The 576,716-nt window shown below is 26.5% G+C and overlaps 35 protein-coding genes, 4 long non-coding RNA genes, 47 other non-coding genes and 8 pseudogenes across 102 annotated transcripts; 63 read left to right on the top strand and 31 right to left on the bottom strand.

Annotated features, from left to right (window-relative positions):
* Nucleotides 1-2,380: 2,380 nt before the first annotated feature.
* LOC124432494 lies at nucleotides 2,381-6,491 on the bottom strand. The gene is made up of 5 exons (XR_006944274.1): nucleotides 6,259-6,491; nucleotides 5,851-6,059; nucleotides 4,954-5,766; nucleotides 3,769-4,035; nucleotides 2,381-2,684 (listed from the first exon to the last, which is right to left on the bottom strand). It is a non-coding gene; the product is annotated as an uncharacterized LOC124432494 (long non-coding RNA).
* Nucleotides 6,492-6,615: 124 nt separating this feature from the next.
* On the top strand, nucleotides 6,616-12,034 carry LOC124432474 (odorant receptor 13a-like). The gene is made up of 6 exons (XM_046981456.1): nucleotides 6,616-7,222; nucleotides 9,326-9,773; nucleotides 10,306-10,591; nucleotides 11,448-11,547; nucleotides 11,611-11,721; nucleotides 11,861-12,034. The coding sequence occupies exons 2-6, from the start codon at nucleotides 9,374-9,376 to the stop codon at nucleotides 12,032-12,034; spliced, it is 1,071 nt and encodes a 356-aa protein (XP_046837412.1). The 5' UTR covers nucleotides 6,616-7,222; nucleotides 9,326-9,373.
* LOC124432593 lies at nucleotides 7,296-7,415 on the bottom strand. Its single transcript, XR_006944331.1, has one exon. It is a non-coding gene; the product is annotated as a 5S ribosomal RNA (ribosomal RNA).
* Nucleotides 7,715-7,834, bottom strand: LOC124432567. Its single transcript, XR_006944307.1, has one exon. It is a non-coding gene; the product is annotated as a 5S ribosomal RNA (ribosomal RNA).
* Nucleotides 8,149-8,268, bottom strand: LOC124432569. Its single transcript, XR_006944309.1, has one exon. It is a non-coding gene; the product is annotated as a 5S ribosomal RNA (ribosomal RNA).
* A 6,776-nt stretch (nucleotides 12,035-18,810) lies between the features above and the next one.
* On the top strand, nucleotides 18,811-22,352 carry LOC124432473 (odorant receptor 13a-like). Its single transcript, XM_046981455.1, has 7 exons — nucleotides 18,811-18,934; nucleotides 19,088-19,201; nucleotides 19,965-20,250; nucleotides 21,098-21,197; nucleotides 21,267-21,377; nucleotides 21,500-21,655; nucleotides 22,210-22,352. Exons 1-7 carry the CDS (start codon nucleotides 18,811-18,813, stop codon nucleotides 22,270-22,272), a joined length of 954 nt encoding a protein of 317 aa, XP_046837411.1. The 3' UTR covers nucleotides 22,273-22,352.
* Nucleotides 22,353-31,633: 9,281 nt separating this feature from the next.
* On the top strand, nucleotides 31,634-36,441 carry LOC124432472. The gene is made up of 5 exons (XM_046981454.1): nucleotides 31,634-31,761; nucleotides 33,501-33,948; nucleotides 35,006-35,291; nucleotides 36,081-36,180; nucleotides 36,289-36,441. The coding sequence occupies exons 1-5, from the start codon at nucleotides 31,744-31,746 to the stop codon at nucleotides 36,439-36,441; spliced, it is 1,005 nt and encodes a 334-aa protein (XP_046837410.1). The 5' UTR covers nucleotides 31,634-31,743.
* A 5,703-nt stretch (nucleotides 36,442-42,144) lies between these two features.
* On the top strand, nucleotides 42,145-46,051 carry LOC124432471 (odorant receptor 63a-like). The gene is made up of 6 exons (XM_046981452.1): nucleotides 42,145-42,442; nucleotides 43,368-43,653; nucleotides 44,418-44,517; nucleotides 44,641-44,751; nucleotides 45,743-45,898; nucleotides 46,001-46,051. The coding sequence occupies exons 1-6, from the start codon at nucleotides 42,145-42,147 to the stop codon at nucleotides 46,049-46,051; spliced, it is 1,002 nt and encodes a 333-aa protein (XP_046837408.1).
* A 3,039-nt stretch (nucleotides 46,052-49,090) lies between these two features.
* Nucleotides 49,091-53,431, top strand: LOC124432470. Its single transcript, XM_046981451.1, has 6 exons — nucleotides 49,091-49,517; nucleotides 50,327-50,612; nucleotides 51,371-51,470; nucleotides 51,576-51,740; nucleotides 52,681-52,798; nucleotides 53,307-53,431. Exons 1-6 carry the CDS (start codon nucleotides 49,091-49,093, stop codon nucleotides 53,429-53,431), a joined length of 1,221 nt encoding a protein of 406 aa, XP_046837407.1.
* An 18,403-nt stretch (nucleotides 53,432-71,834) lies between these two features.
* LOC124432469 lies at nucleotides 71,835-76,607 on the top strand. The gene is made up of 6 exons (XM_046981450.1): nucleotides 71,835-72,066; nucleotides 72,829-73,114; nucleotides 73,919-74,018; nucleotides 74,117-74,275; nucleotides 76,070-76,131; nucleotides 76,448-76,607. Exons 1-6 carry the CDS (start codon nucleotides 71,835-71,837, stop codon nucleotides 76,605-76,607), a joined length of 999 nt encoding a protein of 332 aa, XP_046837406.1.
* A 1,963-nt stretch (nucleotides 76,608-78,570) lies between these two features.
* LOC124432468 (odorant receptor 22c-like) lies at nucleotides 78,571-83,250 on the top strand. Its single transcript, XM_046981449.1, has 7 exons — nucleotides 78,571-78,802; nucleotides 79,548-79,833; nucleotides 80,598-80,697; nucleotides 80,795-80,953; nucleotides 81,867-82,022; nucleotides 82,711-82,772; nucleotides 83,091-83,250. The coding sequence occupies exons 1-7, from the start codon at nucleotides 78,571-78,573 to the stop codon at nucleotides 83,248-83,250; spliced, it is 1,155 nt and encodes a 384-aa protein (XP_046837405.1).
* A 2,995-nt stretch (nucleotides 83,251-86,245) lies between these two features.
* On the top strand, nucleotides 86,246-90,797 carry LOC124432467 (odorant receptor 22c-like). Its single transcript, XM_046981448.1, has 7 exons — nucleotides 86,246-86,510; nucleotides 87,425-87,710; nucleotides 87,986-88,012; nucleotides 89,093-89,192; nucleotides 89,321-89,431; nucleotides 90,496-90,651; nucleotides 90,747-90,797. The coding sequence occupies exons 1-7, from the start codon at nucleotides 86,246-86,248 to the stop codon at nucleotides 90,795-90,797; spliced, it is 996 nt and encodes a 331-aa protein (XP_046837404.1).
* Nucleotides 90,798-106,680: 15,883 nt separating this feature from the next.
* On the top strand, nucleotides 106,681-106,800 carry LOC124432603. Its single transcript, XR_006944340.1, has one exon. It is a non-coding gene; the product is annotated as a 5S ribosomal RNA (ribosomal RNA).
* Nucleotides 106,801-107,115: 315 nt separating this feature from the next.
* Nucleotides 107,116-107,235, top strand: LOC124432602. The gene has a single exon (XR_006944339.1). It is a non-coding gene; the product is annotated as a 5S ribosomal RNA (ribosomal RNA).
* A 329-nt stretch (nucleotides 107,236-107,564) lies between these two features.
* On the top strand, nucleotides 107,565-107,686 carry LOC124432552 (annotated as a pseudogene).
* A 299-nt stretch (nucleotides 107,687-107,985) lies between these two features.
* On the top strand, nucleotides 107,986-108,107 carry LOC124432549. Its single transcript, XR_006944297.1, has one exon. It is a non-coding gene; the product is annotated as a 5S ribosomal RNA (ribosomal RNA).
* Nucleotides 108,108-149,116: 41,009 nt separating this feature from the next.
* Nucleotides 149,117-153,950, top strand: LOC124432466 (odorant receptor 67c-like). The gene is made up of 6 exons (XM_046981447.1): nucleotides 149,117-149,120; nucleotides 149,277-149,562; nucleotides 150,145-150,244; nucleotides 153,450-153,560; nucleotides 153,639-153,794; nucleotides 153,900-153,950. Exons 1-6 carry the CDS (start codon nucleotides 149,117-149,119, stop codon nucleotides 153,948-153,950), a joined length of 708 nt encoding a protein of 235 aa, XP_046837403.1.
* Nucleotides 153,951-187,684: 33,734 nt separating this feature from the next.
* On the top strand, nucleotides 187,685-192,508 carry LOC124432465. Its single transcript, XM_046981445.1, has 8 exons — nucleotides 187,685-188,072; nucleotides 189,235-189,369; nucleotides 189,599-189,884; nucleotides 190,443-190,542; nucleotides 191,269-191,379; nucleotides 192,004-192,114; nucleotides 192,193-192,348; nucleotides 192,458-192,508. The coding sequence occupies exons 1-8, from the start codon at nucleotides 187,685-187,687 to the stop codon at nucleotides 192,506-192,508; spliced, it is 1,338 nt and encodes a 445-aa protein (XP_046837401.1).
* Nucleotides 192,509-196,154: 3,646 nt separating this feature from the next.
* On the top strand, nucleotides 196,155-197,296 carry LOC124432464. Its single transcript, XM_046981444.1, has 2 exons — nucleotides 196,155-196,599; nucleotides 197,166-197,296. The coding sequence occupies exons 1-2, from the start codon at nucleotides 196,155-196,157 to the stop codon at nucleotides 197,294-197,296; spliced, it is 576 nt and encodes a 191-aa protein (XP_046837400.1).
* A 15,897-nt stretch (nucleotides 197,297-213,193) lies between these two features.
* LOC124432572 lies at nucleotides 213,194-213,313 on the top strand. Its single transcript, XR_006944312.1, has one exon. It is a non-coding gene; the product is annotated as a 5S ribosomal RNA (ribosomal RNA).
* A 307-nt stretch (nucleotides 213,314-213,620) lies between these two features.
* Nucleotides 213,621-213,740, top strand: LOC124432586. The gene has a single exon (XR_006944324.1). It is a non-coding gene; the product is annotated as a 5S ribosomal RNA (ribosomal RNA).
* Nucleotides 213,741-214,039: 299 nt separating this feature from the next.
* On the top strand, nucleotides 214,040-214,159 carry LOC124432583. The gene has a single exon (XR_006944321.1). It is a non-coding gene; the product is annotated as a 5S ribosomal RNA (ribosomal RNA).
* A 330-nt stretch (nucleotides 214,160-214,489) lies between these two features.
* On the top strand, nucleotides 214,490-214,611 carry LOC124432558 (annotated as a pseudogene).
* A 301-nt stretch (nucleotides 214,612-214,912) lies between these two features.
* Nucleotides 214,913-215,032, top strand: LOC124432566. The gene has a single exon (XR_006944306.1). It is a non-coding gene; the product is annotated as a 5S ribosomal RNA (ribosomal RNA).
* A 297-nt stretch (nucleotides 215,033-215,329) lies between these two features.
* On the top strand, nucleotides 215,330-215,449 carry LOC124432610. The gene has a single exon (XR_006944347.1). It is a non-coding gene; the product is annotated as a 5S ribosomal RNA (ribosomal RNA).
* A 298-nt stretch (nucleotides 215,450-215,747) lies between these two features.
* Nucleotides 215,748-215,867, top strand: LOC124432582. The gene has a single exon (XR_006944320.1). It is a non-coding gene; the product is annotated as a 5S ribosomal RNA (ribosomal RNA).
* A 299-nt stretch (nucleotides 215,868-216,166) lies between these two features.
* On the top strand, nucleotides 216,167-216,286 carry LOC124432581. Its single transcript, XR_006944319.1, has one exon. It is a non-coding gene; the product is annotated as a 5S ribosomal RNA (ribosomal RNA).
* A 330-nt stretch (nucleotides 216,287-216,616) lies between these two features.
* On the top strand, nucleotides 216,617-216,738 carry LOC124432557 (annotated as a pseudogene).
* Nucleotides 216,739-217,038: 300 nt separating this feature from the next.
* Nucleotides 217,039-217,158, top strand: LOC124432609. The gene has a single exon (XR_006944346.1). It is a non-coding gene; the product is annotated as a 5S ribosomal RNA (ribosomal RNA).
* A 298-nt stretch (nucleotides 217,159-217,456) lies between these two features.
* On the top strand, nucleotides 217,457-217,576 carry LOC124432578. Its single transcript, XR_006944318.1, has one exon. It is a non-coding gene; the product is annotated as a 5S ribosomal RNA (ribosomal RNA).
* Nucleotides 217,577-217,874: 298 nt separating this feature from the next.
* Nucleotides 217,875-217,994, top strand: LOC124432565. The gene has a single exon (XR_006944305.1). It is a non-coding gene; the product is annotated as a 5S ribosomal RNA (ribosomal RNA).
* A 297-nt stretch (nucleotides 217,995-218,291) lies between these two features.
* On the top strand, nucleotides 218,292-218,411 carry LOC124432608. The gene has a single exon (XR_006944345.1). It is a non-coding gene; the product is annotated as a 5S ribosomal RNA (ribosomal RNA).
* Nucleotides 218,412-218,709: 298 nt separating this feature from the next.
* LOC124432577 lies at nucleotides 218,710-218,829 on the top strand. The gene has a single exon (XR_006944317.1). It is a non-coding gene; the product is annotated as a 5S ribosomal RNA (ribosomal RNA).
* Nucleotides 218,830-219,127: 298 nt separating this feature from the next.
* LOC124432564 lies at nucleotides 219,128-219,247 on the top strand. The gene has a single exon (XR_006944304.1). It is a non-coding gene; the product is annotated as a 5S ribosomal RNA (ribosomal RNA).
* A 297-nt stretch (nucleotides 219,248-219,544) lies between these two features.
* Nucleotides 219,545-219,664, top strand: LOC124432606. Its single transcript, XR_006944343.1, has one exon. It is a non-coding gene; the product is annotated as a 5S ribosomal RNA (ribosomal RNA).
* Nucleotides 219,665-219,962: 298 nt separating this feature from the next.
* LOC124432576 lies at nucleotides 219,963-220,082 on the top strand. Its single transcript, XR_006944316.1, has one exon. It is a non-coding gene; the product is annotated as a 5S ribosomal RNA (ribosomal RNA).
* Nucleotides 220,083-220,380: 298 nt separating this feature from the next.
* LOC124432562 lies at nucleotides 220,381-220,500 on the top strand. The gene has a single exon (XR_006944303.1). It is a non-coding gene; the product is annotated as a 5S ribosomal RNA (ribosomal RNA).
* A 297-nt stretch (nucleotides 220,501-220,797) lies between these two features.
* On the top strand, nucleotides 220,798-220,917 carry LOC124432605. The gene has a single exon (XR_006944342.1). It is a non-coding gene; the product is annotated as a 5S ribosomal RNA (ribosomal RNA).
* Nucleotides 220,918-221,215: 298 nt separating this feature from the next.
* Nucleotides 221,216-221,335, top strand: LOC124432575. The gene has a single exon (XR_006944315.1). It is a non-coding gene; the product is annotated as a 5S ribosomal RNA (ribosomal RNA).
* A 298-nt stretch (nucleotides 221,336-221,633) lies between these two features.
* LOC124432561 lies at nucleotides 221,634-221,753 on the top strand. The gene has a single exon (XR_006944302.1). It is a non-coding gene; the product is annotated as a 5S ribosomal RNA (ribosomal RNA).
* Nucleotides 221,754-222,052: 299 nt separating this feature from the next.
* LOC124432550 lies at nucleotides 222,053-222,173 on the top strand. Its single transcript, XR_006944298.1, has one exon. It is a non-coding gene; the product is annotated as a 5S ribosomal RNA (ribosomal RNA).
* Nucleotides 222,174-223,304: 1,131 nt separating this feature from the next.
* On the bottom strand, nucleotides 223,305-228,267 carry LOC124432364 (odorant receptor 13a-like). Its single transcript, XM_046981275.1, has 6 exons — nucleotides 228,198-228,267; nucleotides 226,841-227,126; nucleotides 225,660-225,759; nucleotides 225,469-225,579; nucleotides 224,984-225,139; nucleotides 223,305-223,389 (listed from the first exon to the last, which is right to left on the bottom strand). The coding sequence occupies exons 1-6, from the start codon at nucleotides 228,265-228,267 to the stop codon at nucleotides 223,339-223,341; spliced, it is 774 nt and encodes a 257-aa protein (XP_046837231.1). The 3' UTR covers nucleotides 223,305-223,338.
* Nucleotides 228,268-235,444: 7,177 nt separating this feature from the next.
* LOC124432611 lies at nucleotides 235,445-235,564 on the top strand. The gene has a single exon (XR_006944348.1). It is a non-coding gene; the product is annotated as a 5S ribosomal RNA (ribosomal RNA).
* A 324-nt stretch (nucleotides 235,565-235,888) lies between these two features.
* LOC124432592 lies at nucleotides 235,889-236,008 on the top strand. Its single transcript, XR_006944330.1, has one exon. It is a non-coding gene; the product is annotated as a 5S ribosomal RNA (ribosomal RNA).
* Nucleotides 236,009-236,307: 299 nt separating this feature from the next.
* Nucleotides 236,308-236,427, top strand: LOC124432554. Its single transcript, XR_006944300.1, has one exon. It is a non-coding gene; the product is annotated as a 5S ribosomal RNA (ribosomal RNA).
* A 298-nt stretch (nucleotides 236,428-236,725) lies between these two features.
* Nucleotides 236,726-236,845, top strand: LOC124432607. The gene has a single exon (XR_006944344.1). It is a non-coding gene; the product is annotated as a 5S ribosomal RNA (ribosomal RNA).
* Nucleotides 236,846-237,171: 326 nt separating this feature from the next.
* On the top strand, nucleotides 237,172-237,291 carry LOC124432591. Its single transcript, XR_006944329.1, has one exon. It is a non-coding gene; the product is annotated as a 5S ribosomal RNA (ribosomal RNA).
* A 1,246-nt stretch (nucleotides 237,292-238,537) lies between these two features.
* Nucleotides 238,538-242,689, top strand: LOC124432425. The gene is made up of 2 exons (XR_006944249.1): nucleotides 238,538-238,771; nucleotides 238,976-242,689. It is a non-coding gene; the product is annotated as an uncharacterized LOC124432425 (long non-coding RNA).
* Nucleotides 242,690-245,250: 2,561 nt separating this feature from the next.
* Nucleotides 245,251-248,915, bottom strand: LOC124432424 (odorant receptor 13a-like). Its single transcript, XM_046981390.1, has 6 exons — nucleotides 248,671-248,915; nucleotides 247,123-247,408; nucleotides 246,920-247,019; nucleotides 245,934-246,044; nucleotides 245,603-245,758; nucleotides 245,251-245,430 (listed from the first exon to the last, which is right to left on the bottom strand). The coding sequence occupies exons 1-6, from the start codon at nucleotides 248,900-248,902 to the stop codon at nucleotides 245,380-245,382; spliced, it is 936 nt and encodes a 311-aa protein (XP_046837346.1). The 5' UTR covers nucleotides 248,903-248,915; the 3' UTR covers nucleotides 245,251-245,379.
* A 3,403-nt stretch (nucleotides 248,916-252,318) lies between these two features.
* LOC124432363 lies at nucleotides 252,319-253,474 on the bottom strand (annotated as a pseudogene).
* A 9,366-nt stretch (nucleotides 253,475-262,840) lies between these two features.
* Nucleotides 262,841-262,960, bottom strand: LOC124432548. The gene has a single exon (XR_006944296.1). It is a non-coding gene; the product is annotated as a 5S ribosomal RNA (ribosomal RNA).
* A 142-nt stretch (nucleotides 262,961-263,102) lies between these two features.
* LOC124432571 lies at nucleotides 263,103-263,222 on the bottom strand. Its single transcript, XR_006944311.1, has one exon. It is a non-coding gene; the product is annotated as a 5S ribosomal RNA (ribosomal RNA).
* A 142-nt stretch (nucleotides 263,223-263,364) lies between these two features.
* Nucleotides 263,365-263,484, bottom strand: LOC124432574. Its single transcript, XR_006944314.1, has one exon. It is a non-coding gene; the product is annotated as a 5S ribosomal RNA (ribosomal RNA).
* Nucleotides 263,485-263,792: 308 nt separating this feature from the next.
* LOC124432553 lies at nucleotides 263,793-263,912 on the bottom strand (annotated as a pseudogene).
* A 306-nt stretch (nucleotides 263,913-264,218) lies between these two features.
* LOC124432585 lies at nucleotides 264,219-264,338 on the bottom strand. The gene has a single exon (XR_006944323.1). It is a non-coding gene; the product is annotated as a 5S ribosomal RNA (ribosomal RNA).
* A 297-nt stretch (nucleotides 264,339-264,635) lies between these two features.
* Nucleotides 264,636-264,757, bottom strand: LOC124432551. Its single transcript, XR_006944299.1, has one exon. It is a non-coding gene; the product is annotated as a 5S ribosomal RNA (ribosomal RNA).
* Nucleotides 264,758-265,059: 302 nt separating this feature from the next.
* LOC124432590 lies at nucleotides 265,060-265,179 on the bottom strand. The gene has a single exon (XR_006944328.1). It is a non-coding gene; the product is annotated as a 5S ribosomal RNA (ribosomal RNA).
* Nucleotides 265,180-265,477: 298 nt separating this feature from the next.
* LOC124432613 lies at nucleotides 265,478-265,597 on the bottom strand. Its single transcript, XR_006944349.1, has one exon. It is a non-coding gene; the product is annotated as a 5S ribosomal RNA (ribosomal RNA).
* Nucleotides 265,598-267,500: 1,903 nt separating this feature from the next.
* LOC124432362 (odorant receptor 4-like) lies at nucleotides 267,501-272,770 on the top strand. The gene is made up of 6 exons (XM_046981274.1): nucleotides 267,501-267,504; nucleotides 268,017-268,302; nucleotides 269,138-269,237; nucleotides 269,301-269,411; nucleotides 269,580-269,735; nucleotides 272,684-272,770. The coding sequence occupies exons 1-6, from the start codon at nucleotides 267,501-267,503 to the stop codon at nucleotides 272,768-272,770; spliced, it is 744 nt and encodes a 247-aa protein (XP_046837230.1).
* A 1,404-nt stretch (nucleotides 272,771-274,174) lies between these two features.
* On the top strand, nucleotides 274,175-277,950 carry LOC124432361 (putative odorant receptor 69a). Its single transcript, XM_046981273.1, has 7 exons — nucleotides 274,175-274,252; nucleotides 274,296-274,743; nucleotides 275,726-276,011; nucleotides 276,852-276,981; nucleotides 277,023-277,133; nucleotides 277,242-277,397; nucleotides 277,900-277,950. Exons 1-7 carry the CDS (start codon nucleotides 274,175-274,177, stop codon nucleotides 277,948-277,950), a joined length of 1,260 nt encoding a protein of 419 aa, XP_046837229.1.
* Nucleotides 277,951-282,178: 4,228 nt separating this feature from the next.
* On the top strand, nucleotides 282,179-282,298 carry LOC124432595. Its single transcript, XR_006944333.1, has one exon. It is a non-coding gene; the product is annotated as a 5S ribosomal RNA (ribosomal RNA).
* Nucleotides 282,299-282,627: 329 nt separating this feature from the next.
* Nucleotides 282,628-282,749, top strand: LOC124432556 (annotated as a pseudogene).
* A 297-nt stretch (nucleotides 282,750-283,046) lies between these two features.
* Nucleotides 283,047-283,166, top strand: LOC124432573. The gene has a single exon (XR_006944313.1). It is a non-coding gene; the product is annotated as a 5S ribosomal RNA (ribosomal RNA).
* Nucleotides 283,167-283,472: 306 nt separating this feature from the next.
* Nucleotides 283,473-283,592, top strand: LOC124432555 (annotated as a pseudogene).
* Nucleotides 283,593-283,900: 308 nt separating this feature from the next.
* On the top strand, nucleotides 283,901-284,020 carry LOC124432599. The gene has a single exon (XR_006944336.1). It is a non-coding gene; the product is annotated as a 5S ribosomal RNA (ribosomal RNA).
* Nucleotides 284,021-284,317: 297 nt separating this feature from the next.
* Nucleotides 284,318-284,437, top strand: LOC124432604. Its single transcript, XR_006944341.1, has one exon. It is a non-coding gene; the product is annotated as a 5S ribosomal RNA (ribosomal RNA).
* A 3,721-nt stretch (nucleotides 284,438-288,158) lies between these two features.
* On the top strand, nucleotides 288,159-288,278 carry LOC124432559 (annotated as a pseudogene).
* Nucleotides 288,279-288,419: 141 nt separating this feature from the next.
* On the top strand, nucleotides 288,420-288,539 carry LOC124432589. The gene has a single exon (XR_006944327.1). It is a non-coding gene; the product is annotated as a 5S ribosomal RNA (ribosomal RNA).
* Nucleotides 288,540-288,846: 307 nt separating this feature from the next.
* On the top strand, nucleotides 288,847-288,966 carry LOC124432584. Its single transcript, XR_006944322.1, has one exon. It is a non-coding gene; the product is annotated as a 5S ribosomal RNA (ribosomal RNA).
* A 301-nt stretch (nucleotides 288,967-289,267) lies between these two features.
* LOC124432588 lies at nucleotides 289,268-289,387 on the top strand. Its single transcript, XR_006944326.1, has one exon. It is a non-coding gene; the product is annotated as a 5S ribosomal RNA (ribosomal RNA).
* Nucleotides 289,388-289,689: 302 nt separating this feature from the next.
* On the top strand, nucleotides 289,690-289,809 carry LOC124432587. Its single transcript, XR_006944325.1, has one exon. It is a non-coding gene; the product is annotated as a 5S ribosomal RNA (ribosomal RNA).
* Nucleotides 289,810-291,083: 1,274 nt separating this feature from the next.
* LOC124432382 (fatty acyl-CoA reductase wat-like) lies at nucleotides 291,084-326,743 on the top strand. Of its 2 annotated transcripts, XM_046981322.1 has the most exons (14): nucleotides 291,084-291,307; nucleotides 291,589-291,712; nucleotides 291,790-292,217; nucleotides 295,374-295,889; nucleotides 295,970-296,347; nucleotides 296,425-296,538; nucleotides 313,850-314,160; nucleotides 315,304-315,552; nucleotides 318,123-318,268; nucleotides 321,253-321,362; nucleotides 321,483-321,678; nucleotides 321,791-322,027; nucleotides 325,526-325,783; nucleotides 325,872-326,743. In XM_046981322.1, exons 7-14 carry the CDS (start codon nucleotides 313,870-313,872, stop codon nucleotides 325,975-325,977), a joined length of 1,593 nt encoding a protein of 530 aa, XP_046837278.1. In that variant the 5' UTR covers nucleotides 291,084-291,307; nucleotides 291,589-291,712; nucleotides 291,790-292,217; nucleotides 295,374-295,889; nucleotides 295,970-296,347; nucleotides 296,425-296,538; nucleotides 313,850-313,869; the 3' UTR covers nucleotides 325,978-326,743. The 2 variants fall into 2 exon arrangements, with proteins under 2 accessions (XP_046837278.1, XP_046837277.1); XM_046981321.1 differs by lacking the exons at nucleotides 291,084-291,307; nucleotides 291,589-291,712; nucleotides 291,790-292,217; ... (1 more) ...; nucleotides 295,970-296,347; nucleotides 296,425-296,538 and adding an exon at nucleotides 308,717-308,856.
* Nucleotides 298,840-302,136, bottom strand: LOC124432381 (piggyBac transposable element-derived protein 4-like). Its single transcript, XM_046981320.1, has 2 exons — nucleotides 302,025-302,136; nucleotides 298,840-301,968 (listed from the first exon to the last, which is right to left on the bottom strand). The coding sequence occupies exon 2, from the start codon at nucleotides 301,955-301,957 to the stop codon at nucleotides 300,296-300,298; it is 1,662 nt and encodes a 553-aa protein (XP_046837276.1). The 5' UTR covers nucleotides 301,958-301,968; nucleotides 302,025-302,136; the 3' UTR covers nucleotides 298,840-300,295.
* LOC124432384 lies at nucleotides 301,941-302,681 on the bottom strand. The gene is made up of 2 exons (XM_046981324.1): nucleotides 302,545-302,681; nucleotides 301,941-302,415 (listed from the first exon to the last, which is right to left on the bottom strand). The coding sequence occupies exons 1-2, from the start codon at nucleotides 302,679-302,681 to the stop codon at nucleotides 302,244-302,246; spliced, it is 309 nt and encodes a 102-aa protein (XP_046837280.1). The 3' UTR covers nucleotides 301,941-302,243.
* LOC124432383 (histone-lysine N-methyltransferase SETMAR-like) lies at nucleotides 311,517-313,373 on the bottom strand. Its single transcript, XM_046981323.1, has one exon. It carries the CDS (start codon nucleotides 312,195-312,197, stop codon nucleotides 311,736-311,738), a length of 462 nt encoding a protein of 153 aa, XP_046837279.1. The 5' UTR covers nucleotides 312,198-313,373; the 3' UTR covers nucleotides 311,517-311,735.
* Nucleotides 326,744-331,058: 4,315 nt separating the features above from the next.
* Nucleotides 331,059-333,532, bottom strand: LOC124432391. The gene is made up of 3 exons (XM_046981331.1): nucleotides 331,956-333,532; nucleotides 331,603-331,861; nucleotides 331,059-331,449 (listed from the first exon to the last, which is right to left on the bottom strand). The coding sequence occupies exons 1-3, from the start codon at nucleotides 332,029-332,031 to the stop codon at nucleotides 331,287-331,289; spliced, it is 498 nt and encodes a 165-aa protein (XP_046837287.1). The 5' UTR covers nucleotides 332,032-333,532; the 3' UTR covers nucleotides 331,059-331,286.
* A 4,060-nt stretch (nucleotides 333,533-337,592) lies between these two features.
* Nucleotides 337,593-338,147, bottom strand: LOC124432406. The gene is made up of 3 exons (XM_046981347.1): nucleotides 338,067-338,147; nucleotides 337,810-337,955; nucleotides 337,593-337,734 (listed from the first exon to the last, which is right to left on the bottom strand). Exons 1-3 carry the CDS (start codon nucleotides 338,094-338,096, stop codon nucleotides 337,593-337,595), a joined length of 318 nt encoding a protein of 105 aa, XP_046837303.1. The 5' UTR covers nucleotides 338,097-338,147.
* A 110-nt stretch (nucleotides 338,148-338,257) lies between these two features.
* LOC124432405 lies at nucleotides 338,258-340,560 on the bottom strand. The gene is made up of 3 exons (XM_046981346.1): nucleotides 338,956-340,560; nucleotides 338,603-338,861; nucleotides 338,258-338,420 (listed from the first exon to the last, which is right to left on the bottom strand). Exons 1-3 carry the CDS (start codon nucleotides 339,008-339,010, stop codon nucleotides 338,258-338,260), a joined length of 477 nt encoding a protein of 158 aa, XP_046837302.1. The 5' UTR covers nucleotides 339,011-340,560.
* A 2,251-nt stretch (nucleotides 340,561-342,811) lies between these two features.
* On the bottom strand, nucleotides 342,812-343,475 carry LOC124432402. The gene is made up of 3 exons (XM_046981342.1): nucleotides 343,395-343,475; nucleotides 343,138-343,283; nucleotides 342,812-343,062 (listed from the first exon to the last, which is right to left on the bottom strand). The coding sequence occupies exons 1-3, from the start codon at nucleotides 343,422-343,424 to the stop codon at nucleotides 342,921-342,923; spliced, it is 318 nt and encodes a 105-aa protein (XP_046837298.1). The 5' UTR covers nucleotides 343,425-343,475; the 3' UTR covers nucleotides 342,812-342,920.
* Nucleotides 343,476-343,585: 110 nt separating this feature from the next.
* LOC124432401 lies at nucleotides 343,586-345,999 on the bottom strand. Its single transcript, XM_046981341.1, has 3 exons — nucleotides 344,286-345,999; nucleotides 343,933-344,191; nucleotides 343,586-343,748 (listed from the first exon to the last, which is right to left on the bottom strand). The coding sequence occupies exons 1-3, from the start codon at nucleotides 344,338-344,340 to the stop codon at nucleotides 343,586-343,588; spliced, it is 477 nt and encodes a 158-aa protein (XP_046837297.1). The 5' UTR covers nucleotides 344,341-345,999.
* Nucleotides 346,000-351,920: 5,921 nt separating this feature from the next.
* Nucleotides 351,921-352,973, bottom strand: LOC124432359. The gene is made up of 3 exons (XM_046981272.1): nucleotides 352,707-352,973; nucleotides 352,276-352,393; nucleotides 351,921-352,198 (listed from the first exon to the last, which is right to left on the bottom strand). Exons 1-3 carry the CDS (start codon nucleotides 352,863-352,865, stop codon nucleotides 351,921-351,923), a joined length of 555 nt encoding a protein of 184 aa, XP_046837228.1. The 5' UTR covers nucleotides 352,866-352,973.
* Nucleotides 352,974-360,938: 7,965 nt separating this feature from the next.
* On the top strand, nucleotides 360,939-384,484 carry LOC124432412. 7 transcript variants are annotated; one of them, XM_046981371.1, is made up of 8 exons: nucleotides 366,708-370,547; nucleotides 381,674-381,950; nucleotides 382,942-383,408; nucleotides 383,502-383,618; nucleotides 383,729-383,819; nucleotides 383,903-384,048; nucleotides 384,125-384,257; nucleotides 384,329-384,484. In XM_046981371.1, exons 3-8 carry the CDS (start codon nucleotides 383,281-383,283, stop codon nucleotides 384,377-384,379), a joined length of 666 nt encoding a protein of 221 aa, XP_046837327.1. In that variant the 5' UTR covers nucleotides 366,708-370,547; nucleotides 381,674-381,950; nucleotides 382,942-383,280; the 3' UTR covers nucleotides 384,380-384,484. The 7 variants fall into 7 exon arrangements, 1 of the variants encoding a protein (XP_046837327.1); XR_006944245.1 differs by lacking the exons at nucleotides 381,674-381,950; nucleotides 382,942-383,408; nucleotides 383,502-383,618; ... (2 more) ...; nucleotides 384,125-384,257; nucleotides 384,329-384,484 and adding exons at nucleotides 372,791-372,844; nucleotides 376,001-376,720; nucleotides 378,293-378,457; XR_006944248.1 differs by lacking the exons at nucleotides 381,674-381,950; nucleotides 382,942-383,408; nucleotides 383,502-383,618; ... (2 more) ...; nucleotides 384,125-384,257; nucleotides 384,329-384,484 and adding exons at nucleotides 372,791-372,844; nucleotides 376,001-376,720; nucleotides 376,981-377,762.
* Nucleotides 384,485-390,816: 6,332 nt separating this feature from the next.
* On the bottom strand, nucleotides 390,817-391,007 carry LOC124432560. The gene has a single exon (XR_006944301.1). It is a non-coding gene; the product is annotated as a U2 spliceosomal RNA (small nuclear RNA).
* Nucleotides 391,008-394,287: 3,280 nt separating this feature from the next.
* Nucleotides 394,288-399,826, bottom strand: LOC124432447 (replication factor C subunit 1). Its single transcript, XM_046981430.1, has 16 exons — nucleotides 399,675-399,826; nucleotides 399,376-399,555; nucleotides 398,609-398,839; nucleotides 398,443-398,542; nucleotides 397,921-398,354; nucleotides 397,556-397,735; nucleotides 397,117-397,482; nucleotides 396,866-397,034; nucleotides 396,562-396,777; nucleotides 396,257-396,483; nucleotides 395,854-396,185; nucleotides 395,551-395,769; nucleotides 395,305-395,478; nucleotides 395,095-395,170; nucleotides 394,758-394,931; nucleotides 394,288-394,635 (listed from the first exon to the last, which is right to left on the bottom strand). Exons 1-16 carry the CDS (start codon nucleotides 399,681-399,683, stop codon nucleotides 394,528-394,530), a joined length of 3,195 nt encoding a protein of 1,064 aa, XP_046837386.1. The 5' UTR covers nucleotides 399,684-399,826; the 3' UTR covers nucleotides 394,288-394,527.
* Nucleotides 399,827-402,227: 2,401 nt separating this feature from the next.
* LOC124432448 lies at nucleotides 402,228-403,478 on the bottom strand. The gene is made up of 2 exons (XR_006944262.1): nucleotides 402,803-403,478; nucleotides 402,228-402,461 (listed from the first exon to the last, which is right to left on the bottom strand). It is a non-coding gene; the product is annotated as an uncharacterized LOC124432448 (long non-coding RNA).
* Nucleotides 403,479-405,748: 2,270 nt separating this feature from the next.
* Nucleotides 405,749-410,155, top strand: LOC124432403 (serine protease gd-like). 3 transcript variants are annotated; one of them, XM_046981345.1, is made up of 3 exons: nucleotides 405,749-406,461; nucleotides 407,028-408,303; nucleotides 409,122-410,155. In XM_046981345.1, exons 1-3 carry the CDS (start codon nucleotides 406,429-406,431, stop codon nucleotides 409,130-409,132), a joined length of 1,320 nt encoding a protein of 439 aa, XP_046837301.1. In that variant the 5' UTR covers nucleotides 405,749-406,428; the 3' UTR covers nucleotides 409,133-410,155. The 3 variants fall into 3 exon arrangements, with proteins under 3 accessions (XP_046837301.1, XP_046837299.1, XP_046837300.1); XM_046981343.1 differs by lacking the exon at nucleotides 409,122-410,155 and having other exon boundaries at nucleotides 407,028-408,472; XM_046981344.1 differs by lacking the exon at nucleotides 409,122-410,155 and having other exon boundaries at nucleotides 405,749-406,549; nucleotides 407,028-408,472.
* A 7,426-nt stretch (nucleotides 410,156-417,581) lies between these two features.
* Nucleotides 417,582-420,462, top strand: LOC124432445 (fatty acyl-CoA reductase 1-like). Its single transcript, XM_046981423.1, has 3 exons — nucleotides 417,582-417,803; nucleotides 419,583-419,831; nucleotides 420,325-420,462. Exons 1-3 carry the CDS (start codon nucleotides 417,678-417,680, stop codon nucleotides 420,445-420,447), a joined length of 498 nt encoding a protein of 165 aa, XP_046837379.1. The 5' UTR covers nucleotides 417,582-417,677; the 3' UTR covers nucleotides 420,448-420,462.
* A 622-nt stretch (nucleotides 420,463-421,084) lies between these two features.
* Nucleotides 421,085-492,781, bottom strand: LOC124432358 (fatty acyl-CoA reductase wat-like). The gene is made up of 9 exons (XM_046981271.1): nucleotides 492,654-492,781; nucleotides 425,776-426,179; nucleotides 423,815-424,063; nucleotides 423,698-423,713; nucleotides 422,934-422,999; nucleotides 422,536-422,677; nucleotides 421,718-421,842; nucleotides 421,452-421,647; nucleotides 421,085-421,357 (listed from the first exon to the last, which is right to left on the bottom strand). Exons 2-9 carry the CDS (start codon nucleotides 426,157-426,159, stop codon nucleotides 421,114-421,116), a joined length of 1,422 nt encoding a protein of 473 aa, XP_046837227.1. The 5' UTR covers nucleotides 426,160-426,179; nucleotides 492,654-492,781; the 3' UTR covers nucleotides 421,085-421,113.
* LOC124432444 (fatty acyl-CoA reductase wat-like) lies at nucleotides 477,380-484,781 on the top strand. Of its 3 annotated transcripts, none has more exons than XR_006944261.1 (10): nucleotides 477,380-477,506; nucleotides 478,810-479,144; nucleotides 480,927-481,175; nucleotides 481,699-481,844; nucleotides 482,553-482,662; nucleotides 482,733-482,928; nucleotides 483,023-483,262; nucleotides 484,025-484,282; nucleotides 484,356-484,558; nucleotides 484,657-484,781. XR_006944261.1 is itself a non-coding variant. In XM_046981422.1 (10 exons), exons 2-10 carry the CDS (start codon nucleotides 478,830-478,832, stop codon nucleotides 484,438-484,440), a joined length of 1,512 nt encoding a protein of 503 aa, XP_046837378.1. In that variant the 5' UTR covers nucleotides 477,380-477,506; nucleotides 478,810-478,829; the 3' UTR covers nucleotides 484,441-484,781. The 3 variants fall into 3 exon arrangements, 2 of the variants coding, with proteins under 2 accessions (XP_046837378.1, XP_046837377.1); XM_046981422.1 differs by having other exon boundaries at nucleotides 484,025-484,128; nucleotides 484,216-484,282; nucleotides 484,356-484,781; XM_046981421.1 differs by having other exon boundaries at nucleotides 484,356-484,781.
* A 3,089-nt stretch (nucleotides 492,782-495,870) lies between the features above and the next one.
* LOC124432442 (fatty acyl-CoA reductase wat-like) lies at nucleotides 495,871-512,971 on the bottom strand. 3 transcript variants are annotated; one of them, XR_006944260.1, is made up of 10 exons: nucleotides 512,847-512,970; nucleotides 501,508-501,842; nucleotides 499,477-499,725; nucleotides 498,808-498,953; nucleotides 497,990-498,099; nucleotides 497,724-497,919; nucleotides 497,390-497,629; nucleotides 496,370-496,627; nucleotides 496,094-496,296; nucleotides 495,871-495,995 (listed from the first exon to the last, which is right to left on the bottom strand). XR_006944260.1 is itself a non-coding variant. In XM_046981418.1 (10 exons), exons 1-10 carry the CDS (start codon nucleotides 512,863-512,865, stop codon nucleotides 496,212-496,214), a joined length of 1,551 nt encoding a protein of 516 aa, XP_046837374.1. In that variant the 5' UTR covers nucleotides 512,866-512,971; the 3' UTR covers nucleotides 495,871-496,211. The 3 variants fall into 3 exon arrangements, 2 of the variants coding, with proteins under 2 accessions (XP_046837374.1, XP_046837373.1); XM_046981418.1 differs by having other exon boundaries at nucleotides 495,871-496,296; nucleotides 496,370-496,436; nucleotides 496,524-496,627; nucleotides 512,847-512,971; XM_046981417.1 differs by having other exon boundaries at nucleotides 495,871-496,296.
* Nucleotides 511,343-511,939, top strand: LOC124432443 (fatty acyl-CoA reductase wat-like). The gene is made up of 2 exons (XM_046981420.1): nucleotides 511,343-511,646; nucleotides 511,733-511,939. Exons 1-2 carry the CDS (start codon nucleotides 511,399-511,401, stop codon nucleotides 511,818-511,820), a joined length of 336 nt encoding a protein of 111 aa, XP_046837376.1. The 5' UTR covers nucleotides 511,343-511,398; the 3' UTR covers nucleotides 511,821-511,939.
* A 17,910-nt stretch (nucleotides 512,972-530,881) lies between the features above and the next one.
* On the bottom strand, nucleotides 530,882-534,577 carry LOC124432441. 2 transcript variants are annotated; one of them, XR_006944259.1, is made up of 5 exons: nucleotides 534,347-534,577; nucleotides 534,014-534,217; nucleotides 532,859-533,765; nucleotides 532,656-532,737; nucleotides 530,882-532,335 (listed from the first exon to the last, which is right to left on the bottom strand). It is a non-coding gene; the product is annotated as an uncharacterized LOC124432441 (long non-coding RNA). The 2 variants fall into 2 exon arrangements; XR_006944258.1 differs by having other exon boundaries at nucleotides 530,882-532,078.
* A 5,048-nt stretch (nucleotides 534,578-539,625) lies between these two features.
* Nucleotides 539,626-553,091, top strand: LOC124432440 (fatty acyl-CoA reductase wat-like). Of its 3 annotated transcripts, none has more exons than XM_046981415.1 (11): nucleotides 539,626-539,983; nucleotides 540,057-540,416; nucleotides 540,513-541,103; nucleotides 548,616-548,923; nucleotides 549,724-549,972; nucleotides 550,072-550,217; nucleotides 550,309-550,418; nucleotides 550,554-550,749; nucleotides 551,881-552,120; nucleotides 552,214-552,471; nucleotides 552,558-553,091. In XM_046981415.1, the coding sequence occupies exons 4-11, from the start codon at nucleotides 548,636-548,638 to the stop codon at nucleotides 552,670-552,672; spliced, it is 1,602 nt and encodes a 533-aa protein (XP_046837371.1). In that variant the 5' UTR covers nucleotides 539,626-539,983; nucleotides 540,057-540,416; nucleotides 540,513-541,103; nucleotides 548,616-548,635; the 3' UTR covers nucleotides 552,673-553,091. The 3 variants fall into 3 exon arrangements, with proteins under 3 accessions (XP_046837371.1, XP_046837372.1, XP_046837370.1); XM_046981416.1 differs by adding an exon at nucleotides 546,865-547,049 and having other exon boundaries at nucleotides 539,626-540,416; XM_046981414.1 differs by having other exon boundaries at nucleotides 539,626-540,416.
* Nucleotides 553,092-568,241: 15,150 nt separating this feature from the next.
* LOC124432439 lies at nucleotides 568,242-570,374 on the bottom strand. Its single transcript, XM_046981413.1, has 2 exons — nucleotides 570,313-570,374; nucleotides 568,242-568,825 (listed from the first exon to the last, which is right to left on the bottom strand). Exons 1-2 carry the CDS (start codon nucleotides 570,349-570,351, stop codon nucleotides 568,340-568,342), a joined length of 525 nt encoding a protein of 174 aa, XP_046837369.1. The 5' UTR covers nucleotides 570,352-570,374; the 3' UTR covers nucleotides 568,242-568,339.
* Between the last annotated feature and the right edge of the window lie 6,342 nt (nucleotides 570,375-576,716).

The raw sequence follows: 576,716 nt of genomic DNA, 5'->3' as shown, positions 1-576,716 counted from the left end.
TGTGACAAAGACGCTTTTGATATATTTTTTAAGTTCACTCGTTCATCGACCTTTCACCTCTCTCTCTCTCTCTCTCTCTCTCTCTCTCTCTCTCTCTCTCTCTCTCTCTCTCTTTTCTGAATACAAATGATCTCTTGTTGTCACTTGCAAGTAAGCAAGCAGGAAAATCAAAGGTAATCATTTTCTTTTTAAACAAATTTATCTAACTAGCATACTATGCTGTGTTAACTTCAATATCTTCGATTAAAGTTCCAATGGCCAGTGACAAAGAGTGACCTTGTTCAATTTTCTTCGTTTCAAAAAATAATTAAAAATTTTTTCTTTTTTTTTTTTTTTTTTTTTTTAATTCTTTTTATTTTATCCTTTCTGTTCACGATTAAGTGATATCGACGACCTGAAAAATATTTAAAAAAAAAAAAAAAAAAAAAAAAAAAAAAAATATTTTTAATATTTAAAAATATTAAAAAGAAAATATAAAAAAAAAAATATTAAAAAAAAAGAAAATATTTTTCATATTTCAAAAAAATATAAAAAAAAAAAGAAAATATTTCAAATAGAAATACCTGTTAAATGTTCGTAAATCTTTCAAATGTCGTGTCAATGACGAAATTGAAATGAGATTCTTATACGAGATCACGAATTTTGATCAGAAAATTTCTCACATAAGTTAACGTTTCACTCGTTATCTTAACGTTGCCTTTTTTCTTTTTTAATTTTTTTTTTCTTCTTTTCTCTTTTTTTTTTTTTTTTTGATGTATTCGGTACTTCCATTCGAAAAGTTTGAAATTATTTAAATAAATGCGAGCATTATTAACTTAAAATTTTAAACTTAACTTACAATAGACCAAGGATATCGTTAAAAGCTTCGTGTCTTTTATTTCCTAGACGATATTTTTAAAATTTTAACAATTCTAACACACGAATTAGGAAATCGTTCGTTCCATAATATAATCAAATCATCATTTTTAACACTTTCTATCCAATATCGTCAAATCTTTTAATAAATGTTCAACTGGTACATCCATTATTATTATCATTTATCATATGATTATTCAAAATTAATATTACCATGATCATTCTTCGATTATACCTGTTAATTGCTTCAACTTTATTAAATCCATTAGAATTAATTAGAATTAATTATTCCTTTGTTCCCTCTCTCTCTCTTTTCTTTAAAATAGGCTTGTAATTTTGTAATCTTTTATATAATCGACTAATAATCTTTCAATGAATCGTATCAATCGATTTAATTGAAAATATTTTTCTGATCCGATTTCTTTCTTCATAAGAGTTATAATACTTCGGACGTTTCAAACTTCATTATTTTGAGAGTTTATTATTAATGAGTAATTCGTTTCACATTGCCATAGTTTTCTTTTGTTTCCGTTTTTTTTTTTTTCCCCCAGAAATCAAACGCAAAAACTACTCTTTTTTTCTTTTGTTTTTGTTCTAAACAAAATCATCATTTCGAGCTAAGTCAAGCATTAATAAACGCTACGATATATTTCAATTGTTTTGAACGAAATTTCAATAACAGATGAGTTTTTGTCCCGTACCATATTATCTTCACATCATTGTTCTACAAAGTATCACGTATATCAACAAACATCAACGTATGACATTCTAACTTGATCGTATTTAGAATTTATAATTAAATTCTAAACTAAGAATACTAATCGTTTGGATAATAATGTATATAATAATATATATCCTCTATAATAATATATCCTCTTGTTGTCACGATAGAATAAATAAGATTTTGAAAAAGTTTTGTAGTTTTACAAACGAAACTTTCTATGATCTCTCTATTCTCTTCAATATGTTTTGTATACAAAACTATTGTTCTTCTTATAGATATATTCAAGGACATTAACAATGAGAGACAAGGACACTTAAAGATATATATATATATATATATATATATATATATATATATATATATTTAAAAATAGAAATAATAATGGGACAAGGACATATACATATACGTATGTAATTAATTATCGCATACGTATGAGTATCTTATGATTTCATGTTAAATAATATGTCATCAAAAGGATTCACATTTCATGGTATTATATTATTTTCAATTTAAACAAAATATATAGGATATTTTTAAAACAAAACGTCCATTATTTATATAAAACAATAAAAATACAATTGATTGTATTTTTACAATCTATATGATAACACATTATATTTAAATCAAAGATCATTATTAATAATAAAATATCATTACGTAATATATATGGTCAATAAATAAATTAATATCAATATTTATAATAAATCACGACGCAATTTGAGCATGATAATTAATTATTTATATTGATCATTTATATCACTATATAATATATTTTATTATAGATACTAATCAAAATATTCATTCATTCACAACTTGTTTCTATATTTATTCTCTATCTCTTTCTTTTTCTCAGCATATCTTTGTATACTTTATTCTTTCACATTCATTTCTTTCTTTTCATTTCATTTTCATTCCACATTATCGTCAACTTCGAAGTTTCATTTCAAAAGATATCACGTATACACATACAAATATGTATTTAAAGGACAAACTTCGTATGAATAGTTTTGACATTTTTTTGAATAAATTTATTGCACCTTTAAAAATGTTAATAATTGTAATCGATATTAATTATTTTATGATTGAATTACACAATCACCGTGACCTGAAAAACAATGAAAACATTTTGTATAAGTGATGACCTATCGGTCATTGAGATATCAACATTTAATAAGCTACAATCGCCTTCTATCATGATTATGTGATATTGGAATTTTAATTCCTTTTTTCTCAGTATAGAAAAAAACTGAAAAAACGTCCATTGAAATAGCTATTAATTTTCTCAGCCAGGTATACGTAATTACTTAGATACGTATCATAAATACATAATTATTTCAAGGAAAACAACTTTCTGTTACTTTTTGTATGTTACTTGTGCATGTCCAACGTTAACAAGATCAAAATAATTTATTTATTAATTTTTTTCTTCTTATAACTTTGAAATACTAAATAATAAATATTAAATCTTTGTTGATTATAAAAATATATATGCAATCAAATTCTGATCAAAATAATGAGATCAGTATGCTAAAATATCCTACATTGTTATACATTAATTATGATTCTATACAACATATAAGTCAATTGTATTTCTTTCTTGATCTTTAATCTGAGATTTTAATAATATATATATATCAAAAATATGATATAAATTAAGTTACAATATTTTATCTCTTCTTTTAAAATTTAGTCTAACTATAAGTACAAGTTTATTTATATTTAAACCGTTTAACGATTACATATTATATACATATATAATTTATATATATATATATATATATATATATATATATATATATATAAATTAAATCGTTAAGCATTTTGTAATTTGTACTATTATGTATACAGTAACATAAATACATTATTTAGCTACTTTAGGATGTTTATTCTTGATCAAATAAATATAAATTAAAATGAAAATAAAGATAAAAGTAATATAAGTTGTCATTTAAAAAAGATAAAAATGTTTTGAAATAAATATCACATATATCAATTTTCAAGACTCAAAATCTAATGTCTGATTTAATATCACACTTCAAATATTATAAACTTTTTTCTATAAAACTAATGGTAGTATATTTGACTCATACTTTTTTGCCCATCAAAATGAAGTATATATTATAAGAAAATAGGAAATCTCTAAGTTAAATTAGGATGAAATAATAATACAGAAATAGTAAATAACTCACTGAATCTTTCATGAGTTCCTTGCGTTAAAACGTTCTAACCTCTTTTCAGCGTATCAAAAGATAAATGTGATGGATATTAGGACATTTTTTCACAAAATTTCTCAATCAAATAATTTTCCTAAAAGATTTTGTTCGTTTGATTATGAATATAGTTTTCACCATAATAAAACTCTTGAACGGATGCGAGATTGTTGATATTTTCAAAGGCTTCTTCTTGTTCGTTCTCTTTCAATGACACATCCATCGTTGCTATTTTCCAAAATCAATCTGTAAACGTAAACATAAATATAGAAACATTCTCCACTTCTCTATCGTATTCATTAATTTTGATATTTTCTTTATTTTTCTACTTCACGTTTCTTTTTTTTTTTTTTTTCTTTTTTTTCTTTTTTTTTTTATAACTATCCGTGCATAGATATTAGATTGATTATATAGTCATAGTAATAAAATAATATTTTTCTAAATAATATGTTTTGGATATGTATCTTTATCAGATACTGTTATTATAGAAAATTATATCAAAAAATGCAATTCTAATACTGAAATTTATTACAATTACAATTATGATTTGTCATTATTTGCTTACATTAATCACTCAGTCTAAACATACATATATATGTATATATATGTATACTCTATATATATATATATATATATATATATACATACTTTAGAGTATCCAAATGTATAAAAAATAATAGCAGTAGGAAATAGAAAATGATAAGGAGTATAATAAATGACCTATCTTAATAATTAAATTAAAAAGTAATAAAGTAAATAATTAAATTCATTCACTTCATGGTTTTTTTTCTTTTTTTTTTTTTTTTTTTTTTTTTTGTAAAGAACTGTTGAATCTAACTTAATGAAACTTTCACAGAATACTTATATATACTTCATGAATTTACTATTTCACTTTCATTGAATTACATGTAATAAGAATTAAAATAAAATCCTTCTTTTGTTATATTTTTTTATACTTCGTCATTTTCAATATTTTTGTATTTATTTCATATTTTATATCTCTATGATTTTAAAAACTTAATATCAAAAGAATGTTATAAATGAATTATAGAAAAAGTTAAGAGTGAATTTTAAATAGTTCTTGATGAAAAACAAACATTTGTCCAAACGAATAAAGTAAGTTTTAGTAATTATGATTAAAAAGTAATTTGAATGAAAGCTTACTTGTTCATAAAAATACCAATTAGTACCATCCATTGGTGTAATGTTAATACTTCTGTCTTATCCAAATGAATTTTCTTTCATCATTACAAAGATATTGTCTTTAGACAATATTTAGACTTGTACTTCTGCTTTATCAGTTTGCTTCTTATCCAGGTTTTTCAGTATAGCTTGTTTTATCTTCTAGCTCTTCCATTCTGCTTGCATTATCAACATTAAATATGACCATAGCAATCACATATATCAAGCTTCAATGTATGGGTCTATACAAATACATTTTTTGATACTTTTTTTCATGCAATGTCATTGAATGATTAATTTATATTATGTTTATTCTATGAGACATTTCTTCACTAGATCAGGATTTGTCAAATCTTTGCTTTTCAGTCAAGTAAAGAATTCTTATAGATAAAGCTCTGCTCTAGCCATTTCATAATTATATCAAAGAAAAATTTTGATACAGCTAGTAATCAATCTGATATTATATACAAGATTGTTGTACATACAACTTTTTTTTTTTTATAACATCTAAGTTATATGCATTGTATCTTCTAGTTTGACCATAATATTCTGAAAGTTAATCAATGATATTGTTTAGAGAGACAATTCTTGAAAGTCTTAATGTCAAAAAAAGTGAAATCTCAAACAGCTCCTTCCTTGATCTAAGTCATATTTCCATTCAATTCATTATCCTTGTAATTATTCCATGTAAAACATTGTTTATGACTTTTACAATTTCTACAAGAAATTATTGAACTTTAGAAACTAACTCATTTCTTTTAGTGATATCTTCAATTAATGTTTATTCTCCCTCCACTGAAAATTGCATATTATAAAATCATTAAATACCAAATTAAGAATACTAGAACCTGTAATTATATTAATATCTTTATCGCTTACATTATCTTATTTGAATACACTTCATCAGATTTTACAAGCCTTGTTTTTTAGAAACATGAAAGAGCAGACATTTTTATCGTTGATGTATTCAGTAATACTATTAATCCTAACCTCTTTTGCAACATTTGAAATAATAGAATAAGTTCTGTAGAACAGATTTCCGTACATTTTTTTTTTTTTTTTTTTTTACTTAAACATTCCTTTAGCTCCTATAATAGTGAAATGTAATAAGTAATAAGTACTCGAAACATAACCAAGTTGTAATGGGAAAAAATTGTATTCACATTATAAACTAAAAGAACGTCGCTGTCTCGATCGTCAATTAAATTATAAAAAAATAAATAGGTAAGACAAAACCGAAATAAAAATTGGAAGGATATAATTTTTATAATAAAAAATCAAGCTTACCTTATTCAATGGAATCATATAACCTTTTTCTATGCGCAATCGATGTAAATTCAATGATATAGAAATAAAGGTCCATTTGATCTATAATTTAATGAGAAAATCGTTTTCACAATATGAAAGCATAGGTGAAGTACTAACGTTAATCAAGAATATTTTCTAATAATTGTAGCGTAGCAGAGTGTTAATGCGTCATTAATGTAAACGATGCCAACAGAGAGCACTCCGATACGCGGCTGATCAATCATTGGGCGATAAAGCGACCAATGAGAACGCTTCATATGACGTGCTTCTAATCGAGAGACGAAAGAAGACCATCGAAATAATCGCTCATTTACGATCTGTCCGCGATAGCGATAGGACGTAATTAATAGAGATACGTACTTACGAAGAAAGACGTAGAGTATATATATATATATATATATATATGGATGTATTGCGCAATTTTATATTCAATCTAAGGAGATAAAGTAGATCATTAAAAATCATTTTATATAAATTGTATAAATTGAAATCAAACGTTTAAGGGGTATAAACGATAAAGAACAATTTAAAAAGAAAGAAAAATAAACCATACGTGAGAATTATTTCAACTAGTCGAACATGTCTTTCTTTTTTCGAAAAAATTAAAAAAAATTGAAGATCTTTAGTCTTAGCTGGGAATATTATACGACTACAAAATCGTGCGACAAAACGAAGAGGATGTTTTACGGTCGATATTATTTGCGAACGATTAATCTTTCATAAGTCATTAGTCTTGACCTAACGCAATGACGATACGTACACGGTGATGGACACTATCTATGCACATATAAACAATAAAATAAAACGATTTATATTAACGTATTACGTTATCAAAAATCAACAAAGGGAACTACTAAGAGCAAAGTATAGAATTTAGTTTCTTCGCTTCATGAGGAAATAAGATTGCGTTCAACAGGGAGCTTGGATTTGGTGCACCTCAGTGGTAAGGTAAATACGATAACGCACATTATTTCATCGCGGTTTTAATTTATAAAAAGAAAAAGAAAGTAAAAAAATGTCAACAACACACGGTGTTCCCAAGCGGTCACCCATCCAAGTACTAACCGTGCCCAACGTTGCTTAACTTCAGTGATCGGACGAGAACTGGTGCTTTACAACGCGGTATGATCGTTGACTTACCAATTTTATTTTTTTATTCGTTATTTTTGTTTATATAAAAATTGATTTATTATAAAGTATTTTTCATTTGTACTAAAACTATTAAGTGTATTAAGTAACATGGATTATATGATTTAAAAATTATATATAAGTTCTTTTAGTTTCTTCGCTTTGTGAGGAAGTAAGATTGCGATCGACGAAACAGGCAGCTTAGATTCGGTGCAGATGAGTAGAAGTGATGTACAATGACGCATATCATTTTCTTTTATTTTAGGTTGTTTATAAAAAAAAAAAAACAAAGAAAAAGTAAAAAAAATGTCAACAACACACGGTGTTCCCAAGCGGTCACCCATCCAAGTACTAACCGTGCCCAACGTTGCTTAACTTCAGTGATCGGACGAGAACTGGTGTTTTTCAACGCGGTATGGTCGTTGACTGATCAATTATCTCATTTTATACGTATTTTTGGTTTAAAAAATTGATTTATTCTAAAGTATATTTCATGTGTACAAAGTATATTAAGTCAGTTAAGTAAAGTGTAATGTACCATATAAAAAAAAGGAGTACATACAAAATTCTTTAGTTTCTTCGCTTTGTTGGGAAGTAAGATTCCGATCAATGAAACAGGCAGTTTAGATTCGGTGCAGATAAGTAGAAGTGACGTACAATGAAGCATATCATTTTATTGTAGTTTTGGTTGTTTATAAAAAAAAAAAAAAAAAAAAAAAAATAGAAAAGGAAGTAAAAAAATGTCAACAACACACGGTGTTCCCAGGCGGTCACCCATCCAAGTACTAACCGCGCCCAACGTTGCTTAACTTCAGTGATCGGACGAGAACTGGTGTTTTTCAACGTGGTATGATCGTTGACTTATGGATGTATTGATTTATATGATATTTCAGTATTAAAAAAATTGATTTATTATAAATTATTTTTTATTCATATCAAGTACATTAAGTGGGTTAAATAATATGAAGTATATTATTTAAAAAAAAATATATATATAATTCCATTGCTACTTGTTACTGTCAGATACTAATTTGTGTTTTGCTATTTTATCATCAAGTGATATTATCGACGGTAAATATTTCTACCTTACTTACGTGAGTTATTAATAGAACTTTTATTATACCATGGATCGATAGGTAATTGAATGTTACCGGCCGTTGTTGATAAGTTATCTACTCGGTAATATATATTAATAATAATTATTATGATTAATATTTAGTACTAACTATCTAATTGTCATAATATGGTCATTCGTAAACGTATACAATTTAAATAAATGTAATGTAATTTTTCGAATACATTTTTTCTTTTGAAATGAATTTTTTATACTGTTATGCATTTCATATTATTTTGTGTTCGTTAATATGATATATGAATGGTTACGTTTAGTGATATAGAAACTGATCTTCTTATTTGGTAATAATATGTATGTTACTTATTTAATTTTTTATGATTTTTTGGATTGAAAATTTGATATTGATGTCATATATATTTTCGTAAGTCTTCTATTTGTTTTGAATACTATTGTGAAAATTGTTGTCGATAATTTCATATTGTTTATTGAACACATGTATGCTTTCAAAACAGCGGCAATATGATCATATAAATTTCAATCTTTAAAATTACCTAAAACACTTAATTGTTTCGAATCAAATTTTACGAACATTTATATAAATTTTGAAGATGTTTTGTTTAAAATTTCAAAGTACTTGAACAATTATTTAATCATGGTAATCACATAATTTAATTTAATTTAATTTAATTTAATTTAATTTATTCTAATCGTAAAATTAGTTTTTTCGTTACTTTTTTTGTTTTGCATCATATCACAAAACCTAATCAATCGTCATTTATTCTTATTATTATTATCTATTCTTTTCCCTTTTTTTGTTTCTTTTTTGTTTTTGTTTTTTTTCAGGTGGCAGATTTCTCTAATACAGTAAAAGCGATAACAATCAGCAAACAAATGTTATGTCTGACAGGACTTTGGCCATTGAAAATACGTGACAGTTTATTTATATCGTTTGTAATTTATGGCTATACCCTCTTTTTATTGGGATTATTAGATCTGTATAATTACATTAATAATTTTCGTTACGTTTTGGATAACATAATGGAGAACATTTTGATATTAATTACGATGACACAAGTTTCAATGTTACGAATAAAGTGTCGTATGTTGTCACAATTTCTTATAGAAACCAAAGTGGATTATACAGCTGATAATTATAAAAACGACGATGAGAGATTGATTTTTTTTAAATATAACAATCTTTCTTATAGATACGTCATCGCTTTGTGTACTTTGTCGGTGTTCTTACTTCTTCTTTATTATTTTAAATCTATCATACCGAATATAATATTGGGTAATAATCTTGATAATTAGAGTTTCAATATTACTATGGTCTCGAAATTATAATTAGTTAATTAAATGCATTCATTTTTATTCAAACGATAAAAAATAAAAAAATAAAAGAGTAAAGAAATCCAAAAAAATCAAAGAAATGAGAAAAAATCAAAAAATAGTTTACACGTATAACTATATATATATATAATCTATCTATATATAACTATATATAATCATAATTATATATATATATGTATGGGCAGATATGTATTAGTAAATATATTGGCGGTAAATATGAATTGTCATTGGTTTTTAACCAATTAAATTAGATTAATTTTTATTCTTTTCTTGAGTTACTTATCATTAAGCAAATTACGAATTTATTTCGTGATTTTTATTTAAATATATATATATATATATATATATATATATATATATATATATATATATATATTCTTTTTTTTTCTGATCAAATGATAAAAATATGAGGCATAAAGAATAATTTTTATTGACGAATAATTTTATTGAATTCTAATTATCTTTCAACGCAGTTATGACAAATTCTACAGCGGAATATAAATTGCCATATAAAGTAAAGCCATTGTTGAAGCCGTACGATGCAAAAAGTTATGCGTTTGGTTGTATACACGAATTTTTACGTGTAATATTGATATTATCTGGTTACGTCGGAACTGATTGTTTGTTGGTTTGTATTGGTTTTCATTTAACCGGTCAATTGGCCTTACTCAAGTTCAGAATGAAGGATATTCCAATTGATACCGATGGTTCTCGACGGAGAATTCAAAAAATTATTCGACGACATCAACACTTGATAAGGTGACGTCACTTTTCTAATTAAATCATCTAATTCTTAAAGGAACGTCTATTGAATGAAATCTTTTTTTTTTTTTTTTTTTTTCTTTTTAAACGATTCAAATGCGTTGATCGATACGACTTATGAGACGCCGATTGTTTTAATATTCTTAGGATATGAATTTTTTTGATAATTTTTTGTTCTTTTTTCTTAAAAATTTGCTAAAATTTCGTTACGACAAAATAGTTTTGTTTCCTAATGGGAATTGTTTATAACAAATTTCTAATGTTGATTTTCTTTAATTAGATTGTAAACGTTTTAATTGCAAGAAAAATTTCAATGATTATGATTTTTGTCGTAGACTTATGCGAAAGAGTCCAAAAATTTTTTCAACGATGCCATATTTGCTCTAACATTCAAAATGAAACAAATATATTTTATGTCTTAATTAATATAAATTTAATATAATTTCATTGTGTGTATAAAAATATATCTTTTTTTTTCTTTTTTATATCAATTTAGTTTTTTATCACGAAAAATAAAATTCAAGACGGTCGTTTTAACTCGTTAAAGTCACTTTTTAGTCAGATTATTTTAGATTTAAAATCGAATGAAGTTTTGTTCGAATACGTTACTACGATTACAACGAATTATTAAGATTTGATTTTTCGGTAGAAAAATTTCGAAATGATTGTTTTAACCCTTGAAGAAATTTTTCCTTGGCAAAAATAAAAATAACATAAGTTTCATACATTTTTAATATCAATTAATATAACTTGAAGGAAGAAAAAATTTTTTGTTTCTTTTAGTATGAGAAAGATGTCATTATGAAAAAAAAAAAAAAAAAAAAATAATTTATCTTCTTCGTATCTGTTTCAGATTAGCGAATATATTAGAGGATAGTTGTAACATCTTCATTGGTCAAAAATTATTAGGGATAATGATTCAAATTTGTATATCCGGTTATCAAATGCTCACCGTACGTATACGTTATACTAATCGAAATACATTCATTTCTAATATAAAATTATTTATTATTTAGAGTTTAGCTTTCGTCGAAGCAGCAGGTATATTAACATTTATTTCATATGAATGTCTTTTGCTGAGTACATTGTTCACTTATTGTTACATCGGTGAATGTCTGATACAGGAAGTAATTAATAAAATTCTTATTTAATTGCAATTCAATCAGAAAATTGATTCAATCGTGTTCATTGATACGATTTTGTTTTTTTTCTCATTTTCTTTTTAATATTTTTTCTTTTTTTTTTTTTTTTCTTTCTTTAATCCAGAGTACGAGCATCTGTGAAGCGCTCTATTTTTGCGACTGGTACGAGCTATCGATAATCGATATGAAATCGATTTGCATTTGCATGATGCGCTCTAGGAATCCATTGCAATTGACAGGAGCAAAATTTAACGTTCTGTCTTTACGCACTTTTATCGGAGTGAGTCATTATTGTTGATATTTTTTCTTCTTCTTCTTTTCGTCTTCTGTTTTTTTTTCTTTTTCTTTTTCTTATTTTTTTTTTTCTTTTTTTAATCATTCGAACCACGTAAGATCTTTCTTCTTTTTATTTTTAAATTATTATTCTTTAACACTAGAAAGACCGAAACTTAGTATATATCTATATTGCCCAAAAGCAGTCAAAATGACAGTATTGTGAACGAATAATTAATGTGTTTTGAAATTTGTTTAAAATTTCTTTTTAATATTTTTTATATTATTTACAATAATATAACAAGTTATTAGTAAATATTTAACAATAAAAAAAATTTACTTCACTTGGAAAAAAAAAAGTAATTTATGCATTATTATTTGTACATTTTATGCAAATGAAAGTGGAAATCTTTTTACGTGTACATCTTTCGCAAACATACCTTTGACATTTTTCACATATATTATTTGTTTTGTTGTTGCGGCAAAGTCGTACTTGTCAAATTTTGCGTTTCTTAGAATGGGTTGCATTTGATGTTGTTGCAGTTGATCTTTGTGGGTCTTCATGTTCTGATGACGTTTTCTGTCTTGTATCTCTGTATTCGGTGGAAAGCTGTTCTGCTAATTGAAACAAGAACTCTTTTCGTTGTATTTGTATTCCTGTCGTTTCTTTGTAAAGGATCCAAGCATTTATAGCAACCAAATCTAAAATATTGAAAAATATTTGGATGGGTCATCTACGAGAACTACCTTTTAATGTATATTTTCTGGCCATTTGATTCACCATATCAATTACAAATTTTGTGCTGTTATAAAATTGAATAGATTCCGGTAACATTTTTTTTATTACTTTTATCAATTTTTACAAATTTATGTTTAGAACTTAGAACAGCTACTCTTTTATTTGATTTGCTTTTATATATTGTAAGAACACAATTCTCTGATTTATATACCATAGTGGAAAAACGAGGCATATTATCCTTCGTTTGTTTGGCTACTTTGGGTAGTTACCAAAAGTTATATCACATTCGTCAATTTTTGATCACACAGTACCATCGGCAGCTGTTTCGGTCTCCTGAAAGATATTTTCAGTTTCTTCATCAGAGTCTGAACTATTTAGCACTCTACATCTTTTCCTGGGCATATTGATGACACTTTAATTTTCATCATTGGTGATCGACTCTTCATCGTTATCTTCAGTGTCAGATGTTTCACTTTGAATATAATCCGTTTCATCTTCAGATGATAGTTCAGAATTTGTTGCATCTGATTCTATATCGGAGCACTCTTCACTTATGTTCGTTAGCTTTTCCAATAACTCACATCTATTCTCCATTTCTCTCATGAATTTAAGGTGCAAAAGAAATAAAATAAACAACTTGTTAGAACAAGTATCACTGTATAAAGATTCGAATAACAAGTACTACTTCAGGTTATTGACCAACTGCAACTTATCATGTATACACTCAAATCGACGATTTATCATGTACTTGTATGTTATCATGTAATTGTAATCGAAAAAAAATGAAAACTGTAATTTCAATACAGAATCGAACTGGTAATATAAGAAATTTATTCAATTCAATAATAAGAGTCATTTGATTATTTAAAATTTCCCAAGCAGTCATTTTGACTGCTTTTGGGCAATATGGGTATAACACACACACACACACACACACACACACACACACACACACACACACACACACACACACACACACACACACACACACACACACACATATATATATATATATATATATATATATACCGGAAATGAAGGAGGGGGGAGGTAACTACAATTATTAATAAACGCATTTATATGTTGTACAAAAAGTCACAAAATTCTAAGAAATTGTGTCATTATATACATAATTGTTTTTCTAATTGAAATTAAAAAGGCATCTCGTTAATTGTTCCTTTTTTTTTCTCTTTCCTTATATTTCACTTTCGTCATTATCTCGTGTCAATTTTTTTTCTTTTTTTTTTTTTCATATGGTATCATCAGCGGTCCATGAGTTTTTGTTTCTCTTTAGAAATTTATATTTTTATTTGTTCGTCCATGAATGTCTTCATTAATTAATTTTTCGTCCTTTATGAAATTCTATATGAAATATTTTTCTTAATATTTTCTTCTATGTATCATTTGTATTTTTTGTTTTATTTACTTTTGCAAAGAAATATTGCACTTCGTTGATTCGTTTTTTTTCTTTTATTGGTTTCAATGTCAATTTTGAATATTTTCGATGGTTTAAAATTTTGAATAATTTTGATGCTCAAAAGGATTAAAATCTATTATCTTTTTATCAATTTTACAGATACTGAATAAATCAATGGCATACTTATCATTTTTACGGACGGCTCTATAAGTGAAACTGTTTAATAATTAATCGTGAATAATAACTGTTGAAATATATCTGCTATTTCTGTACAAATGTTAAATAGATAGTTTGTAACGAATGCATACAATCACGTTATTTAGATTAATAAACATAAGGTTGTGTCGGTATTTATCAAAATAATCATTCTGTTTATAACTAAAAAAAAAAGAAAAAACAAATACGTAACACACTTTTCATCGTGACACAAATAACTTTATTGAAAATTGTATTTAAAGTTTTAATTCCATCATCTTCTGGAATTTTTCAGTCAAAACTTTATTATTCCAATTTTCAAAAATTTCTCATCCTTCTGTGAGAAGAATTGTTTAGATAATTTATGCAATTTTTCGAGTACTCGAAAGTTTTTCCATATAGAAAATATTATTAACATCGGAATAACGAAATTTTTTATCATTCCGATATTACAATTTTGTATTAATAATTCGATAAGTAATCGCAAAATTCTATTCTAATTCGGTTCTAATCATATTCCATTTGTGAAATTTACAGAACTATAATCGATACTATTAAAACGTCTTCGTTGTGCTTAATTAATAAAAAAAATTTCCTATAATAAAATTTGTAAAATATATACTTACATACTTTGTGCTTCGAATCGAAATGTAATTTACATCGATAGTGAAGTTTAGTCGACAGTAGAGTCGATAATCGACTGTATTCACAGAGATATACTTTGTACCAGGTTGACAATGTAATTCGTATGATAAGGTCATCCAAAATTCGACGAATCTGTCGAATTAATTGCTTTACGATTTGAATAATCGTTTCCCACGAAATATTTGCTTTATTTACGTTCAGAAATTTTTTTTGACGTGAATTAGCATCGGACGATTGCAACGGCCATTGCAATCGATTGACGAATCCAATTTCACTTTTCAGACGGTACAGATTCGGCTCCCGATTTTCCAGTTCATTGTTCTTCTGTAAAATGCAATCTTCATTTTTCTCGAAAAAAAGAACTACCAATGATTAACGGATGCCGACTATGGCATTTCTTTTCTTTCCTTATTTTTTTAATTTTTCAACATTTTTGTCGCCACTCGTAGGGCTCGTAAACAAGTACAAGATTATGCCAATTTTCGCTTAGGTGCGACGATCCGGTTAATCATCGATTTGTTTTTTATATCTTCGTAACGTTCTAATCATTTTCTAACGAATGCTCTTGACTCACCCGTATATCCTAGCGACGATTGCTTTTTCGTGCCTCGTTCGGTGTTTAGAATGAAACGTAGGTTCAAAATGCGATGCATACGCTGCACTCAATGATGATAATCGAAATTACGATTACAGTCAATGTTGTTTATTATCGGTAGTTCGAGAAAAAAGCTGAAATATTCTTCGAAATGTATTAAGAGGAATGATGGAGTTTACTAATTCACGTTTGAATCAGAAGCATAGCTGATATTGGCCGTGTATTTGTTAAGTCTAACACGCTATTATCAGGCATATTGTATGTCGTAACATCCTACATTATTTTCTTTATTCTTCCTTTATTTTTCTTTAATTTATAATACATATATAGTAATAATTTGCAAATTAATAATATTTTTGAGATGGCTGAGAATAATATATGTATCTGTGTACGTTGCATATAATTATACCTATGTACGTGCTTCTTTTAAGGTAAGAAATAATAAACTTGAACGTTCAGTTTATTGTCATCGATAATTATTAATCAATTATGCATTTCCATCGTAATCGATCTCTCGGGTAACGTAACATTTTAAAGTTGCATTCTTTGGCATAATAAAACAAAATTCACTTTGGTAAATAATAATTTCAGTAAGTCCTTTACGATTGTAAATAATCATTTTTGTCACATGAAAATGTCCTACGTACAAATTGAATTTATTAATAATTTTTGTTATTTTCAGAAGCAACCACAACGATCTTCAACAATTCCATTCTAATAGCGTTCGATGCAGTAGCATATTTTTTTGTACACCTCATAACGATCGATTAGAAGATAACTGACAAGAAGGAGACTTGTGGGAGGGTAGAATTCAACTACTTAAAAACTTGGATAACCTTCAATTTCTTTTTTTTGCTATTCCGTAATAATACAGAGCCACGCTGTTTCCCTTTTTGCTGGAAAAATATTCACGAGGGCGTTACGTAGAAACTTTCGACGGATATAGAGTCCCAAAAAAAAAAGTAGACAAGGTATATTGTACTTAGAGAAAGGGGTAGATAAAAATGATTAATGCAAAACACCGCCTGTCAAATGTTGATCGATTATTGTTGAGTCGACTTTGTCCGTTAACGACTCACCCCTTCTCATTTCTTTTTTTTTTTTTTTTGATCTGTACCTTCTATACTGTTCGAAATGGACGCAAAAACTGACTCGTATCCACTTTTTCTTTTCTTTTCTTTTTTTTTTTTCGTTAATCGCATGAACTATTCAACCAACCAATTTCAACCCCTTTTCGTACGTAGTTTACGTCGGGAGTAGTTCGTGCTTGGACGAACAGTCGGCCGGTGACCTTCGAGCGAACAAAATGGAAGGAACCAAAGAAGTACGGTGTTAACGCCGCTATATTTTCATTTTTTCTTTTTTATTTTTCATAATTAGTTGTCAATTTGTTTGATAAGTTCGATGTTTTGTGACAATAATCGTCCAGATTGGATTTGTTTGGACTCTCTTGAAAAAGTCATTGTGACGGTTTCAAAAAATCGCTATCTTTTCTTTTCTTTTTTCTTCGCATTTTTCTAACTAAAGAGATTTCGAAAAGATATCGTTAATTTTTTTTTTAAAGCGCAATCTGAACGTTCCTTTGGTTTTTTTTTCTTTTAAGAATTTTTCTTCTCTTAATCATCGTCGTGATTTTGAATAAGCGTAATTTTTTTTTTGAAATTTTTTTGACAAATTGATTGCCATAGTGTTATTTCATGGGACTGTTAATTAATTTCTTGGTAACTTCATGGTGTAAGAATTTCTTATTAATTCGAGAATTAATTAATCTATATTTCAAGTGACATCGAATAAAATTATTTTCTAATTATACAAATGAATAGAAAAACTGCATTAGTGATTTGTGAAACTATTAAGAAAGTTTATTAATAATTATCATTTCTATTACTAATTTATCAAAACGAATATGTCACGAATTAATATTTATTTTTAGTTTTTTTTTTTTTATGATATAAGTAATAATTAATATTTCGATTATTAGTGATTAATTTGGTCTTTAATGATTCGAAAGTTAACCAACAAATTCAAGAAAAATTAAATTTTATGACTGGTGTGATTTATTATTGCAATATTTGTGTTTCCTTGTTACTATTTTTGTAGATTTAGATCTTATGCCATTAATTTTATATTTTTAGCCAACTTTCGGATTTATAGGAGCAATCACATGTCATTGAAAATTTACAATGATAAGAGTATAATTCTATTTAATTATTAAATGTGAAATAATTAATTATTATATTAAAATTACTGTGGCAGTCAATATATTAATGTTTAATTATTAATAAATTTATCTTTAAATAATTATATACATACGAACATAGATATGTATATAATATATATATCTATATAGTATTTATATACTCGTATGTATATATATGTATATGAATAGCACTTAATGTGTTTCTTCTAAAATGTTTTATTTATATCTTCCAAAAAATATTTTTCTATGTAACTTTACTGTCGCGTAAAAAAACATTTAACTTAATGAGACTAACATTTTTAATTTAACTAACATTTTTAATTGTGTTTACCGTGACAATGGCTTTTTTTAATGGATATTAGGGGTGAAATTTTAACCCGTAAAGAATTTAATCAATAATTCAATGAAATGCAGTGATATTTAATAATTTTATATATATATATTCTCATAATTTATTTCTTATAATTTTAAATCCATAAAAAATTTAAACTTCGTATAGGCTTTTTTTTCCATTGTGTATTAATTACGATAATATTATTTAAAAAATATTTTTAATTTCTTAAAAGCGATAACATTGATTATATGGATTATACATTTCTTCTTATTTTTATTTTTAATTAATCATACTATACTCGCAACTTATTAATCGTTTATGTTTATTAAATTTTTAGATTTTAATTTTATAATTTTTTTAACGTTAATATTTCTATGACATATTTCTTTTTAACTTTTTTGTTTTTTAATTAATAAGATATAACGACTTACGAAAATTCATCGGTGATAGATTTATCTTTAATTATTCTTTATTATACATGATGGCCAATAGATGGATCAAAAGTTCTTGGATGATTTAAAAATCACAATTATTGAGTTGGCCAATAAGTAACATTGTAATATTTAATACAGGGTGGAGCAAAAAAATCTCTACTTGACTTTGAAAATTAATAAATCTACTTTAATTAGACTTTTTAGATTAATTCTTCCTTTCTTAATGTAAAACTACAAAGCCTATGAATTTCTGGACGGTCCGAAAGAAAACTATTAGCTTCGATAAATCTCGAAAAGGAATAATTGATTTTCGAAATCATGGAGATATTTTTGGGTCCATATTTGTATTAAAAATTGTGACATTGGGTAACAATCTATTGGCCAATCGAATAATATTCTTTCGAGACAAACTTTAGGCTCGTTATTTTACAAGCTAGGGACATTTTCGATCATCCAATTTCGTACTATACTATTTAATCGAAACATTATTGTTTTGCATTATATTTTTCAAGGTTACAGGTTTCACCAATACCATGAAAGCGATAACATTGTGCAAACGCTTGCTCGGTTTTTCAGGTGTTTGGCCATTGGAAATTCGGGACTCTTTGTTCCTACCATTACTATTTTACGGATGTATTTACATTTTTTTAGGAGTTCTCGATTTGATCGATTACATCAATGATTTTCATTACGTATTGACAAATATTATGGAGAATTTGATGATTTTAATGACACTGATGAAATTTGGGATATGCCGATTGAAGCATGGATCATTATCAAGATTTTTGACAGAAACGGAAAATGATTATAACGTTGATAATTATAAAACTAAAGAGGAGAGATTAATTTTTATGAAATATAACAAATTTGCCTATATATTTATCATCACTGCGTTCCCATCGTTAACCTTCGTAATTCTTTCGTATTATTGTAAAACTGTCATACCGGGTATAATTAATGGTATTACAAATATTTTTAACATTTTTATTATATTCATTTATAGAAGACATTGATAATATTACGTTTTAACGAAATAATAGACAAAATTGTAATAGATATATATATATATTTTTTTTTCTGACAAGAGTTATCTGCTTTCAAAGAGAGAAACAGAGCGATATTATCGTATTTATTGTATTTTATTTAACGAAAAGCTTCAAAAATTGTTTCAAGTACAATTCTCTTTTTTCTATTAAGAACTTATATTTTTTTTCTAACGGCACTGTAATTTATGTAATGAAAGAATTAACTTTTGTCTGAAACATTTTCTTAGTTATCTCGTGATTTATTGAAATATTTGATTAATATTTGTCGTTTAAACAATTTTTTTTTTCAAAAATGTCATTTAAAAATTGACGAATGACTTTATTAAATTACGTATTTTGTTTCGATGCAGTTATTACAAATTCTACGTCGGAATATAAATTACCTTATAAAATAAAGCCGTTATTAAAGCCGTACGATGCAAAAACTTATGCATTTGGTTGCATACATGAATTTTTACGTATATTAATGATCATTTCCGCTAATAGTGGTACTGATTGTTTATTGGCTTCTACCGGTTTTCATCTTACCGGTCAATTGGCCATACTGAACTGTAGAGCGAAGGAAATTTTAAAGGAAACCGATGTTTCTCAGCAAGGAATTCATAAGATAATTCTTCGACATCATCGTTTGATAAGGTGACGTCACTTTTTTAATTAAATCATCTAATTCTTAAAGGAACGTCTAATGAATGAAATCTTTCTTTTTTTTTTCTTTTTAATCGATTCAAATACGTTGATCGTTATGATTCGCTAGTAGTCGTGGGTTTTTTTTGGGTGTATATTTAAGATATGAACTTTTTAAAAATTTTTCCTCCTTTCCTTACAATTTTATTACGATTACGTTACGACAAAATTTTATAGTTTTTTTTCTCTAGCGGAATTGTTTATAATAATATAGGTATTTATTAATGATATTGTAAGCGGTTTAAATTGCAAGAAAAATTTCAATGATCATGGTTTTTGTCGTATACTTATGCGAAAGTTAAAAGTCCAAAAACTCTTTCATCGACGTCACATTTGTTCTAACATTCAAAATGAAACAAATATATTTTACGTCTTAATTAATATAAATTTAATATAATTTCATTGTGTGTATAAAAATATATCTTTTTTTTTTTTATATCAATTTAGTTTTTTATCACGAAAAATAAAATTCAAGACGGTCGTTTTAATTCGTTAAAGTCACTTTTTAGTCAGATTATTTTAGATTTAATATCGAATGAAGTTTTGTTCGAATACGTTTCTACGATTACAACGAATTATTAAGATTTGATTTTTCGGTAGAAAAATTTCGAAATGATTGTTTTAACCCTTGAAGAAATTTTTCCTTGGCAAAAATAATAATAAAATAAGTTTCATACATTTTTAATATCAATTAATATCACTTGAAGAAAGAAGAAATTTTTTGTTTCTTTTAGTATGAGAAAGATGTCATTATGAAAAAAAAAAAAAAAATAATTTATCTTCTTCGTATTTGTTTCAGATTAGCGGATATATTAGAGGATAGTTTTAGCGTCGTCATTTGTCAACAATTATTAGGTACAACTATACAAATTTGTATATCGAGTTATCAAATACTCTCCGTACGTAGACATCACTTTATACAAATGTTGCATTCTACATCGTCTAATAAATAATTTCTAATTTTGTAGAGTTTAGCTGTATTAGAAGGAATCGGTATAATAATTTTCGGTCTACACATTTTTGTTTTGTTGAGTACGTTGTTCACTTATTGTTACATCGGTGATTGTCTCATCGAAGAAGTAATTAATTGAATTTTTTATTGAATTGCAATTCAATCTGTATTTAGATACAATCAAATTTATTAATTCTATTTTATTTCGTTTTTTTTTTTTTTATTATTATTTTCTTTCTTTTAATCCAGAGCACGAACTTATGTCTGGCGCTTTATCATTGCGACTGGTACGAGTTATCGACGATCGATATGAAATCGATTTACATTTGCATGATTCGCTCTAGGAAACCATTGCAATTGACTTGCGCAAAATTTTGCGTCATTTCCTTGCGTACTTTTACCATCGTAAGTCAGTTAATATTTTTTTTTCTTTCTTTTTTTTTTTTTTTTAATATGTCATACATATTAGGTAAGATTTTGTTTTTCTTTATTTTTAAGTTATTTTATTTCAATTGTCATCTTGTTATTTGTTCTTATATTCTTTCCTTATATTTTAATTTCGTCATTCTCTTCTGCCAATGTTTTGTTTTGTTTTCTTTTTTTTTTTTTCTAATCCATGATTCGCTTTTCACAAGTTTCTATTTTTTTTTCTTTTTTTTGTTTTTTTTTTTTTTTTATAGTTCTTATTTTTATTCGTTTGTTATTGATCGCATTTTTATTCATTAACTTTTCAACATTTATCGAGATGAAATGTTCTTATTAATACTTTTTTTTTACATATCATTTATATTTTTTGTTCGTTTTATTTTTACAAAGAAGTGTCATATGTCTTTGAACGTTTCTTTTTCACCTTCTTTTTTTATTAGTTTTCTGAATTTTTATTTAGCATTTTTCTTTTTCTTCGATAATTTATACATTTCGGGGTATAAATGATATGTTAAATTTTGTGAATTTTCCAGGTAATGAAGACATCAATGGCGTATCTATCAGTATTACGAACGTTTATGGAGACAAAATTATGAAATAATTAGTCTTGAATAATAATAATTAGAATATTATTATTGAAATTTTGATAAAACTTTTGAATATATTGCATGTAATAAATGAGAATAAAAATATGTTATTTAGATGAGAATAGATAGGATAAATATTATGGATGATATATTTGTTATTTATATGAATATATTTGACTCAAACTAACTTTTAATCTAATCTCTTATTTTTTTTTTTTACTTTATTAGAAATTTTTATGCATTAGCATAAAATTTTTTTTTCATTTAAATATTTTTTTTTTTTTACATAATTATCGATGTCACAAAAATTATAATTTGTATAATATAATTATAATTCTAATTATATTTGAATATATACTCGTATTAAATATATATTATATTTAAATATAATTTCAATTTTACTTATATAAATTTAATTTAAAAATTATTATAAATTAAAATTTTTTAAATCAGGATTTATATATATATTAATTTTATATTTTAATATTAGTTTAAATATAGTTTAAAATATAAAAATATCTATATACATACCTATGTTATCCAATATATATTATATACACATTATTAATTTTAGATGGCTGAGAATAAATATTAACGTATGTATATGAGTATGTGTACTATTGACGTTGCATATGATTGTATCTGTGTATGTGCTTCTTTTAACGTAAGAAATAATAAACTTGAACGTTCAGTTTATTGTCATCGATAATTATTAATCAATTATGCATTTTCATCGTAATCGATTTCTCGGGTAACATAACATTTTAAAGTTACATTCTTTGGCATAATAAAACAAAATTCGCTTTGGTAAATAATAATTTCAGTAAGTCCTTTACGATTGTAAATAATCATTTTTGTCACATGAAAATGTCCTACGTACAAATTGAATTTATTAATAATTTTTGTTATTTTCAGAAGCAACCACAACGATCTTCAACAATTCCATTCTAATAGCGTTCGATGCAGTAGCATATTTTTTTGTACACCTCATAACGATCGATTAGAAGATAACTGACAAGAAGGAGACTTGTGGGAGGGTAGAATTCAACTACTTAAAAACTTGGATAACCTTCAATTTCCTTTTTTGCTATTCCGTAATAATACTGGGCCACGCTGTTTCCCTTTTTGCTGGAAAAATATTCACGAGGGCGTTACGTAGAAACTTTCGACGGATATAGAGTCCCAAAAAAAAAAGTAGACAAGGTATATTGTACTTAGAGAAAGGGGTAGATAAAAATGATTAATGCAAAACACCGTCTGTCAAATGTTGATCGATTATTGTTGAGTCGACTTCGTTCGTTAACTACTCACCCCTTCTCATTTCTTTTTTTTTTTGGTCCGTACCTTCTATACAGTTCGAAATGAACGCAAAAACTGACTCGTATCCACTTTTTCTTTTCTTTTCTTTTTTTTTTTTTCGTTAATCGCATAAACTATTCAACCAACCAATTTCAACCCCTTTTCGTACGTAGTTTACGTCGGGAGTAGTTCGTGCTTGGACGAACAGTCGGCCGGTGACCTTCGAGCGAACAAAATGAAAAGAACCAAAGAAGTATGGTGATAATGTCGATTTATTTTTATTATTATTATTATTTTTTTTTATTGTTAATTGCCAGTTCGTTTGACGAGCGCGACGTTTTGTGACAATAATCGTCGCGAGTGAATTTGTTTCGACTCTCTTGAAAAAAGCCATTGTGACGGTTTCAAAAAATCGCTATCTTTTCTTTTCCTTTTTCTTCGCATTTTTCTAACTAAAGAGATTTCGAAAAGATGTTGTTAATTTTTTTTTTAAAGCGCAATTTGAACGATCTTTTGTTTTTTTTTCTTTTAAGAATTTTTATTCTTTTAATCATCGTCGTGATTTTGAATAAGCGTAATTTTTTTTTTGAAATTTTTTTGACATATTGCTTGCCATAGTGTTATTTCACGTGACTGTTAATTAATTTCTTGGTAACTTCATGGTGTAACAATTTCTTATTAATTCAAGAATTAATTAATCTATGTTTCAAGTGACATCGAATAAAATTATTTTCTAATTATACAAATGAATAGAAAAACTGCATTAGTGATTTGTGAAACTATTAAGAAAGTTTATTAATAATTATCATTTCTATTACTAATTTATCAAAACGAATATGTCACGAAATAATATTCATTTTTAGTTTTTTTTTTTTTTATGATATAAGTAATAATTAATATTTTGATTATTAGTGATTACTTTGCTCTTTAATGATTCGAAAGTAAACCAACATATTCAAGAGAAATAAAATTTTATGACTGGTGTGATTTATTAATGCAATATTTGTGTTTTGTTATTATTATTTTTGCGTAATTTTGTTTAGTTCTTGTGTTATTAATTTTATGGTTTTAGTCAACTTATGGATTTATAAGTGCAACCACATGTCATTGAAAGTTTACAGATATAAAAGTGCAATTTTATTTAATTATTGGACGCATAATAATTAATTATTTTATTAAATTTATTTCAATTGTGATAATTCTATTGTGGCTTTTGTGATCAGATATGAAAATACCATGGCAGTCAATATATTAATCTTTTAATGTTAAAAAATTTATCTTTAAATTATTATATGTATATATATATATATATATATATATATATATATATATATATATATATATACTCGTATGAATATATATGTAAATATGTATCTCTTAATGTGTTGTGATTATATGTATAAAAGAATATTTTTACATATAAGTTTACTGACATTTAAAAAAAAAGATTTAACATAATGAAACTAACATTTTTAATTGTGTTTACCGTGACAATGGCTTTTTTTAATGGATATTAGGGGTGAAATTTTAACCCGTACAGAATTTAATCAATAATTCAATGAAATGCAGTGATATTTAATAATTTTATATATATATTCTCATAATTTATTTCTTATAATTTTAAATCCATAAAAAATTTAAACTTCGTATAGGCTTTTTTTTCCATTGTGTATTAATTACGATAATATTATTTAAAAAATATTTTTAATTTCTTAAAAGCGATAACATTGATTATATGGATTATACATTTCTTCTTATTTTTATTTTTAATTAATCATACTATACTCGCAACTTATTAATCGTTTATGTTTATTAAATTTTTAGATTTTAATTTTATAATTTTTTTAACGTTAATATTTCTATGACATATTTCTTTTTAACTTTTTTGTTTTTTAATTAATAAAATATAACGACTTACGAAAATTCATCGGTGATAGATTTATCTTTAATTATTCTTTATTATACATGATGGCCAATAGATGGATCAAAAGTTCTTGGATGATTTAAAAATCACAATTATTGAGTTGGCCAATAAGTAACATTGTAATATTTAATACAGGGTTGAGCAAAAAAATCTCTACTTGACTTTGAAAATTAATAAATCTACTTTAATTAGACTTTTTAGATTAATTCTTCTTTTCTTAAGGTAAAACTACAAAGCCTATGAATTTCTGGACGTTCCGAAAGAAAACTATTAGCTTCGATAAATCTCGAAAAGGAATAATTGATTTTCGAAATCATGGAGATATTTTTGGGTCCATATTTGTATTAAAAATTGTGACATTGGGTAACAATCTATTGGCCAATCGAATAATATTCTTTCGAGACAAATTTTAGGCTCGTTATTTTACAAGCTAGGGACATTTTCGATCATCCAATTTCGTACTATACTATTTAATCGAAACATTATTGTTTTGCATTATATTTTTCAAGGTTACAGGTTTCACCAATACCATGAAAGCGATAACATGGAGCAAACGATTGCTCAGTTTTTCTGGAGTTTGGCCATTGGAAATTCGGAACTCGTTGTTCCTACTGTTTCTATTTTATGGTTGCCTTTACAGTTTTCTAGGACTTCTCGATTTGATCGATTACATCAATGATTTTCATTATGTACTGACGAACATTGTCGAGAACATGCTGATGATAATGACACTGACGAAATTTGGAATGTGCCGAATGAAATATCGATCATTGTCAAGATTTTTGACAGAAATAGAAAACGATTACAACGTCGATAATTATAAAACCAAAGAGGAGAGATTGATTTTTATGAAATATAACAATTTTTCCTATATATTTATTATGACTATGTTACCATCGATGACCTTCATAATTCTTTTGTATTATTTTAAAACTGTCATACCGGGTATAATTAATGGTATTACAAACATTTTTAACATTTTTATTATATTCATTTATAGAAGATATTTATAATATTACGTTTTAACGAAATAATAGACAAAATTGTAATAGATATATATATTTTTTTTTTCTGACAAGAGTTATCTGCTTTCAAAGAGAGAGACAGAGAGACATTATCGTATTTATTGTATTTTATTTAACGAAAAGCTTCAAAAATTTTTTCAAATACAATTCTCTTTTTTCAATTAAGAACTTATATTTTTTTCTAACGGCACTGTAATTTATCTAATGAAAGATTTAACTTTTGTCTGTAACATTTTCTTAGTTATCTCGAGATTTATTGAAATATTTGATTAATATTTGTCGTTTAAACAATTTTTTTTTTCAATAATGTCATTTAAAAATTGACGAATGATTTTATTATATTACGTATTTTGTTTCGATGCAGTTATGACAAATTCTACGTCGGAATATAAATTACCTTATAAAATAAAGCCATTACTGAAGCCGTACGATGCAAAAACTTATGCATTTGGTTGCATACATGAATTTTTACGTATAACAATGGTCATTTCCGCTTATGTCGGAACTGATTGTTTATTGGCTTCTATTGGTTTTCATCTTACTGGTCAATTAGCGATATTGAGATGTAGAGTAAAAGAAATTTTAAAGGATATTGATGGTTCTCGATATGGAATTCATAAAATGATTCTTCGACATCATAGTTTGATAAGGTGACGTCATTTTTCTAATTAAATCATCTAATTCTTAAAGGAACGTCTATTGAATGAAATCTTTTTTTTCTTTCTTTTTAAACGATTCAAATGCGTTGATCGATACGACTTATGATACGACGATTGTTTTAATATTCTTAGGATATGAATTTTTTTGATAATTTTTTGTTCTTTTTTCTTAAAAATTTGCTAAAATTTCGTTACGACAAAATAGTTTTGTTCCCTAATGGGAATTGTTTATAACAAATTTGTAATGTTGATTTTCTTTAATTAGATTGTAAACGTTTTAATTGCAAGAAAAATTTCAATGATTATGATTTTTGTCGTAGACTTATGCGAAAGAGTCCAAAAATTTTTTCAACGATGCCATATTTGCTCTAACATTGAAAATGAAACAAATATATTTTACGTCTTAATTAATATAAATTTAATATAATTTCATTGTGTGTATAAAAATATATCTTTTTTTTTCTTTTTTATATCAATTTAGTTTTTTATCACGAAAAATAAAATTCAAGACGGTCGTTTTAACTCGTTAAAGTCACTTTTTAGTCAGATTATTTTAGATTTAATATCGAATGAAGTTTTGTTCGAATACGTTTCTACGATTACAACGAATTATTAAGATTTGATTTTTCGGTAGAAAAATTTCGAAATTGATTGTTTTAACCCTTGAAGAAATTTTTCCTTGGCAAAAGTAATAATAAAATAAGTTCCATACATTTTTAATATCAATTAATATCACTTGAAGAAAGAAGAAATTTTTTGTTTCTTTTAGTATGAGAAAGATGTCATTATGAAAAAAAAAAAAAAAATAATTTATCTTCTTCGTATTTGTTTCAGATTAGCGGATATATTAGAGGATAGTTTTAACATCGTCATTTGTCAACAATTATTAGGTACAACTATTCAAATTTGTATGTCGAGTTATCAAATACTCTCCGTACGTAGACATCACTTTATACATATGTTGCATTCTACATCGTTTAATAAATAATTTCTAATTTTGTAGAGTTTAGCTGTATTAGAAGGAATCGGTATATTAACGTTCGCTATATACGTTTTCGTTTTATCGAGCACATTGTTCACTTATTGTTACATCGGTGAATGTCTCATCGAGGAAGTAATTAATCGTATTATTAATTGAATTGCAATTCAATCTTTAATTTCATTCGATCGTTTATTGATGCGATTTTGTTTCTTCTTTTTTTTTCTCTCTTTTTTTTTTTTTTCTTTTCTTTTTTGTTTTCTTTCTTCAATCCAGAGCACGAACTTGTGCGAGGCGCTTTATCATTGCGACTGGTACGAGTTATCTACGATCGATATGAAATCGATTTATATATGCATGATTCGTGCTAGAAAACCACTACGATTGACTTGCGCGAAGTTTTGCATTGTTTCCTTACGCACTTTTACCGATGTGAGTCGTTATTTTTAATACTTCTGCTTTTTCTTTTCTTCTTCTTCTTTTTTTTCTTCTTTAATCTATCATTCGCATTACGCAAGATTTTTTTTCTCTTTATTTTTATCTTTTTTATCCTTTAATTTGGCTTTTCTCGTTAATTGCTTTTTTCTTATCTTTTTTTTATATTTTACTTTTGTCATTTTCTTGCGTGAATTTTTTTGTTTTTTTTTTTGTTTATAAAGTATAATTTGCGTTTCACAAGTTTCGATTTTCTTTCAAAATTTTAATTTTTATTTATTTGTCATTGTAATGGTTTTTATATTTAATAATATATCATCGTAGAACGAGATGAAATGTTTTTTATAATATTTTCTTTTATCTATCATTTGTATTTTTTGTTTGTTTGTTTGTTTTATTCGTTGATTGTATTTATTTATTTATTTCCCTGAATTTTAAGTTAGAATATTTTCGATTGTTTAAACGTTTAATGGTTGAAATGATTTGTCAATTTCTTGTAAAATTTTCTAGATAATGAAGACATCAATGGCGTACTTATCAGTATTACGAACATTTATGTAAACAGAATTGTAAATTAGTCTTGAATAATTATTATTGAAATATTATTATTGACATTTTGATAAGAAGATAAAACATATTACATGTAATAAATTATCATAGAATCATTTTATTTAAATAAATATTTATAAGATAAACGTTATAAATGATATATTTGTTATTTATATGAATATATTTGACTGAAGTTATTACTTTTAGACTAACTTTTCATTTTATTTACTTTATTATCTTCCTATTTTTTTTTTTTTTAATATTAATGGAATAAAAACCAATATATATATATATATATATATATATATATATATATATATGTAATTATATCGAGTTTTATAAAATTATTGATTTATAATAATTTTTAAATTAATAGGTATATATTTAAAATTAGAATCATATTTGAATATAGTAAAAATTATATACATTAAACAAATTCTAAATTATTATTTTTGTATTATCAATAATAATGTAAAAAAAAAACATATTTAGTTATTCTAAAGAAAAAGAAAACTTTTTTTATTTAATATTGAAATATCTGGACAAAATTTGATTTTATCGTACACACATTTTTAATATACAATGTGTCCAAATTATCACTAACAATCTGACGATTTAGAGGAATTTAATTTAATTTCATTGAAGAGAACACCGTGCCGTGTTTACCGCAATGATTATTATAATCTATTTTTAATACGATAATATTAAGCGGATTTTCTAAATGAAAATAATTATTTGTTGCGATCATTCGGAAACAAGTGTTTTTATTTGTAAAATTTTATCAGTTTTATAAAAATTAAATTATAATTGAATTGATAAAAATAATGTACAAAAAAATTAATGTTTTAATTTATCAGTAAATTGTTAATATCAAATGAAAGACGATATTAAAGCTAATTAATAATATTATTCCATCATGGAGAAAAATAAAGGATATATAGTTAGTCATATAATAAATTTGTAGACTTAACAAACACACGTCCAATATCAGCTATGCTTCTGATTCAAACGTGAATTAGTAAACTACATCATTCCTCTTAATACATGTCGAAGAATATTTCAGCTTTTTTCTCGAACTACCGATAATAAACAACATTGACTGTAATCGTAATTTCGATTATCATCATTGAGTGCAGCGTATGCATCGCATTTTGAACCTACGTTTCATTCTAAACACCGAACGAGGCACGAAAATGTCCGAAGCAATCGTCGCTAGGATATACGGGTGAGTCAAGAGTATTCGTTAGAAAATGATTAGAACGTTACGAAGATATAAAAAACAAATCGATGATTAACCGGATCGTCGCACCTAAGCGAAAATTGGCATAATCTTGTACTTGTTTACGAGCCCTACGAGTGGCGACAAAAATGTTGAAAAATTAAAAAAATAAGGAAAGAAAAGAAATGCCATAGTCGGCATCCGTTAATCATTGGTAGTTCTTTTTTTCGAGAAAAATGAAGATTGCATTTTACAGAAGAACAATGAACTGGAAAATCGGGAGCCGAATCTGTACCGTCTGAAAAGTGAAATCGGATTCGTCAATCGATTGCAATGGCCGTTGCAATCGTTCGATGCTAATTCACGTCAAAAAAAATTTCTGAACGTACATAAAGCAAATATTTCGTGGGAAACGATTATTCAAATCGTAAAGCAATTAATTCGACATATTCGTCGAATTTTGGATGACCTTATCATACGAATTACATTGTCAACCTGGTACAAAGTATATCTCTGTGATGACAGTCGATTAACGACGTTAATGTCGATTGAACTTCACTATCGATGTAAATTACATTTCGATTCGAAGCACAAAGTATGTAAGTATATATATTACATATTTTATTATAGCAAATTTTTTTATTAATTAGGCACAACGAACACGTTTTAATCGTACGGATTGTACAGCGTACAATTAATACTTTCGTAAAGATCACAATGAAACGAAGATTGTGATAATGTCTTTTGATTCGTACGATACTATACTTATGACGAACAATAATAAAAAGAAGAAACTTTGAATCTAACGAGGAAACAGGATATAACTTATTAGAAGGAGGTGGTAAACTCGGTAAAAGGTCTTTATCTTATCTCGGTAAAAAGTCTAATCTATTATTACACTCTAACAATCCAACGGAAAAGTTACTTTACATGAAACTTTCTTTCGCAACGACGAATATCAATAATCCCTGTACGAGCGAATAAATGGACGTAAAAAAAAAAAGAAAAGAAAAGAAAAGAAAAAACGGAAGAGAAAACGTCGTACGAATGAAAATTGTAACAATAAAGTTTTTTTTTCTTTTTTTTTTTTATAGAGGCAGTCGCTAAATGTTTTCCGTAGCACATCGGGTAAAGCTGAATAAATATTTTATCGTTAGATCGTCAACCCCTCGTATCAACGAGATACAGTTAATCGATTAATTCTCTAATACGTTTTTTCCTCGCCTAATGTTACGGACAAACTTTCTTCATTTTTCGTTCTCTCTCCTGGCTGACTATATTATTCAAGCGTGCATTTCTAACCCTTTTTTCTTTCCTTCAAAAAAAAGTTTACAACGGAGGTTGATCGATCGTTTTCCTGTCAGTCAGTTGTAAACCTTCAAAGGGATAACATGGAGAAAAAAATAGAAGTAAGCACGGATAATATTTTCCTTCGTTACACCGTTATATCTAGTTTAATATGTAATTTTGAAATTGCACGTACATATTGTTTATATTTTATTTATATTTTTCTTGTATACGTTTTTTTTTAGCTTATTTTTTTCTTTTCTATCATACGGTGGCATATTATTAATATATTGGTTTTGTTATTAATACGATGACATTGGAATGACATTAATCTCATAAGAATTTTTTGTTTCCTTTAATTTTGATTTTAATAAATCGTATTTAATTAAAATTGATCGTATTGATTTTGGAATTTTATTGTATTGGCTGTTTATTTTTTTTTTTTTTTTTTTTTTTAGATCTCCATATTAATAAAATTTCTTTTCTTTTTTCCCATCAATAAGTTTCTTGATGATAATCTTTTTTTCTATCTCATGAACTCTATTTTTTCAGATTAGAATTCTAGATTATTTGATTTCTTATTCATTGTTTTTATTGTCAAATAATTTTTTGTATATTATCATAACAACGGATATAATTATTATAAAATTTCTTACAGTAATACTTTTCTTTTTGATTTATTTTCTTCTTATTGCATTTGTGTAATAATATAATTGGTATTTTTTGTATTATAATATAATTTCGTAACTTTTCTGTCTCTTTTAGTTTTAATGATCCTTTTTTTTTTGATTATTATTTTCTACTTACTGGTAAAATGAAAATTTTGATATTAATTAAAAGTAACAATAATATTTGTTAGTCATACTGAAAGTTTTTATCACAAGGATTAATCAATCCTTCATTGAAAGAATTTTTTTTTCTTTTAAATTCTACACTACATAGAAAAAAAGTCTTTGTGAATTAATTTTTTTCATTTGTGGATAATTTTTTTTTTATTTTCAGAAATTAATCAATCCTTCGTTAAAAAAAAAATATATATATATATATTTTTTAATTCTACACTACAAAAAGAAAATATCTTTACATTTTTTCGTTGATAATATTTTTTATTGTAAGAAATTATTTGACAACAAATATGATAAATCGTATCGTTGATAACATTTGCATATGTGTACGCGTATACTTATATTAATTATGTATACAATATATAACTAATTATTATACCTAATTGTAACTTCAAAAATATAAATTGTTTCTTCTTCTTTATTTTTCTTTTTTTTTTTTTATTAATAAAATTATTAATAAAATCCACAAAATTAGTATTATAATGTATTAATGAAAATTAATATACACGTATATAGAATATTTTTTAAGACAAGAAAACCGATTATAATATTTCAAATTAATATTTAATATATTAATATATAATAAAAAATATTTATTACAATTATAATTAAAAGCTATCGATTTTATTAAATCAATGATATCACTGGTATCGTTCTACGTAATTTTTTTTTTTCACTACGAAAAATTTTCGATACTAGAGAAAATTTTTTTAAAAATATTCTTTAAGAAGAGAAAGAACATAATATCTTTGTTCAATTAATAATTCACGATTATATATTATAAATATTTAATAAATCTATTTTTTTTTTCTTTTATTTATTTATTATTACAAGCTATCAATTTTATCATATAAAAGAAATCATTATTATTATATAATTTTTTCTTTTGTTTAGATATTAATTACAAAATAATGTTCCTTATTCCATTTTTAATATTTTATTATATCTTTTTCAATCATTTACTAATTCTTATATATATATATATATATTTATTATTATTATTATTATTATTACAGACAATCGACGTAACCGAAGCAATGAAGTCATTACTATGGAACAGACTGTTACTGAAATATGTTGGAATTTGGCCTCTCGAAATTTCTAATGCTCTTTTTCTCTTTTTTTTTATTTATCTTTTCTTACATTGTTCATTGACATTCGCCGAATTGACACATCGTAAACATAGTCTCGGAGATATAATGTCGATATTCACGGAAAATATTTTACTTCTAATGACCCTAACGAAAATAACTACATGCTGGATTAACAGACAATCATTAGGAGACTTATTAATCGAATTAGAAGATAATTTCATCGTCGACAATTATAATACGTACGAGAAGAGATTTATATTTATGAAATATACCAAAATGGCGAAATATTATTTTTTAATAGCTGTTACCTCGATGTCTATTGCCGTTGGATTATATTGGATAAACGAGATGATACCGAACGTTAAAATTGGTAATCGAATTTGTCGAATTTTTCATTAGAAATAATTTTATTGATTATATTATGTTTTATTTATTATCTGTGTATGTATGTATTATGATTGATTATAAATTATGAATGTGTTTTTATTAGGTTGGAAACTATGAAACGGGCGTTGAGTGAAGATAAAAAACTAAACAAAAACGCCCGTTTCATAGTTTCCAACTGGATACTTATTGGTTGGAAACTATGAAATGGGCATTGAGTGAGGATAAAAAACTAAACAAAAACGCCCGTTTCATAGTTTCCAACCTAATATATCACCATCGTTGAAAGTAATAGAAAAGACAAAAAAGAAGAATGTATTAAGAATGATTTTATGATTTCATTATTTCACGCGACAAATATATTTTAATAATAATAAGAAGTAAAGTCAAACCAAATGACTTCCGGTTTGTAACAGGAAGTTCAATGATTTCTTTCTTCGATAGTTCAATATAGTCGTTTATGATTTTTATTTAATTTTTATTTAAACGTGACTTTTTTCTTTTATTTTCTTTATTATTATTATTATTATTATTATTATTCTTTTTTTTTTTATTTTATTTTTTTAATTAGTGTCCAACTTTCAGGAAATATTTTAAAAGTTTAATCAATTATCGGATGAAGTGTGTATATTTATTTAACAATTAACAAAATATATATTTATATATATATATATATATATATATATATATATATATAAATAAATAAATTCAATAAAGCATTTTTGAACATAAGTTTATATAAACTTTTTCCATCTACTTGACCTCAATAATACGTAATATAAGTTTGTTCCTATGCTTTTTGGACACTCTGTATATATAATATATATACATGTATGCGTATATGTATGTTTGTATATACGTTTTAAAAAATACATTTTTTTTATTAGTTTAATGACTACTACAGGCACTAATTTCTTTAATAATTATTTCTTTTTTTTTCTTTTTTTTTTTTTTTTTTTTTTTTTTGATTTAATTCAATTGTATCTGTCCTTGATTTTTCTTAGATCTTAATATTAATATATATATTAATTTTTTTTTTGCAGCAATAGGAAATTCATCATCGAGTTACAAACTACCTTACAAGACACGAACTATCATCGATGTAGGTGATATTAGGGTATATATTTGTCTCTGTCTTTATCAAACATTGGTAGTACCGATTATTACATTGGGTTACGTTGGATTCGATTGTTTGTTCACAAATCTTGCTTTTCATATTACTGCACAATTTGGAATTCTAAGTTGCTCGATCAAAGAAATTCTTGACGATTCTAATGGTTTTCAATGTAACATGAAGAAACTTGTACTTCGACATTACAAATTGATCAGGTAATAATCAGGATGACAATTTTTTTGATAATAGTTAAATATTTTTCGTTTTTATTTTTTTTTTCTTTTTTTGTTTTTTTTTTTCGAATGCAATGCAAGCAATACAATAATTATAATGGAAACGATATCATAAAGCTATGTTCGATAGAATGCAAGTTAGACATTTTTTTTTACCCGTAAAAACGAGAATATTTTTGCAAAATAAAATTACCTCGTATTTGTAGTTATTAGATTTAAATCGGGTAATATCGTCGCACTTATGGTTTCTTCGTTTGTTGTAAATTTTCAATGTCGTTTTTCAAAAAGTCAATTTTGGTTTTTGTTTTTTTCTTGGTTTCTTTTTTCCAAACAGAAACCAACTTTTTTTTTTTTTTTTTTTTTTTTTTTATAACGATGACATATTGCACGTAAAAAAGAATACTTTCGTCTGAAATATTTTTTTTCCCCAATCGAAATCAATATTCAGACGATTGAAATGTATTTGAAAAGAAAAAAAGATGCATCTGATCATCCAACAAAATAATATATTGATATAAATAATTTATTATTACAAATTAATTAGTAGAAATATGTTCGATTTTTTCTTCGTACGATTAATAACGTGTCAATTAATACTATACGAAGAAAATGATTAACCTAAACGAATAATTATAATCATGGTAACGAACGTATAAATAAATATTTTTTATATTTTATAATATTGTATTAAAACTATTACCGTGTTATCTTAATATCTTGTATATTTTTTTGGATCTCTTTTTTTTTTTTTTTTTTTTTTTTTTTAATCAGACAAGCGGAAACTTTGGAAGACAATTTTAATGTATTAATATTGCAACAATTGATGGGAAGTACGTTTCAACTTTGTATATCCGGTTACAATACGCTTTTGGTAAGTATTACAATGTTACATGTTAATGGACGAATGTAACGAATGTCTCTGATGTATAAATGTATTTTTCTTTTTCTTTTTTTTTTATTTTAACAAATTTTCTTTCAGGACACAGTAAAGAAGGAAGGATTAACGGTTGTCATATTTTATTCGTATGCATTTTGCGTCATGAGTACATTGTTTACTTATTGTTACATCGGCGAGTGTCTTATTCAGGAAGTAATTGAAATTAATTGGCGAGATACTGGATGTTTTATTTAATTTGATTGTCAGTAAAATTTGTTCATATTTTATTGAAAATATTTTCATTTCTAATAATTATTCTTCATTCGTAAAATTTGTTATTTATAATTAATTTTAAGGAAAAAGAAAAGAAAAAGAAACAAAAAAAGAAAAGGAAAGAATCACTTTTACATACGACAATGTTTATTAATATGTCTATGATATTTATTTTGAAGATGAATGAAATTTAATTGAAAAAGAATTATATATATATATATATATATATATATATATATATATATAAATATATTTAATATCGTTCATTATTTCACTTCGTCTTAATAATTATTAATTAATTTTTTTACAAATCAAGTGATATTATTAATTAAATATTTAAAAGTTGAAAATAAATTGATATATATATTTCATGAAATTCTAAAGATAATACAAAATTGAAGTGAGTATTAAATTGACGTAATAAGATTTACACACATAATATATATATATATATATATATTAGGGGGAACGGAAAGTAATGTCGTTTCTGTGCATGTCAATATTTGATTGTGATTAAAAATAAAAACTTTTTAAAAATTTATTCGTTTGAATTTAATTTAAGAAAGCGACATTACTTTTCGGTCCATCTAATGTATATATATATGTATATACATTTGTTATTGTTTATATACAGGATGTCTCATTTCGTTCATATCGCATTATTCTCTGAAAAAGTATTAAATTTTGTTAGTAATATTTGTTTTTAACATTAGAAAGATCGAAACTTAATATATACCTATATTGCTTAAAAGCCGTCAAAATGACAGCATTGTGAACGAATAACTAATGTGTTTTGAAATTTGTTTAAAATTGATTTTTAATATTTTTTATATTATTTACAGTTATATAACAAGGTATTAATAAATATTAACAATAAAGAAAAATTCTAAGAAATTGTGTCATTATATACATAATTGGTTTGTTTTCTTTTTTTTTTTGATTGAAATTAAAACGCAGTCAAAATGACTTCCTTGGGCAATCTAATGTTAAAAAATCTATCAGATCGGATTGGAAATTTGGAAAAATTGAGACACCGTATATATCATTGGAGATCAATTGCTTATAATTTTTTTTTTTTTTATTTTAACATCAATCCATTTCATATAAATTTATTTATTAAAAATCAAAAAGATTAATTATTTATTTTTTTCTTTTTTAGGAATTAATAAAATTTGAATCAAAATATTCGATAAAAAAAACCGTTTAAATTAATTTTTTATGAAAAGAATAATCTTCTTTTTCCCCCACTTTTTTTCATGACTTTTTAAAATGTATCCTTACGATATACAACTTTCAAAATTATTTATGTTTTTGGCAAAATCAAAGACTTAAAATTAGAACTAAATTTGATTTGTATTTATTAAAAAATATTTACGAGTTATTGAAGTATCGTATAATATTTGAAGAAAAATAAAAAGAGAAAAATAACAAATTGATTGCGATCAAATTTGATAGGACATTCTTTAATATATCAATCCATCGATATTTACTAATCATTGAAATGATTTTGAAAATTTAGAGTTCGAGTCTGAGCACCGCATTTTATCGTTACGAGTGGTATAACGTGTCACCGATCAACTTAAAAATGGTTAAAATTTGTATGTTGCGAATGAAGAAACAACAGCAATTAACTTCCGGTAAATTTTTCATCCTATCATTGGCCTCCTTTACCGACGTAAGTGGTCAAACGAAAAAAAAAAAAAAAAAAAGAAAAAACAAAAAGAAAAGTCTATAATTTATATTTATATTTACATTAAAATATGTCCACTCGTTAATTCGTTTTATAGATTCTCAAAACTACGATGGGATATTTGTCATTGCTACGAACACTTATATGAAGATTTCTTTTCATCCTTTTCTTTTTTATCCTTTTTTTGATCCACTTATTAACAAAAACACATTTATTTTTTCATAATAATTAAAGTATCGTTTCAAGTCAGTTGATTATTCTTTTTGTAATAAAAAGTAAATAAATATAAAAGTACGAAATTAAATCATTTCAATTATTTTCTATTTCGTAATTTTATCGAATTGTTTTTTCTTAATCGTAAAATTTCTTTTCTTTAATATCAATATATAGAAAATACGTAGAATCGGATAATTAATTTAATTTTCTAAATTACGATTACAAAATTATAATCAAAAATTCAATCGTATGTATTAAATATAATATACATATAACGTAAATATACATATATATTTATATATATATATATATAATATTAATATAATAATAATAATATATATATATATGTATATGTATAAGAACAATAGTAACAATTATTATACTCACGAGATAAACAGTACATGCTATTGAACATAATCAACAAATAGCATCCTTCTTATTGATTTTTCATTGATCAATTGGGGAATATAAGAACGTGATCCTTTCATTGTCGATAATTGATTATAATCTTGACGTATTACGGTGAGTATAATGTACGTAATTATCGTAGGACAAAGTTCACCATGAAGTTATGGCAATTGATAGATATATAGAAGTAGATAGGGTATAGACGTTGGAAATGTATGAATATTTTCAAACATTTTCACATCGATATTTTTCTTATCAATTAATTCGAACGAATGCCTTTCAATCGTACACATTTTACAACGTACAATTAACATTTGCCTAATAATCACAATGTAACAACGATAAGTAGATCGTTATAGTGTTTGTTATTTCATTCGATATTATCCTTATGACGAACATCATAGAAATAAAAACTTTGAATATAACCAGGGAACAGGATATAATTTATTAGAAAAAAGGGGTAAACTCGATGGAAGATCTTTATCGTTGTCACTCTAACAACCCAATGGAAAAGTTACTTTACGTGAAACTTTCTTTCGCTAGGACGACATTAACAACCCCTTGTAAGAGCGAATAAACCAACGTCGTAGAGGAAAGAAAAGAAAAGAACAGGAAAAAAAAAGAAGGAAGAGAAAGATTGCATTTTACAGGTGGACAATGAACCGGAAAATCGAGAGCCGAATCTGTACCGTCTGAAAAGTGAAATCTGATTCGTCAATCGATTGCAATGGCCGTTGCAATCGTTCGATGCTAATTCACGTCAAAAAAAATTTCTGAACGTACATAAAGCAAATATTTCGTGGGAAACGATTATTCAAATCGTAAAGCAATTAATTCGACATATTCGTCGAATTTTGGATGACCTTATCATATGAATTACATTGTCAACCTGGCACAAAGTATATCTCTGTGATGACAGTTGATTAACGACGTTACTGTCGATTGAACTTCACTATCGATGTAAATTACATTTCGATTCGAAGCACAAAGTATGTAAGTATATATATTACATATTTTATTATAGCAAATTTTTTTATTAATTAGGGACAACGAACACGTTTCAATCGTACGGATTGTACAGCGTACAATTAATACTTTCGTAAAGATCACAATGAAACGAAGATTGTGATAATGTCTTTTGATTCGTACGATACTATACTTATGACGAACAATAATAAAAAGAAGAAACTTTGAATCTAACGAGGAAACAGGATATAACTTATTAGAAGGAGGTGGTAAACTCGATAAAAGGTCTTTATCTTTGTCACTCTAACAGTCCAATGGAAAAGTTACTTTACATGAAACTTTCTTTCGCAACGACGAATATCAATAATCCCTGTACGAGCGAATAAACACGGACGTAAAAAAAAAAAGAAAAAAAAAGAAAAAAGAAAGGGAAAAAAACAAAACGGAAGAGAAAGCGTCGTGCGAATGAGAGCTGTAACAATAAACTTTTTCTCTTTTCTCTTTTTTTTCTTTTCTTTTTTTTCTTTTTTTTCTTTTTTTTCTTTTTTTTTTTATCGAGGTAGTCGCTAAACGTTTTCCGACGTACATCGGGTAAAAAATTGAATAAATATTTAAATCTTAAAATTGTCAACCCCTCGTATCAAAGAGACACAGTTAAACGTTTAATTCTCTAATGGATCTTTTTTTTCCCCCGTCACGGACAAACTTTCTTCAATTTTTTTTTCTCTCTCTTGACTGACTATATTATTCAAATGTGCATTTCTAACCCCTTTTTTTTCTTTTTTCTTTTTTCTTTCCTTCGAAAAGAAGTTTACAACGGAGGTTGATCGAACGTTTTACTGTCAGTCAATTGTGAACCTTCAAAGGGATAACATGGAGAAAAAAATAGAAGTAAGCACGGATAACATTATTTTATCCGTATACTTTTACATATGTGTTCTGTATAATTTTAAAAATGGACGTACATATTGTTTATATATTATTTAAGTATTCTTTTTTGTTTGTTTGTTTGCAGTCAATATTGTTTTGTTCTTTTTTTTTAGACAGACGGTATAATCTTATTATTCTATCGGTTTTATTGTTAATTTGGTGATATTGAAAAGAAATTAAGTCAAATACAATTTTGTGTGTGCGCGCGCGTGTGTGTGTGTGTGTGTGTGTGTTTAGCTGGATTTAATTAAATTATATTTTAATAATAAGTGATCTTATTGATTTAAAAAGTATACTGTATTAGATTTTCTTAAATCGCCATATGTATATAATTTTTTTTTTTTTTTTTTTTTTTTTTATAATTAATAAGTAATTCACGACAATTTCTTTTTTTCTCTTCCTAAGCGCTATTGAATTGTATTTTTAAATTAGTGATCTCGCTTATTTCGTTTGTTATTTATTTTTGTTGCAATAAAATTTCTTTTTTATTATTAAAATAAGAAAGAAGAAGGGACAGAATAATTATTAACGTTCTGCAATAACTTTTTCTTTTGATTTGTTTTTTTTTTTTATTGCTATTGTGTTACAATATCGTTGGTAATTTTTTTACGAAATAAATTTGTAATTTTTCTGGTACATTAAATTATAATGATCATATATTAAGTTCGTTTTTTTTTTTTTTTGATAATATTTCTTTTCTTTTTCAAAATTTTTTTATTTTAATTAATTACTTCATATAACTCGATGAAATAAAAATTGTAGCACAAAAGAAAATATTAAGATGTTAACAATTAAAATGTATTAGTGAATATTAATTGGACGTGATTACAATACTAAATAATTATACTGATTAAAAAAAAAAAAAAAAATTATTTTTGATTGTAACCCATAGAAAAAGAATCGTTAACCACTAATGTGCAAAATTATTTTTTCTTTTTCAAATTATATAAAAAAAAAAGGGATGAATCGTGAAATTGATAAGAATTGCATATGTGTATATGTATCTTATATTAATTATATATTTTATATTTATTCATTAAAGAGAAAGAGAAAGTAATATCATAAGTTAATATAAATTTACAATTGTATATTATAAATATTAATAAATTTATTTATTTTTTTTTTATTTAATTATTATTACCAGCTGCTGATTTTTTCGTATTAACGAAACCATTAAACTAACATTATATAATTTTTCTTTTAGACTATAATTACTAAATAATATTCTTTATTTAATTTCTAATAATTTATTATATCTTTTTCAAGTATTTATTAAATTTTATATATATATATATATATAAATATATTTATTATTATTATTACAGACAATTGACGTAACCGAAGCAATGAAGTCAATACTATGGAACAGACTATTACTTAAATGCGTTGGAATTTGGCCCCTCGAAGTTTCCAATGCTCTATTTATCTTTTTTTTTATTTATCTTTTATTACATTGTTCCTTTGCATTAGCCGAAATGACTCATCGTAAATACGATTTCAATTATTTCCTTGCAATATTTAGCGAAGTTTTATTAATTCTAATGACCCTATCGAAAATGACTACGTGCTGGATAAATAGACAAGCATTAGGACGTTTGCTCGTCGAAATACAAAATAATTTCAACGTCGATAAGTATAATACATTCGAGAAGAGATTTATTTTCATGAAATATAGCAAATTGGCGAAATATTATTTATTGATAGCAGTTACTTCAATGGCTTGCGGCACTGTTTTTTATTACTTGAACGAATTGAGATTAAGCGTGAAAATGGGTAAACGTTCTATCAAATTTATATAAGAGATAATTTTATTAATTGTTATTTTATTCATTTACGTACGTATAAAGAGTGATTAAAAAAATTATGAAATCTTGTTGAATATCTTCCTATTTTTTTTTTTCTTTTTTTTTTTTTTTTTTTGTAACAAACGAAAAGATAACAAAATTTTTATACATTCGTGTAATGCAATGTTTCATGTTTTCATGTGGTAAAAAAATATTTAATATTTTCATTAATCAGAATTTTAATTAATTACAATTTCATTAATTATTTTAATGAAATATTTAATATTAAAAAAATATTTTAATACGGAATAAAATATCCGACTTCTAATTCAAAACGGAAATTTAATGACTATTTAGTACTTTCTTCTTTTTTTTTCTTTGGAATGCCGTATTTTTTTTAACTTTTTCTTTTTTTATTAAATTATTTCGATGGTTTAATCAACTATTATTCGAATTAATCAAATTTCTTTCAAATGAAAACAATCTTGATATTCAATAAAAAAAAAGAAAAAAGAAATGAAAGAGAATATAAGAAACAATCCTATAATAAATATAATGATTAACTTATTAGGAATATTAAATTTGAAAAAAGAAAAACTTTAAAATTAATTTACAATAACAATAATAAAAAGCAAAAAAAAAAATAATTAATAATACATAAACAAATAAGTAATAAATAATTCTATAAATATTCGAATTGTCCAATATTTTCTTTTACTCCGAATCGACATATTCTAAATCACAAATATCGCTTCTAATCGCATTTAAATTTTTTTTTTCTGAATAAAATGTATGAAATTCACATCTATCATTATATAAATCGTACATATATTATATGAATTATTTTATTCGTATTTTATATAAATTATATATATATATTTTTTTATTATATATTATATTTTATTACGTTACAGTGATACCAAATTCATCATTGACTTACAAACCACCGTACAAAACAGAAACCATTGTCGATATATACGACATTAAGGTCTATGCTTGTTTCTGCATTTATCAATTGTTCTTATTACCGGCTATTATATTAGGTTACGTTGGATTTGATTGTTTATTCGCAAATCTTGCATTTCATGTTACCGCACAATTTGGAATTCTTTGTTCCATGATCAAAGAAATTCTCGACGACTCTGATGATTTTCAACGTAATATAAAGGAACTTGTACTTCGGCATTACAAATTGATAAGGTAAAAACAAATTGATATAAGGTAATTTTTTTTAAATGTAATAAAAGAAATTTTGTTTTTTTTTTTTAAATCCAATGCAATAAAAAAAAATTGAAATGTAGATCATGTTATAAAGCGACGATCGATGCAACGCAGGTTACATATTTTTTTTTTTTTTTTTTTTTTTTTTTTTTTCTTATTAATTCAAAGTCATTTATGAATGAAAAATTTTTCGAAAGTGAATTGTTCGATTCAAATGATAAAATGTCATTGCAATTGTCGTATCTTTATTTTTGATAAGTTTACATGGTTATTTTTCAAAAAGACTTCTGTGCTATTTTTTTTTTTCGAACAGAAAACAATATTTTTCTATTTTATAACGTTCACATATTCCACATGAACAAAAGGACAAGTAAATTCTCTTTGAAGTATTATTTTTCGAGATTGAAATAAATTCTCCGATGATTAAAATTTATTAAAAAAAAAAAAAAAAAAAAAGGAAAAAATTCGCATTTAATTATCCGACAAAATATATATATATATATTGATATAAATAATTAATGTTACGTATTATTTTCTAGAAATGTATCCGATTTTTTCTCGCTACGATTTTAGAATGTAAACAATTCAATCTGTACGAAGAAATGGAAATATCTAATGAAAAAATTAAGATATCTGTAACAAATATTTTTTATATTTGATTTATCATATTACATTAATAATCGTATTATGTAAATGTCATATTACGTATATATATATATATATGTAATTTGCATTTTTTTTAGACAAGCAAAAACTTTGGAAGATAATTTTAATACAATAATATTGCAACAATTAATGGGTACAACATTTCAACTTTGTGCATCTGGTTACCATACACTTCTGGTAACTATTACATATATTATGTTAATTAATTAAATGTAACGAATATCTTTGATGTTTATTTCTATTCTTTTCTTTTTCCTTTTTCTTTTTTTCTTTTTTTTTTTCCTGATATTTACAATTCAGGGCTCAGTAAGCAGTGAAATATTTACGGTGATTGTATTCAATTTTTATGCTACTAATACAATGAGTACATTGTTTGTTTATTGTTACATTGGCGAGTGTCTAATTCAGGAAGTAAGTGAAATTAATTGATCAAATAAAGGATGTTATATTTAATTTGTTCGCTTGTAAAATTGTTTCGTTTCTATTAATAATATTCTAATTTCTTAATGAATATTTATCCGTAAATTTATTATTACAATTAATTTATTTTTCTTTGATTTCATATAATAATGGAATAAAAGAATCATTGTTACGAATAAACACGTATTTATTAATAAATCTATAATTTTTATTTCGAAACTGAATCAAGTTTAATTAATAAATGAGTATTACAATAGCTATAATTAAGATCGTTCAATATTTAATTTCGTAATGATAATAAATATTAATTAGTTTGATACACTAAGTAATATTATTTATTATATATTTCTAATGCCAGATTTGTTATATTTTTAAATAAATTTATTAATCATTTCTAAAAGATTAAGTATCACGTAAATTAAATTAAGTGATTAAAATGATTTATTAATATATATTAAATTGATATTTTTATATACAGGATGACTAATTTTAACAAAATCACATTTCTCATCTAAAACGTAAAAAATTTTATTTGAAAAATTTGTTTATAGATTCAGTGAAATCAAATATGTATTGTTATATCCTTTAGAATTCGTACACCCAGTATGTAATTGATTCAGTTATTTCTAATTTTTTATTTTAACATCAATTTATTTGATGAAAATTTATTTATTATAAATGAAAAAAATGAAATAATTTTTATAAATAAAAATTTCTTTTCTTTCCTTTTCTTTTTAGAAATTTTCAAATCCTGCTTTACAATATACAACAAAAATAGTTTTTTTTACGTCAGATACTTGAATCGAACCAAACATGATTTGTATTTATTAAATCATAATTACGACTTATATGGCAATTATCTTGTAATATTTGAAAATATAAAAATAAATTTATAGCGATCTAATTCGATAAGACACACACATAAGTAATATATGCAATCTCTCGGTATTTATTAATCATTGAAATTTTTTTCAAAATTTAGAGTTCGAACCTGAGCAATGCATTTTATCGTTACGAGTGGTATAACGTGTCGGCTACGAACTTAAGAATGATAACAATTTGTATGTTGCGAATGACGATACCGGAGCAATTAACATCCGGTAAATTTTTCGTCTTATCATTGGCCTCCTTTACTGACGTAAGTGATTAGAAAAAAAAAAAAAAATAAAAACCAGTGCCTCTATTTCTATTTAACGCTAAAATATGTCACTCGTTATACTGTTTCTTTTTTTTTTTTTAGATTCTCAAAACTACAATGGGATATCTGTCTCTACTGCGTACTGTTCTTTGAAGATTTCATTTTATTCTACTATAGTCCACTTAATAAAAAGAATACATTTATTTTTTTCTAATAATTAAATGTCATTCGAATTCGCTTGATAAATTATTTAATTAAAAAAAAAAAAAAAGAAAAAAACAAAAAAAAAGAAAAAAAGAAAAAAAAGAAATTCTGTTCCATATTTTTTTATTTCATTAATTTGACATAATTTTTTCATTAATTTTAACATAAATTAATTAGCATCGTTTAACCATAATAAATTCTTTGAATTTCACGTCTGCCACGAAATCTAAGCAAAAAATCCTTTTGTATATATTACGTGTATATATTACGTATATATTACGTATGTATTTTTTATTACGTTATATAATATTAATGTAATAATATATAACAACAATAATAAAAATTATTCAACTCACCCGGTATAACAATAAATAATTTGTATATAACGATTGAACATACCGACGAATAGTATTGATTATCCTTATACTGATTTTTTTTTTTTTTTCTTTGCTTTAATTCGAATAAAAAGAACGTCGTCCTTATATTGTCGATAAATTGATTGGAAACTTGAAGTATTACGTAGAGTATGGATGCACTTAGTTATCGTAGGACAAACTTCACCATAAAGTTATGGGAATTGATTGATATATAGAAGTATAGATACGTATACGGAGGTAGGTAATGAATGGATATTTTCAAACTTGTTCACGTTGAAATTTTTCTTATGAATTAATTCGAACGAATGCATTTCCATCGTTACACATTTTACGAACGTACAATTAAAACTTGTAGAATGATAATAATGAACGAATAAAAAGAAGATCGTTACGAGCGTCTGTTATTTTTCATTTGATCCTATTATTACGACGAACAATCGTAAAATGAGAAAACTTTGAGTTTAACCAGGAAACAGGATATAACTTTTTAGAAAAAGGGGTAAACTCCGGTGGAAGGTCTTTATCGTCGTTACCTTAACATCCCAATGGAAAAAGTTACTTTAACTTGAAACTTTTTTTCGCTACGACGACGTTATCAATAATCCCCTCTACGAGCGAATAAACGGACATAGAAAAATAGGTATAAAAAAAGGGTAGGAAGAGAATATGTCTCGTGCGAGTTTAAGTTCTAGCAACGAGGTTTCTTTTCTTTTTTTTTTTCTTTTTTTTTTTTTTACTTTTATTCGAAGTAGTTCTGCTAAATTTTTTTTTTCCCAACGTACATCACGTAAAATTTGATAAATATTTGATCGTTAGACCGTCAATCCCCTTCATATCAATGAGATTAACCGATCAATTCTCTAATATTTTTTTCTAATACTTTTTTACCCCCGTCGAATGTCACGGACGAACTTTCTTTATTTTTCGTTCTCTCTCCTGGCTGACTATATTATTCAAACGTGCATTTCTAAGCCCCCCTTTTTTTTCCTTCAAAAAAAAGTTTACAACGGAGGTTGATCGACCGTTTTCCTGTCAGTCAGTTGTAAACCTTCAAAGGGATAACATGGAGAAAAAAATAGAAGTAAGCACGGATAATATTTTCCTTCGTTATACCGTTATATCTAGTGTAATATGTAATTTTGAAATTGCACGTACATATTGTTTATATTTTATTTATATTTTTCTTGTATACTTTTTTTTTTAGCTTATTTTTTTCTTTTCTATCATACGATGGCATATTATTAATATATTGGTTTTGTTATTAATACGATGACATTGGAATGACATTAATCTCATAAGAATTTTTTGTTTCCTTTAATTTTGATTTTAATAAATCGTATTTAATTAAAATTGATCGTATTGATTTTGGAATTTTATTGTAATGGCTGTTTATTTTTTTTTTTTTTTTTTTTTTTTTTAGATCGCCATATTAATAAAATTTCTTTTCTTTTTTCCCATCAATAAGTTTCTTGATGATAATCTTTTTTTCTATCTCATGAACTCTATTTTTTCAGATTAGAATTCTAGATTATTTGATTTCTTATTCATTGTTTTTATTGTCAAATAATTTTTTGTATATTATCATAATAACGGATATAATTATTATATTTGTTATTAACACGATCACGTTGGAATGACATTAATCTCATAAAAATTTTTTGTTTTCTTTAATTTTGACTTTAATAATTTTGTATTTAATTAAAATTGATCGTATTGATTTTGAAATTTTATTGTAATAGCTGTTTTTTTTTCTTTTCTAGATCGCCATATTTATAAAATTTTCTTTCTTTTTTTCGAATCAATAAATTCGTTCATGTTAATTTTTTTCTTCCGTGAACTCAATTTTTCAATTTAGATGTTTAATATAATTTTTTATTTGTTGTTTTTATTGTCAAGCAATATTTGTTTATTATCATAATAGAAGGTCATATAATTATTATAAAATTTCTTGGAGTAATATTTTTGTTTCTTTTAGCCAAATGGTAGAATATTATTAATATATACATTTTATTATTAATATGATAACAATGAAATGAAATTAATTTAACAACAATTTTTTTTCTGAATTTAATAATTTATATTTCTGTAAGTATAATAGTTTTTCCATTGATAGCCATATTTATGGAATTTTTTTTTCTGCAATAATTAAATTTCTGCACGATTATTTCTTTTTTTTCTTTTTTTTTTTTTCACAAAATGAAAATTTAATTTGTTTTCGAATTTATCTAGATTATTTCGTTACTCATTTATTTATTTTTTTTTTTAAATGCAAAAAAAATTTCTCGTTATTGCCACGAAGAAAATTGACACATAGCGATTGTAAAAGTTCATTAAAATGATTTTTCTTTTGATTTTTTTTTCCTCTCTACTTTTATTATTTATTTAAAAAATTCATTATTTTATTTCTTATAATTCTAATTATTTATTAATTTTTATCTACACACACACACACACACATACACACACATATATATATGTATATATTTACATATACATATACATATATATATTATTGTTGTTATTATTATTATTATTATTATTATTATTATTATTATTATTATTATTATTATTATTATTATTATTATTACAGGAAATAGATGTAACCGAAGCAATGAAGTCTTTAGCATGGAACAGATTATTGCTAAAATACATTGGAATTTGGCCACTCGAGATTTCTTATATCCATTTCCTTCTTTATTTTCTTTATCTTTTCTTACATAATTTATTGTCAATTATCGAATTGAGAAATGGTAAAAATGATTTCGAAGCTAATATGGAATTTTTTACGGAAAACGTATTGCACCTAATGGTGCTAACGAAAGTATTGATGTGCTGGTTAAACAGAGAATCATTAGGACGTTTGCTCGTCGAAGTACAAAATAATTTCAACGTCGACAATTACAATACGTTCGAGAAGAGATTCATATTCATGAAATATAGTAAATTGGCGAAATATTATTTTTTAGTAGCTCTAACAACAATGATTTGTACCACTGTAACATATTATATCCATGCATTGCTGCCTAATGTACAAATGGGTAAATCGTTCTAATCAAATTTATACAAGAGATAATTTTATTAATTATTATTTTATTCATTTATGTACGTATACAGTGTGATTACAAAATTATGAATCTTGTACATCTTCTTTCTTAGAAGCAAATGTGAAGGAAAAAAAATATATATATATATATATATATATATATATATATATATATATATATTAAGCAATGTTTTATATTTTCGTGTGAAAAATATATTTTAATAAATAATGTTTGGATTTAAGCCAGAAGTTTTATGGCTCTTTAGTATATTTTTTTCTTTTTTTTGGAATGTCGTATTTTTTTAACTTTTTTTTTTTTTAATAATTATTTCAATGATTTAATCAATTATCATCCTAATTAATTGATTTCTTTCGAGTAAAAACAATCTTAATATTCAATAAAAAAAATGAAAGAGAATATACGAAACAATTCAACAATAAGTATTTTTACTAATTTACCATAGCTTTTAATTTGAAAAAGGATAAATTTGAAAATTAATTTACAATAACAACAATAAAAAAAAATAATAATTCATAATAAATAAATAAATAAGTCATAAATAATTCGATAAATATTCGAATTGTCCAATATTTTCTTTTACTCCGAATCGACATATTCTAAATCACAATTATCGCTTCTAATCGCATCTAAATTTTTTTTTTCTGAATAAAATATATGAAATTCATATATATATTATTATATAAATCGTACATATATTATATGAATTATTTTATTCGTATTTTATATAAATTATATATATATATATATATTTTTATTATATATTATATTTTATTACGTTACAGTGATCAAAAATTCATCATTGAGTTACAAACCACCGTACAAAACAGAAACCATTGTCGATATATACGACATTAGGATCTATGTTTGTCTCTGCATTTATCAGGTGTTTTTAGTACCAACTATTATATTAGGTTACGTTGGATTTGATTGTTTGTTCGCAAATCTCGCATTTCATATTACCGCACAATTTGGAATTCTTAGTTGTATGCTCAGAGAAATTCTCGATGACTCTAAAACATTCCAATGTAATATAAGGGAACTTGTACTTCGGCATTACAAATTGATAAGGTAAAAACAAATTGATATAAGGTAATTTTTTTTAAATATAATAAAAAAAAATTTTATTTTTTTTTTTAAATCCAATGCAATAAAAAAAAATTGAAATGTAGATCATGTTATAAAGCGACGATCGATGCAACGCAGGTTACATATTTTTTTTTTTTTTTTTTTTTTTTTTATTAATTCAAAGTCATTTATGAATGAAAAATTTTTCGAAAGTGAATTGTTCGATTCAAATGATAAAATGTCATTGCAATTGTCGTATCTTTATTTTTGATAAGTTTACATGGTTATTTTTCAAAAAGACTCCTGTGCTATTTTTTTTTTTTCGAACAGAAAACAATATTTTTCTATTTTATAACGTACACATATGCCACATGAACAAAAGGACAAGTAAATTCTCTTTGAAGTATTATTTTTCGACATCGAAATAAATTTTCCGACGATTAAAATTTATTTAAAAATATAAAGAAAAAAAAAAAAGAAAAAAAAATTCGCATTTAATTATCCGACAAAATATATTATTGATATATATAATTAATGTTACGTATTATTTTTTAGAAATATATGTCCGATTTCTTCTCTGTACGATTTTAACGTGACCTTATTCATTCTGTACGAAGAGAAAGATATACCTAAACAAAAAATTATAATCTCAGTGACAAATGTATATATCAATATTTTTTATGTTTTATTTATCACATTACATCTATCATCGTGTTACATAAATGTATCATATATTTTACTCGACATAACAATTTCTTTAGACAAGCAAAATCTTTGGAAGATAATTACAATGTAATAATATTACAACAATTGATGGGATCAACGTTTCAACTTTGTGCATCCGGTTACAATACACTTTTGGTACCTATTATGCGTGACATGTTAATGCAGTAATGTAATAGAATATCTCTGATATATATTATTTTTTCTTTTTTTTTTTTTTTTAATGTTTACAATTTTCTTCAGGGCTCAGTAAACAGTCAAGCATTGACGGTGATGGTATTCAATTTTTATGCTATGAACACATTGAGTACATTGATTACTTATTGTTACATCGGTGAATGTCTTATTCAGGAAGTAATTAAAATTAATTTACGAGATAACAGAGTGTCATATTTAATTTGTTCGCCTGTAAAATTGTTCTGTTTCTATTAATAATATTTTAATTTCTTAATGAATATTTATCCGTAAATTTATTATTACAATTAATTTATTTTTCTTTGATTTCATATAATAATGGAATAAAAGAATCATTGTTACGAATAAACACGTATTTATTAATAAATCTATAATTTTTATTTCGAAACTGAATCAAGTTTAATTAATAAATGAGTATTACAATAGCTATAATTAAGATCGTTCAATATTTAATTTCGTAATGATAATAAATATTAATTAGTTTGATACACTAAGTAATATTATTTATTATATATTTCTAATGCCAGATTTGTTTTATTTTTAAATAAATTTATTAATCATTTCTAAAAGATTAAGTATCACGTAAATTAAATTAAGTGATTAAAATGATTTTATTAAATTGATATTTTTATATACAGGATGACTAATTTTAACAAAATCACATTTCTCATCTAAAACGTAAAAAATTTTATTTGAAAAATTTGTTTATAGATTCAGTGAAATCAAATATGTATTGTTATATCCTTTAGAATTCGTACACCCAGTATATAATTGATTCAGTTATTTCTAATTTTTTATTTTAGCATCAATTTATTTGACGAAAATTTATTTATTATAATTGAAAAAAATGAAATAATTTTTATAAACAATAATTTCTTTTTCTTTTCTTTTCTTTTTAAAATTTTTCGAATGTTGCATTACAATATACGACAAGAAAAATATTTTTTTTTGGATATATCAGATATTTGAGTCGAACTAAACATGATTTGTATTTATTAAATCATATTTACGACTTATGAGAGTATCCTATAATATTTGCAAAAAAAAAAAAAAAGAACAAATTTTATTGCGATCAAATTCGATAGGACATTCTGTAATATACTTCAATTCTTCGATATCTATTAACAATTGAAATAATTAAAAAAAAATTTAGAGTTTGAGCCTGAGCAACGCAATTTATCGTTACGAGTGGTATAACGTGTCACCTATGAACTTAAAAATGGTTAATATTTGTTTGATGCGAATGAAAAAACCAGAACAACTTACTTCCGGTAAATTTTTCGTCCTATCATTGGCCTCCTTTACCGACGTAAGTGATTAGAAAAAGAAAAATTAATATTAAATGATACAACAATTTTTTATTTAAATTAATATTACAATATGTTACTCGTTAACCTGTCTTATAGATTATCAAAACTACGATGGGATATCTGTCATTAGTACGAACATTTATGTGAAGAATTTCTTTTAATCCATTTATTATTAAGGTTACTTTTAATTTTCATAATAATTAAATATCCTTTTAAAATCGACTGATACTCTTTTTAATAATAATAATAATAATAATAATAATAAATATGTATATATATATATATATATATATATATATATATACACATATGATTAAAATCATATATGAAGTTTTCTTTTATTTACCTTGATCTGCTTTTTGATTATTGTTATTTTAATTCAATGGTTCTATTAAATGATATTATACCAAAATGAAATAGATTATTATCCAATATTTCTTTGAAATTGTCTAATTTCATGAATATTCAGTTAAATTTTTAGGTTATAGACAACTCAAAAATGGCGTAGTTCGTTCGCCATTATTTTTCATTCTCGTTTTCAACGATTTTTTGCACGTTGCAAATGAAGAAACCCTAACAATCAACTTCCGATAAATTTTTCGTCCTATTATTGGCTCAGTTTATCGACGTAAGTATTTAAAAGAAAAAAACAAGGAAAAAAAATTTATAATTTATATTTAAATTAATATTACAATTTAAAAATTATTATATTAAATTAATATTACTCGTTAATTTGTTTTATAGATTCTCAAAACCACGATGGGGATATCTGTCATTACTACTGAACATTCCTATAAAAATTACTTTTTATTCTTATTTAATCCACTTATTAACGAGAACACTATTATATTTAATAATAATTAAACGTCGTTCTAAATCAGTTGATATTCTTTTCAATATATAAAAAACAAAAAAAAAAAAGAAAAAAAAAGAGAAAGAAAAGAAAATATTTCCGTTCCTTATTTTTTTCATATCTCTTTTTTTTTTCTTTTCGTTAATTCGTCATTATTTTATCGCGACTTTTAATATAAATTAATGCGCATTGTTTAATCATAAACAATTCTTTGAATTCCCATGACGGTCATCAAATCTTAGTACATTATACTAAATATAATATATATATATATATTTTTTTTTATTTATATTATATAATCTTAATATAATTAATATATAACAATAATAATAATAAAAATTATACTACTCACTCAGTATTCAACAAATAAGATGTATATGCGATTGAACGTGTCAAATATTATTGATAATCATTGTATTGATTTTCTTGCTTCAATTCGAACGTAAGCACATTGTCCTCTTATTGTCGATAATTGATTACAAACTTGAACTTATTACGGTTAGTATAATGCACGTAATTATCGTAGGACAAAGTTCACCACGAAGTTATGGCAATTGATAGATATATATATATATATATGGAAGAAGATAGATATGAACGTCGGAAATGTATATATATTTTCAAACTTGTTCACATTGAAATTTTTCTTATCAATTAATTCGAACGGACGCGTTTCAATCGTAAGCATCGTACGACGTACACTTAACACATTCAAAATGATCACAATGAAACGACGAGAAGAAGATTGCTATAGTGTTACTCAGTTCAACCGATAGTATTCATATGACGAACACCATAAAAAAGGAGAACTTTGAATCTAACAAGGAAATAGGATGCAACATATAAAGAAACGGGGTATACATGGTGGAAGGTCTTTATCGTCGTCACCCTAACACCCCAATGGAAAAGTTACTTCACGTGAAACTTTCTTTCACAACGACGATATCAATAACCCTATTGTAGAAAAGAAAAAAAAAAAGAAAAGAAAAGGAAAAAAAAAAAGTAAGAAAAACTTTGTGCGACGGGGATTGTAGCAATGATGTCCCCTTCTTTTTTTTTTCTTTTTTTTTTCTTTTTTTTTTTTTTTTTTAACAAAGCAGTTAAATGTTTTCCAAGTACATTGGATATAGTTGAATAAATATTTTATCTCAAGATAGTCAACCCCTGTATCAACGTGATACACTCAATCGATCAATTTTCTAATACGCTTTTTTCCCGTCTAATGTCACGGGCAAACTTTTTTCCTTTTTTTTTTTCTTTTGCTCCTGCCTGATTATATTATTTAAATGTTCATTTCTAACCCTTTTTTTTTTTTTATTTCGAAACAGAGTTTACAACGGGGGTTGTTCGAACGTTTTAATGTCAGTCAGTTGTAAACCTTCAAAGGGATAACATGAAGACAAAAATAGAAGTAAGACGGATAATATGTTTTTTTTCTCATTACACTTATTCATATATGATTTATATTTTTTTGTATATATTTTTTTCTCTTTTTTTTTTTTTTTTTTTTTTTTTACGTTTTTTTTCCAATCATAAACATGTGGTATCATTTACTAATATATAGATTTTATTATTAACACGATGACATTTGAGTGAAATTAATCTGATAACAAATTTTTTTCTCTCTATTTTCTTTTTTTTAGAATTAATAATTTATATTCAATTAAAATTTGTTTTGATTGATTTTGTTATTGAATTGTAATGGATTTTCCATTGGTCGTCATATTTAACCGATTTCTTTTTCTACAATCAATAAATTTGTACTTTTTTTTTTACTTTGTCCTTTTTTTTATTTGATATTTTTTTTTTTATCTTACAAAACATAAATAAACTTTATGTCCAAATTAAAGATTGCTTGTATTTTTAAATTAATTTTTTAAATGATTCTTATATTATTTTTAAAAATTTCTTTTTACAATGATAAAGATAAGTGACACGTTATAATTGTAAAAGTTCTTACAATGATCTTTTTCTTTTGATTTTTTTTCTTTCCTATTGCGTTTATTACTTATTTCATGAGTTCCTTGTTCTATTTCTATTATTTTATTATATCTTTTTCAATTATTTACTAATTGTTATTTATATATACGTACATACATACATACATATATTATTATTATTATTATTATTATTATTATTATTATTATTATTATTATTATTATTATTATTATTATTATTATTATTATTACAGGCAATAGACGTAACTGAAGCAATGAAGTCGTTACTATGGAACAGACAATTATTGAAATATGTTGGAATTTGGCCACTCGAGATTTCTAATGCCCTATTTCTTTTTTTTTTCATATATCTTTTCTTACATTGTTCATTTACATTTGCCGAATTGACACATCGTAAGCACGATATCGAAGTTAATATGGCAATTTTCACCGAAAACGTATTGCTCTTAATGACGCTAACGAAAATAACAACATGCTGGATGAATAGACGATCATTAAGAAGTTTACTCGTCGAAGTAAAAAATAATTTCATCGTCGACAATTACAATACGTTCGAGAAAAGATTTATATTCATGAAATATACCAAATTGGCGAAATATTATCTTTTAGTGGCAGTACCGACTATGACTTTTGCAACATCATCTTATTACATTCGTGCTTTGTTGCCTAACGTGCAAATGGGTAAAATTGTTTTATCAAATTTATGCAAGAGATAATTTTATTTATTAATTAGAGATAATTTATTATAATTTAATTAATTCTATTGATTTATCGTGCGTTTATAGAATTATATTACAAAAAATATCAAACTTGAATGTCTTCAATCTTAAGAACAAATGAAAAGAAAAGAAATATTTCAAGTGAAAAAAATATATTTTATTAATGTGATAAATAATGTCTGATTTCTGATTAAAATCGAAAGTTTCATGACTCTTTAATATTTTCTTTTCTGAAATGTCTTTTTTTTTGGATTAATTATTTTAATTTTTTAATCAATTATCATTCAAATTAATCGACTTCTTTCAAATGCAAATGATCATAATGTTCAATGGAAAAAAAAAAAAAAAAAAAATATACAAGACATTCTTACAATAACCATTGATAATTAACATACTATGGCTTTTAATTTTGAAAATAGAATAACATTGAAATTAATTTACAATATAACGTCAATAATAATAATAATAATAATAATAATATCATAATTAATTAAATAAATATTTCAAGTGTACAATATTTTCTTTTATCTTCGCGATCGACATATTCTAATCACAATTATCGTTTCTAATTCATTTCAATTTCATTTTCTTAATTCAATGTTATTATTAGGATTGGAAACTATGAAACGGGAGTTGAATGAAAATAAATAACTAAACAAAAACGTCCGTTTCATTGTTTCCAACCTAATAATTATTATATCAGGGTTGGAAACTATGAAACGGGCGTTGAATGAATATAAATAATTAAACAATAACGCCCGTTTCATAGTTTCCAATCTAATATATAAATCATACATGTGTTATATGAATTATTGTATTTGTATTTTATATGAATTATATATATTTTTTTTTATTATATATTAAATTTTATTTTTTTTGCAGCGATAAGAAATTCATCATTGAGTTACAAACTACCGTACAAAACACGAACCATCGTCGATATACGCGACATTAGGATCTATATTTTTCTCTGTATTTATCAGATGTTGGTAGTACCGAGTATTGTATTAGGTTTCGTCGGATTTGATTGTTTGTTCGCCAATCTATCATTTCATATTACCGCACAATTTGGAATACTTAGTTGTATGCTCAGAGAAATTCTCGACGATTCTAATGCATTTCAATATAATATAAGAGAACTTGTATTACGGCATTACAAATTGATAAGGTAAATACAAATTGATAAGATAATTTCTTTTTTTTTTAAATATAACGATAATTTTTTTTCTCTTTCTATTTCAATGGAATACAATAATTGTTATCTGGATTATTTTACGATCGGACGATCGATATAGATCAAAAGTTTCTTTTGTCGTAAATTCAATGTCATTTATGATTAGAAGAATTTTTTTCGAAATATCCATGGTAATTATGATGTCTTTATTCGATGAAAGTTTTCAAAGTCGTTATTTAATAATTGAAACTTAGCTTTGTTTTTTCTTTTTTTTTTTTTTTTTTGTTTTTTATACAGAAACCTACTTTTTTTTTTCTTTTCTTTTATGACGATGACATATTCCACGTGAAAGAAAAACAAGTAACTTTCGCCTGAATATTTTTTTTCGTTATCAAAATGATTAAAATGTATTAAAAGAGAAAAAAAGAAGATCCATACGATTATCCAACAAATATATAAATATAAATAATTAATATAATATTATTAATGCTCTATATTATTATTTAAAAAAATATATATATATATATATATTTTCTCTGCACGATTTTAAAATGTAAATATTTCATTCTATACGAAAAAAAAGATAATATACCTAAACAAAAAATCTCAGTCACAAATGCATAATAATGAATATTTTTATTATTTTATTTATGATATTACATCTATAATATTGTTACGTAAGTGACTTATATATTTTATTTTGGATTCTTTTTTTTTTTTTCTTTTTTTTTAGGCAAGCAAAAACATTGGAAGATAATTTTAATATAATAATATTACAACAATTAATGGGATCAACGTTACAACTTTGTGCATCTGGTTATAATACAATTCTGGTATCTAATAAGCGTTGATCTGTTAATGCGCTAATGTAATAAATATCTCTGATGTTTATTTTTTTTTTCTATCTTTTTTCTTTTAAATGTTTACTACTTTCTTATAGAACTCTGTGAACATAGAAGGATTAACGTTATTCATATTCTGTTTTTATGCTACGAGCACATTGTGTACATTGTTTGTTTATTGTTACATCGGCGAGTGTCTTATTCAGGAAGTAATTGAAATTAATGGATCAGATATAGGGTGTCTTATTTAATTTCCTCGCCAGTAAAATTGTTCTGTTTCTATTAATAATATTTTAATTTCTTAATGAATATTTGTCCGTAAATTTGTTATTACAATTAATTTATTTTTCTTTGATTTCATATAATAATGGAATAAAAGAATCATTGTTACGAATAAACACGTATTTATTAATAAATCTATAATTTTTATTTCGAAACTGAATCAAGTTTAATTAATAAATGAGTATTACAATAACTATAATTAAGATCGTTCAATATTTAATTTCGTAATGATAATTAATATTAATTAGTTTGATACACTAAGTAATATTATTTATTATATATTTCTAATGCCAGATTTGTTATATTTTTAAATAAATTTATTAATCATTTCTAAAAGATTAAGTATCACGTAAATTAAATTAAGTGATTAAAATGATTTATTAATATATATTAATTGATATTTTTATATACAGGATGTCTGATTTTAATAAAATCACATTTCTAATCTAAAACGTAAAAAATTTTATTTGAAAAATTTGTTTATAGATTCAGTGAAATCGAATATGTATTGTTATATCCTTTAGAATTCGTACACCCAGTATGTAATTGATTCAGTTATTTCTAATTTTTTATTTTAGCATCAATTTATTTGACGAAAATTTATTTATTATAAATGAAAAAAATGAAATAATTTTTATAAACAATAATTTCTTTTTTTTTTCTTTTCTTTTTAAAATTTTTCGAATGTTGCATTACAATATACGACAAGAAAAATATTTTTTTTTGGATATATCAGATATTTGAGTCGAACTAAACATGATTTGTATTTATTAAATCATATTTACGACTTATGAGAGTATTCTGTAATATTTGCAAAAAAAAATAAGAACAAATTTATTGCGATCAAATTCGATAGGACACTCTGTAATATACTGAATCCTTCGATATCTATTAACAATTGAAATTATTAAAAAAAATTTAGAGTTTGAGCCTGAGCAACGCATTTTATCGTTATGAGTGGTATAATGTGTCACCAGTGAACTTAAAAATGGTTCAAATTTGCATGTTGCGAATGAAGACACCACAGCAACTAACGTCCGGTAAATTTTTCGTCCTATCATTGGCCTCTTTTACCGACGTAAGTATTTCAGAAAAATCCAAAATTTTTCTACCTATATTTAAGTTAACGTTAAAATATATTACTCGTTAAAATGTTTTATAGATTCTCAAAACTACGATGGGATATCTTTCACTACTGCGAACACTTCTATGAAGATTTTTTTGTATTCTTTTTAGGTTCACTTATTAAGGAGAACACTTTTATTTTTTCTATTAATTAAACATCGTTCTAAGTCAGTTGATGCACTTTTTATTAAAAAAAAAAAAAGAAAAAAAAAAAAAAAGACAAATATCCGTTCTATTTTTTTTTCCTAATTTCTTCTTTTGCGTTAATCCAACGTCATTTTTTTTCGCGAATATTAATGTAAATTAACGTGCATTATATAATAATAGAAAAATTTTTGAAATTTACGCCGATCATGATATCTCAACCGGAAATCTTGTCGTGTATATCGTACTAAATATAATATATATATATATATATATATATATATATATATATATATATATATAGATTATAAAAATATATGTACACATTTTTATTATATTATAAAATCTTAATATAATAAAATCTTAATCTAACAAAAAATAATATAAATTATTCTACTCACTCGATATTCAATAAATAAGGTGTATATACGACAGAATATACCGACGAATAGTATTGTTAGTCCTTCTATTGATTTTTCTATTTCAATTCGAATATAAGAACGTGATTCTTTCATTGTCGATAATTGATTATAATCTTGACGTATTATGGTGAGTATAATGCACGTAATTATCGTAGGACAAAGTTTACCATGAAGTTATGACAATTGAGAGATATATAGAAGAAGATAGGGTATAGACGTTGGAAATGTATGAATATTTTCAAACTTTTTCACATCGATATTTTTCTTATCAATTAATACGAACGAATAGCCTTTCAATCGTACGCATTTTACAACGTACAATTAACATTTGCCTAATAATCACAATGTATAGCAACGATAAGTAGATCTTTATAGTGTCTGTTATTTCATTCGATACTATCCTTATGAAGAACATCATAGAAATAAAAACTTTGAATATAACCAGGAAACAGGATGTAACTTATTAGAAAAAAGGGGTAAACTCGATGGAAGGTCTTTATCGTTGTCACCCTAACATCCCAATGGAAAAGTTACTTTACGTGAAACTTTCTTTCACTAGGACGATATCAACAACCCCTTGTACGAGTGAATAAACCATCGTCGTAGAGGAAAGAAAAGAAAAGAACAGGAAAAAAAAAGAAGGAAGAGAAAACGTTGTGCAGTAACGAAGTTTTTTTTCTTTTCTTTTTTTTTTTTTGATCGATATTATCGCTGAATATTTTTCTATCACATCGGGGTAAAGTTGAATAAATATTTTATCTTTAAATGGTCGATCCCTGTTTCAACGTGATGCAGTTGATCGATCTATTTTCTAATACGTTTTTTTACTCCCGTCTAATGTTACGGACAAATTTTCTTCATTTCTTTTTTTTTTTTTCCTTCTTCTTTCTCCCGGTTGATTATATTATTCAAACGTACGTTTCTAATCCCCTTTTATCTTTTTTCTTTTTTTTTTTTCTTTTTTTTTTTTTCTCAAAAAGAAGTTTACAACGGAGGTCGATCGATTATTTTTCTGTCAGTCACTTGTGAACCTTCAAAGGGATAACATGGAGAGAAAAATCGAAGTAAGATGGATGATATTTTTTTTCTCATTATTCCTTTTACTTCTGTGCTGTATTTAATTTTGTAATCGCACGTACATATTGTTTGTATATTATTTTGTATATTTTTTTTCTTTTTCCAATCAATTTTGTTTCTCTCTTTTTTTTTAGGCATATGTTATAACATTGTTATTCTACAGATTTTAATGATTAATATGATGACATTACAAAATAAATTAATTTGGGTGGAACTTTTTTTTTTTTTGGTTTCTTTCTGATTATAATACATTATAGTAAATAAAAATTGATCGTATTGATTTGAGTTACTCTTATGTACTGTGTTAGGCTTCTTTAAATGGGGCAGTATTATTTTCATAATCAATAAATTTGTTCGTGACATTTTTTTTTTTTTTCTTTTATATTTTCCAAATCGAAATTAAATATTTCATTATCAAATTAGAGATCTCAATTATTTGATTTTTTATTTATCTTTATTGCCATAAAATTTTCTTTCTTATTATTAATTTAAGAAAGAAGAGAAACACAATAATTATAAATGTTTTGCAACAAATTTTTCTTTCGACTTGTTTCTCTTATTGGTTTGTTTTTTTTTCTTTTTTTTTTTTCTTTTTTGTAATAACATTATCGATAATAAATTTCTTCATCGTTTTTAATCTTTAATTTTCATGGTAGATTACGTTATAATGATTATATATTAAGTGCTATTTTTAATAATTATTGTTTTTCTTTTTCTATAGTATTTATTTTAATTATTTATTTCATATAAATTAATGAAAGTTGAAGCGCAAAAGAATATGTCAAATGTAAACAATTGAAATTTATTAATAAACGTGACTGCAATATATTAATATATTAATCTATTGCATATATTAATTATATTAATTGGACGTGGCTATTAATACTAAATGATCGTGTTAAATATAAATAAAAAATTCTTTTTTGACTTTATTTCATAGAAAAAAATATTTTTAATATCTAATGTGGAAAATTCTCTTTTTTTTTTTTTTTTTTTTTTTTTTTTCTTAATAAAGTTATCAATAAAAACCGAAAATTCTAATGAACTAATAAATTAAATATTTTAATACATTAAAAGAAATTAATATACATCAGTATGTAATATTTTTTAGATACTGAAAGGATTAAAATATTTCAAATAAAAATTTAATTTATTAAAATATAATAAAAAAAAAAAAAAACATTTATTTTTATTATTAATAGCCATGCTTTTTATTAAATCAATGATAACATTCGTATTATTCCGCATAATTTTTGTTAAAAATTTTTAATTTTATTTTTTTTTATCTATTTATTATTATCAATTATCGATTTTATTATATAAATGATATCATTAAAATCACGTAATATAATTAATTTTTTTTACTAAATAATGTTCTTTATTCCACTTCTCATAATTTACTATATGTTTCAATTATTTACTAACTTTTATATATATATATATATTTATTATTATTATTATTATAATTATTACTATTATTATTATTATTATTATTATTATTATTATTATTATTATTATTATTATTACAGACAATCGACCGTATTCGATTTTATCGTATTAACGAAATCATTAAAATAACATTCTATAATTTTTTTTTAGACTATAATTACTAAATAATATTTTTTATTTCATTTCTAATAATTTATTATATCTTTTTCCAATATTTACTAATTTATATATATATAAATATATTTATTATTATTATTACAGACAATCGACGTAACCGAGGCAAAGAAGTCATTACTATGGAACAGATTATTATTGAAATACGTTGGAATTTGGCCACTCGAAATTTCTAATGTCCTTTTTTTCTTTTTCTTTATTTATCTTCTCTTACATTGTTCATTGGCATTTGCCGAATTGACATATCGTAAACACGATTTCGACGTTTACATGGCAATTTTTGACGAAAACTTATTGATCCTAATGACGCTAATGAAAATAACGTCGTGTTGGATAAACAGACAAGCATTAAAACGTCTGCTAGCTGAAATAGAAAATAATTTCATCGTAGACAACTATAATACGTTCGAGAAGAGATTCATTTTTATCAAATATACCAAAATGGCGAAATATTATCTTTTATTAGCAGTTACATCGATGACATTAACAACTGGATTTTATTATATTCGGGCTTTGTTACCAAATGTGAAAATGGGTAATCGTTCTATCAAATTTATACAAGAGATAATTTTATTAATTACTATTTTATCCATTTTTCTGCGTATACAGAGTTATCACAAAATTATCAACGTTGTTGAATATCTCTTTTGTTTGGAACAAACGAAAAGAATGAGAAAATTTATTTATATATATATATTAAGCAAAATTTCGTGTTTTCATGTGAAAAATATATTTTAATAATCTGATAAATTATGTCGAACTTCTGGTTCAAACTGGAAGTTTAATGATCCACTAGTATCTTTTTTGGAATATCGTATTTTTTTTTGACTACTTTTTGGAATAATTATTACGATTGTTTAATCAACTTTTCAATCAAATAAATTGATTTCTTTCAAATGTAAACAACCTTAATGTTCAATGAGAAAATGATCGAAGAAAAATATATGAAATCTTGTTACAATAAGTATGGTTACTAACTTACTATATCTTTAAGTTGAAAAAAGAAAATCTTTCAAATTAATTTACAGTAACAATAATAATAATAGTTTAATTTATTCGAAGAATATTCGAAGTCTCCAATATATTCTTTTATTCGGAAGCGACTTATTCTAATAGCAATTATGGTTCTTAATTCATCTAAATTTCATTTTTTAAATTCACTATCTGAAATTTATGTATATATATATATATATTATTATATAAATCATACATGTATTATAGAAATAGATCGTATTTCATTTTAATTTCTATATATATTTTTATTATATATTTTGTTTTTTTCGTTACAGCTCTAAGAAATTCGTCATTGAGTTACAAACTACCGTACAAATTACGAACCATTGTAGAAATTCACGATGTTAAGATCTATGTTTTTCTCTGCTTTTATCAGATGTTGATAATACCGAGTATTGTACTTGGTTTCGTTGGATTTGATTGTTTGTTCGTCAATCTCTCATTTCATATTACCGCACAATTTAGAATTCTTAGTTTTATGATTAAAGAAATTCTCGATGATCCTAATGCTTTTCAACATAATATGAGAGAACTTGTACTACGGCATTACAAATTGATAAGGTAAGAAAAAATTGATAAAATAATTTTTTTTAAATATAATAAAAAGAAATTTTTTTTTTCTTTTGTTTTATTTTTTTTTTTTAAATCCAATTCAATAACAAAAATTGGAATGTAGATCATGTTATAAAGCGACGATCGATACAACGCAGGTTACATATTTTTTTTTTTTTTTTTTTTTTTTTGTGATTAATTCAACGTCATTTATGAATGAAAAATTTTTCGAACGTGAATTGTTCGATTCTAATGATAAAATGTCGTTGCAATTATCGTATCTTTATATTTTCTAAGTTTTCAAGATTATTTTTTAAAAAGACATGTGCTATTTTTTCAAACAGAAAACATTTTTTTGTTTCTTTTTTTTTTTTTTTTATAACGTTCACATATTCCACGTGAACAAAAAGACAAGTAAATTTTGTTTGAGGTATTTTTTTTTCTTCGAGCTCGAAATCAATTCTCCGAGGATTAAAATGTATTAAAAAAAAAAAAAAAGGAAAAAAAGAAAAGCTTATATTTGATTATTCAACAAATTATATATTGATATAAGTAATAAATGATTTATATACAAATTTTTATATTAATATATATATATATATATTAATTTATATATATAATTTTTACAAATATATCTGATTTTTTCTATGTGCAGTTTCAAAATGTAAACAGTTTATTTTTATACGAAGTAAAAGAAATATACAAAAAAAAAAAAATTAAAATCTCTGTAACAAATATATAAAATATTTATATATACATATATATCTTTTTTTTATTTATATACAAATATTTTCATTTATTTATAGACAAATTATATATAAATTATTTATATGTTCCCATAATTATGAAAGTGATCTAAGTAAAAATTTCACATAAATGAGTTATCATTTATTTCACATCCACATTATCTTAAACTATATGTATTTAATGTAATTTTTACGATATCGTCAAAAATGAACCTTTAAATAGTGGATGTAATTTCAACGTTATACGGAATTCATTTAATGTTAATTATGAAAGTGGTCTAAATCATAGTAAGATGGTATAATAAATGATAACGAAAATTCCTTTCTACCAAATGACCGTGACTTCGGTTTGATAGAAATGAAAATAAAAAAAGCAACTTACTTATACAACTCTGAGCATTATCATGAATTGATAGAAAAGTGTAGAAGGAGAAAGCCATTTTCGATAAAACGAATGTTTATCAGGAACATTTTAAGAATCATAAAAATTAGAAAAAATGATAAAAATGGATTACTTTCTAAAAATAATTAATAAATGTTCATGAATTATTTCATTGAAGTTATTGTTTCAAATAAAACTCATAGTTCTTTATTGCTTAAAGTCATTTATAGAACATTCAATTATTTTTTAAAATGGTCTAAGTCAATTAGAGCTTTCAAAACAACATTTTCGTATGAAATTCATACAAAATTTCATATTCATAATAAATTTCAATTAATCAAGATTAAGAAAATTATAAATTAAAATGTCGTATAATATAAAAATATTTTTTAATTCGTTCAAATGCAATTCATTATATATCTCGAAACGAGAAATATATGACTTAGATCACTTTCATAATTATGGGCACATATACAAATTTTTATTTATTTATATACAAATATATATAAATATTTTTCTTATATTTAATTTATGGTATTAAATCAATAATCGAATTACGTAAGTTTCTAATATATATATTTGATAAATTTTTTTTTTTTCTAGACAAGCGAAAACATTGGAAGACAATTTTAATGTAATAATATTGCAACAATTAATGGGCACAACTTTTCAACTTTGTGAATCTGGTTATCATACACTTTTGGTATCTATTATACGTTATAATATATTAATGTATCAAATGTAAGGATTATATTTGATTTATATTTTTCTAATCTTCAGAATTTTGTTTCAGAATACAGTAAAGAAGGAAGTATTAACGTTGCTCATATTCTGTTTTTATGCTTTGAGCACACTAAGTACATTGTTCGTTTATTGTTACATCGGCGAGTGTCTTATTCAAGAAGTAATTGAAATTAATTGACTACATACAGGCTGTCTTATGTAACTTGATCGTCAGTGAAATATTTCAATTGTTATTGACAATATTTTAATATGTAATAAATACACATTCGTAATTTTATTATTATAATTAAATTATTTTTATTTGATTTGACAATGAAAAGCAAACGAACAAAATCAATTTTACGAAGAAAAATCTTTATTAATATATTATCTGTAATCTTTACTTATAAACTGAGTGAAGTTTCATTAATAATAAAAGAAAAAAAAAAAAAAAGAAAAAAAAATATTAATGATATTTAAAATCGTTCAATATTTCATTTTGTAATAATAATTATTATTAATTTGTTTGACAAATTAAGTAATATTATTTTTCGAATATTTCCAATGTTTGATTTGTTATATTTTAAAATAAATTTGTTAATCATTCCTGAATCATTAAGTATGAGATAAATTAAATTTGATGATTGAATTGATTTATTAATATATGAGTCGTTTATTTTGAAAGTGGCCTAACTCCATTTATCTTCAAATCGAGATATTTAAGGGTTTGCGTTTCAATGAATTAAAAAATATACGTATAGGATACTAATGAGTCATACTACTTAAGTGTATCTAAGGATGTTAAATTTATAGTTCCTATTAAAATAGTGGCAATTATTAAGTGAATAATATGCGTTTTCTTATCAAGAATGGAGTTAGGCCACTTTCAAAATTAACAATCAGATTCATTATAAAATTTGAAGGTGCCCAAGTTCATTTAACATAATTTAAGATGCTTCAAATTGAAAAAAACAATACTCAATTTATTTTACATATCTTTAAAACACTTCGAAAACATAATTTATGCGATTCAAAACATTTTTTAACTACATAACGTACAAAATTACAAAAATAAATTTATTACAAAACAATTTACTACTCATCTAGATTTTGTGTGTATGAAAGGGATTTGAAGAAATCATAATGTTCCGGTGGTATATATCGTAATAGATCAATTATGTCCTTGAATTTTGCTGTTGTAATTTGTTTGATATTTTTATACAGTGGTGTCAATACAATATTTTCGAATTTTCTTGGTCTACCCCGACGTGGTAATAAATTCAGGACTTAAAAATTTTCATTTTCATTCATTGATTTAAGTATAAATGGAGTTAGGCCACTTTCAAAATAAACGGTTAAATTATTGAACTAACTCTGAAAACTTATGTGCCAAGAATTATCGTATTTGCTCGGAATATAAGCAACCTGAAATGCTTTACTGATAAATAACATAAAGTTGTACATGTAATTATAGCAACTGGGAAAAATTGACAAATGGAGTTAGGCCACTTTCAAAATAAATGGCTCATATAATTAATTGATATGTTCATATATATATATATATATAGGGTGTCTGATTTAAATAAAAATTTTATTTGAAACATTTGTTAGTAGTGAATATATCGAAAATATATTGTTATATCCTTTTGAATCGAGACATCCTGTATGTTATTGATTCGATTATTTCTAATTTTTTCAATTAACGTCAATTTATTTGACAAAAATTTATTTATTATAATTGAAAGAAATAGATTAATTTTCTTTTTATGAACAATAATTTCTTTTCTTCTCATTTCTTTCTTGTATTTTTAAATATACGACAAGAAAAATATAATTCTTTTTTTTTCTTTTCTTTTTCGTGCACATCAAAGACATAAGGCGAATTAAAACTGACTTGTATTTATTACAAAATATTTGCAATTTGCTAAGAATAATCCTATAATATATGAAAGAAAAAAAAAGAAAAACAAATTGATTGCGATCAAATTCGATAGGACACTCTGTAATATTATCGATCCCTCGATATCAATTAGCCATTGAAATTTATTTTAAAAAATTTAGAGTTGGAACCTGAGCAACGCAATTTATCGTTACGAGTGGTACAACGTGTCACCTATGAATTTAAAAATGATTAACATTTGTTTGATGCGAATGAAAAGACCAGAACAATTAACTTCCGGTAAATTTTTCGTCTTATCATTGGCCTCCTTTACCGACGTAAGTATTTAAGAAAAAAAAAAAAAAGAAAAAAAAACAAAAAAAAGTTCTTCCACTTATACTTAAGTTAATGTTAAAATATGTTACTCGTTAAAATGTTTTATAGATTCTCAAAACTACGATGGGATATCTGTCACTACTACGAACTCTCCTTTGAAAAATTTCTTTTCATTCTATTTTATAATTCACCTATTATGGAGAACACATTTATTTTTCGTTAATATTTATTAATTAATTTACTAATTAAGCGTTGTTCTAATTCATTTGATAGATTGTTTAATAATAAAAAAAAAAAAAGAACAAAATTTCAGTTCCATATATTTTGAGTTTCGTTAATTTGATATAATTTTAACGCAAATTTTAATATAAATTAATGAACATTGTTTAATCATAATTAATTCCTTGAAATACACGTCGGTTATAAAAAAAAGCTTTTTATATATATTATATTAAATATAATATATATATATATATATATAGATTATATAAATTTTCGAATGAATATTAATTGTGTTAAATAATATTAATATAATAACATATAGTAATAATAATAAAAATTATACTACTCACTCAGTATTCAACAAATAAGATGTATATGCGATTGAACATGTCAAATATTATTGATAATCATTGTATTGATTTTTTTGCTTCAATTCGAACGTAAGCACACCGTTCTCTTATTGTCGATAATTGATTACAAACTTGAACTTATTACGGTTAGTATAATGCACGTAATTATCGTAAGACAAAGTTCAACACGAAGTTATGGCAATTGATAGATATATATATATATGGAAGAAGATAGATATGAACGTCGGAAATGTATATATATTTTCAAACTTGTTCACATTGAAATTTTTCTTATCAATTAATTCGAACGGACGCGTTTCAATCGTAAGCATCGTACGACGTACACTTAACACATTCAAAATGATCACAATGAAACGACGAGAAGAAGATTGCTGTAGTGTTACTCAGTTCAACCGATAGTATTCATATGACGAACACCATAAAAAAGGGAAACTTTGAATCTAACGAGGAAATAGGATGCAACATATAAAGAAGCGGGGTATACATGGTGGAAAGCCTTTATCGTTGTCACCCTAACACCCCAATGGAAAAGTTACTTCACGTGAAACTTTCTTTCGTAACGACGATATCAACAAACCCCCTTTTACGAGCGAATGAACCGGCGTAGAAAAAAGAAAAGAAAAAAGAAAAAAAAAAGAAAGGAAGATAAAATGTACGAATGAGAGTTGTAGCAATAGTTTTCTTTTTTTTTCTCTCTCTTTTTTTTTTTATCGAGGTAGTCGCTAAATATCTTCCGACATACATCGAATAAAATTGAATAAATATTTTATTTTTAGATCGTCAACCCCCATATCAACGAGATACAGTTAATCGATCAGTTTTCTAATACGTTTTTTTACCCCCGTCTAATGTTCATGGATAAACTTTCTTCAATTTTTTTTTTCTCCTTTCGGACGATGTATTATTCAAACGTGCATTTCAAACTCTTTCTTTTTTTTTTTCTTTTTTTTTTTAAATAGGAGTTTACAACGGGGGTTGATCGATCGTTTTCCTGTCAGTCAGTTGTGAACCTTCAAAGGGATAACATGGGCACGAAGATAGAAGTAAGACGGATAATAGTTACTCTCGTTACACTCTTACATCTGTGCTGTGTATAATTTTGATATTGCACGTACATATTGTTTACATACAATTTATGTATTTTTATTTGTAGACAAATTTGTTTTTTTTTCTTTTTTTTTTCTTCTTTCAGTCAGTGTAATATTTTTATATCATGATTTTTATTATTAATATGGTGACACTGGGAAGAAATTACTTATGGATAGAATTTTTGTTTGTGCGTTCTTCAAGCTTTATTATAAAATGTTTAATAAAAATTGATCGTATTGATTTGAGATAATGTATCAGCTTTTTTTTTTTAGATCGCCATATATATCGAATTTTTTTTCTAAGCAATATGTTTCTTCACGACAATCATTTTTTTTTGTTTTCTTCCAAAGCTTAATTGAACTTTATTTTCAAATTAGAGTACTCGATTATTTGGATTCTAAATTATTTTTCTTTTACTTGCAACTAAATTTTTTATTATTAACATATGAAGATAAGAGACAGAATAATTGTTAATGTTCTGCAGTAATTTTTACTTTTGATTTGTTTTTCTTATTGCTTTTGTGCTAGAATATTTTTTACAAAATAAATTTGTAATTTTTCTGGTACATTAAATTATAATGATCATATATTAAGTTCGTTTTTTTTCTTTTTTTGATAATATTTGCTTTCTTTCTCAAAATTTTTTTATTTTAACTAATTATTTCATCTAACTCAATGAAAAAAAATTTGTAGCACGAAAAAAATGCTAAGGTGTTAACAATTAAAATGTATTAGTGAATATTAATTGGACGTGATTACAATACTAAATAATCATACTGATTATAAAAGAAAAAAAAACTTTTTGATTGTAACCTATAGGAATCGTTAACCACTAATGTGCAAATTATTTTTTCCTTTTCAAATTATATAAAAAAGGGATGAATCGTAAATTCGATAAAACTTGTATATGTGTATATGTATCTTAGATTAATTATATATTGTATATTTATTCATTAAGGAGAAAAAGAAAGTAATATCATAATTTAATATAAATATACACTTATATATTATAAATATTAATAAATTTATTTTTTTTATTCAATTATTATTACCAGCTGCTGATTTTTTCATATTAACGAGATCGATAAAATAACATTATATAATTTTTTTTTAGGCAATAGTTATTAAATAATATTCTTTATTTAATTTTTAATAATTTATTATTTATCTTCAAGTATTTACTAATTTATATATATGTATATATACATATATATATATATATAAATATATTTATTATTATTCTTACAGACGATCGACGTAACCGAGGCAAAGAAGTCATTACTATGGAACAGATTATTACTGAAATACGTTGGAATTTGGCCCCTCGAAATTTCTAATGCCCTCTTTCTCTTTTTTTTTATTTATCTTCTTTTACATTGTTTATTGACATTTGCCGAATTCATACATTGTAAACATGACTTTGATGTTTACATGGTAATTTTTAGCGAAAACGTACTACTCCTAATGACGCTAATTAAAATAACAACGTGCTGGAAAAACAGACAAGCATTAGGACGTTTGCTTGCCGAAATACAAAATAATTTCATCGCCGACAAATACAATACGTTCGAGAAGAGATTCATTTTTATCAAATATACCAAAATGGCGAAATATTATGTTTTAGTTGCTGTTACCACGATGACATTTAGCACTGTTTTTTATTACATCAACGCATTGTTGCCAAATGTAAAAATGGGTAAACGTTCTATCATATTAATACAAGAAATAATTTTATTAATTACTATTTTATCCATTTTTCTGTGTATACAGAGCTATCACAAAATTATCAACGTTGTTGAATATCTCTTTTGTTTGGAACAAACGAAAAAAATGAGAAAATTTATTTATATATATATATTAAGCAAAATTTCGTGTTTTCATGTGAAAAATATATTTTAATAATCTGATAAATTATGTCGAACTTCTGGTTCAAACTGGAAGTTTAATGATCCACTAGTATCTTTTTTGGAATATCGTATTTTTTTTTGACTACTTTTTGGAATAATTATTACGATTGTTTAATCAACTTTTCAATCAAATAAATTGATTTCTTTCAAATGTAAACAACCTTAATGTTCAATGAGAAAATGATCGAAGAAAAATATATGAAATCTTGTTACAATAAGTATGGTTACTAACTTACTATATCTTTAAGTTGAAAAAAGAAAATCTTTCAAATTAATTTACAGTAACAATAATAATAATAGTTTAATTTATTCGAAGAATATTCGAAGTCTCCAATATATTCTTTTATTCGGAAGCGACTTATTCTAATAGCAATTATCGTTCTTAATTCCTCTAAATTTAATTTTTTAAATTCACTATTTGAAATTTATGTATATATATATTATTATTATTATTATTATTATACAATCATACATGTATTATAGAAATATATCGTATTTTATTTTAACTTCCATATATATTTTTATTATATATTATATTTTATTCGTTACAGTCATAAGCAATTCGTCATTGAGTTACAAACTACCGTACAAAACACGAACCATTGGCGATATACGCGACATTAGGATCTATATTTTTCTCTGTATTTATCAGATGTTGGTAGTACCAAGTATTGTACTAGGTTTCGTCGGATTTGATTGTTTGTTCGCCAATCTTGCATTTCATATTGCCGCACAATTTGGAATTCTCAGTTCTATGCTCAAAGAAATTCTCGACGACTCTAATGCTTTTCAACATAATATAAAGGAACTTTTACTTCGACATTACGTATTGATAAGGTAAATATTAATTGATGATGTAATTTTCTTTAATATAATGAAAATTTTCCTTATCATTTTCAATAGAATACAATAATTGTTATCTAGATTATTTTATAACAGAAAGATTGATAGAATGGAATTTACAAAATATCTTTTTCGTTAAACTCAAAAACATTTACGATTAAAAATTATTTTCGAGCGTTCGAATTATTCGATTTCGTTGATAAAATGTCATGTCAATCGTGGTAACTTTATTTGGAATAAATTTTCAAGGTCATTTTCCAACAAATCAACTTAGCTACTTTTTTTTTCTTTCAAACAGAAATTTGCAATCTTTTTTTTTATAACGATGATATGTTCCACATGAAATGAAAACAAGTAATTTCTTCCTGAAATTTTTTTTTCCAAATCAAAATGTATGAGATTTAAAATGTATTAAAGAAAGAAGAAAAAAAAAAGAAAAATTATGTATTTGATTATTCAACTAATAAAATACTGATATATGTAATTAATGTTACATATTATTTTTTAGAAATATATTTGAATTTTATTTTTGTATACTTTTAACGTGACCGTTCATTCTGTACGAAGAAAAAAAAATATCTAAAGAAAGATTGAGTCCTCTGTTACAAATATTTCTTATATTTGATATATCATATTACATTTATTATCATAATAAATAAATGTCTCATATGTATGTATATATTATATATATATATATATATATATATATATATATATATATATATATATACATATATATATATATATATATATATATATATATATGTATTTATTTATATGTTATTTGACATTTTTTAGACAAGCGAAAACTTTGGAAGATAATTTTAATGTAATAATATTGCAACAGTTAGTAAGCACAACGTTTCAACTTTGTTCATCTGCCTACAATACAATTTTAGTACGTATTACATATAAAGTGTTAATGCATTTCATGTAACGAATATCTTTGATTTATCTTTTTAATTTTTTTTTCTAATCTTTACAATTTTATTTTAGGATTCAGTAAGCAAAGAAACATTAACGTTAATCGTATTCTGCTTTTATGCTTTGAGCACATTGAGTACATTGTTTCTTTATTGTTACATCGGCGAGTGTCTTATTCGAGAAGTAATTGAATTAATTAACTATATCCAGGGTGTCTTATATTATTTGATTGTCAGTAAAATATTTCGATTGTTATTAAAAATATTTTATTGTGTGATAATTGTTCATTCGTAATTCTATTATTATAATTAAATTATTTTTGTTTGATATCACAAAAGAATCGAAAGAAACAAAACGTTTATTAATTATTTTATAATTTTTATTTCGAAACTGAATAAAGTTTAATTAATAAATCAGAATTACAATAGTTATATTTAAGATCGTTTAATATTTAATTTCGTAATGATAATTAATATTAATTTGTTGCTTAATTAAGTAATATTATTTATTATATATTTCTAATGTCAGGTTTGTTATATTTTTAAATAAGTTTATTAATCATTTCTAAAAGATTAAGTATCACGTAAATTAAATTAAGTGATTAAAATGATTTATTAATATATATTAATTGATATTTCTATATACAGATACGAGTGATTAAATAAAGTTAAATAAAGTTAAAATTTGACTGATTTTAATAAAATCACATTTATCTTCCAAAACGTAGAAAATTTTATTTGAAACATTTCTTTTATAGATCCAATGATATTGGATATGTATTGTTATATCCTTTAGTATTTGTATACCCAGTATGTAATTGATTCAGTTATTTATAGTTTTTTATTTTAACATCAATTTATTTTACAAAAATTTATTTACTATAAATGAAACAAATAGATTAATTTTTATAAACAATAATTTTCTTTTCTTTTTGAAATTTTTCAAATGTTGCTTTACAATATACGACAAGAAAAATATTTTTTTTCAAATATATCAGATACTTGAGTCGAACTAAACATGATTTGTATTTATTAAATCATATTTGCAAATTATGGGAGTACCTTATAATATTTGAAAAAAAAAAAGAACAAATTTATTGCGATCAAATTCGATAGGACACTCTGTAATATACTCAATCCTTCCATATATTTAACCATTGAAATAATAAAAAAAATTTAGAGTTTGACCCTGAGCAACGCAATTTATCGTTACGAGTGGTATAACGTATCACCAATGAACTTAAAAATGGTAATAATTTGTATGTTGCGAATGAAGAAACCACAGCAATTAACTTCCGGTAAATTTTTCGTCCTATCATTGGCCTCTTTTACCGACGTAAGTATTTAAGAAAAAAAAATTTTTCCTAGCTATACTTAAGTTAACGTTATCATATATTACCCGTTAAAATGTTTTATAGATTCTCAAAACTACGATGGGATATCTGTCACTACTGCGAACTCTTCTATGAAGATTCTTTTGTATTCTTTTTAGATCCATTTATTAAAGAGAACAATTTTAATTTTCACAAAAATGAAACATCGTTCTAAGCCAGTTAATACAATTTTTAATAAAAAAAAAGAAAACAAAAAAAAAACAAAGAAAAAGAAAGACAAATATCCGTTCCATATTGTTTTCATACTTTCTTTTTTGCGTTAATCCAACATCATTTTTTTTCTCGGATATTAATATGGATTAACGTGCATTATTTGATAATAGAAAAAATTTTGGAACTTTACGTCGGTCATGAAATCTCAACCGGAAATCATATCGTGTATATTATACTAAATATAATATATATATATATATATATATATATATATATATATATATATATATATATAGATTATAAAAATATATGTACATATTTTTATTATATTATAAAATCTTATTATAATAAAATATTAATCTAACAAAAAGGAATATAAATTATTCTACTCACTTGATATTCAATAAATAAGGTGTATATGCGATTGAATATAACGGCGAATAGTATTGTTAGTCCTTCTATTGATTTTTCTATTTCAGTTCGAATATAAGAACGTGATCCTTTCATTGTCGATAATTGATTATAATTTTGACGTATTATGGTGAGTATAATGTACGTAATTATCGTAGGACAAAGTTCACCATGAAGTTATGACAATTGAGAGATATATAGAAGAAGATAGGGTATAGACGTTGGAAATGTATGGATATTTTCAAACTTTTTCACATCGATATTTTTCTTATCAATTAATACGAACGAATAGCCTTTCAATCGTACACATTTTACAACGTACAATTAACATTTGCCTAATAATCACAATGTAGCAACGATAAATAGATCTTTATAGTGTCTGTTATTTCATTCGATACTATTCTTATGAAGAACATCATAGAAATAAAAACTTTGAATATAACCAGGAAACAGGATATAACTTATTTGAAAAAAGGGGTAAACTCGATGGATGGTCTTTATCGTTGTCACCCTAACACCCCAATGGAAAAGTTACTTCACGTGAAACTTTCTTTCGTAACGACGATATCAACAAACCCCCTTTTACGAGCGAATGAACCGGCGTAGAAAAAAGAAAAGAAAAAAGAAAAAAAAAAGAAAGGAAGATAAAATGTACGAATGAGAGTTGTAGCAATAGTTTTCTTTTTTTTTCTCTCTTTTCTTTTTTATCGAGGTAGTCGCTAAATATCTTCCGACATACGTCGGATAAAATTGAATAAATATTTTATTTTTAGATCGTCAACCCCCATATCTACGAGATACAGTTAATCGATCAATTTTCTAATACGTTTTTTACCCCCGTCTAATGTTCACGGATAAACTTTCTTCAATTTTTTTTTTCTCCTTTCGGACGATGTATTATTCAAACGTGTATTTCAAACTCTTTCTTTTTTTTTTCTTTTTTTTTTTAAATAGGAGTTTACAACGGGGGTTGATCGATCATTTTCCTGTCAGTCAGTTGTGAACCTTCAAAGGGATAACATGGGCACGAAGATAGAAGTAAGACGTATAATAGTTTCTTTCGTTACACTCTTACATCTGTGCTGTGTATAATTTTGATATTGCACGTACATATTGTTTACACACAATTTATGTATTTTTCTTTGTAGACAAATTTGTTTTTTTTTCTTTTTTTTTTCTTCTTTCAGTCAGTGTAATATTTTTATATCATGATTTTTATTATTAATATGGTGACACTGGGAAGAAATTACTTATGGATAGAATTTTTGTTTGTGCGTTCTTCAAGCTTTATTATAAAATGTTTAATAAAAATTGATCGTATTGATTTGAGATAATGTATCAGCTTTTTTTTTTTAGATCGCCATATATATCGAATTTTTTTTCTAAGCAATATGTTTCTTCACGACAATCATTCTTTTTTGTTTTTTTCCAAAGCTTAATTGAACTTTATTTTCAAATTAGAGTACTCGATTATTTGGATTCTAAATTATTTTTCTTTTAATTGCAACTAAATTTTTTATTATTAAAATATGAATATAAGAGACAGAATAATTGTTAATGTTCTGCAGTAACTTTTACTTTTGATTTGTTTTTCTTATTGCTTTTGTGTTACAATATCTTTGGTATTTTTTTTACGAAATAAATTTGTAATTTTTCTGGTACATTAAATTATAATGGTCATATATTAAGTTCCTTTCTTTTTTTTGATAATATTCGAATTCTTTTGCGAATTTTTGATCTTAATTAATTATTTCATATATCTCGATGAAATAAAAGTTGTAGCACAAAAGAAAATATTAAGATGTTAACAATTAAAATATATTAGTGAATATTAATTGGACGTGATTACAATACTAAATAATTATACTGATTAAAAAAAAAAAAAAAATAAAAAATTATTTTTGATTGTAACCCATAGAAAAAGAATCGTTAACCACTAATGTGCAAAATTATTTTTTCTTTTTCAAATTATATGAAAAAAAGGGATGAATCTTAAAGTCGATAATACTTGCATATGTGTATATGTTATATTAATTATATATTGTATATTTATTCATTAAGGAGAAAGAGAAAGTAATATCATAATTTAATATAAATATACAATTATATATTATAAATATTAATAAATTAATTTTTTTCATTCAATTATTATTACCAGCTGCTGATTTTTTCATATTGACGAGATCAATAAAATAACATTATACAATTTTTTTTTTTAGACTTTAGTTAAATAATGTTCTTTATTTCATGTATAATAATTTATTATATAGCTTTCAAGTATTTACTAATTTTTATATATATATATATATATATATATATATATATATATATTTATTTATTATTATCATTACAGATAATCGACTTAACCGAGGCAAAAAAGTCATTACTATGGAACAGATTATTACTGAAATATGTTGGAATTTGGCCCCTCGAAGTTTCTAATGCCCTTTTTCTCTTTTTTTTTATTTATCTTTTTTTACATTGTTCATTGACATTTGCCGAACTGACACGTTGTAAACATGACTTTGATGTTTACATGGTAATTTTTAGCGAATACATACTACACCTAATGACGCTAATTAAAATAACAACGTGCTGGAAAAACAGACAAGCATTAGGACGTTTGCTTGTCGAAATACAAAATAATTTCATCGTCGACAAATACAATACGTTCGAGAAGAGACGTATTTTTATCAAATATACCAAAATGGCGAAATATTATGTTTTAGTAGCTGTTACCACGATGACATTTAGCATTGCTTTTTATTACATCAACGCATTGGTGCTAAATGTAAAAATGGGTAAGCGTTCTATCAAATTAATACAAGAGATAATTTTATTAATTACTATTTTATCCATTTTTCTGCGTATACAGAGTTATCACAAAATTATCAACGTTGTTGAATATCTCTTTTGTTTGGAACAAACGAAAAGAATGAGAAAATTTATTTATATATATATTAAGCAAAATTTCGTGTTTTCATGTGAACAATATATTTTAATAATCTGATAAATTATGTCGAACTTCTGGTTCAAACTGGAAGTTTAATTGATCCACTAGTATCTTTTTTGGAATATCGTATTTTTTTTTGACTACTTTTTGGAATAATTATTACGATTGTTTAATCAACTTTTCAATCAAATAAATTGATTTCTTTCAAATGTAAACAACCTTAATGTTCAATGAGAAAATGATCGAAGAAAAATATATGAAATCTTGTTACAATAAGTATGGTTACTAACTTACTATATCTTTAAGTTGAAAAAAGAAAATCTTTCAAATTAATTTACAATAACAATAATAATAATAGCTTTATTAATTCGATAAATATTCCAAGTGTCCAATATATTTTTTTATTCAAAATCGACATATTCTAATCGCAATTATCGTTCTTAATTCATCTAAATTTACTTTTTTAAATTCAATATCTGAAATTTATCTATATATATATATATTATTATATAAATCATACATGTATTATAGAAATATGTCGTCTTTTATTTTCCATATATATTTTTAATATATATTATATTTTATTGTTACAGTCATAAGCAATTCGTCATTGAGTTACAAACTGCCGTACAAAACACGAGCCATTATCGATATACGCGACATTAGGGTCTATATTTTTCTCTGTATTTATCAGATGTTGGTAGTACCAAGTATTGTACTAGGTTTCGTCGGATTTGATTGTTTGTTTGCCAATCTTGCATTTCATATTACCGCACAATTTGGAATTCTCAGTTCTATGCTCAAAGAAATTCTCAGCGACTCTAATGCTTTTCAACATAATATAAAGGAACTTTTACTTCGACATTACGTATTGATAAGGTAAATATTAATTGATGATGTAATTTTCTTTAATATAATGAAAATTTTCCTTATCATTTTCAATAGAATACAATAATTGTTATCTAGATTATTTTATAACAGAAAGATTGATAGAATGGAATTTACAAAATATCTTTTTCGTTAAACCCAAAGCCATTTACGATTAAAAATTATTTTCGAGCGTTCGAATTATTCGATTTCGTTGATAAAATGTCATGTCAATTGTGGTAACTTTATTTGGAATAAATTTTCAAGTTCATTATTGAAGAAATCAACTTAGCTACTTTTTTTTCTTTTAAACAGATATCTGCAATCTTCTTCTTTTTTATGATAATATGTTCCACATGAAATAAAAACAAGTAATTTCTTCCTGAAATTTTTTTTTCCAAATCAAAATGTATGTGATTTAAAATGTATTAAAGAAAGAAGAAAAAAAAAGAAAAATTATGTATTCGATTATTCAACGAATAAAATACTGATATATGTAATTAATGTTACATATTATTTTTTAGAAATATATTTGAATTTTATTTTTGTATACTTTTAACGTGACCGTTCATTCTGTACGAAGAAAAAAAAATATCTAAAGAAAGATTGAGACCTCTGTTACAAATATTTCTTATATTTGATATATCATATTACATTTATTATCATAATAAATAAATGTCTCATATGTATGTGTATATATATATATATATATATATATATATATATATATATATATATATATGTATTTATGTATATGTTATTTGACATTTTTTTAGACAAGCGAAAACTTTGGAAGATAATTTTAATGTAATAATATTACAACAGTTAATGGGTACAACGTTTCAACTTTGTTCATCTGCCTACAATACAATTTTGGTACGTATTACATATAAAATGTTAATGCATTTCATGTAACGAATATCTTTGATTTATCTTTTTAATTTTTTTTCTAATCTTTACAATTTTATTTTAGGATTCAGTAAGCAAAGAAACATTAACGTTAATCATATTCTGCTTTTATGCTTTAAGCACATTGAGTACATTGTTTCTTTATTGTTACATCGGCGAGTGTCTTATTCAAGAAGTAATTGAATTAATTAACTATATCCAGGGTGTCTTATATTATTTGATTGTCAGTAAAATATTTCGATTGTTATTAAAAATATTTTTTTGTGTGATAAATGATCATTCGTAATTCTATTATTATAATTAAATTATTTTTGTTTGATATCACAAAAGAATCGAAAGAATCAAAACGTTTATTAATTATTTTATAATTTTTATTTCGAAACTGAATAAAGTTTAATTAATAAATCAGTATTACAATAGTTATATTTAAGATCGTTTAATATTTAATTTCGTAATGATAATTAATATTAATTTGTTGCTTAATTAAGTAATATTATTTATTATATATTTCTAATGTCAGGTTTGTTATATTTTTAAATAAATTTATTAATCATTTCTGAAAGATTAAGTATTACGTAAATTAAATTAAGTAATTAAAATGATTTATTAATTTATATTAATTGACATATCTATATACAGGATGCCTGATTACAACAAAATCACATTACTCTTTCAAAACGTAGAAAATTTTAATTGAAACATTTCTTTTATAGATCCAATGATATTGGATATGTATTGTTATATCCTTTAGAATTTGTATACCCACTATGTAATTGATTCAGTTATTTATAGTTTTTTATTTTAACATCAATTTATTTTACGAAAATTTATTTACTATAAATGAAACAAATAGATTAATTTTTATAAACAATAATTTTCTTTTCTTTTTGAAATTTTTCAAATGTTGCTTTACAATATACGACAAGAAAAATATTTTTTTTCGAATATATCAGATACTTGAGTTGAACTAAACATGATTTGTATTTATTAAATTATATTTGCAAATTATGAGAGTATCTTGTAATATTTGAAAAAAAAAGAACAAATTTATTGCGATCAAATTCGATAGGACACTCTATAATATACTCAATCCTTCGATATCTATTAACAATTGAAATTATCAAAAAAAAATTTAGAGTTTGAGCCTGAGCAACGCAATTTATCGTTACGAGTGGTATAACATGTCACCAATGAATTTAAAAATGCTAATAATTTGTATGTTGCGAATGAAAAGACCAGAACAATTAACTTCCGGTAAATTTTTCGTCCTATCATTGACTTCTTTTACCGACGTAAGTATTTAAAAAAAAAAAGCAACTATTTTTCTACCTATATTTAATTTAACGTTAAAATATATTACCCGTTAAAATGTTTTATAGATTCTCAAAACTACGATGGGATATCTGTCACTACTGCGAACACTTCTATGAAGATTCTTTTGTATTCTTTTTAGATCCATTTATTAAAGAGAACAATTTTAATTTTCACAAAAATGAAACATCGTTCTAAGCCAGTTAATACAATTTTTAATAAAAAAAAAGAAAACAAAAAAAAAACAAAGAAAAAGAAAGACAAATATCCGTTCCATATTGTTTTCATACTTTCTTTTTTGCGTTAATTCAACAACATTTTTTTCCGCGGCGAATATTAATATAAATTAATGTGCATTATTTAATAATGAAAAAAATTTTGGAACTTTACGTAGGTCATGAAATCTCAACCAGAAATCTTATCGTGTATATCATACTAAATATAATATATATATATATATATATATATATATATATATATATATAGATTATAAAAATATATGTACATATTTTTATTATATTATAAAATCTTATTATAATAAAATATTAATCTAACAAAAAGGAATATAAATTATTCTACTCACTTGATATTCAATAAATAAGGTGTATATGCGATTGAATATAACGACGAATAGTATTGTTAGTCCTTCTATTGATTTTTCTATTTCAGTTCGAATATAAGAACGTGATCCTTTCATTGTCGATAATTGATTATAATCTTGATGTATTATGGTGAGTATAATGTACGTAATTATCGTAGGACAAAGTTCACCATGAAGTTATGACAATTGAGAGATATATAGAAGAAGATAGGGTATAGACGTTGGAAATGTATGGATATTTTCAAACTTTTTCACATCGATATTTTTCTTATCAATTAATACGAAAGAATAGCCTTTCAATCGTACGCATTTTACAACGTACAATTAACATTTGCCTAATAATCACAATGTATAGCAACGATAAGTAGATCTTTATAGTGTCTGTTATTTCATTCGATACTATCCTTATGAAGAACATCATAGAAATAAAAACTTTGAATATAACCAGGAAACAGGATGTAACTTATTTGAAAAAAGGGGTAAACTCGATGGATGGTCTTTATCGTTGTCACCCTAACACCCCAATGGAAAAGTTACTTCACGTGAAACTTTCTTTCGTAACGACGATATCAACAATCCCCCTTTTACGAGCGAATGAACTGGCGTAGTAAAAGGAAAAGAAAAAAGAAAAAAGAAAAAAAGAATGGAACAGAGAATGTACGAATGAGAGTTGTAGCAATAGTTTTCTTTTATTTTTCTCTCATTTTTTTTTTTTTATCGAGGTAGTCACTAAATGTTTTCCAACGTACATCGGCTAAAGTTGAATAAATATTTTATCTTTAGATAGTCAAGCCCTGTATCAACGGAGATACAGTCAATCGATCAATTTTCTAATACGTTTTTACGTTTTTACCCCCGTCTAATGTTCACGGACAAACTTTCTTCAATTTTTTTTTCTCTCCTTTCTGATTATATTATTCAAACGTGGATTTGCAACTCTTTCTTTTCTTTTTTCTTTTTTTTTTTTTCAAATAGGAGTTTACAACGGAGGTTGATCGATCGTTTTCCTGTCAGTCGAACGTGAACCTTCAAACCAATAAGATGGAAACAAAAATAGAGGTAAGATGAATAGTAATTTTTCCTCATTACACTATAACCTTTTTTTTAGTATGTTAATTTGAAATTGCACGTACATATTGTCTATGTATTATTTGTGTCTCTTCTTTTTTTTTTGCATTTTATTTTCTTCTTTTTTTTTTTTTTTTATTAGCCAAATCGTAGTCATTATTATATAGACTTTTATTATTAATACAATGACATTGGGAAGAAATTAATTTTATAATATTTTTTTTTTCGTTCGCTTCTTTTCGACGATAATAAAATTATATTCAATTAGAATTGTTCTTGGTATTGATTTGAGTGTTGTACTGTATCGCCTTTTTTTTTTCTTTTTTTTTTTAGATTGCCATACATATAGAATTTTCTTTTTTTTTCTGATTAATAAATTCGTTCACGACAATTTCATTTTTCTTTTTTTTTTTTTTCACATGGCGAAGTTGAAGTTTATCTTCAAATTATTGATATCAATTGTTTGGTTTCTTATTTATTTGTATAATTGGTGCAAAATTTTTTATATTTTTTTATATTTTCTTTTATATTTCTTTTTTTTATATCTTTTTTATTTATAACTTTGAAGTGACAGTTAGGTATAATAATTAATTATATATTATATACAATTAATGTATAATACACAAATACAATTACAAGTGTTATTTTTTCATATTTTTTTTTTATATTTTTTTTTATATTATTAAAATAAGAAAGAAAAGAAACGTAATAATTACGAAAGCAATAATTTTTTTCTTCGATTTTTTTTCTCATTGCTTTTTCTTAATAACATACTTGATATTTTATACATTAAATTGTAATGATTATATATTTGTTTTTCTTTTTTTTTTTCGTTAATATTTATTTTCTTTTTTTTCATTTCTTTTTATTTTAATTATTCATTCTATATAATCTGACGAAATGAAAATTGAAGAACAATAGAAAATTTTAAGAATTAACAATTGTAATATATTATTTGGATATTAATTGGACGAGATTTAAATAATTATTAGTCATTGTAAATATTAAGAAAAAAATTCTTTTTTGGATTCTATTTCATAAAAAAAAAAAAAAAGAAAAAGGTTTTAAACACCTAGATGGAAAATTATTTCTTTTTCGTTTTCTTTTTTTTTTTTAAATTACTTGAAGATAAAAGTGATAAATCGTACAATTGATAACACTTGTAATTGTATTTGTGTATTATATATTAATTGTATATAATATATAATTAAATTATTATACCTAATTGTCACTTCAAAGTTATAAATATTTTTTTCTTCTTTGTTTTCATTTTATCAATAAATTTATTAATAAAATTCGAAAATTATTGTTACAATAAATTAATAAAAAAATTAATATACAATGTATAATAAATATTTTTGATATAGATATTTTTTAGACAAGAAAAGAATTAAAATATCTTAAATGAAAATTTAATATATTAATATATAATAAAAAATATTTATTATTATTATTATTAAAGTTATCGATTTTATTAAATCAATGATATCATTCGTATCATTCTAAATAATTTTGTTAGTTAGGAAGCATCTTTATAATATCTATATTTAAAAGAATTTTTAAAAATTTTCCTTTAAGAAGAAAAAGAAAAATATTATATTGTTCTTTTAAAAATTTATAAATATATAATATAAATTTTAATGAAGCAATTTTTTTTTTATTTATTTATTATAATCACCTATTATCGTATTAACGAAATCATTAAGATAACATTATATAATTTTTTTTTTTAGACTATAGTTACTAAATAATATTCTTTACTTCATTTTTAATAATTTATTATATCTTTTTCAAGTATTTATTAATTTATATATATATATTTATTTATTATTATTATTATTATCATTATTATTATTATTATTATTATTATTATTATTATTATTATTATTATTATTTATATTATAATTATTATTATTATTATTATTATTACAGACAATCGACTGTATTCGAATTTATCGTATTAACGAAATCGTTAAAATAACATTATAAAATTTTTTCTTTTAGACTATAGTTACTAAATAATATTCTTTATTTCATTTCTAATAATTTATTATATCTTTTTCAAGTATTTACTAATTTTTATATATATATTTTTTTATTAATATTATTATCATTATTATTATTATTATTATTATTATTATTATTATTATTATTATTACAGACAATCGACTTTATTCGATTTTATCGTATTAAGGAAGTCATTAAAATAACATTATATAATTTTTTTTTAGACTATAGTTACTAAATCATGTTCTTTATTTCATTTCTAATAATTTATTATATCTTTTTCAAGTATTTACTAATTTTTACATATATATAATTATATAAATATATTTATTATTATTATTACAGACAATCGACGTAACCGAGGCAAAGAAGTCATTACTATGGAACAGATTATTACTGAAATACGTTGGAATTTGGCCTCTCGAAATTTCTAATGCCCTTTTTCTCTTTTTCTTTATTTATCTTTTTTTACATTGTTCATTGACATTTGCCGAATTGACACATTCTAAACACAATTTCGAAATTAACATGGCAATTTTCACTGAAAACGTATTACTCCTAATGACGCTAACGAAAATAACAATGTGCTGGATGAACAGACGATCATTAAGACGTTTACTCGTCGAAGTACAAAATAATTTTATCGTTGACAATTACAATACTATCGAGAAGAGATTCATTTTCATGAAATATACCAAATTGGCGAAATATTATTTTTTAGTAGCAGTACCAACGATGACTATTGCCGGTGCATTTTATTACATCCAAGAATTGATGCCTAACGTACGAATGGGTAATAATCCTTTCTGTCAAATTTATGCAATAGACAATTTATTATTAAATTAATTACACTTTTATCCAATTATATGCGTGTACAAATTGATTACAAAAATTATGAAACGTTTTTGAATATCTTCTTAGTTTTGAGCAAACGAAAAGAGAAAAAAAGAATTTATATATTATATTCATGTAATGCAATGTTTCATGTTTTCACGTAGAAAATGAAAAATATTTTAATAATGTAAAATAAATTTTTTTTTAAAGATTTTCGATTGATAGAACCGGAAGTTTAATGACTCTTTAATATTTTCTTCTCTGGGATTCTTTCAACTTTTTTTTTTTTTCTTTTTTTTTTTGATTAATTATTTCGATGGTTTTAATCAATTATCATTCAAGTCTATCGATTTTCTTCAAATGAAAACAATCTTGATATTCAATAAAAAAATGAAAAAGAAAAAGAAAAAAAAAAAAATAAACACGAAACAATCCAACAATAAGTACACTAACTATAGTAATGAATACTAAGTATATTAATTATAATAATGAATTTTTAATTGGAAAAAAGAAGAACTTTAAAATTAATTTACGATAACAAAAATGAAAAGGAGAAAAAGGAAGAAAAAAATATAATAATAACAAATAAATAATAAATAATAAATAATAAATAATAAATAATAATATATAATTCGATAAATATTCAAAGTGTCAAATATTATCTTTTAAATCGAATCGAAATATTCTAATGACAATTATCGCATTTAATTCATCTTAATTTTATTTTCTATATTCAATATATGAAATTCATATATATTATTATATTAAATCATACGTTTATCATTTAAAAATTATTTTATACATATTTTATATAAATTATTATTATTATTGTTATTATTATTTTATTATTATATTATATTTTATTCGTTACAGCAATAACAAATTCATCACTGAGTTACAAACTACCGTACAAAACACGAACCATTATCGATATACGCGATATTAGGATCTATATTTGTCTCTGCATTTATCAGATGTTGGTGATACCGTGTATTACATTAGGCTTCGTTGGATTCGATTGTTTGTTTACCAATCTCGCATTTCATATTACTGCACAATTTGGAATTCTCAGTTGCACTATCAGAGAAATTCTCGACGATTCTAATGGCTTTCAATGTAATATAAGAAAACTTGTTTTTCAACATTACAAATTGATAAGGTAAAAATCAAGATGAACATTTTTTCGATAATAATTAAATATTTTTCGTTTCTGTTTTTTTTCTTGTTTTCTTTTTTTCTTTTTTCTTTTTTTTCTTTTTTTTCTTTTTTTTTGCAAACTCGATGCAATTCGAATAAATGAAATGTAGTCGATGTTATAAAGCGATGTTCGATAGGATATAATTTTCAAATTGTTGCTTCTATAAACACGTGGACAATTTTGCAATTGATAATTCTTCGAATGTGATTTATTAGATTTTTAATGGTGTAATATAGTGGCAATTATAATCTCTTTACAAAGGTGTAAGTTTTTTTCAAATACCTTTTCTCTTTTATAAGTAAAATTTGCTTTTCCTTCTTTTTTTTGTTTGTAATAGAAAAAAATGTTCTTTTTTTTTTTCTACAACGATGACATATCTCACGTGCAAAAATATCAGTAACTTTTGTCTGAAATATTTTTTTCGCAATCGAAATTAATATTTCGACAATTGAAATGTTTTTTCTTTTTTCTTTCTTTTTCAAAAACAAGAAAAAAACGCACTTGTTTATCCAACAAAATATATACATAAATATATAAATAATTAATGTTACATATTATTTTTAACAAATATATTAGATTACTTTTCTGTACGATTTTAACGTGACAATTAATTTTTATAAGAAAAAAAAAAAAAAAAAAAAAGATTTACCAGAACAAATAATTATAATCCCATTAACGAATGTTTAAATAATTATTTCTTTTTTATATTTTATTATATCACATTACAACTATTATTATATTAAAATCTTATATAATTTATTGGACATTTTTTTTTTCTTTTTTTTTTGCAAACTCGATGCAATTCAATAAATGAAATGTAGATTTTTAATGCTTTAATATCATGGCATTTATAATCTCTTTACAAAGGTGTAAGTTTTTTTCAAATACCTTTTCTCTTTTATAAGTAAAATTTGCTTTTCCTTCTTTTTTTTTTTTGTAATAGAAAAAAATGTTCTTTTTTTTTTTCTACAACGATGACATATCTCACGTGCAAAAATATCAGTAACTTTTGTCTGAAATATTTTTTTCGTAATCGAAATTAATATTTCGACAATTGAAATGTTTTTTCTTTTTTTGTTTTTTCTCTTTCAAAAACAAGAAAAAAACGCATTTGTTTATCCAACAAAATATATACATAAATATATAAATAATTAATGTTACATATTATTTTTAACAAATATATTAGATTACTTTTCTGTACGATTTTAATCTATAATTAAGTAGGAATTTTAATTTAATTAATAATTATTTTTTTTTATATTTTATTATATCGCATTACAACTATTATCGTATTGTCTTAAAATCTTATATATTTTATTGGACATTTTTCTTTTTTTTTTCAGACAGGCAGAAAGTTTGGAAAATAATTTTAATGTAATAATATTGCAACAATTGATGGGAACAACGTTACAACTTTGTATATCTGGTTACAATACACTTCTGGTAATGTATATACATCATACAACGTGTGTAATCGAATTAATGTAATCGAATATTTTTGATATTTCGTTTCCCTTTTTTTTTTGGGTTTTTTTTCTTTTTTTTTTCTAATGTTTACAATTTTCTTCCAGAGCACAGTAAGCAAAGAAGGAATAACATTGATCTTATTCTATTCGTATGCTTTTGGCGTCCTAAGTACATTGTTTACTTATTGTTACATCGGCGAGTGTCTTATTCAAGAAGTAATTGAAATTAATTCACGAGATACATCTTATTTAATCTTATTTAATTTGATTGTCAATAGAATTATTTAATTCTTATTAACAATATTTTAATTTCTAATAAATATATTCATTCACGTAAAATTTCTTATTGTTATTAATTGATATTTATTTGATTTTACAAAAGAAATGAAAAAAAAAAGAAAGAAAGAAAAAAAAGTACAGGAATCACTTTTATAAAGAATAATAATTCATTAATAAATGTGTGGATTTTTATTTTGATACTTTAATGAAATTTAATGAAAATATAATATTAGATATATTTAGAATCGTTCAATATTTTATTTAATATTAATAATTATTAATTATTTTTTTTTTTTTTGAATACATCAAGTGATATTATTAATTAAGTATTTTATGATATAAAATCAATTGATAAATCTTTCCTGAAATATTAAATAGAAAACAAATTGAAATGAGTTATTAAATTGACATATAAATATTTTTGTACATATTATTTTTCGTATACAGTGTGTCTCATTTTGATTATATCACTTTATCCTTTAAAACGCGTACAAACTTTTATTTGTAATATTTGTTTAAACGAATCATCAGATCGGAGAAATTTTCAAATCGAAAATATTCAATGATTCATTTACTGTAAATAAAAAAGAAAAAAAAAAAAAAGAAAAAAAATAACATATTATTTTTTAAGAAATAATAAAATTTCAATTAAAACATTCGATAAAGTATCTTTAGATTAATTTTATGAAAAAAAAAAAAAAAAAAAAAAAAAAAAAAAAAAAAAATAATTTTGTATTCCTTTTTATTTTGAAATTTTACAATGTATCCTTACGATATATGATGTTAAAAATATTTTCATTTAATCAACTCAATAAACTTGTCTTGAATATAATTTTTTTTTTATTAAAAAAATTTTTACGAACTAAATGAAAGTAATCTATAATAATTTGAAAAAAAGAAAAAGAAAACAAATTTATTGCGATCAAATTCTATAAGATACTATGTGATATATCAATCTCTTTAAATTTATAATAATCATTGAAATTATTTGAAAAATGTAGAGTTCAAACCTGAGCAATGCATTTTATCGTTACGAGTGGTATAACGTGTCACCAATGAACTTAAAAATGGTTAACATTTGTATGTTACGAATGAAAAAACCACAACAGCTTACTTCCGGTAAATTCTTCGTCCTATCATTGGCCTCCTTTACCGACGTAAGTATTCAAAAAAAAAAAAAAAAAAAAGAAAAATGCACAATTTACATTTAAATTAATATTACAATGTGTTAATCGTTAATTTATTTTAATAGATTCTCAAAACTACGATGGGATATCTGTCAGTACTACGAACACTTCTATGAAGACATCCTTCTTATCCTATCCACATATTATTAAGATCACTTTCATATCTCATTATAATTAAATATCTTTCTAAATCAATTGATTCTCTTATTAATATAAAAAAAAAATTATATATATATACACATATGATTCAAATAATTTATAAAGATTACTTTTATTTGCCTTGATCGGCTTATCAATTATTGCTAAATATAAAATTTCCATTCAAGGATCTATCAAAAGAAAAAAAAGAAGAAAAAACAAAAATGAATTTTTTTTCCTATATTTTCTGAAATTCTATAATTTCATGAATATACATTTAAACCTTCTGGTCATAAAATATGGCGGAATAACAATGGCGGAGTTCCATCATCATAATTCTTCCTTTTCGTTCTCAATAGTTTTTTATTTTAACGCATTTCCACAGCAATAATATCTACAAGCATATAAGTAAAATTAGTAATGGAAAAAAAAAATATTGATAATCGAAAATTAATAACAAATAGACGAAAAATGTAACGTGGAGCATAAAGGCTCATTTACAATAAATTAACGAGTAACGTCGATCCGTCGGTAAAGTAGAAATAAATTCTATGACAATTCATTCGATAATAATTTCATCATTACAGTTTCACAAATCTGCATCCAATATATTATTATTATTTATACGATCTTGATAAATGTTTTGAAGAAATTAATCAATGATGATTTAAGTAAGGATACTTTTTAATCAAGGAATTTATATATATATATATATATATATTTTTTGAAAAATATATTTTGAAAAATGTATTAAAAAAAAATATTTTTTTATTATATAAAAAATACATTTTTATTATATTTTCTGAAATTCTATAATTTCATGATTATACATTTAAACCTTCTGGTTATAAAATATGGCGGAATAACAATGGCGGAGTTCCATCATCATAATTCTCACAAATCTGCATCTTATATATTATTATTATTTATACGATCTTGATAAATGTTTTGGAGAAATTAATCAATGATGATTAAAGTAAGGATACTTTTTAATCAAGGAATATCATCCATCTTCAAAATAATATAATGTGTTGGATATGGAAATTGATTCGCTCGTTAGGTTAGTTTGCCACATAAGAAGACATGATCCCTGCACAACTATGGCCAAACGTGATCTGCAAAATATTACAAAAGAATCTTATTCATAAATTATTTCATAAACATGAACATCAATGCCAATTAAACTTTTCTTTCGATGATCGAAGATTCATTATAGATGGTTCTAGATATGATGATTTATTGTGAGTATATAAAAAGTAATTGTTAATTTTTTTGTAAATCTAACGGGAAACTTTAGATTCATTTTTTTTTTGTAATTGCAATTTGGAAAAAAATTGAAATCTTGATATCAAAAAATTCTTGTAAATCACTGAACTGATTGATTACAAATTTTTCGATCATTATTTGCATTAAGTTTAAAATTTCCTGTCAATTCGATTTTCTTTTCGGTGTTAAGTTTTTGTTTGTTTTTTTTGTTTTTTTTTTTTTTTAATCAGAAACGAAAGTGTTCTCTTTTTCGATGAGCAGTAAAAAAAAAAAAATATATATATATATAAACGTTCGCCATTTTATATAATTTCAAAAATTTGGTTCAAGAAGAATTCGATGTTGGTGTTATTTTTTAAAAATGAATTATTTTCATTTTAGTTTAATTGATCGTCGTGGAAATTATCGTAAATAAAAAATTACCAACTTTTGTATATACTTATTATCAATACTTGTCAATTTGTGATTATTTTTAATTTAAAAAATTAATTAATGTAATCTTTAAATTAAGTCCTTTCATACAAAGAAAAATTAATTTCAATATATTAAGCCGATTTGTAAACGAAAAGAAGATGAGTAAATATTTAAAAAAGTATTTCTTTTGTTTTGCGAAGAAATAATGTACGTTCTTAAAATGCAAAAAAAAAAAATTAAAAGAAAAAAGAAAATAGAAAAGAAAACGAAAAAGAAATTATTCGTTTATATATTTACCATAAAATGTAACCAGAATTAGGATGGTAATAGCTGATGCTTCATTATCGCAATTTTGATTTTATTTTTTAATATTCTCGCCAATATGAAATATTTTATATAAAAATTAGAATCGAAATATTACTATAGCGTTCATAAGAAATATTTGTTTGTTTTCTGGATTATTTAAAAAATTTCGAAAAAAAAAATATCTAATTTCTTTCTCTTTTTTTTCTTTTTTTTTTCTTTTTTTTTTGATCGATACATAATTAAATTATTAAATATATAATTTATATAATTATTAGATAATTAAATGATAAATGAAAAATAAATAAACACATAAGTGAGCATATAAATGATTGAAACAAGTGTCACGAAGGAACAATAGTTTTTTGACAATAGCATTTCGATATAATCATTTACTGATAATTAATTGAAAATTTTAATAAGAATATTCATATACATATATATATACAATATTTTATATGTGTGTGTGTGTGTGTGTGCGTGTAAATTATTTTTTATCAATATATACATATATATTATCGATATATAAATGAACAATTAAATAATAAATAAAAAATAATAATTGAATGACATTCAATTTTAATTTGCCAAGTTAAATTCTTAAAACATTTTATCAGATTAAAAAAAGAAGTTTAACCTTCATGAATGATTTATAAAAAAAAAAAAAAAAAAAAAAAAAAAAAAACAAAAAAAAAAAAATTAAAAAAGAAAAATTAAACAAGGTTTCCTTTAATTTGATCAATAGTCATATATTGAAAATAATGACAAATTGATAATTAAAAGAACTAAAAACAAAAGTATTCCTTTCGTCGTTCAGAAATCACATACGGGTTTACATAAATTCCTCACCCCCAACCCCAATCCCAACCATTCTAATAACGTGAAAATTTCTATAAAAAGATAACGTTAATAATAATTTATCCCATGTAGTATTCGAAAATTTTTATTATATGTTTCGTCAAGAAAGAAAAAACAAATTTTTGTTTTCTTTTTTAAATCATCAAAACTTTTCTAACCCAACAACTAACGATCAATGTCTTTTCTCGTTAACTGTATCACATAGAACTGAAGGTAAATGAAAGAACGAACGTAGAGTAAAGAAGGTAAGGGTGGGGATAAGTAGTAGCGATGTAGAAACTATAAGATAATAGATGTAATTTGATAAACTTCGAACTATGACCAATGACCGAATGATTGAGTATACCAGGGGTGAATGAATAAATCGGTTATCTCTTTTCTTCTAGAAACCATGATCATTTTCAATCTCTTTCCAAAAATAGAAGCAAAAAAAAAAGAAAAAAAAAAAAAAGAAAGAAAGCAAAAAGAAAAAAGAGAATAATCTCAATGACCAATAAATAGAGTTTCGACAAAGTTTTTCGACGAGGGTTATAAAAATGTGCTGGCACGTTTTACGAGGCTAACCGAAGGGTTGAGTTCAAGTTTTTTATACGTACTCGAAACGGAGAAAGAGAAAAAGAGAGAGAGAGAAAGAGAGAGAGAGAGAGAGAGAGAGAGAGAGAGAGAGAGAGAGAGAGAGTCGAAGGGTGCTTCAACATCACCCATACTATCCATTTTACATAATCGATGATCATAACGACGAAATGATTGAACTCATTGTTAGAAGGGATTGAAAGACAAGTTCTTTCTCAATATTATTTTCGTATATTTGAGATTAACTATTCAATCAATCCCTTTGCACGCGAATCTAAAGGATTTATCAAACAAAGTTTACCAGGGAGGACGCTCGTTCGTTTTACCGTCAGTCTGTCGCGAACCTTCGAAGGGATAAAATGGGAAAGGATAGGATAGAAGTAAGATAAAGAGCATGGTTTGGTTTTGTTTTTATTTTTTGGTTTTTTTTTCTCTTTCTCTTTTTCTTTTCTAATCGTAAAACGTGTCTCATGTCGAATATACGGCGATCGTATATACGACGCCAATAAGTGCCGTGGATATCCTATGTAATGATCGAAAATGATTTTCCGATCGATCTATGTGTTCAATGTTTATCTCAATTGGAAATTATTTTTGTGGAATTTTATTTGCGAATATTTCTTTATTCTATATGTATATTTTTGTTGTAATTGCAATTTCATTTATAAGCGTACAGATATTATTGACTTTTTCATTCTTTACAATCTTATACTTCGCAGAGAATTCTGTGACGTTTCGTTTGGTATTTTTTTCTTTTCTTTTTTTTTTTTTTTATTCTACAATTGTATCATCATGCTTTCTGTCTTTGACGTTTGATTTTTTCGATCGTAAGGAATTATTTGATTTTACGAATAAAAGTTTCGCAAGGAATTAAATTTTTATTTTAATATACTCACGTGAATATAATGAAAAATATGAACCGATGAGGTCTAATAATTATATATTTCATTCGATGAATAATCGAATTGTAAAATTTCTAATGAACAATATATCGGGTGTTCAAAATAATACATTAAAAAATTATTATTTCGAATACATGACATTTTTGAGAAAAATTATTCTAACAAGTGTCATTTGATTTAAGTAGGAATATTATGATATTTTTTGTTTTTTTATTTAATTGAAAGTTTTAACGCTATCTGAAGGTCGACTTTGTTTTTCGACAAAAAAAAAAATATTTCATTCATAATTTATTTATTCTTTTTTATTTTCATCTTATTAATAACGAATAATAAGTTTTTATTATAAAAAATGAAGGCTCGCATTTAAGAAAAGTCAAGTTAAGCTTAAATCGATTTCAAAAGCTTATAATATATGAAAATAATGAATAGTATAATATTATCCTATTCATTATCTGACAATTTTTAATCTGAACAATTTCTATCAAATATATTTTGTTGACGAAACAAAAAAATTTATAAGGCTTTATTTTGAACATCCGGTATAATATAATAAAGAATGAATATATAGAATGATAAAGTGGCATATATATTTATATATATATATATGTGTGTGTGTATGTTTATGTGTCAATATCAATATGTATAATTTTTATTTGTGATATGCAAATATTATTTTTCAATATTTAAATATTAAAACATTAAATTTTAATATTTAATTTCAAAATAATTATATATATATATACTATTATTATTATTATACAAGAAAAATAATATACATATAAATAATCTATAAAAATAATTTGTATAAGTAAATACTAATATCATTAAATTAATTATATATATAAAAATTGATAATTATATTTATAATAAAATATATATATATATATATATATATATATATTCATATACAATAAAAATGTATAATTATATATAATTTATTATAATTATAATATAATAACATATTATTATAAATATAATTATATAAAATTTATTATAATTATAATATAATTATATATTATTATTATAAATATAATTATATAAAATATACTATAATTATAATATAATTATATATTATTATTATAAATATAATTATATAAAATTTACTATAATTATAATATAATAATATATTATAATTAAAAATATAAATATATATATTATAATGTAATAAATATAATTATGTTTATAATTTATATAAATATATACATACACACAATATACATGTATAATTATATATATATATATAATTATAATATGTATCATTATATATATAATTATATTTATAATTATATATATACATATTTATATATTAATATAATAACAATAAAGATATTATTATGAACGTATATATATATTACCATAAATGAAATACAATGAACAAATAAATATATATATATATTTACAACAATAATCTATATATATGCATCTATATTATAATATTAATTATATATATACATTATATTTATAATTAATATATAATTATATTTATACTACATATATATATATATTAATATATTATTATATTAATTATACATAAATATATATAATTATAATAATTATAATGAAAGTTACATTTAGAATCGTAATGAAACAGTGAATCTTAAACTAATTTAACAAATTAAATAATTTGATTTTTTTCATTATAGGAAATAGGAATTGCCAATGTTATCAGAGCATACAATTGGAATACAAAGCTTTTAAAATGCGTAGGAGTTTGGCCATTGAAGATCTATGATCCAATATTTCTCTTCTTCTTCATATATCTTTCGATTCATTGTTCCTTAACATTAGCACATTTGATTTATTCTCCAAAAACTGTCGACAATGTCGTATCGAATATATCGGAAAATATTATTCTATCGATGACCCTTACGAAGATAGCAACTATTAGAATCAATAAAGAATCATTTGGTAAATTATTGATGGATGTCAAAGAGGACTCTTTGTCTGAAAAATATGAGAGTAAGGACGAGAAAGAGATATTCTACAAGTATACTAAATTACCACCACGTTTTATACTAACAGCTGTCATTTCAATGACTCTTGCCATATTATTGTATTACGTGAATGGACTTAAGGTTGGACTTCAAATTGGTAATTCAATTCTTGTTTTTTTTCTTTTTCTTCTTATTCTATGCCATTATTATAATATTACACCTTTTATTACTATTTGTTTATCTATTTAATTATTTCTTTATTTATTATTAAATTAATTGATGTGACAAATACAAATGCAGAAATATTTACAATAATTAAGCTAGCACATTTAAATCAATGATCTTTCTTAATATTCATAATAAATAAATTCAATTCAATTCGATATAAGGCTTTGATATGTAAACGTATATTTTATTATTGTATATATCATAAAGAAGTAAATAAACAAACAAACAAAAAGATTTCTATTATTCCAAAAAAAAAAAGAAAAAAAATAGGTGTGCTAACAAGCTTCGAAAGTAATCATGCATCATTGTATTTTGTTACATTTTCGATTAGGATTTAACGCAACAACCCTAACAACAATAAATATTGTTCTAAATAAATGTTAGTAAGTGCGAAAGTTGGTTCAAAAAATTTCATCAGCCATCATTTAGATTTGTTGGACACGATCGTCCACTTGGACGATCTGAAGAATTCAATAATATTGTTTTAAAATTATTATCGTAATTGTTTGAGTTGTATCCAAAATTAATAGTACGCAGAACAGCTGACACATTTGGGATAATCAACAATGCAAAAAAATCTTTTATAAAAGCAGAAAATCAACGAGAAAGAATTTGTACATTGTTATTGATCAGACAACAAAGCGATCCATTAGCATAATCGATTCGATCGATGAGAAATGAGTGCTATATAGGAACTTGTAACGATACTAATCAATGATCTTCAAAACCAACAAGCTATATCCACATTTAAATTAGGTCTGGTTGCATGTACTGCAACGGCATAATTTATTTTGTATTGCCATAATCAATTGTCGTTGATGTTGTATTATTCACAATTGAAAAGGTTACTTAAACAATTGTTGAAAAAAAATGGACCGACACTGGTGCGCCACTAAAAATCCGTGCCGACTAAAAAAAAAAAAAAAAAAAAAAAAAACGAGCTGAGAAAATAATAAATCTACTTAGGTAACAAGTTTTATCGAAATTCATCGATATTCATTCGGTATTACATTATTTGGATTATTATTTGTTTAGATTTATATGAGCATTCTATAAAAAAAAAAAAAAAAAAAAAATAAAATAAAATAAAATATCTCGAAATGTCAGTGGTTTTTATCTATACAGTGGATGTATATTTTTATGAACGAGTATTTGAATAATTATGAAATAGATGACAAATGCGCGATTGATTAGATAATATTAAAAAAAAAAAAAAAATATATAATAAAATTTGTATCTATCTGTCTGTGTCTAATTTTAAATTAATCAATTAATTATGAGTATCCTGTGATATTTCACGAACAATATGACGTATCATTATATCGGATATTAACTCGATATAAATATATTGGATTATATGTTTTAATTATTTCTTAAAAATATATTTTGTTCATTTGCTTCGTTTTTTTTTTTTTTTACAGCAAAGCAGAATAATTCCATGGGTAATCAATTGCCTTATAAAGTATTAGTAATCATCGATTTAAATGATAATAGGATTTATGCATTGGTATGTGCATATCAGACAATGATCATACCTTCTATCATATTTGGTTATGTAGGATTTGATTGCATGTTCGTCAATTTGTCCACTCAAATTGTCGCACAATTCGCCATATTGTCGCATAAGATAAATGATATATTAAATAATTCGGAAAATTATCACGAGGGTATAAAGAAACTTGTATTACGACATTATCGATTGATAAGGTAAACTATCACTTGATTATATAAAAATATTTAATATAAGGTAAACTATACATTTGATTATATAAAAAATATTTAATATATATTAATAAATATTAATAATTAATATATGAATATATATTATATAATAATATTACTTGATTACGTATTTATTAATTTTAACCTGCTACGTGTCATAAAATATATCGGCAAAAAAAAAAGAAAAAGAGACAAATATATAAACAAAGAAATATATATTTCAGTATGAATGACATCGTAATGATATTTTAATAATTAATATATACATATATATTATATAATAATATCATTTGATTAAATATTTATTAATTTTAACCTGCTACGTGTCATAAAATATATCGATAAAAAAGAAACAACTATATAAACAAAAAAATGTATATTTCTGTATGAATGATATCGTAATGATATTTTAATAATTAATATATATATATATATATTATATAATAATATCATTTGATTAAATATTTATTAATTTTAACCTGCTACGTGTCATAAAATATATCGGTAAAAAAGAAACAAATATATAAACAAAGAAATATATATATTTCATTATGAATGACGTAATGATCGTTTTGTTTTTTTCCAAATTTTTTCAAATCGTTTAAATGACAAAAAATTATACAGAAGTCTATCGTAATATTTCATTTCTAATTTTTACATGAAATATTTCAGATTGGCGGAAAGATTGGAAGATAATTTTAATATCGTGATTATGCAACAACTATTAGGTACCACCATACATCTTTGTATTTCCGGTTATCACTTATTAATGGTACACATAAGAGCGAATAATTTTCTTTCTTCCTTTATCATCATAAGGACGTACATTAATTTAGAGCAAAAAAAGAAAAAAGAAAAAACGAATATATTTTTGTAATATATTTTTCAAATTTTTTATCTTTACATATCCGCATAATTTATTAAAATAAATATTTTCTTTGAATGATAGGACTAACGTTATAGATTAAATTGATAATTTGTTTAATCAAGAATAATGAAAAATGATGGATAAACGTACGTTGGGATGGATATATTGCAAAAATTCATTACTTACGATAATTTCAATGATCATTAATTAAAATAAAAAGATTATAATTTGTGCATGTATTAGTTTGGAAACTATGAAACGGGCGTTGAATGAAAATAAATAAGTAAACAGAAACGCCCGTTTCATAGTTTCCAACCTATAATATTAGCATTAGGTTGGAAACTATGAAACGGGCGTTGAATGAAAATAAATAACTAAAAAAAATGCCCGTTTCATAGTTTCCAACCTAATATAATTCTTAAAATATAATAGTAAAACGAGTATCTGTTTGAAACGAATTTTGGAAATTAAATTTTTATACAAAATAATGAACGTTTATATTATTTTTCTATTTGTCGATAGCATCGCACTTTTGAAAAAAAAAAAAGAAAAAAAGGAGTACTTCGTAAAAAAAATCGAGTCGACAAGAAATCCTAAATTTAATGATGCAGATAATGAAGGACAATTTTGAAATCTCTCGATTGAGTAATTTTCACGAAATTTTGAATAGAGATGTTACAGTTTTTTAGGTTACGATTAATAAAAAAAAAAAAAAAAAAAAATATACATATGAAGTTTAGATAGATAAACAGATAACAATTATCTTTGTGTATACTCTCAATGAATCATCGATTCCAGGATCATTTTCGAGAATTTTGTAATCCAAAATTTTAACCGATCATTTCTACTAACTGTGTGTATTGAAAGGATAAAAAAAAAAATGGATTATGTTTTCTATTCAAAAAGTATCATGTACGTCCTTAATTTACATGATAACAACTAATCAATGCTTTTTCTTATTTTCAATTTTTAGAGTAAAGAAACGAAAGATAATATAGCATTGGTTTTGTTCATTTTATATGGGTTTTGCGTGATAAGCACACTTTTCATTTATTGTTACATTGGCGAATGTCTTATTCAGGAAGTATATAAAACAATTTACCTTAATAATATCTTAATTGAAATATCAATTATCTTATTAATGTCATTCGTTTTATTCAATTAGAGTACCAATTTTGGTAACGCCATTTACAATTATGATTGGTATAATTTATCGGCAATGGACTCGAAATTTATTCTCATTTGTATGATACGAACGAAAAAGCCTCAATTTTTAACATCTGGCAAATTTGTCGTCTTATCTTTGACCATTTTCACAGACGTAAGTATACTTTGAAAGATTTTGTTTTGTTTTTTCTTCCTTTTTTTCTTTCTTTTTTTTTTTCTTTTTTATTTTGAAACAACGATACAATTGTTATTTTCATTATTATCAATATTTCCTTTTTTTAATATTTACAGATCGTCAAAACTTCGATGGGATATTTATCGGTACTACGAACATTTTTGTAAATGGGATTAAAGTAAGATCGATTAAATAGTAACAATTTTTATTTTATTTTATTTATTTATTTATTTATTTGTTTGTTTATTTTTGTTTTCTTTTTTTTTTTTTTGCTTTATATCGACTTCCTTCGTACGAAGGTAAACATATTATTTATACATCGTTGACTTGTACCGACGTTATAAAATATATAAATACAATTTTAAAACGATCGAACAAATCTCATCAATTTTTTCCTTTATAAACAAAATTAGTATTCAAATGTTAAAAGAATTTTGACGGATATATCAATTGTTTGATTCTTTTAATAAATAAAAATAGGCCAATTATCTTTGATCTTATTTATTATCACACGTAAATGTGATTGGATAAAAATAATAATAATAACGAAGGTAACAAAATTTATTAAGATAATTAAAATTATAATTATTATTAATTTATAATTATATTATTGTTATTAATAATATGTAAATTCAAACGTAAGTGATTAATATTTTCATAATTGAAAACAAATATGAACTCAATTTGCTTTTCATTTTCTTTATCTTTTGTTATTATTGTTTTCTTGATAAATTACGTACATATACGATAACAAAATTTGGTATTGGCAAAAACGTTATAATTCTTTTTCTTTTTTTTTTTTCTTTTTTACTTACATAAAAATCAAAATGAGCTTTTCGGTAAATCCTAGATGTTACGTTAATATCGTCTGTATTGCTTTTTTTTCTTTTTTAATTATTATAAAATTATTAATTATATTTCAATAGTCAATATCGAGAAATAATTATTGCCATATTTATTTCTCGTAAATTATTTATATCGTTAACATAAATTATTTATCTTATTTGTAAGAATGATAAGTGGGTGCATTCATTATATAAAAAATTTATAAACATATAAAATAGATTTTCATTAATTGTATATCGAAACATTGAAACGATAACGTAATATTTGATATAATATTAAAATTAAGAAAAACGTAATAAATAAAAACGACCAACGAAATATAATATTTCAATAAGAAAATTGAAAGAAAAAATGGAAACAAATGTTAATCAAAAATAAAAAAAAAATTAACAAATATATTTGCATATCGATAAATGAGTAAATAAGAAGTCTGGTATATAAAAATATAATAAATAAAAACAATTGATAATATTCGAGAGAAAAAGTAAAAGAAATATTCAAAAAAAAGAAGTCAAAATTCATAGTCAATGCAAGTTATTAAATAGTAAAAAAAAGAAAAAGAAAAAAAAAATTATAAAAAATTAAATTAAAAAGAAATAGTAAATAAGTAGTCTGCTTAGAAAATATAATAGATAAAAACCATTGATAATATATGAGAGAAAAAGGAAAAGAAACATTCAAAAAAAAAGAAGTCAATGTAAGTTATTAAATAGTAAAAAAAAGAAAAAGAAAAAAAAAATTATAAAAAATTAAATTAAAAAAAAATAGTAAATAAGTAGTCTGCTTAGAAAATATATTAAGTAAAAACAATTGATAATATACGAGAGAAAAAGTAAAAGAAATATTCAAAAAAAAAGAAGTCAAAATTCATAGTCAATGCAAGTTATTAAACAGTAAAAAAAAGAAAAAAAAAATGTAAAAAAATAAATTTAAAAAAAAAAGAAAGAAAAAGATTATCTATATATCAACAGAAGAAGGTTAATTTTAAAATAAAGAAAACTAATGTTGTAAAATGCAAATGATAATTAAAAGTAAAAAAAAAGTTTTTCTCTTTGTCCTACAAACTGAATCAAAGCGATAGGAGTACATTATTTATGCGTATTCCAATTCCGACAATTTTTTATACAATTGGAATAACAATTATCAGATTAATTTAACTGTTTCATTAAATTAAAGTACAAATTTTGTTAATGTCATTTATAATTACGATTGATATAACTTAACGGCAATGGATTCCAAATTTTTTCTTATTTGTTTGATACCCACGAAAATGATAGCAATGTTTAAAGTCTGGCAAATTTGCCCGTCTTATCCTTGACCATCTTCACAGACTTAAGTATATTTTGGATTATTTTTTCTTTTCTTTTTTTTTTTCTTTTTGATTTTTGTAAATTACATTCCTTGCTACAACAATACAATTGTTATTTCATTATTATTATTATTATTATTATTATTCGTTTTATTTGCAGATCGTCAAATCATCGATGGACTATTTATCGATACTGAATATATTTTTGTGAAAATATGAAAATGAGATGGATTAAGTAGTAATAATTTCATTCTTCAATTTTTATTTCAATTCTCTTTTTTCAGATGGGCAAACTTTTCGTGTATACATCGTTGATTTGTACTAATGTCATATAATGCAATTGTTAAACGATCGACAAAAAAAATTTTTTTTTTTAATAAATTTGTTAGTAAGAATGATAATGCATTGCATCGATGTTATTGCAATGTACAAAATTTAAAAAAAACCAATTAATTTTAATTAATTCAACGTCAAGATATTTAAAATGGCAATATAATAATTAATATATAATTGAGAGAACTAATAAATAGAAATGTTCTACGAGTTATAGCGTTTTTCAATATAGAAATAAAATAAAGCGAAAGTACAAATGACAGTGGAAAAAAAGAAATTATTTAAAAAAAAAAAAGCACTTTATGTCGACAAAGTTAAGGGTTCAAGAAAAGTTCTAATAAATGAAAAACGTCGATCGAAAAAGAAAAAACCTCTCCCCCCTCCCCAAAAAAAAAGATTAATCGAAGAAAAGTTAAAACTTCTATAATTCAAATGATACGAAGGTAAAAAAAAAAAGAAAATAATGAAAGTAAAATCTCAGAAAAAAAGATTACTGAGATATCAATAAAAAAAGAAAAATAATAACTTAATAATGAAGGAAAAGGAATCTTGTGCGAAGGAAGTGATAATTAAAAAAAAGAAAGAAAGAAAAAAAAAAAGAAAAAAAAAGTTTCCCTCTTTCCACAGAAATTATTTACGTCTTAAAGCACTCTTCTCGTCACTCCCTTAACGTGAAACCCTCCATATAAAAGTACAATGGTAAAGACATGTAATTCCACGAAGTACTTACGAATACTTGTTTCCGTGAAAAAAAAAAAAAAAAAGAAAAAAAAATTGTTTTCCTCTTAACAATCACCATTAATTCAGCCACAATCAAATGTGTTTCGTTGGTCGTATAATACAGAACTGGGATGCAACGAGAAAACGGAAGGACGATCGAACAAAGCAAAGTGGTGGTTAGGGAAGGGGTGGAATATTATGTTCCAGGTAAACTGAGAAACTTCGAACTATATCCGAGTGAAGAAGGGTGAATATACCCTTAGAGTGAGATATTACTTTTTTTTTCTCTACAACTATGATCGCCCTCTTCCCTGGAAAAAAGTAAAAAAAAAAAAAAAAAAAAAAAAAGAAAAAAAAAGAAAAAAAGAAAGAAGAAATTCAGTGAGAAATAAATGGAATGAAGTTATAACAAATTTTACATGAGAATTGTGAAACAATAAGATATGAGAGTTAAACCGAACCGATGAGAGTACATTTTTTATGTACACTCCTATTCCCCCTCCTATCACTATCGTCAAACTAATGTAATCGATCATTGCAACAAAGTAACTGTTTAATTTCTCGTTAGAAAAGGGTTAGGGACGAGTTGTTTCTCAATATTTTTTTCCATCGACTTCAGATTAAATATTTAAGCAGCTCTTTAGATGCGTATAACAACTTTTCAAACGGAGTTTACCAGGGAGGACGCTCGACCATTTTGCCGTCAGTCTGTCGCGAACCTTCGAAGAGATAAAATGGAAAAGGAAAGCATTGAAGTAAGATAAAGAGCATGGTTTGGTTTTGTTTTTATTTTTTGTTTTTTTTTCTCTCCCTTTTTTTCTAACCGTAAAACGAGTCTCATGTCGAATATACGGCGATCGTATATACGACGCCAATAAGTGCCATGGATATCCTATGTAATGATCGAAAATGATTTTCCGATCGATCTATGTGTTCAATGTTTATCTCAATTGGAAATTATTTTTATGGAAATTTATTTGCGAACATTTCTTTATTCTATATGTATATTTTTGTTGTAATTGCAATTTCATTTATAAGCATACAGATATTATTGACTTTTTCATTCTTTACAATCTTATACTTCGCAGAGAATTCTGTGACGTTTCGCTTGGTATTTTTTTCTTTTCCTTTTTTTTTTTGTATTCTACAATTGTATCATCATGCTTTCTGTCTTTGACGTTTGATTTCTTTGATCGTAAGGAATTATTTGATTTTACGAAAAAAAGTTTCGCAAGGAATTAAATTTTTATTTTAATATACTCACGTGAATATAATGAAAAATATGAACCGATGATGTCTAATAATTATATATTTCATTCGATGAATAATCGAATTGTAAAATTTCTAACGAACAATATATCGGGTGTTCAAAATAATACATTAAAAAATTATTATTTCGAATACATGACATTTTTGAGAAAAATTATTCTAACAAGTGTCATCTGATTTAAATATGGGAAATATTATGATATTTACTGTTTTTTATTTAGTGGAAATTTTAACGCTACGTCAAGATAAACTTTGTTGTTCCATAAAAAAAATGTTTTCATAGAAAATTCACTAGTTTTATCTTTTTTTTTTTTAACGAATAATAAGTTTCCATTATAAAAAATGTAGGCTTCTTTAATCTCCATTATAAAAAAAAAAGTACAATAATACGTTGTCTTTATTGTCGTACAACTTTTATCTAAACTATTTTTCTCAAATACATTGTGTTAAGAAAATAAAAAACTTCGTAACGCTTTATATCGACACAAGTTAGAATTTTCATTAAAAATTATTAGTTATTAAAAATAAAAAATTTTTAAATGTGATGATAATGCTGTGTATATATTTTCTTTTCGTAATATTTAAATATATTTAGACATTATTTTTAAATATTTCAATATCAAAAAATTAATCTTAAATATTGAAATAATTCAAATATTTCAATATTTAATATCAGTTGGAACATTAATTATATATTACTAATTAAAAAACATGTATATTTAAATATATTTAATAATAGAATATATACATATATTTATGTTTATTGAGTAATTTAATTGTAATACAAAATTGAGATAAGATATGATCATGTTGAAATTATAATAAATTAAAATTGGCATATATAAAAATACGTATACCTATAATAATAATAATTTGTATATATATATATATATATTAGTAGAAATAAAAAATTCATTATGATAAATCAATCTTAATAGACAGAGAAATAATGAATAAAATAATAAAGTACACAAGTCAACGATCATACCGCGTTGTAAAGCACCAGTTCTCGTCCGATCACTGAAGTTAAGCAACGTCGGGCACGGTTAGTACTTGGATGGGTGACCGCTTGGGAACACCGTGTGTTGTTGACATTTTTTTTCTTTTTCATTTTTTTTTTTATAAACAACCAAAATTACAATAAAATGATATGCGTCATTGTACGTCACTTCTACTCATCTGCACCGAATCTAAGCTGCCTATTTTTTTAATCGCAATCTTACTTCTTCACAAAGCGAAAAATCTAAAAAAAATTATATATATATATATATATATATACATATTTTTTGTAATTCGGACATTCCATTTTATTTAATAAATTTAATATATTCAAGACGAATAAAAAATACTTCATAATAAATCAATCTTAATGGGTAAGAAAATAACGAATAAAAACATAAAGTTGATAAGTCAACGATCATACCGCGTTGTAAAGCACCAGTTCTCGTCCGATCACTGAAGTTAAGCAACGTCGGGCACGGTTAGTACTTGGATGGGTGACCGCTTGGGAACACCGTGTGTTGTTGACATTCTTTTTGTTCTTCATTATAATTTTTTTATAAATAGACGAAACCGCAATCAAATGATGAGTATCTTCGAACTTAACTCATCAATCCTCTTGAATCCAATCTAAGATACAGGTGTCTTTGAATGCTATTTTACTTCCACACAAGGCCAAGAATCTAAAAAACAATTATATATATAAAATATAATAAAGAACATGTATATAATTTTCTGTTTGATCATACACACCAGTTTACGTGACAGACTTAATACAATCAGTAAGAATAAAAAATTTTTGTTAATAAATCAATCTTAAGGAGCAGAGAAATACCGTATAATATAAAAGAATTGTCAAGTCAACGATCATACCGCGTTGTAAAGCACCAGTTCTCGTCCGATCACTGAAGTTAAGCAATGTTGGGCACGGTTAGTACTTGGATGGGGGTGACCGCTTGGGAACACCGTGTGTTGTTGACATTCTTTTTGTTCTTCATTATAATTTTTTTATAAACAACCTAAACTGCAATAAAATGATATGTGTCACTGTAGGTCACTCCTGCTCATCTGCACCGAATCTAAGCTACATGTTTCGTTAATTGCAATCTTACTTCCCAATAAAGCGAAGTAACTAAAGAATTTTGTATATACTCCTTTTTTTTAAATGGTACACTACATTTTACTTAACGCACTTAATATACTTTGTATAAATGAAATATACTTTAGAAGAAATCAATTTTTTTTACAAGTAAAAATACACATAAAATGAGAGAGTTCATGTCAACGACCATACCACGTTGGAAAACACCAGTTCTCGTTCGATCACTGAAGTTAAGCAACGTTGGGCACGGTTAGTACTTGGATGGGCGACCACTTGGGAACACCGTGTATGTTGTTGACATTCCCTTTTTTTGTTCTTCTTTATTTATTTTTATAAACAAAAACGTCAATGAAATAACGTGCGTTATCGTACATTACTTGCCACCCATTTGTTCCTAATTTAAGCAGCCCATTTGTTTAAACGCAATCGTACTTTCTCACATAGCGAAGAATCTAAAAAAACTTATGTATATATGTATTTTTTTTTATTCATTATAGACATATGAACATATATATACATTGTATACATGCGTATACATTGTAATATATATATATATATTTTTATATATATTAGGTTGGAAACTATGAAACGGGTGTTTTGTTTAGTTATTTACTTTCATTCGACGCCCGTTTCATAGTTTCCAACCTAATATAATTATAAACAAAAATATATAAATACGTATCAATATATTAACATATTAATATATCAATATATTACATACATATATATATATTTTTTTTTTACATTAACTGTAATAAAATATGTTTAGATGTGTAATATAATAATTAATTTAAAACTAATCTAGCGAATTAATTAATTTTTTTTATTATAGGAAATAGGAATTGTTAACCTTCGAAGATCATTCAATTGGACCTCAAAACTTTTAAAATGCATGGGAATTTGGCCATTGAAGAACTACGTTCCGATATTTCTCTTCTTCTTTACATATCTTTTCCTACATTGTTTTCTAACACTCGTACAATTGTATATGACTCCAATAAGTATGGAGAACGTGGTATCGAATATAGCAGAGAATATTGCTCTAATCATGACACTTACGAAAATAACAATCGCTAGAATAAACAGAAAAGCATTGCGCAAATTATTCGTGGAAATTGAAGAGTATTCACTTACTGAGAAATACGAAACTAAAGAGGAGAAATTAATCTTCGTGAATTATACTAAATTACCACCATATTTTATTGTAATAGTTGCCTCTTTAGCGACACTGGAAGAAATATTATATTATACCGGTCGTGTTATGGATGGAATTCAAATAGGTATTATAATATATATAAATTTTGATTTTTTTTTTTTTTCTTTATGACATTATATTTGAAATATTTCATATTAATTACTCTATTGATTTGTCATTATGTTTAGTCCAAAGATTTTTTTTCTTCTTTTTTATTTTTTTGGTTTTTTTTGTTTTTTTTTTTTTTTTTAATTCATTTATTTATTAATTTATTATTGAATTATCGTACGTATCGATATACACAGACACATATTCATAGACACACGTATGAATTTATAAAAGTCATTGATCATTTGAAATATTTCTAATGAGTAAATTAATTTCGCATTCCCAAAATTCAAAAAAAAAAAAAAAAGAAAAAAAAAGAAAAAAAAATACATATGTCATTGCGCTTAATTTTCTATCGTGGATTAATCCAATGATTAGAAATTAAAGCAATGACAAATTTTTGTGAGTATATATGAATAAGTTCTGAAGGTCAATAAGGGTTAAACGTCGATTGAGAAAATTTCATTAGAGATTATTTTTGTCGTTTGATATGAAAATGTTCAAAATGAATTTTTTAATTCAATAATGATGTTTTTTTAAAATGATTGCTTCAATTGAATTCAAGATTGACAGTGCAAGTAATACCTGACATTTTGTGGATTTCTTGAATGACAATGACAAAGATATATATTTATGAAATTGAAAAGATATTGTCATGATATTTGTATTCCGCATCAATTTTCGAATTTATATTGATTGGTCATTAATGATGTTAATGATCAGACAATGATCTCCAGAATCAACAAGTTATATCCATATTTATATTAAATTTGACCTTGAACAAGATACTATTGTGCCTTTGACGGTACTACAACGGGCATAATTCATTTTTGAATTATGCGTTGTCATAATTAATAGCTATTGATATTTATTCCCTAGATTTAGAACGATAACATAACGAGTTATTGATAAAGTGACTGGCACTGATAAATGTTAAACATAAATTATATCGTAACATGTTAATGGCAGATTTTGTGCATCAAAAGCAATCCAAAAAAGAAAAAAAAATGTATAAATCAACATTACTAAGAAATATTATCGAATTCATTCGTATTCAGTCGATATTACATCATCGGATTATCATTTGTTTAATTCTATAAAATATTTTATAAAAAATTAAATATCTCGAAATATTAATAGCTTTCAGGGTATATCTCGTATCGTATTATTCATTACAGCGTGGTAGATACATTATTTATGAAAGAGAATTTAAAAATATTACAATAGAAATGGCAATTAAACGATTGATTAGAAAATAATAAATAATAAATAAATAAATGAAAATTCCATTTCTTTTTTGTTTTTTGTTTTTTTTTTTTTAAGTCATAAATCAATTGTAAATTAATCGATTGAAAGTTGATATTAATATTCGTTTTAATAAGTTTTAATCAAATCCTTTTGTTCGTTTATCTTTTGATAATTCTTCTTCTTTTTCTTTTGTTTTTTTCTTCTTCAAAAAAATATTTTATTTCTATCTCTCTTTTTTTTTCTACTTTTCAGCAAAGCAAAACAATTCCATGGGTTATCAATTGCCTTACAAAACATTAGATATCATACATTTTACGGACAGCAGGATGTACGCATTGATCTGTGCTTATCAAATAATGGTCATACCTAGTTTCATATGTGGTTATGTAGGATTTGATTGCATGTTCATCAGTTTGTCCATTCAAGTGATTGCACAGTTTGCCACACTGTCCTATAAGGTCAAGACATTTTTAAATAAATCTAAAAATTATAATGAGGGTATGAAGGAACTTGTACTACGACATTATCGATTGATAAGGTAAAATATCATATAATTATAATTTATAAAAATTATTGAAATATATATATATATATATATATATATATATATATATGTATATGAGTCTCATATTTACCAAATCGATTAATTCCGTAAAACAAAAAGTGATGTAAAGTGATGAAATAATGGATTGTTCGGAAAGTAATTTCGTTTTGTTCCCGACAGAGGATTTAATTGTATTTTTTTGTACTTAACTTCACACTTAAGCCGCATAATCATTATATGTTTTGAGAACTGATATAGCAAGGCTTGTGTGTGAAAAAATCCAATTGATTCTACGCAGTAGTTTTTGATTAGTGCCCTTTTAAATATGAAGATCAATAAGCAGCATTTTCGTCATATTTTACTTTTTTACTATAAAAAAGGTAAAAATGCTATTCAAGCCAGAAAGAAATTAACCGATGTGTATGGAGAAGATGTGTTGACAATACGTCAGTGCCAAAACTGGTTTGCAAAATTTCGATCCGGCAATTTTGATGTCGAAGATGCATCACGTTCTGGAAGGCCGGTTAAAGCTGATAAAGACACGATAAAGGCATTAGTTGATGCAAACCGACGAATAACAAAACGTGAGATCGGTGAGAGATTAAATTTATCAAATTCAACTGTTTATGACCACTTGAAAGGCCTGAGTTTAACCCCGAAGCTCGATATATGGGTTTCTTATGTTCTCACGGAGAGAAATTTGTGTCGTCGCGTTGACGTCTGTGATTCGCTTCTCAAACGTCACGAAAATGATCCATTTTTGAAGAGCATCATTACTGGGGACGAAAAATGGGTTGTATATAACAATGTCAAACGCAAGAGATCATGGAACAAAAAAGATGAACCAGCTCAAAACATTTTCAAAGCCAATATCCATTAAAAAAGGTGATGCTGTCTGTTTGGTGGGATTTTAAAGGAATCGTTTCTTTTGAGATTTTACCGGATAACACAACAATTAATTCGAAAGTCTACTGTCATCAGCTGGAGAAATTGAATGATGCACTTCAACGGAAAAGGCCAGAATTAATCAACAGAAAAGGTGTAATATTCCATCAAAATAAAGCGAGATCTCATACAAGTTTGGTCTCTCGCCAAAAGCTTTCACAGCTTGAATGGGATACAATGCCACATCTACCATATTCTCCAGATCTGGCACCTTCGCATTATTATTTGTTCCGATCATTGCAAAATTTGTTAGACGGTAAAACCTTCACTTCAAATGAGGAGGTCAAAAATCACCTCGATCAGTTTTTTGCCAGCAAAGACCACAAATTTTATGAGCGTGGAATCATGTTACTATCAGAAAGATGACAAAAGGTATTGGACCAGAATGGCCAATATATAATTTTGTCTTTCATTTTCACAAAAAAAAAAAAAAAACGAAATTACTTTCCGAACAACCCATTAACATAAATTACTTTTTAAAATTCCCTTTAAAATATAAATACAAATAAACATTGTAGAATGTATAAATGTTGACGTTAGCTTTCATTTAACGACATATAAAAAATGAATACGTTAGGACAATTTTAAAATAATTATCATTAAGATTAATATTTTTGCGTGACTAAGTGAGTTAATTCGATTTGGAAAATGAAAAAAAAAAACAAAACAAAAAACAGTAAATACGTAAAATTCAATCGTCAGATTCTTTTTTTTTTTTTTATTTCAGAAGAAATCTATTATATCTATAATTAATTTAACATATCTGTTATATATTTTTTATTAAAGATTTTTTCAGAAAAATCTATAAAATCTATTACTGTTACATTATTTTACAATTTGTTTAGATCAATTAATCAGCAACATAAATGACGTCTTCCTTCGTCGCCTATATTTAAGATCCCATTGAGACAATTTGTATTTAATTTATTATAATAATCATGTTTAATGGAAGGAATGAATTTCAATAGATCCATCATACGTTTCCTTTTATATCTTATTACAATTCTATCTGTAGGATATAACAATGACGTGCTTTTGTATCATTCAGACTTAATGATCTTCATGCTACAAATTTTTTTTATATTAATCGCATGAAATTTTGAATCTTCGTTAAAGTTATATTTGCATTTTATAACATAGGGTTTATAATTAATGACTTATTGTTACGATAATCAAATTGGAATTAATTAATTTATTTTATGTTTTATTTTCAAATTAAACGAGATCTATGTCGTTACAGGATTGATAGATGTACGAGATAAAATTACTGATTTAAATTGTACAAGTGATAACAAGGCATTACATTATTTCTGATAAGACACTATCAGATATGTTATCTTTATCATTAAAGCCTTATTGCATGTTGCGTATGATGATTGCATTATTCACAATGATTTATACATTAGAGTATGGATTTAATCAGATTAAATTCTTAAATCAATTAGGTTTTATTCGATGATCAAACAAAATTTTGTCATTCAATAATTTTGTCATTAAATAAGAGAAATTGAGGAAATATATTATGAAGTTGAAAAGTGAATTATTCATCAATTGTTTTGACACTTAAATTATTAGAAAAAATTCAAAAAGTGGATTTAATTGATTTAACTTATGAATGAATTAGAAATAAACAATGATAAGTTATTTTATTTAACAGATTATTAAATATCATTTCTTTAGTAAATTTACAAGCACATAACATTCCGTTTTATAATACTTATATAATTATTATATAATATATGAGCCGTTTATTTTGAAAGTGGCCTAACTCCATTTATCTTCAAATCGAGATATTTAAGGGTTTGCGTTTCAATGAATTTAAAAATATACGTATAGGATACTAATGAGTCATACTACTTAAGTGTATCTAAGGGTGTTAAATTTATAGTTTCTATTAAAATAGTGGCAATTATTAAGTGAATAATATGCATTTTCTTATCAAGAATGGAGTTAGGCCACTTTCAAAATTAACAATCAGATTCATTATAAAATTTGAAGGTGCCCAAGTCCATTCAACATAATTTAAGATGCTTCAAATTGAAAAAAAAAAAAACAATACTCAATTTATTTTACATATCTTTAAAACACTTCGAAAACATAATTTATGCGATGCAAAACATTTTTTAACTACATAACGTAGAAAATTACAAACATAAATTTATTACAAAACAATTTACTACTCATCTAGATTTTGTGTGTATGAAAGGGATTTGAAGAAATCATAATGTTCCGGTGGTATATATCGTAATAGATCAATTATGTCCTTGAATTTTGCTGTTGTAATTTGTTTGATATTTTTATACAGTGGTATCAATACAATATTTTCGAACTTTCTTGGTCTACCCTGACGTGATAATAAATTCAGGACTTAAAAATTTTCATTTTCATTCATTGATTTAAGTATAAATGGAGTTAGGCCACTTTCAAAATAAACGGTTAAATTATTGAACTAACTCTGAAAACTTATGTGTCAAGAATTATCGTATTTGCTCGGAATATAAGCAACCTGAAATGCTTTACTGATAAATAACATAAAGTTGTACATGTAATTATAGCAATCGGAAAAAATTGACAAATGGAGTTAGGCCACTTTCAAAATAAACGGCTCATTATAATTAATAGAATATAATTATTAGAATGTGATTTTTTTCGAAAGACTATTGTTTCTTATTTGATTAATAATCTTTTGAATTTTACATAGCTCATAATTAATGAACCATTTAATTAATATTTTTTAATTTATTATACTAAATCTATTTATATTTAATTATATTAATTTATAATAATATTATTTATAATTAATTATATTAATTTATAATAATATTATTTGTAATTAATTACATTAAATCATATAATTATTTATTTATTCGTTATACTTTATTTGTTATTTCAATTTTTTATGTTTATTCATTATTTTCTTTTTCTTTATTTGTTTATGTTTTTATTAATTTCAATCATCTTCATGTTGCTGAATATAAAAAAAAAAAAGAAAAAGAAAACCAAAAAAAATATTTCCTTCTGAATAATATGATTGATTCCATTTCTATTTCTCTTTTCTTTTTCAATAATGGAAAAAAAAAAACAATAATAATGTACTCTATTACAATATTATTTCATTTCTCAGTTTCACATGAAATATTTCAGATTGGCGGAAAAATTGGAAGATAATTTTAATTTACCGATTATGCAACAAATGTTGGGTACCACTATTCATATGTGCATTTCCGGTTACTTCGTATTGATGGTAAAAAATATGATGAAAAATTAGCGAATAATATATTTTTCTTTTTTTCATTTTGTTTTAAGGATATACATAATCCCATAAAAAAAAAAAGAAAAAAAAATTAATTTTTCTTGCGCGTGATATCACTTATCTTGACGATTAAAATAATACTTTTTCTTTTCTAAAGTAATAAAAAAAATGGCGGAGAAACAGACATAGACGAAAATTCATTAATAACGCTATTTTCTAGAACGATTCAACGAAGTAAATAGAAATTAATTTATTCTTAAAATATAAGAGAAAATCGAGTATATCCCGAGTCGAATTTTTCAAATATTTTTTTTTTTTTTTTTTTTTTTTTTTAATAAAATTTACATTTATTTTTCATTACTTTTGAAAAAATATTACACTTTCATTTTTGTTCAAAAAAAAAAAAAAGAGAGAGAGCAAAAAATAATCAAATTGGCAATAAGTCTTTCATTTAATGTAGGTAACGAACAAAAAATTTCAAATCTTTCGATTTAGCAATTGTCAAGAAATGATTCATAATGATTTCGAAGTTTTCGAGGTGACTCTAATGAAAAAAAAATATATCTGAAGTTTCCTATTACATTTACAAACAGATTATAATTATTTTCATGTACTCGCAATGAATCGTCGATTTCAGGATCATGTAATGAACCTTCAATCGTCGAAAAAAAGTTTAATTGATATAAATGTTCACGTTTATGAATTAAGCTAGCCTCATTTGTGTTATATTTTGCGAGTCAAGTTCGGTCATAGTTGTACGATGATCATCTTTTTGTGTGACAAACTGATGAACGATCCAATCAATTTCCATACCAAACAATTGGATTACTTTGAAGATCCATGATATTCTTTGATTAAAAAGATAAAGTAGCGATGTTCAATGGGATTCCTGTCCTTGGATCTGTTGTTGATAATTTAATGATCCAAAGTACCGTACGCAAGGTAATTAACACTGTCATTCGTATTTTCCGTAATTCCGTAAAGTCGACGTAGCAACAAAATATCCTCACTTAGATCTTCATTGATTTCCTTTAATTTCTTCCAAATGTTTTTTGGAAAAGGTATATATTCATGATCAAAAGTGTCTTATCCAATCTTTAGCATTTGCTTGCTACCAAACTGCGTCATGATCCTGGATCGTGTAGACAGTAATGATGTACAGAATCTTCATTTGTCAAACTGTAATGACGAAATGTTTATCGAATGAGTTCTCGTTGCATCTATTTCTACTTTATCGACGGATCGACATTAATCGTTAATTTATTGTAAATGAGTCTTTATGCTCCACGTTACATTTTTTGTCTATAGCAATTGTTATCAGTTTTTTTTTGCGAATTCTAGCAAACTTTACATATACTCGTACGCATATTATTTCTATGGAATTATTATAAAATAAAAGACGATTGAAAAAGGGAATGAAATGTTCTGGAAATGATACTGTTGATCGATTTGAGATCATTGAACGATAGAATTAAATTGTTTCTATTATCACTATAATTCCGCCATTTTTATGTATATCTTTCGTAACTATCTGCATTCAAAAAATGTAAGAAACAAATTGATTTCTTTTTTTTTTATCCAAAAAATGTCATGTAAGTCCTTAATTTAATTGATAATATCTAATCGATACTTTATTTTTTTTTTGCTTTTAGGGTCAAGAAACGGAGGATATTTTAACATCGTTCATGTTTGTTTTGTACTTTTCTTGCGTGATAAATACACTTTTCGCTTACTGTTTCATCGGTGAATGTTTTATTCAGGAAGTAAATAAAATAATCAATAATTTCTTGAATCATTTAAATATCAATTATCTGATTAATGTCATTCGTTTTATTCCGGTTAGAGTAACAATTTTGCTAACGCCATTTACAATTACGAATGGTATAACTTACCGGCAAAGGATTCCAAATTTTTTCTTATTTGTTTGATCCGCACGAAAAAACCGCAATGTTTAACGTCTGGCAAATTTGCCGTCTTATCCTTGACCATCTTCACAGACGTAAGTATATTTTGAATTATTTATTTTCCATTTTTAAATTATATTCCTTCCTGTAACATTACAATTGTCATTTAATTATTATTATTCTCTTAACATTTGTAGATCATCAAAACTTCAATGGGATATTTATCGGTACTACGAACATTTTTATGAAAAGAACAAATATGAATTTTATTACTAACATATTCTCATTTCTATTCTTAAATAATTCTTCCTTCATAGGAAGATAAATGATTTGTCTATAGATCATTGATTTGTATTAACGTTATGGAATATAGAAATACAATTTTAAGAAGATCGAACATAACTATTAGTTTCTTTTGTCATCAACAAAATTAATACCAAATGCAGGATAGAATGTTCTAACGTTGATTAGTTATGTGTATGTGTGTGTGTGTATACTCGTTTGCATCTATGAGATAATAATAATAATAAAGATTTTGTTAGAAAAGTAAAGATAAAAACGTATGTAGCTATGTAATTCTAAACATTATTTTACATAAGAGCATTACTCTCGATTTATGTTCGTTCGAAGAAAAATTATTATTATTGTTCATACGAACGTCCAATTATAATTAATCAATCCTTTCAAGATTAAAAATACATTTGAACACAATTTGTTATTCTTTTTTTTCTTATTATTGCTTGTTAATAAATTAAATATATATGTGACAACAAAATTGGCGTTGACAAAAACGATCCTTTTTTTTTTGTTTACTTACATGAAAACCGAACGAACTATATGATCAACCACAGATATTATGTAAATATCGTTTATATTTATCTATAGTGCAGTTGTATGCATTTATTGCAAATGATCTGTTTAAAATTATTATAGAAATATTAATTGTATTTGAATAGTCAATATATACGAACGATTATTGGATAGTCTCGTTTTGGTTAATTAATTGTAAGAATGATAAGTACTTCATTCATTATCAACCAATTCATCGAGTTAATATATTTTAATTACTTTAACATCAAAATGTACAAACGTATATATTATATTTTACATAAACTTAAGATCGAATAAATTACTAAATATACAACAGCCAACGAAATACAATATTTCATTAGAAAAATGAAAGAATAAGTGAAAGCAAATGTTACTAATTATACAAAAAAATGTATAAACAAAACCATTTCCATGTCGATCAATGAAAAAACCAAAGATTGCGTAAAAAAAATATAATCAATCAAACAATTAATGATGCAAAAAAGAAAAAAGAAAGAAAAATTGAAAAAGAAACAACACTCATAAGAAACAAATGATACGTAAAAAAATATAATTAGTGTCAAGAAAATAATGTAAGTAAAATGTCCAAAAAAAAAATGGAGATTAGGGGAATTTCAATAAATAATAATAATTTAAAAATAAGGAAAAAGAAACGTTGTGTAAAACGATGGATAATTAAGAATAAAACAAAAGTATCAATCTTTGTCTAGAAGTCGAATACTTCCTTAAGTACAGTACTCATCATTACTCAAACGTAAAACACTCTATAATAACGAGTAACTGTAAAGACATTTAATTCAACCGAGTACTTACGAATATTTGCTTCCATGAGAAGAAAACTTTTTTTGCATTTAAGCCACCACCATAAAAATTCAGGCAAATGTTCTTCGTTCGTCGTATCACGCAGAACTGGAAGCAACAAGAAAACGGAAGGACGATCGAAGAAAGCAAAGTGGTGGGGGATGGAAACATATATATTATTGCAGGTATACTGAGGAACTTCGAACTATGTCCGAGCGAAGAGGGGTGAATATACCCTTAGGGTGAGATATTACTTTTTTTCTCTATAACTATGATGAACCCTCTCTTTCCTGAAAGAAAAAGTGAAAAAAGAAGAAAGAAAAAAAGAAAAAAGACAAAAAGGAAAGAAAAAATTCACTGAGAGGTAAATGGAATGAAGTTATAGCAAATTTTACATGAGAGTTGTGGTAACAATGAAATATCCTACGAGTTGAAACAATGAGAGTACATTTTTTATGCACACTCCTATTCCTCTACCATCTTTACTATCACTAACTAACGTAATCGATCATCGTAACAAAGTAACTGTTTAATTCCTCGTTAGAAAGGGTTAGGGACGAGTTGTTTCTCAATATTTTTTTCCATCGACTTCAGATTAAATATTTAAGCAACCCTTTAGATGCGTATAATAACTTTTCAAACGGAGTTTACCAGGGAGGACGCTCGACCATTTTGCCGTCAGTCTGTCGCGAACCTTCGAAGAGATAAAATGGAAAAGGAAAGCATTGAAGTAAGATAAAGAGCATGGTTTGGTTTTGTTTTTATTTTTTGTTTTTTTTTCTCTCCCTTTTTTTCTAACCGTAAAACGAGTCTCATGTCGAATATACGGCGATCGTATATACGACGCCAATAAGTGCCATGGATATCCTATGTAATGATCGAAAATGATTTTCCGATCGATCTATGTGTTCAATGTTTATCTCAATTGGAAATTATTTTTATGGAATTTTATTTGCGAATATTTCTTTATTCTATATGTATATTTTTGTTGTAATTGCAATTTCATTTATAAGCATACAGATATTATTGACTTTTTCATTCTTTACAATCTTATACTTCGCAGAGAATTCTGTGACGTTTCGCTTGGTATTTTTTTCTTTTCCTTTTTTTTTTTGTATTCTACAATTGTATCATCATGCTTTCTGTCTTTGACGTTTGATTTCTTTGATCGTAAGGAATTATTTGATTTTACGAATAAAAGTTTCGCAAGGAATTAAATTTTTATTTTAATATACTCACGTGAATATAATGAAAAATATGAACCGATGATGTCTAATAATTATATATTTCATTCGATGAATAATCGAATTGTAAAATTTCTAATGGACAATATGTCGGGTGTTCAAAATAATACATTAAAAAATTTTTATTTCGAATACATGACATTTTTGGAAAATATTGTTTTAACAATTAATGTTCATTTCATTTCAACAAGGAAAATATTAATTTATTTGTTATTCTTATTTTGTGAAAAAGTTTAATGATACCTCAAGAACAACTTTGCTACTCGATTAAAAAAAGTATTTCATAGGAAATTGAATAATTTTGTTATCCTTTTTCTTTGATAATAATAAGTTTCCAATTTTTTAAATATTAACTTGTATTTAGCAAAAATGAAGGTAAGATTGAAGTGGACTTCAAGATCATTTAATAAATAAAAAAAAAGATTTAATAATATATCGTATTTATTATCAGACAATTCTTATGTCAATTATTTTTCTCAAATATGTCGTGTTAATGAAATAAAAAATTACACATGTTTAATTTAAACATCCTTTATAATGTAAAAAAAAAAATGCATAAATATAAAAATGAATAAATATATGTATTTATATATATGTATGAAATAAAATGTATTTAGATATAAATTATAAAATAATTAATATAAAATTAATTTAACAAATTAACCAATTCGATTTTTTATTACAGGAAATAGGTATTGCTAACGTTCATAGATCATTCAGGTGGAGCGCAAAACTTTTAAAATGCATGGGCGTTTGGCCATTGAAGAACTACGTTCCATTATTTCTCTTCTTCTTCTCATATCTTTCAATTCATTGTTCTCTAACACTCGCTCAATTATTTTTGGGTCCAAAAACTGTGGAGAACGTGGTATCGAACATGGCAGAAAATATGCTTCTAACGATGACATTAACGAAAATAACAATTGCTAGAATTAATAGAGAAGCATTACGTAAATTATTCATGGAAATTGAAGAGTTTTCACTTACTGAGAAATATGAAACCAAAGAGGAGAAATTGACATTCCTAAATTATACTAAATTACCTCCATATTTTATTCTAATAATTGCCTCTTCAATGACGACGGTCGAAGTATTGTATTATTCGACTCGACTTGCCGATGCACTTCAAATTGGTAATTCATAATTTTTGTTTTTCGTTTAATGTATATACATAGATACATATACATATATATATATATATATATATATATATATATTATATATGATATTACATTTTAAATATTTTATATTAATTCCTTTATAGATGTGTCACCATGTGTAATCCGACGATTTTTTTTATTCATTTATTTATTTATTTATTATTGAATTATCAGATGTGCCCATAGACATAGACACATATTCATACATACACGCACGAGCACGTCATAATCGCCAATCATTTTTAATATTTTCCATATAAGTAAATTAATTTTGTATTCGTTACGTTCAAAAAAATACATACGTTCTGTTACATGTTGTTTAATTTTCTATCGGAATATAATGACTAGAAATTAAAGCAAGAAAAAATTGATAGATAACTTCCAAAGGTTAATAAATGCCAATGTTGGTTCAAACAATTTGTTCAGTCAACATTTAGACTTGATTCGATTATGTTCAAAGTAGACGACCTGCGGAACTCAATAATGATGTTCGAAAAATTATTATCGAATTGCTTGAGACGAATCAAATATTGATAGTGTGAGAAACAGTTGATATTTTCTGGGCTTCTGTTTCTGACAATTCAAAGACTTCTTCATGAAATTGGAAAGGAATCTTTTCAAGGTATTTGTATTCCGCATAAATTGTCGATTATGAAAGAAGATAAGGGAAAAAGAAATTGCATATCGTTATTGCCCAGTCAACGAGGTGATTAATTTTTTAACATAATCGTTATTGTCGGTGAGAAATGAGTTCTATACAGCAACATGAAACTATACCAATCAATGGCTTTCTTCGAATCAATAAGCTGTACCGACATCTTCCGTTGAAAGAAGTGCTATTGTGCTCTTGAAGATACCCCATCGGCATATTTCATTTTCAATTGTCTTAATTAATTGCCGTTGATAATTATTGTTAACAATTGGAACGGTTACATAACAAATTGTTGAAAAAATAGCTGGCACTGGTCAACAATATACACGTCATATCGCAACATGCTAATGGCAGTGTTTTTGGATCAAAAACTACCTAAGAAAATAATAAATCAACTTTACTAGGAAGTTCTACCGAAATCGACGTATTCATTCGATATTAACTCAATGAATTACTATTTGTTTAAATCTGTGGAATATCTCATAAGAAATAAAATCTATCGAAATGTCAGTAGTTTTCAGGTTCACCTCGAATCATATTTTTCATCATTGCGTGCACATTTTCATACTAGAGTATTTAAAAATTTGTAAAAGAGATGACAAATGCACATTTGATTAGAAAATAATTAAAAAAAAAAAAAAAAAAATTGAATCAAAGTGTATGTCTAACTTTGAATTAATCGATTATTTATGATTACCCTATAATATTACACGAATAATATGGTGTATCATTGTATCGGACATTAATTCCATATGAATATATTGAAATAATTGTTTTAATCAACTAATCTAATGTTCTTTGTTCTTCTATATTTTCGTAATTCTTTTTCATAAAAAATTATTTCCTTTCTTTTTCTCTGTTTTTACTTTTCAGCAAAATTAAATAATTCCACGAGTTATCAATTGCCATACAAAACATTAGAAATCGTCGAATTAAGGGACAGAAGGATTTACGCTTTATTGTGTGCTTATCAAGTGATATTCATACCTTGTGTCGTATTAGGTTACGTAGGATTTGATTGTATGTTCGTCAATTTGTCCATTCAAGTAATTGCACAGTTCGCAATATTGTCTTATAAGGTGAAAACTGTATTGAATAATTCTAAAAGTTATCATGATGGTATGAAGGAACTTGTATTACGACATTATCGATTGATAAGGTAAAGTATCATATCATTATATGTAAATAACTGTAAGTGTGTGTATACACATATATATATATATATATATATATATATATATATATATATATATTAGGTTGGAAATTATGAAACGGGCGTTTGAATGATAATAAATAACAAAACGAAAACGCTCGTTTCATAGTTTCCAACCTAATTCTCATGTATCAGGTTGGAAACTATGAAACGGGCGTTAAATGATAATAAATAACTAAACAAAAACGTCCGTTTCATAGTTTCCAACATAATATATAAACTATGATAAATTTTTTATTTAGAAATTTAGAAATTAATTTCTTTAGTATATTTACGAATAAACACATGCACTCGCACGTATATTATATATATTATATATACATATATACATATCTTTATCTGGACCTTTGTTCCCTTTCTTATCTCATAGCCATTTCATTCCCACTCGCAACCATAACTAATAATTCCTCCCTACTTAGCAATACCTCCACACTTCATTCGTAATTCCTGTCGTCTAGATCGTACTTTGTCGCCTAACTTTCTTACATTACGTTCCTCTTCAAGGACCGATTATACTTACGGTCAACTGTTTTTCTTATTTCGTTCTTTTACACACTTTTTTTCAAGGACAATTATACTATCTTCTGCTATCTTTCTTACATCGCTCTTTTATGCATTTTTCTTCAAGGACAAATCATGTTTCCGATCGACTGTGCTTTATATACACATACACTCACACACATACACACGCTCGCTCATACACATGCACATTTAGTTATCAATAGTGAAATTCTCAATCCTATACCCACACATATACACATACATAAATGTATGTATATTATTTTTGGTTTTGTAACAGAATATTAGAAACTGAATTTTTTATAAAGCACTTTATATGGTTAATATATTATTACTTTTACGCGTCTCTTGAACCAATCATTTAATTCTTTCGTTATTTATTTACGATTTTGTTATTTATTATATTTTATTTTCTAATTAATTAATTATACATTGTATTCTATTAGGTTGGAAACTATGAAACGGGCGTTGAATGAAGATAAATCACTAAACAAAAATGCCCGTTTCATAATTTCCAACCTAATATTTGTTAATTCAATTTTTGTTCATTATTTTTTATTTTTATTTGTTGATTATCTTGCTGTTAATTTCAATTAGCTACATAACGATATAATATTTAGAAAAAATAAATAAAGTCTTTTTAATAATACGGTATAGATTTAATCTTCTATCTTCGTTTTCTCTTTTTTTTTTTCAATTGAAAAATAAACAATGAATTGAAAAATGGTGAACACAGTACTAATATATCATTGTTAACTTTTACTTGAAATATTTCAGATTATCGGAAAGATTGGAGGATAATTTTAACTTCGTGATCCTGCAGCAACTTATGGGTACCACCATTCATCTCTGTATTTCTGGTTACTTCCTAATGACGGTAGATATAATAGAGAATCTTTTTTTTTTTAATCATTTTAAGGATGTACATAATTCAATGGCAAGAAAAAACAAACAGTATTTTACAATTTTTCTTACTACTTTTTTTTTTCTTTTTTACTAAATATGCGTGATTAATTAGAATAAATTTTCTTTTGTCTGATAGGATTTAATTCTAAGATTAACTTGTTAATTTGTATTATAAAATGTAGAGAAAAATGGCGGAGAAACAGACATGGATAATGATATAGAGCAAAAATTCGTCACTTACGATAAGTTTCATAATCAATTTTTGAAATGAAAGGAAATAATTCATATTTAATTAATTCTTAATATAGAAAAATTAAATAAGTTCTTAACGAGTCGAATGTTTAAACTTATGCGTTAATACAACATGGCTGACATTTACATTTATCTTTTAGTACTTATTGAAAAAAATCGTGCTTTCTTTTTTGTTCAAAAAAAAAAAAAAGAAAAAGAAAAAAAACGGAAGTATTTCGCAAGAAAATCAAGTCGATAACAAGTCTTACATATCATACAGATAATGATCGAAATTTTTGAAAATCTCTTAGTTGAATACTATCCACGAGACTTATCATATAGATTTTAAAGTTTTCGAGGCTACTGTCATGAAAAAAACATAATCATTTAATGTGTTGTCGTCGTATCCACGTCTACTTTACCAATGGAATCCTTATTACTTTATCGTGAATCAGTTTTTACATTTTATTTTACATTCTCCGTACACAGCCATAGTTATCAATTTTTTTATCTCGTATTAACATTAACTCTTGCGAAATTGCCATAAAATAAAAAAAAATGATTGGAAAACGAGAATGATAATATTCGGAAAATGATACTGTTGTTCAATTTGAGTGGATCGAACAAGACAATTCTATTGTTATTATTATCACTATAATTTCGCCATTTTTTTTTATGGATATCCTTCATAAATATTTACATTGAAAACATATAGAAAACAAATTAATTTCTTTTTTTTTCTTTGTCGAAAAAATGTCATGTACATCCTTAAGTTATATGGTAACATCTAAATGATACTCTTCTTTTTTTTTTTTTTCACTTTTAGGGTCAAGAAACGAAGGATAATTTGACATCGTTCTTATTCGTTGTGTACGTTTTTTCCGTGATAACTACACTTTTTATTTACTGTTTCATCGGCGAATGCTTTATTCAGGAAGTATATAAAAAGTCGATAATTTTTTTATACAATTGGAATATCTATTACCAGATTAATTTAAATTTTTGATTCAATTAGAGTACAAATTTTGGTAATGCCATTTATAATTACGATTGGTATAATTTACCGGTAACGGAATCGAAATTTTTTCTTATTTGTATGATAAGAACGAAAAAGCCGCAATTTTTAACGTCTGGCAAATTTGCCATTTTGTCCTTGACCGTCTTCACGGATGTAAGTACTTTGATGTAATAATACAATTATTAATTCATTATTATTATAATTTTTTGTTTTTTTTTTCTTTTTAATATTTGCAGATCGTCAAAACTTCGATGGGATATTTATCGGTATTACGAACATTTTTATGAAAAGGACTAAAGTGAAATGGATTACGTAGTAACCAAATTTATTTTTTTTTTTTGTTTTGTTTTTTTTTTTTTTAATTCATCTTCCTTCGTAGGAAGACAAATGGTTTGTTTATACATCGTTGACTTGTATTAGCGTTAAAATATATAAATACAATTTTAAGACGATTGATCAAAACTTTTACTTCTTTTCTTTATTAATAAAATTAATATCGAATGTAAGAAAACTTTGTCTGATACATCAGTTGATCCATTTTTTTTTTTTTTTAATTTATAGCCAATTATTTCGGATTTTATTAGTTTCCTTATGTATATGTAGTAATGTAATAATAATAATAATAATAATAATAATAATAATAATAATAATAATAATAATAAAGATTTTGTTAGAAAAATTGAGATAAATACGTATGTAGCTATGTAATTCTAAACATTATTTTACATAAGAGCATTACTCTCGATTTATGTTCGTTCGAAGAAAAATTATTATTATTGTTCATACGAACATCCGATTATAATTAATCAATCTTTTCAAAATTAAAAATACATTTGAGCACAATTTGTTATTCTTTTTTTTCTTATTATTGCTTGTTAATAAATTAAATATATATGTGACAACAAAATTGGCGTTGACAAAAACGATCCTTTTTTTTTTGTTTACTTACATGAAAACCGAACGAACTATATGATCAACCACAGATATTATGTAAATATCGTTTATATTTATCTATAGTGCAGTTGTATGCATTTATTGCAAATGATCTGTTTAAAATTATTATAGAAATATTAATTGTATTTGAATAGTCAATATATACGAACGATTATTGGATAGTCTCGTTTTGGTTAATTAATTGTAAGAATGATAAGTACTTCATTCATTATCAACCAATTCATCGAGTTAATATATTTTAATTACTTTAACATCAAAATGTACAAACGTATATATTATATTTTACATAAACTTAAGATCGAATAAATTACTAAATATACAACAGCCAACGAAATACAATATTTCATTAGAAAAATGAAAGAATAAGTGAAAGCAAATGTTACTAATTATACAAAAAAATGTATAAACAAAACCATTTCCATGTCGATCAATGAAAAAACCAAAGATTGCGTAAAAAAAATATAATCAATCAAACAATTAATGATGCAAAAAAGAAAAAAGAAAGAAAAATTGAAAAAGAAACAACACTCATAAGAAACAAATGATACGTAAAAAAATATAATTAGTGTCAAGAAAATAATGTAAGTAAAATGTCCAAAAAAAAAAATGGAGATTAGGGGAATTTCAATAAATAATAATAATTTAAAAATAAGGAAAAAGAAACGTTGTGTAAAACGATGAATAATTAAGAATAAAACAAAAGTATCAATCTTTGTCTAGAAGTCGAATACTTCCTTAAGTACAGTACTCACCATTACTCAAACGTAAAACACTCTATAATAACGAGTAACTGTAAAGACATTTAATTCAACCGATTACTTATGAATATTTACTTCCACAAAAAGAAAACTTTTTTGCTTTTAAGCCACCACCATAAAAATTCAGACACATTCAATGTCCTTCGTTAGTCTTATCACGTAGAACTGAAAGCAACAATAGAACCGAAGAACGATCAAAAGAATAGTGATAGATAATGGAAACATTTTTACATTGCCGATAAACAGATAAACTTTGAACTATGGCCGAGCGAAGAAAGGTGAATATACCCTTGGGGTGAGAGATATTACTTTCTTTCCTGTACATATATGATCACCCTCTTCCTAAAAAAGAAAAAATAGAAATACATAGAAGGAAAGAAAAAAAAAGGGGAAAGAAAAAAAGGAAAGAAAAAATTCACTGAGAGGTAAATGGAATGAAGTTATAGCAAATTTTACATGAGAGTTGTGGTAACAATGGGATATCCTACGAGTTGAAACGATGAGAGTACATTTTTTATGCACGCTCCTATTCCTCTACCATCTTTACTATCACTAACTAACGTAATCGATCATCGTAACAAAGTAACTGTTTAATTCCTCGTTAGAAAGGGTTAGGGACGAGTTGTTTCTCAATATTTTTTTCCGTCGACTTCAGATTAACTATTTAAGCAACCCTTTAGATGCGTATAATAACTTTTCAAACGGAGTTTACCAGGGAGGACGCTCGACCATTTTGCCGTCAGTCTGTCGCGAACCTTCGAAGAGATAAAATGGAAAAGGAAAGCATTGAAGTAAGATAAAGAGCACGGTTTGATTTTGTTTTTATTTTTTGTTTTTTTTTCTCTCTCTCTTTTTTTTCTAACCGTAAAACGTGTCTCATGTCGAATATACGGCGATCGTATATACGACGCCAATAAGTGCCGTGGATATCCTATGTAATGATCGGAAATGATTTTCCAATCGATCTATGTGTTCAACGTTTATTTCAATTGAAAATTGTACTTTATTTTTGAAATTTTATTTGCTAAAATATTCTCATTTCTTATATATACATGTATGTATATATATATATATATATATATATTTTTTTTTGTCGTTCTGAATAATCATTTATAAACGGGCAGATATTATTAGTTTGTTTATTGTTTACGTTATTATACTTCGTTAAGAATTCTATAATGTTTTTCTGAGGTTTTTTTTCGTTTTTTCTTTTTGTTTTTCTTTTTTATTTTTTTTTTTATTCTACGATAAATATCGTCGCTTTGTCTGTATCTTTGACGTTTGATTTTTGATCGTAAAGAATCGTTTGATATTACGAATGATTTTTTTAAACGAAATAAATTTTTATAGTAATTTACGCAAGTGAATATAGTGAAAAATATAAAGGGATAAGATTTAATATTTAAAACTAATTTTAAATTTTGTCAACGAATGAAATGAATTTGAATATCGTCGTAGGAAATTTTAAACGGAACAATTCTTTATCTCGGAAATTGCGTCATTTTTGAAAAATGTTTTTCTAACAAGTCTTATCTGATTTCAACGAAATATTAATTTATTTATTATTTTTATTTTGTGGAAAGATTTAACGGCACTTCAAGGTCAACTTTGGTATTCGATTAAAGAAAAAATTTCATACGAAATTGACTAGTTGTATTTTATCTTTTCTGTTAGATCATAATAAGTTCACAATTTTTTAAATTTTGACACGTATTTAGAAAAATTGAAGGTATGCTTGAATGGATTTCAAGATCGTTTAATAAGTATAAAAAAAAAAAATGCAATAATATCTCGTGTTTTATAGACAAATTCTTATGTGAACTATTTTTCTGAAATATGTCGTGTTAACGAAATAAAAAATTACTAATGTTTAATTTAGACACCCGTTATAATGTAAAAAAAATACGCATAAATATAATAATAAATGAATACTATAAATATCAATAACTATTTTTCGTAATGTTTAAATATTATTAAATATCTAAATATTAAACAAATGTTTTGAGAATTAAAAAAAATCTTATTGTTTAAATATTTTCTAGCAGTAAAAAATCGATTATATATTTCTAATTAAATCCATATATATGTAAATGTATTCAATAACAGAATATATGAATATATTTGTTATTTTCTTTTTCTTTTTCTTTTTTTTTAATAATTTAATTATGTTCAAAAAATTGAGATTATATACAGTCACATTGAATTTATCTTAAATTAATATTTAGATCAACATATAAATACTTAAATCTATAGTAATAATTTGTATATACACATATATAATAATATTAATTTTAAACAAATATATATAATACTGAACAAATATAAAAACAATATCAATATATTGATATATCAATGTATAGTATATATATATATATATATATATATATCAATTGAAATAAAATATATTTAGATTCATAATAAATTAATTAATCAAAACAAATTTAGGAAACAAAACAACTCGATGTTTTTATTACAGGAACAAATATAAAAACAATCAATATATTAATATATTAATAATTTATATATTAATATATTAAAATATTATATTAATATATTAAATAAATAAATAATATATATATATTAATATTATTAAATATATAAATAATAATTTTAAATTTATAAATAAATATTAAATTTATAAATAAAAATATTATTAAATATATTAAATAATAAATTAATAAATAATATATATATTAATATATTAATAATTAATATATTAATATATATATAATAATTAATATATTATATGTATAATATATATATATATATATGTATATTATATAATACATTATATATATATTTATATATTAATATATTAATATATTAATATATTAATGTAATATATATATATCAATTGAAATAAAATATATTTAGATTCATAAAAAATTAATTAATCTAAAACCAATTTAGCAAATAAAACAACTCGATATTTTTATTACAGAAACAAATATGAAAACAATATCAATATATTAATATATCAATGTATAATATATATATACATCAATTGAAATAAAATATATTTAGATTCATAATAAATTAATTAATCTAAAAGAAATTTAGCAAATAAAACAACTCGATATTTTTATTACAGGAAATAGGAATTGCAAACGTTCATAGATCATTCAGCTGGAGTGCAAGACTTTTAAAATGCATGGGAGTTTGGCCATTGAAAAATTACGTTCCACTGTTTCTCTTCTTCTTCACATATCTTTCCCTTCATTGTTTACTAACATTCGCACATTTGTTCTTGGCTCCAAAAACAATGGGAAACGTTGTACCGAACATAGCAGAGAATATGCTAATAACGATGACACTTACGAAAATAACAATTGCTCGAATGAACAGAGAAGCATTGCGTAAATTATTCATGGAAATTAAAGAGTATTCGCTCAATGAAAAATATGAAACTAAAGAGGAGAAATTGACATTCTTGCATTATACTAAATTACCCCCACGATTTATTGTAATATCGGCATGTTCAATGACACTGTCCGATACATTATATTATATAACTCGACTTGCCGATGGAATTCAAATGGGTAATTTATAATTTTTCTTTTTTTTTTCTTCTTCTTTTTTTTCTCTTTTATATATATATATATATAAGACATTATATCTCAAATATTTTATATTAATATCTTTATAGATTTTCCATCGTGTGTCATGCGACGATTTTGTTTGATTCATTTATTTATTAATTTATTATTCAATTATCAGATGTAAACGCACACACACAGAAACACATATTTCATATAAACACGCACAATCATGCAATTATTAACCAATCATTTTTAATATTTTTCACGAGTAAATTATTTTAAAAAGAAAAACACAATTCTCCCAATGTTCAAAAGAATGCATACGTCATTGCATGTTGTTTCATTTTCTCTCGGAATTTAACGCAATCATTAACAATTAAAGCAACAACAAAGTTGTGATTATCCATGGATAAATTCCAAAGGAAAATAAGTGCCAACGTTGGACAATAAATTCCATCGTTTATATAATATGATCAATCATCATTTAGACTTGATTCGATTATGTTCAAAGTAGACGACCTGCGGAACTCAATAATGATGTTCGAAAAATTATTATCGAATTGCTTGAGACAAATCAAATATTGATAGTGTGAGAAACAGCTGATATTTTCTGGGCTTCTGTACGACAATTCAAAGACTTCTTCATGAAATTGGAAAGGAATCTTTTCAAGGTATTTGTATTCCGCATAAATTGTCGATTATGAAAGAAGATAAGGGAAAAAGAAATTGCATATCGTTATTGCCCAGTCAACAAGGTGATTAATTTTTTAACATAATCGTTATTGTCGGTGAGAAATGAGTTCTATACAGCAACATGAAACTATACCAATCAATGGCTTTCTTCGAATCAATAAGCTGTACTGACATCTTCCGTTGAAAGAAGTGCTATTGTGCTCTTGAAGATATCCCATCGGCATATTTCATTTTCAATTGTCTTAATTAATTGCCGTTGATAATTATTGTTAACAATTGGAACGGTTACATAACAAATTATTGAAAAAATAGCTGGCACTGGTCAACAATATACACGTCATATCGCAACATGCTAATGGCAGAGTTTTTGGATCAAAAACTACCTAAGAAAATAATAAATCAACTTTACTAGGAAGTTCTACCGAAATCGACGTATTCATTCGATATTAACTCAATGAATTACTATTTGTTTAAATCTGTGAAATATTTCATAAGAAATAAAATGTATCGAAATATCAGTAGTTTTCAGGTTCACCTCGAATCATATTTTTCATCATTGCGTGCACATTTTCATAATAGAGTATTTAAAAATTTGCAAAAGAGATGGCAAACGCACATTTAATTAGAAAATAATTAAAAAAAAAAAAAATTGAATCAAAGTGTGTGTCAAACTTTGAATTAATCGATTATTTATGGTTACTCTATAATATTACACAAGTAATATGGTGTACCATTGTATCGGACATTAATTCCATATGAATATATTGGAATATTTGTTTTAATCATCTAATCTAATATTTTTTGTTCTTCTATATTTTCGTAATTCTTTTTCTTAAGAAAATTATTTTCTCTTCTTTTTCTCTCTTTCTACTTTTCAGCAAAGCAAAACAATTACACGAGTTATCAGTTGCCGTACAAAACATTACAAATCATCGATTTAAGTGACATCAGGATTTACGCTTTGATTTGTGCTTATCAAATATTATTCGTACCTTGTGTCGTATTAGGTTACGTAGGATTTGATTGCATGTTCGTCAATTTGTCCATTCAAGTAATTGCACAGTTCTCCATATTGTCCTATAAGGTGAAGACAGTATTGAATAATTCTAAAAATTATCATGAAGGTATGAAGAGACTTGTACTACGACATTATCGATTGATAAGGTATACATATATATATATATATGTAAACAATGAAATTGTTTTTGTTGAAGTTCATTAATTATTTTCTTTCATTTATTTATAAATATACAAATACACGTATATGTGTACATATACATTATTAAAAATTGAATTTTTCCTAAAGCTATTGCTTATTATATAATAAATAATCAATTGTTTTTATGCGTCTCTTGAATCAACAATTTAGTTCTTTCGTTATTTATTTACAATTTTATTATTTATTACTTTTTATTTCCTATTTAATTAATTATTCATTATATTCTATTTGTTAATTAATTATATTATATTCATTATTTCATATTTATTATTTGATTATTTTTCTGTTAATTTCAATTAGCTACAAGACGTAGAATTTATCAAAAATAAATAAAGTAAAATTTGTCTTCTGAATAACAGAATATAGATTTCGTCATATATATATATTTTTTTTTTAATTTGAAAAACAAACAATAATGGTGAACATAACAGTAATATTTCATTTTTAACTTTTACTTGAAATATTTCAGATTTTCGGAAGGATTGGAAGATAATTTTAACTTCGTGATTATGCAGCAACTTTTGGGTACCACCATTCATATCTGCATTTCCGGTTACTTCCTAATGACGGTAGATATAATAGAGAATCTTTTTTTTTTTTTAATCATTTTAAGGATGTACATAATTCAATGGCAAGAAAAAACAAACAGTATTTTACAATTTTTCTTACTACTTTTTTTTTTCTTTTTTACTAAATATGCGTGATTAATTAGAATAAATTTTCTTTTGTCTGATAGGATTTAATTCTAAGATTAACTTGTTAATTTGTATTATAAAATGTAGAGAAAAATGGCGGAGAAACAGACATGGATAATGATATAGAGCAAAAATTCGTCACTTACGATAAGTTTCATAATCAATTTTTGAAATGAAAGGAAATAATTCATATTTAATTAATTCTTAATATAGAAAAATTAAATAAGTTCTTAACGAGTCGAATGTTTAAACTTATGCGTTAATACAACACGGCTGACATTTACATTTATCTTTTAGTACTTATTGAGAAAAATCGTGCTTTCTTTTTTGTTCAAAAAAAAAAAAAAAAAAGAAAAAAAACGGTAGTATTTCGCAAAAAAATCAAGTCGATAACAAGTCTTACATATCATACAGATAATGATCGAAATTTTTGAAAATCTCTTAGTTGAATACTATCCACGAGACTTATCATATAGATTTTAAAGTTTTCGAGGCTACTGTCATGAAAAAAACATAATCATTTAATGTGTTGTCGTCGTATCCACGTCTACTTTACCAATGGAATCCTTATTACTTTATCGTGAATCAGTTTTTATATTTTATTTTACATTCTCCGTACACAGCCATAGTTATCAATTTTTTTATCTCGTATTAACATTAACTCTTGCGAAATTGCGATAATATAAAAAAAAAATGATTGGAAAACGAGCATGATAATATTCGGAAAATGATACTGTTGTTCAATTTGAGTGGATCGAACAAGACAATTCTATTGTTATTATTATCACTATAATTTCGCCATTTTTTTTTATGGATATCCTTCATAAATATTTACATTCAAAAAATATAGAATACAAATTGATTTCTTTTATTATCCAAAAAAATATCATGTACATCCTTAATTTATATGATAATACCTAATCGATTCCTTTCTTCTTCTTTCTCTTTTAGAGTCCAGAAACGAATGACAATGTAACATCGTTCCTATTCGTTGTATACATATTTTCAGTGACAAGTACACTTTTTATTTACTGTTTCATCGGCGAATGTTTCATTCAGGAAGTATATAAAATGTCAATAATTTCTTATAGAACTGGAATATCAATTAATCGAATTAATGTCATTTGTTTTATTCGATTAGAGCACCAATTTTGGTAACGCCATTTATAATTACGAATGGTACGATTTACCTGCAACGAACTCGAAATTTTTTCTTATTTGTATGATAAGAACGAAGAAGCCGCAATTTTTAACATCTGGAAAATTTGCCATCTTGTCCTTGACCGTCTTCACGGACGTAAGTACATTTCAAATAATTTTTTTCTATTATTAAATTATATCCTTAAGGGATGACAATAGAATTGTTATTACATTATTATTATTATTATTATTATTATTATTATTATTATTATTATTATTATTAATATTATTATTATTTTTCTCTTAATATTTGTAGATCGTCAAAACTTCGATGGGATATTTATCGGTAATGCGAACATTCTTGTGAAAAAGGGATTAAAGTGAAATGAATTATGTAGTAACGAATTCTTTTTTTTTTTTCCTAATTCATCTTCCTTCGAAGGAAAATAAATGGTTTGCCTATACGTCGTTCACTTATATTAGCGTTATTGAATATGTAAAGATAATATTAATACGATCGATCAAAACTTTCAGTTCCTTTCTTCATGAAAAAAATTTATTATCAAATGTAAGAGAACTGTGCCAGTTGACATTTTTCTTTAAAAATCTGACCGATTATTTCCGATTCAAACGTATATGTGATAAAGTAATAATAATGATAATAATAATAATAATAATAGTACAAAAAAATTGATTAGAAAAATTGAAATAAATACGTGTGTACCCATGTAATTTTATTAAATTACTTTTATTAATTTTTATTCTATTAAAAAATATTTCTACATAAGTGTATGGAGTCAACACGTGTCTATTCAAAGAAAAATTATTATTATTATTCATACGAATATTCAAGCATAATTAATCAATTTTTTTCAAAATTAAGAACACATTTGAGTTAGATATGTTATTTTTTTTTTACCATTATTATTGTTTTTCAATAAATTCCAAATGTATATGACAACAAAATTGATATTGACCGAAACTATCATTTTTTTTTTTTTTACATACATGAAAACCGAACGAAGTTTCTGATCAATCACAGATACTATATAAATATCGTCTATATTTATCTAGATACTGCAGTTGTATGCATTTATTGCCTATAATCTATTTCAAATTATTATACAAATATTAATTTCATAAGAATAGTCAATATTCAGGATCGATTATTAAACAGTTTCGATCACCTAACTGTTTGTAAGAATGATAAATACTGCATTCACTGTCAACACAATTTATAGAGTTTATATATATGTAGAATATTTTTCTTAATTCTATCTGGAAGATACAAATTAGCAAAATTCCGATCAGTTATTCTTAATTAATAAGGATTTTATTAATGAATGTATTACAATAATACAACTCTTTATTTCTAGGTCATTCTACTCATGATCATCATTTATTCTGCGCTTGGTACACTTAGGACCTTTTTTCGTTACTCATCGTTTGGCCTAATTAAGACTATCCTCTGTTCATTTTTTTCACGTCTACCCTGTAGCATTTTTCATCCTCATTCACATTAGTGCATATGCATTCGGTAATTCCTAACACTCTTTATCTCCTATTCGTTATTTTGTCCACTTAGTTGCTTCGTTATCTATTTCATTAACTACCATACTTTTGTTCGACCATCAATGAACTTACTTCATACACATATACATACACACACACATAAATAATAGTAGCACTTTTCATTCCATGTATATTTTGAATATTCGAACATGAAAGAGTACAATCATTTCAAATTATATTTTACAAAAGAAATTAAATTTGAATAAATTAATGAATAATGAGAATCAATGAAGTATACAAAATTGAAAGGAACGTTAAAAAAATTCGTTAAAAAAGAAATTCTTTACAAAAATGAAAGAAACAGTGGAAACAAATGTTACTTAGAAAAAAAAAAATCAATCAATTTCCATACCAAACAATTGGATTATTTTGAAGATCCATGATATTCTTTGATTAAAAAGATAAAGTAGCGATGTTTAATGGGATTCCTGTCCTTGGATCTGTTGTTGATAATTTAATGATCCAAAGTACCGTGCGCAAGGTAATTAAAACTGTCATTTGTATTTTCCGTAATTCCGTAAAGTCGACGTAGCAACAAAATATCCTCACTTAGATCTTCATTGATTTCCTTTAATTTCTTCCAAATGTTTTTTGGAAAAGGTATATATTCATGATCAAAAGTGTCTTATCCAATCTTTAGCATTTGCTTGCTACCAAACTGCGTCATGATCCTGGATCGTGTAGACAGTAATGATGTACAGAATCTTCATTTGTCAAACTGTAATGACGAAATGTTTATCGAATGAGTTCTCGTTGCATCTATTTCTACTTTATCGACGGATCGACATTAATCGTTAATTTATTGTAAATGAGTCTTTATGCTCCACGTTACATTTTTTGTCTATAGCAATTGTTATCAGTTTTTTTTTGCGAATACTAGCAAACTTTACATATACTCGTACGCATATTATTTCTATGGAATTATTATAAAATAAAAGACGATTGAAAAAGCGAATGAAATGTTCTGGAAATGATACTGTTGATCGATTTGAGATCATTGAACGATAGAATTAAATTGTTTCTATTATCACTATAACTCCGCCATTTTTTATGTATATCTTTCGTAACTATCTGCATTCAAAAAATGTAAGAAACAAATTGATATCTTTTTTTTTATCCAAAAAATGTCATGTACGTCCTTAATTTATTTGATAATATCTAATCGATACTTTATTTTTTTTTGCTTTTAGGGTCAAGAAACGGAGGATATTTTAACATCGTTCATGTTTGTTTTATACTTTTCTTGCGTGATAAATACACTTTTCGCTTACTGTTTCATCGGCGAATGTTTTATTCAGGAAGTAAATAAAACAATCAATAATTTCTTGAATCATTTAAATATCAATTATCTGATTAATGTCATTCGTTTTATTCCGGTTAGAGTAACAATTTTGCTAACGCCATTTACAATTACGAATGATATAACTTACCGGCAAAGGATTCCAAATTTCTTCTTATTTGTTTGATACGCACGAAAAGACCGCAATGTTTAACATTTAGCAAATTTGCCATCTTGTCCTTGATCGTCTTTACAGTCGTAAATATGTTTCAAATTATTTCTTCAATTTTTTAACTATATCACTTGCTATTACAGTGCAATGGTTATTTTATTGTACTATTATTATTAGTTTCTTTGTCTGAATATTTGCAGATTTTGAATTCTTCTATGGGATATTTTTCGATGTTGCGATCATTACAAAAGATTTGTCTAAGTATCATTGATTTATAGTAATTTATGGAATATAAATATAAATATAATTTTAAGACTATCATTCAAAACTTTCAGTTTCTTTTTTCATCAACATAATTTGCATCAAATGTAAGAGAACTTTACCAGGTACACCAGTTATCATATTTTGTAAAAAAATATGATTAATTATTTTCGATTCTATTGATTTCCAAACGTACATGTGATAAAGTAATAATAATAATAATAATAATAATAATAATAAAATAAAATATGTTAAAAAAATTATTATTGATGAAAACGTTTTTTTTTTTTTTACTTACATGAAAACAAACCTTCTAATCAATCACAGATATATAAATATCGTCTATATTTATCTAAATACTGCAGTTTTATGCATTTATTGTCAGTTATCTGTTCAAAATTATTATAAAGATATTATTTGCATTTAAATGTCGAATATTCAAGATTAATTATTGGACAATCTCATTTGCCAAACTTCGTTTACAAGAATAAGTACTCCATTAATTACCTGCAAAATTTATAAAAAAAAATTAATATTCTATTAATTATTTGAACATAAAAATGTGCAAACGTTCACAATATACATTTTAGATAATATTAAAATTGAGTAAATTATAGATAAGAATAATAAATAAGAATCATAAACGAGATATAATATTTATTTACAAAAATGAAAAAGAAAGTGGAAACAAATGTTACTCGAAAAAGTATATGAACAGGAACATTTACATGTCGACAAATAAGGAAATTAATGTTTGCGTAAAAATTATAATAAATAAGAATCATTAATGATATACAAAGAAGAAAAAAACCAAATTCATAGAATACGAGTGGTACGAAATAGAAAAAAAAAAAATATATATATATATATATATATATATTATAATTAAATATATAAAAATTGTAAAAAAATATATAATAAAAAATTATAAAACAAATATATAACAAAATATATATAAATATATTATGTATATATATATATATATATATATATATATATATATATATAATAAAAATATTATATAATATTACTTCAAAAATATTATTTAATAATATAATATTAAAATATTATATAGTAAAAATATTATATAATAAAAATAAAAAGAAGAAAATATATATATATAATTAGTGTGAGAAAATAATGGTAAGTAAAGTTTCAGAAAAAAATGATGATTAGTGAATTGCCAATAAGGATTAATAATTTAAAAAGTTAAGAAAAAGAAATCTTGTATAAAACAATTGATAATTATAATAAAAAATAAAAAAAAATGTTATATAATAAAAAATAATAAAACAAATATATATAAAAATTTATAAAAATATATTATATATATATGTATATATTATAATAAAAATAAAAAAGAGAAAATATATATATATAATTAGTGTGAGAAAATAATGGTAAGTAAAGTTTCAGAAAAAAATGATGATTAGCGAATTGCCAATAAGGATTAATAATTTAAAAAGTTAAGAAAAAGAAATCTTGTGTAAAAAAATTGCTAATTATAATAAAAAATTATAAAACGAATATATAAAAAAATATATAAAAATATATTATATATGTATATATTATAATAAAAATAAAAAAGAGAAAATATATATATATATAATAATTAATAATTATATATATATAATAATTATAAATATATATATATATATATATATATATAATAATTAATAAATAATAATATAAAAATATATTATATATGTATATATTATAATAAAAATAAAAAAGAGAAAATATATATATATAATTAGTGTGAGAAAATAATGGTAAGTAAAGTTTCAGAAAAAAATGATGATTAGCGAATTGCCAATAAGGATTAATAATTTAAAAAGTTAAGAAAAAGAAATCTTTTGTAAAAGAAGTGATAATTGGAAAGAAAAAAGTTTCCTTTTTTTGCCTAGAAATTGTGTACGTCCTTAAGTACTTATACTTGGTACTCCCCTAAAGTGAAACTCTCTATAATAAAGGACAACGGTAAGGACTATTTACGAATACTAATTCCCTTGAAGAAAAAAATTTTTTTTTGTATACCACCACCTTTAATTCAAGCACGAGCAAATGCCTTTCGTTCGTCTTATTACGCAGAACTAAAAAACTTCAAGAGAATGAAAGGGTGATTGAACAAAAAAGGGGTTAAACTTGGGAACATTTTTACATAGCCGATAAACTTAGAAACTTGGAAGTATAGCCGAATGAGAATAGGTGAATATAAGTTAGGGTAAGATATCACTTTTTTTTTCCTCTATAACTATGATCACCCTCTTTCCTAAAAAAAAAAAAAAAAAGAAAAAAAAAGAGTAAAAAAAGAAAAAGAACAATTTCAATGACAATTAAATGAATAGAAATTATTAAGAAATTTCACATGAGTATTATGAAACAAAGGGATAATCCTAACAGATGCATCGATCAAATAAATTCCACATTATTTATGCATACTGCAATTTCTTTTCAGCAACTATTATCGATCGTTGCAGATATCGTTAGCGTTATCGATGATAGTAATAAAGTAACCGTTCAGTTCGTTGTTAGAAGGAGTCAAGGACGAATTGTTTCTCAATATTTTTTTTCGACGACTTTAAATTAACTATTCAAGCAATCATTAAACGCATATACTATATTTTTCAAACGGAGTTTACCAGGGAGGACGTTCGATCGTTTTGCCGTCAATTTGTTGGGAACATTCGAAGGGATAATGTTTGATAGAATAGTTTAGAAGTAAGATAAAGATCACGGGTTTGATTTTTTTTCTTTTTTTCTTTTTCTTTTTTTTTCTATTTTCTCTCTTTTCTTTTTCTAACTAAATAAATACTTAGACATGGTTATTGATCAAGCAACGAAGTGATTCATTTCTTAGCATAATCGTTATCGTAGATGACAAATGAGATTCTATTTAGCAACTTGAAATGATACCAATCAATAACTTGCTTTAAAAATGACCAACTTATACCAGTAAATTTAAATTTGGTCTGACATTGAAAAAATTGCCATTGTGCGTTTGATGATAACGCATCTACACATTTTCCTTTTGAGTTGTCATAATCAATTGCCGTTGGTAATTATTGTCAACAATTGAAATGATTGCTTAAAGAATTTTTGAAAAAATAGCCGACACATGGCAATAACATATGCGTCATACCGAAACATGCTTTTAGCAGAGTTCATGCACCAAAAATAATCCGAAAAAATAATAAACCAACTAAGCTTGAAAGTTTTATCAAATTCATTTATCGTATTCATTCGATATTATACCATCGAATAATATTATTCGTTTATATTTATCGAGAAATTCATAAAAAATAAAATGTCTCTAAATGTCAATGGTTTTCTGATTAATCTTGATTTATAATTTTCATCACAGTGTGCATATTTTTATGAACATTGATTTGAAAAATTACATGAATACATGGCAAATACGCAATTGATTAGAAAATAATAAAAAGGAAAATTTGTATCAATGTGTATTTCTAATTTTAAATTAATCGATTACTTATACGTAGCCAGTAATATTAAATGAGTAATATGATGTATCATTGTATCGGACATTAATACGCTATGAATATTTGTTTTAATCATCTAATCTAATGTTTTTGTTCTTTTATATTATCGTAATATTTTTTATGAAAAAAAAAAAATATTTCGTTTCTTTTTCTCTTTTTTTTTTTTTTACTTTTCAGGAAAACAAAATAATTCTATGGGTTATGAATTGCCGTATAAAACAATCGATATCGTCGATTTAAGTGACGGCAGGATTTACGCTTTGATTTGTGCTTATCAAGTAATATTCATACCTTTTATCGTATTAAGTTACGTTGGATTCACAGTTCTCCATATTGTTCCATAAGATGAAGACAATATTAAATAATTCTGAAAATTATCATAATCTGTATGTAGGAACATGACGAATTTTTTAAAATATAAAATCAATTATTTCTAATATTATTAGTTCTCATACGTACATGTCATAAAACATCATAATAATTATAATAATAAATAAACATTTGTTTGTAAAATTCAAATAAACATAGTATATAGCTATATAATTCTGAAAAGTATTTTACATAAGAGCATGATGCCAATAGATGTCTGAAAAAAAAAAAAAGAAAGAAAAAGAAAATTATTATTATTATTCATAAGAATATCAAAGGATAATTAATCAATTTTTTCCAAGTTAAAAATATATTTAGGTCTAATTTGTTTTTTTTTCTTTTTTGTTATTATTGTTTCTTAATAAATTAAATATATAAACGACAACAAAATTGATAATGACAAAAATGATCTTTTTTTTTGAACTTACATGAAAATCAAATTAATTATTTGATCAATTACAGATGTTATGTAAATGTCGATTATGTTTATCTATACACTGCAATATATATATATATATATATATATATATATATATATATATATGTATTTATTGTTAACTAATTTTATATATATTTATATATTTTAATTATATATTAATTATATATATTAATTATTTTAATTATGTATTAATTATATATACTAATTTTATATATATTAATTATATATATATATATATATATATATATATATATATATATGTATTTATTGTTAACTATATGTTTAAAATTATTACATAAATATTAACTTCATTTAAATATTGAATATTCAGGATCGATTATTTAACAATCTCGATCATCTAACTGTTCGTAAGAATGATAAATCCTGCTTTCAATATCTGCAAAATTTATAAAAAAAAAAAAAAAAAAAAAATTGAATATATTTTAATTATTTGAATATAAAAATGTGCAAACGTTTATATATAATATTTTACATAAAATTAAAATTGACTAATGTAATAAATAAAAGGAAAAGAATTTTTTATTATAAAAATGAAAGAAAAAGTGAAAACAAATGTTACTCAAGAAAAAAAGTCTTCATGTCGATAAATGAGGAAATCAAAGATTGGTTAAAAAAAAAAAAAAAAAAAAGAAAACAAAAAAGAAAAAATATATATAATAAATGATGTAAAAGTAAAAAAAAAAAAAAAAGACAAAGGAAATTTGAGGAAAAAACAACGCTCGTATGAAACAAATGTTACGTAAAAAAAAAAAACAAAAAAAAAAAAAATCTAACTAGATTGACAAAATAATGAATATAAAATCTGAAAAAATATAGAGATTGTTGTATTACAAATAGTGAGTGACGATATAAAAAGTAAAGAAAAAGAAATCTTGTGAAAAAAAAAAGAAAGAACAAATGATAATTAAAGCAAAAAAAAAAAAAGTTACCTCTTTTACGTAGAAATTATATATGTCCTTGAGCAATACACCTATTACACCCCTAACGTAAAAATTTCGAAAATCAAGGAGAACGTTTAAAGACAATTAATGAATACATTTTTCCGTGTGGAGAAAAAAGAAATTGTTTTCTTCCAAATCATCACCATTTAATTCAAGGACAATCGATGTCTTTCGTTCGTCGTATCACGCAAAACTGAAAGCAAAAGGAGAACGAAAGAACGATCGAACGAAAAATACTAGAAAGTGAAAACATTTTTATATTGTAGACAAAAAAAAAGTTATGATAAACTTTGAACTATGTCCGAACGAAGAAGAATAATAATAATCTATCGTGAAATGTTACTTTTCTTTTTCCTCTACATCTATGATAATTCTCTTTTTAAAAAAAAAGAAAAAATAGAAGTGGAAAAGAAAAGAAAAGAAAAGAAAAGAAAAGAAAAGAAAAGAAAAGAAAAAAAAAAGGAAAAATTTCAATGACAGATAAATGGAATGGAGTTATAACAAGTTTTGTATGAGGGTTGTAAAATAGGGGGGAGAAAATGTGGTTGAACCGAAGCAATGAGAATACATTTTTTATGTATACTCTAATCCTACCCCCCTCCCACTCCCCACCTGCCCTTTGTTATACCATCAAACTATAGTAATCAATGATCGTAATAAAGTAACTGTTTAACTCGCTGTTAGAACGAGTTAAAGACGAGTTGTTTCTCAATATTTTTTCTTTTTTTTTTCGTCGACTTCGGATTAACTATTCAATCAACCCTTAGATGCATACACCATCCTTTTTTTAAACGGAGTTTACCAGGGAGGACGCTCGCCCTTTTTAACGTCAGTCTGTCGCGAACCTTCGAAGGGATAAAATGGAAAAGGATAGCATAGAAGTAAGATAAAGAGCACGGTTTGGTTTCTTCTTTATTTTTTATTTCTTTTTTTTTGTCTCTCTCTCTCTCTCTCTTTATTTTATTTTTTTTCTTTTTTGTTTTTTTTAACCGTATAACGAGCCTCGTACCAAATAATACAGTGATCGTATATACGATGCTGATATGTGCCGTGAATATTCTTTATAGTGTTCGAAAATAATTTTTCATCGATCAATGTGTTCAACGTTCATAACAATTGGAAATTATTTTTGTGAAATTTTATTTCTTAATTAATTTATTTATTTCTCGTATATATATATATATATATATATATATATATATTTTGTCATCATGCAATTTGATTTGTAACCATACAGATATTATTAATTTTGTTTATTCTTTACGTTCTTATATTTCGTTTGATTTCTTTTTTTTTGTTTGTTTGTTTGTAATCTACGATTATAGTATCGCGCTATCCGTCTTTGACGTTTGATTTTTGATTAAAAAAAATATATGTATATATATTTTCTTTGGAAATATATTTTTATGTGAATATACGAACGTGAATATAGTGAAAATTTATAAACCGATGTAATTTTATAATTGCATTCTATGAATTCGATGAACAATCGTCGTATAAAATTTTTTACGGATCATACGTCGTGTATTAAAAAACTATGCGTTGACATATTCATATCTAGGAATAGCGATGTTTTTGAAAGAAAAAAAGTTGTTCTAGCAAGTGATCATATGATTTCAAAAATAGAAATATTACTTCGTTTATTGTTAATTATTTCGTGAAAGATTTAACAGCATCTCACGGTAAACTTTGTTGTTCGATAAGAAAGAAAAAAAAAGAATATTTCATATGAAAATTTATTAATTTTCCCTTCATTTTTTATTTACAATAATAAATTTCTGATATAAAAAAACGTAGGCTCATATTTGAAAAAAAAAATTAAATTAAACTTGAATGAACTTCAAGATCGTTTAATAAACAAAAAATAAGAAGTGCAACAATATGGCCTGTTTATTATCCGAAAATTTTTATCAGACATATTTATATATATATATATATATATATATATATATATATATATTATATTCTCATTTTTCACCATTTTAAAATAAAATTTAGAGAATGGTAAAATATAAGATTATAAAATAATTATTAGAAAATAAAAATTAAAATTTTATAAGAATAATTAATTATTAATCAGTTTTAATTAATATTTAATTATCCAGTAACATAAACAGTTAATTATTGTAAATATATATATATATATATATATATATATATATATATATATATATATATATATATATATATATCTATATATATATACTCTTGATATATATAATTCTCATTTCGTAATTATATATTATTATAAAATATTAACATATTAAATTATTAATCTTGAATATTAAAGTAATTTCAATATTTTAATATTTAATAAGAATAGGAACATTAATTATATATTTTCAAATAAATAAATGTAGATTTAAATATATTTAATATTAGAATATATATATATATATATATATATGTAAAATTATAAATAACAATATATAAATATATATCAATATATTGAATATATATAATCCCCTTAGCACACAGTTTTTTTGAAAAAAACCGGCCAAAATAAATCAACTTTTTTTTATATAAAAGAAAAAAAAACACAATTTAGAACATTGTCTTGGGAAAAAAAATTTTTAAAAATACAAAAATAATCAAAATTTTTATTTTAATTTTGTATTTTGATCTACATTGCAGAAAAGAGCCGAATATTGCAATGTTACACGTACATCGACTTTTTTATCTTTCTTTTCGAATTACTATTTCGAAAAAAAAAACAGATTTTTTTGCTTTCACATTGTTATTATCAATTCTCGATTATATTCGAGTGTGTAAAATTATATCAGCCTAAAATATACAACGCCGCTCGAATTATCTCGAGTGTGCACAGTTTGTCCTGTTTAGTACAAATTAAGTGGTTAAATGTACTCTAATAAAATGTATGTTGTAATATGTTACATAATATAATGTAAAATGCATAATTTAAATAATTAATCTGAAACCAATCTAACATATTAATCGATTGAATGTTTCTTTTATAGGAACAAGGATTTGCCAACGTCCGAAGGTCATTCAATTGGAGTTCAAGATTCTTAAAATGCATGGGAATTTGGCCATTGAAAAATTACCTTCCATTATTTCTCTTCTTCTCCATATATCTTTTCCTTCATATTTCTCTAACAGTCGCAAACTTAATTTGGTCTCCAAAAACCATGGACATTGTCGTAATGAGCGTAGCAGAGAATATGGAACAAATGATGACACTTACGAAAATAACAATCGCTAGAATCAATCGAGATGAATTACGTAAATTATTCATAGAACTCGAGGAATATTCATTGACTGAGAAATACGAAACTAAAGAGCAGAAATTGACATTCGTGAATTATACTAAATTACCACCATATTTTATTGTAATAATTGCCTCTTCAATGTCAATGGCCGAATTAATTTATTACGTGACTCGAGTTGCCGAAGGAATTCAAATTGGTAATTCATAATTTTTGTTTCTTCTTTATATGTGACATTATATTTTATATATTTAATATTAATTTCCATTATGGATTTATCACTAAATATATCCCGACTATTATTTTTTCTATGCATTAACCTATTTAATTATTATTGGATTAATATTGAGTTGTTCGGAAAGTCATTTCGTTTTTTTTTGTAAAAATGAAAAACAATTTTCGTAATAATGAACAAATATTTTATTAAATTATATATTGGCCATTACCTTTTGCCATCTTTCTGGTAGTAGCATGATTCCACGCTCATCAAATTTTTGATCTTTGCTGGCAAAAAACTGATCGAGGTGGTTTTTGATCTCCTCATTTGAAGTGAAGGTTTTACCGTCTAAAAAATTTTGCAGTGACCGGAACAAATAATAATCCGAAGGTACCAGATCTGGAGAATATGGTGGGTGTGGCATTGTATCCCATTCAAGCTGTAAAAGTTTTTGGCGAGAGACCAAACTTGTATGAGGTCTCGCATTATCTTGGTGGAATATTACACCTTTTCTGTTGATTAATTCTGGCCTTTTCCGTTGAAGTGCATCATTCAATTTCTCCAGCTGATGACAGTAGACTTTCGAATTAATTGTTGTGTCATCCGGTAAAATCTCAAAAAAAAAAACGATTCCTTTAAAATCCCACCAAACAGACAGCATCACCTTTCTTTAATGGATATTGGCTTTGGAAATGTTTTGAGCCGGTTCATCTTTTTAGCTCCATGATCTCTTGCGTTTGACATTGTTATATACAACCCATTTTTCGTCCCCAGTAATGATGCTCTTCAAAAATGGATCATTTTCGTGACGTTTGAGAAACGAATCACAGACGTCAACGCGACGACACAAATTTCTCTCCGTGAGAACATAAGAAACCCATATATCGAGCTTCGGGGTTAAACTCAGGCCTTTCAAGTGGTCATAAACAGTTGAATTTGATAAATTTAATCTCTCACCGATCTCACGTTTTGTTATTCGTCGGTTTGCATCAACTAATGCCTTTATCGTGTCTTTATCAGTTTTAACTGGCCTTCCAGAACGTGATGCATCTTCGACATCAAAATTGCCGGATCGAAATTTTGCAAACCAGTTTTGGCACTGGTGTATTGTCAACACATCTTCTCCATACACATCGGTTAATTTCTTTCTGGCTTGAATAGCATTTTTACCTTTTTTATAGTAAAAAAGTAAAATATGACGAAAATGCTGCTTATTGATCTTCATATTTAAAAGGGCACTAACCAAAAACTACTGCGTAGAATCAATTGGATTTTTTCACACACAAGCCTTGCTATATCAGTTCTCAAAACATATAATGATTATGCGGCTTAAGTGTGAAGTTAAGTACAAAAAAATACAATTAAATCCTCTGTCGGGAAAAAAACGAAATTACTTTCCGAACAACCCAATAGATGTACACACACACACACACACACACACACACACACACACACACATATATATATAAACACACATTAATATACACATGCACGTAATAGTTGCCAATTATTTTTAATATTTTTCATAAGTAAATTAATTTCGAGCTCGTGAGATTTAAACGAATACATACGTCATTGTATGTCGTTTCATTTTCAATCAGGATTTCACGCAATAATTGCAAATTAAAGTAACAATAAATTTGTGATTATCTAATAGATAAATTCCAAAGAACAATAATTGCCAACGTTGATTCAAAAAAATTGATCAGTTATTATTTAGATTCGATTCGATTATATTCGAAATAGATGACCTACAGAATTCGACAATGACTTTTTAAATGATCGATTATTTGTATTCCGTGTCAATCGTCGAATATGAAAGAAGATAAGCGAGGAAAAATTTGCACATCGTTGTTGGCCAATCAACGAGGTGATCAATTTCTTAAGATAATCATTATTGTCGATAAAAATTGAATTTTATACGGTAACACTAAATTATATTAATCGATGATTTTCTTCGAACCAATCAACTTTACACGACAAATAAGTCAGATCTAACGTTGAATGACGTGCCATCGTGCGTTTGATGATAACGCATCAACACATTTTCCTTTTGAGTTGTCATAATCAATTGCCGTTGGTAATTATTGTCAACAATTGAAATGATTGCTTAAAGAATTTTTGAAAAAATAGCCGACACATGGCAATAACATATGCGTCATACCGAAACATGCTTTTAGCAAAGTTCATGCACCAAAAATAATCCGAAAAAATAATAAACCAACTAAGCTTGAAAGTTTTATCAAATTCATTTATCGTATTCATTCGATATTATACCATCGAATTATATTATTCGTTTATATTTATCGAGAAATTCATAAAAAATAAAATGTCTCTAAATGTCAATGATTTTCAGATTAATCTTGATTTATAATTTTCATCACTGTGTGCATATTTTTATGAACATTGATTTGAAAAATTACATGAATACATGGCAAATACGCAATTGATTAGAAAATAATAAAAAAGAAACTTTGTATCAATGTGCATTTTTAATTTTAAATTAATCGATTACTTATACGTAGCCAGTAATATTAAATGAGTAATATGATGTATCATTGTATCGGACATTAATACGCTATGAATATTTGTTTTAATCATCTAATCTAATGTTTTTGTTCTTTTATATTATCGTAATATTTTTTATGAAAAAAAAAATATTTCGTTCCTTTTTCTCTTTTTTTTTTTTACTTTTCAGGAAAACAAAATAATTCTATGGGTTATGAATTGCCGTATAAAACAATCGATATCGTCGATTTAAGTGACAGCAGGATTTACGCTTTATTGTGTACTTATCAAGTAATATTCATACCATGTGTCATATTAGGTTACGTAGGATTCGATTGCATGTTCGTCAATTTGTCTGTTCAAGTAATTGCACAGTTCGCCATATTGTCGTACAAGGTGAAGACATTATTAAATAATTCTAAAAATTATCATGAGGGTATGAAGAACATTGTACTACGACATTATCGATTGATAAGGTAAAGAAAATATCGTATAATTATATAAAAATAATTGATATATGTGTGTGTGTGTGTATATACATGTCTATATATATATACATATAAACCATGATAAATTATTTTATTTACAAGTTTATCAATTAATTTTTATAGTTTATTTTCAATCACACATACGCACATATACATACACATATACACACTTGTATACGCATTTAAATTTTTGCGTTTTGTAATCTATTATCAAAAATTGATTATTTTCAAAATTATCTATTATTTATTATTTCCTTAATAAATTATTCCTTTTACGGGTGTCTTGCTTCTTTCATCATTTTTATGTACAATTTTGTTATGTATTATTTTTTTATTTCTTCATTATTTTATATTTATTATTATTTATCATTTGATTACGTATTTATTAATTTCAATTATCTTCATGTCGTAGAATATATAAAAAATTAAAGGAAATGATATTACCATTCAAATAATACTATATTGACTTTTTTTTTTTATTTTGTTTCAATAATGTGAAATACAAACAATAATAATGAACTACATCGTAATATTTTATTTTTGATATCTACATGAAATATAATATTTCAGATTGTCGGAAAAATTGGAAGATATCTTTAATTTTCCAATTATGCAGCTACTGTTGGGATCCACCATTCATATCTGTGTTTCTGGTTACTACTTACTGATGGTAAAAACACATATTTTTTTTCTTTTTAAGGAAATACATAACTCCGTAGCAAAAAAAAAATATTTCTTTCTATTTTCTATACTTCTTATTTATTTTTAACTAATCTACATAATTTTTTTTAATCATCTTTACTTGATAGTACTTACTTTAAAGATTAAATTGATAATTTTCTTCTTCAAAACTGATAAAAAATGACGGAAAAACGACGTTGGCATAGGTACAAGCAAAATTCGTTACTTACAATAATTGCCATGATCATTTATTAATAAAAAAGGAACTAATTCATTCATAAATAATTTTAAATATATAAAAGTAAAATAAATTCTTATTCTGTCGAATTTTTGAAATTATACTTTCAAAATGGCGGATATTTACTTTCATCATTTATTGCTTCTTCGATAAAATAAAATGTTCTTTCGTCCAAAAAAAAAAAAATAGCAAAAAAACCAAGTCAACTTAATATAATTGTATATTAAGTCAATTTAATATTAATTAAATGTAATTCAGATAATGAAGGAAAATTTTGAAATCTCTCGGTTCATTAGATCATAAGAAAGTTATCATATAGATTTGAAATTTTTGTGGTTATTATTACCAAAAAAAAAAAAGAAAACATGATAATAAATGGTAAAACGTAATAATAATAATAATAGTAACAATAATTACAATAATAATTATAATTATAATAATAATAACAATAATGATAGTAATAATAATATTGATAATAATAGTAATAATAATAATATTAATATTAATAATGATTATCATAATAATAATAATAGTAATAACATAGTAATAATATTAATAATAATAGTAATAATTACAATGATAATAATAATAACAATAATATTAATAATAATAATAATAATAATAATAATAATAATAATAATAATAATAATAATAATAATAATAATAATAATAATAATAATGATAATGATAACAATAGTGATAATAATAATAATAATGATGATAATAATAATATTAATAATAATATAAGAGTAATAATAATAACAAAAGTTATAATAATAGTAATTATAATATTAATAATAATAGTAATAATAACAATGATGATAATAATAATATAATGATAATGATAATAATAATAACAATAATATTAACAATAATAATAATAATAATAATAATAACAATAATAATAATAATAATAATAGTAATGATAACAATAGTGATAATAATAATAATGATGATGATAATAATAATAGTAATAATAATAATAATAATAACAATAATAATAATAATAATAATAATAATAATAATATTAATATTAATAATAATTATCATAATAATAATAATAGTAGTAGCATAATAATAATATTAATAATAATAGTAATAATAACAATGATGATAATAATATAATGATAATGATAATAATAATAACAATAATAATAACAATAATATTAACAATAATAATAATAATAGTAATGATAACAATAGTGATAATAATAATAATAATAATACTAATAATAATAATAATAATAATAATAATAATAATAATAATAATAATAATAATAATAATAGTAATAGCATAGTAATAATATTAATAATAATAGTAATAATAACAATGATGATAATAATATAATGATAATGATAATAATAATAACAATAATAATAACAATAATATTAACAATAATAATAATAATAGTAATGATAACAATAGTGATAATAATAATAATAATAATACTAATAATAATAATAATAATAATAATAATAATAATAATAATAATAATAATAATAATAATAGTAATAGCATAGTAATAATATTAATAATAATAGTAATAATAACAATGATGATAATAATATAATGATAATGATAATAATAATAACAATAATAATAACAATAATATTAACAATAATAATAATAATAGTAATGATAACAATAGTGATAATAATAATAATAATGATGATAATAATAATACTAATAATAATAATAATAATAATAATAATAATAATAATAATAATAATAATAATAATAGTAATAGCATAGTAATAATATTAATAATAATAGTAATAATAACAATGATGATAATAATATAATGATAATGATAATAATAATAACAATAATAATAACAATAATATTAACAATAATAATAATAATAGTAATGATAACAATAGTGATAATAATAATAATAATGATGATAATAATAATATTAATAATAATAATAATAATAATAATAATAATAATAATAATAATAATAATAATAATAATAATAATAATAATATGCGTTATTGTTGTATTTATATCTACCTTACTGACGGATCCCTTATTACTTTATTGCATATGATTTTTTACATTCTGCTTTACATTCTCAGTAAACGGCAATTATTATTAATACTTCCTGTCATACTAGCAAACTATATGTGTGAACCTGCACATATTAGTTTTCCAGAATAGCGATAAAATGAAAAACAATTTAAATTGGAAATGAAAAATTATTTGGATGATATTGCTGTTCGATTTAAGAATATTACCTGAACGAGACAAATACATTATTTATTATTATCACTATAACTCTGCCATTTTTTTTTATGGATATCCTTCATTACTATCTGCATTCAAAAAAAAAAAAAGAAAAATGTAAGAAACAAATTGATTTCTTTTCTTATCCAAAAAAAATATATAAACAATGTTAAATTATTTTATTTAGAAGTTTAATAATTAATTTTTATAGTTTATTTTCAATCACACATACACACATACACGTACACATACACACACTTGTATACGCATTCAAGTTTTTGCGTTTTGTAATGTATTATAAAAAATTGATTTTTTACAAAACTATCTATTATTTTTATTATTTCTTTAATAAACCATTCATTTTATGGATGTCTTGCTTCAATCATTTAATTCTTTCATCATTTTTATGTACTATTTTGTTATGTATTATTTTTTTATTTCCTATCTAATTATTTTTTTTTTTTTTCGTTATATTTTCTTTGTTACTTCGATATTTCTTCATTATTTTATATTTATTATTATTTACCATTTGAATTACGTATTTTTTAATTTCAATTATCTTCATGTCGTAGAATATATCAAAAATTAAATAAAATAATATTTCCATTCAAATAACACTGTATTGACTTCTTTTTTTTTTTTTCTTTATTTTGTTTCAATAATGATCATGTATGTCCTTAATTTATATGACAATAAATAATCGATCATTTTCCTTTTTTTCACTTTTAGGGTCCAGAAATGACGGATATTTTAACGTCTCTCTTATTCGTTTTCTACATGTTTTCCGTGACAGGGACACTTTTTGTTTATTGTTTCATCGGCGAATGTTTCATTCAGGAAGTATATAAATTGTCAATAATTTCTATTATAATTGAAATAACAATTAATCGATTAATGTCATTTGTTTTATTCGATTAGAGTACAAAGTTTGGTAACGCCATTTATAATTACGAATGGTACAACTTGCCGGCAATGGACGCAAAATTTTTTCTCATTTGTATGATAAGAACAAAGAAGCCACAATATTTAACATCTGGAAAATTTGCCGTTTTATCCTTGACCGTTTTCACAGACGTAAGTATAATTTATATCTATTTTTAAATTATTTTCGTTGCATTAACAATACTATTGTCAATTTCATTATAATTATTATTATATATTTATTTGTAAAATTTGTAGATCATCAAAACTTCGATGGGATATTTGTCGGTATTACGAACATTTGCGTGAACAGGACAAAAGTGAAATGGATTACGTAGTAACAAATTCTTTTTGTTTTTCTTTTTTTTTTTTCTTCTTAATTCATCTTCCTACGTAGAAAGAATAATGGTTTTGTTTATATATCGTTGACTTGTATTAGCGTTATAGAATATATAATTACAATTCTAAGAAAATCGATCAAAATTTTCAGTTCCTTTCTTCATGAAAAAAATTTATTATCAAATGTAAGAGAACTGTGCCAGTTGACATTTTTCTTTAAAAATCTGACCGATTATTTCCGATTCAAACGTACATGTAATAAAGTAATAATAATGATAATAATAATAATAATAATAATAATAGTACAAAAAAAATTGATTAGAAAAATTGAAATAAATACGTGTGTACCCATGTAATTTTATTAAATTACTTTTATTAATTTTTATTCTATTAAAAAATATTTCTACGTAAGAGTATGGAGTCAACACGTGTCTATTCAAAGAAAAATTATTATTATTATTATTCATACGAATATTCAAGCATAATTAATCAATTTTTTTCAAAATTAAGAACACATTTGAGTTAGATTTGTTATTTTTTTTTTACCATTATTATTGTTTTTCAATAAATTCCAAATGCATATGACAACAAAATTGATATTGACCGAAACGATCATTTTTTTTTTACATACATGAAAAACGAACGAAGTTTCTGATCAATCACAGATATTATATAAATATCGTCTATATTTATCTAGATACTGCAGTTGTATGCATTTATTGCCTATAATCTATTTCAAATTATTATACAAATATTAATTTCATAAGAATAGTCAATATTCAGGATCGATTATTGAACAGTTTCGATCACCTAACTGTTTGTAAGAATGATAAATACTGCATTCACTGTCAACACAATTTATAGAGTTTATATATATGTAGAATATTTTTCTTAATTCTATCTGGAAGATACAAATTAGCAAAATTCCTATCAGTTATTCTTAATTAATAAGGATTTTATTAATGAATGTATTACAATAATACAACTCTTTATTTCTAGGTCATTCTACTCATGATCATCATTTATTCTGTGCTTGGTACACTTAGGATCTTTTTTCGTTACTCTTCGTTTGGCCTAATTAAGACTATCCTCTGTTCATTTTTTTCACGTCTACCCTGTAGCATTTTTCATCCTCATTCACATTAGTGCATATGCATTCGGTAATTCCTAACGCTCTTTATCCCCTATTCGTTATTTTGTCCACTTAATTGCATTGTTATCTATTTCATTAACGACACATTTCCATCTCATTCTTCCTCTCAATGCCTCCAGTCTTGTCTCTTCCTATCATAAAAAATAAAGGCATGTCACAATGAATAGATCATGCTTTCGTTCAATAAACTATTAAATTATGTCATAGACACAGAAACATCCAGAAATTATATTACATCCATTTCAACCTACATATAATTTGACTATTTCAATATCGGAATGTGCAAACAATCATATATATTACTTTAGATAAAATTAAAATTAAGTAAACTGATAAATAAAATCCATCAATGAAATTTAATGCTAGATTGCCGAAGGAAGTCATTTTGATTGCTTTTTAATTTCAATTAGAAAAACAATTATGTATATAATGACACAATTTCTTAGAATTTTGTGACTTTTTGTACAACATATAAATGCATTTATTAATAATTGTAGTTACCTCTCCCCTCCTTCATTTCCAGTATATATATATATATATATATATATATATATATATATATATGTGTGTGTGTGTGTTATACCCATATTGGCCAAAAGCAGTTAAAATGACTGCTTGGGAAATTTTAAATAATCAAATGACTCTTATTATTGAATTGAGTAAATTTCTTATATTACCAGTTCGACTCTGTATTGAAATAATAGTTTTCATTTTTTTTCGATTACCATTACATGATAACATACAAGTACATGATAAATCGTCGATTTGGGTGTATACATGATAAGTTGCAGTTGGTCAATAAGCTAAAGTAGTACTTGTTATTCGAATCTTTATACAGTGATACTTGTTCTAACAAGTTGTTCATTTTATTTCTTTTGCACTCTAAATTCATGAAAGAAATGGAGAATAGAAGTGAATTATTGGAAAAGCTAACGAACATAAGTGAAGAGTGCTCCGATATAGAATCAGATGCAACAAATTCTGAACTATCATCTGAAGATGAAACGGATTATATTCAAAGTGAAACATCTGACACTGAAGATAACGATGAAGAGTCGATCACCAATGATGAAAATGAAAGTGTCATCAATATGCCCAGGAAAAGATGTAGAGTGCTAAGTAGTTCAAACTCTGATGAAGAAACTGAAAACACCTTTCAGGAGATCGAAACAGCTGCCGATGGTACTGTGTGGTCAAAAATTGACGAAGGTGGTATTCCTGGAAGATTACCATTTATTTGAATTTTTAAGGGTGTAAAAGGACTAACAGATCAATTGCAACATCATCAAATGCAACCCATTCTAACAAACGCAAAATTTGTCAAGTACGACTTTGCCACAACAATAAAACAAATAATATATGTGAAAAATGTCAAAGGTATGTTTGCGTAAGATGTACACATAAAAAAATTTCCACTTTCATTTTCATAAAATGTACAAATAATAATGCATAAATTATTGTTTTTTTTTGCCAACTGAAGTAAATTTTTTTTTATTGTTAATATTTACTTATAACTTATTATATAACTGTAAATAATATAAAAAATATTAAAAATAAATTTTAAACAAATTTCAAAACACATTAGTTATTCGTTCACAATGCTGTCATTTTGACTGCTTTTGGGCAATATAGGTATATACTAATTTTCGGTCTTTCTAGTGTTAATAATTCTTTACACAAATGATAGAAAATGTGTAAACGAATGTTACTCGAAGAAAAAAAAAACATATGAGCCATTTATTTTGAAAGTGGCCTAACTCCATTTGTCAATTTTTTCCGGTTGCTATAATTACATGTACAATTTTATCTTATTTATCAGTAAAGCATTTCAGGTTGCTTATATTCCGAGCAAATACGATAATTCTTAACACATAAGTTTTCAGAGTTAGTTCAATAATTGAACCGTGTAGTTTGAAAGTGGCCTAACTACATTTATACTTAAATCAATGAATGAAAATGAAAATTTTTAAGTCCTGAATTTATTATCACGTCGGGGTAGACTAAGAAAGTTCGAAAATATTGTATTGATACCACTGTATAAAAATATCAGACAAATTACAACAGCAAAATTCAAGGACATAATTGACCTATTACGATATATACCACCGGAACATCATGATTTCTTCAAATCCCTTTCACACACACAAAATCTACATGAGTAGTAAATTGTTTTGTAATAAATTTATTTTTGTAATTTTGTACGTTATGTAGTTAAAAAATGTTTTGAATCGCATAAATTATGTTTTCGAAGTGTTTTAAAGATATGTAAAATAAATTAAATATTGTTTTTTTTTTTTCAATTTGAAGCATCTTAAATTATGTTGAATGGACTTGGGCACCTTCAAATTTTATAATGAATCTGATTGTTAATTTTGAAAGTGGCCTAACTCCATTCTTGATAAAAAAAAATGCATATTATTCACTTAATAATTGCCACTATTTTAATAGGAACTATAAATTTAACAGCCTTAGATACACTTAAGTAATATGATTCATTAGTATCCTATACGTATATTTTTAAATTCATTGAAACGCAAACCCTTAAATATCTCGATTTGAAGATAAATGGAGTTAGGCCACTTTCAAAACAAACGGCTCATATAAACAACGACATTTCCAGATTGATAAATGTGACAATTGAAGTATGCATAAAGAGTATAAATAAATAACTATTATTAATGATCAAAAAAAAAAAAAAAACAAAACCAAACAAAACAAAACAAATCGTCAAAGAAAACAAGTGATACGTAATAAAATTTTCATTTGATATGACAAAATAATATAAGTAAAATATCATGATGAAATAAAGATCAGTAGAGAATCAATAAAGAATAATAATTTAGAAATAAACAAAAAGAAATCTTGTATAAAACAAGTGATAATTAAAAAAAAAAAAAAAAAGAAAAAAAAAGAAAAAATACCTTTGATTGTACAAAAGTCAAGGTACGTCATTAGGTATAATACTCGTCATTATCCCTAACGTGAAAAGTATTGAAATATAGGACAACAAGTAAGGATTACTTACGAATACATATTCCTGTGAAAGAAAAAAATTTTGTTCCTTCAAACTACGTACGTTAATTCAGGCGCAATTAATGTCTCTCGTTCGTCGTATTATGCAAAACTAGAAAACAACAAGAGAACGGAAGGACGATCGAACGAAAAGTATTGTAATAGTATGAAAACATTTTTATATTGTGCCGATAAACTGAAACATTACGAACTATAGTCAAACGCAAAAAAAAAAAAAAAAAAAGAAGAGAGATTATACCTTAGGTTGAGATGTTACTTCTTTTTTTTCCCTCTCTCTCTATATATCTATGATCACCCTTCTCTTTTAGAAAAGAAAAAAAAAATAAAAGAAAAACGAGTAAAAAGAGAAAAATTTCAATGACAGATAAATGAAATGAAGTTATAACAAGTTTTACATGAGGTCTATGAACCCAAGGGTGGGTGGGGGGGAAGGGAAGGATGTACTACGTGACGAACCGAAGCGATAAGAGCACATTTTTTATGTATACTTCAATATCCTTTCCCTAGTGCTATCCTCAACCTATCATTATCGATAATAATGACAAAAGAACTGTTTAACTCTTAACTTAAGTTTTTAGAACTGACTCGTTGTCAGTGACGAGTTGTTTCTTCGAATATTTTTTTTTCGTCGACTTCAGATTAATTATTCAAGCATATATCCTTGTAGACGTATATACCATCTTTTTCAAACGAAGTTTACCAGGGAGGACGCTCGATCGTTTTGCCGTCAGTCTTTCGTGAACCTTCGAAGGGATAAAATGGGAAAGGATAGCATAGAAGTAAGAGTCAAGAGGACGATTTGATTTTTTTGTTTCTGCCTTTTTGTTTTTTTTTTTTTCTTTTTTTTTTAATCGTAGAACGATTATTTCGTGCCGAATATACTGTGATAGTATATACGACGTTTAGATAAGTGATATCTTAGCATAGTGTTCGGATATTAATTTTCTATCGATCATGATGTTACAAGTTCGTTTCAATTGGAAATTATTTTTGTGCAATTAATATTTATTACTTATATATATATATATATTTTTTTTTTTTATCTTCATTCAATATCATTTATAAGCGTGCAGATATTATTTATATTATTATTTTATTATTGGTTATTGTTTACGTTCTTATAATTCGTCGACAATTCTGTGATGTTTCTGTTTGGTTTTATTTTTTTTATTTTTTTATTTTTTTATTTTTTTTTTGTTTAAGTCTACTCTATTATTACAGCTTCACACGTTGTCTGTCTTTGACATTTTTAATTTTTTTTTTTTTTTTTATCGCAAAGGAATTATTTGATTTTACGAATAAAAGTTCTAAAGGGAATATAATTTTATGTGAAACCGACGTAATTTAATAATTATATTTAACACATTCGATGAACAATCGTTTTATGAAATATTTAATGGACAATATATTACAGTTTTCTAAATGAAATTTTCTAAATTAACGAATCTATTATCTCGGAAACGTGACATTTTTGAAAAAATTTCTCCTAACAAGTTATTATTCGATTTTAATAAATTGAAATATTATTTATTGTTCTTATTTTGTGAAAGATTCAAACAATATCTCACGGTAAACTTTGCTGTACGAAAATTGCTGTATAAAAAAAATATTTCGGAAAATTAAAAATATTTCAAAAATTGACTAGTTTTCTATTCTTTTCTTTTTAGCAATAAAATAAATTTCCAATATAAAACATGTAGCATCGTATTTATGAAAAAAAAAAAAATGAATTTAAGCTTGCATAAACTTCAAGATCGTTTAATAAATAGAAAACAAAAAATGCAACAATATGGCCTGTTTATTATCCGAGAATTTTTATCAGACTTATTTTTCTCAAATACGTCGTGTTAATGAAATAAAAAATTAGTAACATTTTATTTAGATATCCGTTATAACGTAATAAAAAATGCATGAATATGACGATAAAACAATATATATATATATACTCAAATATATAATACATAATATATATGTATGTATATATATATATATATATATTTATAAATAATACTAATATATATAATTTCTTAATATTTATATATTATTATTATTATTAATATATAAATATTTATATGTTAAAATATTAACCTTGAATATTAAAGTAATTGTAATATTTTAATATTTAAAAAAAATAAGAACATTAATTATATATTTCTAAATAGATATATGTAGATTTAAATATATTTAATACTAGAATATAATAATATATATATATATATATATATATATATATGTATGTATATAAAAATATATTTTTTTTTTGAGTGATTCAATTATAATAAAAAATTTTGGGCAAAATACGATTATGTTGAAATTTTCATAAATTAAAATCGATGTATATGAAAATACTAATATCAATAATAGTAATCTATATATATATATACACGTATATTATTATATTAATCATAAATATATCAATATATAGGTTATACATATATATACATTGTAATATTTACATATATATAAAATTATATATAACAGTATATAAATATATATCAACAAATTATATATATATATATATATATATATATATATATATATATATATAATATATACAATATTAACTGTAATAAAATGTATATAGACGAATAAAAAAATAATTAATCTGAAATCAATCTGGAACATTAACTAATTGAATATTTTTATTATAGGAACAAGGAATTGCCAACGTTCGAAGATCATTTATTTGGAACTCAAGGTTCTTAAAATGCATGGGAATTTGGCCATTCAAGAACTACTTTCCGATATTTCTCTTCTTTTTTACATATCTTTTCATTCATTGTTCTCTAACACTCGCACAATTGTTTTGGGCTCCAAAAACAATGGAGTACGTCGTACCTAACATAGCAGAAAACATTGAACTAACGATGACCCTTACGAAAATAACAATTACTAGAATAAACAGAGAAGCATTGCGTAAATTATTCACGGAAATCAAGGAATATTCACTGACTGAGAAATACGAAACTAAAGAGGAAAAATTGACATTCGTGAATTATACTAAATTACCTCCATATTTTATTGTAATAATTGCCTCTACAATGACAGTGGTCGAAATATTGTATTATACGACTCGACTTACCGAAGGACTTCAAATTGGTAATTTATAATTATTGTTTCTTTTTATAAGTGACATTATATTTTATATATTTTATATTAATCCCTATATGGATTTGTCATCAATTGTAGCCCGACGATTATTTTTTTATGTATTTGCATATTCACTTATTATTGAATTAATAGATGTACTCATACACTCAAATATATGCTCATATTACACAAAATAAGAGGATGAAATAATCATCAATTATTTATATATATTTTTAATAAGTAAATTAATTTCATCTTCTCAGCGTTCAAAACTATAAATACGTCATAGCATGTTCTTTCATTTTCTATTGGATTTTAATGCAACGACTAGAATTTAAAACAATAATAAAATTAATGATTATTTACGGATAAGTGCCAAGGTTGGTTCAGTCAATTTGATCAGTTCATCATTTACATTTGATCTAATAATGTTCGAAATAGACAACCTGCGAAATTCGATAATGACGTAATGAAATCATTGTCGAATTAAATCTGATCTATAATTGACAGTACGAGAAACATCTGATACATTTGTGATCACTTATGGTTGAACAGTGCAAAGACAACTTTATAAAATCGAAAAGATATATCGTCGAGATATTTGTATTCTGCATCATACTATTGTCGTATATGAACTAATATCAACGAGGAAGAATTTGCACATCGTTACTGACCAACCTACGAAATGATCCTATTTTAAACATAATCATTACCGTAAATGAGAAATGAGTCAATACAGCAACATGAAACATACCAATCAATGAATTTCTACGAATCAATCAACTGTATCCACATCTAATCCAGGTCTGATACTTGAAAACGATGCTATCGTGCATTTGATGATACCACATCGACATAATTCATTTTGATTTGCCACAAACAATTGCTGTTGATGATTATTGTCCACAATTGAAATGGTTACATAAATAATTGTTGAAACAATGGCTTGCACTGGTTAATAATATACGCGTTATATCGCAACATGCTAATGGCAAAATCAATCGACCTATCCAAAAGAACGATAAACCAACATTGCTAGAAAGTTTTACTGAATTCATCGTATTCATTCGATATTACAATATCGGATTATTATTTTTTTTTTTTTTTTTTTTTTTTTTTTAGATTTATGAAGTATTACATAAAATATAAAATGTCTCGTAATGTCGATGATTTTCAAGTTCACATCGAATCATATTTTTCATCACTGCGTGCACAATTTTTTACGAAAGATTCCGTGAAAATTTACAGAAGTGATTGCAAAATCACGATTAATTTGAAAGGAAATAAAAAAAAAAAAAAAAAAAAAGAAAAATTGTATTCAACTGTATGTCTAATTTTTAAAAATAATTAATTAAGAGTACTATTACTTAAGATTATCCTATAATATTATACGATTAATATGATATATCATTGTATAAGATATTAATTCGATATGAATATATTGGTATATTTGTTTTAATCAGCTAATCTAATATATTTGCTCTTTTATATTTTCGTATTTAATTTTCTTAAACAATTATTTCGTTTCCTTTTTTCTTTTTCTACTTTACAGCAGAACAAAACAATTCCATGGGTTATCAGTTGCCGTACAGTACATTACAAGTCATCCATTTAAGGGACAGTAGGATTTACGCTTTGATTTGTGTTTATCAAATGATATACATACCTTGTATCGTATTAGGTTACGTTGGATTCGATTGCATGTTCGTCAATTTGTCCGTTCAAGTAATTGCACAGTTCTCCATATTGTCTTATAAGGTGAAGACATTATTAAATGATTCTAAAAATTATCATGAGGGTATGAAGAGACTTGTACTACGACATTATCGATTGATAAGGTAAAAAAGTATATCGTATAATTATATAAAAAATTAATTGATATATTTGTGTGTGTGTGTATATATATATATATATATATATAAACCATCATAAATTATTTTATTTACAAGTTTATCAATTAATTTCTTTAGTTTATTTACAATCACACACACGTATACATATACATATATATATATATAAATTATTGCCTTTCGTAATAAATTATTAAAAATTGATTTTTTTGATCTATCTATTTATTAGATTGGAAACTATGAAACGGGCGTTGAATGAAGATAAATAACTAAACAAAAACGCCCGTTTCATAGTTTCCAATCTAATACTTATATATTATGTTGGAAACTATGAAATGGGCGTTGAATGAAAATAAATAACTAAACAAAAACGTCCGTTTCATAGTTTCCAACCTAATATTTGTTATTTGATTAATAAACTATTCCATTTACAGGTATCTCACTTTAACAATTAAATTCTTTCATCATTTATTTATTATTTTATTCTTTATTATTTTATTATTTTTTCTATTGAATTATTTATTCGTTATATTTTATTCGTTACTACAATATTTATTTATTCTTTTCAATTTCAATATTATTTATTATTTGATTGTTTATTTATTTATTTCAATTGACCTTATGTCACTGAATATATCAAAAATAGAAGAAATCATATTTTATTCATAAATAATATTGTATCGTTTTGTTTCTATATCTTTTCAATAATTAAAATACAAACAATAATAATGAACTCTATCGTAATATTTTATTTTTTATATCTACATGAAATATAATATTTCAGATGGTCGGAAATATTGGAAGATAATTTTAATTTCCCGATTATGCAGCAACTGTTGGGTACCACCATTCATATCTGCATTTCCGGTTACTACGTACTGATGGTACAAATGCAAGCGAATAATATATATATATATATATATATATATATATATTTTCCTTTTTTAAGGAAGTACATAAATCTCTAGCAAAAAAAAAAGAAAAACCCGAATATTTTTTTTTTTGCTATTTCCTATATCTCTTATTTATTTTTGATTAATCTATATTATTTGTTTTTAAAATCAATTTATCTTTGCTTAATAAGATTAAATTAATAATTTTACTTTAATTAATAATTTTACTCTACTTTAAAGATTAAATTAATAATTTTGTTTCCTTTTAAACTCATAAAGAATGACGGAGAAGTGAAATTGTCATAGATATAGAGACAACAATTCGCGTTGCTTACGATAATTGTCATGATTAATTATTGAAAAAAAAAAACAAAAAAAAAAAAAAAACAAGGAAATAATTTATTCATAAATAATTCTTAAAAATTTTGAAATAAAATAATTTCTTATTAATTCGAATTTGCGAAATTATTTACCTTTAGATAAAATGGGACAGATTTTTGTTTATCTTTTGTCGCCTCTTAGAAAAAGAATCCGCGCTTTTTTATTTTTGTTGAAGAAAAACAAAAAAAAAAGAAAAAACGGGAGCAATTCGCAGAAAAAAAATCCTGTCGTTAATAAGTCTTATATATAATTCAGATAATGATCGAAATTTTGGAAATCTCTTATTTCAATAATTCGCACGAAACTTTTCATATAAATTTCTTTCGTGGGTTACTCTTACGAAAACAATTATAATCATTCAAACAACTGTCATTATCGTCGCATTTACATTTACTTTATCGACAAATCCTTTTTTACTTCATTGTAAATGAGTTTTTATATTCCACTTTAAATTCTCCGTACGAGGTCATAGTTATCAATTTTTTATTTTTTTTTTATCTCGTACTAACATTTAGTCTTGAAGAATTGCAATAAAAATTAAATAATAATTGTAAAAATGAAAATGAAATGTTCTGAAAATGATCGTCGTTGTTTGATTTGAAAGGATCGAAAAAAAAAAAAGAAAAACAAACAGTTACATTGTTACTATTATCATTATAACTCCGTCATTTTTTTTTCTTTTTTTTTTTTTTTTTTTTTTTTTTTTTAATAGATCTCCTGCCATAATTATCTGCATTTAGAAAATGTAGAAAATAAATTGATTTCTTTTTTTTTTATCCGATGAATATCACGTACGTTCTTAATTTATATGATAACATCTAATCAATCCTTATCTTTTGACAATTTTAGGGCCCAGAAACGAAGGATATTTTAACATCGATATTGTTCGTTCTTTATATGTTTTCCGTGACAAGTACACTTTTTATTTATTGCTTCATCGGCGAATGTTTCATTCAGGAAGTATATAAAATGTCAATAATTTTTAATACAATTGATATATCAATTAATCGAATTAATCATCATTTGTTTTTATACGATTAGAGTACCAATTTTGGTAATGCCATTTATAATTACGAATGGTACAATTTGCCGGCAATTGACGCGAAATTTTTTCTCATTTGCATGATAAGAACGAAAAAGCCACAATTTTTAACATCCGGCAAATTTGCCATCTTGTCCTTGACCGTCTTCACGGACGTAAGTATATATCGAATAATTTTTTTCCATTTTTAAATTTATGTTCCTTCCTGTAACAATACAATTGTTATTTCATTATAATTATTATTATATATTTATTAATATTTGTAGATCATCAAAACTTCAATGGGATATTTGTCGGTATTACGAACATTTGTGTGAAAAGGACAAAAAGTGAAATGAATTACGTAGTAACAAATTCTTTTCTTTTTTTCTTTTTTGTTTTATTTTTTTTTTCTTCTTTTCTTAAGTCATCTTCCATAGGAAGACAAATGATTTGTCTATACATCATTTAATTGTATTAGCATATATAATGTAATTAGAAATAGTAATTAGCTTATATAATATATAAATACAATTCTAAGACAATCGATCAAAACTCATAGTTTCTTTCTTCATTAATTAAAACATTAATTAAATTTAAATTCTTCAAAAATTAATATCAAATATGTAAGAATTGTATCAGGTTTATAATGATACCAGTTGTCTCATTTTTCAAAATATATGCCTGATTGTTTCTGATTTTATTGATTTCCATATGTATATGTGATAATAATAATAATAATATAATAATAATAAAATAATAATAATAATAATAATAATAATAATAATAATAATAATAATGATAATAATAAAGCAATAATAATAATAATAATAATAATAATAATAATAATAATAATAATAATAATAAAGTAATAATAATAATAATAATAATAGGAAAAAAAAATTTCTTAGAAAAATTGAAATAAATACGTAATTCAAAAAAGTATGTTACATAAAAGTATGAGGCTCATACGTGTCTGTTCAAAGAAAAATTATTATTATTATTTATATATACGAATGTCTAAGAATAATAAATCAATTATTTCAAAGTTAAACAATACGTATGAACCCAACTTGTTTCTTTTTTTTTTTTTTTGATTATTATTGTTTTTTATTTTATTACGTATTTATGCAAAAATAAAATTGGTATTGACAAAAATATTCTTTTTTTTTTTTTATACTTACATGAAAACCGAACGAACTTTCTGATCAACCACAGATACTATTTAAATATCGTCTATATTTATCCTAAATACTGCAGTTGTATGCATTTATTGTCAGTTATCTGTTCAAAATTATTATAGAAATATTAATTCTCTTTCAATGTTGGATATTCAAGATTAATTATTGGACGATCTCATTCGCCAAACTTTGTTTGTAAGAATGAGTGCTGCATTCATTACCTGCAAAATTTATAAAGGATTAAAATATTTTGATTATTTGAACATCAAAATGTGTATACAGCCATATTATACTTTACGTAAAATTAAAATTGAATTAACTAATAAATAAGAATCATCTAACGAAATATAATATTTCGTTAGAAAAATGAAAGAAAAAGTGAATACAAATGTTACTCGAAAAAAAAAGTATAAACGAAAACATTTCCATGTCGATAAATGATTACGTAAAATGTATAATAAATAATAACGATTAATGATAAATAATAATAAAATGAAAAATTTGCAAAAACAACGTCAAATCCCACGGAATCCAAAGGATGCGTAAAAAAAAAAAAGAAAAAAAAAAAAGTATAATCAATTTGAGAAAATAGTGAAAGTATAATTTCAGGAAATAAAGAGATTGTTTGGTTGCAAATGAAAAAGAATAATTTTAAAAATAAAGAAAAAGAATTCTTGTATGAAACAATTGATAATTAAAAAAAGAAAAAAAAATGAAGAAAAAGTTTCCTTTTTTTGCTCAGAAATCATGTATGTCCTTAAAGAAACTATACTCATTATAAGCTCTAACGTTTAAACCATTAAAATAAAGGACAAAACGTTAAAGACATTTAATTCAATCGCACGATTACTTACGAATACTTGTATTCGTGAAATAGAATAAAATTTTATTGTTTTAAACCACCACCATCATAAATTCAGACACATTCAATGTCTTTCGTTCGTCGTATTACGACAAAACTGAGAACTACAAAGGAACGAAAGGATGATCAAACGAAAAGTATTGTGTAGGGGTTGTTGAAAATATTTTTATATTACCAGTAAACCGTTGAACTTCGAACTATGACCGAGCAAAAAAAGGATGATTATATCCAGGAGCAAGATGTTACATTTTTCCCTCTATAACTATGATAACCCTCTTTCCTAAAAAAAAAAAAAAAAAAAAAAAGAAAAAAGCGGACAAATTTCAACGACAGGTAAATGGAATAAAGTTAAAAGAAGTTTTACGTGAGGGCTGTAAAACGTAGGGGATGTTCACTATGTAGTGAATCGAAACGATAATAGCACATTTTTTTTTATATATATATATATATATATATATATATATATATATATATATATATTCCAATCCTCCCTTCTGCCGTTAACATCAAGCTACCGTTATCGATGATAACAACAAAGTAACTGGTTTTAACTCCTTGGTAGAAAAAGTTAGAAACGAGTTGTTTCTCAATATTTTTTTCGTCGACTTAAAATTAAATATTCAAGCAACCCTTTAGACGCATATACCATCTTTTTCAAACGGAGTTTACCAGGGAGGACGTTCGACCGTTTTGCCGTCAGTCTGTCGCGAACCTTCGTAGGTATAAAATGGGAAAGAATACCATAGAAGTAAGAGTCAAGAGGATGGTTTGGTTTTCTTTATTTTTCTTTTTTTTTTTTTTTTATTTTAATTTTTCTTCTTTCCCTTCTTCCTTTCTTTTTTCTTGTTTCTTTTTGTTTTTAATCGTAGAACGAAATTCGTTTCGAATAAATAATACAGTGATATTACGATGACTATTAAGTGACGTAAATATCCTACGTAGTGTTCGAAAATAATTTTTCAACTAACCCAAAGTGTTGTTCAATGTTTATTTCAATTGGAAATCATTTTTTGTTTCTTTTTTTTTTTTTTTTTGAAATCTTATTTCCTAATTTCTTATATATATATATATTTTTTTTTTGTTGCTCGTACTTGCAATGTTAATTTATAAAAGTGTAGATATTATTAATTTGTTTATTGTTCACGTATTCACACTTCGCAAACAATTCTTTGACATTTTACTTGAGGTTTTTTATTTCCTTCTTTTTTTTCTTTTTTTTTTCCTTTTTTTTTCTTCTTCAAGTCTACAATTGTAACTTCACGTCGTCTGTCTTTGACGTATGACTTTTTTTTTTTTTTTTTTATTTAAAGGGAATCAATTTTTGTATTATTATGCACACGTGAATGTAGTGAAAAATATAATCCAATGAGATTTAATTTTAATATTTAATATTTATTTCATTCGGTAAAAAATCGTAAACAGAGAATTTTTAATGGACGATATATAGGGTGTTTCCAGACGAAGCACTATCAATTGTTCATTTCGAAAAAACGGTATTTTTGAAGAAAATATGTTTTTACAAGTGCTATCTGACTAGAAATATTATTTTATTTATTGTTTTTATTTAGTGGAAAGATACAATGATATCTAAAAAAAGTCAACTTTGTTGTTCGATAAAGAACATATTTCATACAAAATTTATTTTTCTTTTCTCTTTTTTTTTTGTTTTGTAACGAATAATAAGTTTCCGTTATAAATAATCTTGATTGGTATTTAGAAAAAATAAAGTTAAGATTTAATGAACTTCAAAATTGTTTAAAAAATAGAAAACAAAAAATGTAATATGACATCATTATTATCAGACAAACATTCATATGAATTATTTTTCTAAAATACATCATATTGACGAAATAAAATCATAGTGACGTTTTATTTAGATAACCGTTATAAAGTATTAAAGAATGCATTAATATGATGATAAAGCTGTGCATATATATGAATACTATTAATATGGATAATATTCTTTTAATAATATTTAAAAACAATTATAGAATATTTACATGATAATTTTGAATATTAAAGTAATCGTAATATTTTAATATTTAATAAAAATGAGAATAATAATTAATAAATAATAAAAAATTGTGGTAAATACGATCACGTAAAAATTATTAAAAATTAAAATCGGTATACATATAAATATGCATATATATATATATATATATATATATATATATATACATATATATATATATAATAATAATAATAATCTGTGTATGTACATATATTATTATATTAATCATAAACGTATAAATATATAGGTTATTTACATTATAATAATTACTAACTAATACATAAATATATTAACTAATAAAATGAAAAACATATAAATAAATATATATATATATATATATATATATATATATATATATATAGATAAATAAATAACTAATTATACTAAAATCAATCTAGAATATTAACCAATTGAATATTTCTATTATAGGAACAAGGAATTGCCAATGTCAGAAGATCATTTATTTGGAACTCAAGGTTATTAAAATGCATGGGAATTTGGCCATTGCAGAACTACGTTCCGGTATTTCTCTTCTTCTTCACATATCTTTCTCTTCATTGTTCGCTAACACTCGCAGAATTGTTATGGGCTCCAAAAACTATGGACAATGTCGTAGCAAACATAGCAGAAAATATTATCCTAACAATGACACTTACGAAAATTACAATCGCCAGAATGAACAGAGAAGCATTGCGTAAATTATTCATAGAAATCGAGGAATATTCACTGACTGAGAAATACGAAACTAAAGAGGAGAAATTGACATTTGTGAATTATACCAAATTACCTCCATATTTTATTATAATAATTGCATGTTCAATGACATTGGCCGAATCAATGTATTATTTGAATCGAGTTATTGAAGGAATTCAATTCGGTAATTTATAATTTTTGTTTCTTTTTTATATGTGCCATTTTATTTTATATATTTTCTATTCAATCCTTAATGGCTTTATCACGAACCGTTGTCGGAAGATTATAATTTTTATTTACATACTTATTTATTTTTTATTGAATAGATATAGTCTCGCACACGAAGACATATTCATACACAAATACACGAGCACGCAAAAGTCGATAATCATTTTCAATATTTTTTATAAGTAAATTAATTTTATCCTCCTAACGTTCAAAAGTATACATACGTCAATGCATGTTGTTTCATTTACGATTGGACGTAACGACTAGAAATTAAAAGAATACAAAATTAATGATCTCTACGGGTAAGTTCTGTAGTTCAATAAATGCAAATTCAATATGAAAGAAAATAAGTAAGCAAGAAATTGCGTATCGATATTGAACAGTCTACGAGAAGATCAATTTCTTAGCATAATCGTTATCGTCGATGAGAAATGAGTTCTATACAGCTACATGAAATATACCAATCAATGACATTCTACGAATCAATCAACTACATCCACATTTAATCCAGGTTTGATACTTGAAAACGGTGCTATAGTGTATTTGATGATACCACACCGGCATAATTCATTTTGATTTGCCACAACCAATTGCTGTTAATTATTATTGTTCACAATTGGAACGGTTACATAAATAATTGTTGAAAAAATTGCTTGCACTGATTAATAATATACGCATTATATCGCAACATGCTAATGGCAAAATCAGTCGGCCTACCCAAAAGAACAATAAACGAACATTGCTAGAAAGTTTTACTGAGTTCATTGTATTCATTCCATATTACTATATCGGATTATTATTTTTTTAGATTTATGGAGTATTACAAAAAATATAAAATATCTCGAAATGTCGGTGATTTTCAAATTCACATCGAATCATATTTTTCATCACTGCGTGCACATTTTTTACGAAAGATTCCGTGAAAATTTACAGAAGAGATTACAAAATCACAATTAATTTGAAAGGAAATAAAAAAAAATATTGTATCCAACTATGTGTCTAATTTTAAATTAATTAATTAAGGGTACAATTACATAATGTTATCCTGTAATATTACACGTATCGGACATTTAAGCCGATATGAATAATTGGAATATTTGTATTAATCAGCAGATTGAATATTTTTATTCATGCATCCTTTCGTAATTCTATTTCTTAAGAAAATTATTTTGTTTCCTTTTCTCTGTTTCTACTTTTCAGCAGCGCAAAACAATTCGATGGGTTATAAGTTGCCGTACAGAACATTAGCAATCATGGAATTAAGGGACAGCAGAATTTACACTATGATTTGTGCCTACCAAATAATATTTGTACCATCTGTCGTATTAGGATACGTAGGATTCGACTGCATGTTCGTCAATTTGTCCATTCAAGTAATTGCACAATTCTCCATATTGTCCTATAAGGTGAAAGCAGTATTAAATAATTCTGAAAATCATCGCGATGGTATGAAGAGACTTGTGCTACGACATTATCGACTGATAAGGTAAAAAAGAATACGTAAAATTATACGAAAATAATATATATATTTGCATGTGTGTATATATAAATATATATAAAAGTCTATATACATAAACCATATTAAAATATTTTATTTTGATGTTTATTAAATAATTCTTTTACTTAATTTACATAAACACATATACATGTATACATATACACGTTATTGCGTTTTCTAACAAATTTAATAAAAACTCATTTTCTCGATTATCTATTATGTGTTAATTGGTTAATAAACAATTCCTTTTACGGGTGCCACGGCATCTACTATAATTTAGTACTATCACCGTTTATTTACTAATTTGTTATTTTATTATTTTCTATTTCTTATTCAGTTATTCATTCATTATATTTTATTTGTTACTTTGAAATTTCCTCATTATTTTGTATTTTTTATTATCTATTAATTTCAATTATCTTCATGTCGTTAAATATATCAAAAATAGAAAAAATATTTCCATCTATATTAAATTGTATTGATTTTTAACTTATTTTGTTTCAATAATGAAAATACAAACAATAATAATGAACTCTAATATTTTATTTTTTATATCTACATGAAATATAATATTTCAGATTGACGGAAAGATTGGAGGATAACTTTAATTTCCCGATTATGCAGCAAATGTTGGGTACCACCGTTCATATCTGTATTTCCGGATACTACGTACTGATGGTACAAATACATCGGAATATTTTCATTTTGTTTCTTTTTAACGAAGTACATAACTCCGTAGTATAAAGAAACAAACATTTTTTTTGCCATTCCCTTCACTTTTCATTCATTTCGTTCACTAATATACATAATTTAGTAAAATAAACTTCCTTTGACTTGATAGGATTTACTTTAAACATAAATTCATAACTATTTTCCTCAAAAATTTAAAAAGAATGGCGGGGAAACGAAATTCGCATAGATATTGGAAACAATTTGTTACTTTCGATAATTTCCATGACTATTTATTAAAGAGAAAGCAAATAATTTATTCATAAATAATTCTTAAAATATAAAAATAAAATAAGTACTTATTCAGCCAAATTTTTGAAATTATACGTTTATAAAAAATGTCGAACATTTTAATTTATCTCTTATATTTTCTTGAAAAAAATCAGACTTTCTTTTTGATCCAAAAAAAGAAGCATTCCGCAAAAAAATCAAGCTTTCAGAAAGACTTAAATGTAATGCAGATAATAAAGGAAATTTTTGATGCCTTTCATTTCAATATTTTTTGAAGAACTTTCTAATATAACACATTTCAACACATTTGAAGTACCCTTTTACGAACAGCTAACATGTATTTTTGAAGATTTGCATTAAATCAACGAATTCAAAACCACGCAATAAACTTTCAATCGTCGAATGAAAGTTTAATTGTTATTAATATTCGTTTTTATGAAATTAGCAAGCTTCTTTTGCAGTGTTTGCTGATCAAGTTCGGCCACATTCGTGCAAAAATTATCTTCTAGCATGACAAACTGATAAACAAGCAGATCAATTTCCATACCTAACGATTGTATTAATTTAAAGATGGACGACATTCCTTGATTTAAAAGACAAGGAGCGATGTTCAATGAGTTTTCTATCATTGCGGATCCGATGATGATAGTTTAACGAGCCAAAGTCCCAATTCAAAATGATTAAAACTTTCATTCGTATTTTCCGTAAATCCATAAAGTCGATGTAGCAACAAAGTATCCTTACTTTAATCTTCATTAATATCCTTTAATTTCTTCAAAATGTTTTTCGATAAAGCTTTTATATTCATGGTCAAAAGTGTCTTATTCAATTTTTACCATTTCCTTCCTACCAATTGCACCATGATTCTGTATCGTGTAAACAATAATGATGTACAGGATGCTCATTTGTAAAACTGTAATAATGAAATATTTATGGAATGAATTATCGTTGCATTTATTTATACTTTATCGACGAATTAATCGTTAATTTATTGTGAATGAGTATTTATGCTCCACGTTACATATTTCAACTATGGCAATTATTATCAATTCTTTTCCAATGCTAACAAACTTGACATATACATGTACACATATTATTGTTGCGGAATTGCGATAAAATAAAATACGATTGCTAATGAGAATGAAATATTTTAGAAATGATACTGTTGATTGATTTGAGGACATTATACGAGACATTTATATTATAACTATTATCATTATAACTCCGCCATTTTTTATGAATATCTTTTATAATTATCTGCATTCAGAAAATGTAGGAAACAAATTGATTTTCTTTTTTATTTATAAAATATCATGTACATCTTCGATTTATATGATAATATCTAATAGATTCTTTCCATTTTTTTTTGCTTTCAGAGTGAAGAAACGAAGAATAACATAAAATCGTTCATGTTTGTTGTGTACATATTTGCCGTGGTATGCACTCTTTTTATTTACTGTTTCATCGGCGAGTGTTTTATTCAGGAAGTAAATAAAATATCAATAATTTCTGGCACAATTGAATTATCAATTACCTGATTAATATCATTTGTTTTATTCGATTAGAGTTCTAATTATGGTAATGCCATTTATAATTACGACTGGTATAACTTACCGGTAACAGAATCGAAATTTTTTCTTATTTGTATGACACGTACGAAGAAGCCGCAATTTTTAACATCTGGCAAATTTGCGGTCTTGTCCTTGTCCATTTTCACGGACGTAAGTACACTATGATTGATATTTTCTATTTTCAAATAATGTTCCTTGCTGTAACGATACAATTGTTTTTTTCCTTATATATATTATTTATTTCTTTAATATTTGCAGATCCTCAAAACTTCAATGGGATATTTATCGGTACTGCGAACATTTTTGTGAACAGAACTGATATGAAATGTATTACGTACTAAGAAATATCTTTTATTTTCTTAAGTCGTAATCCCTCGTAGGAAGACAAATTGTTTGTGTATACATCGTTGACTTGTATCAGCGTTAATTATTAGTGTCAAAGAAAATATTAATACAATTTTAAGACTGTCGATCAATACACTTAATTTATTTCTTTATCAACAATATTTGTATCGAAAACTCCAGTTGTCTCATTTTTTAAAATGTATGGCCAATTATGTCTGATTCTATTGCTTTCCATATTTATATGGGAGAAAGTAATAATAATATTAATAGGAATAACAAATTTATTAGAAAATTTGAAATAAATATGTATGTATATGTATAATTCAAAAAAGTATGTTACATAAGAGAATATATATCTGTTAAAAAAAAAATTATCATTATTATTCATACGATTATCCAAGCATAATTAATCAATTTTTTCAAAGTTAACAATATGCATGAGATTAATTTGTTTTTCTTTTTAGTTAATTTTATTTTTTAATATATTACGTATTCGTGCAACAACAAAATTCGTATTGACAAAAATGTTCGTTTCTCTTTATTTATATGAAAACAGAACGAACTTTCTGATATTATGTAAATATCATCTATATTTATCGAGATATTGAAGTTTTATGCATTTATTGCAAGGAATCTATTTAAAATTATTATAGAAATATTAATTGCATTTCAATAATCAATATACAAAATCTATTATTGGACAATTTCGTTCGATTAACTGATTGTAAAAATGATAAGTACTGAATTCACTATTGGCAAAATTAATAATATATTTTGATTATTTCAACATCAAAATGTGCGAACATTTACATCACATTTTGAATTTAATAAAAATAGAGTAAACTAATAAATGAACCGATTATTTTGAAAGTGACCTAACTCCATTTGTCAATTTTTTCCGGTTGCCATAATTACATGTACAACTTTATGTTATTTATCAGTAAAGCATTTCAAATTGCTTATATTCCGAGCAAATACGATAATTTTTTGACACATAAGTTTTCAGAATTAGTTCAATAATCGAACCGTGTAGTTTGAAAGTGGCCTAACTCCATTTATACTTATAAGGAATAGTAACTAATGATTTAAAAAAAAAAATCGAAAAAAAACAGAATTATAGAACAATATTCGTATTAAAAAAAAAAAAAAAAAAAAAAAAAAAAACATTATAGAAAGACACATTATAGCTTACAGTGACTTGTGCGCATTTTTTTATAAGACATCAATGAATGAAAATGAAAATTTTAAAGTCCTGAATTTATTATCACGTCGGGGTAAACCAAGAAAGTTCGAAAATATTGTATTGATACCACTGTATAAAAATATCAGACAAATTACAACAGCAAAATTCAAGGACATAATTGACCTATTACGATATATACCACCGGAACATCATGATTTCTTCAAATCCCTTTCACACACACAAAATCTACATGAGTAGTAAATTGTTTTGTAATAAATTTATTTTTGTAATTTTGTACGTTATGTAGTTAAAAAATGTTTTGAATCGCATAAATTATGTTTTCGAAGTGTTTTAAAGATATGTAAAATAAATTGAATATTGTTTTTTTTTTTTTTCAATTTGAAGCATCTTAAATTATGTTCAATGGACTTGGACACCTTCAAATTTTATAATGAATCTGATTGTTAATTTTGAAAGTGGCCTAACTCCATTCTTGATAAGAAAATGCATATTATTCACTTAATAATTGCCACTATTTTAATAGGAACTATAAATTTAACAGCCTTAGATACACTTAAGTAGTATGACTCATTAGTATCCTATACGTATATTTTTAAATTCATTGAAACGCAAACCCTTAAATATCTCGATTTGAAGATAAATGGAGTCAGGCCACGTTCAAAATAAACTGCTCAAATAAGGATCATCAACGAAATATAATATTTCGTCACAAACGTGAAAGAAAAAGTGACGGCAAATGTAAGTCATAAAAAAAATATTAACAAAAACATTTCCAGGTCGATATATGAATTAATGGAAATGATCATAGAAAATATAATAAATAAAAATTATTAATGGTATATAAGGAAAAAAAAATCTTAATTCATAGAAATCAAATGTTATGTACAAAAAACATAATTCGTGTGAGAAAAAAATGAAAGTAAAATTTAAGGATATATAGAAATTAATAGATTGCAAATATAGATTAATAATTTGAAAATAAACGAAAAGAAGTTTTGTGTAAAATTGATAATTAAAAATAAAAGAATAAGATTTCCTATTCTACCCGGAAATCATGTACTTCCTTAAGTACTGTACTCGTCACTCCCCTAACGTGAAGACCGCTAAACTAAAAAACAACGGTAAAGAATACTTACGAATATATGTTTCCGTGAAGGAAAAATATTTTCCCTTAAACTACCACCATTAATTCTGTCACAACCAATGTCCTTCCTTCGTCGTATTACACCGAACTAAAAGCATAAAAAAAAACGAAAATTACGATCGAACGAAAAGTATTATAGACTGAAAACATTTTTATATTGCCGATAAACCGAAATATTTCGAACTATAACCGCACGAAGAAAGGAAATTATACTGCAGGGAGAGATGTTCCTTGTCTTCTCTATATCCATGAACACTTTCTTTCTTAAAAAAGAAAAAAAAGAAAAAAAAAGAAAGAAAAAGTAAAAGAAAAAAGATAAAAAGGGAAAAATTTCAATGAGAGGTAAATGCAATGAAGTTATAGCAACTTTTACATGGGGGTTGTGAAACAATAGAACCAATGTGGTGAAAATACATTTTTTACCCCTCTAACAAGCTATCAACGACCTACAGTAATCGATGAATTACGAAGTAACAGTTTCACTCGTTGATGGAAACAGTTAGAGAAGAGTTCTTTCCCAATATTTTTTTCGTCAACTTGAGATTAACTATTCAAGCAACCCCTTATACCCCTATACCAACTTTTTAAACAAAGTTTACAAGGGAGGACGCTCGACCGTTTTGCCATCAGTCTGTCGCAAACCTTCGAAGAGATAAAATGGAAAAGGATAGCATGGAAGTAAGATCAAGAGCATGGTTTGCTTTTCTCTTATTTTGTGTTTTCTCTATTTTTTTTTTTTTTTCTAATTGCAGAAGGACTTTCGTCCCGAATATAAAGTGTCGTTGATATCATAAGTGTAGTGATTGGAAATAATTTTCCATCGATCAAAGTGTGTGACATTTATTTCAATTGAAAATTATTTTTGTGCAATATTATTTGGGAATTAATATTTATTTCTTATATATATTTTTATTGTCATGCAATTTCATTTATAACCGTGCAGATATTATTGACCTTTCCTTATACTTCGAAGACAATTCTGTGACGTTTCAGTTGGTTTTTTTTTTGCAAGTCTACAATCATAGCTTCATGTTGTATGTTTTTGATGTTTGACTTTTTTCTTTGAAACTAAATAAATTTTTATATTAATTTATACTCGTGAATATAGTTGAAAATGTGAACCAATGAGATTTAATAATTATATTGATTTCATTCGTTGAACGATCATCGAATGAAGTTTTTAACGGACAATATATCGGGTGTTTGAAACAAAAAATCTTTATCTCGGATACGGAGCATATTTGAAAAATGTTGTTATAGCAAGTATTATTTGATTGCAAAAGTTGAAATATTATTTTACTTATTATTATTATTATTAAGTGGAAAAATTCAATGATATCTTAAAGTTAATTTTCTTGTTCGGTAAAGAAAATATTAAAAAAATTTTTTTTCTTTTTTTTTTTTAACAACGATTGTTTCCATTATAAAAAAACGTAAGCACGTATTTAAAAATGTTGAAGTTAAGCTTGAATGGACTTCAAGATCGTTTAATAAATAGAAAAAAAAATGCAATAATATATCATGTTTATTATCAGACAAATTTTATGTGAATTATTTTTATCAAATATGTCGTGTTAACGAAATAAAAAATTAGTAACTCTTTATTTATGTATCCATTATAAAGTAATAAAGAATGCATTCATATGATGATAAAATTGTGCACATATATGAATATAAATTAATATGTATAATTTGCTTTTCGTAATATATAAATATTATTATTAAATATTTACATGAAAATATTAATTTTAAATATTGAAGTATTCTAATATTTTAATATTTAATAAGAATCAAAACATTAATTGAATGATTCTAATTAAATACATAAGGATTTATGTATATATATAATAACAAAAGAATATACAGATATATCTATTCATTTTTTTTGTGATTACATTGTAATAAAAAAAAAATTGTGGTGAATACGATCACGTTAAAATTATCAGAAATTAAAATCGGTATACATATAAATATGCATATAAGTAATAATAATCTGTGTATGTACATATATTATTATATTAATCATAAACGTAAAAATATATAGATTATACATACATACATTATAATAACTACTAGCTAATATATAATCTAATTCATTAATAAAATGTAATACATATATATAGATACATAAATAACTAATTATTCTAAAACCAATCTAGAATATTAACCAATTAAATATTTCTAATATAGGAACAAGGAATTGCCAATGTCAGAAGATCATTTCTTTGGAACTCAAGGTTATTAAAATGCATGGGAATTTGGCCATTGCAGAACTACGTTCCGGTATTTCTCTTCTTCTTCATATATCTTTCTCTTCATTGTTGTCTAACACTCGCAGAACTATGGTGGGCTCCAAAAACCGTGGAGAACGTCGTAGCAAACATAGCAGAAAATATTGTCTTAACAATGACACTTACGAAAATTACAATCGCCAGAATGAACAGAGAAGCATTGCGTAAATTATTCATAGAACTCGAGGAATATTCACTGACTGAAAAATATGAAACTAAAGAGGAGAAATTGACATTTGTGAATTATACTAAATTACCTCCATATTTTATTATAATAATTGGATCTTCAATGACAGTGGCCGAAGTAATGTATTATTTGGCTCGAGTTATTGAAGGAATTCAAATTGGTAATATATAATTTTTGTTTCTTTTTTGTGTGCCATTGAATTTTATATATTTTCTATTCAATCCTTAATGGCTTTATCACGAACTGTTGTCGGAAGATTATAATTTTTATTTACATACTTATTTATTCTTTATTGAATAGATATAGTCTCGCACACGAAGACATATTCATACACATATACATGAGCACGCAAAAGTTGATAATCATTTTCAATATTTTTTATAAGTAAATTAATTTTATCCACCTAACGTTCAAAAGTATACATTCGTCAATGCATGTTGTTTCATTTACGATTGGACGTAACGACTAGAAATTAAAAGAATACAAAATTAATGATCTCTACGGGTAAGTTCTTTAGTTCAATAAATGCAAATTCAATATGAAAGAAAATAAGTAAGCAAGAAATTGCGTATCGTTATTGAACAGTCTACGAGAAGATCAATTTCTTAGCATAATCGTTATCGTCGATGAGAAATGAGTTCTATACAGCTACATGAAATATACCAATCAATGACATTCTACGAATCAATCAACTACATCCACATTTAATCCAGGTTTGATACTTGAAAACGGTGCTATAGTGTGTTTGATGATACCACACCGGCATAATTCATTTTGATTTGCCACAACCAATTGCTGTTAATTATTATTGTTCACAATTGGAACGGTTACATAAATAATTGTTGAAAAAATTGCTTGCACTGATTAATAATATACGCATTATATCGCAACATGCTAATGGCAAAATCAGTCGGCCTACTCAAAAGAACAATAAACGAACATTGCTAGAAAGTTTTACTGAGTTCATTGTATTCATTCCATATTACTATATCGGATTATTATTTTTTTAGATTTATGGAGTATTACAAAAAATATAAAATATCTCGAAATGTCGGTGATTTTCAAATTCACATCGAATCATATTTTTCATCACTGCGTGCACATTTTTTACGGAAGATTCCGTGAAAATTTACAGAAGAAATCGCAAAATCACAATTAATTTGAAAGGAAATAAAAAAAAAATTGTATCCACCTATGTGTCTAATTTTAAATTAATTAATTAAGGGTACAATTACATAATGTTATACTGTAATATTACACGCATCGGACATTTAAGCCGATATGAATAATTGGAATATTTGTATTAATCAGCAGATTGAATATTTTTATTCATGCATCCTTTCGTAATTCTATTTCTTAAGAAAATTATTTTGTTTCCTTTTCTCTGTTTCTACTTTTCAGCAGCGCAAAACAATTCGATGGGTTATAAGTTGCCGTACAAAACATTAGCAATCACGGAATTAAGGGACAGCAGAATTTACACTATGATTTGTGCCTATCAAATAATATTTGTACCATCTATCGTATTAGGATACGTAGGATTCGACTGCATGTTCGTCAATTTGTCCATTCAAGTAATTACACAATTCTCTATATTGTCCTATAAGGTGAAAGCAGTATTAAATAATTCAAAAAATCATCATGATGGTATGAAGAGACTTGTACTACGACATTATCGACTGATAAGGTAAAAAATAATAAGTAAAATCATACGAAAACACTTCATATATTTGCATGTGTATATATATATATATATATATATATATATATATATATATATACGTGAACCATATCAAAATATTTTATTTTGATGTTTATTAAATAATTCTTTTACTTAATTTACATAGACACATATACATGTATACATATGCACGTCATTGCGTTTTCTAATACATTTAGTAAAAACTCATTTACTCGATTATCTATTATATGTTATTTGGTTAATAAACAAATTCTTTTACGGGTGTCACGCTGTAACAATATAATTCTTTCGTCGTTTATTTAGTATTTTGTTATATTATTATTTTTCATTTCCTATTCAATAATTCATTCATTACATTTTATTTGTTATTTAGATATTTCCTCATTATTTTGTATTTTTTATTATCTATTAATTTCAATCATCATCATGTTGTTGAATATATGAAAAATAAAAAAAATATTTCCTTCTAAATGAAAAATTGATTTGATTTTTTTCTTATTTTGTTTCAATAATGGAAATACAAACAATATTAATGAACATTGTCGTAATAATTTATAACTACTTGAAATATTTTTCTACTCTAGTCTTATATCTACATGAAATATAATATTTCAGATTGACGGAAAGATTGGAGGATAACTTTAATTTACCGATTATGCAGCAAATGCTAGGTACTACCGTTCATATCTGTATTTCCGGTTACTTCGTACTGACGGTAAAAATCCATTGCGAATATTTTCATTTTGTTTCTTTTTAACGAAGTACATAATCACGTAGCATAAAGAAACAAACATTTTTTTGCCATACCCTTCACTTTTCATTCATTTCGTTCACTAATATACATAATTTAGTAAAATAAACTTCCTTTGACTTGATAGGATTTACTTTAAACATAAATTCATAACTATTTTCCTCAAAAATTTATAAAGAATGGCGGGAAAACGAAATTCGCATAGATATTGGAAACAATTTGTTACTTTCGATAATTTCCATGACTATTTATTAAAAAGAAAGCAAATAATTTATTCATAAATAATTCTTAAAATATAAAAATAAAATAAGTACTTATTCAGCCAAATTTTTGAAATTATACGTTTATAAAAAATGTCGAACATTTTAATTTATCTCTTATATTTTCTTGAAAAAAATCAGACTTTCTTTTTGATCCAAAGAAAGAAGCATTCCGCAAAAAAATCAAGCTTTCAAAAAGACTTAAATGTAATGCAGATAATAAAGGAAATTTTTGATGCCTTTCATTTCAATATTTTTTGAAGAACTTTCTAATATAACACATTTCAACACATTTGAAGTTCCCTTTTACGAACAGCTAACATGTATTTTTGAAGATTTGCATTGAATCATCGAATTTAAAACCACGTAATAAACTTTCAATCGTCGAATGAAAGTTTAATTGTTATTAATGTTCGTTTTTATGAAATTAGCAAGCTTCTTTCGCTGTATTTGCTGATCAAGTTCGGCCACATTCGTGCAAAAATTATCTTCTAGCATGGCAAACTGATAAACAAGCAGATCAATTTCCATACCTAACGATTGTATTAATTTAATGATGGATGACATTCCTTGATTTAAAAGACAAGGAGCGATGTTCAATGAGTTTTCTATCATTGCGGATCCGATGATGATAGTTTAACGAGCCAAAGTCCCAATTCAAAATGATTAAAACTTTCATTCGTATTTTTCGTAAATCCGTAAAGTCGATGTAGCAACAAAGTATCCTTACTTTAATCTTCATTAATATTCTTTAATTTCTTCAAAATGTTTTTCGATAAAGCTTTTATATTCATGGTCAAAAGTATCTTATTCAATTTTTACCATTTCCTTCCTACCAATTGCACCATGATTCTGTATTGTGTAAACAATAATGACGTACAGGATGCTCATTTGTAAATCTGTAATGGTGAAATGTTGATCGATTTAGTTGTTCTTGCATTGAATTTTATTTTCCCGACGTAGCGCATGTAAATTTATTGTTAATGAATTTTGCTCTCTGTTTTGCACTTACCGTCTGATGCAATTGTTATCAATTTTTTTTTGTACAACTAACAAAATGTACATATACGCTTGTACGTATAAGTTTTCGGGAATTGCAATAAAATAAAAAACGATTGAATACTGGAATGAAATTGTATGTAAATGATACCATTGTTCGATTGTGAGCATTATACGAGACAGTTACGTTATAATCACTATAACTCCGCCATTTTTTATAGATATCCTGCATAATGGTCTATATTCAGCAAATGTAAAAAACAAATTGATTTCTTTTTTAATAACGTTATCAATTTATACGATAACACTTAATCGATACATTTAATTTTTTTTCACTTTTAGGGAAAGGATACGAAGGACAATATAAAATCGTTCCTGTTCGTTGTATACGTCTTTGCCGTGGTATGCACACTTTTTATCTACTGTTTCATCGGCGAGTGTTTTATTCAAGAAGTATATAAAATATCAATAATTTCTTCTAGAATTGAACTATCAATTACTTCATTAATATCATTTGTTTTATTTAATTAGAGTTATAATTTTGGTGATGCCATTTATAATTACGACTGGTATAACTTACCGGTAACAGAATCGAAATTTTTTCTTATTTGTATGACACGTACGAAAAAGCCGCAATTTTTAACATCCGGCAAATTTGCGGTCTTGTCCTTGTCCATTTTCACAAACGTAAGTACATTATGATTGATATTTTCTATTTTCAAATAATGTTCCTTGCTGTAACAATACGATTGTTTTTTTTCTTATATATATTATTTATTTCTTTAATATTTGCAGATCCTCAAAACTTCAATGGGATATTTATCGGTACTGCGAACATTTTTGTGAACAAAACTTATATGAAATGTATTACGTACTAAGAAATATCTTTTATTTTCTTAAGTCGTAATCCCTCGTAGGAAGACAAATTGTTTGTGTATACATCGTTGACTTGTATCAGCGTTAATTATTAGTGTCAAAAAAAATATTAATACAATTTTAGGACTATCAATCAAAACACTTAGTTCCTTTTTTTGGGAAGAAAATTTGTATTAAAAACACCAGTTGTCTCATATTTTAAAATGATGGTCAATTATTTCTGATTCTATTGTTTTCCATACTTATATGGGAGAAAGTAATAATAATATTAATAGAAAAACAAATTTATTAGAAAATTTGAAATAAATATGTATATATATGTATAATTCAAAAAAGCATGTTACATAAGAGAATATATGTCTGTTAACAGAAAAATTATCGTTATTATTCATACAATTATCCGAGCATAATTAATCCATTTTTTTCAAAGTTAACAATATGCATGAGCCCAATTTGTTTTTCTTTTTAGTTATTTTTGTTTTTTAATATATTACGTATTCGTGCAACAACAAAATTAATATTGACAAAAATGTTCTTTTCTCTTTATTTATATGAAAACTGAACGAACTTATGTATTTAAGTAAAAATAATAAAGGCTGAAATCACTATTAGCAAAGTTTATGAAGAATTAATATATTTTGATTATTTCAACATGAAAATGTGCAAACATTTATATTACATTTTAAATATAATTAAAATTAAGTATGCTAATAAATATGAAAGAAAATGTGACGGCAAATGTAAGTCATAAAAAAAATATTAACAAAAATATTTCGAGGTCGTTATATGAATTAATTAAAATCATCGTAGAAAATGTAATAAATAAAAATTATTAATGGTATACAAAGAAAAAAAAATCAAAATTCATAAAAAACAAGTGATATGTACAAAAAACATAATTCGTGTGAGAAAAAAATGAAAGTAAAATTTATGGACATATAGAGATTAATGGATTGTATATAAAAATTAATAATTTTAAAATAAACGAAAAGAGGTCTTGTATGAAATTGAAAATTAAAACCAAAAGAAAAAGTTTCCTTTTCTACCCGAAATCATGTACTTCCTTAAATGCTGTACTCGTCACTCTCCTAAGAGCGTTAAAATAAAAAACAACGATAAGGACAACTTACGAATAAATGTTTCCGCGAAGGAAAAATATTTTCCCTTAAACTACCACCATTAATTCTGTCACAACCAATGTCGTTCCTTCGTCGTATTACGCCGAACTGAAAGCATAAAAAAAAGAAACGAAAATTACGATCGAACGAAAAGTATTATAGACTGAAAACATTTTTATATTGCCGATAAACCGAAATACTTCGAACTATAGCCGCACAAAGAAAGGAAATTATACTGCAGGGAGAGATGTTCCTTGTCTTCTCTATATCCATGATCACTTTCTTTCTTAAAAAAAAAAAAAAAAAAGAAAAGAAAAAGAAAGAAAAAGTAAAAGAAAAAAGATAAAAAGGGAAAAATTTCAATGAGAGGTAAATGCAATGAAGTTATAGCAACTTTTACATGAGGGTTTTGAAACAATAGAACCAATGTGGTGAAAATACATTTTTTACCCCTCTAACAAGCTATCAACGACCTACAGTAATCGATGAATTACGAAGTAACAGTTTCACTCGTTGATGGAAACAGTTAGAGAAGAGTTCTTTCCCAATATTTTTTTCGTCAACTTGAGATTAACTATTCAAGCAACCCCTTATACCCCTATACCAACTTTTTAAACAAAGTTTACCAGGGAGGACGCTCGACCGTTTTGCCCTCAGTCTGTCGCAAACCTTCGAAGAGATAAAATGGAAAAGGATAGCATAGAAGTAAGATCAAGAGCAGGGTTTGCTTTTCACTTATTTTGTATTTTCTCTCTTTATTTTTTTCTAATTGCAGAAGGACTTTCGTCCCGAATATAAAGTGTCGTTGATGTCCTAAGTGTAGTGATTGGAAATAATTTTCCATCGATCAAAGTGTGTCACATTTGTTTCAATTGAAAATTATTTTTGTGCAATTTTATTTGGGAATTAATATTTATTTCTTATATATATTTTTGTTGTCATGCAATTTCATTTATAACCGTGCAGATATTATTGACCTTTTCTTATACTTCGCAGACAATTCTGTAACGTTTCAGTTGATTTTTTTTTTCAAGTCTACAATCATATCTTCATGTTGTCTGTTTTTGATGCTTGATTTTTTTCTTTTAAACTAAATAAATTTTTATATTAATTTATGTTCGTGAATGTAGTTGAAAATGTGAACCAATGAGATTTAATAATTATATTGATTTCATTCGTTGAACGATCATCGTATGAAGATTTTAATGGACAATATATCGGGTGTTTGAAACAAAAAATCTTTATCTCGAATACGGAGCATTTTTGAAAAATGTTGTTATAGCAAGTATTATTTGATTGCAAAAGTTGAAATATTATTTTACTAATTATTATTATTCTTAAGTGGAAAGATTCAATGATATCTTAAAGTTAATTTTCTTGTTCGGTAAAGAAAATATTTAAAAAATTTTGTTTCTTTTTTTTTTAACAACGATTTTTTCCATTATAAAAAAACGTAAGCACGTATTTAAAAATGTTGAAGTTAAGCTTGAATGGACTTCAAGATCGTTTAATAAATAGAAAAAAAAATGCAATAATATATCATGTTTATTATCAGACAAATTTTATGTGAATTATTTTTATCAAATATGTCATGTTAACGAAATAAAAAATTAGTAACTCTTTATTTATGTACCCATTATAAAGTAATAAAAAATGTATTAATATGATGATAAAATTGTGCACATATATGAATATAAATTAATATATATAATTTTCTTTTCGTAATATATAAATATTTTATATTTTTTATTATATAGTATTAAATATTTACATAATAAAATATTAATCTTGAATATTAAAGTAAATGAAAAATATTAATATTTAATAATAATACGAACATTGATCAAATATTTCAAATAAAATACATAATAGAATTGATTTAAATATATTAAATAATAGAATATATAGATATCTATATATCTTTTTTTGAGTGATTTAATTATAATAAAAAAATTGAATTAAATATAATATTATAAGAAATTTAAATCGATATAAACATAAATACGTTCATCTATATTAATAATCTATATATGCATATTTATCATTATATTAATTATGAATATATAAATATATAATTTATAGGTATATATATATACATATACATATATATATATATATATATATATATGTATATATATATATATATATATATATATATATATATGTATATATATATGTATACACATATGCATGTATATATGATATTATAAATAACAATATATGAATATATATGAATATGATATATATATTAACTATAATACAATGTATTCAGATGCATAATTAAATAATTAATCTATAACAAATCTAACAAATTAATTCATTGAATGTTTTTAAAATAGGAATTAGGGATTGCCAACGTCCGAAGATCATTCATTTGGAGCTCAAGGTTCTTAAAATGCATGGGAATTTGGCCATTGAAGAACTACATTCCGATATTTCTCTTCTTTTTCATATATCTTTCCATTCATTGTTCTTTAGCAATCGCTGAATTATTTTGGGCTCCAAAAACTTTGGAGAATGTCGTATCGAACATAGCAGAAAATATTGCCTCAACAATGACACTTACGAAAATTACAATCACCAGAATGAACAGAGAAGCATTACGTAAATTATTCACAGAACTCGAGGAGTTTTCATTGACTGAGAAATACGAAACTAAAGAGGAAAAACTGACATTCGTAAATTATACTAAATTACCTCCATATTTTATTATAGTAATTACCTCTTCAATGACAGTGGCCGAATTATTGTATTATATGAATCGAGTTACCGAAGGAATTCAAATTGGTAATATATAATTTATGTCTTCTTTTTTTTTTTTGTATGTGAAATTATACTTTACATATTTTCTATTAATTTCATTATGCTACTAAGCGTAATCCGACGATTATATTTTTTATGTATTTATTTATTTACATATTATTGAATTAGTAAATGTATTCACACATATAAACAAATACTTTTGTACACACGCACTATCATGCAATAATCGTTAATTCTGCTAAATATTTTTAATAAGTAAATTAATTTCGATCTGCCAACGTTAAAAAAGAATATATACGTCATTGCATGTTGTTTTATTTTTTTTTTTTTTTTGATAATTAACGCAACAACTGCAAAATAAAGCAACAATAAGTTTGTGATCTTTATGGGTAAATAACGAGAGTCAATAAGTGTTAATGTTGGTACAAACAATATGATCTAATCATTATTTAGACATGATCCAATGATGATCAAAGTAAATGACCTGTCGTATTTGATAATGATGTAATGAAATCATTGTCAAATTGAGTCTGATCCATAAATGACAATGCGAGAAACTTTTGATAAATTTAGGATTACTTGGTCGACAGTACAAAGACATCTTGATGAAATCGAAAATATATCTAATCGAGATATTTGTATTCCGTATCAATTTGTCGAATACGAACTAATATCAACAAGGAAGAATTTGCACATCGTTACTGACCAGATAACGAAGTGACACAAATCCTAAGCTTAATTGTTACCATAAATGATTAATTGTTACCATAAATTGTTACCATAAGTCCTATACAGCAACTTGAATTGACACCAATCAATAACTTTCTCCGGAACTAAGCAGCTGTACCTACATATAATCTAGGTTTGATATTGAATATCGTGCGATTGATGGTATCCCACCGTCATAATTTATTTTGTATTACTATAACCAATTGCCAATGATATTCACTACCCACAGTTAGAATAGTTACATAATGAATTGCTGAAAAAACTGTCGGCATTAAATATCAACAATAAACGAGTAACATACTAATGAAAGAATCGATCCATGAAAATAATGAACCAACTTAGCCAAAAAGTTTTAACAAATCCACTGTATTCATTCGATATAACGTCATTGAATTACCATTTGCTTTAAATCTATGGATTATTTCATAAAAAATGAAATGTCTCGAAATGCCAATAGCTTTCAAATTCATCTCGAATCATATTTCTCATTATGGCATGAATATTTTTATGAAAGGTGACTTGAAAATATACAGAAGAAATGACAAAGTCGCAATTGATTTGAAAAGAATTAAAAAAAAAATTATATCTAACTGTGTGTCTAACTTTAAATTAATTAATTAAATGAAAAATTACTTAAGGATACTCTATAATATTACATGATTGAAATATGGTTTACCATTGTGTCGGATATTAAGTCGATATGAATAATTGGAATATTTGTATTAATCAGCTAATCGAATGTATTTGTTCTTGTATCTTTTTGTAATTATTTTTCTTAAGAAAATTACTTTGGTTTCCTTTTCTCTGTTTCTACTTTTCAGCAAAGCAAAACAATTCCATGGGTTATAAATTGCCGTATAGGACATTAGAAATCATGGATTTAAGGGACAGCAGGATTTATGCTTTGATATGCGCTTATCAACTAATACTCGTACCTGCTATTATATTAGGTTACGTAGGATTCGACTGCATGTTCGTCAATTTATCCATTCAAGTAATTACACAGTTCTCCATGTTATCCTATAAAGTGAAATCAATAATAAATAATTCTAAAAATTATCGTGATGGTATGAAGAAACTTATCTTACGACATTATCGATTGATAAGGTAAAATATAATTATATAAAAATAATTGATATGTGTGTGTGTGTATGTTTTATTTTGAAGTTTGATAATAAATTTTTTCAGTTGATTTACAAACACACAAACACGTATATATATTATATTTATGCACGTTATTGTATTTTGTAACACAATATTACAAATTATCTCATTTTCTCCATTATTTATTATTTATTATTTTGTTAATAAACAATTCCTTTTATGAATGGCTGGCTTCAACAATTTAGGTCTATCATGATTTATTTAATATCTTGTTATTTTATCATTTTTTATTTCCTATTCAATTATATATTTATTATATTTTATTAATTAATTGAATATCTATTCATTATGTTGTATTTATTACTATTTATTATTGTATTACGTATTTATTAATTTCAATCATCCTCATGTCTTTGAATATATCAAAAATAAAAAAGAATATTTCCTTCTATATAAATTTGTATTGATTTTTAACTTATTTTGTTTCAATAATGAATATACAAACAATGCTAATCAACTCTAATATTTTTTTTTTTATCAACATGAAATATAATATTTCAGATTGACGGAAACATTGGAGGATAACTTTAATTTAACGATTATGCAGCAACTGTTTGGTACCACTATTCATATCTGTCTTTCCGGTTACTACGTATTGATGGTACAAATATATCGGAATATTTTAATTTTGTTTCTTTTTAACGAAGTACATAATCACGTAGCATAAAGAAACAAACATTTTTTTGCCATACCCTTCACTTTTCATTCATTTCGTTCACTAATATACATAATTTAGTAAAATAAACTTCCTTTGACTTGATAGGATTTACTTTAAACATAAATTCATAACTATTTTCCTCAAAAATTTATAAAGAATGGCGAAGAAGCGAAATTTGCATAAATATTGGAAACAATTTGTTACTTCTGATAATTTCCATGACTATTTATTAAAAACAAAGGAAATAATTTATTCATAAATAATTCTTAAAATATAAAAATAAAATAAGTACTTATTCAGCCAAATTTTTGAAATTATACATTTATAAAAAATGTCGAACATTTTAATTTATCTCTTATATTTTCTAGAAAAAAATCAGACTTTCTTTTTGATCCAAAAAAAGAAGCATTCCGCAAAAAAATCAAGCTTTCAAAAAGACTTAAATGTAATGCAGATAATAAAGGAAATTTTTGATGCCTTTCATTTCAATATTTTTTGAAGAACTTTCTAATATAACACATTTCAACACATTTGAAGTTCCCTTTTACGAACAGCTAACATGTATTTTTGAAGATTTGCATTAAATCATCGAATTTAAAACCACGTAATAAACTTTCAATCGTCGAATGAAAGTTTAATTGTTATTAATGTTCGTTTTTATGAAATTAGCAAGCTTCTTTCGCTGTATTTGCTGATCAAGTTCGGCCACATTCGTGCAAAAATTATCTTCTAGCATGGCAAACTGATAAACAAGCAGATCAATTTCCATACCTAACGATTGTATTAATTTAATGATGGACGACATTCCTTGATTTAAAAGACAAGGAGCGATGTTCAATGAGTTTTCTATCATTGCGGATCCGATGATGATAGTTTAACGAGCCAAAGTCCCAATTCAAGTAATTAAAACTTTCATTCGTATTTTCCGTAAATCCGTAAAGTCGATGTAGCAACAAAGTATCCTTACTTTAATCTTCATTAATATTCTTTAATTTCTTCAAAATGTTTTTCGATAAAGCTTTTATATTCATGGTCAAAAGTGTCTTATTCAATTTTTATCATTTCCTTCCTACCAATTGCACCATGATTCTGTATTGTGTAAACAATAATGATGTACAGGATGCTCATTTGTAAATCTGTAATGGTGAAATGTTGATCGAATTAAAAAACGATTGAATACTAGAATGAAATTGTATGTAAATGATACCATTGTTCGATTTATGAGCATTATACGAAACAGTTACGTTATAATCACTATAACTCCGCCATTTTTTATAGATATCCTTCATAATGGTCTATATTCAGCAAATGTAAAAAACAAATTGATTTCTTTTTTAATCCAATGTACGTTATCAATTTATATGATCAAATTTAATAGATTCTTTTCATTCTTTTTATTTTTAGAGTAAGGAAACGAAGGATAACTTACAATCGTTCCTGTTCTTTGTGTATATCTCTTCCGTTATATGCACTCTATTTATTTACTGTTTCATCGGCGAGTGTTTTATTCAGGAAGTAAATAAAATATCAATAATTTCTGGCACAATTGAAATATCAATTTCCTAATTAATATCATTTGTTTTATTCGATTAGAGTTCTAATTATGGTAATGCCATTTATAATTACGACTGGTATAACTTACCGGTAACAGAATCGAAATTTTTTCTTATTTGTATGACACGTACGAAGAAGCCGCAATTTTTAACATCTGGCAAATTTGCGGTCTTGTCCTTGTCCATGTTCACGGACGTAAGTACATTATGATTGATTTTTTTCTATTTTCAAATTATGTTCCTTGCTGTAACAATACGATTGTTTTTTTCCTTATATATATTATTTATTTCTTTAATATTTGCAGATCCTCAAAACTTCAATTGGATATTTATCGGTACTGCGAACATTTGTGTGAACAAAACTTATATAAATGTATTATGTACTAAGAAATATCTTTTATTTTCTTAAGTCGTAATCCCTCGTAGGAAGACAAATTGTTTGTCTATACATTGTTGACTTGTATCACACTTAATTATTAGTGTCAAAGAAAATATTAATACAATTTTAGGACTGTCGATCAATACAATTAGTTTCTTTTTTTGGGTAGAAAATTTGCATCAAAAACACCAGTTGTCTCATTTTTTAAAATGTACAGCCAATTATTTCTGATTCTATTGCTTTCCATAGTTATATAGGAGAGAATAATAATAATATTAATAGGAAAAACAAATTTATTAGAAAATTTGAAATAAATATGTATGTATATGTATAATTCAAAAAAGTATGTTACATAAGAGAATATATGTCTGTTAAAAGAAAAATTATCGTTATTATTCATACAATTATCCGAGCATAATTAATCCATTTTTTTCAAAGTTAACAATATGCATGAGCCCAATTTGTTTTCCTTTTTAGTTATTTTTTTTTTTTTTTTTTTTTTTTTTTTTAGTATATTACTTAATCATGCAACAACAAAATTGGTACTGTGAAAAATGTTCTTTTCCCTTTACTTATATGAAAACCGAACGAACTTTCTGATATTATGTAAATATCATCTATATATATCGAGATACTATAGTTTTATGCATTTATTGCAAGGAATCTGTTTAAAATTATTATAGAAATATTAATTGCATTTCAATAATCAATATACAAAATCGATTATTGGACGATATCGTTCGATTAACTGATTGTAAAAATGATAAGTGCTAAATTTACTATTCGCAAAATTTATAATATATTTTGATTATTCCAACATCAAAATCTGCAAACATTTACATTACATTTTGAATATAATTAAAATTGAATAAACTAATAAATATGAAAGAAAAAGTGAAGATAAAGGTAATACTGAAGAAAGAATATTAACAAAAACATTTCCTGGTTGATATATGAATTAATTGAAATCATCGTAGAAAATATAATAAATAAAAACTATTAATGGTATATAAAAAAAAAAAAAAAATCTTAATTCATAGAAATCAAGTGTTATGTACAAAAAACATAATTCGTGTGAGAAAAAAATGAAAGTAAAATTTAAGGATATATAGAAATTAATGGATTGCAAATATAGATTAATAATTTGAAAATAAACGAAAAGAAGTTTTGTGTAAAATTGATAATTAAAAATAAAAGGATAAGTTTCCTATTCTACCCGGAAATCATGTACTTCCTTAAGTACTGTACTTGTCACTCCCCTAACGTGAAGAGCGCTAAACTAAAAGACAACGGTAAAGAATACTTACGAATATATGTTTCCGTGGAGGAAAAATATTTTCCCTTAAACTACCACCATTAATTCTGTCACAACCAATGTCCTTCCTTCGTCGTATTACCCCGAACTGAAAGCATAAAAAAAAAACGAAAATTACGATCGAACGAAAAGTATTGCAGAGTGAAAACATTTTTATATTTCCAATAGACCGAAACACTTCGAACTATAGCCGGACGAAGAATGAAAATTATACTGTAGGGAGAGATGCTACTTTTCTTCTTCATATCCATGATCACCCTCTTTCTTAAAAAAAAAAAAAAAAAAAAAAAAAAAAAGAGGGAGAAGAAAAAGTAAAAGAAAAAAGATAATAAGGAAAAAAAGTTGAAATGAGAGGTAAATGCAATGAAGTTATAGCAACTTTTACATGGGGGTTGTGAAACAATGGGATGTCCTACGTGGTGAACCGAAGTGGTGAGAGCACATTTTTTATGTATACCCCTCTAATACCCTCCCAACAACCCACAGTAATCGATACACTTAACGAAGTAACAGTTTAACTCGTTGATGGAAACAGTTAGAAACGTATTTTTTCCCAACATTTTTTTCGTCAACTTTAGATTAACTATTCAAGCAACCCCTTATACCCCTATACCAACTTTTTAAACAAAGTTTACCAGGGAGGACGCTCGACCGTTTTGCCGTCAGTCTGTCGCAAACCTTCGAAGAGATAAAATGGAAAAGGATAGCATGGAAGTAAGATCAAGAGCATGGTTTGCTTTTCTCTTATTTTGTGTTTTCTCTATTTTTTTTTTTTTTTCTAATTGCAGAAGGACTTTCGTCCCGAATATAAAGTGTCGTTGATGTCCTAAGTGTAGTGATTGGAAATAATTTTCCATCGATCAAAGTGTGTGACATTTATTTCAATTGAAAATTATTTTTGTGCAATTTTATTTGGGAATTAATATTTATTTCTTATATATATTTTTGTTGTCATGCAATTTCATTTATAACCGTGCAGATATTATTGACTTTTCCTTATACTTCGAAGACAATTCTGTGACGTTTCAGTTGGTTTTTTTTTTTGCAAGTCTACAATCATAGCTTCATGTTGTCTGTTTTTGATGTTTGACTTTTTTCTTTTAAACTAAATAAATTTATATATTAATTTATACTCGTGAATATAGTTGAAAATGTGAACCAATGAGATTTAATAATTATATTGATTTCATTCGTTGAACGATCATCGAATGAAGTTTTTAACGGACAATATATCGGGTGTTTGAAACAAAAAATCTTTATCTCGGATACGGAGCATATTTGAAAAATGTTGTTATAGCAAGTATTATTTGATTGCAAAAGTTGAAATATTATTTTACTTATTATTATTATTATTAAGTGGAAAAATTCAATGATATCTTAAAGTTAATTTTCTTGTTCGGTAAAGAAAATATTTAAAAAATTTTTTTTCTTTTTTTTTTTTAACAACGATTGTTTCCATTATAAAAAAACGTAAGCACGTATTTAAAAAAGTTGAAGTTAAGCTTGAATGGACTTCAAGATCGTTTAATAAATAGAAAAAAAAATGCAATAATATATCATGTTTATTATCAAACAAATTTTATGTGAATTATTTTTATTAAATATGTCGTGTTAACGAAATAAAAAATTAGTAACGCTTTATTTATGTACCCATTATAAAGTAATAAAGAATGCATTAATATGATGATAAAGTTGTGCACATATATGAATGTAAATTAATATATATAATTTTCTTTTCGTAATATATGAATATTATTATGAAATATTTACATAAAAATATTAATTTTAAATATTGAAGTATTCCAATATTTTAATATTTAATAAGAATCAAAACATTAATTTAATGATTCTAATTAAATACATAAGGATTTAGGTATATATAATAACAAAAGAATATACAGATATATCTATTCCTTTTTTTTTTGTTATTACATTGTAATAAAAAATATTATGATGAATACGATCATGTTAAAATTATCAGAAATTAAAATCAGTATACACATAAATATGCATATATATATATATATATATATATATATATATATATATATATATATATATATATAGTAATAATCTGTGTATGTATACATATCGTTGTATTAATAATGAACATATAAATATATAATTTATACATATATATGTATCGTAATATATATATGTATATATGATATTATAAATAACAATATATGAATGTATACGAATGTACTATATATATTAACTATAATACAATGTAATTAGATGCATAATTAAATAATTAATTTATAACATATCTAACAAATTAATCAATTGAATGTTTTTAAAATAGGAAATGGGAATTGCCAACGTCCGAAGATCATTCATTTGGAGCTCAAGGTTCTTAAAATGCATGGGAATTTGGCCATTGAAGAACTACGTTCCGATATTTCTCTTCTTTTTCACATATCTTACCATTCATTGTTCTTTAACACTCGCTCAATTATTTTGGACTCCAAAAACTTTGGAGAATGTCGTATCGAACATAGCAGAAAATATTGCATTATCAATGACACTTACGAAAATTACAATCGCCAGAATTAACAGAGAAGCATTGCGTAAATTATTCACAGAAATTGAGGAGTTTTCATTGACTGAGAAATACGAAACTAAAGAGGAAAAGTTGACATTCGTGAATTATACTAAATTACCTCCATATTTTATTATAATAATTGCCTTTTCAATGACAGTAGTTGAAGTATTGTATTATACAAGTCGACTCATCGAAGGAATTCAACTTGGTAATATATAATTTTTGTCTTCTTTTTTTTTTATATGTGACATTATACTTTACATATATTTTATTAATTCCTTTAGTCTACTAAGAGTAATCCAACGATTATATTTTTTATGTATTTATTTATTTACTTATTATTGATTTAGTAAATGTATTCACACACATAAACAAATACTTTTGTACACACGCACTAACATGCAATAATCGTTAATTCTGCTAAATATTTTTAATAAGTAAATTAATTTCGATCTGCCAACGTTAAAAAAGAATATATACGTCATTGCATGTTGTTTTATTTTTTTTTTTTTTTTTTGATAATTAACGCAACAACTGCAAAATAAAGCAACAATAAGTTTGTGATTTTTATGGGTAAATAACGAGAGTCAATAAGTGTTAATGTTGGTACAAACAATATGATCTAATCATTATTTAGACTTGATCCAATGATGATCAAAGTAAATGACCTGTCGTATTTGATAATGATGTAATGAAATCATTGTCAAATTGAGTATGATCCATAAATGACAATGCGAGAAACTTTTGATAAATTTAGGATTACTTGGTCGACAGTACAAAGACATCTTGATGAAATCGAAAATATATCTAATCGAGATATTTGTATTCCGTATCAATTTGTCGAATACGAACTAATATCAACGAGGAAGAATTTGCACATCGTTACTGACCAGATAACGAAGTGACATAAATCCTAAGCTTAATTGTTACCATAAATGATTAATTGTTACCATAAATTGTTACCATAAGTCCTATACAGCAACTTGAATTGACACTAATCAATAACTTTCTCCGGAACTAAGCAGCTGTACCTACATATAATCTAGGTTTGATATTGAATATCGTGCGATTGATGGTATCCCACCGTCATAATTTATTTTGTATTACTATAACCAATTGCCAATGATATTCACTACCTACAGTTAGAATAGTTACATAATGAATTGCTGAAAAAACTGTCGGCATTAAATATGAACAATAAACGAGCAACATACTAATGAAAGAATGGATCCATGAAAATAATGAACCAGCTTAGCCAAAAAGTTATAACAAATCCACTGTATTCATTTGATATAACGTCATTGAATTGCCATTTGCTCTAAATCTATGGAAGATTTCATAAAAAATGAAATGTCTCGAAATGCCAATAGCTTTCAAATTCATCTCGAATCATATTTCTCATTATGGCATGAATATTTTTATGAAAGGTGACTTGAAAATATACAGAAGAAATGACAAAGTCGCAATTGATTTGAAAATAATTAAAAAAAAAATTATATCTAACTGTGTGTCTAACTTTAAATTAATTAATTAAATGAAAAATTGCTTAAGGATACTCTATAATATTACATGATTGAAATATGGTTTACCATTGTGTCGGATATTAAGTCGATATGAATAATTGGAATATTTGTATTAATCAGCTAATCGAGTGTATTTGTTTTTGTATCTTTTAGTAATCATTTTTCAAAAGAAAATTACTTTGGTTTCCTTTTCTCTGTTTCTACTTTTCAGCAAAGCAAAACAATTCCATGAGTTATAAATTGCCATATAGGACATTAGAAATCATGGATTTAAGGGACAGCAGGCTTTATGCTTTGATGTGCGCTTATCAACTAATATTCGTACCATGTATCGTATTAGGTTACGTAGGATTCGATTGCATGTTCGTCAATTTATCCATTCAAGTAATTGCACAGTTCTCCATATTATCCTGTAAAGTGAAATCAATATTAAATAATTCTAAAAATTATCATGAGGGTATGAAGAACATTGTACTACGACATTATCGATTGATAAGGTAAAATATGATTATATAAAAATAATTGATATGTGTGTGTGTGTATGTGTGTATAAATATATGTATAACCAATGATAAATTATTTTATTTTGAAGTTTAATAAGAAATTCCTTTAGTTTATTTACGAACACCCAAATACATATATATATTTACACACGTTATTGCATTTTGTAACATATTACAAATATTCTCATTTTCTCGATTATTTATTAGTTGTTATTTTGTTAATAAATAATTTCTTTTATGGATGGCTCGCTTCAAAAATTCAGTTCTTTCATCATTTATTTATTATTTTTTATTTCCTATTCAATTATTTATTCAGTATATTTTATTCGTTAATTCAATACCTGTTAATTATTTCAAATTTATTATTATTTATTAATTTCAATCATCTTCATGTCGTACAATATATCAAAAATAAAAAAAATATTTTCTTCTAAATAAAATCATATTGATTTTTTTCTAATTTCGTTTCAATATTGGAAATACAAGCAATAATAATGAACTCTATCGTAATATTTTACTTTTTATATATACATGAAATATAATATTTCAGATTGACGGAAAGATTGGAGGATAACTTTAATTTACCGATTATGCAGCAAATTTTGGGTACCACCGTTCATATCTGTATTTCCGGTTACTTCGTACTGACGGTAAAAATCCATGCAAATATTTTCATTTTGTTTCACTTTAACAAAGTACATAACCTCGTAGCATAAAGAAACAAACATTTTTTTGCCATTCCCTTCACTTTTCATTCATTTTGTTCACTAATATACATAATTTAGTAAAATAAACTTCCTTTGACTTGATAGGATTTACTTTAAACATAAATTCATAACTATTTTCCACAAAAATTTATAAAGAATGGCGGGGAAACGAAATTCGCATAGATATTGGAAACAATTTGTTACTTTCGATAATTTCCATGACTATTTATTAAAAAGAAAGGAAATAATTTACTCATAAATAATTCTTAAAATATAAAAATAAAATAAGTACTTATTCAGCCAAATTTTTGAAATTATACATTTATAAAAAATGTCGAACATTTTAATTTATCTCTTATATTTTCTTGAAAAAAATCAGACTTTCTTTTTGATCCAAAAAAAGAAGCATTCCGCAAAAAAATCAAGCTTTCAAAAAAACTTAAATGTAATGCAGATAATAAAGGAAATTTTTGATGCCTTTCATTTCAATATTTTTTGAAGAACTTTCTAATATAACACATTTCAACACATTTGAAGTTCCCTTTTACGAACAGCTAACATGTATTTTTGAAGATTTGCATTGAATCATCGAATTTAAAACCACGTAATAAACTTTCAATCGTCGAATGAAAGTTTAATTGTTATTAATGTTCGTTTTTATGAAATTAGCAAGCTTCTTTCGCTGTATTTGCTGATCAAGTTCGGCCACATTCGTGCAAAAATTATCTTCTAGCATGGCAAACTGATAAACAAACAGATCAATTTCCATACCTAACGATTGTATTAATTTAAAGATGGATGACATTCCTTGATTTAAAAAACAAGGAGCGATGTTCAATGAGTTTTCTATCATCGCGGATCCGATGATGATAGTTTAACGAGCCAAAGTCCCAATTCAAAATGATTAAAACTTTCATTCGTATTTTTCGTAAATCCGTAAAGTCGATGTAGCAACAAAGTATCCTTACTTTAATCTTCATTAATATTCTTTAATTTCTTCAAAATGTTTTTCGATAAAGCTTTTATATTCATGGTTAAAAGTGTCTTATTCAATTTTTACCATTTCCTTCCTACCAATTGCACCATGATTCTGTATTGTGTAAACAATAATGATGTACAGGATGCACATTTGTAAATCTGTAATGGTGAATTGTTGATCGATTTAGTTGTTCTTGCATTGAATTTTATTTTCCCGACGTAGCGCATGTAAATTTATTGTTAATGAATTTTACTCTTTGTTTTGCACATTTTTTTTTGTACAACTAACAAACTGCACATATACGTATGTACATATAAGTTTTCGGGAATTGCAATAAAATAAAAAACGATTGAATACTTGAATGAAATTGTATGTAAATGATACCATCGTTCGATTTATGAGCATTATACGAAACAGTTACGTTATAATCACTATAACTCCGCCATTTTTTATAGATACCCTTCATAACGGTTTACATTCAGAAAATGTAAAGAAAAAATTGATTTCTTTTTTATCCAATGTACGTCATTAATTTATATGATAACATTTAATCGATTCGTTTCATTTTTTTCACTTTTAGGGTAAGGAAACGAAGGATAATTTAAAATCGTTCGTGTTCCTTGTGTACATATTTGCCGTGGTATGCACTCTTTTTATTTACTGTTTCATCGGCGAGTGTTTTATTCAGGAAGTAAATAAACTAACAATAATTTCTTGTACAATTGAAATATCAATTACCTGATTAATATTATTTATTTTATTCGATTAGAGTTCTAATTATGGTAATGCCATTTATAATTACGACTGGTATAACTTACCGGTAACAGAATCGAAATTTTTTCTTATTTGTATGGCACGAACGAAGAAGCCGCAATTTTTAACATCTGGCAAATTTGCTGTCTTGTCCTTGTCCATGTTCACGGACGTAAGTACACTATGATTGATTTTTTTCTATTTTCAATTTATGTTCCTTGCTGTAACAATACAATTGTTTTTTTCCTTATAAATATTATTTATTTCTTTAATATTTGCAGATCCTCAAAACTTCTATGGGATATTTGTCGGTATTGAGAACATTTTTGTAAACAGAACTAATGCGAAGTGGATTACGTAGTAACAAATTTTTTTTGTTTTTTCTTAATTCATCTTCCTTCGTAGAGAAACAAACGATTTGTTTTTACATCGTTAATTTGTATTAGCGTTATGAATTATATAAATACAATTCTATTCGATAAAAATTCTTAGTTTCTTTCTTTATCAACAAAATTTGTATCAAATATAAGAGAACCGTGCAAGATATACCAGTTGTCTCATCTTTTCAAATAAATGGTCAATTATTTCCAATTTTATTCATTTCCATACTTATATGGGAGAAAGTAATAATAATGAAAAATTATATAACTATGTAATTCATATGTTACATAAGAGCATGGGACCCACATGTGTCTATTCAAAGAATAATTATTATCATTATTTATATATACGAATATCTAAGAATAATTAATCAATTATTTCAAAGTTAAACAATACGTATGAGCCCAACTTGTTTCTTTTTTTTTTTTTTGATTATTATTGCTTTTTAATTTATTACGTATTTATGCAAAAACAAAATTGATATTGACAAAAATATTCTTTTTTTCTTTTTACTTACATGAAAATTGAACGAACTTTCTGATCAACCACAGATACTATTTAAATATCGTCTATATTTATCCTAAATACTGCAGTTGTATGCATTTATTGTCAGTTATCTGTTCAGAATTATTATAGAAATATTAATTGTCTTTCAATGTTGAATATTCAAGATTAATTATTGGGCGATCTCATTCGCCAAACTTTGTTTGTAAGAATAAGTGCTGCATTCATTATCTTCAAAATTTATAAAGGGTTAAAATATTTTGATTATTTGAACATCAAAATGTGTATACAGCCATATTATACTTTACGTAAAATTAAAATTGAGTTAACTAATAAATAAGAATCATCTAACGAAATATAATATTTCGTTAGAAAAATGAAAGAAAAAGTGAATACAAATGTTACTCGAAAAAAAAAGTATAAACGAAAACATTTCCATGTCGATAAATGATTACGTAAAATGTATAATAAATAATAACGATTAATGATAAATAATAATAAAATGAAAAATTTGCAAAAACAACGTCAAATCCCACGGAATCCAAAGGATGTGTAAAAAAAAAAAAGAAAAAAAAAAAAGTATAATCAATTTGAGAAAATAGTGAAAGTATAATTTCAGGAAATAAAGAGATTGTTTGGTTGCAAATGAAAAAGAATAATTTTAAAAATAAAGAAAAAGAATTCTTGTATGAAACAATTGATAATTAAAAAAAGAAAAAAAAATGAAGAAAAAGTTTCCTTTTTTTGCTCAGAAATCATGTATGTCCTTAAAAAAACTATACTCGTTACAAGCTCTAACGTTAAAACCATTAAAATAAAGGACAAAACGTTAAAGACATTTAATTCCATCGCACGATTACTTACGAATACTTGTATCCGTGAAATAGAATAAAATTTTATTTTTTTTAAACCACCACCATAAATTCAGGCACATTCAATATCCTTCGTTCGTCGTATAACGCAGAACTAGAAGTAAAAAGAGAACAAAAGGACGATCGAATGAAAAGTTGTAAAGGGGTTGGAAACATTTTTATATTACCGGTAAACCGTTAAACTTTGAACTGTGACCGAGCGAAGAAGGGCGTTTATATCCAAGGTTATGAGGTTTTCTCTTTCCAAGCTATGATCACCCTCTTTCTTAAAAAAAAAAAAAAAAAAAAAAAAAAAAAGACAGAAAAAGAATAAAGACAAAAATGGCAAAAATTTCAATGAAAGATAATTCGAATGGAATTATAAAAACTTTTATATGAGAGGTTATGAAACAAAGGGATGTCCTACGGTGGTAAACCGAAGCGGTGAGAGGACATTTTTTATGTATACTCGAATACCCTTCCCATCCCTACCTTCTCCCACCCCCTACCCCTCCACTCGCCCTCCACTCATCAACCACCCTTAATCGATGAACGTAACAAAGTAACAGTTTAACCCGTTAATGGAAGGGGTTTTAGAGACGAGTTATTTCTCAATATTTTTTTTTCGTCGACTTGATATTAACTATTCACCCAACCTCTAGACGCATATAACAACTTTTCAAACGAAGTTTACCAGGGAGGACGATCGACTTTTTTGCCATCAGTTTATCGTGAACCTTCGAAAGTATAAAATGGGAAAGGACAGCATTGAAGTAAGATAAAAAGTTTGGTTTCTTTTTCTTTTTCGTTTTTTCTCTTTTCTTTCTCTCTCTCTCTCTCTCTCTCTCTCTCTCTCTCTCTCTCTCTCTTTCTCTCTCTCTCTCTCTCTCTCTCTATTTTTTTTTCTTTTTTAACCGTAGAACGAGTCTCGTGTCTAATATACGATTATCGATCACATTTATTTCAATTGGATATTATTTTTCTTGAATTTTATTAAGGAATTTATTTTTATTTCTTATATGTATATTCACATGCAATTGCATTTCTATAACGTGCAGATATTATTAGATTTTTTTTATTCTTATGTTATTCTTCATGTTATTGCACTTAAGTGACAATTCTTAACGATGTTTCATTTATTTCTCTTGTTTCTTTTTTGTTTTTTGTTTTTTGTTTTTTTTTCTTTTTTTTCTTTTTAAGTAGACAATTATAATCTCGTTCGTTTGATTTTTGATCGTGAACAATTATTTAATTAGACGAATAATAATTTGAAAGAAAATAAATTTTCGTATTATTATTACCACGTGAATATAATAAAATAATGAAACAATACTATTTAATGATGATATTGTATTCATTCGTTGTTTAATCATCGAGGAAAATTTTTTACTGACAATTTTATTGGATTTTCAAAACGAAGTGTTAACAAATTTTTATTTCGGAAAAATGATATTATTAAAAAAAAAGAAAAAAGAAAAAAGAAAGAACAAAAATTATTCTAATAAGAATTATTTATTTTCCACGAGAGAGAGAGAGAGAGAGAGAGAGAGAGAGAGAGAGAGAGAAAGATTATTGGATTTATTGGATTTTCAAAACGAAGTGTTAACAAATTTTTATCTCGGAAACATGATATTATAAAAAAAAAAAAAAAAAGTAAGAAAGAAAACAAAAATTATTCTAACAAGAATTATTTATTTTTTTCAACGAGAGAGAGAGAGAGAGAGAGAGAGAAAGATTATTGAATTTATTGGATTTTCAAAACGAAGTGTTAACAAATTTTTATCTCGGAAACATGATATTATAAAAAAAAAAAAAAGTAAGAAAGAAAACAAAAATTATTCTAACAAGAATTATTTATTTTACACGAGAGAGAGAGATAGAGAGAGAGAGAGTGAGAGAGTGAGAGAGAGAGAGAGAGAGAGAGAGAGAGAGAGAGAGAGATATTAAAATATTTATTGTTATCTATTTAATGGAATGTTTTGAGTTAACTTCAACGGTCAATTTTGTTTCTCGATAAAAAAAAAAAAAAATATTTCGAATAAGAAAACTTGCTTTTTTTTTTTCTTTTGTCCCTTTGTTTTTATTGAAGCATATATATCTCTATTATAAAAGTATTATATATTCGGAAAAAAGTTGACCTTGAAATATACGTATTGAAATATATATTACATTAATTGTAATAAAATGCATTTAGAATCCTAATGTAACAAGATTAATCGAAAATTTATTTAAATCATATTAATCAATTAGATTTTTATTTTTCATTATAGGAAATAGGAATGACCAACGTTTTGAAATCATTCAATTGGAACACAAGGCTCTTAAAATTGGTTGGAATTTGGCCATTGGAGAACAACGATCTAATTTTTTTCTTCTTCTTCATATATCTTTCAATTCACTGTTCTTTAACATTCGCACATTTGATTTACGCTCCAAAAACCATCGACATTGTTGTATGTAACATAGCGGAGAATATTATGCTAACGATGACGTTAACGAAGATAACAATCTTTAGAATCAACAAAGAATCATTGGGTAAATTGTTGATGGAAATAAAGGAGTTTACACTCTCTGAGAAATACAATAGTAAAGAGCAAAAAGTGATATTACTGAAGTATAGTAAATTACCGCCACGTTTTATACTAACAGCAATTATTTCAATGACAATATCTACTTCATTGTATTATGTGAATGGAGTTAATATTGGAGTACAAATTGGTAATTCCAAAAATTTTTTTCTTTTTTTTTTCTCTCTCTCTCTTTTTTTATACGTCCTCCATTATCACAATTTTCATATTAATTCCTACATGGAGCATCGACCTTTGTAATTTGTCAAATATTCCTTTGTTTTCTTTCATTTCATTGAATCATTAGACGTATCTATGTATACAAACACAGAACACAAGCAACAATCGTAATAATACAAAATTTGTACAATATATACGGGTACGTTTCTAATGTCAATAAGTGCGTCAGTGTTGGTTTAGAAACTTTCATTAGTTATCATTTTAATTTGATTCGATGATATGCTAAATGGATGATCAGCAGAATTTGATAATGATGTTTTAAAACCATAGCTTAAGTCGGATCCAAGATTGACAGTGCCAGAAACAGCTGATACATTTGAGATTATTTGATCGACAGTACAAAGACAACTTCATGAAATCGAAAAGATATATCTAGTCGAGGTATTTGTATTCCGTATCAATTATCGAATACGAATTAACATTAGCAAGAAAGAATTTGTACATCGTTATTTACCAGGCAACGAAGTGATCCAATTTTAAGCTTAATCGTTACCGTAGATGAGAAATGGTGTCCTATACAGCAACTTGAAACAATATCAATCAAAAACTTTCTCTGGGACCAATCAGCTGTTTCCACATCTAAATAAGATTTGACATTGAACAAGGTGCTATCGTGCGTTTGATGGTACCGCAACGGCATAATTCATTTTGAGTTGTCATAATCAATTGCCGTTAATGTTTATTATCCACAATTAGAACGATTACATAACAAGTTGTTGATAAAATGGTTGACATTGGTCAACAATAAACGTGTCATACCGCAACATACTAATGGTGGAATCCGTGCAGCAAAAAAACAACTCAAGAAAATAATAAATCAACATTGCTAGAAAATTTTACCGAATTCACGATATTCATTCGATATCATACCATCGAATTATCATTTATTTTATCATCTATGGAATATTTCATTGAAAATAAAATGTCTCGAAGTATCAATGAATAGCTTTCATCCCAGCGCGCATATTTTCATGAGAATGAAATTGAATATTTACAGAAGAAATGGCAAATACGCTATTGATTAGAAAACATTGGGTGATTCGGAAAGTAATTTCATTTTGTCCCAACAGAATATTTAATTGTATTTTTTTGCATCCAACTTCACACTTAAGCCCCATAATCATTATAAATTTTGAGAACTGATATAGCAAGGCTTGTGTGTGAAAAAATCCAATTGATTCTACGCAGTAGTTTTTGGTTGGTACCCTTTTAAATATGGAAAGCAATTAGCAGCATTTTCGTCATATTTTATTTTTTAATATAGAAAAGGTAAAAATACTGTTCAAGCCAGAAAGAAATTAACCGATGTGTATGGAGAAGATGTGTTGACAGTACGCCAGTGCCAGAACTGGTTTGCAAAATTTCAATTCGGCAATTTTGATGTCGAAGATGCACCACGTTCTGGAAGCCCGGTTGAAGCTGATAAAGAGACGATAAAGATATTAATTGATGCAATCCGACGAATAACAACACATGTAATCGGTGAGAGTTTAAATTTATCAAATTCAACTGTTTATGACCACTTGAAAGGTCTGGGTTTAACCTCGAAGCTTGATATATGGATTCCCCATGTTTTCACGGAGAGATATTTGTGTCGTCGCGTTGACGTCTGTGATTCGCTTCTCGAACGTCACGAAAATGATCCATTTTTGAAGCGCATCATTACTGGGGACGAAAAATGAGTTGTATATAACAATGTCAAACGCAAGAGATCATGGAGCAAAAAAGATGAATCGGCTCAAACCATTTCCAAAGCCAATATCTATCAAAAAAGGTAATGCTGTCTATTTGGTGGAATTTTAAAGGAATCGTTTTCTTTGAGATTTTACCGGATAACACAACAATTAATTCGGAAGTCTACTGTCATCAACTGGACAAACTGAATGATGCACTTCAACAGAAAAGGCCAGAATTAATCAACAGAAAAGGTGTAGTGTTCCACCAAGATAATGCGAGACCTCATACAAGTTTAGTCTCTCGCCAAAAGCTTTTACAGCTTGAATGGAATACAATGCCACATCCACCATATGTTTCAAATCTGGCACCTTCGGATTATTATTTGTTCCGATCACTGCAAAATTTGTTAGACGGTAAAACCTTCACTTCAAATGAGGAGGTCAAAAATTACCTCGATCAATTTTTTGCCAGCAAAGACCAAAAATTTGATGAGCGTGGAATCATGCTACTACCAGAAAGATGGCAAAAGGTATTGGACCAGAATGGCCAATATATAATTTAATAAAATATTTGTTCATTATACGAAAATTGTCTTTCATTTTCACAAAAAAAAAAAAAACAAAATGACTTTCCGAATAACCCAATAATGAAAAAAAAAAGAAAAGAAAAGAAAAAGAAAAACTGTATGCGCATGTCTAATTTTAAATTAATCGATTACTTATAAGTTACCTCATAATATTATACGAGTAATATGCTTTAACATTGTATCGAACATTAACTCGATATGAATATTTTGGAATATTCGTTTTAATCGACGAATTGATTGTCTTGTTTTCGCATTGTTTCAGAAATTTTTTTCTTAAAAAAAAAAAAAAAAGAAATTATTTTTTTTTCCTTCCTCGTCTTTTTTATTTTTTCAGCGAAACAAAACAATTCCATGGGTTATCAGTTACCATACAAAACATTACAAATTATCGATTTACGGGACAGCAGGATTTACGCTTTGATTTGTGCTTATCAAACAATGGTCGTACCTTCTATAGTTTTTGGTTACGTAGGAATCGATTGCATATTTGTCAATTTGTCCGTTCTAGTAATCGCACAATTCGCCATATTATCCGATAAGGTGAATGAAGTGTTAAATAATTCTGAAAATTGTCATGATGGTATTAAGAAACTTGTATTACGACATTATCATTTGATAAGGTAATGTATCATATCATTATATAAAATCAGTTAATATTTATATATCGTTTTTTAATTATTTCTTATCTATCATTTCATTATTTATTTATTATATAATTAAATATTTATTAATTGTAACTTCTTATCATAAAAGTATATTGAAAATAAATACAGATTAAACTTCACTGTTGATAACCTACAAATTTCTTTCTTTCTTTCTTCCTTTTTTTTCGAATTTTCTTAATAATAGAAAAACAAACAAATATAACGGACTCTATCGTGTAATATTACGTTTCTAATATTTACATGAAATATTTCAGATTGGCGGAAAAATTGGAGGATAACTTTAATATCGTGATCATGCAACAATTGTTGGGCACCATCATCCATCTTTGTATTTCCGGTTATCATCTACTGATGGTACACAAACATGCGAATAATTATTCTTTTCTTTTTCATTTTAAAGGCGTACATAACATTTCTATAATTTTTTTTTCTCCTTTTTAATAAATCTATTGTACAATTATTTGTGAGATCAAACTTCGTTTCTGATGGAACAAATTGAAAAGATACAATTGCAAAGTTTTCTCAATTAAAAGTAATGAAAAATGACGGATGAACAGGCATTGACGTAAACGAATGAAAAAAAAATTCGATAATTATGATAATTCTCAGGTCTATCGATTAAAATAAAAATAAAAAATAATTTACTCTGAAAATATAAGAATAAAACGAATTTTATTTCAGCTGAAATTTGGAAATTATATTTTTATACAAAATGACGGACGGTAACAGTTTTCATTTTTTATTGCTTTTGAAAAGAATTGCTCTTCTTTATAAATAGAATTCTTTTTATAAAAGAAGAAGAAGAAAAAAAAAATGCTTTGGAAAGAAAATCGAGCCGACAGGAAGTCTTAAATTTAATACAGATAATGATCGAAAAAAATTCAAATCTCTTTTACATCTCTTTAGATTAATTCAAAAGTTATTATTGATAAGAATTTCGAAATTTACTAATTACGAAAAAAAAAAAAAAAAAGAAAATAACAAATCTGAAGTTTCCTATTACATTTACAAACAAATAACAATTATTTTTATATACTCGCAATGAATCATCGATTCAAGGACGATGTAATGAACTTTCAATCGTCGAAAAAAATTTTAATTGATATTAATGTTCGTATTTTTGAAATAAGCAAGCCTTTTTTTGGCAGTTTTTTGCGAGTCAAGTTCAACAATAATTGTGCGAAATTTATTTTCTTATGTGGCATACTGATGAATGAGAAAATCAATTTCCATATTCAACAGTTACATTATTTCGAATCGGATCAGCAATCGGATCATTAATTCGTATTTTTCGTAATTTCGCAAAGTCAACGTAGCTACAAAATATCTTTACTTTGTTCTGAATTTCTCCAAAACGTTGTTCGATAAAAACTTTATATTCATAATTAAAATTGTCTGATTCAATCTTTGCATTCTCTTTGTTACCAACTGTTACCATGATCCTGAATCGCGTAAACATTAATGATGCATAAAATGCTCATTTGTTAAACTAAATGATGTGAATGATGAAATGATTATCGAATGAGTTTGTCATTATATCTATTTCTACTTTATCGATTGATCCTTTGTGAATTTATTATGGTTCTCAGTTTTTATACTACGCGTTAGATTCTTCGTACATTGCAATCGTTATCAATTCTTTTCATCAGTAATAGCAATTATTTTTTTTTCCGCCATTTTTTTATAATTCCGCCATTTTTGATGGACATCTTTCATAATTATTTGCATTCAGAAATTTTTCTGTTTCCAAAAAATGAAATCATTTTGTTTCCAAAAAAATGTCATGTACAACCTTAATTAATATGATAACATCTAATCGATTTTGTTTCTTTTTTTTTTCTTTTTTTTTTTTTACTTTTAGAGTAAAGAATCGAAAGATAGTTTAACATTGATCTTGTTCATTTTGTACGGCTTTTGCGTGATGGGCACACTTTTTATTTACTGTTTCATCGGTGAATATCTTATTCAGGAAGTAAATAAAACGATTTATCTTAATAATATCTTGATTGAATTATCAATTGTCATATTAATGTCATTCATTTTTATTCAATTAGAGTATCAATTTTGGTAATGCCATTTACAATTACGACTGGTATAACTTATCGTCGATGGACTCGAAGTTTTTTCTTATTTGTATGATACGAACCAAGAAGCCGCTATATTTAACTTCTGGCAAATTTGTTATCTTGTCCTTGACCATTTTCACAGATGTAAGTACACTTAGAATGAGTTTCCTTTTTATTTTTACATTATATTATTGGTTGCAACAATACATCTATTTTATTATTATTATTATTATTATTATTATTATTATTATTATTATTATTATTATTTATTTGATAATATTTTCAGATCGTCAAATCTTCGATGGGATACTTATCGGTACTGCGTACATTTTTGTGAAATGGACAAAAGTGAGATGTAGTAACAATTCGTTTCTTTTTTTTTTTTCTTTTTCTTTTTTACGATATCCTTCGTATAAAGGCAAACATTTTGTCTATAATTATTGATTTGTACTGTCGTTATAAAATGTTTACATAATATTTTAAAACGATTTCTCTTTTTAAAAGATATTGCCCATTATCTCTGATTTCGTTGATTTCAACATGTGCATTATCATAAGCTAAAAATTATAATGATCCAAAAAAAAATTCATTAGAAAAATTAAAATAAATATATATATACTCATATAAGTATAGATAAAAACGAAAAGTCTGTTAAGGAAGAAAATAGGGTCAATATCTTATCAGAAAAGAATTATTGTTTCTATTAAGGATACCCAAAGTCAACTATTGTAAAATAAAACAAATATATAAGTCCAATTCATTTTTTTTTTCTTTTTTTTTTTTTTTTTTTTTTAGTATTTGATATTAAATTATAACCATCGTTATCAAATGCCATTTTTTCTATAAATTTTCAATTTCTCTCTATAATGAAAAATATGATTCGAGATGAACCTGAAAATTACTTTTATTTGCAGAGATTTTATTTTCAATGAAATATTCCATAGATGATAAAATAAATGATAATTCGATGATATGATATCGAATGAATATCGTGAATTCGGTAAAATTTTCTAGCAATGTTGATTTATTATTTTCTTGAGTTGTTTTTTTGCTGCACGGATTCCACCATTAGTATGTTGCGGTATGACACGTTTATTGTTGACCAATGTCAACCATTTTATCAACAACTTGTTATGTAATCGTTCTAATTGTAGATAATAAACATTAACGGCAATTGATTATGACAACTCAAAATGAATTATGACGTTGCGGTACCATCAAACGCACGATAGTACCTTGTTCAATGTTAAATCTTATTTAGATGTGGAAACAGCTGATTGGTCCCAGAGAAAGTTTTTGATTGGTATTGTTTCAAGTTGCTGTATAGGACACTATTTCTCATCTACGGTAACGATTATGCTTAAAATTGGATCACTTCGTTGCCTGGTAAATAACGATGTACAAATTCTTTCTTGCTAATGTTAATTCGTATTCGATAATTGATACGGAATACAAATACCTCGACTAGATATATCTTTTCGATTTCATGAAGTTGTCTTTGTACTGTCGATCAAATAATCTCAAATGTGTCAGCTGTTCATTGTATTATCAATTATGGATCAGATTTTTAAATCATTGTCGAACAACTTTCGTCGATAATCGATGTTTTCAGTATCTTTAAAAATTCTAATAAAATAATAGATTTTAATTAATTGAACATCAAAATCTATAAACGAACATATAATATTTAATATGAAATTAAAGTCGAGAATTTATGAACAAAAATTGATAAACGAAATATAATATTCTTTCTCAAAAAATAAAAATCAAAGATATTTCAACTTCATGAATATCACAATTGGAATTTAAAAAATCGAATAAATAAAAGCAATTAATAAGATAGAAATAAAAATGAAAAGTATCTAAAGAAAGTAAAAATTTGTAGAAAGTAAATGATATCTAAATAGAAAAAGAAAAAAAAGAACTCATGTGAGAGAATAACGAAAGTAAAATCTAAGTAAAAAAAAAAAACAATAAACGAGATCACAATTAAAAAATAATAATATAAAAATAAAGAAAGAAAAAGAATAAAAAAAGAAGTAGACAAAGAAATGTAAACATTAATGGCTCACGGCTGCAAAAGTTCGTAAGCAAACAATGCAAAATTTCGCATAAGTAATTGCAGTGATTTCCCAGAACAAATCATACAAATATAAATCAATTTCAAATCGTATTTGTACAGTATTTGTTATATTTCATAAAAATCATTCTTTCCTCTTTGATTTTATAATTATTAATGATGTAATCGATTTTTGTTTCTATCAGAAATCTTGAAATAGATCGATACTTCACTCAGCACAATCAAAATTTCGTCATTGTCAAAAACATCAGCATGTTCTCCATAATGTTTTTCAGTACGTAATGAAAATCATTGATACGATCTGCTAAATCGAGAAATCCTAAAATACTGTAAAGACATCCGTAAAATGAAAATGATAGGAACAATGAATTCCGAATTTCCAATGGCCAAATTTCAGAAAAAGCGAGTAATCGATTGTATCAGGTTATCGCTTTCAGGATATTAATGAGCAATAAAACATCTTCATAATCTGTGAAAGTGTTGACAAAAATATTAATAGGAATCGTTTAGCCATTTCTATCCATTGTAATTAAAAAATTTCAAATGTACATAAATAATAATATTTAAATATAAAAAAATTTGAGAGCAGCACCGTTTTCTTGGATGATACACTCCATTCTACTTAACGTACTTAACGTATTTAGTATAAATGAAACATTTTTTATAGAAAATCAATTTTAAAGTACAAGAAAATATGAAATAAAATAAAAAACTTATCAAGTCAACGATCATACCGCGTTGAAAAGCACCAGTTCTCGTCCGATCACTGAAGTTAAGCAACGTTGGGCACGGTTAGTACTTGGATGGGTGACCGCTTGGGAACACCGTGTGTTGTTGACATTTTTTTACTTTCTTTTTTATTTTTTTTTATTTTTATAAACACCCTAAAATACAAGAAAATGATATGCGTCATTGTACGTCACTTCTACACATTAGCACCGAATCTAAAATGCCTGTTTCGTTAATCGCAATCTTACTTCCTAACAAAGCAAAGAAACTAAAGAATTTTGTATGTACCCTTTTTTTTTTATATGGTACACCACATCTTACTTAACGAAATTAATATACTTTGTACAAATGAAATATACTTTAGAATAAATCAATTTTTTTAGGGGTAAAAATACATATAAAATGAGATAACTGATCAGTCAACAATCATACCGCGTTGAAAAACACCAGTTCTCGTCCGATCACTGAAGTTAAGCAACGTTGGGCACGGTTAGTACTTGGATGGGTGACCGCTTGGGAACACCGTGTGTTGTTGACATTTTTTTACTTTTTTCTTTATTTTTTTTTTATAAACACCCTAAAATACAAGAAAATGATATGCGTCATTGTACGTCACTTCTACTTATCAGCACCGAATCTAAGATGCCTGTTTCGTAGATCGCAACCTTTTACCCGATAAAGAGATGAAATCAAAGAATTTTGTATGTACTCGTTTTTTTATATAGTACATTACATTTTACTTAACGGACTTAATATACTTTGTACAAATGAAATATACTTTAGAATAAATCAATTTTTTTAGGGGTAAAAATACATATAAAATGAGATAACTGATCAGTCAACGATCATACCGCGTTGAAAAACACCAGTTCTCGTCCGATCACTGAAGTTAAGCAACGTTGGGCACGGTTAGTACTTGGATGGGTGACCGCTTGGGAACACCGTGTGTTGTTGACATTCTTTTTGTTGTTTTTCATTATACTTTTTGTATAAACAACCAAAATTGCAATCAAATGATGAGCATCGTCGAACTTAACTCATCAGTCGCCAGCACACAATCTACGATACCTGTAACCCTAAACACAATTTTACTTCCCCACAAAGACGAAGAATCTAAAAAACAAATGCATATAAAATATATGAAAGAAGATGTATATATATTTCTGTTTAATCATACATATCATTTTAGGTGACAGACTTAATACCTTCAGTAGGAATAAAAAATTCTTAAGAATAAATCAATCTTGAGGAACAGTGAAATGAGGAATAAAGTGGTTAAGTTGGCAAATCAACGATCATACCACGTTGTGAAGCACCAATTCTCGTCCGATTACTGAAGTTAAGCAACGTTGGGCACGGTTAGTATTTGGATGGGGATGACCGCTTGGGAACACCGTGTGTTGTTGACATTTTTTTACTTTCTTTTTTATTTCTTTTTTTATAAACAACCTAAAATACAAGAAAATGATACGTGTCATTGTACGTCATTGCTACTCATCAGCACTGAATCTAAGATGCCTGTTTCGTTCATCGCAATCTTATACCCAACAAAGAGATGAAACTAAAGAATTTTGTATGTACTCCTTTTCTTTTATATGGTACACTACATTTTACTTAAGGGACGCAAAATACTTTGTACAAATGAAATATACTCTAGAATAAATCAATTCATTAGAAGTAAAAATGCATATAAAATGAGATAACTGATCAGTCAACGACCATACCGCGTTGAAAAACACCAGTTCTCGTCCGATCACTGAAGTTAAGCAACGTTGGGCACGGTTAGTACTTGGATGGGTGACCGCTTGGGAACACCGTGTGTTGTTGACATTCTTTTTGTTCTTCATTATAATTTTTTTATAAACAACCTAAAATACAAGAAAATGATACGTGTCATTGTACGACACTTCTACTCATCAGCACCGAACCTAAGATGCCTGTTTCGTTGATCGCAATCTTACTTCCTATCAAAGCAAAGAAACTAAATAATTTTGTATGTACTCTTTTTTTTATATGGTACACCACATTTTACTTAACGAACTTAATATACTTTGTACAAATGAAATATACTCTAGAATAAATCAATTCATTAGACGTAAAAATGCATATAAAATGAGATAACTGATCGTCAACGACCATACCGCGTTGAAAAACACCAGTTCTCGTCCGATCACTGAAGTTAAGCAACGTTGGGCACGGTTAGTACTTGGATGGGTGACCGCTTGGGAACACCGTGTGTTGCTGACATTCTTTTTGTTCTTCATTATAATTTTTTTATAAACACCCTAAAATACAAGAAAATGATACGTGTCATTGTACGACACTTCTACTCATCAGCACCGAACTTAAGATGCCTGTTCCGTTCATCGCAATTTTACTTTCTAACAAAACGAAAAAACTAAAGAAATTTGTATGTACTCTTTTTTTATATGGTACACTACATTTTACTTAAGGGACGTAAAATACTTTGTACAAATGAAATATACTCTAGAATAAATCAATTTTTTTGGAAGTAAAAATACATATAAAATGAGATAAATGATCAGTCAACGATCATACCGCGTTGAAAAACACCAGTTCTCGTCCGATCACTGAAGTTAAGCAACGTTGGGCACGGTTAGTACTTGGATGGGTGACCGCTTGGGAACACCGTGTGTTGTTGACATTTTTTTACTTTTTTCTTTATTTTTTTTTTATAAACACCCTAAAATACAAGAAAATGATATGCGTCATTGTACGTCACTTCTACTTATCAGCACCGAATCTAAGATGCCTGTTTCGTAGATCGCAACCTTTTACCCGATAAAGAGATGAAATCAAAGAATTTTGTATGTACTCGTTTTTTTATATAGTACATTACATTTTACTTAACGGACTTAATATACTTTGTACAAATGAAATATACTTTAGAATAAATCAATTTTTTTAGGGGTAAAAATACACATAAAATGAGATAACTGATCAGTCAACGATCATACCGCGTTGAAAAACACCAGTTCTCGTCCGATCACTGAAGTTAAGCAACGTTGGGCACGGTTAGTACTTGGATGGGTGACCGCTTGGGAACACCGTGTGTTGTTGACATTCTTTTTGTTGTTTTTCATTATACTTTTTGTATAAACAACCAAAATTGCAATCAAATGATGAGCATCGTCGAACTTAACTCATCAGTCGCCAGCACACAATCTACGATACCTGTAACCCTAAACACAATTTTACTTCCCCACAAAGACGAAGAATCTAAAAAACAAATGCATATAAAATATATGAAAGAAGATGTATATATATTTCTGTTTAATCATACATATCATTTTAGGTGACAGACTTAATACCTTCAGTAGGAATAAAAAATTCTTAAGAATAAATCAATCTTGAGGAACAGTGAAATGAGGAATAAAGTGGTTAAGTTGGCAAATCAACGATCATACCACGTTGTGAAGCACCAATTCTCGTCCGATTACTGAAGTTAAGCAACGTTGGGCACGGTTAGTATTTGGATGGGGATGACCGCTTGGGAACACCGTGTGTTGTTGACATTTTTTTACTTTCTTTTTTATTTCTTTTTTTATAAACAACCTAAAATACAAGAAAATGATACGTGTCATTGTACGTCATTGCTACTCATCAGCACTGAATCTAAGATGCCTGTTTCGTTCATCGCAATCTTATACCCAACAAAGAGATGAAACTAAAGAATTTTGTATGTACTCCTTTTCTTTTATATGGTACACTACATTTTACTTAAGGGACGCAAAATACTTTGTACAAATGAAATATACTCTAGAATAAATCAATTCATTAGAAGTAAAAATGCATATAAAATGAGATAACTGATCGTCAACGACCATACCGCGTTGAAAAACACCAGTTCTCGTCCGATCACTGAAGTTAAGCAACGTTGGGCACGGTTAGTACTTGGATGGGTGACCGCTTGGGAACACCGTGTGTTGCTGACATTCTTTTTGTTCTTCATTATAATTTTTTTATAAACACCCTAAAATACAAGAAAATGATACGTGTCATTGTACGACACTTCTACTCATCAGCACCGAACTTAAGATGCCTGTTCCGTTCATCGCAATTTTACTTTCTAACAAAACGAAAAAACTAAAGAAATTTGTATGTACTCTTTTTTTATATGGTACACTACATTTTACTTAAGGGACGTAAAATACTTTGTACAAATGAAATATACTCTAGAATAAATCAATTTTTTTGGAAGTAAAAATACATATAAAATGAGATAAATGATCAGTCAACGATCATACCGCGTTGAAAAACACCAGTTCTCGTCCGATCACTGAAGTTAAGCAACGTTGGGCACGGTTAGTACTTGGATGGGTGACCGCTTGGGAACACCGTGTGTTGTTGACATTTTTTTACTTTCTTTCTTATTTTTTTTTATAAACAACCTAAACAACAATAAAATGATATGCGTCATTGTACGTTACTTCTACTCATTAGCACCGAATCTAAGCTACATGTTTCGTTGATTGCAATCTTATACCCAATAAAGAGATGAAACTAAAGAATTTTGTATGTACTCCTTTTTTTTATATGGTACACTACATTCTACTTAATGGATGTGAAATACTTTATACAAATAAAATATACTTTAAAATAAATGAATTTTTTAGAAGTAAAAATACATATAAAATGAAAGTATTTATCAGTCAACGACCATACCGCGTTGAAAAACACCAGTTCTCGTCCGATCACTGAAGTTAAGCAACGTTGGGCACGGTTAGTACTTGGATGGGTGACCGCTTGGGAACACCGTGTGTTGTTGACATTCTTTTTGTTCTTCATTATAATTTTTTTATAAACAACCTAAAATACAAGAAAATGATACGTGTCATTGTACGACACTTCTACTCATCAGCACCGAACCTAAGATGCCTGTTTCGTTGATCGCAATCTTACTTCCTATCAAAGCAAAGAAACTAAATAATTTTGTATGTACTCTTTTTTTTATATGGTACACCACATTTTACTTAACGAACTTAATATACTTTGTACAAATGAAATATACTCTAGAATAAATCAATTCATTAGACGTAAAAATGCATATAAAATGAGATAACTGATCGTCAACGACCATACCGCGTTGAAAAACACCAGTTCTCGTCCGATCACTGAAGTTAAGCAACGTTGGGCACGGTTAGTACTTGGATGGGTGACCGCTTGGGAACACCGTGTGTTGCTGACATTCTTTTTGTTCTTCATTATAATTTTTTTATAAACACCCTAAAATACAAGAAAATGATACGTGTCATTGTACGACACTTCTACTCATCAGCACCGAACTTAAGATGCCTGTTCCTTTCATCGCAATTTTACTTTCTAACAAAACGAAAAAACTAAAGAAATTTGTATGTACTCTTTTTTTATATGGTACACTACATTTTACTTAAGGGACGTAAAATACTTTGTACAAATGAAATATACTCTAGAATAAATCAATTTTTTTGGAAGTAAAAATACATATAAAATGAGATAAATGATCAGTCAACGATCATACCGCGTTGAAAAACACCAGTTCTCGTCCGATCACTGAAGTTAAGCAACGTTGGGCACGGTTAGTACTTGGATGGGTGACCGCTTGGGAACACCGTGTGTTGTTGACATTTTTTTACTTTCTTTCTTATTTTTTTTTATAAACAACCTAAACAACAATAAAATGATATGCGTCATTGTACGTTACTTCTACTCATTAGCACCGAATCTAAGCTACATGTTTCGTTGATTGCAATCTTATACCCAATAAAGAGATGAAACTAAAGAATTTTGTATGTACTCCTTTTTTTTATATGGTACACTACATTCTACTTAATGGATGTGAAATACTTTATACAAATAAAATATACTTTAAAATAAATGAATTTTTTAGAAGTAAAAATACATATAAAATGAAAGTATTTATCAGTCAACGACCATACCGCGTTGAAAAACACCAGTTCTCGTCCGATCACTGAAGTTAAGCAACGTTGGGCACGGTTAGTACTTGGATGGGTGACCGCTTGGGAACACCGTGTGTTGTTGACATTCTTTTTGTTCTTCATTATAATTTTTTTATAAACAACCTAAAATACAAGAAAATGATACGTGTCATTGTACGACACTTCTACTCATCAGCACCGAACCTAAGATGCCTGTTTCGTTGATCGCAATCTTACTTCCTATCAAAGCAAAGAAACTAAATAATTTTGTATGTACTCTTTTTTTTATATGGTACACCACATTTTACTTAACGAACTTAATATACTTTGTACAAATGAAATATACTCTAGAATAAATCAATTCATTAGACGTAAAAATGCATATAAAATGAGATAACTGATCGTCAACGACCATACCGCGTTGAAAAACACCAGTTCTCGTCCGATCACTGAAGTTAAGCAACGTTGGGCACGGTTAGTACTTGGATGGGTGACCGCTTGGGAACACCGTGTGTTGCTGACATTCTTTTTGTTCTTCATTATAATTTTTTTATAAACACCCTAAAATACAAGAAAATGATACGTGTCATTGTACGACACTTCTACTCATCAGCACCGAACTTAAGATGCCTGTTCCTTTCATCGCAATTTTACTTTCTAACAAAACGAAAAAACTAAAGAAATTTGTATGTACTCTTTTTTTATATGGTACACTACATTTTACTTAAGGGACGTAAAATACTTTGTACAAATGAAATATACTCTAGAATAAATCAATTTTTTTGGAAGTAAAAATACATATAAAATGAGATAAATGATCAGTCAACGATCATACCGCGTTGAAAAACACCAGTTCTCGTCCGATCACTGAAGTTAAGCAACGTTGGGCACGGTTAGTACTTGGATGGGTGACCGCTTGGGAACACCGTGTGTTGTTGACATTTTTTTACTTTCTTTCTTATTTTTTTTTATAAACAACCTAAACAACAATAAAATGATATGCGTCATTGTACGTTACTTCTACTCATTAGCACCGAATCTAAGCTACATGTTTCGTTGATTGCAATCTTATACCCAATAAAGAGATGAAACTAAAGAATTTTGTATGTACTCCTTTTTTTTATATGGTACACTACATTCTACTTAATGGATGTGAAATACTTTATACAAATAAAATATACTTTAAAATAAATGAATTTTTTAGAAGTAAAAATACATATAAAATGAAAGTATTTATCAGTCAACGACCATACCGCGTTGAAAAACACCAGTTCTCGTCCGATCACTGAAGTTAAGCAACGTTGGGCACGGTTAGTACTTGGATGGGTGACCGCTTGGGAACACCGTGTGTTGTTGACATTCTTTTTGTTCTTCATTATAATTTTTTTATAAACAACCTAAAATACAAGAAAATGATACGTGTCATTGTACGACACTTCTACTCATCAGCACCGAACCTAAGATGCCTGTTTCGTTGATCGCAATCTTACTTCCTATCAAAGCAAAGAAACTAAATAATTTTGTATGTACTCTTTTTTTTATATGGTACACCACATTTTACTTAACGAACTTAATATACTTTGTACAAATGAAATATACTCTAGAATAAATCAATTCATTAGACGTAAAAATGCATATAAAATGAGATAACTGATCGTCAACGACCATACCGCGTTGAAAAACACCAGTTCTCGTCCGATCACTGAAGTTAAGCAACGTTGGGCACGGTTAGTACTTGGATGGGTGACCGCTTGGGAACACCGTGTGTTGCTGACATTCTTTTTGTTCTTCATTATAATTTTTTTATAAACACCCTAAAATACAAGAAAATGATACGTGTCATTGTACGACACTTCTACTCATCAGCACCGAACTTAAGATGCCTGTTCCTTTCATCGCAATTTTACTTTCTAACAAAACGAAAAAACTAAAGAAATTTGTATGTACTCTTTTTTTATATGGTACACTACATTTTACTTAAGGGACGTAAAATACTTTGTACAAATGAAATATACTCTAGAATAAATCAATTTTTTTGGAAGTAAAAATACATATAAAATGAGATAAATGATCAGTCAACGATCATACCGCGTTGAAAAACACCAGTTCTCGTCCGATCACTGAAGTTAAGCAACGTTGGGCACGGTTAGTACTTGGATGGGTGACCGCTTGGGAACACCGTGTGTTGTTGACATTTTTTTACTTTCTTTCTTATTTTTTTTTATAAACAACCTAAACAACAATAAAATGATATGCGTCATTGTACGTTACTTCTACTCATTAGCACCGAATCTAAGCTACATGTTTCGTTGATTGCAATCTTATACCCAATAAAGAGATGAAACTAAAGAATTTTGTATGTACTCCTTTTTTTTATATGGTACACTACATTCTACTTAATGGATGTGAAATACTTTATACAAATAAAATATACTTTAAAATAAATGAATTTTTTAGAAGTAAAAATACATATAAAATGAAAGTATTTATCAGTCAACGACCATACCGCGTTGAAAAACACCAGTTCTCGTCCGATCACTGAAGTTAAGCAACGTTGGGCACGGTTAGTACTTGGATGGGTGACCGCTTGGGAACACCGTGTGTTGTTGACATTTTTTTACTTTTTTCTTTATTTTTTTTTTATAAACACCCTAAAATACAAGAAAATGATATGCGTCATTGTACGTCACTTCTACTTATCAGCACCGAATCTAAGATGCCTGTTTCGTAGATCGCAACCTTTTACCCGATAAAGAGATGAAATCAAAGAATTTTGTATGTACTCGTTTTTTTATATAGTACATTACATTTTACTTAACGGACTTAATATACTTTGTACAAATGAAATATACTTTAGAATAAATCAATTTTTTTAGGGGTAAAAATACATATAAAATGAGATAACTGATCAGTCAACGATCATACCGCGTTGAAAAACACCAGTTCTCGTCCGATCACTGAAGTTAAGCAACGTTGGGCACGGTTAGTACTTGGATGGGTGACCGCTTGGGAACACCCGTGTGTTGTTGGACAATCTTTTTGTTCTTCATTATAATTTTTTTATAAACAACCACAAATGATGATAAATTGTAAAAAAGTTTTGTTAAACAAATGATGTTGTTTATCGATTTTCTCATTTTATTAAATAAAGACTATATTAGGATCAAACAATTAATATATTTTTGTTATTATCTTTATTTATCAGAAAATCGGATTAATTTAAAATAAAAATCGGAAAATTCATTTAGGAGTAATATGTCCTAAGCTTTTACAGATGTCTGAACTAAAACATTATTTCCTTTTAAATTATTTTTCACAATTCTATTATAATTCACTGTTTATAAAACTGTTAAAATTGTCAAATATACGCATGTACTTCTGAATGATCACAGTAAATATTTATTTCAAATAGAAAAATCAATTCAATTTATCGTATTAAAATCAAGAATATATAACAATCATTATGCTTAATAAGTCGTTATATTGTAAGAAATCAAATTAAATTTCGTTAAATCGTCATTTAATTAATGACGATTTAAAGACGTTGTATATTAATGATAAAGAACTTTGAAGAATCTTGGACGAATGAAATTGAATTGAAATTATGAATATCATTTCAATTATAGTACTCTAGTAAAATATTATCCAGCAACGTCCGAGTCATTTTTACAAAATATTTGTTTGAAATTTTAACGTATTAGTATACAAGTTCTAAAATATATATATATACATTTCAGTTTTTGTGTGTGTCCTAGATTCTAATCATGTACTGGTATATCATTATTAAAAAAAAAAAAGTTGTTAGTTTAGAATAATTCAATATTTTTTTTTTCATTTCAATAATTGCATTATTTTACAAAAATGATAATTTATAATTTTTATAATATATATGATTTTTATTTTATTTAAATATGATTTTAATTTTATATATATATGTATATATATTATTAATATTTGAAAAAAAAATTAAAGAAAAAGTAGATAATAAAATGACAAGTCAGTTGAAAAGTGACAACATGAATCAAATATATTCATATAATTAATAAATATACCATCATGTTTATCTTACCGATACTTATCTATATGACGTGATTATATGCACTTTTATTAAATGCAGTATGATTACAATTTTTATAAACATATCAGTTATAAAATTCCAGTCATAATTATTCAAGACTAATTGTTTTACAGTATTGTTTACACCATTGTTCGTACTACTGATAAGTACGCCATCGATGACTTCAAAATCTGTAAAATTCATAAAAAACATGACAAATCATTTCAATCTCGAATAATTTATTAGATTATTGAAAATATTAGAAATGAAAAAATTCTAAAAACTAAAGAAAGAAAAAAGAAAAAAACAAGAAAAACTATCAACGAGAAATAATAATTCTTTGTAAATATGAAACACACAAAAAAAAATTACAAATGACGAATAAACGAAATATTAAGAAAAACATTTTATCTCTAATTTAATGACTAATGATTAATAAATAAAAATGATTAATGAGAAAAAAATAAATGAGCCGTTTATTTTGAAAGTAGCCTAACTCCATTTATCTTCAAATCGAGATATTTAAAGGTTTGCGTTTCAATGAATTTAAAAATATACGTATAGGATACTAATGAGTCATACTACTTAAGTGTATCTAAGGGTGTTAAATTTATAGTTCCTATTAAAATAGTGGCAATTATTAAATGAATAATATGCGTTTTCTTATCAAGAATGGAGTTAGGTCACTTTCAAAATTAACAATCATATTCATTATAAAATTTGAAGGTGCCCAAGTCCATTCAACGTAATTTAAGATGCTTCAAATTGAAAAAAAAAAAAACAATATTCAATTTATTTTACATATCTTTAAAACAGTTCGAAAACATAATTTATGCGATTCAAAACATTTTTTAACTACATAACGTACAAAATTACAAAAATAAATTTATTACAAAACAATTTACTACTCATCTAGATTTTGTGTGTATGAAAGGGATTTGAAGAAATCATAATGTTCCGGTGGTATATATCGTAATAGGTCAATTATGTCCTTGAATTTTGCTGTTGTAATTTGTCTGATATTTTTATACAGTGGTGTCAATACAATATTTTCGAACTTTCTTGGTCTACCCCGACGTGGTAATAAATTCAGGACTTAAAAATTTTTATTTTCATTCATTGATGTCTTATAGAAAATTTTATACGGTTTATTTCTGACAAAACGCATCCAACATATTTTTAATCAGTTTATTGATTTTCCATCAGAATTCTTTACCCTTTTAAAAATTACATCTTCTAATAATTTTGTTAATACAAAATCTTCTTGTCTCATTTCATTTATAATAAAGTTATTACCTGTCCGACACTTTTTAATAATCTTGTAATAATCTTGGGGAACGAACAGTAAATTATTTTTTTTTTTTTTTAATGACATTTCTGCCACGCCAAAATCTCTATCATTTGATAGAAACGAATGTCCTGATATTAAAAATTTGTGATCTATGATTTCCACATTATTTTCCAAAGTTTGAACAATTTTTAATCACATTAAAGTTACTTTAATGTTTCTATTTTGCCCGGCGCACATGTCACTGTAAGCTATTGTAACATGAAGTTGTACATGTAACCATGGCAACCGGAAAAAATTGACAAATGGAATTAGGCCACTTTCAAAATAAACGGCTCAAATATAAAAACTATTGAAGAAAATCGAAACTTCATAGAAAGCGAATGATACGTGAAAAAAGAGAGAACAGAAAAAAAAGAAGAAGAAGAAAGAGAAGAAGAAGGAGAACAATAATGACAATAATGACAATAATGACAATAATGACAATAATGACTCACGTCGGTAAAAGTGCACAAGGATACAGCGCAAAATTTTCCACAAGTCAATTGCAATGGTTTCCTAGCGCGAATCATGCAAAGACAAATCGATTTCAAATCGTTCGTCGAGAGCTCGTACCAGTCACAATGATAAAATTCTTCGCACAGGGTCGTGCTCTGGATTTAAAGAAAAAAAAGAAAAAGAGACGGAAGAAGAAAAAAAAAAAGAAAAGAAAAGAGAGAAAGAGAGAGAGAAACAAAGTCGTATCAATAAATGATTAAATTTAATTATAGTTCGACATGTATTAGGTTGGAAACTATGAAACGGGCGTTTTTGTTTAGTTATTTTATTTTCATTCAACGCCCGTTTCATAGTTTCCAATCTAATGCATAAGTATAAGGTTGGAAACTATGAAACGGACGTTTTTGTTTAGTTATTTTATTTTCATTAAACGCCCGTTTCATAGTTTCCAACATAATAATTCAATAAGAATTCGATTAATTACTTCCTCGATAAGACATTCCCCCATGTAACAATAAACGAACACTGTGATCGACAAGTGAAAAACATATACAACGAATGTAAATATATAGACTTTTTCTAATACCGCTAAACTCTAAAAAAAGAAATTTAAGATATTATTTATTAAACGATGTAAGATGTTAATTTATTATACTTAGATCAATGTATACGTACGACAAGCATTTGATAACTCGACGTACAAATTAAAATCGTTGAACCTAACAAATGTAGAAACATGACCATGTTAAAACTATCTTCCAATATATCCGCTAATCTGGAAATAGATTAGAAGAAGATAAATTATTTTTTACAATGACATCTTTTTTTTTTATACCAAAAGAATACAAATTTATTCTTTCTTTGAAACGATATATTAATGTTCATTGATGTTAAAAATTTATTAAACGTACGTAACTTTTGATTTTGTTAAGAAATTCTTTTAAGGATTAAAACGATCATTTTGAATTTTTCTACGTGATGATCAAATAATTAATAATTCGTTGTATTAGAAACAATAAAAAAAAAAAAAGGAAACGTATTCAAACAAAAATTTATATCATTTTAAATCTAAAATAATGTGACGCAAAAAATACATGAAGGATTAAAACGATCATTTTGAAATTTACTTCTCGGAATAAAATGTAAACGTAACAATGAACTGATATAAAGTAATAATATTTTCATACGTACACTAAATTATATACACGGAATATCTATTCATTATGATAAAAATTTATTTGTTCCATTTATCAATGTTAGAACAAATTTGGCATCGCTGAAAACGAATTTTTGAACTTTTATTATAATCTCGTATAAATCTGCGAGAAAACCCAACGATCTTTAAAATTTATCTTGCAATTAAATTGCTTACAATCTTAATTGATAAAAACTTATATTATTAATGACAATCCTACTAGAGAACAAACATAAATAATTTTTTTTTTCTTTTTGTAAGAAAATATTAATAAATCTTTAAGAAAAAGGAAAAATATTTTCAAAAAGAATCATATCTTAAAAATACATAAGAAAAAGCTCGCGTTTTATAATATTAGATTGTAAACTATGAAATGGGCGTTGAATGAAAAATAAAAAAAAAACTAAACAGAAAATGCCCGTTTCATAGTTTCCAACTTGATTCTTATATATTAGATTGGAAACTATGAAACGGGCGTGGAATGAAAATAAACAAAACTAAACAAAAACGCCCGTTTCATAGTTTCCAACCTTATACATTTGCGTTTTACGTATTTGTAATGAAAAAAAAAAATGAAAAATGAAAAAAAAAAAGAAAAAAAAAGAATTTCAATAGTCCACTTCTTTTATCAATTAAACATTTTAATTAGAGATATGATCACCTTATCAAATGATAATGTCGAAGTATAATTTTTTGTATTCCCCGCTGAGAACCATCGGTATCGTTTAAAATTTCTTTCACTTTACACTTCAATACGGCTAATTGGCCGGTAAGATGAAAACCGGAAGAAGTCAATAAACAATCAGTTCCGACGTAAGCGGAAAGGACCAATGTTATGCCAAAAAATTCATGTATACAACCAAAGACATATCTTTTTACATCGGACGGCTTAAATAACGGCCTTATTTTATAAGGTAATTTATATTCCACTGAAGAATTCGCCATAACTGCATAAAGAAAGAATCATAATTAATGTTAATAATGTAATGTTTTTTTCTTTTTTTTTTTTTTTCATTCAATTATTTTCACAAATAATTCATGTTTTGTTCGATGCAAAAATGGACGAACTTTGTTCTTTTTTTTTTTTGTTTTTGTTTTATATCTAAAATAAATTAATATTTTATATAATTATATTATCTTTTATTTATATATATATATATATATATGTATTATTTATTTTTTTATTAATTTTTTTACATAATTATTAATAATAATTTTTATTAATTATTAATAATTTTAATTAATTAATTATTAATAATAATATTTAATTATTAATAATAATTGAGAATAATAATTCTCATATTCATTATTATCTTTTTCTATATCTTATTTCTTTTTTTTTTTTTTTTCATTATTATTATTATCATTATTATTGTTGTTATTATTTTCCTAATTATAATATCAATGAATAAATTCATAATTTGAATTTTTTAAATATACTATACATGAATTTTTAAACGATTATGCAATTTTTTATATGTATACTACAAATCTTCAAAATAAAGCGTTATAAGTTTTCATCCTGTAAATATGAGAATATTGAAAGAAACTGTTTAAATAGAAAACATTTTTTAAATATCTCTGAAAATGAATGAGAAAATAATTGAGAAAAAGGTTACTTGATTATTTATAATCAGTTAATGAATATGTTGCCATTATAAAAAAATGTATGTGCGTATTTGATAATACAAAGTTGTCCTTGCAATGACCTTGAAATATTTCACCGAAATAAAAATCTCTCCATTGTAATCAAATAACTCTTGTTAGAAAAATTTATACATATGTACATATATATATATATATATATATATATATATATATATATATATATATATATTAGGTTGGAAACTATGAAACGGGCGTTTTTGTTTAGTTATTTATTTTCATTCAACGCCCGTTTCATAGTTTCCAACATAATATATTACCAATTTTTTCTATTATTGCGTTAAAAGGATATTCAAAATATCTTTAAAAAAAAAAATAATATGCAATGAAAATATTAAAAATAATATTATTACCCATAAGTACATTTGGTATGACAGCATTAAAATAATGTGTAAGAAGTACGAAGGTCATCAATGGGATCATAATTAAGATCATTCTAATGGCAAATCTGTTATATTTCATAAAAATCATTTTCTCCTCTTCGGTTTTATAACTATTGATGATATAATCGTTTTCCGTTTCTATTAAAAATCTTGAAATAGATCGATACTTTACTCGGCACAAACCAAATTTCGTCATTGTCAAAAACATTAACATGTTTTCCATAATGTTTGTCAATACGTAATGAAAATCGGTGATACGATCTGCTAAATCGAGAAATCCTAAAATACTATAAAGACATCCGTAAAATGAAAATGGTAGGAACAATGAATTCCGAATTTCCAATGGCCAAATTCCAGAATAAGCGAGTAATCGTTTGCTCCACGTTATCGCTTTCAAGGTATCGGTGAGATCTGGAACCTTGAAAAAAAAAAAATAATAATAATAATAATAAAAAACGACGAAATTTCGATTAAATAATATAATACAGAATTAGGGAGTTTCGTATATGTTCTTAGCTTGTAAAATTATGAGCTTAAAGTATTTCTCAAAAAATATAATATTCGATTGGCCAATAATTTGTTACTCAGTGTTGAAATTTTTAATACAAATGTGGAACCAAAGGAATCTAAATAGAAAGTATAAATAAATTACTACTTTTCAAGATATTTCGAAAGTAATGATTTTCTTTCGGATCGTCAAAAAGTTCGTAGGTTTTATAGTTTTTTATTCGTACAAAAAGGAATTAGTCTAAAAAATCTAATTAAAGTAGATTTATTGATTTTCAAAGTCAACTACGGACTTTTTTGTTCCATATGGTATTAAATATTACAACGTTACTTATTATGGCCAAATCAATAATTGTGATTTTTTAAAATTCTAAAAACTTTTCGTTCAACTGGCGGCCATTTTGCATAATAAAAAAAATTACGTTAACGTTATCGCCAATTAAATTCCACTGTTTGTTACATCTTATTAATATTTTTTACTCTTCAATAGATATAATAAAATAAAAAAAGTTAAAAAGGAATATGTCAAAGAAATATTAAAATTAAAAAATGATAATACCATAGACTAAAAAATTAATAAATATAAAAACGTTTAATGAGATGGGATTAAAGCATAATTAATTACAAAACAAAAATTAAGGAAAATTCTGTAATATAAATCATTAATGTTAACGCTTTTATGTTATGGAAAACATTTTTTTAAATTATATTTAAAAAAAAATAAATTAATATAATATATATTAATATATTAATATATTTAATAAACGATAAAAAAAGAAAAAGAGATATACTAAGTTTGAATTTTTTTTAAATTTAAAATTAAAAAAAAACGTGAATGGGTATAAAAATCAAATTATTAGATATCCCTTTAATTCACTGAATTATTAGTTATATTAGGGGGTGTGAAAGTTCATTCATAATAACCAATAAAAAAAGATATTGTAATATCAACAGAAATAAACGTATTAGTATTGTTATGTTAAATCTTTTTCTTTACATATCAATAAATTTACCTATAAAAATATTTTTTTATATATGTAATCAATAAAATGTGTTTCTAAAATATTTAAATATATATATATATATATATATATATATATATATATATATATACTCCACAAATATGCACAAAAAAAGAAAACAATATAGCAGTAATAAATAAAACATTTGTATAAGCTCATCATAAAATGTGGCAATCAGATCGTTAAAAAAAATATCAAAATAAAATTACCATTTTTCAAAATCGTCACGATGATTAAAAAAATGAAAATATAAAAAAGAGAAAACCAAAATAATTAATAGCCTCATATATATATATATATATATATATATATATATATATATATATATATATGTACATACATGTGTGTGTGTGTGTGTGTGTAAATATATATAATATATATTATATGTATGTATTTATATAATAATTTAGAAAAAATGATTAAACATTTAAATATTAATAAATTGAGTATTATCACATTGACAGGCACATTCCTCAAAAGCCACAGTAGAATTATCACAATTAATTAATTAGTTTTAATATAATAATTAATTATTGCCTGTCTGATAATTAAATAAAATTATACTCTTATCTCTGTAACCTTCCAATAATATATGGTTGCACTTATCGATCCGTCATTCGACTAAAAATGTAAAATTATTGACACGAAAACTGCACAAAATTGCACAAAAAAAAAAGGAAACAACAAAATGCAAATATAACAGTAATAAATAAAACATTTGTATAAGCTCGTCATAGAATGTGGCAATCAGGTCGTTAAAAAAAATATCAAAATAAAAATTACCATTTTTCGAAATCGTCACGACGATTAAAAAAATTAAATTTTTTGAAAAGAAGAAAAAAGAATACAAAATAATTAACAGTCTCATATAATAACAACGTGGCAATCATATTGTTAAATAGATTACGAAAAGAAAAATTACGATTAGTCGAAATCATAATGATAGTTTAAAAAAGATGAAAATACAAAATAAAAAAAGAAAAAAAAAGAAAGATAAGGAGTAAAATATGTTTCCGATTAAAAACGTTAACAAAAATTATCGACAATTTGTCGAGATTTCAGGAGTTAAAAAAATGCAAAAAAAAAAAAAGAAAAATAAAAAATAAAATAAAAGCAACGATAAGATATCGATTTGTTTGAAACTGTCCCAATGGTTTTTTCATTTACAAGAGACCATAACAAATTCACTCGTGATAATTATTGTCAAAAAAAACGTCGCACTCGTCGAACGAACTGATAATTATTTATAAAAAAGAATAAAAATAAATAAATAAAAGGACGTTATCACCGTACTTCTTTGGTTCCTTCCATTTTGCTCGCTCGAAGGTCGCCGACGGACTGTTCGTCCGGGCACAAACTACTCCCGAAGTAAACTACGTACGAAAGGGGTTGAAATTGGTTGATTGAATAGTTCATGCGACTGACGAAAAGAAAAGAGGAAAAAAAAGAAAAAAAAAAGAAAAGAAAGGAAAGAAAATACGAGACAGTTTTCAAGTCCAGTTTCGATCGGTATCAAAAGTACGGATCAAAAAAAGAAAAAAAGAACGGGCAAAATAATATGGGGTGAGTTGTTAACTAACGAAGTCGGTTCAGCAATAATCTATCAGCACTTGATCGACGTTGTTTTGCATTAATCATTTTTATCTACCCTTTCCTTTTGATAGAATATACCCCGTTTTCTATTTTTTTTTTCGTTCTTTTTTTTTTTTTTTTGAACTCTACATCCGTCAAAAGTTTTTACGTACCGCCCTCGTGAATATTACTCGCGCAAAATAGCAAACGGCTACGCTCGCTTTAAATACTAGGAATAAATAGAATAAAAAGAAAAAAAAAGGAAAAGTAAAAGGGTATCCAAATTGTTGAGTAGTTGAATTCTAACCTTTCACGAGTCTCCTTATTGTTAGTTCGGTTCTAACTGATCGTTATGAAGTGTCTAGAAAAATTATGGTCTAACATCGATCCTCTTACAAATAGATTGCTTGAAGATCATTTGAGTTGCTGCTGGAAATAACAAAAATTGTTACTAAATTTGGATTATACGTAGGAAGTTAAACAGAAGCATTTTCATGTGACAAAAATGATTACTTACATGCGAAGAAAACTTTTGTGTACTGAAGTGTATATTTAACAAATTTTATTTTTTTTTATTATGACAAAGGACATGAATTAAAAATATTCTTACGTGGATATTAGTTTAAACATTTCAAATACTAAATCAATATTTTTTGAAAAAATGATTGACCTGTTGGAACTGATATTTTTCAAATATACTGTGCTCCTTACGTTCTCTATAATTTCGAATCGAGTTACGTTAAAAAAGGAAGATGTCTCATTTTTTTCTTTTTTTTTTTTTTACGAATTTCCAACAGTGAACAAAATTGTCTGTAAGCGTAATTTCGATTTCTCATCATTGAATCCCGTGTATGCATCGCGTTTTGAACTTGCGTTTCATTCTCAACAACGAAAACCCAGGGCCTGAAAATATCCGAAGCAGTTGTCGGTAGGATATACGAGTAAGTCAAGAACATTCGTTAGAAAGTGATTAGAATTTTACGAAGTAACAAAAAGCATGTCGATGATCAACTGAATCTTCGCATCTAAATGAAAATTCACATAAGTTTGTATTTGTTTAAGATCAGTACGAGTGTTGAAAAAAAAATGTTGAAAATCCATAGGAAAAAAGAAAAAAAAAAAAAAAAGGAAAAACAAAAAGAAATGGCATCGTCGACATCTGTTAAACATTGATTGTTTTTTTCCCTGCAAAAAAAAATGAAAATCGTATTTTACAGGATAACAATGAACTGAAAAATTGGAAGACGGATTTCTACTTTCTAAAAATTGAAATCTGGTTCATCGATCGATTACAATGGCCGTCGCAATTTACATCGAAAAATGTGTCTGGACACATGTAAAGACTTCCTAGGAGAAAAGCGTTCAAATCGTAAATCAATTAATTTGACAGATTCATGACAATTTCATTTTGGATGTTCTTATAATACGAATTACACTGTGAACCTTTGGTACAAAGTATAATCTCGATGATGCCAATCGATTATCTATGCTACCTTCCGACTGAACTTCGCTATCGATACAAACTGCATTTCAGTGCAAGGTATATATAATTATTTCAAAGTTAAACGCATTAATGAATTTCAAATATTTTCTTGTTTTTTTTTTTCTTTTTTTTTTTTTTTATTATTATTATTTTCTAACAAACTATATATTTCCTCATCATTATCCACGATCATTTTTGCAATCTTTTCTGTAAATTTTCAATTTCTAATTGTATAATACAAGACGTAATGAATTTGACATTGCGAAATATTTTATTATGATAATTCAAAGACATAATTACGAATGAATACGGTGTATTCTATAAAACCTCTTAGCAATTGATAATTATTTATAAAGAAAAAAAAGAAAAAATAAAAATGTGCTTCTTTGATTCCTTCCATTTTGCTCCCTCGAACATCATTGACGACGGACAGTTCGTAGGAACATAAACTTACTTACGATGTAAATTACATACGTGAGGGGTTGAAATTGATTGATCGAATAGTTTATGCGACTAACGAAAGAAAAAAAAGGAAAGAAAAGACAGAAAAAAAAAAAGAGAATACCAGAGAGTTTCGATCTGTATCGAAGGAACGGAACAAAAAAAAAAAAAAAGAAAAAAAAAAGAGAAATGAAATGGAGTGAGTCATTAACGAACGAAGTCGATTCAACAATAATCGATAAACACTTGACGGACGGTATTTTGCATTAATCAGTTTTGTCTATCCATTTCTCTGAGCATAATATACCTTGTCTTTCATTTTTGTTTTTTTTTTCGAACTCTATATCCGACGATAGCATTTACGTACTGCCCTCGTAAATATTTCTCGAGAAAAAGAAAAAGAAAAAGAAAGGAAAATGATGGCAAGAATTTTACTGCGGACTAGAAAATGAAGGGGTATCCAAAGTTATAAAGTATAATTGGAATCCACGAGTCTCCTTGTTATCAGTTCTCTTCTAATCAGTTGTTAGAAACTGTATATACCTGTACGATCGCTTTCTTAAATGGTGAATATCATTTTGTACGTGTTTCTTATTGTGCACCTTATCAAAATAAAAATTGTCCCTCATTTTTTTTCTTTTTTTTTCTTTTCTTTTCGATCGAAACGTTAAGATATTTTCTATTTATATAAAATTGTAAAAAATTGTACATTTCGAAGTCGTTGTCATTAATCTATAATACGAAATAAACTATTAAAAAGTTCAATCCTTAAATTGTTAACATCAGTCTGTTTTATGAATAAGATAAACAACGATGAGTATTAAAAGATATTATGATTTATTTATTCCGAAATAATTCTTTTAAACAATTAGCGAGATATTATAATCAAAACGATAAAAAGAAATTTATGGCAAATTCTTCATTTCTTTTTCATTAAAATAAGGGATAATTTTCATTTCATTTCTTTATTTTCAACGCAATTACGATTGTTTATTATATATCATTTCAAGTGAAAAAAAAAAAGTTTTTGAATATAACGATATCTTTTTTCATTATTTTATTACTTGCACACAAATGGCGATAGATTGTAAAAAAAGATTTTATTACTTGTAATCGAAACTATAATTTTTTAAAATAAAAACTATACTAGCATTGACGCACACGTGCATCTGTCCAATGTTCGCGACACTTTGCCTTAAGGGTTATATATTACCATTGAAAATATTTACCTGTTGGAATCTATTGGTTATTAACTAATAAAACGCATAGATAAGAAATACATGGCCATCTTTTTCTGAGCTTAGACATTCTTAGTAAAGTACCTGGGTTTCGATAATGCGTCGACTCGGCCAATAAATAAACTGTAAAAGTAGAAGCCTAGGCTCGATAAGCTAAGGGCTATCTGCACCTAGCCATGAACTATCTATTGTCATACTCTAATCACGATCATTAGAACAAAGGAGCACACATGGAATGTTCAAACATTCCAACAAACTATCCTCGACTAATGGGGCATTTATTCTTTCCCTTTCCATAGGTCAAACTCCGCCCTATACCAATCTCATTTAAGTTTACGTGAATAGTTTAAAATAGGTAAAAAGGCAGTAAAATTACATTTTTCAGACTCACAACATCTGAGGAGTCAAGTTCCACCTTTTAGACTCACAACGTCTAAGCTCTCAAGCAATCAATTCGGCTAACTATGCATCATACAAGAGACATACAAACAATTGTTACTCATCCAATCAAATACACAGTGAGATTTACATATCGCAATTACTTCTCCATTTCTCACGGGATCCTTTGAAAGAACGCACGTTCTCCCATTAATTTGCGAGAAAGCGACAAGCGGTATTTTGCTGACGCCCTACAACGGTATCCTAGCCTAATGCCATCGCCTTTTATTCATCGCGACCAGTGGACCTCTATAGTTCAGACAACAAGGACAAGACGGCCGACGTTTCCTCCGTGCGAATCGTCTGTCATCACTATTCCGATGTGTGAAGCGCATCTAAAATCGCTCCCGTAAACAAACAACGTCACGTGAACAACTAGGTTCAAACAATTGAATGATGTTATAAAAAAATATATGCTAAATATATACTTTCTTCCTATAATTATTATTTATCAAAGAATCAGATTAATCTAATTTTCTAGAAGTAAAAATGCACATACAATGAGATAACTTGCAAGTCAACGATCATACCGCGTTGTAAAGCACCAGTTCTCGTCCGATCACTGAAGTTAAGCAACGTTGGGCACGGTTAGTACTTGGATGGTTGACCGCTTGGGAACACCGTGTGTTGTTGACATTTTTTTTGTGTTTTTCATTATACTTTTTTTACAAACCATCAAAACAGCAATCGAATAATGAGCATTGGCAAACTTAAATCATCAGTCGTCTGCACCCAATCTAAGAAACCTGTGTCTTTAAACGTAATTTTACTTCCTCACAAGGCAACGAATCTAAAAATCGTATATATAAAATATAATATAAACATGTTATATATTTCTGTTTAATTATATACACTATTTTACGTGATAGATTTAATATACTCAATAAGAATAAACAATTTTTTATAATAAATCAATTTTAATGAGCAGAGAAATACCGTATAATATAAAAAAATTATTAAGTCAACGATCATACCGCGTTGTAAAGCACCAGTTCTCGTCCGATCACTGAAGTTAAGCAACGTTGGGCACGGTTAGTACTTGGATGGGTGACCGCTTGGGAACACCGTGTGTTGTTGACATTCTTTTTGTTCTTCATTATAATTTTTTTATAAACAACCTAAAATACAAGAAAATGATATGCGTCATTGTACGTCACTTCTACTCATCAGCACCGAATCTAAGCTGTCTGTTTCGTTGATCGCAATCTTACTTCCTAACAAAGCAAAGAAACTAAAGAATTTTGTATGTACTCTTTTTTTTTATACGTTACACTACATTTTACTTAAGGGACGTAAAATACTTTGTACAAATGAAATATACTCTAGAATAAATCAATTCATTAGAAGTAAAAATGCATATAAAATGAGATAATAGATCGGTCAACGACCATACCGCGTTGAAAAACACCAGTTCTCGTCCGATCACTGAAGTTAAGCAACGTTGGGCACGGTTAGTACTTGGATGGGTGACCGCTTGGGAACACCGTGTGTTGTTGACATTCTTTTTGTTCTTCATTATAATTTTTTTATAAACAACCTAAAATACAAGAAAATGATATGCGTCATTGTACGTCACTTCTACTCATCAGCACCGAACTTAAGATGCCTGTTTCGTTCATCGCAATTTTACTTTCTAACAAAACGAAAAAACTAAAGAAATTTGTATGTACTCTTTTTTTATATGGTACACTACATTTTACTTAAGGGACGTAAAATACTTTGTACAAATGAAATATACTCTAGAATAAATCAATTTTTTTAGAAGTAAAAATACATATAAAATGAGATAATAGATCGGTCAACGACCATACCGCGTTGAAAAACACCAGTTCTCGTCCGATCACTGAAGTTAAGCAACGTTGGGCACGGTTAGTACTTGGATGGGTGACCGCTTGGGAACACCGTGTGTTGTTGACATTTTTTTTGTTGTTTTCCATTATGCTGTTTTTACAAACAACCAAAACTGCAATCAAATGATGAGCATCGTTGAACTTAAAACTCATCAATCGGCTGCACTCTAAGATACATATGTCTTTGAACGCAATTTTACTTCTTTACAAGGCGAAGAATCTAAGAAAACATATATATAACATATAATAAAGAACATGTATATAAATTTCTGTTTGATCATACACACCAGTTTACGTGACAGACTTAATACACTCAGTAAGAATAAAAAATTTTTGTTAATAAATCAATCTTAAGGAGCAGAGAAATACCGTATAATATAAAAGAATTGTCAAGTCAACGATCATACCGCGTTGTAAAGCACCAGTTCTCGTCCGATCACTGAAGTTAAGCAACGTTGGGCACGGTTAGTACTTGGATGGGTGACCGCTTGGGAACACCGTGTGTTGTTGACATTTTCTTTTGTTCTTTCTTTTGTTTTTTTTTAGAATTAGTCAAAGCTAAAATAAAATAATATTAGTCATCGAACGTTACCAATCACTAATTTATCTTGGATTGCATGACCAGTGACTCCGATACAAATTACAAAAAATTGATCGGGACTAATATCGACTATATAACACTCTTTGTTTACTCGGACAACGACTTTGTCGTTGTACTGTGACCCAGTTAATACTAAAAATTTCTGTTTCTTCTATCGCTTTTTAAGTAGCATAAGTTACCGAAATAGTTGTAATAATTCTCAGCGAAGGAAGTACTATTTTTTTCTTTTTTAATTGTTCTTTATCGTTTATATCGTTTAATGTAAATAATTATCGTACAATGGTAATAAATCAAACAACGATGTTAATCCAGAAATAATGTCAGATTACGTATATGATGAAATCGACATGTCAGCATGCATAAAAGATATATCGTTTCCAGAGATCAAGTAATATCTTGAGTTGAAACCATAAAATTGTAATTATAAATAAAAAATCTAAAAACATCCTACTTTTACATAAATCGCAAGTTTGATGACATTTAGTTTTTCTTATAGTACACGTTATATTGTTTTAATTAATCAAATATCTTAATTAATTATCCTTAAAAAATTATTAAGCAAGTATAAGCCTAATAGGTTAAGAATTAATTAGATTTATTTCGCGAGTTAAAAGAAATTCTAAAAAAAAATATTATTAGTACTATTGCTTATAACTGTTTTCCAATCATATAGATAATTGATATGTATTTCGTCGAATGTTAGTCGTAACTAAAAAAAAAAAAATTTTATCTATAACTATTGTATATTTCATCTGTTACGATTTATTACTTACAATCTAAAATCGAAAAATAGATGAATTTTTAGTAGTCGATCTTATCTCCTATAATAAAAATAAAAGCAGCAAAATAAAATTGCCTAATACATACCTCTATGCACTATATATATATATATCTCGAATGTTTCATACTTCATTGAATTGCCGATTCGTGATATCTGCCCTTGTATGTATTTTTAATAATCACATAATGTTACTATAATACACAAATCGGTAATAAGCGACCCTTTTTTGTTTTAATTGAAGTACGTATCGTATTATGGGTTCCTATTGGTCGCTTTTCCACCAATTGCTTTTCCTCTGATTGGTCAGTAGCGCGTCAGTGTTGCTGCCCTCTGTTGGCCAGATTTGCATTCATGACGCGTTAACTTTCTATTTTACTTTGATTACGTATTGTGAAAGTGAGGTTAATAATTGTATTCAGTAAAATAATATTCTTTTATAACATTAGTATTAGACTTACACATTCATAAGGTTAATTATATAGATTAAAAATAATTTTTTTCAACAAATGATTGAATAAACGTATCTTTCTTCTATATCATGGAATTTACGTCGATTTGATCTACGCTACCTCGTAGAAAAAGGTTATGTGATGTTATTCTATTAAAAGAAGGTAACCTTGATTTTTTATTAAAAACAAATAATATTTGCAATTTTTATTATGTTTCTGTTTTATTTCTTTTTTTTTATTTTTATAATTTAATTAACATACGATTAGCCACATTCACTTCGTTTGTTACGTGAATGTAAATTTTTTCCTGTTATATACTTGGTTATGTTTCAATTTTATATTAATTATTACATTTAACAATAACAGGAGTTAAAGGAATGTTTGAATAAATAAGAAAATAAAGGATATCGATACAACAGAATACTTATTCTGTTATTTCAGAAGTTGCGAGTAAAGTTTGGATTGAAAGTTCATTCAGTACATCAGCAATTAAAACTTCTATGTCTTCAAGTTTTTCAGGAACGATACTTTGTGAAATCTGATGAAGTATATTCAAATAAGACAGTGTAAGGCATAAAGATATTTATAGACTTGATCTGTTTATTTATAATGTGCGATAAAATATTTCTCTCGGAAATACTTTCGTGGATTAGGCTCGGCTTACATTTTTAGCTAAACTTTAACACAGTTTAGTTAGTCTCAACTTAGCATTCGCTTGAAACAATCTTGGACAGTGAATGTAGCAATTGAAAAGTTTTTGAACCTTATAAATATGGATTAAGATCAGATCAGTTCAAGTTCGGACGAATTCAATTTTGATGCTTTTTCTACGAACTATCTGCAAATTCAATATGGCGAAGCTGGCGTGATATGAACAACGCAGAATTCCGGACATTTATTGCTGTTATAATCAATATGGGTACAATGCCGTTGGCCAATTTGCAAGAATATTGATCGAGGAATATCATCGGTTATATTCCTTTCTATTCGGATACATTTACAAGAGACAAATTTAGTCAAATATTCTGGTTGCTTTATGCTGAAAACTATTTCAACACGCAAACACGAATTCGAGAATGTGCCTACAACGAGTAAGTTGCTTTTTGGACTATATCAAGTCAAAGTTTTTGGATTATTTTAATATCCGGACGAGCATATATGTGTGCTCGAGTCAACGATAAAATTCAAGGGTCGAATTTCGTTCATAATATACAATCCTAAGAAACTGACAAAATGGGATATCAGAGTTTTATATTCTAGCAGACTCGAAGACTGATTATATTTGCTGCATTTTGCTATATTATGGATCACTCATAACAGAGCTTTTGGTCATACCCCATTTACCTGTTTCATCCAAGAATTCCGATACACTTGTACAAAATATTGTTTGAGAAAATTCCAGATGTTCAGGGGCACCATATGTACACGCATCGTTACTATACTAGTTACTATGTCTTAGCTCAAGAACTAGCCAAATTGAAATGCAATATCACCGGGACGATTTTAACGAACAGGAAAGAATTGCCCAAGGAAATAAAAAAGCCAAATTTTTCGAAAAAAAATCCACAATCGCGTATCGACGAGGCAACACTTTACTTTTAGGGTGGAAAGATAAAAGGATTACACGAGGTGGTGTGGAAATAATGGCCAAGAAATCCAATATTGTATTAAATTATACAAAATATAAGGTTGGGAAAAAAGAAATCCATTATTTTTGCGTGAACTTCAAGAGTTTATTTAACCCTTTGAATGTTATGGGCGCACATATGCGTCCAGCGAAAGCTATCGATATAGACTATGAACGCAAATACTCGCTGGGCAGATGCTATCAGTATGGACTATGGACGCAAATACGCGCCTGGCAAAAATGTTCAGTGTACTATGGTCAAATGTATATAATCGGGAATTGTTTCTATTGCGCAAAAAAGTATTTAGTCTCCGGCGATCGTCAGCGTCAGCCGCGGACAGCATAGGCCACGAGTATTCAGCACTCAAAGGATTAACATGTTTCGGATTGTCCAATTTGGGTCAAATATGCACCATTTTGTTCTATAATTTGTTGTCATTTTAAAGGTAGCTTTATAATGCCTCTCTCATAAAAGTCTTGGTCCTTATTGGCGAAAAACTCTAGTAATCGATTTTTACGATCTTCTCTTGATGCCAATTTCTTATCACTCAGGAAGTTTTGCAATGCGAGAAAAAGATGATAATCGCTTGGTGCCAGGTCCGGACTATATGGTGGATGCATTAAAACTTCCCAACCAAGCTCCCGGAATTTTTGATGAGTCACTACAAACATATATAGCTTGGCGTTGTCCTTATGGAACATAACACCTCTTCTGTTGGCCAATTCTGGCCGTTTCTGGTCAATCGCTAGCTTCAAATGATCCAGTTGTTGACGGTAGAAATCCGAATTTAGTGTTTGGCCATATGGAAGCAACTCATAATAAATGATTCCTTTCCAATCTCACCAAATGCACAGCAAAACCTTTCTGGTCGTTAGTCTTGATTTGGCCACCGTTTGAGCTGCTTCACCGCGCTTTGACCTCGATCGTTTTTGCTCAATATTGTCGTATGTGATCCATTTCTCATCCCCAGTTACCATCCGTTTAAGAAATGGATCGATTTCATTCAGTTTGGCCAAAGTTTCGTAAATGGAAATTTGATCCATCATGTTTTTTGATGTTAATTGGTGTAGCACCCAAACATCGAGCTTCTTTTTGAATTAAGCTTTGTGCAAATGGTTTAAAACTGTTTTATGATCGATCTTTAGCTCCTGGACGATGCTACGATTAATAACATGCCAGCCAACTTCGATTATTTCTATGATTTTATCGACATTTTCGACCTGCCTGTGCGAGGTGCGTCTTTAACATCAAAAATACCTGAACGGAATCGACGAAACCAAAATTGCACGTAATTAGCTGTTACAATATCGGGACCATAAACACCATTCACAATTTCAGTCGCCTGGCTTGCATTTTTGCCTTTATCAAAGAAAAATTGTAAAGTGTATCGAATTTTCTCTTTGTTGACTTCCATTTTTAACACCCTGTAACTCACAACTGAATGGACCAAGCAAAAAACAGCAAAAGAATTTTTTTAGTCATCTTGAAATGTCATCTTGATAACGAGCATAAATCTGAAATTGTTTGATCGATACTTTACGAGATATATCGATCGCTACAGACATCTACCAAAAAAATAAATGGTTTTCTTTTTCCCCAATATAATAATCGCGATGATTGAATAAGTATTACTGATTGTAAAATTGCAAAATCGTACTCGAGAAAGCTTGTTTTTTTTCCCCTGTATTTATTATCTTTATTAATTTTAAATCTTTATCAATTGTTTTAATAAATTCTTGGTTAAAGAATAATTCAAAAATAGAACCTGGGCAACTTTTTTTCTGTTAAATCAGACTGCTACTACACTCCGTCATCATCATCATCCGTATAAATTATAATAAATGATTCAAAATGTACTCTTGCTGTTGGTATTTTTTATTGTCTTGATATTATAAGTTTATTGAGTCATTCTATTAACGACTTGTCATCATCATTAAACTGTACGTCGCTGTCACTATTATTGATTTCATTATCACTAATAATTCGATTCCATCGGAATTGTCGAGGGGTGATTATTGCACTCAAGGAAATCCAAGTGAAAACTGACGAAACATATGCGAGAATCGTCGAATGAAAGGACCTTGTAAAGTGGTACGCTAAATATCTCGTCCAAAGTGTATGTGCTAAATAACATCGCATAACGAGTCCCGAGATATTTTGTCTGTGGTTATAAAATGATTTATACGAGATTTATCTAAAATCATAAAATAAATTAATCAGTTTCAATCTAATTGGCGTTACAGGCAATTCCTAAACGCTCCGAGCGTTTCTCGAATACTACCTACCAACAACTCAGGCACAACATTTTTGCAGCGGAATGCCTAAGATAAAGGAAGTCTTATATTGAGCGGAAAAGATCACACGTCCTTGTGAATGCATTTGATTTTATTTATTTTATAAATATGCATTTTCCTATTGTAAATAAAAGATAAATTTTAAATTTTGTAATTCACCATGATGTAATATCTTTGGAAACAATCTCCCATGTGCATTCTGGGTTTACTTGGGCGAGTGTCACAGTAATCTTTTGTTTGACGTCTGCCATCCATTTGTTTCCTTTTAGAGCACACAACGTAGTCCCTCCTTGCACCATTTCTCATTATGTGATTTATTTTCCGTTTAGTCTGATTTCAGAAATTGATGTAGAGACTCTTGTTCTATCGTGACGAAAATCTTCTACGAGTTGATCGACTAAAATTTTTCTATACTGCAACTGCGTCAATGGTTCCTCATTTTTATTGTGCTATACAGTTTTATAGAGAATGTATGAATATCTTCATTTCCCAGAAAAACAATTTCCGCCATCATTTAAGCCATTTCCTCAAAAAGCAATAACTAGAGGCATATTGATCAGCCCAATCAACTCCACCTATCGACTTTGTGTACCCGACAACTACACTTGGCTTTTTAATTACTTCGTTTGTATCACCTCGTATAAATCTTCTAGTAGTTATCACTTCAGTATTATGCCAGTTGCTTAATAACGATATTATCCTCTTATTCCTCCAAGCTAAGAGCATTGTATTTCTTTGTTTGTATGCGACAGTCCTTTTTTCATATAATTTTGCTTTCTTCAGAATTGTTGGAGTACCTTTTCTGTTTGTTTTTATGGTACCGGTCAAGTGGCACTTCATTTTTCTTAATTCTTCAGCTAACGTAACATCTTAAGCTTAATCACATGCTAAAAACATTTGACTCCGCAGCCTTCGGAGTTAGAGAACAAATGTCTCCGTAGCGGAACCAACGGAGCGTTAAGGATTAATAAATATAACATGATTCCCATACTCCATAGGAACATTGACATACTCTTTCGTAAATTCTAATCATTTCTTTCTATTAACTTCATTTACGAAATATTTTTTACGGGCTACTCTGCCATGGTATCCTGCAGTTCGTAAAAAATTATGCATTGTACTACTGCACACATTAATTATTAAGATTATTTTTAAGTTTAATAGCGATGTTTACCGCACATATCTTCCGATTTTGTTTTATTTCTTGAATTATTTATTGACCAGTGTACTCATTTATTTTACATTTACGTTCGTTTCATGGATTACTTTTTAAAATTTTTCGGTCTCCATATCTGTCAATGATTCTATTTACTATTTTAGAAATTTCATTGAGTGTTCTACATTTATTAGAAAAATTTGTAATAATTTTCTTTTCTTTTTCAATGGTTTCCTTACTTTTTCATTTCATGAAAAAGTGTATGCGACAGTCCTTTTTTCATATAATTTTGTTTTCTTCAGAATTGTTGGAGTACCTTTTCTGTTTGTTTTTATGGTACCGGTCAAGTGGCACTTCATTTTTCTTAATTCTTCAGCTAACGTAGCATCTTAAGCGTAATCACATGCTAAAAACATTTGGCTCCGCAGCGGAGCTTTCGGAGTTACCGAACAAATGACTGATGTCTTCATAGCGAAGCTAACAGAGTGTTAAGGGTTAATTATAAACCGCATGTCATACAATTCAAATATGATTTTAACAAAGATTCAGAATTTAATGTCATTAATATAAGAAAATCTGTAGTATGAAGATTACTTAAGGTTTGAAAAATGTAAAGCAATCATTGTTATATCCTACAGATAGAACTGTGACAAGAAAAAAGAGAAAAGATGACACGTTATCTCAATACATACAGCTGATAAATAAGATATCTTTTATGTTGCCAATGAATCGATCTAAACAAACTGATAATAATAATGCAATAACAGGTTTTATTCATTTCTGCAAGAAGAACTTTAAAAAATATATAATAATGGACTTCTTCTGAAATAAAAAGGATTTTAATGTTTTTACTTTTTTTTTGTTGACTTGCCAAATCGATTAACTTCCATAATCATGCAAAATTTCTAATGTTAATGACAATTATTTTAAGATTGTCCTATTTTATTCACTTTACATATTGTTAGATGAAAGTTACGTCAGCATTTATATATTCTACAATATTTATTTGTATTTATATTTCAAAGGAAATTTTAAAAAGCAATTTATATTATTTCATCAAAGTTTCTACACTTTTTATTTTATGGACTTAACCAGTAATTGAGTAAGTGATTGAGTAAGTAATTTAGTAAGTCAGCGGATCAATTTATTTTATTTTATTTTATTTTATTTTATTTTATTTTATTTTATTTTATTTCATTTATTTATTTATTTATTTATTTATTTCAGATCTAATTAAAAATAAAATTCAATTTTAATTATAATTAAATTTTTTGCTAATTAATTAAATTCTGTTACATTCTTTTTCGAATCAATCATGTGTGAGCGCGCGTGCGTCACGTGCCTGCATATATATATGTATGTATGTATGTATGTATGTATGTGTGTGTGTGTGTGTGTGTGTGTGTGCGTGTGTGTGTGTGTGTGTGTGTGTGTGTGTGTGTGTGTGTGTGTGTGTGTGTGTGGGAAAGCGCGCATTTGAATGTGTATATGTATGTATTTGTGAAAAAAGAACTTTACATTTATTTTTTTTTTTTTTTTTTATTATTAAATTATTAATTTTAAAAAAGTGCAGTCACATATTCACATACATATATACACATATAGTACGTGTATATATCATATATATATATATATGTATAGGTATATGCAATTCGTTAAGTATATTAAATCGAAGCCGATTTGATTCCTTTTTCAAACGAATGTCCGTAGCACTGAAAAATAAGCCATTGATGTTTTCAAAACCTAAAAATGAGTTCGTTTGCGGTGATTAAAACAAAACAAAAAAAGAATAAAAACGGTAGAAAAAAAAAAGCAAGAATAGAAAATATGTAGTTGAAAAAATTTTTCTTTCTTACTCTCTTGTTTTTTTTTCTTTTGCGAAATTATGCAAAGATTATATTTTGAAAAAACTTACGTCGGTAAATGTGTTCAGTGACAAGGTGCAAAATTTACCAGAAGTAAGTCGCATAAATTTCGTCGAACGCATCATGCAAATGTGCATCAATTTCTTTTCCGTTCTTGAAATGTTGTACCACTCACAGTGATAAAATGCGTCACCTAAAACGGAGCTCTGGAAGGAGAAAAACAAAAAAATGAAAAATAAATAAATAAACAAAAACATTAAAAATGCGTTGCAATCGGATGAATGTTTTTTCTTTTCTTTTCTTTTTTTTCTTTCTTTTTTTTTTTTTTTTAATGTTTTTTACATAATGATATTTAAAAATGAAAAAAAAAAAAATAAATACCTCCTTTATGAGACATTCTCCCATATAACAATAAGCCAGAAGTGTGCTAAACACGCAAGCGACGATTAGAAAAAATGCGACCAACATTCTACCCTCCCCCTCGGCCGTACTCTGAAAAAATTTGATTACGATTTGTTCATTATTCTAATCGATCTAAATTTTGATTTAGAATTAATGAAAAGATTATTTAATTATATCATTAATTTTTATATTCGTTATTTTTTGTGTCTATATATTAATTATAAATTTTATAATATTCAAATGATATATATTATTTAAATTTATATATAATTTATCTTTAATAGTACTATTATCTATAATAATATATATATATATAATTTAAAATACCATGTATGTATATATAAGTACATAATATTGAAATAGTCGAAATATAATCTATATATATTTTTTTTGTTCTTTTTTTAAATATCATAATAATAATATGTTAATAATAATAATAATAATTAATAAAATAATTATTAATAATTAAATATTTCATATGTATTTGATTAAACATATGTAAATTATTTCTAAAAATAAAATATATTTTTATTACGTAAAATTTAATAATATATATATATTATATATAATTTTTAATTATCATTTTTTTTCTCCATATTTTGTTAATAATATCTATATTAATGTTAATAATTAAATTTTTCATATTTCTCTATGTCTATATAATAATATAATATAATATATATTTTCATATTTCATATGTCTATATAATAATATATTATTAAACCATAAAACTTCATATGTATATATGTATGTATGTATGTATATATATATGTGTGTGTGTGTATATATATATACATACATATTATATATATTTACATATATGTAATATGTATTTACATATGTATATTTACATATATGTAAATATACATATATAATATATATGTATTATATCATATAATACATGTTTTATTATCGATCGAATTATCACATACAAATAAAAAAGTAAATAAATAAATAAAACATACAGCAAGAGCATCGTATCCCAATAAACAAAGTTGAAAAGTGTTACCAACCAATTGTTGCAATATTACTAAATTAAATTCATCCTCTAATGATTCCGACAATCTGAAATCGCAAAGTATATTTTATTAATTAATACGTACGCATTAAAAAAAAGGAGGGGAGGGGCATAGATAAAACAAAAAGAAAAATTATAATTTTTTTTCACCTAATCAATCGTACGTGTTTAACAATTAGATCTTTCATACGACGTTGTCGATCATTTGGATCATCCAATACATGTTTGACTTTGCAAGATAATGCAGAAAATAATCCACTGACGTGAAGTACCAAACTAACGAAAAGACAATCAGTACCAACGTAACCAAATACGATACTTGGAATAATAATAAATTGATAACAGCAAAGGCAGATATATGTTATCAAATCTTTTGGCTCGATTAACAACCATACTCTATATGGCAATCGGTATCCGTAAGATGAATTTCTGATTACTAAAATAATAAAAATGATAATTATTAATTGTTCATGTTCGATTATAAATCGTAATTATTTTATTAAATTTATTTGATCAATGGATTTAATATTTATTTGAAAATAACAATATTATAATAATAATAATAATGATGATAATAATAAATAAGAATACCAGAAATAATAGTTCGTGTAGCAATAGTAGTTCGGGTTTAATTGGTAATCTTATATATTAATATATAAAATATATGTATATATATATATATAAAATAAGTAAGAATATATGTTAGATATATTTAGATATATTTATATATATTGTTTTTTAATGGTAAAATATAACACGACCATTTATTAAATAGTAATAATATTAATTAGTTTCAGATGATATATACATACAAAAAATATATGTATTTTATTAAATAATAGAAATATTTTTAAAAATCATGTTAAATAATAATATTAAATATTTTCTTATATGAAATGTATAAAAATATATTTATATATTTTTGTACATATTTTTTGTATATATTTTTTTATGGGATTAATATAATAAAAAGATCACTTATTAAATAATAATAATAATAATAATAATAATAATAATAATAATAATAATAATAATAACAATAATAATAATAATAATAATAATAATAATAATAATAATAATAATAATAATAATAATAATAATAATAATATTAAGTGAGTAATAATATATATTAATATGAATATTAAAAAGTTATTATTTATTAATTTTGTTAGTAAATAATGGTATGGATTTAGCCAATTGTTTTTTTTTTTTTTTTTTTTTTTTTTTTTTTTTTTTTTTTTTTTTTTTTAATAAATTAAAATATATTTCGAGAAAAAAGAATTAAAATGCGTTAATTTGCAAAAAGAAAATAAAATAGAATATCTCGATAAAATATAATATATATTTTCTCAAACAATGAAATAATTAAAACTATGTGTAAACGATATATATATATATATATAAAAAAAAAAAAAATGAAACAAAGAAATAAAAATAAAATGAAAAGATAGAAAGAAAATTAAAAGAATAAAAGAAATAAGAAAATGGAGAAATAAAAATAGTTATTTATAAATATTAACAAAATTAAGAAATGGAAAAAATAAAAATGAAAGAAAATTGGAAAGATATAAAAAAGAAAAAAGAAATGACAAATGGAAAAAGAAAATTAGAAAAAGTTAGAAAAAACATGACAAAAGGTTGAACAAAAATGACTATGTATACATATCGATTAGAATTAAATTACATTAAATTAATTACCCATTTCAACGTTATTCACCAACGACATGAAGTAATAAGAGCATGCACCGGCCAAGCATACGATCAAGGTCAATCTAACGAATTTACGACTAAATTTATTGTAACTTAAAAACGCTATTTTTTCGTCAATGGTATTATAATTGTCAATAATAAAATCGGTTCTGACATCTTCCAATAATCTTGCTAATGACTTTCTTTTTATCCTACAAATGCATATTTTCAATAGCGCCATCAAATTGAATACATTTTCCAATAGACATCCAACGATATAAGTTAAATTCGTTATATTCATTGAAATATCGATGACAGCTAATGAACAATGTATTGTTAAATATATTGCAAAAAATATAAATTTAGGCTCGTTCGTATTTTCTGGCCAAATACCGGCACAATTCATCGTGCGTTTCGTCATATCTATCACATTCACGGTATCATCGAACTCGAGTTCCTAAAAAAGTCACAAAATTATGAAATTTCAATTACGAGATAATTTCAAATTGTTTAATTCGTTCATATTAGATATTATATAGTTTTTATATTATATTATTTATTTTTCTATCTATTATTATATATTTATTAGATATTATATATTTTTTTTTCTTTATAATTTTTATTTAATTATTTCAATTTAGTATTATTAATATTTAATTATTAGTATTATATTTTAATGTAATTTTTAAAATTTTAATATTTTATTTTAATATAATACTAATTGATCGGTAATCGATTTGCAATACTACGAAACTTTTTTTTAATTCAATATATATATATAAAAGTGATGAAAGTATACTAACGATTTTTCTAATTCGTCTAATTCGTTCATATTAGATATTATATTGTCCTTTTTTCTTTATAATTTTTATTTAATTATTTCAATTTAGTATTATTAATATTTAATTATTAGTATTATATTTTAATGTAATTTTTAAAATCTTTATATTTTATTTTAATATAATACTAATTGATCGGTAATCGATTTGCAATACTACGAAACTTTTTTTAATTCGATATATATATATATATATATATATATATATATATATATTGTATTAAAAAAAATATATATACATATATATATTATATATAAAAGTGATGAAAGTATACTAACGATTTTTCTAATTCGTCTAATTCATTCAAATTAGATGCGATACAATTTTTTTCTTTTTAATTCAATACGTATATATATATTTTTTTTTTATTTATTTATTATTATATATTATATATATTATATATGAATATAATATATATATATTAATATTATAAGTATATATTATATATTAATAGTATATAAAAGTGACAAAATTATAAAATATACTTATGATTTTTTTTAAATCATTTAATTCATTCATATTAGATACCATGCAATTCTATTTTCCTGTTTATTTTTTTTTTAATTCGATATATATATATATATATATATATATATATATATATATATATAATACAAATTAATTACAAATCGATTTCCTTTTTTAAAATTTGATAAATAACACTTAATTATTTTATTTTTTTTTTTGCATCTTATTAATATGATTATTCTTTTTATTATTATTATTATTATCAATTTTTATTACGCGATATTACGAATCATTTTTTTTCTTCCAAATCACTTTTAAATATAAAAAAAAAAAGTGCTTTCAAACTTTTCGTACTTGCCATAATTTGTTTCTTTTTATTCATTTATTTATTTATTTATTTATTTATTTATTTATTTATTTTTTTTTTATTTTTTTATTTATTTGTTTCTTTATTTATCTTCTCGTCGAACGAAACAACATGAGCTTTTCTCGCAAGCTCGCAACTAACTAAAGTAAAAATGTAGCTTTCAATCGTCCAGGTAAACTCTTCTCTCGTGACGCAAACGATCGAATGAAAAAAAAGGTAAAAATAGGAAGAAAAAAAAAAACAAAAAGAAAAAGTGAAAGAAAATGGAAAAACTCGTGAACGTTCTTTCGCGATTAGAAAAAAAAAAAAACATTTAAATAATTAATACACTATGTCCAATGTATCAGTATGAGCATTCATACGAGCGTGCTTTTTCATTTCTTTTTTCTTTTTTCTCTTTTTTTCTTTTTTTTTTCTTTTCTTTTTTTTTTATTTAATATTTTTCTCCTCCTGACAGAGAGAAGAAAAGAAAAAAAAAATAATGAAAAAGAAGAAAGAAAATTAATAAGCAACCAATTTCTAAACGAAACAACGAGACGATTATAAATAATTCGTCGAATTTCCTTCTTTTTTCCGTTTTTTTTTTTTTTTTTTTTTTTTTTTGTAACAGTCAAAGACACGTATAACTTTCTTCTCTCTATCTATCTATCTATCTATCTATCTTTCTATCTATTTCTCTTTATCTTTTTCTTCAACGTTTCACGACAAATATTACATTATTTCTTCCAAATTAGTAGGAGGAGAAAAACAAAAAAAAAAAAAATGGAAAAGAACTATACGTTCGACTTGACGAAAACTTTTGTACGTTTCACGAGTATTAATATTTTAATATGCGTTCATATCTCGCAACAATACGGTTAACTTTATTATTCGTATCGAATCAATCGATTAGCATTACTTTTAAAAATTAATGATCCTTGTGCACGATCCCATAGTCCAATTTTTTTTTCTCTTTTCTTTTTCTTTTTTTTTCTTTTTTTTTTTTTCGTTAGCTACTCGATATCATTATTTTCCTATCCACGTATGCATTCGTAATTTACAAATATGGTCTTATATTCTTCAATTTTTTTTTCTTCTCTCTCTCTCTCTCTCTCTCTCGTTCGACTCTCATAGTATGTGGATCGCTTAGTATAGTAATAGATAACGAAGATGATCACGAAGAAACATTTGTTACTCTCATCGAGACGTAAGTATAATAAGTATGATGAAAACCTGCTTCGATTTAATTAATATGACAAAAAAAAAAAAATTAAGAATTGAAAAAGAAAAGAAAGGAACAAAAAAAAAAGAGAATTAGAAAAGAATACATACATACGTAAGTACTTAAGTAATTAGATCGTTTGCATTTAAATTCTAATTAAAAAAATGTAATTTACGTATAGATAAGAGAAAGTACGATTGACATTAACGTACGTCGATAATCAATTATCATTACGATGAAAAATACTTTTGTAAGTAACTACTTACCTATGTAAGTGTAATAAGTTTAATTAAGTGTTTACGTGTAACACTTTGTAATCCTGACGAAATTTATTTTTCTATTAATTCACTTCAATCGTTCGAATCGAACATTTTGTCTAACTTCACGTGATGTAGTCTCTCAGTTTTGTATATGAGCGGACATTTTTTTTTTTTTTTTTTTTTATGTATACAATTGACATATAAACGATGATGATTAACAGTGGCGGCCATTATGATAGATTGACGTAAAATTTCATTTTATCGGACGATAAATTGCTCGTGTATGAGAGCTGTCGATTTTTTGATTCATTGTTTCTTCTCTGTAGGACGATCACCAAACTTCGTTTTTTTTTTTTTCTTTAATATTAAAAAAGAAAATAATAGTAATCATTAAGAGTACGGAAGCTAGCTATTTTCTTTTACCTGTTTTTTTTTTTTTTTTTTTTAATAGGTCGATCATTCCACGTCCTTTATCCATGATTTATCAATACATAAAAGGGTGTCCTAAAATTCACGTTGGATTTAAATTTTGCACCATTTGTGCGGTGAAATGTTGTCAAAAAAAAAACAAAAAAGAAAAAAAAGAAACAGCGTGACAGCTGACAGTTTAGGTTTATTAAAAATGGAACGCTATACGAAAGAATAAAGCATTTTCATTATTGAGCAATATTTGAAAAATAATGAAGGTTTACCAGTTAGAGTTCGCAATTTTCATACAAAATATGATTGAAATAGTAATTTAGTAGAAATAGTAATTCATCAACTATGAAGAGATTAATTTTAAAAATTTAGGGAAATTGGATCAATTAATGATCTTAAACACTCTGGTCGTCCTTCAATACAAAACATCAAAGCAGTTCATGAGAGTATTGCTGAGAGTCCAGAGACATCAATTCAATCGTGGTTAAGAATTGAAGATTTCGAGAAACTCTCTACAGCATATTTTCAAGATTTGCATTTTCATGCTTACAAAGTAAAGTAAAAGGATCACACACACATAGCGAATAGAGTTCGTTGAATAAATTATGGAACACAATAACAAATGGATGCTGATTTTTCAAACAACATCATCTTCAACAATGAGGCTCATCTTCAACAATGACGTTCATCTTCAACAATGAGACTCATTTTCATCTTGATGATTTGGTTAATCGACATTTGGGATTCAGAAAATTCACGAGTGATTGTCACGAGCATTTGTAGAAATAAATGCATTTAGAACATGTCACTGTTTGATGCAGATTTTGGGCTGGAGGCATTATCGGACTATTCTTCTTTGAAAATACGATTGGTCAGGCAATAACAATTAATGATGCTCGCTATTGCGACATAATAATCCAGTTTTTTCTGCCTAAATTGCAAGATATGAATGTGAACGACATGTGATTTCAACAAAACGATGACACATGTCATACAACCGAAAAAACAATTTAATGATTGCATGAGTCATTTCCTTGTCGTGTAATTATGATGATCAGAATTGGCCGTCCGGATCATGCGATTTAACGCCATTGGATTTCTTCCTTTTGGTGTTTTTTGAAATTTAAGGATTATGTCAACAAGCCTATGATCACTCACATCTTGAAGGAAGAAAAGTTGTATCAACGAAATTCAGCTACATTTCAAACGTTCATGGAAAATTTCAACAAAAGGAGTCCGTATATGCCAGCTATGTCATGGAAGCCATTTATTCGATATACTATTCCATAAATAACTTTATACTGTGTATTTTATGAATCAATAAAAAATTTATAATTAATTATAAACTTGCGCTTTCTATCAAAATTACTTCTTGTGTGAATTTTGGGACACCCTTTATATATGTGTATATATAAATTTATAACAAATTACATATATGTGTGTGTACTCTATTAATATATTAATATTATTATATGATATAATAATAATAATAATTATAATAATAATAATAATAATAATAATAATAATAATAATAATAATAATAATAATAATAATAGCAATAATATAATAATAATATATATGTACATTTATATAATATGTATATTATACTTGATATAATGTACAATTATATTATTTATACAAATATATATATATGGATGTGTATATGTATGTTTGTATGAATATATATATATATATATATATCTTTTCTTTTTTTGTTTATACAGCTTGTAAAAGTTTCTATGACGCATTTATCAATATTACGTATTATCATTATATGAGAAAAAATATAATCTTTGATAAAGAATAGGTAAACACAAGAAAATGCACACTAATACATATATGTATTTTTTTTTTTTTTTTAATCAAAGAAAGTTTTTAAATAAAAATTATTTAAAAAAATGAAATTTTCGAAAGGAAATGAAAAATATGGAGGAACCTTGCGTTTCTTGTATTCATGCTGAGATTATTCCTTTCAAATATTTCTTTTAATATTTATTCAATTTTGTATTTGATTTCATATTTCACAATTTAAATCAGACAAAAATGGTCATATGGAAGGAAACACCGTCTAATTTATATTTTTTTATTTATTACTCTACATATTATACTTGATACGTTATTACTACATATTATTATATTTTATTACTATATATTTTTTTCGTTACGAATTATTCTTTTCGTTTTGTATATTTTTTTTTTCTTTTTTTACGCTTTTAATCCATTTTGAATCAAGCAAAAGTAGTCACACGTAACAGGATACACCTTTGTGCTTATACTTTTTATTTATTTTACTATAAGCATAGAATTATTTTCGTTTAGAATTTTCTTCTTTCTTCGTGTCGACTTTGTACTTCCTTAACTTTTATTTTTTTCTTTCATCTTTTCTTTTTCTTTTTTTTTTTTTTTTTTTTCGTCCAAGCACAATAATGATCATGCGACATTCCATTCACCGTCGAATTTTATTATCTTTGGATTATACATATTCAATTATAACTACCATAAATTCGTTTACTTCATTTTATTTCTTTTTTTTTTTTCTTTTCGTTCCTATGCGATATTGTCTCCTTCGAGCAATAAGTTTTCTAACGTCTTCGTTGAAAAGTTTCTTATGGTGTGTCATTAAAAAAAACTTCTTTCTTCTTCCCCCATCTTATATGTCATCATTATTTTTCAAAGAGACATTTTCTGACTTGAAACTTTACAAAACTTATGAACGAACAGAATTATAAAATATTCGAAGGAAACAAAAAGATGGATAAAGAACGATACACATTTAAGATAATCATAGGTTGGCGACTTGAAAATTATCTTTCGAAGAAAAGTTTCCCCTCTCTCTCTCTCTCTCTCTCTCTCTCTCTCTTTTTCTCACCCTCCCATTATTTCTTTTCCTGTGCTTGCCTTAGTCATTCTCTCTCTCTCTCTCTCTCTCTCTCTCTCTCTCTCTCTCTCTCTCTTTCTCCTCTCTCTCTCTCTCTCTTTCTCTCTCTCTCTCTCTCTCTCTCTCTCTCTCTCTCTCTCTCTCTCTCTCTCTCTCTCTCTCTCTCTCTCTCTCTCTCTTTTTCAATCGATTACTTGGCTACGATCGATGAGTATTCGTACGATAATCCATGCAATTATTGTTAGTCACAAGCAATCCTCCTACGAAGAAACAATAAACAGAGTTATCATGAAAGTAAGATATGAAAATTTAATTTTTTCTTTACCATTCTTTCTTCTTTTTCTTTTGCTTCCTAATTTGCATTTTTTTAAAGAGACGAGTAATTAAATGTGACATTATTTTTTTTTTTGTCTTCTGTTCTTTTCTTTTTTTTTCTTCCTTTCATTAATTAATTAATTCTATCCTAAATAATTAAAATTAGGTTTCAATATCTTTTTTTTTTTTTTTTTTTTTTTTTTTTTTTTTTTTTTTTTTGATTATTCAATATACATTTTACAATAATTACAAAAAAATATGTTTCTATTCGTATGTATGTAGATTTTCTTTAGATCAATTTTTTTTGAAAAATGTTTTTGTAATTGTAAGCTGTTAAGGAAAAAGCTTTTGAAAAAAAAAAAAAAAAAGAAAAAGAAAAAATAGAGAAACCTCTTACTTGATCAAGTTTTTTTTTCAATCTTTTCTTAAAAAAAAAGTACCATTCGATTATATTAAATTTTATTATTATTTATTTTTATTTATTTTTTTTTTCTTTTTGTTAACTTAATTTATACGAATACTTTATTTCGATAATGCTATTTAATCGATATTATTAAAAGTAAGGTATGAAAATTAATTCTTTTAATCTTTTTCTCTTTTAATTAATTCGACACAGTAATTAAAATTGTGTTATACATTAAAATTAAATTAAAAAAAAAAAATAAATAAATAAATAAAAAAAAGAAGTAAATTTTTTTCTTTCAGTTATTTTTTTCAATTTGTAAATTTTTTTTTATCTAATTTCTATTCGCGTAGAAATACACGAAGGACATTTTTTTTTGTTTATTAATTTTTGAAAAATTATAGAAATACTTTTTTATACATATATTTAAAAAAAAAAAAAAGAATATTCTCATAATCGTTGAGAAAGAAAATTTGTAAAATGTAATTGACAAAAGCTCTTATTCGAGCTCACATTTTTTCAACCTTATCTTTTCAAAGAACCTTTCAATTTTATTTTATTTTATTTTATTTTATTTTGTTAACTTGAATTATTTTATACGGATAATATTATTTAATCTTTCATTTATCTTTATTTAATTACATAATTGGCATGAAATTTATAATTTAAATTTTAAGTGAATATTTGATTGAAATTACGTCTGGATCACGTATATAGTATTATATTATCCAGATAATATTATCCAGATAATTATATCTTATTTATATAAATTATATCATATTCAAAATTTATTGGTTTTTCTTAATTAATTTATATTAATATATAATATATAAAACTTATATTATTTGAATTAAATTCTTTATTTATTTTATACAAATAATTCTAATAAATCAAGATAAAGAATCCCCATGAAATTAAAAACAAAACAAAACAACTTCACAAATGTTTGGCAAAACTGTTCAACAAAAATTTCAATGGAATTGGTTCAATAATTTAATTAATTCTTTAAAATGAAAAATTTGTGTTTTAATAAATAGAACGTCATTTTGTAAAAAAAAAAAAAAATCATTTATTTTAATAACAATTTTCGACATTCAAAAACATTTTCATCTACTTCATAGATTATTCTATTTAAATTCGATTCAATTCAATTCGACTTCAAAATAATTCAATTTAAAAATAATACTTAATATGATACAACTTACGATCGAATGGATGCCATTTTAGAAATTTCGAATGTACAACGATTCAATTGAAATTAATATTATTATTATTATCTTATTTATGACTTATTTTTCTTTTTTCTTTTTGTTTAATTTCTTCTTTAATCGCTCTTACATGTCCGCTTTCAATAGTAACTAAAATTCATCTTTGAATACAATATATAATATTTGGATTAATATATTGACACGTATGATAGAAATTTTACTATTTTAAAAAATAAATTCTATGTTAATAATATATAAATAATTAACAAATTTATAAATATTTAAATAATTAAAATAATATATATATATATATATATATATATATATATTTGTGGTAATAAATTTGCAATTTTAAACTGCAATAATATATTTACTATTCCAATAGTGAACTATAATAAATTGCAATCAATGTTTCTAGTTCATTCTGTGAAATTAACGATCAATTATGAACAATTTTGAACTAGTTCAACGAAACTCAGTATCTGCTTATAAAAAGCGTACTTCGTACTTGATTGAACCCAAAAATGATTCATTTCTATTTTGATAATATCAAATGATATACTCTTATCATTCAGATGCACCTTGTCGCATAAAACCAGATAAGTATATACTCTCCCAAGAATCGTTCAGATAAAAATAAAGTTTGATTTTTTTTTTCGATCGTGATCATGACTTTAAAATATCATTAACCCTTTGAGTGCTATGGGCGCACATATGCGTCCAGCGAAAGCTATCGATATAGACTATGAACGCAAATACGCGCTGGGCAGATGCTATCAGTATGGACTATGGACGCAAATACGCGCCTGGCAAAAATGATCAATATACTATGGTCAAATGTATATGTTCGGCAATTGTTTCTATTGCGCGAAAAAGTGTTCAGTCCCCGGCGATCGTCAGCGCCAGCCGCGCGTTGTCTGTACGGATTGCATAGGCCACGAGTATTCAGTACTCAAAGGAAGCTGTGACATGAAAAACAGTAGAGAGTATTTTGTATAAGTGTTGTCTTATCGGTCCATCCAAATACCAAGCTTTTGGTAGACTACAATTATCTTAGATTCCTTCTTTTTATGCATGGAAAATAACTGAAAAACGTGCATTAAAATAACTATTAATTTTCCCAGCTACGTATACGTACTTACTTAGATATATATTATAAATACATAATTATTTCAAGGAAAACAACTTTCTGTTACTTTTTGCATATCCAACGTTAACAAGACCATAATAATTTATTTATTAATTTTTCTTCTTATTACTTTTAAATACTAAATAATAAATATTAAATCTTTGTTGGGTGTAAAAATATATACATCAAATTCTGATAAAAATACTGAGATCAGTAAGCTAAAATATCCTACATTGTTGTACATTAATTGAGATGTTTATTTTGAAAGTAGCCTAACTCCATTTATCTTCAAATCGAGATATTTAAGGGTTTGCGTTTCAATGAATTTAAAAATATACGTATAGGATACTAATGAATCATACTACTTAAGTGTATCTAAGGGTGTTAAATTTATAGTTCCTATTAAAATAGTGGCAATTATTAAGTGAATAATATGCGTTTTATTATCAAGAATGGAGTTAAGACACTTTCAAAATTAACAATCAGATTTATTATAAAATTTGAAGGTGCCCAAGTCCATTCAACATAATTTAAGATGCTTCAAATTGAAAAAAACAATACTCAATTTATTTTACATATCTTTAAAACACTTCGAAAACATAATTTATGCGATTCAAAACATTTTTTAACTACATAACGTACAAAATTACAAAAATAAATTTATTACAAAACAATTTACTACTCATGTAGATTTTGTGTGTGTGAAAGGGATTTGAAGAAATCATGATGTTCCGGTGGTATATATCGTAATAGATCAATTATGTCCTTGAATGTTGCTGTTGTAATTTGTCTGATATTTTTATACAGTGGTGTCAATACAATATTTTCGAATTTTCTTGGTCTACCCCGACGTGGTAATAAATTCAGGACTTAAAAATTTTCATTTTCATTCATTGATTTAAGTATAAATGGAGTTAGGCCACTTTCAAAATAAACGGTTAAATTATTGAACTAACTCTGAAAACTTATGTGTCAAGAATTATCGTATTTGCTCGGAATATAAGCAACCTGAAATGCTTTACTGATAAATAACATAAAGTTGTACATGTAATTATAGCAACCGGAAAAAATTGACAAATGGAGTTAGACCACTTTCAAAATAAACCGCTCAATTATGATTCTACACAACATATAAGTCAATTGCTTTTCTTTCTTGATCCTTAATCTGTGATTTTAATAATATATGTCAAAAATATGATATAAATTAAGTTATACTATTTTATCTCTTCTTTTTTGTAAATTTAATCTAACTATAGTACAAGTTTATTTATATTTAAACCGTTTAACGCTTACATATTACATACATATATAATTTATATATATTTATATATATACATATAAATTAAATCGTTAAGCATTTTGTAATTTGTACTATTATGTACAGTAACATAAATACATTATTTAGCTACATTAGATGTTCATTCTCGATCAAATAAATATAAATTAAAATGAAAATAAAAATAAAAGTAATATATGTTGTCATTTAAAAAAGATAAGAATGTTTTCAAATGAATATCACATATATCAATTTTCAAGACCCAAAATCTAATGTTTGATTTAATATTACATTTCAAATATTATAAGTGCTTTCCTATAAAATTAATGATGGTATATCTAACTCATACTTCTTTTGCCCACCAAAGAAATATATATTATAAGAAAATAGAAAATCTCTAAGTTGAATCAGAATGAAATAATAATACAGAAATAATAATTGAATCACAAGTAAACAACTCACTGAATCTTTGATGAGCTCCTTTGATTGAAGCGTTTTTCCTCCTTTTGAACGTATCAAAAGATTAATGCGATTGATATTGGGACATGTCCATATCAATTTCTTCATCAATAATTTTCCTATAAATTCTGTTCGTTCGTATATCAAAGTACGTGAATATACTTTGAGCATAATAAAATTTCCAAATGGATGTGAGTTTGTTGACATTCTTAAACGACACTTTTTGTTCAGTCTCTTTTAATGACACTTCCATAGTTTCTCTTTTTTCCAAATCAATCTGTAAACGTAAATGTAAATGTATGTACTCATTAATTTTGATATTTCCTTTTTTTCTTCTACTTCAAAAGTCTTTTCATCCGCTACTAGTATAAAATTAATTATGAGTTATATTAATAAAATAATATGTTTCTAAATAATTTGTTTTGGATATATTTTATTGGGCATTATAACAAGTTTATTATAGAAGACTATCAAAAAAGATGCAATTCTAACATTGAAATTTATTACAATTACAATTTTGATTTGTCACTATTCATAATGATAGGGAATTATAAATAATGCCTATATTAAATACTCAGTCCATGACATACACACACACACACACACACACACACACACATCCTAGTTGCAAATATGTAAAAAATAATAGCAACATGAAATAGAAAATAATAAGGAGAGTATTATAAATGACCTATCTCAATAATTTAAATAAATAACTTCATGACCAATTTTCTAAAGAACTGTTTCATCCGATTTAGTGAAACTTCCATAGGTTACTTATATATGCTTTATGAATTTACTATTCCATTTTTATTGAATTACATATACTAAGAACTGTAAAAAAACTCTTCTTCTGTTTTATTTTCTATACTTGTTCTTTTTCAATATTTTTGTGTTTATTCTATGTTATATATTTATTATTTTAGAAACTAGTATTAGAAGAATGTTTAATTATTTTTATTATAAATGAATTTTAATTTTAATTATAAATGAATTATTGAAAAATTAAAAGTCAATCTTAAATAGTTTCTGATTAAAAGGATTATTTGTTGAAAAAAATTAAGTTTGTCAGAAATTGTGAATAAAAAATAATTTAAATAAAAACTTACTTTTTAATAAAAACAATAATTAAAATTATCAATCATTATGATGTTCATCTTGTTCTCTATTATACAAATGTATTTTCTTTCATCTTTCCACAGATCTTGTCTTTTAAGAAAATATATAAGCATATAGTTCTTCATCATCAACTTGCATCTTATTCAGTTCTTCCAATATGGAGATTTTATCTCTTACCTCCTCCAATCTGCCTACATTACCCTCTTTAAATATGATGACAGCATCATATAAATCAAGCTACAAAGTATAAAATAAGACAAATACATTTCTTGGTACTCTTGTTCACACAATGATTCATTTATATTGTGTTTTCTTCGTGAGACATTTCTTCAATAGATCTAGATTTGTCAAATCTCTGTAAAGTGGTTTTACAGTCAATATAATAGACTCAGGTAAAAAATTCTTGTAGATATTAGATACTCTAATGATTTTATAATTATATCAAATCATTTGAAGAAAATTTTTGAACCGGGTTATCCATCCATTGATTATATATGAAAGAAGACTGTACAAACAACTTTTTTATAACATAATAATGTCTTAATAATCTTACCATCAAAAAATTGTCCCAAACATCTCCTTATTTCTTCGCCTAAGTTCTTTTTCCATTCTTTTCACTATCCTAATAATTATTCGATGTAAAATATTGTTCATGGCTTTACAATTTCGAATAGAAATTATTAAACACTATCAACTATTGCATTTTTTTCAGCGATATATTTAGTAATGTTTATTCTCCATCTGCTGCAAACTACAAATTATAAAATTATTCAATATTGCATGGAGAATACTCAAAACTATAATTATATTAATATCTATATGGCTTACACTGTCTTATTTGAATATACTTCATCAGATTTCACAAAATTTCGTTCCTGAAAAACTTGAAGACATAGAAGTTTTAATTGCTGATGTACTGAATGAACTTTCAATCCAAACTTCACTTCGCAACTTCTGAAATAACAGAATAAGTGTTCTGTAGTATCGATATCCTTTATTTTCTTATTTATTCAAATATTCCTTTAACTCCTGTCATTGTCAAATGTAATAATTAATATAAAATTGAAACATAACCAAATATATAACAGGAAAAAATTACATTCACTTAACAAACGAAGTGAACATGGCTAATCGTATGTCAATTAAATTATAAAAATAAAAAAAAATAAAACAGAAACGTAATAAAAATTGCAGATATTATTTATTTTTAATACAAAATCAAGGTTACCTTCTTTTGATAGAATAACATCACATAACCTTTTTCTACGAAGTAGCGTAGATCAAATCGACGTAAATTCCATGATATAGAAGAAGGATACTTTTGTTCAATAATATGTTGAGAAAATCGTTTTGAATCTAATAATTATACTTTTGAATGCATAAGACAATCGTTAACGTTCATCAAGAATACTTTCTCGCTGAATATAAATACTAACCTCCTTTTACACAAAATACAATCATAGTTAAGTAATATACGCCACCAACAGAGAGCGCACTCAGTGCGCGTCTGACCAATCACAGAGCTTCGTATGAAGCGACCAATGGGTACGCATCATATAGCATTTCATTCCCTAAGAAATATTTCAACTAGTTATACAAATCTTCTTTCCCTCAAAAGCATTAGATGAAACAGTTTTTCGACTTAGCTAGAATGTTGCACGACGATAAAATCGTCGTCTAAACGAAAAGTATTATATGATCGATACTATTTACGAGAGACTTTTTTGCAATCTGAATCACTGGTCTCGATCCGATGCAGACGAAGTGTGGCAAGTGACGTATATGATGATGTGCATTATTTAATCCCAGCTTTGATTATAAAAAAAAATAAAAATAAAGTCAACAACACACGGTATTCCCAAGCGGTCACCCATCCAAGTACTAACCGTGCCCAACGTTGCTTAACTTCAGTGATCGGACGAGAACTGGTGTTTTTCAACGCGGTATGGTCGTTGACTGATCAATTATTTCATTTTATATGCATTTTTACTTCTAAAAAATTGATTTATTCTAATGTATATTTCATTTGTACAAAATATATCATTTTATTGTAGTTGTGATTATTTATAAAAAAAAAACAAAGAAAAAAGTAAAAAGAATGTCAACAACACACGGTATTCCCAAGCGGTCACCCATCCAAGTACTAACCGTGCCCAACGTTGCTTAACTTCAGTGATCGGACGAGAACTGGTGTTTTTCAACGCGGTATGGTCGTTGACCGATAAATTCTTTCATTTTATATGCATTTTTACTTCTAAAAAATTGATTTATTCTAATGTATATTTCATTTGTACAAAATATATCATTTTATTGTAGTTGTGATTATTTATAAAAAAAAAACAAAGAAAAAAGTAAAAAGAATGTCAACAACACACGGTGTTCCCAAGCGGTCACCCATCCAAGTACTAACCGTGCCCAACGTTGCTTAACTTCAGTGATCGGACGAGAACTGGTGTTTTTCAACGCGGTATGATCGTTGACTGATCATTTATCTCATTTTATATGTATTTTTACTTCTAAAAAAATTGATTTATTCTAAAGTACATTTTATTTGTATAAATTATATTAAGTGCGTTAAGGAAAAAATGTAGTGTACCATATAAAAAAAAAAGGAGTAAATAAAAAATTCTTTAGTTTCTTCTCTTTGTTGGATAGTAAGATTGCAATCAACGAAACATTCGATCAACTTAGATTCGGTGCAGATGAACAGGAATGACATAGAGTGACACATATTATTTTTTTGTAGTTTAGGTTGTTTATAAAAAAATATAAAAAAGAAAGTAAAAGAATGTCAACAACACACGGTGTTCCCAAGCGGTCAGCCATTCAAGTACTAACCGTGCCCAACGTTGCTTAACTTCAGTGATCGGACGAGAACTGGTGCTTTACAACGCAGTGTGATCGTTGACTCGCCAATTTTACCTTTTTATTTGTTATTTCTGGACTCGTTAAAATTGTTTTATTATAGAGTATTTTTTATTCATTTTGAATATATTAAGTTTATTAAATAAAATGGTATGTTCGAATTACAAAAAATATGTATATGTATTTAAGTTTTTTTATATTCTTCAATTTGTGAAAAAATAAGATTGCGATCAACGAAACAGGCATCTTATACTAGGTAGAGATGTATAGAAGTAACCTACAACGACGCTTATTATTTTATTGTAGTTTAGGTTGTTTATAAAAAAAAATAAAGAAAAAAAGTAAAAAAATGTCAACAACACACGGTGTTCCCAAGCGGTCACCCATCTAAGTACTAACCGTGCCCAACGTTGCTTAACTTCAGTGATCGGACGAGAACTGGTGTTTTTCAACGCGGTATGGTCGTTGACTGATCAATTATTTCATTTTATACGTATTTTTGGTTTAAAAAAATTGATTTATTCTAGAGTATATTTCATTTGTACAAAGTATATTATGTCAGTTAAGTAAAGTGTAATGTATCATATAAAAAAAGGAGTACATACAAAATTCTTTAGTTTCATCTCTTTATTGGGTATAAGATTGCGATCAACGAAACATGTAGCTTAGATTCGGTGCTAATGAGTAGAAGTGACGTACAATGACGCATATCATTTTATTGTAGTTCAGGTTGTTTATAAAAAAAAATAAAAAAGAAAGTAAAAAAATGTCAACAACACACGGTGTTCCCAAGCGGTCACCCATCCAAGTACTAACCGTGCCCAACGTTGCTTAAAACTTCAGTGATCGGACGAGAACTGGTGCTTTACAACGCGGTATGATCGTTGACCGATAAGTTCTTTCATTTTATATGTATTTTTTCTTCTAAAAAATTGATTTATTCTAAAGTATATTTTATTTGTACAAAGTATATTAAGTCAGTTAAGTAAAGTGTAATGTATCATATAAAAAAAGGAGTACATACAAAATTCTTTAGTTTCATCTCTTTATTGGGTATAAGATTGCGATCAACGAAACAGGCATCTTAGATTCGGTGCAGATAAGTAGAAGTGACGTACAATGACGCATATCATTTTATTGTAGTTCAAGTTGTTTATAAAAAAAAAAAACAAAGAAAAAAAATAAAAAAAATGTCAACAACACACGGTGTTCCCAAGCGGTCACCCATCCAAGTACTAACCGTGCCCAACGTTGCTTAACTTCAGTGATCGGACGAGAACTGGTGCTTTACAACGCGGTATGATCGTTGACCGATAAGTTCTTTCATTTTATATGTATTTTTTCTTCTAAAAAATTGATTTATTCTAAAGTATATTTTATTTGTACAAAGTATATTAAGTCAGTTAAGTAAAGTGTAATGTACCATATAAAAAAAAGGAGTACATACAAAATTCTTTAGTTTCATCTCTTTATTGGGTATAAGATTGCGATCAACGAAACATGTAGCTTAGATTCGGTGCTAATGAGTAGAAGTGACGTACAATGACGCATATCATTTTATTGTAGTTCAGGTTGTTTATAAAAAAAAATAAAAAAGAAAGTAAAAAAATGTCAACAACACACGGTGTTCCCAAGCGGTCACCCATCCAAGTACTAACCGTGCCCAACGTTGCTTAACTTCAGTGATCGGACGAGAACTGGTGTTTTTCAACGTAGTGTGGTCGTTGACTTGTAACTTGTAAGATTTTAAATGGTATTTATTTGTTGTTAAAAATTATTTTATTATAGATTATTTTTCATTCATATTAAATAGATTAATTACATTAAATAATACTAAATATATTATTTATAATAGAAAATATCTATTTAGATATAAGTTTTGGTTAATATAAGAATTGTGTTAAAATTTGTATCCATTAAGTTCCAATACTACTTTATACCATCAGATACTAATTCATATTTAGCTACCTTCCCATCAGATGATATTACCGGCGATATATTTTTCTATCTTATCTACGGGAGTTATTAATATAATTTTTGTCCTTCTGTGGATCGAAAAGCAATCGTTTGTTACCGGCCGATGTTGGTAATTTAACTAATTAGTAATTGATACTAATAATAATTATTATTATTAGTATTCTGATACTAATTACTAAGTATCTAGATAATAAGTTAGTTAGTATATTACATATTAATTATTGGATACAAAGGAAAGGCGAAATAAATCTTTGTATATATTAGATATATAACAAAATAGTCCTTTTTAATTATAGTTCGTTGGTAAAGTATACAATTTAAACATAATTAATGTAATTTATCGAATGTTTTTTCCTTTTAAAATGAACTTTATATACTGTTACGTATTTCGTATTATTTTGTGTTTGTAAATATAATATATAATTATTTATGTTTAGTTATATAGAAACTGGTCTCATATTTTGTAGTAATATATGTGTTACTTTTTTATTTCTTCATGATTTTTTACATCGAAAATTTGATATTATTGTCATATACATTTTCGTAAGGCTTCTGATTGTTTCGACCAGTATTATTGCGAAAATTATTGTTGACAATATAAAATCGATTATTCAATATGATTTTTCAAAATGGCGACAATATGATCATACATATTTGAATCTTTAAAATTAACAAAATGGCCAAATAGTTACCAAATAAATTTTACAAGCACTTATATAAATATTGAAGATGTTTTGTTTTAAATTTCAAAGAGCTTGAAAAATTATTTAAACATGATGATCACTTGATTATACATGATTTAATCTAATTTAATTTAGGTTAACTGTAAAAGCGGTTTATCCGTTACTTTTTTGTTTTGCATTATATCGCAGTACTTAATCCTATGATATTTTTTAATTATATTTTATTATTATTATTTTTTTTTCAGGTGAAAGATTTCTCTAATTTATTATTATTTATATATTTTTCTAATTATTAATCGTAAAAGTGCTTTATTCGTGATTTATTCTTTCTTTCTTTTTACTTTTTTTTTTTTTATGTAATATTACAGCATTCATTCAAATATCATTTATTATTATTATTATTATTATTATTTTTTTTTCAGTTAACGAATTTCTCTAATTTAGATTAATTTTTTTTGCATTATACCACAGTACTCAATCAAATGTTATTTAATCTTGTTATTATCATCTTTTCTTTTTTTTTTTCAGGTGACAGATTTCTCTAATACATTAAAAGCGATAACAATCACCAAACATCTGCTTAATTTGTCAGGAATTTGGCCTTTAAAAATTCGCGATATATTATTCATATCGTTTATAATTTATGGCTTTGTTTACAGTATATTAGCACTATTGGATCTTATAAAATACATTAAAAATAGTCATTATGTTATAGCGAATTTAATGGAAAACATATCGGTACTAATGGCGATAATAAAACTTTTATTGATACGAATAAAGTATCGTACATTGTCGCGATTTCTGATCGAAACGGAAATAGATTATACAAATGATAATTATGAAAATGACGAAGAGAAATTGATATTTTTAAAATATAACAAATTTTCTTATAGATACATCGTCATTTTGTTTTTTTTTCCGACATTCCTACTTCTCTTATATTATTTTAAATCTATCATACCGAATATACTAATGGGTAATTATCTCGATAAATTGAATTTCGATATTTCGATAGTCTCGAAATTAACATTAATTAATTAAATATGTGCCTTTGTCATTGTCCAAACGATAAAAAAAATCCAAAAAGGAAAAAAAAATTCAAAAATGACCTACACTTTTACATATAAATGTTTCAATAGATATAACAATGGTGACCATGAATCGTCAATTTCTTTTTAAACAATAAATTTAGATTTAGTTCGACTTAACTAATCGCCGACATGTGAATATGTAATGTTTTTCTCTTTTTTATTCTTTTTGGACCGTATATCGTTAAACAAACGACGAATACATTTTTCGATTTTTGAATAGAAAAAGATATATATATATATATATATATATATATATATATATATATATAAATATATATATATTCATTTTTCTTTTTCTTTTTCTTTTTTGTTTAATGTATTCGATCAAGTGACGAAAATATGAGGTGTAAAAAATAGACGAATAATTTTATTAAATTTCTATTATCGTTCAACGCAGTTATGGCAAATTCTACATCGGAATATAAGTTACCTTATAAAATACAGCCATTATTGAAGCCGTACAATGCAAGAAATTATGCATTTGATTGTATACACGAATTTATACGTATAGTAATGGTCGTTTCCGCTTACGTTGGTACTGATTGTTTATTCGGTTGTACCAGTTTTCATCTTAGCGGTCAATTGGCCATATTGAAATGTCGAGTGAAGGAAATTTCAAAGAATACCGATGGTTTTCGGCAAGGAATTCGTAAAATCATTCTCCGACATCAACATTTGATAAGGTGACGTTACTTCTTTAATTAAACTATCTAATTAATAAAGGATCGTCTACTGAGTGAAATCTTCCTTTTCTTTCCTTTCTTTTTATATGATTCAAATCCATTGAACACTATATGAATTATGAGACACGTGTTTTTGGATGTATTTTCAAGATATGAATTTTTTGAAATTTTGTCTTTTTTTTCTTAAAGGTTTATTACAATTTCGTTTCGAAAAAATTATATAGGTTTGTTTCCTAATAAGATTGTTTTTAATAATACAATTGTTTATTAATGAGATTGAAAGCAAGCTAATTAAAAGAAAAATTTCAAAGATGCTGGATTGCATTCCAGATTTATGCGAAAATAAAAATTCAAAAATATTTTCAACGATGCCATGTTTGTTCCAACATTCGAAATGGGACAAATATATTTTTTATTCTAATTAATATACATCTAATATAATTTAGTGTATGTATAAAAATATTTTTCTTTTATATCAATTTATTTGTTATTTGTATTTTATCACGAAAAGTATAATTCGAGATAGTCGTTTTAATCCTTCAAATCACTTTTTAATGACATTATTTTAGATTTAAAATCGAATAAATTTTTATTTTGAATACGTTCTTTCGATTACAACGAATTATTAATATTTGATTTTTCCGCAGAAAAATTCGAAGATATTGTTTTAAATCTTAAAGTCGTTCCTTAGCACAAATAGAAATGTCACGTTTCTCATAATTTTTAACATTAATACGCACTAATACTACTTTACAATGAAACAAATTTTTTTTCTTTTAGTACAAGGAAGATGTCATTAAAAAAAAATAGTTTGTCTTTTTCGTATCTGTTTCAGATTAGCGGATATATTAGAAGATAGTTTTAATATCATTATTGGTCAAAATTTATTTGGGATAACTATACAGATTTGTGTATCGAGTTATCAAATGCTCAGTGTACGTATACGTCTCTCAAATCGAATTACATTCATTTTTAATAAATAATTCTTAATTATTTAGAGTTTGGCCGTGCTCGAAAAAATAGATATATTAACATTTATTCTGTATGACTATCTTTTGTTGGTCTCATTGTTTACTTATTGTTACATCGGTGAATGTATAATCAAGGAAGTAATTAATCGAATTCTTATTTAATTGCAATTCAATCTGCAATTAGAATCAATAGTTTATTAATACAATTTTTTCTGTTCTTCTTTTTTCTTTTTTGTTTTTTATTTTTTTTTTTTTTTTATTTTTTTATTTTTTTTTTTTTTTTTTTTTTTTTTTTTTTTAATCCAGAGTACGAGCTTGTGCGAAGAGTTTTATTTTACTAACTGGTACGAAATGCCGACGTTCGATATAAAATCGATTTGCATTTGCATGATGCGCACCAGGAAACAACTGCAATTGACTTGTGCGAAGTTTTGCATTCTGACTGTAAGCATGTTTATCAATGTGAGTCGTTTTCGTTATTATTTCATCTTTTTCCTTTTTTTTTTCTTTTCTTTTCTTTTCTCTTCTTATCTAACATTCGAATTACGCAAGATTCTTTTCCCTTTTCGTTTTTAAGTTATTATGTTTTAATTGACATTTCGTTAATACGTTCCGAAGCCAAGCCATTTTTGTCTGACTTGTCGTTCAGGCCATTTGATATTTTGACTAAAGAAAAAAATGACTGCGTGTACCACCGGTGGTACACGTGGCCCGAAGATCAAGTTTAACGTGTACCATCGGCGGTACACACGGGCACGGAACGTGTTAATTGTTTTATTTTTTTTTTCTTCTTTTCTTAAATTTTACTTTTGTCATTCTCTTGTGTTAATTTTTTTTTCTTTTCTTTTTTATGAGATATCACTTGTGTTCCACGAGTTTTGATTTTCTTTAGATAATATTTATTTGTACGTCATTAATCGTTTTTATTTATTAACATTTTATCATTTACCAACATGAAATATTTTTGTTCATATTTAATTTTGAATATTTTCGATCGTATAAACATTTCGATGATCAAACGATTAAAACTTATTATGTTTTTATTCATTTTGCAGATAATGAATACATCAATGGCGTACTTGTCATTTTTACGAACGACTATATAAACGAAGCTATTTATAATAATTGATTGCGAATGATAACTATTGCAATATAGTTCTGTACAAATGTTAAATAAATAATCTGTAATAAATGTAAATGCAATCAGAATAACGTTATTTCAGTGTTAGTCAAAAGTATCGTTCGGTTTTCCAGTAAAAAAAAAAAAAAAAAAAATAAATAAAATAAAATAAAATAAAATAAAATAAAAAAAGAAATACCACTTTTCATAGAGTTACAAATAATTTATTGAAAATAGTATTTAAAGTTTTACTTCCATTATTTTCTACAATGTTGCAGACAAAACTTCATTATTTCAACATTCGAAAATTTTTCATTTTCTTAACCAAAGAATTATTCGAATAAATTTTGCAATCTTTCGAGAGCTCGAAAATTTTTCCATTAAAAATATATTATTAACATCGGAATATGAAAATTTTTCGTCAATCCAATATTATTATTTTGTATTAATAATTCAATAAGAAAATCATAAGATTTCATTTCAATTTGTTTCTAATTATATTGTGCGAAACTTTTTTGTAAAATTTGCAAAACTATAATCAATCCAATTAAAACGTCCTTCGTACGGATTAATTAATAAAAAAAATTTTCTATAATAAAATTCGTAAAATATATACGTACATTTGTTGTGCTTCGAACTAAAATGTAATTGACATCGATAGCGAAGTTCAGTCGACAATAGCATCGATAATCGACTATCATTACAGAGATATATTGTGTATCAGGTTGACAATGTAATTCGTGTGATAAGAACCACAAAATCCAAATCTATCGAATTAATTGCTTCATGGTTTGAATTCTTCGTCTTTCACGAAGTCTTTATTTTATATACTTCTAAATATTTTTTAATAAACATTTTTCTTATTTCTAGCAGCAATCTCAACGATCTTCAACAATTCCATTTTAATAGTATCGATGTTCCACCATATTTTTTTGTACACTTCATAACGACCGGTTAGAAGAAAACTGTTAACAAGAAGACTAATGATAAAATAGAATGCAACTATTGAAGAACTTGGATATTTTTCTATTTTCTTTTTTCTTTCTTTTTCTTTTTTTCTTCCTATTCCGCAGTAATAGCGAACGTCCGCTGTTTCCTTTTTTTTTGTACAAGAAATATTTCACGTGGGGCGTTACGTAGAAACTTTCGACGGACATAGAGTCCAAAAAAAAAAAACAAAAAGAAAAAAGAAGAAGACAAGGTACATTCTACTTAGAGAAAAGGGTAGTCAAATATGATTAATGCAAAACATCGTCCGTCAACTGTTGATCGATTATTCTTGAGTCGAGTTCGTTCGTTAACGACTCACCCTTTCTCATTTCTTTTTCCTTTTTTGGTTTCCGTGCCTCCGATACGAAACTCAAAAACTGTCTCGCATTCTCTTTTTCATTTCTTTCTTTTTCTTTTTTTTCTTTTTTTTTTTTTTTTTTTTTTCGTTAATCGCATGAACTATTCAACCAATCAATTTCAACCCCTTTCATACGTAGTTTACGTCGTGAGTAGATCGTATTCCGACGAACAGTCCGTCGGCGACCTTTGAACGAGCAAAATGGAAGGAACCAGAGAAGTATGGTGAAAAAATTTCGTTTTATTTATTTACTTTGTTTTTTTTTTTTTTTTGTTTAAATATTTGTCAGTTCGTTTGACGAGTGCGATATTTAGTGACAATAATGTCGAGTGGACTCTCAGGAAGGAAAAAGCTATTGTGACGATTTTCAAAAATCAAAATCTTTCCCTGTCTTTTTTTATTTTTTTTTGTTTTCTTTTTTTTTTTGCATTTTCCGAACTTTTGAACAAATTCAAAACTTCTTGCGCAATCGATACTTTCTTTTGGTTTTTTTTCTTTTTAATTTTTCATTTGTTCAATCATTATCATAATTTCGAAAAATCTTAATTTTGTTTTGGAATTTTATTGACAAGTTGATTGCTACAGTGTTATTTCATGTGATTGTTAATTATTTTCTCGATGAAGTCATGATTTAAGTATCTTTAATTAATTCAAAAATTAATTAATCCATATGTCAAGAGGCACCGAATAAAATAATTGTCTAATTTTACAAATGAATAATAAAAATCGTGCTTTGTAGAACTATTAATAATTGTTATCAAATTTTCACTTTTTTTAGCAATTTATAATAATGAAACTGTGACTAATTAATTAATATTTACTTTATTATTATTTAATTAATATTTATTAATATTTATATTTATTTTTATATTTTTCTAATGTAAATATAAATTATTATTTCAAATATCAGTGATTAGTTTATTAATGTTTAATGTTTCGAAGGTTTACAAACAAGTACAAACATTTACAAGTACAAACAAGATAAGTTACAAACATTTTTGTCAACAATTACATTTTGCAATATTTTAAATTCATTGTCACTTTTTTTTTTGCAATTTTATGTAGTTTTTGTCCCAACAATTTTATTTTTTTACGTGACTAACATATTGATAAGAGCAACCATATGTCATTCAATGATTGCAGAGATAGGAGTATAATTTTATTTAATCATCAGATACCCAATAATTAATTATTATAGTAACATTATTATAAATGTGATAATTCTACTATGGTTTTTAAAATGAGATATGAAAATTCTGTGGCCATCAAGGTGTCAATGTTTAAATGCTAAAAAATTTTATTTCTAAATTATTAGTTATATACATGAATTATTATAAATTATTAATATTTATATATACATATTTATATAAATGTATATGGATGTCTCATAATATGTTTTCTTTTAGAAATTTTTGATTTTGCATAATTTAAATAAACAATATTTTTTATTATGATATATATATATATATGTATATATATCATTTTTTTATTTTAGTAACACTTATATGTTGTTTATATATATAACAGAATATTATTTTATGTAAATTTATTGATGCGTAAAAAAAAGTTTAAAACTTAACAAAATTAATAGTTTTGCTCGTAATGACGTCATTAATGGATTTTTTAAATGAATATTATGAGTGAAATTTCATCCTCTAAAAGATGATAATCAATTATTCAGCGAAATACAGGGATATGTAATAATTTGATTTTTATTTTTATAATTTTCCTTTTAATTTTAAATATAAAAAGAAATTAAAACTTCATATGTCTTTTTTTTTTTTTTTCATTGCTCATTAATTATGAAATTATTTTTATTATTTAAATCTTTTCAATACCATAAAAGCGATAACATTGAACATTTACTTTATACAACTTTTCTTGTTTTTATTTATACTTAATGATACTTAACTCGTATCGCGTTAAAATCGTTTTGGTTTATTAATTTTTTCAGATTATAATTTTATCATTTTTTGACTATAATATTTTCTTTTTAATTTTTTTATTTCATTATATTTATTAAAAAAATAAAAAAAGATTAATAAGATATAACAAATAGTGATGTTTCATTGATTACGGCGTCAACGTAATTTCTTTTATTATACAAAATGGCCATCAATTCTATCAATAGAATTTTTAGGGGATTTAAAAAAGTTACGATTATTGAGATGATCAATAAGTAACGTCGGAATATTTAATACAGGATGAGTCGAAATAGTTCTTAGTTGATTTTGAAAATCAATAAATCTATTTTAATTAAATCATTTAGATTAACTTTTTCTTTCAGAATGTAAAACTACAAAGCGTATGAATTTGATTCAACAAGAAATTAACTTCGAAATATCTCGAAAAGGAATAATTGATTTTTGAAATTATCTAAATACTTTCGGATCAACATTTGTATTAAAAATTCCGACATTGTGTATCAACTTAATGGCCAATCGAATACTATTTTTTCGAGACACACTTATAATTTTACAAACTAAGAACACTTTTGAACTCTCTAATTCTGTAATATACTGCTTAATCGTCCTTTTGTATTATCTTTTTCTAGATCATAGATTTTACTAACACCGTGAAAGCGATAACGTGGAGCAAACGATTACTTCGTTTTTCTGGAGTTTGGCCATTGGAAATTCGGGACTCGTTATTTCTACCTTTTTTATTTTACGGATGTCTTTACAGTTTCTTAGGAATTCTCGATTTGATCGATTCCATCAAAGATATCCGTTACGTATTGACAAATATTATGGAGAATATGCTGATGTTAATGACATTGATGAAATTTGGAATGTGCCGAATGAAGTATCGATCTTTGTCAAAATTTTTGACAGAAACGAAAAACGATTACACCGTCGATAATTATAAAACCAAAGAGGAGAGACTGATTTTCATGAAATATAACAAATTTTCCTACATATTCGTCATGACTGCGTTTCCATTGATGACCTTCATAATTCTTTTGTATTATTTTAGAACTGTTTTACCGAGTATACTTATGGGTAATACAATCATTATTAATATTTTTATTATATATCATTTTTTTTTTGTTTTTTGTTTTTTTTAAACGTTTCAAATTTTCTTCTAACGAAATAATAGACAAAATTGTAGTATATATTACTGTATGTGTATTTGTGTGTGTGTGTGTATGTGTGTGTGTGTATTTGTGTGTATAAAATTTTTTGACAAGATTCATCGGATTGAAACGGAGAGATTTTAATTTTTGTGAAATATTTCAAGGTCATTGAAATGACAACTTTATATTTACAAATATGAATCTACACTTTTTCTAATGGCAATATATTCTGTATAAATGATCAATTAACTTTTTTATTCAATATTTTCTTATCCATTTTCAATTTTTGGAGTTATTTAAACAATATTTATTATTTAAACAAATTTCTTTCAATATTTGTCTGATATTTTCAGAATGAAAATTTGTAACGATTTATTTTGGACATCCATAATACATTTACGTATAGAAAATTGCATAATGGATTAAAAATTCATATATAATATATTTAAAAAATTCACATTTTGAATGAATTAAATAATTACAAGATATTAATATAACAATTATAATAATGTATATGATAATAATTATGATAATAATAATAATGAAAAGAAAAAGAAAAAGAGATATAAGAAAAAACAATAATTAATATTATAATAATAAAATTCTTGTGTACGAAAATTAATTTCATAATGAATAATTGCACATATGTAATATATATTAGGTTGGAAACTATGAAACGGGCGTTGAATGAAGATAAATAACTAAATAGAAAAGCCCGTTTCATAGTTTCCAACATAATAATATATCTATATAAAATCTATAGAAAATTAATTGATATTAAATATAAAATATGATATAAAAAATAAATTCGTTCCTTATCTGCATACGACAATACAATAATAAATCGTGAAAATGATTAGAAAAAGATAATGACTATTAATGTTAATTATAATTCTTTCTCTATGCAGTTATGAAAAATTCTTCATTGGAATATAAATTACCTTATAAAATAAAGCCGTTATTGAAGCCGTACGATACAAAAAGGTATGCGTTTGGTTGTATACACGAATTTTTACGTATAACAATGGTCATTTCCGGTTACATCGGAACTGATTGTTTATTGGCTTCTACCGGTTTTCATCTTACCGGTCAATTGGCAATATTGAAGTGCAGAGTAAAGAATGTTTTAAATGATATCGATGGCTCAAGGGAAGGAATTCATAAAATGATTCTTCGACATCATCGTTTGATAAGGTGACGTTACTTCTTTAATTAAACTGTCCAATTAATAAAGGATCGTCTACTGAGTGAAATCTTCCTTTTTTTTTTTTTTCTTTCTTTTTATATGATTCAAATCCATTGAACACTATATGAATTATGAGACGCGTGTTTTTGGATGTATTTTCAAGATATGAATTTTTTGAAATTTTGTCTTTTTTTTCTTAAAGGTTTATTACAATTTCGTTTCGATAAAATTATATAGGTTTGTTTCCTAATAAGATTGTTTTTAATAATACAATTGTTTATTAATGAGATTGAAAGCAAGCTAATTAAAAGAAAAATTTCAAAGATGATGGATTGCATTCCAGATTTATGCGAAAATAAAAATTCAAAAATATTTTCAACGATGCCATGTTTGTTCCAACATTCGAAATGGGACAAATATATTTTTTATTCTAATTAATATACATCTAATATAATTTAGTGTATGTATAAAAATATTTTTCTTTTATATCAATTTATTTGTTATTTGTATTTTATCACGAAAAGTATAATTCGAGATAGTCGTTTTAATCCTTCAAATTACTTTTTAATGACATTATTTTAGATTTAAAATCGAATAAATTTTTATTTTGAATACGTTCTTTCGATTACAACGAATTATTAATATTTGATTTTTCCGCAGAAAAATTCGAAGATATTGTTTTAAATCTTAAAGTCGTTCCTTAGCACAAATAGAAATGTCACGTTTCTCATAATTTTTAACATTAATACGCACTAATACTACTTTACAATGAAACAAATTTTTTTTCTTTTAGTACAAGGAAGATGTCATTAAAAAAAAATAGTTTGTCTTTTTCGTATCTGTTTCAGATTAGCGGATATATTAGAAGATAGTTTTAATATCGTTATTGGTCAACAATTGTTAGGTACAACGTTTCAGATTTGTATATCGAGTTATCAAACACTTTCTGTACGTATACGTCACTTTACGGAAATTTCTGTATCTTACATGATTAAATAAATAATTTCTAATTTTTGTAGAGTTTAGCGGTATTAGAAGGAGTCGGTATATTAACGTTCCTTATATACATGTTCGTTTTGTCGAGCACATTGTTCACTTATTGTTACATCGGTGAATGTCTCATCGAGGAAGTAATTAATCGAATTGTTATTGAATTGCAATTCAATCTGTAATTTGATTCAATCGTTTATTGATACGATTTTGTTTCCTTTTATTTTTCTTTTCCTACTTTAATCCAGAGCACTAACTTGTGCGAGGCGCTTTATCATTGCGACTGGTACGAGCTGTCGACGATCGATGTGAAATCGATTTACATTTGTATGATTCGTGCTAGGAAACCACTACGATTGACTTGCGCGAAGTTTTGTGTTGTATCCTTGCGCACATTTACCGACGTGAGTCATTATTATTAATATTTCTTCTTCCTACATTTTTTGTCTTCCTTTTTTCTTTTTCATTTCTTTTATTTTTGAGATTTTTATCTTTTAATCGGCATTCGGTTAATCATTTTTCTTTTTCTTAGATTTTACTTTCGTTATTCTCTCACGTTAATTTCTTTTTTTTTTTAATCTATGATTGTGTTCTTCATGTTTTGACTTTCTTTAGAAGTCTTCATTTTTATTAATTTGTTATTAATCATTTTTATTTATTAACTTTTCGTCATTAAACGAGGTGAAATGTTTCGTCTAATATTTTTTTTTTTTTATTTATCACTTGCATCTTTTGTTTGTTTTATTTCTACAAAGAAATATTATATCTCGTTAATTGTTTTTTTCTTTTCTATTTCTTTTTTTTTTTTTTTTTAATTTTCTGAACTGTTTATTTCGAATATTTTCGATAGTTTAATAAACATTTCGAGATTCAAATGATCTCTTATCTTTTTGTAAATTTTTGCAGATAATGAAGACATCGATGGCTTACCTATCGGTACTACGAACGTTTATGTAAAAAAAATTATGAAACAACTAGACTTGAATAATTATTACTGGAATATTGTTAATGACATTTTGATAAAAATTTTGGACATACAGTATGTAATAAATGTGCATAGAATCAAATTATTTGAATAAGTATTGATAAGATGAGCATTATGAATGATATATTTATTATTTATATGAATATATTTGACTCAAATTTTTACATTTAAACTAGTTTCTCATTTTTGTAACTTCATTATTTTCTTTTTTTTTTATTTCTTTTAAATATTAATAAAATAAAAAAAATGTAATTATATATATATATATATATATATATATATATATATATATTATACAAATTATAAATTATCATTTTTGTAATATCCACAATAATATAAAATAACATAATTAGCCATTATTAATAAACCAAAAAAAAATTTTTGTTGATATTGAAATACCTGGACAAAATTCGAATTCGCCATACAGACATTTTTAATATACAACGTGTCTAAATCTAACTAAATCACTAACAATCTGTCAATTTGGAGAAATTTAATTTAATTTTTTTTCGTTAAAATGTCGTGTTTAGCGCTCTGATTATTATAATCTATTTCTAACATGAATATATTAGACGCATTTTGTTAAATGAAATAAATATTTGATACGTTCATCCACAGATATGTGCGCTTATATGCAACATTTTATTAATATTATGAAAATTTAATTTGAACTAAATTGATACAAATAATTAAAAAAATAATCAACGTTTTAATTTACTAATAATTGTTGAAACTATTTATTTAAATAATAAAATGAAAAACGATATTAAAGCTAACGATATTATTCCACAATGAAGAAAAATAAAGGAAAGATAAAGAAAATAATATAGAACGTTGCGATATACTATCTGTCCGATAATAATGTGTTAGGCTTAACAAACATACGATCGATAAAACAGTTACATTCCTGATTCTAACGTGAATTAATGGGTTGTTCGGAAAGTAATTTCGTTTTTTTTTTTTTTTTGTGAAAATGAAAGACAATTTTCGTATAATGAACAAATATTTTATTAAATTATATATTGGCCATTCTGGTCCAATACCTTTTGCCATCTTTCTGGTAGTAGCATGATTCCACGCTCATAAAATTTTTGGTCTTTGCTGGCAAAAAACTGATCGAGATGGTTTTTGACCTCCTCATTTGAAGTGAAGGTTTTACCGTCTAAAAAACTTTGCAGTGACCAGAACAAATAATAATCGGAAGGTGCCAGATATGGAGAATATGGTGGGTGTGGCATTCAAGCTGTAAAAGCTTTTAGCGAGTGACCAAACTTGTATGAGATCTCGCATTATCTTGGAGGAACACTATACCTTTTCTGTTGATTAATTCTGGCCTTTTCTGTTGAAGTGCATCATTCAGTTTTTCCAGTTGATGACAATAGGCTTCCGAATTAATTGTTGTGTTATCCGATAAAATCTCAAAGAAAACGATTCCTTTAAAATCCCACCAAACAGACAGCATCACCTTTTTTTGATGGATATTGGCTTTGGAAATGATTTGAGCCGGTTCATCTTTTTTGCTCCATGATCTCTTGCTTTTGACATTGTTATATACAATCCATTTTTCGTCCCCAGTAATGATGCGCTTCAAAAATGGATCATTTTCGTGACGATTGTGAAGCGAATCACAAACGTCAACGCAACGACACAAATTTCTCTTCGTGAGAACATGGGAAACCCATATATCGAGCTTCGAGGTTAAACCCTGGCCTTTCAAGTGGTCATAAACAGTTGAACTTGATAAATTTAAACTCTCACCGATCTCACGTGTTGTTATTCGCCGGTTTGCATCAACTAATGCCTTTATCGTGTCTTTATCAGCTTCAACGGACCTTCCAAAACGTGGTGCATCTTCGACATCAAAATTGCCGGATCGAAATTTTGCAAACCAGTTCTGGCACTGGCGTACTGTCAACACATCTTCTCCATACACATCGGTTAATTTCTTTCTAGCTTGAACAGCATTTTTACCTTTTCTATAGTAAAAAAGTAAAATATGACGAAAATGCTGCTTATTGCTCTCCATATTTAAAAGAGCACGAACCAAAAACTACTGCGTAGAATCAATTGGATTTTTTCACATACAAGTCTTGCTATATTAGCTCTCAAAACATGTAATGATTATGCGACTTAAATGTGAAAAAAAATACAATTAAATTCTCTGTCCGGAAAAAACGAAATTACTTTCTAAACAATCCAAATAGTAAATTACCCCTATTCTTTTAATACGTCTCAAAGAATGTCTCAGTTTTTTTTTCTTGAACTTTCAACAGTGAACGACATTGTCTGTAATCGTAATTTCGGTTATCATCATTGAGTGCAACGTACGCGTCGCGTGTTAAATCTGCGTTTCGTTCTGAACACCGAAAATATCCGAAGGAGTTATCATTAAGATATACGAGTAAGTCAAGAACATTCGTTAGAAAGTGGTTAGAACTTTACGAAGAGAGAAAAAACAAGTCGATGTTTAACCAGATCTTTGTACCTAAGGAAAAAATTCACATAAGCTTGTACTTGTTTAAGAGTTCTACGAGTGCTGAAAAGAATGTTGAAAATCTAAAATAAAAAAAGAAAAAAGATAATGACATCGTTGGTATCTGCTAAACATTGGTTATTTTTTTTTTTATCCTGCAAAAGAATTAAAATTGCATTTTACAGGATGATAATGAACCGAAAAACCAGGAGACAGATCTGTACTATCAGAAAAGTGAAATTTGATTCATCAATCGATTGAAATGGCAGTCGTTCGATATTAATTCACGTCGAAAAAATGTTTGGAAGTACATAAAGCAAAGACTTCGTGAAAAACGAGTATTCGAATTGTGAAGTAATTAATTTAATATGATTCGTTGGATTTTAGAGGTTCTTATCACACGAATTACGCTATAAATCTGATATAAAGTATACTTCCACGAGTCTCTTTGTTATCAGTTCTCTTCTAATCAGTTATTAGAAAGTATACGAGCAAGTACGGTTGCTTTCTTAACGGCTGATATCAGTTTGAATGTTTTTCTTCTTATCTTGCACCTTATCAAAATAAAAAAGTCTTTTTTTTTCTTTTTCTTTTCGATTAAAACGTTACGATATTTTTTATTTACATAAAACTGTAAACAAATTGTACGTCTCGAAATTATTGTCTTTAATTTATAATACGAAATAAAGGATTAAAAGTTTAAACTCTTAAATTGTTGACATCATGCCGTTTCATGAATAAAATAAATAACGATGATTTTTAAAAGATATTGTGTCTTTTATTCAGAAATAATTTTTTTTAAACAATTAGCAAGATGTTATAATCAAAATGATTAAAAAATTGTTGACGAATTCTCAATCTTTTTTTTTTTTTTTATTGAAATTGAGGATAACTTTCTTTCTTTGTTTATTTCTTTTTATTTTTTTAACGCAACTATAATTATTTATTAAATGAATGAAAAAAAATATTTGCAATAATTGATATTTTATTACTTGCACACAAATGGCGACAGACTGTAATACAGATTTTTCTAAACAAATGATGTTACTTGTAATCGAATCAATAATATTTTGAAATAAAAACTATACTAGGTTCATATTATTAAATGATGTTATAAAGAAAAAGATGATAAATATATTTTTCTTATAATCATTATTTATCAAAAAATCTGAATGATTAAAAAATCAATAAAATAAAAAATCGTTCGGGAGAAATACGTACAATCAATAAAAGAAACATCAACATAGTAAGATGTTATTAACTAATATAAAAGCATGAAATTTAAAAATAGTCAATCAATTTGTTTAAAATTTTAAATAAACTATCTTTATAATTTACAAAAGATTCAATCAAATTTTAATTCGAACTATTCAGTTATATTTCATTAATTTAACATTTATGATTCAAACATATACAAAAAAATGACCGCTATTTTTTAATATAAACGTTCAATTTCATTGAAATTTGAGATAAAACATCTTTATAATCTGCGAAAATGTTTAAAATTTTGATCATTTGGCCATTTATAACCATTAAGATTTAAAAGTTTGTAACAAAAATATACCATAATTTTTGTATAAAAAAAAAATTGCATACAGTCCTCATATCTTAAATGATACATTCCATGCTACTTAACACATTTAATCTACTTAATATGAATAAAAAATACTTTAAAATTCAATATTTATGAACAACAAAAAAATCATCTAAAATTACACAATTTACAAGTCAACGACCATACCGCGTTGAAAAACACCAGTTCTCGTCCGATCACTGAAGTTAAGCAACGTTGGGCACGGTTAGTACTTGGATGGGTGACCGCTTGGGAACACCGTGTGTTGTTGACATTCTTTTTGTTGTTTTTCATTATACTTTTTTTATAAACAACCAAAACTGCAATCAAATGATGAGCATCGTCGAACTTAACTCATCAGTCGCCAGCACGCAATCTACGATACCTGTAACCCTAAACACAATTTTACTTCCCCACAAGACGAAGAATCTAAAAAACAAATGCATATAAAATATATGAAAGAAGATGTATATATATTTCTGTTTAATCATACATATCATTTTAGGTGACAGACTTAATACCTTCAGTAGGAATAAAAAATTCTTAAGAATAAATCAATCTTGAGGAACAGAGAAATGAGGAATAAAGTGGTTAAGTTGGCAAATCAACGATCATACTACGTTGTAAAGCACCAATTCTCGTCCGATCACTGAAGTTAAGCAACGTTGGGCACGGTTAGTATTTGGATGGGGGTGACCGCTTGGGAACACCGTGTGTTGTTGACATTTTTTTTACTTTCTCTTTGTTTCTTTTTTTATAAACAACCTAAAATAAAAGAAAATGATATGCGTCATTGTACATCACTTCTACTCATCTGCACCGAATCTAAGCTGCCTGTTTCGTCGATCGCAATCTTACTTCCTCACAAAGCGAAAAAACTAAAAGAATTTATATATAATTTTTAAATCTTATAATCCATTTTACTTAATGTACTTAATAGATTTAGAACAACTGAAAAATACTTTATAATAAATCAATTTTTATACGAACAAAAATAACGAATAAGAAAATAATACTAGCAAGTCAACGATCATACCGCGTTGAAAAACACCAGTTCTCGTCCGATCACTGAAGTTAAGCAACGTTGGGCACGGTTAGTACTTGGATGGGTGACCGCTTGGGAACACCGTGTGTTGTTGACATTTTTTTACTTTTTTTCTTTATTTTTTTTTATAAACAACCTAAACTACAATAGAATAATAAGCGTCGTTGTAGGTTACTTCTATACATCTCTACCTAATATAAGATGCCTGTTTCGTTGATCGCAATCTTATTTTTTCACAAATTGAAGAATATAAAAAAACTTAAATATATATACATATTTTTTGTAATTCGAACATACCGTTTTATTTAATAAACTTAATATATTCAAAATGAATAAAAAATACTCAATAATAAAACAATTTTAACGAGTCCAGAAATAACAAATGAAAAGGTAAAATTGGCGAGTCAACGATTACACTGCGTTGTAAAGCACCAGTTCTCGTTCGATCACTGAAGTTAAGCAACGTTGGGCACGGTTAGTACTTGGATGGCTGACCGCTTGGGAACACCGTGTGTTGTTGACATTTTTTTACTTTCTTTTTTATATTTTTTTATAAACAACCTAAACTACAAAAAAATAATATGTGTCACTCTAGGTCATTCCTGTTCATCTGCACCGAATCTAAGTTGATCGAATGTTTCGTTGATTGCAATCTTACTATCCAACAAAGAGAAGAAACTAAAGAATTTTTTATTTACTCCTTTTTTTTTTATATGGTACACTACATTTTTTCCTTAACACACTTAATATAATTTATACAAATAAAATGTACTTTAGAATAAATCAATTTTTTTAGACGTAAAAATACATATAAAATGAGATTAATGATTAGTCAACGATCATACCGCGTTGAAATACACCAGTTCTCGTCCGATCACTGAAGTTAAGCAACGTTGGGCACGGTTAGTACTTGGATGGGTGACCGCTTGGGAACACCGTGTGTTGTTGACATTTTTTTTACTTTCTCTTTGTTTCTTTTTTTATAAACAACCTAAAATAAAAGAAAATGATATGCGTCATTGTACATCACTTCTACTCATCTGCACCGAATCTAAGCTGCCTGTTTCGTCGATCGCAATTTTACTTCCTCACAAAGCGAAAAAACTAAAAGAACTTATATATAATTTTTAAATCATATAATCCATTTTACTTAATGTACTTAATAGATTTAGAACAACTGAAAAATACTTTATAATAAATCAATTTTTATACGAACAAAAATAACGAATAAAAAAATAATATTAGCAAATCAACGATCATACCGCGTTGAAAAACACCAGTTCTCGTCCGATCACTGAAGTTAAGCAACGTTGGGCACGGTTAGTACTTGGATGGGTGACCGCTTGGGAACACCGTGTGTTGTTGACATTTTTTTTCTTTGTTTTTTTTTTTATAAACAACTTGAACTACAATAAAATGATATGCGTCATTGTACGTCACTTCTACTTATCTGCACCGAATCTAAGATGCCTGTTTCGTTGATCGCAATCTTACTACCCAACAAAGAGAAGAAACTAAAGAATTTTTTATTTACTCCTTTTGTTTATATGGTACACTACATTTTACTTAACGCACTTAATATAATAATATTATATTTATGCAAATGAAATATATTTTAGAATAAATCAATTTTTTTAGAAGAAAAAATGTATATAAAATGGGAAAACTTTCAAGTCAACGATCATACCGCGTTAAACAAATCATTAATCATATTTAGTATTTACGCAACACAGTCAGCAAAAAACACATTTATTTTGGAACTCGATCGACTATTTAGAGATTTCAGACTAGGGGACAACGAAATTTATTATATCATAGCGGGAGACTTAAACACTAGAAACTCAATTTGGGGAGATAAGACTACAAATGATAGAGACAGACGCCTGCATCAATGGGAACAAGACAATGGCATTAAATTCAAAGCGACAATATAATCAGCAGCCAATCCCACATACACTAGAAGCAGCTCCTACCTGGACTACTGTATTGCGGATAGTAGAATAAAGATCTCGGATTTAAACGGAAACAAAATACAAACTAATCCATATGGTAGCGACCACAACGCATTAACATTTAAAATTGACTCAGACTCGCTTTTCCAAGGCGTATCAATGGCAACACCCAGAGCAGCCATCTACAATTACAAAAAAGCGAATTGGCGTAAGTTGGCTAACCATATGGACGCGAAAATAACGGATAATACACAGCTGCCCACAAACAGAAATCTATCAATAGAAGAAATTGATCTAAGCATTAGGAATCTAGAACAAAGAATCAACGAATCCATCAAGGAAATCATTCCCGAAGTGCAAGCAAATAGAAATGACTATTACCAAAAATATGTCAGCATTAACATCAGGAAATTACACTCAACAAAGTCCTTTTTAATAACTAGACTACACTTCATAAGATACAGAAGCCCATATAACTACACCAAACAGGAAGTACATAGGATCAAAAGAACAATTAAAGACATCAATAAACATTTACAAATTGAAATTTTAAAATCTGTCAATTCATATTGGTCATCAATAACCAAGAACATAAACTACAGAGAAGCAAACGAATTTTTCCCGACCATCAACAAATATCTAAGACCGCAAAAACACACAAACATTGAGAATTTCCGACTAGATATAAACAAAAACGAATTCAATCAAGAGATTGGCAGAACAATGCAGCATCTAGTATACGAAGACGAAATACACATCACTGATCCATTATTAAAATTGGAAGTCATAGGCAGATATCTTGAAAGAATAAACTCGCTGAGATACTCTAATCCATCACCAAAAAGAAAGCAGATGAAATCGCACAAAAATACCAGGAAATCATTCGTGAAGAAGAATGAAGAATACCAAATCCACCTTTATGACCTTCTCGGATCAATTTCCAGCACACGATCCATCATAAAACAAGAATGAAATAAACTATTTCATCTCTTATACCGATGTCGGAGCAATCATCAGGAAGTTAAGAAACAAAATTTCTTACGGTTTCAACAATATTCCAGGAATAGTCATAAAAAACCTATCACTATCAGCAATCATTGAATACACAATCATTTTCAACAACGCCATAAATAATGCGTACTTTCCTAATAGATGGAAACAGGCTAAAGTTTTACCGATACTAAAAAAAGGAAAAAACCCGGAAGAACCACAAAGCTACAGATCCATTAGCATAACTATGAGTATAAGCAAAATATTTGAAAGAATCATCAAACTAAACATAATGGACCACGTTAATAAGCACAATATAATACCGAATAACCAATTCGGATTCAATGCTAAAGTATCCATTACGCACGCGATACATAAACTATCGTCAAGCTTAAACAACTATCTGCATAAAGAATATGCCATCGGTGCGGTTCTTTTGGACTTAGAAAAAGCGTTCGACTCCATTTGGAAGAACGGACTAATACAAAAACTTGAGGACTACCAATTTCCCGTGGGTTAACGCTTATGATCGCTAACATGATAGCTGGGAAAACTTTCCGCACGTGGGACGGCACTAATATCTCGCCGAAGTCCTACAAAATTTTAGAAGCAATTTTACAGCAAGATACAGTCACATCGCCGATCCTGTTTAACATCTACAACAGTGAACTAATTAACAAGTTTGGAATGAATAACTCCGAAAAATTTCATTCAATTGCTTACACTGATGATCTAATAATCTACAAAGCAGAAACAGACATAGAAAGAATCAAGACAGCTATCAACAATATAAACAACTATCACAAAAAATGGAATCTAAAGATAAATCCAAGCAAAAGCGAAGTTATATTTTTCAGAAGACCGGTAAAACAGATCAAATACTCAGCAGTTAAAAAGATAGACAGCACTAAATTAACAGCAATAGATATTCACACCAATGAGTTAATAGAAATACCAAAAAAACGAATAGTGAAATACCTAGGTGTTCACTTAGATCACTTACTTAGACTCAACAAGCATTACGCACTACAGTTAGAGAAGGCAAGAGTAGCATTCAAAATGAACTCAAGAATTTTGTACAACAAAAATCTCCCTAAGAAAGCAAAAATTATTTGCTATGGACTATTGGTGAGACCTATATTAACGTACGCAGCACCTATACTATGGAACACTGGACCAACAATAATCGAAAAAATCAAAAGATTCGAGAGATCTTGCTTGAGATCGTGCCTAAGGACGCATCGAACCGCCGAATCAGAGTACAAGAAAAGAATTAAAAATGAGATTATATACAATAATGCTAACATAAACAGAATTGACTGCTTTGTACTTAAATTAACTAGAAGATATTTCAGCAACTTAGAGAGTACAAACAATAGTTTAATCACAAATCTTATCACACACGACGAGGATGCAATACGGAGTAAACTGAAGACAGGCTATATCCCACCGGAACTGTTTATATATTGTGACAAAAAGGATCTAATCCAAGACCAAAATAACCTTCCACTAATATATCACCGTCGCAACACTCAGCGAGTAAACAAATTTACAGCAATCATACTGAAGATATACAGGAAAACCTTATATTCTCGATAGCATTACCTAATAGAGATTTTAAGGACACCGACAGACTAAATAAAAAATACTACTGGCTACAAAAAGACGCAAAATTCATAGATGATCTGCGTCGAAGAACGAGGTTTAAGAAGCAATAACTGCTCAAGACTGATCAACAGTTTTCAGAAATCAGAATAGGATAAATAGGCAAATCTAAAAATAAAAAGAAACTCGCTAGATGGACAGGAAACATAACTTACAATTTAAGTGTACATATTGTTTATATGCCCTCATTGTAAATACTCCCCCCCCAGCCCCGTAGTTTAGTTATCATAAGTGATAGAGTTGGTAAAGAGTTTTTATAATCACTAATTTCTTACTATACCAACATACATATAGTACTGTCATTGAACATTTAATCACAGTTATAGATTAATTAATATACTAAGATACCGAGTGCTATGGAGATTTATCGCATAGATAACTTTAGTTACATGATAACACTGTTAAAAGTCTTTTAAGTTAGATTATACTTATGTACATATAAAGAGCTGTGACAAATAAACTAACTTTAAAAAAAAAAAAAAAAGAAAAATCATACTGCATTGAAAAACATCAGTTCTCGTCCGATCACTTAAGTTAAGCAACGTTGGGCACGGTTAGTACTTGGATGGGTGACCGCTTGGGAACACCGTGTGTTGTTGACATTTTTTTACTTTTTTTTTTGTTTTTTTTTATAAATAATCAAAACTACAATAAAATGATATATTTTTTACATATGAAATATACATTAGAATAAATCAATTTTTTTAAAAGCAAAAATACATATAAAATGAAAGAATTTATCGGTCAACGATCATACCGCGTTGTAAAGCACCAGTTCTCGTCCGATCACTGAAGTTAAGCAACGTTGGGCACGGTTAGTACTTGGATGGGTGACCGCTTGGGAACACCGTGTGTTGTTGACATTTTTTTTACTTTTTCTTTGTTTTTTTTTTTTTTTTTATAAACAACCTAAAATAAAAGAAAATGATATGCGTCATTGTACATCACTTCTACTCATCTGCACCGAATATAAGCTACATGTTTCGTTGATCGCAATCTTATACCCAATAAAGAGATGAAACTAAAGAATTTTGTATGTACTCCTTTCTTTTTATATGGTACACTACATTCTACTTAACGGATGTGAAATACTTTATACAAATAAAATATACTTTAGAATAAATGAATTTTTTAAAAGTAAAAATACATATAAAATGAAGAAACTTATCGGTCAACGACCATACCGCGTTGAAAAACACCAGTTCTCGTCCGATCACTGAAGTTAAGCAACGTTGGGCACGGTTAGTACTTGGATGGGTGACCGCTTGGGAACACCGTGTGTTGTTGACATTTTTTTACTTTTTTTCTTCATTTTTTTTTTATAAACAATCAAAACTACAATAAAATGATATTCATCGTTGTAGGTTACTTCTATACCTTTCTACCTAATATAAGCTGCCTGTTTCATTGATCGCAATTTTATATCCAACAAAGAGATGAAACTAAAGAATTTTGTATGTACTCCTTCTTTTTTATATGGTACACTACATTTTACTTAACGGATGTGAAATACTTTTTACAAATAAAATATACTTTAGAATAAATGAATTTTTTAGAAGTAAAAATACATATAAAATGAAAGAATTTATCGGTCAACGATCATACCGCGTTGTAAAGCACCAGTTCTCGTCCGATCACTGAAGTTAAGCAACGTTGGGCACGGTTAGTACTTGGATGGGTGACCGCTTGGGAACACCGTGTGTTGTTGACATTTTTTTTACTTTTTCTTTGTTTTTTTTTTTTTATAAACAACCTAAAATAAAAGAAAATGATATGCGTCATTGTACATCACTTCTACTCATCTGCACCGAATATAAGCTACATGTTTCGTTGATCGCAATCTTATACCCAATAAAGAGATGAAACTAAAGAATTTTGTATGTACTCCTTTCTTTTTATATGGTACACTACATTCTACTTAACGGATGTGAAATACTTTATACAAATAAAATATACTTTAGAATAAATGAATTTTTAGAAGTGAAAATACATATAAAATGAAAGAATTTGTCCGTCAACGATCATACCGCGTTGTAAAGCACCAGTTCTCGTCCGATCACTGAAGTTAAGCAACGTTGGGCACGGTTAGTACTTGGATGGGTGACCGCTTGGGAACACCGTGTGTTGTTGACATTTTTTTTATGTTTTTGTTTATAATCAAAGCTGGGATCAAATAATGGACATCATCATACACGTCACTTGCCACACTTCGTCTGCATCGGATCGAGACCAGTGACTCAGATTGCAAAAAAGTTTCTCGTAAATAGTATCGATCATATAACACTTTTCGTTTAGACGACGATTTTATCGTCGTACAACATTCTAGCTAAGACGAAAAACTTTGTTTCATCTAATGTTTTTGAGGGAAGAAGATTTGTATAACTTATTGAAATAATTCTTAGCGAATGAAATACTATATTTCTTTTTTTTAATTGTTCTTTTTCGTTTATATCGTTTAATGGTTTGATTTCTATTGATACATAATGTATATAGACGAAAAGAGCAGATCGAGCTATTTCATTTTCCTCAATTTACGTTAGACGATCACGATCGTAAACAGTTATCGGACAGTGGTAGTAAATCAAACAACGATTTTATTCCAGAAATAATGTTAGATTCCGTATATGAGGAAGTCGATGTCAGGATTCATAAAATGTATATCATTTTAATAGATCAAATATCTTGAATTAAAACCGCACAATTGTATATGAAAATATTTTACTTCTGATTAAACCGCAAGTTTAATGACATTTAGTTTTTCTTATGGGACACCTTATATTTTTTCAATTAATCTAATATTTTAATTAATTATCCTTAAAAAATTATAAAACTAGTATAAGTCTAATATGTTAATAATTAACCATATTGATTTTACAAGAATAAATAAATTTTAGAAAAAATTATTAATACTTTTGTTTATAACTTTTTTTCCAATTATATAAATAATTGATATGTATTTCGTCGAATGTTAGTCGTAATTAAAAGAAATAACTTTTATCTGAAACTATGTGTTCTTTAAAATGTGTTATTTAAAATCTAAAAATAGATGAATTTTCAGTAGTGGATCTTATCCCCATGGAGTGAATATGTACAAGAAAATAAAATTGCCTAATACATATTTATATACAATCTACATATCTCGAATGTTTCATACTTTTTTGAATTTACGTATTCAAGATTTTTCCTTGCAAATATATATTTTTAATAATCACATATTGTCACTGACGCGTACAGATCGCGAATGAATGATCCTTTCTGCGGGCTTCTTTTGTCTTTAATAAAAGTCCATGTCGTGTTATGCATTTTCATTGGTTGTTTCGTCGCCATATGATTGGTCAATCGTCTGTCGGTGTTGCCGCTCTTTGTTGACGGTGCGTGCTTCATGACGCAACAGAACTCTACTACGTTGCAAATAAATATTGTGAAAATGAGATTACTATTTATATTTATTGAGAATATATTTTTTAATAACGTTAATATTAGATTTACACGTTCGTAAGAATAATTATAAGGTTAGAAACGATTTTTTCAGCAAATTATTGGATAAACGTACCTTTTTCCTACATCATTGAATTTACAATCGATTTGATCTATGCTATCTCGTAGAGAAAAGTTATACGATAATAAGAAGGTAACCTCGATTTTTTATTATAAAGATAGTATCATTGGAATTTTTATTTTATTTTTGTCCTTTTTTTTATTTTTGTATTTTTGTAATTTAATTGACGATCGACCAACGAAGTGCTATGTGTTGTTTATGATGTGAATACAATTTTTCCTCTTATAACTTGGTTATGTTTCAATTCATATTTAACAATTATTACATTTAATAATGATAGGTGTTGAAGGATTGTTTAAAACAGTAAAAAAATTAAGGAAATCGGTGCTACAGTACTTATTCTCTTATTTTAGAAGTTGCCAGTGAGGTTAGGATTAAAAATTCACTGAATACATCAACAATGCAAATTTCTGTATCTTCAAGTTTCTCAAAAATGTATCTTGTAAAGTCTGATGAAGTGTATTCAAATAAGACTATGTAAGTGATGAAAATATTAATATAATTATAGATTCCAGTTTTCTTAATTTGGTATTCAATGATTTTTTAATTTACAGTTTGCAGTTTGGAGAAAAAATAAAAACGTCACTGAAGATGATATTAAAAGAAATGTATAAGTTTTTTATGTTCAACAATTTTTCCTTAGAAATTGTAAAAGCAATCGGATAACAACAAGGATAATGAAAAGAATGGAAATAAGACTTAGACCTTCTTTACCTGAGACTGTTATATTGACTGTGAGGTTATTTTACAGAGATTTGATAAATTCAGATCTAGTGAAGAAATGTCTTGCAGAGAAAGCACTATGTTAATGAATTGTTCAATAATGTTATATGAACAAGATTATCAAAAAATGTATTTGTGGAGTCTCATACATTGAAGCTTGGAATATATATGATGCTATCATCCTATTTAATGGTGATAATTCAGGCAGATTGGAAGAGATAAGGGATAAAATGGTCATACTAAAGGAATTGAATCAAAAGTAAGTTTGATAAAAGCAAAGCTACAACTTTAAATATTTTTTACAAAGGCAAGATCATTGAAAAGATGAAATAAAATTCATTGGGTTAATGCAGAAGGATATAAACGTTACAACGGTGGATGGTTTTAATTGCTTTATTTATTTTTTTTTTTTTTTTTTTTATTAAAAAGTAAGTTTTTATTTAAATTATTCTTTAATCACAATTTCTTCATTCTTTCAAATAAATGAATTGTTCTCTCATGAACTGTTTAAAATTGACTCTTAATTTTTCAAGAGTTTATTCTTGTGATATTACAACTAAATAATAATAATATTATATTAAAATAGTAGAGATATCGATAGAGATATTTGCAATTCAAAATTATTATAAAAATATTTCAGATAAAAATGTATAGAAAACTAATAAGACTTAAGAAGGTGGAAAAAAATTTTTCTTAATTCCTATTGTTGATATATCAATGAAACTAAATTCAGTAAATTCAGAGTTAGTTCAAAGTAAATTCATAAAGCATATATAAATAATTTGTGAAAGTTTCATTAAGTTGGATGCAACTGTTCTTGAGAAAATGATTAGTAAATTTAGTATTAATAATTTATAATACTCCTCTTAACGTTTTCTATGTTGTGCTATTACTTTTTCCACATTTCCAATTTGGAAATGTGTGTGTGTGTGTGTATTATGGCTGAATGATTAAGACGGGTACTATTTATAATGCTCAGTCATTTTGAATAATGACCAACAAATGTTTACATTATAATAAATTTAAATTTACTTATCATATTCTCATAATTTGTCACATTAATGGATCTATGTAAATTTATTCAGACAGAACGTATTGTGTTTAATATTGAATTTTGAATATATGGCAACTAGTAAATCGTGTATAACAATTTTTATTTTGTTTTTTCATCTGTAAGGAACTTTTTAATGTTATCTCGAAAAAAGGAAAAAAAGAATAGTCTTGATTTGAATCGTGTATATTACGACTTATTCCATTTTATTGAAACTGACGGGCAATTTGTATATATTTAATTTATTATTCAATTTAATTAATTTATTAAATTTACTTTTAAATTCATTTTCATAAAAAAATTAAATTTTTTAATTCAATAATTAAATTAACTGTAACCCATATTAATCTTAATTAAACTAGATTTTGACTTGAATTATTTTACTTTATTAAATTTTATAAATTATATTTCTATCTAACTTAATTAAATATTAAAAACAGCAATACATAAATTTAAAATTAAATATATTTTATCGTGGATCATCAATTACTATACAGGTTCCTCTAAATCTTATTGTAGTGTTAAAAACAAGTCTGTTATTTATTGAGTAATTATTTTTGAACATCTATATTTATAATAAAATATGATAAATAGTTCATAATATGATATAATGAATCTTAAAGACAAATCTGATCAAAATATTCATTATTTATTTTACAAAATATTTATTATCAATTAATAAAGATATTGATCAAATAAATAAAAGTATAAGAATAATTTAGGATTATAGGAATAACATGTCTAGATCCGATACCATCTAGTTAGTTTCTTAACACGTTCCGTGCCATGTGTACCACCGGTGGTACACGTTAAACTTGATCTTCGGGCCACGTGTACCACCGGTGGCAGTCGTTTTTTTTCTTTAGTCAAAATATCAAATGGTTTAATTTAATTTCATTATAATTAATACTCGATTTTTACCGGTGTTAGTATTCCATCCTTTTAAATAGTTTTTTTATAATAAATTTGTTATAGTAATCAATAAAATATATGAGCCGTTTATTTTGAAAGTTGCCTAACTCCATTTATCTTCAAATCGAGATATTTAAGGGTTTACGTTTCAATGAATTTAAAAATATACCTATAGGATATTAATGAGTCATACTACTCAAGTGTATCTAAGGGTGTTAAATTTATAGTTTCTATTAAAATAATGGCAATTATTAAGTGAATAATATGCGTTTTATTATCAAGAATGGAGGTAGGATACTTTCAAAATTAACAATCAGATTTATTATAAAATTTGAAGGTGCCCAAGTCCTTTCAACATAATTTAAGATGCTTCAAATTGAAAAAAACAATACTCAATTTATTTTACATATCTTTAAAACACTTCGAAAACATAATTTATGCGATTCAAAACATTTTTTAACTACATAACGTACAAACTTACAAAAATAAATTTATTACAAAACAATTTACTACTCATGTAGATTTTGTGTGTGTGAAAGGGATTTGAAGAAATCATGATGTTCCGGTGGTATATATCGTAATAGATCAATTATGTCCTTGAATGTCGCTGTTGTAATTGTTCTGATATTTTTATACAGTGGTGTCAATACAATATTTTCGAATTTTCTTGGTCTACCCCGACGTGGTAATAAATTCAGGACTTAAAAATTTTCATTTTCATTCATTGATTTAAGTATAAATGGAGTTAGGCTACTTTCAAAATAAACGGTTAAATTATTGAACTAACTGTAAAAACTTATGTGCCAAGAATTATCGTATTTGCTCGGAATATAAGCAATCTGAAATGCTTTACTGATAAATAAGATAAAGTTGTACATGTAATTATAGCAACCAGAAAAAATTGACAAATGGAGTTAGGCCACTTTCAAAATAAACGGCTCGTATGAGAAATATTATTTTTTTAATAATATGAGCATGTTATTTTAAAAATATTTAAAAATAATTCACAAAAATAAATAATACTTAATGAAAATATTGATAATTTATAAAAGTAAATAATGATCTATTAGTCAATTTGGCCATATTACATATACGCGCGTGCATAATATCTATTTTTCTTTTTTTTTTTTTTGTTCTCTCGAATTAATCGCAACGATCATAATCGATCTTCTGGTTATTCAAAGAAATAATTAAAAACAGTAAATATTAAAATAAAACATGTGTGAAAAATAATTAAACGTTCCATTTTAATCTTTTTAAAAAGACACTTAAGTTTTCTTAGTATGGATGCTTTGATATTGAATTAATAGAATTATGAGTTTAATTCTAAGAGCGAATTAAAAAACATTTGTTTAAAAGAGAAGAAAAAAAGAAAATTAAAATCAATGAATATGATAGAAAAATAGAGAAGATTTCTATGTTTATGTTTAACGATTACTATTATGTTTACAGATTAATTTGGAAAAGTAGAAACGATGAAAGTGTCATTAAAAGAGAATGAACAAGAAGTGTCTTTTAAGAACGTCAACAATCATTTAGGAAAAAAGTAAAATTATGGCCAAAATATGGCCAAAAACTATGGCCAAAGTATATTTATAATTTGAGGAATAAACTTTATTGGAAAATTATTGATCGAGAAATTGTTGAGAATATATCACGATATCAGCTGCATTTATCTTTTGATACGTTCAAAAAAAGGGAAGAATGTGTTGATTGTTGACGAGAGCTTTTTTGAAAATGCGCTTCTCGCACTGGACCAGCGATGACAGACGATTCGCACGGAGGAAATGTCAGCCGTCTTATCCTTGTTGTCTGAACTATAGAGATCCACTGGTCGCGATGAATAAAAGGCGATGGCACTAGGCTAAGATACCGTTGTAGGACGTCAGCAAAATACCGCTTGTCGCTTTCTCACAAATTAATGGGAGAACGTGCGTTCTTTCAAAGGATCCCGTGAGAAATGGAGAAGTAATTGCGATATGTAAATCTCACCGTGTATTTGATTGGATGAGTAACAATTGTTTGTGTGTCTCTTGTATGATGCATAGTTAGCCGAACTGATTGCTTGAGAGCTTAGACGTTGTAAGTCTGAAAGATGGAACTTGACCCCTCAGATGTTGTGGGTCTGAAAGATGTAATTTGAATGCCTTTTTACCTATTTTGAACTATCCACGTAAACTTAAATGAGATTGGTATAGGGCGGAGTTTGACCTATGGAAAGGGAAAGAATAAATGCCCCATTGGTCGAGGATAGTTTGTTGGAATGTTTGAACATTCCATGTGTGCTCCTTTGTTCTAATGATCGTGATTGGAGTATGACAATGGATAGTTCATGGCTAGGTGCAGATAGCCCTTAGCTTATCGAGTCTAGGCTTCTACTTTTACTGTTTATTTATTGATCGAGTCGACACATTATCGAAACCCAGGTACTTTACTAAGAATGCCTAAGTTCAGACAAAGGTGGCCATGTGTTTCTTATCTATGCGTTTTGTTTAACCGATAGGTTCCCAAGGATAACTGTTTCCAATGGTGTTATATGATCCTTAAGAGAAAGTATCGTGAACAATGGAGAGATGCACATGTACGTCAACGCAAGGAAGAATTCATTGAAGATTTCGTGAGTTCTTTACTTGTGATTCAATTATTGTTATTTCTATATTGTTATTTCATCCTTATTCAATTTAAAGGTTCTCTATTTTCTTGTCATAAATATTTCTTTGATTTATTTTCTTGTAATATATATTTTGTTGGTAAGAAAAAAATATAAGTCAAATTTACTACTAGACTTTGGTCAAGTAAAACTTATACAAAATTACTTTTTTATAAGTTTTATACAAAAGCACTTATAATATAATCAAGTGTTAGATTATGAATCATGACAATTGATAATATATATATCTCGGTTCATTGAAATTAAAAAATATACGTCATAATCGTTTTGAAACATTCTTTTTCTTCCTTTTTTTTTTCTTTTTTTTTTTTTTTGAGTGACGACATATTTTTATCTAAATTTTCACCTTGATTTATATTTATTTTATTTATTTGATTAAGAATGAACATCCGATGTAGCTAAACTTTGTGTTTATGTTATTGTATACAATGATACAAATTACAAAATACTTAACAGTTTATTGTATGTATATAATATATTAATGCGTAATCGTTAAACGATTTAAATATAAGTACGCATGTATCATACTTAGATTAAATTTTAAACGAAGAAACAAAATAATATAATTTAATTTATATCGATTTTTTGACATATATTATTAAAATCTCAAATAAAATAACAAGTAAGTTCAATTGACTTAAACATTATAGTTACTATAAGCAAAGTTACAATATAGAATATATTAGTATTCTGATTCCATTATTTTGAAATTTGACATATACATTTGATCAGAATTTGACTTATATATTTTTCTACCCATTCAAGCTTTAGTATTTATTATTTAGTATTTAATAAATATAAGAAGAAGAAAATTAATACATCAATTATTTTTGTTTTGTTAATGTTGGACGTGTAAAAAGTAACAGAAAGCTGTTTTCCTTGAAATACGTATTTATGATACTAAGTATGTATACATGGCTAGGAAGATTAACAGCTATTTTAATGCACATTTTTCATTTATTTTCCACACTTAAAAAGGAAGGAATCAAGATTTCAATGTCGTATAATCACAATCAAAGGCAATTGTAGCTTACAAAATCTCGGTATCTCGATAATACCGATGAGACAACATAAAATGTCTTCATTAATTTTCATGTCACGGCGACCGTGAGATTTAATGAGAAAAAATCGTTTATAGCTATTAACGTTCGAAGTCTGAAAAATACGATAAATTTATCCTAGGAAATGTTAAAAACTGAAGCTACGAACTATGCTTTAATAATTTTTTTTTTTTAACACATTGTTCATCGGCAAACTCGTGATCAATGCACTTTTGTTTCGCATTAGGGAAAATATCATTTCCACATCCAATTACGAAATAACGTAAGATAAATTTTGAGTAAAATTGTTAGTCGGCAATGTATTAAATGTATTAAATGCAACATTACTATAGTATGAGTAAGTTGTCGACGAGGTAAATGGAAATGAAATGAGAAAAAAAAACCAATATAAAAAAATAAGGTATACTGAGGTAGGAAAGAGAGAGAGAGGGGGGGTAAAGGAGAAGGAGGAGAGAAGGATGAGAGGGGGAGAGAGAGAGAGGGAGAGAATGAATAAATATTTCGATTAGTATTTGTAATAAAATATTAATACATGATATAAATGGTCAATATGAATAATTAACTCTTAATGATCCGTGGGCTCTGTTACGGAGACATCAGTCATTTGCTCCGTAACATTGAAGGTTCCGCTGCGGAGCCAAATGTTTTTAGCATGTAATTACGCTTAAGATGCTACGTTTAAGATTTATACGAGATGGTATAAACGAAGTAATTAAAAAACCAAGTGTAGTTGTCGGGTATACAAAGTCGATGGGTGGAGTTGATCGGGCTGATCAATATGCCTCTAGTTATTGCTTTTTAAGGAAATCGCTTAAACGGTGGCGGAAATTGTTTTTCTGGGGAATGGAGATATCAGTAATTAATTCATACATTCTCTATAAAATTGTACAACACAATAAAAATGAGAAAGCATTAATGCAGTTACAGTATAGAAAAATTTTAATCGATCAACTCGCAGGAGATTTTCGTCACGATAGAACAAGAGTTTCTACATCAATTTCTGAAATCAGACTAAACGGAAAATAATTTACATAATGAGAAAAGATGCAAAGAGGGACTGCGTTGTGTGCTCTAAAAGGAAACAAATGGATGGCAAACGTCAAACAAGTGATTACTGTGACACTTGCCCAAGTAAATCCAGAATGCACATGGGAGATTATTTCCAAAGATATTACACCATGGTGAATTACAAAATTTAAAATTTATCTTTTATTTACAATAGGACAATGCATATTTATAAAATAAATAAAATCAAATGCATTTACAAGGACGTGTAATCTTTTCCGCTCAAAATAAGACTTCCTTTATCTCAGGCGCTACGCTCCAAAAATGTGCCAGAGTCGTTGATAGGCAGTACTCGAGAAAGGGTTACAATATCATTAAACAAAAAGAAAAAAATCTATCTTCATAAAACTTTATTGCAAACTTTCCAAATTTCGCTTATGTGACGATAACGTTTTTGATATATTTTTTATACTCGTTCATCGCATTTAAATCTCTCTCTCTCTCTCTCTCTCTCTCTCTCTCTCTCTCTCTCTCTCATTCACTCACTCATTCTCTCTTTAGATCCAAATAATCTCCTGTTGTCACTCGCAGATACATACGAACAATAGGTAGCCACATTTTCGGATAGATTAAACAGAAAAGTTATTTGTGAAACTAAGATATATGCAAAACAAAAATTGGAATGGAAGACACTACCTGCAAATTTGATATGGCGAAGCTGGTGTGATGTGAACGACGCAGAATTCTGGGCAATTATGGCTGTTATAATCAATATGAGTACAATGCAATTGGCCAATTTGCAAAAATATTGGTCGAGTAATATCGTCAGTTATATTCCTTTCTATTCGGATAAATTTACAAGAGACAGATTTAGTCAAATATTCTGATTGCTTTATGCTGAAAACTATTTCAACGCGCAACAAGAATCCGAGAACGCGCCTACAACGAGTAAGTTGCTTTTAGGACTATATCAACTCAAAGTTCTTGGATTATTTTAATATCCGAGCGAGCATATATGTGTGTTCGAGTCAACGATAAAATTCAAGGGTCGAATTTCGTTCATAACATACAATCCTAAGAAACCGACAAAATTGGGTATCAGAGTTTATACTCTAACTTTACTCTTTAACCCTTAACCCTTTCGGTACAGAGGACCTGGCCGTGGTTATTACATTCGTGGAACGAGGAAGTTTTCCGCGAGAGTGGTTGCACTGTACGACAGCGTAAAACCGCAGAAACATGTTTTGTGGCATTCATAGAAATCTCGAGCGTGTGATTGATACTAAACTTATCATTCGGACCGCGACAGTCATCGGTGACTGACGCGGAATTTAACGTGTTTGAAAAACACGTTTCTAAAATGTTTATACTGCTTTGTCGTAACCTAAACCAATTCTCAGCCGAAAACTGATTTCGACGGAATCTTATCTCGCGAATCAGACGAAAAGACAGACAAAACATGCACGGCGCTTAACGTTTTAAAATCATATCTATTTTTTTCACAGTACATTAATTAAAATAAATGACATTGATATAAATAATATGTTCTAATATCACAAAATTAAAATAAATAACGAAACTAATAGTGTAATATAATAAATAATAAAAGTAATAGTGTAATATAATCTACGACAATACTAATACTGTAACTTGGTGTGATAATTTTCGAAACAAGGGGAAACGCACAAGCCCACATTACATTGTTCGCAGTGATACTTGGATTCACGTCTTATACCACCAGCCGTACATACAACGCATCTTCGTTTTCGATTTTTTTTTCCTGACTGATATACCGTAGGAAAATGTTTCCCTATGAGCCTTGTGGGATAATTACTTTCTGATCCATCGTACTGATGATATTCATGATTCTTATGATATTTTTCTAATATTTCCTTAATTAATTGAAGGTGAAATTTCGCCATTGAGATTTGTTCTTCTGTGATGTGCTTATATAGGCAGAATGCGTTCCACACGCAAATGTCGATCAAGTGGAAAAAATATTTGCGATACCACTTTAAACTTTTGCAAGTTGCATCGACAGTACTTATCGCTATATCTGATTTATCGATTGTATCCATTGAAGAGATATAATCTATTATGCATTTTGGCTTTAGAATAACTTCATTTTTTTTTGACTTCTTAGGTACTTCTGCAAATTCTACGGTATGAATAGTGGAAAGCATATAAAATTCCTTTCTATCACACCATTTCATTGCCAACAAATTTTCAGATGAACGGAACACTGCCTCTCCTTTTTCCAATTTATCAGTTATTTTAGGCAACTCTTTCTGTCTTCTTTGCACGGTGCCACAAGCATTCGTACTATTTTTGTGGAGTAGGTTAAACAATATGGGACTGGAAAACCAGTTGTCCAGATAAATAGTATGGCCTTTGTTTAGAAAAGGTTGCAAAAGTGACATTACAATGTTCCCTGGCTTTCCAATATATTGATATTTGGTAGCTACAGTAGTATCAGTCTTACAATAAATGATTATATCTTGGATATAACCCGTTTTACAGTCACAAAGTAGGAATGATTTTATACCAAACCTATTGTTTTTCGAGCGAATATATTGTTTAAGCGAGAGACGGCCTTTGTAGAGGAGTAGACTTTCGTCTATACATAATCGCTGGTATGGTTGAAATGCATTGTTAAATGATACTCGTAGCATGTCCACTACTTTATTTATTTTGTATAAACGATCAGCAGTGCGGCTGGCTTTGTCCGAAAAATGTAACATTTTCAATAATGAAAAGTAACGATCTTTACTCATAATTTGACTGAAAATATCGCTTCGGAGAAGTTTATCCTCAGACCAATATTCCTTTAAGGATATCTTTTTGATTCGCGTCATTAATAAAGACGCAGCAATAAAACAATATAATTCATCCACATCCATCTCTTCTGAAGCGTCTAACTGATCCCTTTTGAGCTGTCGACACCAGTAATTGTTTGTTCTTTCCACAATAAATTTAACTAAATCTTCAGAAAAAAGCAGTCTGAAGTAATCTAAAATTTTCGACGAATGATTTAAATTGTCTCCTACTACTCCTGAATGATGTGACGTAAAATCATGAATTTTTGGACTAGGCTTCTTTGATGTCCATTTGATGCTAGAGGGAGTATCAATTCGTAGTTCAGGCTTTTCTGCTTCTTCAGATTCCGAGGTGCTAAATACAGGATTGTACCTCCTCCTTTTGCGATATGCTAAATTATATTTATTTTCTTTATCAGAATCACTTTTGGAATCAATGATTCCCTTTATACATTGTTCTTTTTTCATGCGTTTTCCACTCATCCTAAAGGGAACTAAATTCAAATTGTAAGTTATACATTCAAAAAATTAACGATATAAGCAAACATACCAATTTGTTTTTCGTAGCTTATCTATATATTATAAAACATATTTATATAATTAAGGCACGCTGTTGACTGTTACTAATTATATATTATAATGGAACGATTAGAACAGCCGTGAATTTTAAACACAGAATAGTAAAGTAATATGTACTATAGAGAGTAATCATACCCACATAACTTTCCGTTAGTGCCGCCAATTGGCGGCGGTAAGACCCAGAGAAAGTTTAGCATATGCCGCCAATTGGCGGCGGTAGGACCCAGAGAATGTTTGGTGGATGCCGCCAATAGGCGGCGGTAATACCGAAAGGGTTAATGCTCCGCACGTTTCTCGAGTACTGCCTAGCAGCAACTCCGGCATTGTTGCAGTACTCGAGTTTCATTTTTGGAGCGGAACGCCTGAGATAAAGGAAGTCTTATATTGAGCGGAAAAGATTACACGTCCTTGTAAATGCATTTGATTTTATTTATTTTATAAATATGCATCCTATTGTAAATAAAAGATAAATTTTAAATTTTGTAATTCACCATGGTGTAATATCTTTGGAAACAATCTCCCATGTGCATTCTGGATTTACTTGGGCAAGTGTCACAGTAATCAATTGTTTGACGTTTGCCATCCATTTGTTTCCTTTTAGAGCACACAACGCAGTCCCTCTTTGCATCTTTTCTCATTATGTAAATTATTTTCCGTTTAGTCTGATTTCAGAAATTGATGTAGAAACTCTTGTTCTATCGTGACGAAAATCTCCTACGAGTTGATCGATTAAAATTTTTCTATACTGTAACTGCATTAATGCTTTCTCATTTTTATTGTGTTGTACAATTTTATAGAGAATGTATGAATTAATTATTGATATCTCCATTCCCCAGAAAAACAATTTCTGCTACCGTTTAAGCGATTTCCTCAAAAAGCAATAACTAGAGACATATTGATCAGCCCGATCAACTCCACCCATCGACTTTGTATAACCGACAACTACACTTGGTTTTTTAATTACTTCGTTTATACCATCTCGTATAAATCTTCTAATAGTTATCACTTCAGCATTATGCCAATTGTTCAATAACGATACTATCCTCTTATTCCTCCAAGCTAAGAGCATTGTATTTCTTTGTTTGTATGGGACAGTCCTTTTTTCATATAATTTTGCTTTCTTCATAGTTGTTGGAATACCTTTTCTATTTGTTTTTATGGTACTGGTCAAGTGGCACTTCATTTTTCTTAATTCTTCAGCTAACGTAACATCTTAAGCGTAATCACATGCTAAAAACATTTGACTCCGCAGCCTTCGGAGTTAGAGAACAAATGTCTCCGTAGCGGAACCAACGGAGCGTTAAGGATTAATAAATATAACATGATTCCCATACTCCATAGGAACATTGACATACTTTTTCGTAAATTCTAATCATTTCTTTCTATTAACTTCATTTACGAAATATTTTCTACGGGCTACTCTGCCATGGTATCCTGCAGTTCGTAAAAAATTATGCATTGTACTACTGCACACATTAATTATTAAGATTATTTTTAAGTTTAATAGCGATGTTTACTGCACATATCTTCCGATTTCGTTTTATTTCTTGAATTATTTATTGACCAGTGTACTCATTTATTTTACGTTTACGTTCGTTTCATGGATTACTTTTTAAAATTTTTCGGTCTCCATATCTGTCAATGATTCTATTTACTATTTTAGAAATTTCATTGAGTGTTCTACATTTATTAGAAAAATTTGTAATAATTTTCTTTTCTTTTTCAATGGTTTCCTTACTTTTTCATTTCATGAAAAAGTGTATGCGACAGTCCTTTTTTCATATAATTTTGCTTTCTTCAGAATTGTTGGAGTACCTTTTTTGTTTGTTTTTATGGTACCGGTCAAGTGGCACTTCATTTTTCTTAATTCTTCAGCTAACGTAGCATCTTAAGCGTAATCACATGCTAAAAACATTTGATTCCGTAGCGGAGCCTTCGGAGTTACGGAACAAATGACAGATGTCTCTGTAGCGAAACTAACGGTGCGCTAAATCATGTTTGTGATCCGGTAAGAAAAAATGAAATCTAATCCGATCTAATAAAAAAAGAAAACTAATCCGGTTTTATGCGACAGTTCTTTTTTTTTTCAAGACGATTAGATTATACCATTATTATATAATTAAAGTCATATATTCGATATGCGCTTTTTTATATGCGGTTCAATCATGCGAAATTAATGAAGTATGTTTTTTTGTCGACGTCGTAAAAAAAAAGAAAAATGAAAAATTAACAATCTTGTTCAAGTAAAAAATAATATCTGCATTTGTAAAACATTCTAATTGAATTTTTTTGCTTTTTTAGTGATTTTTCTTAATTCCAAATTTTCCTGAATTTATACTCATTATTAATTTGCGAAACAATCATAGAATTAATATTATATTAATTATGAAATAAGATTAGAATTAAATGACATATGACTATCGTTTATTAGCAATGACTTTGTATTGTGTTATATTTTTTCTGTTTCTTTGTTTTCTTTTTTTTTTTTCTTTTTCATGGATTATCTCGTAATTTCCAAAGCCAGGAAAAAGAAAAAAAAAGAAAAAAAAAAAGATTTCTTCCACCGTTCGACATTTCGTTTCTGTTTCAAAATTTTTATTCTAATAATAAACCGCATAGTTTTACATTGACATTTTAAAATGCACGATTATTTTTAATGCAGAAAAAGAAATGAGCATAAAGGATAATTTTATATTTATGGAAAACAATGATCCAAAGTATACACCGTATATAATACTACGAGAATGTGGATATTACATAAAACACACTAGCATATATAAAAACTCCTTTTCACTCTTCAGATCATAATTCGATAGAACGCAAAATTACTTGAAACGTAAAATTACAAAATACAATATTTCTTTTAAAGTGAATCTAAAAAAATTTCTCTCACGAAGGAATGCAATAAGATTTAGTCCCGTGTTCATCATCAGATTTAATTCATTCATTGCCTGAAAGAATTGTTGCAATTTTAAAATCAAAAAAAAAAAATCCCACGAAGTATTAATTAAACCGCTTGATTTAATTTTTTATCGTCAGATTAGTTTAAGTTACGTACTTTTCTTTTTTTCTTTTTTCTCTCTCTCTCTTTTTTTTTTTTTTTTTTTTTTGATGAATTTTTCATAATTTAGCAATTGTATGAATGCTTATTCCTTTCATATTTTTTTTCTTTTATCGATTTTTTGTTTTTTCTTACTAATTTTGCTAAATTGTTTGTAATTTTTGTTAATTAAAATAACTAATGTTTTTTTTCTTTTTTTGGACTATATACTCTAGAGATTTGCGAAAATATGTACCAATTCATTATTAACAAAGAATTAATTAATAAACCACAATTTCATGAACTACACACTAATTAATAAATTACAATTTCACATAACAATTATTTCAAATTGATTAGCGTATACGAATATTTTCTATACTCATTTTATATAGATTTAAAAGTTACTATTTTTTAGAAACACAAAAAAGTACGATATTTCAAGGAAGAGACAATAAAGTAAATAAAAGATACATGATGTTCCATAAGAAAAATTAAAAATCATTAAACGATCGGTTAAACTGTTAGTTCGATTATTTTATTTCGTACTTTTGAAAATATTTTTATACGTTATTACATGAAACATTTTTTAATATATGCTTTTTAATTTATAATCAATCTTAGAAATTTAAGAATATTCGTAAGTTTTGGATTTAAATGTCGTAACTGTCTATTTAATTTTTGTTTTTTTTTTTTCAGTAAAATTTAATTATCTAACTGTACGTTTTGTAGCAAATTTTAATACAAAATATCACAATTTTGATTTATGATAATAACAAATTAATAATTCTTAGTTTTAAGAAAAATCATTTAGACAAAAGAAAAATAACAAACCAAGAGCTACGTACAGAAGTTACCATATGTATTAAATTAAATACGAAACTATATCAGTTTTTATATAAGTCAAATATTAATAATCTGTCATAAGATAATTTACATTTATATTATCGAGAGATAAGTTGTAGATAATTACTTTCGAATAATTAATTCTGGTTTAACTGATCTTGAGATAAAATCTTTTTGTCAAACCAATATAATCAAAATCCTGCTCTATTATTCCATTTCTGTTTCTTGGTGTGAAAACGCGATTGATTTGAATTTATTATTTAAAAAATGGTGGTTTTATTATTAAAAAAAAAGAAAAAAAAAAGAAAAAAAAAGAAAAAAAAAGAAAAGAAAAAAAAGAAAACCTGAAAAAAATCAAATCACACCATAACATTTGCAACGTTACGAGCCAATAAAAAATATATTTCTTCGTAATTTCCATGTCGTATCAATAAAACTAACTTGGTAACAGATTTATTGAGACACCCTGTATGTACATGAACAACTATCAGAACAACTTTCAATGAACGATCTGATTTTATTTGATGTTCATTATTTTTGTCATTATAGAATTTCATTTATATATCAAAATTATGCCAATTATCTTTACAATTCGATCAATGAGAAATTCTACGATCGATCCCGACATCAATTTCATGAAATGTTTCGACGAAAAATTGCTCGAAAATATTACATCGCAGTAAATTTTCATTTCATCAATCGTCGAACGGATTTACGTATTAGTTTTCACGTTTATTAATTGAATATGCAATTGAAAGAAGTGATGACATAGGTTAATTAATAATATGGATGAAGGTGATCGAGGGAGTGGAAATTAGGTAAGTGGGATCAAAAGTTGTTGAGTGCTTTTTCCTTTTTTTCTTTTTTTCTTTTTTTTTTTATCATTTTGTTAGTTCAATATTAATAATTACTCTCTTCCGTGATTTTTATGGCTTTAATTTTTTTGTTAGGATTGCACCTAAGAACTTTTGATTCTCTCTATACTTTCGATTACTTTTTCGTAATTCCGATTACTTTTTTCTTTTTTTTTTTTTATTATAATTTTCCGTGGCTAAGGTGATTATTATTTTTTTGTTTATCTGTCTTTTTCTAACTCTCATTGTAATTTGTATGATGTATTTATATCATTAACGATGAATTTTTAATAATTTATTTATTTATTTATTTTTTTTTGGACGTTCTATTAAACTTTACTAGATGTATCAATCATTGAAAATTATTATAGCATTGGTTTTCTTTATGATCATATGTATCATTGTTATTGGATTATTAATAATCAGTATTGCGTGAAAAAAGTTGAAAAGTTATAAAGAAGAAAGGATAATCATAATTTATACTGTTGACAATGTACCGTTCGATGATTTATTCTATTTATTGAGATTCTTCGATTGAAAAAATCAGTGCGAAGGCATCTGAATGGATAAAGGTTTAATTTCGAGGATTAAGGTTAAATTCGTGAAGATTTCGAACATGTATCGGTGAAGAAACGATTAGTAGAAAGTATAGGAACTATAATTTCTTTCATTAATTATATAACTATATCCCAATATTTTTTTTAGCAAATTCGAGCAAATTCTTAAATATTTTATACTCTTTTCATAAAAATTGCCTGATTTGGATTTGGAAGAAGGCGTTCATGTGGATTTCTTGTTTCATCTACATTACAAAATCGTTCGTCCTTTAAATTCCTTTGTTCCTTTATTTAAAATTGATTTAAACAGATGATAGTCCGAAGGGGGTTGATGTCCGGCAAATATGGAGGTTGTATTAAAATCTCTCAATTTATATTTTGAATTTTATCTCGCATTATTTTAGCTGCGTTAGAGCGCGCGTTACAATTCATGCAGTACACAAATAACAATTTTATTCACTTTCTTGATGCATTTTAAATATTCTTGAACTGTGAACCAAGGGGTTTGCTAGTCTTTTCGATAATTCTTCAATGATTAATCGTAGATTTGATTCAACGAAAGATTTCAGAATATCATCATCGAAATTTGAAAGTCTTTCGAATTTAGAAGCATCTTTTAAATCTCCAATGACTTTTATTTATAATTTTTACAACTTGATCATAAAGTTTATTAATTATTTTAATTAACTCTTGGTTGGCATTGAAATCCTAGTTGTAAAAGAGGAGCATATAATGTCTGACGTGAACTTTATCTATTTTAGATTTGGACAATTTATCTTTAATAATAAAATAAAATTTATTGCACAAAAAAACAAATTAAACGATAGAAATACAAAAGAAAAAATTTTACAAAGATGTTTTACTCCGCCGAATGCATTCGAGCATAAATTAAGCCACTATATAAAATAATAGATTTCTTTTCGATATCCCTAATATATATGCTTTTATTTATTTATTTATTTTTTTTTTTTTTATGGATGAACACTCAGTCACACGTTTTAATCCTTAAACTTTTTGAGACCATTTCTCTTTGTTTTCCTACTTCCAATATTTTTTATTATTCGTTGCGAGATCGTGAAATATTTATCGAAAGAAATAATTCTAAATTTCGTTATCATTTTTATTGATAAATCGATCGTCCTTAGATTTTTTTTTTCTTTTTTTTTTTTTTTCATGAGATTAGGACTGCTAAAGTGGTCGCGAATCTCAAAAGCATGAGAGGAAAAAATTTCATGAATGAAGTTTTTTTAATTTATTACTACGAAATATTGCGTTTCATTTAATAAATCGATAAGATGTACATTCTATGATTGAGGTAGAGGGGATAAAGACTCTAACTACTTCTATTTGACTTTATAATTTTCAGTGTAAGAATGAGCTTCGTTTGAAGAACATATGCATGTGTTCTAAGAGACAAGGAAGGATTGATCGTTTGAAACATTTCTTCTAACATTGTTTTCGAAGTGCAACTATTTTAATTATAAAAAATGGAAAATAAATATGAAAGTGAGTAAAATTTATATATATAATATATATATATATATATATATATATATATATATATATATATATATATTCATTGAACAGTATGTATAAATATATTCATTGAAAAACTAAGATTGAGCTATTAATTGTAGTGATAATTTTTATGCTATTTAATTGACATTTAAAGTCACGCACTGTGATTAGTGGTCAAAAATCGTTTTTTTTTTTTTTTATTTTTACAAATATTTTAACATTTTAATAATAAGAAAATATTTAAAATATCAATAAAAACGAGTACGGCGAAAATTTCGATCGTGTTTCTTTGCACGTACTAAAATAAAAAATTAAACAATAATTATACATAACGTGTCAGTAAATAAATGTTACAAAAGATTCGATAAATAAAATAATTAAATTCGCGCAGTATCGACAGATATCAAAGTTTTATAAAATAGAATATTGAAAAATGTGAGCGTCATCGTGATCGTATTTGTCTAATGGAAAAAATTATTATCAACGATTATCTCTACATGCACTTTGACATCAGATATGCAAAATTATACGTAGGACAATGGCAAAGTGCGAAATAAATTATCGCGATAGTTCATTAATTTTATTGTATTTTTATATTATCGTATTCACTATTTCGTTATATCATTTGCGAGTACCATTATAAATGAAAAACTATTGATTATTGTATTTTGAATGTGATCAAATACAAAAAGAAAAAAATAGAAAGAAAACAGAAGAAATATGCAAAAGAATCGCTTTTTTTTTTTAATTTTACCAAATATAAGATCGCTTTTGAAACGAATATTCAAGGTTATAATACCATTCAATTATTCATTGAAGGTATCTTTTCCGTACATAAAACTAAACAACTTTATTATGCCCATTAAAATATGTCCATTTATAAATCAGATTACTTTTTTCACGTAGTTTCTTTTCCGTTGCTCCTTCGTTATTCATTGCCATTATCATTTTTTTTTTTTTATTCTATTATTGTAAATGTACGACATTTTAATTCAAATTGATTTCAAATCATTCGATTCTGATTATTACTTGAATAATCTATTATCGTTCCTGGATTCGAACGAACGAAGATAAGTCAAGAACGGAAGGAAACGTAAAAAATATAATAAAACATTAAATAACTCAATATTGTTATTTTTATTGGATCATGAATCAAAACAAAAGTCGAAGGTCAAAGCAAAGGTCGAATGTTAATATAAATATGCATAAGGCTAATGTAAATGTATTTTATACGTCAGATTATGTGTACATATTAATGAGATATCTTTTTCAAAATATGGTTTTTATCTAATACTGTTTATCTTTATACGAGAAAACATTCGAAACAATAGTTTTTAGTAATAATTTACAGAGATGATGAACTGATCTAATAACAGGAATAATATCGAAAGTAACGATTCTTATCGCAATAATTCCTTAATTGATTTTTATTAACGATTATTTTCACAGATTTTTTCGAAATTGTACGAACATGCTCGACGAAGGTTTTCATTATTTTTAAGCACATATATATATATATATATATATATATGCGAAAAAACTTTCTTGATAATAAGCATTAATAATTTAATAATTGAGATCATAATTAATTGATGAAGGTTCAATGATAAAAGAAAACAAACAATTGCACGAATCAGCTACTTCAAATATTATTTTCTTTTTTTTTCTTTCTTTTTTTTTTTTTTTTTTTTTTGATTTGAAATTATTTAATCATTTTCGTTAATTATTATTGAGCGTTAATAAAAAGTGATTATTGTTGTAAATAAATAAGGATTATGTTACAAAATTATTACAATACTTTTTCCTTATGTCTTACTTTTTATCGATTTGAATGTATTTTTTCATAACGCTATTTTTTTTTTCCCAAAAAATATTTTGAAATTTAAAATTTTTTCCAGCCTAAGTAAAACTTTGATAAACTCATGCTCTAGATCATCCCTCAATTTTGACGTTCGTTGAGCAATAAATAAAGATTCGTACATTTTTGGAATTTGTTTTTTTTTTCTTTTTTTTTCTTTATATTGTTTATGCGATTCAATCAGGGTTAAGGAGAGTAGGAGATCGGAAAATTTATGCTCTTACAAAAAAAAAAGAAAAGAAAAAAATTTACTTTTTATCGTATAATTTAAATAAAAAAGTGCTTACGTAATGTTGAACTGAAGTTTGCATAAGAAAACATTAAAAAAACGAAGCAAAAAATTATTTAATGAAGCAAAAAATTATCTAATGGGGCAAAAATATTTCTATCTATTATGAATATATTTCTATTCAATGTATTAATTAAAAATCTTTCAAGGATATCGATTAGACCAATCTCATCTTGCAGATTCTAAATCTAATCAATAACTAGACCTAACCAATAACTAGATCAATAACTAGATATAATTAATAAACCAGATCTTAAATAGATTCTAATTTTTCGCTTTCTTTTCTTAAAAAAATTTATCAATTCGCTTTGATTCCTATGATGATTGAGGTATTTAATATTAAAAAAAGAAAGAGAAAAAGAAAAAATAACAAATAGATCATTCTATTTGTCATTCCAATTAATTAATAATTAACAAAAATTTGAATGGCCGCGATTATTATTATCGAGAATGATTATTAATCCGAAGGTGCCAGATCTGAAGAATATGGTCAGTGTGACATTGTATCCTATTCAAGCTGTAAAAGCTTTTGGCGAGTGACTAAACTTGTATGAGATCTCGCATTATCTTGAAGGAACTCTACACCTTTTCTGTTGATTAATTCTGGCCTTTTCTGTTAAAGTGCATCATTCAGTTTGTCCAGCTGATGACAGTAGACTTCCGAATTAATTGTTGTGTTATCCGATAAAATCTCAAAAAAAGAACGATTCCTTTAAAATCTCACCAAACAGACAGCATCACCTTTTTTTGATGGATATTGGCTTTGGAAATGATTTGAGCAGGTTCATCTTTTTTGCTCCATGATCTCTTGCTTTTAACATTGTTATATACAATCCATTTTTCGTCCCCAGTAATGATGCGTTTCAAAAATGGATCATTTTCGTGACGATTGAGAAACGAATCACAAACGTCAACGCGACGACACAAATTTCTTTCCATGAGAACATGGGCAACCCATATATCGAGCTTCAAGGTTAAACCCAGGTCTTTCAAGTGGTCATAAACAGTTGAACTTGATAAATTTAAACTCTCACTGATCTCACGTGTTGTTATTCTCCGGTTTGCATCAACTAATGCCTTTATCGTGTCTTTATCAGCTTCAACCGGCTTTCCAGAACGTGGTGCATCTTCGACGTCAAAATTGCCGGATCGAAATTTGCAAACCAGTTCTGGCACTGGCATATTGTCAACACATTTTCTCCATACACATCGTTAATTTCTTTCTAGCTTGAACATCATTTTTACCTTTTCTATAGTAAAAAAATAAAATATGACGAAAGTGCTGCTTATTGGTCTCCATATTTAAAAGGGCACCAACCAAAAACTATTGCGTAGAATGAATTGGACTTTTTCATACATAAGCCTTGCTATATCAGCTCTCAAAACATATAATGATTATGCGGCTTAAGTGTGAAGTTGGGTGCAAAAAAATACAATTAAATCCTCTGTGGGGAAAAAACGAAATTACTTTCCAATTAACCCAATATGATGATAATAATTACAATTGAAAAAATTATCGAGTTTAATATATTTCGAATGACGTTTTATGACACTTATTATTAGCAATGTAAATGATATTTGTTATTAAAAAAAATCATTACGTAGATCTTTTTCTCTCTCTCTCTCTCTCTCTCTCTCTCTCTCTTTCTCTCTCTCTCAATTATGAGATATTATTTTGATCGTGAGAGCGAATTTTTATGTTTTAGAATTAGATTAATGCATTATTAACGATTATATGAAGGCATTTCTTTTACTCGTGTTTTTTTACGTGTGTGTAAGAAAAAAGAATAAAAATAATGAAGAAGAAAGAGAAATTAATGAAAAAGACAAAGGAAATAAATAAAATATTATAAGTCAAAATTATTGAACGTCATAATACTATCGTATATGCAAATTGAATGAAATAAAAAATGAAAGAGGTGCTATAAAGATAACAAGAAAGGTTCAAGGTCACGGACCTGCAGGTTTTCTTATGTTCAAGAAAAAGTCTCTACTTTTCTGTAATAAAGATTTATTTATGTACTGTCTCGATTGTCGCTGAAAATTTTTATTAAAAAGAAAAAAGAAAAAAAGAAAGAAAAAGAAAAAAAAATCGTCTGGGAATAAATTAAGATGAAACATTTAGACAAGTGCTATTTGTTTTTTTAAATCTTTCTAATTAAATTATTAATACAATTGTAATATAATAATTAATATAAATTTATTAACGAATAAGGATAAATATATGTATGTCTATCTAATATTATATTTAAAGCAAATAAATTTCGATCATTTTCACGATCGATCTTCACACGTCTCATTTAGACGCGTCATTTATGACGCATCATGTTGTCATGTATGAAATTATTTCTCTCTCTCTCTCTCTCTCTCTCTCTCTCTCTCTATCTATCTATCTATCTATATATATATATATATATATATATATATATATATATATATATATATATTTATATATATATATATATATATATATATTAGGTTGGAAACTATGAAACGGGCGTTTTTGTTTAGTTATTTATTTTCATTCAACGCCCGTTTCATAATTTCCAACCTACTATATATATCACATCATTCAATAAGTCTTTGGTCTAGCTAGGAAAGACAAAATTTTTTTTTAGAAATTCAACTTTATTCGTCAACATACTCCTTTCTTTCAGTAGTGATACATTCATTCCAACATTCTTTTAACTTTTCGATGTCTTTTTTGTTAAACAATTTGTTTTTAGGCCTCAAAATAGATCTCAGTTTCGGCAATATCACTTCATCACGTTTGAGCCAGATTTGTAATAGTTTTTCTTTTTTCTTTTATCTAAAGTTTACATTTATCTTTGTAGATATCTATGGAAATGTAAAAATGATGAAAAAGCTGTGGAAAAGAAACGAACAGGATAATAATGATGACATAGATAGTTTTAAGACAATTGACAAGGATTTGTCTTACGTAAATTTTGATAAATTGACACCGATACAAACGTTTTATCATGGAGAAAGTATATTAATAACCGGTGGAACAGGATTTCTTGGAAAATTATTAATCGAAAAGTTATTAAGAGGATGTCCAGGTATAAAGTGTATTTATTTATTGATACGTTCAAAAAAAGGGAAGGATGTGTCTCAGCGCTTGGAAGAGATGTTTGAGAATGTGGTGAGTTTTATTTTCCTTTTTCTTTTTTCTTTTTTATTAGTTTTTTACTTTTGATCGATTATTAGAAAAAAAAAGGTCGATCAATCTTTGTCAAAAGTCAAACAACCTCCCATCCCCCAACACAACCCACTTCAGCCCAAAATTAATCATTCTCAATTAATTAAATGTTAAGATTACAATTAATCTTTCAACGACGAAAGATTTTTTTTTATTTAAATTAGATCAGTTATATAAAAATAACTGACTTGATAGAATTTATGTAAAAATAATCGGACGTCCATATTTTTTGCGCATTAAGATTGTTCGATAAAAATGTTTTTTTTTTTCTTCCCCTAAATGAAAAATTAAAACGGACTTCGTTCGTACAATAGAATGATTTTTCTTTCTTTCTTTCTTTCTTTCTTTTTTTTTTTTTTTTTTTTTTTTTTTTTTTTAATGTAACAAGAATTTTCTTTTTACTCAGATAATCGTGCATGATTAGATTAAATTTGAAGGCTCGATAGATTCGTTAGTTTTATTTTTGTCCAAAATAATTAGCGATTACTTATTATATTATATTATATATATATATTTATTTATAAAGCTTTATTTCCTTTAAAAAAGATCGTGTTAAAGTATGATATTTTTTGGGAATAATTTATGCACAAATAAGAAGCTTTTTCAAAAATTCATAAACAATATAGGGTAAATTAAATCTTCGTCTTTAAAATAAGACCTTTTTCATAAAAATCGATCAAGAATTATCGCCTGTTTTCATTGATGACGTATACAATTAAAAAATCAGGGATAATGAATAGCCTTAATCCTGAATTAACTTAATGTCTTCATTTTACCCAAGAAATAGTAATTCGTTATTTAAATAGATATTGAATTAATATAAGAGGAAAAAAAAAACAGAACAAAGGAAGAAAAAATGTTAATTAAGAAATTATCGATTAGAGGATTAAATTGTGCTAAGAGTTACTTTTCTTGGCGTAATATATATATTAGGTTGGAAACTATGAAACGGGCGTTTTTGTTTAGTTATTTATTTTCATTCAACGCCCGTTTCATAGTTTCCAACCTAATAATTATATCAACGTGTTTAAGTGTGACAATAATGGAATATAAAATTCTTTATATCTATGGTTTCTTTTTTGTTAGTTATTTTCAAGACTTAAGGAGAAAGAACCGACATTTCGAAATCGAATAATCCCAATCGAAGGCGATTGTAGCTTATCGAATCTTGGTATATCGATAATCGACAATGCTGAACTCATAAAAGAGATATCTATTATTTTTCATGTTGCTGCAACTGTAAAATTTAACGAGAAAATAAAATTGGCGACGGCTATCAACGTTCGAAGTTTGAAAGATTTGATAAACTTATCGAAGAACATGCCGAAATTAAAGGTAAGAATTTTTTATGCGTTTCATAAAGAAACGAATTTCGAATTTCAAAAAATTCAAAAAATAATGATTTCAGGGATATATATATATATATATATATTTTTTTTTTTTTTTTAATCTCTACCTTTTCTTTTTATTTTTTTCTTCTTTTCTTTTTACTTTTTTCTTTTCAATCTTTTTAGTTTTATTTTCCTTTTTCTTTTTTTCTTTTTTCTTTTCAATCTTTTTTTCTATCTTTTTATTTTTTTTTTTCACTTCGCCCTTCAAATTCACTCCAATATTTTTCTTTTTTTTTCCTTTCAATTTTTTTATTATCTTTTTATTTTTTTTTTTTTTTTCACTTCGCACTTCAAATTCATTCCAAGAGTGTAACAAAATTAAAACTCGAAAATTCGACAATTTTTTCGATTTATTTGTTTCAATTATCGACAAATCGTAAAAGAATAATGGTCGTCGGAAAATGTTTTTTTCGACAAAAGTTACTTCGTTTTATTTAGACTATCGTTTGTTAAAAGATTTATCGATCGTTCATTTAATTGGATCAAAAATTATAAACAAGAATATTAATGATTTTTTGAAAGAATTTAATTATTTTTTTTTTTTGTCGTATTCTCCTTTTTCACGTGAAATCTTAATCGGTAGTTTATTTAATTATGAAATAGCATATATATTTTTTTTAATTGTTTTTTTTTTCTTTTAATTTATTTTTTCTTCTCTTTATTTGTATTATTTATTTATATTTTTTTTATAATATTATTTTTTATATTTCTTTAAATTTAGATACAAATTTAAATACAAAATTTATTCTATCGATGAATTGTGTTTTTCGATAATAGAAGACATTCATCATATACAGGGTGTTCGTTTTATAAATGTTCGAGCTAATATGTTATGCGACTGGTTGATATTAGAAGAAATTTTGTTCAAAATAATTTCCATCATTTTGTGTTAATTAAAAAAGCACTGAAATATCCAATTTTTCTCTTTTCTTTTATTTACGATCTTTTCGAGAGACCAAATATCAATATTATTATTCTTTTTCCTTCTTTTTTTTTTTTTTTTTTTTTTTTTTTTTTTTTTTTTTTTTTTTTTATTAATTTATATTATTTGTATATTTATATCGACATTTGCAATCCGATAAACAATCCATAATAGAAATGTTTTACGAGATATGATTTTCATTGTAAATGATCACTACTGTATAAAAAGTACTGTAAAAAAAGAAGAAAAAAGAAAGAAAAGAAATGACACATTAAATATTATATTGACTTTCATAACTAGACACAAATTATGAGTAAACAAAAAAGAAAAATGAGAATATATTAATACGGAAGTTTATCGTGTGATCATCATGTAAAATAATTCATAACATTCATACCGAATATATATGTGTTTTCAAAGTTATCAATATATATATGTATATATAAATATAAGAAGCTTATTGAATCATTGGCATTATTGGAATTAGATCATCTCTTCCATTAGAAAATACAAAAAAAGTTCGATGATTACATTAGAAATAAATATTTCTAATAAATAAATATTAGTTACATTTTATAGTTATCTCAGTTTTTCTTTACCACACTATATAGTGTTTACCATGCGATATAATATAAATTAATTTATTTTTATAAATGTTAAGAAAAGGAATAAAAGAAATGTTAAAAAAAATGATCGACATGTGGCGTACGTTTGACACAATGATAAGAAAACGATTTCATTAATACAACAAGAAATTTGTTTTTCTATTAAAAGATTTTCTATTAAAAAATTTCTATTAAAATAAAATAAGGAAATATTATACTATATATTTTTATAGTTATTTACATTGATTAATCATATTGATTTCATATCAATGAAATATTTTTAGAATGAAAAAGAAAACAAAAGAAAATTATTAACATTTTTCTATTTATAACTATTTTTCTAATTACAAAAATAATTCGCAGATCTTACATCTAACGATAGTACCGATTAAAAATAGTAATCCTTCTCTCTGAAAACATTTCTTGCCTATTCATTATCATTTTTCTAATTTGAATATGAAATCGAAAAAAAATAGCCATATTTTCGGCAATTGATTTGCAATCATCTTGAAATAAATTTTCTGAACAACAAAAAGAAAAATTGCGTAATATATGTATCTATTTATATATGTTCTATCGATCTCTTGAAGTATTATAATTTGTTTCATAAAATTTCAGTAACTCTACGTTACTTTTAACGATACGAGAAAATACATTATCTTGATAGAATATGTTGCTATGATAGAATATGTTGTAGACTTATCAAAAAGAAAAAAAAAAAGAAAAAAAAAACAATAATAAATATAAAAAATTGAAACCACGACGAAAAAAAAGAATAATCTTGAATTAAAAAATATTGGATCATAGTAATGCATGACTCATATGAATCGAAAATGATTCATTTAATCGTCATTTTCTCGTATCAAAGTAACAGAGTTATTGTTTTGTAACAGGATTATTGAGACATACTGTATGTATTGATGAACATCAGGATATTTCAAGATAATATTTGACTTTAATAAATCTTCGATATCTTTGATATTTCAGAGTTTCGTTCATGTATCATCTATTTATGCCAATTGTATGCAGAGTTTGATTGAAGAGAAATTTTACGAACCACCGATGGATCCTGATAAATTGATAAATTTGGTTGAAAGCATCAATGAAAAATTACTCGATGAAATTACACCACGGTATGTTTATTTTCAAACATATAAATCGTTTCACGCAAAAGTTTATTTAGAAATAATCAATAATACCAGCATCGATAGTCATTTGAAAATCTTTTCAAAATTTTTTAATTCAATACCGATAAATAGTCTTACGTTATTTAAAAATATTTAAGTTAAATAATGGGTTGTTCGGAAAGTAATTCTGTTTTTTTTTTTTTTTTGTGAAAATGAAAGACAATTTTCGTATAATGAACAAATATTTTATTAAATTGTATATTGGCCATTCTGGTCTAATACCTTTTGCCATCTTTCTGGTAGTAGCATGATTCCATGCTCATCAAATTTTTGGTCTTTGCTGGCAAAAAACTGATCGAGGTGATTTTTGAAGTGAAGGTTTTACCGTAAAAAAAATTTTGCAGTGACCGGAACAAATAATAATCTGAAGATGCCAGATCTGGAGAATATGGTAGGTGTGGCATTGTATTCCATTCAACCTGTAAAAGCTTTTGGCGAGTAACCAAACATGTATGAGGTCTCGCATTATCTTGGTGGAACACTATACTTTTTATGTTGATTAATTCTGGTCTTTTCTGTTGAAATGCATCATTCAGTTTGTCCAACTGATGACAGTAGACTTCTGAATTAATTGTTGTGTTATCCGATAAAATCTCAAAAAAAGAACGATTCCTTTAAAATCTCACCAAACAGACAGCATCACCTTTTTTTGATGGATATTGGCTTTGGAAATGATTTGAGCAGGTTCATCTTTTTTGCTCCATGATCTCTTGCTTTTGACATTGTTATATACAATCCATTTTTCGTCCCCAGTAATGATGCGTTTCAAAAATGGATCATTTTCGTGACGATTGAGAAACGAATCACAAACGTCAACGCGACGACACAAATTTCTTTCCATGAGAACATGGGCAACCCATATATCGAGCTTCAAGGTTAAACCCAGGTCTTTCAAGTGGTCATAAACAGTTGAACTTGATAAATTTAAACTCTCACCGATCTCACGTGTTGTTATTCGCCGGTTTGCATCGACTAATGCCTTTATCGTGTCTTTATCAGCTTCAACCGGTCTTCCAGAACGTGGTGCATCTTCGACATCAAAATTGCTGGATCAAAATTTTGCAAACCAGTTCTAGCACTGACATATTGTCAACACATTTTCTCCATACACATCGGTTAATTTCTTTCTGGCTTGAACAGCATTTTTACCTTTTCTATAGTAAAGAAGTAAAATATGACGAAAGTGCTGCTTATTGGTCTCCATATTTAAAAGGGCACCAAACAAAAACTACTGCGTAGAATCAATTGGATTTTTTCACATACAACCCTTGCTATATCAGCTCTCAAAACATATAATGATTATGCGGCTTAAGTGTGAAGTTGGGTGCAAAAAAATACAATTTAATCCTCTGTGGGGAAAAAACGAAATTACTTTCCGAACAACTCAATACTAATAACTTAGTCTTACGTCATTTTACAATTTTTAAGTTGAATATAAAGAATGTAGTTCTACATCATTTCAAAATCTTTAGATTGAATATAATGAATGTAGTTTAACATCGTTTGAAAATCTTTAGGTTGAATATTGATATCATAATTCTACGTCGTTTTAAAATCTTTAAATTGAAATCAGTAACGTAGTTGTTTATATCGTTTATAAATCATCAGATTGAGTATTAGGTTGAATTTCAGAATGAATTTTTAAATCTTCAGGTTAAATATCGATAACGTAGTCGTAAATCATTTAGAAATTTTAAACTTATATATCGGTAATGTAGTCCTACTTTATTTCATAATCTTTAAATTGAATTGACGCCATTTTAAAATTAGTACATATTACTCTAAAAAAAATACCTTTATAAAATTTGTTAGATAGCAACAGAATGCATTATATAGAAAAAAAAAGAAAAAAAAAAGATCTATAACTTTAAAGTATCCGTAAGGAATACTAGATTAGATTAAAAAAACTAGATTGATAGTAGATAAAAAGTCCGAAAAACAATAAGAAACGTAAAGTAGTTTTATTTGCAGATTTTAGAAAGTTTCGTTACATATAAATAAATATTTTTGTCGGATATCTTAATAAAGGATATTTTTATTAAAATATTAAATTTTAATTGTTAATCTGTTTGTTCAATTTTCGTTTAAATTTATTAAATTTTATTGTTAAACATTTTAAATCCGTGGTATTGTTTCTTAATTTGTTAATACATTTTTATATTTCTCGTTATTATTAGATATTACGTAAAATTATTATGTAAAACAAATCTGCAAAAAATGTTATGAAAAAGTTTTTGGTTACAGTAAATTCGTTAAAAAAGAAAAAAAAAAGAGAAAAGAAAAAGAAAGAAAATATAATATTTATTTATAATTCGTATAGAATTTAAGCAGATATTTCAATTTTAATATTTTCAATAATTTTTCATCAAACATTTAACTTATTTTTTTTTTTGTTGCTTTTTGAGTTTTATTAGCAATAAATGATTATAAGCATCATATCAAGAAGTAATATTTTTTTATACTCGCACACATTTAACCCTGTAGTTGCGTCTGTGTGATGTAGGACACTACTGATCGATTTCGAGTTCAATTAAAACAATTTGCGCACTGCATGATTCATGAATTTTTTTTTTTTTATAATGATCGAATTGGAAATGCGTATACAAACCTACTAATTATATTATTTCCGAGGTATCAAAGAATATACAGTATTTTTTTGGAGTAAAAATTATTCATTCTGTATAAATGACGGTTGTTCAAAGTTCATCCCGCAAGTAAACAATTTGAAATTATTTTGAGATGTACACAACTAGGATTAAATGAAAAAAAATCCATGAGATATTGTCCATGAACTATGGACATTTTAGAAATTACATGCGGCATATAATTGAGCATCCTACGAATTAATTTACTGTGTTAATTAATAAATATACATTTAATAATTAACGAATAATAAATGTGCATTAACAATAAACTTTATTTGACATTAGATTACTCGGTATATGTCCGAATTCTTACGTGTACACGAAAGCTGTTGCCGAGAATGTCGTGAAAAAGAATATTGGGATAATACCAATTGGAATATTTCGTCCAGCAATTGGTAAATATTAACGTAAAATAAATAACGTAGTAATTCTTGTAAAAAAAAAAAAAAAAAAAAATAAAAAATAAAAAAAACACATTAAACGATGTATGTCAATTGATGTCAATTAATTTCCAGTAATATCAACTTATCGAGAACCCATTCAAGGATGGGTTGATAATATATACGGACCAATTGGAATTGGAATAGGCATTGGAATTGGATTAATACGAGTACTACATTGTGATGGTTCAGTAAAAGTTAGTTTAGTACCGAGCGATATGGTGATCAACGGTTTAATCGCTAGCGCCTGGGACATTGCATATAATCTAAGGTACAATGAAATAATTTTTATTTGAAAATTAGCGAATCCGTGTGTTGTGTTTTGTTTTGTTATGTTTTTTTTTTCTTTTTTTTTATATTTAATCGAATAAATAATATTTCAGATTGAACGACATTCCTATTTACAATTATGTATCTAAGGATAATCCAATAACTTACGACGATTTAAAAGACAAGGCTGTCAAATATGGAGTACGATTTCCTACTGAAAAAGCAATTTGGTATTATAGCTTTAGAAATATAAAACATCGGTTGGTCTATATTTTTTACATGTACTTTCTACATTTATTACCAGCTCTTATTGTGGATACGTTCGCTTTGTGCATCGGTAAACAGCCAAAGTAAGTTTCTCTCTCTCTCTCTCTCTCTCTCATTTTATTTTTTAAGAGCAAAATTTCATGCGATTGATATTCCTTTTCGACCAAGATTGCTTGGTTAATCCTTAAACTGATTTAATCCCAGTTGATCCAAAGAAATCAATTTCTACCTCAATTAAAACAATTGCATGATTCATGAATTTTTTTTTTTTATAATGACAAAATTGAAAATGCATCTTCGAATCTACTAATTATATTGTTTTTAAGACTTGAAAGAATATACAGTATTTTTTTTTCTTTTTTTTTTTTTTTTTTTGAAGTCAAAATTATTCATTCCGTATGAATGACAGTGAATTGATGTTGAAAGTGCCTGGCTTATAGCGGATCTCAAGTGTACAATTTGAAATTATTTTGAGGTGTACGTAACTAGAGTTAACGACTCTCCTAATGTCATCTCAATTCTGTTTTAGTCTAAAATCTGCATATAATCTAATCCATTTATCATATTCATGAATTGGTCTCCATCTTGTCAATCTATAAGTTTTCGTAAATTCAAGGTAAAAAAAAATTAAATTGATTTCTCAAGATACTCTCTATCGATCTATCTTTTCTTTCGATCAAATTTTCGATCATATGCTTTATTTACGCGACAACTTAATTCCATGTCTTTTTATTTGTTATAACATTTAATAATTTTATCTTCAGCACTATTCTCGTATCGAAGATCTTTATTATTTTTCTTTCTGTAATAATTTTTGCTTATAATTCACTTTTATAAAATGGCGCGTTTGAAAACAAAACAAAACAAAACAAAACAAAAACAAAAATTTACAAGAACAATCTTCTAATACATTGATCTGTATTCTAGTTTAGATTTTATAATATTCTTACTTTTTCATTATCATTAGTTATTTTACTATCATGTTAATCGCTATAGTTGATTATTTTAAGTAATTAAATTCATTCTTATTTATTTAATAATTTATTTTTATTAAGATAAGAACAAATATCTCACACCTAACTTTATTATGACAGATCCCATTATCTTTGTCATATTCGTTTATGTTCATTTTGTATTCGATAAAATGACAATATCATTAGGAAATCTTTGAGTTTTGAATTTTGTCCTCTCTAATTGTAACTACTTTTACTAATTTACTTTTGATTTTCTTTACCGTATACATATTAAATATTAAGAACGTATTAAAATACATATTAAAAAGTAAAAGAGAGAGAGAGAGAGAGAGAGAGAGAGAGAGAGAGAGAAAGATTATGACTGTCGATCAATACATTTTAGTTGATCAATATATTCATAGTTTTATAGATTTATAGCTTTTCTTTTATATTCACTATGATTACTATCACTGCAGTTTGATTCTTGTAAATATTGCAGATAAATTTTAATTTTCTGTACTTGATTTCAATCATTTTCAAAATCTCAAAAAACTTAATAAAGTTAGGATTTACAAAATAACCATTATCGAACTCATCTATAAATGTTACAAATATGTGTGTTTGTTCTTTCTTATTAGGCATTATAAAATCAGTCGTAGGATTAGAATTGTTTCATGTCGACATATTTTGTAAAACAATATCGATCTTTCATCAATTCAATTTGTCTTTTGATTCTTCTGTTAATAATTCATTAGCGGTTAATAATTTTCAGATAAAAAAAATCACTTGTGGTTAATTGTTTTCACACATTCAGGTGAAAAATTACTTGTGTTTAATATTTACGACGATTTATTTTCTTAGGGATAATCACATTTTTTATAAAATCAAAGAACATTATGCATATTTTTTAAGTCTTACATATTAAATGGCATAACTTCGTCAAGATTGTTCCTTTTTACATTTTTAATTCAGATTGCCTTTCTTTTATTTATATTCAAATTCCTTAATGTTTTGTCAAATTTTAATCATAAAATTTGATCTCTTCTTTACTATTCATTCATTCTCTTTCTAACATCTGATCATCGAGAGATTCTTTACTTGTACTTATTAAAGTTACTCCATTATCATCTTTCGGGAATAATCTTATTTTTCCTCTACGAACTAATTTTCTATCTTTGATTTTTAAACGTTATTTAGCACGTTATTTTTACTTTTTACCATAAGTTTCATTTAATGGGTTGTTCGGAAAGTAATAAAATTAAATTTTTTTGTGAAAATGAAAGACAATTTTCGTATAATAAACAAATATTTTATTAAATTACATATTGGTCATTTTGGACCAATCAATTTGGTCAAATGGTCTTTTGCCATCTTTCTGGTAGTAGCATGATTCCATGCTCATAAAATTTTTGGTCTTTGCTGGCAAAAAACTGATCGAGTTGGTTTTTGACCTGCTCATTTGAAATGAAGATTTTATCGTTTAAAAAATTTTGCAGTGATCGGAACAAATAATAATCTGAAGGTGCCAGATCTGAAGAATATGGTGAGTGTGACATTGTATCCTATTCAAGCTGTAAAAGCTTTTGGCGAGTGACTAAACTTGTATGAAGTCTCGCATTATCTTGAAGGAACTCTACACCTTTTCTGTTGATTAATTCTGGCCTTTTCTGTTAAAGTGCATCATTCAGTTTGTCCAGCTGATGACAGTAGACTTCCGAATTAATTGTTGTGTTATCCGATAAAATCTCAAAAAAAGAACGATTCCTTTAAAATCTCACCAAACAGACAGCATCACCTTTTTTTGATGGATATTGGCTTTGGAAATGATTTGAGCAGGTTCATCTTTTTTGCTCCATGATCTCTTGCTTTTGACATTGTTATATACAATCCATTTTTCGTCCCCAGTAATGATGCGTTTCAAAAATGGATCATTTTCGTGACGATTGAGAAACGAATCACAAACGTCAACGCGACGACACAAATTTCTTTCCATGAGAACATGGGCAACCCATATATCGAGCTTCAAGGTTAAACCCAGGTCTTTCAAGTGGTCATAAACAGTTGAACTTGATAAATTTAAACTCTCACCGATCTCACGTGTTGTTATTCGCCGGTTTGCATCGACTAATGCCTTTATCGTGTCTTTATCAGCTTCAACCGGTCTTCCAGAACGTGGTGCATCTTCGACATCAAAATTGCTGGATCAAAATTTTGCAAACCAGTTCTAGCACTGACATATTGTCAACACATTTTCTCCATACACATCGGTTAATTTCTTTCTGGCTTGAACAGCATTTTTACCTTTTCTATAGTAAAGAAGTAAAATATGACGAAAGTGCTGCTTATTGGTCTCCATATTTAAAAGGGCACCAAACAAAAACTACTGCGTAGAATGAATTGGACTTTTTCATACACAAGCCTTGCTATATCAGCTCTCAAAACATATAATGATTATGCGGCTTAAGTGTGAAGTTGGGTGCAAAAAAATACAATTAAATCTTCTGTCGGGAAAAAAACGAAATTACTTTCCGAACAACCCAATATTATTTTCCTACACACCTCGTATACATTCCATTACAGCGTCATATCATACATGGAATTCTCAATAAATTTACATTTTTATTCAAGGTTACTTAAAATATATAACAAAGTTCATCAATTTTCGGACGTACTTGATGTATTTTCTACAACCGAATGGCATTTTACGAATGAAAGATGGGAGGAACTGTTAAAAAAATTAACAATGGAAGATCGCCAATTGTTTTTCTGTGACATAAAGGAACTAATATGGGATACTTTTTTTAAAAATTATATGTTAGGGATAAGATTATACGTCTTAAAGGATCCTATTGAAACGCTTCCACAAGCACGTATAAAATGGCGAAGGTATTTTCTTTCTTATCTTTTATTTAACTTCATTATTTATCTGTGACAATGATCTTAGAATGATACATTTATTTGTTGAATTTTCAAGGCTTTACTGGATTCATCAAACATTGAAACTTATTATCGCCTCTGTTTTTTTAATGGTAATATGGACTATAATTTTGAGACTATTTGCAATTATTGACTATGCGTAAAATTAACACAGTGATATCAATTATGGCAACCGAAAAAAAAAATCGTAACTGATACGTTTTGCCAAAATAAAAAAATTAAAGATCTGTTTTATTAAATGCATCCATAATAAATGAGATCATTTATGGGATAAAGATACAATTAATATGGGGAAAAATGCATTTTTGTTTTCGTAAAATTTCATATGGATGTTGATATTTGATTTTCTTTCTCTTTTGTTATTTATTAAATTACTTACTTGTAAAAAGTAAAATAAATGTAAAAAAAAGGCTTAATTTTTATCTTTTGTATGTTTTCATTTTGAACGATACAACAGACTTCGATCAAAACCTTACTAAATACATATTTTTGAAAGACAATATATTACGATCATATTGCACTTTGACATTTACTGGGAAGAAACGAAAATTAGTATGAAATAAAAAGTTCAATAATTGAGCGTCGGATTCAACGTCTATATCGTTGTAATCACTATAAAATCTTCATTCTTTTGTTTTCTTTTATTTTTCTTTTTGGAATGCGCTCGAATGCAATAGTCTGGATTTTCAAAAATCCTACAAAAATATCAATTTTTAATTTTTGAATTTCGAGTCATAAATCGTTGCATATCGATAGGATTAAAGATGAGATGAGACCAATTGTTTGTATCTGTCTTTACAGTTCAATGCAAGAATAAGAAATATGCTGGAAAGAATAGAAATTTCCTGTAAAAGTGAAGTACAATATAAACATCTATTTAAAAAAATAGAATACTGTATATATATAATTGAATTGAATTATCATATATTCTTATATTACAAATATATTTTATATTATTTATATTATTATATATTATTATTAAATATTAAATAAATATATTTATATTTATTATAAAATTATCATGTATTTTTATTATTATTTTATTTATTATTTTTATTTATTAATTTTTTATTATTATGTTTATTTATTATTTTTTTAGATTATTACTAGAATTATTATTAGTATTATTATTAGAATTATTATCTGATCGGTCTTTTTTTTTGTTTTTGTTTCTTAATTATCAATCAATTTAATTATAAATAATTTATCAATTAACATATATAAATATTGAAATCTCGAGTGTAATTAAAAACATACGAAGTAAATTAATTGATTTTTCTTTGACACTTATTACTAATAATCCTATCGATTTAATTATTGAAAATAATATTAACGAGATAAGGACAACGAGATGGGGGAGCATTTCCAGTTAGAAATTATATTTCATTTGTCTTGTATCATATATATAAGAAAAAAAAAAGAAAATTTAATACGATCACATATTATAGTGAATAACATTAACAATAATAATCACTTCGAAATGATATTAACGTAATTTATTTTATATCCATCATTGTCTATTTCGTTATATTAAATTTTCTGTCTTGTTCATATTGCCGAAAAATAATATTGAAAATAAATAGATAAGACTCATATGTGTTTGGTATCTTTGATATAAAACTCTACGCATTTTGATCTCTAAACACTTCGTTTTTAATAAACATTTTTCGAACATATCTTCGAGTTATTTGATTTCAAGTGAAGATACGTTACTGCCATTTATTTTTATTTAATCTACTGAAAGGTTTAAAAAATTTGGAAATTCCAATTCTTTTTTTTTCTTGCAAAAATACGATATATATATATATATATGTATATGTATATATATACATATATATATATATATATATATATATATATATATATATATATATATATTGGGTCGTTCGGAAAGTCATTTCGTTTTTTTTTTTGTGAAAATGAAAGATAATTTTCGTATAATGAACAAATATTTTATTAAATTATATATTGGCCATTCTGGTCCAATACCTTTTGCCATCTTTCTGGTAATAACATGATTCCACGCTCATAAAATTTTTGGTCTTTACTGGCAAAAAACTGATCGAGGTGGTTTTTGACCACCTCGTTTGAAGTGAAGATTTTACCGTCTAAAAAATTTTGCAGTGATCAGAACAAATAATAATCCGAAGGTGCCAGATCTGAAGAATATGGTGAGTGTGACATTGTATCCTATTCAAGCTGTAAAAGCTTTTGGCGAGTGACCAAACTTGTATGAAGCCTCGCATTATCTTGGTTGAACACTACACTTTTTATGTTGATTAATTCTGGTCTTTTCTGTTGAAATGCATCATTCAGTTTGTCCAGCTGATGACAGTAGACTTTTGAATTAATTGTTGTGTTATCCGAAAAAATCTCAAAAAAAGAACGATTCCTTTAAAATCTCACCAAACAGACAGCATCACCTTTTTTTGATGGATATTGGCTTTGGAAATGATTTGAGCAGGTTCATCTTTTTTGCTCCATGATCTCTTGCTTTTGACATTGTTATATACAATCCATTTTTCATCCCCAGTAATGATGCGTTTCAAAAATGGATCATTTTCGTGACGATTGAGAAACGAATCACAAACGTCAACGCGACGACACAAATTTCTTTCCATGAGAACATGGGAAACCCATATATCGAGCTTCAAGGTTAAACCCAGGTCTTTCAAGTGGTCATAAACAGTTGAACTTGATAAATTTAAACTCTTACCGATCTCACGTGTTGTTATTTGCTAGTTTGGATCAACTAATGCCTTTATCATGTCTTTATCAGCTTTAACCGGCCTTCCAGAACGTGGTGCATCTTCGACATAAAAATTGCCGGATCAGAATTTTGCAAACCAATTCTGGTACTGGCGTACTGTCAACACTTCTTCTCCATACATCTCGGTTAATTTCTTTCTGGCTTAAACAGCATTTTCACCTTTTCTATAGTAAAAAAGTAAAATATGACGAAAATGCTGCTTATTGGTCTCCATATTTAAAAGGGCATCAACCAAAAACTAATGCGTAGAATCAATTGGACTTTTTCATACACAAGCCTTGCTATATCAGCTCTCAAAACATATAATGATTATACGGCTTAAGTGTGAAGTTGGGTTCAAAAAAATACAATTAAATCTTCTGTCGGGAAAAAAACGAAATTACTTTCCGAACAATCCGAATATATATATATATATAACATATAACACATATATATACATATATATATATATATATATATATATATATATATATATATATATAACACTCACTCGCACGCGTGTGCACACAACATTTATATATGGCAATCTCGTCATTGTTTGTTCTTCATATTTTATTTACATGAATTATGCCCAACGATCATTTCGTTAATATTCCAAAACATAATAGCATTATAATTCTATAGCATTCTACATGGGTAATTGAATATCAAAAGTAATTAATTATCACGGACAGTATAGCTGCAACGAATAATATATTTTTATGATTGAAAATGTTCGTTATCAGCGTGATCATTCGAATATAAAACAAATTAGTTCATACGATTCATAGTTTTTTTTTTAATACTTTTTCAATTTTATAGATTATTCTTATTTATTTATTTTTTCTTTTTAATATAAATACTCGTTAAAAAGGTTTGTTAAACATAAATAATTCATTGACCTTTATAGCATATGATATTTCACGTGATAATATTTTATCTTGTAAATAATATGGATATTTATTTGAAATACTGCGATCGAATCTGTTTTATAAAACCAAATGTAAAAAGTAATAAATAATAATAAAAGTCTCTAAAAACGTTAGATTAAAAAAACAAATAAAAAATAATAAAATGCACTATATAGTATATATAATATATAATATACACTGAACTATGTATATTGAACTATAAACGGTGCGTAAGGGATTAATTATTTTAAAAAATTCTCGTGGATCATCGCGTTAAGGTTAACGTTGAATATCGGGCATTGAGATAAACAAAATTATCCGATAATTAGTAAAATCTAATTAAAAGAACGTTTGAAAAGAAAAAGTAAAAAAACGAAAATTTTGCGTGATAGAGAAGAAAGTGTAAAATAGAAATGATAGAAATAAGACGATGAAAAAAATTATAGGCTTGTATATTTGCAGATCAATCTGAGAAATTAGAATAATAGATGTCCTGACGAAAGACGATAAAGGAAAAGTGATTGTTAATGAAATTATCAATCGAAAATTTTGAAAAATTCACGCCCATACGTGAATATTTTACGATAATCAAATTCTTTTTCTAATCGGTGAAAATGGATTTATGATTAAAATATCATTCTTCGAAAAAATGTTTGTAGGATTCCTAGAGTGCATTTATCTTTTGATACGACCGAAAAAATATTCTTTCTAACGGTCAATACATTATACTAATAGAGTTGTAAATTGAATTAAGCCTTCTTTGTGAATTACTTATTATTTGCTATGGAGCGAAAAATTAACGAAAGATTAAAGTGTACATTATATACTGGTAATCATACTAATATTTAACATTTACTAAATAAATTAAACAATAAAACAAATATTTTCTATTAAGAGAAATCTTTTGTATTTTCTATTATTCTCTTTACTATTCTCTAATTACAAAGCAAAAATCACTCCTTTCGTACGGAGCAAAATCAGTTAATATTTTTAATCGGACGCTTTATTCGATTAAAATTTAAATCGAACTATAAAATACCATGGCGTAGGAAAATGAGGTTTTCATAAACTGTAATAAAAGATTTCGATTAATAAAAAGTTCCTTTATTATCATAGTTCGTATCTATAAAATTTATTTTACCGTGCCAAAAAGATAATGGGATAATACGATTACTCCTTTAACAGAAAGATTGCATGGCATCATGCTCTTCATTATCATAAATAGTAAAATTTTTTGCGTTTTCAAAGATAACGTGTAAAATGGAATTTGGCATCTATAAAGATTAATTCATCAATTATATTTTAATGAATTAGTCATCTAATTAAAGTAAACTTAATGCAATACAGACAATTTTATATATATTTCGGCGTGATGATCTATCAATTTTTGTCCAAGGTAATGATAAATGTATATTACAAACATAGATCCAAAGATATAATTACTCTTTTGTAATACTTCGCTCATATTAATAGTAAAGGAAAGTATCTGAAAAAACTAAACAAACGCGCTTACTTTATTATAATTATAGAAATTCTGAAGGAAAAGTATTTCTCTCTTTTTTTATTATATTTTTCAAACAAATGTCTACATTACTTACGTAAATATAATTTAAGATAATCACAAACATTGTGAATATCGCCTCGAACAGACAAATTCTCCCATGATAAAGTTTTACCAAATTGACGAAACTTAAAGAGCGAAAAGAAATAAAAAGAATAGAGTAATTTTAAGGAAAAAGAAGAGAGACATGCAATAATATTATTATTCAAAATTGGCACATGTGCGAATAAATTAAGTAGAATACAGTTTCGTGAAATTCGTTACAAACTCGATGACGTTGTCGTAGGATTTTATGATACCGATGATCCACTCATACTCTTCGTTATAATTGATAAAATTGTATGTATGATAGAAATTATGCGATTTCCTTTTATATCCTTTCTCTATCTTCCATCTAAGTGAAAAAAAGGAATAGATTTAAATTATAAAGAAGAGAAAATTAAATTTCGACTGGAAAATATTTTTTAATATTTGTTGTCAAAAAAGATTGTATATATATATATATACATATATATTTTATAATATATCGTCGGAAATGATTACTTACGTGACGATATTGAAAAGAGCGCAGCTATGCTGTACAAATGATACGAATATAGAACAATGTGCTATTCCAATCGTGCTTAAGACGATTATGCATGCGTATTCGTTGAATAGTGCGAAATAGAAATTCGATTGATCTTTCAAAAAGTAATCAATAGAAATTGGTAATATTAATTCGGTTTCATCCAGTACATCAAAGATATATAAAATAACATGTATCACGGATGGTAGCATTAGAATCGTAATATACATATAAAAAGCAACTGAAATAATAGAACGTTAATTTAATTTAATTATTATAAACATATAAAGTAACTTCAATAATGTATATTCTTTTTCTCTATTTTTTTTTTTTACTTGCGATTAATATTGTACACATTCTGCCTAGATTAGCATATATTTTTAATATCATCAATTCAGACTTCATCGTCATATTATTCCAATCTGATTTAATACGAAATAGAATTGCCTTTATCTGAAAGTATTACGATATATTGTATCCTTGCATGTTTATTTGTCTGATTTAAATAAAATAATTATGCCGAATACGAACGATTTTAACTTTCGATAAAAAGTTGTAATATGTTAATGAAAAGAAAATACTAGGCAAAGCCGTTTCCAATAATTTCGTGATAGGATCTATCTTCAGTTCCGACAAGATGAGCATACAAACCTAAAGTACATTAAGCAATCTTGATCTAACTTGTTCTAATCACATGTTAGTATAATTATATATCAGAAAGTGATTTACCTGTGAAAATGATGCTACTGCTATGATAAGATTGAAACAATAAATGTGAATCATTTGACACGAAGATGTTTTATAAGGCGAAATGCCAATTAATTTAAAGAATAAAATATTATAAATATAGTACTCATTTAAGAAATACTTCTTGTCTTCCGGAGACATATTGGTAACTCATACAGCGCATTAATTTCGATTGGCTTCTAACCCATGCCGTTTTCTATATCAAATATTCTAAATATCCCTTCTAAATGAATTTTTAAAATAATAGATGTAAGCGTGGATTTCTAACAATTGTCTCTAAGAGCAGAAATTTTTTTTCCCGCAGCAATAATTCATGTAATATTTATTACATATGATACGTTTCTCCCCTCTTAGTCCAATTGTGCGTGTATAACTAAATAGATTTTTCCTTCTAACTATTAAGTTATTATTTGTCATTTACTCCTTATATGGTCAATTATTTTCTCCCTTCTACGATGGACATGCGCGTTGCCTACGCAGGCACTTCACCATTTCCTTCTCTCTCAGTATGATTTCACTTTTCAAAGGAAAGACATGGGGGAGATGTAACTATTATTTTGTAGTGTCTATTGGACATATAAAAAAAATTGTATAGTGACAATTATTATCTCCTCAACATCAGCCAATATTGATTTATATGAACGTAACTATGATAGTTGGCACCAATATAATAACAAAAATTTACTACTTATTTTATAGGCAAGTAATTGTTCCGAAATAATTCTTCATTATTTCTTATAAATAAGTGGACATTATATGTTGTTATAAATGTTGTTCTATATCTGTCCTTTTAGAAATTTTTTTTTTATTTCATATAAATATATATACAAATATATATATATATATATATTTATTTTTTTATTTATTAAGTATATAAGCAGATATATTTATAATCCATTGAGTACGATGTAATAAAATTTGTAGCTTCCTGAAAGAATGTTCTTTATATAAAATTCGTATCGTCGTTGGAATTACATTGCAATAGAAATATAGCCTCTTGTAGAATTTTTCGTTATACGTTTCTTTCTCCAATTCTTGTATGTATTAATCAAATAGTTTAGGACTACACCTAGTAATCAATATCTTTCGGCACCAACAGGTAAGCAGATCACCATTTGTTGATTGTTGTCTTTCGTTTGGGACGAGTCTGTATTCGTACAGTATATATATGAGAATAATTTTCAGCAATATAACTAATATTTATCCCATGAATTTTGAGTATTTAAAAAATTTTGATTTCCTTAAATTATATTATTGAAATGTTGTAAAACATGCTTTGGTATTTTAAATGAAATACATGAATCAAAAAAAAATATTTTTTTGTATAAATGTTTATATATCAATTATGTTGCGATTATAAATTATTCAATCAGATTGTGTTATTTTTTATCGTAAGATATAATCTGAGGATACATATCTATAAACTCATCGGTACGAATTAATATCTATAGGTAAGTCTGTCTTATTATTGATGATTGATATTGTTTAGTTTTTACCAATAGGTGATTTTACCCGTAGAAAAGATTTTTTCTTTACCATCAGTCAATTTCGCAGGTAAAATAGATATTTATGTTATCTTTGTAAAGTAGATCGTTACCTTATCGTGAATCAATAGAAAATAAATTGTTATCGGTTGATATTTGAAGGAAATATGTTATTTACTACATATAAACAGATGGTATATTGAAGTTATCTTACGCATAGTTATTTTTCATTACGATTATTTATAAATATTTTATTTAGGTAATTGCTATAGAATTTTCCGGATTTTTTTTTTCTTCCGAAATATATTGCCTCTTTATATTGTTGTGCATTTTACATTATTTTGCATATATAAACATATCATATTTTACTTTAATTTAATAATACATAACTGATACTATATTTGTTAATAATATACTTGATACATAATTATTTTTTCATGATTATTCGAATCGAGAATTTGATTCGTTGATTGAATATATAACCTCATTTTTTTTTAACCAATCATGCCTCGAATTAAACGATAAAAAGAATATTCCCATTCTTCTGATTTTTTATGATATATCGATTCCGGCATTATTCCAATTCTAGAAATGGTGATTATTATAATATTATAAAGGAATTAATATCCTCATCGAAATTGGATATCGCATCGGTATTGAAGAAACCGACAAAATATTGTATTTTTATTATTATCTCGAAGAAAAAGAAAAAAAGATTCGAATGCTTTGAATATCAGCATAATTATAACTACTTAAAACACTTAGAAAGCCGATAAAAATTCTGAAAAAAAAATCAGCAAATTAAATGAGATGAGGTTTTAATAGAATCAATCCAATAGAAAAATTATTGAGTCCATTATTTTGGTTAATAATTTTTACAGTTTCAAATGAAAAATTACAAGCAATTAATATTTTTCACATCTTCAAATAAAACATCACTTGTGATTAATAATTTTCACACTATAAGATAAAAAATCGATATCGGTTAATAGTTTTTACACTTTCGAATGAAAAATCACTTGCAATTATTAGTTTTCAAACTTTCAGATAAAAAATCAATTTCGGTTAATATTTACAACGAATTATTTTTTTAAAGAATAATAATATTTCTTAATAAAATCAGAGAACACTATTCCAATCTTAACGCATGATTTTATGGAATAACTTCGATATGGCTGCTTCTTTTCACTTTTTTAGTCAAACAAGTACCTTAATCTCCTGTAAAATTCTAATCAAAAAATTTGATGATTCTCTTACTATTCATCCGATCGCTTTCTAACTTCTGATCATCTGAGTTTCTCTACTTATACTTTCTAAAGTTACTTCATGTATTTCACTATCACCTTTCGGGATAATCTTATTTTTCCTCTTCGAACTGATTTTTTATCTATGATCCTTAAAGTTAGTACGTATTTTGAATTTTCATTATATATTTTATTGTTTTTCCTATACGTCGTATGCCTTCCTTTACAGCGCCAGTTGATGCATGAAATTCTCAATAAATTTACATTTTCGTTCAAAATTATTCAAAATGTATAAAAATATTCACAAGTTATCTGGCGTCCTGATTATGTTTTCTGCAACCAAATGGCAGTTTAAAAATGAAGTATAGGAAAGAAGATAACAATGGAAGATTAGGATATTTTTCAATGAAAAGTATTCTTAGGGATAAGAATACATAATTTAAAGGATATCATTGAAACGCTGCCTTAATATCGTATAAAATTGTAAAGTTATCTCCATTCTTGTCATTTAGATAATTTCATTGTTTGCTTATCATTGGCAATGTCTTTCGAATGACATAGTTACTTTTCGAATTTTCATTGCTTATCTGGAAGAATCGAACATTGGAACTTTTTATTATTTCTGTCTTTCTTAAAGTGACTTCAAACATGCCGGCAGAGAATGAAAAATTGATAATCATAATTTTCATGTTGTGACAGAGTAGAATAATCTCTTTTATTAAGCACATACATCTTAAACGAGAACGTGGCTATGATAGTGATAAAGATACAATTTTTCTTCGTAAAATTTCTCATTGGTATTGGTGTTTGATTTTCTTTCTTTTTTCTTACTTATTAAAGTATTTATTTTTAAAAAGAAAAATAAATTTAGAGAGACATTCTTGGACTTTTGCTTTTATTCTTTTTTTTTCGTTCTGAACGATACCACAGATTTCGATCAAAACCTTGCTGCATCTATATTTTTGAGAGACGATGTATCGCTATCATGCACACTGATATTTGAAGTGTAGGAATGCAAACTAGAATGATATAAAAAATTCAATAATAGAGTGTCAATCGAGTATATCGATGTGATCATTATAAAATGTGCATTCTTATCTTTTTCTTTTCTCTTTTAAAATGGCCGAACTTTGTAGTACCAAATATCAAAAATCTAAAAATCACTTTAAAAGTAAAATGTCAAATATCGAGTTAAGTATCGTTGCGTATATTGATAGGATAATATAATTGAACGTTAAATGCTGGAGGGTAGCCAATTGCTTATATCTGACTATAGAGTTCAATGGAATAATAAGAATCATTTGGGCAACCTCTGCTACTGCATTTTGCGGAATGGAAATTTCCTGTTAAAATGAGTACAATTAAAATGTCCATTAAAAAAAAAGGAATACTATATATATATATATGATTTAATTAAATTATCATATATTATTGTTTTATATTTAGTATAAATCTATCATATGTTATATATTTATTATTTATATTATAAATAATATATCTGATTGGTCCTTTTTTGTTTTTGTTTCTTACATTACCAATCAATTAATTTGCAAGCAGTCTATCAATTTTTGTATAAACATCGAAAATTTCAATGTAAATCTGTAAGAGATGAATTATTTAAAAAAATGCTTGTAGCTCATCGGGTTAACGTTGAATGTCGGGCATTGAGATAAACAAAAATATTCGGTAATTATTAAAATCTAATTAAATGAACGTGTGAAAAGAAAAAGTAAAAAAAACGAAAATTTTGCGTGATAGAGAAGAAAGTGTAAAATAGAAATGATAGAAATATGACAAAGAAAAGAATTATAGGCTTGTATATTTGCAGATCAATCTGAGAAATTAGAATAATAGATGTCCTGACGAAAGACGATAAAGGAAAAGTGATTGTTAATGAAATTATCAATCGAAAATTTTGAAAAATTCACGCCCATACGTGAATATTTTACGATAATCAAATTCTTTTTCTAATCGGTGAAAATGGATTTATGATTAAAATATCATTCTTCGAAAAAATGTTTGTAGGATTCCTAGAGTGCATTTATCTTTTGATACGACGAAAAAATATTCTTTCTAACGGTCAATACATTATACTAATAGAGTTGCAAATTGAATTAAGCCTTTTTTGTGAATTACTTATTATTTGCTATGGAGCGAAAATTTAACGAAAGATTAAAGTGTATATTATATACTGGTAATCATACTAATATTTAACATTTACTAAATAAATTAAACAATAAAATAAATATTTTCTATTAAGAGAAATCTTTTGTATTTTCTATTATTCTCTTTACTATTCTCTAATTACAAAGCAAAAATCACTCCTTTCGTACGGAGCAAAATCAGTTAATATTTTTAATCGGACGCTTTATTCGATTAAAATTTACATCGAACTATAAAATACCATGGCGTAGGAAAATGAGGTTTTCATAAACTGTAATAAAAGATTTCGATTAATAAAAAATTCCTTTATTATCGTAGTTAATATCTAGAGAATTTATTTTACCGTGCCAAAAAGATAATGGGATAATACGATCACTCCTTTAACAGAAAGATTGCATGGCATCATGCTTTTCATTATCATAAATAGTAAAAGTTTTTGCGTTTTCAAAGATAACGTATAAAATGGAATTTGGCACCTATAAAGAATAATTCATCAGTTATATTTTAATGAATTAGTCATCTAATTTAAGTAAACTTAGAGCAATACCAACAATTTTATATATATTTCGGTGTGATGATCTATCAATTTTTGTCCAAGGTAATGATAAATGTATATTACGAACATAGATCCAAAGATATAATTAGTCTTTTGTAATACTTCGCTCATATTAATAGTAAAGGAAAGTATCTGAAAAAACTAAAAAAAAACGTTCAAGCTCTTACTTTATTACAATTATAGAAATACTGGAGGAAAAGTATTTCTCTTTTTTTTATTATTTTTTTTTAAACTAAAATCCATGTTACTTACGTAAATATAATTTAGGATAATCAAAAGCATTGCGAATATCGCCTCGAACAGACAAATCCCCTCATGATACAGTTTTACTAAATCGACGAAACTTATGGAACGAAAAGAAATAAAAACAATAGAGTAATTTTAAAAAAGAAGAAAGACATGCAATAATATTATTATTCAAAATTGACATAAGTGCGAATAAATTAAGTAGAATACAGTTTCGTGAAATTCGTTACAAACTCGATGACGTTGTCGTAGGATTTTATGATACCGATGATCCACTCATACTCTTCATCATAATTGATAAAATTGTATGCATGATAGAAATTATGCGAATTCCTTTTATATCCTTTCTCTATCTTCCATCTACGTGAGAAAAAATAAATTGATTTAAATTAGAAGGAAAAGAAAAGTAATTTTTGACTGGCAAATATTTTTTAATATTTGTTGTCAAAAAAGAATATATATACATAAATATATATATATATATATATATATACATATATATATACATATTTCATAATATATCGTCCTAAATGATTACTTACGTGACGATATTGAAAAGAGCGCAGCTATGCTGTATAAATGACACGAATATAGAACAATGTGCTATTCCAATCGTGCTTAAGACGATTAAGCATGCGTATTCGTTGAATAGTGCGAAATAAAAATTCGTTTGATCTTTCAAAAAGTAACCAATAGAAATTGGTAATATTAATTCGGTTTCATCCAGTACATCAAAGATATATAAAATAACATGTATCACGGATGGTAGCATTAGAATCGTAATATACACATAAAAAGCAACTGAAATAATAGAACGTTAATTTAATTTAATTATTATAAACATATAAAGTAACTTCAATAATGTATATTCCTTATCTCTATTTTTTTTTTTTACTTGCGATTAGTATTGTACACATTCTGCCTAGATTAGCATACGTTTTTAATATCATCAATTCAGACTTGTTCGTCACAGTATTCCAATCGGATTTAATACGAAAAAGAATTGCCTTTATCTGAAAGTATTACGATATATTGTATCCTAGAATGTTTATTTATTTCTGATTTAAATAAAATAATTACGCCGAATACGAACGATTTTAACTTTTGTTAAAAAGTTGTAATATGTTAATGCAAAGATAAAACAAGGCAAAGCAGTTTCCAATAATTTCGTGATAGGATCTATCTTCAGTTCCGACAAGATGAGCATACAAACCTAAAGTACACTAAGCAATCTTGGTCTAATTTGTTCTAATCACATATTAGTATAATTATGTATCAGAAAGTGATTTACCTGTAAAGATGATGCTACTGCTATGATAAGATTGATAATACAAATGTGAATCATTTCACACGAAGATGTTTTATAAGGCGAAATGCCTATTAATTTAAAGAATAGAATATTATAAGTATAGTACTCGTTTACGAAATACTTCTCATTTTCCGGAGACATATTGGTAACTCATACAGCGCATTAATTTCGATTGACTTCTAACCCATTACTTTTCATACATCAAATATTCTAAATAACCCTTCTAAATGAATTTTTAAAAAACCTGATGTAAGTCTGCATTTCTAAAAATTGTCTCGAAGGGGCAAAAATTTTTTTTTCCGCAACAATAATTCATGTAATATCTATTGCCTATCATACATTTCTCCCCTTTCAGTCCAATTGTGCGTGTATAACTAAATAGATGTTTCTTTCTAACTATTAAGTTATTATTTGTCATTTACTCTTTACATGGTCGATTATTTTCTCCCTTCTACGATGGACATGCGCGTTGCCTGCGCAGGCACTTCACCATTTCATTCTCTCTCAGTATGATTTCACTTTTCAAAGGAAGGACATGTGGGAGATGTAACTATTATTTTGTAGTGTCTATTGGACATATAAAAAAAATTGTATAGTGACAATTATTATCTCCTCAACATCAGCCAATATTGATTAATATGAACGTAACTATGATAGTTGGCAGAAATATAATAACAAAAATTTACTACTTATTTTATAGGCAAGTAATTGTTCCGAAATATTTCTTCAGTATTTCTTATAAATAAGTGGACATTATATGTTGTTATAAATGTTGTTCTATATCTGTCTTTTTAGAAATTTTTTTTTTATTTTATATAAATATATATACAAATATATATATATATATATTTATTTTTTTATTTATTAAGTATATAAAATATATATTTATAATCCATTGAGTACGATGTAATAAAATTTGTAGCTGCCTGAAAGAATGTTCTTTATATATAATTCGTATCGTCGTTGGAATTACATTGCAATAGAAATATAGCCTCTTGTAGAATTTTTCGTTATACGTTTCTTTCTCCAATTCTTGTGTGTGTTAATCAAATAGTTTAGGACTACACCTAGTAATCAATATCTTTCGGCATCAACAGGTAAGCAAATCATCATTTGTTGATTGTTGTCTTTCGTTTGGGACGAGTCTGTATTCGTACAGTATATATATGAGAATAATTTTCAGCAACATAACTAATATTTATCCCATGAATTTTGAGTATTTAAAAAATTCTGATTTCCTTAAATTATATTATTGAAATGTTGTAAAACATGCTATGGTATTTTAATTGAAATACATGAATCAAAAAAACATATTTTTTTTGTATAATTTGTATAATTTTGTATAATTTTATATAAATGTTTATATATCAATTATGTTGCGATTAGAAATTTTTCAATCAGATTATGTTATTTCTTATCGTTAGATATAATTTGATGATACATATCCATGGACTCATCGGTAGGTATTAATGTTCATTGGTTACACTTTCTTATTATTGATCATTGATATTTTTTTGTCTTTATCTATAGGAGATTTTACCGGCGGAAAAGATTTCTTCCTTACCTTCAGGCAATTTCGCTGGTAAAATAGATATTTTTTTTATCTTTATAAAGTCTTTTGTTACCTTATCGTGAGTTGATAAAAAATTATTTGTTATCGGTTGATATTTGTAAGTATTCGAATATTGGAACATTTTATTATTTCTATCTTTCTTAAAGTGACTGAGAACATTCCAGCAGAGAATGAAAAATAGATATTCATAATTTACATATTGTGAGAGATTAGATTAATCACGGCTGGAATATTGATAAAGATATAATTTTTCTTCGTAAAATTTCTCCTTGGAACTGGTGTTTGATTTTCTTTCTTTTTTTTTACTTATTAAAGTAATTATTTTTGAAAAGAAAAATAAATTTAGAGAAACATTCTTGGTCTTTTACTTTTATTCTTTTTTTTGTTTTGAACGATACCACCGATTTCGATCAAAACCTTGCTGCAATTATATTTTTGAGAGACGATGTATCGCTATCATGCACACTGATATTTGAAGTGTAGGAATGCAAACTAGAATGATATAAAAAATTCAATAATAGAACGTCGTGTCAATTAAGTATATCGATGTGATCACTATAAAATTTGCATTATTATCTTTTTCTTTTCTCTTTTAAAATGGCCGAACATTGTGGTACCAAATATCAAAAATCTAAAAAATCACTTTAAAAGTAAAATGTCAAATATCGAGTTAAGTATCGTTGCGTATATTGATAGGATAATATAATTGAACGTTAAATGCTGGAGGGTAGCCAATTGCTTATATCTGACTATAGAGTTCAATGGAATAATAAGAATCATTTGGGCAACCTCTGCTACTGCATTTTGCGGAATGGAAATTTCCTGTTAAAATGAGTACAATTAAAATGTCCATTAAAGAAAAAGGAATACTATATATATATATATATGATTTAATTAAATTATCATATATTATTGTTTTATATTTAGTATAAATCTATCATATGTTATATATTTATTATTTATATTATAAATAATATATCTGATTGGTCCTTTTTTGTTTTTGTTTCTTACATTACCAATCAATTAATTTGCAAGCAGTCTATCAATTTTTGTATAAACATCGAAAATTTCAATGTAAATCTGTAAGAGATGAATTATTTAAAAAAATGCTTGTAGCTCATCGGGTTAACGTTGAATGTCGGGCATTGAGATAAACAAAAATATTCGGTAATTATTAAAATCTAATTAAATGAACGTGTGAAAAGAAAAAGTAAAAAAAACGAAAATTTTGCGTGATAGAGAAGAAAGTGTAAAATAGAACTGATAGAAATATGACAAAGAAAAAAATTATAGGCTTGTATATTTGCAGATCAATCTGAGAAATTAGAATAATAGAAGTCCTGACGAAAGACGATAAAGGAAAAGTGATTGTTAATGAAATCATCAATCGAAAATTTTGAAAAATTCACGCCCATACGTGAATATTTTACGATAATCAAATTCTTTTTCTCATCGGTGAAAATGGATTTATAATTAAAATATCATTCTTTGAAAAAATGTTTGTAGGATTCCTAGAGTGCATTTATCTTTTGATACGACGAAAAAATATTCTTTCTAACGGTCAATACATTATACTAATAGAGTTGCAAATTGAATTAAGCCTTTTTTGTGAATTACTTATTATTTGCTATGGAGCGAAAAATTAACGAAAGATTAAAGTGTACATTATATACTGATAATCATACTAATATTTAACATTTACTAAATAAATTAAACAACAAAATAAATATTTTCTATTAAGAGAAATCTTTTGTATTTTCTATTATTCTCTTTACTATTCTCTAATTACAAAGTAAAAATCACTCCTTTCGTACGGAGCAAAATCAGTTAATATTTTTAATCGGACGCTTTATTCGATTAAAATTTACATCGAACTATAAAATACCATGGCGTAGGAAAATGAGGTTTTCATAAACTGTAATAAAAGATTTCGATTAATAAAAAATTCCTTTATTATCGTAGTTAATATCTAAAGAATTTATTTTACCGTGCCAAAAAGATAATGGGATAATACGATCACTCCTTTAACAGAAAGATTGCATGGCATCATGCTTTTCATTATCATAAATAGTAAAAGTTTTTGCGTTTTCAAAGATAACGTATAAAATGGAATTTGGCACCTATAAAGAATAATTCATCAGTTATATTTTAATGAATTAGTCATCTAATTTAAGTAAACTTAGAGCAATACCAACAATTTTATATATATTTCGGTGTGATGATCTATCAATTTTTGTCCAAGGTAATGATAAATGTATATTACGAACATAGATCCAAAGATATAATTAGTCTTTTGTAATACTTCGCTCATATTAATAGTAAAGGAAAGTATCTGAAAAAACTAAAAAAAAACGTTCAAGCTCTTACTTTATTACAATTATAGAAATACTGGAGGAAAAGTATTTCTCTTTTTTTTATTATTTTTTTTTAAACTAAAATCCATGTTACTTACGTAAATATAATTTAGGATAATCAAAAGCATTGCGAATATCGCCTCGAACAGACAAATCCCCTCATGATACAGTTTTACTAAATCGACGAAACTTATGGAACGAAAAGAAATAAAAACAATAGAGTAATTTTAAAAAAGAAGAAAGACATGCAATAATATTATTATTCAAAATTGACATAAGTGCGAATAAATTAAGTAGAATACAGTTTCGTGAAATTCGTTACAAACTCGATGACGTTGTCGTAGGATTTTATGATACCGATGATCCACTCATACTCTTCATCATAATTGATAAAATTGTATGCATGATAGAAATTATGCGAATTCCTTTTATATCCTTTCTCTATCTTCCATCTACGTGAGAAAAAATAAATTGATTTAAATTAGAAGGAAAAGAAAAGTAATTTTTGACTGGCAAATATTTTTTAATATTTGTTGTCAAAAAAGAATATATATACATAAATATATATATATATATATATATATATACATATATATATACATATTTCATAATATATCGTCCTAAATGATTACTTACGTGACGATATTGAAAAGAGCGCAGCTATGCTGTATAAATGACACGAATATAGAACAATGTGCTATTCCAATCGTGCTTAAGACGATTAAGCATGCGTATTCGTTGAATAGTGCGAAATAAAAATTCGTTTGATCTTTCAAAAAGTAACCAATAGAAATTGGTAATATTAATTCGGTTTCATCCAGTACATCAAAGATATATAAAATAACATGTATCACGGATGGTAGCATTAGAATCGTAATATACACATAAAAAGCAACTGAAATAATAGAACGTTAATTTAATTTAATTATTATAAACATATAAAGTAACTTCAATAATGTATATTCCTTATCTCTATTTTTTTTTTTTACTTGCGATTAGTATTGTACACATTCTGCCTAGATTAGCATACGTTTTTAATATCATCAATTCAGACTTGTTCGTCACAGTATTCCAATCGGATTTAATACGAAAAAGAATTGCCTTTATCTGAAAGTATTACGATATATTGTATCCTAGAATGTTTATTTATTTCTGATTTAAATAAAATAATTACGCCGAATACGAACGATTTTAACTTTTGTTAAAAAGTTGTAATATGTTAATGCAAAGATAAAACAAGGCAAAGCAGTTTCCAATAATTTCGTGATAGGATCTATCTTCAGTTCCGACAAGATGAGCATACAAACCTAAAGTACACTAAGCAATCTTGGTCTAATTTGTTCTAATCACATATTAGTATAATTATGTATCAGAAAGTGATTTACCTGTAAAGATGATGCTACTGCTATGATAAGATTGATAATACAAATGTGAATCATTTCACACGAAGATGTTTTATAAGGCGAAATGCCTATTAATTTAAAGAATAGAATATTATAAGTATAGTACTCGTTTACGAAATACTTCTCATTTTCCGGAGACATATTGGTAACTCATACAGCGCATTAATTTCGATTGACTTCTAACCCATTACTTTTCATACATCAAATATTCTAAATAACCCTTCTAAATGAATTTTTAAAAAACCTGATGTAAGTCTGCATTTCTAAAAATTGTCTCGAAGGGGCAAAAATTTTTTTTTCCGCAACAATAATTCATGTAATATCTATTGCCTATCATACATTTCTCCCCTTTCAGTCCAATTGTGCGTGTATAACTAAATAGATGTTTCTTTCTAACTATTAAGTTATTATTTGTCATTTACTCTTTACATGGTCGATTATTTTCTCCCTTCTACGATGGACATGCGCGTTGCCTGCGCAGGCACTTCACCATTTCATTCTCTCTCAGTATGATTTCACTTTTCAAAGGAAGGACATGTGGGAGATGTAACTATTATTTTGTAGTGTCTATTGGACATATAAAAAAAATTGTATAGTGACAATTATTATCTCCTCAACATCAGCCAATATTGATTAATATGAACGTAACTATGATAGTTGGCAGAAATATAATAACAAAAATTTACTACTTATTTTATAGGCAAGTAATTGTTCCGAAATATTTCTTCAGTATTTCTTATAAATAAGTGGACATTATATGTTGTTATAAATGTTGTTCTATATCTGTCTTTTTAGAAATTTTTTTTTTATTTTATATAAATATATATACAAATATATATATATATATATTTATTTTTTTATTTATTAAGTATATAAAATATATATTTATAATCCATTGAGTACGATGTAATAAAATTTGTAGCTGCCTGAAAGAATGTTCTTTATATATAATTCGTATCGTCGTTGGAATTACATTGCAATAGAAATATAGCCTCTTGTAGAATTTTTCGTTATACGTTTCTTTCTCCAATTCTTGTGTGTGTTAATCAAATAGTTTAGGACTACACCTAGTAATCAATATCTTTCGGCACCAACAGGTAAGCAGATCACCATTTGTTGATTGTTGTCTTTCGTTTGGGACGAGTCTGTATTCGTACAGTATATATATGAGAATAATTTTCAGCAACATAATAGATATTTGTTCGATGAATTTTGTGTATTTAAAAAATTCTGATTTCCTTAAATTATATTATTGAAATGTTGTAAAACATGCTATGGTATTTTAATTGAAATACATGATTCAAAATAACATGTTTTTTTGTATAATTTTATATAAATGTTTATATATCAATTATGTTGCGATTAGAAATTTTTCAATCAGATTATGTTATTTCTTATCGTCAGAAATAATCTGAGGATACATTTCTATAGACTCATCAGTAGGTATTGATGTTTATAGATTGTAATATCTTATTATTGATCATTGATATTGGTATCGTCTTTATCTATACGTGATTTTACCGGCGGAAAAGATTTCTTCCTTACCTTCAGGCAATTTCGCTGGTAAAATAGATATTTTTTTTATCTTTATACGGTCTTTTGTTACCTTATCATGAGTTGATAAAAAATTATTTGTTATCAGTTGATATTTGTAAGTATTCGAATATTGGAACATTTTATTATTTCTATCTTTCTTAAAGTGACTGAGAACATTCCAGCAGAGAATGAAAAATTGATATTCATAATTTACATATTGTGAGTGATTAGATTAATCTGGGCTGGAATAGTGATAAAGATACAATTTTTCTTCGTAAAATTTCTCCTTGGTATTGGTGTTTGATTTTCTTTCTTTTTTTTTACTTATTAAAGTAATTATTTTTGAAAAGAAAAATAAATTTAGAGAAACATTCTTGGTCTTTTACTTTTATTCTTTTTTTTGTTTTGAATGATAACACAGGTTTCGATCAAAACCTTGCTGCAACTATATTTTTGAGAGACGACGTATCGCTATCATGCATACTGATATTTGAAGTGTAGGAATGCAAACTAGAATGATATAAAAAATTCAATAATAGAACGTCGTGTCAATTAAGTATATCGATGTGATCACTATAAAATTTGCATTATTATCTTTTTCTTTTCTCTTTTAAAATGGCCGAACATTGTGGTACCAAATATCAAAAATCTAAAAATCACTTTAAAAGTAAATTGTCAAATATCGAGTTAAGTATCGTTGCGTATATTGATAGGATAATATTATTGAACGTTAAATGCTGGAGGGTAGCCAATTGCTTATATCTGACTATAGAGTTCAATGGAATAATAAGAATCATTTGGGCAACCTCTGCTACTGCATTTTGCGGAATGGAAATTTCCTGTTAAAATAAGTGCAATATAAATGTCCATTAAAACAAAAGGAATATTATATATATACATATATATATATATATATATATATATATATATTTATATTAATATATATATGATTTAATTAAATTATCATATATTATTGTTTTTTATTTACTATAAAACTCTCATATGTTATTTATTTATTATTTATATTATAAGTAATATATCTGATTAGTCCTTTTCTTGTTTTTGTTTCTTATATCATCATTCAATTTAATTATAAGCTGTTTATCAATTTTTGTGTAAACATCGAAATTTCGAGTGTTATTATATTTTCACGAAGCCTATCAGGTGACTCTTCTTGGATACTCCCTATTAGTAATCCTATTGAATTAATTTTTGAAATAGTATTAGGTGGATTGGAAAGTTATGTCGTTTCTGTGCATGTCGATATTTGATTGTGATTAAAAATAAAAACTTGTTAAAAATTTATTCGTTTGAATTTAATTTAAAAAAGCGACATTACTTTCCGGTCCACCTAATATTAACAGTAATGTCATATATGACGAGGTTTCTTCGAAATAAAGCTTTACAAATTTTGATCTCTCAATTCTCCGTTTATAAAAAAAACATTTTTCGAACACATCATCGAGTTATCTAATTTCAAGTGATGATATATTACGGCAATTTATTTGAATTTAATTTATTGAATGGTTTCCAGATCGTTTCAAAAATTATCCATTTTCCGTTTCTTTCCTACATATTTTGTTTTTTTTTATCTGAGACACACATTCTTTATAATGATAAAGTTTTGCATGCAAAAAAATAAACAAATAAATATATTTTAATCCACTGTAAATTACGCCAATGGTTTAACAAAGTATCTTTGTATTTAGAAGGGAGAAAAAAAAGAAAAATAAACGTCGCCATTAAGATTACCTTGAAAGCTTCACACTATATAAAAAATATTGAATCCAAGGACATTTTAATTTTATTATGATTAGACGCTATTGAGAGTTACGAATTTCAATTCTTTTTTGCAAAAATACGTTCACTTGAAACTTTCATCATTTAATCAGTTGTTCGGAAAGTAATTTCGTTTTTTTTTTTGTGAAAATGAAAGACAATTTTCGTATAATGAACAAACATTTTATTAAATTATATATTGGCCATTCTGGTCCAATACCTTTTGCCATTTTTCTGGTAGTAGCATGATTCCACGCTCATAAAATTTTTGGTCTTTGCTGGCAAAAAACTGATCGAGGTGGTTTTTGACTTCCTCATTTGAAGTGACGGTTTTACCGTCTAAAAAATTTTGCAGTAACCGGAACAAATAATAAACCGAAGGTGCCAGATCTGGAGAATATGGTGGGTGTGGCATTGTATCCCATTCAAGCTGTAAAAGCTTTTGGCGAGTGACCAAACTTGTATGAGATCTCGCATTATCTTGGAGGAACACTATACCTTTTCTGTTGATTAATTCTGGCCTTTTCTGTTGAAGTGCATCATTCAGTTTGTCCAGCTGATGACAGTAGACTTCCGAATTAATTGTTGTGTTATCCGGTAAAATCTCAAAGAAATAAAAACGATTCCTTTAAAATCTCACCAAACAGACAGCATCACCTATTGATGAATATTGACTTTGGAAATGCTTTGAGCCGGTTCATCTTTTTTGCTCCATGATCTCTTGCGTTTGACATTGTTATATACAACCCAGTTTTCATCCCCAGTAATGATGCGCTTCAAAAATGGATCATTTTCGTGACGTTTGAGAAGCGAATCACAGACGTCAACGCTAAAACACAAATTTCTCTCCGTGAGAACATGGGAAATCCATATACCGAGCTTCGAGTTAAACCCAGGTCTTTCAAGTGGTCATAAACAGTTGAATTTGATAAATTCAACCTCTCACTGATCTCACGTGTTGTTATTCTCCGGTTTGCATCAACTAATGCCTTTATCGTGTCTTTATCAGCTTCAACCGGCCTTCCAGAACGTGGTGCATCTTCGACATCAAAATTGCCGGATCAAAATTTTGCAAACCAGTTCTGCCATTGTCGTACTGTCAACACATCTTCTCCATACACATCAGTTAATTTCTTTCTGGCTTAAACAGCATTTTTACCTTTTCTCTAGTAAAAAAGTAAAATATGACGAAAATGCTGCTTATTGGTCTCCATATTTAAAAGGGCATCAACCAAAAACTACTGTGTAGAATCAATTGGACTTTTTCATACACAAGCCTTGCTATATCAGCTCTCAAAACATATAATGATTATGCGTCTTAAATGTGAAGTTGGGTTCAAAAAAATACAATTAAATCCTCTGTCGGGAAAAAATGAAATTACTTTCCGAACAACCCAATATATATATATATATATATATATATATATATATATATATATATATATATATATATATATGACACTACTCGCACGCGCATGCATACAGACATTTATATGTGGCAATCTCGTTATTGCTTGTTCTTCATATTTTATTCACTCGAATTATGCCCAACGATCATTTCGTTAATATTCCAAAACATAATAGCATTATAATTCTATAGCATTTTAATTAACATTTTAACGTGTAATTGAATATTAATAATAATTATTTGTCACGATTGATTTTACAAATTCATAGTACTTTTTTTTAATACTTTTTCAGTTTTATAAATTATTATTATTTATTTATTATTTTATTTATTTATTATTTTTTTAATATAAATATTTATTAATAATGTTTATTAAATGTAAATAATTCAGTGGCCTTTATAGCGTATGATATTTTACTATCGTATTACTTTATATTATAAGTAATATAGATATTTATTTGTAATATTGAGATCGGATGTGAATATAAAAACTAATGTAAAAAATAATAAATAACAATAAAAATATTTAAAATGTGAGATTAAAATAACAAATAAAAATAAAAAGAAAATGCACTATAATATATATAATATATAATAAAGTGAACTATAATCATCGCGTAATTATTTTAAAAAACACTCGTGACTCGTTACATTAATGTAGTATGACGGCTATAAATTTAACGGAATTATTCAGTAATTAGTAAAATTTAATTACGAGAATGTTTGAAAAAATAAATAAAAGAGAAGGAATAACTCGTGTAAAAGAAAAGAAAGAGAAATAAAAAGTAATGAATGATTGATAAATAGTACAAAGAACAACATTTATGGCGTTTATATTCGCAAATCGATTAGAAGAATTAGAAATAATGAATGTCCTGATAAAATACGACGAAGGAAAAGTGAAGTATATTGGAAAAATCGATAAGAGATTGAAATTGCAAATGAGATTCAAGTCTGTGAAATCGTCAGTTGAAAATATCGAAAAATTCACACCTTTTCAAAAGTTATACTATTGTTAACGTATTTTTTAACCGGTGTAATTGAATTTATGGTTAAATTATTATTGATCGAAAAAATGTTTGAAATTTGTCCAAAGTGCGTTTATTTTTTAATACGTTCGAAAAAATTTTTTTCTAACAGCCGATACATTACACTAATTCATTTGTAAATAGAATTGAGCATTCTTCGTAAAATGATACATTATTCTATTCATAACAAATAATTAACGAAAGAGTCAAATGTAAAATAAATAAGGACAAATATATTAACATTTATTATTTACTAAAAATCTTAAATAAAACAATAAATATTTTCTATAAACAGAAATACTTCGTATTTTCTATTATTATCTATACTTCAGATTACAGAGCAAAAAATCGACACAATCGAACGGAGCAAAATTTAGTTGATATTTATAATCCGATGTATTTATTCGATTAAAATTTAACTCGAATTATAAAACATCAATGCGTATGAAAATGATGCTCTCATAGACTAGAATAAAAGATAATGATTAATAAAAAAGTTTGTTCATTATCATATTCCATATCATTAGAATATATTTTACCGTAGCAAAAAGATCATGGGATAGTACGATCATTCTTTTAACAGAAAGATTACATGGCATCATGCTCTTCATTATCAAGAATAGCAACATTTTTTGTGTTTTCAATGATAATAAATAAAAGGGAATTTGGCATCTGTAAAGATTAATTCATCAGTAATATCCGATTGAATTAATGATCTAATTAAAATATGCTTTGAATAATACCAACAATTTTATATATATTTCGGTGTGATGATTTATTAATTTTTGTCCAAGGTAATGATAAACGTATACAACGAACATAGATCCAAAGATATAATTAGTCTTTTGTAATAATACGTTCTTATTAACCGTAAAAGAAAGAATCTGAAATAACTGGAAAAACAACTGTCCGTGTACATTCAATATCACAATAAAAGATATATTAAAATCAAAATAATATCTACTTTCTTTTCCCTTTTTCTCAAAACGAAAAATAACGTTACTTACATAAATATAATTAAGGATAATGAATAATACCATGAAAAATATCTCGGTCAGATAAATTCTCCCATGATACAGCTTTATTAAATCAACGAAACTTGAAGAGCGAGAAGAAATAAAAACAACAAGAAATTAAAAAAAAGATATATAATAATATTATTCAAAATTAGCTACTCAGCGAATAAATAGCATTTAATACAATTTTGTAAAATTAGAAACGAACTAGATGGCGTTGTCATAGTATTCTATGATGCCTATGAACGACTTATATTCTTTGTCATATTCGCCTAAATGATAGAAATTATTCGAATTCCTTTTATATTCTTCCTCTATCTGCCATCTATATGAAAAAAAAATAATGCAAATTATAATAAAAAAGAAAAGAAATCTTTATGATCGAAAAGTATTTTCTATTTTTTATCAAATGAAATTTATATACATTTCATAATATATCGTCCGAAATGGTTACTTACGCAACGATATTGAACAGAGCGCAGGCATGCTGAACAAATGATACAAATATAGAATAGTGGGTTATTCCTATCGTGCTTAAGACGATTAAGCATGTGTATTCGATGAATAGTGTGAAATAGAAATGCACTTGATCTTTCAAAAAGTAATCAAAAGGAACTGGTAATACTAATTCAGTTACATCCAGTTCACCAAAGATATACAAAATAACACTTATCACGGATGGAAACATTAAAATCATAATATACAAATAAAAGGCAACTGAAATAATAAAATCTTATCTTAATTTAATTAGCATAATCTTATACAGTCACTTTAGTAATGTAGTTTAGTATTCTCTTCGTATTCTTTACTTGCGATTATTATTGTCCACTGTCTGCTACGATTAGCATATTTTTTTAATATCATTAATTCAGGCTCGGATGTTACATTATTCCAATCGGTTTTTATACGAAGAAGAAGTCTCTTTATCTGAAAGTAGTAATATACCATTCTTGAATGTTTAACAATTTATGATTTAACTGAAATATTTATAAAATACAAACGATTGTAACTTTTGATAATAAGTTGTAATAATACAATGTGAAGCTTATAGAAGGCAAAGTCGTTTCCAATATTTTTGTAATAGAATCTACTTTCATCTCTGATGTGAAAAGCAGAAAAAGCTGAAGTATAAGCAGATGTTATTCGTATTTTAATAATCAGTTTTATGATTTGAACTCATCTTCGAGCTATTTGGTTCTAATAACATGTTAGTATAATTATGTGTCAGAATGGGACTTACTTGTGCAAATGATGCCAGTGCTATTATAGTATTGAATAAATAAACGTGAATCATCTGAAACAAGGATGTTTCATAAATAGAAATGCCAACTAATTTTAAGAATCGAATACTGTAAGTATTGTACTCGTTTTCGAAATACAGCTCCTCTTGCAGAAACATCCTAGTAACTCATATGACTTATTAACTTCGACTGAATTTAACCCCATGCCATTTTTTACATGAAGAATTCTAAGTATCCCTCTAAATACATTTTTTACATTTCCCTCCTTTTAGTCCAATTATACGTCTATAACTATACAGAAGTGTATTTTTACCTATTAAGATATTATTTATCATTTACTAATTATATGGTCGATAATTCTTTCCCTTCCACGATAGACATGCGCATTGCGTCCACAGGCACTTCCCCTTTTCATTCTCTCGCAGTATGATTTTACTTCTCGAAGGAAAGACATCTGAGTGCTTGATGTGTTACCATAATTTTATTCTTATTTACTTATTGTTAATTGAGTATATAATAAATGATTCCACGTGAACGTGCAATTATAGACTTCTTAATATCAAGTAATATTGCTAATATTAACGACGGCATTATAATCGGTACAAGTAGAATAACGAAAGAAGTAAGTAATTATTTCGTATTGTTTCTTCACTATTCTTATCAATGTGTAGACATTATTAGTCATTATCAATGTTCTCTTATCTCTGCTCTTTTTTAAAATCTTCATACATTGAGAGTAAATAAACCATTGTCTTTATTCCGAATATTACCATTGTCAAAATATTTCTATTTTAGCTTTTCTATAAATATTTACTCGTATATTTATTGATTCATATATGTATTTTTGTATATATTAATAATGAAAAAATGATATATTCACGGTTTGCTGAATACGGTGTAATAAAATTCGTAGCTAGTTAAAATAATATTCTTTGTCTACATTTCGTGTCGTCTTGGAGGATTCTTCCATTGAGGTTTCCCTCTCTAATCCATTGTCGCACCAATCAAATAAACTTTGTCAGCTCCAAATAATCAATATTTTTCTGAAGCAACTGGTAAGCGAATCAACGTTTGTTGACCGCCAAGCACATGTTTGTTACACGTGTACATCTGTAAAGATAAATGTCAGCCAACACAACGAATATTTATCGCATGATTTTTATGTTACTTACTTAAGAAAATGTGATCTCTTCAAATTATATTCTTGTAATTTAATAAATTTTATGCTATTTTTTTTTATATGAACGCAATCGTGACAAAAAAGTTATTTCTTGAAATGTGAAACATACGAATCAGAAAAAGAGGATAAGTGTTCAATTTATTATATCAATTGTGTTGCGATTAATAATTATTCAACTAAAATGTTGTATTTCTTATGCTTCAATATAACGTGAGATTATACAAACTTAACTATCGATATATTGGCACCTATTAACATCTGTATTGACCATTATTTTAACAAAAATGTTTGAATAAATTACCCTTAAAAGATTTTTTGGTGGAATTGTTTTCTACTTTATCATCAAAAGATTTTTCTCTGAAATAGATTTCTACTTTTACATCGGGAGTTACTAGCACAAATAAAATTGTTTCTTACCGTGGATCGATAGAGAATTTTTTGTTATCGGCTTTTCTTCCTATTTTCATGTATTACATTTGACTTAAGAAAGAAATGTAGTAAGTGTTACAAGTATATATTATGATTATTGTAAGATAGTTATATTTTAATACGATTATGTATAAGTATGCGAATTAGATAGAATCGAAACAATCTTTAGAATATTTTTTTCTTTCGAAATGAATTGTCTCTGTGCATTGATATGCTTTCACAATATTTTATTGGTAGAAACATAACATAAAATACTTCAGTTTAATAATATAAAGAGCTTCTCCTATTATGTGTTTATTACTTATTTGATAAATATTTTTCTTTCTCATTATTATCTCGAATAAAGCAATACAAATATAAATTACAATTTTACCGGTTTTCATATTATAACGATCCCGGTATTATTTCTCATATCAGAATTGATGATTATTATAATTATATATATCAATAAATACAGCGAAACCGTATATCAAGTTGCACTGAAAATTTCTACAAAATACCGCATTTTTATTGCTATCCCAATAAAGAAGAAAAAACAAAAAATCGAACGCTTCGGATATTAATACGATGATGAAAATATAATATCTGTACAGTAGAAATAAATATTCTGAGAAAAGTAATTATGAATTTAAATGACCTGTGGTTTTAATAGAATCAATCCAAAGTAAATATATATTCAATATATTGCATTGGTTCATAGTACTCACAGTTATTGGTGAAATATCTCTTGTGATTATTATATTCATCAATTTATATCCTTAGCATTAATCACATTCTTTAAAAGTTAATTTACATTATGCAGATTTTGTATTTTTTACATATTAGTTGCAATAAATTCTTCAAGATTGTGTCTTTTTACATTCTGAATGGATTATCAACATTTCATTTACTTGTATTCAAGTTCTTCTATGTTTTGTAAAACTCTAATCGCAAAATTTAATCTTTTCTCTGGTATTCATCCATTCTCTTCCTAACATCTGATCATAGAGTTTCTTTATTCGTATTTCTTAAAGTTACTACGTCTATCCCATTATTATCTTCGGGTATCATCTTGTTTTTCCTCTTCTAAATGATTTTCTTTTTCCGATTCTTAAAGTAACCACACCTGTTTTACTTTTTACTTTAAGTTTCATTAGTTTTTCTATGAATATCTTCTTACACAGCGTAAGATGATGTGTGCAATTCTCAATAAATTTATATTTTTGTTCAAGTTTACTCAAAATATATAACATAATTCACAATATCTCGAAAGTACTCAGTATATTTTCTATAATCAGATGGCAGTTTGTGATTGATAGATAGCACAAACTGTTCGAAAAATTAATAGAAGAAAATCCTCAATTGTTTTTCATTGATAGAAATGTATTATTTTGCAATTAGGATACCCATCTTATAGGATCCCATTAAAACGGTTCTCCAATCTCGTAGAATATGGCGAAAGTATTTTTATTCTTATCATTTACGTAATTCCGTTGTTTGATTATCGAGGACAATGACATTCGAACCTACTTTTCGAATTTTCAAGGCTTTTGTGGAAAAATCTAACATTGAATCATTTTATCAGTTCTGCATTCCATTCGGTGACTTCGAACTTAGCAACTGAGAAGAAAAAAAGGATAATCATAATTCATACGTTGTGCCATAGTATAAGTGTTTTGTCAAAAATCTCCTTTCTTAAGGGCGTCCATATTAAATGTGACCGAGGTCGTGATAGGTATAAGAAGACAATTTTTTTCGTACAATTTCGTAAATATAGTAGTGTTTGATATACTTTCAAAATTGGTACTTATCCAATGACTTATTTAATATTAGAAAAATAAATAATAGACATATGTTTGATTTTGGACCTTTATTTTTTTGTGTTTTGAACGATACCGTAGACTTCGATGAAAACCTTACTGAATCCAAATTTTTGAACGACAATGTATCGCCTTCATTTACATTGATATTTGAAATGAATAGTTCAAAATTAGTAAAAAATTAAAAACTCTATAATTGAACATAATATCAACTTGTATATTGGCGTGATAATAATAAAATTTCTATTCTTTCATTTACTTCTCTTTTCTTTTTGTATTCGAAAGCTGTATGGTCCTGAATTTCATGAAGACTATAAAAATTCCAACTTTAATGCTTTTAGTTTCGAGTCATGAACCGTTGTATACGGTTACTTACCTAAATGGGGTAAGATAATTGCACGTTGAGGGAGAGAAGCCATCTGCTTGTACCTGACATTATACTTCAATGCAATAGTAAGAATCATACGAACAACATCTGCTTTTGTCGTCTACAAAATGGAAATTTGTAGTAAATTTGTATGATTGTGAGTATTATTTATATACCTATTAAGAAAAAAAAACAATCCTGTATAATTGATATAAAGAAATTATCATATGTTATTATATCCAAAATATATTTTATATTATTATTTATAAATTATTACATATCATTATTCTACATGTATTGTATAATTATTAAACGTTATAAATTAATTATTTATATTATTAGAAAAATATCTGACCTGTCTTGTTTGTTTTTGTTTCTTGTATTATCAATAAATTCTCAGACTTTAATATTCAAATAAGAATATGTAAGAATAATATTCAAATAATCTCTTCGGTACACGTTACGTGTGATGTCATCGATTTTAATTTTGAAATTAGTGTCAATAAGATAAGGACAATACGATGAGAATCATTTCTAAATAAATATTATACTTCATTTATCTTGTATAATATAAGTATAGAAATACGCAGACACACACACATATATATATGCATGTATTTATAAACGAAACAAAGTTTAACACGACCAATGATTACAATGAATGACATTAACAATAGTAATCTCTTCGAAATAATCTTCTCAGATTAATTTAATTTACTTTTATCATTTTTCATTTTGTTCTATTAAATTTTATGTCTCATTCGTATTGCGGTAATATAAAAATACAAATAACTAAATAAGACACATATGTACAAGGATCTTATCGAAATAAAAATAGACTTCTATTATTTCATTCGTTGTTAAGGAAACATTTTTCGAGCACATTTTTGAGTTATCCGATATCAAATACATTAGGGCAACTCATTTTTTCTTAATAAATTGAAAGGGTTTAAGATTGTATCAAAAGATAACTTTTTCCAAAAAGTATATTTTTTCCCAATAAATATTTTTTTTTTAGATTGAAATTCTTTATAATGACAATATGTTCTGCGCAAATAAAAAATAAATAAAATTAGTCCAAAATATACTTTAATCGTTCTCCTATTACTCGAAATGTTTAATGAAGAATATTCATGTATAGAAAAAAAAGAGGCATACGTCTTCTTGAATTGATCATAAAATCTTTGTCTTAAATGAAGATCAATGATACTTTGATTTTATATTGATTGAAAGCTATTGAATTTTGGATGAAAATTATTGTTGCAAATTTTTGTTGCTAATGTATGGTGACTCCAAGCGTCATAAATTTCATCATATATATATTACAAATCACACTCGTACACAGCATAAATATATTGCAGTCTCATCTCTGCTTTTTCTGCATATTTTATGCACTCGATCATTTCGTTAATATTCTGAATCGCAGTAGCAATATAATTGCTTGCATTTTACATGTTGAATTAATTACCACGACTTTTTAATTATAAAGAATAATTAATGCTCACGGACAATACTGCTTCCACAATACATATATTTTTATCAAAATTATTACTTATCAGTGTGATCGTTTGATAATAAAACAAATCTTTTCATTCGATCCATATTTTTTTTTAAATACGTTTCCACTTTAAGTGATCAGTATCATTTATTTTTTCTTTTTTTTTGTCAATGTAAATATGCGTTAAAAATGCTTGTTGAATATATATAATTCACTGGCCTTCTCAGCGTATGATATTACACATGGTGATATTATATATCATAAACAATATGCATATTTATTTAAAATATTGCGATCGAACAAGAAATCCTAAGGAATATAAAACCTAATGTAAAAAGTGATCAATAAGAATAAAAATGCCTAAAAATAAAAAGAAAAAAAGGAAATTAAGAAAATTAATAAAATACATTAAACAAAGATAATAATAGATTAGAAAAACAAATAAAAAATAGAGAATTCACTATAATATATAAAATATTTAATAAAATGAAATATAATTAACGCGAAAGGGTTCAGTTATTAACAATCACGCTCGCGACTCATCGCATTAACGATGGACTTACAATGTCGGGCATTGAATTAAAAAGAATTATCCAGTAATTAGTGTAAACCATTTAATTACAATTAATATAATTTCAATAACGGTTGAAAAGATATATAGAACAGAAACAACACCTCGTGCGATAGTGAAGAAAGAGGGAAATAAAAAGAAAACAACGAACAAAATGTCAGACGAAAATAAAAGTTTTTGTCGTTTATATTTGCAAGTCGATCAGAAGAATTAGAAATAATAGTCGTCAAGACAAAAGACGTCGAAATAGAATAGTCTGCGGGATACAATTCGGAGAAATCGTTAGTCGACATTTTCGAAAAATTCAGGCGTATTCAAAAATTTAACGATTGCCCAGTCATTCTTCCAATTAGTGGAATTGGAGTTGTGATTAAATTATTTTTGATCGATAAAATGTTGGGTAGTTGCTAGGATGGATTCATATTTAGAAACGACAAAAAAAATTGAAGGATGTTTTTTATCCTAAGGATAAATTAATCGAGCATTCGTTGAGCATTTTCAATATACCAAAATGGCAGAGTTTTTTAAACTTTCACTTACATAGATAATGTATATTTTTCTAAGCCCAATACATTGGACTAATTGAATTGCATATTGAATTAAACATTCTTCATGAAATGACTTGTCATTCTCGATATAGTAAAAAATAAATGAGTGACTAAAATGTACAATAAATAGGAATAATTGCAGCAACATTTATTATTTCTTCATAATTTCAAATAAGATAATAGATACTTCTTATTAAGAGAAATCCTTTTTAGTTTCTGTTATTATCTATAATACATTCCAATTACAAAGAAATTGTTCATCGCTTTTGTACGAAGAAAACTCAGTTGGTATGTATTTATCGATCCGTTATTCGGTAAAAATTTAACTCGAATTATAAAACATCAATGCGTATGAAAATGATGCTCTCATAGACTAGAATAAAAGATAATGATTAATAAAAAAATTTGTTCATTATCATATTCCATATCATTAGAATATATTTTACCGTAGCAAAAAGATCATGGGATAGTACGATCATTCTTTTAACAGAAAGATTACATGGCATCATGCTCTTCATTATCAAGAATAGCAACATTTTTTGTGTTTTCAATGATAATAAATAAAAGGGAATTTGGCATCTGTAAAGATTAATTCATCAGTAATATCCGATTGAATTAATAATCTTATTAAAATATGCTTTGCATAATACCAACAATTTTATATATATTTCTGTGTGATGATCTATTAATTTTTGTCCAATGTAATGATAAACGTATAGAACGAACATAGATCCAAAGATATAATTAGTCTTTTGTAATAATTCGTTCTTATTAACAGTAAAAGAAAAAATCTGAAATAACTGGAAAAACAACTGTCCTTGTACATTCAATATCACAATAAAAGATATATTTTCTTTTCTCTTTTTTTCCAAACGATAAATAACGTTACTTACGTAAATATAATTTAGGATAATGAATAATACCGTGAATAATATCTCGGTCGGATAAATTCTCCCATGATACAGCTTTATTAAATCAACGAAACTTGCAGAGCGAGAAGAAATAAAAACATAACAAGAAATCAAAAAAAAGATATATAATAATATTATTCAATATTAGCATCTGTGCGGATAAATAGCATTGAGTACATTTTTGTAAAGCTAGATACGAACTATGTAGCATTATCATAGTATTCTATGATGTCGATGATCGACTTATATTCTTTGTCATAATTGCCTCCATGATAGATATTATGCAAATTCTTATTATATTCTTCCTCTATCTTCCATCTGTATGAAAAAAAAATATTGTACATTATAATAAAAAAGAAAAGAAATCTTTATGATCGAAAAATATTTTCCATTGTTTATCGAAAGAAATTTATATACATATCATAATATATGCTGCGATATGATTACTTACGCAACGATATTGAACAGAGCGCAGGCATGCTGAACAAATGATACAAATATAGAAGAGTGTGCTATTCCTATCGTGCTTAAAACAATTATCATTGCATATTCGTTAAAAAGAGCGAAATAGAAATGCAGCTGATATTGCGAAAAGTAGTCAATAGAAACTGGTAATACTAATTCTGTTACATCCAGTGCACCAAAGGTATGCAAAATAACACTTATCACGGATGGAAACATTAAAATCATAATATACAAATAAAAGGCAACTGAAATAATAAAATCTTATCTTAATTTAATGAGCATAATCTTATACAATCACTTTAGTAATGTAGTTGTATATTCTCTTCATGTTTTTTTACTTGCGATTATTATTGTACATTGTCTGCTACGATTAGCATAATTTTTTAATATTACTAATTCCTGCTTAGATGTCATACCATTCCAATCATTTTTAATACGTAGCAAAAGTCTCTTTATCTGAAAGTATTAATATATATTCCATTCTTGAATTATCAACAATTTATGATTTAAATGAAATATATATAAAATACATACGACTGTAACTTTCGACAATAAATTGTAATAACACAATGTGAAGCAAAGAGTAGGCAAAGTCGTTTCCAATATTTTCATAATAGGATCTACTTTCATCTCTGATGTGAAAAGGCGAAAAATCTGTAGCATAAGCAGCTGTTATTTGTATTTTAAAAATCAGTTTTATTATTTGAACTCATCTTCGAGCTATTTGGTTCTAATAACATGTTAGTATAATTATGTGTCAGAATGGGACTTACTTGTGCAAATGATGCTACTGCTATTATGATATTGAATAAATAAACGTGAATCACATGAAACGACGATGTTTCATAAGACGAAATACCAACTAATTTTAAGAATTGAATATTGTAAGTATAGTACTCGTTTACGAAATACAGCTCCTCTTGCAGAAACATCCTAGTAACTCATATGACTTATTAACTTCGACTGACTTCAACCCAATGGCATTTTTTACATGAAGAATTCTAAGTATCCTTCTAAATACATTTTTAAAATTTCCCTCCTTTTAGTCCAATTATACGTCTATAACTATACAGAAGTGTATTTTTACCTATTAAGATATTATTTATCATTTACTAATTATATGGTCGATAATTCTTTCCCTTCCACGATAGACATGCGCATTGCGTCCGCAGGCACTTCCCCTTTTCATTCTCTCGCAGTATGATTTTACTTCTCGAAGGAAAGACATCTGAGTGCTTGATGTGTTACCATAATTTTATTCTTATTTACTTATTGTTAATTGAGTATATAATAAATGATTCCACGTGAACGTGCAATTATATACTTCCTAAATTAATTATCAATATTGCTAATATTAACTTCGGCATTATAATCTGCACAAGTAGTATAACGAAACAAGTAAGTAATTATTTCGTATTGTTTCTTCACTATCCTTATCAATGTGTAGACATTATTAGACATTATCAATGTTCTTTTATCTCTGCTCTTTTTTTAAATCTTCATGCATTGTGAGTAAATAAACCATTGTCTTTATTCCGAATATTACCGTTGTCAAAAAATTTCTATTTCAGCTTTTCTATAAATATTTACTCGTATATTTATTGATTCATATATGTATTTTTGTATATATTAATAATGAAAAAATGATATATTCACGGTTTGCTGAATACGGTGTAATAAAATTCGTAGCTGGTTAAAATAATATTCTTTGTCTACATTTCGTGTCGTCTTGGAGGATTCTTCCATTGACGTTTCCCTCTCTAATCCTTTGTCGCACCAATCAAATAAACTTTGTCTGCTCCAATTAATCAATATTTTTCCGAAGCAACTGGTAAGCGAATCAACGTTTGTTGACCGCCAAGCACATGTTTGTTACACGTGTACATCTGTAAAGATAAATGTCAGCCAACACAACGAATATTTATCGCATGATTTTTATGTTACTTACTTAAGAAAATGTGATTTCTTCAAATTATATTCTTGTAATTTAATACATTTTATGCAATTTTTTTTTATATGAACGCAATCGTGACAAAAGAGTTATTCCTTGAAATGTGAAACATACGAATCAGAAAAAGAGGATACGTGTTCAATATATTATATCAATGGTGTTGCGATTAATAATTATTCAACTAAAATGTTGTATTTCTTATACTTGAATATAACGTGAGATTATACCAACTTAACTATCGATATATTGGCACCTATTAACATCTGTATTGACCATTATTTTAACAAAAATGTTTGATTAAATTACCTTTAAAAGATTTTTTGGTGGAATAGTTTTCTACTTTATCATCAAAAGATTTTTCTGTGAAATAGATTTCTACTTTTACATCGGGAGTTACTAGCACAAATAAAATTGTTTCTTACCGTGGATCGATAGAGAATTTTTTGTTATCGGCTTTTCTTCCTATTTTCATGTATTACATTTGACTTAAGAAAGAAATGTAGTAAGTGTTACAAGTATATATTATGATTATTGTAAGATAGTTATATTTTAATACGATTATGTATAAGTATGCGAATTAGATAGAATCGAAACAATCTTTAGAATATTTTTTTCTTTCGAAATGAATTGTCTCTGTGCATTGATATGCTTTCACAATATTTTATTGGTAGAAACATAACATAAAATACTTCAGTTTAATAATATAAAGAGCTTCTCCTATTATGTGTTTATTACTTATTTGATAAATATTTTTCTTTCTCATTATTATCTCGAATAAAGCAATACAAATATAAATTACAATTTTACCGGTTTTCATATTATAACGATCCCGGTATTATTTCTCATATCAGAATTGATGATTATTATAATTATATATATCAATAAATACAGCGAAACCGTATATCAAGTTGCACTGAAAATTTCTACAAAATACCGCATTTTTATTGCTATCCCAATAAAGAAGAAAAAACAAAAAATCGAACGCTTCGGATATTAATACGATGATGAAAATATAATATCTGTACAGTAGAAATAAATATTCTGAGAAAAGTAATTATGAATTTAAATGACCTGTGGTTTTAATAGAATCAATCCAAAGTAAATATATATTCAATATATTGCATTGGTTCATAGTACTCACAGTTATTGGTGAAATATCTCTTGTGATTATTATATTCATCAATTTATATCCTTAGCATTAATCACATTCTTTAAAAGTTAATTTACATTATGCAGATTTTGTATTTTTTACATATTAGTTGCAATAAATTCTTCAAGATTGTGTCTTTTTACATTCTGAATGGATTATCAACATTTCATTTACTTGTATTCAAGTTCTTCTATGTTTTGTAAAACTCTAATCGCAAAATTTAATCTTTTCTCTGGTATTCATCCATTCTCTTCCTAACATCTGATCATAGAGTTTCTTTATTCGTATTTCTTAAAGTTACTACGTCTATCCCATTATTATCTTCGGGTATCATCTTGTTTTTCCTCTTCTAAATGATTTTCTTTTTCCGATTCTTAAAGTAACCACACCTGTTTTACTTTTTACTTTAAGTTTCATTAGTTTTTCTATGAATATCTTCTTACACAGCGTAAGATGATGTGTGCAATTCTCAATAAATTTATATTTTTGTTCAAGTTTACTCAAAATATATAACATAATTCACAATATCTCGAAAGTACTCAGTATATTTTCTATAATCAGATGGCAGTTTGTGATTGATAGATAGCACAAACTGTTCGAAAAATTAATAGAAGAAAATCCTCAATTGTTTTTCATTGATAGAAATGTATTATTTTGCAATTAGGATACCCATCTTATAGGATCCCATTAAAACGGTTCTCCAATCTCGTAGAATATGGCGAAAGTATTTTTATTCTTATCATTTACGTAATTCCGTTGTTTGATTATCGAGGACAATGACATTCGAACCTACTTTTCGAATTTTCAAGGCTTTTGTGGAAAAATCTAACATTGAATCATTTTATCAGTTCTGCATTCCATTCGGTGACTTCGAACTTAGCAACTGAGAAGAAAAAAAGGATAATCATAATTCATACGTTGTGCCATAGTATAAGTGTTTTGTCAAAAATCTCCTTTCTTAAGGGCGTCCATATTAAATGTGACCGAGGTCGTGATAGGTATAAGAAGACAATTTTTTTCGTACAATTTCGTAAATATAGTAGTGTTTGATATACTTTCAAAATTGGTACTTATCCAATGACTTATTTAATATTAGAAAAATAAATAATAGACATATGTTTGATTTTGGACCTTTATTTTTTTGTGTTTTGAACGATACCGTAGACTTCGATGAAAACCTTACTGAATCCAAATTTTTGAACGACAATGTATCGCCTTCATTTACATTGATATTTGAAATGAATAGTTCAAAATTAGTAAAAAATTAAAAACTCTATAATTGAACATAATATCAACTTGTATATTGGCGTGATAATAATAAAATTTCTATTCTTTCATTTACTTCTCTTTTCTTTTTGTATTCGAAAGCTGTATGGTCCTGAATTTCATGAAGACTATAAAAATTCCAACTTTAATGCTTTTAGTTTCGAGTCATGAACCGTTGTATACGGTTACTTACCTAAATGGGGTAAGATAATTGCACGTTGAGGGAGAGAAGCCATCTGCTTGTACCTGACATTATACTTCAATGCAATAGTAAGAATCATACGAACAACATCTGCTTTTGTCGTCTACAAAATGGAAATTTGTAGTAAATTTGTATGATTGTGAGTATTATTTATATACCTATTAAGAAAAAAAAACAATCCTGTATAATTGATATAAAGAAATTATCATATGTTATTATATCCAAAATATATTTTATATTATTATTTATAAATTATTACATATCATTATTCTACATGTATTGTATAATTATTAAACGTTATAAATTAATTATTTATATTATTAGAAAAATATCTGACCTGTCTTGTTTGTTTTTGTTTCTTGTATTATCAATAAATTCTCAGACTTTAATATTCAAATAAGAATATGTAAGAATAATATTCAAATAATCTCTTCGGTACACGTTACGTGTGATGTCATCGATTTTAATTTTGAAATTAGTGTCAATAAGATAAGGACAATACGATGAGAATCATTTCTAAATAAATATTATACTTCATTTATCTTGTATAATATAAGTATAGAAATACGCAGACACACACACATATATATATGCATGTATTTATAAACGAAACAAAGTTTAACACGACCAATGATTACAATGAATGACATTAACAATAGTAATCTCTTCGAAATAATCTTCTCAGATTAATTTAATTTACTTTTATCATTTTTCATTTTGTTCTATTAAATTTTATGTCTCATTCGTATTGCGGTAATATAAAAATACAAATAACTAAATAAGACACATATGTACAAGGATCTTATCGAAATAAAAATAGACTTCTATTATTTCATTCGTTGTTAAGGAAACATTTTTCGAGCACATTTTTGAGTTATCCGATATCAAATACATTAGGGCAACTCATTTTTTCTTAATAAATTGAAAGGGTTTAAGATTGTATCAAAAGATAACTTTTTCCAAAAAGTATATTTTTTCCCAATAAATATTTTTTTTTTAGATTGAAATTCTTTATTATGACAATATGTTCTGCGCAAAAAAAAATAAATAAAATTAGTCCAAAATATACTTTAATCGTTCTCCTATTACTCGAAATGTTTAATGAAGAATCTTCATGTATAGAAAAAAAAAGAGACATACGTCTTCTTGAATTGATCATAAAATCTTTGTCTTAAATGAAGATCAATGATACTTTGATTTTATATTGATTGAAAGCTATTGAATTTTGGATGAAAATTATTGTTGCAAATTTTTGTTGCTAATGTATGGTGACTCCAAGCGTCATAAATTTCATCATATATATATTACAAATCACACTCGTACACAGCATAAATATATTGCAGTCTCATCTCTGCTTTTTCTGCATATTTTATGCACTCGATCATTTCGTTAATATTCTGAATCGCAGTAGCAATATAATTGCTTGCATTTTACATGTTGAATTAATTACCACGACTTTTTAATTATAAAGAATAATTAATGATCACGGACAATACTGCTTCCACAATACATATATTTTTATCAAAATTATTACTTATTAGTGTGATCGTTTGATAATAAAACAAATCTTTTCATTCGATCCATATTTTTTTTTAAATACGTTTCCACTTTAAGTGATCAGTATCATTTATTTTTTTCTTTTTTTTTTTCAATGTAAATATGCGTTAAAAATGCTTGTTGAATATATATAATTCACTGGCCTTCATAGCATATGATATTACACGAGGTGTTATTATATATCATAAACAACATGGATATTTATTTGAAATATTGCGATCGAACAAGAAATCCTAAGTTATATAAAACCTAATGTAAAAAGTAATAGATAAGTATAGAAATGCTTAAAAATTAAAAAAGAAAATAATTAAGAAAATTAAGAACATACATTAAACAAAGATAATAATAGATTAAAAAAAAAATAAAAAAGAAAATACACTGTAATATATATAATATATAATAAAATTGAATATAATATATGCGTAAGTGTTCAATTATTTTAAAACACGCTCGCGACTCGTCGCATTAACGATGGACTTACAATGTCGGGCATTGAATTAAAAAGAATTATCCAGTAATTAGTGTAATTCCAGTAATTAGTGTAAACCATTTAATTACAATTAATATAATTTCAATAACGATTGAAAAGTTATATAGAACAGAAACAACACCTCGTGCGATAGTGAAGAAAGAGGGAAATAAAAAGAAAACAACGAACAAAATGTCAGACGAAAATAAAAGTTTTTGTCGTTTATATTTGCAAGTCGATCAGAAGAATTAGAAATAATAGTCGTCAAGACAAAAGACGTCGAAATGGAATAGTCTGCGGGATACAAGTCCGAGAAATCATTAGTCGACAATTTCGAAAAATTCAGGCGTATTCAAAAATTTAACGATTGCCCAGTCATTCTTCCAATTAGTGGAATTGGAGTTGTGATTAAATTATTTTTGATCGATAAAATGTTGGGTAGTTGCTAGGATGGATTCATATTTAGAAACGACAAAAAAAATTGAAGGATGTTTTTTATCCTAAGGATAAATTAATCGAGCATTCGTTGAGCATTTTCAATATACCAAAATGGCAGAGTTTTTTAAACTTTCACTTGCATAGATAATGTATATTTTTCTAAGCCCAATACATTGGACTAATTGAATTGCAAATTGAATTAAACATTCTTCATGAAATAACTTGTCATTCTCTATATAGTAAGAAATGAATGAAAGACTGAAATGTACAATAAATAGGAATAATCATAGCAACATATAATTTACTCCTAATATAAAATTAGACAATAGATACTTCTTATTAAGAGAAATCCTTTTTAGTTTCTGTTATTATCTGTAATACATTCCAATTATAAAGTGATTGTTCATCGCCTTTGTACAAAGCAAACTCAGTTGGCATGTATTTACCGATCCTTTATTCGGTTAAAATTTAACCCGAATTATAAAATATCATTGCGTATGAAAATGATGCTCTCATAGACTAGAATAAAAGATAATGATTAATAAAAAAATTTGTTCATTATCATATTCCATATCATTAGAATATATTTTACCGTAGCAAAAAGATCATGGGATAGTACAATCATTCTTTTAACAGAAAGATTACATGGCATCATGCTCTTCATTATCAAGAATAGTAACATTTTTTGTGTTTTCAATGATAATAAATAAAAGGGAATTTGGCATCTGTAAAGATTAATTCATCAGTAATATCCGATTGAATTAATGATCTAATTAAAATATGCTTTGCATAATACCAACAATTTTATATATATTTCGGTGTGATGATCTATTAATTTTTGTCCAAGGTAATGATAAACATATATTACAAACATAGATCCAAAGATATAATTAGCCTTTTGTAATATGTCGCTCATATTAACCGTAAAAGAAAGTATTTGAAATAACTAAAAAAAATAGTCCGTGAACATTCAATATCACAATAAAAGATATATTAAAATCAGAATAATTTCTTCTTTCTTTTCACTTTTTTTTAAAACGAAAAATAACGTTACTTACGTAAATATAATTTATGATAATAAATAATACCATGAAAAATATCTCGGTCATATAAATTCTCTCATGAAACTGCTTTATTAAATCAACGAAACTTGAAGAACGAAAAGAAATACAAACAAAACAAAAAATAAAGAAAAAAGATATATAATAATATTATTCAAAATTATTATCTGAGCGGATAAATAGTATTAAGTACAATTTTGTAAAATTATATACGAACTAAATGGCATTATCATAGTATTCTATGATGTCGATGATCGACTTATATTCTTTGTCATAATTGCCTGCATGATAGAAATTATGCGAATTCTTTTTATATTCTTCCTCTATCTTCCATCTGCATGAAAAAAATACAATGTAAGTTATAATATAAAAGAAAAGAAATCTTTATGATCGAAAAATATTTTCTATTGTTTATCAAAAGATATTTATATACATTTCATAATATATCGTCCGAAAGGATTACTTACGCAACGATATTGAACAGAGCGCAGGCATGCTGGACAAATGATACAAATATGGAAAAGTGTGTTATTCCTATCGTACTTAAGACCATTAGGATTGCATATTCGTTAAACAGAGCGAAATAGTAATGCACTTGATCTTGCAAAAAGTACTGAATAGAAACTGGTAATACTAATTCAGTTACATCCAGTCCACCAAAAATATTCGAAATAACACGTATCATGGATGGAAACATTAAAATCACAATATACAAATAAAAGGCAACTGAAATAATAAAACGTTATCTTAATTTAATTCTGATAATCTTATATAGTCACTTCAGTAATGTAGTTTATCATTATTTTCGTGTTTTTTTACTTGCTATTATTATTGTACATTGTCTGCTACGATTAGAATAATTTTTTAATATCATTAATTCAGGCTTGGATGTCATACTATTCCAATCGGTTTTTATACGAAGCAGAAGTTTCTTTATCTGAAAGTATTAATATATATTCTATTCTTGTTTGTTTAACAATTTATGATTTAAATGAAATATTTATAAAATACAAACGACTGTAACTTTCGACAATAAATTGTAATAACACAATGTGAAGCTTAGAGAAGGCAAAGTCGTTTCCAATATTTTCATAATAGGATCTACTTTCATCTCTGATGTGAAAAGCAGAAAAAGCTGAAGCATAAGCAGATGTTATTTATATTTTAATAATCAGTGTTGTAAACTGAACTTATTTTCAAGTTAACTCGTTCTTATCACATGTTAGTATAATTATGTATCAGAATGAGATTTACATGTAAAGATGATGATACTGCTATTATAAAATTGAATAAACAAACGTGAATCATATTACACGACGATGTTTCATAAGGCGAAATGCCAACTAATTTTAAGAATCGAATATTGTAATTATAGTACTCGTTTTCCAAATACAGCTCGTCTTGCACAATCATCCTAATAACTCCTATGACTTATTGACTTCGACTGAATTCATCCCTACGCCGTTTTTTACATCAAGAATTCTAAGTACCCTTTTAAATATATGTTTTAAATGATAAAGTAGTAATAGTACTTTTCTCTAAATTGTATCGACTGGTAGAAAGTTTTTCTTTCATAAAAAAAATTCATATAATGTCTATAGCTTGTTATACGTTTCTCTCATTTTAATCCAATTATACGTGTATAACTAAACAGATGTTTCTTTCTAGCTATTAAGTTATTATTTGTCATTTGCTCCTTACATGGTCGATAATTTTTTCCCTTCCACGATAGACATGCGCATTGCGTCCACAGGCACTTCCCCTTTTCATTCTCTTGCAGTATGATTTTACTTCTCGAAGGAAAGACATCTGAGTGCTTGATGTGTTACCATAATATTATTCTTATTTACTTATTGTTAATTGAGTATATAATAAATGATTCCTCGTGAACGTGGCAATTATAGACTTCTTAATATCAAGTAATATTGCTAATATTAACGACGGCATTATAATCGGTACAAGTAGAATAACGAAAGAAGTAAGTAATTATTTCGTATTGTTTCTTCACTATTCTTATCAATGTGTAGACATTATTAGTCATTATCAATGTTCTCTTATCTCTGCTCTTTTTTAAAATCTTCATACATTGAGAGTAAATAAACCATTGTCTTTATTCCGAATATTACCGTTGTCAAAATATTTCTATTTTAGCTTTTCTATAAATATTTACTCGTATATTTATTGATTCATATATGTATTTTTGTATATATTAATAATGAAAAAATGATATATTCACGGTTTGCTGAATACGGTGTAATAAAATTCGTAGCTGGTTAAAATAATATTCTTTGTCTACATTTCGTGTCGTCTTGGAGGATTCTTCCATTGACGTTTCCCTCTCTAATCCTTTGTCGCACCAATCAAATAAACTTTGTCTGCTCCAATTAATCAATATTTTTCCGAAGCAACTGGAAAGCGAATCAACGTTTGTTGACCGCCAAGCACGTGTTTGTTACACGTGTACATCCGTAAAAATAAATGTCAGCCAACACAACGAATATTTATCGCATGATTTTTATGTTACTTACTTAAGAAAATGTGATCTCTTCAAATTATATTCTTGTAATTTAATAATTTTTATGGAATTTTTTTTTATATGAACGCAATCGTGACAAAAAAGTTATTTTTTGAAATGTGAAATATACGAATCAGAAAAAATGCGTACGTGTTTAATTTAGTATATCAATTGTGTTGTGATTAATAATTATTCGACTAAAGTGTGTTATTTCTTATGCTTAAATATAACGTGAGATTATACAAACTTATATTTATCGATATATTGGCCCCTATTAACATTTGTATGGGCCATTATTTTATCAATAATAGTTGATAACTTTACCATTAGTAGATTTTTTAATGGAATAGTTTTCTAATTTACCATCAAGAGATTTTTTCGTTGAAATAGATTTCTACTTTTTCATCGGGAATTATTAGCATAAAGAAGATTATCTACCTACGTTGTATCTGTAGATAATTTTTTGTTCTTGGCTTTTTGATTTTCGTAAGGTAATGTTTTATTTTTTCGATATAAGAAAATGGTTTAATAAATGTCATATGTACATTTACATTAAGTGTATTACAAAGTAGTTATTTTTAATTACGATTATCTTTAATTATTCAATTTAAATAGAAACTATGCAATCTTTCGAATATTTCTTTTTCTCTTTCGACAGAAATTCTCCGTATATACTGCTATGTATTTTGTTTTATATTTTGTTTATATATTTTATATATACACTATAACTGTAACAGAACTTTAATCTAGTAATATAGAAAGCTGCTAATGTGTTTGGAATTATATATTTGCTAGTTATTTATTTTTTCATGATTATCTGGCTCGAAAATTTGATACGTTGATTAAGTATCTAACTTAATGATTTTTTAACCATTCATGACTCCAATAGAATTATAGAAAGAAATATTACTATTTTGCAGGTTTTTTATAATATATTTGTTCTAGATTTTTCTATGACAGAAATAATGTTTATTAAAATACAAGTAATAATTTCTTAATTGAATTCAAATATCTAATCGGTATTAAAAAATAACAACAATATATCATATATTTTATTTTTATCTCAAAAAGAAATAAGATCGAATGCTTGAAATACCAATATTATGATAACATTATAATATTTGTATTATTTCGATAAATATTTTAAAGTAATGGATCATCAAATTAGATAAAATGTAATTTCAACATGATCAATCCAATAAAATTACTGCGTATCTTATATTTATAAAAATCAATTTCTTTTTGCCAATGTCTGTCTTATGAATTTTTTAATAAATCGCTGATGAAATAAAAAAAAAAAAAATTACACTATATCATGATAATTATATAAATGATATATCACAGATTTGAATAAATGCAGAATAAATGGAATATTTTTTTCCTTTCGTATATTCATCTTTATTCCATTTTCATATTTACAAACAATTTTTACATTCTTTTAAATTTTTATATTCTTCGCTATAATTCCGGTATCGTAGTTTTAATATTACGATATTTATTATTTGATATTGATGTCAATACTATAAGAAATATTATCAAGTTATCAATAATCAATTTATGATACTTGTATTAAATAGATTTATCTTGATATTGTTTAACATTTTTTTTTATTTTTCAAGAAAGGAATAATATAAATTGAAAAACGGATAATACCACATTACGAGTTGACGTTTTATTTGTATAAAAATATATTTTCCAATTTCCAGTTTGTTTACACGTAACCTCTGCAGCGAAATGTCAATCTCAGGACAAAACTCCAAGTTAGTATCCAAACTTTCTGTAGAAATAGAAAATTATTAAAATGTCAATATTGTATTGATTAAATAATATTGTAATTAAGTTTATTTTCTTAAGCTTATTATTCTTAACTATTCATCTTAATTATATTAATTATTCTCAATTTATTTACAATTAATTTATTGTTATTATTCTTTTTATTTTTAAGCTTTTTTTTTTCTTAAGATTATTCTTCAGCTTATCTCTCGTCTTTTTATCTCTTTTTTATTTCAATTTTGTCAATATTTTCCCGATATATCTAAAAATCATCAAATTTTTATTAATTCTCTAATTTTTCACGAATCACAACTTATTTTATTTTTCAAGACAAATATATCGGTATGAGAAAAAGTGGAAAAAAATTTTGTTCAATGTTCTCTCAAATTATATGATAAAATTTACAAAATTTCTTACGCATCAAGTATATTTATCTACTAAAGAATAAAATTTTACGAATGAAAAATTGAATTTTGCTGACTAAGTAATCAAAAATTTCATATCATTTTACATGCATATGTATGAATCTTTTTTGTTGTATTTTTTTTTCTTTTCTTTTCTTTTTCTTTTCATTTCCAAGTCTCAAAAATCATGAAATCAACGAGATCTCGATTATGAATTTTTATATTATGTGTTTCGAATCGTTACGTTTGATTTGATGCACCGAATGATAAACGAAAAAATGAAAAAAGGCCAAACGTTTCCGCATGAATTTATAGTTCATTACAAATATGAACTTCGTTCGTGCAACATCTTGCATTATACTTGACAGCGAGAAAGAGAAAAGATAAAAAATGAGAATATTATATCTGAAGATGAAGAAAATTTGTATATTTATTAGAAAAAAAAAGAAAAGAAAAGAAAAGAAAGAAAGAAAAAATTATATCATAATTATAATGCGTTACATATGAAAAAAAAAAATATATATATATATATATATATATTAACTCTAGTTTACGAAAATTCAAATGTAAAGGGTAGACTGTGGATAAACAAATTTTTTTTTTGTGATTTAAATCTTATCAAATATGTTTGAGAATTTTTAACAAAGTTACGCCAAAAAGAAAAAAGAACTAATCTAAATTGTTAATTAATACTATAATTTGATTGAATTAACAAAAATTAGAATTTATTACTATTAGAGTTACTGTGTAATTCTAATGATGATCTGTTTTACTCCATATGAATCAACATTTAGAGCTAATTATTACGATAATTAAATTGTAAAGGGAAATGTGTTTTTATTATTCTTAAAATATTATAATATATTTTATTACAACAATGAAAGAAAATATTCAAAATATCAATATAAACGAGTACAGCGAATGTTTCGTCGAATTTTTTTTTTTTTTGTTTTGATTTATCCTCACTGCAAAGTACAATGAAAAAGAAAAAGAAAAAGTAAATAAATAAATAAAAAAGAATATGAAAAAATAAAAAAATAAAACGATAATCAAATACGATTAAAAAATTATTATTATTAAATATTATATTTATTAATTATTATAAAATTAAAAAATAAAACGATAATCAAAATAGCTCGTCGATTATAAAGGGTAAATAAATAATTGTTAAGAAAATATATATAATTGTTTGATATGTATAATTTAGTATAATTTGCACTGTTAAAAATGTTTTAAAATTAAAAATTTTATCAAATGGAAATCAACAAATTTGACTGGCATATTAAAACTAAATTAGATATTATATAGTCTTTAGATATTTGTATATAGTAGATATAAATTAACTTTATGAATAATAAGTATCCTCTCTCTTTCTCTCTCTCTCTCTCTCTCTCTCTCTCTCTCTCTCTTTATATATTCTCTTATCAGCGATTATCTCTAGGATTACAATTGATATCAAATGTACGAAATTATGTGAAAGATAATGAAGATAATAATTATAATAATTATTGCGATCCTTTTATTTATTTTATTGCATTTTACTCATACACACTATTTTATTATATTAATTGCATTTATCATTATAAATGCCAATTATGGATAAGACATTTGAAATGGGATTAGGTGTAACAAAAAAAAAAAAAGAAAAAATTGAAAAAGTAAAAAAATAATAAAACAAAATAAATCTAATCGCGCGATGACCTTGCTTTAAAAAAATTCGTTTTTATTTTTTTTTTCATCATCTTTTCCTTCCTCTTCTTCTTATTGATCACTGTACTTTTTTTCGAATTTGTCATTAAAAATTTTCAATCGATTAATCAAATCACGATCGATTAATCAAATGTTCGACATTTATAGAGTATAATTATTATTGAAATAATCTCTCGTCGTTTTTGATTTAATTGGAGAATGATAAATAATGAAGGAAAGATGGAATTGTATAATCTAGACAAAAAGAAAATAAAACAAAAAGAAAGGGAGACGTATTTTTCACCATAAAATTTAAATAAAAAAAAAAAGAAAAAAAAATAGAAAAAAGAACCCATACGACCCTATTGAAATTTATTCGTGTGAATAAAAGAAAAAATGAACAAAAACAAACGTGAAAAGTAATAAAGAGAATTTGAACGATCGTGCTTACGTTTTGTTGGAAAAAAAAAAAAATATTCGAATTGCGAATCAGTAAATCGAAAAAAAAAAGAAAAAAAAGAATATAAAAGTGAGAGAAAACAATAAGAAGCAAATGTGCTACTTACCTAAACAAATGATTTGTTTCTTTTTTTTTTATTTATTTATTTTTTTTTTTCCTTTTTTTTTTTTTTTTTAATACCCGATATTACTCTATATATATATTATTTCAATATATATATAATTTATTATATTTCACTATATATATATATAATATACATATAAATTATAATAAGAATTTGTTCAAGGTCACCCTTGCATTTTTTAACCACATACACACATACATACACATATAAAGTTCTGTAATTAAAGATCTCTATGAGTATATAAATATCTCTAATTACAGAATAATCTATAAAATAAAAAAATCTATAAATAGATCACGTTTCTTAATTTACACACACACGAGCGCGCACACACATACACACACACATATATACACTTAGATACGGTCAGATTATTTTCGTTATTTATTTATTTTTATTTTTGTTCCCCCCAATTAATCTCATAAAGATCATTGACTTTTTAATCACAAAACTTTCTAATTTACAGCATTACGGATGTACAATAAACAGGCGTAACAGCTAGCAGGAATACATTTTACATAATTAAAATCGATCGTGATTTTGTAATTGTTCGAATATAAAGATAAAGATAAAAGAAAAAAAAAGAAAAAAAAAAATATCAAAGACATCATGAGATTAGAAAATCTATGAAATATAATACAAATTTTTCGATTATAATCTACAACGTGGATCCTTACGTTGATTTAATAAAATTGTCAATTTAATTATCGAGATAAAATGAAGGTATACGTGTGAAAAAGATAAAAAAAGAAAAATACAGTTCAGAACGATCAAAATCAACGATTAAAATGAAAATATATAAAGAAGATCTCTACGTTTATGTATAACGTTTATGTTTTTAAATCGATTTAATTTCTATTTTGAAATGATAGAAGTCCTGTTAAAAACTGACGGAGAATAAGTGACCGTCATGGAAAACGATACGAGAATTTATTAACATCAAAAAAATATATACTTATCGATATGTAATCGATCAGTCAGGAACTTCGATCGGGTTCAGGCATCATTTTAAAAATTTTACCATAATCGAAGAATATTTACGATCAATGGAAGGAAATCATTGATGAAATTATTTGTCATTGAGAAATTGTTAAGATGATAACTCGGCATTAGTTGCATTTATCTTTTGATACATTCGAAAAGAAAAGAAAGGGAATATTTAAATGCACCGAGTATCGACGATTTGGTAAGTTTCTTCTTTTTTTTTTTTCTTTTTTCTTCTCTCTTTTTTCTTTTTTAATTCTGATATAATTTCTATATTTTATTTTCTTATTTTCATTCAACTCTGAAATACTTTGTTTTCACTTGTCACTTTGTTTCTATTGATTACTTCACTTTAAATGATATTCATTATATAGGATTAATTTTTTAGACAATGATTTGCCTAATAATAATTTATTTATCATAAGTATGATTAATTTCATACGAAAGACACGTTTGATACAGGTTTTACGCAGATACAGCTTTTAACGCGGTATAATAATCAATAAATAATAGAACATTCGAATATACACTTTAAGTAACGTGTATACTTATTCTGAAAAATTTATTGGACAGAAATCGAGATCGAGACAAAAGGGATCGATACATCATCTTGCAATGAATGAAATGAATTTAGCGTTCAAATTTAAATATATCCAATATAATTGATGATCCATTTCTTTCTGTTTTTTTTTTTTTTTTTTTTTTTTTTTTTTATAACTTCAATACATCGTAAAGTTAATCAACATGGAGAGAAATATATTTGTAAAAATTATATACCTATGTAGAAATTATAATATTATAATATTATTATTTATTAACAACAATATAATATTATTATTTATTTATTAAAAACAATTTACGGACCGACTTCTTTTTCTTTCTTTTTTTTTTTCTTTTTTTTTTTTAATCTTTATATTCATTCAAATGATTACTACGATCACGATCGATTCTGATTGTCTAAAATAAAATCATACATACTGGTTAATACGTATAATTTTCAAAAGTTGAATACTGTAAATAAAAAATAATATTGCATTTCGATATCGTGTTTAGGAATTTAAAAAAATATTATATCAATATTCATTATTATTAATATTATATTAATTATGTTATATTAAAAATTATATTAATATTATTAATATATTCGTTGTTTGGAATTAAAAGAGAGAGAAAAAAAATGAAGTTTGATGAAAACTATTGAAATTGCTATAGTTTCTTAAATTCATATAAATATTATTTATTTATTTATTTTTTTTTTTTTTTTAAACGAATATATAAATACGAGTAATAAATTAATAATGAGGTAAATAATTCAACAAATAAATTTAGATTTATTTTTAAAATTTCAAATCAATTTTAATTGTATAAATAAATGTTAAATAACTTTTTGAAAATTTCATATCAATTTTAATTGCACAATCAATTTTAAATAATTCATAATATTTCATGTCAATTTTTTAATATTTCAAATTAATTTTAATTCCATAATGAATTTTAAATAATTCTTAACATATCAAATCAATTTTAATTGCACAAATGAAGTATCAAAATATGTAAACGTAAATAATATACTTAGAAATTTGTTTGACGTAATAACTTTGCAAATGGACGAATCGCATTCATTTCAGAAATAACAAATAATCGAATCTATCGTCCAATCGATTCCATTCAATAGGAAAATATTTTTCTGAAATAAAAAATTGAATAAAAATAAAAAAAAAAAAATATATATATATATATATACACAATTAACGCTTATTCGTATATGTTTTAGATCCAACTACGAAATTCAAATTACTAATATTTACTATTACATATATAAAAATGCATTACAATGGCTACATTACAAGGACATTTTACAACAAATTGAAGAAAGAAAATCTGATATCGGGTCATCCTCTTAACAATTTCTCAATAAAGAATTTTTTTTAAATACAAATGCTCTTCCATCATTTACAAATATATAATACTTCGATCATAGAAAAAAAAAAGAAAATGAATAAATAAATAAATAAATAAATAAATAAATAAATAAATATGTCACGTACTAAATATTTTTAACGTTCGATTAACTATTTATAAGAATATATTTCGTTTGTATAAAAAATTCATGTGAACAATGTTTCTAATGGTGCTTCCATCATTTTTCTATTTTCTCAAAACTATATATAAACGTAAATATAAACGCGAACGTAGAGATCTTCTCTCCTATCTTAATCGTTTATATTAATCAATACTTTTTTCTTCTCTCTCGTACGAATATTTATCACATTTTTTCGATAATTTAAATGACAATTTTGTTAACTCCGACGTAATGATTTATGTACGTTAAATGAAATGAAACTAAAATTCCTTTAAAAAAAAAAAAAAAAAAAAAAAAAAAAAAAAACAAATTATAATCGAAAATTTATTTTATCCTTCATGAATTTTCTAATCTCATATGTGTTTGTTTCTTTTTCTTTCTTTTTTTTAAATTTTTTTATCCAAACGATCACTATAATCACGATCAATTCTGATTATGTAAAGTAAAATCGTACTGTTATTCCTATTATTTATACATTTAAAATGTTATAAAATAATAATCCTCGTTGTTAGTATACTATCGTAAGTGTTAGTATATATTTTTGATAGAACAAATAATAGAAGAGATAATAATTACAATATCTTGTTATAATTAAAATTAAAAAAAAAAAAAAAAAAAAAAAAAACATTTATAATTTCAAAGTATTGAATTCTTCTTTTTTTTCTTTTTTTTTATATTAACCAGCTAAGCATATACATTTAATTATTAATTAATAAAAATTATTAAATTATTATCAATGGTAATATAATTTAATTTTATTAATTTAATATTATAATAATGAATATTATTAAATATGAAATTTTTTAATATAAAAATTATATAAAATTTGTGAAAACATATATAGACTTGGATCTTTCGATCGATACATGGGACAGTGTGACATTGATCAATGTATGTCAAGGTCGAGATAATTGCGATTGATCCTTCTAATATAAAATTTTACTAAAATTATAATGTACCAAAAAATATTATATTTATTATAAAAATGTATTGTGAATATATAAAAAAAAAAGAATTATATTATATCATATTGTATACGAAGTGAATAATAAAAAGAAAGATAAAATAATAAAACTATGAGAAAAAATGATAATGTTGCATTTGAACTTATAAAAAGATCATCCGTTATATTATAGACATTTTCGTTCGTTTATTTTAATATATTGAAAAATTAATTTTCAAGAGAACGCATTTTAAAACTTTATTTTTCATTTATGAAGATACCCTTATTATGAATTAAACATACCCTTATAATTAATAAATCTAAATCGATTCTATCGTATCGATAATATCTAATCTGATAGATAAAATGAAGATAATATTCACTTTCAAATGAATTTTATTTCAAATCTCTACAACTTTTCTTTCAGAAGATACGTTCTTTTGAAATTCTTCATTTATAGGCATCGAAGCACATGGCGGGAATCGTCACGTAATTACGAGTAGTAGTAAAGTGTATACTACGATCAGCTAGTTCATGTAAATTTCTAGATCAATGTGTTTCAATGTATTCATTCATAGAAAATAATATAGTGCTAATAGTATTTTAATTTTTTAAATGAAAAAAACTAATTAATAAATTAACTTCATTTCTTAAATGCATTTTTTTTTTAATGCAAATATCTTCAGAATTAAAACTCGTGAAAACATCAAACAAAATTTCGTTGTCGAGCATTTGTCATTAATAATTTATTGCAAAATATTTATATAGACAATTTCGTCAAAATTGAGGCATTAAAAATCAAATTTTGTCGCATCGATGATAAATACATTCGATTAAAAAAGAAATTGTTATAAATAATTAATTAATTGAAAAGTAAAAAAAAAAAAGAAAAAAGGTAGGCAAAAAACTCAATATATCTTATATCATACGATCTATAAATATATCGGTTTGATAAATAAATAATAAAATAACTTTAATTCTAACATTTAAATGAAGAACATAATTTAATATAATCAGTATTGATCAATTTTAAATATTAGTATTTAAATTAAGAAAGAAATACGTTTATTTATACGTAACAAATTATATCAAATTTACGTTCCATAAAATCATAAAGAAATAAATAAGAATCTACGTAAATAATAATGTATATGCTATTGATTTTACATTACTAAACGAGTAATGTAACGAAAATATTATGAATTATGTCTATAACAACAAAATGATAATAAATGCATAACAATATAAAAAAAAAAAAATAGTTCATTTTGAAAAAAGAAAGCAATTTTCAAAAAATCACGTCATTTTCACATAAATATTATATATAATTCAAATTAATTTTACTTAAAAAGAAAATAACTATTTTGTAATATATGTATATAAAACAAATACATATATACTTAATTACTTAGTGTTTTTAAAAAATAATGTAAAATATACTAACTTATTAACATCAACTGGTAACGAACAATTTTTTATCAACTATCGGTAAAATAGAAAAAAAACTTCTATTATTAATTATCGATTATAAAATAGTATTATATTCCACTGGTAAAGTAGAAAACTCCAACTCCTATTAATGATAAAACAGTGCATAATTATTTTACAGATATTGATTGCCACAAATGAATCGATAGATATTCAAGAGTAAATAGTAATAAATTTAGGCATAATAAATTCGAATTTCCAAACTAATTGAAATATAAACAATTTTATATATAGTTTTTTTTTCTTTTTCTTAAATCATGCAATTATTATTATGAAAATTAATATCTTTGTCATGTTTGCTTCCAATTAATAAAACAATAGTTTAGCATGTTGAATTATAATTCGACAATATAATTCAGAAAAATAAACTAATAGCAAACTACGTACTAAACAATATTCAACGATCAACAAACGACACCTTGTGTCTTTCAAGATAACAAAGACAACAAAAATATTGACTGATTGTAATATTTAATAATTATTTAGTAGAAATGAGAGGAACAATATAAGAAGAAAAATTTTAGGAACAACAATTATATTGCAATATAATTCTAAAGATCATTTTTACAATTAGTTATGAATTTTATTATACCGTACTATATGCATGTATAAAGTAAAAAAAAAAAAAAAAATTTTCTCAGGCACAATAATAATCTTAAGGTGAAAAAAAAAGAAAATAAAAGAACGGAACTATCACAAAACAAGTGAAAAATAAATGATAGATTATATTAACGCACAAAAATTATCTATTATAAGCAAAGAATGATACAAACAAACAATGTTTAGCTAGTACAAAATAATATATCACCAAAAAAGAGGATGATCCTTTTTTACGTTCCAATACTCGTGACGATCATCGTGCGTATGATAATATCATCAATGTCGTTTCGTGATAAAGAGAGAACAATTGTCCGTCTGGTGAGTAATCATTTTTTGTATACTCATAATTCAATCAACAATATGAAATAATAATAAAGCATCGAACACTTGAATTTCTTTCGAACTGAATACGTCACCTTTGAGAAGCAAAATCATACTGAGAGAGACTGAAAAAAGAGAAGGGACTCTGTACGCAACGCGCATGATCTATGTGGAAGGGAAACCGTAGAAAATGCGCATGTCCTTCGTCAAAAGGGTGAACGAAACAAAGTAAAAAGAAAATGACAAATAATTACTTAATGACTAGAAAGAAACACCCATTCAGTTATATAGAATAAATCTAAAAGGGAGAGATACGTATCAGAGGGTATAGATTTTATATAAATTATTCATATGAAAAAAGACCACACCGAAACAATTTTTTTTACACGTACTTTTACATTTGTTATTTTAAGAATTTATTAGACGTTCGAATTCGAATACTTGATGCAGGAAAATGGATGGAGTTAAAGTCAGTTGAAATCAATAACTCGTAAGAGCTCATCAGTATGAGTTTGCTAAACAATGAATATTTCGAAAACAAGTACTATACTTACAATTTTAGATTTCTTAAACTAATTGGCATTTGGCATTATGATATGTCGACAAAACAATTGATATATATTTGTGTTCTTAATCTTGTAATAGCTGTAGGATCATTTTCACAGGTATGACATATCCTAATACGTGATTATATTAATTTATGATTAGAACAAATCTGAAAATGATTTCCATTCAAAAGAATGATTATTAAAATATGAAGATACAACTTGTTGGACTTTAGATTTATTTACTCTTCACGTCAGAACTGAAGGTTATTCCGATCGTCAAATTGATGGAAACGACCTTACCTTCTTTATGCTTCGCAGCATGTTATTATAACATATTGTTGAATGCTACAACTGTTCGTACTTTGCTCAAATATTTTATTTTGAAATAAAAGTGACAAAAAGATATGTTACAAAAATTCTTTATGTCGTTAAACTTTCAGATGAAGAAAATTCTTTATCATATCAAATCCGATTGGAATAAATTGGCGAACAAATCGGAATTAATAATCTTAAAAACAAATGCCATTCGAACCAGAATATGTACAATAATAATCACAAGTAAAAGAAAAAAAGAAAAATTTATTATTACATTATTAAAATTTTATAATGTCACTTAAATAACATAATAATTTTCTTCTAATCTTTCAGTTACATTTTATTTGTATATTATTTTTTTGACATTACCATCCATTATTTGTATCCTTCTGTATAATTTTAATGTTGCAAACGAAACTGTATTAATCTTGCCAATTTGCCTCAATAATTTTCTGAGAGATCAAATGAATTACTATTTCACATTTTTATTTGAATGCGCATTCGTATTCATCATAACTACTATAGGAATCGCCCACTATTCTATGTTTGTATTAATTGTACAGCATGCCTGTGCACTATTCAATATCGTCGCGTAAGTAATTAATTAATAGAATTTATCATGGAATTAATATTTTCAATTTAAAGCTCTTTTTTTATAATTCATAGTAATGTTTATTTTTCACAGTTCAAAAATAGAAAATGGATTTAAAAGTAATTTCAGTCATCCCAACAATCGTAGTAAATTCGCACAGGAATATGAATGGCTCGTCGATATCATAGAGTTTTATGATAATGCAATCGAGTTCGTATCAAATTTTACAATCATTTTCTCGTTATAATTAATACATCAAAGTGCTAATAATTAATAATAATATAATTATAAATATTTTTTATTATTACATATCTCTTAAGTTTTGTCGATTTAATGAAGTTATATCATAAGATAATTTATCCATTCGAAGTATTCTCGTCGTTGCTCTTTATTATCATAAATTATCTTTACGTAAGTAATTCATTTACATAAAATTTGAAATCTAATATTTGCTCTATCGTAGCAAATTAAAAAGATAAAAATTTTGTTTCCAGTTCTTTCAGTTGCTTTCATTTACAATAAATACGACCGAAGTATTACAAAAGTTTAATTATATTATTGGATCTATGTTTGTAATATATGTTTACTGTTACCTTGGACAAAAATTAATAGATTATCATAACAAAATATTTATGAAATTGTTGGTATTGTTTTAAATTTTTTTTATTGCGATGACTAATTCACACGAATATTAAATGATAAATTAATATTTACAGATGTCAAATTCCATTTTACTCGTTTTCGTTGAAAACGCAAAAAATGTTACCCTTTATGATAATGAAGAGCCTAATGCCATGCAATCTTTCTATGAAGGGAGTGATTGTATTATCCAATCTTCATTTTGTCGCGGTAAAATATATTTTATTGATATAGACAATGACAGAAAGAGAATTTATATTAATAGAAATCTTTCATTTTAGTTAATGCGGATATCATTTTCATACGCTATGATTGTTTACAATTCATTGTAAATTTAACGAAATAAGATACTGATAATAATATATTTCGTATATTTTGGGATATAAAAATACAATGATTTTTCCTTGATAGATTGAAAATATTAAGTATAGTGTAAATCCGATGGTGATGACTCATTTTTTTTTAATATCTTTAGTATTTTGTTAATTTAATCGATATTTAATTTAATCGGATTTTGAAAATAACTAGAAGAAAAATTATTTCCTTCTCTCGCACAAATCTTGTCTATATCTATCACGTAAATCGAAAAATATTTATAAAAAAAAAAAAATTTAATATCCATATTACAATTGATCTAATTTCTTCACTGATAACAAACAGAGGATATTTTTATGAGTTTTGTTAATAAGATCCAATCATACAACTAAAAATATCTGAAAATTTAGATCTAGATCGATGTTTTAAATGCAAATTTATATTTCTTCGTTTAAGTTCACCTTACTTTTTCTACCATTCTACTTCATTTTTATTTTCGCGCCGCATTATCTATATATATATATTTCGTGACACATATATTAGGTGGACCGGAAAGTAATGTCGTTTCTGCGCATGTCGATATTTGATTGTGATTAAAAATAAAAACTTGTTAAAAATTTATTCGTTTGAATTTAATTTAAGAAAGCGACATTATTTTCCGGTCAACCAAATATTTACCTACATATATGTACTCTATGAATCAAGGAAATAATGTGTAATATATTAACTTATCAACAATCGATAAAAAAAGGAACATTTTTATCGATAGTCGGTAAAGTAGAAATCAATTTCTATATATAACTCTCGATAGAAAGATAAAGATTTATTATTTTGGTAAAATTCCCTGATGTTAAAATAGAAATTTCCTTCCTTTATTAACCCTCAGCGCTTCGTTGGCTCCGCTATGGAGACATTTGTCATTTATTCCGTAATTCCGAAGGCTCCAGCTGTAGAGCAAAATGTTTTTAGCATTGTGATTACGCTTAAGATGCTACGTTATCGTCGATTTTGGCAATTGTTATCTTTAGTTAAAACGTGCTAAATCTATACGATTAATTACGATTAAACCATTTTTAGACTTTTTCTATAGCTAGCGATAAATAAGGATGGGTAGAGTTGATCGAGCTGATCAATATGCCACTAGTTATTGCTTTTTGAGAAAATCGCTTAAGTGGTGATGGGAATTCATACATTCTCTATAAAACTGTAGAGCACAATAAAAATGTGAAAGCATTGACGCAGTTACAGTATAGAACAATTTTAATCGATCAATTCGTAGGAGATTTTTGTCACGATAGAACAAGTGTTTCTACATCAATTTCTGAAATCAGACTAAACGGAAAATAATTCACATAATGAGAAAAGATGCAAAGAGGGATTGCATTGTGTACTCTAAAAGGAAACAAATGGATGACAGACGTCAACCAAGTGATTACTGTGACACTTGCCCAAGTAAACCCAGAATGCACATGGAAGATTTTTTCCAAAGATATTACACCACGGTGAATTACAAAATTTTTAATTTATCTTTTATTTACAATAGGAAAATGCATGTTTATAAAATAAATAAAATCAAATGGATTCACAAGGACGTGTAATCTTTTCCGCTCAAAATAAGACTTCCTTTAGCTCAGGCGCTCCGCTCCAAAAATATGCCGGGAGTTGTTGGTAGGCAATACTCGCGTGCAACGCTAAGTGTTAATAATAAGACACTATAGAGTGTAACTAACAGAGATATTAATCCATAATATAATAGTTCATCAATTGATATGATATATCCCTACTTTGTTTCTTGCGATAAGATAAAAATAATTTCAAACACAATTTAAAAGGAAAATAAAACTTATATACAGTTTCTACTTAAACGATGTACTCTGTCGTACAAAAAAATAATTCTTTTGTCATATTTACGATCAATTCGTAGAACAATAGCTTAGAGCGTTTTACGATATTCCAATAATAAATATAATTTTTAAAAATAATATCTTTTTTATTAGTCAACTTCATAAAATTTGTACAATCAGTATTCGCTCTGTTAATGAAAGATATTAGAAAAAAATTAATTTTATATATCGCATTTATTTGATGGTAACAGTATTTCTGAATCCTGATATATAACAAATACGTAAATAAATCAATTAAATTATGTAATATTTTATATTATATAAGCATCTTATATATATATATATATATATATATATATATAAACTAAAAACAAAACTAAACTAAACAAACAAAACTAAAAAAAGTCGAAAGCATAGAAAAATACCTCCCTATTATTTTGTATTTGACAACGATGTACTTGATAACGATAATAGTACTCTTTCGAAAAAAAAAAAGGAAAAAAACTGAACTAATAATGAACTCGTAAAAAAATATAAAACTTTTTCTCTCAATGTGCAAAGATTTTCGCAAAGAATTGATATAAGATAACATTGACATTAACAAATCGTGTTTACTTATGTTATTTCAATTTGTGAAAAGGAACAGTATAAAATATTGCAAAAGCTTTGTTTATCGTATTTAAACGCGTTCGCTTTATTATAAAAAAAAAAAAAAATAAAATAAAATAAAAAAATAAAAAATACTTTTGTTACTTTTCAGATTTTTATTACAACTTTACTATTACAAAAATTTCAACCATGACGGAACTGACGGTGAAGAATTTTTCAATGAATTATACTCGAACGATTTCCGAACGATTGTTGAAATAAATTGTAATGAATTGAAAAGTGATAATTTATCGAAAGATTAAGACTTTTATGAAACTGATATTAAATCACGAAAACGATAGAATTTTTAATTTATTTGAATTGTTTCACTTTCACGTTTAATTACGAAATAATAGCCGATGACATGAGATAACTTTTGCGTAAAACTGCCAGTCAACAATGTTTTAATAATAAGAATAATTAGGATAATTACCGAAATAATTGCTTTTCAAAAATGAACTCGATCCTCTTCAAGTTTTTTTACTCTTGCCGATCATCATATGTATTGCAATATTATATGATGTTAAGTAGACAAGAATTGTCTCTCCTATGAGTAATGATTTTTTATACACTGATAAATATAATAAACAATATAAAATAATACTAACGCGTCGAGTATTCGCATTTCTTTCCGAACAAATGCGTCAACTTCGAGAAGCAAAATAATACTGCGAGAGAATGAAATGAGGAAGTGCCTGCACACGCAATGTGCATGTCCTTCGTGAAAGAAAGAAAATAATCGACAATGTAAGAAGTAAATGACAAATAATAACATAATAGCTAAAAATAAACATCCGTTCAATTGTATACGTACAAATTGGACGTAAAAGAGAAAAAATAATAGTCTATAGATATTGATATGAATTATTGTTATGGGAAAGAAAAAAAGAAAAAAAAAAAAAAAATTTTCTGCCATTTCGATAGAATTTTTACAATTGTATCTTTACGTTTATCATTCTAAAAATTTATTTATTTAAAAGGAGTACTTAGAATACTTGATTGAAATAATGGGCATGGTATTGAAGTCAGTTGAGATTAGTGAGTCATAAGAGGTATTAGTATGACTTCGAAGAACGTCGAGTGGTATTTCGAAAATGAGTACTATGCTTACAATTTTCGATTTTTTAAATTAATTCGGCATTTGTTATTATGAAACATCATTAAAGTATCTGGTTTACGTTTGTTTTTTAAACTTTATTATAACCGTAAGATTATTTTCGCAGGTATGTCATAATCTGATTCTAGCTTATAATGATTTATGATTAAAAAAATTAGCTCGATTATGATTTAGCTAGATTTATGTATCAATGAATATCCAATTATTAAATATCAATAACAACTGATTGGGCTTTAGATTTATTTACTCTTCACGTCAGAACTGAAGGTAGATCCGATCATCAAAATAATGAAAATTGTCTTACCTTGTTTATCTTACGCATCCTGTTATTACAACTTATTTTTGAATGCTGCAATTGTCGGTACTAATTTGACTAAATCAATTCATTCAAATTAAAAATGACAAACACGCATGATTGACAAAAATCAATGAAACTTTCAGATGAAGAAAATTTTATATAACATTAAATGCGATTGGGATAAACTGGCGAACAAGCTGGAATTAATGATCTTAAAAAGATACGGGAATCGTAGCAGACTATGTACAATAATAATCGCAAGTAAAAAAAAAAAAGAAAAGAAAAAAGAAAAAAGAAAAAAGAAAAAAGATATACTATTATTCGAATAATATAATTAAGTGCTTTTATTCTTTCAGTTGCTTTTTATCTGTATATTACCTTTTTAATGTTACCATCGGTTGTATGTATTCTTACGTATATTTTTGGTGTCATCAATGAAACTGAATTAGTGTTGCTAATTCGTAATGATTATTTTTCGAATGAACGAAAATGCATTATTATTTGGCATTTTTTTCTAATGCGCATTATTAACTATCATATGCACGGTAAGAATTGCCTACAGTTCTATGTTCGTATCAATTGTACAGCATGCCTGCGCACTATTTGATACCGTCGCGTAAGTAATTAATTGATAAGACGAAATAAATATTTCCGATTAAAAGTTTTCTTTTTCTTTTCTTCTTGTCTAATTTATATAATATTTTCTTTTTTTTATTTTTCATAGTTGGATGATAGAGAAACCATTTAAAAATAACCAACATAATTTCTATCGTGTTTCTATAAGGAAATTTCCAATATTTCAGGAGTACGAGTGGATCATTAATGTCATAAAATTCTATGATAACGCCATCAAGTTTGTATTCAATTTTGAACTTTTTCTAATTTGTACATACAAGTGTTAATTACTAATAATAATATTATATATCTTTCGTTATTTTCAATCTCCAAGTTTTGTCAACTTAATAATATTGTTTTATGGGAAAATTTTTCTGTTCATTGTATTTTTCTGGGTGTTTATTATAATCGTTGATTATCTTTACGTAAGTAATACATTTACAAAAGATATTTAATGAGTTGTTCGGAAAGTAATTTCGTTTTTTTTTTGTGAAAATAAAAGACAATTTTTGTATAATGAACGAATATTTTATTAAATTATATATTGGGCATTCTGGTCCAATACCTTTTGCCATCTTTCTGGTAGTAGCATGATTCCACGCTCATAAAATTTTTGGTCTTTGCTGGCAAAAAATTGATCGAGGTGGTTTTTGACTTCCTCATTTAAAGTGAAGGTTTTAGCGTCTAAAAAATTTTGCAGTAACCGGAACAAATAATAAACCGAAGGTGCCAGATCTGGAGAATATGGTGGGTGTGGCATTGTATCCCATTCAAGCTGTAAAAGCTTTTGGCGAGTGACCAAACTTGTATGAGATCTCGCATTATCTTGGAGGAACACTATACCTTTTCTGTTGATTAATTCTGGCCTTTTCTGTTGAAGTGCATCATTCAGTTTGTCCAGCTGATGACAGTAGACTTCCGAATTAATTGTTGTTTTATCCGGTAAAATCTCAAAGAAATAAAAACGATTCCTTTAAAATCCCACCAAACAGACAGCATCACCTATTGATGAATATTGACTTTGGAAATGCTTTGAGCCGGTTCATCTTTTTTGCTCCATGATCTCTTGAGTTTGACATTGTTATATACAACCCATTTTTCGTCCCCAGTAATGATGCGCTTCAAAAATGGATCATTTTCGTGACGTTTGAGAAGCTAATCACAGACGTCAACGCTAAAACACAAATTTCTCTCCGTAAGAACATGGGAAATCCATATACCAAGCTTCGAGGTTAAACCCAGACCTTTCAAGTGGTCATAAACAGTTGAATTTGATAAATTCAACCTCTCACTGATCTCACGTGTTGTTATTCGCCGATTTGCATCAACTAATGCCTTTATCGTGTCTTTATCAGCTTCAACCGGCCTTCCAGAACGTGGTGCATCTTCGACATCAAAATTGCCGGATCAAAATTTTGCAAACCAGTTCTGCCATTGTCATACTGTCAATACATCTCCATACACATCAGTTAATTTCTTTCTGGCTTAAACAGCATTTTTACCTTTTCTCTAGTAAAAAAGTAAAATATGACGAAAATGCTGTTTGTTGCTCTTCATATTTAAACTATTACTGAATCAATGGTATTATTTAAAAAATGTATTGGATCGAGATGTTTACCCCAATTATGTATTTATTTCACTATACGTCGCATCGCCGGTGGCATCCACGGCACTATACCCAAATCGAGGCCGGTCATCGGTGACCCCAACGATATTCAATGTGTTAATTGAACAAATCTGCTTAAAACTCGAGAAAAATAAAGAAATAAAAATAAAAAACTACCTATAAAATGAATGACATTTTTACCCAAAAATCAGATGTTAATTATAACGTCTCTTTTAATCAATTACCATAAAAAGCGTTACAAAATCAACAGTAAAATAACGTCCCTTAAAATAAAAATATTAAATAAAAATTATTTTTTATTTTCGTTAAGACGGGCTGAATCCGGCGGTACTGCAATACCGGCTCAACCCCCGGCAGAGGCGGAGCAAGCCCCGGCCTTCCGCCAAGTTCCAAAAATCTAGCTAATATTCTGGCTGCTCTATGAGCAGCGTATCAGATATTAAGCTGATAAGAACAGATACTACACTTTGATCTTAGCCATAGGCCGAGAAGCGATAAAGAAAATCATTCAAAATCATTATAATAAGCATCTTAATGTCGGAAAATGATAACGAGAAGAATGCGACACCTTGCGGCAACTTCGTCAGTTAATTGCATTTTGAAAGAACGCTCATAGCGCTGATCGCCAATAAGATCACATTTTTAATATATCTGTAAGAGATAAAGGATAGTAATTAATTATATTTTTTAAATAGAACGTTAAAAAGAACATATGAAAAATAATTTTATTTATTCGATAATTTGAAACTGCCACGATACTTCTACGTTATGTTTCACAAACAAAATCTAAACTTCACAGACGAAAAATAAAAGGGATCTTAATACATATAAACGTAATTTTCTTCATATTTTTATTTCTTAATTTTACAAAATTTCATTTTAAACGAGAGATATTTTTATTTAAGAAATATAATAGATTAAAGAGAAATAAATATAAATTTGTTTTATCTTCACTCATATATTCGTATCTTTTTGCAATAATTACGTTCAATATCATATGTTACCATTAAAATTGGAATTTTATTGTTTATTAGTTTTATTCTAGTAACATTAATGGTATCAATTTTTCTTTAGAAAAATTTTAAGAATTTGAAATTTTACGATTCAATAAAAAAATCTGTGAAATAAAACAAATATCAAATTGTTATGAAATATGTGAGGTTAGTTTCCTGTTGAAGTATAAAAGATATGAAAAATGAAGATTAAAAATACTTATGATTGAGATTTTTGGAAATTTTATTGTAAATATATATATATATATATATATATATATATATATATATATATACATATATAAATATATATATAAATATTTGTATTATTTCATAATAGTTCTCAGAATATACTTGATTGAACTGTCAATAAATGTTTTATAATATTATCATTTATATACACAAAGCATTTATCTACAAATTAGGATTTTGTAATAAAGGATACAATCCTTAACATCCAGATTTATTTCTCAAAATTGAAAATTTTTAATATTCTTTATATTTTAGGACCGTCGTTAATTATCTTTACATAAGTAAATAATATATTTATTTAAATAATTTTGATTTCTAATATTTGTGATGTCGTAATAAAGTAAACACGTAGAAATTTCTTTTTCAGTTATTTCAATTATTTTTTATTATTTTTTCTATGGTAAATATGAGTGAAGGATTGAAAAAATATAATAATATTATCGGACATACGTTTGTAATATATATTTATTATTATCTTGGATAAAAATTAATCAAAAATTAATCATCATATCGAAATATTTATAAAATTATAGGTATTGTCGTAAATATTTTTAATTAATTGACGATTAATTAAAGATTCGAATAAATAAATAAACGATTGATGATTAATTAATATTTCGAGATGTCAAATATCATTTTATTCATTATCGTTAAAAACGCAAAAAATGTTTACTCTTTTTAATAATGAAGAGCATAAGGCCATGCAATCTTTTAATGAAGGGAATAATCGTAATATCTCATTATCATATTTTTGTCACAGTATAAGATATTTTACAAATATAAATTATTATACTAATCAAAAGTTTGTATAATGATAAAAAAATCCTTCATTCTAGTTAATGCGAAGAACATTTTCATGCGCTATGATATTTTATAATTCGTTTGATTTTTGCCGAAGAAAATAATAAATAATAAATAATAAATAAATTAATTAAAAAATAATAAATAATAAATGACGATTATTTTACATCATACAAATATGCAATAGATAATTTGTGTTGTAAAACTAGTAAACATAAACAAAAGATATGTGTACTTAATAATAATAATACTAATAAAAAATTTAAAACAAAAAAAAAGAATAATCCTTTTTAGTTGCCACATTTACGTATTATTAACAATCATGTAAATTATTAAGATATATACGTACATGTAGATATATGTACATATTTGTATATCATATACACCTACGTTTTAATTAAAGTATCTCGGTTGATTTAAAAATTAAAAAAAAAAGACTCTTTCATATTTCATATTTCGAAAGTTTAACATTTTAAAAATGTGCTCGTACATTTTTTTTTCAATAAAATTCGAAATATTTCGAATAATACGATCTTTTGTATGAAGAACTGGTTAAGCCAGTTTTAAAATGATCAACTAATAAAACTGATTGATCAGTATTTTTTTATTCTATTATATTCTAAATATACGAAATTATACTTATATCTGAACGTGAAGATATATATAAAATGAAAGTAATGTAATTGATTACAAATCAATAAAATTTTATTAGAATATATCCTCGAAAAGAAATCAGAAACAAAAAGATTATATCTTTTTTGTAAATCTAGATCAACGAGACATTTTTAAGGAAAAAAAAAATAATAATTGTTCAACGAATTATATTGAATAATCATCTATTCTTATTTACTCATAATTCAAGAAACGATAAACATTAAGCGTCAAGTATTGAAATTATTTCTTTTAAAATAAACGATGAAAGAATCATAAGTGAAAGGAACTGTGCGTATTTAAAATGCATATCTTTTGCAAAAAGGAATATAATAATGTACAATATAACGTTATACATTTTCTTGTTACAATTATATTTGAATAAAAACTGGACTATTACTACAATGGCGATATTATATACTTTCTTAATAATTTTATATGCTCAAAGAGCATAAGAATCAATATTAATTTCAGATTAGCTTATTCATGATGAAAGAAATAAAGATTCACTTTTTTCAAGAACAGATTTACAACATTTTTTTTTTTTAATTTATTTTTTATTGATTATTACAATAAAAATAGATATACGGATATACTATTTTCATTCAATGTAAAAAATACATTTTCGAGCAATTGAACTTGGTAAGTAATGTTCTAGGGTAATTTAATTTTAACAAGTAAAAAGAAAAATATATAACTATTAAAAATCTTGAAAAATTAAATTACTTTTGTTATAATTAATTATTTTTAAATATTTAAAAAAAAGTTCAAATAAAAAACAAATGAATTGTTTTTTCAAATATCCGTAAAACTAACGATAAGTATAATCACTAGAGTGATGTTGGCACATTTGAGAGGGACAAGGGCATTACCCAATCAGCGATCGTTAATGAAAATACAAACATCCAATCAGTGAAAGTGGCGTTGAGATCGTTCATTTTAAAATAGCAGTATTTTAAATAATTAAAAATTTCATAATAGAATTAGCAATAGGAAGATTCATAATAAAATACACAACAAAAATGAGAACAAAATATTTAAGAACATATAAAATATTATGAAATATAAGCGCGAAATTTGTTCGTTATTAAAATTTCTTAATTATATTGTATATATTGTCAGAAAAAAATATTTAGAAACTATATATATTTTTAGTGTACAACAGAGCTGCTGTACCATATAACTTAAAAGTCTTACAGATTTGTACTTGTTTGCAATGAATCGTACTTTGAACAAAACATTTACATTAATGAATCGCAGAAGGCAAGCTATATATATATATATGTGTGTGTGTGGCATGTAATACATGCATATGTTTCCTTACAAAAAATTATTTTTCTTATTGCTCCCTTTTCCACGTTTGGTGGAAGGTTTATCACTACTTTTTTTCTCTGTTTCTTTTTTATTTTTTGCCGTTGGCTTTTTTGCCTGTAACAGTAAATTTAATTATATAACTTCGGTTAATAATATACAGATACAAAAATGCGTATTCTATTAAAACAAAATACATAAAAAAGTAAAAAAAGAAAAAAATTTGTCTTTAAAAATACCTTAATCATTTTATCAGTATCAATGTTATCTTCCTCTTCATCTGAATTAATATCATCTACAAATTCTACATCTTCTTGCGAAGCTGCTACAGATTTTTTTGCTTTACTGTTATTAATAGTATAAGGTACACCACTAGATTTTTTATTATATGTTCTGGTAAATGATGCTAATACCTATATAACATTGTAATTGCATAAATATATATATATATATATATATATATATATATATATATATATAAAATGTATAATTTATAAATTAGTTTATTACTATTTATAACTATTTTATACTATTTATAAATTAGAAGCAATATACAAATATATAAATTCAATTTACCTTACTATCAACAGCTTGAAGTGAATTACGTTGTCCTGGCCACAAAGAAACTTCATTTAAGGAATCTAAATCCTCTCTGATATAAATTTTTAAACAATTAATTATATTAACACATATAATAACATAATTAACATATTAATTCATTTATACTTTCAGATTTCTATGTACAAATATGTATATATACAAATTTAAATGAAAAATAATAAATACCTTAATAAATGATAATGGTTCATAACATTAACCGCTTCATCTACTCCTTCAGTACCATTGTTAACCAAAGGTTTAATAATTGCATCTTTTATATGATTTAAATAATCTAAATTGATAGCTGCCTTATTCGCACCAGTACTTAAACGTGTGTGTACAGTAATCTCTTGCAATAATCTAAAATAATGAATTTATATATTACAATGAATATATCTATTAAAATTAAATAAAATAAATGATAAAATTAACCTATCAAATTTATTCTTTTTTGAGTTACACCCAAGCCAGGATGGAAAATTAATTTGATTTTTTATATCTCCGGACATCATATTACCAGGAATAACTGAAGAAAAACAAGCTTGAATTGGCAGAAGAGACCAAGCATTGTTACTTCGAATTTCTTTTTCTATATCATCTCCTAATGCTATACTCTCTGCAGCTTGTGCAACTCTTTCTAATAATTCAGTTCTAAAAATGTGCATACATATATTTATATATATATATATATGTAAAATAGAAATTAATCAAAAATAATATATTTTTTATACAAACTTTGGTGCTGCAGGTATAACTGAAAGATAATTTTCTTGCACAAACAATGATGCTATATTATAATCATGAAAGAAAAGATCACTTTTTTCATTAATACTCATATTTTTGTGTTCCTCAAAACTTAAAACCTTTTTCACTACGTCCCAAGGACCCAATTTTAAATCTTTATTTGGTTTACTCTCTGTCTTTGTTACATTATCAGATTTTTCATTTAATAATGATAAATGATTAATCACTTGACGAATATCTTGATTGGTTGATTCAATTAAACGATCGAGTTGTTCTGTTGATATTTTTATATTTTCTTTATAACATATTGACTTCATTGCTGCCTAAGAAAAAATTTTTAATTTAAATATAATATAGTATAATTATATTATATACATATATCTTTACTTCATACCCTGATTTGCTCTAATCTTGGTTTTTGAAATCTGAGATCAAATGTATAATTGGAGAGGGTTCTCATTTTTGGATTATTCCGGTCATTGCAAATACAAATTATTGGTACATCTGTAGATTTGATTAAGCTGACTAATTCCTGCAAACCTCCACGATCCTCATTACCAGCCATACCATCAACTTCATCCATTAATAATACATGTTTAACTTTTCCTTCTCCTTTTTGATCTAAATGATATTACATGGTAAATATAAAATTTAACTGTATTAAGAACAAAAAGAACAATGTAAAGAAAAAATACTTACTACTAAAGTAATTCTTTATTGTTGTATTCGATAGAATTTCAGAAACTTCTTCTTTTAAAAGTTTCTTGCTTCTTGTATCAGAAGCATTAAATTCTAACAGATCGAAACCTAATTCATTAGATACAACCTGAGCAGTAGTAGTTTTACCAATACCGGGTGGTCCAGATAATAGAGCAGCTTTGAAAAATGCTCCATCATCATTTTTTGCCCAGGGACCTCATAAAAGAAAATACAGTTAGATATTACAATTATATACAAATGTATAAATATTTGTATACATTTAAATAATAAAGAATAATCTTACTAGGTTTGGTATGTTTTTTAGTTCCATTTTGATTTTTATGCCAATTTAATAACCAAGTATATAACTTCTTCGCAGAACTTTTATCCCCTTGTTGTCCTAATATTTGTTTCATAGTTTTCGGTCTATATTTATCAACTAATACTTCACAATTCTCCGTTATTATAGCATTCTATATAATCCAAAAGAATTAATAATATTAAAATATTTATATTAAAATAAATAAATAATATAAACATTGTATTGTTACTTACATTTGCTACTTTAGTATCTAATTTCGTTACTGAAGACTGTGTATGTTTTACATGTTTTTCTGTTTCTTTAACAGATTCTGCTGTTTCCTCTACAGATTTTGTTGTTTCTTTCACAGTTTTCGTTGTTTCCTTCACAGGTATCGTTGTTTCTTTCACAAGTTCCACTGTACTTTTTATAGGTTCCATTGTTTCTTTCACATTTTTCTGTGGTTTTGATATTGCAGAGGGTTCAACCTTTGACATTGGTTTTTCTTTTGATTTTGCACGCTTTGATTGCTTTACATCTTCAGCTTTTCCTTTAGGTCTTGTTCTTATAAATTCCAACAAGTCATCTTCAGATATTTTCTTTATCTTTAACTCATTGGCCTTAAAAATGTGAATGGATTTTTAATTATAGTAAAAGAAATTAATATTTTTTAAAATAAACACATTTGGATACCTTTGCCATCTTTGCAGGTCCATATTCTTCTCCTACTATCAGATAATCTGTATTTTTTGATACTTGATGCAAGATACGACCACCATATTTTGTAATTAATTCTTTAGCTTCATTATCTTCTAACGAATCCAAAACACCTGTTATTACAAAACTTAGACCTGCTAAGCAATATTCTGCGCCCTTCAATTAATATTATTATATTATTTATTATCTCTGAAGACTACATAAAGGGTATTTGTATAGGTGTATATAATAGTAACATTTTCATTTATTTCAATAATATTATTATTATCTATATCCAAATTTAATAATTAAAAAGTATTATTATAGTATATATTAAAAGTATATAAAAGTATATTATTTACCTGTGGAACTTCCTTAGAACCAGGATTTCTTGCACCACCTCTTTGAAGATATTTCTGATATAATATTGAATTTTGTTTTTTCATTTGAATCCTTTCTTCATATTCATCTGACATTGAACTATTAGCATTCTCTTTTTTCAATCTTTTAGGTTCAATTTCTATCGCAGAAGTATGTTTAGTACGTTTCAATGATTTTTTAGAAGAATTTTTTATTCTTTTATCAATATTATGTTCTACATTGGTTAAAGAAAATTCTTTATTACTAGAAGATTTATCTTTTTGTTTTATATCTTCTTTTTTATAAGATATTTCATCATCAACAGACATATTATGCTTCTTCTCTTTATTTGAAGTATTACTTTTTTCACTTTCTATCTGATCATCTATCTTATTATCTTTTTTATCTTTCTTATCGTCTTCTTTGTTTTCATATTCTAATATAAAATATAGATAAATGTAGAATTTATTTTAATAAAATTATTAAAAGTGTACAAAATATGTGTATGTATATACATTTCTTACCATTTTCTTTGACACCTTGTAAATATTCTTTTTCAATTATTGTTGTATCTAACTTGCTCAATGTAAACTCAAACTCGTCATCTAAATGAGTTTTAGCTTCCTGTAAATCAATTATGTTTACAACGTCATCATTTTACATGCTTTTGTAATGTAATACAAAATTTACCTTTGTCTTTGGCTTCTTTTTCACTCTTGGCATTGTTTCTCGTGTCACTGATGTTTTACTAAACATTTCTGCTGGCGAAATTGTGCTTACCGGTTTATTTGTTATATGAGATACATTTTGTGTATCATTAATCAATTGGACTTCAGCCTTTTCATTTTTAGTATTTGACACTATTTGAACTTCATCATCAGAATCAGATAAAAGATGATGCTTGTTAATTTTCTTTGTCAACTGAAAAAAAAAATAATTTAATTAGTCCAATTAATAAAATAAGCAACAAAATAAATCAACTATTAATGAAATAATCATCTCATATAAGTTCCCAATGATTGTCATTCAAATATTGATTTTTTTTTTTTTTTATGATAGAGTTAACCGTGGAGTTGTATAAACAGCTGAATAAACAGCTCTATCACAGAATGTATATTAATGATATTAGTATATCAAGACAAGAAAATGTACTATCATAGAATAATAAAGATATAAATTCTTTTTAATGTCATTTAATAGTTATCAAAGTATCTTTTGAAGAAATAAATATAAATCAAAGACATTCTCATTCTTCATCTGCAACATAAATCTATATGATTTTCAAATAAAGAACTGCAAGATAAAGAAGAAAGCTATTATAATAATTATGTTATTTTGTTTTAAAAAATTATTTAGCGGAAAGCCACTATTTTGGTATATCGTTTTATAAGAATATCTAACGGAGAGCTACTATAGTGAAATATAATGCACAAAGGATGATAAAAAAAAAATACAACCTTGGTACGTTTTACCACAGCACATGATTTTGTGTCCTCTTCGTCAGATGAGATTATTGCTCTTTTTTTCTTTTTGACAGTAGATTTAACCGTAGATTTATCCGTAGATTTATCCGTAGATTTATCCGTAGATTGATTTGTAGGTTTTTTAGTAGTACAAGTAAAATAAGATCGTATATCCTAAAAAAGTGAAAACAAATTAATAGTATTTAAAATCAGACATTAATAATAAAAATATAACATAACCTATCATAGTCGGCATAATTATAAATCTATTATGAAATAACAAATAGACTTACACGTGGCATTGTTAACAGTTAATATATAAGATGAACAAAATATTCAGTCTTATAATTACATGTATTTTTAATAAAAAAAAAAACAAACAAAAATCTAATTATAATTCAACAAATCATTATAAACTGCCCAACATGAATTTCGACGAAATTCTATTCAAAAAAAAAAAAATACAAATACGGTAGTATTTTAACGAGACGTATTATTGGTTAAAGGAAGGATCGGCTAGTATCAGTAATAAAAAAAAATTATATTATAAGTCCAACTAAATTGAATTAATTATAATAAAAAAGAAAACAAAATGTTATATATGTTTCTTGAAAAATTAAATTTACTTTTACAAAAGGTTTATTATATCTATAATATTCCTTTAACAATTTAGTCGTTAAAATATGTTAGGTTATGGTTTTATTTTCTATTATTTTCGTTCTCCAATGGATAAGTCGACACGACAGTAGATTGGTTAATTTGACGCACCAATAGGAACACTTTATTATTTCAGCGTCACTAGCGCCATTGCTTTTTTTTTTTTTTAGTTTTTTGCTGAATTTTTTCTTCGTTAGAATGTAATCATTAAAAATATAGAAATAATCAGATATTTATTGTTGTGCTTTGTTTATTAATTAATAAGAAAAAGAAATAACAAGACGAATAACTGTGATTTTCAAGTGAAGATGAAAACATTATCGTGAATTAAGAGATAACCTAAAATATCTCTGACCTATAGTGGATATACAAAACCTTTTTTTTATTTTATCTAAATACAAATATTTCAAAAAGTACAGAAAATTTAATTTTTCAATGATTTGTGAATGATAAAAAATGAAGCAAGAAGTACATAAATTATAATAAAAATCTATACTGATTGTATCCTATGTATTCACAGGTATTATTTTGTTTACATAAGATCTTTAATATAAAATATTTTATTCCAGTGTTCTGTAATAAAAAAAGAAAAAATAAGTACATTAAAATGCATTATGCGAGAATAAGAAATAATAATAAATTACACAATAATAAATTCTTTTTATTAGTAGGTTTATATTAATTATAACATAAGCTATGTAGAGTAATAGTTTTCTACAATATAATAATACTTGAAATGGTCAATTTCATTTCATTTGATAATTATAATAAATTCATATTTTACCTAAATAACAATAATGTATATGTACTCATTCATTAGCTTTGTACTCCTTTCTTAATAATTTATACATTGTTTTATACATTGTTTGTTTATACATTGTTTGTTTTCTCTTTTTAACTTCTTGTATTTTAATTATAATTACCTATTTCTATTATTTTATTTTATGTTTTTATTGCTTGAAATAAAAATCTATTATGATTAAATAAAATCATCTTTATTATATAATAACTTTTAAATTGATATATCTTTGAATATTTAACTATTATTGATTGGAATAATTAATTTTTTTTTATAAATTTTAATGTCTTAATTAAACATTTTGTTTATTTTTTCTTTATTTTATTTCTTTTATTTCTTTTTTTATTTTATATTATATTCCTGTTATAATTATAAAATCCGAAATTCTGATGTCATTGCATTTTTCTTATAAGATTTTTTCAGTGAACTGTATTTTATATTCATAAAATATTTAGATGAAATATAATATATATATTCAATAATTCGTATAGGTTATAAAAGTAATAATATTGTATATACAATCAGTATATATAACAATTGTTCATTAATCCTTTATAATCCAATTTCAAAGAACAATTTCGTACAACAAAATTATATAATATTATAATATTACTTACACTAATATAATAAACTAAGCATGGATAAAACTTAGAAAACAATGGACACTTCGGATATGAAAGAACAATTAAAAATTTGTGCCGATAAAATGAAATAAAACTAAAACAATATATATATATATATATATGTGTGTGTGTGTGTGTGTGTGTGTGTGTGTGTGTGTGTGTGTGTGTGTGTGTGACTTAAAAGTTATATAATGCTATAAAAAGTTAAGTTATTCTTTGTACTTATTCGTTTCAAATCTATGCAATAATATTGAACTTGACGTATGGAATCTTCATAAAAGTTAGAAAATTGCTAAAACATTTTACTAATTGTAAAAGTTTAAGAAGTTACAAAAAATTATCAATATGTTGTCTGATGGTAATAGTTCTTCTAACATTGATACTTAATAGTTTGAAAAATTATCACATACATAGATATAACATTTTAGTTTTACATATTAAACAAGCTTAACCAATGATTGTCTGAAACAATATATTATTTATATTTTCAAACGTAATTAATATAAATTTCAATCTAATTATATCATAAATTAATTATTGCAATTCTTTCAAAAAAGGAATATAAAAAATAAATAATATTGATTGTAACCAATATATATATATATATATAAACACGCACACTTTTTATATATATATATATATATATATATATATATATATACACTTTTATATATTGAAAAATAGATGTCATAATTATTATTATAGATATTAAATATTATAATATTTGATAAGGATATACAAAAGTATTGAAACGTTAAGAATGAAAATTTACATTTTTTACCTTCTTTATTTTTAAATTGATCTCCAGTGTTTCACTTCCAATCTTTTGAATTCCTTATAGTTACACATAAGCAAGTTTTATAAACAGATGTTAGTGTAGTATCAAATATACATCAGGCATTGATCAAAGTTGTTCCAGAATTATTTACAATACACTTTGCCACAATCCTGATGCAAACCTGACACAACCTTTTCTTGGGACTGGATAAGATTTATTCAAACTATAGAAATAAAAATAGAAAGAAAATTACACTATTAATCTGTTGTGATATATAGTTACATACACAAAGTACACTTGCTATGTAAAATATATTCTTTGTTTTAAATTAATACAAAAATATAATATATAATTTTTTTTTATTAAAAATGTTAATTATCTAGTTGAAAATTCAATAAGATTAAATAGTTTGTATTTGTAATTTTTTCTTTAATTTAATAATATAAATATAATAATTCTTGTATTTTATAAAATAGCTAATATTATAAAATCATAAATCAAAAACTGCAGAAATTTACTAGCATAAAAAAATAACATGTGATAAAATAAAAATAATTTACTTACATAGCTCTTACGGTAAAAGTTTATCACTATAAATGTTTCATTTTCTATCATAGGCCTTGTCATAATCACAGCAGCAATCATCTTTAAATAAATATGTATTTACTTAGATCAAGAAGAACGACGACAATGTTTCATGAAAAATGAAAAATAAATAAATAAAGATTTATTTAATAATTAGCAATAAATTAATAAAAATTATTATCTTACACATATCCACGCAGATAGAACTCTTTACATTATTATTTATTGTTTTATCACTAAACATTTACTTCTCTCATCGATTCCAATATTTTATTTTAAATATAAAAATTAATATATCCAATTATTTATTAAAAATATAAAGCATTAATAAAATATGTAGAATCACATTATCATATATCATATTATATAAAAAAAAAGACCGCATAAAATTTCGTAATATAAAAACGTATACACACGTTCACACATTTATAAAAATCATGAACTGCAACGATGTAATTACATCAGTATAAGAAATATATTACAAGCGATGGATAAAGTTATAAAAATCCTATCAAACGAATTTCTAAGAGTTACGAGTCGATAACGAATCAGAACAAAAGACATTACAAAAAAAAGAATCACTTCTATTATCTTGATACTTGAGATAAATATAAGATAATAATTTTTCTTATAAATCGTTCAAAATCTTTCGATCATTATAGTCGTGTATATATATATATATATATATATATATATATATAATAATTTATAATAAATATAATATTTTTATAATATCTATAATATTTTTTATAAACATTTAATCCTCGTCAATCATATATATTTCTATGATAAATTTTGCAAAAATTAGAAATAAATTTATACTGCGATTTAATAAATGGAATGTAGTTTTACAAAATGCGAATTGATCATTTCTAATTTCAGATATGACGTTCTAAGATGGTTACGGATAAGAAATAATTAAAAGATAATAATTACGAAAACAAATAATAAATAGTAAAAATAATATAGTAATTATTATGAAAATAAGCCTCCATTATTTCTCGAATAATGAAAAGTCATAATAATTGTATCTAACAAATTACTATTAAATGTATATGATAGGGAAAAGTAGTGGACATTAAAAGAAGTATAGTATAAATATTAAAATATTGAAAAACAAAATTGTTTTTGAATAATAATACGATCAAGTAGATGATAAAATAATAATTTAAAAATCATACAACAATGTAACTCGATCTCATATTATATCGTAGATATAAATCGATTTTCAAATATTTTAATTGATAAACTTAACAATAATAAACAAAACTCATACACAATATTTTTTCTTTGTTTTCAATTAAAAAGATAGGTAATTTATTTCTAATATATTTTTTCCTTCTTCATTAAATTATAATTTATTAAGAATTTGTCAATTTATTTAAGAATATGTTTATCAAGAATTTAATTAAGAATTTGTTTTTATGATTGCAGTGCATTAATATAATATTTAAAGATTATGTTTATAATCGTGAAAATAAATATTATTGTAAAGTCATTGAAAAAATAAAACAAACAAATGAAACATTATTATCTAATTTTCTTTTTTTTTTATAAAAATCTAAAATTATTTTTTAGTTTTATCTTGATATTATAATTTTTCATGTATTTACTTTTAAAAATATCTTTTTTTTCTTTTTTGGGATATCGATTAAATTGATAATGTATTGAAACTTTAAAAAAGAATTGTTCCAATAAGTTTCTAATCTTTTAATGATTCCAAGATCTCAATATGTACATTTTTTTCGATATAATTTTTGCAAAATATGAACAAAAATATTTTTTTCTATTTTTGATTATTTTTTTCTTTCTATTTCTTGATTTTGGATCTATCATTTTGATTACATCATTGAGCTTACTGTAATCGTAAAAAAAAATGAAAGGGAAAGAAAGAATAGTTTTGAGTAATCATTTTTGATTCGCTTGTTCTTTCTTATTTCGTAGTTTTTTTTTTTTTTTTTTTTTTTTTTTCGTTTAAATCTATAATTATTGCATTATCTGGACTGTTCTTAAAGTATGATATTTGATCGTAAAAATAATTTTGATTCGACGAATAAAAATTCTATCGTTTAAATTTAATTTTCATTAAATATTCAAACTTAAATATAATGTAAAAGAAAAAAAAAAGAACTCATAATTATTTTCATAATAATTGTATCAATTTCGTCTATTTAATCGTAGATAGAAATTAGAATATTAACTGATAATAATTAACAATAATATGCGTAATAATTAACAATATAATTTCGTTATTCAAGTAAGAATATCTTTATTACTTTGTCCTTTTGTAAGCGTTCGTTATTTGTGTTTTTCAATCGTTGCTTTATCGGTGTTGTTACGTAGCGATTATTGACTTTATCCAGATTGCGGAATTATAAAGAATTTGTTTTGACAAACAAATCATGAGTTCTGTTATGTCAGTGGACGACAACTGATCGAACTTGATAAAGTAACTTGATAAGAGAATATCAAGCAATTAAATGTTTTGAATTCTCATTCTTTTAAATTATTAAAATGCTTATCATTCAAATAATGACAGAGTTTGAATTGATAATTTATTTACAAAAAATACAAAATGAATAAGATAAATGAAAAGATGAAAAGTGAATAAAAAATATGAATGAGAAAAATGAAAAAGGAAGAAAGAATGAAAAGAATGAAAAAAAATTTTCTTTTTTTCAAAGTTAATTACAAACATGAATGGTTAAAATGAATAAGAAACATAAATGAAATGAACGAAAAAGAAAAAATAAAAAATACGGTTGTAAAAACGAAAGAAATTAATTAAAAACATGAATGAAAAAAAGAAGGAAAAAAGTAAATGAAAGACATAAATGAAAAAAGATGGAAAGAAATGAATGCCTGGCTTGAAAAAAGTTTCAATTAAAAATTAACATTTATAAAAAGAAATTTTCTTGAATTCGATTTCGTCTTTTGAAACGATTTAAATTACGTAAAAAATACTTTCTGTATTATCATAAATAATAAAAATATTTAGGTGGTATATTTCAAGGAGAACTTAGAAATAATTAAAAAAGTTGCATCGATTTTTGATAACACTAATCCACAATATCTAATCATAAGAAAAATTATAAAAGTAACATTAGAGAAGTCTTCTTCTCTAATAGATGTTTTAAAAAAGTTAAAAAAAGAAAAAAGGGAAAAAAAAGAAAAAAGAAATTGAGAAACTCCGTTAGAAAAAAAATCATTTTATACTATTAATTAAGAACTATTAATTACTATTAGACACTATTAAGAATTCGATAAAGGAAGCGAAAAAAAAATATAGATTAAAAGACATGAATAAATAAAATATTAAAACGTGGACCAAGTTAATTATTAGTTTACAACGTAATATAAAAATGATTACAATATCGAAAAGTTACAAACGTTTTAAACATTTATCAATTTCGTGTCTGTCAAAACAAAAAACAGTTTACTGCTTAGTAAGTAAACAATTTATTAAGTATCGATTAAAATAATAAATTCTTTTCTTTTCAAGTTCGATTTCTACGAAGGTTTAAACGTTGCAAAATATAACTCATTGTGTGATCAATATTTTTCAACGAGTGTCATTCTTATCTGTGCCACCATTCGAATCTTCTATGGATTTTTCATCATTTTTTGCATCATCGAACGTAAGAATCAAATCGGACTAACATCGAGAATTCTATTTCTGTCTAATATTTAAACATTTAAAACGATAAGTACGCTTTATCTTCTATAGTGAGTATCACTTAAAATCTTACGCTTAACGATTCTAAGGAATTTTTTATTTTCTTTTATATATATATATATATATAGATAATACAAGAAAATTTAAACGATTTAAACTTATATATATATATATATATATATATATATATATATTTTTTTTTTTTTTTAAAGATCTGATCAAAGAACACAAGGAATTAAATTAATAATTCGATGTTACGTTAATGATCGATCGGATGTCAATTAAAAATTGACAAGTGCGAATTGTTGCATTTTATCTGGGATATATATATATATATATATATATATATATATATATATATATATATATATACATATATACATTAATAAAAATAAAAAAAATTAGAATCATCATTAAGAATGGTCTCGTACTGTGCATATCTCTTTAACTGTCTTAAAAAAAAAAAAAAAGATCCGTTAATCGTCATCATTCATGTAATTCATAATTTTAATTTTGTAATTTGAATAGATTCTTAAAATGATTCTGGACTTTGGAAAATGTGTATTCCTGATTCAGTTGGTGGATGTAATGAATGAACCGGTGATCGTTAATTCGCCATGCCCGAAATTTTTTCGTTACATTCGGAGCAATGCTATCGAAACAATGGGACAGATCAAAATACCGTCTCCGCCGAAAAATGTTCCGTTACATTTGAAAATAAAATTAACCGTGTCAGCATTGTTACCCACTAAATATAATGGTCGATTGAAATTGGCGCAATCGTTAGAAGAATCAGTGAAAGCGATTCAAGAGAACAGATCGTTGTATTATTTAGTTTATTTTCCTATATACCGACCAATACCGATATTAACAGGTATATGGTTGAACGATCAGGAATATTGTAGTGCTCCACCATCATTAGGAATTATTGTGACGTCAATTTTTTTGGAACATATATTGTTACCACCTAGAATATTATTGATATCTAAAAATCAAGGAAACAACGATAATGTGGTGCCAAGTTTTAATGATTTTTTATTATCCAATCCATGTCGATTTCCATTGATTTTATCATTGGAAAAAGAACAGCCAGCATTGGACTTACAATTTCCCTCCAACGATGACAATACTTATAACATTTCTAATGGATCAATTAATAAATGTTGTCAACGCATTAGTAATAATACTCTTGTTACATCTAGGAAGATATCTATGGATCAATGGCCTTGGATGGCTGCTATTTTTGTTATGAGAAATAAATTAGATTTGCAGTGTGTCGGTAGTTTGATTACAAACAAACATGTCATCACAGTAGCGCACTGTATAAAAATGTACAATGTGATCGTACCAATAAATACTATGGTCGTTTCTTTGGGACATTATCATATAAGAAATTGGAATGAAACAGAGTTGACCAATCGAAAAGTAGAAGAATATAGATTACATCCAGACTTTAAGGATGATTTAAAAAATCCAACGGCTGATGGAGATCTCGCCATTATCATATTAAAAAATCCAGTCAATTTTTCTCCATTTATTAGACCAGTTTGCCTTTGGTCTGGATCGAATGATTTAGAAGACGTAATCGGTTCCACAGGATATGTTGTTGTTTGGGATCACAAGGATTTAATTAATCCTTATTTGGATAAATCTCGATTGATCAGAATGACAATAATGTCTCAAGAGGATTGTCTTCGGAGCAATGCAGCTTTTGTAACTCTCACGTCAAATCGTACTTTTTGTGCTGATTCTAAAAACAATAATGGACCGTGTAATGGTGATAGTGGAAGTGGATTGTTAATACGTAAGAATGATGGATCTTATTTATTACGTGGAATTGTTTCACGATCCATTCAAGATGAAATTACAATGTCCTGTGATTTTACACAATATGTTGTCTATGTTGACATAGCAAAATATTTAGATTGGATACATTTGCATATCACTATTTAAACTTAATAGAAATTATTATGATAAAGCTGAACAATAATTACTTCATCAGCATTTATATAATTTCAATGATTTTTTATCAAAGATTTATCAAAGACAAGTTATTTTTTCATCTGATGTGATCTGTACTGATGTAATATATATAATATGATTTTGGCAATGTGCTTCTTTTATCCTTAATAATTGTATAATGAAAGTATTCATCCAAAACTGTTACATTAAAAATTACTGAAAATTCTATAAAAGATGGAATCATTATTAACTCATAAATTTAATAGTTTAAGAAAACTTTGAAAAAGAATCAAATTAATTAATAATCTTAGAAAAACATCAAGGTATAAGAAGTTAAACAGATTATGTTAGAATTCAAAAAGTTCATAAACAAAAGAGAATCAAAAGATTCAATAAATCATAAAAGTAAATTATCACTTGTAAATGATTTTAAATGTGTTAGAATGCAAATATAAATGTTTTACATTATACAAGTATAAATAAATGAATATATAAAAAGTTAAAAATGAAAAGAAAAGCTAAGATAGTAAAAGAAAATTTCATTCAAGTTCTGATTCAGTTTTGCATTGAATGTATAAAAAGAATAAAAGAAAAAGAATTTTTTAGATTGAACATGAAAAACATGGTAAATATTTTATGGATTACTTTATATCATTATAGAAAAATTTTAGTCGATCAACTTGTAGGAGATTTTTGTCACGATAGAACAAGAGTTTCTACATCAATTTCTGAAATCAGACTAAACGGAAAATAATTCATACAATGAGGAAAGGTGCAAAGAGGGACTGCGTTGTGTGCTCTAAAAGGAAACAAATGGATGGCAGACGTCAAGCAAGTGATTACTGTGACACTTGCCCAAGTAAATCCAGAATGCACATAGGAAATTATTTCCAAAGATATTACACCATGGTGAATTACAAAATTTAAAATTTATCTTTTTTTTACAATAGGAAAATGCATATTTATAAAATAAATAAAATCAAATGCATTCACAAGGACATATAATCTTTTCCGCTCAAAATAAGACATCCTTTATCTCAGGCGCTCCGCTCCAAAAATGTGCCGGAGTTGTTGGTAGGCAATACTCGAGAAACGCGCGGAGCATTAAGGGTTAATGAAAGTAAACTTAACATATTTAGGTTGAATAAATGATATACTGTATGGAGAAAAAAAAACACCGAATATGAGAAAAACAATTTGTAGGCATTCATAAAATATTTGTTGTTCTTAAAGCAGGAGTTGGATATCTCCATTTTATCGATGGTATCATGGACCATAAATTATATATTGATAATTTAAAACAATATTTTTAAGTTAGTACAAATAAAATTGGATTACAGGACAATTATGTGTTTTTACGAGATAATGATCCAAAGCAGAATACATGATAATGGATCCTGTATAATGTACTAAATCAATTAAAAATCTTCCCACAGTCTTTAAACTTGAATGTTATAAAATATTTATGGAGTTATCTCGAAGAAAAAATTCGTGATCATCATATTTCTTCAAAGAAAGATTTAAAAAATGGACTCTTAGAAGAGGAATAAAATTTCTAGAACTAAAATCAGAAATTTAATAAATTCGATGGCACAAAGACTTAAAACGATTATACAATCTAAAAGAAATCCCATTAGATACTAAAATTATAAATAAATTGCTATTTATTTATTACGTTTATGTATTAAATTGTATAGTTTTTCTAGTTGCAAACGTAGAAATGTACGAATATTTATTACGCGTACATTTTCTGCTAATTTCTGAACATTTATAATCATAACAAATATAAATAAATAATTATTTTTTAATAACATTCGTTTTAGAAATTTTTTAAGAATATGTATACATATATATATATTTTGTTAACATTTTTTTTGTAATAAACAAAGTTCTACGAAGTTTTTCTTCAAATTCACTGTTATACGAATACTTTTCACGTTCACCGTATCGCCTGTATCATTTTTATTATCATCTAACTACTTTTTTTTATAAAGGATAAAACGGAGCAAGGTTATCAAAGAATGTTGATAGAGAAGGATAATCATAATTTATGATATTGCTGTAGTAAGAATAAATGATTAATATTATTTTATAAATCTAGATCAAGTTGAGTGAAACAGAGGAATAGGTGAAGGTACAATTTTGATTTTTATTCGTGAAATATTGCAATTTAATTTTTGTTTTCATTTATTAAGCTATATATTACTTCCAAAGAAAATATATTTTTATTTTTGTTTTCTTATTGCGAACGAATAAACATTCTCACAATTTTTAATCCTAAAGATTTATTAACTCATATTATTGAAAGACAATTTATTACAATTATAAGATTTATTTTTCGATATTTACTGTAAAACAGTAAGAACTAGGATAAAATTATTAATGGAATAGCGTCGGGTCAATACATACATACGAAATCATGACGGACATCACTATCGAAGTAGTTTTAAATTCTTTATCATTTTTACTGATAAATCGTTTAATTTTGCATTTTTTATGATAATGGCGAGCACGATAAAATTTCAAAAACCTAACCTAACTCATTGAAATGAAATTTTAAATTTTAATCTATGGATCATTACATCATTATCATTCGGTATACTGATCCCAATTAAGCATAAGAGCATAAGTGGTAGAGGAGAAAAAAGCCAAATATTTTTAATCTTATAGTTTAGTAAAAGTTAAATTACAGTGTATTAAATAAAGAATAAATAAATAATTATTGGAAAAATTTGGTAAATAAAACGTAATTAAATTCGTCCAGTTTCAACAAATACAAAATTTTACAAAACAAAAGATAAAACAGTTCGATTGTCCAATTAAAATGAATTATCTCTCGTCAAATAATTCTTGGAATAATAATAACAATATCTTATTATAATTAATAAATATGATAAATATAAATGATTTATTATATTAATAAGGCTTATTAATATCTCATATTGATAATATTTTTCAAAATAAAAATATTATTATTGCGATTATCTTTACTATTACGTTTGATATCAAATATATAAAGTTACGAGAAGACAATACTAGTTGCGAGAGAAATAATATTTAAATAATTTCAGGTTTCTCGATTGAATTGAACGACAATAAATTAAGAATAAAATGAAAAATTGTAAAATTTAGCAAAAAACAATTAATTCATATCGTTTGCGTTGTTTGTTTTTTTCTTTGTTCATTTTTTTTTTTTTTTTTTTAGATAACGTTTCAAGAAGGTAGGCTGATTTTTAATGACATATATATTAGAATAATATAAGTTCATCCTATTCATAGTTTTATATTCGTATAGAATCCTACAAAGATCTAGACGAATGGATTTATTCCCTTAAAAAATAATAGATCGAATTGTCTCTCGTCAAATAATTACTACTAATAATAATAATAATCCTTACTATAATTAATAAATATAACGAAAATAGTGTCTTATTATAATAATAATAAGACTTATTATTATTGCGTTCTGATAATATTTTCAAAAATATTAATATTATTATTTACGATTATCTTTGAGATTAAAACTTGATATTAATTATAAAAAATTTTTTCTATGACGATAGCAAGCGTATCTTGAATTTCATTTTATTATTTAATGTTAAAAGTACCATTAAATATAATACAAATGCAAATTATAGATTCTCCTTTGAAATGTGAATAAAAAAAGCATCAGTTATATCAAAGAAAAAGCCAAAAATCATTCTTTCAAAAGAATGTTTTACACTGAATGTCGAACGAATAATCAAAAATTGAGAAATGTCTATGTATGCAAAACCTAAATGATATTATTCGACAAAATTTGCGTATCGAATTAAATAAATTGTGTAAGTTCTCATCTGTCACTTTTTCGTTTTCTTTTTTTTTTTCTTTGGAATATATCGTTAAAAATGTCTGACTGTTTAATTATGTCAATTTGAAATTTATTGAATCTGCTTATTATTTAAATAAGCTCATGCTACGCGATTAAATTCGACGTCGATAAATCAATGATGGTAAGAAACATTGTAAAAGGAAAAAAATATTCGCGATATAAATAATGCATCACACGCGTATATTTTTATTATTAGAAAATTTTTCAAGATGATAATTTTAACTATTAACAATTCAAAAGATTAATGCAGATTTATTCTGTATAATAGGTTATATGATATGTTAATAGAAAATTGTACATTGTGATTTTCTTATGCATTACACATAAATTTCGAAATAATGAAAAGTAGCAAAGTTAGGGACTGGGGAGGGGGGTGGTCGGGGAGAGTAAGTAGTAATAGAAGAACGAGAAAATAGTTTGAGTTTTATAACGAAGTGACGAAATAGATTCTTTTTTGTTCGAGTGCTCTAAATTTCCGCATTAACGTCGATTTTTAGATCTTTCATAATTTTGAAGATTAGCATTCGAACCTTTTTTTATAATCAACATATTTTATTATAGTTACAGCGTCTATGTGAAGCGCGATCAGGACTGAGAAGTATAGAAAGATCGGAAAAATTATTATGTATTTAGAAAAGAATGGATATATTTTTCACTCCACACTTTAAATAGACAAATGTTCGCGAGCAGATAAAATGAAATTTGTGAGTTGAAAAGAAAAATTTTGTAATTTTCTTAAAGGTATCTTTTAAACTGTACAAATAAGGTTATAAAAGCTTGAGAAGAAATGAAATTTATACCGTATTAGATCTTTAGATTTTAATCTTTTAAAACCGGCAATTACATCTTGACTATCTTACAATATCTCAACAGAAAGTTTACCATCTTATATTTAATTTCGAAAATAATGAAGGCAAAACTTTTTATAGCAGAACTGTTAACTGTTAAGCCTCAGGTAAGACGGCAAATGGCTAATCCGTAAGGTATTTTGATATTTTGGAATTAACATCGATACAGAAATTTGAATTAGTTGTCAAAAGACATGGACGCATATTATAATTTTTTCATATGATTTGTTGATAATAAATATAGCAATTGAGGAAAATACTTTTAAAAAATCATTTTGTAAACCTATTATCATTTATCTAAGCCATAAAGTTGTTATGTAAATATCGTTTAAATACATATATCTTACTTGTACTATGCTCCAGAATAGATCGCAGAAATATCATTCTGCTTCTTTACATAACTCAGGAATGATAGCAATTGGGAAAGTATAACGATTTCTCTCAGTCATATTTACGAATTACAATAACTATAGATTGATTAGTTTCAGGGGATTCCATTTTTGAATAGTTTCAAGAAAATACATTTCCATATCCTCCTCGTTTGCTTCACATTTGTAAGATAAACGAAGAAATATATTAATATCTACCTCCCTTTCCCTTTCAAAAAATTATCTAAATTGTAACAATAGATAATAGCATTGAATAACATATAACATTGTGAAAAACGGCTTGCATTTATATTAATACCTGAAGTTAATCTTTCCACTTATGACCTTTCTGCCAATTCTTCATTTTGATACAATATTTCAAAATTTCATTTATTATATCTAATTTCAATTATATTGTGTGATACCAACGACGTTATTGATAAATTTATAATGGCTATTTTATAACAAGTATTTATAAATCAAATATATTTTCGGAAGAAGCAAAACGATAATAGATTCGGGTGACATCATGCGGCAGTAACTTGTATTCTTTCACCGCGGCGTTTTAGCGCCATTGTTACTTGATTACGTTTATTTCATAATTGCTCTATTGGACTAAAGCTTCCTGACATATCGACATTTGTGTGCAGGCAACATTTGGATGTCTTAACGACCCTATTGAACGGGTGACCGGATCAAGACCGGGAGATGGGTAATTTTGTAAGGATTACAAGTGTATGGAAAATTAGCAATTTTTAATAAAATTCTTGTTTAGTATACAGATGTAGTGATACATTATTCTAACAATTTTTCAATCTATTTTTGCTGATTCACATATTTTCTCCATTATGTTTGATTAACCTGAATTCCTAGAGGAGTTTTAGTTTTTATTCGATGTTTTTATTATACTATGATTCTTCAGATATTTTTCTCTAAAAGTCTGACTATTAGATATATATATATATATATATATATATATATATCAATATGTAATATATTAGATATCAATATGAAGTAGAAAAATTATTTCCTACCTCGTTCATGAAAAATTATATAACTTCTTCAGATCGACCCAATATGCTTGTAATCTATATGTTTGTTAAAAATCCACTTCAACGTCTTTCAGTTTATTTTCATATATTAATTCCCTGCTTTAATGGGCATAAAAAAATTTTTTCTTTTGATTGTATCAGCTCTTTAAAAAAAAATAATTATAAGTATGATATTAAGAAGGATATTTCTTTTATATTCGTACAAACTTAAGTAGTTGCATTTTGCAATATTTAACTATAGACTTTTGAAAATTATATGAGGTATTGATCTGAGTCTCTCGACCGACAAACGACGCTTATAATTGTGTTACTATATGAGAAATATGACTTTGAAAGAATTCTATTAAACCATCATTTTTAACACTAAATTAGTTGGCGTAATTTCGGTCAAAGTGTTCAATTTCAACTAACTTGTTGCAACAGCCTTCTCCTATACGTCAGCATTTATCGTCATTCCCATCATTTCTGCTCTTTCAAATCGATCTGCAAACGTATAGATGAACATAAACCTGAAGATATTAAAAAATTCTTATCTCATTAAATTGATTGATTCTTTTCGATTGTTTTTCTTTCTATTTTTTGAATCGAATTTTTCCATTCATCTCACATTAGTATGATAGAAGATAGATTAATGATTCTATTAGAAAAAACATTAAAAAAAGAAAAAATATTATAATCGAATATTATTTACGCATTTTACAAGGTTATGACATTATTCTTCTTCGTTTAATCGAGCGAGCACAAGATCGTTATTAAATCCAATTGGATAAAACGTAATCATGACAGTTCTTACACTTACGCCTCTATAATATTGTAAAATTATAAATAATGAGAGAATCGTTTGATCTGTGAGCGTTTGTAATGTAATCTATGATGGTAACTAAAAAGGTCATATATTTCGTGTAAAAAGTATTTACTTAATAGTATAAAGTCACTTCTTTAGATTAAATTTGCATATGTATTGTTCTTTTTCAATCGAGTATATATATATGTATGTATGGTCGTTATATAAATATGGATGTTTAAAAATAATAGGTAATGGAAAATACATTATGTTAAATATGGCTTGTGGAATGACTTCTAAGTGAATTCCGTTGCTCTGACCCCTATTTTAAAAAGAGATATGACTTTCAAAACTACATTTATAAATGTTAAAATTATTCGTAAAATATATTTTACGTAAAAGAATAGGTATCGAGGTAAAAGGTAAAGGTAATAGCTAAAAGGTAGATCAAAGAAGTTTTAAATTATTTATCAATTTAATCGAATAACTTTGCACTTATTAAGATGTACGGGAAGCACAATTGTTGAATTCATATGAATTCATAGCTTAACCCATTGAATTCAAATTATAAATTTACGTTTAAATTATAAATTATAAATATACGTTATTGTGTCAAGTTTAGATAGGTTAAACAGTGGATATAAAAGGAAACTATTTCCTGTAATAAAATTCAGTGGAACGGTAAGGTTCATTCGAGTAACGTTGATAGATGACTGATATTGACAACTTCGTGGATAACATAATCAATTCTTGTTCTGCGTAATAGAAAATACTTCTGAAAGTAAGTAAAATTCATATGTTTATTAAAAATATCATAATTTTTATATTACATCGATAGAAAATTTAACAATGCAGAAGTTAAACAATACGAATTTCACATGAAAATCAAATTGTCTCTGGTCAAATAATTCTTACTATAATTATAAGACTTCTTTTTATTAATAAATATAATAAATATGAAATCTTATTATATAATAATAAGGCTTATATAAATTACAAATTAAATGGTACTGGTACCATTGGATACAATATAAATCCCAATTATGGAATAGAATTTGAAATAGCATTAATTATAAATAAAATGAAATATAAATGAAAAATAAATCACTTTTCCATTATTTCTACATTGCACGAAATTAGTAAGTCTGTACTTGGGACGAATATCCATGATTGAAAATTATTAAAATGTTCGCTAACAAGTGTATTGTCAATGGCTGTGTACATAGATATATACCCCATTATTATGTTTAATTAACATAAAATGACTAAGCGATCATCTTAGACCACATTGAGTGTTAACTGTATTCCTGCTTTAATCTTCTTATGTATAAGTGTATTTAAATATATAATTCTTGTATATTCGTTTTGTTATTATACGTAAATGCAAAATAAAATATGTATTAATTATGAATGAATTTCTAGTGGCGATATAAATCAAATATCTCATCTATTTTTTGCTTGACCTGGTGAAACCATACGTATGGATTTATCTATGGAATAAATTCAAGGCGAATTCTGACCACTGGAAAACATATCTTTTATTTATTCATTGTTAAAAAAGAAAACATATTAAGACAAACGATTAAGGGATAAACCTCGAAGATATACTGCAAGATTTTATTTAATACTTCCTAGTTTGCAAATGATTTTACATTCTGGCGCGCTTGAATAACGGAACGATCATATATAAATATGCATGTATATAAGTAGACACACATAAGGAGATACTGAATTATTTTCAACTGATCAAAGAACAAACGATTTTCTAATTACACCTTTATAAGTTCAAAATATTATAAATGAATTAGTGGCTTAGAATATTATTGAAGCATACATGTAAGAACAGCCATGATCTCTATTCATTCAATCGGTATTAATTAAGATAGTGTGATAGCTTGATTATATGAACAAAAATCAGTTAATCACATGGGATTGGAAAATGCTTGAATAATATTCGAAAGTACGATTATAATATTTTTTTTAATAGAATTATCAGCCTACTAATAAGAGAAATGTGAAAGAACTCGTGCTACAGCATAGAAAAAGAACGATCCAAGAATATATGTTAATATTTTTGTTTACAGATTGATTTGAAGAAACAGAAATGATGGAATTGCAAATAAAAGCGGATGACCAAGAAACAGCTGTAGCGAAAAAGAATTTGAAGCCTGGAACATCGAACGAATAATCGTCAAATGAAACACTATCTTTAGTTAAAAACATCCACAAATTAACGACGATTCAAACCTTCTACGTAAATCAATGTCTTTTTATAACCGGCGGTACAGGTTTTATGGGAAAAATGTTGATTGAAAAATTATTACGAGGATGCCCTGGCATCAACTGCATTTACGTTTTGATACGTAAGACAAACGATAAAAGTATCTCTAAAAAAATGGAAGAAAATGTCGAAAATTCGGTGAGTCCTTCATTTACAATCGATTATTATTTTTATCTTGTGATTTGATTTTCATTCAACTCTACGATTCTGTGTCTTCACTCAATATTATTTATATTTAATACATTTAATAGATTTTTTTAAGAAGAAGAAAATTGATAAAGAATTTTCAAATGTCTCCTTCTTTCTTGTAAACCATATTATAAAGTGGTAGCAGTAAAGCATAATAGAAAGCAGGCTCCTCAATAGTTTGTTTTCTGTATCTTTTCTGATATTAACGTTAAAATTAATATTTAGACGGAAAATATTCTCTACTTAGTTATATAATGACTTTGATGGAAGTCATGTAAAAAATTACAATGAAATGCGTTTCCAAATTTACGAAAAACAATCAGAAAGAATGATTTAGAGAAAGGTTTCCAAAGTCGAACACACTACTTCTAATACATTAATACATTCACGATCAAGCGTATAAAGCGATATGAACAGCTGAATACCAAGTTTAATTTGCAAATATCTATAGCTGAATACCGCAATGATTTGTTATTTAAATATCCATATAGGGAATGTAGCTTCTTGATATCATACTTTCAATTAATTTGTGCTTAAAATTTAAACGGGAGGTTAAATATTGAATAAAATATTATAGGAAATATTAAAATTAGAAAGAGTTCCTTATATTGATGAAATATATATTTAACAAACGAATATACAGAATTTTCTATGGGAAAACTAGATAACATATTTAGAGATTTGTTTCAGCTAATAGCTTTGCTTTGTATCAATTAATAACTAGAAATTGTGCATGTTTTATAACGAAAATAAATCAAATTAAACGAAATTGAACAAAAAATTTACCAATAAAAATTTAATATTTTAATAATAATGTTCTTTCGATAAAATGCAATTCGATAAAATATTGAATTTTACATCTATGATTTTTTTTTCAATATCTGAAAATAAAAGTTGTAACACTGCGTTTTCTCTTTTTGCTCGTAATCAAGACATAAGATTACATTAGCGGACTCGATTCGTTAAAACTCCCTAATAAAAATGCATAAGAATATTTAAGGAATTAAGTATGATGAGGCCAAATTTTAAAAGTTTGTTAGTTTTCTTTTCACAAGCCAAATAAATATATCAATTTTTTTTCTCAACGTTTTTCATTGGTTAAACGCATTAGAATTATTTTAGGTACTTTAGCAGATTTCTTGATTCCAATTTCCTTTTTTTTCATCGATCGTATCGTCAATGTTCTCTATTCATGTTTCTCACAATATTTATAATATGAAAATAATAGAAAATAGTTTGATAGCATAAAAAAATTTGGTAAAAGGTTTTTAATGCGTTAAGTTACGACCCTCATTCTCTGGAGAGAGAATTCATATCGAAACATGTCAATGTTTACAATTATTTTTAAGACACTGTCTAAATTATATATAAATTGTTATTTGCTGTCTATTTCTATAAAATAGAAATGAAAAAGGAATAATTTAGAAATTTAGAAATCAAATATTAGGGAAGAAAATATAAGATAAAACAAATGCATAAATCATAAAAATAGAAATCATCTTGTTATTTACCATTGCTCAATAACAAAGAAATGATCGTGATTCGATAGATTCAAGGCTTTATTCTGCAGTAATATATCCACTTTTCAATGTTTTCAATATTTATTTAACAAAGTGAGTTGAAGATATGACATAGGGTTCGACTTTTTAGTCATTCCTCTATTAATGATACGTAGGTGCGTATGTGGGACAGGAAATATTTATAAACCTATCAATGCACACTTTTCAGTTATTTGACACGCTGAGGAAGCAACAGCCAGGATTCCAAAATCGCATAGTGGCGATCGAGGGTGACTGTAGTTTGCCGAATCTCGGTATTTCGACAACCGATAGAGCTAAACTCATACGAGAAGTTTCTATTGTTTTTCACGTTGCCGCTACTGTGCGGTTCAACGAGAAAATTAAATTGGCGGCAGCTATTAATGTTCAAAGCCTGAAGGATTTGATACACTTATCTAAGGAAATGTCGAAACTAAAGGTACACATTCTATTCTTTGTATGTGTGCTAATAACTCTATCATCAATCTCTATTTCGATTACTTTTTATGATAAGAGATAGAAATCAATTGTTTGGTTCAGATAAACGCATTAATGTATGACTCAGATCCTTCTCTAAGTCACAGAAATTTTTCCAAGAAAGGAAATTGAAGTAAAGCGATGAAATTATTGAACAAATCTCTTTTATATTTTATTGTTTGTAAAATTCAAATACGAAAAATGAAATCGCATCTTTGACAAAGAATTCTCAAATGTTATATACTTGGAAAAATGATTCCGAAAAACAATTGATTAATATATGCTCTTTTCAACCAAGGAATTAGATTCTCCGTTATTTCTTCGAATCAATTAAATTAGCAATGATATCGTTTCGTAACATGGTTATTGAGACACCCTGCACATTTTATTAATTATGTGGATCTTTAATTGAATAATCTGACTCTAATGAATGTTTGTTATCTTTTATGTTATAGAGTTTCGTCCATGTATCAACGGCTTATGCCAATTGTCTTGAAAATCAAATCGTGGAGAAATTTTATGATCCATCGATGAATGCCGACGAATTCATCGATTTGATGGAATCTATGGATGAGTAATTGCTCGATGATGCTACATCGCAGTAAGTTTATCACGGAATCTTGATTTCTCGATTGTTTTCTCCCATTATAATTCCATACAATCGTGATTGTGCCAAGAAAAGGAACTCAAAGATCGGCTGCTTAAAGAATGGAGTTGGGAGATTCAATTTTGTTATTAGAATTTTACGGACTATTAAAGAACATGACAGTAACTAAGAACAAGACACCTCGAATTTCTAATGACTTTTTGGAAAAGGGGTGAAACAATTATGACAAAGGGTCTTTCATTCAGTTCGTAAGATGCATGATATCGGCGAAGTATCATATGAATAATGTGATTATCATTATGTACTTAAGAAAAGAATGTGCTGACATGGGTGTAAATAACCACATTGTTGCCCTAGATATTCAATCATGTACCAATTTGATACGAATTAATTATAGATTAATGGGAAGACAAGTTTAAACTAAATTGTTTGATGATCTGTTTTTTCTTCGAAAAATTGTCGAAACATGCGAATCATTGCTAACCCTAGACGAGTACTTAGAAAACTCAACAAGGCCAAACATAAACTTTAAGGAATTATTACATTTGAAATAGACTGATTGAATCGAGTTTTTTGAGAATCTGAGAATGACATGAACCATAGGATGCATCGAACTCAAAAAGAAAATAAGAAAAAATTACCTTGGCTTTTTACCTGTACAGAACGCAATCGTATCGATTAAAATAGCTGGTAGTATATGTAGAAAATACGTGAAGATAAGATGATTTGATCGATATTTTATATTCCAAAAGCTTATGTACCACATTGCATCGTTAGTCGGTAATAATTTAATATTCTTCTTCGACAATTTTGTGAATTCCTCATAAGTGATTGCATTATCCATAGATGTGTAATTATAAATAGGAATTTCTTCGATGGATCTGAAAGATTACAGTAAGCGGTAATTTAATATTTTCTAATCGTCATTTGGTTTGATCGAAAATATTTCGAATAAACGTGATTAATTGACGTTACCTTCGATTATTCGCTATGTCCCAGGCACTAACAATTAGCGCATTAGTCGCCAGATCTCCGGGTATAATGTTTACATTTAACGATGCATCGCAAAGATTAGTTCGTATTATTCCCATTGCTGCACCTGCTGTAGTGCCCACTAACCCGTTCATATTATCGGTCCATCCTTGTGTAGGTTCTATATACGTTGGTAGCACTAAGAATATTAAGTTAATTATTATGTATTATTTATTATTTTGTTCTAACAGAGTCACATTATTACCAACCGATTCCTGGACGAAATATTCCAATCGGCATTAAGCCAGCATGTCTTTTTACGATATCCTCGGCGATTGATTTCGTATAAACATATGTATTCGGCCATTTTCCAAGTAAGCTAATATCAGAAATAAGATTCAATTTTTAATTGTCGGTACCTATAACTTGTCCTCTTAATATATTTTTAATATATTCACGAGCGGAAACGTACTTACAAAGCGTCATTACAATATCGATAGATGAATACAGGTAACGAAGTTCTGGCGATAATGTTATTGACAAAAATAATGAATAGCCACAAAAATTGCAAATCTTTCATTTATCAAGCAGATTTTTCAAATGACGTTATATAACTAAAGAACATTATTATTAAATATTAAATTGTAATTGTTAATTTGTTTCTTCAATTTCGTTTAACTTTGTTAAATTCTATTGTCAAATATGTTCGACTGTGATATTATTTTTTAATTCAAAAATGAATTGTAATTTGTGTTATGATTAAATACAACTTAAAGATAGTATTCAAAAAGAATTTGAAAAAACGTTATCGAATTTTACTTTACAGTACATACATTACTTTCGTTTCCCAGAAATATAATCAATGAATTTAAATAGAATTTTAAATTTAAATGTTTTCAGTAACTTTTCATGAATTATTTTATTTCTTCCCTAATATTTTGACAAAAATTTACTTAAAATAAAAACATTATGTGGAATAGATTTTTGAAGATTGTATACGTATCCAGCTAATCGTTTGGCTCGACAAATGTATGGAAATATAATGGGAGAAAACAATCGTGAAATCAAGATTCGGTGATAAACTTACCACGGTGTAGCATTATCGAGCAATTTCTCATCCATAGATTCCATCAAATCGATGAATTCGTCGGCATTCATCGATGGATCATAAAATTTCTCCTCGATCTGATTTTCAAGACAATTGGCATAAGCCGTTGATGGACGAAACTCTATAACATGAAAGATAACAAACATTCATTAGAGTCAGATCATTCAATTAAAGATCCACATAATTAATAAAATGTGCAGGGTGTCTCAATAACCATGTTACGAAACAATATCATTGCTAATTTAATTGGTTCGATGAAATAACGGAGAACGTAATTCTTTGGTTGAAAGGAACATACATTAATCAATTGTTTCTCAGAATCATTTTTTCAAGTTTTCGATGTCACAGAAAATCTGTTAAGTAGGGATAATACACACTTTCATATGTATTCGATATGTGACAGATAAGGTCAGGATGAATCGAACGATCTATTATGCTGTGACCTTGACACAATTTTGAGAAAAAAGAAATTAATAAAAATGAATCAATTGATGTAAATAATGAAATAAGTATGATGGAAATATTAATCGGGAAAGATTTGCTTGAAAAAGTACTAGAAATGATATCCATTAAAAATAAATTTCTCTTAACATTTATTGATTGAAATAGTGAGTCCGAACATGTCCGTCATGTTAAATTATTGCTATTATCCAGGTGTACAAGTGTCTTCTAACTGCCCAAATTTTATAATAATTTTTCTGCGCAACGACTCGACAAGGTTACAGAATTATAAATTGTTGGTCACCCCTTGATTTCAGCTATTATGCTGCGACGACGACAATTACTTTAGAAATATACACTCGACATGAATTTGTGCTCACAATTTTATTGCTTTAATAAATAAATTATTCTCTAATAATAATAAATTATTATTATTATCTTTATCGATTTTTTAATTTCCTATGAGACGTTCAAATGCTATACTCCTATACACGAAGCATTTTTTCTTTTTGCCTATTTACATGTTCATATATATGCGTATAATACTTGTGAATTCTTTGTCAAGGAGGCGATTTTATTATTCCTATTTGAATTTTACAAACAATAAAATATAAAAGAGATTTGTTCAATAATTTCATCGCGTTACTTCAATTTCCTCTCTTGGAAAAATTTCGGTGACTTAGAGAAGGAACTGAGTCACACAATAATGCGTTTCTCTGTACCAAATAATTGATTTCTACCTCTTATCATAAAAATTAATCGAAATAGAGATTGATGATAGAGTTATTAGCACACATACAAAGAATAGAATGTGTACCTTTAGTTTCGACATTTCCTTAGATAAGTGTATCAAATCCTTCATGCTTTGAACATTAATAGCTGCCGCCAATTTAATTTTCTCGTTGAACCGCACAGTAGCGGCAACGTGAAAAACAATAGAAACTTCTCGTATGAGTTTAGCTCTATCGGTTGTCGAAATACCGAGATTCGGCAAACTACAGTCACCCTCGATCGCCACTAAGCGATTTTGGAATCCTGGCTGTTGCTTCCTCAGCGTGTCAAATAACTGAAAAGTGTGCATTGATAGGTTTATAAATATTTCCTGTCCCACATACGCACCTACGTATCATTAATAGAGGAATGACTAAAAAGTCGAACCCTATGTCGTATCTTCAACTCACTGTGTTAAATAAATATTGAAAACATTGAAAAGTGGATATATTACTGCAGAATAAAGCCTTGAATCTATCGAATCACGATCATTTCTTTGTTATTGAGCAATGGTAAATAACGAGATGATTTCTATTTTTATGATTTATGCATTTGTTTTATCTTATATTTTCTTCCTTAGTATTTGATTTCTAAATTTCTAAATTATTCTTTTTTCATTTCTAATTTATAGAAATAGACAGCAAATAACAAATTAATATATAATTTAGACAGTGTCTTAAAGATAATTGTAAACATTGACATGTTTCGATATGAATTCTCTCTCCAGAGAATGAGGGTCGTATCTTAACGCATTAAAAATTTTTTACCAAATTTTTTTATGCTATCAAACTATTTTCTATTATCTTTAGATTATAAATAATGTGAGAAACATGAATAGAGAACAATGACGATACGATCGATGAAAAAAAAGAAAGTTGGATTCAAGAAATCTGCTAAAGTACCCAAAATAACTCTGATGCGTTTAACCCATGAAAAACGTTGAGAAAAAAAATAGATATATCTATTTGGCTTGTGAAAAGAAAACTAACAAACTTTTAAAATTTGGCCTCATCATACTTAATTCCTTAAATATTCTTATGCATTTTTATTAGGGAGTTTTAACGCATCGAGTCCGCTAATGTAATCTTATGTCTTGATTACGAGCAAAAAGAGAAAACGCAGTTTTACATTTATTACCATATTTTGACAAAAAATCATAGATGTATTGTTCAACATTTTAACGAATTCCATTTTATCGAAAGAACATTATTATTAAAATATTAAATTTTTATTGGTAAATTTTTTGTTCAATTTCGTTTACTTTGATTTAGTTTCGTTATGAAATGTGCCTAATTTCTAGTTATTATTTGATACAACGTAAAGCTATTAGCAGAAACAAACCTGTAAATACGTTATTTAGTTATGTCTTAAAAAATTCAGTATATTCGTTTGCTAAATATAAATTTCATCAATATAAATAACTCTTTCTAAGTTTAATATTTCCTATAATATTTTATCCAATATTTAACTTCCCGTTTAAATTTTAAGCAAAAATTAATTGAAAGTATGACATCAAGAAGCTACATTTCCTATATGGGTACATATTTAAATAACAAATTATTGCGATATTCAGCTATAGATATTTGCAAATTAAACTTGGTATCTAGCTGTTCATATCGCTTTATACGCTTGATCGTGAATGTATTAATGTATTAGAAGTAGTGTGTTCGACTTTGGAAACCTTTCTCTAAATCATTCTTTCTGATTGTTTTTCGTAAATTTGGAAACGCACATCATTGTAATTTTTTACATGACTTCCATCAAAGTCATTATATAACTAAGTAGAGAATATTTTCCGTCTAAATATTAATTTTAACGTTAATATCAGAAAAGATACAGAAAACAAACTATTGAGGAGCCTGCTTTCTATTATGCTTTACTGCTACCACTTTATAATATGGTTTACAAGAAAGAAGGAGACATTTGAAAATTCTTTATCAACTTTCTTCTTCTTAAAAGAATCTATTAAATGTATTAAATATTAAATACTATTCAGTGAAGACATACAATCATAGAGTTGAATGAAAATCTAATCACAAGATAAATATAATAATCGATTGTAAATAAAGGACTCACCGAATTTTCGACAATTTCTTCCATTTTTTTAGAGACACTTTTATCGTTTTTCCTTCGTATCAAAACGTAAATGCAGTTGATGCCAGGGCATCCTCGTAATAATTTTTCAATCAACATTTTTCCCATAAAACCTGTACCGCCGGTTATAAAAAGACATTGATTTACGTAGAAGGTTTGAATCGTCGTTAATTTGTGGATGTTTTCAACTGAAGATAGCGTTTCATTTGGCGAATATTCTTTCAATGTTCCAAGCTTCAAATTCTTTTTCGCTACAGCTTTTTCTTGGTCGTTCTCTTTTATTTGCACTTCCATCATTTCTGTTCCTTCAAATCGATCTGTATACAAAAATATTAACATATATTCTTCGATCGTTCTTTTTCTATGCTGTAGCACGAGTTCTTTCACATTTCTCTTATTAGTAGGCTGATAATTCTATTTAAAAAAATATTATAATCGTACTTTCGAATATTATTCAAGCATTTTCCAATCCCATGTGATTAACTGATTTTTGTTCATATAATCAAGCTATCACACTATCTTAATTAATACCGATTGAATGAATAGAGATCATGGCTGTTCTTACATGTATGCTTCAATAATATTCTAAGCCACTAATTCATTTATAATATTTTGAACTTATAAAGGTGTAATTAGAAAATTTTTTGTTCTTTGATCAGTTGAAAATAATTCAGTATCTCCTTATGTGTGTCTACTTATATACATGCATATTTATATATGATCGTTCCGTTATTCAAGCGCGCCAGAATGTAAAATCATTTGCAAACTAGGAAGTATTAAATAAAATCTTGCAGTATATCTTCGAGGTTTATCCCTTAATCGTTTGTCTTAATATGTTTTCTTTTTTAACAATGAATAAATAAAAGATATGTTTTCCAGTGGTCAGAATTCGCCTTGAATTTATTCCATAGATAAATCCATACGTATGGTTTCACCAGGTCAAGCAAAAAATAGATGGGAAATTTGATTTATATCGCTACTAGAAATTCATTCATAATTAATACATATTTTATTTTGCGTTTACGTATAACAACAAAACGAATATGCAAGAATTATATATTTAAATACTTTTATCCATAAGAAGATTAAAGCAGGAATACAGTTAACACTCAATGTGATCTAAAATGATCGCTTAATCGTATTATGTTAATTACACATACTAATGGGGTATATATCTGTGTACACAACCACCGACAATATACTTGTTAGCAAACATTTGAGAGATATACTATTCTGCTACAATACAAATTTGTTTATGACTATCAGCCGTTTCGATTTATTACTATAGATATTTCTGTACGAAATGTTGAAAAGTAAACAGTGACAAAAAAAAAATTTGTGATTAGGTGATTATCTTGAATGACATGTGGATTAATTTCAATCATTTTTTATCGTTTTGAGTATAAGTGTTATTTAAATAAATTATATTATTACATATTCGTTTTTATAAAACGAATCAAATTCAGAAACGACTTTAATCTGCCTTGTAATACCTATTCTTTTACGTATAATTTATTTTACGAATAATTTTATCTTTAAGGAAGTTTGTTTTGCAAATCATATCTCTTATTAAAATAAGGGTCAGAGCAACGGAGGTCACTCAGAAGTCATTTTACCAGTTGTATTTAACATAATATATTTTCCATTACCTATAATTTTTAGAACATTTATATTTATATAATGACCATACATACATACATATATATATATATATATATATATATATATATATATATATATATATATATATATAATGATATAAATATATATGTACTGAATTATTTCATAAAAATGGGACAAACTTTAAAAAATGGTAATATATGCTAAGATAAGCGTTTTTCGTTCATAGCTGACGATATCACGAATTAAACATTAAGGTTATAAGTCTTAAGGAAGCTGTTGCTCTGTGTTATTTAGTTAATTCAAATTTTTGTTTACTCTGTTGAAGAAGAAAAATACGTATGCAAATTTAATCTAAGGAAGTAACTTTATACTTTTATATAAATTCTTTTAACCCGAAATATACGACCGTTTTAGTTAGGATCACACATTACATTACAAACGCTCACAGATCAAACGATTTTCTCATTATTTATAATTTTACAGTATTATAGAGGCATAAATGTAAGAACTGTCATCATTACTTTTTATCCAATTGGAGTTAATAACGATCTTGTGGTCGCTCTATTATACAAAGAAAAATAACGTCATAACATTGTAAAATGCGTAAATAATATTCGATTATAATATTTTTTTTTAAATTGTTTTTTCTAATAGAATCATTAATCAATCATAAATCATACTAATGTGAGGTGAATGGAAAAATTCGTTCTAAAAAATAGAAAAAGGAACAAGCGAAATGAATCAATTAAATTAATGAGATAAGAAGTTTTGAATATCTTCAGGTTTATGTTCATCTATACGTTTGCAGATCGATTTGGAAGAGCAGAAATGATGGAAGTTCTGATAAATGCAAATGAAAGAAATGGCTGCTGCGAAAAATGATTTGAACTTTGGCATATCGACCGAATGTGCGCCAACTAACTTATTGTTAAAAATTAAAAGAATTCTTTCAAAGTAGCATCCCATACTCCTCACATACTAACACATTTATAAGCGGTGTTTGTCCGTGAGATACTTAGCTGTATAATTTTAATATAATTTTCCGAAGTCTATAACTAAGTACTGAAGGATCCATCTATTTTAAGGTGCACGAATATAACAAAAATTATTGATTATATTGCTAATATCATACTTATAATTATTTGGCGTTTAAAAAAGGGCTAACATGATTAAAATAAAAAGTTCTTATGTCAATTAAAGAAAAATATTTATGAATATAAATAAATTGAAAGAAGTTGGAATTGCGTATCAATTAGCATTTATTCGATTGATGTACCAATTCTTGAGACGATTTTTGCAGCAGCCATTTCTTATTTCTTCGTCGACTTTTATCGGTACTACCATCATATCGATCTCTAAACGTATAAAAAGTAATTAATAGGATGAAATAGAATTGTAACTAAATGCAAAAAGACTCGTTAATTTAGTAAGAGATATATAAAATTAAGTTTTTTCAAAACTTTTCAAAACTTTTATGCGTAAAATAAGAAATACCGATAATAAATAATAATAATAAATTCAAATACATATATATTTTTGTTATATTTATAAATCTATATAAAAAGTTCATAAAATAAAGAGATTATCCGATCATTTGTGAAAGTTAGTCAGTAATCCTGTACTTGCTCTGAGAAAAATACCTGGACTTTTGGTAGAAGAGTGACGTTACTTTAGTCATAAAAATAAAACTTTCTGTCCCCCATTTTTCTCAATCCAAGATGGGGAAGTTTTAGTTGATCTTCCGAGATTGAGCGAATGTGTATTAGTCAAAGTAAAGCTAGATAATATGTTCGAGAGGAATTATCAATCTTGTGTAAAGTGATATTATCTAACTCAATAGAACTTTCAGTAAGATTGAAAGTTTAATCTTCTTTTTTCTTTTGGCATTATTCGTTGCATTCTTTTTTGCCTTTTTATATCTTATAAATAAATTCTACAATGCATTAAATGTCATAAAAATTTTGAAATTAATTTTTTAAATTAATGTAATTATTAGCTCGAAGTTGAATAAGAAACATTCTTATGTTGCTATAATATGGTTACTGCCTTATAAAACAACATTTTTTACTGGACGATCCCTCTCGAAAGTACAAGTATTACAAAAGTACAAAGTGAAGCCTTCTTTCAGGCGCTCTTATATAAAAATTAAATAAAAAAAATCTTAATCTTATTTATGTTAATATAATTACATAATACCAATCATAATGTATATTTAAGACACAATAACAATTTTGGATATAAAGCTAAAATCAAATTTGTTAAAAAGTAGATATATAAAAATGAAATTTAAAAATTACGTGATATTGTGAAGAGAAAATTTTCAGAATTCTTTGTACTTATTCGTTTCGAACCTATGTTATTATATTGAACTTAACAAATTGAACGTTCGTTAAAATCTGAGGATAGTCATTTAACATTTATATTAAGAATCTGACAAAATTATCGCATGAGTTAGTATAACATTTCAATTTTACTTACTAAAACAGGGTGACCATTGATGTTCTAAGACAATATATTATTTACGTCTTCAATGATAATTAACATAATTTTCAATCTAATTGTTTTGCAGTATTAGAACTTTTCAAAAGAAGGATATCAGATAATAATGAATAATATTGAATAAGCAGAATATTATATATTATATAAAATAATAATTATTAACATATATGTATAAAGTGTATATATATACTTTTAAATAACGCACAATCATGTTAAACAGTCGATATTAATTATTTATGTATTAAAATTATACATATATATTAGAAATATTAAAAAATAGATAAGCAATAATTGCTATTTCAAGTATTAAATGTTCTAACATTTGATACGAATACATAAAAGTGTCGAAATATTATTCTGAGTTTAACATCGAACCTTTACAATAGTTTGCCATAAAACACTATGATGTTGCGTAGACACGCGTTAGTGTCGTGTCAGGTCTCATATGTAAGTATATCAGGGATTAATCAATTTTCATATTATAATATTTGTATATAATATTTGTATAATATTTGCATCAGCATTGTATACAATGCTGATGCAAACTTGACACAGTCTTTTCCTGAGATTAGATTTGATTTAAAATTACTTAAAAATATTAAAAAAAACTTTTATCCTATAATAAAACTAAAAAAAATATTATTAATCTATTATGACATATAATTATGTGTAATAATGTACGAAGTACACTTGTTATGTAAAACACATTATTTGCTTTAAATCAATATAAAAAACATAATATATAGTTTCCTTATTAAGAATATTAAGTAATTGAAAATGTTTAAAAAAATTAAATAATTTCGATTTGTTATTACTTTTTCAAACTAATCATGTAAATATTATAATTCTTAACGAATATCAATAAATATGAATTTTTTATTTTATATACAAAAACGATTATAGTAATTAACTAATCTTATAAAATAATAAATCAAAAACCGTAAGAATCTATTAACTTGAAAAATAAATTATCGTAAAATAAAAATAATTTACTAACATCGTTCTTATATAATTAGCACATTCTAGTTTGATCGTTGTAAACTATTTCATTAAAAATAAATAATTAAGCTTAAAACCACTAAATTATCAACATTTCTATTGCCTCTGAATAATAAATAATGTTACTGTACCAATTTTCTTTACATTTTGTTTCATGAAGTTAATCGATCTAGCGAATGAAATTGGTCTGTACCTAAATCAAATAACTCGACAAAATTCGTCCACTCATTTCAATTAAATTTATCACTTAAGCTTTATTTACCTCTCATTATCCATTTCACTATTGTTCTTCTGTAAATTATTTATCGAAATGCCTGAATGTTCACTTAAGTCAATTTGAAATTTACTGAAGCAGATTATTATTTTCATAATCTCGTGCCACTTAATCATATTGAACAAAAGTAAATCAAGAAGAATAGGAAGGATTATAAATTCTAAAAAAAAAAATAATTAATACATCACGGCCGAGTCATTTGCTGTACGTGTGAATTATAATTCATATTTTATGCTCGTAAAAATCTCAACGTTGAAAGCTAAGTGATTTCTTATTTGAATAATATTCCCATCACTTCACTTTAGAGTCCGTCGACAATAAAAAATAATCATTTCGATGGAAACATTTACATTCCTATACCTGTACCTATTCCTAGAGCTAAACATATATCCATATCTATCTCGTACAGACAATATATTGGCTTGTTTATTTACTTGCACGAAGTACAGCACCAACTACAGCTTGCAATAAATTAAATCTACATATGTACAAGTTGCTAATGAATATTTATGTTTTTCAAAATCAACGTCAAAGGAGACAAAAAAAGCAAAACTATCCGGAATAGCGAATATTATATAATTCAGAAGAAATATTCGATATTCCATCACAGATGAGAATTTATCCAATTTAACAAGCTCTTCTGCGATACTATTCTTTTAAATTAGTCTTTTTTTTTAAATTAATCCTATTAAATTAATTTTGGAGGCAGTGAGAAATAAAAATATGAAGTATTTTTAGAATTAAAAAAAAAGAAATATTAAAAATTAATAATGTAGTTTAAATATAGTATAAAATATATAAAATTATTTGTAATAATTAATTATATATAATGTAATTATTTTATTGTAAGATATATTATTTATTAATTCATTATAATTATTTATTTATATTAAAACATTTTATAATTATCTTTTAAATTAATAGTAGGTTAAATTAATAATTTTAATCCAGTTGCGTCTACAAGAAGAAAAAGTTGAATCTTTTTTTTTCAACAGCATTATCTACGTTCTTGCCAGAGATAATTATGCTCTAATCCAGATTTGTTTATAAATAATCATCATTTATACTTTTCTACTAGAGATTTTTATGCTAAACGTCGACAAATAAAAAAACAAAATGCATGTTAAGTTATCATCATGCATTACATAACGAGTCAAATTTAATTACTATTGTATTTTAATCGTTATGTGCATAAGTGTATTTAAATAAATCAAATTACTACATATCCATTTTGTTTGCTTATAAATAAATATAAAATAAAATATATCCATAGTAAGTTCTGCAATGTGTTTCTTTTCTACTATAAAAATCAGTAGTGATTCTTCCATCGTTTGAACATAAAAGTAAAACAATACGATAACGACGAATTGGAAAATGCTTGAAAAATAACAAAACGTTCAATTTTAATCTCTTTGAAAGACGATTCCGCTTCGTCGCGTAACCTAACGTTGGGTTATACAATTGTTAATTTCATCTCATTTTCAGGAATGAATGAAAAAAACAGTTTACAGTTACGCTTATGTTTACAAATCGATTTGGAAAAGTAGAATTGATAGAAGCTCTTAGGAGGACGTAGACTAAAAGTAGTTGTTGGGAAAAGTACTTTGACTGGTGGCATGACAAGGAAATATACGCCTGTAAAAATGCAATTATCCAAGGCAACTGTCTTTAAGCTTACCCCACATTCAAAAGTTCTACGACGGTCAAAGTATATTTTTAACCAGTAGAACAGGAATATTATAAATTGTTTTCCACGCACAAGTCTTGGAATTTGTGGGTATCATTACTTAATAAATAATTTAAATATTGTATTAACCCTTAATGGACCAATGCCGCCATATGAACGGCATTGTACTTTACTTACTGGATCCAAAGTTGTTATATGTACTAGTAAAGCGTTAAATATTGTGCCATGTCATTTTTGTGAATTATCTATGTTCCGTTATCTTTTATCTTTTCTTGAAATACTTCCAGACCGTTAAAGATTAAACTATAAAACAAAGAATGAGCAGGAAGTTTTTTTTTATAGAATTTAATCTCTATATTGCAAACAAAGCACCTAATTTCTTAATTGAAAGCAAATAAATAGTATTGTTCATGAGTCTTGTTAAAAATTATCATCCCTACTGCTAATGATATCAGAAATATGTTATATAAAATATAAAATAGTCGTCTCACCACCATATTATCTAGAGTTACTCTATAATTAAGTATTTAGTATTTTGTAGACATAAAAAAAAAAGAAATTGATAAATAATGTTTTGAACTAACATATAAAAGCTATATATTAATTTCTTGAATTAATATGTAATTATAATATATACGTCCATGGTATAAAAAAGGTTTAGAATATCTTTGAATAAATGCTTTCCAGTTATTTTCCAGGTTGAGAGAGATATCTATACTTGTACTTACATCTATGTCACACGGACGTTACCTAAGTGAAACATAGGTCAATCTCTCCTCGCACAATATTTTCCACAATTGCATAATGCGGATAATAAAAATCGAGCTAAAGAAAAGTGAAAGAACCTTTCACGTATGATGAAGAAGTAAAAAAGAGTTACAAGTTCATCTATACGAACACGTTTGCAGATTGATCTGGAACAGTAGAAATGATGGAATTACTCTTAGAAGAGGATGGACAAGAAGTAGCCGTTACAGAAAACGACTTCGAGAGATTTTAATCCCTTCAAAAGATAGTTCAACTTCATCTCGTTACTGTGACATCAACAGTTCGGTCTTGAATGGCTGTAGAGTAAACAAAGTATCTGCAGTCTCCCAATTACACCAACCTAATCACGCGCCTCTTTTTCGGTCAATCGTTTCGAAATCTTACACGAGAGCGAGGCTCTTTTTTCTTCACAATAGGGCAGTCAAACTGCGCCAGGAAAGATTTACTTTAACTTAATTATTCGATGAAACGATGAGAGATGCTCCGAATATTGTTCCTCGCGTCTATATTTCTTTCGTGGGTTCCTGACTCTGCTACTGACCCTTGAATTGGTTTCCTCTTGCTGACGAAAGCTGAGGAATAATAGGGCGAAGCGATGCTCGGTATTCGGCACCCTTTTCTTCTCTTTTACGAATTGATTTATTTAGTATAAAATCGGTGATGGAAATTTACAATGAATAACAATATAAGTCTTAATATAAAATAAGTCTTAAGTATCGAAGATACTAATTGTAAAGAACTGTGCTTAGCGACTGACTCCAACAAAATGATCTTAACGGCTAACTGCGATGAATTTATCTAGACGACTGCGGATGATGAAGTCCTGACGGCGAAGTGTTGACGATGAAGTTTTTTCTGCTGTGGCCTCGCCTGCACGTGCATTTTTGCAAGAATCGCATCATTTCTTGCGTATTTCTCTATGGTCAATTTCCAAGCGATAAGCCATTGAGTTACACTGTTCCTGCATATATTAGGGTGTCCCATAAGTTTCTTTCGTTTTCTAATATGAAATGAATATACAATGTTTAATGTTTAAGATATTATTTATTTTGTTATATAAGAACCCTTTTTGCTCTATTACCTTCTTTCATCTCTCAGAAAGCCTCATTATGCATTCTTTTCAAAATTGTGTTTTGGACAAGAAATAATACTGGTGATACGCTTTTTCGCTGATGGATTTAAAGCGCTTATCGCAAAGAGAAATTTTTAAGGACAAAAAGAAGTAATAATCAGATGAAGCGAGATCTGGAGAGTATGCAGAATGCGGTAAAACATCCCAATCAAATTGTAAGAGCTTTTCTCTTACCGCTAATGCAATATGTGGTATCGCATTGTCATAATGAAAAACAATGCCTCGTCGGTTCATTAATTCTGGTCGTTTTTCTGCTATAGCAGCTTTCAATTGATTCAGTTGATCGTAGAATTTATTATTTCATATTGAGGAAGAACCTCGTAGAAAATTACACCCTTCCAATCCCGCCGAATGAATAAAAGAACTTTTTTGTGGTATAGTCCTGGCTTTGCGACAGTTGAACGTCTATTGTCCTTACACCAAGTGCGTTTTCTATACACATTTTCATATAAAATCCATATTTTGTCTCCAGCGACAAGCCTCTTTAGATCCTTTTCATGTCGCTGAAGAAGCAAATCTCATGTAGAGATGCGATTTATAAGACTAGTTTCCGTCAGTATCATCAAATTTTTGGTCTTTGCTGGCAAAAAACTGATCGTGGTGATTTTTGACCTCCTCATTTGAAGTGAAGGTTTTACCGTCTAAAAAATTTTCCAATGACCAGAACAAATAATAATCCGAAGGTGCCAGATCTGGAGAATATGGTGGGTGTGGCATTGTAATCCATTCAAGCTGTAAAAGCTTTTGGCGAGTGACCAAATTTGTAAGAGGTCTTGCATTATTTTGGAGGAATACTACACATTTTTTGTTGATTAATTCTGGCCTTTTCTGTTGAATTGCATTATTCAGTTTGTCTAGCTGATGACAGTAGACTTCCGAATTAATTGTTGTGTAATCCGGTAAAATTTCAAAAAAAAAAAAAAAACGATTCCTTTAAAATCCCACCAAACAGACAGCATCACCTTTTTTTGATGGATATTGGCTTTGGAAATACTTTGACCCGATTCATCTTTTTTCCTCTATGATCTCTTGTGTTTGACATTATTATATATAACCCAGTTTTCGTCCCCAGTAATGATGCGCATCAAAAATGGATCATTTTCATGACGTTTGAGGAGCGAATCACAGACGTCAATGCGACGACACAAATTTCTCTCCGTGAGAACATGGGGAACCCGTATATCGAGCTTCGAGATTAAACTCAGGCCTTTCAAGTGGTCATAAACAGTAGAATTTGATAAATTTAATCTCTCACCAATCTCGCATGTTGTTATTCGCCGGTTTGCATCAACTAATGCTTTTATTGTGTCTTTATCAGCTTTAACTGGCCTTCCAGAACGTGGTCCATCTTCGACATCAAAATTACCGAATCGAAATTTTGCAAACCAGCTGTGGCACTGTTGTACTGTCAACACATCTTCTCCATACACATTGGATAATTTCTTTCTGGCTTAAACAGCATTTTTACCATTTCTATAGTAAAAAAAGTAAAATATGATGAAAATGCTGCTTATAGCTCTCCACATTTAAAAGGGCACCAACCAAAAACTATTTTGTAGAATCAATTGGACTTTTTCACACACAAGCCTTGCTATATCAATTCTCAAAACATATAATGATTATGCGGCTGAAGTGTGAAGTTGGGTGCAAAAAAAATACAATTAAATCTTCTGTCGGGAAAAAACGAAATTACTTTGCGAACAACCCAATATATTTAGGAAATTCGTCACATGTTGTTACAGTTGACACACAATGCGTCGACTATTGTAACTATTAAAATAATCAATTTTGCTTTAAAATATCATTCTTATAATTAAAAGGTTAATTAATTTTTTTTATTAAAAATTTATAACATTCCATTGGCAGTATGCAACTCAAAAAATTTATTTCACCACAATAAAATTTACTTGGCTTTCACTGATTTTATCAATGATTAAACACTTGTTTCAAACTTCGATTCTATTATTTATTCAAAATATTCGTTTTAAATTGATAAATAAATTATTTGGAATTGATAAATGTTAACTCAGTCATTTTGTATACTCCTCAAAGTTCCAGCTTCCCTCCAGCAAAATATAACTAAATTTAGTTATATTTGTATAATTATACAGGTTTATCAAAGAAAAAAAATGTAGCAAAAACATATTGCTTTTTAATCCTTAAAAGTCATATATGATCTTAAAATGTGAAAGAAAAATTATTCGTTTGTATGTACACCGTAAGTTAATATCCAAAGATGAATAATGATACCTACAGTTTGTTATTTGTTATAATTATCTTTTATATTCCGTCAATTTGAAATATTTTCATATAAAATTTAGAAATGAAATGTTACGATAGAGCTCACTATATTTGTTTATTTTTCTACTATTTAAAAAATTCGATAGGGTCAGTACGTGCAGAATTGGAAAGTACTTTCGAGGAAGGAAATCGAGTTCAATTGAATAAAGTAGAAGAAAACGCTGCCTCTCAATTCTATTTTGCAAAGCACTCACACGTACTTTATCGACTGTTAGCGCTTGAATATCCTACATACTTTCATTTCGATCGTAAATACTTCTCTATCAAAATCATAACAGACTTCGGTTTAGACTGTGGCGCGCGAATACTTAATTATGCTATTTCTTATTCATGGAATGTTAAACCAAACTTTTTCTTACTATATTATTCACTTTGGTAAGCGTTGGGGACAAAAACCTGATTAATAAGCTGCCGTTATATAAAATGCTAATTAGATCGCGTAAGGATTGTGACGTAAATCATAAATACTGCAGATCGAAAAAAAATGAGACGGCGAGCGATAAATTAAACATGAAATCGTTGTAATCTCGGATCCAAAAAAATTTATTTTTCATCTTTTCCTCTTAAACTTGTGTTGGTTATATCTCTCTCACTCGTACATAATAATCGCTTTCTCGTTGCAGATTGTTATGATTTTGAAAATCATAACTGAAATTACCTATAGTAAATATTATCTATAGTTTTTTTTTTCTTTTAAATGTGTGGAAGAAGAAATTAAATCCTATTAAATTTGATAAATTTTCAGTTTTGATCTCTATCGAATATTGCTCCCCAATTTTGTATGTAACATTTGCTCTTCCACATCTCTTTGTTTTTATTTTTCTTTTTACTCTTGAAATTGCAAAATATTCATGTTCATTCGTAAGCTGTGCATATGTAGACTTCACATTTTCAAGTTGCAGTTGTTGATAAAATTCGTACGAGTAGAAAAACAAGCTTATGTAACTTTGTGCGATATAGACGTATACAATAGATATAGTTGTAGGTATTGTAGAATTAGGCAAATATTCGTGTATATATGTATGAGTGTCGAAAAAGTGCTGGGAATGATGTTAGTAAGATAGAGATGTAGACCTGATATAGATATGATATGAGATAGACATGTAGATATGAGTGATACGAACGATATATAAGCGAGAGTATATGAGTGATGGAGTTAAGTGACGTTTAGGACTTTGTCTAAACACATAGTTCGTAGGTCCGTATCCTAAAAGATGTACATAGATGGAAGAAAGCAATGATGAGTGAGCGAAAGAAAGAAACGATAATTAGTATAAAGAATTAGGTATTAGTGCGGAGAGATTAGAATAGTACAGAGTAGATCAAAGTAGAGAAAAGAGTAGAGTAATATACAATAGAAAGTATAAAAGAACAGAGCAAATCAGAACAAAATAGTTAGGTTTTATCGAGTATCGAAAAGAATAGAGGATCTATTTATATTTTTTTTTTAAATAAAAGCATTATTTTTTTTGGCTGAAGCTCATTATCCTACGGTATGTAAATATCGGTTTTAGAATGAATATTTATCGTTGACAAACTATCGCAAGACATAGAAATATCATTTAGATAAGAACCCATTTATCTTGCAACGCAGAGCCGATTTTTACATTTCAAATTAGAGGACTCGAACAAAACAGAGGCACTATAAATACTTATTTCGCCTTTACTATCTTACTTCTCCCAACATCCAATTAAATAAATATGTTTCATTAAGAAAATGATATTCTACAAGTTCTTGCCAATATATCATATAACATGATTTATTGTAATCTTATGTATATCATAATAAATTAGTCTTTGAGAATTGATGATTATCCCAAAAAAAAAATAACGCATACATTACTAAGGTTATTTAATTCAATCACGAAATATGCGATAACGTGAATTACATATAATCAGATACGATAAATTTCATTTCGATATAAATAAACAGTCGGATATATTCAATGGTTATTCAGAAAAGAACAACGAAGGAAGGAAAGCTTATGTAATATAACTAGTTCAGCATAAGTGGACGAATTTAGTCTAGTTAGGTCGTTTAGATAACAGTCATTCATTTACCTAAACATTTACTCTTCCACATTTCCGTTGCTTTTATTTTTCCCTTTGTTTTTCATATTGTAAAAATATAATTATTCATTCGAAAGCTGTACGTATATGCATAAAAGTATATTTCAAATTACATTTGTCGATCAGTTTCGTGCGAGTGTAAAAATGAATGTAACTTTTTAGCTTCTAGTTCAGGCCCTTTCCTTTACTTTAAAGCCATATCCATTCTAGAATACGTAATTATGTTTTGTTAAGAAAATCACAGTTTATAACTTCTTGTTAATAAACCATATAGTCTGACGCATATATAATAATAAGTCGACATTAACATTATGTATTAATCTCATAATCAAGCCGCCTTCCGGAATGAATGATTATGAAAAAAAAGCAATAAAAAATATCATGTGCACTTGTTATTTTTTTAATATTATTTTTTGCCATATCTTATAATTTCTTTTTATATTATCTTTTATCTTATCTTCGTGTAAGAATATCACGAACTGTGGGATTATTCGAATAATAATTAGAATCGGTAAATATCAAATCGACTTAATTAAACAGTCAGATATTTTTAGTTATAAAGAATAGTGATGGATGAGGAGTACAAAGAGAAGTTTAGATTATTTAAAAGATTAATGAAAAAATTTGCATTGAATAATTATATTTTTTTTTATCTGTTACAGGATAAGAACTATGATTTTCAATGGCAAGCGTTCACCGTTTAATTAATCGTAAAATTAATTGTCATGATTTGTCTTAATGAGGCGAGTGGAAATCGATGGTGTACTTGATTAGTTTCGTTCGTTTAAATCTATTTATAATAGATATAGATATACCTTATTTTACACTCATTTGTAAAGGAACAGTATGAATATGAAATAATTTATTGTATTTAAATAGATTTATACACAAAACGATTAAAAGAAAATAAGTACATTCAACTCGCTATGTAGTGCACGGTGATAGCCTAACCTATCATTTGTTTTTTATTACTTTGTTTGTTTTTCGACGTTTAGAATAAAAATTTCTAATGACAATAGAAATTAAAATGGTTATTTATAATCGAAACTGTATTAGAGAATAATTGTCTTTGTCAAGAACGTGGAAAGTGGAATTGAGAAGAAAAAATCCGCGAATTTTTCTTTTTGTAGCCTGGAAATATATATAGTAAATTTATTTTGAATTTTAAATATCATGCACGTGTCGTAGAAAAATTAAAATCATATTAAATTCGATAAGTTTTTTCATAATATTGCTTCTAAATTTAATAATCTTCGCTCTTTCGCATTGCTTTGCTTTTATTTCCTCTTTTGACATTTATATTGGAGAATATAAATATTTATTGGAAAACTATACATACGTAGATTTAACATATTTCAGGCTGTATTTATTGACGAGTTTCGTGCAAGTAGAGAAACGAACCAATCTAATGTCTGTGCGATATAGATATAGATATAGATGTAAAGAAAGTATGTTTTCTTCAGATAGATTTGCCACGTGTCTCATAGCCTGCTTTTCCATTGTCCTTTATTATTTACAATTTCTTTTGTGACCTACAAACCGGGCCGTTAAGATTTGGAAGAGAAACGGACAGTGTGAAATATAACGTAGAAGAGAAAAGTAACACGAGAGCTATAAGAAAATTTATAATATATATTAAATAAAATTTAACATTGTGAATAATAAACGTAAATTGTCGTTTCTTTGTTCACAGGTAAAATTAATTAGAAACTAATCATTAACTAACAAATAAAGATTTATCACTTTGTTCACAGAGAAACATATTTTCGTTTATCACCTCCCATAAGCAATCCGAGATATTATATAGATATAATTATAAGAATTTAAATATTTGCTTCGAAATGAATATTTTCCACTGTCAAACGACTATGAAAATGGGCATATGGGAATTTTACGCAAGAAAGAGGTCAGTTAGTTAACAATGCAGAATACGTTTTCGGGCAAAAGATATGAATTATAATTCGAAAGGGACATAAATGATTTACAATCTTTCCTCTTCATCTTGATTTATCGATATTTAATAATATTACGAAACATGAGAGTAGGCAAATTATAATCATGATCGATAAATTACAAATCGACTTAAGTGAGCAATCGGACACCTCGAATTGTCATTTTCAAAAATACTATGATAGATCATAAAATAAAAGAAAGCTCATGTAATATAAGCGTTGAAGAAAAGCTTATGTAAAAATTCTGAAGAGAAGTTAATCGCATTTTTTTTATACTTTCTACAATGTATACACAATTCGTAACTTATATTATCATAGAGGAATATGATTAAATTTGTATAACATATTTATTATACAATTATGATATTATTGCATGTAAATCTATATATATTTTACTTATTTGCAGAAGTATTTCCCATTTTGCATAATTAAAACTGACGCACTTTCAGCGCAATTATAAACGTTTGAAGCAAGCATTCTTTCCTTATGCTCATGTCACATATAGATGTTCTTATCGAATGTACTCACTGTAGCAGTGAACTATAAAGTTTAGTAGTAGTAGGTAGCCTTTTCCCTTCAATCATTGAAGGCTTAAACTGTCAATATACACAACTCATAACGATCAAAAACTTTACATATAGAAATTAATTTTCAACGTTTTGGTTAAATTTTTGGGATTTGAGATCAGTATGGCGAATACATTTCACAAATAAGTCCAAGTAATGAATTTCCCAGTAAAAATGATACAGAATTAATAAGTATTTAGGCAATGAAACTTACCAGTTATGATTACTTAATACGTATTTGTCGATCGAACTTTGAATTATTGTCTTAATCGTTTTACCTTAATTTTCACGAAGAAAGAGAAAATCCAGTAAAAGAGATACATTGTTTCAAAGATGTTTAGAAATGAAACTCGTGGCTAAGGATTCGGTCACAATTTAACATTTAATAAAAATTAAATATAAAAAAATAAGTATATATTATCTGCAATAAACGCGTAGTATATAAGGAGAAAGGAAAAAACCACAACATCTGTCCGAGATTTCACGAATAAAAACCGTTTAATTTTGATATATTTTATTCAAGAAATCATTGATTCGCGATAATCTAAATTATGATTATTTTTATCCTTCATTCTTTTGCTTATCTTTGCTTCTTTTACGGAGATCCAAACGTTACAAGCAGTCTGGAAATCATAGCCCATGTGATGATAAATAGTACACAGGCGATAAGAAGTTTCCATGCTTGATGCATCAAATAAAATCTTGAAAATTTGAAAAATCAATATTATTTGAAAGTAATTGTCAATAACAGAGGGACAATTAAGTGAAAATGCAATAAAAAAGATACCTTCGCCATTTTATACGAGCTTGTGGAAGTGTTTCAATAGGATTCTTTAAGATATATTATCTTATACATGAGAAGTATGTTTCAAAATAAATATTCCAAACGAGATCCTTCATATCACAAAAGAATAATTCACGATCTTCGGGCGTCAACTTCTTCATCAATTCGTTCCATCTTTCATTCGTAAATTATTTTTCGTTTATAGAAAAATAACTAAGTAGATGTGACATTTCGTGAATTTTATTGTACATTCTGAGTAATCTTGAACGAAAAGGATTATCGCTAGATAAAAATTTTTAACTTCTTCATCGTTATAATATGCTCCCTTCAGAAAAAAAGATAAGAGAAATTTACCTTTGGTTTTTATCTCTGCACAAAGAGAGTGTATCGATTATAAGAGCTGGTAGTAAATGTAAAAAATATACGTAGAAAAGATAGATCGGCCGATATTTTGTTATTTCAAAGATAGGACACCAAATTGCCTTTTCAAACGGTACCAATTCTACATACGTAACTATCATTTCTATAAATCTGCCGTAAGTGTGTGGATTGTCCTTTGATACGTAATTGTAAATGGGAATATCTTCATTGGATCAAAAAGATTATGTATTTATACGGACGAATTAGAAATTATTAGAAATTATTATTAATAATTCATACGGACACTAGAAATTATTTCACAAGAAAATATTAATAATAAAAGTAATCATGGCATAGATACGATGCTTCTTTTTCAAACCAAAATATCCAATATTTTTCACAGATATAACAATTATTCTAAAGTTTTATTTTAAATGTAAAAATGTAAAAATTATTGCCGCGATTTAGCAAGTCCCGTTGATGCCAGATCCACGGAATGTTTTGTTCAATTCCATGTCATCCATATCTACTATAATACTATCATTGTAATTAATATCTTTATCATAATTGTTATTATTATTATGATATTATTATCATTATTATCATCATTATCATTATCATTAGTCATATTATTAGTTGTATTATTATCATTATTATCATTATTGTAATTAGTATATCTAATCATTGTAAGATTATTAAATATATACATTCTCACAAAACCATAACATCACAAGACCTCCTTATCCCCAGCCAATGTTTTCTCCTCTCTTACAGGACTTTTTCTAATTCTCACCAACTCTCTAAAACAAATCTCTTCTGCTTAGTTTTCCTTCTTTCGAAAATCTATCCTGTAAATCACTCATCACTCTATATCTACTCTCTACTCTTAAAAACTTTTTCTTCAGTTACCATCTAGTAATACAAACCATCTAGAGAATAAATTACACAACTCAACATTTTCATTCTAGCAAAAATATCTGTTATTCATCGCATTGCGGAGACGTATATTTCGTTTTGGCACGTAACAAACATAGACGCACATAAAGATGTGCGCCTACAGTTTTGCTATTTCCTTGGGCAAGTTATGTGAATGAAAACATAATCATCGCATTGAATTGTTGCAAGAAGAAGGGTGAACGTAAAATAAAAAGAAAAGTAATAAATGTTTTCATTTACGATGAACTTTAAGATCCCTTACATTCTCATACTCACTAACACATTAATGTTGAAATATTTATATACCATTTGCTATCTGCATTTTGTATAAGCAAATTCCTTCATCAAGTCAAAACCACTGGAGAAGATTTTTTCGTTAAACTTTATGATTACGGCGTAACATAAAAAACAATTGATGCTTCATGTATGCGTGTAATTCTATCGGTTATCGGAATAACAAAATTCTTCAAATTACAATTATCCTCGATCACGGGAAATAGTTTCGATTTCTTTTCGTTCGGAATTTCGATTGTTTCTCTCTCATCGTAGAAAATATCTAGCAAATAAACATTAAAGAGTCGTAAATCTTTTTTGCCTGGCATACATATGTAGACAATTTCAAGGAGAACCACTTTCCGCGTCTTCTTGCACGTTAAACATGCTCCAAATCAATAATTTATTTACCAATTTTCTTTTTTGTTAGATTTATAAAATATTAAATACTACTTTGTTTTTTTAACGGAATCAAGAAATCTATGATTTAAATCCAGATGAAATACAATATAGAAATAATAACATATTAACAAATCATTGAATTCTCAAATTATCTTTTTCTTGGACATATCGAAAGATAAACGTACTTGTCTCTGAAGAATTTCTCGATGAATAATTCCCCCATAAATATTATTCCACAGCTTATGAATATACTCTGATCATGGTGAAGCCCCTGAATGATGATGATTAGTTAACGATTGCATATCTATAGGCGTATATTACTCTCGAATTCAGGAATGGAATTAAGTATGTTACAAGTAGATTTGATTCTAATTGGATAATTTCGAATGTTTCATATCTATTTCAAAGAAGAGAGTCAGTAATTTCAAGTAAATTCAAACGAGAAATAGGTTCGAACTTTTTGTTAATATTTTGAGTAAGCGTAAGTATATTCCAAGTGTATTTGAACCTTTTATAAATACTTCGATCGAATAACCTCATAACAAATTATAATCTATGATATTCTTTTGTGTTTTTAACTAACATCTTGTGTTAATAAGAATTATCGTTTTAAGTTTAACTAACTTCTCGGTTCTTTAATAATTTTAAAAGTTAAAAGCTCGATACAATCCTCAATGTTGCGATTAATTATACATTCAACTATTATCAACACTTATACACTCCTTCTGAAAGATTCAAATTTTTCTAACTTCGAATTACTTGTAAGTACATTTTCGAATTTCTGGAATTAAAGATTCATAACGTCTAGTTCGACGTTAGCATGTTACGATATTGTGTCGAATCATTTTTTATTAGTGACATTATACATAATATATCTCGAATTTAACAGTTAATTTTAAGTAATCCGTCTTCTCAGGTCCTTCGTTCTTATAAAATACGGATTGTGAGAAGGGGAACTTTCGGCAGACTTCTTTTGTTTTTCGAGCTGTACAAAGTGTCAAATGCTACGCACCCATTTTATTTTTATTCAGAAAATATGATTTCTGGAATTTTTATTTTTCTAATTTGTCGACGATTGTATACAGCATGTGTTTTCTCTCAGAATCGATTTTGTCATACGAACGTGATAATTTTTTGATTCTTTCTCCTGTTGTTCTAGTGCATTAATCTTGTTTATTAATTATTACATTTAACCATGATACGAGCTAAAACATTGTTTAAAACAGTAAAAAATAATGGGAATCGATACTACAGAATTATATCGGAAGTTGCGAATGAAGTTAGGATTGTAACTTTATCAGTTTCACAGACTTGTACTCCTTCAAGTTACTTTAAAAATGAAGTGAAGTGTGATGACGTGTATTCAAGTAAGACAAATTTGAATGAAAGAGATATTAATATAACTGTAGATTTGGATATATTCAAATTCGATGTTCGATGAGTTTACAAGTTGCAGCAGGAAAGATAAACATCATGGAAAATGTTGAGAACAATTTTTTTACATAACACGGTAAGTGCAGGAATAGAGAGAAGTATTTATATGCGACTTTCATGAAGGAAGTATAAGTATTCTAAGATATCGCTTTCTAGCAGTGTAATTATACAGGATCGTCTGACAGATGTCGTCAATCAGCTATTAGAATATTATGACCAGGCCGTAAGAAGCAATGAACATAATCTAGATAATATATAGGACAACATTTTTCCATAAAATTTCAAGATGTTCACAACTTTTGTTCAAACGATTGATTTAAATGTAAAACTGCTGAAGCAGCTGAAACTCTATATTGGTTCACATGTAAGAATTCTGCGTTAATCTGTTATATCAGTTATGAAGATAATTACCATAAACCACCATCGAAGAATTAAATAGGAAACATTAAATGTAAATGAATCATTCTATTGCATTGTATTGATAAGAATATCAAGAAATGTGTTTGTCTGAATCTCATATATCAAAGCTTGGTATATATGATACTGTCATTACATTTAATGATGGTAATGCTAGCAAATTGAAAGTTGCTCACAATAGCTGGGAATGGAATACAACAGTCATAACTAAGATGTGAAGTTACTTTCAAGGCAATGTTACAAGCTTGAAAAATTTCTAAAAAGATGTGATCTTTGATATGCTTGGAAGGTTTAGAAGGAGATAAATTTTACAGTAGCAGGGGATTTGGTTGCTTTTTCTAATGAAAAGTAAATTTTTACTAGAATTATTTTTTTTATCCTAATTTCTGAAAAGTTTTCTTCTTTTTTAGACTAATGATCCGTTTTCTCACGAATTATTTAAGATTTGCTCTTGATTTTTCTACAGTTCATTTATAATATTCTTTTGATACCGAATATTTAAATTTATAATAATTTTCAAGGGTATAAGTAGAAGATAATTATAAGTTAGAATAATAAGATAGAACAAAAATTGCATTTTGACCTCTAACATATGTAATCCAGTGAAACTAGAGAAGTAAGTGAATATCGAAGAATATAAGTGACTTACTAAAGTTTCATTAGTTACTGAGAAGATGGATCATGATATTGGTAAAGTTAACATTAGTGGGATTGATCATTCATATTGTTCTTAACATTTGCTATTTCTTGTTATAGTTTTTTGCACGTTTGCATCTCGGTAAAATATATGCAGAATTTAATTATCGTAGGTTGTAATTGTCAAATTTTATTAGTATAATTTATTAGTTGAAATAGGAAAAAGAAAATGTTATATAAACATGGATTGTTTCTTTTTAAGCATTATTAAAATGTTATGACACGAATACAATATATGAAGAGAACAATATCGAATACTTGTAATTAATGCTATAAAATGTAGTAATAAATCAGCAATATTTACATTAATGACACATATGTTAATGGTCCCGTATTTTATATCAAATCGGTTGATAATAAATACACTTTTGTATTTTCCGAGGTATGAATTATCATATCTTTTAGTACGTCCTATTTTTTTCTATGAAACTTTGTGTAAAACATGTAAATGCAATTACAATGAGAAGAACAAAGTATTAAAAAAGAATAAATTTAAATTCGCTTAATGAAACATTAATACTACGTTGATTATGAAATGAAGTGAAACGAAAGTATAAATGAAATTCCTAGAGTAATCTTAAATTCGATTTTAGATCATTTTCGATCTTGTATCGTCGAGAACGATGGATATTTTGAAATAGAGTATTAATTAATTTTGGAAATGTTAAAATGCTACTTTCGACGATTTCATAGAATAAACACAACTCATATAAATAGACTAAATATAAATATTGCTGATTTAGTTTTACATTGTATCATAGTAATCGAAATTTCGATACTCATGCCTTTCGTATTTCGTATTTTTGTAATAATTTTTTAATAAGGATTTAGAGTGAGTCAAAAAAGTATTTGTACATTTTCCTGCAACAATTTAATACAAACGAGTAATACACCAATAGAAATTGTTTTCTTTGATAGTATATTATATATAGAGATAATGCAAGAATTGAAAATTTGTCATAATCTGTTTTCATAAAAAAAAAAAAATAATATAATAAATATAATAATTTGAAAATCGAGAAAGTGTTTGTAGATTTATATGATTCTACTGCTTGATTTTGAAAATATTTACGTACGTATGTCGCATTACCTATTAAAATATATAGGAATGACTTATAAGCTTATGTGATGATCTTAGTCTCCTCACAATAGTAGTGTATCTTCGAATTGCGTACAAAAGTCATGAATGTAAAGAAAAATGAAATATTATCTTTGTTCGTGTTGGATCACGTTATTTCACTTCTCTTTTTTTTTTTTAAATCTTTTTTGCCAGAAAAATTTGGCAAAACTTAAAATTTTAATATAATTTTTTACTGACGTACACAATAATGTGATATATCATTAAGAAATATGAGAGAACGCAAATTACAGATAATAAATCACGGCTGAAGATATTAACAATTAAAGAACGTCAGATAATTATTAAAGAAGTTACAAAAAAATCATTTATATATATTCGAATATTATGTAGTGATATCGGTGTCAATATCAGGGAAAAATATGTACCCTCAAATTATGAGGAATATTTTGCATCTTGGTGAAATATAACTCGGCAGAGTTGTAAGATAGAAACCAACTGTAAGTGATGAGCAAATAAAAACAGTCGATTAAAACTTATGTATATTAGTTTGATTGAACTTTGGAAACTCGTTGCTTGCTCAGATGAAAATAAATTCAATATTGATTTATTTTACTGCAAATTTCTTTTAACAATGTTCAACAAGTGATGGTTTCGGAGCATGAGCAGGTGTCTCGTCTCTCTCAAGTTATCGAGCAGATCTCTTTTTTTTAACATGCAAAATCTATTTCTCGTCAAAAGTGACTATTCGGTCAAAGGCTCTCGAAGAGGTCGGATTAGTAGCGATGAATTTAATTATGTACAAGCGATTAAGCTCATGTCGTTCGGTCAATTCGTGCAATACGAATATATCAACTTTTTTGATCTTCCTAATTACAGAGAGGTTTGTAATATTGCTGAATGGTCAACCTTCATTTTGACAGCAAGCTCATTTGTTGTTACATTTGAATTCATTTCCATCAATTACTTCAAAATATCATTAATCACAGTTAACTTTTGGTCTTCCACGCGGCTCATTTTGTAGTGATAAATCTCAGAAATGAAATTTTTCGAAGAAACGCTGCACTTTTCTCTCGTTTATAGCGTTCTCATTAAATGCTTAATTTATGTTGCGTTTGATTTTTGTAGCTATTTTGCCGAGTTCGAACACATATAAGAAAATTACATTAACGGAGTTTATTCTTGTACAATATTCAAAATAAATAACAAGAATAAACAATTCTAGTAAGATTTTTTTTTACGAAATATCACTATGGCAATAGACAATAGGACTCCTAAATAGCTTATGTACTAAATGAAAATATAACAGAAGCATTGTAATTAACATTCATATGTAATTAAAATCCGACATTTCATATACACCGATCTAATATAATTTTTCAGATCCAATGAAGATATTCCCATTTACAATTACGTATCTCAGGATAATCCAATCACTTACGACAGATTGAAGGAAATGACGTTAAAGTATGAACGATTGATACCGTCTAAAGAAATATTTTGGTACTGTAGTTTTAAGATGACAAAATACCGGCTGATCTATCTAATCTATGTGTACTTTCTACACTTACTACCAGCTTTTATAATCGATGCGATCGCAATGTGGGTAAACAACCGAGGTAAATTTCTCATATCTTATTTTCTGGAGGGAAAGTATTAGAATGCTAAAAGAGAGAAAAATTTCATACTGGCAATAATACTTATCGTTAAAGGTTACTCGGAATGTATAAGAAAATTCACCAAATGTCGGACGTTTTTGGTTATTTTTGTACGAACGAATGGACGTATACGAATGAAAGATGGAATGAACTAATGAAGAAGTTGACACCCGCAGATCGTGACTTATTCCTTTGTGATATGAATGATATCGTTTGGGATATTTATTTTGCGACATATGTTGTAGGAATAAGAAAATACATCTTAAAGGATCCCATTGAAACGCTTCCACAAGCTCGTATAAAATGGCGAAGGTATTTTGTTTCTTGCATTTTTAATTCATCATCTGTTTATTATTGACAATCATTTACAAATGATATTGATTTTTCGATTTTTTAAGGCTTTACTGGGCCCATCAAGGATTCAAACTTTCTATAGCCTGTATTTTTTTTGTGATCATATGGGGTATTTTACTGAGCGTTCCCAAACTATTTCTAACGTTACCATCTTCATAAAGTAAGCAAGATCGTCAAAGAAAATGTAGGAGGAATAATAATAATTTACTCTTTCATCTTAATATAAGTCAATTATTTCTTTTATAATAATGAATCTTTGTTAAACGGTTTGGTGAGAGGTAATGATACTTTTGGTACGGGTTAAGGATATTTTAGTGAATTTTTATCTATAAAATTTCGAGCAGGTTTGATCTTTTTTGCGTCATTTTGAAGGTCTGGTACTCTTCTACTCCTCTTGATGGCGGCCATCTGCCGCAGGTCGCAAATTGATGTAAAAAAAAAGAAATAGATATAAATTTCAAATGAATTCTCAATCTGTGCGAATGTTGCTATTGAAATGTACGTTGTACAAAATGCACAAAATAACAAATGTACGAGACGTGGATTTAAAAAATTCTATGATTCTCTGAAAAATCAAATATCGTTTTTTTCAATAGTTTGCTGACTTTCCAAATAACAAATCTTTGACATGATTGTTAATAAGAGACGAATAATGAAAGAAGCAGGAAAGAAAGAAGATATATTTATTATTTTATACAAGACTGTAGAAGTTAATTTTCTTTTCGGTTCATTCTATTTATCATTCGTACCCTTCCATTCGATCGTACAAAAATGATCGAGAACATTTTGTGATTTTTATTATAAATTTTGAATAATCTGGAAAGAAAAGGAACGTCGAGTATTAATGATGTCGAATAGAGATTGATTTTCATTTTATTTTTTAAAATTCGATAAAGAGTGGATGAAAACTATAATTGAACTCGAGCGATCAGATGACTTACGGTGTATAACGTTCGCTATTCGCTCTTGTATTGCTAGATTATTTTTCCTAGAGGAACTATAGATAGAGGGTTTCTATTCCTAGAGGGTTTCGTTAATCTTGCGAAAATACATATAGAAAAAAATGGGGATAAAAGTCAGTTTTGAATGATTCATTGGTATTGTCGAAAGGGGAAGCAATAGTTTCAAGTACATTCGATGTACAGAAGAAATAGATTCGAACTCTTTGTAAATTTTTGAGAAGCATAAACGTTACTCCTAAATATATTTGAATTCTAGTTTTGATTAGATTTGAAACTTTCATAATCACTTCGTTGAAATAACGGAACTATTGTCACTACAGCTGCGATAATCTTTAACTCCTAATTACTCAATTTTCGGCAACCAGAATCGAGTTACATTAAAACTTAAAAGCCCGACAATTTAATGGTGGAATCAGCAATCCACATTTAACAAAAATTAACTTAAAATTCAAGTACTACTTGTAAAAGTTTCGAATGTTTCTAACATCAGACTACTTGAAAAGACATTTTCGAATCTACAAATATTCATTCAGATGTTCGAAATGAACTTATATGTATAACTTACATGTATATATTGTAAGTACACTTAATCCAATTTTACTCCTTTTCAGTAGTAATGGAAATCCCTTAAATGAAACTTGATTATTCATTGGACTTTGATTCTCAAGTATATATTAAACTTGATTATATCCTCAAAAAAAATAAAGATCCATCTTCTTTAGAATACAAAATCATACGAAGCAATGAGTAATTATAAGCATTATAATATAATAATATATAATTATAAGCATTCCGAGTGAATAATCTAATTCTCTTACCCTTATTTAGTGTTGGTTCTGCTTTTCCGCGACTGATTTCGTACATACGTAAATGTTCATCCGTATTGCAAGCATTCTAAAATCAGAAATATTAATGTATTTTTAATTAACGAACATATAACATTTTTTAAAAATGTAGTTTATATTAGTAAATATTAAAATTAATAGCGTTATCAAAACTCGAAAATAAACATACTCTGGTTTAATCTCGATAAACTCGTCCAACATTATCTTGTTTATACGTTCCACCAAATCTATCAACCGGTGTCCATTCATCTTTCATAAAATTTCTTGCCATAAATGATCATTTATTTATAAAATTTCACCTCTCTTGGTCGCTACACGCATGAATTTCTTCTCTATTTTTCTGCCCATATATTATTTCTGTAACAAAATTAAATAAGAGAAATTTATTTTTGTTTATTTTCAAACAACGCGACCGTCTCGTTTATAAGAGCTGGTGTTAAATTGTAGAAAGTAAACACAGAATCATTGATCAGTGTATCGTCATTTTGAAGCTATAGTACTAATTATTTGGTAAAAATTATTCGTACTTGCCGTCATGTCTTTCAAAAAAATGATGACGATTATCTTTAGATTCTTAATTGCGATTGGAAATATCTTCGTTGTATCTGAAAGATTATGTATCTGATAAAGCACGCATTAATTTAGATTTTCCCATAATTTTTATACTTTATTTGAACGGGAAAATATTCTGACCGATTAAACAATATCTTGAAAGTTACCTTCGAATATTGGCAATGTTCGCAGGAATTTGTGAACAGCATATTTTTAACTAGATCTGCAGTTACTACGTTCACATTTATTGGTTTGTTCGGAAACTAATTTCGTTTTTTTCTCGACAAAGTATTTAATTGTATTTTTTGTGCACCCAACTTCACACTTTAGTTGCATAATCATTATATCTTTTGAAAGCTGATATAGCAAGGCTTGTGTGTGAAAAAGTCCAACTGATTCTATGCAATAGTTTTTAGTTGGTGCCCTTTTAAATATGGAGAGCTATAAGCAGCATTTTCGTCATATTTTTCTTTTTTTACTATAGAAATGGTAAAAATGCTGTTTAAGCCAGAAAGAAATTAACCGATGTGTATGGAGAAGTTGTGTTGACAGTAGGCCAGTGCCACAACTGGTTTGCAAAATTTCGATCCGGCAATTTTGATGTCGAAGATGCATCACGTTCTGGAAGGCCGGTTGAAGCTGATAAAGACACGATAAAGACATTAGTTGATGCATACCGGTGAATAACAACACGTGAGATTGATGAGAAGTTAAATTTATCAAATTCAACTGTTTATGACCACTTGCAAGGCCTGGGTTTAACGTCGATGCTCGATATATGGGTTCCCCATGTTCTCACGGAGAGAAATTAGTGTCGTCGCGTTGACGTCTGTGATTCGCTTTTCAAATGAAAATGATCCATTTTTGAAGTGTATCATTACTGGGGACGAAAAATGAGTTGTATATAATAATGTCAAACGCAAGAGATCATGGAGCAAAATAGATGAATCGGCTGGAAGCATTTCCAAAGCCAATATATAAATAATTCAAAAAAATCTAACTACGATAACTTATAAGCTTATATAGTAATGACATCATTATTATATAAATATATATATATATCTATGTTAATCCGATTAAAGGAATGGACTATATAATTGAACAAATAATATTAATATTACAAATAATATTTAAAAAGATAATATTAATAAAAGCAACCACCTGAGCTAGACTTTTCGGCTAAAACTAGATCTATACGCACTTACAATCATTCAGACTGTATTATAGAATAAAACAATTAACATATAATATATGTTAAATAATGTATCAAGGAGCAATTTAAAAATAATGTATCATATGAATATATTCTAAAAATTAATATCATAAAAATTGCAGCAGATATTATAATTAAGTCAATCATGAATTTATCATTACGATTGATTGATAAAAGTGACTTTAAGATTTTAATTGAATACGATCACAAAAAATTAGATGAGAATTGTTATACAATGAGAATATAAAAATCATGCTCTTTATCTTACTTTTATGTTTCTTTCTATTTTATTTTTCCGAAGGATCATTTTATTTTTCTGATAAATCTACCGCGAAAGAGTCGATCATACTTTGTTGTAAACCCCATTTAATCATGGAAGAAGGCGGGGATGGAGAAGCACCGTGACAGTTTGTCTACACGGGTAGTTTTATTAATTGTTAATAAATTTATATCGAGATACGCTCTATTGCGGAATGTTTTATCGTAGGATTCAAGTTATTTAATTATTTTCGATGCCGCGATCGTACGTTGTTTCTGAGTTACAAGAATTTGTTGAACAATCGACAAATGTATAATAAAATAAGTGTATATTTTTCCTTTAATACATTGTATTTTCATGTTCTATATAATTTATAGTAAAATAAATATTGAGGGAATATTTTAAAATTTGTATATTAGATAATCTGTTGAAATTGTACTTTTTTTTTTTATAGAATAAATAATTTGAGGCTATGTAGAGTATTAAAGTAAAACTGATCGTTGAATAATAACTAGTTCAAAAAGAGGTTCAACTTCAACTTAATTGTTTCAGCTTAACAAAAATTTTGATTGAATCTTTAAAAAGTCGTAATAAATGATCTAGATCATATCAATTTTTTTCCTTTCTTTTCTTTTACTTTTTCTTTTTTTTCTCGAAGAAAATCAATTGACTGTAAGTGGAGAAGAAAAAAAATCTTCATAGAGCATTTCGTAATAAAGAGAGATATCCCATCGAAGTTTTAATAATCTGTAAAACAAGGTACAAGGAATATATTGAATTGTTAATTCATATACATGTTAGATTTGTAAAAAGAAGAAATAGAAAAGAAGAAAAAAAGAAAGAAAGAAATACTTACGTCGGTGAAAATGGCCAATGATAGAACGAAGAATTTACCGGAAGTTAGTTGTTGTGGTTTCCTCATACGTAGCATGCAAATATACATCATTTTCAGGTTGATCGGTGAAAGATTTTACCACTCGTAACGATAAAATGCGTTGCTCAGACCCACACTCTAAATTTGTAAAACAATTTCAATGGCGAGTATCGAGTGATCGATCTAATACAGTGTCTTATCGAATTTGATCAAAATATATTTTTCAAATATTATAAGTACCTATAAATCATTAATTTTTTTTTAATAAATAAATAAATTCCTAATTCGACTTAAGACTTTGACATACGAGGATGTCATCGTATTTTATAAATCAAATTGCACATTTATTGCTTTGAACAGAAAAGAAAAATTACTATTATTCCAAAACAAAATGGTGATCTATCCACCTTCAAAGGAATACGTACGACATTGCACATTGTTTCATTTTCGATCGGGATTTAACGCAAGAATCTCAACAAGAAAAAATTTGTTACGACCAAATCGATTGTTATCTACCGTAACTAATCGTATTAATCGTAACAGGATAGAAAATTTTATATAATCTTTCTACAAAACAATATTTTTCAGATTGGACATAAATTTTTCTCGATAACCATTGTGCTGATTGAATTGAAACTTTACACATATATCGAAAGTGAATTTGTCCTTAGATAAAACAATAATTATCTATTAAAACCTATAATGAAATTATAAATTAAAACTATAATAATATGGCCTAGATAAATTAGAATTACACATTACGTACAATGAAGAAATACAGAAAATAGGGAAATAAATCATTCTAAATTAGATATATTACATAAGCTTTAATTTCTGCCGATCATCCGTCATTGTTCTTTTCTAAATATTTATTGGTAATATCTGCCTATATACTTGAGTTGATTTGAAATTTTTCGAACATTAATATTATTCATACTGTACCATGCTTTATGATTGAATTTAACGACGATAAATAAAAAATAGAAGAAAAAAGAACATACAAGATATAGCAAAGACTAAATAATGCATAACGTCGTTTCTTTTTTTGAGCAAAAATTCATCAGCGAAATTTCATTAGTCATAACATGCACAAAATTAACGTAGATAAAATAAATGCGTCAGGTTCACATAAATGAGAATTTGTAAAATTTGATTTCCTTAACGTAACATGTTTATTTAATAGAGTAATGGTGGACAGAAACGACAAAATCTGAATTTATAGCGAAATGATGAAATAGGAAATTTTCATCACTTCACTTTATTTTTCTTCGATTTCTTTCATTTTTAACATTCTTATCAATTTTAGACAAATTCCGAACATTTAACCAATACGTCGAAATTTAATTTTGAAATGTAGAGTTTTCGTTCGTTATTTGTTGTGTACAATGATAATTAAAGTTTTGAAAGGTGGAGGGAAAGGGCTCTCAACTTCTACTAGACTTTATAATTCAGTGCAAGAATGCCCTTCTTTCGTGTAGCATTTAAAAATTGCATGAGCACAAGAGAAAAACGTTTATAACTTCGATGAATGTGCGTCAATTTTAATTGTGCAAAACGAAAAATACTTCTAAAATTAAGATAAGTTTATGTAAATTTGCATTAAAAATTTATAATTATAAAATATGTTATAAAGATTTAATCACATTCCTCTACGATAATTCAACAAATTCTAAGTCTACATTGGAAAAAGTATAAAAAAACTTTTTGAGTTACACACAGTTATGGGAAATATTTTTTCATTTATTTAGATATTATCATAATTTAACAAAATAAAAAAAAACTAGCTGCAAAATATTGCACTTTAATTGTAATGTGATACTGCTAAACCGATAATTTAAATGGCCCGTGGTAATTAAAACACTAACAAATTTTTCATAATTTTTGAAATATTAAATATTTTTGTATAATCAAAATTTAAATAAATATGAAGAATTTAAATTAATATGTTACAATTTAAACAATAAAATTAATAAATCACAATTATTACGATTATAATTTGGGAATACAAAAATTTTTTAAATATTAATGTAATACTTTAATACAGAATATGTATATTTTTACTAATGAATATTTATATTTTCAATATAAAGATCAAAGGAGAAAATGAAAGGAAGGAAATGCGGAAGAGAGAATATTATTAAAATCAGTTATTTACTGCAAGCGCATTGTTAGTGTCTATGCACATAAATATAAACGACATTAACAAAATTTTTAATTCAACTAAATATATAATGTGATATTTTCTTAGTTCCCATAATGTTTTACTATTTTCTATCAGTAAAAATTCTTTGTTTTGTATCCTTTCATAATGATTTATACAGAAATATAAAAAGTTTATTATTAAGATATTACAAAGTATCATTTTCTTAATAAAAAATATTTATGTATTGCAAGAAATATAAAATTACAAAATAAAAAGTAAGGTGACAGGAAAATTCCATTCATTTTTCATTTCGTATTACGGATTATTTTTGCACATTTCACATTTCGGAAAAAACACTGACATATTCATATGTGATGATATCAGATTATTCGCAATGATAAGAGATTTTATAGTAATGAAAATTTTACTTAACAGCGTTCTAAACATTTAATTAGATAATGATCTTTCGACCTTCTGAGTATAAAAATAAACACGTAAATAAATATTTGTAAACAGGGGGATAAAATCAACGAGGTAATTGTTGATCAAGGAATTGTTAAGAGGATATCACTTTAAAAGATAGATTTATCTTTTAACAGGTTCTACAAAAAAGAAAGAACTTGATGTCTCTTTTGATTATGAAAATCGTTATCTGACTATTTTTACCAACATTTACATCATTTCTTACACCATTTCCAAACTCATCTAGAAAGCGACATGTAAATTCGAATGTAGAAGTTTTTTCTCTTTTCTACCTTACACAATATTTTTGATCGTCCCTTCTTTTCTCCTTCGAATGAATGTTTCATCCATTTCTAAAATAAGACTGATAATATATTAATTTTCGTTTAAGTCTCGTTCGTAATTTTTAAATGAATACTATTGATCATATCTCCTAACGATAAGAACATACATGTCTTAAATATGCCATTGAAACGCTTCTACAAGCATATATAAAATAACAAAGACATCTTCTTTCTTGCCTTTTCCATCCATTGTTTGTTTGTTATTAAAATTTTAAATGATTCTCTTTTTCCGAATTTTTAAAGCTCTATTAGATACATCAATCATTAAAACAAGCTATAATCTGTGTATGTTAATAGCTTCTTTTGGACCACACGTGTTTTCCAGGATACGAATTATATTCAAATATGAGGGGAAAAAAGCAAGAATGTCGAAGAAGATCAAAAATTGATCAATGAAACGCGGTGGGAGAAAAAGGATAAATGCTTTTGGTTGTTTTTTCAGTTCAAAAGTGAGCTTCGTTAAATCAACACCTACAACTGTCCTAAGGAATAAAGAAAAAAATCTCTACTCCGAATGTTCATAACTTTACTATAAGCCCGTCTATTTTAATTCTGCAATATGGAAAATAATTCTGAAAGTAACTAAATTTTATAGAAGTATACACTTAAAAAGAATCAGAATCAAAAGGTGTGTTATAAAAATTTAGTAACATTCTTTTACGAAAATTCAAGTAAATAATTACGTGAAAATTTTAAAAAGCATAAAAAGGTTTGTGAGTTACACGAAATTACGGAAAAAAAAGAAATTAAGGTATTCGGTTAATACTACAATTCAACAAAATCTAGAAGAATTAGTTGCAACTATCATAATTAAAATGATAAATAGAACGCGAAAATTTTTTTTTTAATTTTTGAAATATACAGTAGTGTAAACACGGAATGTGATCAGCTTTGATTATTCTTTTGTTAGTGGACCGATCAAAAATATTTTTATCTGACATAAACATTGTTGATACGGAATATGTAATGTAATTATCTACAGTAAATTTCCTGACACTCTTTTTTGTCAGTTTTTATTTGGTCCCCTTTAGTTTCACATAGACCAAATTTTAACTTTTTTGCAATTATCTTTTATCAAATATTGAAAATATTTCTCCAAGAATCATAATAAATATTTTTTTCCTGTCTGAAACGAAGGAAGATTAAAAAATTTGTCTAGTTGAAAGAATTTCGTATCATTTTATTAACGAGGAACATCATACGTTGTTCTGTTTGCGTAGTACCCGAAAAATTATAGGCAGACCTATAAATGATCGCAGTCGAAAACTCAATTGAATTTTCTTGTATAACTTATTCTATGATGTTCACTTATTACACATTATTATGAGGCAGATTGAACGATACATTTGCGATTGAAACGTTTTTTTTTACCTTATAGTAGATAACAAACAATATCATGAAGCATCGTATCTATGCCATGATTACTTTTATTATTAATATTTTCTTGTGAAATAATTTCTAGTGTCCGTATGAATTATTAATAATAATTTCTAATAATTTCTAATTCGTCCGTATAAATACATAATCTTTTTGATCCAATGAAGATATTCCCATTTACAATTACGTATCAAAGGACAATCCACACACTTACGGCAGATTTATAGAAATGATAGTTACGTATGTAGAATTGGTACCGTTTGAAAAGGCAATTTGGTGTCCTATCTTTGAAATAACAAAATATCGGCCGATCTATCTTTTCTACGTATATTTTTTACATTTACTACCAGCTCTTATAATCGATACACTCTCTTTGTGCAGAGATAAAAACCAAAGGTAAATTTCTCTTATCTTTTTTTCTGAAGGGAGCATGTTATAACGATGAAGAAGTTAAAAATTTTTATCTAGCGATAATCCTTTTCGTTCAAGATTACTCAGAATGTACAATAAAATTCACGAAATGTCACATCTACTTAGTCATTTTTCTATAAACGAAAAATAATTTACGAATGAAAGATGGAACGAATTGATGAAGAAGTTGACGCCCGAAGATCGTGAATTATTCTTTTGTGATATGAAGGATCTCGTTTGGAATATTTATTTTGAAACATACTTCTCATGTATAAGATAATATATCTTAAAGAATCCTATTGAAACACTTCCACAAGCTCGTATAAAATGGCGAAGGTATCTTTTTTATTGCATTTTCACTTAATTGTCCCTCTGTTATTGACAATTACTTTCAAATAATATTGATTTTTCAAATTTTCAAGGTTTTATTTGATGCATCAAGCATGGAAACTTCTTATCGCCTGTGTACTATTTATCATCACATGGGCTATGATTTCCAGACTGCTTGTAACGTTTGGATTTCCGTAAAAGAAGCAAAGATAAGCAAAAGAATGAAGGATAAAAATAATTATAATTTAGATTATTGCGAATCAATGATTTCTTGAATAAAATATATCAAAATTAAACGGTTTTTATTCGTGAAATCTCGGACAGATGTTGTGGTTTTTTCCTTTCTCCTTATATACTACGCGTTTATTGCAGATAATATATACTTATTTTTTTATATTTAATTTTTATTAAATGTTAAATTGTGACCGAATCCTTAGCCACGAGTTTCATTTCTAAACATCTTTGAAACAATGTATCTCTTTTACTGGATTTTCTCTTTCTTCGTGAAAATTAAGGTAAAACGATTAAGACAATAATTCAAAGTTCGATCGACAAATACGTATTAAGTAATCATAACTGGTAAGTTTCATTGCCTAAATACTTATTAATTCTGTATCATTTTTACTGGGAAATTCATTACTTGGACTTATTTGTGAAATGTATTCGCCATACTGATCTCAAATCCCAAAAATTTAACCAAAACGTTGAAAATTAATTTCTATATGTAAAGTTTTTGATCGTTATGAGTTGTGTATATTGACAGTTTAAGCCTTCAATGATTGAAGGGAAAAGGCTACCTACTACTACTAAACTTTATAGTTCACTGCTACAGTGAGTACATTCGATAAGAACATCTATATGTGACATGAGCATAAGGAAAGAATGCTTGCTTCAAACGTTTATAATTGCGCTGAAAGTGCGTCAGTTTTAATTATGCAAAATGGGAAATACTTCTGCAATAAGTAAAATATATACAAATTTTAGTCCCATCCCATATTTCTCACGTATTAACACATTTATAAACGGTGTTTTTCGATCGAGATGCTTAGATGAACACCTCATATAATTTTTAAAAATCTATAGGTAAATATTGAAAGATACAAATATATAAATGTATATCAATATAATAAAAATATTGTCTCCTGATATCATGTTTATAATTATTTGTCCTTTGAAAAAGGGCTGATACGATCGAAATAGAACGTTCTTATGCTAAATAAATAAGAATATTTATAAAGAAAAATAAATTGAAAAAAAGTCGGAATGGATTTTTAACAGATGTAATTGGACTTAACAGGATTGAATTGATTTAAAGAAAATCCATGATTTTTTTTTACCAAAGTAGAGAACAGTTTTCTTTATCCTGTAGTTCATATTGATATCTAGTAGTTACATTTTTATAAAAAGATGTATGAACAAGATTAATAGAAAAATAGAGACCAAATAAAAACAAAAATTGTTCTAAACAATGCGGGTTAAACAGGATCAACGAAAAATATACGTGAATCAACAGAAATGGATCGAAAAATTGTTAGAATATGAAAGCAAATAATGCGACGTAGTTGCATTGCCTGTTGATACGAATATGTAAACGGAAAAATATAATAAGAATGAACGATGCAATATTTGAGTTTATCAAGAACTCAAAAGAATACAAAGAGAAATAAGACGTTTTTAAGTTAATAAACGTAAATAATAAGATGCTATGGAAAATTTGAAAAGATAGTTAATTGTAGCACTATACCTTATATTTAACAAGTATTTCATACAAAATCATTTTCCAAAAACTGTTTTATTTTTCACAAAATCTACTGTATTTCTGGTAATCTTTCTCCAGGCACGCTTTCGGCATCATTATCGAGTCTAGTATATCGTTCATCGATTCTATTTTTAAATATGGCTGATACCTTAGTGTCGATAAATAAGGAAGCTATATTTCGAGGGAATTTGTGATTTGATAGTCCAGCAAAAACTACAAACTCGAACGCCGTTATAATAAGCTTACACATTACTACCGCAAGGTGTCACCTAGGTTATTGTTTTGATTCTTCCACTCTTCTACTAACCAAAATAAAAATTTTTTAACAAAGATGTACGTTCAACTTAATATAAGTTCTGGCTGTAAAAATAACCATTATTATCAATTAATTAAAAAAGTTGATGGTGACGTAAAATATTATTAAAATTAGAATCATTAAATGCAGTTTTGAAGTATATTAAAATGAAGAACAGATCAACACGTCATAAATGGAAGGATATATTTCAGGTTTTATTATATTATTAATAATATAATAATTTTTAACAAAATTACATATTATTTAATAATATTCCTTATTGTTATAATTTAAATCGTTCTTTTGATATGTACATGAGACAAGTATTTTCTTTGTGCAGCTTGCAGAAGGGAAGAAAACGACGAGGAAGTGGAAATGTATTTTCATGAAACAACACAAAAATGGAATCTCCTGAAATTAACATATGACTATTGTAGTTCTACAATATAAATGAGAAAATTATTATACTTTCGTAATCGTTCTATAAGGAACAATATATCATCGGACGTTCCTAAAATATATATAGTTAAAAATTAAATGAGAGTAAGTATCACAATTTCTTTTTACAAGATATTGCAAGATAGTAAAAATTAATTTACTCGCTTTAAAAAGTTAATGTCTGAAGATTTGATAGATTATATCGATTTTATTTCTTTTTAAAGCAGACATTATAACCTTATTTCAATAAAAAAATGAATTCATAAATCAAAATCTAGTATATACTCATATGTAACTAATACTCATATAACTGCAAAATTTTATTTATACCAATTAAAAAGATTTCAATTTCAGCAACAAATTATCCAGGAAAACTCGGAATTATCTACAAATGAAAATAAGCTTATCTCTAAAAACAGTGAAAAAGAAAACGAAGATGGTAATGACGATAATGAAAACGTAATGATGAAAATAATACTTTAATTGGCCATGACAAAGAAGAAAGAATGGAATGATATGAAATTAAATAATGAAAATATTGTATATACCTAGAAGATAAAGATGAAGCGACAGATGCATATTTGTTTGATATACGAAGACATTGAATTTTCATAATATAGACCAAATATAATTCGATAGATATGCAATATTAGAGAATTATGGTTATGCTAATCCTGATTGATACTTTCAAGATTTTAACTTGTATTGTAATCGAGCGATTACAAACAGATTTTCATTTATAAAATTCCTAAAATTAGTGAATAAAATTGTCAAAAATTAAATTTTCATCGCATAGATCTCGAAATAAGTTAAAAGTTATATTGTTTACTCAGATAACGATTATTAATTATATAAAAAGAGTAATACTTTACCTCTTACTTGACTAATGAAATGATTAAGAAAAACTATAGCTATAGAAATAATTGAGGCACTTAATTTGTTCTCAGTGGTATCATTCCATTTAATATTAATTAGGATCTCCATTCTAAGTATACAAATTTATTATGTTCAGAGAAATACAATATTCAAGTGGGCCACTGATATTAATGGGTACTATATAAATGGGAAAATTAAATGAAATACTTTTTAATCTAAAGTTTCTTTTGATACAAGAAACGTCCACGAATATAGAATCATCTACTTTTAGATAAATTGACAAAGGAGATAACTTCTGTGACAAAGAAATAAATGTGTAAGGAAGAAAATATGAAATTCTATAGTAAAAGACAATAAAACTGCAACAAGAGATATATTAGCTGCATGTAAAGTATCGTAATTAGATCTACTACAAAGTATGTCATTAAATAAATTTATAATTATAGTTTGTGGGAGGATTGAAATTAGCAGTAAAGGAAGAAACCTAAAATTATGCAACAAAGGAAGAAAGTAAACAAGAAGAAAAACATGAGTAGTGAAATGTCTATAAGAAAGAGAATGTCAAAAGAATGATCGACTTTGAAATTCTTAAAATTTGCGTTTTATGTATATATACATGTAAAGAAAGTATACTTTCTTGAGTTAGATTTGCCTCGCTTCTCATGTCCCGTCCTTCGATTGACTTTTGTTATTTACAAGTCGAGCCGTTGAGATTTTGAAGAAAAACGGGCATTAGGAAATAGGACCTATGCACGAGAGATTACAGAGAAATTTTATAAAGATAATATATTAAATAAAATTTAAGCAGTGTAAATAATAAACGTAAATTGTCGTTTCTTTGTTCATAGGTAAGACTGTAAATAGCAAATAATTGTTAATTAACGAATAAAGATTTATTTCTTTGTTCACAGAGAAACATATTTTTGTTTATCACCTCATCGAAAATAATAAAACATATTATAAAACGACAATTTTTGGTTTATAATGGCAAGAAAACTACAATTCCCATTTAAATGTGTGGCATCACCGAGCGACAGAAAGACAAATGTGATTGCCATAACATCTATCACAACTGAGGACAATAAAAGATATGTGTTGTCAGAAAATGAAAAATTTGCAAGTAACCACAGCGGACTAACGAAAACAGAAAGTTATAAGAGAATGAAAAAAAGCCTCAATCAAAGAGGCCAAGAATGAAGAATATGGATTAAATGCACACAGGAAATGGACAGTACGTATTTTGATGAAGATGCCAATATAATGTTTAATGATCTATATCTAGAAGAAATAGTGGAAATAAACACAGTAGAACCCACACAGAAGAAAGAATACCAAATAGATTTAAAGTGTATATCAGAAAAATTCATGATTAAAAAATTTGTATGTAAACACTCAAATGTAGACAAGGGAAGGAGTACAGGTATATGTGTTATATCCTACAGATATAAAGAAGGTTCACTAATGGAATATGCTATGAGGAAAGAAAAACTATTACTGGATATGGACAACAATATCAGTACAAAAACTCTGATGATGCTTATATCAGCAGGATTACCAGAATTCATAAGAGATAAAATAGATAGAGAAAATTGCCAAAGCTCAACAGAATTAATACAAGAAATAAAAAAAATGTGAAAATCTAAGTAAATCTAGTAAGTAAGAACAGTTTTATAAAAGAGGAAAGACAAGATAATAAGAAGAAATTTGAAGAAAAGAAACCATGTAAGAATTGTGAAAAACTAAACAAAGGTATTAGATATCATTCAGAGGACTCCTGTTGGTTCAAAAAGGAAAAATAGAAAGGAAACCAGAATAAATGGAAGCAATTCGATGATAGAAGTGGACCTATGCAAGAAACCAAAAAACGAATAACCACACCATTGATCAAAGTAAAGATAGTATTGGAAGAGAAGTTAGAGGTAAATGGAACATATGACCCAGGTTCCCAAGTCTCTCTAATAAATTTGAGACTAGTCAAAATAAAAAAAAACCAGACAGAAAATAAAAATATAATATTTTTAAAGATGATCAATGGTGTGATACAAAGAAAAGGTTTAGTAACCATTGAAGTAAAAATTTTTGATAAAAAAGAATACGTTGATGTATTTATTGTAGAAAGAAATAACTTTGAAGATTTCATTATTGGGTTAGATATAATAAAGAAATTCAAACTAACTAAAGATGAAAACTTACAGATATTTCAAAAGAAAGAAACACAAACAAACAAAAAAAAAATATAAATACATTGAATAGAAATGAAGAAATAAAAGAAGTTGAAGTATATTTTAACGAACATGTGAATGAAGACGAATTTAAATTGGATCTGAATCACTTGGACAATACAAAAAAAAAAAAAACAAGGATAAAAAAACTTATAGAAAAGTATAATTTCATATTCGCAAAAAATAAATATGATATAGGCACCGTTTCGGACTACGAAACTCGAATAGACTTACTGGTTGATAAATATTGCAGTAAGAGACCATATAGATGCACTATAGAGGATAAAAAGGAGATAGAAAATCAGGTGGCAAAATTATTAGAAAATAAATTAATTGAAGTATCTTATAGTCCGTTTGCAGCACCAATAACTCTAACATTCAAAAGAGATGAAAACAAATGATCACGATTGTGTATAGATTTTCGCGAATTGAACAAGATAGTTGCACCACAAGCTCAACCATTCTCATTAATAGAAGATTTAATAAATTAAAAACAAGAAACTGTAAATACTTCACCTCACTAGATATAAATTCCGCTTTCTGATCATTTCCATTACGTATTGAAGATAGACAGAAAACAGGATTCGTTACACAAGATGGACACTTCCAATGGACATGTCTACCATTCGGACTAAAAACATCACCAGCTATTTTTCAAAGAATATTATCCAATATTTTAAGAAAGCAGAAATTAAAAGACTTTTCAGAGAATTACATAGACGACATCTTAATTTTTTCAGAATCATTTGAAGAACATATAGAACACATAGAAAGAGTAATGAAAGTAATAGTAAATGAAGGTTTCAGACTAAAATTTAAAAAATGTACATTTGCAAAAGAATCAGTGAAATATCTCGGACACATAATAGAACACAATACAGTAAGACCAGTGTAATATAATCTAATCTCAATAAAAAATTTTCCCACTCCAAAAACCCATAAAAATATTAAACAATTTCTCGGAAAAATAAACTTCTATCATGAATATATACCGAAAAGCTCAATATTGCTAGACCCATTAGATAAACTATTAAGAAAAAAATGAGAAGTTTATATCGTCTGAAAAGTATGAAAAATCTTTTACAAATATAAAAAAAATTATTATGTTATCAACCAGTGTTGCAAATATTCGATAAGAATTTATCTATAAGAATTTACATGGATGCATCACTAGAAGGCATTGGTGAAATATTTAAACAGATACCAAGTGATGGTAAGGAAAAGCCAGTAGTGTACTTTTCAAAAAAATTGAATGATTCGCAAAAAAGAAAAAAAAGCAATTTACTTAGAAGGTGTATGAACATAAAAGCTAGAATAGATGAAGAACTTGGGGAGTTAACGTACTATTTGTCACAATATGATTTTCAAATTAAATATATTCTAGGAAAAGATAACGATGAAGCAGATAATTTAAGTAGAAATCTAGTACTGGAATCATCCGAAAATACAGAATAAATGCTAAAAATAGTTAATCTAATAAAAATAGAGGAGATAAAAACAGATCAAAAAGATTATTACAAACATCAAGAATGCTCCAAAATTTTTAACTACAGATATTGGTCCAATGGAAAAAGTAAAGAAATTCAAATACCTGGGAGAAATAATTTAAGAAAATGTTTTAGAAAAATCTGCAGTAGAAGAAAGGTTACGCAAGATGGAAATAGCTATATGGTATTACTAAGAATTTTTACAACAAAAAGTGTTTATCTAAAAATCTTAAAATAAGGCACTACGCTACAGTAGTGAAACCGGAATGCTTATACGCGAGTGAATGGTTGGTACTAAATTATAGATTAGATAAACTAGAAATACCAGAAAGGAGAATCATGAGGAAAATTTTAGGTCCAGTGAAAATAACAAAAGTATGGAAATTAATATCTAATGATGAAATTATACAGGAGCATAGAAGGCATAACAGAAACGATAAGGAAAAGAAGACTGCAATTTTTTGGCCATATTTACAGAATGGATGAATCCAGATTAACAAAAAGGATACTCATGTACCTTTGGAAGAAAAAGGCAACAACTAGCTGGATTCAAGAGGTAAAAAAAGATCTAGAAAGAAATAATATAAGTGAGGTAGAAACTATAGACAGAGAGATTTTTAGAAAGAGGGTATTAAACATGGAAGGATTCCAAGGAAGATTGAAGAAGAAACCTGATGCAAAGTGGTCTGAGGACAGAAAGAAACAGCATAGTGAAAAGATGAAGGAATATTGGAGGGAACGGAAAAGAAAACAGTTAAGTGTGAAGAATTGAAATTGGCACGTGGTCCCTAATAAGCCTCATTGAAAGAAGAAGAAGATCAAAAAGAAAATAGAACACTGTAGAGAACTAAAACAAAATTAATAGAAAAAGACGGAGTGTTCTATACAAAAAATTAGAAATAAAGAAAAGATAATTTTATTTGAAGAATTAAGTTTAAAATTAATTAACACTAGAACTACCGACCTGTTAAAATGACCAATTATATTAATTATTCACAAAACTTTTGTCTTGAAATTTTATTTAATATTTTATAATAATGTTATGATTTTTACTAAATTCATGTATTTAACATATATTATAAATTATTTTGATCGTTCACTTCAATTTTTCTAATATACATATGTGATATACCTATATATACCGACCGGTCGGTATATTTAATTTTTCTGTATGATACTTTTTTTATATTTTGTGATACTTTTTTATTTTCTTATTGGTAACTGTTGTATACAGTTGAAATATCTACACTCAGTACAGTATTCAGTCATTTTTTTATTGGCAATTGTTTTATACGATTGAAATACTTTCAATATTGTGAACAATTCTGCTGAATATATTTCTTTCAATTTATCGTTATCGTAGCTTGAAATGTAAGTAAATCGTGAATATTTTTATTATAATAAGGGAAAATATATTTAGAATATTTTTATCCAGAAACTTTACCTTAAAAATGCCGAGACGTCCGAAAATACCGAAAATTTTAGAGAACATAACAAATATAAGAGAAGACTTTTCCGATATCAATCAAGGTGATTTTGACCCTGAGATTGGACCAGCAGATATTTCAGAGGATCAATCAGCAGAAGTGTATGTTTCCTCAGACAGCAATAGTGAAGAAGAGAACATCCTGAATGTACGTAGATCAAGATATTCTTTTGAGATTGTCGTCATTTTCGGATGAGAATGACCGTGAACAAACTGAAATTGCTCCTGATGGAACTATCTGGACAAAAATAAAAGCTGGATCCACTCCAGGAAGGAGATAAATAAATAACATTTTCAAAGCAGTAATTGGACCCACAGTATATACAAAACGAAGCATAATGAAGGGCACTGTAAGTAGTGCTTTTTTTTTTTGATAATTAATCGACGAATGATGGATTATATTAGAACATGCATAAAACTAGAAGCTTTTAGAGTTCTTTGTGAAAAATGGAATCTATCTCGAGAAAAATTTTCTTGCAATTTTATATGCATATAGCATTATTATTGCTATACCTGAAACAGACTCGCAGATCAATACCCGGGAATAAACTCAAGAGAATTTAAGGAATTTCTAATAGAAAATGACACTAAACTAATTTTTACGGCTGTCAACACGCCCTTCTCCAACGGTCTGAACGAGAGACTGAATCATACCCTAGTAAACTAAATAAGATGCAGGATAAATGAGAAAGGAAAAATAAAGAGCTTGGACAACGATCGCTAAAGAATGTTTGGATAAATATAATGAAACAGAGCATACAGTAACCGGCTTTACGCCTAAATATTTGTTAGATGGCACAAACACCAACATTTTACCAGAAGAAATAAAAAGAAGAAACAGTAAAGAAAATTGGATAAGAGATAAAGAACTAGCTCTAGAAAGAACAAAAAAATCATACGAATATAACAAAAAGATATTTAACAAGAATAGTAAGAATAACCGGTTTAACACAGGAGATCTGGTGTATATAGAAGATGGCAATAGGTTGAATAGAAGGAAATTAGACGAATTGAGAATTGGTCCTTTCCAAATAGTAAAAAAAATATCAGAATCAATATACAAAATAAAAACAGGAAAACGAAAACAAGAAACTGGATTCTTCCACATAACAAAATTACTTCCAATATCAGAAGATGGAGACGAGGACTAAAAATTCTAGGAATTTTATCTTGGGAGGGAGGGGGGAGATGAAAAGAAAGTATACTTTCTTGAGTTAATAAGTATGAATAATAAACGTAAATTGTCGTTTCTTTGTTCACAGGTAAGACTGTAAATAGCAAACAATTGTTAATTAACAAATAAAAATTTATTCCTTTGTTCACAGAGAAACAAATTTTCGTTTATCACCTCATCCAAAATAATAAAACATATTATATGCATATATCATTTCTTTTAAATTTAATGGTATAGCACTGTCGGTATTAAAAGCACTAATATCAGATTCATTAAAAGACTTTAAAAAATTAATATACTTAAAATTATTAAATACAATTTTATATGATAATATTTTTGTTGTAGGCTTAGTAAACATCTTCAGTTATATGCACCTGTACCTCTGCTGACACGTTTTTCCAAATTACAATAAATTCATGGTACTGATGTGATATTGCCACATCTTGATATATCTTACATTTTTTCTCTGTGTTTCCACTGTGCAATTGCTTCTTGTAAAGGAATAGTGTTTTATCGATGAAGAAGAAGAAGAAGGAAAGGGCAGTCAGTTTTAATTCAGTAGTCAACAATCTTAATTAGAGAATGTCTGAAATGAATCTTTCCAGTCGGTTCATAACCCTGTAAATCTATTAATATATACATATTTGTGTCATATTTAATCAATTTTTACTTCTTAAATTTTATTAATTGCTAACGATTGACCTACACCATTTCTTACAAATATGTAGGAAGAGAAATAAACTATGAGAATGTTTGGATTGTCAGAAAATAAGCGTAAATAATTTTTTATTTCAAACCTACAGGTAATTTCTTTTATTTTATAGCATTTCATACTAATTACATTCGAATTGTATTTTTTCTGTGCATATATATTTCGATGTAAGTCATTTCAAAAGTATCTCAATGATTATTAATATATTACTTTATTTTCTCGTACACATGTTGATTAAGTTCTTTGAAAAATTTCTAATTTTGTGTCTGAATATACAACAAATAGCGGTTTTGTCATTTGTAAATAGTTATGTTAAATTTTACAAAATATATATAAATTATAAAGTCAATCATAAGTCATGAAATAAATTAAAATTATAAATCATTTTGTATTAGATTAAAATTTATATTTTATGGTTGTTCCAATAAAATGCAAAGTTAGGTAGGAATTGAGAGTCACTATTACGTTTCTCACAAGTGCTCAGATGGTCTGCTATTCCTATATAATATACTTCGAAGCTAATACTATTGAAGTTTCCTTGTGCGTCACTTCGGAGCCACTAGCGGAGTTCGTCAGTAACTCTCAACTTGCTTTGAGGAAAGTCCCTGGACCTTCGGCAGAGAGTGCCGTAACTTAGCTGTTATAAGCCTTTCTTCGCCGTCTTTCTCGATTATAGGATAGGAAGCCTTTGGCTGATCTTTTCGAGATTGGGCGAGAGTGTATTGGTCAAAGCAAAGTTTTCGATGTGTTCGAGACGCGAATTTCTATCCATCCTGTGTGGATGAATCTTCGTATCTAACTGAACAGGGCTTTCAGCGAGGAAACTTCTTCTTTTGCAATTATTTCTTTCTTCTTTTCGTGTTTTTTTATTTCTATAAATAGATTCTTAAATGCATTAAATAAAAACTGTTTAATTAATTTAATAAATTAACTTAATGATTGTTAGTTCGATGTTGAATAGAAAATATTTTGTAATACCTAACTGCAATAGAAATTATTTAAAATTTCTTAGATAGAATATTTTATTAGAAATAATAGATAATTTGCATATATTTTAATTTTTATTAAAATTAATTAATTTATTTAATTTTAATATTTTAATAAAATAATTTTAATAAAATATATTTTAATATTTTAATATTAAATGTGTAATATTTGTACTGGGTTTATGTAGAAAAAAACCTCAATATTATTTGTATTAATATTATTACAATATAGGAATCATAATCTATATTTAAAAAATACTAAATATTTCGGATGCGAAGCAACAATAAAGATTTTGTGTCGATGAAATAAAAAAATTTTTATATATATATATTAAATATATAAAAGGGTTAAACTTTGAAATTCTTCGTACTTATTATTTTCAAACCTACGTGATTATATTGAACTTGACGAATGGAATCTTCATAAAAGTCAGGAAATTGCTGAATATTCTATTAATTGTAAATAACACTCTGGGAAGTTACTAAAGAATTGTTAATGTAGTCGAATGGCAATATTCTTTTAACATTAATACTAAACGGTTTGCAAAATTATCACATACGTAGTTGTAACATTTGATCGTCTGAAACAATATATTATTTGTGTTTTCAAACATAATTAACATAAACTTCAATCTAATCGTTTCATAGTATTACAATTCATTCACAAAAAAAGAAATTCATAAGAAATAATATTGAATAACTGGAATAATAAAAATACATCTATTATAAAAATAACAAGCTGCAATAATATATTTTCATCGAGATAAGGAAATAAAAAAAAGAAAAAGAAAAAGTTGTATCGCCGTTTGATTCAAAAAAATCTCTCTTTAAGTAATATTAAGTCAATCTAATCTAATATTAAGTCAAAACAAAACAAATGTCCAAACTGTTCGAAAAAAGAATTCCTCCAAATTGTATTGTGAACCTCTTCAACCGCACGTGTTTATTATTTTACATCTCTTATTCATATATGGAACGTTACAAGGGTTTGTAAACCATAGCGCACGTTGTATTTAATTATAGTTCAATTTTTTATTATATTTTGCGTTGATGGTGACCTAAAGAAAAGATCGAAATGTTCGCCGTATTTGTTTGTATGTTAATAAATTAAAAAAAATGTATTATTAAATTAATCAAATCGTTATATAATATTAAAATGTATTAATATATCAAAAAGTATAAGAAAATGTTCTCCCCCTTCCCCAATTACCTGGCATGGCCCTAAATGCCCATTTAACATTATACAAATTTTATTTTTATTATTAGACATTAACGATACATAATGGCAGGTTATTTTATTTGATCTTATTAAATTATAATCAAATTAGATTAATCAATTATCTAATAATCAAATAATTATTATAAATATAATCTTATTAAATCAAACGCCTGGATTGATTTTTCATCGTAATTCCACGTAAATCATAAATTTTCTTATATAACTTAAAAATTTTAATTATTTACTTGACTTATTTATTTGAATTTTTATAGAAGTGTATCACTAAATTTTCATATTACGCATAGTTATGATTTTTTTTTTGTTCTTAATACATATACAAATTCTATTCACCTTTAAATGTATTTTCAATTTCACTGAATTAGAAATACACTCGAACAATAAAGTATCAAGATTCAAGTCGAACATCCTTCTTTTTGTTCTCTCGACAGAAATATGTTTCTCGTATGAAGCTCGCGTTTATACTAATAATAAGCAGTAAAATCAGGTAGACAGGTAAATCAATTAGTTAACACTGACCTCTTTCCCTATGCGGTAGGACATGATCGTGTACCATACCGTCTTCTCTACACGCACACATTTCTACCTCTACACGCACAATTTCATAATTTTAATCGATTTACAATTATGAAAATCATAGGGAACATAGCTTCAGGAAATTCATAAATAGACCGATATGAGACATTTATACATGGCAGGCTCGTTAACATTTCACGCACAAAGCAGGAATTAAAATTCTCGATACCACATATATAGTATACAGGGTGTCCCACACAATTGGAAGGGATTAACCTTTTATACAATTTAAACAATTGAGAATAAAAAAAATATTATAAGTTAATTGGTATTAAATGTAGTTAAATGTTATTAAATGGTGCATAATACGCAAATAATTTTATGTAATTATGTGGATCGGATCGTCAGAAAAATACAACTGCATTTTTTATTTTAATGGAAACTTATATATTTGACTGGAACAATTGATGTAATTTTTTATGCTCTACATAAAAATATTAACATACTTATGTTCTAAACTAATACGTTAGAAAATTATCTTAATTAAAAATTTTTTGAATTATTTAGGTCTATCGCTGAGTGTTAATGAACGGGTAATGCCATGGGTAATGAATACTTATTAATGAAAATTTTAATCTTACATTAATATGAGTGATTAATATTAGTTGTCGGTTTGTGTTCACCGGAAAAAATTTAGAAAACTTACAGTATATGACATCCTGTATATGTTTTTGTTTTTACCTTCTTATTTTATTCTCTCGAATTAATCGGAACGATCTTTAAAAAAAACTTGAACTTCATCGCATTAGAGACCATTCCGTTGTTGTGTTAATACAATTACGAAGCTAAATCTAAGAGCGGATGACAAAAAAAAACCCGTATGAATACGATAGAGAAATAGAGAAGATCTTTACGTGTCCGTTTATGTTTACAATTTCAGGATGTAGAAATGATTGAAGTGTTGTTTAAAACAAACGGACAAGATATGACCGTTGTAGAAAAAAATTATAAAGAGATTGACTTGGTATCAGGTGGATTTATTTCTTGATATTTCCAAATAAAAAAAAAATTTGTTTATCAAAGAAATGAACTCATCGTAGAATCACTTAGTTGTTTACTTTTCATTGATTATTATGTCATACTCATTCAAATTTGATATTCTTTATTTCGATTTACTAGTATATAGTATTTGATATATTCCGTACTTATTAGCTATCTAAAATTGATAAAGAAATTAGTTTAGCAAACCTGGAATGTATATAAAGTTACAAAAAGTCGTTTTTCTTGAAGTAATATGTATGTTAAAAAGTAATAGGTACGTAGATAATTGAATCAAAAAAGAAAATAATATATATATATATATTTTTTTTTTATTTGTCAATTTATAATTGTCTCTTATCAAATATATATTAGTACAATAATATGTCTTACTACAATTAATAAATATAATAATAAAATGTTTAAATAATATGTAGTTTTATTTATCATACTCTTATATAAATAAATATATCTTACTATAATAATAATAATGTTTATTATAATTATAAATTATTATTAAACGCTTATTAAAATGGTACAAGTGCAATTAGACAGAATACAAATGTCAACTATAGATTCGAATTTGAAATAAAATCAAATGCAAAAAAAGCAAAAAAATTTTTTTTTCAAATTCTAAATAGATCAGTTTAAACGATATTACTTGATATTACAAAATTCGTGCACTCATTGTCAATTAAATAGATTATGCATGCTTTTATCTTTTCTCATCATACATCACTATTTTATTTATTTATTTATTCATTTATTCTTTTTCTTTCATGGAATAAATCAAAAACGTCCGATTGTTTAACTAAGTAAATTTTTAATTTATTTAAATAATCTTCCTCTTTGCATTTGAACTTGCGGACGAATCCAAGGTAAAAGGAAACATTGTAAGATACTGTGAAAATTAATTAATGTATTAATTAATTCGTATGTTTCTTCATCGAATTCGAAATAATAACGCGACTGTTAATAACACATGCAAACAATGAATGTATGCATGCAAAAAATATTTTTTCTCTCAAGTTTTATTCTCAAATGATGATAAGAAAAAATTATACATAAATAATGAAAAAAGCTTTACTGTGTCATAAAAAATATATGTCTATCGTTTATTTATAATATTCACAATAACAAGTAAGAAGAAAAAGAAAAAAAATCGTTGATGGATTTGAAAAATGGTACACTAACGATTTAACCGCTGCACTACGAATTAAGTTATTTTGAAGCAGCATGAGCAAGTTCTTCAATTATAATTAATTTTTTCTTCGACAAAATGGCCAATTTTTTCGGAAATCGTCAAGTGTTTACACCTAAGAAAAAATACGTGTCTGCTAATTTTCCGTCCAATTTCACTGTGTGAAAGCTCATCAAAATCGGAAGCGACTCTATCTGGGATTTTCTTCATGAGGTTTTGATCATGGCGGACCAAGAGAGGGCGGTGTTATTAGTGAAATGATCTAATAGGTTGAACGATCATGATAAATGATTAATATAGTATAACAATGAAAATCACATTAAAGATATTTTACGATAACATCTTTTGTATTTAACATATTCTATTTCATCCAATTAATTACTTTTTATACGTTTAGAGATCGATATGATGGTAGTACCGATAAAAGTCGACGAAGAGATAAGAAATGGTTGCTGCAAAAATCGTCTCGAGAATTGGTACATCAAACGAATAAGTGCCAATTGATACGCAATTCCGACTTCTTTCAATTTCTTTATATTCATGAAAATCAAATTGTCTCTGGTCAAATAATTCTTACTATAATTATAAGCCATCTTTTTATTAATAAATATAATAAGTATGAAATCTTATTATATAATAATAAGGTTTATAATAATTACAAATTAAATGGTACTGGTACCATTGGATACAATATAAATCCCAATTATGGAATAGAATTTGAAATAGCATTAATTATAAATAAAATGAAATATAAATGAAAAATAAATCACTTTTCCATTATTTCTACATTGCACGAAATTAGTAAGTTTGTTATTCGTACAAACTTAAGTAGTTGCATTTTGCAATATTTAACTATAGACTTTTGAAAATTATATGAGGTATTGATCTGAGTCTCTCGACCGACAAACGACGCTTATAATTGTGTTACTATATGAGAAATATGACTTTGAAAGAATTCTATTAAACCATCATTTTTAACACTAAATTAGTTGGCGTAATTTCGGTCAAAGTGTTCAATTTCAACTAACTTGTTGCAACAGCCTTCTCCTATACGTCAGCATTTATCGTCATTCCCATCATTTCTGCTCTTTCAAATCGATCTGCAAACGTATAGATGAACATAAACCTGAAGATATTAAAAAATTCTTATCTCATTAAATTGATTGATTCTTTTCGATTGTTTTTCTTTCTATTTTTTGAATCGAATTTTTCCATTCATCTCACATTAGTATGATAGAAGATAGATTAATGATTCTATTAGAAAAAACATTAAAAAAAGAAAAAATATTATAATCGAATATTATTTACGCATTTTACAAGGTTATGACATTATTCTTCTTCGTTTAATCGAGCGAGCACAAGATCGTTATTAAATCCAATTGGATAAAACGTAATCATGACAGTTCTTACACTTACGCCTCTATAATATTGTAAAATTATAAATAATGAGAGAATCGTTTGATCTGTGAGCGTTTGTAATGTAATCTATGATGGTAACTAAAAAGGTCATATATTTCGTGTAAAAAGTATTTACTTAATAGTATAAAGTCACTTCTTTAGATTAAATTTGCATATGTATTGTTCTTTTTCAATCGAGTATATATATATGTATGTATGGTCGTTATATAAATATGGATGTTTAAAAATAATAGGTAATGGAAAATACATTATGTTAAATATGGCTTGTGGAATGACTTCTAAGTGAATTCCGTTGCTCTGACCCCTATTTTAAAAAGAGATATGACTTTCAAAACTACATTTATAAATGTTAAAATTATTCGTAAAATATATTTTACGTAAAAGAATAGGTATCGAGGTAAAAGGTAAAGGTAATAGCTAAAAGGTAGATCAAAGAGGTTTTAAATTATTTATCAATTTAATCGAATAACTTTGCACTTATTAAGATGTACGGGAAGCACAATTGTTGAATTCATATGAATTCATAGCTTAACCCATTGAATTCAAATTATAAATTTACGTTTAAATTATAAATTATAAATATACGTTATTGTGTCAAGTTTAGATAGGTTAAACAGTGGATATAAAAGGAAACTATTTCCTGTAATAAAATTCAGTGGAACGGTAAGGTTCATTCGAGTAACGTTGATAGATGACTGATATTGACAACTTCGTGGATAACATAATCAATTCTTGTTCTGCGTAATAGAAAATACTTCTGAAAGTAAGTAAAATTCATATGTTTATTAAAAATATCATAATTTTTATATTACATCGATAGAAAATTTAACAATGCAGAAGTTAAACAATACGAATTTCACATGAAAATCAAATTGTCTCTGGTCAAATAATTCTTACTATAATTATAAGACTTCTTTTTATTAATAAATATAATAAATATGAAATCTTATTATATAATAATAAGGCTTATATAAATTACAAATTAAATGGTACTGGTACCATTGGATACAATATAAATCCCAATTATGGAATAGAATTTGAAATAGCATTAATTATAAATAAAATGAAATATAAATGAAAAATAAATCACTTTTCCATTATTTCTACATTGCACGAAATTAGTAAGTCTGTACTTGGGACGAATATCCATGATTGAAAATTATTAAAATGTTCGCTAACAAGTGTATTGTCAATGGCTGTGTACATAGATATATACCCCATTATTATGTGTAATTAACATAAAATGACTAAGCGATCATCTTAGACCACATTGAGTGTTAACTGTATTCCTGCTTTAATCTTCTTATGTATAAGTGTATTTAAATATATAATTCTTGTATATTCGTTTTGTTATTATACGTAAATGCAAAATAAAATATGTATTAATTATGAATGAATTTCTAGTGGCGATATAAATCAAATATCTCATCTATTTTTTGCTTGACCTGGTGAAACCATACGTATGGATTTATCTATGGAATAAATTCAAGGCGAATTCTGACCACTGGAAAACATATCTTTTATTTATTCATTGTTAAAAAAGAAAACATATTAAGACAAACGATTAAGGGATAAACCTCGAAGATATACTGCAAGATTTTATTTAATACTTCCTAGTTTGCAAATGATTTTACATTCTGGCGCGCTTGAATAACGGAACGATCATATATAAATATGCATGTATATAAGTAGACACACATAAGGAGATACTGAATTATTTTCAACTGATCAAAGAACAAACGATTTTCTAATTACACCTTTATAAGTTCAAAATATTATAAATGAATTAGTGGCTTAGAATATTATTGAAGCATACATGTAAGAACAGCCATGATCTCTATTCATTCAATCGGTATTAATTAAGATAGTGTGATAGCTTGATTATATGAACAAAAATCAGTTAATCACATGGGATTGGAAAATGCTTGAATAATATTCGAAAGTACGATTATAATATTTTTTTAAATAGAATTATCAGCCTACTAATAAGAGAAATGTGAAAGAACTCGTGCTACAGCATAGAAAAAGAACGATCGAAGAATATATGTTAATATTTTTGTATACAGATCGATTTGAAGGAACAGAAATGATGGAAGTGCAAATAAAAGAGAACGACCAAGAAAAAGCTGTAGCGAAAAAGAATTTGAAGCTTGGAACATTGAAAGAATATTCGCCAAATGAAACGCTATCTTCAGTTGAAAACATCCACAAATTAACGACGATTCAAACCTTCTACGTAAATCAATGTCTTTTTATAACCGGCGGTACAGGTTTTATGGGAAAAATGTTGATTGAAAAATTATTACGAGGATGCCCTGGCATCAACTGCATTTACGTTTTGATACGAAGGAAAAACGATAAAAGTGTCTCTAAAAAAATGGAAGAAATTGTCGAAAATTCGGTGAGTCCTTTATTTACAATCGATTATTATATTTATCTTGTGATTAGATTTTCATTCAACTCTATGATTGTATGTCTTCACTGAATAGTATTTAATATTTAATACATTTAATAGATTCTTTTAAGAAGAAGAAAATTGATAAAGAATTTTCAAATGTCTCCTTCTTTCTTCTAAACCATATTATAAAGTGGTAACAGTAAAGCATAATAGAAAGCAGGCTCCTCAATAGTTTGTTTTCTGTATCTTTTCTGATATTAACGTTAAAATTAATATTTAGACGGAAAATATTCTCTACTTAGTTATATAATGACTTTGATGGAAGTCATGTAAAAAATTACAATGAAATGCGTTTCTAAATATATGAAAAACAATTAAAAAGAATGTTTTAGAAAAAGATTTCCAAAGTTGAACACAGTACTTCTAATACATTAATACATTCATGATCAAGCGTATAAAGCGATATGAACAGCTGATACCAAGTTTAATTTGCAAATATCTATAGCTGAATACCGCAATGATTTGTTATTTAAATATGTACCCATATAGGAAATGTAGCTTCTTGATATCATACTTTCAATTAATTTGTGCTTAAAATTTAAACAGGAAGTTAAATATTGGATAGAATATTACAGGAAATATTAAACTTAGAAAGAGTTATTTATATTGATGAAATTTATATTTAGCAAACGAATATACTGAATTTTTTAAGACATAACTAAATAACGTATTTACAGGTTTGTTTCTGCTAATAGCTTTACGTTGTATCAAATAATAACTAGAAATTAGGCACGTTTCATAACGAAACTAAATCAAAGTAAACGAAATTGAACAAAAAATTTACCAATAAAAATTTAATATTTTAATAATAATGTTCTCTCGATAAAACGCAATTCGATAAAATATTGAATTTTACATCTATGATTTTTTTTTCAAAATCTGAAAGTAAAAGTTGTAACACTGCGTTTTCATTTTTTGCTAGTAATCAAGACATAAGACTACGTTAGCGGTCTCGAAACGTTAAAACTCCCTAATAAGAATGCATAAGAATATTTAAGGAATTAAGAATGATGAGGCCAAATTTTAAAAGTTTGTTAGTTTTCTTTTCACAAGCCAAATAAATATATCTATTTTTTTTCTCAACGTTTTTCATGTGTTAAACGCATCAGAGTTATTTTGGGTACTTTAGCAGATTTCTTGAATCCAACTTTCTTTTTTTTCTTCAATCGTATCGTCATTGTTCTCTATTCATTTTCTCACATTATTTATAATCTAAAGATAATAGAAAATAGTTTGATAGCATAAAAAAATTTGGTAAAAGATTTTTAATGCGGTAAGTTACGACCCTCATTCTCTGGAGAGAGAATTCATATCGAAACATGTCAATGTTTACAATTATCTTTAAGACACTGTCTAAATTATATATAAATTGTTATTTGCTGTCTATTTCTATAAATTAGAAATGAAAAAGGAATAATTTAGAAATTTAGAAATCAAATATTAGGGAAGAAAATATAAGATAAAATAAATGCATAAATCATAAAAATAGAAATCATCTCGTTATTTACCAATGCTCAATAACAAAGAAATGATCGTGATTCGATAGATTCAAGGCTTTATTCTGCAGTAATATATCCACTTTTCAATGTTTTCAACATTTATTTAACAAAGTGAGTTGAAGATACGACATAGGGTCCGACTATTTAGTCATTCCTCTATTAATGATACGTAGGTGCGTATGTGGGACAGGAAATATTTATAAACCTATCAATGCACACTTTTCAGTTATTTAACACGCTGAGAAAGCAGCAGCCAGGATTCCAAAATCGCATAGTGGCGATCGAGGGTGACTGTAGTTTGCCGAATCTCGGTATTTCGACAACCGATAGAGCTAAACTCATACGGGAAGTCTCTATTGTTTTTCACGTTGCCGCTACTGTGCGGTTCAACGAGAAAATTAAATTGGCGGCAGCTATTAATGTTCAAAGCCTGAAGGATTTGATACACTTATCTAAGGAAATGTCGAAACTAAAGGTACGCATTCTATTCTTTGTATGTGTGCTAATAACTCTATCATCAATCTCTATTTCGATTACTTTTTATGATAAGAGATAGAAATCAATTGTTTGGTTCAGAAAAACGCATTAATGTATGACTCAGATCCTTCTCTAAGTCACAGAAATTTTTCCAAGAAAGGAAATTGAAGTAAGGCGATGAAATTATTGAACAAATCTCTTTTATATTTTATTGTTTGTAAAATTCAAATACGAAAAATGAAATCGCATCTTTGACATAGAATTCACAAGTATTATCCCTACTTAACAGACTTTCTGTGACATCGAAAACTTGAAAAAATGATTCTGACAAACAATTGATTAATGTATGTTCCTTTCAACCAAAGAATTACGTTCTCCGTTATTTCTTCGAATCAGTAAAATTAGCAATGATATCGTTTCGTAACATGGTTATTGAGACACGCTGCACATTTTATTAATTATGTGGATCTTTAATTGAATGATCTGACTCTAATGAATGTTTGTTATCTTTTATGTTATAGAGTTTCGTCCATGTATCAACGGCTTATGCCAATTGTCTTGAAAATCAGATCGAGGAGAAATTTTATGATCCATCGATGAATGCCGACGAATTCATCGATTTGATGGAATCTATGGATGAGAAATTGATCGATAATGCTACACCGCAGTAAGTTTATCACCGAATCTTGATTTCACGATTGTTTTCTCTCATTATATTTCCATACATTTGTCGAGCCAAACGATTAGCTGGATACGTATACAATCTTCAAAAATCTATTCCACATAATGTTTTTATTTTAAGTAAATTTTTGTCAAAATATTAGGGCAGAAATAAAATAATTCATGAAAAGTTACTGAAAACATTAAAATTTTAAATTCTATTTAAATTCATTGATTATATTTCTGGGAAACGAAAATAATGAATGTACTGTAAAGTGAAATTCGATAACATTTTTTCAAATTCATTTTGAATACTATCTTTAGGTTGTATCTAATCATAACACAAATTACAATTCATTTTTGAATTAAAAAATAATATCACAGTTGAACATATTTGACAATAGAATTTAACAAAGTTAAACGAAATTGAAGAAACAAATTAACAATTACAATTTAATATTTAATAATAATGTTCTTTAGTTATATAACGTCACTTGAAAAATCTGCTTGATAAATGAAAGATTTGCAATTTTTGTGGCTATTCATTATTTTTGTCAATAACATTATCGCTAGAACTTCGTTACGTATATCCATCTATCGATATTGTAATGACGCTTTGTAAGTACGTTTCCGCTCGTGAATATATTAAAAATATATTAAGAGGACAAGTTATAGGTACCGACAATTAAAAATTGAACCTTATTTCTGATATTAGCTTACTTGGAAAATGGCCGAATACATATGTTTATACGAAATCAATCGCCGAGGATATCGTAAAAAGACATGCTGGCTTAATGCCGATTGGAATATTTCGTCCAGGAATCGGTTGGTAATAATGTGACTCTGTTAGAACAAAATAATAAATAATACATAATAATTAACTTAATATTCTTAGTGCTACCAACGTATATAGAACCTACACAAGGATGGACCGATAATATGAACGGGTTAGTGGGCACTACAGCAGGTGTAGCAATGGGAATAATACGAACTAATCTTTGCGATGCATCGTTAAATGTAAACATTATACCCGGAGATCTGGCGACTAATGCGCTAATTGTTAGTGCCTGGGACATAGCGAATAATCGAAGGTAACGTCAATTAATCACGTTTATTCGAAATATTTTCGATCAAACCAAATGACGATTAGAAAATATTAAATTACCGCTTACTGTAATCTTTCAGATCCATCGAAGAAATTCCTATTTATAATTACACATCTATGGATAATGCAATCACTTATGAGGAATTCACAAAATTGTCGAAGAAGAATATTAAATTATTACCGACTAACGATGCAATGTGGTACATAAGCTTTTGGAATATAAAATATCGATCAAATCATCTTATCTTCACGTATTTTCTACATATACTACCAGCTATTTTAATCGATACGATTGCGTTCTGTACAGGTAAAAAGCCAAGGTAATTTTTTCTTATTTTCTTTTTGAGTTCGATGCATCCTATGGTTCATGTCATTCTCAGATTCTCAAAAAACTCGATTCAATCAGTCTATTTCAAATGTAATAATTCCTTAAAGTTTATGTTTGGCCTTGTTGAGTTTTCTAAGTACTCGTCTAGGGTTAGCAATGATTCGCATGTTTCGACAATTTTTCGAAGAAAAAACAGATCATCAAACAATTTAGTTTAAACTTGTCTTCCCATTAATCTATAATTAATTCGTATCAAATTGGTACATGATTGAATATCTAGGGCAACAATGTGGTTATTTACACCCATGTCAGCACATTCTTTTCTTAAGTACATAATGATAATCACATTATTCATATGATACTTCGCCGATATCATGCATCTTACGAACTGAATGAAAGACCCTTTGTCATAATTGTTTCACCCCTTTTCCAAAAAGTCATTAGAAATTCGAGGTGTCTTGTTCTTAGTTACTGTCATGTTCTTTAATAGTCCGTAAAATTCTAATAATTGGATCTCCCATCTCCTTTCTTTTAGTAGCCGATCTTTGAGTTCCTTTTCTTGGCACAATTACTGTATCAATTTTTTTTATCATCTATCAGACATGTAGTATTTCTACAACACTTATTTACTCTTTGATTTTCCAATGTTCATGTATTTTTCTTTTCTTTAAATGTAGCTTTAATTATTTTTATATGCGGCACCTATCTTTTCAATGATCATACAATTTTTAACAAATTTACGCTTACGTTTAAGGTTACTCAAAATGTATAAAAAAATTGATACACTGTCGAAATTATTCCAATATTTTACTACTACCAAATTGAACTTTACCAATAAAAGATGGAACGAACTGTTAAGTAAGTTAACGACGGAAGATCGCGAATTATTCTTTTGTGATATAAAGGATATCAATTGGGATAAATATTTTGAAAATTACATTCTAGGCATAAGAATGTACGTCTTAAAGGATCCCATTGAAACGCTTCCACAAGCTCGTATAAAATGGCGAAGGTATCTTCTTTCTCATTGATCGTCTATTATTCACAATGACCTTCAAATCATACTTGTCTTTTTAATCTTCAAGACTTTACTGGATACATCAAGCATTGAAACTTTTTATCGTCTGTGTATTCCTTATAACTTGGGTCATGATATTCCGACACATGTAACGTTCGAATATGGGTAAATTAAGCAACTGACGTTATGGAGAGTGACAATGCAACTTTGAGAAGTTTTTTCCTATGTTTGAAATTGACATCCATATAGTCTAATTATTATTGTATATAGGTAAATAATATTAAGGTTTTCTCTACATAATTCTTTATATGAATGTTAATCATTGCGACTTAAAATATACTTGAATCTGTAACTATTGATATTTGTAGATTTAAGCGAATTCTATTTCAAATGAGGGTATAGTACTTAATGCGGATTGGATTTCAAAGATGTATAAAAAAGTATCCATCTTAAAAATCATGATGATAAATATATTTTCATGTTAATTTATGAATACAATCATCTTTTTCTTTTTCATAATTTTTTGATATTATTACCTTATATTCATTAAAAATAATTCCTATTATATCTGGGCAATTTTTAATTGAAATTGAATATTTCATTTTAATTTCAACCAGTTCATCTTTTAAAATGTACAAATAAGGTTATAAAAGCTTGAGAAGAAATGAAATTTATACCGTATTAGATCTTTAGATTTTAATCTTTTAAAACCGGCAATTACATCTTGACTATCTTACAATATCTCAACAGAAAGTTTACCATCTTATATTTAACTTCGAAAATAATGAAGGCAAAACTTTTTATAGCAGAACTGTTAACTGTTAAGCCTCAGGTAAGACGGCAAATGGCTAATCCGTAAGGTATTTTGATATTTTGGAATTAACATCGATACAGAAATTTGAATTAGTTGTCAAAAGACATGGACGCATATTATAATTTTTTCATATGATTTGTTGATAATAAATATAGCAATTGAGGAAAATACTTTTAAAAAATCATTTTGTAAACCTATTATCATTTATCTAAGCCATAAAGTTGTTATGTAAATATCGTTTAAATACATATATCTTACTTGTACCATGCTCCAGAATAGATCGCAGAAATATCATTCTGCTTCTTTACATAACTCAGGAATGATAGCAATTGGGAAAGTATAACGATTTCTCTCAGTCATATTTACGAATTACAATAACTATAGATTGATTAGTTTCAGGGGATTCCATTTTTGAATAGTTTCAAGAAAATACATTTCCATATCCTCCTCGTTTGCTTCACATTTGTAAGATAAACGAAGAAATATATTAATATCTACCTCCCTTTCCCTTTCAAAAAATTATCTAAATTGTAACAATAGATAATAGCATTGAATAACATATAACATTGTGAAAAACGGCTTGCATTTAAATTAATACCTGAAGTTAATCTTTCCACTTATGACCTTTCTGCCAATTCTTCATTTTGATACAATATTTTAAAATTTCATTTATTATATCTAATTTCAATTATATTGTGTGATACCAACGACGTTATTGATAAATTTATAATGGCTATTTTATAACAAGTATTTATAAATCAAATATATTTTCGGAAGAAGCAAAACGATAATAGATTCGGGTGACATCATGCGGCAGTAACTTGTATTCTTTCACCGCGGCGTTTTAGCGCCATTGTTACTTGATTACGTTTATTTCATAATTGCTCTATTGGACTAAAGCTTCCTGACATATCGACATTTGTGTGCAGGCAACATTTGGATGTCTTAACGACCCTATTGAACGGGTGACCGGATCGAGACCGGGAGATGGGTAATTTTGTAAGGATTACAAGTGTATGGAAAATTAGCAATTTTTAATAAAATTCTTGTTTAGTATACAGATGTAGTGATACATTATTCTAACAATTTTTCAATCTATTTTTGCTGATTCACATATTTTCTCCATTATGTTTGATTAACCTGAATTCCTAGAGGAGTTTTAGTTTTTATTCGATGTTTTTATTATACTATGATTCTTCAGATATTTTTCTCTAAAAGTCTGACTATTAGATATATATATATATATATATATATATATATATCAATATGTAATATATTAGATATCAATATGAAGTAGAAAAATTATTTCCTACCTCGTTCATGAAAAATTATATAACTTCTTCAGATCGACCCAATATGCTTGTAATCTATATGTTTGTTAAAAATCCACTTCAACGTCTTTCAGTTTATTTTCATATATTAATTCCCTGCTTTAATGGGCATAAAAAAATTTTTTCTTTTGATTGTATCAGCTCTTTAAAAAAAAATAATTATAAGTATGATATTAAGAAGGATATTTCTTTTATATTCGTACAAACTTAAGTAGTTGCATTTTGCAATATTTAACTATAGACTTTTGAAAATTATATGAGGTATTGATCTGAGTCTCTCGACCGACAAACGACGCTTATAATTGTGTTACTATATGAGAAATATGACTTTGAAAGAATTCTATTAAACCATCATTTTTAACACTAAATTAGTTGGCGTAATTTCGGTCAAAGTGTTCAATTTCAACTAACTTGTTGCAACAGCCTTCTCCTATACGTCAGCATTTATCGTCATTCCCATCATTTCTGCTCTTTCAAATCGATCTGCAAACGTATAGATGAACATAAACCTGAAGATATTAAAAAATTCTTATCTCATTAAATTGATTGATTCTTTTCGATTGTTTTTCTTTCTATTTTTTGAATCGAATTTTTCCATTCATCTCACATTAGTATGATAGAAGATAGATTAATGATTCTATTAGAAAAAACATTAAAAAAAGAAAAAATATTATAATCGAATATTATTTACGCATTTTACAAGGTTATGACATTATTCTTCTTCGTTTAATCGAGCGAGCACAAGATCGTTATTAAATCCAATTGGATAAAACGTAATCATGACAGTTCTTACACTTACGCCTCTATAATATTGTAAAATTATAAATAATGAGAGAATCGTTTGATCTGTGAGCGTTTGTAATGTAATCTATGATGGTAACTAAAAAGGTCATATATTTCGTGTAAAAAGTATTTACTTAATAGTATAAAGTCACTTCTTTAGATTAAATTTGCATATGTATTGTTCTTTTTCAATCGAGTATATATATATGTATGTATGGTCGTTATATAAATATGGATGTTTAAAAATAATAGGTAATGGAAAATACATTATGTTAAATATGGCTTGTGGAATGACTTCTAAGTGAATTCCGTTGCTCTGACCCCTATTTTAAAAAGAGATATGACTTTCAAAACTACATTTATAAATGTTAAAATTATTCGTAAAATATATTTTACGTAAAAGAATAGGTATCGAGGTAAAAGGTAAAGGTAATAGCTAAAAGGTAGATCAAAGAGGTTTTAAATTATTTATCAATTTAATCGAATAACTTTGCACTTATTAAGATGTACGGGAAGCACAATTGTTGAATTCATATGAATTCATAGCTTAACCCATTGAATTCAAATTATAAATTTACGTTTAAATTATAAATTATAAATATACGTTATTGTGTCAAGTTTAGATAGGTTAAACAGTGGATATAAAAGGAAACTATTTCCTGTAATAAAATTCAGTGGAACGGTAAGGTTCATTCGAGTAACGTTGATAGATGACTGATATTGACAACTTCGTGGATAACATAATCAATTCTTGTTCTGCGTAATAGAAAATACTTCTGAAAGTAAGTAAAATTCATATGTTTATTAAAAATATCATAATTTTTATATTACATCGATAGAAAATTTAACAATGCAGAAGTTAAATACGAATTTCACATGAAAATCAAATTGTCTCTGGTCAAATAATTCTTACTATAATTATAAGACTTCTTTTTATTAATAAATATAATAAATATGAAATCTTATTATATAATAATAAGGCTTATATAAATTACAAATTAAATGGTACTGGTACCATTGGATACAATATAAATCCCAATTATGGAATAGAATATGAAATAGCATTAATTATAAATAAAATGAAATATAAATGAAAAATAAATCACTTTTCCATTATTTCTACATTGCACGAAATTAGTAAGTTTGTTCTTGGGACGAATATCCAAGATTGAAAATTATTAAAATGTTCGCTAACAAGTGTATTATCGATGGCTGTGTACATAGATATATACCCCATTATTATGTTTAATTAACATAAAATGACTAAGCGATCATCTTAGACCACATTAGGAGTTAACTGTATTCCTGCTTTAATCTTCTTATGTATAAATGTATTTAAATATATAATTCTTTTATATTCGTTTTGTTGTTATACGTAAATGCAAAATAAAATATGTATTAATTATGAATGAATTTCTAGTGGCGATACAAATCATATTTCCCATCTATTTTTTACTTGACCTGGTGAAACCATACGTGTCGATTTATCTATGGAATAAATTCAAGGCGAATTCTGACCACTGGAAACATATCTTTTATTTATTAATGCGCTAATTTTTAGTGCCTGTGACATAGCGAATAATCGAAGATAGCGTCAATTAATCACGTTTAATCGAAACATTTTCGATTAAACCAAATGACGTTTAAAAATAAATTAAATTACCGCGTATTGTAATCTTTCAAATCTATCGAAGAAATTCCTATTTATAATTATATATTTACGGATAATCCAATCACTTTTACAGAATTCAATCATCACTATTAAGGAATTCAGAAAAATGTCGACGAAGAACATTCTATTATTACACCGACTAATGAAGCAATTTGATACAGCAGCTTTTGGAATACAAAATATCGACCAATTTATTTTATCTACACGTATTTTCCACAAATAGTACCAGTTCTTATAATCGATACGATCTGTTTGATTACGGATAAGCTGCCAAGATATATTTGTCTTATCATTTATTTTAGAAAAAATGCTTTATTAGACTAAAATAAAAAAATGGCGTGCCTTATACTTTCTTGTTCAAGGTTGATTAATTTCAGTATTAGGCTAATAGTTTCTAATAGTTCTTATCATTACAGTTTGATTCTACAAAATTATAGATAACATAATTACAAATTATAGACAAATATACATAAATATTCTAAATATATATAGACATATATGTAAAGAAAGTATACTTTCTCCAGGTAGATTTGTCACGCGTCTCATGGCCCGCCCTTCTTTTGTCTTTGTTATCTACAAATTCTTTTGTTACCTACAAATCGAACCGTTAAGATTTGGGGAGAGAAACTGGTAGTAAGAAATAGAACGTAGACTAGAGAAGTAGTACGAGAGTAAAATATAAAATTTAACAGAGTGAACAATAAACGTGAATTGTCGTTTCTTTGTTCACAGAGAAACATATTTTCGTTTGACACTTCACCCTAATTAAAACGAGTTAAAATAAAAAAATAAGATATTATATATATACATAAATATATATACATAAATAAATAAAAATTACCTAATAATAGGTAAATATTCTTTCTCTGAATATTATTTTAGTTATGCTCAGATTACCAAGAAGCTTGATAGAGTCAACTTTACAAAAAAGCTTTTACAGATTTAAAAATAACGCAAACTAGTGTTGATTCTTTCTCATTCGGCTATCTAAGTTCGGACGTGGGATTAGCATTGCTTCACATTTTTCGACATTTCTTCGAAAACAAAACTGATCTTTCCCTAATTCAGTCTCTTTATTAGACAGTTTTATTTTATTATTTTTTATTAGACAGTTTTAAGGTTTCGAGTCCGCTAACGTAGTCTTATGTCTAGAATATGAGCAAAAAGTGAAAACGAGGTGTTACAACTTCTATTTTCAGATTTTGAAAAAAAAATCATAGGTATAAAATTCAATATTTTATCGAATTGCATTTTATCGAAAGAACATTATTATTAAAATATTAAATTTTTATTGATAAATTTTTTGTTCAATTACATTTAATTTGATTTAATTTCGTTATAAAACGTGCACAATTTCTAGTTATTATATGATACAACGTAAAGCTATTAGCTGAAACAAATCTGTAAATACGTTATTTAGTTATGTCTTAGAAAATTCAGTATATTCGTTTGCTAAATATAAATTTCATCAATATAAATAACTCTTTCTAAGTTTAATATTTCCTGTAATATTTTATTCAATATTTAACTTCCCGTTTAAATTTTAAGCACAAATTAATTGAAAGTATGATATCAAGAAGCTACATTTCCTATATGGATATTTAAATAACAAATCATTGCGGTATTCAGCTATAGATATTTGCAAATTAAACTTGGTATCCAGCTGTTCATATCGCTTTATACGCTTGATCATGAATGTATTAATGTATTAGAAGTACTGTGTTCGACTTTGGAAATCTTTTTCTAAACCATTCTTTTTAATTGTTTTTCATATATTTCGAAATGCATTTCATTGTAATTTTTTACATGACTTCCATCAAAGTCATTATATAACTAAGTAGAGAATATTTTCCGTCTAAATATTAATTTTAACGTTAATATCAGAAAAGATACAGAAAACAAACTATTGAGGAGCCTGCTTTCTATTATGCTTTACTGCTACCACTTTCTAATATGGTTTACAAGAAAGAAGGAGACATTTGAAAATTCTTTATCAATTTTCTTCTTCTTAAAAGAATCTATTAAATGTATTAAATATAAATAATATTGAGTGAAGACACAGAATCGTAGAGTTGAATGAAAATCAAATCACAAGATAAAAATAATAATCGATTGTAAATGAAGGACTCACCGAATTTTCGACAATTTCTTCCATTTTTTTAGAGATACTTTTATCGTTTTTCCTACGTATCAAAACGTAAATGCAGTTGATGTCAGGGCATCCTCGTAATAATTTTTCAATCAACATTTTTCCCATAAAACCTGTACCGCCGGTTATAAAAAGACATTGATTTACGTAGAAGGTTTGAATCGTCGTTAATTTGTGGATGTTTTTAACTGAAGATAGTGTTTCATTTGACGATTATTCGTTCGATGTTCTAAGTTTCAAATTATTTTTCGCTATAGCTGTTTCTTGGTCTTCCGCTTTTATTTGCAATTCCATCATTTCTGTTTCTTCAAATCAATCTGTAAACAAAAATATTAACATATATTCTTGGATCGTTCTTTTTCTATGCTGTAGCACGAGTTCTTTCACATTTCTCTTATTAGTAGGCTGATAATTCTATTAAAAAAAATATTATAATCGTACTTTCGAATATTATTCAAGCATTTTCCAATCCCATGTGATTAACTGATTTTTGTTCATATAATCAAGCTATCACACTATCTTAATTAATACCGATTGAATGAATAGAGATCATGGCTGTTCTTACATGTATGCTTCAATAATATTCTAAGCCACTAATTCATTTATAATATTTTGAACTTATAAAGGTGTAATTAGAAAATCGTTTGTTCTGTGATCAGTTGAAAATAATTCAGCATCTCCTTATGTGTGTCTATTTATATACATGCATATTTATATATGATCGTTCCGTTATTCAAGCGCGCCAGAATGTAAAATCGTTTGCAAACTAGGAAGTATTAAATAAAATCTTGCAATATATCTTCGAGGTTTATCCCTTAATCGTTTGTCTTAATATGTTTTCTTTTTTAACAATGAATAAATAAAAGATATGTTTCCAGTGGTCAGAATTCGCCTTGAATTTATTCCATAGATAAATCGACACGTATGGTTTCACCAGGTCAAGTAAAAAATAGATGGGAAATATGATTTGTATCGCCACTAGAAATTCATTCATAATTAATACATATTTTATTTTGCATTTACGTATAACAACAAAACGAATATAAAAGAATTATATATTTAAATACATTTATACATAAGAAGATTAAAGCAGGAATACAGTTAACTCCTAATGTGGTCTAAGATGATCGCTTAGTCATTTTATGTTAATTAAACATAATAATGGGGTATATATCTATGTACACAGCCATCGATAATACACTTGTTAGCGAACATTTTAATAATTTTCAATCTTGGATATTCGTCCCAAGAACAAACTTACTAATTTCGTGCAATGTAGAAATAATGGAAAAGTGATTTATTTTTCATTTATATTTCATTTTATTTATAATTAATGCTATTTCATATTCTATTCCATAATTGGGATTTATATTGTATCCAATGGTACCAGTACCATTTAATTTGTAATTTATATAAGCCTTATTATTATATAATAAGATTTCATATTTATTATATTTATTAATAAAAAGAAGTCTTATAATTATAGTAAGAATTATTTGACCAGAGACAATTTGATTTTCATGTGAAATTCGTATTTAACTTCTGCATTGTTAAATTTTCTATCGATGTAATATAAAAATTATGATATTTTTAATAAACATATGAATTTTACTTACTTTCAGAAGTATTTTCTATTACGCAGAACAAGAATTGATTATGTTATCCACGAAGTTGTCAATATCAGTCATCTATCAACGTTACTCGAATGAACCTTACCGTTCCACTGAATTTTATTACAGGAAATAGTTTCCTTTTATATCCACTGTTTAACCTATCTAAACTTGACACAATAACGTATATTTATAATTTATAATTTAAACGTAAATTTATAATTTGAATTCAATGGGTTAAGCTATGAATTCATATGAATTCAACAATTGTGCTTCCCGTACATCTTAATAAGTGCAAAGTTATTCGATTAAATTGATAAATAATTTAAAACCTCTTTGATCTACCTTTTAGCTATTACCTTTACCTTTTACCTCGATACCTATTCTTTTACGTAAAATATATTTTACGAATAATTTTAACATTTATAAATGTAGTTTTGAAAGTCATATCTCTTTTTAAAATAGGGGTCAGAGCAACGGAATTCACTTAGAAGTCATTCCACAAGCCATATTTAACATAATGTATTTTCCATTACCTATTATTTTTAAACATCCATATTTATATAACGACCATACATACATATATATATACTCGATTGAAAAAGAACAATACATATGCAAATTTAATCTAAAGAAGTGACTTTATACTATTAAGTAAATACTTTTTACACGAAATATATGACCTTTTTAGTTACCATCATAGATTACATTACAAACGCTCACAGATCAAACGATTCTCTCATTATTTATAATTTTACAATATTATAGAGGCGTAAGTGTAAGAACTGTCATGATTACGTTTTATCCAATTGGATTTAATAACGATCTTGTGCTCGCTCGATTAAACGAAGAAGAATAATGTCATAACCTTGTAAAATGCGTAAATAATATTCGATTATAATATTTTTTCTTTTTTTAATGTTTTTTCTAATAGAATCATTAATCTATCTTCTATCATACTAATGTGAGATGAATGGAAAAATTCGATTCAAAAAATAGAAAGAAAAACAATCGAAAAGAATCAATCAATTTAATGAGATAAGAATTTTTTAATATCTTCAGGTTTATGTTCATCTATACGTTTGCAGATCGATTTGAAAGAGCAGAAATGATGGGAATGACGATAAATGCTGACGTATAGGAGAAGGCTGTTGCAACAAGTTAGTTGAAATTGAACACTTTGACCGAAATTACGCCAACTAATTTAGTGTTAAAAATGATGGTTTAATAGAATTCTTTCAAAGTCATATTTCTCATATAGTAACACAATTATAAGCGTCGTTTGTCGGTCGAGAGACTCAGATCAATACCTCATATAATTTTCAAAAGTCTATAGTTAAATATTGCAAAATGCAACTACTTAAGTTTGTACGAATATAAAAGAAATATCCTTCTTAATATCATACTTATAATTATTTTTTTTTAAAGAGCTGATACAATCAAAAGAAAAAATTTTTTTATGCCCATTAAAGCAGGGAATTAATATATGAAAATAAACTGAAAGACGTTGAAGTGGATTTTTAACAAACATATAGATTACAAGCATATTGGGTCGATCTGAAGAAGTTATATAATTTTTCATGAACGAGGTAGGAAATAATTTTTCTACTTCATATTGATATCTAATATATTACATATTGATATATATATATATATATATATATATATATATCTAATAGTCAGACTTTTAGAGAAAAATATCTGAAGAATCATAGTATAATAAAAACATCGAATAAAAACTAAAACTCCTCTAGGAATTCAGGTTAATCAAACATAATGGAGAAAATATGTGAATCAGCAAAAATAGATTGAAAAATTGTTAGAATAATGTATCACTACATCTGTATACTAAACAAGAATTTTATTAAAAATTGCTAATTTTCCATACACTTGTAATCCTTACAAAATTACCCATCTCCCGGTCTCGATCCGGTCACCCGTTCAATAGGGTCGTTAAGACATCCAAATGTTGCCTGCACACAAATGTCGATATGTCAGGAAGCTTTAGTCCAATAGAGCAATTATGAAATAAACGTAATCAAGTAACAATGGCGCTAAAACGCCGCGGTGAAAGAATACAAGTTACTGCCGCATGATGTCACCCGAATCTATTATCGTTTTGCTTCTTCCGAAAATATATTTGATTTATAAATACTTGTTATAAAATAGCCATTATAAATTTATCAATAACGTCGTTGGTATCACACAATATAATTGAAATTAGATATAATAAATGAAATTTTAAAATATTGTATCAAAATGAAGAATTGGCAGAAAGGTCATAAGTGGAAAGATTAACTTCAGGTATTAATTTAAATGCAAGCCGTTTTTCACAATGTTATATGTTATTCAATGCTATTATCTATTGTTACAATTTAGATAATTTTTTGAAAGGGAAAGGGAGGTAGATATTAATATATTTCTTCGTTTATCTTACAAATGTGAAGCAAACGAGGAGGATATGGAAATGTATTTTCTTGAAACTATTCAAAAATGGAATCCCCTGAAACTAATCAATCTATAGTTATTGTAATTCGTAAATATGACTGAGAGAAATCGTTATACTTTCCCAATTGCTATCATTCCTGAGTTATGTAAAGAAGCAGAATGATATTTCTGCGATCTATTCTGGAGCATGGTACAAGTAAGATATATGTATTTAAACGATATTTACATAACAACTTTATGGCTTAGATAAATGATAATAGGTTTACAAAATGATTTTTTAAAAGTATTTTCCTCAATTGCTATATTTATTATCAACAAATCATATGAAAAAATTATAATATGCGTCCATGTCTTTTGACAACTAATTCAAATTTCTGTATCGATGTTAATTCCAAAATATCAAAATACCTTACGGATTAGCCATTTGCCGTCTTACCTGAGGCTTAACAGTTAACAGTTCTGCTATAAAAAGTTTTGCCTTCATTATTTTCGAAGTTAAATATAAGATGGTAAACTTTCTGTTGAGATATTGTAAGATAGTCAAGATGTAATTGCCGGTTTTAAAAGATTAAAATCTAAAGATCTAATACGGTATAAATTTCATTTCTTCTCAAGCTTTTATAACCTTATTTGTACATTTTAAAAGATGAACTGGTTGAAATTAAAATGAAATATTCAATTTCAATTAAAAATTGCCCAGATATAATAGGAATTATTTTTAATGAATATAAGGTAATAATATCAAAAAATTATGAAAAAGAAAAAGATGATTGTATTCATAAATTAACATGAAAATATATTTATCATCATGATTTTTAAGATGGATACTTTTTTATACATCTTTGAAATCCAATCCGCATTAAGTACTATACCCTCATTTGAAATAGAATTCGCTTAAATCTACAAATATCAATAGTTACAGATTCAAGTATATTTTAAGTCGCAATGATTAACATTCATATAAAGAATTATGTAGAGAAAACCTTAATATTATTTACCTATATACAATAATAATTAGACTATATGGATGTCAATTTCAAACATAGGAAAAAACTTCTCAAAGTTGCATTGTCACTCTCCATAACGTCAGTTGCTTAATTTACCCATATTCGAACGTTACATGTGTCGGAATATCATGACCCAAGTTATAAGGAATACACAGACGATAAAAAGTTTCAATGCTTGATGTATCCAGTAAAGTCTTGAAGATTAAAAAGACAAGTATGATTTGAAGGTCATTGTGAATAATAGACGATCAATGAGAAAGAAGATACCTTCGCCATTTTATACGAGCTTGTGGAAGCGTTTCAATGGGATCCTTTAAGACGTACATTCTTATGCCTAGAATGTAATTTTCAAAATATTTATCCCAATTGATATCCTTTATATCACAAAAGAATAATTCGCGATCTTCCGTCGTTAACTTACTTAACAGTTCGTTCCATCTTTTATTGGTAAAGTTCAATTTGGTAGTAGTAAAATATTGGAATAATTTCGACAGTGTATCAATTTTTTTATACATTTTGAGTAACCTTAAACGTAAGCGTAAATTTGTTAAAAATTGTATGATCATTGAAAAGATAGGTGCCGCATATAAAAATAATTAAAGCTACATTTAAAGAAAAGAAAAATACATGAACATTGGAAAATCAAAGAGTAAATAAGTGTTGTAGAAATACTACATGTCTGATAGATGATAAAAAAAATTGATACAGTAATTGTGCCAAGAAAAGGAACTCAAAGATCGGCTACTAAAAGAAAGGAGATGGGAGATCCAATTATTAGAATTTTACGGACTATTAAAGAACATGACAGTAACTAAGAACAAGACACCTCGAATTTCTAATGACTTTTTGGAAAAGGGGTGAAACAATTATGACAAAGGGTCTTTCATTCAGTTCGTAAGATGCATGATATCGGCGAAGTATCATATGAATAATGTGATTATCATTATGTACTTAAGAAAAGAATGTGCTGACATGGGTGTAAATAACCACATTGTTGCCCTAGATATTCAATCATGTACCAATTTGATACGAATTAATTATAGATTAATGGGAAGACAAGTTTAAACTAAATTGTTTGATGATCTGTTTTTTCTTCGAAAAATTGTCGAAACATGCGAATCATTGCTAACCCTAGACGAGTACTTAGAAAACTCAACAAGGCCAAACATAAACTTTAAGGAATTATTACATTTGAAATAGACTGATTGAATCGAGTTTTTTGAGAATCTGAGAATGACATGAACCATAGGATGCATCGAACTCAAAAAGAAAATAAGAAAAAATTACCTTGGCTTTTTACCTGTACAGAACGCAATCGTATCGATTAAAATAGCTGGTAGTATATGTAGAAAATACGTGAAGATAAGATGATTTGATCGATATTTTATATTCCAAAAGCTTATGTACCACATTGCATCGTTAGTCGGTAATAATTTAATATTCTTCTTCGACAATTTTGTGAATTCCTCATAAGTGATTGCATTATCCATAGATGTGTAATTATAAATAGGAATTTCTTCGATGGATCTGAAAGATTACAGTAAGCGGTAATTTAATATTTTCTAATCGTCATTTGGTTTGATCGAAAATATTTCGAATAAACGTGATTAATTGACGTTACCTTCGATTATTCGCTATGTCCCAGGCACTAACAATTAGCGCATTAGTCGCCAGATCTCCGGGTATAATGTTTACATTTAACGATGCATCGCAAAGATTAGTTCGTATTATTCCCATTGCTGCACCTGCTGTAGTGCCCACTAACCCGTTCATATTATCGGTCCATCCTTGTGTAGGTTCTATATACGTTGGTAGCACTAAGAATATTAAGTTAATTATTATGTATTATTTATTATTTTGTTCTAACAGAGTCACATTATTACCAACCGATTCCTGGACGAAATATTCCAATCGGCATTAAGCCAGCATGTCTTTTTACGATATCCTCGGCGATTGATTTCGTATAAACATATGTATTCGGCCATTTTCCAAGTAAGCTAATATCAGAAATAAGGTTCAATTTTTAATTGTCGGTACCTATAACTTGTCCTCTTAATATATTTTTAATATATTCACGAGCGGAAACGTACTTACAAAGCGTCATTACAATATCGATAGATGGATATACGTAACGAAGTTCTAGCGATAATGTTATTGACAAAAATAATGAATAGCCACAAAAATTGCAAATCTTTCATTTATCAAGCAGATTTTTCAAGTGACGTTATATAACTAAAGAACATTATTATTAAATATTAAATTGTAATTGTTAATTTGTTTCTTCAATTTCGTTTAACTTTGTTAAATTCTATTGTCAAATATGTTCAACTGTGATATTATTTTTTAATTCAAAAATGAATTGTAATTTGTGTTATGATTAGATACAACCTAAAGATAGTATTCAAAATGAATTTGAAAAAATGTTATCGAATTTCACTTTACAGTACATTCATTATTTTCGTTTCCCAGAAATATAATCAATGAATTTAAATAGAATTTAAAATTTTAATGTTTTCAGTAACTTTTCATGAATTATTTTATTTCTGCCCTAATATTTTGACAAAAATTTACTTAAAATAAAAACATTATGTGGAATAGATTTTTGAAGATTGTATACGTATCCAGCTAATCGTTTGGCTCGACAAATGTATGGAAATATAATGAGAGAAAACAATCGTGAAATCAAGATTCGGTGATAAACTTACTGCGGTGTAGCATTATCGATCAATTTCTCATCCATAGATTCCATCAAATCGATGAATTCGTCGGCATTCATCGATGGATCATAAAATTTCTCCTCGATCTGATTTTCAAGACAATTGGCATAAGCCGTTGATACATGGACGAAACTCTATAACATAAAAGATAACAAACATTCATTAGAGTCAGATCATTCAATTAAAGATCCACATAATTAATAAAATGTGCAGCGTGTCTCAATAACCATGTTACGAAACGATATCATTGCTAATTTTACTGATTCGAAGAAATAACGGAGAACGTAATTCTTTGGTTGAAAGGAACATACATTAATCAATTGTTTGTCAGAATCATTTTTTCAAGTTTTCGATGTCACAGAAAGTCTGTTAAGTAGGGATAATACTTGTGAATTCTATGTCAAAGATGCGATTTCATTTTTCGTATTTGAATTTTACAAACAATAAAATATAAAAGAGATTTGTTCAATAATTTCATCGCCTTACTTCAATTTCCTTTCTTGGAAAAATTTCTGTGACTTAGAGAAGGATCTGAGTCATACATTAATGCGTTTTTCTGAACCAAACAATTGATTTCTATCTCTTATCATAAAAAGTAATCGAAATAGAGATTGATGATAGAGTTATTAGCACACATACAAAGAATAGAATGCGTACCTTTAGTTTCGACATTTCCTTAGATAAGTGTATCAAATCCTTCAGGCTTTGAACATTAATAGCTGCCGCCAATTTAATTTTCTCGTTGAACCGCACAGTAGCGGCAACGTGAAAAACAATAGAGACTTCCCGTATGAGTTTAGCTCTATCGGTTGTCGAAATACCGAGATTCGGCAAACTACAGTCACCCTCGATCGCCACTATGCGATTTTGGAATCCTGGCTGCTGCTTTCTCAGCGTGTTAAATAACTGAAAAGTGTGCATTGATAGGTTTATAAATATTTCCTGTCCCACATACGCACCTACGTATCATTAATAGAGGAATGACTAAATAGTCGGACCCTATGTCGTATCTTCAACTCACTTTGTTAAATAAATGTTGAAAACATTGAAAAGTGGATATATTACTGCAGAATAAAGCCTTGAATCTATCGAATCACGATCATTTCTTTGTTATTGAGCATTGGTAAATAACGAGATGATTTCTATTTTTATGATTTATGCATTTATTTTATCTTATATTTTCTTCCCTAATATTTGATTTCTAAATTTCTAAATTATTCCTTTTTCATTTCTAATTTATAGAAATAGACAGCAAATAACAATTTATATATAATTTAGACAGTGTCTTAAAGATAATTGTAAACATTGACATGTTTCGATATGAATTCTCTCTCCAGAGAATGAGGGTCGTAACTTACCGCATTAAAAATCTTTTACCAAATTTTTTTATGCTATCAAACTATTTTCTATTATCTTTAGATTATAAATAATGTGAGAAAATGAATAGAGAACAATGACGATACGATTGAAGAAAAAAAAGAAAGTTGGATTCAAGAAATCTGCTAAAGTACCCAAAATAACTCTGATGCGTTTAACACATGAAAAACGTTGAGAAAAAAAATAGATATATTTATTTGGCTTGTGAAAAGAAAACTAACAAACTTTTAAAATTTGGCCTCATCATTCTTAATTCCTTAAATATTCTTATGCATTCTTATTAGGGAGTTTTAACGTTTCGAGACCGCTAACGTAGTCTTATGTCTTGATTACTAGCAAAAAATGAAAACGCAGTGTTACAACTTTTACTTTCAGATTTTGAAAAAAAAATCATAGATGTAAAATTCAATATTTTATCGAATTGCGTTTTATCGAGAGAACATTATTATTAAAATATTAAATTTTTATTGGTAAATTTTTTGTTCAATTTCGTTTACTTTGATTTAGTTTCGTTATGAAACGTGCCTAATTTCTAGTTATTATTTGATACAACGTAAAGCTATTAGCAGAAACAAACCTGTAAATACGTTATTTAGTTATGTCTTAAAAAATTCAGTATATTCGTTTGCTAAATATAAATTTCATCAATATAAATAACTCTTTCTAAGTTTAATATTTCCTGTAATATTCTATCCAATATTTAACTTCCTGTTTAAATTTTAAGCACAAATTAATTGAAAGTATGATATCAAGAAGCTACATTTCCTATATGGGTACATATTTAAATAACAAATCATTGCGGTATTCAGCTATAGATATTTGCAAATTAAACTTGGTATCAGCTGTTCATATCGCTTTATACGCTTGATCATGAATGTATTAATGTATTAGAAGTACTGTGTTCAACTTTGGAAATCTTTTTCTAAAACATTCTTTTTAATTGTTTTTCATATATTTAGAAACGCATTTCATTGTAATTTTTTACATGACTTCCATCAAAGTCATTATATAACTAAGTAGAGAATATTTTCCGTCTAAATATTAATTTTAACGTTAATATCAGAAAAGATACAGAAAACAAACTATTGAGGAGCCTGCTTTCTATTATGCTTTACTGTTACCACTTTATAATATGGTTTAGAAGAAAGAAGGAGACATTTGAAAATTCTTTATCAATTTTCTTCTTCTTAAAAGAATCTATTAAATGTATTAAATATTAAATACTATTCAGTGAAGACATACAATCATAGAGTTGAATGAAAATCTAATCACAAGATAAATATAATAATCGATTGTAAATAAAGGACTCACCGAATTTTCGACAATTTCTTCCATTTTTTTAGAGACACTTTTATCGTTTTTCCTTCGTATCAAAACGTAAATGCAGTTGATGCCAGGGCATCCTCGTAATAATTTTTCAATCAACATTTTTCCCATAAAACCTGTACCGCCGGTTATAAAAAGACATTGATTTACGTAGAAGGTTTGAATCGTCGTTAATTTGTGGATGTTTTCAACTGAAGATAGCGTTTCATTTGGCGAATATTCTTTCAATGTTCCAAGCTTCAAATTCTTTTTCGCTACAGCTTTTTCTTGGTCGTTCTCTTTTATTTGCACTTCCATCATTTCTGTTCCTTCAAATCGATCTGTATACAAAAATATTAACATATATTCTTCGATCGTTCTTTTTCTATGCTGTAGCACGAGTTCTTTCACATTTCTCTTATTAGTAGGCTGATAATTCTATTTAAAAAAATATTATAATCGTACTTTCGAATATTATTCAAGCATTTTCCAATCCCATGTGATTAACTGATTTTTGTTCATATAATCAAGCTATCACACTATCTTAATTAATACCGATTGAATGAATAGAGATCATGGCTGTTCTTACATGTATGCTTCAATAATATTCTAAGCCACTAATTCATTTATAATATTTTGAACTTATAAAGGTGTAATTAGAAAATTTTTTGTTCTTTGATCAGTTGAAAATAATTCAGTATCTCCTTATGTGTGTCTACTTATATACATGCATATTTATATATGATCGTTCCGTTATTCAAGCGCGCCAGAATGTAAAATCATTTGCAAACTAGGAAGTATTAAATAAAATCTTGCAGTATATCTTCGAGGTTTATCCCTTAATCGTTTGTCTTAATATGTTTTCTTTTTTAACAATGAATAAATAAAAGATATGTTTTCCAGTGGTCAGAATTCGCCTTGAATTTATTCCATAGATAAATCCATACGTATGGTTTCACCAGGTCAAGCAAAAAATAGATGAGATATTTGATTTATATCGCCACTAGAAATTCATTCATAATTAATACATATTTTATTTTGCATTTACGTATAACAACAAAACGAATATACAAGAATTATATATTTAAATACACTTATACATAAGAAGATTAAAGCAGGAATACAGTTAAAACTCAATGTGATCTAAAATGATCGCTTAATCGTATTATGTTAATTACACATACTAATGGGGTATATATCTCTGTACACAACCACCGACAATATACTTGTTAGCAAACATTTGTGAGATATACTATTCTGCTACAATACAAATTTGTTTATGACTAACAGCCGTCTCGATTTATTACTATAGATATTTCTGTACGAAAGGTTGAAAAGTAAACAGTGACAGAAAAAAAACAAATTTGTGATTAGACGATTATCTTGAACGACATGCGGATTAATTTTATAATCATTTTTTATCGTTTTGAGTATAAGTGTTATTTAAATAAATTATATTATTACATATTCGTTTTTATGTGAAATATAATATATATTTCATTATAAATAGATATCGAAGAATAAAACGAATCAAATTCAGAAACGACTTTAATCTGCCTTCTAATTCCTATTCTTTTACGTATAATTTATTTTACGAATAATTTTAACTTTAATGAAGTTTGTTTTGCAAATCATATCTCTTATTAAAATAGGGGTCAGAGCAACGGAGGTCACTCAGAAGTCATTTTATCAGTTGTATTTAACATAATATATTTTCCATTACCTATTATTTTTAGAACATTTATATTTATATAACGACCATACATACATACATATATATATTTATAATGATATAAATATATATATACCGAATTATTTCATAAAAATGGGACGAACTTTAAAAAATGGTAATATATGCTAAGATAAGCGTTTTTCGTTCATAGCTGACGAAATCACGAATTAAACATTATTAAACATTATTAAGGTTATAGTTCTTAAGGAAACTATTGCTATGTATTATTTACGTATGCAAATTTAATCTAAGGAAGTAACTTTATACTTTTATATAAATTCTTTTAACCCGAAATATACGACCGTTTTAGTTAGGATCACACATTACATTACAAACGCTCACAGATCAAACGATTTTCTCATTATTTATAATTTTACAGTATTATAGAGGCATAAATGTAAGAACTGTCATCATTACTTTTTATCCAATTGGAGTTAATAACGATCTTGTGGTCGCTCTATTATACAAAGAAAAATAACGTCATAACATTATAAAATGCGTAAATAATATTCGATTATAATATTTTTTTTTAAATTGTTTTTTCTAATAGAATCATTAATCAATCATCAATCACACTAATGTGAGGTGAATGGAAAAATTCGTTCTAAAAAATAGAAAAAGGAACAAGCGAAATGAATCAATCAAATTAATGAGATAAGAAGTTTTGAATATCTTCAGGTTTATGTTCATCTATACGTTTGCAGATCGATTTGGAAGAGCAGAAATGATGGAAGTTCTGATAAATGCAAATGAAAGAAATGGCTGCTGCGAAAAATGATTTGAACTTTGGCATATCGACCGAATGTGCGCCAACTAACTTATTGTTAAAAATTAAAATAATTCTTTCAAAGTAGCATCCCATACACCTCACATACTAACACATTTATAAGCGGTGTTTGTCCGTGAGATACTTAACTGTATAATTTTAATATAATTTTCCGAATTCTATAACTAAGTACTGAAAGATCCATCTATTTTAAGGTGCACGAATATAACAAAAATTATTGATTATATTGCTAATATCATATTTATAATTATTTGGCGTTTAAAAAAGGGCTAACATGATAAAAATAAAAAGTTCTTATGTCAATTAAAGAAAAATATTTATGAATATAAATAAATTGAAAGAAGTCGGAATTGCGTATCAATTAGCACTTATGCAATTGATGTACCAATTCTTGAGACGATTTTTGCAGCAACCATTTCTTATCTCTTCGTCGACTTTTATCGGTACTACCATCATATCGATCTCTAAAAATATATAGTAAATAATATAATAGAAATAATATATAGTAAAAAATATAATAGAATGCAGAATACGAAGAAAATGAACGAATGATTGTGATTTTTCCCTCGTACTCGTCATACGTTATACGATATTCATTTATAGCCATGCGCGATAATTACGAGAAAAAAATTGTTTTCCTTATCAAATATTAATATATTATAATGTAATATAAACTTGATTAAAATTTTTTAATAAATTGATACAATCGAATTGAACGAACCTTATGAACCTATCCTTGAGTCATTTTCAACGCAAAAATACAATAAAAAATTAAAAATAAACAAATAATTGTTAAAATATTTTGACATATAAGACATAGGTAAATTCGCAATATGAATAAATATAACATTTTACAAAATAGTTTAGTGTCAAATTAAAATCGAATTGTCTCTCGTTAAATAATTCTCACGATAATAATTAATATAATTTATTAATACAACAATTATAAAGTCTTAGTATGACAATAACGTTTACTAAGCGAATTGATCATTGCATTCTTCAAAATGGAAATATTACTCACTTGATATTGAGTATGCAAATTTATGGAAATGGCAAGCGTGAGAGATATGATCGTGATCATTCATTTATTTCATATTTTCTCTGTATTCTTGCATTTTATAATATTGTTTAATGGTACAAGTATCACTGAAATATAATTATAGAGTTTTATTTCAATTGGGATCAAATGCAAAATTAGAAGAAGAAAATGAAAGCGAAAAATCACTCTTTCGAAAGTATTTCCACATTGCATGTAATTATAACTGCACGTGGTACGAATATTCAAAATTGATAAATATCTATGTTCATAAATCTAAGCTACATTATTTTATAAAATATACGAGCTCAATTGCACAGTTTATGCATCCTTTTTCTTCTCATCATCTGTCACAATTCTCTTTTTTTTTAAATAACCATTATTAATATCAGACCGTTTCTAATCGAGTCGATTTAAAAGTTATCGAAATTCATTATTATTCAAATAATGTCAATATATTTCAATAACGATTAATGAACGATAGAGAAATATTACAAAAAACTAATTAATAAATTAAGCGTGCGTTATTTCTTTTTTTATTAGATTTCAAGATGAAGAGAGACTGACTGTTAATAATATATGCAGAAGATTGAAAGATTCATTTGATGTATTAATCATACATATTCATCATATTTTTAGTCGGTTATGAGAGAATATGTTACTTTTATTTTCCTTATAATATCTCCTTTCTTTTTCTTTCATTTTTTTATTCTTATTGAATACCTTCACAAAATTTGTCCTAATGTTTTCAATTATTCAGTTAGATCGTAAGATGTTAGCACTCGAATAATCTTTCTAGATCAAATTATATAACGGTTATTGCGACATTTCAAATGTTTCTAACGATTACATGTTTTAGCAGATTTCATTTAAAATTAAGTCATCGGGGTTGTATGATTATTTTGTAGAAAGACAAAAAAAGATATGGTACGTATATGGTACGTATAATAAATTAAGCGAGACATTATTTATTTGTAAATTCTGTCAAGTTTTTCTTCATAGTGGTGATTTTTTTATTGCTACCGCACTTTGGTTAAATACTAAATGATAATAATTACATATATATATAGGCTATATAAATTTCTTTTACTTGATTTGATTTTTCTTCACTGATTTTCCTGGACATAATTATTCGTGACTTTAGTCGTCTTTGATATTTATGAAGGATTTTGAACGTAAACCACTTTAGTCGATCATAATATATTAGGAAAATTTTATAGTGAGCAACTATAGTCACCTATGGAACCGAAAAAATTAATGTAATATTCTTAATAATATTCAAATATTAAGAATCTATTTAAGGATGAATTTATAATATACACGGACCAATAGAAATTACAGCAGGTGCTGGAATGGGATTAATAGAAACTAATCATCAGGATGGATTGGTAAAAGTGAACTTAATGTCCGGAGTTCTGATGATCAAACCGCTAATCATTAGTGGTTGATAAATCGCATAAATTAACAACCAAAAATCGTGAATACTTCTTTCTCCTTTTACGAAGGACTTTGTTTTTGAAGGATATTTATTTTCAAACATATCTCTTAAAGAATCTCATTGAAAAGCATCTACATGTTCGTGTAGAATAACAGAGATATCTTCTTTCTTGCATTTTACGTTCACTATCGCATTCTAATGATATTTATTGTTCGAATTTGTAATGCTTTAATGGAAGCATCAGATATTGAAATTCGTTATTCCCTGTATTTTCTTTATAATTACATGATTTCACGGCTTATCGTAATGTTCAGATTTTCGTGAAAGAAACAAGATTGTCAATGAAAATGAAGAGGAAAGAATAATTTCAATTCACGTTCTTGCAAAGTGCGGATCAATGTGTTCTCTTATTTAAGGGATTTTGTTTAAAATGTAAATTTTATGAAAAATTGTATCTTTAGCCTTCCTTTCGGGTGGCACGGAAAGATGGCTGAAATTATAATTATTTGGATATTTTTATTCATAAAAATTTGGTCGGATATTTTTTTTCTTATTAATTAACTTATTTATTACTTATAAAAATATATCCCACTATATTCTTAAAAACTTGTATAAAGTAATTAAATATTTTTTGAAAACGATATATCAATATTAGATGATTTGTTCTTCGATATTTATTGGAAGGCAGTGAAAATTAGCATGAAAATAATAATGCAATAATTATGCGTCAGGTCAATAAATGCATAAGTACATTGGGGTTATTATTGGCGAATTTTTATTTCGAATATTTCTTATCATTTTCATCAGGATAAATTGATTTGCATTTTTTGTTTACAGTTATTTTAGATTTCAATAATCCGAGTAAAAACTTAAAAATTAAATTTTGACCTTTAGAATTATTAAACTTTCAGGTCGTGTTGGATATGCTGAATAAATAGTAGAGGGGAACAATATTAAGCTGCTTCTATCTGATTTTATAGTTTAGTGTAAAAGTGAACTCTGTTCGAGTATATACACTTATCGTGAGTACGGAAGGAAAGTACGTTTGTGATTAAGTTATTAAGTGCGTTAACAATCTTTTTTAAAGCACATATGCAATTTCAATTCATAATTGGAAAATACCTGTGAAAGAGAGTAAAATTTGTGTATTTATGAAAAAAAAATATTTCAATTATTAAAGATTATATTTACAATTATGCGTGATATTACGCGAAAATAATAGTCAGTGTGAGAGAAACAATCACCATACTTCGTTTATATGTATCGTATCTTTTTTATTATATTATTTTATAACATATTATAATTTTATGAACATTTCTTTTCTGAAATTTTACATTATTATAAAATATTATATTATATAATTTTATTATGTTAATTTGCAAGTAGCATTAAATATAATACATATATAAACTATATATTTAACATTTGATAGGGGATTAAAAGTAAAAAACAAACATAGAAACGGATATCCAACATTATGTATTCAATATTGTATATTATAATATATAAACGACACTATTGTAGAAAAATCGTTTTCTCAATTAAATGAATTACATAAACATTTCTTTCTTTTTATTATATGCAGCTATTTCTTTTTTTTTTTTATTTCTCCATAAAATCGACAGTTCGATTGTTTAATAACATTGATTTGGAATTTATCGAATCCTGATTGTTATCTAAATGCTATGTTTCCTATATTGATTTGGGAGATGATAAATCAAGAATAGAGAGAAAACTATCGTAAAATTTGGCGTAAGATTTGAAAATAAAAAAGATAATGAATGCATAACGTGAGCGGTTGTTTTTTTTTTTTTTTTGGTTTTTTTTCCTTTATCGAATAATGTCTCAAAACGGTAGGCTGAAAATAAGATACATATTTATTATAGATATAGATATGTATCTTATATTGCCTACACACTTACTGTGGATAAATTTCGACGAACCAATGTCACAATTGACTCTCACTGCCCTCATAACGCATTGTGTCAATTGATGTTTTTCGAATTATTTCAAGACAAGCCAAAAAGGTGAAAAATTCTTCCCACGAAATATTGCTTCTTTGATCATAATCATAATAGATTAAAGAAGAAAATATATTGTAATAAACAATTAAAATGCAGATTAATTAGAGGATATTTTGTTAACCGTATTTAACATTCTTTATTTTGCATTATTACTTTTTGTACGTTCGCATCAAAGAAAAGTAATATATAGGTATATATACACAAACGTGCTTGCCATGAATTTATATTTTATAATTGGAAGTGATCGTGGTCGTGTGGTCACATGAATATGAAAGCGGATTAAAGAAGAGAAAATTATGATATAGAATTTTAAAAAAATGTCTAATTCACGCTTACTTTTATAGGTCGATTTGGAAGAGTAGAAATGATGAAACCGCTGTTAGAAGAGTCTGAACAAGAAGTGGCCCTTGATTCAACAGTTGGAACATCAACTATAGAATCGTCTGTCGAAATAATCGACAAGCCTATTCAAAAGTTTTACGACGATGAAAGTGTATTTTTGACTGGCGGAACTGGATTCATGGGAAAATCATTAATCGAGAAATTGTTAAGAGGATGTCCTGGCATCAGATGCATTTATATTTTGATACGTTCGAAAAAAGGGAAAAATGTTCTTGAACGCTTGGATGAACTTATGGAAGATTCGGTTAGTTGTTTATTATTTCTATATTTTCTTTGATTCTTTAACTATGAGATTCTCTATTTATTAAATAATGTATACAGCGTATCTTATTTATTTTGAAAAATGGGAATATCTTGTGAGAGGTCGAACTTAAAAAAAAAGTCTTTGTACGGATTTGTTTAAAGTGAAGAGTTACACCATGTTCTAATTCCTTTTTAAGCGTGTTAAGCGTTGGGAGAATTTCAAAGTCAAATTCCTTTTTTTTAAATCGAACTATATAACTGCTTTTTAATAGTTGGATTGATATACTTTCATGTTCAATTGTATGCAGTATAACAGTCAGGAACTAGTGATATATATTTGTATTCCTTACTATTTAAGATCTCACGAATATATAATGTAATGTAATTTAAAATATTTTATAATAATAGATGGCTTCATATAGAAAATCGTCGAATTCGTTTCAAAAAATCATTGAGCCGTGAAAAAAAGAATATATATTTCTATTAAAAAAATGAATTTAACTGTAAAATTTTCCATATCGTTCGATTTATAATAAATAAATTTGGTACCATACGATGTTTCCTATCATACCAAACAAATCTCTTCAAAAATTTTTTTGGTCGCTTCAGTCTCAAGTTTTAATTATTTGAGAGAAATTACGTACCTTGTATATACTTGCTAGGTATAAGAAACAAAAAATTAATAAATAAATTATTGGTTTAGTGTACTTTGAACATGTACAAAGTCTTCTAATGCTATTTATTTTTTTATGACATTTATTTAAACGAAATAGACAAAATTTACAATTCTGTGCGTTTTCTAGGTGTTTTCCAAGTTGAGGAAAGAAGAACCAAAATTCCGAAAACGAATAGTCATAATCAAGGGGGATTGTAGCTTGCCAAATCTCGGTATTTCCAAAATTGACAGAGCTAGATACGTGAAGTATCAATTGTTTTCAATGTCACCGCGACCATGAGATTCAATGAAGAAATGAAAGCGGCGATAGCTATTAACATGCAAAATCTAAGGGATTTGATAAATTTGTCCAAATAAATGCCGAATCTTAAGGTACCATCTTTATCCTGTATATACTTACTAATGACTATCAAGATCTTTCAATTATTCAAGAACTTCAATAATTTAGAATTTCGTACACGTATCAACGGCTTATGCTAATTGTATTCATAATCCTATTAAAGAGATATTTTATGATCCACCCATGGATGGGGACAAGTTGATTGATCTGATGAATTCTTTCGATGAAAAATAGCTCAACGCCATTACACCGCGGTACATTTAGATTTCCAAATAATAATTCTTTTTACTTATTTCACTTATTTCACTTATTTACAAAAAAATAATTTAAGAATTTGTATTATGCATTAATTAATAATACATTTACATCGTTCCTTTTTTTTAGATTACTTGGAATATGCCCGAATACATACGTGTACACGAAATCAGCCGCTGAAGATATGATACGGAAGCATACTAAATCGATACCGATTGAAATCTTTCGTCCTGCAATTGGTTGGCAGTAATATAGTTTTTGTAGAATAATACAATAAATAATGTATATTAATTAATGTAATATTTTTAGCAATATCAACGTATCGAGAACCTTTTCCGGGATGGATCGACAACATGAACGGACCAGTAGGAATTATTGCAGGCATTTTAATGGGATTAATGAGAACTCATTATTGTGATGGGTCGTTAAAAATAAACTTGGTACCCGAAGATCTAACTATAAATGGTCTAATTGCGAGTGCCTGGGACATTGCAAATAATCATCGGTAGGTTCAAATGATTTCATTTACACGGAAATAGTATTTTCACGACCAAATTAAATAATGATTTTAGAAAAAAATAAATTATATCCTCTTTATTCGTATCGATAATCTTTCTGATTTAGCGATGATATTCCCATTTACAATTACATATCTGAAGATAATGTAGGAACTGACTGAAGGAACAGACTGAAGGAAATATTTAAATACGCACAATTAATACCGTCTAAGGAAGCAATTTGTTACTCTTCTTTAAACATAACGAAATATCTGCCCGTCTATTTATTCTACGTGTATTTTCTACATTTACTACCAGCTTTTATAACTGATACGATCGCATTGTGTTTATATGAACGGCCAAGGTGAATTTCTTTGATCTTATTCTCTGGAGAGAAGACATTAGAACGAAAAAAGGGAGAAAAATTTTATACTGATGATAATATTATTCGTTCAAGATTACTCTGAATGTATAATAAAATACACAAAATGTCGGACAATCTTTGTTATTTTTCTACGACTGAATGGAACTTAACAAATGAAAGATGGGACGAATTGACGAAGAATTTAAAGTCTGCGGATGACGAATTGTTCTTTTGTAATATGAAAAAGCTCGATTGGGATAGTTACTTTCAAACTTATATCCTAGGGATAAGAACGTACATTTTAAAGGATTCCATTGATACACTTCCGCAAGCTCATATAAAATGGCAAAGGTATCTTCTTTCTTTCATTTTAACATCATTGTTCATCTGTCATTAATAATAATTTCTAAATGATACTTATTTTTCGAATTTTCAAGACTCTATTGGATGCATCGAATATTGAAATTTGTCATCGTCTATTTCTTTCTTATGGTCACCTGGGCTATGGTTCCGGACCACTTTTAACGTTTAGAACATCGTAAAAGAAGCATAATTGTGAAAGAAAATAAAGATAAAATAATAATCATAATTTAAGTTTTCATGTATATACAAATCAATTATTTCTCATATTTGATGGATTTTAATTAAACGGTATGGTGAAGAAGCAGGAGCAAATTACTATTTTTTATTTGTTATATTTCAACAGATATATGGATTTTCCTTTTTTGAATTTACTCTACTACTTATTATTTACAAATAATATACTTATCTATGATTGGATGGGTATGACAAAATAAATATCATTCACAAAATATATATATAATATATATATAATATATATATATATATATATATATATATATATATATGTATATATATAATAATATATATATTATTGTGATTATTGCAAATCTGTTTTAAAATAAATTTATAAAATGCTATAGATCGTTCTGTTTCTCTTCATAAATATAATAAAATATTTTTCATGAATTAAAGAAACAGTATATGCTTTTAGCTTTTCCTTCTATTTCGTGACGCTGGAACAATGGATATTTTGAAGCGGTAAAAATAACTTTGTTTGCAATGCAATTAGGTATTCCACAACATTTTGTATCATGAATGTGCATGGACTGCTTGGAAATAAAATCTTTTTGTACTTTCCTTACCTTTCCAACAATCGCATATGTTTCTAATTAGTAAGCTCGTAGTTGAATAATTTACCGCTTTCTTCAAAATTTCTCAGAAAAATATTAATTTGTTAACAAATTATAGCAGTTTCTTCGGATTTAACGTGTTGGAAAATAATGACACATCATCCTGTATTTAAGTGAATTAAAGCATTAAATGAATTTTCACAAAACAGTACTTTTTAATTTTCACAAAAACCAATAAAATTACGATTTTCTAAATGCATATCTATATAAATTTTACTTTCAGAATTATTTTTCATAATACTTTAAATGAATTTTCACAAAACAGTACTTTCTAATTTTCACAAAAACCAATAAAATTACGATTTTCTAAATGCATATCTATATAAATTTTACTTACTTTTGGAATTATTTTTCATAGGGCAGAATTAAATTAATGCGCTTTTAAAAAAATTATGAAAGTTTAAAATAAACGTTCCTTCCTTCCTTTAACTTTGGATAGAGATGTTGCTTGAACGAAGTCTATCTTTGCACTGTAGCAGTACCCCTCTACTTTCAATTATAAACTCAATATTTTTTTTAACAACCTTGCTTCTTTTACGCATAATCGAAGGTAAGTAGCCTGAAAAAAAAGTAGAAGGTAATAACTGGTTAGAACAAGTATTTATTCTTAATACATACAATGAGACCATAATTATTCAAAATCAAGAGTCTTTTAAAAATGATTGTGAATCATAAATGAGCATTCAAGAAAGAAGGAAAAAACAGGTGTATTTATCATTTTATATAAAATTATACAAGCATTTCAACAAGATTATTTAAGATACATATCTTATGCTCAGAAGATACGATAATTAAAAAGTACTTAAATATTATAAATGATTTCATCTAGAAACAATTCATTCACCGATCATTACTTGTTAACTTTCTTTTCGGTTCATTACATTTATTCATATACTTTCATTTGATAGTAGAAAAATGATCGACTACATCCAATATTTTGTGATAATCATTCAAAAGTTTGGAATCAATTTATATAGAATGATTACATTGTAAGTATACTCAATAAAATTGTACTCCTTTTGAATAATAATCGAAATCCCTGAAATGATACTTGATTATCATAATAAATAAATAATTTAGGATATGTCACACATTATATTACATAATCAAATATTAATTGAGAATTTAAATAAAGTAGAAGTAATTATTATTATAATAAATAAATAATTTAAGATATGTCATATATTATACTATATAAATAAATTTTTTATGAATATTCTTATTATAATTAAGAATGTGATTGGATAGTTACCTTATAAATTATAATTGATAAATAATTAATATTTATTTAAAATTAGAATTATAAGATATTGAATTATTTTAGAATCTTGTGTTTAATTAAATATTAAGTGGAATTTAAAAAGTAAGAAGATTATTGAAATAAAGAATATTTTTTAAATTAAGAAAAAAAAAAGAAATATTTAAAAATAAGAATTTAATTATAACATAATATAATGTATAAATAATTAATTAATGTATATATTTAAATTATAGAATATATTTATTAATTAATTATTATTATTTATATTTGTTAATAAATTTTATTATATTTTAAAATGGACTCAGATTCGCAAATACATCTTGCAGTTGATCTTATCTTTAAAAAATCAAGAATTCATCTTTTGTGCCATTGAATGAGAAAACCATACAAAACTATCTTTCAAGTGAATAATTTAATTCTCTTTCAAAGAAGTGGTTATGCTCTCTTGATTTTATTTCTGTTTTTTTCAATTAATTTCGTGTAAACATAAAAGTTCGTTCATATTGTAAATATTCTAAAATCAAAAATATTAATGTATTTTATATAATGGAAGGTAAACGTACTCTAATCTAAATAAAATAATAAAACAAATCTTTTGATGAGTCGATCGTACTTTTTATCTCAATTTCATATTTGTTCATTTAAATATTTTGAAAGAATATTAATAATATTTTCTTACGATATAATTAATAATATATTTAATAATATATTCTTATAATTTTAATAATATAATAATATATTCTTACAAATTTTTCAATTTGGATTATATACATGGAATATACAAAATAAGTAATCGAGAATTTTATGACAAATAATGTAGAAAGTATACACAGAAAAATTGCTTAAGCCAATGTTTAGTATATCGTAATGAGCGATCGTGTCGTTCAATTCGTCGTCAGTAATGGAATTATCCTTAAATACGTAATTATCAACATGAATATCTTCGTTGAATCTGAAAGATCAGATCTATCAGTATGAGTTAATTCAATTGATTCTAATCATTATTTGTTTTGATTAAGAAAATATTATCTAAAAGTACATGAGCTCATTAGACTATTTACATTCGATTATTTACATGTTATCAATCCATTCTCGATATGTAAATATTACAAAAAATGTTACAACAATTAACATACATCATTTATTGTTTTCTTTTACAATAATTACTATTAACCAATTTCTGGATGAAATATTTCAATCGGTATCGTGTCAATATTCTTGGACACCTCATTCTGAACGACTGATTTCACATGTAACGTAAGTATTCGGTCATATTTCAAGTAATACGAAATTAAAAAATTGTATAAGTGTATTATTAATTAACGCGTATCATCTATTTTTTAAATATATTTTTATATTAATAAATGTAAAAGTGATATAAAAGATTTATACTTGGAGATAATAAACGTTCTGCGTTATATTATCGTCGAGCGATTTGTCGTCCATAGAATCAATCAAATTGATCAACTTGTCGGATTGTACCAGATAATTAGCATAATTCGTAAATACATGAACGAAATTCTGAAATATTAATAATAACGGACATTTGCTAATGTCAGAATTTTCATTGAAAAATTCAATTTTTGACATTTACTTCAACAAATTTATCGCATTCTTCAAACTTCGAACATCAATAGCTGTCGTTAATGACATTTTCTTGTTGAACTTGACAGTCATGGTGACATTAAGACGAATTGAGATCTCGCGTATAAGTGTAACTCTATTTGAGATTTGACATAATCGCTCTCAATCATGACTATAATATTTCAGAATTTTGATGGATTTTCATTCAACGTGGAAAATAACTGAACAGAACAACACATTGAAATAATTGCAAATCTTTCATGTCTCGTTTAAATAAGTACCATAAATACTTATTACGTTAAAGATGAAGATTTTTTGTACATTCATAGTGCACTAAATCAATAATTCATTTATTAATTTCTCTCTTCTCAGTTACATACAGTTACATACTACAGTTACATACTACATATACTATAATATATACTTTACATTAAAGTAAATCCTTGATAAATTTTCCTCTGTGTTGAAATATATTTTTTCTTTCTTCGAACATATATACACTTAAAAATAAATACACTTAATGCCGATACATATTTTTAATAATTTCTTGATGGATAATTTGCATATAAATCCTGTATCACCGGTTATGAAAATACCTAAGAAATATTATATATAGTATATAGATCATAGAAGTCCTGAGTAAGTGAGTAAACAACCGAGGTAAATTTCTCATATCTTATTTTCTGGAGGTAAAGCATTAGAATGCTAAAAGAGAGAAAATTTTCATACTGGCAATAATACTTATCGTTAAATAAAGGTTACTCGGGATGTATAAAAAGATTCATCAAATGGCGGACGTTTTTGGGTATTTTTGTACGAACGAATTGACGTATACGAATGAAAGATGTAATAAACTAATGAAGAAGTTGACACCCGAAGATCGTGATTTATTTCTTTGTGATATGAAAGATATCGTTTGGAATATTTATTTTCCAACATATATCGTAGGACTAAGAACATACATATTAAAGAATCCCATTGATATAAACTCGTATAAAATGGCGAATGTATGTTTCTTCTTGGATGTTTTCTTCATTTCTTATCTACCATTGACAATCACTTCCAAATGATATTTATTTTTCAAATTTTCTAGACATTATTGGATGCAACGAATATTGAAACTTCATTTACTGTGTCTTTCTTACCATCATATGGGCTATAATTTTCAATCCACTTGTAATGTTCGGATTTTCGTAAATTATACAAAGATATCTAAGACTGTGAAGAGAAAAAAATAATTATAATTTCTGCTTTCGCTTATCTATAATTTCATTTCTCAAATATAATGGATCTGAATTTAAGCGATATAATAAGAAATAAATTACAATTTCTTGATTTCCGAAAGATATCGAAATTAAATCTTTCAAAGTGTTTGTAAAAATGAACTGCAATTGGATATAGCGTGTCAGATAAATAAATAATTATCGAAAATGTTGAATAAATGAAACATAGTTGAATTCGCAATATGAATAAATACAAAATTGTAGAAAACAGAAATCAAAACAGTTGTCTATCAAATTAAAACGAATAGTACTTAATACTTAGTAGATATAACAGGAAAGAAATAATAAATAAATTAATCTTCTAGTGCATTATGACCACGCAGAAAGTTCTCTTCTTTGAAATAATACATATTCATGGTAACTACTTAACACGTTCCGTGCCATGTGTACCACCGGTGGTACACGCAGTTATTTTTTTCTTTAGTCAAAATATCAAATGCCCTGAACGACAAATCAGGAAAAAATGGCTTGGCACGGAACGTGTTAACTACGTAACTACTTAAGAAATAGAAAATATCTGTTGAAAGGGACAGTATTTTGAAAAACATTGATGTACCAGTTATTTTTCACTTTGAATGAAGACATACAGAAATTCCAATATTGATTAATCGAGAGGGATTGTCCAATCTCGACATCTCGTGATGGAGTAAAGCTACCCTCATATGCGAGGTATCAATTATTTGTAACACGACCATTAGATTAAATGAATCACTTTGTCTAAAAAATAATGAAAGTAATTGTGCCATCTTTATTCTATTGGGTCGTTCGGAAAGTCATTTCGTTTTTTTTTTTGTGAAAATGAAAGAAAATTTTCGCATAATGAACAAATATTTTATTAAATTATATATTGGCCATTCTGGTCCAATACCTTTTGCCATCTTTTTGGTAGTAGCATGATTCCACGCTCATCAAATTTTTGGTCTTTGTTGGCAAAAAACTGATCGAGGTGGTTTTTGACCTCCTCATTTGAAGTGAAGGTTTTACCGTCTAAACAATTTTGCAGTGACCGGAACAAATAATAATCCGAAGGTGCCAGATCTCGAGAATATGGTGGGTGTGGCATTGTATCCCATTCAAGCTGTAAAAGATTTTGGCGAATGACCAAACTTGTATGAGGTCTCGTATTATCTTGGAGGAACACTACACCTTTTCTGTTGATTAATTCTGGCCTTTTCTGTTTAAGTGCATCATTCAGTTTGTCTAGCTGATGACAGTAGACTTCCGAATTAATTGTTGTGTTATCTGATAAAATCTCAAAAAAAAACGATTCCTTTAAAATCCCACCAAATTGACAGCATCACTTTTTTTTTATGGATATTGGCTTTGGAAATGCTTTGAGCCGGTTCATCTTCTTTGCTCCATGACCTCTTGCGTTTGACATTGTTATATACAACCCATTTTTCGTCCCCAGTAATGATGTACTTCAAAAATGTAATGGTCGGAAAGTAATTTCGTTTTTTCCCGACAGAGGATATAATTGTACTTTTTTTTGCACCCAACTTCACACTTAAGCCGCATAATCATTATATGTTTTGAGAGCTGATATAGCTAGGCTTGTGTGTGAAAAAGTCCAATTGATTCTACGCAGTAGTTTTTGGTTAGTACCCTTTTAAATATAGAGAGCAATAAGCAGCATTTTCGTTATAATTTACTTTTTTACTATAGAAAAGGTAAAAATGCTTTTGAAGCTAGAAAGAAATTAACCGATGTGTATGGAGAAGATGTGTTAACAGTACGCCAGTGCCAGTTGCAAAATTTCGATTCGGCAATTTTGATGCCGAAGATGAATCACGTTCTGGAAGGCCGGTTGAAGCTGATAAAGACACGATAAAGGCATTAGTTGATGCATACCGGCGAATAACAACACGTTAGATCGAACGTTACACGCAGTGAGTCACCAGACCCCTTTCTATTATAGTTTTCATCCACTCTTTATCGTATTTTAAAAAATTGAATGAAAATCAATCTTTATTCGACATCATTGATACTCGACGTTCCTTTTCTTTCTAGATTACTTAAAATTTATAATAAAAATCACAAAATATTCTCGATCATTTTTGTACGATCGAATGGAGGGGTACGAATGATAAATAGAACGAACCGAAAAGAAAATTAACTTTTACAGTCTTGTATAAAATAATAAATATATCTTCTTTCTTTCATGCTTCTTTCATTATTCGTCTCTTATTGAGAATCACTTTCAAATGACGCTCAGTTATTGAACTTTTAGAGCTTCGATGAATGCATTAAGAATCGAAACTTGTTATAACCAGTTATAAAAATGACCTACTTTCTTCAGATTGCTGACATTCGAATATTTGTATAAGAAGCAACGTTGTCAAAAAATGAAATCAAAGATGAAATCATTTGAAAGTAGCGAGGATACTCCTTGAATTTACCTTAATAATTTAGTGTAAAAGTAAACTTTGTTCGAATAATACCTACATCTGAAGTAAGAAGGAAGAAATGCCTGTGTTGATTGTTGACGAGAGCATTTTTGAAAATGCGCTTCTCGCACCGCGATGACAGTCGATTCGCACGGAGGAAATGTCCCACGTCTCGTCCTTGTTGTCCGAGCTATAGATCCATTGGTCGCGATGAATATGAGCAGCGACACTAGGCTAGGATACCGTTGTAGGCCGTCAGCAAAATACCGCTCGCCGCGTTCCCGCAAATTAATGGGAAAACGCGCTTTCTTTAAAGGATCCCGTGAGAAATGGAGAAGTAATTGCGATATGTAAATCTCACCGTGTATTTCATTGGATGAGTTACATTTGTTTGTGTGTCTCTTGTATAATGCGTAGTTAGCCGAACTGATTGTTTGAGAGCTTAGACGTTGTGAGTCTGAAAGATGGAACTTGTCACCTCAGATGTTGTAAATCTGAAAGATGTAATTTGACTACCTTTTTGCCTATTTTGAACTATCCACGTAACCTTAAATGAGATTGGTAAATGGCGGAGTTTGACCTATAGAAAGGGAAAGAATAAATGCCCATTGGTCGAGGATAGTTCGTTGAAATGTTTGAACATTCCATGTGTGCCCTTTTGTTCTAATGATCGTGATTGGAGTATGACAATGGATATTTCAAGGCTAAGCGCAGATAGCCCTTAGCTTATCGAGCCTAGGCTTCTACTTTTATGGTTTATTTATTAATCGGGTCAACACATTATTGAAACACAGGTACTTTACTAAGAATGCCTAACCCCAGACAAAGGTGGCCATGTGTTTCTTATCTATACGTTTTGTTTTCCTAATGGCCGATGTATTCCCAAGGATAATTTTTTCCAATGGTGTTATATAATCCTTAAGAGAAAGTACCGTGAACAATGAAGAGACACAAGTGTGCGTCAACAGCCTATTTTAAATTTTCGTAACTATCTTGAAGGCGCATCAATTTAATTTTGCAATATGGAAAATAAATTTGAAAGTGAACAAAAATTATATGGAAATGAATTTAAAAAAATCCTATTAAAGCATGTTATAAAAACTTATTAACAGTATTTTATAAAAATGCAAGAATAGAATTGTGTGGAAATTGAAAAAAATATAAAAATGTTAATGAATTACGCAGAATTCCGCTAAAAGAATAATTCGAGTATTTGATTAATACTGCAATTAACCAAAATCAACAAAAATAATGTACGACTGACCGTAAATATGATACAAACCAATTTTTCTGTAATTTTTGAAATATTAACACATTAACGTCTTTTATAGCTGGAGATAATCTAGATACATTATCATTTCGTGTCATTACTTTTCAACGCGTTACGTTCGAAGAAACTGCTATAATTTGTTAACAAATTAATATTTTTCAAAGAAATTTTGAAGAAAGTGGTAAATTATTCAACTACGAGCTTACTAACTAATAACATATGCGTCTGTTGGAAAGATAATTATATTAAATGTATTGATTATAGTAACCTTTTTACCTTTCGGAGATTTCAAGATCACCTTTTGTCTTTTATGCATAAACTTGTAATATTTTTACACTTATCCTTTAATAAATATTGAGAAAAAAATCATAAAGAGTCGTAATAAATTTTTTTTCGATTCGAATATAAAAATCATTAAAAGAAAATCCAAGTTGAATGAATTTTGTACAATCTTATTAAAGAGCATACTAGACTGTTTTCGGAGTTGATGATAAATTATTGGTATTATATTATTTAATGATATAAGTATCTTTAAATGCTATACAAATACCATCTATAGAATCGCATTTGAAATGACACCACATGTCATTTCAATTTTTCAACGTGTCAATTTATTATCTCATATACATAAGAAATACACAATTTCCTATTAACATATTATATGATCTAACGGGTAGTATAATCCTACATTAATATTTTCAATATGTCATTAATAATGAGCCTGTCGTCTTAAAATATGAGCTAATGAAAAAAAATAAATAACGCAAAGGCGATACATTAATTAATTTTGGTCGTATTTTGCAGTGATTTTATCTGTCTTCGAATAATAATATGATTCGATAAATCCTGATTCGACTGAATTAAATGTTGTACATTTTTAATTGTAAATTAAAAAGAATGAAAGGACAGTGATGGATGACGCAAAGGACGAAAACTTTGCACGATCTATTTAATTGAATGTACGAATTTAATTAGAGGAATTATCTAATTACACATAGTAATGGCGTTTACATCTATGTACATAACTACCGACAATATACTTTTTAGCAAACATCTCAATAATTTTCAATCTTAGATATTCGTCTCAAGTGCAGACTTACTAATTTCGTGCAACGTAGAAATAATGGAAAAGTGATTTATTTTTCAATTATATTTCATTTTAATTATAATTGATGTCATTACAAATTCTATTTCATAATTGGGATTTATATTGTATCTAATGGTACCAGTACCACTTAATTTAAAATTATTTTAAGCCTTAATATTATATAGTAAGATTTCATATTTATTATATTTATTAATAAAAAAAAATAATTATAGTAAGAATTATTTGACGAGAGACAATTTGATTTTAATGTGACAATCGTATTGTTTGACTTCTACATTGTAAAATTTTCTAATGATGTAAAATTACAATTATAAAATTTTTAATGAACATATGAATTTAACTTACTTTCAAAAGTATTTTCCATTACGCAGAACAAGAATTGATTATGTTATCTACGAAGTTATCAAAATCAGTCATCTGTCAACGTTACTCGAATGAAGCTATGCGTTACACCAAATTTTATTGCAGAAAATAGTTACCTTTTATATCCACTGTTTAAACTATCTAAACTTGACACAGTAACGTATAGATTTAAATTTATGATTTGATTTCAATGGGTTAAACAACTTTTATAAGATTTCAACAATTGTGCTTGCCGTACATCTTAAAAAGTGCAAAGTTATTCGATTAAACTGATAAATAATTTAAAACTACTTTGACAGTGAAACTTGGCAATCATGGCATTCATATGTATGTACTTGCATGACATGAATTTTTGGATTTATCAATTTATAGTAGTTTTTTTTGTTTCGGTTGTAAATATCAAAAAGCAAGCCTTAGAATAGTAATAAATTCTCTTACAAAAATATGGGTTAATAAAGCATTAAGATTTAATATTATAGGGAAAGTTTTTCGTCCACAGTAGGAAAACAAAGATGTATAAGTATATGTTGTTACAAGTAATAAATAGCGTAATAAATGAAAAGAAAAATCATCGAAATATCTGTCCGATATTTCAGGAATCCATCAAAATTGTAGCTTTGTACAAAGATCTAGACGAAGGGATTCGTCATCTTAATAACTAGATCTTATTGGTTTCGATTGAACGATAATACTTATGTGTGACATGAAAAAATTGAAGCAATGAATAAATTAAATTTTTCTGCATCGTATTATCAATCATATGATTGTTAAATACAACACAATAAAAACGGAAGGCGAATAACTAGAAATATCACAAACCACTAAACAATATCCTCTACATTTGAGAGATATACTATTCTGCTACAATACAAATTTGTTTATGACTAACAACTGCCTCGATTTTTTACTACAGATATGTCTGTACGAAAAATTAAAAAGTAAACAGTGAGAGAAAAAAACAAATTTGTGATTAGGCGGTTATGATGAACCACATGGCGGATTAATTTTAATCATTTTTTATCGTTTTGAGTATAAGTGTTATTTGAATTTAAATTAAATTATTACATATCCGTTTTTATGTAAAATATAATACATATTTCATTATAAATAGATATCGAAGAACGAAACGAATCAAGTTCAGAAACGACTTTAATCTGCCTTCTAATACCTATTCTTTTACGAACAATTTATTTTACGAATAAATTTAACTTTAATGAAGGTAGTTTTGAAAGTCATATCTTTTATTATGTAATAGATAAAAAAGGACAAGAGTTTATAATAAACTGATAAAAAGAAATGAAATGATTAATATAGGCGTCAGAGCAACGGAGGTTACTTAGAAGTCATTTTACAAGTCGTATTCAACATAATGTACTTTTCATTACCTATTATTTTTAGAACATTTATATTTATATAACAACCATATATAAATATATATATATATATATATATATATATATATACACCGAGTCATTTCATAAAAATGGGACAAACTTTGATAAAAGGTAATACATGCTAAGATAAACATTTTTCATTCATAGCTGACGAAATCACGAATTAAACATTAAGGTTATAGGTCTTAAGGATAATGTTGCTCTGTGTTATTTAGTTAATTCAAATTTTTATTTACTCTGTTGAAGAAGAAAAATACGTATGCAAATTTAATCTAAGCAAGTGACTTTATACTTTTATGTAAATTCTTTTAACCCTAAATATACGGCCTTTTCAGTTACGATGACACATTATATTTTTTTACACATTTTCACACATTATTTATAATTTTACAGTATTATAGAGGCATAAATGTAAGAAATGTCATGATTAATTTTTATCCAATTGGAGTTAATAACGATCTTGTGGTCGCTTGATTATACGAAGAAGAATAATGTCATAACATTGTGAAATGCGTAAATAATATTCGAACCTTCGACTATAATATTTTTTTTTTGTAAATTGTTTTTTCTAATAGAATCATTAATCAATCATCAATCGCACTAATGTGAGGTGAATGGAAAAATTCGTTCTAAAAAATAGAAAAAAGAACAATCAAAATGAATCAATCAAATTAATGAGATAAGAAGTTTTGAATATCTTCAGGTTTATATTCATCTATACGTTTACAGATTTGGAAAAGCAGAAATGATGGGAGTTCTGATAAATGCGAATGAAAAAAATGGCTGTTGCGATAAATGATTTGAACTTTGGCATATCGACCGAATGTGCACTAACTAACTTATTGTTAAAAATTAAAAGAATTCTTTCAAAGTCGCATCCCATACTCCTCACATACTAACACATTTATAAGTGGTGCTTGTCCGTGAAATACTTAGCTGTATAATTTTAATATAATTTTTCGAAGTCTATAACTAAGTACTGAAAGATCCATCTATTTTAAGGTGCACGAATATAACAAAAATTATTGATTATATTGCTAATATCATACTTATAATTATTTGGCGTTTAAAAAAGGGCTAACATGATCAAAATAAAAAGTTCTTATGTCAATTAAAGAAAAGTATTTATGAATATAAATAAATTGAAAGAAGTCGGAATTGCGTATCAATTAGCACTTATTCGATTGATGTACCAATTCTTGAGACGATTTTTGCAGCAACCATTTCTTATCTCTTCGTCGACTTTTATCGGTACTACCATCATATCGATCTCTAAACGTATAAAAAGTAATTAATAGGATGAAATAGAATATGTTAAATACCAAAGATGTTATCGTAAAATATCTTTAATGTGATTTTCATTGCAATACTATCTTAATCATTTATCATGATTGTTCAACCTATTTCACTAATAACACCGCCATCCCTTGGTCCGCCATGATCAAAAACTCAAGAAGAAAATCCTAGATAGAGTCGCCTCCGATTTTAATTATCTTTCACACAGTGAAATTGGACGCAAAATTAGCAGACACGTATTTTTTCTTAGATGTAAAAACTTGACGATTTTAGAAAAAATTGATCATTTTTTTAAAGAAAAAATTAATTATAATTGAAGAACTTGCTCATACTGCTTCAAAGTAACTTAGTTCGTAGTGCAGCGGTTAAAGCGTTAGTGTGCCATTATTCAAATCCATCAACGATTTTTTCTCTCTTTCTTCTTACTTGTTACTGTGAATATTATAAATAAACGATAGACATATTTTTTTTATTACACAGTAAAGCTTTTTTCATTTTTTATGTATAATTTTTTTTATCATCATTTGAGAATAAAACTTGAGAGAAAAAATATTCTTTTGCATGCATACATTCATTGTTTGCATGTGTCATTAACAGTCGCGTTATTATTTCGAATTTGATGAAGAAACATACGAATTAATTAATACATCAATTAGTTTTTACGGGATCCTACAATGTTTCCTTTTATCTTGGATTCGCTTGCAAATTCAATTGCAAAGAGAAAGATTATTTAAATAAATTTAAAATTTACTTAGTTAATCAATCGGACGTCTTTGATTTATTCCATGAAAGAAAAAGGATAAATGAATGAATAAATAAATTAATTAATAAAATAGCGATGGATGATGAGAATAGATAAGAGCTTACATAATCTATTTAATTGATAATGAGTGCACGAATTTTGTAATATCGAGTATTATCGTTTAAACTGATCTACTTAAAATTTGAAAAAAAAATTTTTTTGCTTTCTTTTGCATTTGATTCTATTTCAAATTCGAATCTACAGTTGACATTTATATTCTATCTAATTGCACTTGTACCATTTTAATAAGCGTTTAATAATAATTTGTAATTATAATAAACATTATTATTATTATAGCAAGATATATTTATTTATATAAGAGTATAATATATAAGACTACATATTATTTACATATTTTATTATTATATTTATTAATTATAGTAAGACATATTATTGTACTAATATATATTTGACAAGAGACAATCATAAATTGACAAATAAAAAAAAAAAAATATATATATATATATATATATATATATATATTATTTTCTTTTTTGATTCAATCATCTACGTACATATTACTTCTTAACGTACATATTACTTAAAAAAAAACAACTGTTTGTAACTTTATATACGTTCCAGGTTTGCTAAACCAATAATTTCTTTATCAATTTTAGATAACTAATAAAAATAGGAATATATCAAATACTATATACTAGTAAATCGAAATAAAGAATATCAAATTTGAATGAGTATGCCATAATAATCGATGAAAAGTAAACAACTATCTGATTCTACGATGAGTTCATTTCTTTGATAGACAAATTTTTGTTTATTCGGTGGTATCAAAAAATAAATCCACGTAATACCAAGTCGATGTGTTTATAATTTTTTTCTACAACGGTCATATTTTGTCCGTTTGTTTTTAACAACACTTCAATTATTTCTACATCCTAAAATTGTAAACATAAACGGACACGTAAAGATCTTTTCTATTTGTCTATCGTTTTCATTTATTTTGATCGTTCCTTTTTCTTCTCTTTCATAGGGGTTTTTTTTTTTTTATAATCTGCTCTTAGATTTAGCTTCATAATTGTATTAACACTACAACGGAATGGTTTCTAATGCGATGAAGTTCAAATTTCTTTTAAAGATCTTTCCGATTAATTCGAAAGAACAAAATAAGGAGGTAAAAACGAAAACATATATAGGATGTCCTATACTGTAAGTTTTCTAAATTTTTTCGGGTAAACATAAACCGACTACTAATATTAATCACTCATATTAATGTAAGATTAAAATTTTCATTAATAAGTATTCATTACCCATGGTATTACCCTTTCATTAACACTCAGCGATAGACCTAAATAATTCAAAAAGCTTTTAATTAAGATAATTTTCTAACGTATTAGTTTAGGACATAAGTATGTCAATATTTTTATGTAGAGCATAAAAAATTACATCAATTGTTCCAGTCAAAAATATAAGTTTCCATTAAAATAGAAAATGCAGTTGGATTTTTCTGACGATCCGATCCACATAATTACATAAAATTATTTGCATGTTATGCACCATTTAATACCATTTAACTACATTTAATACCAATTAACTTATAATATTTTTTTTTATTGTCAATTGTTTAAATTGTATAAAAGGTTAATCCCTTCCAGTTGTGCGGGACACCCTTCATACTATATATGTGGTATCGAGAATTTTAATTCTTACTTTATGCGTGAAATGTTAACGAGCCTGCCATGTATAAATGTCTCATATCGGTCTATTTATGAATTTCCTGAGGCAATGTTCCACTGGAAAAGAGTGTGCGTGTGTGTGTGTGCTCACGTGTGCATGAATGTGGTTTGTGTTTTGTCTTATTATCGGCTCAGTTCTTTACTGCACACGGTTTGATGGAGTGGAAAACATAACGTAATTATTTAAATATATACACCGATATAATGAATTCATAGAAGTATAAACAGTATATTGCTTAATATATTCTTAATTCATTTTTTTTCGTACATATGTAAGCGATATTGATTTAACATTGAATAATCTCGGATCACCTTTCTCACGAAGCGTGTGATTTCAGCATAAGTATGGACGTTATATAAAGTATAAGCATATCTCTCCTATAGGTGTATAAACTTTTCTAAGTTATATATTTTTCACGTCTGTAATAGTCGGATAATAATCAGACTCATATCCGATTATAGTAATTAGTATTAGTAAGTTATGAATTCACGCTTTTTAATTCTTTTATTTCTTCTACTTATCATTGTTCTTATTATTATATTATTATTATAATAATAATAGTAGTAACAGTAATAATATAAATTGGATATTACTATACGAGAAATCATAACAAAAATAGTACTGATCTTAACTTATAGATAATATGGAAATGAACTCGTTTTTTGATTTATATAAAAATATATATATTCACTAATTATTATTTTTGATAAAATGATTAATAAATTTAAATATATACTTTATATACCTCTGTTATTAAATAAATTGTATCATTGTTGTGTCCTATATAAAACTAATCATCAAGAAACGCACATCAATCATAAGAGATTAAATAGTAACATCTTATTAAACTATCAAATAAGGAGAAAAAAGAATAAATTAGTCAATTACATTTGCTTAAATCTATACAATAAAAAAATAACTGACGAAATATCGTTCAGTTTCTAGACGAATCTAAATGTGCTTATAAAATTGATGTCTCATATTGCTTATAAAATTTAAGGCTCTAAAATATAAAGTACAAAAGAGAGTATAAATTTTTTCTAAAATTTAACAATATCTTAGAAACTGAAATTCATTTGAATGAACGGCCGAACACCTATTTCATTATTTTTGCCATAAAATCATCTATCGAAAGCACCATTAAAATATTCGAATGAGTTACAGTAATTTTTTCGTGAAACTCATTTCTTTGCGTTTGAAGTGGATTCGAAAATCTAAACATCATCAATTTACACACACGAAGAAGCAAGTAATTATCTACTTTGAAATCGGTAGTACAAGTTTCTTCCCTTTTAGAGGGGGAAATGTGTGCGTGTAGAAAGGAAGTAATGCTACACGATCATATCCTACCGCATAGGGAAAGAGGTCAGTGTTATCTAATTTATTTACCTCTCTACCTGATTTTACTGCTTATTATTAGTATAAACGCGAGCTTCATACGAGCAACATATTTCTGTCGTGAGAACAAAAAGAAAGATGTTCGACTTGAATCTTGATACTTTATCGTTTGAGTGTATTTCTAATTCAGTGAAATCGAAAATACATTTAAAGGTGAATAGAATTTGAATATGTATTAAGAACAAAAAAAAATCATAACTATGCGTGATATGAAAATTTAGTGATACACTGCTATAAAAATTCAAATAAATAAGTCAAGTAAATAATTAAAATTTTTAAGTTATATAAGAAAATTTATGATTTATATGGAATTACGATGAAAAATCAATCCAGGCGTTTGATTTAATAAGATTATATTTATAATAATTATTTGATTATTAGATATTTGATTAATCTAATTTGATTATAATTTAATAAGATCAAATAAAATAAGCTGCCATTATGTATCGTTAATGTCTAATAATAAAAATAAAATTTGTATAATGTTAAATAGGCATTTAGGGCCATGCCAAGGTAATTGGGGAAGGGGCAGAACATTTTCTTATACTTTTTAATACATTAATATATTTTAATATTATATAACGATTTAATTAACTTAATAATACATTTTTTTTTAATTTATTAACATACAAACAAATATAATATTTATTAACATACAAACATTTCAATCTTTTCTTTGGGTCACCATCAACGCAAAATATAATAAAAAATTGAACTATAATTAAATACAACGTGCACTATGGTTTACAAACCCTTGTAACGTTACATATATGAATAAGAGATGTAAAATAATAAACACGTGCGGTTGAAGAGGTTCACAATACAATTTGGAGGAATTTTTTTTTCGAACAGTTTGGACATTTGTTTTGTTTTGACTTAATATTTCGTTATTTATTAAACAATTTGTTACCTTTAGAAAATTTGTGCCTATTTCTATGTATTTTGAGGTAGGAGACGTTTTTGTAAAGTTTATTATTACTTATTGAGGGCAGCTAAAATTATAAATCTTAGGTAAATACGCAAAAAAATTTCGAACAGTATCTTAATCTGTAAGAATGTCACTATTAAAAACACTAAAATAAAAAATCTACGATATTAAAATTGAGAAAAATCAAACGTTCCATAGAAGATTCAATATCGATTTTAATAGAATTTTTCTACAGTTTGCTAACATTCGAATTAAAAATTTAGAAAAAGAAAGAAAACTGAGTTTAGTCATTGCAAAAGAGAGATTTTTTTGAATCAAACGGCGATACAACTTTTTCTTTTTCTTTTTTTTATTTCCTTATCTCGATGAAAATATATTATTGCAGCTTGTTATTTTTATAATAGATGTATTTTTATTATTCCAGTTATTCAATATTATTTCTTATGAATTTTTTTTTTGTGAATGAATTGTAATACTATGAAACGATTAGATTGAAGTTTATGTTAATTATGTTTGAAAACACAAATAATATATATTTTTTCAGACGATCAAATGTTACAACTACGTATGTGATAATTTTGCAAACCGTTTAATATTAATGTTAAAAGAATATTGCCATTCGACTACATTAACAATTCTTTAGTAACTTCCCAGAGTGTTATTTACAATTAATAAAATATTCAGCAATTTCCTGACTTTTATGAAGATTCCATTCGTCAAGTTCAATATAATCACGTAGGTTTGAAAATAATAAGTACGAAGAATTTCAAAGTTTAACCCTTTTATATATTTAATATATATATATAAAAATTTTTTTATTTCATCGACACAAAATCTTTATTGTTGCTTCGCATCCGAAATATTTAGTATTTTTTAAATATAGATTATGATTCCTATATTGTAATAATATTAATACAAATAATATTGAGGTTTTTTTCTACATAAACCCAGTACAAATATTACACAAAATATTACACAGCCCCTGAAATTAGGCTTCTCCCTGTACAATTTTGAAATTAGATTATATACTCTATTATAGTAAATTGAAGACATATAATAAGAGATTAAATGATAAATTATTAAATTTAAAAGATTTGGAGGTGTTCTTTTTTGTTAGAGGAATCGGTATAGGAACTGATAATCCACAATAAGATGAAATTAACAAAATTTTAATTTATGTATGCTATTTTTGATATTTAATTAATATTAAATTAAATTAAATTTATTTTTATAAAACTAATTCAAGTCAAAATATATAGTATTGTAAAGTTTTTATATAAATTACATATATATCAATTAATTGGATTATAAAGTTTCATTTTTATATGAAATCAAATTTGACAGTAAAATTAAATAAATTAATTAATTTAAATAAAAATTAAAATATATGCAAATTACCTCTAATTTCTAATAAAATATTCTATCTACGAAATTTTAAATAATTTCTATTGCAGTTAGGTATTACAAAATATTTTCTATTCAACATCGAACTAACAATCATTAAGTTAATTTATTAAATTAATTAAACAGTTTTTATTTAATGCATTTAAGAATCTATTTATAGAAATAAAAAAACACGAAAAGAAGAAAGAAATAATTGCAAAAGAAGAAGTTTCCTCGCTGAAAGCCCTGTTCAGTTAGATACGAAGATTCATCCACACAGGATGGATAGAAATTCGCGTCTCGAACACATCGAAAACTTTGCTTTGACCAATACACTCTCGCCCAATCTCGAAAAGATCAGCCAAAGGCTTCCTATCCTATAATCGAGAAAGACGGCGAAGAAAGGCTTATAACAGCTAAGTTACGGCACTCTCTGCCGAAGGTCCAGGGACTTTCCTCAAAGCAAGTTGAGAGTTACTGACGAACTCCGCTAGTGGCTCCGAAGTGACGCACGAGGAAACTTCAATACTATTAGCTTCGAAGTATATTATATAGGAATAGCAGACCATCTGAGCACTTGTGAGAAACGTAACAGTGACTCTCAATTCCTACCTAACTTTGCATTTTATTGGAACAACCATAAAATATAAATTTTAATCTAATACAAAATGATTTATAATTTTAATTTATTTCATGACTTATGATTGACTTTATAATTTATATATATTTTGTAAAATTTAACATAACTATTTACAAATGACAAAACCGCTATTTGTTGTATATTCAGACACAAAATTAGAAATTTTTCAAAGAACTTAATCAACATGTGTACGAGAAAATAAAGTAATATATTAATAATCATTGAGATACTTTTGAAATGACTTACATCGAAATATATATGCACAGAAAAAATACAATTCGAATGTAATTAGTATGAAATGCTATAAAATAAAAGAAATTACCTGTAGGTTTGAAATAAAAAATTATTTACGCTTATTTTCTGACAATCCAAACAATCTCATAGTTTATTTCTCTTCCTACATATTTGTAAGAAATGGTGTAGGTCAATCGTTAGCAATTAATAAAATTTAAGGAGTAAAAATTGATTAAATATGACACAAATATGTATATATTAATAGATTTACAGGGTTATGAACCGACTGGAAAGATTCATTTCAGACATTCTCTAATTAAGATTGTTGACTACTGAATTAAAACTGACTGTCCTTTCCTTTTTCTTCTTCTTCATCGATAAAACACTATTCCTTTACAAGAAGCAATTGCACAGTGGAAACACAGAGAAAAAGTGTAAGATATATCAAGATGTGGCAATATCACATCAGTACCATGAATTTATTGTAATTTGGAAAAACGTGTCAGCAGAGGTACAGGTGCATATAACTGAAGATGTTTACTAAGCCTACAACAAAAATATTATCATATAAAATTGTATTTAATAATTTTAAGTATATTAATTTTTTAAAGTCTTTTAATGAGTCTGATATTAGTGCTTTTAATACCGACATTGCTATACCATTAAATTTAAAAGAAATGATATATGCATATAATATGTTTTATTATTTTGGATGAGGTGATAAATGAAAATTTGTTTCTCTGTGAACAAAGGAATAAATCTTTATTTGTTAATTAACAATTATTTGCTATTTACAGTCTTACCTGTGAACAAAGAAACGACAATTTACATTTATTATTTACACTACTTAAATTTTATTTAATAAAATTTCTTTATAAAATTTCTCTGTAATCTCTCATGCATAGGTGTTATTTCCTAATGACCGTTTTTCTTCAAAATCTTAAAGGCTCGACTTGAAAATAACTAAAGTCAATCGAAGGACGGGACATGAGAAGCGCGGCAAATCTAACTCAAGAAAGTATACTTTCTTTAGATGCATATATACATAAAACGCATATTTAGAGAATATCAAAGTCGATCTTTCTTATGACATTCTCTTTCTTATAGACATTTCACTACTCACGTTTTTCTTCTTGTTTACTTTCTTCCTTTGTTGCTTAATTTTAGGTTTCTTCCTTTACTGCTAATTTCAATTTTCCCACAAACTACAATTATAAATTTATTAAATGTATAAGGAAATATAAATGTTGGTAATCATAATAAAAATAAAAAGAAACATATATATGGATGACATACTTTGTAGTGAAATTAATTACGATACTTTACCTGCAGCTTATATATCTTTTCTTGTTGCAGTATTGTTTTACTATAGAATTTCGTATTTTCTTCCTTACACATTTATTTCTTTGTCACAGAAGTTATCTCCTTTGTCAATTCTTCCAAAAGTAGATGATTCTATAATCATGGAAGTTTCCTGTATTAAAAAAGAATTTACACTAAAAAATATTTCATTTAATTTTCTCATTTATATAGTATCCATTATATCAGTGGCCCATTTGAATATTGTATTTCTCTGAACATAATAAATTTGTATACTTAGAATGGAGATCCTAATTAATATTAAATGGAATGATACCACTGAGAATAAATTAAGTGCCTCAATTATTTCTATAGTTATAGTTTTTCTTAATCATTTCATTAGTCAAGTAAGAGGTAAAGTATTACTCTTTTTATATAATTAATAATCGTTATCTGAGTAAACAATATGACTTTTAACTTATTTCGAGACCTATGCGATGAAAATTACATTTTTGACAATTTTATTCAGTAATTTTATGAATTATATGAATGAAAATCTGTTTGTAATCGCTCGATTTTAATCAAAATTAAAATCTTAAAAGTATCAATTAGATTAGCATAACCATAATTCTCCAATATTGCATATCTATCGAATTATAGTTTGATCTATATTATGAAAATTCAATATGTCATCGTATGTCAAACAAATGTGCATCTGTCATTTCATCTTTATCTTCTATATATATACAATATTTTCATTATTTAATTTCATATAATTCCATTCTTTCTCCTTTGTCTTGGCCAATTAAAGTATTATTTTCATCATTACGTTTTCATTATCGTCATTACCATCTTCGTTTTCTTTTTCAATGTTTTTAGAGATAAGCTTATTTTCATTTGTAGATAATTCCGAGTTTTCCTGGATAATTTGTTGCTGAAATTGAAATCTTTTTAATTGGTATAAATAAAATTTTGCAGTTATATGAGTATTAGTTACATATGAGTATATACTAGATTTTGATTTATGAATTCATTTTTTTATTGAAATAAGGTTATAACGTCTGCTTTAGAAAGAAATAAAATCAATATAATCTATCAAATCTTCAGACATAAACTTTTTAAAGCGAGTAAATTAATTTTACTTTCTTGCAATTTCTTCTAAAAAGAAATTGTAATACTTACTCTCATTTAATTTTTAACTATATATATTTTAGGAACTTTCGATGATATATTGTTCTTTATAGAGCGATTACGAAAGTATAATAATTTTTCTCATTTATATTGTAGAACTACAATAGTCATATGTTAATTTCAGGAGATTCCATTTTTGTGTCGTTCCATGAAAATACATATCCACTTCCTCGTTGTTTTCCTCACTTCAGCAACCTACACAAGGAAAATATTTGCCTCATGTACTTTTTCAAAACAACGATTTAAATTATAACAATAAGGAATATTATTAAATAATATGTAATTTTATTAAATATTATTATATTATTAATAATATAATAAAACCTGAAATGTATCTTTCCATTTATGACGTGTTGATTTGTTCTTCATTTTAATATAATATTTCAAAACTGCATTTAATGATTCTAATTTTAATATTATTTTACGTCATCAACTTTATTAATTAATTGATAATAATGGTTTTTTTACAGCCAGAACTTTTATTAAGCTGAACGTACAACTTTGTTAAAAAATTTTTAATTTGGTTAGTAGAAGAGTGGAAGAATCAAAACAATAACTTAGGTGACACCTTGCGGTAGTAATGTGTAAGCTTTATATATACATTTGTAGTCTGTAGTTTTTGCTGGACTATAAAATCATAAGTTCCCTCGAAATATAGCTTCCTTATTTATCGACACTATGGTATCAGCCATATTTAAAAATAGAATCGATGGACGATATACTAGGCTCGATAATTATGCCGAGAGCGTGCCTGGAGAAAGATTATCAGAAATACAGTAGGTTTTGTGAAAAATAAAACAGTTTTTGGAAAATGATTTTGTATGAAATATTCGTTAAGTATAAGGTATAGTGCTACAATAAACTATCTTTTCAAATTTTCCATAGCATCTTATTATTTACGTTTATTAACTTAAAAACGTCTTATTTCTGTTCGTGTTTTTCTGAATTCTTTATAAACTCAAATATTGCATCGTTCATTCTTATTGTATTTTTCCGTTTACATATTCGTATCAACATGCAATGCAACTATGCCGCATTAATTGATTTCATATTATTCTAACAATTTTTTAATCTATTTCTGTCGATACACATATACTTTTCATTGATACTATTTAACCCGCATTTTTTAGAATAATTTTTGTTTCTATTTAGTCTCTATTTTTCTATTAATCTTGTTCATACATCTTTTTATACAAATGTAACTACTAGATATCAATATGAACTCCAGGATAAAGAAAACTGTTCTCTATTTTGGTAAAGAAAAATCATGGATTTTCTTTAAATCAATTGAATCCACCATTTATCCTTACATCTGTTAAAAATCCATTCCGACTTTTTTCAATTTATTTTTATTTATAGATACTCTTATTTATTTGGCATAAAAACGTTTTCTTTTGATCGTTTCAGCTCTTTTTTAAACGACAAATAATTATAAACATGATATCAGGAGACAATATTTTTATTATATTGATATACATTTATATATTTGTATCTTTCAATATTTACCCATAGATTTTTTAAAATTATATGAGGTGTTCATCTAAGCATCTCGATCGAAAAACACCGTTTATAAATGTTTTAATACGTGAGAAATATGGGATGGGACTAAAATCTATATATATTTTACTTATTGCAGAAGTATTTCCCATTTTGCATAATTAAAATTAATGTACTTTCATCGTAATTGTAAACGTTTAAAGCAAGCATTCTTTCTTTATGCTCATGTCACATACAGATGTTGTTATCGAATGTACTTACTGTAGCACGGAACTATAAAGTTTAGTAGTAGTAGGTAACCTTTTCCCCTCAATCATTGAAGGCTTAAACTGTCAATGTACGCAACTCATAACGATCAAAAACTTTACATTTAGAAATTAATTTTCGACTTTTTGGTTAAATTTTTGGGATTTGAGATCAGTATGGCGAATACATTTCACAAATAAGTCCAAGTAATGAATTTACCAGTAAAAATGATACGAAATTAATAAATATTCCGGCAACAAAACTCAACAGTTATGATTCCAAAATACGTATTTGTCGAACGAACTTCGTATCGCCTGTGTCCTATTTATCATTACATGGGCTATGATTTATTAGTATAGTATATATTATATGCAATAAATGCGTAGTATATAAGGAGAAAGGAAAAAACCCCAACATCTGTCCGAGATTTCACGAATAAAAACCGTTTAATTTTGATATATTTTATTCAAGAAATCATTGATTCGCGATAGTCTAAATTATGATTATTTTTATCCTTCATTCTTTTGCTTATCTTTGCTTCTTTTACGGACATCCAAACGTTACAAGCAGTCTGGAAATCATAGCCCACGTGATGATAAATAGGACACAGGCAATAAGAAGTTTCCATGCTTGATGCATCAAATAAAATCTTGAAAATTTGAAAAATCAATATTATTTGAAAGTAATTGTCAATAACAGAGGGACAATGAAGTAAAAATGCAATAAAAAATATACCTTCGCCATTTTATACGAGAATGTGTTTCAATAGGATCCATTAAGATATATTATCTTATACATAAGAAGTATGTTTCAATGTAAATATTTCAAACGAGATCCTTCATATCACAAAAGAATAATTCACGATCTTCGAGCGTCAACTTCTTCATCAATTCGTTCCATCTTTCATTCGTAAATTATTTTTCGTTTATAGAAGAATGACTAAGTACATCTGACATTTCGTGAATTTTATTGTACATTCTGAGTAACCTTGAACGAAAAGGATTATCGCTAGATAAAAATTTTTAGCTTCTTTATCGTTATAATATGCTCCCTTCAGAAAAAAAGATAAGAGAAATTTACCTTTGGTTTTTATCTCTGCACAAAGAGAGTGTATCGATTATAAGAGCTGATAGTAAATGTAAAAAATATACGTGGAAAAAATAGATCGGCCGATATTTTGTTATTTCAAAGATAGGACACCAAATTGCCTTTTCAAACGGTATCAATTTTCCATACGTAACTATCATTTCTATAAATCTGCTGTAAGTATGTGGATTGTCCTTTGATACGTAATTGTAAATAAAAATATCTTCATTGGATCAAAAAGATATTATGTATTTATACGGAAGAATTAGAAATTGTTAGAAATTATTATTAATAATTCATAGGGACACTAGAAATTACTTCACAAGAAACTATTAATAATAAAAGTAATCGTGGCATAGATACGTTGCTCAATTTTCAAACCAAAATGTTCCATACTTTTCACAGATATAACAATTATTATAATGTTTTATTTTAAATGTAAAAATATAAAAATTATTGCCGCGATTAAGCAAGTCCCGTAGATGCCAGATCCACGGAATGTTATGTTCAATTACATGTCATCCATATCTACTGTAATACTATCATTGTGATTAATATCTTTATCATAATTGTTATTATTATTATAATATTATTAACATACTATTATTATCATTATAATTATCATCATCATCATAATCATCATCATCATCATCATCATCATTAGTCATATTATTAGTCATATTCTTATTATTATTATTATTATAATTATTGTAATTAGTATATTTAATCATTATAAGAATGTTAAATATAGACATCCTGACAAAACCATAACACCACAAGACCTCCATATCCCCAGCCAACGCTTTCTCCTTTCTTACAGGACTTTTTTTAATTCTCACCAACTCTATAAAACAAATCTGTCCTCCTTAGTTTTCCTTTTTTCGAAAATCTATCCTACAAATCACTCATCACTCTATATCTACTCTCTACTCTTAAAAATTTTTTCTTCAGTTACCATCTAGGAATACAAACCATCTAGAGAATAAATAAAACGCAACTCAACATTTCTATTCTAGCAAAAATATCTGTTATTCATTGCATTGCGGAGACAAACTCATATTGCGTTTTGGCACGTAACACATATAGACGCACATAAAGATGTGCGTCTTCAGTTTTGCCATTTCCTTGGGCAAGTTATGTGAATGAAAGCATATTCATCGCATTCAATTGTCGCCAGAAGAAGGGTGAACATAAAACAAAAAGAAAAATAATAAATGTTTTCATTTACGATGAACTTTAAGATCCCTCACATTCTCATACTCACTACCACATTAATGTTGAAATATTTATATACCATTTGCTATCTGCATTTTGTATAAGCAAATTCCTTCATCAAGTCAAAACCACTGGAGAAGATTTTTTCGTTAAACTTTATGATTACGGCGTAACATAAAAAACAATTGATGCTTCGTGTATGTGTGTAATTCTATCGATTATCGGAATAACAAAATTCTTCAAATTACAATTATCCTCGATCACGGGAAATAGTTTCGATTCCTTTTCGTTCGGAATTTCGATTGTTTCTCTCTCATCGTAGAAAATATCTAGCAAATAAACATTAAAGAGTCGTAAATCTTTTTTGCCTGGCATACATATGTAGACAATTTCAAGGAGAACCACTTTCTGCGTCTTCTTGCACGTTAAACATGCTCCAAATCAATAATTTATTCACCAATTTTCTTTTTTGTTACATTTATAAAATATTAAATACTACTTTGTTTTTTTAACGGAATCAAGAAATCTATGATTTGAATGAAGATGAAATAAAATATAGAAATAATACTCGATCAAAAATAATAACTCATTGAATCCTCAAATTATCTTTTCCTTTTTTTCGAACATATCGAAAGATATTTCAAAATATATAAGATATAAGACTTGACGTCTCTGAAAAATTTCTCGATGAATAATTCCTCTATAAATATTGTTCTCCAGCTTATGAATATACTTTGATCACGGTAAAAGCCCTGAATGAAGATGATTAATTACCGATTGCATATCTATAGGCGTATATTACTCTCGAATTCAGGAATGGAATTAAGTATGTTACAAGTAGATTCGATTCTAATTGGATAATTTCGAATGTTTCATATCTATTTCAAAGAAGAGAATCAGTAATTTCAAGTAAATTCAAACGAGAAATAGGTTCGAACTTTTTGTTAATATTTTGAGTAAGAGTAAGTATATTCCAAGTATATTTGAACCTTTTATAAATACTTCGATCGAATAACGTCACAACAAATTATAATCTATGATATTCTTTTGTGTTTTTAACTAACATCTTGTGTTAATAAGAATTATCGTTTTAAGTTTAACTAACATCTCGGTTCTCTAATAATTTTAAAAGTTAAAAGCTCGATACAATCCTCAATGTTGCGATTAATTATACATTCAACTATTATCAACACTTATACACTCCTTCTGAAAGATTCAAATTTTTCTAACTTCGAATTACTTGTAAGTACATTTTCGAATTTCTGGAATTAAAGATTCATAACGTCTAGTTCGACGTTAGCATGTTACGATATTGTGTTGAATGATTTTTTATTAGTGACATTATACATAATATATCTCGAATTTAACAGTTAATTTTAAGTAATCCCTCTTCTCACGTCCTTCGTACTTATAAAATACGGATTGTGGGAAGGTGAACTTTCGGCAGAACTCTTTTGTTTTTCGAGCTGTACAACGTGTCAAAGGCTACGCGCACCCATTGGATGCTTCACCAACATGTGATTGGCCATCCTCATTGAAGTGGTCATCAGCGCTCTCTGTTGACGGCGTATCGATTTACGGTGCTTTAACAGATAGTTACATGCTTTGATAAAAGAAGTGAAGTTCATTATTTTAAACATTCTCTAAAATAAAGTATACTTCAGTAACATTAATGTTTGGATTATAATGTTATATAAGTACTTTTATTATATAAAATATAATTTTTTCAACAAATTATCGAACAAATGTATATTTATCTTATGTTAGTAAATTTTTATGACGTCACCTACAATGTCGTGTAGAAAAAATTATATAGTGACATGTGAAAAAATGAATGTGTGCTTTCGATTTTATTTTTATTGAGAAAATATGATTGCTGGAATTTTTATTTTTCTAATTCGTCGACGATTGTATACAGTATGTTTTCTCTCAGAATCGATTTTGTCGTACGAACGTGATAATTTTTTGATTCTTTCTCCTGTTGTTCTAGTGCATTAATCTTGTTTGTTAATTATTACATTTAACCATGATACGAGCTAAAACAATGTTTAAAACAGTAATAAACAATGGGAATCGATACTACAGAATTATATCGGAAGTTGCGAATGAGGTTAGGATTGTAACTTTATCCTATACATCAGTTTCACAGACTTGTACTCCTTCAAGTTACTTTAAAAATGAAGTGAAGTGTGATGACGTGTATTCAAGTAAGACAAATTTGAATGAAAGAGATATTAATATAACTGTATATTTGGATATATTCAAATTCGATGTTCGATGAGTTTACAAGTTGCAGCAGGAAAGATAAACATCATGGAAAATGTTGAGAACAATTTTTTTACATAACACGGTAAGTGCAGGAATAGAGAGAAGTATTTATATGCGACTTTCATGAAGGAAGTATGAGTATTCTAAGATACCGCTTTCTAACAATGTAATTATACAGGATCGTCTGGCAGATGTCGTCAATCAGCTATTAGAATATTATGGCCAGGCCGTAAGAAGCAATGAACAATCTAGATAATATATAGAACAACATTTTTCCATGAAATTTCAAGATGTTCACAACTTTTGTTCAAACGATTGATTTAAATGTAAAACTGCTGAAGCAGCTGAAACTCTATATTGGTTCACATGTAAGAATTCTGCGTTAATCTGTTATATCAGTTATGAAGATAATTACCATAAACCACTATCGAAGAATTAAATAGGAAACATTAAATGTAAATGAATCATTCTATTGCATTGTATTGATAAGAATATCAAGAAATGTGTTTGTCTGAATCTCATATATCAAAGCTTGGTATATATGATACTGTCATTACATTTAATGATGGTAATGCTAGCAAATTGAAAGTTGCTCACAATAGCTGGGAATGGAATACGACAGTCATAACTAAGATGTGAAGTGACTTTCAAGGCAATGTTACAAGCTTGAAAAATTTCTAAGAAGATGTGATCTTTGATATGCTTGGAAGGTTTAGAAGGATATAAATTTTATAGTAGCAGAGGATTTGGTTGCTTTTTCTACTGAAAAGTAAGTTTTTACTAGAATTATTTTTTTTATCCTAATTTCTGAAAAGTTTTCTTCTTTTTTAGACTAATGATCCGTTTTCTCTCGAATTATTTAAGATTTGCTCTTGATTTTTCTACAGTTCATTTATAATATTCTTTTGATACCAAATATTTCAATTTATAATAATTTTCAAGGGAATAAAAAGAAGATAATTATAAGTTAGAATAATATGATAGAACAAAAATTTCATTTTGACCCCTAACATATGTAGTCCAGTGAAACTAGAAAAGTAAGTTCTTGAAGCATATAAGTGACTTACTAAAGTTTTATTAGTTATTGAGAAGATGGATCATGATATTGGTAAATTTAACATTAGTGGGATTGATCATTCATATTGTTCTTAACATTTGCTATTTCTTGTTATAGTTTTTTGCACGTTTGCATCTCGGTAAAATATATGCAGAATTTAATTATCGTAGGCTGTAATTGTCAAACTTTATCAGTATATTTTATTATTAGTCGAAATAGGAAAAAGAAAATGTTATATAAACTTGGATTGTTTCTTTATAAGCATTATTAAAATGTTATGACACGGATACAATATATGATGAGAACAATATCGGATACTTGTAATTAATGCTATAAAATGTAGTAATAAATCAGCAATATTTACATTAATGACACATATGTTAATGGTCCCGTATTTTATACCAAATCGGTTGATAATAAGTATACTTTTGTATTTTCTGAGGTATGAATTATCATATCTTTTAGTACGTCCTATTTTTTTCTAAGAGACTTTGTGTAAAACATGTAAATGCAATTACAATGAGAAGAACAAAGTATTAAAAAAGAATAAATTTAAATTCGCTTAATGAAACATTGATACTACGTTGATTGTGAAATGAAGTGAAACGAAAGTATAAATGAAATTCCTAGAGTAATATTAAATTCGATTTTAGATCACTTTCGATCTTGTATCGTCGAGAACGATGGATATTTTGAAATAGAGTATTAATTAATTTTGGAAATGTTAAAATGCTACCTTCGACGATTTCATAGAATAAACACAACTCATATAAATAGACTAAATATAAATGTTGCTGATTTAGTTTTACATTGTATCATAGTAATCGAAATTTCGATACTCATGCCTTTCGTATTTCGTATTTTTGTAATAATTTTTTAATAAGGATTTAGAATGAGTCAAAAAAGTATTTATACATCTAATTTTCCTGCAAAAATTTAACTATTTGCACTTGGAATCATTCTGGACTTTGGCTACAAGCTACTCGATTCTACATTGTAATAGAAACGTGCATTTACAGACCCTTGTATTATTTAGTATAATTTTGGAACTAACTAACACATTATAATGATATTGGACTTACATGAATTGGTTGAAATCGAGAAATGTATATTTGCAAAAAAATCAATGTTTTATTTTTTATAATTTTGTATAAGTGATAAACTTTAAAACACTCTCCAAAATGCATTGCAGGCTGATTAGTGCACGTTTGACAATAATATGTTGTTTGACGCCTGCAACCAGGTGTTTTCCTATCAGAACAAACAGTACAATCTCTTTTTCTTTGCCCCACATCAGGAATATGTAGTTTATTGCCTAATCTATTGTCCGTAGAAGATGTGGATGGACGCGTTTTCGATTTACGAAAATCACCTCTCAACTGGTCAATGATTATAAATCTCACTATACAGTGCATGCTATGATTGCTTACCGACCTTTCTTCTAAATCTTGCCATATCGCTCTTTTCAAGTAACGCTTTTGAAGTGGTCGGATCGTCGTGAGCAATCTTATCGCGTTCTCGCACGACAAAATTTGCTGACATTTCTTTGTGTGTACCTTAGAATTTTACTATATTTTGATTTGATTTCTTGTGCCATTTCAAGAGAAAACTTCAGGGAAACATGCATGTCTCAAGAAATTGCGCTGAAATAACTCAATTAGTAATCACTAATCAAATTTACTGTCCCATGAGAGGGGACATCCGAGTGATATGCTGAATTACGATGTCCCACGAGAGGGGACAGCCGAGTGCAAAGGATTAATATAAACGAGTGATACACCAATAAAAATTGTTTTCATTGATAGTATATTATATATAGAGATAATGTACGAATTAAAAATTCGTCATAATACGTTTTCATAAACAAAAAAATAATATAATAAATATAATAATTTGAAAATCGAGAAAGTGCTTGTAGATTTATATGATTCTACTGCTTGATTTTGAAAATATTTACGTACGTATGTCGCATTACCAATTAAAATACATAGGAATGACTTATAAGTTTATGTGATGATCTTAGTCTTCTCACAATAGTAGTGTGTCTTCGAATTGCGTACAGAATTCATGAATGTAAAGAAAAATGAAATATTATCTTTGTTCGTGTTGGATCACGTTATTTCACTTCTCTTTTTTTTTTTTTTTTTGAATCTTTTTTGCCAGCAAAATTTGGCAAAACTTAAAGTTTTAATATAATTTTTTACTGACGTACACAATAGTGCGATATATCATTAAGAAATATGAGAAAACGCAAATTACAGATAATAAATCACGGCTGAAGATACTAACAATTAAAGAACGTCAGATCATTATTAAGGAAGTTACAAAAAAATCATTTATATATATTCGAATATTATGTAGTGATATCGGTGTCAATATCAGGAAAAAATATGTACCCTCAAATTATGAGAAATATTTTGCATCTTGGTGAAATATAACTCGGCAGAGTTGTAAGATAGAAACCAACTGTAAGTGATGAGCAAATAAAAACTGTCGACTAAAGCTTATGTATATTAGTTTGATTGAACTTTGGAAACTCGTTGCTTGCTCAGATGAAAATAAATTCAATATTGATTTATTTTACTGCAAATTTCTTTTAACAATGTTCAACAGGTGATGGTTTCGGAGCATGAGCACGTGTCTCGTATCTATCAAGTTATCGAGCAGATCTCTGTTTATTATCATGCAAAATCTATTTCTCGTCAGAAGTGACAATTCGAACAAAAAATGGCTCTCGGGTTAGTAGCAATGAATATAATTATGTGCAAGCGATTAAGCTCATGTCGTTCGGTCAATTCATGCAATACCAATATATCAACTTTTTTGATCTTCCTAATTGCAGAAAAATGTTGCAATATTGCTGAATGGTCAACCTTCATTTTGACAGCAAGCTCATTTGTTGTTACATTTGAATTCATTTCCATCAATTACTTCAAAATATCATTAATCACAGTTAACTTGTGGTCTTGCACGCGGCTCATTTTGTATTGATAAATCTCTGAAATGAAATTTTTCGGAGCAACGGTGCATTTTTCTCCCTTTTACAGTGTCCTGCTTCGATTGCTTAATTTATATTGTGTATGGTTTTCGTAACTATATTGTCAAGTTCTAACACGTATAAGAAAATTACACGTGTGTCAGCAGATTTCATTCTTGTACAATATTCAAAATAAATAACAAGAATAAACAATTTTAGTAAAATTTTTTTTGACGAAATATCACTCTGGCTATAGACAATAAGACTTTTAACAAGGTTATAACAAAAATAACATTCAAATCTAATTAAAATCCAATATTTTTTATGTATCAACTTAATAATACCGTTAAATATTCTGGAAAAATAAATGAAGTAATTAGATGAAAAAAGAAAACTATATTGACCTTCATAACTCCAAAAGGTCATGAATAAAGTATATTATATAGCTTATTTAGTATTTATAAGTATATACATATATCGTACTTATAATAGTATATATAGTAGTATATACTTATAATAATATTTAATCAATTAATATAGTCGAAAATATTGGTTTCCATCAGAAAGTACAGTTGCATTTTTTGATGCAAAAGATAAGAAGAAAAAAAAATTCAGAAATAAAAATTATTGATTTAAGATAGATTGAATGTACAAAAAAGTCTTATTTTTTGAAGTAACACGTATTTATTATGCTTAGGTACTTATATTAGTCAGGAAAGATTTATAACTTTTTCAATAAGTGCTTTTTAGTTATTCTATATGTGAGAAGTGGAGAATAAAAATTTCGATATCACATAATCACGATCAAGGGCAATTGTAATTTACCGAATAAGAGAACTACATTGCTTTACGTAGCTAAGATGTAGAGTTTTAACGTGAAAGTGAAATAGGCGTTATTAACGTTTGAAGTTTATAAATGTTTGAAATTTGTTTTTTATGCGTATGTGTTCCAGTAACTCTTTTACAAAGCTATGTCTTCGTTGCTTTTAATGATTGAAGTATTTCATATAGAAATTGATTCATAGTAATCTAATCCTTGTAGTTCGAAATATTAAATATAATGTTATTTAACCATATGTTAATTAACCGTTTCGTTATTGCTAGTTTGGCTGTTAGATCGTTTTTTCAGAACCACAAAAAGTACTTTATATCATAAAGAGATGACATTACTCTCCCGTCGATCATGAATCGTTGCTTATAATTCAACTAATCAGGAAATTTTTTTCTCTTTCGCAAACCCTATCAGGCTATCTAAATTTCTTTTACTTCATTTGATTTTTTTTCACTGATTTTCGTGAATTTAATTATTCGTGACTTTAGTCGTCTCTGGTATATATGAACGCTTTTGAACGTAAACCACTTTAGTCGATCACGATATATTAGGAAAATTTTATAGTGAGTAACTATTGTCACTCACGGTAACGAAAAAATTAATATAATATTCCTAATAATATCCATGTATTAAGAATCTATTTTAGGATGGATTTATAATATACACGGATCAATAGGAATTACAGCAGGTGGTGGAATAGGATTAACAGAAACTAATCATCAGGATGGATTAGTAAAAGTGAACTTAATGTCCAAAGTTCTGATGATCAAACCTGTAATCATTAATGGTTGATATATCGCATAAGTTAGCAACCAAAGATCGTGAATACTTCTTTTTCCTTTTATGAAGGACTTTGTTTTTGAAGGATATTTAGTTTCAAACATACCTCTTAAAGAATCTCATTGAAATGCATCTACATGTTTGTGTAAAACAACACAGATATATTCTTTCTTGCATTTTACGTTCATTATCGCTTTCTAATGATATTTATTTTTCAAATTTTCAATGCTTTAATGAAAGCATCAATTATTGAAATTCGTTATTCCCTGTATTTTCTTTATAATTACATGATTTCGCGGCTTATCGTAATGTTCAGATTTTCGTGAAAGAAACAAGATTGTCAATGAAGATGAATAGGGAAGAATAATTTTAATTCACGTCCTTGTCAAAATACGGATCAATGAGTTCTCTTATTTAAGGGATTTTGTTTAAAATATAAATTTTATGAAAAATTATAACTTCAGTGATGGTACGGAAGGAAGGTTGCAATTATAATTATTTGGGTATTTTTACTCATAAAAGTTTGGTCGGATATTTTTTTTCTTATTAATTAACTTATTTATTACTTATAAAAAGATATCCCGCCGTATTTTGAAAAAATTAAATATTTTTATATACTTATATAAAAATATTTCCTGCATAAATTTAAATCGTAAATCATGTAAAAGGAAATATTTTTTGAAAACGATATATCACTATTAGATGATTTGTTCTTCGATATTTATTGGAAGGCAATGAAAATTAGCATGAAATTAATAATGCAATAATTATGCGTCAAGTCAATAAATGCATAAGTACATTGAGGTTATTATTGGCGAGTTTTTATTTCGTATATTCCTTATCATTTTCATCGTGATAAATTGATTTGTATTTTTTGTTTACAGTTATTTTAGATTTCAATTATTCGAGCAAAAACTTAAAAATGAAGTTTTGACCTTTAGAATTGTTAAACCTTCAGGTCGTCTTGGATATGCTGAATAAATGGTAGAGGGGAACAATATTAAGCTGCTTCAATCTGATTTTATAGTTTAGTGTAAAAGTGAACTCTGTTCGAGTATATACACTTATCGTGAGTACTGAAGGAAATTACGTTTGTGATTAAGTTATTAAGTGCGTTAATAATCTTTTTAAAGTACATATGCAATTTCAATTCATAATTGGAAAATACCTGTGAAAGAGAGTAAAATTTGTGTTTTTATGGGAAAAAAAAAAAAAAAAAAAAAAAAAAATACAATTATTACAGATTATATTTACGATTATGAGTGATATTACGCGAAAATAATAGTCAGTGTGAGAGAAACAATCACGATACTTCGTTTATGTTTCGTATCTTTTTTATTATATTATTTTATAACATATTATAATTTTATGAACATTTCTTTTCTGAAATTTTACGTTATTATAAAATATTATATTATATAATTTTATTATATTAATTTGCAAGTAGCATTAAATATAATACATATATAAACTATATCTTTAACTTTTGATAGGGGATTAAAAGTAAAAAACAAACATAGAATCGCATTTTCGAAACGGATATTCAAGATTATGTATTCAATATTGTATATTATAATATATAAACGCCACTATTGTAGAAAGATCGTTTTCTCAATTATATTTCTCAATTATATGAATTACATAAACTTTTCTTTTTTCCTATTATATGCCGCTGTTTCTTTTTCTTTTTGTTTTTTTATTTTTATATTAAATCGACAGTTCGACTGTTTAATTACATCGATTTGAAATTTGCCGAAGCTTGATTATTATTTAAATGTTATGTTTCTTAATTGGATTGGGAGATGATAAATCAAGAATAGAGAGAGAACTATCGTAAAATTTGGCGTAAGATTTGAAAATAAAAAAGATAATGAATGCATAACGTGAGCGGTTTTTTTTTTTTTTTTTTTTGGTTTTTTTTCCTTTATCGAATAATGTCTCAAAACGGTAGTCTGCAAATAAGATACTTATTTATTATAGATATAGATATGTATCTTATATTGCCTACATACTTATTGTGGATAAATTTCGACGAACCAATGTCACAATCGACTCTTACTGCCCTCATAACGCATTGTGTCAATTGATTTTTTTCGAATTATTTCAAGACAAGCCAAAAAGGTGAAAAATTCTTCCCACGAAATATTGCTTCTTTGATCATAATCATAATAGATTAAAGAAGAAAATATATTGTAATAAACAATTAAAATGCAAATTAATTAGAGTATATTTTGTTAACCGTATTTAACATTCTTTATTTCGCATTATTACTTTTTGTACGTTCGCATCAAAGAAAAGTAGTATATAGATATATATACACAAACGTGCTTGCCATGAATATATATTTTATAATTGGAAGTGATCGTGGTTGTGTGGTCACATGAATATGAAGATAAAAGAAAAGAAGCAGTTAGAATAAAATGCGTTAGAATAAAAAAATGCGTCAGTAGTAATAGGCAGTACAATTTATAATTTTTTCAGAAGACATTTCAGTCGCGTTAGCATATATACTGTGAAGTTAAGATTATAAAATTATCAGTTTTCTTTTCAGAAGCGGATTAAAAAAACCCGTCCGAAAGAGAAAATTATGATATAGAATTTTAAAAAAATGTCTAATTCACGCTTACTTTTATAGGTCGATTTGGAAGAGTAGAAATGATGAAACCGCTATTAGAAGAGTCTGATCAAGAAGTGGCCCTTGATTCAACAGTTGGAACATCAACTATAGAATCGTCTGTCGAAATAATCGATAAGCTTACACCTATTCAAAAGTTTTACGACGATGAAAGTGTATTTTTGACTGGCGGAACTGGATTCATGGGAAAATTATTAATCGAGAAATTGTTAAGAGGATGTCCTGGCATCAGATGCATTTATATTTTGATACGTTCGAAAAAAGGGAAAAATGTTCTTGAACGCTTGGATGAACTTATGGAAGATTCGGTTAGTTGTTTATTATTTCTATATTTTCTTTGATTCTTTAACTATGAGATTCTCTATTTATTAAATAATGTATACAGCGTATCTTATTTATTTTGAAAAATGGGAATATCTTGTGAGAGGTCGAACTTAAAAAAAAAGTCTTTGTACGGATTTGTTTAAAGTGAAGGGGTACACCATGTTCTAATTCCTTTTTAAGCGTGTTAAGCGTTGGGAGAATTTCAAAGTCAAATTCATTTTTTTGAATCGAACTATATAACTGCTTTTTAATAGTTGGATTGATATACTTTCATGTTCAATTGTGTGCAGTATAACAGTCAGGAACTATTGATATATGTTTGTATTCCTTACTATTTAAGATCTCACGAATTTATAATGTAATGTAATTTATAATATTTTATAATAATAAATGACTTCATATAGAAGGTCGTCGAATTTGTCTGAAAAAATCATTGAGCCGTGAAAAAAGAATATATATTTCTATTAAAAAAATGAATTTAACTGTAAAATTTTCCATATCGTTCGATTTATAATAAATAAATTTGGCACCATACGATGTTTCCTATCATACCAAACAAATTTCTTCAAGAATTTTTTTGGTCGCTTTAGTTCCAAGTTTTAATTATTTGAGAGAAATTGAATACCTTCTATATACTTGCTAGGTAAAAGAAACAAAAAATTAATAAATAAATTATTGGTTTAGTGTACTTTGAACATGTACAAAGTCTTCTAATGCTATTTATTTTTTTATGACATTTATTTAAACGAAATAGACAAAATTTACAATTCTGTACGTTTTCTAGTTGTTTTCCAAGTTGAGGAAGGAAGAAACAAAATTCCGAAAACGAATAGTCGCAATCAAGGGGGATTGTAGCTTACCAAATCTCGGTATTTCCAAAATTGATAGAGCTACACTCATACGCGAAGTATCAATTGTTTTCAATGTCGCCGCTACCGTAAGATTCAATGAAGCAATGAAAGCGGCGATAGCTATTAACGTCCGAAGTCTAAGGGATTTGATAAAGTTGTCCAAAGAAATGCCGAATCTGAAGGTATCATCTTTATCCTTTATATATACTTACTAATGCCTATCAAGATCTTTTAATGAAAGCTCTGATTGTAATAAATGTTTGTTATTTTTAATATGTTAGAGTTTCGTTCACGTATCCACGGCTTATGCGAACTGCCTTTATAATCAGATCGAGGAAAAGATTTATGATCCACCGATAGATGCCGACAAATTAATCGATTTGATTGACCTTATGGAAGAAAAATTACTTAACGATATTACACCGCAGTACGTTTCATATTTATTTATAATAAAGATATTAAAGAAATAGATGGTGCACGTTGATTGATAATACACTTGTAGAACTTTTTTATTTTAGTTTACTTGGAAGATGGCCAAATAGTTATGTGTATACGAAATCACTTGCTGAGAATGTGGTAAAAAAGCATGCTGACACGATACCGATTGGAATATTTCGTCCTGGAATTGGTTGGTAGTAATGTAATATATGTAATAAATTATAGAATAAAACAATAAATGGTGTATATTAATCAATTTAATATATGTAATAAATTATAGAATAAAACAATAAATGGTGTATATTAATCAATTTAATATTCCTAGTGATATCCACGTATCGAGAACCTGTTCAAGGATGGGTAGATAATATGTACGGACCTATAGGAATTACAGCAAATATTCTAATGGGAATAATGCGAATTCATCATTGCGATGCATCGATGAAAGTGAACTTGGTACCCGGAGATCTGACGATTAATGGATTAATTGCTAGTGCCTGGGGCATTGCTAATAATTTAAGGTAGCGTCAAATGATACCGTTCACAAATGAATTAAATAATGATTTTTGAAAAAATAAAATTAATTCATCCTTATTCGAATATAATAGTTTGGTCTTTATGAAGTGACGGATTTTTCATGAATATTAAAAACGTTATATTTTTTAAAAAATGTTTATTTAATCTAAATAGGCTTCATTTGCTTAGATATATTTTTAGTGTATAAATGCCATTTTTCAAAATGTTTTGGTTTTAGTTAATAAACTCTGCTATGGAAGTTTTAAGATTCTCTTCATTTTCCAAATGTTTATCGCTTAATAAAAATTCAAGGTGTTTAAAGAAATAACAGTCCGTTGCAGATAGGTCGGCTAAATTCGGTGGATGTTGAAAAATTTTAAGCATTAAGTCAGTCAATTTTGCAATTGTTTGTTGTGGCGTATGCGGTCGAGCGTTTTCACGGAAAAATATTCATGCGAAGAGCGTATAATTTTTAATTTTTAATGCATTTCATCAATGTATTGGCAGTATTTTGCATTAGTAATGGTTTCCTCAGTTTGTAGGAATGAATAATGAACCATTCCACTTACATTCCACCAACCAGTTTTTCGTGGATGAAGCGATGGTTTCGGAGCAGGTGTCTCGTCTCTATCAAGTTGTCGAGCAGATCTCTTTTTATTATCATGCAAAATTTATTTCTCGTCAGCAGTGACAATTCGATCAAAAAATGGCTCTCGAAGAGATCGGATTAGTAACGTTGAATATACGTGTAAGCGATTAAGCTTATGTCGTTTGGTCAATTCATACAATACCAATATATCAACTTTTTAGATCTTCCTATTTGAAGAAAGGTGTTGCAATATATTAAATGCTTAATTTATGTTGCGTTTGGTTTTTGTAGCTATTTTGCCAAGTTCGAACACGTATAAGAAAATTACATTAACGGAGTTTATTCTTGTACAATATTCAAAATAAATAACAAGAATAAACAATTCTAGTAAAATTTTTTTTTGACGAAATATTACTATGGCAATAGACAATATGACTCCTAAATAGCTTATGTACTAAATGAAAATATAACAGAAGCATTGTAATTAACATTCATATGTAATTAAAATCCGACATTTCATATACACCGATCTAATATAATTTTTCAGATCCAATGAAGGTATTCCCATTTACAATTACGTATCTCAGGATAATCCAATCACTTACGACAGATTGAAGGAAATGACGTTAAAGTATGAACGATTGATACCGTCTAAAGAAATATTTTGGTACTGTAGTTTTAAGATGACAAAATACCGGCTGATCTATCTAATCTATGTGTACTTTCTACACTTACTACCAGCTTTTATAATCGATGCGATCGCATTGTGCGTGGGTAAACAACCGAGGTAAATTTCTCATATCATATTTTCTGAAGGGAAAGTATTAGAATGCTAAAAGAGAGAAAAATTTCATACTGCCAATAATACTTATCGTTAAAGGTTACTCGGAATGTATAAGAAAATTCACCAAATGTCGGACGTTTTTGGTTATTTTTGTACGAACGAATGGACGTATACGAATGAAAGATGGAATGAACTAATGAAGAAGTTGACACCCGCAGATCGTGACTTATTCCTTTGTGATATGAATGATATCGTTTGGGATATTTATTTTGCGACATATGTTGTAGGAATAAGAAAATACATCTTAAAGGATCCCATTGAAACGCTTCCACAAGCTCGTATAAAATGGCGAAGGTATTTTGTTTCTTGCATTTTTAATTCATCATCTGTTTATTATTGACAATCATTTACAAATGATATTGATTTTTCGATTTTTTAAGGCTTTACTGGGCCCATCAAGGATTCAAACTTTCTATAGCCTGTATTTTTTTTGTGATCATATGGGGTATTTTACTGAGCGTTCCCAGACTATTTTTAACGCTACCATCTTCATGAAGTAAGCAAGATCGTCAAAGAAAATGTAGGAGGAATAATAATAATTTACTCTTTCATCTTAATATAAGTCAATTATTTCTTTTATAATAATGAATCTTTGTTAAACGGTTTGGTGAGAGGTAATGATACTTTTGGTACGGGTTAAGGATATTTTAGTGAATTTTTATCTATAAAATTTCGAGCAGGTTTGGTCTTTTTTGCGTCATTTTGAAGGTCTGGTACTCTTCTACTCCTCTTGATGGCGACCATCTGCCGCAGGTCGCGAATTGATGTAAAAAAAAAGAAATAGATATAAATTTCAAATGAATTCTCAATCTGTGCGAATGTTGCTATTGAAATGTACGTTGTACAAAATGCACAAAATAATAAATGTACGAGACGTGGATTTAAAAAATTCTATGATTCTCTGAAAAATCAAATATCGATTTTTTCAATAGTTTGCTGACTTTCCAAATAACTTAATAAATCTTTGACATGATTGTCAATAAGAGACGAATAATGAAAGAAGCAGGAAAGAAAGAAGATATATTTATTATTTTATACAAGACTGTAGAAGTTAATTTTCTTTTCGGTTCATTCTATTTATCATTCGTACCCTTCTATTCGATCGTACAAAAATGATCGAGAACATTTTGTGGTTTTTATTATAAATTTTGAGTAATCTGGAAAGAAAAGGAACGTCGAGTATCAATGATGTCGAATAGAGATTGATTTTCATTTTATTTTTTAAAATTCGATAAAGAGTGAATGAAAACTATAATTGAACTCGAGCGATCAGATGACTTACGGTGTATAACGTTCGCTATTCACTCTTGTATTGCTAGATTATTTTTCCTAGAGGAACTATAGATAGAGGGTTTCTATTCCTAGAGGGTTTCGTTAATCTTGCGAAAATACATATAGAAAAAAATGGGGATAAAAGTCAGTTTTGAATGATTCATTGGTATTGTCGAAAGGGGAAGCAATAGTTTCAAGTACATTCGATGTACAGAAGAAATAGATTCGAACTCTTTGTAAATTTTTGAGAAGCATAAACGTTACTCCTAAATATATTTGAATTCTAGTTTTGATTAGATTCGAAACTTTCATAATCACTTCGTTGAAATAACGGAACTATTGTCACTACAGCTGCGATAATTTTTAACTCCTAATTACTCAATTTTCGGCAACCAGAATTGAGTTACATTAAAATTTAAAAGCCCGACAATTTAATGGTGGAATCAACAATCCACATTTAACAAAAATTAACTTAAAATTCAAGTACTACTTGTAGAAGCTTCGAATCTTTCTAACATCAGACTACTTGAAAAGACATTTTCGAATCTACAAATATTCATTCAGAAGTTCGGAATGAACTTACATGTATAACTTACATGTATACATTGTAAGTACACTTAATCCAATTTTACTTTTCAGTAGTAATGGAAATCCCTTAAATGAAACTTGATTATTCAATTGGACTTTAATTCTCAAGTATATATTAAACTTGACTATATCCTCAAAAAAAATAAAGATCCATCTTCTTTAGAATACAAAATCATACGAAGCAATGAGTAATTATAAGCACTATAATATAATAATATATAACTATAAGCATTCCGAGTGAATAATCTAATTCTTTTACCCTTATTTAGTGTTGGTTCTGCTTTTTCGGGACTGATTTCGTACATACGTAAGTGTTCGTCCGTATTGCAAGCATTCTAAAATCAGAAATATTAATGTATTTTTAATTAACGAACATATAACATTTTTTAAAAATGTAGGTTATATTAGTAAATATTAAAATTAGTAGCGTTATCAAAACTCGAAAATAAACATACTCTGGTTTAATCTCGATAAACTCGTCCAATATTATCTTGTTTATACGTTCCACCAAATCTATCAACCGGTGTCCATTCATCTTTCATAAAATTTCTTGCCATAAATGATCATTTATTCGTAAAACTTCACCTCTCTTGGTCGCTACACGCATGAATTTCTTCTCTATTTTTCTGCCCATATATTATTTCTGTAACAAAATTAAATAAGAGAAATTTATTTTTGTTTATTTTCAAACAACGCGACCGTCTCGTTTATAAGAGCTGGTATTAAATTGTAGAAAGTAAATACAGAATCATTGGTCAGTGTATCGTCATTTTGAAGCTATAGTACTAATTATTTGGTAAAAATTATTCGTACTTGCTGTCATGTCTTTCAAAAAAATGATGACAATTATCTTTAGATACCTAATTGCGATTGGAAATATCTTCGTTGTATCTGAAAGATTATGTATTTGATAAAGCACGCATTAATTTAGATTTTTCCATAATTTTTATACTTTATTTGAACGGTAAAATATTCTGACCGATTAAACAATATCTTGAAAGTTACCTTCGAATATTGGCAATGTTCGCAGGAATTTTTGAACAGCATATTTTTAACTAGATCTGCAGTTACTACGTTCACATTTATTGGGTTGTTCGGAAAGGAATTTCGTTTTTTTCCCAACAGAGGATTTAATTGTATTTTTTTTTTGCACCCAAATTTACACTTAAGCTGCATAATCATTATATGTTTTGAAAGCTGATATAGCAAGGCTTGTGTGTGAAAAAGTTCAATTGATTCTACGCAGTAGTTTTTGGTTGGTGCCCCTTTTAATATGGAGAGCAATAAGCAGCATTTTCGTCATATTTTACTTTTCTTTACTATAGAAAAGGTAAAAATGCTGTTCCAGCCAGAAAGAAATTAACCGATGTGTATGGAGAAGATGTATTGACAGTATGCCAGTGTTAAAACTGGTTTGAAAAATTTCGATAAAGCAATTTTGATGTCAGAGATGTACTACGTTCTGGAAAACCGGTTGAAGCTGATAAAGACACGATAAACGCATTAGTTGATGCAAACCGGCGAATAACAACACGTGAGATCGGTGAGAGTTTAAATTTATCAAATTCAACAGTTTATGATCACTTGAAAGGCCTGGGTTTAACCTCGAAGCTCGATGTATGGGTTCCCCATGTTCTCACGGAGAGAAATTTGTGTTATCGCGTTGACGTCTGTGATTCGCTTCTTAAACGTCACGAAAATGATCCATTTTTGAAGCGCATCATTACTAGGGACGAAAAATGGGTTGTTTATAACAATGTCAAACGCAAGAGATCATGGAGCAAAAAAGATAAACCGGCTTCTCCAAAAGCATTTCCAAAGCCAATATCCATCAAAAAAAGGTGATACTGTCTGTTTGATGAGATTTTGAAGGAATCGTTTTTTTTTTTGAGATTTTACCGGATAACACAACAATTAATTCGAAAGTCTACTGTCATCAGCTGGACAAACTGAATGGTGCACTTCAACAAAAAAGCCCAGAATTAATCGACAGAAAAGGTGTAGTGTTCCTCCAAGATAATGCGAGACCTCATACAAGTTTGGTCACTCGCCAAAGCTTTTATAACTTGAATGGGATACAATGCCACACTCACCATATTCTCCAGATCTGGCACCTTCGGATTATTATTTATTCCGGTCACTGCAAAATTTTTTAGATGATAAAACCTACACTTCATATGAGGAAGTCAAAAACCACCTCGATCAGTTTTTTGCCAGCAAAGACCAAAAATTTGATGAGCGTGGAATCATGCTACTACCAGAAAGATGGCAAAAGGTATTGGACCAGAATGACCAGTATAAAATATTTGGTCATTAAACGAAAATTGTCTTTCATTTTCACAAAAAACGAAATTGCTTTCCTAACAACCCAATACTTTCACATTTATATTACACGGATAAAGTCATTACCAATTAAATTCTTGGCGATTCCACATTTTTTTCACATTCTCGGCCGCTACTTTCGCATACAAATATCATATATATGTTTTCGTATAAATTTATAAAATCAGAATTATCAATGTATTATTAATCAACGAATATATAAAACTTCCTTTTAAATATATTTTTAATTAGTAAATATTAAAATTAATATAAATGCCCAGCCGATACCCAAAGATAAACGTACTTTGGTTTAATAACAAAAAGCATGTCCAGTAATATCTCGTTTATACATTTCATCAAATCTATTAACTTACCAGCATTCATTGACGTTTCATAAAGCTTCTCATCGATAGAATTGAGGAGAAAATTAGAAAAATTCGCTAAAGTCGCAAATATTTTATTGAAAAGTCCTGATGATCATCGATAAATGCAAAATGTCTAAGTAATTTTAAAATGTAACATCTGCCTTGCTTTTATTATAATTATATGAGGAAATGTCCAAGAAAGGAATTATTTGATTCGATGGGCATATATTCTGATACGAATCTATTTTTATCAAAGCCATTATTTTCGAGATATTAAAATATGGAAATATCTTTTCAAATGGGAGTCCATATTTTTAATAAAAAAAAGGGTCAGGACGAATTAAATGATTTATTATACTATGGGTTTCACATGATAATCAGTAAAAAAAAAAAAATTAGAATATTTGGGAAATTTATTCAAATAATGAAATATTATATATTCATCTATTATTCAATAATAAAATAATGAAGTAGTAAAAAGATTAATGAAGGAAAACTTATTCTACAAATTGCTCAATATAAATTCGTCTTTTTAACTTACCAACGTGTGAAATGAAATCAAGATTGAGGTGATACATATACAGTGTGTCACACATAACTGGAATAGGCTGAATCGAATTCGAGTAATGGTTGAAAATAAAAAAAAAAATTTATAAGTCAAAGTTGAATTGTATTGGACGGTACATAATACGCAAATGATTTTATACATTTTTGTGCATCGGTATATCAGAATAATGCAACTGCACTTTTTTTTTTAACAGAAACCTATATTTCTGTCTGCACCAATTGATGCAGTTTTTTTTATCTTTTAGATAAAAGTATTAGCTGATTTATTTCCTAAACATATACCTTAAGAAGTTATTATTTATAGTATTACCCGTTCATTAACATTTGACGACAGACCTAAATAATTCAGAAAAATCTAACTACGATAACTTATAAGCTTATATCGTAATGACATCATTATTATATAAATATAATTTATATAATTTAAGGAATTGACTATATAATTGAACAGATAATATTAATATTACAGATAATATTAAAAAAGATAATAAAAGCAAACAGCCGAGCTAGACTTTTTGGCTAAAACTAGATTTATATGCAATTACAATCATTCAGACTGTATTATAGAATAAAACAATTAACATATAATATATGTTAAATAATGTTTCAAGGAGCAATTAAAAAATACTGTATCATATGAATATATTCCAAAAATTAATTTCATAGAAATTGCAGCAGATATTATAATTAAATCAATCACGAATTTATCATTACGATTGATTGATAAAAGTGACTTTAAAATTTTAATTGAATACGATCACAAAAAATTAGATGAGAATTGTTATACAATGAGAATATAAAAATCATGCTCTTCATCTTACTTTTATGTTTCTTTCTATTTTATTTTTCCGAAGGATCATTTTATTTTTCTGATAAATGTACCGCGAAAGAGTCAATCATACTTTGTTGTAAACCCCATTTAATCGTGGAAGAAGGCGGGGATGGAGAAGCACCGTGACTGTTTGTCTACACGGGTAGTTTTATTAATTGTTAATAAATTTATATCGAGGTACGTTCTATTGCGGAATGTTTTATCGTAGGATTCAAGTTATTTAATTATTTTCGATGCCGCGATCGTACGCTGTTTCTGAGTTACAAGAATTTTTTGAACAATCGACAAATATATAAATAAAGTAAGTGTACATTTTTTCCTTTAATACATTTTATTTTCATGTTCTATATAATTTATAGTAAAATAAATATTGAGAGAATATTTTTAAATTTGTTTATAAGACGATCTGTTGAAATTGTACTTTTTTTTTATAGAATTAATAATTTGAGGCTATTTAGAGTATTAAAGTAAAACTAATCGTTGACTAATAACTAGTTTAAAAAGGGGATTCAACTTCAACATAATTGTTACAGTTTAACAAAAATTTAATTGAAACTTAAAAACGTCGTAATAAATGATCTAGATCATATCAATTTTTTTCTTTTCTTTTCTTTTACTTTTTCTTTTTTTTCTCGAAGAAAATCAATTGACTGTAAGTGGAGAAGAAAAAAAATCTTCATAGAACATTTCGTAATAAAGAGAGATATCCCATCGAAGTTTTAATAATCTGTAAAACAAAGTACAAGGAATATATTGAATTGTTAATTCATATACATGTTAGATTTGTAAAAAGAAGAAATAGAAAAGAAGAAAAAAAGAAAGAAAGAAATACTTACGTCGGTGAAAGTGGCCAATGATAGAACGAAGAATTTACCGGAAGTTAGTTGTTGTGGTTTCCTCATACGTAGCATGCAAATATACATCATTTTCAGGTTGATCGGTGAAAGATTATACCACTCGTAACGATAAAATGCGTTGCTCAGACCCACACTCTAAATTTGTAAAACAATTTCAATGGCGAGTATCGAGTGATCGATCTAAAACAGTGTCTTATCGAATTTGATCAAAATATATTTTTCAAATATTATAAGTACCTATAAATCATTAATTTTTTTTAAATAAATAAATAAATTCCTAATTCGACTTAAGACTTTGACATACGAGGACGTCGTCGTATTTTATAAATCAAATTGCAAATTTATTGCTTTGAACAGAAAAGAAAAATTACTATTATTCCAAAACAAAATGGTGATCTATCCACCTTCAAAGGAATACGTACGACATTGCACGTTGTTTCATTTTCGATCGGGATTTAACGCAAGAATCTCAACAAGAAAAAATTTGTTACGTCCAAATCGACTGTTATCTACCGTAACTAATTATATTAATCCTAACAGGATAGCAAATTTTATATATGTTTTCTACGAAACAACTTTTTTCAGGTTGAACATAAATTTTTCTCAATAATCATTGTGCTGGTTGAATTGAAACTTTACACACATATCGAAAGTGAATTTGTCCTTAGATAAAACTATAATAATATATTAAAGCCTATAATGAAACTATAAATTAAAACTATAATAATACGATCTAGATAAATTAGAATTATCCATCTCCTTGTTTAAGTTGAAAATTAAAAAAAAATATAAATCAAATCTCAAGTTTCAAAATAATTGATTTCAATCAAAGTGTTCCAACTTGCTTAGTTACAGTCCGAGACGTAGCTATACTCTTATAGATTGAAAAATATCCCTGGTTTCTTTTTTTTTTTGAACAAGTAGGACCATAGTAATTCGTATACTCAATTAAACCAACATTTCACATGATCTGCATATTGGCGTATAAGTCGTATATTTTTCAATAAAATAACTCATCAGAATTTGAATTGTTAGTTTAAATATTACTAAATATGTGTTCCATATCTTCATATAGGTTCAATAGTTCTTAAAAAAATTAATTCCTATAAAACACCTTAAAAACGGGTGTATGAAATAAATTGTTGCTTTATGAGATCTGACAACCCTAGAAGTTTGAAAAAATCGTTTTTTTTTTTACATTTTTATTAACTTTGAAGTTTTGCGAAAAATTTAAGCCATATCCAATATGAAAATTCGTATAATTGATGGAGTTATAGGTGTTTCTAGGTAGAATGGTCGGACAGCTGCAAGCAGTGAGTCGCCCGGTTAGACCTGTACGTACTCGGCGCGCATACCTGTTCTATTGTGTCCTTTTCTATGTGTATGCAATTCTAAATTTTGTCACAATTTTTTTTCCGATCAGTACGTTGTGAAATGTAAGGCATGCAACGGTGACATCAAGTTCATGGAATCGAGTATTCGTGGACTCGGTTTTACATTGGCGACTTCATGTGACTTCTGCGAATCAATCAGTGTTATTTCTAATCCTCTCATAAAGAATAAAACGTATGACATAAAAAATGAATTATTTTAGCATTCCGATTATTAGGAATTGATTTACTAGTTTATCTAGTTTACTAATTTATGGAATTATAGATTTATCGAAAGCGATGTATCAGTCGTTTTACGATATAGTCATCGAACCCATTCATACTGTTACAGAGAGTGTGTGGAACATTTCAATATAAAATTCTGTGAAAGAGAAACAAGAATTGACAGCAGAAAAGGAAAAAGGCTCAGATTTGACTACTCCTGGAGATAGAACTTAGCTCAAATGAGGCTTCTCCTCGCTTTACGGCTTATGAACGATTATTGGATATTACTCGGGCAAAGTGATAGCTTTAACAGTTAAATCTTCTGCAACGTTTGTGTGCAATAGCTATAAAAGCATTCTGTCGTTGATAAACTTGATGCATCTGCAAATCAGGCATCGTTGCTACGAATTGTGTATAAAAGTCGACAAGCAACGTTGCGACACCGAACACAAGAAAATATGAAAGACGCTCGCCAAGCTCTCAGATCATCTCAGAAAAGATTTCTCATTCTGCTGCTGAAGAAATGTTTATGGACCAGAAATCCTTGATTAAATATGAGCAAGAAAAACACTTCATCATCCAAATAAACGGGCACACTTTCTTTTGCGTTTTCTCGAATGTAGGTTTTTCAATCTAACCGGAAAGAAATCTCGGAAACTACAGAACTGATTGGCTTGAAATCTGGAAACAATACTGTCAGATACATTGTCTACAATGTAATGAGTTGTTCGGAAAGTAATTTCATTTTTTTTTTTTTTTTGTGAAAATGAAAGACAATTTTCGTATAATGAACAAATATTTTATTGAATTATATATTGGCCATTCTGGTCCAATACCTTTTGCTATCTTTCTGGTAGTAGCATGATTCCACGCTCATCAAATTTTTGGTCTTTGCTGGCAAAAAACTGATCGAGATGATTTTTGACCTCCTCATTTGAAGTGAAGGTTTTACTGTCTAAAAAATTTTGCAGTGACCGGAACAAATAATAATCCAAAGGTGCCAGATCTGGAGAATATGGTGGATGTGGCATTGTATCCCATTCAAGCTGTAAAAGCTTTTGGCGAGTGACCAAACTTGTATGAGGTCTCGCATTATCTTGGAGGAACACTACACCTTTTCTGTCGATTAATTCTGGGCTTTTTTGTTGAAGTGCACCATTCAGTTTGTCCAGCTGATGACAGTAGACTTCCGAATTAATTGTTGTGTTATCCGGTAAAATCACAAAAAAAAACGATTCCTTTAAAATCCCATCAAACAGACAGCATCACCTTTTTTTGATGGATATTGGCTTTGGAAATGCTTTGAGCCGGTTCATCTTTTTTGCTCCATGATCTCTTGCGTTTGACATTGTTATATACAACTCATTTTTCGTCCCCAGTAATGATGCGCTTCAAAAATGGATCATTTTCGTGACGTTTAAGAAGCGAATCACAGACGTTAACGCGACGACACAAATTTCTCTCCGTGAGAACATGGGGAATCCATATATCGAGCTTCGAGGTTAAACCCAGGCCTTTCAAGTGGTCATAAACAGTTGAATTTGATAAATTCAACCTCTCACTGATCTCACGTGTTGTTATTCGCCGGTTTGCATCAACTAATGCCTTTATCGTGTCTTTATCAGCTTCAACCGGTTTTCCAGAATGTGGTACATCTTCGACATCAAAATTGCTTGATCGAAATTTTTCAAACCAGTTCTAACACTGTCAACACATCTTCTCCATACACATCGGTTAATTTCTTTCTGGCTGGAACAGCATTTTTACCATTTCTATAGTAAAAAAAATTAAAATATGACGAAAATGCTGCTTATTGCTCTCCATATTGAAAAGGGCACCAACCAAAAACTACTGCGTAGAATCAATTGGACTTTTTCACACACAAGCCTTGCTATATCAGCTTTCAAAACATATAATGATTATGAGGCTTAAGTGTGAAGTTGGGTACAAAAAAATATAATTAAATCCTTTGTCGGGAAAAAAAACGAAATCACTTTCCGAACAACCCAATAGCTTATGATTTTTGCGATACGTTAATTATTTTTTTTAATATTAATTTTTCTTTTATGAAATTTTTGTGCAACTATAGTGTTTCGTACCGCTCATTTTTCAAGACAGGAAAAAATTTGTATGCTACTTTATACCCACAATATTCACGAATAAAAAAAATAATTTTTTTTCTTCAAATGCGCCATTATAGAGATTTACTTCCAGTCAGCGACGAGCGTTCCAGCGTAGGACTCCTACGGCATCAGTTGTAGTGCCGTCATTATTCAATATTTTTAAATAATTTTTGTATGACAGATTGCTTAAGCTATAAATTACCATGTGGCCAAGAATATAAAATTCGATTGATACTTTTAAGTTTGTAGATTTTTAAAAATAAGCCCATTTTCCGAGCGCTCTAGGTGGTCAGACCTCTTATTCTCAAAGGGAGTATACTACCTTAACATTAAGCAAATTGTTGAACGATGTTAAATTTTTGTCAAAATTAAATTTGAATCAGTTTTAAAGTTCGAAATCGTCGGGTTAATTAATCAATCATTTTGTTCGAAAATAATTATTTCTCTGTTGTTTTTTTGTGATTTAACTACAAATAAATAAATAAAAATGTATTTATGAATAAATAATGGCTAGAAACTGAATCGTTAAAAGTAACCAAAAAAATGTTATTGATAGTCAAGTTAAATAAGACACCTTGTATTACGTTAATTAAATCTCAATTACTTCTTGAATAAGACACTCGCCGATGTAACAATAAATAAACAGTGTACTCAAGACGTTAAAGGCGTATAAAAAGAATAAAAATGGTGTTAGTCCTTCTTGGTTCACGGAACCCTGAAAAAAAAAGGAAAAGAAAAAGAAAAATATAAATATTACAGATATTCGTTACATTCGTCCATTACAGATCATATGTAATACGTACTGCAAGTGTATTGTAACCTGATATACAAAGGTGGAACGTAGTTCCCGTCAATTGTTGTAATATCATTATATTAAAGTTATCTTCCAAACATTCTGCTTGTCTAAAACATATCGAATAAATTGTTTCAAATATTTAGATAAAACAATATGATATTATGATATAAATTAAATATAGAAAAATATTCGTAATTCGTTACGGACTATGAATTTTTCGTTTATCAATATATTTTTTATCTACAGTGTATTAATTAAAATATTGCTTAACCTTAGTTTTCATAATTGAATTCGTTTCAAATATCTTTTATTAGATTAATATCAATACATTAGAAGGACGTTCGAGAAAATTTAGGGCAATCATGCAATTACTAAATAATCGTCATATAAGAATTGTACTTTTGGATCTTCGTCGATATAAAATTTAGTCATTTAAAATTTCAATCTTTTTTGCTATCAATTTCTCAATTATTTTTTTTTAATATATTCAAATGCGACCACTTTTATTCGTTGCATTATCAATAAAATTTATTAATAATAATAAATATAATGATAATAATTTATTGATAATAATAAATAATAAATATTTAATATAAAATTTCTTATTTTCTTCCCTAATGGGAGTTGAATATATTCAATTTCGAGTAGAAATTACATTTTAAATATTTCATTAAAAAAATTCACATTGGACCGAAATAATAATTACACTTTTTCGAAAAAGTAAAATCTTTCCTTTAACCCTCTCTAGAACCGTATATCCTTGAAGTCACATACATAGATATATACGCGTACAAAAGTGTCCACATTTTAAAAATCTTACAATTATAAAATTATTTCCTAATTCGTATACAAAGCTTTCAACTTTTTTATTTTTGTATCGTAATTTTAGATATAACAAGTGTCCAAATTATAGCGTTAGAAATTTTTCTCTCAAGAAACAATGGCATTTTATAGCAAAATTGTTCGAACAGAGGTTACCTTCGATTTCGAAGAGAGAAATAATATAATATTTTTATTTTTTTTTTTTTTTTATTTAATAGAATATTTCAAGATCATTTCAATATCTATTTTATCTTTTACTTTTTTTTTTTTTTTTTTTTTTTTTGAATAGATTATCATTACTTTTTGTAATGGTAAGATATTCTTTCTACGTAAGAAAGGAATAAGTAACCTTCTAATAAATTTGAAATAATTTTTATAGATAATTAATAATTTTATTAATTTCGTTTCTTTTGATTTTTATTATAATATATTAATAACTATAGCTGCACTATTGTAGTTCGTCGAATTTTAACTACATCTTTTTGATTTTTGCTAAAGCAACGCACGAAACGAACACGATATTAATGATTCAACTATATTTAAGTGTTTCTAAATATTATTAAAAAAACAAAATTTGAAAGCAACAGTTTTTCAGTATTAACGATAATGTATAATTTTTATTGTCGACTAATTATAACTTTCATGAATAACCAAAAATTTAATTTAATTTATTGAATATTATTAAAAATTTTGTTATACTACTATTAAACATTCAATAAAGAAACATGTGTTCTGATAATTTATACGATTTTAATTATTTATTAAAAAAAAAAAAAAAAAAAAAAAAAAGAATTAAAAAAAAATAATCGTTCGAATATAGGACTTTAAATGGCACCACTGCATATAAAACGTACTGTGTCCATTTCTTAACTAATATCTTTTATTGAAAAATAAATACTAATTAAAATATTACATATTTTGGGTTTACCTTATCAATTTATTATGTCGAAATACCAATGTCTTGATATTAAGTCGAAAACTATTACAGTCATCGAGAATTTCTCTGATCTTGCAGCTGAGAATTCCAAATTGTGCCGTAATGTGAATAGCCAGATGTGTAAATAAACAATCGAATCCAACATAACCAATTACGACAATCGGTATGATTAACATCTGATAGAGGCAGATACAAAAGTAGACTCTAGTATCATCTATATTGATAATAACTCGTGTTTTGTATGGTAGTGTGTAACCCAATGATGAGTTTCTTATTGCTATAACGAATTAAAAAAATGTATATACATATATATATATATACATACAAATGTGTGTGTGTATGTGTGTATATACTGACTTAAGCTACATCTTTGAAAGTATTAAAGATCGAGTATTAAAATATTGAAATAATTGAGCAAATTTGAAATTAAAATAACACGCAAAATTAATAATTTTCAGATAATAATAATAATATTATTAACATGTTTTACAGATGGTGAAAAACTGCATCGATTAATGTATTTAAAAGTAAAGTTTTATTTAAAAAAAAAAAAAAGTGCACTTGCATCTTACAACTGCACCGATGCACAAAAATCCATGAAAGTTTCACAGAACTATACAACGTTTAATACCATTTAATTTTATGGCATGATATTTTTCTCGATCTTCAATACTTTCAAAGATACAGTTCGGCTAAATTCGATATACATCCAGGGACACCCTGTGTTTATATATATTATTATATATTTTATTTTTATATATATATATATACATATATATGTATAAAATGTTCCTATAAAAAGTGTTCTCTAAGGATTGTTATTAAATTTAGTAATTTTTTCTTTTTTTGATAAGAAACACTACAATTTTGTTTTCGAAGGAGATGAGGCCTTATTATAAATTCACCCATTTTGGGATAACTTTTTCCAAAATTTTAAATGGCAATGGAAATTATTTGAAAGATATTTTTATTCGTTTTACAGAAAGGCTATTTTGGAAATTTTTAATCAATTATTTCCGAGAAAATGCGTTTTGAAATTTCAGGTAGAAAAGTATATTTATTTTATTAAATAAAAAAAATATATATTGTTGAACGCTATTGCAGTAATACTTTCTTAATGTTACTTATGCATATTTCTGCTGAAGTTCTTCTAATAAAGCCATTTAGATTTATATATTCAGTATTGTAAATATCCCAATAGAAATACAAAATAAAAAGGCGTAAACGATTGGAAAAAATTTTGATTAAAAATTGCCGTATCGGAGTTGCATCAAATGAAGGAGTTTCATTTTGTTGGAAAAACATTTCTATCGATATGTTCAAATTATTTTCAATGATTTCTACGATAAATGCATAAATCTAGCTTACAAATAAATCAAAGTACGATTCTACGGTCAAATTATTTAATTAAATGTTTAATAAAATAAAAACCGTTTTCAACCTGAAACTTCGAATTGTCTCAGTGATTATTGAATCAAAACTCAACAAAAAAAAAAAAAAAAAAAAAAAAAAAAATCAAAAAAATTGACACTATTGTAAAGAGAATTAAAATACCTTTCAAATGTTATGCCACTTGATTTCTATTGCCATTTTAGGTATTTCACAGGAATTGTCAATTCTTCCAGATGATTAGCTCAAAGTGGATGAATATATGATAAGGATTTATTCTCCTTAAACATGTAATTGACATGTCCAAGCAGTTTTCGAAAAAATCATTATATTTCTAATAGTCTAATATATATCTCTGTATATTAATATACATATATATGTACAATATATACTAGATATTTTACAGAAAAATTAATTAAATGAAAATTCAATGATAATAAATAAACAATTCACAATTAATAATTAAATCACAATTAAACGACAATTATAAGTGATCATAGATTATTAAGAAAACCAAAAAAAAAAAACAAAACTATATTAAAAAATATTCTTATTCAAAATTGCTTATAAATATATAAATGAGCCGTTTATTTTGAAAGTGGCTTAACTCCATTTGTCGATTTTTTCGGTTTGCCATAATTACATGTACAACTTTATATTATTTATCAGTAAAGCATTTCAGATTGCTGATATTCCGAGCAAATATGATAATTCTTGAAACATAAGTTTTCAGAGTTAGTTCAATAATTGAACCATGTAGTTTGAAAGTGGCCTAACTCCATTTATACTTAAATCAAGATATTTACTATTGATAATGTCTGAAGGCAGTGATGAAGGTAATTTTAATTAATTAGTATTTAATAAGTTAACCTCAGTTTTTGGACAATTGCATTAGTTGAATAACCAGTACGTTTAATTAATATGAAACTTAAAATTAAAAAAAAAGAAATAAACCGTATAAAATTTTCTATAAGACATCAATGAATGAAAATGAAAATTTTAAAGTCCTGAATTTATTACCACGTCGGGATAGACCAAGAAAGTTCGAAAATATTGTATTGACACCACTGTATAAAAATATCAGACAAATTACAACAGCAAAATTCAAGGACATAATTGACCTATTACGATATATACCACCGGAACATCATGATTTCTTCAAATCCCTTTCACACACACAAAATCTAGATAAGTAGTAAATTGTTTTGTAATAAATTTATGTTTGTAATTTTGTACGTTATGTAATTAAAAAATGTTTTGAATCGCATAAATTATATTTTCGAAGTGTTTTAAAGATAAGTAAAATAAATTGAGTATTGTTTTTTTCAATTTGAAGCATCTTAGATTATGTTAAATGGACTTGAGCACCTTCAAATTTTATAATGAATCTGATTGTTAATTTTGAAAGTGGCCTAACTCCATTCTTGATAAGAAAACGCATATTATTCACTTAATAATTGTCATTATTTTAATAGGAACTATAAATTGAACACCCTTAGATAAACTTAAGTAATATGACTCATTGGTATCCTATACGTATATTTTTACATTCATTGAAACGCAAACCCTTAAATATCTCGATTTGAAGATAAATGGACTTAGGCCACTTTCAAAATAAACGGCTCAAATATTCTGAACCTATATTGTTGCATGTAAGTATATATATATACAACATATACATACTTTCATTAATAAAATTATTTCTTATGAAATGAATCGAATCGTTTACCGATTTTTACGTTCGGTATCATCCCGGCGATGTAATATAATCCAATGGCAATGGCCATCGATGTAAGTGCAATTAAAAAATAATATTTTGCCAATTTAGTATATTTCATAAAAATAAATTTTTTCTCCAATGTATTGTAATCATCAACGACGAAACTGTTTTCAATTTCTACGAGCAGTTGTCCTAACGATTTTCTATTCATCCTGCAGATCGTTATTTTTGTGAGTGTCATTATGAATAAAACGTTTTCGGTAAAATTTACGACAATTTCGGCGAGATCGCTTTTATGATTATAATAAATTAAATCGGCAAATGTCAAAGAACAATGGAGGAAAAGATAAATAAAAATAATGAGGAAAAGTGGATCATAGATCTCGAGGGGCCATATTCCAAGATATTTCAATAATCGTCTGTTCCATCGTAACGATTTCATTGCTTCGTTTAGATCGAGTGTCTGTAATAATAAACAAAAAGAATATACTTATTAATATTTATGTTAAATAATCGAATACTATTTAATAATTTTCTTTTTTCTTATAATTATACCATAATTCTTCTTAAACCTGAACAAAAAAAATTATTTTTCGTGATACCAATGATTTCATTGCTACAGTTAAATTAATTGCGTGTAAAAATAATAATAATAAAAAAAAAAAAAAAAAAAAAAAAAAAAATTTATCAACATTTATGATAAAAAATTGAAAAATATTGGAAGAACGACAAATTTATTTTTTTGTAACAATAGGCGAAAATGAATTTATTTAATGTAATATTAATGATCACTTCGATTAAATCGACAGTTTGAAATAATAATAAAAATTAGGTTTGTTTTAAAATTTTATAATAAAATTGAAAATTAATTGAATGTTATTAAAGGAACATAAATTTTTTTGCAATTATCGACTAATATCAATGATTTCATTGCTTTTGGTTAAATCGAGTGTCTGTAATAATAATAAAAAAGAATCTTATTAATATTAATAATAAATGTTTGAAAATCAAATAATAATCACACAATCAAATTTTATTTTCCAGTGGAATTATAATTGAATTTTTTTCTACTCTAAAAGAACAAAATTGTTTAACGATTTTAATTAAATTAATTATTTCTTATATATAAATATACGTATAAAAATATTCTTGTATAATATATCACTAATATACATCACACACACATATATATTTCTAAAATACATATATACATATATATGTATATATATAAATATAGATCTACGGATATGTAAGTAAATACATGGTGTTTTTTAATATATGTATCCACTTCATCGATCAAAAATAAAGTTCAGATAAACAAACATGATCCATCTATGCAAATGTCTATCAATGATACGTTTATTTTCTGTCACACTCTATATTATTTACCAACGAAGTTGGATTCCAGACCGGAAATGGAATTGTCAATTCTCATAATGTTCATTAGGAGAGACCATAATTGATTACTTATAGGGAATAGATTAACCCAATTGTTAATAATTTTGTTATGAAACGTGTACTATTGCAGAAAATTTTACCATAGACTCAAGTTATTTTTAGTATATTATTTATAAGTTTTCGATATTTGTCTCTGATTTACCAAAATTTGTTGAAAAATTAGTCAACGTAAATAAATATCTATTCTTTTTTTTTGTTTAATCATGTCCGCAGTAGCGGACGAAAGTTTAAGATTATTATTCTTTTGATAGATAAGTATATAATGTATAATAGATATTAAATAACCAATGGTTTATAATTGTTCTTAGAATTTATACATACACTCACACTGTATCTATGAATGGTCTAAAGTCATAAAAATAAAAGCACTTAAGATGATGAGGATGAAATTATCGATGTTGTATTGGCTGCGGATATTACTTTGTATGTGATTCATATCCTTTTATTTCATTTTTTTTTTTTTTTGATATTAGATTAACAGATTAAACTTACGTAGATTTCCTCAGATAACAGTTGACGGTAACAAAACATGATACGGATAAAGTAATTATTATTCAAATTGTCATGTCATCCCATATTTTCTACTATTATATACTTCTGCTATTGTATTTTTATTCTTCAAATAATTTCAATTCGAAAACATGGTGATTGGTTAAATGGGACATACGTGTTTATAAATTTTCTTCATTATTTTAATATATCTCGCCCATCAATAAAGTAGATCCCACATGTTATGAAACACCTTGTATAATACATATAATGTATATAATAATAAATAAATAAATTTCCTGAAAGTAATATTTGAAATTGTTTTCATAATTATAATAATTTTATTAGAATAATTAATTATTGTGCCTGATGATTAAATAAATTATACTTTTATCACTCTTGCCCCATTAATGCCAATCGCTTATTCTTATCAATTCGTTATATGATTAAAACTTGTTCGCAAAAAAGTGCACAAAATTGTACAAAATAATAATTCACAGTTTTGTTTATGCATGTGAAGAAATTTAATGTTTGTAAAATATGTTTATTAAGTTTCGAATTAGTAATGATGATATGCAATAATAATTTAAAATAATAATTTAGGAAAAAAATTAATTTTGTTAACTTACGAATCAGCAAGGACAAATAAACCGACCATTAATATTCAAAATAATAAATAATTTATCTATAGATTATGAAAGCACAAATATAAATAATTATTATTCATAATTTCATATATTATATTCATAAAAATTGTTATTAAAATTATATTAATTATTTCACGACAGATATTTTTATTTACTTTATTAAAAAAAGAAAAATATTTTTATTCATTATCCACCATTTAATAAATATAATAATTAATTTGTAAATTAATAAGTATCACCATGGCTCAACTGAGAAAATATTTAATATGTAATCATATAATAAAAAAAAAATTGAGCAATCAATGTGCTAAGAAAATTTCGGATTTTTGCAGATCCTCCGAACGATTAAGAAACAAAAAAAAAAGATAAGATGGTTCTCCATGACTATGTTCGGAAATCGTTAGAATGGTTTTTCCTCCCCAAATATTTAAGAAAAAAATTCACTCGGAATTATCACAAACGTCACACTTATTTAATGAACCGTCAACTACTGTATTAATAAAAAAAAAACAACGTGTATATCCGTACTTCTCTGTTATCTTCCATTTTACTCGTCCGGAGGTCGCCGACAGACTGTTCCTCTAAGTCAGGATCTACTAACGACGTAAACTACGTTCGGTAAGGGGTTGAAACGGCTGATTGCATGGTTCGTACGACTAAAAAACAAAAAAAGAAAAAAAGAAAAAAGCAAAAAAAAATTACGAAACAATTTTCGAGCCCTTATTCCAATGTATCGAACGTTATGATGAAATGAAAAAAAGGGGAGGTAGTGGGTTCCTTAACGAACGAACAAAGTCGACTCATTAATAATCGACCAAACTGTACGGACGGTGTTTTTGCATAATTCATTTATCTCCAACGTTCTGTCTACGTAGGATATATAATTTTCATTTTCTTTCTTTGTTTTTTTTTGGACTCTATATCCGTCAAAAGTTTCTCCGTACCATTCTCGTGAATATTATTTCTCGTGAAAATGAAAGAAGAAAAAAGAAAGACAAAAAAAAAGAAACAAGGAAAGTTTACGACGAACTTCTACTGCAGGATAAAGAAAAAAGAGAAAAAAAACAAAAAACAAAAAAAACAGGAAAAGAAAAAACGAAAGATAGAAGTGTTCAAATTATAAAACGGTTGAATTCAACTATACCTTGAGTTCTCTTTTAATCGATTTTAATTAGTTCACTTTTAATCGACCGTTATAAAGTGTACAAAAAATGGTGAAGCTATTGAGGTTCTTACATTAGACTTGTTAACGATCGTTAGAGTTGCTAGATGAAAATAATAGAATAGTTACTAATTTTGATTGTACGTAGAAAGATAAGTAAAAGTATTTTCATATGGGAAAAAATCTTATTAATTATTATTTACAAACGACAATCACCGAAGGACTTCGATATCACCAAAGTGAATTTTATTTTATTACGGTTAAATAACATAACACAAAAATTTTATTATACTAGAGAAATTGATTATGTTAAATATACATTACGATGTACGTTACATATATACCATCAAATGCAATAATATGATATATACTTATATGATACTAATTCTCAGACGTTTATGATTTTGAATTAAATAACATATGTGTTCTATATACTAGACAAAATATATGTATATATTGTTTATGTGTATGTGTATACATGTATATATATGTATAAATGTATATATATATATATATTTAAAATTAATATATGTGTATATATATAATATATATTTTATATATATTATTTTAATATTTATCAATATAAATAATATTGATAAAAGATCGACTTGAGTAATTGGATAAAATTGTCTCAAAAATATTCACAATAAAGGAGATATGTTAATTAATGCAATATTCCTAATGATATCCACGTATCGAAAAATTGTAAATATATACATTTCGTTTATCAATTTTGTTGAGTTATGTTGTGATTACAATATTAAATCCCATTACAATAGTAATCATTATTGTTAAATACAATGAGGATTAATGAGGTCTATCAAATTATAAGCCGCGATGAATATCCATAGATCAAACCGTGTAATGACTTATCATAAATAAGGATTTTGAGTCTTTATTATGTGAGTATTAACCAGAAGTAGATTATTACCATAACAAGAATCCATGGAAAATTATTTGTCATATGCTGATATTGCTAGATTAATATTTTGAATATCACTTAATCTATGTAAAAAGGAAGTAGATTAAATATCATAATGGGTTGTTCGGAAAGTAATTTCGTTTTTATTTTTGGGAAAATGAAAGACAATTTTCGTTTAATGAACAAATATTTTATATTGGCCATTCTGGTCCAATACCTTTTGTCATCTTTCTGGTAGTAGCATGATTCCACGCTCATCAAATTTTTGATCTTTGCTGGCAAAAAACTTATCGAGGTGATTTTTGACCTCCTCATTTGAAGTGAAGGTTTTACCGTCTAAAAAAATTTTGCAGTGACCGGAACAAATAATAATCCGAAGGTGCCAGATCTGGAGAATATGGTGGGTATGGCATTGTGTCCCATTCAAGCTGTAAAAGCTTTTGGCGAGTGACCAAACTTGTATGAGGTCTCGCATAACCTTGGTGAAACACTATATCTTTTCTCTTGATTAATCCTGGCATTTTCTGTTGAAGTGCATCATTCAGTTTGTCTAGCTGATGACAGTAGACTTCCGAATTAATTGTTGTGTTATCCGGTAAAATCTCAAAAAAAAACGATTCCTTTAAAATCCCATCAAACAGACAGCATCACCTTTTTTTGATGGATATTGGCTTTGGAAATGCTTTGAGCCGGTTCATCTTTTTTGCTCCATGATCTCTTGCGTTTGACATTGTTATATACAACTCATTTTTCGTCCCCAGTAATGATGCGCTTCAAAAATGGATCATTTTCGTGACGTTTGAGAAGCGAATCACAGACGTCAACGCGACGATACAATTTTCTCTCCGTGAGAACATGGGGAACCCATATATCGAGCTTCGAGGTTAAACCCAGATCTTTCAAGTGGTCATAAACAGTTGAATTTGATAAATTCAACCTCTCACTGATCTCACGTGTTGTTATTCGCCGGTTTGCATCAACTAATGCCTTTATCGTGTCTTTATCAGCTTCAACCGGCCTTCCAGAACGTGTTACATCTTCGACATCAAAATTGCTTGATCGAAATTTTTCAAACCAGTTCTAACACTGTCAACACTTCTTCTCCATACATATCGGTTAATTTCTTTCTGGCTGGAACAGCATTTTTACCATTTCTATAGTAAAAAAGTAAAATATGACGAAAATACTGCTTATTGCTCTCCATATTGAAAGGGGAACCAACCAAAAACTACTGCGTAGAATCAATTGGACTTTTTCACACACAAGCCTTGCTATATAAGCTCTCAAAACATATAATGATTGCGGATTAAGTGTGAAGTTAGGTGCAAAAAAATACAATTAAATCCTCTGTTGGGAAAAAAACGAAATTACTTTCCGAATAACCCAATAAATTTATAAATATGTACATTCTACAAAGCAGTAGTTATTTTTGAATGTGGTTGCAATTTTTTCTTTCTCTCTCTCTTTTTTTTTTAGATCAATGCAATGTAATTTTTGAAATGTTTTCTATTTTGAAATTAACTGTCTCTATAGATTGGAAAGATAACATTGGAAATAACAAAAATAATTAATGTAAAGAAAATTAACAACTTCAACTATGTTAAAATATAGGATTGGTAGGAAGTAGAAGAGAGGGAGATAATAGGCGTGGCCAAATGGGGTGTATAAACGAATGCTGGCTCGTGTTCTCTCGAAGAAATCTTACTGGTCCTGCTCATCAGCTGTGTCGTCATAACGTAATATTAGCGCCATTGTTACGCGTTACAGCCATCAAATCCGAGTAACACGAAGCCCATTTGCATGAAGAACGTATACAAATACGCCCTCTGAAAATGTATGTTATAATATGAAGAATGTACAATACAATGGCTCACGAAAGTATTCGAATGCTTACTATTGAAACTTTATGTGTATAATGAAAATACGCATGTTACACTTAAGCTCGGAAAGTAATATTGCAGTTATTATATAGCATGTATACAAAATTTGAAGTGAATCGAATAATATTAGTAAAAGTTAGGAAATATATTCATTGTAATGATCACAAAAGTATTTGAACGCTTAGATAACAAATGATCGAAGAATGTTTTCGTAGAGAAATTGTAAACATGTGGAAAATTCAATTAAATAGTAATTATAATAAAGTGCATATAATTAATACCGTTAAAATATTTTTGTGACCCTGTTTCAATATATCTTTGCAATGAATGTTTTATATGTACTATAAATATTATACGATTCATTTCAAAGTTTGTACATATAATTTCGATAGTTGTGCTTTATAATGGTTGCAACATTACTTTTAAAATTTAAGTCTAACATGTACATTTTTATTATTTTAAGTTTTAATAGCGAGTGTTCGAATGCTTTTGTTAGTCATTGTATATATATGACTTCGGAAAATAAAAACGTTATTTATAAAAGACATAGAATAATTTCAAGTTAGATAAATAATAACGCATGAGAAAATTCAATCTAATATTTTCTAAATAGAGTCCAATTTTTGAATATTTGTTGGATGATAGGATTGAGCATTATTAACAATTTTCAGGAACAATACACTTTGTTTATTTTCAATAAAAGAATTTATTTATAATATAAAAATTAAATTAAATTTAAAAAATTTTTCACTTGATCGTTAAATCATAATTTATTAACGATTTATCAAAAAATGATGCCTTTTTCCGAATAGAGTGCATTAACATAGTATCTAAAAATTACATTTACATTTATTATAAGATATTGTCGTGGGATTTTTGAAAAAATAAATACAGATTACTCCCTGACTTTCGAATTATTATGGTTGGCATTTTTTTGGGGATTTTTTTCGAAGTACACTCGGTTGCTTACGGAGATGGAAAGATTTTTATTCTTTGTCTTAATCATTTTTAATGACAAAACTCTATTATGATCTTTTTTAAATGAAGAACAATAAACAGAACTATATGTCTTATGTATTTAGAGAAGATGCAAAAAAACCAGGAGTAAAGAAGCAGAACCTATCTGACCTGGTTGTTATGTAAGAGACACAAGAAACGAGTACAAAAGCAATCGGCAAGTGACAATGTAATAGAGAACGTAGATAATAATGTTAATGCCCAAGTTACTGATAGTTTTATATTATCCTACTTTTCGCACAGACGTGAATGATTTAATACAATAAGATAATGTGATAGCATGTTAATAACCTTCGTGACAATTTGATCTATAAAGTTGATCGAATGAATTGAGATTAGATGAGGGTGAAAAGATTAAGGGGACTGGCTATTCTAGATGATTAAAAAAATTGTTTTTTTTTTCTTTTTTTTTTACATTTTTATTAACTTTGAAGTTTTGTGAGGAATTTAAGCCAAGGTCAGTAAATTCGAAAAACTGACGAAGTTACAGGTGTTCATAGCTTGAGTCGCTCCAAGCGGTGTATCGTACGGTACGATTCGTACATACTCGTCGTGTATAACTGTTCCATTGTGTCTTTTCGTATGTGTACAGTTAAGAAAAAGTGACAAAAAGATATATTTGGTCTGTCTCCAGAAACTCTCCCGACTTTGTGCTATAACTTTGTACCTCAAAATAATTTTTAAGTTATATTTCGTGAGCGTCACATTTCACGATGCCTGAACGTATCGAACAAAGAAAATGCATTAAATTTTGCCAAAAACTTGGCCATACGTATTCG

The sequence above is a fragment of the Vespa crabro genome, chromosome 25, assembly GCF_910589235.1.
Source record: "Vespa crabro chromosome 25, iyVesCrab1.2, whole genome shotgun sequence".
Classification (NCBI taxonomy): domain Eukaryota; kingdom Metazoa; phylum Arthropoda; class Insecta; order Hymenoptera; family Vespidae; genus Vespa; species Vespa crabro.
The sequence above is the reverse complement of the archived record's forward strand: the minus strand, read 5'-3'. Positions and strand labels throughout refer to the sequence as shown.

Bases quoted from the DNA above. Each gene is read 5' to 3' on its own strand.
- LOC124432474 (XM_046981456.1), top strand. From the start codon at position 9,374: ATGTTATGTCTGACAGGACTTTGGCCATTGAAAATACGTGACAGTTTA. The intron at 9,774-10,305 runs GTAATAATCTTG...CTTTCAACGCAG, and splicing joins CATACCGAATATAATATTGG to TTATGACAAATTCTACAGCG. The intron at 11,722-11,860 runs GTAATTAATAAA...TCTTTAATCCAG, and splicing joins GTGAATGTCTGATACAGGAA to AGTACGAGCATCTGTGAAGC.
- LOC124432473 (XM_046981455.1), top strand. From the start codon at position 18,811: ATGAATTTCTGGACGGTCCGAAAGAAAACTATTAGCTTCGATAAATCT. The intron at 19,202-19,964 runs GTATTTACATTT...GTTTCGATGCAG, and splicing joins ACCATTACTATTTTACGGAT to TTATTACAAATTCTACGTCG. The intron at 21,198-21,266 runs GTACGTAGACAT...CTAATTTTGTAG, and splicing joins CGAGTTATCAAATACTCTCC to AGTTTAGCTGTATTAGAAGG.
- LOC124432472 (XM_046981454.1), top strand. The intron at 33,949-35,005 runs GTAATCGAATTT...TTTTTTTTGCAG, and splicing joins GATACCGAACGTTAAAATTG to CAATAGGAAATTCATCATCG. The intron at 36,181-36,288 runs GTAAGTATTACA...ATTTTCTTTCAG, and splicing joins CCGGTTACAATACGCTTTTG to GACACAGTAAAGAAGGAAGG.
- LOC124432471 (XM_046981452.1), top strand. From the start codon at position 42,145: ATGACTCATCGTAAATACGATTTCAATTATTTCCTTGCAATATTTAGC. The intron at 43,654-44,417 runs GTAAAAACAAAT...CATTTTTTTTAG, and splicing joins CGGCATTACAAATTGATAAG to ACAAGCAAAAACTTTGGAAG. The intron at 44,518-44,640 runs GTAACTATTACA...TTTACAATTCAG, and splicing joins CTGGTTACCATACACTTCTG to GGCTCAGTAAGCAGTGAAAT.
- LOC124432470 (XM_046981451.1), top strand. From the start codon at position 49,091: ATGAAGTCTTTAGCATGGAACAGATTATTGCTAAAATACATTGGAATT. The intron at 49,518-50,326 runs GTAAATCGTTCT...ATTACGTTACAG, and splicing joins GCTGCCTAATGTACAAATGG to TGATCAAAAATTCATCATTG. The intron at 52,799-53,306 runs GTAAATTTTTCG...ATGAATATTCAG, and splicing joins ACCAGAACAACTTACTTCCG to TTAAATTTTTAGGTTATAGA.
- LOC124432469 (XM_046981450.1), top strand. From the start codon at position 71,835: ATGACGCTAATTAAAATAACAACGTGCTGGAAAAACAGACAAGCATTA. The intron at 72,067-72,828 runs GTAAACGTTCTA...TATTCGTTACAG, and splicing joins GTTGCCAAATGTAAAAATGG to TCATAAGCAATTCGTCATTG. The intron at 76,132-76,447 runs GTGAGTATAATG...GAATATAACCAG, and splicing joins TATAATTTTGACGTATTATG to GAAACAGGATATAACTTATT.
- LOC124432468 (XM_046981449.1), top strand. From the start codon at position 78,571: ATGACGCTAATTAAAATAACAACGTGCTGGAAAAACAGACAAGCATTA. The intron at 80,698-80,794 runs GTACGTATTACA...ATTTTATTTTAG, and splicing joins CTGCCTACAATACAATTTTG to GATTCAGTAAGCAAAGAAAC. The intron at 80,954-81,866 runs GTCAGTAAAATA...AAAAAAATTTAG, and splicing joins GTGTCTTATATTATTTGATT to AGTTTGAGCCTGAGCAACGC.
- LOC124432467 (XM_046981448.1), top strand. From the start codon at position 86,246: ATGGCAATTTTCACTGAAAACGTATTACTCCTAATGACGCTAACGAAA. The intron at 89,193-89,320 runs GTAATGTATATA...ATTTTCTTCCAG, and splicing joins CTGGTTACAATACACTTCTG to AGCACAGTAAGCAAAGAAGG. The intron at 90,652-90,746 runs GTAAGTATTCAA...TTATTTTAATAG, and splicing joins CATTGGCCTCCTTTACCGAC to ATTCTCAAAACTACGATGGG.
- LOC124432466 (XM_046981447.1), top strand. The intron at 153,561-153,638 runs GTATATAAATTG...TTATTCGATTAG, and splicing joins GCGAATGTTTCATTCAGGAA to AGTACAAAGTTTGGTAACGC. The intron at 153,795-153,899 runs GTAAGTATAATT...TAAAATTTGTAG, and splicing joins CCTTGACCGTTTTCACAGAC to ATCATCAAAACTTCGATGGG.
- LOC124432465 (XM_046981445.1), top strand. From the start codon at position 187,685: ATGGGAATTTGGCCATTGAAGAACTACATTCCGATATTTCTCTTCTTT. The intron at 189,885-190,442 runs GTAAAATATAAT...ATAATATTTCAG, and splicing joins CGACATTATCGATTGATAAG to ATTGACGGAAACATTGGAGG. The intron at 192,349-192,457 runs GTAAGTACATTA...TAATATTTGCAG, and splicing joins CCTTGTCCATGTTCACGGAC to ATCCTCAAAACTTCAATTGG.
- LOC124432464 (XM_046981444.1), top strand. From the start codon at position 196,155: ATGGGAATTGCCAACGTCCGAAGATCATTCATTTGGAGCTCAAGGTTC. The intron at 196,600-197,165 runs GTAATATATAAT...CTTGGTCGACAG, and splicing joins CATCGAAGGAATTCAACTTG to TACAAAGACATCTTGATGAA.
- LOC124432364 (XM_046981275.1), bottom strand. From the start codon at position 228,267: ATGATCCCATTGATGACCTTCGTACTTCTTACACATTATTTTAATGCT. The intron at 225,760-226,840 runs GTGATCATATCT...ATCTATTTCCAG, and splicing joins CGACATTATCATTTGATAAG to ATTAGCGGATATATTGGAAG. The intron at 225,580-225,659 runs GTACGTATACAT...TTCTTTTTTTAG, and splicing joins CGAGTTATCAAATGCTTGTC to AGTTTAGCGGTATTAGAAAA.
- LOC124432424 (XM_046981390.1), bottom strand. From the start codon at position 248,902: ATGGCGCTATTGAAAATATGCATTTGTAGGATAAAAAGAAAGTCATTA. The intron at 246,045-246,919 runs GTATGTTTTATT...AAATTTTTTCAG, and splicing joins TGGGATACGATGCTCTTGCT to AGTACGGCCGAGGGGGAGGG. The intron at 245,759-245,933 runs GTATTTATTTTT...TTCTCCTTCCAG, and splicing joins GAGAATGTCTCATAAAGGAG to AGCTCCGTTTTAGGTGACGC.
- LOC124432362 (XM_046981274.1), top strand. The intron at 269,238-269,300 runs GTACGTATACGT...TTAATTATTTAG, and splicing joins CGAGTTATCAAATGCTCAGT to AGTTTGGCCGTGCTCGAAAA. The intron at 269,412-269,579 runs GTAATTAATCGA...TTTTTAATCCAG, and splicing joins GTGAATGTATAATCAAGGAA to AGTACGAGCTTGTGCGAAGA.
- LOC124432361 (XM_046981273.1), top strand. From the start codon at position 274,175: ATGGCCAATCGAATACTATTTTTTCGAGACACACTTATAATTTTACAA. The intron at 274,253-274,295 runs GTAATATACTGC...ATCTTTTTCTAG, and splicing joins CTTTTGAACTCTCTAATTCT to ATCATAGATTTTACTAACAC. The intron at 276,982-277,022 runs GTATCTTACATG...TAATTTTTGTAG, and splicing joins GTCACTTTACGGAAATTTCT to AGTTTAGCGGTATTAGAAGG.
- LOC124432381 (XM_046981320.1), bottom strand. From the start codon at position 301,957: ATGAGTGGAAAACGCATGAAAAAAGAACAATGTATAAAGGGAATCATT.
- LOC124432384 (XM_046981324.1), bottom strand. From the start codon at position 302,681: ATGCAAAGAGGGACTGCGTTGTGTGCTCTAAAAGGAAACAAATGGATG. The intron at 302,416-302,544 runs GTGAATTACAAA...CCTTTATCTCAG, and splicing joins TCCAAAGATATTACACCATG to GCGTTCCGCTCCAAAAATGA.
- LOC124432382 (XM_046981321.1), top strand. The intron at 321,679-321,790 runs GTACAATGAAAT...ATAATATTTCAG, and splicing joins GACATTGCATATAATCTAAG to ATTGAACGACATTCCTATTT. The intron at 325,784-325,871 runs GTATTTTCTTTC...TGAATTTTCAAG, and splicing joins GCACGTATAAAATGGCGAAG to GCTTTACTGGATTCATCAAA.
- LOC124432383 (XM_046981323.1), bottom strand. From the start codon at position 312,197: ATGCCAGTGCCAGAACTGGTTTGCAAATTTCGATCCGGCAATTTTGAC.
- LOC124432391 (XM_046981331.1), bottom strand. From the start codon at position 332,031: ATGACGATGAAGTCTGAATTGATGATATTAAAAATATATGCTAATCTA. The intron at 331,862-331,955 runs GTAAAAAAAAAA...CTATTATTTCAG, and splicing joins GTGTACAATATTAATCGCAA to TTGCTTTTTATATGTATATT. The intron at 331,450-331,602 runs GTAAGTAATCAT...TTTTTCACTTAG, and splicing joins GCTCTTTTCAATATCGTCAC to ATGGAAGATAGAGAAAGGAT.
- LOC124432406 (XM_046981347.1), bottom strand. From the start codon at position 338,096: ATGCTTTTGATTATCCTAAATTATATTTAC. The intron at 337,956-338,066 runs GTAAGTAACATG...GTTTTTTTTTAG, and splicing joins TTATCCTAAATTATATTTAC to TTTTTTCAGATACTTTCCTT. The intron at 337,735-337,809 runs GTTGGTATTGCT...TATTCTTTATAG, and splicing joins ACCGAAATATATATAAAATT to GTGCCAAATTCCATTTTATA.
- LOC124432405 (XM_046981346.1), bottom strand. From the start codon at position 339,010: ATGATATTAAAAACGTATGCTAATCTAGGCAGAATGTGTACAATACTA. The intron at 338,862-338,955 runs GTAAAAAAAAAA...CTATTATTTCAG, and splicing joins GTGTACAATACTAATCGCAA to TTGCTTTTTATGTGTATATT. The intron at 338,421-338,602 runs GTAAGTAATCAT...TTTCTCACGTAG, and splicing joins GCTCTTTTCAATATCGTCAC to ATGGAAGATAGAGAAAGGAT.
- LOC124432402 (XM_046981342.1), bottom strand. From the start codon at position 343,424: ATGCTTTTGATTATCCTAAATTATATTTAC. The intron at 343,284-343,394 runs GTAAGTAACATG...GTTTTTTTTTAG, and splicing joins TTATCCTAAATTATATTTAC to TTTTTTCAGATACTTTCCTT. The intron at 343,063-343,137 runs GTTGGTATTGCT...TATTCTTTATAG, and splicing joins ACCGAAATATATATAAAATT to GTGCCAAATTCCATTTTATA.
- LOC124432401 (XM_046981341.1), bottom strand. From the start codon at position 344,340: ATGATATTAAAAACGTATGCTAATCTAGGCAGAATGTGTACAATACTA. The intron at 344,192-344,285 runs GTAAAAAAAAAA...CTATTATTTCAG, and splicing joins GTGTACAATACTAATCGCAA to TTGCTTTTTATGTGTATATT. The intron at 343,749-343,932 runs GTAAGTAATCAT...TTTCTCACGTAG, and splicing joins GCTCTTTTCAATATCGTCAC to ATGGAAGATAGAGAAAGGAT.
- LOC124432359 (XM_046981272.1), bottom strand. From the start codon at position 352,865: ATGTTTCTGCAAGAGGAGCTGTATTTCGAAAACGAGTACAATACTTAC. The intron at 352,394-352,706 runs GTAAGTCCCATT...TACTACTTTCAG, and splicing joins CACTGGCATCATTTGCACAA to ATAAAGAGACTTCTTCTTCG. The intron at 352,199-352,275 runs GTAAAGAATACG...AATTAAGATAAG, and splicing joins GTGGACAATAATAATCGCAA to ATTTTATTATTTCAGTTGCC.
- LOC124432412 (XM_046981371.1), top strand. From the start codon at position 383,281: ATGAATTACTATTTCACATTTTTATTTGAATGCGCATTCGTATTCATC. The intron at 383,619-383,728 runs GTTCGTATCAAA...ATATCTCTTAAG, and splicing joins TTTTATGATAATGCAATCGA to TTTTGTCGATTTAATGAAGT. The intron at 384,258-384,328 runs GTAAAATATATT...CTTTCATTTTAG, and splicing joins CCAATCTTCATTTTGTCGCG to TTAATGCGGATATCATTTTC.
- LOC124432447 (XM_046981430.1), bottom strand. The intron at 397,483-397,555 runs GTATCCAAATGT...CACATTTTTAAG, and splicing joins GACCTGCAAAGATGGCAAAG to GCCAATGAGTTAAAGATAAA. The intron at 395,479-395,550 runs GTTAATTTTATC...TCATTATTTTAG, and splicing joins AAAAAGAATAAATTTGATAG to ATTATTGCAAGAGATTACTG.
- LOC124432403 (XM_046981343.1), top strand. From the start codon at position 406,429: ATGGATTTTTCATCATTTTTTGCATCATCGAAC. The intron at 406,462-407,027 runs GTAAGAATCAAA...TAATTTGAATAG, and splicing joins CATTTTTTGCATCATCGAAC to ATTCTTAAAATGATTCTGGA.
- LOC124432445 (XM_046981423.1), top strand. From the start codon at position 417,678: ATGGGAAAAATGTTGATTGAAAAATTATTACGAGGATGCCCTGGCATC. The intron at 417,804-419,582 runs GTGAGTCCTTCA...CACACTTTTCAG, and splicing joins AAGAAAATGTCGAAAATTCG to TTATTTGACACGCTGAGGAA. The intron at 419,832-420,324 runs GTACACATTCTA...TTTATGTTATAG, and splicing joins AGGAAATGTCGAAACTAAAG to AGTTTCGTCCATGTATCAAC.
- LOC124432358 (XM_046981271.1), bottom strand. From the start codon at position 426,159: ATGATGGAAGTGCAAATAAAAGAGAACGACCAAGAAAAAGCTGTAGCG. The intron at 424,064-425,775 runs GTATGTCTTCAC...CACACTTTTCAG, and splicing joins TTTCATTCAACTCTATGATT to TTATTTGACACGCTGAGGAA. The intron at 421,843-422,535 runs GTAAGTTTATCA...AAAATTGAATCT, and splicing joins CTCGATAATGCTACACCGTG to TATTTCTGATATTAGCTTAC.
- LOC124432444 (XM_046981421.1), top strand. From the start codon at position 478,830: ATGATGGAAGTGCAAATAAAAGAGAACGACCAAGAAAAAGCTGTAGCG. The intron at 481,176-481,698 runs GTACGCATTCTA...TTTATGTTATAG, and splicing joins AGGAAATGTCGAAACTAAAG to AGTTTCGTCCATGTATCAAC. The intron at 483,263-484,024 runs GTAATTTTTTCT...CTTACGTTTAAG, and splicing joins TGTACAGGTAAAAAGCCAAG to GTTACTCAAAATGTATAAAA.
- LOC124432443 (XM_046981420.1), top strand. From the start codon at position 511,399: ATGTATAATAAAATACACAAAATGTCGGACAATCTTTGTTATTTTTCT. The intron at 511,647-511,732 runs GTATCTTCTTTC...CGAATTTTCAAG, and splicing joins GCTCATATAAAATGGCAAAG to ACTCTATTGGATGCATCGAA.
- LOC124432442 (XM_046981417.1), bottom strand. The intron at 497,920-497,989 runs GTTGGTAATAAT...TAATATTCTTAG, and splicing joins AATATTTCGTCCAGGAATCG to TGCTACCAACGTATATAGAA. The intron at 496,628-497,389 runs GTAATTTTTTCT...CTTACGTTTAAG, and splicing joins TGTACAGGTAAAAAGCCAAG to GTTACTCAAAATGTATAAAA.
- LOC124432440 (XM_046981415.1), top strand. From the start codon at position 548,636: ATGATGAAACCGCTATTAGAAGAGTCTGATCAAGAAGTGGCCCTTGAT. The intron at 548,924-549,723 runs GTTAGTTGTTTA...TACGTTTTCTAG, and splicing joins ATGAACTTATGGAAGATTCG to TTGTTTTCCAAGTTGAGGAA. The intron at 549,973-550,071 runs GTATCATCTTTA...TTAATATGTTAG, and splicing joins AAGAAATGCCGAATCTGAAG to AGTTTCGTTCACGTATCCAC.
- LOC124432439 (XM_046981413.1), bottom strand. From the start codon at position 570,351: ATGTTTTGTTACCGTCAACTGTTATCTGAGGAAATCTAC. The intron at 568,826-570,312 runs GTAAGTTTAATC...TTATTATTACAG, and splicing joins TGTTATCTGAGGAAATCTAC to ACACTCGATCTAAACGAAGC.